Genomic DNA, 576,716 nt, shown 5'->3' with positions numbered 1-576,716 from the left:
CTCCCCCTAGACTTTGATTGAAAGCCAATATTTTGCATCTTCGCTCAAAATCGCGTCTGAAATCGCACACATGCGCAATTGCCCTTTCTATCTTGGAGCAATCAGATAGCTCAATGTATGTCCCCTCCCCCTCACGCCACAACGTGCTGAAATGTTCCCAACTATCCGGTCCCCCAGTGATAGTAGATAGCGGCGCGTTAGTTCTTTCTTCACAGCGACGCAACCTCATTTTCAATTATAAGAATAATGCGCATGCGCGAGATTACATCGATATGGGGCGTTTCTGAGGAGCTTGACTCCAGGAAGATATGACTCTTCTCGGCTGAGAGATATAAGATATGACTCTTATGCACATTTGCATAGATGGCGGGAAGTAAAGAAAAGATTGTTAGTTAAATCGGCAGCAGATTTAATTCTAATTGTGATTTATATGACTGGGGAAACACAAAGATTTAGAAAGGATAATAGCTAAATTGAAGATGACAGGAACCCTTTAAGCTGCACATAAAAAGGGATTCAAAATGTATGGATACAACTGAGCAGGAATTAAACAAATGAAATTAGAAGATTTCTAGTGAGTTATTTTTGTTCATACAGTATAAAGCTAAGTATAAGATAAGCTTAAGTTTAATCATTTTAAGTATAAAATTCTAGAAGTGAAATATTAGCCCAAATTATTTGAGTGCCTTACATGTATGTATGTAATCAGTTGGTCGGGAACAGGTTAAAATAATCACTAAGCAGTTAGCTTTAATTTTGCATCTCTTTTACCTTTACTGTTTCTAGGCAATAAAGCAGCAACATGGGCAGTGATAGAGGAGTGTCTATGAAACTAGCTGGGTGGGAGGGGCTATATACTAGCAGAGTTGTTATGGGTGGAGCTGGAGCAGAGGAGGAGTGCATCATGGGTTTGGTTGGCTACAGCAAAAGGAAGTGCTAAATGATACAGAATGTAATAAACTCAGACTGATTTGTTTACATGGCAAAATAAGTCAGGAGGAAAAATAAATAAAATAAGAAAAGCATGGGGAAGATGAACATGAGGTAAGTAACTACATAACAATTTCTGGTAAAAACCACAGTAGCCCAAGTAAACCCCCTTTAAAAGGCATAGTTTATCCTAGGGTTGGACGATATCAAAAATATTCAGACGATAACTATATAAATTTTTTTATCGCAAAAACGATATATATCGCTATAAATACCCGTTTAAAAAGGGAAAAAAAACACAAGGAGACGTTACACTGTATGGGGGGGGGGGCCACAAGGAGACGTTACACTGTATGGGGGGGGGCCACAAGGAGGCGTTACACTGTATGGGGGGCCACAAGGAGGCGTTACACTGTATGGGGGGCCACAAGGAGGCGTTACACTGTATGGGGGGCCACAAGGAGGCGTTACACTGTATGGGGGGCCACAAGGAGGCGTTACACTGTATGGGGGGCCACAAGGAGGCGTTACACTGTATGGGGGGCCACAAGGAGGCGTTACACTGTATGGGGGGCCACAAGGAGGCGTTACACTGTATGGGGGGCCACAAGGAGGCGTTACACTGTATGGGGGGCCACAAGGAGGCGTTACACTGTATGGGGGGCCACAAGGAGGCGTTACACTGTATGGGGGGCCACAAGGAGGCGTTACACTGTATGGGGGGCCACAAGGAGGCGTTACACTGTATGGGGGGCCACAAGGAGGCGTTACACTGTATGGGGGGCCACAAGGAGGCGTTACACTGTATGGGGGGCCACAAGGAGGCGTTACACTGTATGGGGGGCCACAAGGAGGCGTTACACTGTATGGGGGGCCACAAGGAGGCGTTACACTGTATGGGGGGCCACAAGGAGGCGTTACACTGTATGGGGGGCCACAAGGAGGCGTTACACTGTATGGGGGGCCACAAGGAGGCGTTACACTGTATGGGGGGCCACAAGGAGGCGTTACACTGTATGGGGGGCCACAAGGAGGCGTTACACTGTATGGGGGGCCACAAGGAGGCGTTACACTGTATGGGGGGCCACAAGGAGGCGTTACACTGTATGAGGGCCACAAGGAGGCGTTACACTGTATGGGGGCCACAAGGAGACGTTACACTGTATGGGGGCCACAAGGAGACGTTACACTGTAGGGGGCAGGGGCCACAAGGAGACATTATAATAAAGTCTTGTGGCCACAGGCCACCATACATACAGTAATACTTTACGATATACTTTTCCCGCGGCTGCCTAGTTTGTGTGCTCCGATTCTGACATCAGATGCCGGAGGGCGGAGATTTGAATATGGGAGCAAGGAGGAGGGAGAGCCGGGGCAGCCGCTGCGGGAAGTAATACGTTTGTAATTTCGTCATCAGAGCACACACTAGTGAGGCAGCCGCAGGAAAAGTCTCTCCAGAGACACCAGTACTCACACACAGTTCGCCACATACAATAGAGCCGGCACTGGTGGGTGATGACAGTGATGTCAGATGGTGGGTGGAGACTTGACTAAGGGAGGCGGAGCAAGAAGAAGCCAGGAGCGAGAGGAAGTAATGTTACTCAGCGCTATGCAAGGTGCAGGGGAGGAAACAGCGATATCGCCATTTGTTTTTAATACCGCGGTATATCGTGATACCAGTATATCGCCCAACCCTAGTTTATCCCCGGGGACACTTTCTGCAGTCCCCCATTGGTGGCTAAACGTGCAGTGGTAATCATACTCAACTTATCCTCGCAGCTGGATTCTGGCTCTTTCTCAGTCCCACCGGCTCTGCAGGTCCCAGGTTTCCCCACATCAACATCCGGATTCACAAGGATCCCGTTGCTGCTGCAGCCAATGACTGGCCGCAGTGATGATCAGTCAACCATACATCACATGACATGATGCACGGGTGATACATCGCAGCTGCAGCAGCCACATGCCTACTTTAAAACCGATGTTGACGTGGGGAGACCAGAGACCTGCAGAGCCGGTGGGGCAGACATCTCGCTAGAATCCAGAAGCAGGCATCAGGTAAGTATGATTACCACCACCAGTCTAGCCACGCTGGGAAGGGGGGTCTGTAGTAAAGGTCCCAAGGGGTGAATAAACCCCTTAACCTTATAAAAGGCAAAAAAGATCATTAATCAAACAAAAATAATAACAATTAACAGTACCACTGATTAAAAAAATAAAAAAATAAAAAAATAATGAAATATTGTCACCGTCTATTTGCACTACATATTTTAGACTGTATTTCATTTCGTTTCATAACAAATTTCTCTTTTTTTTTTTCAGAGAAAGACACTAACATGCAATATCATAACAAATACATCATAAAGATTAAATAGCTAAAACAACAAATAATGACTGAAAACTCACCCACAGTACTAATCAGGCTCCAAAGAACAGGCCCTTTTCCCGCCAAAGATAGAAACACCTTGATGATTGACCTGCTGCATGAAAACTGCATTTTTGAGCTGTATTGTGGAAATGTTTCTATTTGCACAACAAGGAGGCGCTCAAGAACAGGAGTGTATATTTCAGGAATCTAAAGGGAGAGCACATTACAATGTGGGGTAAGCACAAATACTTTGTAGTTAGAAAGAGCAACCATTCTCTAAAGAGATTTTTTAAATATTCCAAAAACTGTTTGGTTAAATGGTCCCCAACGGTTCACACATATTTGCATAAGTCAATAGTACAAGAGACCACAATAAACTTTGTAATATGTTTTATCAGTGAGAAATGTCTAGTTCTCCTGTTATCACCCAAAAACCCCAATGTCGCCTTTCACTTTGAAAAATGACTCCCCACTTCTCCTCTCCTCTATCTGGAGAAATCCACACCTTTAGTTGGGTTGGGAGAGATGATCTTATGTTTATAAATTGTAATGGATGGGAAATGCGGTTCTATACCAGGTATACTTGTAACTAGATTACTTGATCTTATGTACTTGTACTATGTTTGATGTTCAGTGGGGTACCCATGAAAGTAACTGTTTGTACGATCTTGTAATGCTATGGTATTTTTGTCATCAACTGTTACATGTATACTGTGCAGACTGTTTTCCTTCTTTGTATTTTTGTGATTTTCAAAAAAGTCAAATAAAAATTATCTGATTAAAAAAAATAAACAGTTATGTACTTATTAAATTAAGTTCTCTACTTACCGAGTCCATGTAAAGTATGACACTTGCAATCGCCTGCAGGAAGTTTGGTAGCTGATACACATTGTCATCTTCTGTCTCCACCTCTGTGAGGTACATTTGCTTGCAACGCTGAATAAGCTCAATATACATAAAATTCACATCTGTGGCATTTACTGCTTTGCAAGGCTTTAAAGCAAACAAATATAAAAAGGCAATCAAAGACATTCAATAGAATATGTTTTGCAGTACTTACAACAATCAGTGTGGTGTGTGTTTTCCTAGTATTTGTGAGAAAAGACCTCAGAATAATAATTCCCTTTTCTTACTGATAAAATAGCAAAGACTCCCATTGTTTTCCTGACTAAGTCTCATCTTGATTACTGTAACACACCACTAATTCGTCTTCCCCTTGTTAAACTTTCTGGTCTCCAATGTATCATGAATGCAGCAGGAAGGTTCACCTATCTGTCCAACCACTACACCAACGGCCCCATACTGCACCAGTCACTGCACAGGGTGCCCATCCACTGCATACATATTAAACTTCTATTACCCACAAAATTTTTCACAATGCTGTGATTCCCAATATCCTGGCCCATATCTCTAACAACCTTCTTGGGCTCCACATTCTGCAAGTCATCTAAAACTAACACCCTTCATAAGCCAAAACCTCCCACTCCTGTCTCCAAGATTTTTCTTCAGCTGCTCAAGATCTCTGAAATGTGCTACCCCAGAAAATCAAGTTAATTCCGAATAGCCACAGTTTTAAGTGTGTCCTAAAAACACAACTATTCAGGCTGGCCTATCATATTCCCTAATCTGACTGTTCTATATTATTCCTCAGAAGACGATCCCTGTATAAAAACAGTAACCCCCACACTAAATGTAATTTTCCTTAGGGCTCTTTCACACAGAGCGTGTCACTTCCGGGAATCACACTCTGTGTGTGAGAGAGATCATGCGGTCTGGACTACAGAAGCGCATGGCAATATCATGATTGACAATGCTGTGTGCCTCTGTCAGACCTTTCTGTAAATGAATCATACTGACAGCTTTATGTCATTATGATTCCGTTACAGAAAGGTCAGACAGAGGCGCACAGCATCATCAATTATGATAATGCCATGCACTTCTGTAGTCCAGAACGCACGATCACTCTTTCACTAAGAGCGTGATTGCCGCAAGGGACACACTCGTGTAAAAGAGCCCTTATATGTGTTGTGTATCCTCTCAATTACAGAGTACTGCAGAATATGTTTGAGCTATATAAAGATTATTACGTTACACATTATTAACACTTCAGCAAAAACAGGAAAAAGGAAAATCATACCGCTGCAAAAAGGCCATATCCTCGAATAGCAATAGCAAGTTCCTTATTGGAAGACTCCATCTTTCTCATGATCTTGTAAAACTGTCCCATGAAGAACTGTAACTTGTCTTTGTGAGCTACAGCATCATTAGTAACCAGCAACGCCATCTAGAAAAGATCAACAAAGTTTCAAATACAGAATCTGAAAACATAATAAGCGCTGTAATTATTCTCCACTTCTGCATGGAAGTCGATTAATAAACCTACACAATAAAGCTTTATTCACATGGCTGTTTTAAGACTCCTAGTTGGAGCTGTAAATTATTTACCAATAATGAGATTCGATCCCATCAAGAAAATGTATAAAAACCATTCCCAGTTATTCTGGAAAAGGTTTTCCTGCATTCCCCTGGGACATTTTGAAAATCTGCAATTTTGAGTTTTTTACGCTTCAATAAATTTTTACATACGGAATCGCTTTTAAAAAATGTAAAATATGAAAATTAACCAAAATTAATTTTGGTTAATTTTCAGTTTTTTAAAGCATTTAAAAGAGAATCCGAACGTAAAATTTGAGGCTGACATTTTGTGGAGATCCAGAGAGGGGCTAATCAGGATAAGCTTTCCGTGCAGAATCTACAAGAATAATGTGCAAGCTCATTGTACTTGCTGATGGCTTTTCTTCTCTACAGTGGAGGTTTTATAAAATACCACTTTCACTTGCTATGGATGTAGAATGTTAGTGGATTTGATAAGTAATGAGCACAGAACCTGTACCTAAATTCTTGTGAAATCCTGAACATATGAACATGGTCATGATTCAATCCCATGAGGCTCAGAGTAACAATAATAAAGGCCTCTTTAGTTAAAATGGGAAGGACACTGGTTAGAAAAACAAGATTTTTGTATAACTTACCAGTGAAATCTCTTTCTCGCTCTTCCTTGGGGGACACAGGAGACCTTGGGTATAGCTCAGCTCCCTAGGAGGCGTGACACTAAGTGAAAACTGTTAAGCCCCTCCTCCAGCAGCTATACCCTCAGCCTGGAGAGAGAGACTGCCAGTTGCCTGTCCAAGTAGTGAGAAAAGGCAATGTCCAACAATGTGGAACCAACCAGCCAACTACCCAACGGGGTAAACCAAGTCAGTAACCGTGTAGAAAAAACAAATGAATGGGTGGGTGCTGTGTCCCCCAAGGAAGAGCGAGAAAGAGATTTTACTGGTAAGTTATACAAAATTCTCGTTTTCTCGCCCATTTTCCTTGGGGGAAACAGGAGACCTTGGGATGTCCGAAAGCAGTCCAAGAGGGGAGGGACCACAGCTCCAAGGCGAAGCACCCGTAGGCATCAAGGACCCGGCGCCTGCAAAAACCAGGCGGCCCAAGGCAGCATCCGCCGATGCATGAGTATGCACCCTGTAGAACTTGGTAAAGGCATGCAAGAAAGACCAGTGGCCGCAGTGCACAAATGTTCGGCCGATGCCCGATGTCTCTGGGCCCAAGAGGCACCGACCACTCTGGTGGAATGAGCGGTGTAACGGAACGCCTAGCACCCCGACCGGGTACCTCCGTCGATAGTTGCTCCTAGTGCTTCCAGAGGACTCCAAGCACTCCACTCGACACAGTCAGCACTGCAGACCCCACGAACCGCCGAAGCTTGGTGGAGGTCTTGCCGTCTCCTACCCACCCTGGACCTACGACAAGACTCCAGGCTCCAGTGGGTGAACCTCTCCTAAATCCAGAGACAGGAACCAGGAGCAAGCTCTTACAAGAGCTTATACTCAGGGGAGTATTATGATATAGCAATCCCCAAGAGTGTAGTTATCCCATGAGCCAAACATGAGCCAAGACTTCATGAAGGTATAAAACAGGAACTGACTGTACTTCACGTACAGCCTCTTTTATTCACAAACCAAAAACATAGTACTGCCCACAGGGTTTTGAAATACAACCAATCAATATGTTACAACACATACAATGTAAGTACAGCAACCAATCGTTCACGCCCCTTGGGGACCAGAAGGGAGACTGCGACACAGGACAGATATGTAGCAATTCAGGATACAGACACAACACATCCCCACAATGCATCATGGTTTCCTCCTCTCTATCCTGGAGACAACTGGGGAGTAATCCAATTATCTCTCAGGACAAAGGGAAATCGCCAATACACATGTGGAACAACAGGACAGGAATCCCCACCCAAACACACAAAATCCTCCCTTCTGTCTGTGATATAATTATGGATTAAAAACTATCACAGACAGTAAAAATACAGGTTTTTAAACATACTCTATAACTTTAAAACCATACATTCCATCTCCATAAAAATTACATATTTAAACTCAGCATACATCAAATATAACCACTTCCAAAAATCACACAAATCCCTCCAGCGGATCAAAAGTTAAGTGGAAGTCCTTTATGACCGACCGCAAGCACAATTTCCTGCCCAAAACAGTTCCATAGATTTGGGCTGTGCGGTCGGTCAATTTCATGCAGAAAAATGACTAAGTCCCATCTTCGAACGGGACTTAGTCTCTGGAGCTGAAAGTTCCGTATGGAAGAAGGTAAGGGTCAGCGGTGTTCGTGTATTTGCGCATCCGATTTTAGTTCCACAGAATCTTTAGTATACACCGCTGACCGCGTTCGGTCCTATTAACAGTCCAGACATGCGGCATAGTTCTGTTACACTGTTCTTGAAGTGTAATATGTCCCGGGGCCATAGTCGTAGGGCAAGAGGCTGATAAACAGGCCTCTCCAAAACCCAGTGGCGAGTTTGGTTTCGACACACGCGGCTACACCGAAAGGCGGAACCTTGCCCCTGGTGCGGTAACCTCAGCAATAGCCAATTGATGAAGCGGGCCTTGGAGGCCAGCAACCCTATGCGCGGACCTTCCATTACTATAAAAAGAGTCAGAGCGCCGAAAGGAGCCGGTGATCTCCAAGTAAATCTTCAAGGCCCGAACGTCGTCCAAGCAGCGCAGTGTCTATTCCCAGGGGTGGGAAGGACGATGGCCTCGTCGAGAAGAAAGGCAGATACCACCGTCAGAAGGAAGAAAGGGACAGGATGGAGAACAGCCTTGTCGTGGGGAAGGACAAAGGCTCGGAACAAGAAAAAAGGCTGCTAATTCAGACACCCGTCTGAGAGACATGATAGCCACAAGGAACAGAACCTACAGGACAGAAGGCTACAGGACAGAAGGTGTAGAGAGATCTTCTGTAACGACTCGAAGGGGGAAGCTTGGAGCGCCGAGAGCACAGTATTTAGTTCCCAGGGCGGTACCGGGGGACGGTACAGAGGAAGCAACGAGCCATCCCGTGGATGAAGGTCTTGACCGGCCCGAGAGGGGCCAGGGGACGCCGGAGGAGGATGGATAGCGCCGACACTTGACCCTTCAAGGAACAGAGTCCCAGACCCAGGTCCAGGCCGGACTGGAGAAAGGACCAAACCGTGGGGAGAGAAAGGCGGAGTGGGGGAACGCCCAGCCTCCCACAGAACCGCAGGTAAGATCTCCAAGTCCGATAATAGATCCTGGACAAAGCACAGCCGAGAGGGAAAACCAGCGTTCCCACTGGAAATCGCCTAGGCAACCGAGAAGAAAAAAAAACGACGTGATCAGGCACAGACCAGTAGCACGGGCGGAAGAGTCCGGCAAAGCTGGTCCATCAGCCCACGAGCAACTTCGTCCCGAAGCCACCCGGAGTGGGGGAGCAGAAGAGCGGACGGAAGGAACCGAAGGGGTCCGTCCAGTAGCCGACAGATGCCAGGACAAGTCAGGCTAAAGTCCATGTCGATGGTGCCTCCGGAAGGGGTTCTACCATTCCTGTGAGGGAGATTTAAGGACAATTATTGACCTAAGAGTAGTCCTCAAGCAGGGACAACAGCAGGAAGGGATGAAGATGGCCTTGCTGTAGAACGCAATGCAGCTACCCCCAGTACAACAGGAAGATAGTAGTCGCGGAACAAAAAACGGCAGGTAAGGCAGAGACAACTAACCTCGAGACGGATGAGGTATAATTGAGGGCACCATCACTACCTCAGACCCAAGCAAACGGTTTACCGGTACAGGGAGCGAGAGGCTACGGCCTACCAGTTAAGGGCCAATATGGCAAGGAATAGAAGGTAAGTGCCGGAAGCGCTACCGTTACCACTGTAGAGACCCAGATTCAAGCCTGGGGGTCAATTTACCGTGAACGTAAGTTTACAGCAGGATCCCCGCCTAGAACGGAAAAACGCAATCTGTCACCAAAACGTGAGGACAGAACTCGGTGGGCACGGTAAGTGGGCACACGGCCAGTACAGCTAGTGTGAATGAGAGAGACGGTCCAAAGTCACAACAGGAACTACGGAACCATCCAAGTCAACAACCATACTCTCCCGAGGAGAGGGCTGTGAAGGAACAGCCTCTGAAGCCTGACCAGGGCAGAAGCCAGATCGGAGGGATCTGCCCTGAGCAGGAGCCAAAATTGAGCCGACGAGAAGAAGCAGTCGAGGCAGACGCCGGCATAACCCATCCAACCGAAAGGAGGAGTGGGTAACAGGGTAGTAAGAGTAGGACAGCTCAAAGGCAGAACACCCGATACTCTGTGTGTCGCCCGGCTCACCGCCTCGCAGAAGGTGAACACCCTAAAAAACCCAAGGTGGAGGTCCCCCGGACCTGGCATAACCGAAGCGCCCAAGAGAAGTTGGGTGACCCTCCAAAGGAGAGCGGCCCGAACATGGCAGCAGAGCGGCACTAAAGTGCAGAAGGCGCCAATAGGAAGGACTCATACCACACCACATTCGAAGAGGAGGGAATGGTAGTAGGTGAGGGAACCATAGTCCAGCCAGAGCCAACGTAGAATTCGAAGGGTGCTGCAGACAGCCCTCTCGTCCATGAGACCGCTTGCGCAGGAAAGCAAAGTAGCAGGAGGACGAAATGGGTACGCATCCAGGAGCCATGAACACTCCACAGGTTGGAAGGGCCAACGAGCATGGTGGATACTGCCACAAGCGGAACCGCAAAATACTGTCCAAACCCGAGAATGAGCACCGCCTAGCTCAGTGCAGGCAGAGAGCAAGTAGACCACGTCCAGACCAGGTGGAAGCAGAATGATCTCTTCGGAGAAGAGTGTAAGGCGTGCGGCTAGCATCGTATCCTAAGAGAAACACGTATGTTGCGGGAGGAAGGGGGACATACGTACGGTCAGCCCCGTAAGCAGTGAGAATGCCAACCCGCCTACGGGAGGAGAAGGCATATATACGGCCCAAACAATGCACAGAGCGCGCATGAATGTTCACCCACTGTAAATATTCACTCTGGGAAGGGGACCAACGACAGAGCCCCACAGTATCTACAGAAGTGCAATATGCCGCCTGGAATGCACAAGACTAGTACAGTATGCGATGGAACGCAAGCAGTCCGCCTAGAAAAGGAGGATATGCACCTGGCAAACACTGCATTCGGCAAGAGTGTAAAGGCCCGCCTAAGAAGGGGGTGATGCCCAAGACCAGTACCGACTTCAGAGAAGTAGGGCATACCATATTCCGCCCAGAAGGGGGTCATGCACATGGCCGCACTGACTCCAGTAGGAACGCAGGAAGTCCGCCTAGAGAAGGGGGACATGCACATGGATACCATCGCATTAAGTGCAATAATCCACCTAACACTGTATACCGTGAGAGTGCAACTACCTCGCCAATGAAGGGGAACATGCACGAGGCCAGCACAGCATGCACAAGGTCAGCCTCGAGTCCCGTGAGTGTGAAAAATTCCATCTATGGAATGAGGGGCGGTCATGCACATGGCCAGCACAGCATCCAGTGGGAGTGCAAGTATTCCACCCAGGGAAGGGGGTCATGCACATGGCCAGCAACGTATCCGGTGAGAGTGCAATATTCCGCCTAAGGAAGGGGGTCATCCACGTGGCCAGCACTGCATCCAGTGAGAGTGCAAGCACCCCGCCGATGGAAGGGGGTCATGCACATGGCCAGCAACGTACCGGCGAGAGAACCACCACAGGCAGTAAGAGCCTAAGGAAAGGAGGCATGCACATGGCCGGCAGCGAATCCAGTGAGAGTGCATAATTCCGCCTATGGAAGGAGGAGGTTGTGCACGTGGCCAGCACCTCCAGTGAGAGTGCAGTATTCCGCCTATGGAAGGGGGGCATGCACATGGCCGGCAGCGGATCCCGTGAGAGTGCCGAATTCCGCCTATGGAAGGAGGTTGTGTACATGGCCAGCACCGTAGCCGGTGAAAGTGCAGTATTCCGCCTATCAAAGGGGGTCATGCACAAGGCCAGCCCACAGCCAGGGAGAGTGCAGTATTCCGCCTAGGAAGGGGGGTCATGTACAAGGCCAGTACCGTAACCAGTGAGAGTGCGGAATTCCGCCTATAGAAAGGGTCATGCACCCGGTCGACACTGTACCTGGGGGGTTGCAAGATTCCGCCCAGGGAAGGGGGGCATGCACATGGCCAGCTCTACCGAGATCAGGCTGCAGCGTCCAGCGCAGCCAACAAGAATTCCATAGCGTACAAACTTGATTTTTTAAATGACACAGCCTCTCTGAGAAGTAGGAAGGGGCCAGCATACAGGCCCATGAGGAAGGCCCGGATCTCAGAGGGCCTCTATATGGGAGCTGGCCCATGGAGATGGCCGGTACCTAAGGGGCTAACTGGAATCCGGCCTGGGGGCGGCACAGCGATCCCTTGGGGGAGGAGGAACCTCCAGGCAGGAAGAATTTGCGCCTGGGAGAAGTTCCCTCCCCCTGCAATTAAGGCCGGAATCGCGGCCTAGTAGGAGAAGCCACTCTCTCACCATCAGCCGTCTTCACCCTTGGTCAGTTCCAGCAGTGTCGCCCCTTCAGCTACTGGCACCGTAGTGGCAGAACGCTGGAAGAGGGACTTGGTGTGCGGGCGACCCTTACGCTGGCGGGATGCAGGGGAGCTAGGCTGCCCTGGTCCACCTTGCCTTCTGTGGGGGAGGCAGCAGTGCGGATAACCGGCACTGGCGCAGCTCGACCCCGGGAGAAACAGAAAGGTCTAGTGCGTCTCTGTTGTCCCTGAAGAGAAGAAGAAAAAATAAAATAAAAAAACTATAAAAAAGGAGAGAGAGAGAAAAAACAGCCCAGATGCTGGAGGAGGGGCTTAACAGTTTTCACTTAGTGTCACGCCTCCTAGGGAGCTGAGCTATATCCAAGGTCTCCTGTGTCCCCCAAGGAAAATGGGCGAGAAATCATGCTTAAATATCTCCAGCCGCTCAGCCAGCAAAATTTTCTGATATTGGTTATATAGTTCAGAGGCAAGACATCAGGGATCAAAGGCTTGTTGGTCGGCGATTAATTGCCTTGGATAATTAAATTCTGCTAGTACCAGAGTTGTATGTAGCATAATACAATGCTCTGGTCTTTTTGATGCTCCCAGTTGATCATTCCTCAACATGTGCTGGGAGTATCCTGGGGATCCCGGCACATGCTGTATCTACAATGACCACAGTGTACAAGCTGAGACAAGGCACATAACGGGAGAGATCAGCTAACAGGGCTGGCATAGCTAGATGTAGGGGTAAGTACCTTCTGGATGTGTTGTAAAGCAGTGATCTTAGGAGACCAGGACCCCCAAAAGAGTGTCAAGTTGTATATTGAATTTCATCTAAATAGGAGCTATCCAGGCAGAACAATGAGGCCTGTGTGCATTCTTCTCCTTGAGATAGGAGAGACATAATTGGAGGGAGAAGGCCCACACCAAGAATAGAAATGCTATATGTGGTCTAGGGGCTAAATTTCACAATCCTCTTCAGTATTGATACTGCCACCTATAAGAAGCAGGCCAGATGCAAAATTATAGAACTTCACTATCTAGCTAAAAGAATACAGAATCTTCAACCTTTCTCCGCTCATGCCAGGTCTAAAAAAAAGTGGGCATGGCATGGGACAGGCACGTCTCATTTATAATTTTCAAACAAGAAAATTTAGGTGTAGAAAATTGTATAAATGTAAGCCAGCAATGAAGCTGTCTTACATTTAGACTGGCGCTGGATGCGCCAAAGTTATGTAGAGGCCAGCTACCCCCCCCCCCCTCCCCCACAATTCCTGCTTAGTATCAGCTCCTAAAGGCAAAGTGGTGGTATCAATAAGCAAGAAAATGTCATTTAAAAATCAACTTGGCAGATCCAGAGCAAAATAAAAGCGCCGAATCAATGTTAAAAATACTGTATTTCATAATATATTTAGAGCTACACCATATTCCTCTCATAGTACTGTAGCTTACAGGCCATCAATTACATAACCAGCTACAAACAATGGTCAAACATAGATTGTCCTTCAGTTCTTGCCATAGAGTGAAAAAGCATACATACCTGCTTTAGGAAGGAGTCCAGCGCTGCAAACGCATTTTTCTTCATTTCGTGATTTGAATGGCCGCACCATTTGGACATTACTTCAAAAACAGTTTGATAGGAGTCCATGAGGAAGGTATCAAACTGGGATGCATGTTGAGCAAGGAGATGTAGGCCAGCTGCAATTTATAGAAGCAAATATACTGTTAAATATGAAATGTAGACAGATGACAAAATTATACAGACAGAAAACATGAATAAGAACGTGAAGCATTTGAAGGGAAATGACAAAAAACATGTGTGCCCCATTTTCGAGTGCTAAATCCAAAGACTCAAACTCACTGTCCAAACAAGATGTTGCATACTATAGTACACACACATACTGAGTATTACTATATACAGTACAGACCAAAGGTTTGGACACACCTTCTCATTCAAAGAGTTTTCTTTATTTTCATGACTATGAAGGCATCAAAACTATGAATTAACACATTGACATTGACTAATAGGATAGCTGCCTTACATCTGGTAGCATTGGAGACTGAGCTTTTAGGTATGGGGTCTCAATCAAGCTTCTTCTTTGGATACAGCTCAATGGTCATATGTATGGCACATACAGTACAGACCAAAAGTTTGGACACACCTTCTCATTCAAAGAGTTTTTTCTATTTTCATGACTATGAAAATTGTAGATTCACACTGAAGGCATCAAAACTATGAATTAACACATGTGGAATTATATACATAACAAACAAGTGTGAAACAACTGAAAATATGTCATATTCTAGGTTCTTCAAAGTAGCCACCTTTTGCTTTGATTACTGCTTTGCACACTCTTGGCATTCTCTTGATGAGCTTAAAGAGGTAGTCCCCTGAAATGGTCTTCCAACAGTCTTGGAGTTCCCAGAGATGCTTAGCACTTGTTGGCCCTTTTGCCTTCACTCTGCGGTCCAGCTCACCCCAAACCATCTTGATTGGGTTCAGGTCTGGTGACTGTGGAGGCCAGGTCATCTGGCGCAGCACCCCATCACTCTCCTTCATGGTCAAATAGCCCTTACTTTCAAAGTTTTCCCAATTTTTCGGCTGACTGACTGACCTTCATTTCTTAAAGTAATGATGGCCACTCGTTTTTCTTTGCTTAGAATTTGTATTATGGCAAGAAAAAAGCAGCCAACAGTCTATTGAGTAGGACTATCACCTGTGTATCCACCTGACTTTTCAACGCAACTGATGGTCCCAACCCCATTTATAAGGCAAGAAATCCCACTTATTAAACCTGACAGGGCACACCTGTGAAGTAAAAACCATTTCAGGGGACTACCTCTTGAAGCTCATCAAGAGAATGCCAAGAGTGTGCAAAGCAGTAACCAAAGCAAAAGGTGGCTACTTTGAAGAACCTAGAATATGACATATTTTCAGTTGTATCACACTTGTTTGTTATGTATATAATTCCACATGTGTTAATTCATAGTTTTGATGCCTTCAGTGTGAATCTACAATTTTCATAGTCATGAAAATAAAGAAAACTCTTTGAATGAGAAGGTGTGTCCAAACTTTTGGTCTGTACTGTACGTCAACCTTCAAACTAGAAATCATACTCATGTATCGATTAAGTGAATTTCAGGTGAAAAATGTGTTTTATTTTGTAATATAGGACAATAGAGCCTGCTGTATGGATGTGAACATTTATTTCTAAGATTATGATTCCCATTATGCAATCAATGGAACATAAGCGGTCATTTACTATACAAAAATACGCCTATATTTCCGAGGCAATCTGCGACTTTTTCCAGCTCAAAGCAGGTCTAAAAAAGTGGGAGTGGCATTGGGGAAGGGGAGGGGGGGGCGGGGGGAGAGACACTGGCCGGCAGGCCCGTCTAATTCATCATTTTCTACGCCTGTTTTTGGTGTAGAAAATTGTCTAAATGTAAGCCAGCTCGGAAGCTGTCTTACATTTAGGGTCCATTCACACGTCCACAACTGTTTTGCAGTTCAAAAATTTGCGGATCCGCAAAAAAGCGGACACCGGCCATGTGCGTTCCGCATTTTGCGAACCACACATTGACGGCACTATGATAGAAATGCCTATTTTTGTCCGTGGCTGCGGACAAGAATAGGACATGCCCTATCTTTTTTGCAGGGCCGCGGAACGGAAGTGCAGATGCGGAAAGCACACAGTGTGCTGTCTGCATCTTTTGCGGCCCCATTGAAATGAATGGGTCTGCACCTATTCTTGCAGATGTCCCTTTCTCGTCTCGTTTACTGGGGGACACAACAAAGGCCTTGAGTATAGCTTCAGCCTAGAGCCGCATCAGAGGATGCAAAGGTATGCACCCTATAGAACTTTGTGAATGTCTGTAGATAAGCGTCTTATGTCCACAAAAGATAGAAATTCCTCTTTCTCCATGGAGGCTATCACTAAAGCGACAAACCTTGACAAAATGGTTGAGGAGTTTGAGGTCCAGAAATGGCCTCGCGGAACTGCCCTTTTTTGGAACGACGAAAAGGATGGAATAAAAACCCTGGCCATGTTCCTGCGGAGGAACTGGGACAATGACTCCCTGAGTCAAAAGGTCCTAGATTGCAGAGTAAAGTTCTGAAGCACGACTTAGATTGAGTGGAGGGACCGATTGGAAGAGGCGTGGATCCGAACTCTATTTTGCAACCGGAGTTGATTACCTCGCAGACCCACGAATCGGATACGTGAGTGAACCAAACGTCCCAGAAGGACTGCAAGCGCCTCCCCACCCAAAGAGTGTCTGGAGGGAGCGCCCTGTCAGATCGAAGTGAACTTACTGGTACTGGGCTTGGCAGCCGGGGTTTGCGGGCATCAAGATGGTCAAGGTTTAAAGGATGGACGCTTTTTTGTCTCCTGGGTCTGCCTTTTAGAGGAGGTGGCAGGGCTGGAACCACAACGAAAGGGACAAAAACGCAACCTGGGTGCCTGATAAGATCTTGACCTTGTGGGCCTGTTTTGTGGCAAGAGTAAGGTGCTCTTCCCCCTCTGAAATAATTTGGTCCAGGCAGGGTCCAAACAAACAAATGCCCTGGAAAGGAAGGGCAGTAAGAGATCTTTTTGACAACTGATCCGCTGCCCTGTCTTTGAGCCAAAGCGTTTGACGGATGGCCACACGCGTAGCTGATGCTCTCGCCACCATTCTGGACGCGCCATGGGAGGCCTCACAAATGTATTCGGAAGCCTGTCCAACCTGGCAGGCCAAGTCTGACACATCTACATGGGAAGTATGAGCAAGTAGGCCTTGTCTCAATTTAGGGCTGAAACGATTACTCAAATTAAAATCGATTAACTCGACACAAAATCCTTGAAGCAAAATTTTTGCATCGAAGATTTGTTTGTGCCATGTGACCATGGAGTGTGAGTGAAGAGCTAGCTATTACTCTCGCTCCATGGTCACCTGCTTGCCCATACAGTGCTGCATTGGATCCTGACATACACACATCGTCAGGACACAGTGCACACAAGCACACACTATGACCTGATGCTATGTGACGTCAGGTCCTAGTGCAGCGCGTGAAGAGGATAAAAGATCCCTGGAGGGTCGTCAGTGCCCCTACAGGAAAGGTAAGTATTTTAGTTCACTGGCACTGTGGCTGGGCACTGATGGCTAGGAGGGGGGGAACTGATGGCAGTGGAGGCAGCTGGTGGCACTGGAGGCGAAGCTACTGATGATATGGGGGAGCTGGTGGCACTGGGGGGGGTGCAATGGCACTGGGGGAGCTGGTGGTACTGCTGGAGGAACTAATTGCATTGGAGAGGTAACTAATGGCACTGGGGGAAGATGATGAGGTTTTATAGAAAACGTTTTTTTCTTATTAAAGTACTCGATTAATCGGTAAAAAGGAGATTTTTTGTGAAACTCACCTGTAAAATCTTTTTCTCGTCTTTTCCATTGGGGGACACAGACCATGGGTATAGCTTAGAGGTATTAGTAGGAGGGACACTATGCAAATATAAAAGAGCTCCTCCTCCTCGGGCTATACCCTCAGGCTCCACCAGGAGGAACTCAGGCGTTGCAAAAGCAGTAGAAGGAGACAAGAAAAAATAATGGAAGCCATCGGACCAAAACCCATGAGGTCCAACCATAAACAGAACTGAACTGAACACCTCTCCTGCAACAGGCAGAGTGGGTGGGAGCTGTGTCCCCCAATGGAAAAGACGAGAAAAAGATTTTACAGGCAAGTTTCACAAAAAAAACTTTTTTTCTCGTACTTTTTTCCATTGGGGGACACAGACCATGGGACGTCCCAAAGCAGTCCATGGGGTGGGAAAAAATATCAGCACCGCCAGGAGGAGCGTCCAACAGTCAAACCGGAACCACAGCCTGCAAAACCCTGCGGCCAAAGACAGCATCAGACGAAGCCAGCGAATGCAACTGATAAAACTTAGTAAAAAGTATGTAAGGACGACCAGGTGGCCGCCTTACACAGCTGAGACGCTGAGGCACGATTGCGCCATGCCCAGAAAGCTCCCACCGCCCTAGTGGAGTAATCGGTAATCCGAGCCGGGGGAACCCTACCACGAACGCGATAAGCCGCGGAGATAGCCGAGCGGATCCATCGCGCCACAGTGACCTTGGAGGCCGCCAGACCCTTACGAGGTCTCTCAGGAATCACAAAGAAGGCGTCCGAACGGCGGACGGAGGCGGTAGCTATCAGATACACCTTCAGGGCCCAGACGACATCCAGGGAATGGAGAGCCCGTTTCTTGGGGTATGCCGGAGAAGGACAAAAGGAGGGCAGGACAAGATCCTAGTTAAGGTGGAAGGGAGAGACCACCTTGGGCAGAAAGGACAGAGCACCACCTTATCCTGGTGAAAAAACAGAAAAGGCTCCTGGCAGGAAAGTGCGGCCAGCTCAGATACCCGCCAGATGGAAGTTATGGCCACAAGGAAAAACACTTTCCAGGTGAGAAAGGTCAGGGAGACCTCCCTCAGAGGCTCGAAGGGGGCCGCCTGGAGAGCGCGCAGGACCAAATTGAGATCCCAAGGAGGCAAAGGGGGGACGTACGGCGGGACCGAATGCGCCACCCCCTGAAGAAAAGTCCTCACAGGACCCAGAAGAGCAAGGGACTTCTGAAAAAAGACGGCCAGAGCCGAAACTTGACCTTTCAGGGAGCTCAGCGACAGTCCCATCTCAAGTCCGGACTGAAGAAAAGATAGCACCATAGGGATGGAAAAAACGAAGAGGAGGGAAACCAGAGTTCTCACAAAAGGTCAGGAAGGCCTTCCAGGTACGATATTAAATTCGGGAGGAAGCCGGCTTCCTCGCTCTGATCATGATTCTAATCACCGAATCCGAGAACCCCTTCTTCCTCAGGACGAAAGCCACACCGTTAAACGAAGAGCCTGTAAATTCCGGTGGAAGAGCGGGCCCTGAGACAGCAGATCCACTCTGTCGGGAAGAGGCCATGGGGCCATCCGAGCCACGTCCGAGAACCATGCGCGGCGAGGCCAATCTGGGGCGATGAGAACGGTCGGAATCCCTTCCGCCTCGATCTTGCGTAGAACCTTCGGAAGCAGAGGAAGCGGAGGGAAGACATAGAGGAGGCTGAAGTCCTGCCATGGAGACACCAGCGCGTCCACCCCGTACGCCTTCGTCCAGGAGAACGGGAGGAAAGATCTTCCCGACCTCAGGTTCATCGGGGACAGCCACCAAGGGAGAGCTGCCCGAACCCACTGAGACAGGCGGATCGTCCAGACCACAAGAGGTCTTGTCCCAGAGGGAAAGGATCTCCTGTTGCAGCAAACGAGTGTGAAACTGGGCATATGGAAAGGCCTCGAAAGAGGCTACCATAAGACCCAGGACCCGCATGCACTACCAGATGGAGAGACACGGGGAGCGCAGCAGGTGCGACACTGCCCCCTGGATCTGGGAGGACTTGGAGACTGGAAGAAACACTTTGGCGGCCGAGGTATCCAAAACCATCCCCAGGAAGGAGAGCTTCTGGGAAGGGAGGAGAGAGGATTTTGGGAAGTTGATCAGCCAGCCGAACTGTTCCAGAGTCTGAATAGTGATCCGGAGGCTGTCCTCGGCCTGCGGAAGCGAGGGGGCCTTTATCAGGATGTCGTCCAGGTAGGGCAGCAAAGGAATGCCCCTGGTACGAAGAAGCGCCATGATCGGCGCTAGACTTCTTGGTAAAGACCCGAGGGGCGGTCGCTAACCCGAAAGGAAGGGCGACAAACTGATAGTGTCGACCATTAATGGCGAAGCGCATGAATCGTTGGTGAGATTCTGCGATCGGGACATGCAGATAGACGTCCTGGATGTCTACGGACGCGAGGATCTCCCCTGGAAGAAGAGAAACAATAACGGAGCGGAGGGATTCTATTTGAAACCTCCGCACCCGCAGAAACTTGTTGAGCAGCTTTAGATCCAGGATCGGACGCACCGACCCTTCCTTCTTTGGGACCACGAACAGGTTTGAATAGAAACCTGTGCCCTGTTCCTCTGGGGGAACTGGGGTAATAACACCCCGGTCCAGAAGGGAGGAAACTGACATCAAGAGGTCCGAGGCTCGGGCCGGATCCCCCGGGACGCGAGAAAGGAAAAAACGTTCCGGCGGAGTCCTGAGACCCCCCAGCGGAGGAAGCAGGAGACGTCCTACTAGCCGAGAAGCGGCGAAAGGACTGGTACCGGGAGCCGGAGGACCTGGTCCGAAAAGTGCGCTTGGACCTGGGTCGGGGAAGAGGAGTGCTTTTGCCCCCCGTGGCGGCAGAGATGAACTCGTCTAGCTGAGCTCCAAAAAGTCTGGAACCCCCAAAGGGGAGATTAGCAAGGGAGCGTTTGAAAGACTCATCAGCGTCCCACACCTTTAACCAGACCTCTCTGCGCTGAATTACAGAGAGGGCTGAAATGCGCGCAAAGAGGGAAGCAATGTCCATGGAAGCTTCGCAAAGGAACTTGGAAGCCTGAGACATCTGGACTATCAAATCTAGTGTGTCAGCAGACGCATCTTGTTCCGTCAGGTCTTGGTGGTGGCGATGCAACCACACCGAAAGGGCTCTGGCCACCCATGCAGAGGCAAAAGCAGGCAGCAGGGACGTGCCCGCCAGTGAGAAAATGGACTTGGAAAGAGAGTTCAGGCGCCTGTCCACAGCGTCCTGTAAGGAGAAGCCGTCTAAGACAGGGAGGGCCGTGTTCTTGGCTAATCTGGCCACTGGGGGATCCACCTTGGGGGGAGAAGACCACCTCTCCACACTGTCAGCCGGAAAAGAATAAAGCATAGCCATGCGTTTGGTGGCAGAGAACTTTTGATTAGGATGGTCCCAGGCCCTGGATATGACCGCGGAAAATTCCTCATGGACAGGAAACACGGCAGCCTCCGGCTTCTTGGGCGGGAAAAGGGAGAACTCCCTACCAGTGGAAGGAGGAGAATTCCCTTGGAGGTTTAAGGTGTCACGGACAGCCGCCACTAAGTCAGCCACCATGGTGGAGAGCTTAGGCGAGGGGTCCCGTTCCATGACCTCGTCCGAGCCGGACAATTCCCCTTCAGACTTGCGCTCCCTGGGAGGGGGGGGGGGGGGGGGGGGGGGGGGGAGAGTCGTCCGAACACGCCTCAAGACGAGGGGGGAAGACGGAGTCATCCGAGGAGGGATGCTGCCGCTCACGCTGCCTCTTAGTAGTCAGGCGTCCTCTGCGGGAACCACTGAGGGGAGATGGAGTGGTTGGCGCTACAGGATTGGAAACTGCCATACGTTCCATAAAGGACATGGCTGCCTTGGCGACTAAGGCCAAATCGGCGGCTGCGCTGGACATGGCAGATGCCCAAGCGGGAACCGCAGGCTCCGTAGGGAGAGGAGGGGAGTCGGACTGGGCAAGGGAAGGAGGAGAGGGATGATCCCGTTCAGGGGCAGGGCAGGAGGCACAGATACCAGAAGCAGACATTGGCAGAAGATCCCATTGGGATCTGAGAAGAGGTCTTGGCAGCTTTAAGGGAGGCCCCAGGCTTAGGCATGATGGCAACCACAACCTGAGCAACAAGAAAAAAGGGTTAAAAAAATCCTACCACCCAGCAACACACAGACATCCACCGGATGGAGCAGAGAGCAGCAGGAGCTTCTCAGGAAGCGGAGGAAGGCGCCAGAGCGAAGCGCTGAGGCTCCGCCCCCAGGTCGCGTCATAGTAGCGCGCGCGCTTTATGCAAAAATGGCGTCCGGTGGAGAAAAGTGGCGCGGCGGGGGTTAAATGTAGGCCGGAGGAAGACCTCCAGTGTCAGAGGCCCTCAGAATAAGCGGGGAGCCCACCGCAGGTCGGAGCTGCCAAGAGAAGACTCCGCTGCTAATCAGGGCAGGAGTTTCAGGCACCGGCGGTAGCAGGGAAAATGCAGAGACCCGTGCGTCCTGAACATGGCAGAGAATCTGGTATAGGAAATTGTAAGGCAGCTCTCACCTGCAGTGGTGTAATCACCTGAGGTGCACGGATGCCGCCCCTGGGTGCGGAATTATCCAATAAGAAAGAGAAAAATCCGGCTCTCTACAGGTGAAGTAAATTGTCTTTATTCCATCAAAGTAAAATCCGTACAGGTGTACATGAAACAGTCAACGCGTTTCAGACCTCTGAGAAATATGGGTCCTTCCTCATGACAAACATCATGGGGAATCGATGGAATAAAGACAATTTACTTCACCTGTAGAGAGCCGGATTTTTCTCTTTCTTATTAGAATCTGGTATATTGCCTCCAGGTGGCCCCTTAGAACAAAAAACACCCATCTCCCAGCTCACTCAGGCAGCCCATCCATTCCCCAGATATCAGGATGATCAGCCAGCGCCACCAGATCCCCAGAGGTGGGAGGAGGGGGTTGCAGCCATACTTATCTGCTCCTGCAGTCTTCTCCCTCTGTTCTGTACCAGCAGGGCTCACCTCTTCAGACGTCTGACTCACCGGAGTACAGTGCTCTGGATGGAGGGCAGCAGCAGGTGACCCAGGAACTGGTGGGATGCCGGAGCTAACAGGTCGAGCCCGGATCCGCTTGTCTTCTTTGCGGGAAAAAAGGAGGCAGCCAGGCAGCGTCCAACAGACGGCGGCAGGCACTCCACGGGGAACAGGAAGGCGCTATGCCGACCTGTGTCCCCATCTGGAAAAATAACAAACCGGAGTAGTATCACTAAAGTGTCATCCTCCTTCACCAGACACTAAGCAAAGACTGAGTTCCTCCTGGTGGAGCCTGAGGGTATGGCCCGAGGAGGAGGAGTTCTCTTTTATATTTGCATAGTGTCCCTCCTACTAATACCTCTAAGCTATACCCATGGTCTGTGTCCCCCAATGGAAAAAAGTACGAGAAATACTTGATTACTAAAATAATCGATAGCTGCAGCCCTATCTCAGTTGATCAGCCCAGTCCGCGGCTGCCCTACTGACCCACAAAGAGGCGAAGATCGGCGGCCTCAAAGGCAGATTTAGCATAAGACTCAATCTTCTTATCCTTCGGTACTTGAAAGGAGGCGGTTTCAGGGAGGAGAGGAGTGGTGTGCTAAGACAAACGCGAAACCGAAAGGGTCTACTTTCGGGGTGGTGGAGGACGACCAAGTCTTTACTGTCACCGCCGGGAAAGGATACAAAATATCTAATCACTTAAACTTAGAAAAACGTTTATCCGGGACCACCCATTCTTTCTGTATAGCACAGTAGAATTCCTGATGAAAGGAAAAGCATTTCTGGACACTATTGGGGCGTCGAAAGGAAAGTGCTCCTTTAGGAGTGGAGGATTCCGGCAACTGGGTGTGCAGGGTGTCATTCACTGCTGCGAGTCTAGAGGATTGATCTTCGTCTAGGGAGCCGTCAGAGTCAATCTCCTCCTCATCAGAAACATTGTCCTTCCTATTCGAAACAGCAGCCTAAGAGCGGCTGTGAAGTGGAGAACTGGGGAGAGGCAGATATCCGAGATGATACTAGGGACCTGGTCCTTTTAGGTGATCAGCCCCGTGCACGGTTGTAGCGTCCCTTGAGGAGGGGGGGGCTTGGGGGTACTACTGAGAGTATTGTGGAGCCAAGCGACCTAACATGTCAACTATGGATAGGGACGCCTTAGATAGGTCAGATACCGCTGAAGATAGGGAGTGTGCCCTTTCTGGTTCTGGACCCTGAGGGGAAGGGGGGGGGGGGGTTGGCATGACTAGCGGGAGGTCGGTGGCCTAGGGGCCGAACAGATGCTGCATAGCAGATCGGATTCACCACACTGAAATTTGGTATTAGATCGGGGGCACGCAAATTGTGTAGCAATGGTGGGCCCCTGTCTAGGATTGGACATAACAAAACTAGAGGGAAAGGAGCGTGGTCCCTGGAGGACAACAGGCCTAGAGTAAATGGTCTTGACCTAACAAAATGAGACAAGATCCTGCAGGAAGGATATAGATGGTGCAGATGTGCCACCAGGGGCAAAGCCTACGCGTTTGCAGAGCCGAGGGTCTGGGACTTTAGAACCGCTGCCGGCTGGCCAGAAGTGAGGGCGTCGCAACGAAGTGTAGAAGCACACAAGTCCCAGTCTGCAAGTAGTGCTGCAGCTAGTGCTGGCGAGATACACAACGGTTTGCTGGGGGCAGTAGTACCCTAGCAGTAACATGCATGGATGGACCGGCAGGGAGTGCTTATTATACTCACCTAACTCCCGTTCCCAGAAGAGTAGTGGCTTGTCCGGCCTCTATTTCAGTAGGCTCCTTCAGCCTCCAGGTCTCTCCCTTTGGTGGTGGACCCCCCCTATGGCTGGCAGGGACCTGCAGAGTACATGTCTGCCTCCTACGGAGACTAAGCTAAGGCTGATGAGCTCAGTGCCCACATGAAGGGTATTGCTGGTGGAAGGAGTAAACACTTTTGGCTTAGTGTCCGCCTCCAAGCGGCAGCAGCTATACCCAAGGTCTTTGCTGTGTCCCCCACGGACGAGAAATTAAAAAGTTGTGACTTTCCGAATATGGCAATGCAAAGAAAAAAAAATAAGTTTTCTCAAAAGGTTTTCATTTTTTTAAAGTAATAAAACATAAAATCAATATAAATTTGGTATTGCCATATTCGTACTGACCCACAGAATAAGGTTGCTATGTCACTTTTAGCACACATTGAATGGCATAAAACAAAGGCCAAAAAACCTCGGACCAATTGCCATTTTTTTCCAATTTCACAGCACAAATTTTTTTTTTCCCATTTTCCAATACAAGCTATGGTAATATAAACAGTATCATTAAAAAATACAACTTGTCCCACAAACAGAAAATAAAAAAAAATATGGCTCTTGGAAGGGTGAAAAGGAAAAACAAATGAAAAAATACAACTAGGTTGTGTCCTAAAAGAGTTAATAATAGCACTTTGCAGTGTTTCACTACTACTATAATTGCCATATGGATGCAGAACAATGTGCTAACTTGTTAGGTTAAAGCCATCTCCATTCTCTGTATTAGCCTTTCTGTCACAAATTTGTGTATTTATATTTTGATTTAATGCAGTTTTCACCATTCACAAAGAGGAATGTAAAAATAAAAAAAATAAAAAATAAAAAATCCAGGTTAAATAATGCAAGCAATGTGCATAAGTTACAATCAAGGGAAAAACCAAACTTACCTAAAGGCACAGCATATCTTTTTAGGTCGATCTACAGAAAATAAATTGTAGAAATAATAAAAAAGAACGGTTATTATTATGATTTTGCTTAGTCTGGTTTCATACAGGCAGCAGAGTAATCTGGAAGGCTATTCTGGCAGAGAAAGAGCCTGCTGGAGTTCTACGGACCCGGCCTAGCTGGATACTGCTGTTCACCGCTGGAGCTCTTTGACTATAATGGGAACCGGCGGGGATCCAGCCGGACAAAAACTGCTGCGCACAACAATATGTGTATGGTCAAATCTTGAAATGAATGCCAGGGAGCGTCCAGATTCCTGCCGGATCCCATTATATAGTCTATGGGTCAGGAAGACGGGGCACTAGCCGGCTATGCTGGATCTGGAGAACTTTAGCAGGCTACTGTATTCTCTGCTGAAACAGCCTGTGGGTTTTTCTGTGCCTGTGTGAAAGAAGTTTACTAGGATAATGATTATATAAAAGGTTTTTATTACTGTACCTGAGGATTTATTGCCTTCAATGTGTATTCAAAAATTTCTTTAGAAGTGCTAGCATCTGGGAAGAAAAATATAATCTGAAGTTACTGCATAAATTATAGAATACAACTTTTGTTGAAATAGCTTTACTAGATGTTTCTGTGGGACAGGTTGTAGAAACTTTAGGTATCATTTGGGGATGCATACAAACAAAGGCATATTTCTGGTGCAGATTGTGCACCGCAATCTGCATCTTTTCCCCGCTCACGCCGGGTCTAAAAAAGTGGGCATGGTGTGGGAAGGGGACTGGCTGGCAGGCCCGTCTCATTCATCATTTTCTACTTCTTTTTCAGGTATAGAAAATGGTCTAAATTTAAGCCAGCAAGGAAGCTGTCTTACATTTAGAACTGGATGCACCAAAATTATGCTGTGGTCGGCATTCAGAACCTCTTCATAACATTGGCGGATCCAACACCGGTCTTATAAAATAATTTAAATATAATGATTGTCATTTATTAACGGTGAAAATATTACAAATGCAATTAAAGGGGTTGTCCAGCAGTTAATATTGATGACCTATCGTCAGGATAGGTCAACAATATTGGATTGGTGGGGGTCTGACATCTAGGACCCCTGCAGATCAGCTATTTGAAAAGGAGGCGGCACTCCATGCGAGCGCTGCTTCCTCGTCATTACACTATGTCTCGTCTCCAGTGGAGCAGCGGCCCCATTCACTATAATGGGGGAGGGCCAGTCGCAGCACGGCAAACATGCCGAGAGGTGGCCGGAATAAAACTACGACATGAAGGCTGTCGCTAATGTGAAAGTAGCCTTACACGGCACTTCTGAGATGAAGTCAAGTGTAATAAAGAGGAAGTGGCACTCAGATGAAGTGCCGTCTCCTCTTCAAACTGCTGATCAGCAGGGGTGCTGGTTGTTGGACCCCCGCCGATCAGCTGACAATAGGTTGTCAATATTAACGACTGAACAACCCCTTTAAAGAATTACTCTTATTGCATTTTTTAAAGCGGTTTTCCGGGCTTTTAGTATTCATGACCTATCATCCAAATAGGTCATCAATATCAGATTGGAGGGGGTCCAACACCCGGTACCCCCGTTGATCAGCTGTATGAGTAGACGGCGTATGCACGTGTCGTCTCCCTTCTCCTCATAGACAGCTGCGGTGAGCAGGAAGAGAGAAGTCATCAATATTAAAAGCCCAGAGAACCCTTTTAGGTTCACTATTCACTAAAAATACCATATTAGCTGCATAGTATAAGTTGTTAAAATTACAGGGAAACAACATATATGATTTATTATTTGTTGGATTATTTGGTTACTAAAAAATGTTATTAAAAATGTGTTTAATTTTATTTACATTATGACTAATTTTATTTAAAATTTCTCGCTCGTATCATTGGGGGACACAGGACCGTGGGTATAGCTGCTTGCTGCCAGTAGGAGGCGACACTAGGCTGAAAAGTGATAAGCTCTCTCCAGGCTGGAGGGGGTATAGCCAGCAGGGGAGGAGTTATCAGTTTTTAGCTTAGTGTCGTGGGAGGCAGACCATCCTTTTCTTATTTTGTCTTTCCTGTTTTTTTTTTTTTTCCCTTTTAGGTAGGGGAAACAGGGGCGCCTTCCCCTCTGTCTACCCCGGGATTTTTGGTTCTGCTTACACACCTGTAGGTCGTTTAGTGGCGTTTCAGTGAGGAACAGGCCCTCCCTCTGGGACGTCGTCTTCTCCTTTTTTATTTCTGAGAAGGCGGCATTCCAGGTGGCGAGATCATCCACCCGGAATTTTTCGGAGTTAATAGCGCCTTCTTGTACGGGCATTTTTCTTTTATCATGAACATAAGGCAGTGCTCCTTTGCAGAAGGTAGTCGCCCTTCCACGTCATCACAGACAGGAGTTTTCTCTTAAAGAGAGCGAGCTCTCCATCAGCCATGTGATCTGGACTCTGAGGTTGGCTTGTACATGACTAGCGCCTACCGGCGTATGGACTTTTACCTGGTCTCTCCTGGAGGTCCTTGTCAAAGCTTGACGGCCTCCAAAGGGATGTTTTCCAGGAATATCTGTTTGACAGTTGCTCGGGCATCCCGCTCCTGGGGTGAGGCACCACCCAGCGGAGTTATGGCCAGACCAGCGGTCGGCGCTTTTCGGGTTCATGTCCTCCATGCATCAGCTTTCCAGTTGTAGAAGGCAGTGTCTTGGTTTTCCGGGCACACGTTCACCAAGTTTTACCGGGAACCTTCATAGGCATCGGAGGATGCCGATCCGGGCAGCAGGTCTTGTAGGCGGCTGTGGATTACGCATCCTCGAGTGTGTTTTCTCCATGGGAGTGTGATTTGTTTTTCCCTCCCCGTGGACTGCATTAGGACGTACCACAGTCCGGTGTCCCCCAATGATACGAGCGAGAAAACGAGATTTTTGTAAACTCACCTGTAAAATCTCTTTTTCGCTTGGTTCATTGGGGGACAAAGCTCCCACCCAGCGATTTCTGTTTGCCGCAAATGATGGCGGGTGGTGGGCCAGTATGGTCCTCAGTTTTGGTTCGGTCCGACTGGCATTGGTCAGTTATTGGTTGTTTACAGTATGGGTTTTCTCCTAATCCTATTGCTTGGGCACAAACTGATATGCTCTCTCCAGGCTGGGGAGGAGTCATCACTTTTCAGCCTAGTGTCGCCTCCTAGTGGCAGCAAGCAGCTATACCCACGGTCCTGTGTCCCCCAATGAACTAAGCGAGAAAATTTGATTTTTGTACTTACCGTAAAATCAGTTTCTCGTTAAATACATTGGGGGACACAGCACCATGGGTAAATGCCCAACTACCACTGGGAGGCACTAGATAAAAAAAAATAAGTTGGCTCCGCCCAGGTGGGCTATACCCTCTCCACAGCACTAGGCTAGTCAGTTTGTACCAAATACAGTAGGAGAGAGAAACAAAAGCGAAGAACTAACATATCCTGGACCGGGAAACAGCAGCCCGGTGACAGGGAGAGTAAGTAAAAACAGAGGGTGGGATCTGTGTCCCCCAATGCATTGAACGAGAAACGGATTTCACGGTAAGTACAAAAATCCAATTTTCTCGTTAATGGCATTGGGGGACACAGCACCATGGGACGTCCTAAAGCAGTCCTCGAGGGTGGGATTGAAACCTCATGCAATAAGAAGAAGGATGCGCAGGTGCAGAAGAACCATGTGACCCAACCGGACCAGGAGAGACCCTAGCATGAAATGGTTCCAAAGAAAAAGGGAGACCGTGAAGATCCCAAGGACAGGTGCCTGGGAAACAAGGCCTGCAAGAAGGAACAAGGGAACACCCAGCTCCACCCAAGGTGGGAAAAAAAATAAAGCGCTAGAGGATAAGGGACAGGGCCAGATGTCCCGTGCGAGAGGTTGACAAGGGTTCCCTGAGGAAACAGGAGAGTAGCATAGCAACGTCTGTTGGTAACGACCTAGCACTCTGCATATGGAATGGCGTAAGTTGGAAACAACCTAGCGCTTTGCATATATAAGGAATCTCTAGGAGGAGAATCCCTAAGAGGACAGACCCAACAAGACAAAATAGACTATAAGGGTGCCTGGCAGGAGATAAAATGCCTGGAAAAAAGACGAAAGCAGTCCTCAACCAAAGACTAAAACTTTAAGTTGTCTCAGACCAAAACACGGCCTGTCCGTGGCCAACCACATGTAAGGGCCAGGGTAGAGAGGAAACAAAGAAGCACTGGAGGCTTAACGCTTGAGAGAAAAGTGACCATACGATGTAAACTGCAAACTATAGCACTAAACAACTAGGTACCAGGTACTTGAGCTGGGGGGATGGAAAGAGGTTAGAATCTCAAGAAGGCAACAACCTTTGAGGACCCAGGAGGGAAAAAGGAGCAAACCGGGCCCAAAGAAGCAGCTGTCATACAGAGCCTGTGTGGTCAAAAGGCCATGGGTAACTTCCCCAGAACCCCAGAAGGGAGCTGCCAGCTAGATGGTCTAAGAAAGAGTAGGGTCAGGGACCCCAAGCAGGATTACCCGGACATGGCAGTGCTGGTACAGCATTTGGCAGTGGTACAAGTACCCCACCTGTTAAGGGGGAGGCGTACGTACCTGGGACACCACGTAGGTGTGCCGGCATGCTAACCACGTGGCAGGTTGCTTACCTTGTGCAGCCAGGGGAGCGCCATGCGAAAGTCCACTAGAGGGAATACCAACCCTGGAGAGAAGCGGTTCCTCAGCGGACATTTGTCTTTAACCACCCAGAGGGAATCTGTCTGGTGGAAGACCGCCTGATGCTCTGTTGCTGAGAGAAAATCGGAGCAGAGGTGTCCCCCGGGGCAGCGGATGGAATGGCAGGGAAGGGTTGTCACCAGCCTCAGACTTGTCCTGGGAGTGACCTGAGGATGCCGAGGAGGAGCGGGACATGGCTGAGACAACCAGAGGTCGTCTGCGGGACCTAGCAGAGAGTGGCCCATCCGCGGAAGGGTCCCTGGGAGGGCAGAGGTGGCCGCAATATTTGGTCAGGCAGTCGGTGCAGCGACTCTGCCATAGACTGGGAGAGTCTGACAGGATTCCCTATGACTTGGGACAGGGAAGAGGTCCAGTCAGGAGAGACCGACAGAGAAGTAGGTCAGATCGCCAAGAGAGGGCCTGGGAGCGACCGTGCGCAAACAGGGACAGGCTGACCACGTGGCAGCCCTTTATCGCCCCGGGCGCACCCAAATACATGCGACCCCCGAGGGAGGCTGGGAATGGGAGTCCTCAGAAGAGGACATGAGGCCTGAGAGGGAGCCTGAAAAAGAAAGAAGCCAACAAAAGCTGTCTACTGGATCCCAGGGACAGAGTTCACAAAGATGTGCTGCAGCAGCTGCAGTATATCAGAGGACTCCCCCCTGCTGGCAAGATGGATGCTATTTAAACTAGAAAACAGCACCCACAGGGTTAAAGCCCGTGCTTGGCTGGCACAGGAGGAGGGAACTCCTCCATAAGCTGAGAGAGCGGGGAGGGGCCAGCAAAAGCCCTGGAAAAGAGGGAAGGGGGCGGGAGAGAACGCGGCCTAGGCGTGGAGGAAGTCGGGGCATCTATTAATGAGGTGGCCGAAAAAGGTGCGCCGTCGGCGGACGGAACCACGGGAGATCGGGGGCCCTCCAGAATGAAGAAACCGGTAAGGGGGGCTCCTGAGGAGGTGCGACGCTTTGGGGAGCAAAAAACTTCGAAAAAGGAGCACCAGGAGCCCGGGAACATGGCTGGAGAAATTGCGGCCTAGTCCCGGCAGAAGCCGGGGACTAAAGTAGATGGAAGGCCAGGAGAGTGGACGGAGGAGGCTGCAAAGGAAGCTGAGAGGCCAGGGAGAAAAACCGTGGGCCTAGAAAAACCTCATCGTCTGGGGGAGAAGGGGGAGTAGCACCCCAGACCCCCGACAAGTGGATGCCATCCCCGGCTACAACAGGGGACCTAACCTGGGACCCCCACTAACTCTGGGACAGGGACGCAGGAGGAATACTCACCGTCCGATGTCTTCGGGCGCCGCAGGGTCACCCCATCGGCAGACTCAACACGGGGACTGTAAGAATGCCGGCATGCCACTGCGGATGCAGTCAATGGGGACTGGGTGACCGGGACACGTGCCCGCAGGGGGTGCAGCTAAGGTGGCAGCCCACGATGGAGCACCCGCCTGCAGCATGTGAAAACCTGCAGAAAGAAAAAAAGTGAAAAAAATAAAATAGCAGCAAGACCTGCAGGAAAAAAGCAGGTCAGGTCTGCCTCCTACGGCACTAGATTAAAAACTGAATAGCCTAGTGCTGTGGAGAGGGTATAGCCTACCTGGGTGGAGCCAACCTTTTTTATATATATATATATATATATATATATATATATATATATATATATATATATATATATATATATATCTAGTGCCTCCTAGTGGTAGCTGGGCATATACCCATGGTGCTGTGTCCCCTAATGCCATTACCGAGAAAAAGATTTTACAGGTGAGTTCCCAAAATTAAATTTTTTACTGCACTAGGAGACTAACAAAAAAAAAAATTAATTTAAAGAGGACCTTTCACTAGTTTAAAAACTAAAAACTAACTATATCAGTGGGCAGAGCGGCGCCCAGGGGTCCCCCTGCACTTACTAGTATGTCCCAGGCTATGAGCTGTGCGCTACGATTGGCCAGCGCTGCAGCAAGGGACAACCCTAATACAAAAACTCCGCCCAGTACAACAGAGCGAGCGCAAACACCGGAGCCTATACCGGGCGAACGGAGCGGCGCCCAGACATACTAGTAAGTGCAGGGGATCCCCTGGGCGCCGCTCTGCCCACTGATATAGTTAGTTTTTAAACTAGTGAAAGGTCCTCTTAAAGAATGGTTTTAGAATTAGTTGTATATTATAACTAATTACTGCTGGAAAAACCTGGAGGCCTTACTAAGTTCCTGTACGGTCAGCCACATGGCTTGCAATACTGTTTGTCAAAAAAGGGAGCAATAATAAGTACTGATTGTGCCATGTAAGGAGTTAATCAGTAGGGATCAGAGGTTTCTCTAAACCAGTCTGATAGATTTGCTGTGCTTGATTGTATTTTTCATATAGGCAGAGCAAAATATGAGTGCAAAAATGTCCCCAAACGTGTTTGAGGAAGTTTGGGGACTTACTATACCTCGATATTATGGTGGAATCATTTTGAACTATACACAGTATAGTAGCGAATAAAAATAAAATCGGAGCACTCCATTACTATTGTTCATTTAATCAGATACTTTATTGCATTATTGGATTTGCCTTTTTCCCGGATTAACTGCATCCTGGTCACATGTGAAGGATACGTGGTTAGACAGTGCAAACAACCGCACTTCTAAGCCTACGCGAAGCGCGCCACCAGACTCCACGTGGGACCCGGAGGCCTCGTCCAGGTAAGGCTGCAATCGACTAAATCTGAAGAGCTTCGTAGGGGAAAACTCCGAGAGGTAAGCGATTTGAAGTGCCGGAGAAGACGCGGGATGCCGCGATAAGGTACAGCTACCCACAAATATCTACCCCGCACGTAAGTCTCTCTGACAGACTACCTCTGATGGGACACGAATTGAACAGGAGGGTCTCTGTGTTTTTACTGTATAACTTGATATCAGCAGTATAATAAGACTTGTACCTATCAGGTGTTATCAGCGAGGAGGGAGGAGGGGCTGGGGGCCGGCATCTAGTTTTGTGATGGCATGGGGGCCCGATGCAGTCACTGTATTCTATTGCACCAGGCCCTGCTCACTGTACTAGTCGTATCTACGGTAACTGCAGGCAATGTTTAACTATAGAATATGTTCAATCCAGCAGCCTGTACTTACATCCGTAGCAGGCAGGAGGCTGGGCGGGCACTAGCAGCGTAACTTCCTACGTCACATGCCTGCTCTGCCCACTTTATGAATGAAGCAGGCGGCGCGGGCACGTAACTTAGTTAGTTACGCTGCCAGTGCCCACCCGCCCAGCTTCCTGCCTGCTATGGTCGTAAGTACAGGCTGCTGGATTGAACATTGCCTGCCGTTACAGTAGATACAATTAGTACAGTGAGCGGGGCCCGGTGCAATAAAATACAGTGACTGCACTGGGCCCCGCTGCCATTACAAAACTAGTGTAGATGCCAGCCCCCACCCCCTGTATTGGGGGTCATTCACAATGGCTGACACTATTATGGAGGGGGGGGGGGAATCTGTGGATGACAAATAGCATAAGATGCTATTTATCTGTCATCCACAGATGCCCCCATAGCAGTGTCATGCCATCCACAGATGCCCCCATAGCAGTGTCATGCCATCCACAGATGCCCCCATAGCAGTGTCATGCCATCCACAGATGCCCCCATAGCAGTGTCATGCCATCCACAGATGCCCCCATAGCAGTGCCATGCCATCCACAGATGCCCCCATAGCAGTGCCATGCCATCCACAGATGCCCCCAAAGCAGTGCCATGCCATCCACAGATGCCCCCATAACAGTGCCATCCACAGACCCCCATAACAGTGTCATCCACAGGCTACCATTAGTTCAAAGCCCACCAAAAAAAAAAGTTTTCTTATTTTCCTCCTCAAAAACCTAGGTGCGTCTTATGGGCTGGTGCGTCTTATAGAGCGAAAAATACAGTACTTTATAACATTGAAAGGATTATGGACTTATTTTAACACCATCATCTTTCTGCAGACTATTCAATAACTTTTTAAGATTTTTACATTTATTTATCTACGAATATTTGGGACTATTGCTTATTGCCTCTTATCACTATCTCTTTTATTGCATTAACTATTTACCAACATTTGTGACTATTCAGATTTGTATTACCTGCTTTTACTTTGTAATTTATTGAAATACATCTAACTTTTGATAAACCCAAGATATATCTGTTTTCATTGTTACTATTAATATGTGACTCTAAATTAAGAGAGTGCCTGCTACCACAGTTTCTCTACAATGTAAATATATATAACTGACATGAAATGCAATCATCTGGTAATCTTAAACACAGTGATTTGGTAGTACATATACTTATTTAATTCTAATTAAAGAGCAAAAGCTTCCGGTCATCATCTCACTGTAATGAGATGACTTGGCCATCACCATAATATCATGGTGATACTCTACACTGCTTAAAGGGGTTATACCATCTCAGACAATGGGGGCATATCGCTAGGATATGCCCCCATTGTCTGATAGGTGCGGGTCCCACCTCTGGGACACGCACCTACAAGGAGAACGGAGTGGAGAAAGTGGAGGAGGGCGCACTGTGCATGCGCAGCCGCCCTCCATTCATTTCTATGGCGCCGCCGAAAATAGCAGAGCGCTTGAGGGGAGCTGCGCCTGGTGGTGGACGGACACCGGCAAACCCAGGGTCCTCTAGCCACAACTCTCCCCGGCTCCGTTCTCCTTGTAGGTGTGGGTCCCAGAGGTGGGACCCGCACCTATCAGACAATGGGGGCATATCCTAGCGATATGCCCCCATTGTCTAAGATAGGTTCCCTTTAAAGGGGTTATCCCGTCACCGGGATTTTGAGTATAGAGCTGAGGTCATGGGTTGCTAGATGGCCGCTAGCACATCCGCAATACCCAGTTCCCATAGCTCCGTGTGCTTTTATTGTGTAAAAAAACGATTTGATCCATATGCAAATTAACCTGAGATGAGTCTTGTCCCTGACTCACCTAACGTACAGGACTCATCTCAGGTTAATTTGCATATGTATCAAATCTGTGTTTTTACACAATAAAAGCACACAGAGCTATGGGGACTGGGTATTGCAGATGTGCTAGCGGCCATCTAGGAACCCATATCCTCAGCTCTATACACAAAATCCTGGTGACAGGTTCCCTTTAATAATACACACATGACACTCATAAAATAGTAACTCTACCTTCTTCCACAGATTTTGTAAAGTTAATCAAGAGTGCTGATAATCCTCTCAAACATCCAGCTACCACGGCAAACTTAGGCTGCCTTGTGGATGAAGTCATCTAAAAGGAGGAAGTAAAAAATTGGAAAATAAAATACTTCATATATTACAGAAGATATACAAGATGAAAGTCATTTGAGAACAAGATCAAACTGTAAATATTTGAAGCAGTACAAATACAGAGCTTTGTAGAAGTCAGTCATACAGAGTAATTCTGCAAGAGGACAACTAGTATTCAAGCCTATGATTTAAAAGGGAACCTGTCACATTGAACATGGTGTCTGAGCTGGAGGCAGCATGTTATAGAGCAGGAGGAGCGGTGCAGATTGATGTATAGTTTTGTGAGAAAAGATTCAATAAAACTTGTATTTTATACATTTACATTCCTGCTCCTTCTGGTCTTTGAAGTCAAGGAGGCTCCTATCAGTGATTGACAGATATCTATGTATACACAGTCATAGAGGGAAGGCTGTCAATTACTGATAGGACCACTACAAAGGTCCCCATAACCTGTAAAGGGGTTCTTTATATTTTTATTACTATCCTTTGCATAGGTCATCTGTATCCGATCGGCAGTAGTGAATGGGGCATATAGTTGTGACCTCCATGGCCTAAGGAAAGCGGCAATAAGGCCGTGGAGCTACTGCAAGAACCGCAGCCTTCTCAAACAGCTGATCGACAGGGGTCCTGTGTGTCAGACCCCGGCTGATCAGATGCTAATGACCTATTCAAAGTATAGATCATCAGTAAGAAAAGGGCAAAGAACCCCTTTAAATATGTATTCTTAAAAAGTGAACCAATTCTAGAGTTAACAAATGTTAGAATAGGCCAGTACCTGTCCTTTTAATTCTCCCAGATAGGCTCGAAAGAGTTTCTCAGAATTGTTCAGCATATCACTAGGTTGCACTTCACCCAAAATTCCCAGAAGCTCATAAATCTTTTCCAAAACTATAGAAGACATAAATAAAATTTTAGCAGACTCAATAGGACATTGACAGATGGCTAAGGCTACTTTCACACTGGCGTTTCTGGTTCCGCTTGTGAGATCCGTTTGAGGGCTCTCACAACCGGTCCCGATCCGTTCATCCCCAATGCATTCTGAATGGATAAGGATCCGCTCAGAATGCATCATTTTGGCTCCGTTCCGCCTCCATTCAGCTCTGGAGGCGGACACCAAAACGCTGCTTGCAGCGGTTTGGTGTCTGCCTGGCGATGCGGACCCAAACGGATCCGTCTGAACTAACAATAGAAGTCAATGGAGACGGATCTGTCTGTGATGGCTCCGTCTGAAGCGGATCCGTTTACTTTTAATTTTACTAGTTGAGCATGCTCAGAATGAATTAACCCCCCCTTGCATTTCTCCACCCCCTGCAAACCCAGAGGCCATCTTGGATCCCCAAGTTCAACAACAGGTATGGACATGAAACTTCTGTCTCTCTCTGTTTCTCTATTTTTCTTTCTTTCTTTACATTTTCATAGAATCTTTCTATCTATCATGGGGGCATATAATTGCACTTGCATGGGCATGTTTTAGCAGACGTCAGCGAAGTGGTGTGGCTGCAATAGCATGTCGGCTGGTTTTGTTCATTGAGCATGGGTCTGAAAGATGTCAGTGGTCATATTCAAGAGCAGTGTTGCAGATGATAGGCTTGGTTTTTTGTGTGCGTGTGTTTTTTTCTGAAATTTTGCAGCGGTCATGTAATAGGTGTCAGAATGTCAAATGGTGAGGGGGATGTTGTTTAGTCAGATGGTTCAGCGGTATTGATGATGCAAATTCTGTGCGTGAAGTTATACGCACGTTGGTTTGGTCATTCTATAGGGGCACTATTAATGAACGTGTCTTGTGGAGCAAATATCGCAGTGCTAGTGGGCCTACAGCTGTTGACGAGCGCAGGAGTGTGATTAATTTTTCAATTATTGGAACGGTTGATGATTATTGCAAGTTTATGGAGTGTGGGGTCGGCTAGAGATATCTAGGATTTATGGTTGATGGAAAATGTGGGTGTGACCAAAGTACTTTGCCTAGGGCATTAAATAGGTTGCAGATTATTGCACGTGTGTGGTGTGTCAAATCTCGCACAGAATGGTTGCAGATTGTACAGGTGGATGTAGATGGCAATGCAGGCAATGGTGGTGGGCAGACGTCACAGATTTTAAATACCAAACATTTCATGTATGTATTATTGAATTTTTTTTTTTTTTTTTTTTAGCAACTACAATAAATTTTCACGCAAATTGCTGCATATTGCAAACACAAAAAAAAAAGTTTGTAAAAAAATTTGGGATATATATGTCAGTTATTTCACATTAATAAAATTTGCAATATATCTCTTCAGATGTCTGAATCGCAAAAAAGGGCAAGACCTCGTCCGCCAAGAAGGCGCCGCAGAATTGAAGAAAGGGTAAGTACATGCTAGTGTACTAGCGTGACAGCATGCTATATCAATGTTTCTTTATAATGTAATCTATATAGTATAATGTCAACTTTGCATCATCCGCCACTGTCTCACTGTATACCCACATACGGTATAATGTCACCATGTGGGCCCCATACCATATAATGTCACCTTGTGGGCCCCATACAGTATAATGTCACCTTCTGGGCCCCATACCGTATAATGTCTCAATATGGCCCCCAGACAGTATAATGTCACCTTGTAGCCAAACTCACCATACAATATTATCATCTTTTTGACCCTAGTCTTTTAAAACTTCAAAATTTACATTTTTAACTATATATATATCCTTATCGTGATAAATTTTCTAATATTGTTATCATCGATATTGGACAACTATACATAGTATACTCAGCAATTTGTATTTTCAAAGAACGTTCATTCTTTTCAAATATTCTTTTTTTTTTTTTTTAATAGTCTTAATCATCGACCAGCTCGGCAGTTACCCCGAGGCCCTCACCAGCGAGGACCCCTTCTTCAGGGGATTCACAGTCTTCAAGGGGAGGTGGAGATGTTATCAACCAGGACCGGCATCAAGTAAGAATATTTCAATTTATCTATATAAATTCAAAAATTTCATTTTTTAAACCAATATTTTTTTATGTTAAAGTGATTCTGTCACCTCCCCTAACCCAAAATCGGATTTTAAAGCAGTCATGCAGCACAGCTTACCTTGAATCAGCTGTGCTCTTCTATCTTGTAATCCGTCCAGTAGTTTATGAGAAAAACGACTTATGATTATGCTAATTAGCCCTGAAGGTGCCCAGAGGGGCGTTTTGTTCCCCTTAGTGTGCCCAGTAACGCCCCTCTTACAGTGCCCAAAACGCCTTCCTTCCGACTGCCTAACCGCCCACAGCCTCTCATCCCTCTCATCCCTCTCCTCCCCCTCCCTCACGGCCGAACGAACTCTCGCGCAGGCGCAGTACCCACTGAGGGCTGCGCCAGTGCGATCTGCAGGAGACTGAGGGTAGGAGCTTCATCCTCGTCACTGGGCATGCGACGAGCCCAGTGACGTCCGATGCTCGCTCTTCCCTCAGTCTCCTGCAGATCGCACTGGCGCAGCCCTCAGTGGGTACTGCGCCTGCGCGAGAGTTCGTTCGGCCGTGAGGGAGGGGGAGGAGAGGGATGAGAGGCTGTGGGCGGTTAGGCAGTCGGAAGGCATTTTGGGCACTGTAAGAGGGGCGTTACTGGGCACACTAAGGGGAACAAAACGCCCCTCTGGGCACCTTCAGGGCTAATTAGCATAATCATAGTTTTTCTCATAAACTACTGGACGGATTACAAGATAGAAGAGCACAGCCGATTCAAGGTAAGCTGTGCTGCATGACTGCTTTAAAATCCGATTTTGGGTTAGGGGAAGTGACAGAATCCATTTAAAGGAAACTTCTACTCGATCCGCCAGACAAGATCCCCCAGTCCCCTCCAGAGTCCACGGGAGAGGCCGTGGCGGTTGGGGACGTGTAAGTATCAAAGACTTAGGTTTTAAAAAAAAAATTCCTTTGGTACATTATATAATTTATCTTTTTCTTTTTTTGGTTCAAGGGTTCCGTAGTCTCCACCAGGGAAGATAGGGAGTTTGTGATTCCTAGCAGTGAAAATGAACTCCTTATCCAGCTGGTGGAGGTGCGTCCCGCATTTTGGGACCACACCGTCATGTATAATGTTAAACCTAGTCAACATTTAAAAAAATTACAATAACCCTTTTTTTTAAAAAAATTTAAAACAGTGGACATTTTTTAAAACAGTGGACAAGGTTACCACTCGGTGGCGGTCAATCCGGGACCGCTTCAAGAGAATATAATATGGAAGTTCAGGCCCGAGTGGTTCAGGAGCCAGCAGAAGGAAGCCCTATGCTCACAATGCAGCCCTGGGGTTCCTTTGGCGCACGCTAGGACTTAGTAGGTAAATTATTATTATTTTTAGTTTATTATTTTAAAATGATTTTTCTTTATTGACCCTGTTTCCTCAAAGGTTTGTGTGAGACAAAGGATTCTCACACCTTTATCTCATTTAACATCATACAGTCAGAAGGGTCAATAGACCTTGACTTCTGTCTGTAATAGGATTTGTGAAACAAAGGATTCTATGACAACTTTATCTCACTTGGCCTATTATGGTCAAAAGTTACAATAGATCCAGACTTCTGTCTTGACAAGGTTGTGTGAGACAAATCAATCTCTGAATCAGTTATCTGATTTTTCCTGAAAAGGTCACAAGGGACAATAGATCAGGTGTGACCAACCTGTGGATCTCCAGCTGGTGAAAAAAAAAATATATTCCACAATGCCCTGCTGTATGATGGTAGCTTAAAGGAATGTATGGGCATGTGGTGAGATCTAGTTTTGCAGCAGCTGTAGAGCCACATGTTTGCCATCCTAGTATAGATCAAGAATTCCTTCTGTAAAAGGATTATTTAGAAAAATGAAGCAAGCTCTGACCTATAGTAACATAGAATGTATTTGCACAACACAAATTTTTTGACCCATCTAGTCTGCCCAAAAAACTGAATACTATGAATAGCCCCTGGCCCTATCTTATATGAAGGATGGCCTCAGGCCTATCCCAGGCATGCTTAAACTCCCTCAATGTATTTGCAGCTACCACTTCTGCAGGGAGGCTATTGCATGCATCCACTTCTCTCTAAAGTTCATGACGTTTTATTTAGATTATTGTCCCTCATTTTAAAATATGTCCTTTTATAGAAGTTTATGTAAAATTTTCTCTCCTCTTTTCATTGTTTATTCCATTAATGTATTTTAAAGTTTCTATCATATCCACTCTGTCTCGTCTTTTCTTCCAAGCTATACGTGTTGAGCTAGTTTAATCTTTTCTAGTAATTATTCCTGTATTAATGTACTAGTTTAGTAGCTCTTCTCTGAACTATCTCCTAAGTATAGGGACCTTTCTCTCATGCAGCCATCTACATTATGAAGTAGACTGTTAGATACTGTATTTTTTTACTAAAAGGCCTTATTTTTTTTCTCTCCGCAGAACTGCCAGCAGCACTTGGGAGCCTGAACCCTCTCTTGAAGCGGACCCCGAACTGGCCGCCACCACCAGCCCTCCTGTCCCTCATTCACCTGTTGGGGTCAATCCTGGTCCCCTACCTGGTCCCTTATATTAGCGTACGCTCTCTTCTTGGCAACAAAATGTGAGAGCTACGCTGAATAGCAGGAGATCCCGTAGGAGCAGTCGGGAGGACTATGGGGACCTTGTAGAGATAGTTTCCGATGCTCTAGGTTTTGCAGATGAGATGCGTCGAGCTTTGGAAGACTTGGCACGCCGAGTGGAGGGGGCGGAGTCGGCACGTCAACTCTCTGACAACGAGCATTACCTGCTAACCCATGTCTACCGAATGGACCAAATGACTCCCGAACAGGTGCATGAGTTCCGAAATTTGATGGAGAATGGGTCGTGGGAAATCATGCACCGCCCCCCACCCACTACCTACCCCCTATCCCACGCTTATCAACATGGGGAACCTCGACAACCTTCCCATTTCCAAGATCCTTCCCTTTCCCAACCCCCCGAGCATGGGTACAATCTTCCTTTTTCTTCTACTCCTTCTCCTCCTCACTATCACGCTCCTACTTCTTTCCCTACTCCTTCTTTGTTCCATGCTCGGGAACAATCAACTCCCGACCCTTCCACTCTCCACACCCCAAGAACTAATCCTGCATTTTTTCCTGCAGCCCGTCGTTTTCATTCCTCAACTGAAGACAGGGGGGCTACTACTGCCGGTCCACAAGTATCCACACCGCAACGCTCCACCTCCCCTTACCGTTATTCAATTATTATTTTTTTTGTTATTAGTAAATTTATTTTGCCCACACCTGTATTACTAAAAGTATAAAATAAATTGAGAGTACGATCAATAACAGGCTTTCTAAAATCTGTTTATTGATCATATTCTAGCTGATTGGCTCATGAAAAAGCTATAAGCATGTTCATCTGCCAATCTTGTTCTAATCCACATGAACCCTTGTGGGACTCACGGTACAAGTGAATCAGCATCATCCACCATAGAATTGAATACAGAGCAAAAATTATTTAATTTTGCTCTTTAGTAAAGATGATGCGGTCAAATAAATTATCGTCATTACCACAAGGGACAGGAAATGAACATAATGTTGTCAGTCTTTGACCGGGTTCAGAGCCGATTAGGGAACTGCACCCAGCCAAAGAACTCAACATTTTATGCTGGAATGCTCTACCTTGACATGTGTTTGTTCACGCAAAGAAAGGGATGACAAAAACACACTGCATGGCGGAGAATTTAGACAAACTGTGTGTTTAAATTCGACTAGGTATATTTGCCTATATTAAACAATATATAGAGCAAAAATATACCGAGACATTTGTGTTTTGAATTTTATTTACACACATTTTGCACTATAAAAAATTATTATAATACTGGTCTATGGTTTCCCAATGCGACATGCTGAGACGCAACAGTTGTTTAAAAATCCATTACAAATGGATTTTTTAACAAATGTTCCGTACCAGTTGCACACCGAACACCGTAGACTATCATTATAAAAAAAAGTTTAGCAAAATTGCTGTATGTTGTTCAGACATAGACAAAAAGACTGTGGACGCCTAGCTGTAGCCATGCCATGCCATAGCTATTTGAACGACTATAGTTGGGCTACAGCAGGCACAATAGTGCTGAAATGGCACCACAAAAACAAATGGACGTATGGTAGCACTATGGATGAAACAATATGTCTTTATCCATAATGACTAGACCTCTGTAGGTAAACTAAATAAAAGATTACACCAGGTGTGATAAATTAAATAATTTTTATTTTTACAAAAATTAAACATTAAAACCATTTACAATACATTATTTTGCCAAGTCACTCTACCTGCTTCAGAGACAAAGTAATCAGCAAAACCGTCCCTCATTCTAGCAATGGCGACGGTAGAGCGATATGACACATTTTGCATCCTAGTCAGTGTACAATCTACCTCTTGCGGGTCTAGACGCAGTGGTTCCTCCGATAAAAGATAATTATGTAGCACCACACAAGCCTTAACAACATCGTCAATCGTTTCTACTTCTGGTAGATGGCATGGGAGGTCAGTATGGTTAATACTGAGGTTAATGGCTTTGTTTAGAATACGCCATTTTGCAACGAGAATCCCAAAGGCGCACTCCACCAGTCGTCTAGCTCTTGTGAGTCTATAATTAAAAATCTGTTTTGTTGAGTTCAAGTCATGGCTGGAGTATGGCTTTATGAGGTTTTCACACATTTGGAACGCCTCGTCCCCTACTGCAACAAATGGCATGGGAGGTTCATCTGTCCCTGGCAACGGTCTTGGAGGCGGTAATCCAAATTGCTTGGAATACAGGAGGTTTTGAAAGCCATGGAGTCATTTGTCCGTCCATATGCTCCAATGTCCACAGCAACAAAACGATAATCTGCATCAGCAATCGCCATTAAAAATAATGGAGAAATATTTTTTATAATTAAAAAATTATGATCCACTTCCTGATGGCTTAACAATCCTTATATGTTTGCCTTCCACTGCTCCTACACAATTAGGGAATTGGCAGGTTTGCATAAACTTGTCCGCTATTTGAAGCCATCGTTCAGTTGTTGGATGCGGGATAAAGTCTTCATGCAATATTGCCCACAATGCACGACAAGTATCCTTTACTATTCCACAGAGTGTCGAAATTCCAATACGATATTGGTAATGTAATGACGTAAGGCTTTCTCCGGTAGCAAGAAACCTTATAAACCCCCAAAAAATAAAGTTATTATAAAAAACAAATAATATATAAAATAGGAATAAGAGTATGTATTAGGCGAGCACTCTAACTTAAAGCACACGTTTATTCAGAAAAATAAAATGTCCGGTATTAAAAATAAAGTACATAAAATAAATAAAATTAATGTATCAATTGAATCGCAACCACCACAGTGGGGCAACTACTGCGTGTTACTGTGAGAGTCCATAGTGCAAATTAGGATCTCTTTTACCATATAATGCTTGTGGTTCCTTGTGAGGCTTGATGTTATATCCTCAGCATAGTCGACAATATTCGACAAAGATAATCGACAAAGTAATCGCAGTTATTATTGCCTGTATGGCTAAGGAGGTTAATTTTAGGTTAACAGACAACAATCGCAATAAACTGTGTACGATGATATTACTTTTGAATATATTCGAATACAGTCCGAAAGTTCATATTATCGGTATTGGCAGTATTTTGTTAAGTTATAGCTGACGGTAATCTCGGCTATTCAGCCGCTTACCACCTCCTTCCAAGGATTATTCAGGTGTCTCCGCTGGTGTTTGTCGAGGGGCGAGAAGTGCGGGAAACTCCGGCGTCTTGCGTCGCACTCCTCGATTGCTGTAATTACAAAACTCTCGCGGGATCACGCTTACGCGGCTTCCTCTTTCATCCGGAGATGACGTCTCTGTATGTCGATTAAAGGTTCAATCTTCTGAATTTTTATAATAATGTCTGCATGGCCATGCGACTGGAATTATTTCGACAGGTGTGTGGCGTTCACCAGACGCGTTTTGGGATGTCGCTATCCCTTCCTCAGTGGTTGCGCTACACCTGTCTGTGTACACCTTATATACTCAGTAAGGATGTAATCAAAACATGGAAGCCGGATCCAAAATCTAAGATTCGATATTTGCGATTTTTTTTAGGACTTGTAGTTTATTGCGATTGTTGTCTGTTAACCTAAGATTAATCTCCTTGGCCATACAGGCAATAATAACTGCGATTACTTTGTCGATTATCTTTGTCGAATTTTGTCAACTATGCTGAGGATATAACATCAAGCCTCACAAGGAACCACAAGCATTATATGGTGAAAGAGATACTAATTTGCACTACGGACTCTCACAGTAACACACAGTAGTTGCCCCACTGTGGTGATTCAATTGATACATTTATTTTATTGATTTTATGTACTTGATTTTATATACCTGACATTTTATTTTTCAGAATAAACGTGTGCTTTATGTTAGAGTGCTCGCCCAATACATACTCTTATTCCTATTTTACATACTTGAGAGGTAGGGTGTCCTCTCCATTGGGCTGGTAGCACCATACCATAGGTAACAAGGAGTGAGCCACCACCACAACTGTTTTTAAATAATATATAAAACACTATCTAAATTTAAATACATTTTTACCTTATTGTCACCATTAGCCTCTCTGATGGTGAAATGGCCCTTCTGTATCGGGTATCCTGCCTTTCAATGGTCGAAGTAAGGCGCTGCAGAAGCTGGTCATAACTCTCAACCGTCATGCGCATATAATTGTAAAATTTTTCAGGATTTGCACGCAACTCCAAATAAAGAACAGAAAAAATCCCTCTGGTCATCCTTTTTGAACTTATAGGGTGTATCCAACACCGACGTCGTCTTCTTTCCAGGTCTCGTCTCATCCATCTAGCTTTCAGAATTTGAAACCTCAGTCGGAGATGCAAGTGTGCAGGCAACATGCTTCCAATACACAATGAGCCTGAATAGAGGTGTACCTGCTTTTAATACATTTTGAAAGTGGGAGGACTTCGTGAGGCACATCTTTAATAGAAAAACGGATCCGCTGAGCGGATGCTAAAACGGATGCAGACGCTACGAACAGATCCGTTTTACATGCATAAAAAATCAACGTTTGAATCCGTCTTTCAAATCCTTCTAACAAATCCGTTTTAAACGGATCCGCAAGACGCCAGTGTGAAAAAAGCCTAAAGCAACAAAATGTGCAATTTTTGGAAAAGCAGTTGCATGTTATTTTCAATGTGCTGTAGGAATAGGGCTGGATCCCATTTTTATGCCATGTCCAACTGAACGCGGTTCTGTTTTTGACCACATACTATGCATTCTCAGACATTCATATGGGCATGTCAGTGAAGGACCAAATATAAACTGATGGCATCCATGTCCACTGGAATGCACTGAGCCATACAACGCAAGTGATTCGATATGACTGCAACAAACATGGATGTTCAGACAATTTATTGGTTCAGTCGTTTAACATTCACAATCAAGTTCATCTTTTTTCTTAACCCCTTCCAGACAGGGCCATTTGCCCCCTTCCTGACCAGGCCTAATTTTGCAAACCCAACACGTGTCACTTTATGTGGTAATAACTTTGGAACACTTATTTATCCATGCCATTCAGAGATTGTATTCTCGTGACACATAGTATATGATAGTCATAAATTTGAGTCAATATATTTCTCCTTTATTTATGAAAAAATCCCAAATTTAAAAAACATTTAGAAAAATTAGCAATTGTCAAAATTTCTATTTCTCTGCTTTTAAAACAGAAAGTGATACCTCATAAAATATTCATTACTTAACATTCCCCATATGCCTACTTTATTGGCATAATTTTGTAAATGTCATTTTATTTTAAGACGTTAGAAGGCTCAGAATTTTAGAAGCAATTCTTAAAACTTAAGGAAATTTCCAAAACCCACTTTTCAAGGACCAGTTCAGGTCTGAAGTCACTTTGTGGGGCTTACATAATAGATTAGCGTGCAGCTGCCATCTCTGAATGGTTTTAGAACGTCCATTTAGAGATAAACAACCCACTGGCGGTCAGGAAGTGGTTAAAGAGAATCCTTGATATTGTGGTACAACATCACGATTATGCCATGACTTGCAGGTTTCACCATATGGGCTCACCCTAAACAAAATCAACCTAAAAGCTACAGTAAATAGACTATCAATCATGGGATAAGTTTTTTTTTTTTGTTTTTTTTTTAATCAAGTACTTTTTATTGACAAGATTGGTGTTACAAATACACAATAAGCATACTGTATCATAACCGCAAATAAAGTTATTTGGTACAATCTGCTGTGTATTTTTGTATATATAAAATAACTTAATATTTGTACTCGCAGTTAAATCTAACCTCCCAACCCACTCGCCCTTAACCCTGTCCCCCCCTCCCAACCCCTTACTCACTTCGGCAATGGCTCTCCTCCTACTTCGTCCTCTAGAGACAACCAGTCACTCCATAGTTTATCAAACTTTTGTGGGCATCCTCTTTTAAGGAATATAGCTTTTTCACATACCAACATATTATGAACTTTTATCCGGAATTCCTCCAGTGTTGGGGAATTCTCCTGTATCCAATGCTGGGCTATCAATTTTCTGGCTACGTACAACAGCTGACCCAACGCAACCTTTCTATAGTCATCTGTCCCAACTTCAGAGACAGATTTCTATCCACTCTCACCGAGAATGCCTGATATATTATTACCCGTCCAGACTCTGACACTGCCACAGCATGTGAAGCAAGTCAGCTGGCTCCAGTGAGCGTCTTGGACATCTCGTGTCAGTTCTGACTCCAAAACGATGTAAAAATATTGGCGTTTTGTACACTCTATGAATAATAAAGAGTTCACTTAATGACACCAGCGGGACCGCCTCTAGATCATCTTCCCATTTGTCCTGTGATATTCCCCCCAAATCTCTCTCCCATCTCTTCATTCGTGAGAGCGGGTAAGAAACCAAAAACGTATACATTAGCAATGTGTATAGGACAGATATGAGACCTCTCTTATCTCCCCTTGTGAGCATTAATTTTTGGGCCGTATCCAATTTAATAATGCTAGTGCCTTTTTTCAGCGTAGTGTCATACGCATGGGGTAATTGAAGAAATTGGTAGAAACTTGTGCAAGGAATCTGGAATTTCCCCTGTATATCTATGAAGGACCTAAACCCTCCTTTATCCAATTGATGCCCTATCCTAAAAATCCCTTTGTTCTTCCATTCCTGCATTCCTGACATAGAAAGAAATTCGGGTAGAAGGGGGTTGTTCCATAACGGGGATAATTTGCTAATACCCAAGACCCCGCTCAGCGGCTTCACCTTGGCCCACACTTTTTTCATAAGCCCTATATAAGGAAAATTTTCCTCCAGACTATGTATCCCTGCTCACCCCAATATCCACATTAGGTCTCTCCCCCCTATTTTTTGCTGTAAGATCTGACTAGTAATATCCACCATTGTATAGTCCATCCATCCTTTGAAGTGCTGACACCGCGCTGCTAGATTTAAAAAAAAATTAAAAAAATCCAGGGATTTTGTACCGCCAACCCCCCCGCCATTTTAGCATATTGCAATGTTTCCAATTTGATCCTAGGCCAACCTCCTCTTCATAATAAGTCTCTGAATATAGCGTTAATTTTATGAAATCTCTCCAGGGGCAACCAGACCAGGGCATTATTAAGTATGTATAACAGTTGCGGCATCATTACCATCTTGAGATTAACTCTTCCCACAAGTGAAAGAAATAATTTACACTATGCTCTGGCCTTCACTCTCAATTTCCCCAACAATGGACTCAATTTTAACTCCTCAAAGTCCATAAGCCTAGGCGATATATGAATTCCTGAGTACTTAATAATCTCCACACAGGGAATATTGTTAGCTATAACCATAGCAGACACTACCTGATTATCAATAGGCATTAACGCTGATTTTTGCCAATTTACAGTAAGGCCCTACAACCTACCAAACCGGTCTATAAGAGACATAGTGGCTATGTCGGATAAGAGGCCGAACTGGATGGACAAATGTCTTTTTTCGGCCTTATGTACTATGTTACTATGTTACTCCAAGGGATACCCCCATTCCACACTGTCAGATGCCTTAGCAACATTAAGAGACAGAATAGCTCTCTCTCTACAATTATCCGCCTGAACTTGTAAACTGGTATATACTCTACATATATTGATAGCCGTAGATTTCTGGGGTATAAAGCCAGTCTGATCTGGATGGATTATGTTAAGGATCACCTTGGACAGATGTTTCGCTGGGACTTTTGCCAGAAGGGATATTTCCCAGGTTTTGGTATCACTATTATAAGAGCCTTCTGCATTGAAGCTGGGAGTGAACCTACCTCCAACGAATAATTGAAAACCTTTAGTAGTTCCGGCAGCAATACTCCCTGAAATCTCTTATATACCTCCACTGGGATGCCATCCGTACCCGGGGCTTTATCATTAGCCATGTCTTTTAGAGCCTCCTTCAGTTCCTCCAGATTAATAGGTGCTTCTAATTGTTCCCTATCCTCTGCCAATAGTGTAGGCAATGCCACCTCCCTAAGGAACGTTAATAGCTCCTCCTCTGAGTTAGAGGTCCTAGAGGTATTAAGAGAGGAGTAGAGACCCCTAAATATTCCCAGAATATCCTCTGTACCCACATATGACTTCCCCTGTGGATCCACCAACTCTGTTATGCATGACGATCCTTGCTGGGCCCTAGAAATAACCAATAGCAAATGACCCACTTTTTCTCCTTCTACAAATATGCGGTGCTTATAAAAACGAGATTTTTGTGAACTCACCTGTAAAATCTCTCTCTCGCTTAGTTCATTGGGGGGGACACAGAACCGTGGGTATAGCTGCTTGCTGCCACTAGGAGGCGACACTAGGCTAAAAAGTGTTAGCTCCTCCAGCCGGCTATACCCCCTCCAGCCTGGAGAGAGCATATCAGTTTGGGCTCAAGCAGTAGGAGTAAAAAAAACATATATAAAGCAATCAGAACACAAGTAATGCCAGAAGGGCCGAACCAAACTGAGGACCACACTGGCAAACAAACCGCCAGCACCTGCGGTTACAATGAAACACAATGGGTGGGAGCTGTGTCCCCCAATGAATTAAGTGAAAAAGATATTTTATAGGTGATTTCACAAAAATCTTGTTTTCTCGCTCGTATCATTGGGGGACACAGAACCATGGGACGTTCCAAAGCAGTCCACGGGGCGGGAAGAACACATCCCCATGGAAACTGCCTTGCGGAAGCTTAAGACACCACTGGCTGCAAGACCTTGCGGCCCAGGGCAGCGTCCACCGATGCAAAAGTATGCACCTGATAAAACTTGGTAAACGTGTGCAAGGATGACCATATCGCTGCCTTGCACAGCTGTGAAGCTGAAGCTTGATGGAAACGAGCCCAAGACACGCCCACCGCCCTGGTCGAGTGAGCCGTAATACCAAGGGGCAGCACCTTGCCCCGGGAGCGGTATGCCTCGGTAATTGCCAACCGGATCCACCTGGCAATAGTCACCTTGGAAGCCGCCAAACCCCTGCGAGGACCTTCCAGAATAATGAAGAGTCCCTACGGCGGAAAGTTCGAGACAGACAAGTAAATCTTGAGAGCTCTAACCACGTCCAGTTGATGGGAGAGCCCGCTCTCTAGAATGCGAAGGAGAGGGACAGAATGACATTAGAACGATGTCTTCGTTGACATGGGAGGCGGAGACTACCTTCGGCTGAAAAGAAGGTATAGGTCGGAGTACTGCCTCATCTTGGTGCAGAATAAGGAAGGGTTCCTTACAGGAAGGCGCTGCCAATTCTGAAATGCGCCTGATGGAAGTGATAGCCACCAAGAACGCTACCTTCCAGGAGAGAATACGGAGGGGAAATGTGTCTAAAGGCTCAAATGGAGCTGATTAGAGAGAACCAAGAACTAGGTTCAAGTCCCAAGAAGGCAAGGGAGGACGATAAGGAGGAAAGGTATGGGCCACCCCTTGCAGGAAAGGTCTTAACCGGAGCCTGAAGTGCCAGAGGATGCTGGAAAAATATTGACAGCGCCAACACCTGTCCCTTCAAGGAACTAAGGGCAAGGCCCAAATCCAGACCAAACTGCAGAAATGAAAGAATGACAGGAAGAGAGAAGCGTAGCGGGGGCAGGCTACGTTCTTCACAGAAACGCAAAAAGGACTTCCAAGTTCTGAAATAAATACTGGACGACACCTGTTTCCTGGCTTTAATCATGGTGAGAATGACACTGTCAGAGAAAACTCGCTGCTTTAAAATGGCGGTTTCAACAGCCACGCGGTCAAATGTAGCGACTCTAAAAGCTGGTGGAAGACAGGACCCTGAGAGAGAAGATCTGGTCTGAGCGGAAGGAGCCACGGTGTGTCTCCTAGAAGACAAACTATGTCTGTGTACCACGCGCAACGAGGCCAATCCAGAGCGATGAGGATCATTTGGATGCCCTCCATCTTGATTTTGCGTAAGACTCGGGGAAGGAGAGGGAGGAGAGGTAGAAACACGTACACCAGGGAACACCCGTTCCATGGTGTCACCAGCGCGTCTACTGCGCATGCCCTGGGATCTCTTGTTCGAGAGAAGAAGACGGGTAGCTTGTGGTTGAGTCTGGATGCCATCAGGTCCACCTCTGGTCGGCCCCATCGGAGACATATCACTTCGAACACCTCTGGATGCAGAGACCACTCCCCCGGGTCCACCGTCGTCCGACTGAGGAAATCCGCCGTCCAGTTCTCCACTCCCGGAATGTAGACCGCCGAAAGAGCCGGTACATGGGTCTCCGCCCACCCAAGGATCTTGGCTGACTCCGTCATCACTGCCTGACTGTGGGTACCTCCTTGATGGTTGATATAAGCCACTGCCGTGGCGTTGTCTGACTGCACCCGTATCGGCCAGTCCTTCAGGAGAGGGGCCCAATGTAGAAGGGACAGATGAATGGCCCAGAGTTCCAGTATGTTGATGGGCAGTTTGGACTCCGACTGAGAACATACACCTTGAACCGTCCGGGGTGGGAAGACTCCCCCCCAACCTTGGAGACTGGCGTCGGTGGTGATGACAGTCCATGAGATCGGGAGAAAGGATTTTCCCAACTCCAACGTTGGGGCCTAAAGCCACCACCTGAGTTCCGAAGGCACCCCTAGGGGCAGGACGATGTGACGGTACAGGGAATCCAGCGACTTGTCCCACGACAACAAAATTGTCCGTTGAAATTGTGCAAACTGAACCGCCTCGAAAGAAGCGACCATTGCACCCAATACCTTCATGCAAAACCGAATTGAAGGTTACTTGCGCCGGAGGAGAAGGAGGATTGACCGACGAAGAGCCAGCCGCTTGTCCAGAGGGAGGCGCACCAACGCCTCGGCCTTATCGAGGATCATGCCTAGAAAAGTGATCCGTCTAGTAGGACGCATAGAAGACTTCTGGAAATTCACCAACCACCCAAACCGTGCCAGGGTATCCAAAGTGATGAGCAGGCTGTCCTCGTTCTGATCGAAGGTCGCCACTTTGACCAGAATGCCGTCCAGAGAGGGAATCAGGTTGATGCCCCTGGTACGAAGAAGTGCCAGGAGAGGAGCGATAATTTTTGTAAAAACTCCCGGTGCCGTTGCCAGGCCAAAGGGAAGGGTGACGAACTGATAATGATAGAGCCTCACTGCGAAGCGGAGGAAACGCTGATGCGCCGGGGCAATGGGGACGTGTAAGTACACGTCCTGAATGTCTATGGACGAGAGAAATTCGCCTCGGTCCAGTGAAGCAATTACGGAGCGAAGGGATTCCATTCTCAAGTGCTGAACCCGGAGGAACCGGTTCAACAACTTGAGGTCCAGAACCGGGCAAACTGATCCTTCTTTCTTGGGGACGACTAACAGATTTGAATAAAACGCCGAGAATTGCTCCATCCGAGGGACCGGGAATATCACCCCCCATGCAAGGAGAGATTGAATTGCCTGGAAAAAAGCGACAGCTCGAACTGGATCCATGGGTGGTTGGGAGGGAAAGAAACGTTGCAGAGGAGGGGACGCAAACTCGATCTTGTAACCCGAGGTTACAATTTAGAGTACCCACACATCTGAGATGTGGGCCCGCCACACTTAGGCACCTTTCACACGGGCGAGTATTCCGCGCGGATGCGATGCGTGAGGTGAACACATTGCACCCGCACTGAATACCGACCCATTCATTTCTATGGGGCCGTTCAGATGAGCGGTGATTTTCACGCATCACTTGTGCGTTGCGTGAAAATCGCAACATGCTCTATATTCTGCCTTTTTCACGCAACGCAGGCCCCATAGAAGTGAATGGGGTTGCGTGAAAATCGCAAGCATCCACAAGCAAGTGCGGATGCGGTGCGATTTTCACGCACGGTTACTAGGAGACGATCGGGATGGAGACCCGATCATTATTATTTTCCCTTATAACATGGTTATAAGGGAAAATAGTAGCATTCTGAATACAGAATGCATAGTAAAACAGCGCTGGAGGGGTTAAAAAAAATAAAAAATAATTTAACTCACCTTAGTCCACTTGATCGCGTAGCCGGCATCTCTTCCGTCTCCTTTGTTGAAAAGGACCTGTGGTGAGCATTAATTCCAGGAACAAGACCTTTGATGACGTCACTCCGGTCATCACATGGTACGTCACATGATCTTTTACCATGGTGAATCACCATGGTAAAAGATCATGTGACGTACCATGTGATGACCGGAGTGACGTCATCAAAGGTCCTGTTCCTTGAATTAATGCTCACCACAGGTCCTATTCAACAAAGGAGACAGAAGGAAATGCCGGGCCGCGATCAAGTGGACTAAGGTGAGTTAAATTATTATTTATTTATTTTTTAACCCCTCCAGCGCTGTTTTACTATGCATTCTGTATTCAGAATGCTATTATTTTCCCTTATAACCATGTTATAAGGGAAAATAATACAATCTACAGAACACCGATCCCAAGCCCGAACTTCTGTGAAGAAGTTCGGGTTTGGGTACCAAACATGCGCGATTTTTCTCACGCGAGTGCAAAACGCATTACAATGTTTTGCACTCGCGCGAAAAAATCGCGGGTGTTCCCGCAACGCACCCGCACATTTTCCCGCAACGCCCGTGTGAAAGAGGCCTAAATGAAAAAGAAGTAGGAGACCCAACACCCGCGAAGGTGGGGGTGCATCTTCATGCGGAGGACTGCTTGCCGGAAGCGGGACGGGCAGGCTGTGCCTTTGGGCGGCAGGCTGTGCCTTTGGGCGGCAGGCTGTGCCTTTGGGCGGCAGGCTGGTTGAGGTCTGAAGAATGGCTTCCGCCGCTGGTCCTGCGTAGAGGATCTGGAAGGGGCTGCTGTTGCTGCCGGACGCAAGCCGGAGAAGCGACGAAAGGGCTGGACTTGGGCATCGAAACATGCGCATGGACTTCCCTTGCCGGAGGTGGTTACTTTTACCGCCAGTAGCCTCGGAGATGATTTCATCAAGCCAGGTCCCTAACAGGAGCCGGCAAATGGAAGGCTGGTAAGGGAATGCTTTGACGAAGAGTACGCTGCCTAAACGTTAAGCCAGAGTTCGCGACTCATGGTTAACGCGAGAGCCGATGAGCGGGCAACAAGTGCAATTTGCAGAGCCAAAGGACTGGAGCTCGGTGAGCATAATGTCCGTCGCCAAGTCCTGGTTTAACTGGAGTGCAAACTCCGAGACCACTTTAGCCACCCAAGCAGAAGCGAAAATGGGCCGAAGTGCTGAGCCATTTGCCGCAAAAATTTACTTCGCCCCAAGACTCCATGCGGCGATCCACTGGGTCCTGCAGGGCTGAGCCATCAGCTACCGGAATGGTGATGTTTTTGGCGAGGCGTGCTACCGGAGGGTCCACCTTGGGAGGGGAGGACCACTTAGTCACCCAGTCCGCCGGAAAGGGATACAGCACATCAAGTCGCTTTGGCGAGTTAAATCGACGATCTGGATGATCCCACACCTTGGCAATGACGACCGAAAAGTCGACATGTAAAGGGAAGGCATTATGAGTTTGCCTGGCTCGGAGAAAAGACACTCCCTGGTGACTCATTGAGGGGGAGTCATCCTGCATCTGGAAGGTGTCACGGACAGCAGAAACTAAACTGTCCTCTATGGAAGCAATTTTGGAAGATTGTTCCGGATCCATATCAGAGTCAGAGACATTAATTTCCCCATCTGACAGAACTTCCCCTGGGAGGGAGGATGTGTCCCAGCGTGACCCATGGGGGGGGGGGGGGGAAGAATGACATCCTGGTCTGAGCGGCTTGTGCGAAGGTCTGCCCCTAAGGCGCTCTCCAGAGGATGGCGCTGACTACGCAGGTGGAGATTTATCAACCAATCGACCAGCTCCCCCTTGGCTGGCGGGAATCAGGGGAGCTGGGCTGTCCTGGTCCACTTTTGCTTCTTGGGGAGGTTGAGCGGTGAGGGAATCAGACACCAGTCTGCCTCCTACGACACAAAGGTAAAAACTGACATGCTCTCTCCAGGCTGGAGGGCGTATAGCCGGCAGAGGAGGAGCTAACACTTTTTAGCCTAGTGTCGCCTCCTAGTGGCAGCAAGCAGCTATACCCATGGTTCTGTGTCCCCCAATGATATGATCGAGAAAGATACGTTTCCTATCTGCGGCCTGTAGTAGATGACATCTCAGTTGTTCCTGTACCACTTTCAATGTCCTGCTGGTAGACTGTGAAAGTGTTACACCAAAGGCCGCCTCTTTTATGAGCCCTGACATCCGCTTCCTTGGACCTGGTTTTATGCGCACTAATAGCCTCAAATCAATAGCCCCCTCAGATATGCTTTCATAGCATCCCACACCGCATGTGGAGACACTGTTCCCGCATTAAAAGCAAAGTATTCTTTAAGGGATTCAGCTATGCCTGTCAGGTAACCCAAAATCTGCAGCCATATTGCATTACATTTCCATAATTTCGGCCCCGGCCTAGCCCCCCCGAGACTTAACTCCACCTTTAATATGGAGTGGTCCGATAGCGATATAGGCGGATATTCAGAGGAGTGGACAAATGGAAACGTTGCATCATTCACCAACGCCAAATCTATTCGGGATAGAGTATGAGAAGTGGACGAGCTGCAAGAGTATTTACGTTCTGCAGGATGCCTCATTCTCCATACATCTATCAGACCTACCTCTTTCATAACGTTGCGTAGCACAGAGCTTCCAGGGGATCTCCCAGAGCCACCCACCCTACATCTATCTAATCGGTCGTCCGATGCACAGTTATAGTCCCCAATGAGCATCCACGGAATTCCAGGATAGTCCGCCACAGTAACTAGGATCATTCTCAAGGGGGTCGATGCGAATAGTGGGGGGATATAAATCACCAGCAGCATTAATTGAATACCTTCTATATTACATAGCATATAGACGAATCTACCTTCCTCAGCTAGAAACTCTTTAGTGCATTGAAATCTAACACTCTTGTGTACTAATATACTAACTCCCCTGGAATGCGAGGAGAATACCGCATGAGCCGCATATCCCACCCATGACTTCTCAAGCCAATGTATTACATTTTTAGTTAAATGGGTCTCTTGTAAACAGCAGAAAGCTGGCTGAAACCGAGATAAGTAATTGAAAATGCTAAGTTGCTTATTAGCGTCAGCCAAGTCCCTCACATTCCAGCTGAGTATTTTAAATCATGTGTGTCATATTCCAGAGTCCAGGTATAACTGTGATCCCCAACTATTAAAAATACCTGCATCACTAACCGTATTGTTCCCATAACCATACCGGATTGAGTACCCTCCGCCCCTCCAATAAATATAGGATCTATTCCAAAAGACATAACTCCTAAACAACTCTTGCATAGGGCACTACCTAACCAGCTTGCCCACCTTGGTAAATAACATATTAAACCCTTCAATTTCTATTTACATAAACAGTAAGAAGAAAAACCGTAAACTGTGAACAGCACTTTCTGTGCAACTCACGCTCCTGCATCAGAGGAACTGGTGGTATAGTGTTCATCGGAATGTCCCATCCGTGGAACAGTCATGAGACGCGTAGACCCCCATAGTATAACCCTTTAAAGGAAACTTGTCAACTGCATTGTACTGCCCTCACTACAGGCAGCATAGTGTAGTAACAGACCTGCTGATTTCTGCAGTATGTCACACTGTGATGGTATTTATTACTTTTATGGTACTGACCTATGATAGCCTACAGCGTACACCAGTGCTGTGAGGGAGAGGAGTCTGATGCTGCTCACTGCCTCTGGACAATGATTGAGCATAGGAAACAAACCTGCCAATCATCATCCAGAGTCGGGAGAGGGCAGGGACAGCGGGCAGCATCTCTCTCGCAGCACTGGTGCACACTGTGGGCTTTGGTATGTCAATACTATAAAAGCCATGACAGCAATGAGAGTAGGCTGAAATCAGTAGGTCTGCACTACATTACGCTGCCTTTAGTGAGGACAGCATAGTGCAGCTGACAGGCTCCCTTTACGTTTTACTGCTCCTTATTTTGGCACTAATAAGGGTGACAGGTGAATGTATTAACACAGATGAGGTCGTTTTATCCGTGCCTGCTAAGGCTACTTTCACACTTGCGTTTTTCTTTTCCGGCATAGAGTTCCGTCACAGGGGCTCTATACCGGAAAATAACTGATCATATCCCCATGCACTCTGAATGGAGAGTAATCCGTTCAGTTTGCATCAGGATGTCTTCAGTTCAGTCGTTTTGACTGATCAGGCAAAAGAGAAAACCGTAGCATGCTACGGTTTTATCTCCGGCGAAAAAAACTGAAGACTTGCCTGAATGCCGGATCCGGCATTTTTTTCCATAGGAATGTATTAGTGCCGGATCCGGCATTCAAAATACCGGATCCGTCCTTCCGGTCTGCGCATGCGCAGACCTTTAAAAATGAAAAAAAAAAAAAAAAAAACGGATCCGTTTTGCCTGATGACACCGGAAAAACGGATCCGGTATTGCAATGCATTTTTCTGACTGATCAGGCATTTTTCTGACTGATCAGGATCCTGATCAGTCTGAAAAATGCCTGATCAGTCAGAAAAAATGACATCCGTTTGCATACAGTTTGCCTGATCAGGCAGACAGTTCAGGCAACGGAACTGCCTGCCGGAATCAAACAACGCAAGTGTGAAAGTACCCTAATACTGCTTGCTGTTCCTTATGCAAATGCATTGAAGATGTGACGCATCTTACCTGTGTCGGATATTTTGGTTTTATTAGCCAGTTCACCGTAAAATTTATTGAAAAGTTCACTGATCTTAAATTCTTCAATTGTGTAGGATTTCTTCAGAATCTGCAATAACTGAAATTACATAAAAGAAAACAGAATGTTTAATACCTCACAAACCAAACACAAACATGACGGAGGTCTATTGTACATCTTGTATCAAGAAAATTGGCCAGGGATAGGAAAGAAAAAAAAAACTATTCTGCTATTTTTCACACTCTGGTCTAAGGCAGATGGCTCATCCAAGGGTTCTCCGAGATTTAAATAATGATGACGTATCCTCAGGATCAGCCGATCGGCTGTTTTGAGAAGGCAGCGCTGCGGCATTCTCTGTGTTCACCAAGCACAGTGTCGTACATTGTAGAGTGGCTGTGCTTGGTATCACAGCTCAGCCCTATTCACTTCTATGGGGCTGAGCTGCGCCTATGACACGTGACTGATGAACATGAGGTCATATGGTCTAGGAAAAGTTGTTAGAAGGCCGCTGGGCTACTGCAAGCGCCAGTGCCTTCTCAAACAGATGATCGGCAGGAGTCCCGAGTGTCTGACCACCACCGTCCAGAGGATTGGCCATCGGTATAAAACTCCCAAAAAAACACTTTAATTCTCCAGCGAACTGCGATGCCAAATACATGTACACTGCTAACGCAGAGCACAGAGAACAAAAGAGTATCACCCTCACGTAGTTTTTTTTAAATCATGAGTCTCTGCATAAACACTAAAATAAGATGTATAAGTTGGCATAGCCATTTATGCAAACTGGTACATTCCGACTAGGTGATGCAATCTCTTTAAACATATGTAAGTACGGTTAATAACACAGCAATAAAGTTGGTAGGAATATAATATAGCCATTTTAACAAAATTGTTTCGATATCACTATTTACCATACATGAAATGGTGTGAGTGAAGCGAGCTTTGGATGCTACACCTGAAGTCGCTTCGTTTAAAACTTCAGATTAATACTGTACGGAGATACATCTCCGTACAGTATTAGAATGTATGAGCCGAAGTCAGTTATTTTCAAAGTCGTATGAGATTTCGTTGAATAACTTCGGTAGTTGATTTTTAAAGTGGAAAACCACTTTTAAAACGTGGAAATAAACTCACGTTCGGTTCCGAGGTACCAGTTGGAACCGAACCAGAGTTCAGTTCCAAGTTTTAAAAGTGGTTTTTCACTTTAAAAATCAACTACTGAAGTTATTAAAGAAGTCTCATGCGACTTCGCCAATAACTTACTTTGGCTCATCAGAGCCCATGCATTTTAATACTGTACAGAGACGGATCTCCATACAGTATTAATCCGAAGTTTTGAACGAAGCAATCACAAATTGTTAACAATTAAATAACATTGTAAGCACTTTACTCTTTTTAACAGACAGCAAACATGCCGGCATATATAAAGATAAAATTATCTTGCCAAACTGTTCAGCTACATAATGTTTGCGAGTATAGCATGACTTACCGTATATCAGTAAAGGACTCTGCCACTCGACAAACCTTATCATAGTTACCTTAATTAGAAGATCTAATGCAGCTACTTTGCACTTAGCATATTTTTCTTTTGTGTATGCAATGACACATATTTTCTAATGAAAAAGAAACATGAAATCAGTTATAGGAAGATGCTCAACCAACTCTATTACATATACATCTTAGTCTCCACTTATATCAGAAACCACAACACATTGCAGGATCAGTTACGCAAGGGACACCAACAGCGCGCAATGGACATCACTAACTTATAACAAGGACCGACAGGTTCGGCCGAGATCTCAGTTGTTTTGACTGGAAAATAGCACTGCATGGAATATGACAAAAATCTGCAATGAGGTCTCTGAAAGGAGCTCAGGTGATCATAGCCTAAAAGAGTAATGCAGTCTCATCCAACATTACCATTCACTTGCCGATAATGCTGAGGAATTATATGTGAAAAAGTAGCAAAACATCACTATACAATGATTAATAAAAGGGTTGTCCAGGACTTAACAAGTGACGGCTTATCCTTGGTCCTGCTCCCATTCACTTTGAAGGGCCGGAGCCAGCCCAAAGCAGCCGATCAAGAGTCAATAGTAAAATTCTGGACAACCCCATTAGGGCTCAGTTCACATCTGCATTGTCGTTTCTATTTTTAATGGAAACCACAACGGACATCATGGGCACCTGACACACCTCATTGACTTATAATGCATCTCAGTCTTCTGTCAAATGTTAGAAATCTGCTCGAGAGGCTGACTGAGCTTCTAACACATGAACAAAGGCTATGCTGCACTTACCTGGACTATAAATACAAAGTAAGGCTCCATTCACACGTCCGCAAATGGGTCCGCATCCGTTCCGCAATTTTGCGGAACGGGTGGGACCCATTCATTTTCTATGGGGACGGAATGGATGCAGACAGCACACAGTGTGCTGTCCGCATCCGCATTTGCGGAGCGCGGCCCCGATCTTCGGGTCCGCAGCTCCGCAAAAGATAGAACATGTCCTATTCTTGTCCGCAGCTGCGGACAAGAATAGGCATTTCTATAGGGGTGCCGGGCGGGTGTGTTGCGGATCCGCAACACACCACGGACGTGTGAATGGAGCCTAAAGTTGGGCAGTATCAAGGAAATTATCCATTTGTAAAGAGAACTTGTCACATCAAACTAGGACAAAGATAATATAGGAGAATGGACCTTTGCAACTATGCTTGCTCAGTGTTTGTAAGCCAAGTACCACCAAGACAAAGTGATTCCAAGGAAGTTCTCCAAAGAACAGCAATTTTGAACAACGCTCCAGTAACCTCACACTACAGTGGGCTGTGGATATTATTACGGCACTGTCCTTATAAAATAGCCAGCAAGCGACAATGATACCACAACAGAACGAGCATACAATTCATAACAGAGCCGCCATGCCGTGCCCCTCCTGGGTAACAGGGCAATCAAGCAACAGTGCCTATCCTGCAGGTTCCAAACTTACACCACAGATGTGAGTCATGCATCCCCTCGGGCAATGGTCATAAGCCAAGCTCCCTAAAAGCTATGACCATACACTGCATAAGCACATCGGGAGAGACACGGATATGTTTTTCTAGAATTTAAATGGGGAGATCTAAACCCAAAATACTTCTGCTGTCAACGTAAATTATTAGCACTTTGACATAAGCCAGTCTGATTATTTGTGTGATTAGGTAAAATATCACACGATCAGTACTGGCATCTCCTCAGCGGCTGAGAAGCGGTGGGGTGCAACTTCAACCATGCAGATAAGGCTAATTTCACACCTGCGTTAGGTGCGGATCCGTCTGTTTTTTTTTTTTTTTTGATAATGCAAACGGATCCGTTTTGACTTTACATTGAAAGTCAATGGGGGACGGATCCGTTTGAAGATTGAGCCATACTGTGTCATCTTCAAACGGATCCGTCCCCATTGACTTACATTGTAAGTCTGGGCGGATCCGTTTGCCTCCGCACGGCCAGGCGGACACCCGAACGCTGCAAGCTGCGTTCAGGTGTCCGCCTGCTGAGCGGAGAACAAACGGTGCCAGACTGATGCATTCTGAGCGGATCCGCATCCACTCAGAATGCATTAGGGCTACACGGATCCGTTCGGGGCCGCTTGTGAGAGCCTTCAAACGGAACTCACAAGCGGAGCCCCGAACGCTAGTGTGAAAGTAGCCTAAGAAAGGCACCGCAGTATTCACCTCTTAAGTGATTACACTTGAAGTGCACAACAGAGAGGGTACAACCGCGGGCAAGGCCATGCAGCAGCTTAATCGGTCATTAAAAACTCTTTAAACTGTTTAATTGGTAATGGGCGCTCTGTAAAGCAACAAAACCGTGCAGCCATTAACAATGAACAGTGAGAAATAAGAAAGAATTTGTCTGACCGAGTGGCTGCACGTCCATGCCGCGTGGCTGTACCCTCACTGGTATGAATGTCATGTGTAATCATTTTTACTAGAAATGTTACTTAAATTATTTACAGGCTCAGTTCACATGTGATGCAGTTTTTTTTAACCACTTCCAGACCGGGCCATTTGCCTCCTTCCTGACCAGGCCTAATTTTGCAAATATGACGTGTCGCTTTATGTGGTAATAACTTTGGAACGCCTTTACTTATCCAAGCCATTCGGAGATTGTCTCGTAACACATTGTACTTCATGACAGTGGTGAATTTAAGTCAATATGTTTTACATTTATAAAAAAAAAAATCAAAGATAACGAAAATTAAAAAAACTCACTGTTTTCTAAATTTTAATCTCTCTGCTTTTAAGACAGTGAGGTCTCATATTATACTCCTTAATTAACATTCACCATATGTCTACTTTATGTTTGCATCATTATGTTAATGTAATATTTTATTAGAACGTCAGAAGGTTTAGAATTTTAGAAGCAATTTTTGAAATTCGAAAAAAAATTTAAGGACTAGTTTAGTTCTGAAGTCATTTTAAAAGGAGCTCACAGTAAAGAAATTACCCATAAATGACCCCATTTTAGAAACTACACCCCTCAAACGATTCAAAACTGGTTTTAGAAATGTTGTTTAACCTTTAAGTATTCCACAGGAATTAAAGCAAAATAGAGGTGGCATTTCAAAATTTCCCTTTTTTTGCAGATTTCCCATTTTAAATCAATTTTTTCCTGTAACACATCAAAGGTTGCAAAACAAATGTCAGTATTTATTACCCCGATTCTGAAGTTTGCAGAAACACCCCATATGTGGTCGTAAACTGCTGTATGGGCACATGACAGGGCTCCGAAGGAGCGCCATATGGTTTTTGGAGGGCAGATTTTGCTGGATTGGTCTTTGGATGCCATGTTGCATTTGAGGAGACCCTGGAGGTATCCCTACAGTGAAAACCCCCAAAAAGTGACCACATTTTATAAACCAGATACAAAAAAAAGATAAGCAGCTCTCCAAGCCCCTTAGTGGGATAAATCCATATTCAATGTTCAAGTCACCTGGTATGCATCCAGGGCAATGCGGTGCACTCAGTGAGGGGTCCTGGCTCGGGATCCCGACTCGGGAACCTAGTGGAAACAGCAATGTAGAGAAATCCGCAGCACTCGTCCAATTCAATCAGTGGTGTTTTATTTAGTAGTTAGGCAGCATACATAGCGACGTTTCGACCCTCAGGTCTTTATCAAGCAGTGTGAAATATAACACCGTGAACCTTAAACATGTTAGTGGTCTATTTAAGGTTCACTGTTAAATTTCACACTGCTTGATAAAGACCCGAGGGTACTAAATAAAACACCACTGATTGAATTGGACGAGTGCTGCGGATTTCTCTATATCACATTTTGCAAACTACACCACCCAATTTTTAATGGGTGTAGTGAGCACTTTGACCCAACAAGAGTTTCATAAAATTTATAACCCGTGGCTGTGAAAATGAAAAATTAAATTACCTTTTTCTTTTTTTACAAGAAAATGCTTTAGGCCCAAACTGTCTTTTTCACAAAAGATAACAGTAGAATATACCCCACAATTTGTTACCCATTTTCTCCTCAATACAGTAACATCCCAACTGTGGTCGTAAACTGTTATTTGGGGATACGCCAGGGCTCAGAAGGAAAGGAGCGGCATCAGAATTTTCTGCCATGTTTTATTAGAGCGATAACTTTTTTGTATTTTTTGTTGACTGAGCTGCGAGGGTGCTTATTTTTGCGGGACAAGCTGTAGTTTTTATTGGCACTATTTTGGGTTACATTTGGCTTTCCGGTCACTTCTTGTCTCATTTTTTGGGAGGTGAACTCACAAAAAAAGCTGGTGTCATTTTTTTAAATATTTTTTATTAACACCATTCACTTGATGGGGTAGATCATGTGATATTTTTATAGATCCGGTTGGTATGGTCAATTTTTTTCTATTTTTTAAATTTTTTAAATGACTTAATAGGGTAATTTTTTACATGTGAAACTTTTTTTTATAAAACACATTATTATTTTAATTTTTTTAATTTTATATTTTTGTCCCCCATAAAGGTCATACAAGACCTCTGGGGGACATTTAACTTCACTGAGGTCTACATTTACTATTGTGGCTGTGTCTGAATTCTGAAGTTATCACAAAAAATGGAGATTTTTGTATAACTTACCAGTAAAATCTCTTTCTCGCTCTTCATTGGGGGACACAGGAACCGTGGGTATAGCCATGTCCTCTAGGAGGCGTTGACACAAGATAAAGCTGTTAGCTCCTCCCCTGGCAGCTATACCCCCTCCAGCCTGGAGGGAGAGCTTCAGTTTGTGCACAAGCAGTAGGAGAAGCAAGCAAACCAAAGAAAAAACATGGAACACCAACCATGCCAAAGGACCCAACAGGGTTCAAACCAGCAACTGCCACAACTGTGGTCGAACAACAATACTGGGTGGGTGCTGTGTCCCCCAATGAAGAGCGAGAAAGAGATTTTACTGGTAAGTTATACAAAAATCTCCTTTTCTCGCCTATATTCATTGGGGACATAGGAACTGTGGGACGTTCAAAAGCAGTCCACAGGGAGGGAAATACCACAGACCCAGGTAAGCAATCGTCACTGCAGGCATCTAAGAAACTGCCGCCTGCAAGACCATGCGGCCTAAGGCAGCATCCGCCAATGCAAAGTATGCACCTGGTAAAAGTTTGTGACTGTGTGTAAGGAGGGCCAAGTAGCAGCCTTACACGACTGTGCAGCCGAAGCGCGATTCCTCAGAGCCCAAGATGCGCCCACCGCTCTGGAGGAGTGAGCCGTGACACCTAAGGGCGGAAACCTGCCTCAGGCGCAGTATGCTTCAGCAATTGTAGACCAAATTTAGCGTGCGATTGCCACCTTGGAAGCCGCCAATCCCTTTCGAGTACCCTCCAGAATGACAAAATGGGGATCCGTACGGCGGAAGGGAACGGAGGCTGCTAAATAGATCTTCAAAGCTCTGACAACGTCCAAATGGTGTAACTCCTTTTCCTTAGGGTGTGAAGGAGATGGGCACAGTGAGGGAAGGACAATTTCCTCGTTAATATGGAAGTCAGAGACCACCTTCGGAAGAAAAGAAGGGACAGGCCGGCGAACCACCTTGTCACTATGAATAACCAGGAAGGGTTCTCTGCAAGAGAGCGCCGCCAACTCAGACACCCGTCTGATGGAAGCGATAGCGACCAGAAAAACTACTTTCCAGGACAGGAGTCGGAGAGAAATCTCCTGCAAGGGCTCCAGGGGGGGAAACCTGGAGCGCTGAGAGGACTAAATTCAGATCCCAATGCGGTAAAGGAGGAAGGTACAGAGGAACCATATGTGCCACTCCCTGAAAAAAAGTCCTTACCGCCCCAAGGGGGACAGAGGGAGCTGGAAAAGAATAGAAGCGCCGGCACCTTCAAGAACTAAGGGCCAGACCAAGGTCCAACCCAGATTGAAAAAGGACAGAACCGTGGGGAGAGATTATGGTGGAATATTTCAAATTTTACAGAACCCAGGAAGGACCTCCAGGTCTTGTAATAAATCCTGGACGACGCAGGCTTCCTGTCCTAAATCATAGTGCGGATGACATCCGCCAAAAACCCTCTGCGCGTTAGAATGGCGGTTTCAATGGCCACGCCGTCAAACGAAGAGACCTTAAATGCTGATGGAAGACCGGTCCCTGAGAAAGAATGTCGTCTCTGAGTGGCAGTGACCGAGGGACGTCTCCTAGAAGAAAAACGAGGTCAGCTTAACATACATGACAGGGCCAATCCGGATCGAATAGGATTGTCGGAATGCCCTCCATCCTGATCTTCCGTAGAACTCTGGGTAGGAGGGGGAAGGGGAAAACACGCAAGGAGGGAGAACTCCTGTTAAGGAGACATCAGGGCGTCCACGCCGCATGCTTTCGGATCTCTTGCTCGGGAGAGAAAGGTGGGAATCTGTAGTGTAGATACCGTTAGCACACCCAGGACCAATGGAAGGATTCCCTGGAGAAGGAGGGATGTGGTGGGCGTCACAGCCCACCAGTCGGGACCAGAGAGCCACAAAACGAATACCCCGTGCAAAAGCAGATGATAGAAAGGTAGTAACGTAGGAGCTACCAAGGCTTGCGGGGTGGCTATGAACCAGGAGCCAGAGGAAGAAAAGACAGGAGAGGATTAGGCTAGGACTGAAGCCCATTCTACATCTGAGATCGGCGCTATACAAAAGTAGCCAAGGATTAAGTGGCTGCGCAAAAAAACTCTGCCTGAGGAGGAAGCCAGGCAAGGGGAGTCACACTGTATTGCTAGCCCCATACCGCAGAAGAGGAGGGGGCCACCCGCAGAGGCCACCGAATTCAGTGCTAGAAGAGTCCAGCACCTGACGAATGAGCTGTGCAGTAAAAACCTAAGTATGTAGTTGTAACGCAATACCACTCCCACAGTAGTAGCCAGCGCTTGCCCCATCAGCGCAAAGTGAGGGGGAGGCCTGAGACTATCCGTGGAAGCCACGTACTATACTGCTCCAGTGAAGTAGAGCTACCGTAAAAACTCTAACTGGAAGGGCGCTGAACAGGAGCAACTGCCAAAGCTAGCGCCAGTGTAGGACCCCTACCTGAGGGGATATCCCACTGCAGCGACTACGAACTTGAGCATTAGCGAAAAAGCGGCATATGTGTGGGGGGGGACACGCTGTAGTAGCTAAACCAGAGTGCCAGCATAACCACTTCCTCAGAGAAGGAGGAGTGGTGGGTAGAGAATACAGAGTCAGTGAACGCTCGACTCGCTGGAATGTACTCACCATATATGTGCAATGGTGTATGCACTCCGCATTGATGCGGACAATATCATGACAGACTCGAACGGTGGAGGCCCATGGAGATGGGGGGGGGGGTTTAGAACACAAGTGATGCTAGGCAACACCCTGAGAAGACCGAGGATGTTATAAGCATGTCCAAAACCAGCTCCAAAAGAAAAGGAATAGCCACCGTATCCACTGGTGGCACCCATATACCACTAGAGTAAGTGTATTGGGAACCCGCGGGTATCGACTGCTGCCACGTCCCCTTGTGAAATAAGCGAAGGCACGTAGAGCCGTGGCGTAGTTGAATTGCAGCATCCCAAGGTGTTTAGGTATTCCCCGCTAGTGGATCACTTGTGGAAGGGGGTAATGTAGCTGGAAGCACGGTGAAGTGCAACACTCCACCTATGGAGAGGGATAGCGCGACAGTCAGGACCATGTGCAATTACCCTACCTATGGAAGGTGGAATGCATACAGTAAGTACTTAAGCCAGTGGTAGGGAAAGACTCCCCTATAAAGGGGGGTTAATGCCCACGGTGGGAACTAGTGCACATGGCGAGTCCTGTACCCTGTGGGAGTGCAATTATTGCACCTAAGTATGGGGGTAATGCATACAGCACACATTGTAACCAGTGATAATGTCATCCCGCCACCAATGGAAGGGGCTATTGCGTACTGCAGGTACTGAACCCAGTGGAGATGCAATTACGCCACCTACGGAAGGAGGAATGTATACGCCCGGCACTGAAAACAGTGTTATTGTACTTAGTCCACCTATGGCAGGGGACAATGTATAAGGCAAGTACTGTATTGCAATTATTCCGCCTATGGAAGGGGGCAATGCATACGATAAGTACTGCTGGCCACCGTGGACGTAATCTTGGGAGATTGCTTCGGATTTACGTCAGGGTCTGAATCAGTGATTCCCCCCCCCCCCCTCCCCTCGGACTGACCCTCTCCAGGGAGGGTGTGTCCGAGTGTGACCCAGGGAGGCAGGGTAGGGGTGCGGAGATTTCAAAGAGAAAAGATGTCCTGCTGTGGTCCGCTTGCGCGTAGGTCTACCCCTCAGAATCACGCCCCTGGCAGTCGCGAACTGCGCAGGTGGGGACTTATCAACCAAACTACCCAGGGGGTGGAATGGGAACTTCTAGAGGTCCCTCCACTGGATTGCGCAGGTGGAGAATTATCAACCAAACGACCCAGGAGAGTGTATTGGGAATGTCAGAGGTCCTCCTTGATCGCGCAGGTGGAGGATTGTCAGCCAAAGGGCCCCGGAGGGCGTATTGGGAATGCTTCAGGGGTCCTTCACTGTATTGCGCAGGTGCATGCAGAATTATCTATTAAGCGACCGTGTAGGCAGATTGGGACAATGAGAGGTCCTCCTGTGACCGAGACAGGGCACGGACCCAGTCTGGTACCGCACGGTTATGATGTGTGCTGAGGGGGGCCCGTATTAAATGCGCCTTTTTTTTTTCCTTTTTTTTTTTATACAACTGAGATAACGTATGAAGGGTTAATTTGAATATCAGCAACTGCACTGCCTTCTAACCCGGCGCCGGCCTAAAAGAAGCGGCTTGCCAGGAAGGGTTAAGTGCCTAGAAGACCAGGGGCGGTGCTCAGCTGGCTTCTGGGAGGGGAACAGCTAGGCGGGAAGAATTTGCGCCAGCTCGCCGCTGCCCCCTCACCCAGGGGATGAAGTTGCGGCCTAGTATGCCGCAAAGCGGGGCCTAAGCTTCATACACGGCTAACCGGGAACACTGCCGGACGAAAAAAAAAGAGACCTGGTAGCGGAGCGCGAATTGCCCCCACCGGCTGGAGGTGCCCGTCCCCGGAGGAAAACACACACACTGCCACCTGCCGCTGGAGCCCGGAGTCGGGCAGAGGTAGCCACCCCCGCAGCTGGAGTCCAATGTTCTAAAAATGCACCGCGGCGCACGAGGCGTGCGCGATATCGTTGGTGGTGAAAGGGGCGGAATATGGTGGTGAATAGCGGGGAGCAGGAGTCACCTATGCTCCTCTCTTTTTCGCTGAGAGAACAGAGATTCCTCAGAGGCCATGGTGCTCCTCTCTTTTCATTAAACCCCTATGAGCCGGAATAGCCGTCGACCTAGAGGGGGCGTCCGCGATATCGTTGGTGGCGGAATTAACCCTTTCTGCCTTAGGGGTCTTGTTTCTAGGATAAATAAAGTTCCCTGGCAGCCGTGCCTGTTAACCCTTGATATGCCAAAGAGGGAGGGAGGGGGAAGAGGGTTCAATACTTACCTAGTCCCGTGTACTCACCTCATCTACATCCTCTTCTCTTCACCCTCCATAAATGGACCCACAAGGTCACCTTTTTCCAGCAGGGTCACCTCCTCAGCAGCTGGCACCAGAGTGGCAGGAGTCTGGTATGGCGGGAGGGTCTTTCTTTGGCAGACCTCAGTGACCCTTCTGCTGGCAGGATGCAGGGGAGCGAGGCTGCCCTGGTCCACCTTGTCTTCTTGTGGGGGAGGAGGCAGCGTGACGGACCAACGCTGGCGTGCTCCCCCGGGAGAACAGGGAGGCTAGGCGACCACTGTTTCCCATCTGAAAAGAAGGAAAGTAAAAAACTAAAATAAAAAAAATCTTCAGGAACTACCCTGAAGAGCAGTGAGGTCATGCCTCCTATTGACACTAGAAAAAACTGAAGCTCTCTCTCCAAGCTGGAGGGGGTATAGCTGCCAGGGGAGGAGCTAACAGCTTTTACTAGTGTCAACGCCTCCTAGAGGACATAGCTATACCCACGGTTCCAATGAATATGGGCGAGAAATTTGGGGCATTTTCAGAACAATTTGTCGGATCTCATTTTAGACATATTTATGAAGTAAGTAAGCCAAAAAGAATAATTCACTGCACCTTGTCCATTAAAGGGACCATCAATATCTAATTGGCATGGGTACGACACCGAGCACACCCACTGATCAGCTGTCTTGAAGTAGCTCCAGCACTGGAAATACACGGCTCCGTCCATTGTGCAGTGAATAAAGCTCATTACTGCACCACTGCTCCCATGCACTCCAATGGCAGCAGCACTACAGTACCAGCTTCATCCACCACATAGTGGGGACAGCAGTGTAATTCTAGTGCTGACTCCCAGTGCCAGAACTACTGCAGAGCAGCTGACTGGCAGGGGTTCAGGGGAGTATCCCTGCAAGGTATTTGGGTAAGTGAAAGATGTTAATAGGGTCTTACAAAATATCTGAACATACCATTTAGCACAATGACATTAACAAAGTTATAAGACAATGCACTTATCAAGATTGGCACAGTTGCTTACAAAATCATAAAAGATGCAAGATTTTACCTTGATTTCTAAGGCATATGGTTGTGAATTCTGGCCTATTTTCTCCAGAAAGGTGACCAGGAATTTTAATGCTTCTTCTCGACAGTCTCGATACTATAGCCAAACAGAAATCACACTGGAAAACCAAGTAATTGTGGATACATGAAACTATAAGGGCTCTTTTACACGAGCGGATGCCGTGCGTGGTATCCACTGCGCGAAAGAGAGCCAAGCCCCGTTCCAGACAGCAGAGACGCGGAGCATTAACATGATTGATAATGCTCTTTGCCTCTCTGTGACCTTTTTACTACAAAATCACGGTGACTTTATCTCACGGTAATTTTGTAGTAAACAGATCACAGAGGCACAGAGCATTATCAATCATGTTAATGCTCCGCGTCTCTGCTGTCTGGAACGGGGCTTGGCTCTCTTTCACGCATGGCATCCGCTCGTGTGAAAGAGCCCTAAGACAGCAATCATGTACTAAAATATAGCACTGATCACCCACCCATATTATTTCTCTAATCAGAGGGTTTTTTTTTCCCCCAACAAATTCATACACAATCTGCATAAATGTGAAAAATAATTTGCGGCATGCTCTATGAAATGCCTTATTATGTAGATCGTCTCCATTAGAAGAACCAGCCAGAAGAGAGTGCTTCACTGAAGTGTCATATGGATACATAGAGTGCCTACAAACCTGCAAGCACTCTGGTGCCGTGTGCCTGAGAACCTAAATATGTATGCGTTACTTACAGCATGGCCAGTAGTTATAAATGCCTGCACAGAACTCTTAGGGCTCATGCACATGAACGTATTTTCTTTCCGTGTCCGTTAAGTTTTTTTTGCAGACCATATGCGGAACCATTCATTTCAATGGGTCCGCAAAAAAAAAAAAAAACAGAAGTTACTCCGTGTGCATTCCGTTTCCTTATGTCCGTTCCGCAAAAGAATAGAACATGTCCTATTATTGTCCGCATTACGGACAAGGATAGGACTGTTCTATTAGGGACCAACTGGTCCGTTCCACAAAATCCGTAATGCACACCGACGTCATCCGTATTCTTTGCTGATCCGTTTTTTTGCGGACCGCAAAATACATACTGTCGTGTGCATGAGCCCTTAGGCACCTTTCACACCATATTTTTTATATTCCATTAAAGTGGTTACCTGGCCTAGGAGCCAACAACCCCTACGGTCCTAACAAAAAGAAAAAAAAAACACGTCCGCAGTCCCGCCATATCCGTGAAACTGACCTGTTCCTGCGAGACTAGGAAGTGGCTTGGTCCCTTGACCGCTGCATTCAATCACTGCCTCAGCCTTCACATATGCTTGAACGGTAGAGCACAGCTGTGGCTGCAGGACCAAGCCACACTCTGGTCATGTGGAGACTGGAAGCAGCCAGGAATGGGTATGCAGCACGGTTACGGTGATACCCCAGACAGGCGAATGTGGTGTTTTTGTGGGGCACATGTTAGGACAATGGAGGTTGTCCAAGGCCAGACAACCCCTTCAAACATATTAGGAAGTAATAGGCAGATCCATTAAATAATAGCATCCGTTTTTTGGTTTATTCTATTGATTAAAAAAAAAAAAAAAAGCCTCCCACGGACACACACCTTGTCCAAAAATTCAACCAACCAGGTCACACAATCCAAACTTTACCTTTTTTCTATATTGGCCCTGCTTCCAGATAAAAACAGATCAGTCATAAAAATGGACATCAATTTGCATACATTTTGGGAACAAACCCAGTTTCACCTAAAAATTGATTTCCCATTGGAAATAAAAAAAAAAACACGGCATGAAAGAGGCCTTAAAGGGGTTGTGCAGCAATATATATTGATGATCTGATTGGCGGGAGTCCGACATTCTCACCCTTGCCGATCAGCTGTTTGAAGAAGAGATGTCAGTCCATGCGAGTACTCACTGCTTCCTGTCGTCTCACAAGTGCAGCGTTATTAAGAGTACTTGCTTCATTCATGTGAATACAGCAGGTACTTGTAATTACACTGCGCTGCGTCGTGTAGTGAAGAGGAAACAGCGCCCGCATGGAGCACCAGCTGATCGGCGTGTGCCAGGTGTCAGACCCCTGCAGATCTGATATTGATGACCTCATTACATTAAATAGAATGGCTGCGTGGTACTTTACTGCAGCGCGGCCATACCCTCAGCGAAAAGTCAGAGCGGACCGTGGAAAACCAACTTACTTCTTCCATGATCAGGGATTTGTGGATGAACTCCAGCAGACCATAATCCTTAGAAAAGACCAAGGATGTGTTCAAAGCTTTGAAGAGAAAAAAACATTTCCAAGTGAATACAATTAAAGATGGATTTTCTTCAGTCCATCTCATTACCGGTAGGCGAGACGTTATTACTAGATGACGTTGTTGTGGAATACACACCTAAGTAGTCAGAGGACGGCCACACGGGGTGGATTTTGCTGTGGATAAAGGTGTTATCCCACTAAATGTATTTATCATCTATAGGTCGCATGCACACGACCGTTGTGTGTTTTGCAGTCTGCAAATTGCGGATCCACAAAACATGAATGGTGTCCGTGTGCATTCCGCAATTTGCGGAACGGCACAGACAGCCATTGATATAACTGCCTAGACTTGCCCGCAAAACTGACAAGAATAGGACAGGTTATATTTTTTTTGCAGACCACGGAACGGAGCCACGGATGTGGACAGCACAAGGAGTGCTGTTCGCATCTTTTGCGGCCCCATTGAAGTGAATGGGTCCGCACCCGAGCTCGGATGCGGACCAAAACAACGGTCGTGTGCATGAGGCCATACACAGAATGAATTGTGGGGTCCCAGAGTTTTCTATATGGTGCTTCTGAGTGAGAAAGTCCGGCAGTTTCACACAAGCTTATTCAGAGCAGGAAACGAGCTGTATTCTCCGGACTGAACTCACAGCATCACGATGAATGATTCATGATCCCTTCTCACAGCAGGTCCACTCAACTGTAGTCTGGGAAATACCACTGCCGCATGGAGCTCGTTTCCCAGACTGAGACTGAATCCGTTTTCTCCTGTGCATTGTACAGGATATAATATATCACCGATAGCTCAGGGACAACATGCACACGACCGTACGTTTGGACAGCATCCGATGCGTATTTTTTGCGGATCGGATGCAGACCCATTTTAATGGGGCTGCAAAAGATGCGGATAGTGAACTGTGTGCTGTCCGCATCCGCTTGTCTGTTCTGTGGCCCCGCAACAAAAGATATGATGATGTCCTATATTAGTATGAAAAAGAAAATGGCAGCATGCACTCGCCGGGATCTGTGCTTTGCGGTTCCACAATTTGCGGACTGCGAAACACTAATGGCCATGTGCATGAGCCCTCAGAGACCGCGCCTGCAGGGAGAGGGAGAAAACTGCTAAAGATCTGCCACATACAGTTTCCGGCCCGATCACATGATAGTAAATGGGGGTCCGGTGGTGGATAGCAGTATCCGGCTCTGCCTGCGTTACCCTACTAGCAGTAGTCACAGGCAGCACTTGAATAAGCAGCTTAGGGTACTTTCACACTAGCGTAATTCTTTTCCGGCGCTGAGTTCCGTCCTAGGGGCTCAGTACCGAAAAAGAACTGATCAGTTTTATCCTAATGGATTCTGAATGGAGAGTAATCCGTACAGGATGCATCAGGATGTCTTCAATTAAGTCCATTTTACGGTATTTGGAGAAAATACCGCAGCATGCTGCTGTATTTTCTCCGGCCAAAATTCCAGAACACATTGAAATGTATAAATGCCGGATTCGGTACCAAGTGTTCATGAAATTGCCGCATTGACTGATACGGTTATCCAATCTGCGCATGCACAATGTGAAAAAAATAAATACCAGATGCGTTTTTCCGGATGGCACCGGAGAGACAAATCCGGTATTTCAATGCATTTGTCAGACGGATCCGGAAACAAATGATATCCGTTTGCAACGGAACTGCCTGCCGGATTCTTCTAACGCTAGTGTGAAAGTACCCTAAGGCTACATCAGTCAGAGGATCTCAATACCGTAAAAAAAAAAAAACGTTTCCGTTTAGTCCTCATGCATTCTGAATGGAAAGAGATCCGTACAGGATGCATCAGGATGTCTTCCGTTCCGGGAGCATTCCGTTTTGTGACCGGTCATAAAAACGTATCCGGCACTGAAAACATTGTAGGTCAATGGTGACGGATCCGTTTTTTTTAGGTCACCCATTGACTTTAAATGTTTTTAGTGATGGATCAGTTTTAATTTCACACAACCGCATCCTAAGGCCTCATGCACACAGCCGTTGTTTGGGTCCGCACCCAAGCTGCCGTTTTTGCAGCTCGGATGCAGATCCATTCACTTCAATGGGGCCGCTCACTGCAGTTATGAGATTACAGGGACAGGTGAGAGGACACAGCAAGGAGAAAGAGGGGCTTCATTAGAAGACAGGTGGACAAGGGGCAAAGGCCCGCCCTCAGTGCTCCAAACGTCTAATGTGCATACAAGGGCTTTTTTTTTCCCTCAACCCCTTTAATTATGGGATAAGGCGGTATAGAGGAATCCTACAGTAAGTACACATTACAGGCAGAGTGACCAGACAGTGAACTTCCTCAGGAGATCTCAAGCTGCTGTGCAACTGCTGGGAGTTGTAGTCTGACCGCAGCCTGCACACATGTAGTATATAGGAGCTCCCGTCAGCCCGGTCTGCGCACACACCCAGCACACTGCTCCCTGGCGCCGAGATCACACACTCCTCTCCCAGGCTGCGTAAGAGGCCGAGAGCAGCCGCACAAGTGCCGGGATCCCCGGAGCCGAGCAGGCGCTTGAGTTCGTGAAGACTGGCCAAGATGCCGCCGGCCGTTTCTGCGGGTCCTCCATCTCCTCCATCAGAACGGGATGTACCGGCGCCGAACGAAGACATGTCCGGGCCAGTAGTGACAGGAGAGGCGGGAAACCTGCACGGGGACGAGGCGGCGCTGGCAATACTTCAAACACGGGACGCTAGAGGGCGCACGTTGTGTACGTCAGACGATGAGGAACTAGAAGAAGCGCTTCCTGTACACAGGGGCAGCCGTCAGCCCGACCGAGAAACGGCGTCATCCACCGCGATAAGTCAGGAAATCGTATAAATAATAGATGTATTGGCTTCTTATTTTTTTGGGGGGTGTTTGCTGTAAGGGTAGGTGCACATGGAGATAGAGGAGGTTTAAATCCTCCTCGAAGCAAAGTTGGCAACCAAAGTTTTTATTATTATAGGTGGAGAATTTATCCAAAAATCACGGACAGCCAATATTTTTTACAGACAAATTGGAAAACGACAAGTCTATAGGTCAGATACTAATACTGAGCACATTATGAATACTGTGAGCTCTAAAATGCTGAGAATTAGGCCCCTTTCACACGAGCGAGTATTCTGCGCGGGTGCAATCCGTGAATGCGCACTGAATCCGGACCCATTAATTTCAACGGGTCTGTGTACATGAGCGTTGTTTTTCACACATCACTTGTGCGTTTCGTAAAAATTGCAGCATGTTCTGTATTCTGGGTTTTTCCACGCAACGCTAGAAGTGAACAGGGCTGTGTGAAAATCGCATCTGCAAGCAAGTGCGGATGCGATGCGTTTTTCACGGATGGTTGCTAAGAGATGTTTGTATACATTCAGTTTTTTATTACGCACGTGAAAATTGCATTAAATCACATTAGAGCCACATGATAAAAACTGAACGCGATCGCATACATAACTGAATAAACTTGCTTGTGAAATCGCGCATTTTTCACTGAACACATCTGGACCTAATCCGCTCATGCTCGTCTGCAAGGGGCCTTAGGCCTCTTGCATATGAACGTGCCATGTTTTGCAATCCGTAAATTATGGATCCACAAAACACGGATGCCGCCCGTGTGCCTTCCGCAATTTGCAGAACGGAACAGACGGCCCATTATAGAAATGCCTATTCTTGTCCGCAAAACGGACAAGAATAGGACATGTTCTATAATTTTTGCGGAATGCTGTCCATATCTTTTGCGGCCCTATTGAAGTAAATAGGTCCACACCCAAGCCGCATAAAAAGGGTCTGGTGCGGAACCAAACCATCGTCATGTGCAAGAGGCCTTACAAAGTGACCTGCTCAAGTACCACCAGCCTCCCAAAAAATCGGACACATGACATTTTTTTCATGGACACTGCAAAACAGTCACCTATTTTTACGGACAGTATAGGAATTTCTGGACGGTTGGCAACCCTGCCTTCAAGCTCCATGTGAACCTACCCTTAAATGGACACTGTCGGGCCTTCTGAGCATAATTAGATCTTTATATGCCCTCCTAGGTCTTGTAATAAGTATTATCCCTGTGCACATTATAAAACGTGAAAAATAATCTTTATAATCACCTGTCAATCAACTGTCCTTTATGCCCAAGGGTCGTTATTTGTGCCCAGCTGTGCCCCAACTGCCGGATCCTTATACACGCCCATCTCATTAGAATTTACTTCGCTGGGCGGTATTTTCCTGTCCCCGACATTCCGAGATCCCGCGCATGCCCAATACGAAGTTACGGTCATCAGCCTCAATAGGGGACGCAGGCGCGATGTGATCCCGGCGAGTGATGGTGCCGGGCGCATGCGCAGGATCTCGGAATCTAGCTATTAGATTGATAGGGGTCCTACTGCTAGGACACCCACCGTTCATGAGAACGGGGGCCCCTTACCCCTGCAGCTGAATTCTAATGAGATGGGCGTGTCTAGAGATCCGGCAGTTGGGGCGCGGCTGGGCACAAATGCGGCACAAAGAACGCCCCTTGGGCATAAAGGACAGGTGATTATAAGGATTATTTTTCACGTTTTACAATGCGATCAGGGATAATACTTATATGAATTAGAAACTTATTACAAGACCTAGGAGGGCATATAAAGATCTAATTATGCTCAGAAGGCCTGACAGTGTCCCTTTAAAGCAGGGGTGCACAACCTGCGGCCCGAGGGCCACATGCGGCCCTTGATACCATTCTGTGCGGCCCCCAACCATCTGGTAACAGACATGTATGCCTATGTCTTGTGGCTGCTCACATATATTTTTCATGTATTTCTCCCATTAGATGGGAGTCCTGGAAGTGTAACTAGACATTAATGGTATATAATGTGTGTTCAATATGCCATAAGTACAATATTTCAGTTGTTAATATACCTTTAAATTTTAATTTCGGCCCTCGTCATTGGTTCAGTCTGGCAATGTGGCCCCCAACCAGGAAACGTTGTGCACCCCTGCTTTAAAGCATACCTCCCAACAGTCCCGGATTTCATTGGCTGTCCCGTTACGGGGGAGGTATGTCCCGCTTTCTGGCAGCTGTCCCTGCTTCCATAGGAAGCAGAGACAGCTGCCTATAATGATGAAGCAAGAGCCGTCGTCGGCTCTTTGCTTCATCATTCCTCTCCCTGTCTGCGCTCTGTGCTGCAGGTCTGGGAAGGGGGCGAAGCCGAACGGGAGCTCCCTGTGTCCTGCTATTGGATTTGCTGCTGCTAGGGAATGAGGTGAGTATGTGGAGTTTGTTGATTATTATTTTTTTAACTGTGTGAAAGGGGCACAGCTCGGTATACACTGCGTGCAGAATTATTAGGCAAATGAGTATTTTGACCACATCATCCTCTTTATGCATGTTGTCCTACTCCAAGCTGTAGAGGCTCGAAAGCCTACTACCAATTAAGTAAATATATATTGTGGCTCACCCGTATCTGTCAATGTGGTTAGGGTGCTCTGCTTTTTGGATGAATCACCTATTCATCCGGCAAAATGACTTACAATTAGTTAACAATAAAAGCAGGCACTCACCAGCTGGCTAGTCTAATAAGTAGTAGCTTTATATAATAATATAAAATTTACAGTAAAAAGTATACATAAAATGTTTAACATATAATGCACTGGGGGTAATTAGAACACTGTGGTATCTTGCTTTGGTTGACTAACTGAATGGATATTAGGCTTTAGGTCTATGGGTGTATAGAATACATATAATCAATTCATATAAATCAAATAAGTGTCCTGTGTATGGTAACACGAATAAAAATACAAAACTCAAATGTCCTTCTGTGAACAAAAACCTGTGAAGAATAAAATGGAGATCCTGTGGAAAATAAGTGAAAAAAAGAAGTATATATACTGTTGATAGATTTTGAGTGAATATAGTGTTAGATAAGGTCGTGCATAGACCTAATAGCAATTCCTCAGGTGAGGTATGTGTTGTTTCAATTCAGTAGTGATTCCTCTATGCGTTAGGCAGTAGGGCTTAGGTAAAGAATGGTCGGGTTTTGGAACTGGGGCGTCCCCCTGGTTCTTCAAACCCTCTTACCTTGCCCTTGGTTAAGGCTAAACTCTTTAGGGGTGCCTCTCTCCTAAACGCTAGGGTCCTTGGTGCAGGATCCAATAGTGTGAGAATTTTCTCTCGCCGGTCTCAGCGTTCCACGAGGGTGCTTCCTTGCGTCTCAGCAATCAGGAAGTAATCTCTCAAGTTCTCGTGGTCTCGCGATAAGTTGGTCCAGCTGAATTTACACTGGATTGTAGATGCAGACTAGACGATATTCTTCCAACTGTTTGTATATTCGGATTAAGGTGGGTAATTACTCGCAGGAACCAGCCAGACGCGTTTCGAGGGTCCTCCCTCTTCCTCAGTGGCTATAGTGCGAGTGTTACCCTTCTTACTTATATAATATGGTTCTCTGAGGTCCCACCCAACTCCGACATGGTTTTCACTTGTTCTAATTAGGTTAAATCTTCAGTGCAAAGTACTACTTAAATATATATGTATAGACTATTTGTCTTACTAAATAATTTGCTAATCTTTATTATTTAAGATACAATTTAAAAGTGTATATAAGAATATATAGGAATATAATTTAAAAGTATATATAAGAATATAAATAGTACAAATATATAAGCTCTAATTTGAGATCCTTAAATATGTAAATCTGGGATAACAATTACTTATTTTATTATATAAAGCTACTACTTATTAGACTAGCCAGCTGGTGAGTGCCTGCTTTTATTGTTAACTACTACCAATTAAGCATATTAGGTGATGTGCATCTCTGTAATGAGAAGGGGTGTGGTCTAATGACATCAACACCCTATATTAGGTGTGCATAATTATTAGGCAACTTCCTTTCCTTTGGCAAAATGGGTCAAAAGAAGGACTTGACAGGCTCAGAAAAGTCAAAAATAGTGAGATATCTTGCAGAGGGATGCAGCACTCTTAAAATTGCAAAGCTTCTGAAGCGTGATCATCGAACAATCAAGCGTTTCATTCAAAATAGTCAACAGGGTCGCAAGAAGCGTGTGGAAAAACCAAGGCGCAAAATAACTGCCCATGAACTGAGAAAAGTCAAGCGTGCAGCTGCCAAGATGCCACTTGCCACCAGTTTGGCCATATTTCAGAGCTGCAACATCACTGGAGTGCCCAAAAGCACAAGGTGTGCAATACTCAGAGACATGGCCAAGGTAAGAAAGGCTGAAAGACGACCACCACTGAACAAGACACACAAACTGAAACGTCAAGACTGGGCCAAGAAATATCTCAAGACTGATTTTTCTAAGGTTTTATGGACTGATGAAATGAGAGTGAGTCTTGATGGGCCAGATGGATGGGCCCGTGGCTGGATTGGTAAAGGGCAGAGAGCTCCAGTCCGACTCAGACGCCAGTAAGGTGGAGTACTGGTTTGGGCTGGTATCATCAAAGATGAGCTTGTGGGGCCTTTTCGGTTTGAGGATGGAGTCAAGCTCAACTCCCAGTCCTACTGCCAGTTTCTGGAAGACACCTTCTTCAAGCAGTGGTACAGGAAGAAGTCTGCATCCTTCAAGAAAAACATGATTTTCATGCAGGACAATGCTCCATCACACGCGTCCAAGTACTCCACAGCGTGGCTGGCAAGAAAGGGTATAAAAGAAGAAAATCTAATGACATGGCCTCCTTGTTCACCTGATCTGAACCCCATTGAGAACCTGTGGTCCATCATCAAATGTGAGATTTACAAGGAGGGAAAACAGTACACCTCTCTGAACAGTGTCTGGGAGGCTGTGGTTGCTGCTGCACGCAATGTTGATGGTGAACAGATCAAAACACTGACAGGATCCATGGATGGCAGGCTTTTGAGTATCCTTGCAAAGAAAGGTGGCTATATTGGTCACTGATTTGTTTTTGTTTTGTTTTTGAATGTCAGAAATGTATATTTGTGAATGTTGAGATGTTATATTGGTTTCACTGGTAAAAATAAATAATTGAAATGGGTATATATTTGTTTTTTGTTAAGTTGCCTAATAATTATGCACAGTAATAGTCACCTGCACACACAGATATCCCCCTAAAATAGCTAAAACTAAAAACAAACTAAAAACTACTTCCAAAAATATTCAGCTTTGATATTAATGAGTTTTTTGGGTTCATTGAGAACATGGTTGTTGTTCAATAATAAAATTAATCCTCAAAAATACAACTTGCCTAATAATTCTGCACTCCCTGTATTACTGCATGTGAAGGGGGCACAGCTGGGCCTATTACTGCATGTGAAGGGGGCACAGCTGGGCATATTACTGCCTGTGAAGAGGGCACAGCTGGGCATATTACTGCCTGTGAAGAGGGCACAGCTGGGCATATTACTGCCTGTGAAGGGGACACTTTACTGAGCATATTACTGTCAGGGGACATATAACTGGGCATAACTACTGTGAGGGGGCACATATCTGGCCATAACTACTGTGAGGGGGCACATATCTGGCCATAACTACTGTGAGGGGGCATATAACTGGGCATAACTACTGTGAAGGGGCACATAACTGGGCATACCTAATGTGAGAAGGCACATATCTGAGCATCATTACTGTGAGGGGGCACCTATCTAGCCATAACTACTTTGATGGGGCATGTATCTAGCCATAACAACTGTGAGGGGGGCACATATCTGGGCATCGCTACTGTGATGGGGCACATATCTGGGCATTGCAACTGTGAGGGGGCACATATCTAGGCATCGCTACTGTGAGGGGCGCATGTCTGGCCATAACTACTGTGAGGGGGCACATATCTGGTCATAACTACTGTGAAGGGGGCACAATGCTGGCATAACTACTGTGTGGTGGCATAAAGGAGGAAAAATTTGTATGTGGGGGCATTTAGAGGACTGTTTGTTTTTTGGGCGGAGTTAGAGGCCTGGCCTAGTGATGAAAAAATTTGGGGACATAATGTACCTCTTCCTTCTTTTCAAAAGTTGGGAGGTACACTGCCTGTCTAAAAAAAAAGTCGCCACCTGGATTTAACTAAGCAAATAGTTATGAGCCTCCTATTGGATAATTACTGCATGGGCGATTATCTTTCAGCTGGCAACAAGTTATTTAACCCCAACTGGTGCAATGAGTTGCTTCTCATTTCTTAACCCCTTAGTGACCAAGCCTGTTTGGGCCTTTATGACCAAGCGTTTTTCTTCCTTTATTTATGGTCTCATTCCAAGAGCTATAACTTTTTTATTTTTTCATCTATATAGCTTTATGAGGGCTTGTTTTTTACGGGACAAGTTGTAGTTTTTAATGGCGCCATTTTGGGGGTACACATAACTTTCTGATTAACTTTTATTAACTCTTTCTGGGAGGGAGATGGGGAAAAATAGCAATACTGCCACTGCGTTTTTACATTATACATTTTTGGCGTTCATTTTTCGGTACAAATAACATAATATCTTTATTCTCTGGGTCAGTACGATTACAGTGATACTAAATACTTATAATTTTGTTTACGTTTTACTACTTTTTTTGCAATAAAACACCTTTTATTAACCAAAAAAATGATTTTGCATTGCCACTTCACAAGACCCATAACTTTTTTTTAAATTTTTTATATGGAATTGTGTGAGGGCTTGATTTTTGAAAGACGACTTGTATTTTTCATTGGTATGATTTTGGAGTAAATGCCGCTTTTTGATCGCTTGTTATTACGTTTTTTTTGGGTGAAAACTAAGAATAAATTCGAAATTCTGTCTTTTTTTATTTTTTATTTTTTACGGCGTTCACCATAGGGGATAATTTATGTAATATTTATGTAGTCCCGGTCGTTACGGACGCGGCAATACCAAACATATGGGGGATATTTTCTTTTTGCAATTTTTTTCATTGAAAAGCGTATTTTCAATGGAAAAAAAAGCATATTTTTTTATTTTATGGAATTTTTTTATTTAATAAATGTGTATTTTTTTCTATTTTTTTTACTACTTAATAGTCCCACAAGGGGACTATAATATACAGTATTTTGATTGCTTTTAAAATGTAATGCATTATCTCTATAATGCATTGCATTTCAATAGCAATGCTATTCAAACATTGACCAGCAGACTGCGCCAGAGAGGCACAGCCTGCTGGAAGTAACGGAAGACAGGCTCGGGGCCCTGATCGGAAGCAAGGTAAGCTTCCCAGCACATCAGCACCCCGCGATCGCATTTTCGGGGTGCTGATGGGAGACAGAGGGAGTCCGCTCCCTCTGTCACCACTTTACATGCAGCGGGCGCCATTGCACCCGGCATGTAAAGGGTTAAACAGCCCAGATCGGCACTCCTGCCGGTCCGGGCTGTTAGAGCAGGGACCCGGCTCTCATGTGAGAGCCAGGTCCGCGCTCCCCGCTGCAGGCGCGAGCCGTGCAGCGCTTAAACTGGGCCGCCGTAAAAACGCGGCAGCCCAGCCTAAGGCCCCTTAGTGACCGCCGTAAAAACACGTATGGGTGGTCACTAAGGGGTTAAACAACCATGTCAGAAGACACACATCTCGTGGTTGTGGAAAAGATGTTAGTCTGTTTGAGAAGGGTCAAATCATTGGCATGCATCAAGCAGAGAAAACATCTAAGGAGATTGCAGAAACTACTAAAATTGGGTTAAGAACTGTCCAACGCATTATTAAAAACTGGAAGGATAGTGGGGACCCATCGTATTCGAGGAAGAAATGTGGCGGGGAAAAAATCCTGAATGATCGAGATCGGCAATCACTTAAACGTTTTGAGAAATCAAATCGAAGAAAAACAACAGTAGAACTCAGGGCTATGTTTAATAGTTAAAGTAAGAGCATTTCCACACACACAATGCGAAGGCAACTCAAGGAATAGGGACTGAACAGCTGTGTAGCTGTAAGAAAACCACTAATCAGTGAGGAAAACTAGAAAAAAAAAGGCTTCAATTTGCTAGGGAGCATAAAGATTGGACTCTGAAGCAATGGAAGAAGGTCATGTGGTCTGATGAGTACAGGATTGCCCTGTTCCAGAGTGATGGGCGCATCAGGGTAAAAAGAGAGGCAGATAAAGTGATGCACCCATCATGCCTAGTGCCTACTGTACAAGCCTGTGGGGGCAGTGCTATGATCTGTGGTTGCTGCAGTTGGCCAGGTCTAGGTTCAGCAACAGTATGTGCTTCAAGTGTCAGCTGACTACCTGAACATACTGAATGACCAGGTTATTCCATCAATGGATTTTTTCTTCCCTGATGGCATGGGCATATTCCAAGATGACAATGTCAGGATTCATCGGGCTCAAATTGTGAAAGAGTGGTTTAGGGAGCATGAGATATCATTTTCACACATGGATTGGCCACCACAGTGTCCAGACCTTAACCCCATTGAGAATCTTTGGGATGTGCTGGAGAAGGCTTTGCGCAGCAGTCAGACTCTACCATCATCAATGAAAGATCTTGGTGAAAAATTAATGCAACACTGGATGGAAATAAATCTTGTGACATTGCAGAAGCTTATCAAAACAATGCTACAGCAAATGCGTGCCATAATCAAAGCTAAAGGCTTTTTTTTTGTGGCGACTTTTTTTTTGGACAGGCAGTGTATGTTAAATGGGTATTGGTTGGTTGAAGTTATCCCCTACCCACAGGATAGGGGATAGCTATTAGATTGATAGGGGTCCTACTGCTAGGACACCCACCGTTCATGAGAACGGGGGCCCCTTACCCCTGCAGCTGCCCTGAAATGAACAGTGGGTGGTGGCATGAGGGCCATTGCTCCATTTATTTCTATGAGAGTTCTGGAGATAGCCAAGTACAGCGCTCCACTATCTCTAGAACTCCCATAGAAATGAAAGGAGCGGTGGCACTCATGCCCGACCACCCCATCTGTTGATTTTAGGGGAGCTGCAGGGGGTTACGAAGCCCCCTTTTTCGTGATCGTAGGGGTCCCAGCGGTAGGACCCCCACAGATCTAATAGCTATCCCCTATACTGTGGATAGGGGATAACGTCCAACCAACCCAAAACCCCTTTAAAACACCAGAATAACCGCTTGTGGTTTTTTAACCCTACTGTTTTTATGTATCATATTCTTTGTTGACTTTTTGAATTGTTTCTTGCAAAAAATTGCCCACTTTCATTTTCTTCATGGTATTTTTACACTATAGAGAAGATCTTGTGAAAATGCCTGCAAAAAAAACACCAAGAGCTACAGCATGCTCATAATTACCCAAATTTTAGTTGGTAAATTCAGGGCATGTAAGCCCTGTCCCCCAGTAACTCCCCAAACCCGGCAGGTGGAGCCCAAATTTGCCCGAATTTTCTCTGAAGATTTGACTTCATGAGCATGACCTTGTCTGTATTGAGGTCTGCAAACCACAAATCTGCATTTTCCAGGATGTCCTCCATGACAGCACCCATGGAGGATGTCCTATTGGCCTCTGTGGGGACAGGAAGAGAGAGAGAGATTAAAAGGCCCCTCCCTACCCCCTCTCTCCAGTGTTCTTCCTGTCCCTACGAGGTTAGGGGGAGAGAGGAAGAAGTCCCGTATGGGATGGAATATGGAAAGAGGGCGAGTCTGGTCGGGGGGTTATGCCTCTCCTCTTCAGACTCATGCAGCCCCAAAAATCTGTGAGTGGTCCCCTGTGTGAGGGATGAGACTCCATCTTGGTGTCTGCAGCAAACATTTTACATTGTATGACCTCTTTGAAGTTAATAGATCAGAAACTTTGACATGCAAAAGTCCCTGCAGGAAGTAACTTAGCCCCCACCTTTGCTATTTTCGATAGATGGAAACTGCTAGCTATAAAACTTATTTCCTGTATTCTGAATTGTATGCGTCTGCGTTTAATTGACATTTACATTTTCTGTTTCTATAAGCACATATATGTACAAATATAGTCATGACATTTATTAAATGTGTGTGGGTGGCTTTTCCACCCCCTTCCTCGCCAAGACAGTATAATATGATATGCATTTTGTTTGAATAAACAGAGACTTGTTTGATTACTGAGTGTCGGTCAATCAATGCTCCAGATGGGTACCCATTACTAAATCTATGGGCAATGATGATTTGGAACTCAGCATAAATTAGAGTAAGGGGTCTTTGCCCCCACAAATTCTTTGGCGCCCAACGTGGGGCTTGACCAGTGAACTCTGACCTTACGGTTCCGACCGCAACAGGAGGAGACCCGGACTCACAGATACTACAAACAGCGCTGCAAGGTAAGAAGCTTATTCTTACAAAAATATATCTGTGTTTCCTGTGTCTTCACCTGGGTCCGAAACAGTGGGCCTATTGAAGTTTCTCTGACGGTCAAGCCTTTTAAAATGGTAAGAACCTATTTATGCTGAGATATTATATTTGATTGGTCTTGGTCTTGGGAAACGTTTGGTTTGGTTATTGGTGTTGTGATTTACGTACTGGTTGTTGTTTGGATTTTGTATCGTATCACAGAAAATGCCCGTAGAGGAAATAGTGAACCGTGGAGTCCTCTGAGAAAGTGTTACGACAATATAGAGTTTTCCTATGTGTAATATAGTTGATACATTAACAGGAGATTAATGGGGAAGTCAGCTATAAGGAAGCACATGGATGATTGTACAGTAATAACTGTAGATATTTCAGACGTCTGGTAGAGAAATTCTTAACACATAGACATGGGCAATACGAAGAGTATACCTGAGGGATATAAATTAGCCAAGCACTCTAGCACTTAGTCAAAGATGTAGGAGGAAAACAAGACAAGAAAAGACAGAGAAGGTGTTACAGAAGGCGGGTATGAAACATGGTAACTTAGATTCTGAAGTTTGGGAAAGGTTCAAAAGAACACATAGTGGTTGGATGAAGGATCAGGAATGTGAGGAGGTTGTGGAATGTTGGTGTCGGGCAGCAGAGAAAGTGAAGAATGAGAAATGGCCAAATGTAACATTTGGAGGAAATTTGTATTATGACACAAGTGTAAAACATGACAATGACAGTGAGACAGAAAATAAAATATGTCCGCCACCTTCAGCTCCCCCACCGTCACATTCTGGGACGATGGACAGACCAGGCTGGACATGTACAATGTGTGAAAACCAGAATCTTGACTGGACGGAAACTTGTAGAGTATGTGGGGCACCCCGACCTAGACTGCGTACAGTCGTGGCCAAAAGTTTTGAGAATGACACAAATATTAGTTTTCACAAAGTTTGCTGCTAAACTGCTTTTAGATCTTTGTTTCAGTTGTTTCTGTGATGCAGTGAAATATAATTACACGCACTTCATACGTTTCAAAGGCTTTTATCGACAATTACATGACATTTATGCAAAGAGTCAGTATTTGCAGTGTTGGCCCTTCTTTTTCAGGACCTCTGCAATTCAACTGGGCATGCTTTCAATCAACTTCTGGGCAAATTCCTGACTGATAGCAACCCATTCTTTCATAATCACTTCTTGGAGTTTGTCAGAATTAGTGGGTTTTTGTTTGTCCACCCCCCGCCTCTTGAGGATTGATCACAAGTTCTCAATGGGATTAAGATCTGGGGAGTTTCCAGGCCATGGACCCAAAATGTCAACGTTTTGGTCCCCGAGCCACTTAGTTATCACTTTTGCCTTATGGCACGGTGCTCCATCGTGCTGGAAAATGCATTGTTCTTCACCAAACTGTTGTTGGATTGTTGGAAGAAGTTGCTGTTGGAGGGTGTTTTGGTACCATTCTTTATTCATGGCTGTGTTTTTGTGAGTGAGCCCACTCCCTTGGATGAGAAGCAACCCCACACATGAATGGTCTCAGGATGCTTTACTGTTGGCATGACACAGGACTGATGGTAGCGCTCACGTTTTCTTCTCCGGACAAGCCTTTTTCCAGATGCCCCAAACAATCGGAAAGAGGCTTCATCAGAGAATATGACTTTGCCCCAGTCCTCAGCAGTCCATTCACCATACTTTCTGCAGAAGATCAATCTGTCCCTGATGTTTTTTTTGTAGAGAAGTGGCTTCTTTGCTGCCCTTCTTGACACCAGGCCATCTTCCAAAAGTCTTCGCCTCACTGTGCGTGCAGATGCGCTCACACCTGCCTGCTGCCATTCCTGAGCAAGCTCTGCACTGGTGGCACTCCCATCCCGCAGCTGAATCCTCTTTAGGAGACGATCCTGGCGCTTGCTGGACTTTCTTGGACGCCCTGAAGCCTTCTTAACAAGAATTGAACCTCTTTCCTTGAAGTTCTTGAAGATCCTTTAAATTGTTAATTGAGGTGCAATCTTAGTAGCCACAATATCCTTGCCAGTGAAGCCATTTTTATGCAACGCAATGATGGCTGCACGCGTTTCTTTGCAGGTCACCATGATTAACAATGGAAGAACAATGATTTCAAGCATCACCCTCCATTTAACATGTCAAGTCTGCCATTTTAACCATATCAGCCTGACATAATGATCTCCAGCCTTGTGCTCGTCAACATTCTCACCTGAGTTAACAAGACGATTACTGAAATGATCTCAGCAGGTCCTTTTAATGACAGCAATGAAATTCAGTGGAAAGGTTTTTTTGGGATTAAGTTAATTTTTATGGCAAAGAAGAACTATGCAATTCATCTGATCACTCTTCATAACATTCTGGAGTATATGCAAATTGCTATTATAAAAACTTAAGCAGCAACTTTTCCAATTTTGAATATTTATGTAATTCTCAAAACTTTTGGGCATGACAGTATATTCCGACAGTATGGGAACTCTAGGCTATATACCGAGAGAAATATCTTATTAATATCACGAGGAGTAAACACAAATATACGTTACCGGGTCAAAGGTAGACAGAGTTCAGATGGGACCAGTTCTCATGACCTTTCCTAGTAATCCCAAAAAATTATCCAAGTTTCTTCTGGTAAAGTTTTTTTTTTTTGATTGAATGGATGGATGGATCTATGGCTTAATATAGATCTCTCTTGCTTCTCCGCACACGAGTAATTATTTCCCCCCTTACCTAAGAATCATCCCCTTTTAGATTAGGGATTTCCAATCAGGTAAGGTGGGTGTATTCGCATGCTAATAACATCATGATGTCATATTAACTCCTAATATGGCATCAAACAAATGATAAAATAATATAATATTGTCCATCTGCCTCCAGATGGCACTGTGGTACTGCAGATGAACATCACAACTTTTAAGCATTAAAACTAAATATCTAATAATACGTTCACATGACCTTCTTGACCTTTTTAATATACATCATTGAGGAAGGTCTTTTCCTGACACTTTTAATTACCTATATCCTGGACTTGTTGGAGATGGCTGTCTTCTCCTATCTTTTTGAAATATGTGTTAACGTGATAAAAATGTTATATAACGGCTTTGATGCTTGGCATCAGAACTTGTACATTTCACTTATCTACATCCATGAATAACTATTGTTTTGAAATAACATTTACTCTTCTCAGAAATCCAATTAACATAAACTTACTTCAATGTTTCTGTACCTTCCACAATACATTCTAAATGATAAATACATGGTATAACATATATATAAATCGATACATTGTTACACATAGATAACACATTATATGAATTATTGGTTAAAATATGTTGTAAACTAAATGCACCATACAGAGATATATATAATATAATTATGAATATATGAATTGAACCTCATACAGCAGGTGTGCCTCAAGGATATGAATCCTTATCATGTCATGGCTTATCCATGAAACAACCTTGTTCCCTTCAGACAGACATGTCTGAGGAAGTTAGTTTAAATAAACTAAATTTAGATAAACCCATATCTTTAGCACTAACTTTTAAATACAATGTCCGTTCATGTTCACAGTTATTTTTTATATAAACTGAACTTGCCATAAACTCATCTTGGCCTCTTCAGCCACATAGTAGAACTTTGGTTCAGGCTGATTTTATTCTTAAAGGCAATGAGCATTCATGTTGTTTATAATGTCATTAGATAATATTGTATACGTATGAAAATACACAACTATTCACTTCTATGGGGCTAGGGCTGCGTGAAAAACACAGAATATAGAACATGCTGTGTTTTTCACGCAACGCAGAACTGATGCGTGAAAAAAATGCTCATGTACAGTCGTGGCCAAAAGTTTTGAGAATTACATAAATATGCAAAGCAGTATCTTGCAGGGAAAGAGAACCATCTCGCTAGCGCCACCTTCTGGAAGGGGCTCCCTGTGAGTCAAAGTCCAATTTTTTTTAACAAGCCTTGGACCTTGAAAAGGCAGCCAAGCCAAGTATCTATATGTACAGTCATGGCCAAAAGTTTTGAGAATTACATAAATATTGGAAATTGGAAAGTTGCTGCTTAAGTTTTTATAATAGCAATTTGCATATACTCCAGAATGTTATGAAGAGTGATCAGATGAATTGCATAGTCCTTCTTTGCCATGAAAATTAACTTAATCCCAAAAAAACCTTTCCACTGCATTTCATTGCTGTCATTAAAGGACCTGCTAAGATCATTTCAGTAATCGTCTTGTAAACTCAGGTGAGAATGTTGACGAGCACAAGGCTGGAGATCATTATGTCAGGCTGATTGGGTTAAAATGGCAGACTTGACATGTTAAAAGGAGGGTGATGCTTGAAATCATTGTTCTTCCATTGTTAACTATGGTGACCTGCAAAGAAACGCGTGCAGCCATCATTGCGTTGCATAAAAATGGCTTCACAGGCAAGGATATTGTGGCTACTAAGATTGCACCTCAATCAACAATTTATAGGATCATCAAGAACTTCAAGGAAAGAGGTTCAATTCTTGTTAAGAAGGCTTCAGGGCATCCAAGAAAGTCCAGCAAGCGCCAGGATCGTCTCCTAAAGAGGATTCAGCTGCGGGATGGGAGTGCCACCAGTGCAGAGCTTGCTCAGGAATGGCAGCAGGCAGGTGTGAGCGCATCTGCACGCACAGTGAGGCGAAGACTTTTGGAAGATGGCCTGGTGTCAAGAAGGGCAGCAAAGAAGCCACTTCTCTCCAAAAAAAACCATTAGGGACAGATTGATCTTCTGCAGAAAGTATGGTGAATGGACTGCTGAGGACTGGTGCAAAGTCATATTCTCTGATGAAGCCTCTTTCCGATTGTTTGGGGCATCTGGAAAAAGGCTTGTCCGGAGAAGAAAACGTGAGTGCTACCATCAGTCCTGTGTCATGCCAACAGTAAAGCATCCTGAGACCATTCATGTGTGGGGTTGCTTCTCATCCAAGGGAGTGGGCTCACTCACAATTTTGCCCAAAAACACAGCCATGAATAAAGAATGGTACCTGTCACGGATGGTGTTGCAGAAAGCTGGAACTTATAAATAAACATCCGACTGGCTTGATCCCAAACTAAGGAGCATATGGGTGAGCCCTATAAAACCCGTAAAGCTCTCCCTGACTGCTATGCCCATGCAAAGATCTTTGTGGTAGACGATTGCATGCCCTCGTACCTTATGCTATGTTACACCTGAAAACCCTATAATAGTGAGGGGACATGACCACCGGCTCCCTGCACTTAATACGGACGGGTCACCTACAATCAAGCCAGCAAGAAACACAAATAAAGGAAACAGACTTATCTGAGGAATCAGGAGAAGCAGCATCCAGCAGTGAACACAATCCAGGAAGAAGTATAAACCGCAAAGGGAGGCAGTATGGGAGAGGATATAAAGGGAGACAATCAGTGCAAATAGGTGACAGCTGGGAGATGGAAAGGAGATGAGAAAGTGAAACCAAAACAAAGAACATCATACAACAGGTAGAGAAGAACGTCTGCCAGATCTTCTCACAGAGTTGGCGGTGAGAGTACCCCTCCTTCTACGGATGGACTCCGGACACTCAGAGCCCACCTTCTCAGGATGAGACCTATGGAAAGCCCTGATGAGACGAGTGGCCTTAATGTCCGCCACTGGGACCCACATCCTCTCCTCAGGACCATAACCCTCCCAATGAACGAGGTACTGGAGAGAACCGCGGACAATGCGAGAATCCACAATCCTAGAGACCTGAAATTCAAGATTACCATCAACAAAAATCGAAGGAGAAGGCAAAGAAGAGAGTACAGTGGGTTGGACATAAGGTTTTAATAGGGACCTGTGAAAAACATTATGGATCTTCCAAGTCTGAGGAAGATCAAGACGGAAGGCAACGGGATTGATGACGGACAAGATCTTGTAAGGCCCAATAAACCTAGGACCCAACTTCCAGGAGGGAACCTTCAGTTTCATATTCTTTGTAGACAACCACACCAGATCCCCCACATTCAGGTCCGGACCAGGCACACGTCTCTTATCCGCCACATGCTTAAATCTCTCACATCCTCTTCAGATTACCCTGAATCTTTTGCCTAATAAATGACAAAGACGAGGAAAATCTCTCCTCATCAGGTAAACCAGAAGACCCCTCTCCAGAGAATGTCCCAAACTGCGGATGAAACCCATATGCACCAATAAAGGGTGACTTATCAGAGGACTCCTGGCGACGGTTATTTAAAGCAAACTCAGCAAGGGACAAAAAAGAACACCAATCCTCCTGATTCTCCGCCACAAAACTGCGCAGATATGTCTCCAGATTCTGATTGACGCGTTCGGTCTGACCATTCGACTGAGGGTGAAAAGCAGAAGAGAACGACAACCGAACCCCCAAGCGAGAACAGAAGGCCTTCCAGAATCTGGAAACAAATTGCGTGCCCCTATCAGAAACGATGTCTGAAGGAATGCCATGCAATTTAACAATGTGATCAACAAACGCTTGCGCCAGCGTCTTATCATTGGGTAAGCCAGGAAAGGGAATGAAATGCGCCGTTTTGCTAAAACGGTCCACTACCACCAGAATCACAGTCTTCCCAGAGGAACGAGGCAGGTCCGTAATGAAGTCCATGGACAGATGCGTCCAAGGATGGGAAGGAATGGGTAACGGGAGGAGAGAACCCGATGGCCGTGAATGAGGGACCTTGGCACGAGCACTGGTCTCGCAGGCTGCCACAAAACCCTCCACCGTCTTACGAAGAGCCGGCCACCAGAATCTCTGAGCAATGAGATCCACTGTGGCTCTGCTTCCCGGGTGCCCAGCAAGGACAGTATCGTGGTGCTGCTTAAAAACCTTGTGTCGTAAAGCGAGAGGCACAAACAACCTCCCAGGGGGACAAAGATCAGGAGCCTCTGCCTGGGCTGCCTGAACCTCTGCCTCCAAATCAGGATAAAGAGCAGAGACGACCACCCCTTCAGCCAAAACGCGACCCGGGTCTTCAAAGTTCCCCCTCCCGGAAAACAACGTGACAGGGCATCTGCCTTCACATTTTTAACCCCAGGGCGGAAAGTAACAACAAAATTAAACCTAGAAAAGAACAAAGACCATCTGGCCTGTCTCGGATTCAGACGCTTGGCCGATTCCAAGTAGGCCAGATTCTTATGGTCTGTAAACACGGTAATAGGGTGTCTGGCTCCCTCTAACCAATGGCACCATTCTTCAAAAGTTAATTTGATGGCCAACAACTCCCTATCTCCCACATCGTAATTTCTCTCTGCCGAGGAAAGTTTCCTTGAGAAAAAGGCACACGGTCGCCATTTGGCAGGAGAGGGACCCTGAGATAAGACCGCACCCACACCCACCTCAGAAGCGTCCACCTCAACAATAAAAGGTAGAGAGACATTAGGTTGTACCAAAATGGGAGCGAAGCAAAACTCTCTTTGATACTAGAAAAGGCTTTAAGCGCATCTACCGACCACGAACAAAAATCTACCCCCTTTTTAGTCATATCAGTAAATGGCTTAACAACAGAGGAATAATTCAAAATGAACTTTCTGTAATAATTGGCAAAACCCAAAAACCGCATCAGCGCCTTCTGATTCTGTCACCGCCAGATCTCTGAGAAGTTCTGACAGACGTTCTTCAGTACCTCTTGCATGATGTTCTTTTGTTTTGGTTTCGTTTTGTCATCTCTTCTCCCTCTCCCAGCTGTCATCTATTAGCAGTGATTGCCTCCTTTTATATCCCCTCCCATACTGCTTCACTTTGCGGTTTATACTACTTCCTGGATTGTGCTCACTGCTAGATGCTGCAACTGCTGGTTCCTCAGATAAGTCTATTCCTTTATTTGTGTTATCCTGTTGGCTTGATTCTAGGTGACCCTGACTCCCTCCGTATTGAGTGTAGGGAGCCGGTGGTCGTGTCCCCTCACTATTATAGGGTTTTCAGGTGTCACTCAGTCTAGGTACGTGGGCATGCAATTTTCTATCATAAAGATCTTTGCATGGGCTGAGCAGTCAGGGAGAGCTCTAGGGCTTTTATAGGGCTCACCCATATGTTCCTTAGTTTGGGATCCAGTCAGGCGGATCTTTATTTGTGACTTCTAGTTTTCTGCAACACCATCCGTGACATTATAAACCGCCAAAACCGTCTTAAGCATGGATCCGGTTTCAGCCTTGATTGACCACGTGCAGGCTCTTTCACTGGAGGTAGCAGATCTCCTTAAAACTGTCTCTCAGTTTCAGGTGACCGGTTCTGCTTGCGTTCATGGAGTTTGTTCTGAGTCTAAGATCTCGCTTCCGGATATGTTCTCCGGGGATAGTGAGAATTTAGTTCGTTTTAGAGAGGCTTGCAAACTCCATTTTCGCCTACTTCCCCATTCCTCTGGTGATGAGGAGCAGAGGGTGGGGATCATCATCTCGCTACTCAGGGATAACGCTCAGTCTTGGGCCTTTTTGCTACCGGTGGGGGCACGGCCCCTCCGATCGGTGGATGAATTTTTTGTAGCCCTGGGTCAGATATATGATGATCCGGATCGTATTACTCTGGCTGAATCTAAACTGCGTCTTTTATGCCAGGGTAAACAGTCTGCAGAGATATACTGTTCAGAATTTCGGAGATGGGCAGCTGATTCTGGTTGGAATGATGCTGCACTCCGAAGTCAATTTTGCCATGGTCTTTCGGAGGGATTGAAAGACGCATTTGCCTTTCATGAGAGACCTGCCTCCTTGGAGTCTGCCATGTCTCGGGCTGTTCGTATTGACAAGCGCCTTAGAGAGAGAGGAGATCACTCCTTCCTGTCATATTCAGTCCAAGGACAGTGGGGCGGTCTCATTCAGTGCGCAGGGGCCTCAGTCTCTCTCAATCCTCTCTGAGCCGGAGCCCATGCAGCTGGGTTTGCTTGCCTCTAATAATAAAGGATTCAGCTCTCAGAGGAGGGTTTGTTTCTGTTGTGGAGGTATAAATCATTTGGCAAATGTTTGCCCCTCTAGGAGATTCAGGGAGTTTTTTGAGGGTAATAAAGAAACAAAAAGAAAAAAGTCCTCTAAAAACGTTCCATCTGTTACTATTGGCAAGGTTGATGCGGAAATTTAAGGTTTTCTGTTTGCTTGTAGTTCCCGTTTTCTCCTACCTGCCAGGGTGGCGCTAGAGAGCAAGAACATGGTTTGTGAGATTTTTGTAGAAAGTGGAGAAGCTGTCAATCTCATTGATAATCAATTTGCTATAACACATGGTTTCCAGGTATGCACTTTGGGAAAGGATATACCTGTCTTTGCTATCGATTCCGCTCCACTTTCTCAAAAATCGTTAAAGGGCATAGTTCACAATATCCGTTTGACTGTGGGTGATGCTCATGTTGAGGATGTGTCATGTTTCGTCCTAAGCGGATTACCTACTCCTCTAGTGTTGGGGCTACCCTGGCTCACTAAACATAACCCCACCATTGATTGGCAAGCGAGGCAAATAAATGGTTGGAGTGACTTTTGCAGAGAGAATTGCCTCTCGGCGTCTCTTTCAGGTTTCTACTAAGACTGTACCATCTTTTCTCTCTGAATTTTCGGATGTGTTTTCAGAGAGTGGTGTCCAGGAGCTGCCCCCTCACCGGGAGTACGATTGCCCTATTAATATCATTCCAGGCGCCAAGCTGCCTAAATCTCGTTTATACAATCTCTCCCAACCTGAAAGGGTCGCTATGCGTACTTACAGTACAGACCAAAAGTTTGGACACACCTTCTCATTCAAAGAGTTTTCTTTATTTTCATGACTATGAAGGCATCAAAACTATGAATTAACACATGTGGACTTATATACATAACAAACAAGTATGAAACAACTGAAAATATGTAATATTCTAGCTTCTTCAAAGTAGCCAACTTTTGCTTTGATTACTGCTTTGCACACTCTTGGCATTCTCTTGATGAGCTTCAAGAGGTAGTCCCCTGAAATGGTCTTCCAACAGTCTTGAAGGAGTTCCCAGAGATGCTTAGCACTTGTTGGGCCTTTTGCCTTCACTCTGCGGTCCAGCTCACCCCAAACCATCTCGATTGGGTTCAGGTCCGGTGACTGTGGAGGCCAGGTCATCTGGCGCAGCACCCCATCACTCTCCTTCATGGTCAAATAGCCCTTACTTTCAAAGTTTTCCTAATTTTTCGGCTGACTGACTGACCTTCATTTCTTAAAGTAATGATGGCCACTCGTTTTTCTTTACTTAGCTGCTTTTTTCTTGCCATAATACCAATTCTAACAGTCTATTCAGTAGGACAATCAGCTGTGTATCCACCTGCCTTCTCCTCAACGCAACTGATGGTCCCAACCCCATTTATAAGGCAAGAATTCCCACTTATTAAACCTGACAGGGCACACCTGTGAAGTGAAAACCATTTCAGGGGACTACCTCTTGAAGCTCATCAAGAGAATGCCAAGAGTGTGCAAAGCAGTAATCAAAGCAAAATGTGGCTACTTTGAAGAACCTAGAATATTACATATTTTCAGTTGTTTCACACTTGTTTGTTATGTATATAATTCCACATGTGTTAATTCATAGTTTTAATGCCTTCATAGTCATGAAAATAAAGAAAACTCTTTGAATGAGAAGGTGTGTCCAAACTTTTGGTCTGTACTGTATATCTCTAAGAGCCTGAGAAAAGGACACATCCGACCCTCGAAGTCACCTGTTGCCGCTGTTTTTTTTTTCGTTAAGAAAAAAGATGGTTCTTTAAGACCATGTCTGGATTTCAGGGAGCTGAACAGTATTTAACGATCTTTAAGAAAGTGGAGCGGAATCGATAGCAAAAACAGGTATATCCTTTTCCAAAGTGCATACCTGGAAACCATGCGTTATTGAAAATTGATTATCAATGAGATTGACAGCTGCTCCACTATCTACAAAAATCTCACAAACAATGTTCTTGCTGTCTAGCGCCACCCTGGCAGGTAGGAGAAAACGGGAACTACTAGTAAATGGCAAACCTTCAATTTCCGCATCAACCTTGCCAATAGTAGCAAATGGAAAGTTTTTAGAGGGTTTTTCTCTTTTTGTTTTTCTTTTATTACCCTCAGAAAACTCCATGAATCTCCTAGAGGGGCAAACATTAGCCAAATGATTTATACCCCCACAACAGAAACAAACCCTCCTCTGAGAGCTGAATCCTCTACTATCAGAGGCAAGCAAACCCAGCTGCATGGCCTCCTCCTCAGAGGGGATTGAGAGAGACTGAGACCCCTGTGCACTGAATGATACAGCCCCAGTGTCCTTGGACTGAATATGACAGGAAGGAGTGGTCTCTCATCTCTCTCTAAGACGCCTGTCAATGCGAACAGCTAGAGACATGACTGACTCTAACGATGCTGGTCTCTCATGAAAAGCAAATGCATCTTTCAATCTTTCCGAAAGACCATGGCAAAATTGACTTCGGAGTGCAGCATCATTCCAACCAGTATCAGCTGCCCATCTCCGAAATTCTGAACAATATATCTCTGCGGACTGTTTACCCTGGCATAAAAGACGCAGTTTAGATTCAGCCAGAGCAATACGATCCGGGTCATCATATATCTATCCCAGGGCTACAAAAAATTCATCCACCGATCGGAGGGGCCGTGCCTCGACCAGCAACGAAAAGGCACAAGACTGAGCGTTATCCCTGAGCAGCGAGATGATGATCCCCACCCTCTGCTCCTCATCACCAGAGGAATGGGGAAGTAGGCGAAAATGGAGTTTGCAAGCCTCTCTAAAGCAAACAAAATTCTCACTACCCCCGGAGAACGTATCCGGAAGCGAGATCCTAGGTTAGGAACAAACTCCATGAACGCAAGCAGAACCGGTCACCTGAAACTGAGACACAGTTTTACGGAGATCTGCTACCTCCAGTGAAAGACCCTGCATGCAGTCAATCAAGGCTGAAACCGGATCCATGCTTAAGACGGTTATGGCGGTTTATAATGTCACGGATGGTGTTGCAGAAAGCTGGAAATAATAAATAAACATCTGACTGGCTTGATCCCAAACTAAGGAGCATATGGGTGAGCCCTATAAAACCCCTATAGCTCTCCCTGACTGCTATGCCCATGCAAAGAGCTTTGTGGTAGACGATTGTATGCCCTCGTACCTTATGCTATGTGACACCTGAAAACCCTATAATAGTGAGGGGACACGACCACCGGCTCTCTGCACTTAATACGGACGGAGTCAGGGTCACCTACAATCAAGCCAGCAAGAAACACAAATAAAGGAAACAGACTTATCTGAGGAATCAGGAGAAGCAGCATCCAGCAGTGAACACAATCCAGGAAGAAGTATAAACCGCAAAGTGAGGCAGTATGGGAGGGGATATAAAGGGAGACAATCAGTGCAAATAGGTGACAGCTGGGAGATGGAAAGGAGATGAGAAAGTGAAACCAAAACAAAGAACATCATACAACAGGTAGAGAAGAACGTCTGCCAGATCTTCTCACAGAGCTGGCGGTGACAGTACCAAAACACCCTCCAACAGCAACTTCATCCAACAACAGTTTGGTGAAGAACAATGCATTTTCCAGCACGATGGAGCACCGTGCCAAAAGGCAAAAGTGATAGCTAAGTGGCTCGGGGACCAAAATGTTGACATTTTGGGTCCATGGCCTGGAAACTCCCCAGATCTTAATCCTATTGAGAACTTGTGTTCAATCCTCAAGAGGCGGGTGGACAAACAAAAACCCACTAATTCTGACAAACTCCAAGAAGTGATTACGAAAGAATGGGTTGCTATCAGTCAGGAATTGGCCCAGAAGTTGATTTAGAGCATGCCCAGTCGAATTGCAGAGGTCCTGAAAAAGAAGGGCCAACACTGCAAATACTGACTCTTTGCATAAATGTCATGTAATTGTCGATAAAAGCCTTTGAAACGTATGAAGTGTGTGTAATTATATTTCACTACATCACAGAAACAACTGATACAAAGATCTAAAAGCAGTTTAGCAGCAAACTTTGTGAAAACTAATATTTGTGTCATTCTCAAAACTTTTGGCCACGACTGTACACAGACCCATTGAAATGAATGGGTCAGGATTCAGTGTGGGTGCTATGTGTTCACGTCACGCATTGCACCCATGCGGAAAAGTCACTCATGTGAAAGGGACCTTAGGGTACTTTCGCACTTGCTTTGCTGGATTCCGGCATGCAGTTCCGTCGCCAGAACTGCCTACCGGATCCGAAAATCTGTATGCAAACAGAATCCATTTGTAGACTGATCCGGATGCGGATCCGTCTCACAAATGCATTGCAATACCGGATCCGTCTCTCTGGTGTCATCCGGAAAAACGGATCCGGTATTTTTTTTCTCCGTCCAAATACCGTAAAAGGTCTGAACTGAAGACATCCTCAACGGATTGCTGTTCTGGCGGGTAGTTTTATTCCAGCCGCCTCTCGGCATGCATGCTGTCCTGCCGCCGAAACTCCGGCCCGTCCCCAAACAGCCTGCCGGAGTTCCTTGCCGCTAGTGTGAAAGTACCCTAAGCATTGTACAATGTCTGTGCGTGGTATTGCAGCTCAGCCCCATTGACTTGAATGGGGCTGTGCTGCAACTGGTGCATGTGACTGACGACGGTGACGTCACTGGCCTAGGAAGAGGCTGCAGTGCTCGTGGAGAGCTGGCCTCTTCTAACAGCTGTTGGCAGGGGTCCTGGGTGTCATAGCTTCTACGGCAGCCCATGCTCCTGGCTGGAGCAGTTTTTTGCCAACATTTACGCATAAATGTTAGTAAATTTGCGACTAAAATAGTGGCACGTCTCTACCTGACAGCTGTACTGCACATAACAGTGTGGCTCAGTCAAATTATGCTAGCAGCCCCTACTATTGAAAGCTTCCAATGTATTTATTGTATTTTCTTCTTCTTGAACTTTCCGAACCCCGGCACTAGATGGCGCTCACACTCCTTCAGCACTACAGAGGCCATATCACGTCTCGCTTTGTTGCCAGCAGAGGTCGGAAGTCGCGGTGACTGTACCATTAGGGAAAGAAATATATTTTATTACATATAATTCATTAAAATAATACGGTCTGCTCATATTTACGAATGCGTTTTCTAAAACCACTCTTGCAAACTTTTCTGTGCTTGGGGCATAGGAGAACATACATTTTCTAGTAGTTTAACTTTACTCTCCCCCTACAAGGATCGAACATTCCTTCTAGTCAGAGAGCGCAGAAGAAAACTCCCGCGAAACTGGTCACGTGACACTGCGATTGGCGCGAATTCTTCTGGCGGGAGAAGAAGCTGCAGCCGGACAACAACGTGAGAGAGTTCAGAGCGCTGCCCCCGGCTCCTCGGTGAGTGTGTGGCCCCCATTAGGGTGCGTGCGGGTCACCTCATTACTGCACTTAGTGTTTTGTTGGTGGAGAGCTAGAAACCTCGGTGGACACTGGTTAGATCAAAGGAATGGCTCCAGTTCTCTGCTTCTGTGTTTCCTGTGGGCGAGTGAATGTGATTGCTTAGGGCCAGGCTCTGTATACACGCGTGTTTACACTGTGTCGCTATGCGGTTTTAACGCTTTAGAAGGTTTCTGTTGCAAAATAATAAATGTCAAGTTTAACTGCTTTCCCCCCCCGATGATAAAAATCAATTTCTTTCTTGATTCATGTTTACAGACTTCTAGAAATCCCTTTCGCTTGGATGCACATTTGATAATTTTGTATTGAAGTTCTCCAGATCATGTGCTGTGAGAACTGCTCTAGTCGGGCAGCTTTATGTGGGCGGATGTGATGGAGGCTCTGACCAGTCTGGGTTTCTGGCGATCACCTGGTCTTGGCTCACAATCACTGATCCCAAACACACATTGGTCTAATGGTTCAGAGGAACTTTGATCTTCTCTGTGTAACTCCTTATCCATCAGATCAGTAGGGAGAGAGGTGAGCCCAGGACTTGGCTCTCTCTGGAACCCCCATAGAAAAGCGGCCGTTCTGTCCATGGGAGCTGCAGCGACATGGTGCTGTTCTCGTGGTTGGTGGGTGTCGCAACAATAGGACCGCCACTGTTTTAAATTTGTCCCCTGTCTTGTGGATACGGGATAACTTTAACCCACCGGAATACCCCTTTAAATGGGTATTCTCTTCTAGACATGTATGGCATATCCACAGGACATGGAGGGGTGGCCCCACATGCAGATTTCTCCACTTCCATAGGAGCTCAAAAAATAATTACCAAGTAAACGATTTCCAACCTCCAATGGATGGGAATGGAGAAATCCGCACCTGAGCGGCCACCTCTCCATTAACAGCGGCTGTGAGATGGAAGTCCGTTCTCCATAGTTGGAGGTGGGATCTACGTCTGATATATTTATAGCAGGTTTTGGGGCTATATACTCCTTATACCCCTTTAATATCTGTAGCATCCAAGGAGTTTGATAGCTGGAGGGTGCCCCTTTTGTCAAGAAATTAGAACCTCCAGTGATGTCATTGTGGGGGGCATAAAGTTGGGCAACTGTTAGGTGCTGGCATAGCAAAAGAGTCATCCTTCACATGGCCGTATCCATTTTTGCGATTCCCAAGTCACGGATCCATAAAACAAGGATACCGGCTGAGTACATGCCGCCATTTTTTATTTATTTTAACTCCTGCAGAAATGTCCTTTGTCCGCAAAACTAACAAGAATAGAAAATTTTCTATCTTTTTTATGGAGTTGCGGAACTGATTTAAGTCTGCATGCCATCCACAAAAAACGCCGATTGGATGCGGACCAAAACTACGGCTGTGTACACGAGGCCTAACACTGAGCCCTCATGCACAAGACCATATTTTCAGTCCGTATCTGATATGTATTTTTTTGCAGATCTAATTTAGACCCGCTAATTTCTCATCCGTGCGCTGTACGGCCGTGCCGCAAGTTATGGAAAGTGTCCTATTATCTGTCTTGCAGACAAGAATAGGCATTTTTACAGTAGGGCCTGTAAACATTTTTGGATGTACACAGACCGCATCCATATTTTGTGGGCCCCAAAACGGATACTGTCGTCTGCAGGAGGCCTAAGGCCTCATGCACACGACCGTATGGCTCTTTCAGTGTTTTGCGGTCCGTTTTTCACGGATCCGTTATTCCGTTTTTTGTTTCCGTTGTGTTTCCGTTTCTGTTCCGTTTTTCCGTATGGCATATACAGTATACAGTAATTAACTAGATGAAATTGGGCTGGGCATAAAATTTAAATAGATGGTTCAGCAAAAAACGGAACGGAAGACATACGGATGCATTTCCGTATGTGTTCCGTTTTTTTTTCCGAACCCATTGACTTGAATGGAGCCAAGCACCATGATTTGCGGACAAGAATAGGACATGTTTTCACGGTACGGAAATACTGAAACGGAATGCACACGGAGACACTTCAGTATTTTTTGCTGAACCATTGAAATGAATGGTTCAGTATATGTACCGCATACTGAACTACAAAAACGGCCAGTATACTGAATGCAAAATACTGTCGTGTGCATGAGCCCTAAGGCTGAGGTAGCACTTGCATTGGAGGCTCCTTTAGTATTATACACGTGACTGTAGCTTTTTTGTTAAATAGTGTTGGGGCGTGCAGCCTTTGATTCTCATGCTCACAGCAGACTCATATCTTTAAAATGAGCAGCAGTTAAAACGTATTTTAATTATGACATTTGTAACTTGTGCACATAAAGCTCACTTCACTACGTAAATGACAAGTCTGGAAAACCCATTTAATGTCATCTCTGAGAATATAATTCTTGTTTCATTCATTTCCAGCACCATGTCTTCACCATCATCCACACCATCATCCACACCAAGCCGCAGAAGGAATAAGCGAGGACGAGGCAGCAATCCTCCAACTCGTAAGTAACTCTTTATTCTGAGATGTGCAGTCGTTTGTGTCTAAGGTTACTTTCACACTCGCGTTTTGTGCGGATCCGTCAAGGACGGATCTGTTCAGATAATACAACCGTCTGCTTCCGTTCAGAACGGATCAATTTGTAGTATCTTTAACATAGCCAAGACTGATCCGTCTTGAACACCATTGAAAGTCAACGGGGGACGGATTACTTTTTCTATTGTGCTTCTGTTCCGTATCTCCGGATTTGCGGACCTATTCAAGTGAATGGGTCTGCATCCGTGATGCGGAATGCACACGGAACGGTGTCCGTTTATTGCGGATCCACATATGCTGTCCGCAATACGGAAATGTAACCCATACATTCGTGTGCATGGGCATAAGCTTTAACTCTTTCACTGCCAGTTTATTATTTTTTTGGCCATTTTGCACCTCTGTTAGCTAAGGCAATGTGTGTATAGATAAAACCTAAATGATCAAAATCGTACTAATCCCCCGTCCCCATATATTTTCTGAAAGTAAGACACCCTGCACATTGTCAAAATGCTGCTTAGCGCTTCATACTCACACCTTCATGCAATTTTGTCTCAATCTAATTTTAACAAATTTGAAATTGGTGAGGTCAGGTGACCTTTATCTAATGCAAGGATTAATGACGTCTGGTGCGCCAAAGTGTTCCATTCACTTCTATGAGAGTTACTAGAGCAGCTGAGCAAGTACACATGCTGGTAGTTGTAGTTTCACAGCGGCTGAAGGTTGTCGACCCCTTATCTAACGTGTACGGCCAGTTTCTTTTTAAAACTCTGAATCTTTCCCATTACCTTATAATATGTAAGCTTCTGTAGGTTTCAGTTTTGTATGTTTGAGGTGCCTTAATATTTATCGGTTATCATGCCTAAGCAAGCTAGTGCACAAGGAAGGAGGCAAGGTGTAAAGTAAAATCGCATGCTGATTATTATTATTTTTTTTAATCAAGCACGCAGTGAGGAAGTTCACTCACCTCCATCTCAGAGACGAAGGACTGAAGATTCCACATCGATTGGTGAACTTTTGCCCATGCCAACTTCACCATCTGGTGATCTCCAGAGCCCCAGTGGACAAGAACTGCTATTCTCTAGCCCAGCACCATCACGACATTCAAGTATGTTTAGGTTTCTGTGCAGTTATATGTATGTTATGTACCTTGTAAGTTCGGTTTTACCTGTTGCATTTTGTTGGGTTTTAAAAAGCTTTTTTTTTTTCTTCAGTGTGTTATTTGCAGTTTTTATAGGTGATCCACACTGATTTGACATGTTTAAAAAAAAAAATGCAATTGTGGTAAAAACATGATATATATATATATATATATATATATATAATTTTTTTTTTTTTTTTTTCAATTCATCCTTGAGAGAGATAGAGATAGATAGATAGATAGATATTTATTAAAAGCAGCATGTAAACTATCTAAATGTAAGACTTAAATATGTTCAGGTAAACATTGCTGTTTTATGACATTGCAGTTGTTCAGAGTGAACTTGACTTGAGCTCTCCTTTGACATATGGAACTCCAAGCTCTAGAGTGGAGGGGACGCCTCGGAGTGGTATCCGAGGCACTCCTGCAAGACAAAGGCCTGATTTAGGATCAGCACGCAAACTAAAGCAGGTGGATTTGCAGTCCGACCAGGTGGGTTTATCATTATGTAGTGACTGATAAATTGCTGTGTCCTTCTCTACAATATACCTTTTCTGCTATTTGCAGCCTGCTGCAGAGGAGCTGGTGACTAATGAACAATCCATGGAACAAAAGTTAGTAATTTGGGGAACGGATGTCAATGTGATTACATGCAGGGAGAAATTCCAGGTGAGTAAATAGTAAAGGATCCTTTACCTTCGTTTTCAATATTTACGTTGTTACCAGAGTTTTGACGCCATCATGTGGTCGACTCTCATGGGCAATCAGACCTTTAGTAGGTGAATTGCATGCAGCCTGAAGTTAATAAAGCCGATCAGCTAGTGCATTTCTGTACAAATATAGGTACTTAGTTGGAAGGGTTTGTCCTGAACACTAACATAAAGGGTCATGCCACACAACATGGCCGTGCGGGCTCTAAATAAACTAATGAAGAACGCACTTTTCAGTCAGTCTACATTGTTAATTGCTTTGCGTTTATTGGAGGTACCATACGGCTGTTAACCATGCACACAGTAAATGTTGTGGTCTTCATTGGTTAAATTAGAGCCCTCTGCTCCCCTGTACAGTTGCATGGTAGTGGACTGCAGCATCGGCAGTATCTAACATGAAGAGAGCACACTTATTATTCACACATGTGTGAATGTGCTAGCTTTTGCATCATTTATTTTTTTTTTTTTGTAAAAATATTCATACTTTTTATTATTGCAGTACCTGGTGCAAAGTTTTTTTTTTTTTTCAAATATTGTAACATGACTTTTTTTTTATTTTTTTTTATAGCGGTTTATCCAGCGCTTTATTGATCCAGCTGCCAAAGAGGAGGAAAATGTTGGCTTGGATTTGAACGAGCCTATTTACATGCAGCGTCTTGAAGAGGTCAGGTTAATGCTTAATTTAGCATGTATGTTGGTGATAAAGGGGTTTTCTGAGATTTTAATACTGATGATTTATTCTCTGGTTAGGTCATCAGTATCTGATCGATGGGGGTCCGATTCCCTGGGACCCTTGTCGTTCAGCGGTTTGAGAAGGCACCGGCTTTCCTGTGAGCGCTGCAGACTTCTCTGCTTTTCCTAGGCCAGTGACATCACTCATCTTTCATGTGGCCTAGGAGCAGCTCAGCCCTATTGAAGTGAATGGGGCTGAACTGTGATACCAAGCACAGTTGCTATACTATGTAAAGTGCTGTAAGATGGCAGAAACGCTCACAGGAGCGCAGTTGGTTTTCTAGAACAGCTGATCGGTGGGGGTCCGATCAAATACTGATGACGTATCCCGAGCATAGGTCATCAGTTAAAAAAAAAACCTCAGAAAACCCTTTTAACTTTTTGTTTTACCAGTACATGTTGCTGCTCTAACTAACACCCTGCCTTTTTTCTTTCCACATAATTTATAGATCAATGTCGTTGGCGACCCATTCTTAAATGTTGATTGTGGGCATCTCAGAACATTTGATCAAGATCTGTATAGACAGCTAGTTTGCTATCCACAGGTAATAATGCATTAAATAAATGTAACCAGCTCTTAAGTGGCTGTACTCATAGCAAGTAAAGTAAGCGTTTTAAGTCCTTAACTTCTGTGTATTGCTTCGCATTAACCTTTTGGGTTCTGTTTTGATCTGACACTTAACAGCAAAATAGCAATTTTTTCTTGTACCTCAAAATGCCACCAGTCCCACAAAAAAACAAGCCCTCTCGAATTGATGTTGATGGAAAGTAAAATGTTTGTCTTTGAATGTTGTAACAGTTATTTTCGAGAATATATTTTTGTTGTGGAAAGTAAAAAATAAACCAAAATTTGGGGTACAAACACAACCCAATATGTTTCTACCCTGCTATTATGCTGCATCAAAACAGACCATTATACTCTTGGTAATCAAGTGTATTCAGTTCACCTGTTAAGATGCGTGGGAGTTGTGGAGATCAAGTGGAATGTAACAATTTTTTTTTTTTTTTTGTATGCCCTAAATATTTTTCATGTGAGATCATAACTTATCCCTATCAATCTTTTTCTAGGAAGTTATTCCGACCTTTGATATGGCGGTTAACCAGCTTTTCTTTGAGCGTTACCCTGATTCTATTTTGGAACATCAAATTCAAGTGAGACCTTACAATGCCTTAAAAACTAGAAATATGCGAAGTTTGAATCCTGAAGGTAATGTTTGCTACAGTACATGTGCAGATATTTATGTTTATGCCCAAATAACATGTTTAAAAAATAAAATAAAAAACTTGGGCAGAGATTTTTGCTCAATGTAATCTTATCTGGCCAATAGACTTGCAAAGTGGTAGTGACCAATCTCGTCTTCTGCCCAACATTTTTGGGGGGTTTTAATTCAGACTGACACTGACAAAATCAGATCAGAGGAAAAAGTAGCCTTTGTTGCCTGTAACAAATGTTCTACATTTACTTTTTTTTTTTTTTTTTTTTGTGCGGTTTAACGTAAAATTGTTTCCTGTGATCAATAAAGTATATCAACTATCCTTCATGAATACAAAAATAGTATTTCATGTCTTACTTCTCACTTGGTTTCTAACACTTAAGACATTTGGATTGCTATTTAATTGGCAGTTACTTTCAATTTTTTTTTCTTTTCCAGATATTGATCAGCTGATCACGATTGGCGGAATGGTTATTAGGACTTCACAGATTATCCCAGAAATGCAAGAAGCTTTCTTTAAATGTCAAGTGTGCTCCTTTAGCACAAGAGTGGAGATTGACAGAGGTCGTATTGCAGAACCAGCTGTCTGCAAACATTGTAATACCACACACAGCATGGCGTTGGTCCACAATCGCTCCATGTTTTCAGATAAACAAATGGTATGTCTGATTTACTCATTACTGTATTCTGTGCCATCTAATAAATGCTAGGCCAGCAGAGCACACTTTTTTTCTTTTGTAGTAACTATTCGAAGTAGAATGATTGTGGGATGTGATTGAGCCTTAATTATGAAAACTGTAGCAGTCCAGCTGTTCACATGAGAACATCTACCATAGTATAATGTATACTCTGCTTGCTTTCATGAATGGAAACATTTGTTAGTAAAAAAAAAAAAAAAAAAAATGATTTCATCAGCTGTAGGGATTCTTGGTGTGAAGAATGTACTTTTGATATTGATGTTACTTTTCAGATAAAGCTACAAGAGTCTCCTGAAGATATGCCTGCTGGACAAACTCCTCACACTATAATTTTATATGGACACAATGACTTGGTGGATAAAGTGCAGCCTGGAGATAGGGTCAATGTGACCGGTAAGGTCCAAACTGTTCATAAATGTTTTTATCTTGGAAACTACAATAAAAGTTACAGTACAGTAAAAAAAAAAATGAAGACCAGGAGTATAGTGCAGGTTTCATTTCTGTATACCATGGCCCACATTTACTAATGTGAGTGCATCAAGGTTTAGGTTTAAACTGTCCCAAAATTTGACTCATCTAGGATTAGAGAAATGGTCTTTTTCTATTCTGACAAGGAGTGTGAAAGGGGACGAGCAACATTTTGCACCAAAATTGCACTTCACAATTTTGGTGTAAAAACTTCACAATTTTGGTGTAAAATTCTACATTAAACTAAAGTTAGTATAGAGACTAGTGTGCAGCCATACATTGGGTTTGTAATCCAGCCTTAGCCGCTGTGAACTTTGGTTCCTCTGTAGACAGATGCGTTGTTTACACTGGTGAAGCATTGTGGTTTTTTCTTGTTGTAGAGGAACATGTTAACTTAATTTTACATGTTAATTTGCAGGCATTTACAGAGCAGTTCCCATCCGTGTAAACCCAAAAGTTAGAAATGTCAAGTCTGTATATAAGACTCACATTGATGTCATCCATTATCGGAAGACTGACTCCAAGCGTTTACATGGAATTGATGAGGAGAATGAGCAAAAGATGTTCACTGAGGAACGTGTACAGGTGTTGAAGGAACTGGCTGCTAAACCTGACGTCTACGAACGGCTTGCTGCAGCTCTAGCACCAAGTATATATGAACATGAAGATATCAAAAAGGTATATCCTTAAACCACTTGGGTTTCTGCATGGCTACATTTGGTTTATTGAAGTACATCCACACGGTGAAAAACCTTTGTCTTTTCTGTCAGGATTTGTGGAAGGAAAATCTGCTGTAGAATTTAGTCGAAGCAAAGTGGATACTGCAGAAATCTTCTTTTAAATGTACCTTCTCAGTGTAGTAGAAAAAAAAAAACCAAAAACAGAGGCGGAGTACTGTGATCCTTCCTACGTCACTTGCAGTATTTCTCTCCATCCTTCCCTTACAGAAACACTTTATGCTGTTCTGCAAATGCACACTAGATGCCAAGATTTAAATATTCATTGTTCTTTCAACAAAGTTTTCATAAATCAATATTACAAGTCAATGTCCTATTAAAGTGAATAGTGAGAGCTGTCTCATTGAAAGGGAATTTGTCACCCTGATTTTGTACCTTTTATCTACAGTAATATTAGTACTGCAAGTCAGTCCAGATTATATATATATATATATATATATATATATAAAATTTTATTTTCTCGCTCATATCATTGGGGGACACAGACCATGGGTATAGTTGCTTGCTGCCACTAGGAGGCGACACTAGGCTGAAAACTGTTAGCTCCTCCTCCGCCCACTATACCCCCTCTGGCCAGGAGAGAGCCTTCAGTTTTTAGCTTAGTGTCGAAGAGGTGGCACCGCTGGTCTGGATCGGATGGGCGAAGAACACAGATGAAGTAGGCAAGTATGTCTCTCTGTGGTCTGTGTGTCCCATGGGCTGGACTCTCATGAGAGGGAAAGGGTTACTATATGGACTTGGAGCACGATCTTTTTACCTGGAGACCTCCTGCATCGCTCCTCTCCGCCCGTGCACCGCCAGCACGGGGGGGGGGGTGGGGGTTAACTCGGTAGCGGGAGCGTTCCTATGTGGAGGCCTTCTCTTGCCGCCGCCCTCCCCCTTCATTTTCTGCCCTGGGAGACATCTCCTATTCATAAATCCCTCTGTGCCTCTTGGGCCGTGGCTCCTTCTCCGGCGGGGCGGGGCTTAGCGCTGGTGGTCCGTGAGGGAAAGGGTTAACTTATGCCGGGTGGCTGGAGGGGGCAGAGCCTAGTTTTCCCACCGGGTTCCCCTGTCCTGCTCCTCCCGGGAGTACAGAGGCAGTGCGCATGTTTTTCCACCCTGAGAGGATCGTCCTTCTCGCTGCAGATCGCCTCCCCGCCATATCCTGACTTTGGGGACACGTTCCAAGGGTTACTCTGCGCCAGTCTGGTAGGACCAGCGCTGCCCCTCTTCCTCTATACCCTCTCTGGCTCCCTGTTCTCGGTCATGTCTGACCCAGTTGATCCTGCGCCCCAGGTCCTTGGTAGGGCTACCCATTATGCCTGCACTTCGTGCAATGTGAAGTTTCCTTAGAGGTCAAGCGAACCCCCTCTGTGCCTCATGCCAGGCCACCCAGAGCGTGCCACCTCAGTCGCAGTCCACTGACGTGCACCCTTCTGCTGGAAGTATGGAACCGGAATGGGCCAAGTCCCTGTTCCGGCGGTGACTGACCTGTCTAAGATCTCCCAATCCACCCTTTCCTTAATGGGTCGCTTGGTGGAGATGTTGTCACCTGTGCAACCTGCTCTATCCCAGGGCGCACCATCCAGGAGCAGGCACCCCAGCAAGCGTCCCAGGCAGGAACGCTCCTCCTCCCCCGGTTTGCAGTCCAGGGCGTCCTCGTTGGTTCGAGACCATTCGTCCGGAGGAGAACACGCCGAGTCGGACACTGATCTGGATCCGGACCGCTCATACCAGATGGCCACCTTAGTGGACAGTCTGGTTTCGGCAATCTGGGACACCTTTCAGCTTCAAGAGGAGGGCCCCTCTTTCAGTCACCAGGGGGGTTTCCTTCCTGCGTAGCAAACAGGCTCCCAAGTCGTTCCCGGTACATGACGATTTTTCCGTCCTCACCGCTAAAGCATGGGAACATCCAGGTTCACGTTTCCTGATTTCCAAGCGACTGGATCTTTATCCGTTTTCCCCGGATTGGGTGGGTAAGTGGTCTTCTCCTCCAAAGGTGGACCCGCTTGGCCAAGAATACCACTGTTCCGGACGGCTCCTCTCTGCAGGACCCCGTAGACCGACGGGTCGAATCGCTGGCGAAGTCGATAATTTATTATTTTTTTTCTTGCCACCGGTTCGGCACTCCGTCCCATTTTCACTTCAGCGTGGGTGGCTAAGGCTGTTTCCGAATGGGCCCTGCGCTTACATCAAGATTTAGATTCGGACCTTTCCCGCACAGACCTTCAGGATCTGGTGGCCCAGATATCCCAGGCGGGGAAGTACCTTTTGTGAGGCGGCCCTGGACGTGGCTTCCATGGTCGCGCAGTCCTCCGCCTTTGCCGTCTCCATTCGACGGGAACTCTAGTTAAAGGCCTGGCAGGCTGATTCTTCCTCCAAACGTTCCCTTCTCTCCCTTCCCTTGGCTGGTTCTCGTCTTTTTGGGCCTAAACTTGACGAAATCATTTCTGAAGGCCACGGGTGGCAAAAGCACCCATCTTCCACAGCCCAAACCCAAGCGTTCTTTTCAACCATGTCCTTCTGCACCTCGCCAGTCCTTTCGCCGCTTCACGGGCACTCGCCCGGCAGCTCCCTCGACCGCGAGGCAGCCCACCCAGGAGCAACGGCCGAAGCCTTCATTCAAGCCACAGCCTGCCTGGCGTTCCCGAGCGCAACCTCAGCGCTCTTCCTCTGGCAAGCAATCCCCTGCATGAAGGTGCGCCCCCACCTTCCTGGGTGGGGGGTCGGCTCCTTCATTTTCAGGAGGTTTGGCAGGCCCACATGTCAGACGCCTGGGCACTCGAGGTTGTCACTTCGGGCCACACAAGTTGGAGTTCAAATCCATGCCTCCAAACTTTTTTTCTGTGTCCCCCCCCCCCCCCCCCCCCCCAAGGGAGCCTTCTCGTGCGGGAGCCTTCTTTCAAGCAATTCAAGATCTGCTGGCCAGGGGAGTAATCTCCCCCGTTCCGGCGAGAGAACGTTTTTCAGTTTTTTACTCCAACCTCTTCATTGTACCCAAGAAGGAGGGAGCGGTCTGCCCGGTGTTGGACCTCAAGAGGTTAAACCGTTACCTTCAAGTGGCATGGAGTCTCTTCGCTCCGTGATAGCTTCCTTGGCGCAAGGGGAATGGTTAACTTCCGTGGATATCCAGGACGCCTACCTGCACGTCCCCATTGCGATCGCCCACCAGCGTTTTTTGCGCTTCGCGGACAGCTCGGACCACTACCAGTTCGTCGCCCTGCCATTTGGTCTGGCAACTGTGCCGAGGGTGTTTACCAAGGTGCTCGCTCTGCTTATGGGCCTTCTTCGCTCCAGGGGCATCATCTTGATTCCGTACCGGGACGGTATTCTCATCAAAGCGTCGTCGTTCCGGCAGTGCGAGGTGAGTCTGCAGATCATCTTGGACACTCGCCCGCTTTGGGTGGCTTGTAAACCTTCGGAAGTCCTCCCTGGTCCCATCCTCTCGGATTCGGTTCCTCGGTATGATTCTGGACTCTGGAGCATCTCGAGTGCGTCTTCCAGCGGACAAGGTGAAGGACCTTTGCAGCGCGGTGCTCCGCTTGCTTCGGCAGTGCACAGTCGCCATCCGGACTTGTATGCGTGTGTTGGGCCTTATGGTAGCCTTGTTCGAGGCGGTACCATTCGCTCAATTTCAAACCCGGTCTTTACAGCGAGCGATCTCAACCTGGGACAAGTCCCAGGAGTCCTTGGATTGTGTTTTTTTTTTTTTTTTTTTTTTTTTTTTTTTTTTCTCCCCTTCCTCAACAAGTTTGGTCAGACCTCCTTTGGTGGCTCTCCCCACCTCACCTGGAGATGGGGAAGTCTTTCCTTCCGATCAGATGGACTGTCATTACGACGGACTTCAGGGTTGGGGTGGAGTCTTCGGCACTCGGACTACCCAGGGCATATGGACTCCGTCGGAGTCCAGACTATCCATCAATGTCTTGGAGCTTCGTGCAATTTTCCTCTCTGCGCCCTTGGTCTCCCCTCCTGCGGGGCCTTCGTGTCCGAGTCCAGTCGGACGATGCCACGATGGTGGCATATGTCAACCATCAGGGGGGGACTCGCAGCTCGAACGTCATGTCGGAGGCGGCGAGGATTCTCAGGTGGGCGGAGGCCCATGTTCCGGCCCTGTCGGCGGTCCACATTCCCGGCGTGGTCAATTGGACGGCAGATTTCCTGAGCCGGACGACAATAGATCCCGGGGAATGGTCTCTCCATCCGGAAGTATTCGACGCTCTGTCATCGCTGGGGACGGCCGGACGTGGATCTGATGGCTTCCGGCCTCAATCACAAGCTTCCGTGCTACTTCGCCCGTGCAAGGGATCCCGCAGCTTGCGGAGTGGACGCGCTTGTGGCGACGTAGGACGGGTTCACGTTCCTCTGTCGTTCCACCGTTGTCGCTCCTACCTCGGATCCTCCGCATGATCAAGTGGGAGGGCGTTCAGACCCTGTTGATCGCTCCAGACTGGCCGCGCCGGGCATGGTACTCGGATCTTGTCCTCCTACTAGGGGACGTTCCGTACCCGCTCCCTCAGACCCGATCTTCTGTCGCAAGGGCCCATCTTCCACCCGAGTTTAGATACTCTTCGTTTGACGGCGTGGCTCTTGAAACCTTCCTTTTTGAAGCAGCAGTGTTTTTCCGATGCGGTGGTTCGGATGCTCATTCGGGCTAGGAAACCTACTTCTTCCAGGATATATTATAGAACTTGGAAGACCTTCCTTTGTTTCTGTGACGAGCGGGACCTTTCTCACAGATTCTTCTCCCTGCTGGTCGTTTTGGCTTTCCTTCAGTCCGGACTGGAATTGGGCATGGCGCTCAGCTCCTTGAAGGGCCAGGTGTCGGCCCTTTCCATTTTCTTTCAGCGATCCTTGGTGGCACTGGGTCCTGTTAAGACCTTCCTTCAGGGCGTGGTGCTCTCCGCCTTATCATCCCCCTGCTTCATCCGTGGGATCTTAACTAGGTATTTGGGGTTCTGCAAGCTTCTCCCTTCGAACCCTTGCGAGAGGCTTCCCTCCGCCTGCTGTCCTGGAAAGTGGCCTTCCTGGTGGCCATCACATTCATAAGCAGGGTTTCAGAGTTGGCAGCTCTGTCATGCCGTGAACCATTCCTGGTCTTTCATCAGGACAAGGCGGTCCTCCGTCCGGTCCCTTCCTTTTTGCCCAAGGTAGTGTCGGCGTTTTTCACCTCAATGAGGACATTGATCTGCCGTCCTTTTGCCCTGGGCCCTCCCATCCGAGAGAGGTGTCGTTACACCGATTTTAGATGTGGTACGGGCTCTGCGGATTTACCTTTTGGCCGTGGATCCCTTTCAGCGCACGGACCCCTTGTTTGTCATTCACGAGGGGTCTAGGAAGTGTTTGGCGGCTTCAACGGTGACTATCTACCGGTGGATTCGCTCCACTATTTTGGAATGTTACCGCTTTCGGGACAGGACGCCCCCTCCGGGGACCACGGCCCACTCTACCAGGGCACTTGGATCCTCCTGGGCTCACTTTCACCGGGCGTCGGCGGATGAGTTGTGTAAAGCCGCGACCTGGTCTTCCCTCCACACTTTTACAAAGTTTTACAGGGTTCACACTCTCGCTTCTGCGGACGCCGCTCTGGGCCGCCTGGTCTTGCAGGCTGCAGTGTGATGACTGTCACGAGGTTCTCTACCTTCACTCTGTTTTTTGTTCCCTCCCCAGGGACTGCTTTAGAACGTCCCATGGTCTGTCCCCCAATGATATGAGCGAGAAAACGAGATTTTGTGAAACTCGCCTGTAAAATCTGTTTCTCGCTTGATTCATTGGGGGACAGCACTCACCCCGTTTGGGTCCGTTGACCATGGAGTTGGTTGATGTTGTTTTATCCTTATGCTTCTCCTACTGCTTTTGCACAAACTGAAGGCTCTCTCCTGGCCGGAGGGGATATAGCTGGTGGAGGAGGCGCTAAGTTTTCAGCCTAGAGTCACCTCCTAGTGGCAGCAAGCAGCTATACCCATGGTCTGTGTCCCCCAATAAATCAAGGGAGAAACAGATTTTACAGGTGAGTTTCACAAAATCTCGTTCCCCCCCCCCCCCCCCCCTATTCTGACTGCCACCTGTTCCACTGCTTTCATCTCTCAGAGCGGTGTTTAAAGACATTGTCAGGACTGTGCATGTTCACGAGTCCTTTCCAATTATGTTAAAACATCAAAGCAGTCCAGACTGTATTTCAGTGCAGCTTTGAGTGCTGGCAGTAGGAAAAGTGATTTGGAATTCTTATCTGCAGGACTACTCCATGTAGTACTGTAAGTCCAAAATCAGGATGACAGATTCCCTTGAAGTGAACAGGGTGGAGAAGCTGCAATTACACCTGCTTGCTGCTGTATAGAGAGGAGAATGCAATGCTCGCACAAGTGTTGCTTTCACTTCATACAGCTGATCTGTGGGATGCTGGCAGTTGGACCCCCACCTGTCTGATATTGATGACCTATTCTGAGGATTGGTTATCAATATAAGATAAGTGGACAACCCCTCTAAGGTATATTACATAATTTTATGTTCAGCTGTACTGACTTATTCAAAGTTTGTACAGTGACCGTTTAAGCTCCTGTGGTAGGATTTGTGGTCAAGTTAGTGAAAGGGTTAATGAATGTTAAGTCAATTTATTCTCTGTTTAGGTTTAAATATTTCTATGTCTGTGCAGGGTATTTTGCTGCAGCTGTTTGGTGGCACACGGAAAGATTTCAGCCATACAGGAAGAGGAAATTTCAGAGCTGAAGTTAATATTCTTTTGTGTGGTGATCCTGGCACAAGTAAATCTCAACTTCTCCAGTATGTGTACAACCTTGTCCCTAGAGGCCAGTATACTTCTGGGAAAGGTTCGAGTGCTGTAGGTTTAACAGCCTATGTGATGAAGGACCCTGAGACAAGACAGCTGGTTCTCCAAACAGGAGCTTTGGTGCTAAGTGACAATGGCATTTGTTGCATTGATGAGTTTGACAAAATGAGTGAGAGTACTAGATCTGTACTTCATGAAGTCATGGAACAGCAGACACTATCAATTGCTAAGGTATGTGTGCATACTGGTACAGCCTGAAAGCATTTGATTGTGTTTGGGATAAAATGTTATTTTTTTGTCCCCCATAAAACAAGTTGTTTAGTGCTTATTTCAGACTGCACTGAACACTGGATACCCAGATGTCTAAATGCTTATGGATGTTTTTCTTTGTTCTCCGTTCTTTAGGCTGGGATTATCTGTCAACTAAATGCACGTACATCTGTTCTAGCTGCTGCAAATCCTGTGGAGTCTCAGTGGAATCCTAAGAAAACCACAATTGAGAACATCCAGCTTCCACACACCCTTCTATCAAGGTAAATTGGTTTTGTATTCACTGGTTTCTTGAGATGCTGCATAAAATCAGAAGTTCCAAACTCTATCTGTTTTTCTTAGATTTGATCTTATATTCTTGATGTTGGATCCACAAGATGAGACCTATGACCGGCGCCTGGCTCACCATCTTGTTGCTTTGTACTATCAGAGTGAGGAGCAGTTAAATGAAGAGCAACTGGATATGGCAGTATTAAAAGATTACATAGCATACGCTCGCACTTATGTCCATCCACGACTGAGCGAGGAAGCCAGCCAAGCTCTCATTGAGGTAATGGCTATGGACAATGCAGCTGTTGAATCTGGGGGCATCTTCAGAATTATATTAAAGTTTTCTGGGATTTTAATATTGATGACCTATTCTCTGCCATGGCTTTATCCGTGCTCACCAAACACAGTACATTGTATAGCGGCTGTGCTTGGTATTGCAGCTCATTCCCTACAATGCGGCTTAGCTGCACCTAGGCCATGTGATGGATGAACGTGTCATCACAGGTTGTGGCCCTACTGCAAGCGCCACTGCCTTCTTGAACAGCTGATCAGCGGGGGTCCTGGATGTCGGATTCCCACTAATCCCATACTGATGACCTATTTATAAGGCTTCATGCACATGGCTGTATTATGGATCTGTTTTTACACAATAGTTGTCTTCATGAAGCCCCTGAATGCCTTGATTTTCATTTGTAGTTATCTGACAGAAAAGAAAATTTCTGGCATGCTCTATGCATGTCAGATGTATGAGACAGTTCTAGATGGCATGGAGGCCATGTGCACCGCAGGGCAGGCTTTGTGCGTGCATTGCAAATCTGTGTAGATTCGTTAGCATGTAAACAGTCCTTGTTTCTCCATGAAATTGAGTTCAATTTACTGCTAAGGCCTTGTTCACAAGTCAAAAACACGTAACAGTTGCAGATCTTTTCATTTTACCTTATCTTTGTGTAACCTCCACTCCTGGTTTTGACTCACAAAAACTGTTGGAAATAACTGATCAAAAATCTGATGTGTGAACAAGGCCTAAATTTGGCATGTTTTTAAAAAAAAAAATAAGTTACTTAAAAGGGTTGTGCTACTAATTTAACTGTATCCCACCCAACAGATTATTGCAGGTATATCACTTTCCCCTAATTCCACCATTTATCAAAACTGCCTTATTTTAAAGTTGTTAGCCTACCTATGTGCCCTGTGGCAAGTCGGTTTCGATTTTCAGCTGCTGTTAGTAATGTCCTGTATTGGCACCTTGTGATACAGGACGCACATGCTCATGGCGCTTCTATTCTTTCCTTTCAATAACAACTTCTCTATGTGCAGTCAGTTACAGATGGATAGACCGGCAGATAAACAGAATGGGGAAGATTTATCAAAACTGGAACAAAGGAAAACCAACTTCGTTTCTCATAGCAACCAATCAGAAAGATCCTTTCATTTTCCAACAGAGCTCTAAAAAATGAAAGGTGGAATCTGGTTGCCTTAGGCTATGATAAATCTCCCCCAATGATGAATTTTGTTATAAAAAATTATGAACAATCCTGTTACAGAGCATGGAGTATGTGGTAGAAAATAAACTGGTTAATGTCACATGTCCTGCAGATGTCAGGACACCTCTCACTGCCCTAAGGCATGATGGGACAGTAATCGCAAGACAAACCAGAAAGTAAGATTCAAGCATGGGGAATAATAAAGGAAAAAAAAAAGTGAGGTAAATTTTGAAAGAAATTTGAAAAAAAAAAACATTCCAAGGAGGAATGAGAGCTAGAGTAAAATTAACCTAAGGGTCCATTCACACAACCGTATATTTTCTGTCCGCATCGGTTACGCAGTTTTGTGGATTGGCTGTGGACCCATTCATTTCAGTGTGGCTGCACACCGTGTGCTGTCCATATCCGCACTTGTGTTCCGCAGCTTAGAAAAATGATAAGAATACTTATACCGGTCTGCAAAAATGGACAAGAATAAGACATTTTCTATCATGGAGAAAGACGTTCTGATCCGCAAAATGATATGGTTTTGTGAATGGACCCCTAGAGTGAAAAGCAGTTTATGGCACAGCCTCTTAATGTTCATTTCTCAAGGAAGAACAAAATATCACTACCTGGCAGTTCATAAATCTCCTCATATAAGTGGTCCTTCAGGCAGAATGATTGCTTTATATTTTCCCTGCACCAAAAGAGAGATTTGCAAATACTTACCTTACAGCTTTATTTACTAGGTCTGTTTAAAACCTCGGGTGTAAAATGTTTAATGTTCCTATATTCCTTTTTATTTCAAAGGCTTACGTAGACATGAGGAAAATTGGCAGTGGTCGTGGAATGGTATCTGCTTACCCAAGGCAGTTGGAATCTCTGATCCGTCTTTCTGAAGCTCATGCCAAAGTGCGCTTTTCCAGTAAAGTGGAAACCATTGATGTAGAAGAAGCTAAACGTCTTCATCGTGAAGCTTTAAAACAGTCCGCAACAGATCCAAGAACTGGCATTGTAGATATCTCAATTCTTACTACAGGTAAAGGCAATTCAGTAATACTTCACTAAATCTTCCATTAAGAAAAGTGTTGGTTTGACTTCTTTGAATTGGCGTGCGTGCACTTTGTGCATAGTCTTGTTTATGACATAACTGATCCTTTATTTTCCTATGGGAGTGAATTTGTTTGACAGCATCAGTTATGTCACTAAACAGATGTTGTATGTCCAGCTGGTGCCCAAAATGTCTTTGGTGGCTCTACATAACTAAAAAGGAATACAACTGACCAGAAGGAACTGATAGGAGTACACAGTCTAAAACCTCTCATAGCTGGTTTAAATTAATGGGGCAGATATATTAATAGTGCAGAATTGTTCTAGACCGTCTGAAAAATGCACTAAGTTTATCACAATGGCTAATGGTAAATATGGTAGACCTGTAGACTGTCAAGGCTTTTCCGCCAGTTTGGTGATTTTACTATGTAGCAGAATCTTACTCCTGATTTTTGGGCTTTTCTGTTAACCATGCCCCTTTTTTTGTTCTGGGAGGCAATATTAAATCTGCCCCAATGTGGCACCCCCTTCCCCCATAGGTTTTTAACTTTGTCTGCCGCTAGTGTGTGTTCTAACCCATATAAACTGAATTTTCTAGGAATGAGTGCTACAGCTCGCAAACGCAAAGAGGAACTGGCACAGGCTCTGAAGAAACTGATCCAATCTAAAGGCAAAACACCAGCGTTAAAATACCAGCAGTTGTTTGAGGATCTTCGAGGGCAGTCTGATGCGGTAAGCTTACGGCTCTTCTTTACTCATTGATTTAATGTTAAGGATCTATGTTTAAAATAAAAATGTATATCTCTGACAAATCAGAAATATTACAACATACTCTTCAAATCCAGTCTATTTTCTTTAAATTTACAACTACTAAATTTCCATGGCCTTGTCATATAAGGGTACTTTCACACGTGCGGCAGAGTGATCGCCGGAACTGCCTGCCGGATCCGTCAAAACGTATGCCAACTGATGGCATTTGTAAGACTCATCAGGATCCTGATCCGTCTTACAAATGCATTGAAATGCCGGATCAGTCTTTCCGGTGTCATCCGGAAAAACGGATCTGGCACTTTTTTTACTTTTTTTATTTTTTTATATTTATTTTTTTCGGTCTGCGCATGTGCAGACCGGAAGGACGGATCCAGCATTGTGGTATTTTGAATGCCGGAACCAGCACTAATATATTCCTATGGGGGGAAAAAATGCTGTATCCGGCATTCAGGCAAGTGTTCAGTTTTTTGTTTTTTTTTTGGCCGGATATAAAACCGTAGCATGCTGCGGTTTTATCTTTTTCTTGATCAGTCAAAAAGACTGAACTGAAGACATCCTGAACGGATTACTCTCCATTCAGAACGCATGGGGATAAAACTGATCAGTTCTTTTCCGGTATAGAGCCCCTAGTATGGAACTCAATGCCGGAAAAGAAAAACACTAGTGTGAAAGTACCCTAAATCGCATATTAAACATCTTTGCTACAAAAGCTATTGATGTTTGTACACCAGTCTTTTGGTGCTAGAAAAACCAATTGTTTGTGCAAGACACTTTTGGTATAGGAATGTGTGACTTCTTGCTAGTTAATGCCATGCTCGCCACTTCTTAAAAAAAAAAAAAAAAAAAAAAAGGGAGGTGGCAGGGCCGAAGATATTTAGCATTGCTTGCAAAGGAAAACCGTTATAAATTGCATGTGAAATTTACACCAGCCTTTGGCTACTATAGGTTTCAGGCATATGGATCTCTCAAGGTGCATCAAAATTGAGGTGTGCATTTCTTAATCAGATGTTTCACTGGCAAAAGATTGAAAGATGTACAAAATGTATTAAGACTGGCATACAAATTCAGTAAATTGGCCCAATTGTGTTCTCAGGACTGGTCCAAATTTTGAAAACTATCAAATTTTATTTTTTTGAAGGAAATCTGTGCCTGCACAAAATGTCAGTACTTTTATAGGAGGCTATTCCAACAATAGGTATTTACTAGAATCAGACTATGGCCACTTTCACATTATTTTGCTTCACTTTATAAGTGGAATCTACAGATAAAAATTTAATAGATCTGCACATCTGTGTTAGATCTTAGATCCGCTACTGTGTGAGTTGCCATAAGCCGAGTCTGTTGATGATGTGGCTAATGGCCTTAGACTTATTCCACACGAGTGATACGGAATGTGTCCGGGTCTGTTGATGAAAAAAATGGTTTTGCTCACAAGTTTTGTCTGTGGTTGCATTCAGTGTTTCAGTTTATCGATCGGATGCGATCAGTATTTTAAGCTTTTTCTACAGTTGTGAAGCATGTTACTCAACATCTAGGACCAATTAGTGAAAAATGCATTTCATCCACATGCTTTCCATTTTTCACACAAACCCCATTGATTTCTATTCGGCCAGGGTCTTTTTCACACAGCCAGTTTTGTCTGGATGCAATATATAGAGAACGGACAGCATCCTGACTGAATTCTGACTTGTTCATTTCAGTGGGTTTGAGCATATGAGTAGGGATGAGTAAACTTGTGTTTTCAAGTTCGGTGTACAAGTTTCGGGTTATCTAAGAATTTCATCATGGATTCCTCTACCATGGAATCCATGACAGAATTCTTAAATGTTTTTCAGTAGCGAGTTTGTCTTGTGTGACCATCTGCCTTTTGAAGTTAATGGAAACACCAAGTGAAGAGTACTTCTGGATGCCTGTAATTTTAGCTTGTGATATTGAACTCTTTGGGTTTTTAAATGCTCTTTATGAAAAGGAATTGCTTTTTTCTTTGTGCAGGCTGTTACGAAGGACATGTTCGATGAAGCTTTGCATGCCCTGGCAGATGAAGACTATTTGACAGTGACTGGCAAGACTGTTCGCTTGTTGTAAAAGACGTACTTCAGTAGTGTTTGCTGCTTTTCCTTATTACTGAAGAATCCATACCAGCATTTGTGACTTGTTATTCTTGCAAATGTAATGGGTTTATATCAGTGTATGTAAATATATTTTGCTTTTTATGGATCACTGATTCATAGCATTCACAATAACCAGTGGTTTGCCATAGTTCATTATGTGTAACTGTTTTAGGCTACTAAGCAAAACACTGATGTAAGATTACAGGATAACTGTATTTTTCAAAATGTTGCATTCTTGTAGAGTAATTTCTAAATGTTATTACATGCAATTAATAAACTTTTTTGCAAATCTGGTATAAATGTCTTAGATTTTATTTGGTTTTATTTGTGATCGTTTTCATTTGTGACTTTAAAATGCAATTGAACAGGTGCAGCTCTGCTGTAACCAGCCCTGGCTACTACAGTGGACAGAGCTTTGTAGTTTTGGTGTCTGTTTTAGTGTTTGAGCTACTGTAAGGCAGCTGATCAGTGGGGTTGTGGGGAGTCAGACACCATGCTGATCTGCTATTGATGACCTGTCAGGATCTTCAGAACTATCCTTTTGGTAGGAAGGTCCTCCAAGCCATAGCCCCCCCTTTAGTTAGTAATCTGGTATGTCTCCTATCTGCCGTCATGGTGGATTCATGGAAAAGGAATTACCGGTAAGTCTAATTTCAGTTTTTCATTGGGTTCCTTTGTAGTAATAGGTTTTGGTAATCCACTGCTTTAGGGGTTTAACCACCTCCGGACCGCCTAACGCAGATTCGCGTTCCGGAGGTGGCAGCGCTGCGCACAGTCACGCATATACGCGTCATCTCGCGAGACGCGAGATTTCGCTCCAAGCCGGCCCGCGCATGCGCATCGCGGGCCGGCAAAAGTTAAAGAACAAGTTCGTCACCAGCCTGCCAGCAACGATCATTGGCTGGCAGGCTGGCGATTTTTAAAAAATCCAATCACAAGCCATATAACAGATCATATTAGTAAATATGATCTGTTATATGGCTTCTCTGCTCCTGTGCTGGTCCTTTTCGTCGGTTGGATCCAGCACAGGAGCAGACTGAACTGTGAGTAGCACCAACACTACACCTTAGCCCCAGATCACCCCCCTGCACCCCAATTAACCCTTTGATCACCCCTTTGATCGCCCCTGTCAATCACCAGTGAAAGGAAAAAAAGTGATCAGTGTAAACTGTCACTTTTTTTTTTTTTTCACTGGTATTGGCTGTTAGGTTTTAGGGATAGTTTAGGCCCCTTGGTTAGGTAGTTAGCGTCAGTTAGCGCCCACCCCACCGCACCGCAGTCACTTTTATTCGCTGAATGGCGTATCGCTAATCAGCATTTGTACTTTTATAGTATCTGTAAGTGATCAAAACTGATCACGGTCAGATCTATAATAGTATTAGTGTCACTTTAGTTCGCCCTCCACCCAAAACGCAGTGTTTGCCCGATCAGGCCTGATCGGTCGCCCACACGTGCGTTCACCCACGCCCGCCCCACCGCAGTGACAAAAAATATATATTTTTTGATCACTGCACATTCATTTTACACGCACTGCGGCGATAAAAAAATCTGTTTTGATATTTTTTATCAACCGCAGCGGCCTCCGGTACTTCGCTAGCCTCCCCTTTGTAAGACAGGCTTGCTTTTTTTCTTGGGTAGTCTCAGGGAATACCCCTAAATTTAGTAGTCCAAAATGTCAAACAGGGGGTATTCTTCTGAAGAGGCCTACAGGATTCTGACCCAGTCGGATGAGGAGTGGGAACCCTCATCTGACGAATCTAGCGGGTCAGAATATGAACCTGTAGAAAGCAGTGGCTCTCTGACCCAAAGTTCGGACGAGGAGGTGGAGGTCCCTGGCAGCACCAGGCGTACCCGGCCCCATGTCGCTAGACCACAGGTTATGCAGGATCCACTTCAAGAGCAGCAGAGTGGGGCTGTCGCTGCCGGATCACGTGGTGAGGCATACACCAGCAGCGCAGCCCTCCCTGGACCTAGTACCAGCACTGCCGTACAACATGGTGACGTGGCGAGCACCAGAAGGGCAGTTGAAGCTGGTACGGTGGCACGTGCACTAGTTACCCCGTCGCAGCCACCGCAAAGACAGGCCCGTAGAGCCCCTAGAATCCCTGAGGTGCTGGCAAACCCTGATTGGCAGTCACCAACTTCAGCCGCACCTGTAGTTCCCCCTTTCACCGCCCAGTCTGGAGTTCGGGTTGAGACGGCTCAAATCGGTTCGGCCCTGGGATTTTTTGAGCTGTTCTTGACTGCGGAGCTCTTGGACTTAGTCGTGGCAGAGACCAACCAGTATGCCACACAATTTATATCCGCCAACCCGGGAAGCTTTTATGCCCAGCCTTTCCGGTGGAAACCAGTCCAAGTTTCCGAAATTAAATTTTTTTTGGGCCTTCTCCTCAACATGGGCCTGACAAAAAAGCATGAATTGCGGTCATATTGGTCAACGCACCCGATTCATCACATGCCCATGTTCTCTGCTGCTATGTCCAGGGCACGATTTGAGGCCATCCTCCGTTTCCTGCATTTTAGCGACAACACCACCTCCCGTCCCAGAGGCCACCCAGCTTTTGACCGGCTCCACAAAATTCGGCCCCTCATAGACCATTTCAACCAGAAATTTGCAGATTTGTATACCCCCGAGCAAAACATCTGCGTAGACGAGTCCCTAATACATTTTACCGGGCGCCTTGGCTTCAAACAGTACATCCCAAGCAAGCGTGCCCGGTATGGGGTCAAATTGTATAAGCTCTGTGAAAGGGCCACAGGCTATACCCACAAATTTCGTGTCTATGAGGGAAAAGATCAGACCCTGGAGCCGGTCGGTTGCCCTGACTACCTGGGGAGCAGTGGGAAGACAGTCTGGGACTTGGTGTCACCCTTATTCGGCAAGGGGTACCATCTTTATGTGGACAATTTTTACACAAGTGTGGCCCTCTTTAGGCATTTGTTTCTAGAACGGATTTGCGCCTGTGGCACCGCGCGAACTAGTCGCGTGGGCTTCCCCCAACGGCTTGTAACCACCCGTCTTGCAAGGGGGGAGAGGGCTGCCTTGTGTAACGAAGAACTGCTCGCGGTGAAATGGAGAGACAAGCGTGACGTTTACATGCTCTCCTCCATTCACGCAGACACGACAATCCAAATTGAGCGAGCAACCCGTGTCATTGAAAAGCCCCTCTGTGTCCACGACTATAATGCGCTCATGGGAGGGGTGGACTTCAATGACCAGATGTTGTCTCCGTATTTAGTTTCCCGCAGAACCAGACGCTGGTATAAGAAGGTGTCTGTATATTTAATTCAATTGGCGCTGTACAATAGTTTTGTTCTCTACAGTAAGGCTGGGAGAACACGATCTTTCCTCAAATTCCAGGAAGAGATCATCGAGAACCTCCTTTACCCAGGAGGTTCCGTGGCCCCATCCCCCAGTGTAGTTAGCCGTCTACACGAGCGACATTTCCCCAGTGTCGTTCCTGGTACCTCAACCCAACCGTCACCCCGAAAAAGATGTCGTGTCTGTAGCAGGAGTGGAATAAGGCGTGACACCCGCTATTTCTGTCCTGACTGTGCTGACCACCCTGCCCTATGCTATGGAGAGTGTTTCCGGAAGTACCACACACAGGTACACCTAGCATAGGGATTGCATCTCACAGGACAGGCACACAGGGCTATTAGGGCCCTTTTACTCTCAGCTGCTGCAAACCTCTCCTTTCACCTGGGATAAAGTGCATAACGTACTTCGCCACATCTTTGGGCGATTTGCGCTTTGCACATTGTCCCATGGGGAAGGAGAGGTTTGTTCTATAAAGGTAAAAAAAAAATAAACAAAAAAAAAATTACCGGTAAGTAAAAAAGTTAAAAAAGTTTAAAAAAGTTAATATGTTCTGTTCTAAAGTTAATAAAGTTATTGCTTTGCGGCCTGGTTTTTTCTTTTTTGTTTTGTTTTTTTTACCTTCCAGGTGGACCAACCGATCGACCAGCTGCAGCACTGATGTGCATTCGGACAGAAGCATTGTGCTGCTGTCAGATTACACGCAAGTCGGTGTATGCGGCACTGCAAGACGAGATTTCTCCTCTGCAGTAAAAGATATGTTTGCCGAGGCATATGAGCTGAGGAGGTGGCGGTGTTCATATACTTTGGCAAACACTTTGTATATATAAAAAAAAAAATCCCGGCAATGATTTATTCATCCACATCGATTGATGTGAATGGAGAAATCTGGTTTGCCAGGGCATACGAGCTGAAGTGGGTATGGATGTTGGGCGGAGCTCCTATGTCCTGGCAGACGCCTTTCCCCTCCTTTTTCTTTTTTTGGCAGAGATTTTTTCATCCACATTGATCGATGCGAATGAAGAAATCTGTGCCGTTCATTTTTTTCTTTCAGCCCAGAGGCTGAACGGAAAAAAAAAATCTCATTACCCGTATGCTCAATATAAGGAGAATAGCAGAAACTCCTAATGCTGGGCATACATGTAATGATTGCGGAGACCCTCAAATGCCAGGGCAGTACAAACACCCCACAAATAACACCATTTTGGAAAGAAGACACCCCAAGGTATTCGCTGAGGGGCATATTGAGTCCATGAAAGATTGAAATTTTTGTCCCAAGTTAGCGGAAAGGGAGACTTTGTGAGAACAAAATCCAAAAAATCAATTTCCGCTAACTTGTGCCAAAATTTTTTTTTTTCAATGAACTCGCCATGCCCCTCATTGAATACCTTGGTGTCTTCTTTCCAAAATGGGGTCACATGTGGGGTATTTATACTGCCCTGGCATTTTAGGGGCCCCAAAGCGTGAGAAGAAGTCTGGTATCCAAATGTCTAAAAATGCCCTCCTAAAAGGAATTTGGGCCCCTTTGCCCACCTAGGCTGCAAAAAAGTGTGTCACATGTGGTATCTCCGTATTCAGCAGAAGTTGGGGAATATGTTTTGGGGTGTCATTTTACATATACCCATGCTGGGTGAGATAAATATCTTGGTCAAATGCCAACTTTGTATAAAAAAAATGGGAAAAGTTGTCTTTTGCCAAGATATTTCTCTCACCCAGCATTGGTATATGTAAAATGACACCCCAAAACACATTCCTTACCTTCTCCTGAGTACGGAGATACCAGATGTGTGACACTTTTTTGCAGCCTAGCTGGGCAAAGGGGCCCACATTCCAAAGAGCACCTTTCAGATTTCACAGGTCATTTACCTACTTACCAGACATTAGGGCCCCTGGAAAATGCCAGGGCAGTATAACTGCCCCACAAGTGACCCCATTTTGGAAAGAAGACACCCCAAGGTATTCCGTGAGGGGCATGGCAAGTTCCTAGAATTTTTTATTTTTTGTCACAAGTTAGTGGAAAATGATGATTTTTTTTTATTTTTTATTTTTTTTCATACAAAGTCTCCTATTCCACTAACTTGTGACAAAAAAAAAATTTTTCCATGAACTCACTATGCCCATCAGCGAATACCTTGGGGTCTCTTCTTTCCAAAATGGGGTCACTTGTGGGGTAGTTATACTGCCCTGGCATTCTAGGGGCCCAAATGTGTGGTAAGGAGTTTGAAATCAAATTCAGTAAAAAATGACCTGTGAAATCCGAAAGGTGCTCTTTGGAATATGGGCCCCTTTGCCCACCTAGGCTGCAAAAAAGTGTCACACATCTGGTATCTCCGTACTCAGGAGAAGGTGGGGAATGTGTTTTGGGGTGTCATTTTATATATACCCATGCTGGGTGAGAGAAATATCTTGGCAAAAGACAACTTTTCCCATTTTTTTATACAAAGTTGTCATTTGACCAAGATATTTATCTCACCCAGCATGGGTATATGTAAAAAGACACCCCAAAACACATTCCTCAACTTCTCCTGAGTACGGCAATACCACATGTGTGACACTTTTTTGCAGCCTAGGTGGGCAAAGGGGCCCATATTCCAAAGAGCACCTTTCGGATTTCACTCGTCATTTTTTACAGAATTTGATTTCAAACTCCTTACCACACATTTGGGCCCCTAGAATGCCAGGGCAGTATAACTACCCCACAAGTGACCCCATTTTGGAAAGAAGAGACCCCAAGGTATTCGCTGATGGGCATAGTGAGTTCATGGAAGTTTTTATTTTTTGTCACAAGTTAGTGGAATATGAGACTTTGTATGAAAAAAAAAAATAAATCATCATTTTCCGCTAACTTGTGACAAAAAATAAAAAGTTCTATGAACTCACTATGCCCATTAACGAATACCTTAGGGTGTCTACTTTCAGAAATGGGGTCATTTGTGGGGGGTTTGTACTGTCTGGGCATTGTAGAACCTCAGGAAACATGACAGGTGCTCAGAAAGTCAGAGCTGCTTCAAAAAGCGGAAATTCACATTTTTGTACCATAGTTTGTAAACGCTATAACTTTTACCCAAACCATTTTTTTTTTACCCAAACATTTTTTTTTTATCAAAGACATGTAGAACAATAAATTTAGAGCAAAATTTATATATGGATCTCGTTTTTTTTGCAAAATTTTACAACTGAGAGTTAAAAATGTCATTTTTTTGCAAAAAAATCGTTAAATTTCGATTAATAACAAAAAAAGTAAAAATGTCAGCAGCAATGAAATACCACCAAATGAAAGCTCTATTAGTGAGAAGAAAAGGAGGTAAAATTCATTTGGGTGGTAAGTTGCATGACCGAGCAATAAACGGTGAAAGTAGTGTAGGTCAGAAGTGTAAAAAGTGGCCTGGTCTTTCAGGGTGTTTAAGCACTGGGGGCTGAGGTGGTTAAAGAAAGTCAAAATATTTGTAGATCCCAATATCTATCACTTTTGGTATTTCAAGTTGAACTACTATTTAGAGAACCTATGTTTCTTGGTTCCACTTCCAGTTAATTTTAGCAGTAGCAGTCACCACACATTGTTTTCCTGTACTGTAAATTTCATGCTTGAAGGTCCTGCAAAATGTTTCCTTGGGAGGAACAGGACAGATGAACAAAGCTGAATAAAACTGGACCGGAGTGGGTTTAAGCAAAGTTAGTTAACATTTAAAGTGTAAAATTAACCACTTCCCATCTGGGCCCTTTGCCCCCTTCCTGACCAGGCCAAATTTTGCAAAACTGACATATCTCACTTTATGTGGTAATAACTTTGGAACACCTTTTATTTATCCAAGTCATTCAGAGATTGTTTTCTCGTGACACATTGTACTTCATGATAGTCATAAATTTGAGTCAAAATATTTCACCTTTATTTATGAAAAAATCACAATTTTACCCAAAAATTTGAAAAATTCGCAATTTTCTAAATTTCAATTTCTCTGCTTTTAACCACTTCCGGACCGCCTAACGCAGGATCGCGTTCCGGAGGTGGCAGCGCTGCGCACAGTCACGCATATACGCGTCATCTCGCGATGGCCGAGATTTCCTGTGAACACGCGCACACAGGCGCGCGCGCTCACAGGAACGGACTGTAAGAGAGTTGATCTCCAGCCTGCCAGCGGCGATCGTTCGCTGGCAGGCTGGAGATGTGTTTTTTTTAACCCCTAACAGGTATATTAGACGCTGTTTTGATAACAGCGTCTAATATACCTGCTACCTGGTCCTCTGGTGGTCCCCTTTGTTTGGATCGACCACCAGAGGACACAGGTAGCTCAGTAAAGTAGCACCAAGCACCACTACACTACACTACACCCCCCCCCCCCCGTCACTTATTAACCCCTTATTAGCCCCTGATCACCCCATATAGACTCCCTGATCACCCCCCTGTCATTGATTACCCCCCTGTCATTGATTACCCCCCTGTAAAGCTCCATTCAGATGTCCGCATGATTTTTACGGATCCACTGATAGATGGATCGGATCCGCAAAACGCATCCGGACGTCTGAATGAAGCCTTACAGGGGCGTGATCAATGACTGTGGTGATCACCCCATATAGACTCCCTGATCACCCCCCTGTAAAGCTCCATTCAGATGTCCGCATGATTTTTACGGATGCACTGATAGATGGATCGGATCCGCAAAACGCATCCGGACGTCTGAATGAAGCCTTACAGGGGCATGATCAATGACTGTGGTGATCACCCCATATAGACTCCCTGATCACCCCCCTGTAAAGCTCCATTCAGATGTCCGCATGATTTTTACGGATGCACTGATAGATGGATCGGATCCGCAAAACGCATCCGGACGTCTGAATGAAGCCTTACAGGGGCATGATCAATGACTGTGGTGATCACCCCATATAGACTCCCTGATCACCCCCCTGTAAAGCTCCATTCAGATGTCCGCATGATTTTTACGGATGCACTGATAGATGGATCCGATCCGCAAAACGCATCCGGACGTCTGAATGAAGCCTTACAGGGGCATGATCAATGACTGTGGTGATCACCCCCCTGTCATTGATTACCCCCCTGTAAAGCTCCATTCAGATGTCCGCATGATTTTTACGGATGCACTGATAGATGGATCCGATCCGCAAAACGCATCCGGACGTCTGAATGAAGCCTTACAGGGGCATGATCAATGACTGTGGTGATCACCCCCCTGTCATTGATCAACCCCCTGTAAAGCTCCATTCAGATGTCCGCATGATTTTTACGGATGCACTGATAGATGGATCGGATCCGCAAAACGCATCCGGACGTCTGAATGAAGCCTTACAGGGGCATGATCAATGACTGTGGGGATCACCCCATATAGACTCCCTGATCACCCCCCTGTCATTGATTACCCCCCTGTAAAGCTCCATTCAGACGTCCGCATGATTTTTACGGATCCACTGATAGATGGATCGGATCCGCAAAACGCATCCGGACGTCTGAATGAAGCCTTACAGGGGCGTAATCAATGACTGTGGTGATCACCCCATATAGACTCCCTGATCACCCCCCTGTCATTGATTACCCCCCTGTAAAGCTCCATTCAGATGTCCGCATGATTTTTACGGATGCACTGATAGATGGATCGGATCCGCAAAACGCATCCGGACGTCTGAATGAAGCCTTACAGGGGCGTGATCAATGACTGTGGTGATCACCCCATATAGACTCCCTGATTACCCCCCTGTAAATCTCCATTCAGACGTCCGCATGATTTTTACGGATCCACTGATAGATGGATCCGATCCGCAAAACGCATACGGACGTCTGAATGAAGCCTTACACGGGCGTGATCAATGACTGTGGTTATCACCCCATATAGACTCCCTGATCACCCCCCTGTCATTGATCACCCCCCTGTCATTGATCACCCCTCTGTAAGGCTCCATTCAGACATTTTTTTGGCCCAAGTTAGCGGAATTTTTTTTTTTTTTTCTTACAAAGTCTCATATTCCACTAACTTGTGTCAAAAAATAAAATCTCACATGAACTCCCTATACCCCTCACGGAAACCAAATGCGTAAAATTTTTTAGACATTTATATTCCAGACTTCTTCTCACGCTTTAGGGCCCCTAGAATGCCAGGGCAGTATAAATACCCCACATGTGACCCCATTTCGGAAAGAAGACACCCCCAGGTATTCCGTGAGGGGCATATTGAGTCCATGAAAGATTGAAATTTTTGTCCCAAGTTAGCGGAACGGGAGACTTTGTGAGAAAAAAATTAAAAATATAAATTTCCGCTAACTTGTGCCAAAAAAAAAAAATTTCTATGAACTCGCCATGCCCCTCATTGAATACCTTGGGGTGTCTTCTTTCCAAAATGGGGTCACATGTGCGGTATTTATACTGCCCTGGCATTCTAGGGGCCCCAAAGCGTGAGAAGAAGTCTGGTATCCAAATGTCTAAAAATGCCCTCCTAAAAGGAATTTGGGCCCCTTTGCGCATCTAGGCTGCAAAAAAGTGTCACACATCTGGTATCGCCGTACTCAGGAGAAGGTGGGGAATGTGTTTTGGGGTGTCATTTTACATATACCCATGCTGGGTGAGAGAAATATCTTGGTCAAATGCCAACTTTGTATAAAAAAATGGGAAAAGTTGTCTTTTGCCAAGATATTTCTCTCACCCAGCAAGGGTATATGTAAAATGACACCCCAAAACACATTCCCCAACTTCTCCTGAATACGGCGATACCACATGTGTGACACTTTTTTGCAGCCTAGGTGGGCAAAGGGGCCCACATTCCAAAGAGCACCTTTAGGATTTCACAGGTCATTTACCTACTTACCACACATTAGGGCCCTTGGAAAATGCCAGGGCAGTATAACTACCCCACAAGTGACCCCATTTTGGAAAGAAGACACCCCAAGGTATTCCGTGAGGGGCATGGCGAGTTCCTAGAATTTTTTATTTTTTGTCACAAGTTAGTGGAAAATGCTGATTTTTTTTTTTTTTTTTTTTTCATACAAAGTCTCATATTCCACTAACTTGTGACAAAAAATAAAAACTTCCATGAACTCACTATGCCCATCAGCGAATACCTTGGGGTCTCTTCTTTCCAAAATGGGGTCACTTGTGGGGTAGTTATACTGCCCTGGCATTCTAGGGGCCCAAATGTGTGGTAAGGAGTTTGAAATCAAATTCTGTAAAAAATGACCTGTGAAATCCGAAAGGTGCTCTTTGGAATATGGGCCCCTTTGCCCACCTAGGCTGCAAAAAAGTGTCTCACATCTGGTATCTCCGTACTCAGGAGAAGGTGGGGAATGTGTTTTGGGGTGTCATTTTACATATACCCATGCTGGGTGAGAGAAATATCTTGGCAAAAGACAACTTTTCCCATTTTTTTTATACAAAGTTGGCATTTGACCAAGATATTTATCTCACCCAGCATGGGTATATGTAAAATGACACCCCAAAACACATTCCCCACCTTCTCCTGAGTACGGAGATACCAGATGTGCAACACTTTTTTGCAGCCTAGGTGGGCAAAGGGGCCCATATTCCAAAGAGCACCTTTCGGATTTCACAGGTCATTTTTTACAGAATTTGATTTCAAACTCCTTACCACACATTTGAGCCCCTAGAATGCCAGGGCAGTATAACTACCCCACAAGTGACCCCATTTTGGAAAGAAGAGACCCCAAGGTATTCGCTGATGGGCATAGTGAGTTCATGGAATTTTTTATTTTTTGTCACAAGTTAGTGGAATATGAGACTTTGTATGGAAAAAAAAAAAAAAAAAAAAAATCATCATTTTCCACTAACTTGTGACAAAAAATAAAAAATTCTAGGAACTTGCCATGCCCCTCACGGAATACCTTGGGGTGTCTTCTTTCCAAAATGGGGTCACTTGTGGGGTAGTTATACTGCCCTGGCATTCTAGGGGCCCAAATGTGTGGTAAGGAGTTTGAAATCAAATTCTGTAAAAAATGACCTGTGAAATCCGAAAGGTGCTCTTTGGAATATGGGCCCCTTTGCCCACCTAGGCTGCAAAAAAGTGTCACACATCTGGTATTGCCGTACTCAGGAGAAGGTGGGGAATGTGTTTTGGGGTGTCATTTTACATATACCCATGCTGGGTGAGAGAAATATCTTGGCAAAAGACAACTTTTCCCATTTTTTTATACAAAGTTGGCATTTGACCAAGATATTTATCTCACCCAGCATGGGTATATGTAAAAAGACACCCCAAAACACATTCCCCACCTTCTCCTGAGTACGGAGATACCAGATGTGTGACACTTTTTTGCAGCCTAGGTGGGCAAAGGGGCCCATATTCCAAAGAGCACCTTTCGGATTTCACAGGTCATTTTTTACAGAATTTGATTTCAAACTCCTTACCACACATTTGGGCCCCTAAAATGCCAGGGCAGTATAACTACCCCACAAGTGACCCCATTTTGGAAAAAAGAGACCCCAAGGTATTTCGTGATGGGCATAGTGAGTTCATAGAAGTTTTTATTTTTTGTCACAAGTTAGTGGAATATGAGACTTTGTAAGAAAAAAAAAATAAAAAAAAAATCATCATTTTCCGCTAACTTGTGACAAAAAATAAAAAGTTCTATGAACTCACTATGCCCATCAGCGAATACCTTAGGGTGTGTACTTTCCGAAATGGGGTCATTTGTGGGGTGTTTGTACTGTCTGGCCATTGTAGAACCTCAGGAAACATGACAGGTGCTCAGAAAGTCAGAGCTGCTTCAAAAAGCGGAAATTCACATTTTTGTACCATAGTTTGTAAACGCTATAACTTTTACCCAAACCATTTTTTTTTACCCAAACATTTTATTTTTATCAAAGACATGTAGAACTATAAATTTAGAGCAAAATTTCTATATGGATCTCGTTTTTTTTGCAAAATTTTACAACAAAGTGAAAAATGTCATTTTTTTGCAAAAAAATCGTTAAATTTCGATTAATAACAAAAAAAGTAAAAATGTCAGCAGCAATGAAATACCACCAAATGAAAGCTCTATTAGTGAGAAGAAAAGGAGGTAAAATTCATTTGGGTGGTAAGTTGCATGACCGAGCAATAAACGGTGAAAGTAGTGTAGGTCAGAAGTGTAAAAAGTGGCCTGGTCTTTCAGGGTGTTTAAGCACTGGGGGCTGAGGTGGTTAAAACAGAAAGTGATACCTCATAAAATATTTATTATTTAACATTCCCCATATGTCTACTTTATGTTGGCATCATTTTGGAAATGTCATTTTATTTTTTTAGGACGTTAGAAGGCTTAGAAGTTTAGAAGCAATTCTTCAAATTTTTAAGAAAATTGCCAAAACCCACTTTATAAGGACTAGTTCAGGTCTGAAGTCACTTTGTGGGGCCTACATAGTGGATACCCCCATAAATGACCCCATTGTAGAAACTACACCCCTCAAGGTATTCAAAACCGATTTTACAAACTTTGTTAACCCTTTAGGCGTTCCACAAGAATTAAAGGAAAATGGAGATCAAATTTTTAAATTTCACTTTTTTGGCAGATTTTCCATTTTAATCAATTTTTTTCTTTAACACATCGATGGTTAACAGCCAAACAAAACTCAATATTTATTACCCAGATTCTGCGGTTTACAGAAACACCCCACATGTGGTCGTAAACTGCTGTATGGGCACACGGCAGGGCACAGAAGAAAAGGAACTCCACATGGTTTTTAGATGCCATGTCCCATTTGAAGCCCCCTGATGCACCCTTACAGTAGAAACTCCCAAGAAGTGACCCCATTTTGGAAACTAGGGGATAAGGTGCCAGTTTTATTAGTACTATTTTTGGGTACATATGATTTTTTGATCATTCATTATAACACTTTATGGGGCAAGGTGACCAAAAAATTGGTTGTTTTAGCACAGTTTCTATTTATTTATTTTTACAGCGTTCACCTGAGGGGTTCAGTCAAGTGACATTTTTATAGAGCAGATTGTTACGGACGTGGCAATACCTAATATGTATACTTTTTCTCATTTATTAAAGTTTTACACAATAATAGCATTTTTGAAACCAAAAAATTATGTTTTAATGTGTCCATGTTCTGAGAGCTATAGTTTTTTTATTTTTTGAGAGATTTTCTTATGTAGGGGCTCATTTTTTGCGGGATGAGGTGACGGTTTTATTGGTACTATTTTGTGGGACATACGCGTTTTTGATCACTTGGTGTTGCACCTTTTGTGATGCAAGGTGACAAAAATTGCTTGTTTTGACAGTTTTTTTTTTTTTGTTTTTTTTTTTTGTTTTTTTTTTACGGTGTTCACCCGAGGGGTTAGGTCATGTGATATTTTTATAGAGCTGGTTTTTACGGACGTGGCAATACTAAATATGTCTATTTTATTTTTTCTATTTTTAATTTTTATTTTTTATTTTACACTTTTCGTCCCCCATAAGGTCATACAAGACCTCTGGGGGACATTTACTTCACTTTTTTTTTTTTTTTCACTGTTGATTTTTCCTGTAACTGGGGCTGACATAGTAGCCCCAGTTACAGGACAAATACACCCCTAGAGAGGCTGTACAGCAGCAATCCTGCGCTGTACAGCCTCACAGCAGGGCTGATCGAGGTCTCTGAGAGACCTCACACAGCCCCTGCACTCTCCGGTCCCGGCAGTCACATGACCGCCGGGCACAGCGCTTCCTGCTCTGCAGACACAGCGCTCGGTGAGCGCTGTGTCTGCAGCGATCGTGAAGGCAGGGACACCTGGGCACTGTCCCTGCCTTGTCTTAGGGTTGCCCTGCTGTCACTGACAGCGGGCAACCCGATCAGCAGCTGCACGATTAGCGTGCAGCTGCTATTTCTGACAGGACGTTTTAAAACGTGCTGTCAGAAATAGACGTCCACCCATAGGACGTTTATATCCTATGGGCGGACGTGAGGCGGTTAAACTGGTTCCTACTGTAAACCAAAAGAATACAACAGTAGTACTAAATATATAAAAAGTACATTATAATGGCTTTCATCTGGCCTAGTTAGATGGGCATCCTAAAATAATTGAAAGAACACCATGGGTGCAATAATAAGCCTGTATTTTATTTTTTACATCTAATTAAAAAATTTGTAATGCTAACCAACATTGTGTTGAGTGGAACAACCCTTTTCAGGGAGTGCGCTGTCCATGAGGCAGGTTGAGCACCAGGTCTTTGGTAGTGCTAATCTTCAGGGGCTGGCAAATGAGTAAAAAAAAAAAACATGCTGCCCTTTGCACACTTATTTTCTTTTTTTTGTTTTGCTGCATTTGTTGTGATTAGTGCAGAACTGCCTTGTTTTTTATACTGTTGTGCTTAAAGCAGTCTTGCCGATTTTGGAAAAACTGCATCTGGAGATTGTGAGGGACAATCTGTTGCATGATTATTCTAAATGTAGACTCTAACAATATCAGAGAAATTAACACATCTGAACAGGCAAGACCTACTCCAATGTGTGTGATAAAATGCAATTCCCCCAAGCAGAGGCATGAACCTAGACATTTTCCGAAAAAAATGCTTAGTTGTGATCTATTTCTATTAACAAACTAGTTCTGAAAAAAAATAAGCTTTGCATCTGGAAAAAGCTGTTGACTTATTTATGCTAAAAATCCAACAGTCCCAACCTTTTCTAGATCATTTCCACCTAGGTGAAAAATCGTGGCGTCGGGATTCAGGAATCTTCATCAAAGTAATTTTATTCAGCAGGTCATCCCATATTAGTCAGTCATTTTGATGCAGTTTTGGAGTCCTAACCAGGGGTGGTGTTAAAAAAAAAAAAAGAAGAGAACTAGTATGTGCCCTTAGTATGTGCCCTTAGTATGTGCCCTTAGTATTGCTTTTACAAATACACACCTCGTTTTGGCCTCAAACTGCATCAAGAAACCTGTGTGTGGCCGTACCATAATTCTGAGTGGTATAGGGTGGCCTACAATGTCCCTTAATGTTTTGTATGTGTCACGGTGCTCCTACCTAGATACAGCTGGACCTCAGGCATTGTCTTCCGAAGTAATAAAAGGGGAAAAGTTAACTTGGGGATGAAGAATAAATTGAGTCCAGACTTTACATAGTAACATAGTACATAAGGCCGAAAAAAGACATTTGTCCATCTAGTTCGGCCTGTTATCCTGCAAGTTGATCCAGAGGAAGGCAAAAAGAAAATGTGAGGTAGAAGCCAATTTTCCCCACTTTAGGGGAATAAAAAATTTCTTCCCGACTCCAATCAGGCAACCAGAATAACTCCCTGGATCAACGACCCATCTCTAATAGCTATAGCCTGTAATATTACGCTCCAGAAATACATCCAGGCCCCTCTTGAATTCCTTTATTGTACTCACCATCACCACCTCCTCAGGCAGAGAGTTCCATAGTCTTACTGCTCTTACCGTAAAGAATCCTTTTCTATGTTTTTGTACAAACCTTCTTTCCTCCAGACGCAGAGGATGTCCCCTCGTCACAGTCCTGGGGATAAATAGATGATGGGATAGATCTCTGTGCTGACCCCTGATATATTTATACATATTAATTAGATCTCCCCTCAGTCGTCTTTTTTCTAAAGTGAATAACCCTAATTTTGATAATCTTTCATGGTACTGTAGTTGCCCCATTCCAGTTATTACTTTAGTTGCCCTCCTCTGGACCTTCTCCAGCTCTGCTATGGCTGCCTTGTTTACAGGAGCCCAGAACTGTACACAGTACTCAATGTGTGGTCTGACTAGCGATTTGTAAAGTGGTAGGACTATGTTCTTATCACGGGCATCTATGCACCTTCTGATGCAACCCATTATCTTATTGGCCTTGGCAGCAGCTGCCTGACACTGGTTTTTGCAGCTTAGTTTGCTGTTTATTAAAATTCCTAGATCCTTTTCCATGTCAGTGTTACCGAGTGTTTTATCATTTAGTATGTACGGGTGACTTGCATTATTCCTTCCCATGTGCATAACCTTACATTTGTCAGTGTTAAACCTCATCTGCCACTTCTCTGCCCAAGCCTCCAATCTATCCAGATCCCTCTGTAGTAGTATACTGTCCTCTTCAGTGTTAATTACTTTACACAGTTTAGTGTCATCTGCGAAAATTGATACTTTACTATGCAAGCCTTCTACAAGATCATTAATAAATATATTGAAGAGAATAGGGCCCAATACAGACCCCTGAGGTACCCCACTAGTGACAGTGACCCAATCTGTGTGTACCGTTAATAACCTCTGTTTTCTATCACTCAGCCAGTTACTTATCCACATACAGGCGTTTTCTCCCAGTCCGAGCATTCTCATTTTATATAACCTTTTATGTGGTACAGTGTCAAATGCTTTGGAGAAGTCCAGATATACGACATCCATTGATTCGCTGCTGTCAAGTCTAGAACTTACCTCCTCATAGTAACTGATTAAATTAGTTTGGCATGACCGATCCCTCACGAAGCCATGCTGATATGGCGTTATTTGCTTATTTCCGTTAAGATGCTCTAAGATAGCATCTCTCAGAAAACCTTCAAACTGTTTACCCACAACAGATGTTAAACTTGCCGGCCTATAGTTTCCAGGCTCTGTTTTTGGACCCTTTTTGAATATTGGCACCACATTTGCCATGCGCCAATCCTGTGGGACATTCCCTGTCAGTATAGAGTCTGCAAATATCAGAAATAAGGGTCTGGCTATGACATTACTTAATTCCCTTAGGATACGGGGGTGTATGCCATCCGGTCCTGGCGATTTGTCTATTTTGATCTTTTTAAGTCGCTGATGTACTTCTTCCTGGGTCAGACAGGACACTTTTAATGGGGAATTTATTTTTACATTCTGTTTGAAATCTCTTTTTATTGATCAAATAAACAAAGAACATCACATAGTAGAAAGCATAATATAGCGTGTATCACACCACAATCAAGCTTAGTTATACAGCTTCAAAGGCAATGCCTAACAATACAGGCTAGGATGTAACCACCACTTAGCTAGGGCTAAAGGCCCTTAAAGTGATTGATCTTACATTACAAATACACATAACATAAGTTACATATCAATAAGAGTGAGGGGTACAAACAGCCCCAACATTGTGTCAGCCCTAATTGTATTATGCATCCTGCTTAAGCCAGAAATGAAGATATGACTGCTCATACTGTCTGAAGTGTGGTATAAACATATATTGACTGCGCGCAGCCAGAGTGCGTCTCCAAGGTGAGTCAGGTGAGGGAGGGGGGAGGGGTCGAGAATAATTGACTATCTACCTAAGATCCTATTCGGAGTCCCATTGCTTAGATTCAAGAAGATTTGATCTATAGTTTACCAAGGTTGCCAAAGCTGCAAAAATCTGTCTCTGTTATGGTATGTCCAGCCTATCAATTCTTCCATCTGGTGGACCCTATCCCGCCACATCCCCAGTGTTGGTGGCTCAATTGATCTCCATTTAACTGGAATCAAAAGTTTTGCAGCCATGAGCAAATGCGTGGCCAAGTTATTTTTTCCCGGGCGGAAATCTGGAGTGGGTAACCAGAGCAAAATCAGCTGAACTGTAAGCTTCAGAGTCGTTGCACAAATCACATTAATGGCAGATTCAATACCTTCCCAGTAGGATCTGATGACCGGACAGGACCACCAGATGTGAGATAGGGAGCCGGTGGCGGCTGCACACCTCCAGCAGAGGTCAGTGGAGAGCAACTTGATTTTAAAAAGATATTCGGGGGTTCTGTACCACCGCAACGCTGTCTTAACAGAGTTTTCCTGAATTTTTATACACTTAGAGAAGCCGTGTGAGGCCTTTTGAATCCACTTAATATCATTATCATCAAACTTAACATGAAGCTCTCTTCCCCACTCAGCAACCCACGGCGGGACAGTGGAGTCTCTTGCTCCTAGAACCTGTCTATATATAAGGGTGGTACATTTGTGAGGTAGGCTTGGCAATAGTACAAAATTCTCTAACCACGTCGGATCTGGAATTGGGAGGAATTTAGAGGTCATAAACTGTTTACAGATACTCTCAAAATCATTTCTCTGGATGAAGTCTTTACCAGGGGCTGAGTCACCTGAGAGAACAGTGTAGAAGTCTGATGAGGTTTGAAGCTTGTTCATGTCACCTATTCTATGGTGTGAAAGCGTTAGCCAAATATCTGAAGGAGAAATGATTTGCGGGAACATGAGTGTGGGAATAACTGTAATAGGAGCAAGAGGGGATATCTTGCCCTGAGTAGAGGTTAAAGCCGTGGCCTTGTGGCATGCATGCAGCATTCCTCTGGTCAATTCACTCACTACCTTAGGTCCTACCCCTGTCCCCCCTGGTGTCAACAATCTATGGAAAGATTCTTTACCCAAGAGAGCCAATTCAAAGTCTACATGCATACAGTGCGTCTCTTGTCTGGCTAACCTAAGCCATCTCTCCAAACTGATAGCCTGCATATAAGATGATAGATCAGGTAGTGAAATACCTCCATTATTCCTCCTACGGGAAAGAAGGCGAAAGGACATTCTAGGACGGCCCCTATCCCACAAGTAACTGCTCATAATGGATTGAAGTTTATTAATGAAACTGGCTGGGATTAAAATGGGAAGAGCTCTTAAAGTGTACATAATCAATGGTAAAATATAGATAGTAAGGACATTTTTCCTACCTAGCCAGGTAAGGAAAGGAGAGCTGCTCTTAGAGAGAACAGAGGTGACCTTAGAAAGCAACGGGGGGAAATTAAGTCTAAACAGCAACTTAGGGTCCATCGGGATCATCACTCCTAAGTATTTTATTGCTTGTGTAGGCCATTTGAATGGCGTGAGGGCCTTGCCTTTAGTACGTAAGATAGACGGAAGGGAGATACCAAGGGCCTCCGACTTATCAAAATTGATCTTAAAGTTTGATATAGCCCCAAAGGATTCAAAAATCTGCATAACCTCCGGTAGTGCCTCTTCAGGATTAGTCATCAGAAGCAGCAAATCGTCCGCAAAGGCAGCCATCCTGTGTGTGTAATTACCTATTTTCACTCCTTGGATCAAGGGGGATTGTCGAAACTTAAGAACAAGCGTCTCTAGGGTGAGTACAAATAAAGTAGGGGATAAAGGGCATCCCTGACGTGTGCCATTTCTAATTTGGAAGGCGTTCGATAGGGTGCCGTTAACCAGTACTCTCGCAGATGGTGCAGAGTATAGAGAGTAGATAGCTCTGATGAATTCTTCAGGGAAACCAAACGCATTTAATACTTTACCCATATAGGTCCAACTGACCCTATCGAACGCCTTCTCTGCATCTGTACCTAATAGCACAAGAGGGGATCTAAACTTAATAGAGTGGGTGATCGCATGTATCACTCTGCTGACATTATGCCTACCCTCCCTGCCCGCCACGAATCCTACCTGTTCTTCACCCACAAGCCCAGGGAGCAACTTGGATATCCTACTATTGAGCAACTTGGCCCACCACTTCAAGTCGGTATTCAATAATGAGATCGTCCTATAACTACCACAGGCCTCCTTATCCTTTCCATCCTTATGGATGATCGTTATGTGTGCCTCCTGGGCTTGTGGGGTCAGGGAGCCTCCTGTAAGAAGAAGGTTGCAAGCGTCAACGAAGTGCGGGATTAAAATGTCCTTAAACTTTTTGTAATAAGATATAGGGAACCCATCAGGCCCAGGGCTCTTACCTGTGGGGATAGACATTAGGACCTTTTCAACTTCTTCTACTGTGAATGGTTGAAGCAGTTGATGTATGTCATCTGCTGAAAGTCTCGGGATCTTGATGGATTTGAGGAAATCCGATGTACGTGTCTCAATTTGCTGATTAGTAAGGGGTACCGGGAGGTTATACAGGTTCGAATAAAAGGAGCAAAACTCCTGGGCAATCGCTGGGGTGTTGATAAGTCGGGGGCCCGAGGCTGATCTGATAGCCTGAATAAAGGACCTATTCCTTTGGCCCTTGATAAGGCTGGATACCAACTTGGAGCCCCTATTTCCATGAAGGTATTGCTTGAAGCGCAATGTCCTCAAGGCCCCTGCTGCTCTAATGTTTAATAGGTCAGTAATCTTATGTCTCAAGCACTTAAGTGACACTAAGACCTCTTCCGTCTTAGTTTTCTTGTGGAGGGTCTCAAGCGTGGAGATTTGCTGAAGAAGGGCATCTAATTGCTTCTGTCTACGCTTTTTGGCACTAGATCCCAGGCTAATGAGTTACCACAACTTTATGTGCTTCCCAGAGTGATGTCCCATTGGCGAGGTTACCAATATTTTCTTTAAAATAATTTTTGAGGCACAACTCAACCGCCTTCCTATGGGGTTCCTCTTCCAGGAGCGTCTCATTCAACCTCCAGACCCAGGATCTCGGAGGTAGGGCGTGGATCCAAACCCCCACACTCACAGGCGCATGATCAGAGATGACTATATTCCCTATCCTTGCCTCAGAAATCGAGGACAGCAGGTGGTTAGCAACAAAAATATAATCCAAGCGTTGGTATGAATTATGCGCCTGTGAGTGGAAGGTGTAATCTTTTTCCTCAAGGTGGAGGAGACGCCAGACATCCGAGACCCCCAGGTCTCTGAGAGCAATAAGAAGTCTCCTCAACAGCCTTCTTGAGGTAGGGCGACCTGAAGAAGTCGAGTCAACTGAGGGATCAAGCGTGAGGTTAAGGTCTCCTCCTATAATTAGATATCCCTCTCTAAACGCTTTCAAAGTCTCCAGGGTGCGCAACAGCCAGGTGATTTGTCTACTATTTGGAGCGTACAGATTCACTAGAGTGAACATATTGTTTACCACTTTGCCTTTTAAAAATAAAAAGCGACCTTCAGGGTCGGCTAATTTGGCCTCTAAAGTAAATGGGAACTTCTGACCTCGAGCTATGGAGACGCCTCTAGCGGCTGAGGAGTATGAGGCATGATGCCATACTGTAAAATGCTTATTTACTGTTTTAGGGATATGTAAGTGCCTAAAATGGGTCTCTTGGAGACAAGCTAAGTCAGTTCCCTCTTTTCGGAGTAGCTGGTAAACTTGGCTCCTTTTCTGTGGGGTGTTCATACCATTTACATTAAAAGATACTACCTTTAAGTCAGTCATTATATGCAAGAGTGAACCTGAGCAGGTGATCTATATGACCATAAGGAGGCGACACAGGGCAACAAAAACAACAAATAAAACATGAACAAAACATCTGGTTGACATAGTAAAACTGAAGGCAGTTATTAAACAGGTAATATCTACCTAAGGGGTATAAACCTCAATTGGGGGGAAATTAGTGTGTAAACACCCTTGAGCCAGGTCCCACACACTAAGCCCAATGCAGCAAAAACAGACAGTGGACATGTATGACAGCATATAAAGTATGGGCACAATATAAGCAACTGGCTCCCCAAATCCTTGCGCGATGTTGGCGCTATAGGCACTGATTAAAGCAGGGTGAATGAGCCCTATGAGCAAACATACATAGGTGACCCAACAGCAGACATTGCACTACCAATGACAGTCTGGTAGTAGAGCACAGGGTGGAACATGAAGGGTTTAGAAATAATAAAGAGGGATAGCTGTATGACGGCAAAAACGGGAGAGAATAAAGAAAAACGGGCAGATATTATCAGATAGACGGATAACATAGAACCTGGATCCTAGGGCTGGAACATAGCGCTCGCTGTTATTCCTATAATGGCGAGTTCTAGGGTCTCACTTCAAGTAAGTCCCAATAATTTAGGGGATCCTTTTCTTCGGCGACTTCTTCTTTTGCGCCAGGCGCCATTCCTCCGCCTGTGGTAGGTTTGGAAGGTCCATTGTCGGGTTGCAAGGAAGCCAAGACTGAATGTCCAGAGCTTCTGACCCCAATGCCTCCCAAATAGGCAGCAAGTCCTCCAGGAGTCTTACTGTATATTGCTTCCCTCCTATGACAGTGCTGAGGCCAAAAGGGAACAGCCATTGTACAGGCAATTTCTTCTCTCTCAGGAGCGAGGTTAATGGGCGCAAATTCCTGCGCTTGGCTAATGTGCTCGCCGCTAGATCTTGAAATATTAGCACTTTATGACCGTCAAGAGAGGGATCTCCCTTCTCTCTAGACGCTCTCAGGACAGCTGCAGTGTCTAAAAAGTTCATTAAAGCACAAACTACATCTCTGGGCGGCTCCCCCTCAGCCGGTCTGGGCCTAAGAGCTCTATGCGCCCTTTCAATGACAATGGCGGCGGCGTGTTCTTCTCCTATGAGGGAGGCAAACAAGGAGCGTACAGTACCGGTCAGGTCTTCAGCTTGAACCGCTTCAGGTATTCCCCTCAGGCGAACGTTTTTCCTCCGTCCTCTGTTTTCCTGGTCTTCCAGGTTCAGGAAAGCTGTGTTAATCATCCTGGACATAGTTGTCAAGCGGTTATGAACTCCCGCTTCCCGCCGGACTAGCAAGTCCTGGCCTTCTTCCAGGCTTTCTACCCTGTGACCGAGCTGCTGGAACTCGGCTTTAATATCCGACAGTTCCTTCATGACCGGGGTAAGGGCCTGTGTCAGCGATTGCTGAAGGAAGCTTCGGGTAAGGGGCAGGGAGTCCGACTCACATCTGCTGTAGACTTCAGCGTCGGAGCTATCGGCTTCCGAGTCGGCTCCTTCCCGCTCAGAGAGGTTGCGCGCCTCCCGCGCCATCTTGCCTCCATCTGGGTGCGATGTGGATCGCCTGTTGAGGAATTTGTTCAGGTCGCCCTGGGTCTTTTTCGTCTTCGAAGTGGCCCCTGAGGCACCTTCTTTGTCTTTGAGGGTTTTACCCATCTTAGGTTCCGTTTCCACTGAGTAATTCTAATAAAGCTGGGCTAGCTGTGTGGAGCTCTGGTGAAGTCGACCTACACCATGGCTTGCCGGCTCCGCCCCCCTATTTTTACATTCTGCATGTCATCTGACAGTTTATTTTCCTCATTGATTACATTGGAGAAAAAAAAAATTTAAGATGTTTTTAAAGATATCCCATTTTGTGGCTGTATTTTTATTTTTGAGGACTTTGTCCCAGTTAGTTAGGCCTATGGCCTCTCTTAGTTGGCTAAATTTAGCTTTTTTGAAGTTTGGTATTTTTGTTCCTCCCTGTAGAAACGCTCTTTTGAATGATAATTGGAAGGTTATTACTTTATGGTCACTATTTCCCAGGTGTCCACCAACCTGCACGTCTGTTGTTCTGTCAGGCCTATTGGTCAATACTAAGTCCAGTACGGCCGTCCCTCTAGTCGGGTCCTGAACCAGTTGGGAGAGGTAATTGTCTTTGGTTATTGCCAAAAACCTGTTTCCCTTATGAGATATACAAGTTTCAGTTTCCCAGTCTATATCTGGGTAGTTGAAGTCCCCCATAATAACCACCTCCATTATGATTTGCCGCCTGGTCTATCTCGTTTAGTAGTAGATTTTCTGTGGACTCTGGTATATTAGGTGGTTTATAGTAAACTCCTATGAGTAATTTATTGTTTTTAGCTCCATGTATCTCTACCCACAGTGACTCCACATGTTCATGTCCCTCACTTATATATTCCCAGAGTGTGGGCTTTAGACAGGACTTTACATAAAGGCAAACCCCTCACCCTCTCCGGTTTTGACGATCCTTTCTAAATAGACTGTAACTTTGTACATTAACTGCCCAGTCATAGCTATCATCCAGCCATGTCTCAGTTATTCCAAATATGTCATAGTCCTCCTCACACATCACTAATTCCAGCTCCCCAGTTTTATTAGTCAGGCTTCTGGTATTAGTATACATACATTTGAGAGGTTTATGTATATTTTTTACCCTACACCTTTCCTTCTGAACTGTTCTAGTCCCTTCTTCCATTCCTCCCACAGTCCCACTACCTTGCCCCCGGTCTCTATCTGCACTATCTTCCCCTCCTATAGTGTAATTTCCCTCCCCCCCCCAGTCCCTAGTTTAAACACTCCTCCAACCTTCTAGCCATCTTTCTCCCCAGCACAGCTGCCCCTTCCCCATTGAGGTGCAGCCCGTCCCTACGATAGAGCTTGTAGCCGATAGAGAAGTCGGCCCAGTTCTCCAGGAACCCAAACCCCTCCTTCCTACACCAGTTCTTGAGCCACTTGTTAATCTCCCTAATCTCCCACTGCCTTTCTTGTGTGGCTCGTGGTACAGGCAGTATTTTGGAAAATACTACCTTTGAGGTACTTGCCCTAAGCTTTTGACCTAAATCACTTAAATCATTTTTAAGGACTCTCCACCTACCTCTAATTTTGTCATTGGTTCCTGATATGGACCATGACCGCTGAATCTTCTCCAGCCCCTCCCAGTAATCTGTCAACCCGATCCGCGATGTGTCGAACTCTAGCGCCAGGAAGACAGCACACTGTTCGGCGATCATGGTCTTTGTGACAGATTTCCTTATCTGTTCCCCTAATAATGGAGTCTCCCACTGTCAGCACCTGTCTGGCCTGCCCTGCTCTCCTGGTTCCCTGCTTACTGGAGCTGACATTCCCCTGACTGGCAGAGGAAGTGTCTGGCTGCAGCAGTGCCGTCCCTAGACTGACATCCCCCTCATCTGCCAAACGTGCAAACTTGTTTGGGTGTGTCAGATCAGGGCTAGCCTCCCTGACACTCTTCCCTCTACCCTGCTTTCTAACTGTTACCCAGCTAGCTACCTCACTTTCCTCAGCCTCCTCTGTCACCCTCCCCCTCATCTACCCCAAAGAGTGCTTGCTCGGTGAGAAGCAAACTCTTTTGCATATGGTCAATGCCTCTGTGTTGCAACTTGCCAGTTTAGAGACTCTATTTGCGATTCCAGATCGGAAATTTGCTCACATCTTGAACAAAGATATACACCCTCGAACGGCTGTTCCAGGACTGCATACATCATGCAAGGTGTGCACTGGACTGCGTTGTCAATTGTGCAACACATACTAAATGGGGATTACAACAGTAAAAAAGTAAAACAGTAAATATGATTTAGAATTAGACCCTGTCTGCTGTAGTTGAAGGACTACCTAGAATTAAGCCAACAACACACAAGGAAAATATATCCAACCTTAGTTTCCAACTCCTTTTCTTAAACTCCTTTTTTTTTTTAACTCCACTTAATAAGAAGCCCACTTAGTAGAGCAAGCCTCAGGAAGAGCAAGCTCAGGGAGTTAAGTGGTTTAATTTATAGCACCTGGTTGCCCAGTTCAACAACAGCTTTACTTGGCATAAACATTTCCCCAAACAGGTTACAGACTTTGTCTTGGTTCCAGCAGGCTTTAGCATTAAAACTTCTGGCAGGCAAACTCATCTCTGCTACATCTGTTGCTCTCTGGCTCTGCTGTACTGACAGGCTGGCTATAGAACTCAGCTTCTTTATGCTGTACTTCACTTTGTAGTCTGGTCTGTCGCTAGATTTGCCCAGTGAAAACCGGCATTCTGAGACTATAAGCTGTGGCCTCCATATCCAGCAGAGCTGATGTTGCTTTAGCTGGCTTGCTTTGCTAAGCTGGGGCACGTCCAACAGTGATGTGCCCAGCCCTTCCTTCTCCTAGCAGGAGGTAAGCTAGACTGCTCTAGAAACTGGTTCCACCCTTCCTGCAGGAAGTGCTACTCTCCCACTCCTCCACAGAGAGGGGGGTGTTAGAATGGAATATAGCTGTGTAGCTCTGCCGTTTTTGCTGCCACCTGCTGGTGAACCAGGCACATTACACATGAACATAACAGTTGTAAACTAGAAAATGCGCAGTGTTTAGACCTGAAATAATATACATATGATCACATGAGGTTAACCAGTAAAGACAGCAGCGAGGTGCAAAGGTTGTAATGCCACTCTGGGGTGTTACATTCCCCCTTACTTAAAACCAAGCCGTCCTCGGCTTGTGCTTAGGAGGTGCTCTAAGGGTGCCAAAGAAAAGTTAAAGTGCTGCATGAGAATATACATACATAGACTGACCATATAAAGAAGGCTACCAAAAGGTTTCTGCCCTTATGTGTAGGGTGTCCATTCACAGTTTTCCCTCTCGGTATAATCCAGTAAACCAAATAAGACTGCACAAAGTGCTCAAATACTCCCATTGTGGATACCGGTTCCTAGTACCACCGGAAGCGTGAGGGTGTCATGTACTGTAATCTCTCCACAATGCTATGAGATGCCTGCAAATAGAAGGGTGGCTTCATCCTGTATTCCCTTCCAAGCACCAAGGTCTATAAATAGCCATAGTCACCATGATGACGAACAGGTAGCTACAACATTTTTCTAAAGGTGGCATGAAAGGCCTTAGGACACAGTAAATTAGGAGGAGGAGGCAGTTCTCTCCCATATCTCCAGGAGGACTATTCCCTCCAAACACATATTAGCAGCGGGTTACCCTTGACGATGTTAGATCTGCTTGTGACTTACCACTTGGTCCCCCTTGTGTAGCAAAAATACAATGCCTAGGCTTTCTGAGCTAACTCCAAGTCAGTCCATATGAGCATTGAAGTAAGGTCGCTATCTATGTAGCTAACAATATAAAGTCCAGAATCCATTGAAAAGTGCATAGGATCACATTGCGGCACCTGCAAAAGAATACACACAATGGGCATAATATTTTAAACGTATTTGAAAACTTGAAAAAGGTTACTGCAGAAATTGTGCAACAATCAAATACTGCAATAAAATCAGTCTCTTCTTTCATGTTGGCGGATGAAATGCACTGAACGGGAATCAAGTAGTGCAAAAAGTTCCTTTGTAATCCACGGGAAATAATGTCATTATTTGTAATCCATATAAGGGAATAATGTCATTCGTAATCCACATGGATATGCACAAAAATAGCAGTAAAGGTACTAAGAACCCTTTTAAGCAAAGGGTGCTCCCAATTAACCTGAGAAGAGGGGGGGGGGGAAGAAATTGTGCGTAACTGGGTACGCACCTTGGAGGTAGTTTGCAAGCGGGGGGAGTCCTAACAGACATATATAAAAGGGCAACCAAAACAAAATGCCAGCAAGTCCTCACCCGTCAGGAATAGTTCATGCCGTCGCTCCTATTAGTCCTTTGTTTTCATTAGAGGCTGAGGGAGAATGAAAAGGAGCTTTTCAGATGAAGGACCTTAGATCCTCCTCACTGCTGCTGCTGAAACTCATCAAGGGCCTCTCCTGCCTATTGTAATCCAGGCGCGCTGCTGTAGTAGAGCTCCACTGCCCTCTTGTGGCTGATCTAGGAAGTGACCGGGTGGTCACACTTGTCATGGTAGGCGCGACTTTCTGCTTGAGTGGCCCGGATCCTCATGCCATAAGAAGTGGGTTCAGGACCTCTGGCTGCAAGGGAGCTGGTAGGTGATCCTCCTGTCTTGGTGGTAAATTCTGGGAGGCTCTCTCTATCACTGTGGCCACTTTCCATGGTAACTAATAGGTTACCACCTTGGGACTGTAAGTAAAGGTAGAAGCTGATATACATCCCATCTGGCAAATTGGTGGTGGTGGCAATCCAGGGATAAGTAATTCTGGCTTTGGTTGGGGTCTTTCTCGAAAGCGCAGCACTCCCCCTGCTGTTTTCTGCAGACATCTGACTCGACCCACGGCTGCTGGGTCCTCCTGCCAGCACTCTGGTGCTGATGCTGGAACGATGGGCTTTTCCAAGAGGATGGCTCCCGTAGCAAATGGGCCCTTGAGGGACTCCATAGGTGATCTTCCTTTATAAAGGCTGAGTCGGGCCTGAGGTAGGTACAGATGCTTGACAGAGCGTCGGTTCACAAAGAGTTATTCCCCGGTCTCCTCGTCCCTGATGAAACTGGTACCCCTCTCAACAGAAAACCACGACCGTCCCGGTTCTTCTCTCTAACATCGGGTCTCGGTGCAACGGTCGGTCCAGCAGACGGACCACCCAATCCCCTATGGCCTTGCGGTAATCCCAGGTAGAGGAAGCATAGGCTGTGACTCCCTTCGGCACCATTGGATTTAGGCTGTCATAGGTCCCGCTCTTCCCGTATTTTCTCCTCCGCTTCCCGCAGTTCGGGTAGGTCGTCGCCATAGACATTTCACTCCAGTTAGATCTTGGCACCGCCATCTTGCCTTCTTTCTCTCTAACACCAACTGGTGAAGGGGGAGGAGTCTTCACTTCCTGGATTAGTACTGGGTTGTTCTCTGTGGGCAGGGCTAGATTTTCCCGGCTGTAGGGCTGGGCGTTCCCTGTTTTTCCCGCTCTTGAGCTTGTAGTCGAAGATATACCATCACAGGCAAAGATGGCTGATTAACACTTCGGATGCCGACGCGCACTTTCCTGCGCCTGCAGGAAACGTAATAAAGACATTTCTAGGTGGATTTTTGTCTATTCTATAGGCTTTGTGGTACAAGGACACACACGTATATCCTGTTCATGACGCCAAATGCAGCGTCCGACAGCCAGTTGCAGTGAAGCAACAACGGGACAGAGTCCCTTTAAGAAATGATGTTGGGGGTGTGACTGATGAACATGTCGTCACTGGCCTAGGGAAATCTGAAAGCACCTGTGCCTTCTCAAACAGCTGATCAGTGGTGGTCCCGGACGTCGGACCCCAACGATCAGTATTTAAGACTCGGAAACCCCCTTTAAAAGTACCCAAATGTTACAAAATGTTGGGCAAACCCCATTTTGCACAACAAAGTGCTACCTTTTCCCTGTTTATGATGCGCTTACCACATTTCTGACAAGTAGATGAGACCTGGACAAGACAGGCATGGCACAAGCGGCCCAATAGATTCATGAAAAGTTGTAGTAGAAAACTGCCGAAATTCTATCAGATATCTAAAAATCAGATTTCTGATTCTGCCACACCAACCTCCCGAGATGCACTGAATTTATTAGAAAGCGTACGCATCTTCCGCTAGTTTTAATAAATTCCACCCAGTATCACTGCTTTACAAATCTTAAATTTTTTTTCTTATTGGGACATTTTCATAATTACATAGTATATATGAGCAGAAAAATTAGAAATAAATCCATTCTATTACTCTGGTCAACAAATGAAAACTGTGCTGCATGATAGATTCTCCTTCAGTATATAATCAAGTGTCATCAAATTAAAGGGGTTGTGTCACTTCAGCAAATAGCATTTATTATGTAGAGAAAGTTAATACAAGGCACTTACTAATGTATTGTTATTATCCATATTGCTTCCTTTGCTGGCGGGATTTATTTTTCCATCACCTTATACACTTCTCATTTCCATGGTTACAACTACCCTGCAATCAGCGGTGGCCGTGATTGCACACTATAGGAAAAAGTGCTGGCCTCTCTGGTGGACGGGGCCAGGAGAGCGCTCATAGGCTGGCTTTTTGACCACTGCTGATGGATTGCAGGGTGGTCATAACCATGGAAACAAGCAGTGTATAATGTGAGGGAAAAAATGAATCCAGCCAGCAAAGGAGGAAATATGGACAATCACAATATATTAGTAAGGGCTCATGCCCTCCGAGACATACGGTCCGTGAACGAGCCATATGCCATATGTCCCGGAGTGGCATACATCGTGCTAACGGGAGCGCACAGCATCATAGGTTAGTATGATACTGTGCGCATCGGGCTGCCCACGGGGCTATTTTCCTGCACTCATATGACCAGCAAAGGGGCAGGGAAGTGGGCGTGGTTATCTTGACTGGAAGCAAGGAGGCCGCTGCCCCATTGACTTCAAGCATGACTAGAGAAGCGCGCCGGCAGGGGATGAAAGTTTTCTGATCTTTAGCCACCTAGGCCTTCATTCAGGAAGAAAATTATCTTCGGAAACACGCAACTGGCTACTGTCAGGTACTGCTGGCGGCTTGGGATTATTTTTGGAGGTGACAGGTTCCCTTTAAAATGCTTTTACTTATCCAGGCCATTCTGAAATTGTTTTCTCGTCACATATTGTATTTCATGACAGTGGTAAAATTGAGTCAAAATATTTCATTTTTACCACAAATTTAAAAAAATTAGCAAATTTCAATTTCTCTACTTTTATAATAGATAGTAATAACTCCAAAAATAGTTACTACTTTACATTCCTCATATGTCTACTTCATATTTGGATCATTTTGTGAATGCCATTTTATTTTTTGGGGACGTTAGAAGGCTTAGGCCCCTTTCACACGGGCGAGAATTCCGCGCGGGTGCAATGCGTGAGGTGAACGCATTGCACCCGCACTGAATCTTGACCCATTCACTTCAATGAGGCTGTGCAGATGAGCAGTGATTTTCACGCATCACTTGTGCGTTGCGTGAAAATCGCAGCATAAAAATGAATGGGGCTGCGTGAAAATCGCAAGCAAGTGCGGATGCGGTGCAATTTTCACTCATGGTTGCTAGGAGATGATAGGGATGAGCAACCCCGGACCCCATTAAAGTCTAATCACTGTATTTTCCCTTATAACATTGTTATAAGGGAAAATAATAGCATTCTTAATACAGAATGTTTAGTAAAATATGCCTTGAGGGGTTAAAAAAAAATAATAATATTAACTCACCTAATCCACTTGATCGTGCAACCGGCATCGTCTTCTTTCTTCTTCTTTCAGGACCTGCAAAAGGACCTTTGATGACGTAATCGCGCTAAACACGTGAGCGCGGTGACGTCAGCGCAGGTCCTTCTGAATGAAGATAAAAGATCCTTCTATGTTCATTCAGCAGGACCTGCTCTGACGTCACCACTCTCACCACGTGGTGAGCGCGATTACGTCATCAAAGGTCCTTTTGCAGGTCCTGAAAGAAGAAGAAAGACGACGATGCCGGCTGCTCGATCAGGTGGATGAGGTATGTTTTTATTATTTTTTTACACCTCAATTGACATTATACTTAGCATTGCTATTATTTTCCATTATAACCATGTTATAATGGAAAATAATAAAATCTACGGAACCCCAAACCCTAGCTTCCACATCCATTCATCTTTGATGGTACAGATTTGTTTTCTTAGGTCTCTGATCTGTTCTTTAAAATTGCCAGCTGCCAAGCGCACATGTAACAGGTCAAAAGAGACCAACCTGAGGATGTGCCAGATTTGAGGCAGCTCGTACACCAGACCTACGATTCCCATCGGATACACCATACAGATGAAGCACTGAAGAAAAGCAATAAATTCGTCAATTTTAAAGAACAGATCAGAGACCTAAGAAAACAAATCTGTACCATCAAAGATAAATGGATGTGGAAGCTAGACTATGTGCCAAACCCAGGCCATGTCAACATCAGAGAACGGCATCACCGTCTAGGAATTGCCTCAGCCCGACCAGGACCTCCGGCAAGCATAATCAGCTGACCGGTAAGGAACGCCTCTTCCGCATCACGTGAGACGCTGCGCCGATGCTTGCTTCACCACCACGCGGGACGCCGTGTAAAGGGTGAGGAGGAGCAGGGCAGAGGAGAACGCCGTGAAGCGGGAGGCCGGTAAGAGACGACCGACTACTGGGAGGCGGGCGAGTGGCACATCGAGAGTCTGGTGAGAGACATTTACTTTTAGCTCCGGACAAAACAATACATAGCCGTCTGGCTGATACACCTAGCGCAGCTCAACTGAGCAGCAAGGTTGAATTGACTGTATGGTGATATCGGAACACAACCGGAATAAGATACACAAAGCTGTATGGACTGCTCTCATCAACTGATTACACTATTGCACCTCAAATGAGAATTGTATCATTATGCTATATATTGAATAGCCCTTCCAGAGAAATATAGTGCTGCAAATCTAAGGACTTACTTTCCTTGAATCTAAGGAGGAGTTGTGTATAGTGGATTAATTTTAGAATTGTATTTTATGATTAATTGAAGTGTTTTATGGTTGGGTAACAGTTTACCATTTTAACTAATTACAGTGAGGATAATAAATATCGAATCTTATAATATACAGACTGTGTGTGATCCCGTATGTAGAGAGTGCCCCTCTTATTTCCATACAAATATTCTCTCTCTATATAGGCCTGGGGTGAGGCCTCTAGAGGTGAGCACCTCTTATCCAAAACCGATTGGTGGGTGTAGCCGCTGTTTGCTACTTTATATATATTATTCATATATTGGTCATCTTTGATTACACATGCATATGTGAAAGTCGCATTTAGGCCACAAATACGGCCATTTGGTTACTGCGGTTTAAAAAAAAACGTTTGTTCATATACTGGTCATCTTTGATTACACGTGCATAGGTGAAAGTCACATTTAGGCCACAAATACGGCCATTTGGTTACTGTGGTTTAAAAAAAATGTTTGTTCATATACTGGTCATTTTTGATTAAACGTGCATTGATTACAGTCACATTTAGGCCACAAATACGGCCATTTGGTTACTGCGGTTTAAAAAAAATGTTTTTTCATATACTGGTCATCTTTGATTAAACGTACATTGATTACAGTCACATTTAGGCCACAAATACGGCCATTAGGTTACTGCGGTTAAAAAAAACCGTTTGTTCATATACTGGTCATTTTTGATTAAACGTGCATTGATTACAGTCACATTTAGGCCACAAATACGGCCATTTGGTTACTGCGGTTTAAAAAAAAACGTTTGTTCATATACTGGTCATTTTTGATTAAACATTCATTGATTACAGTCACATTTAGGCCACAAATACGGCCATTTGGTTACTGCGGTTTAAAAAAAAACGTTTGTTCATATACTGGTCATCTTTGATTAAACGTACATTGATTACAGTCACATTTAGGCCACAAATACGGCTATTAGGTTACTGCGGTTAAAAAAAAACTTTTGTTCATATACTGGTCATCTTTGATTACACGTGCATCGGTGACTGTCACATTTAGGCCACAAATACCGCTGTCATATAGAGTTTAAAAAAAATAATTGAGTGCAATACCCTACATTAGGGTTTATATTGGCGGTTAATTATTTTTAACATACTTAACCAATTTTTACTTTGCTTTGTGAGCGCTAACTATGAGGCAAACATCTTATAAGGGACGCAGTCATGGTCGCAGTGGTGGTGTTGGTGGAGCCTCTGGTGCAGGGAGAGAACGTGGCCGTTCTGCCACAGCTACACGTCCTACTGAACCTACTACCTCAGGTCCCAGTAGCCGCCAGAATCGACAGCGATATTTGGTCGGGCCTAATGCCGTTCTAAGGATTGTAAGGCCTGAGCAAGTACAGGCGCTAGTCAATTGGGTGGCCGACACTGGATCCAGCACGGTCACATTATCTCTTACCCAGTGTTCTGCAGAAAGCGCACAGGTGGCGCCTGAAACCCATGCCCATCAGTCTGTCACATCACCCCCGTGCATATCGGGGAACCTGTCTGAGCCTCAAGTCATGCAGCAGTCTCTTATGCTGTTTGAAGACTCTGCTGGCAGGGTTTCCCAAGGGCATCCACCTAGCCCTTCCCCAGGGCTGGAAGACATAGAATGCACTGACGCACAACCACTTATCTTTCCTGATGAGGACATGGGAATACCACCTCAGCACGTCTCTGATTATTACGAAACACAGGTGCCAACTGCTGCGTCTTTCTGCAGTGTGCAGACCGAAAAGGAGGTCAGGGTGGAAGACTGGGTGGAAGACGATGCCGGGGACGATGAGGTCCTAGACCCCACATGGAAGGAAGGTCGTGCCACTGACTTTCAGAGTTCGGAGGAAGAGGCAGTGGTGAGACCGAGCCAACAGCGTAACAAAAGTGGGAGCAGGGTGCAAAAGCAGAGCAGCTGTCGCCAAAACAGTTCGCCTGCTACTGGCCGCCGTCAACAGGGACCGAGCACACCAAAGGCAGCTTCAAGGAGTTCCCTCGCATGGCACTTCTTCACACAATGTGCTGACGACAAGACGCGAGTGGTTTGCACGCTGTGCCATCAGAGCCTGAAGCGAGGCATTAACGTTCTGAACCTTAGCACAACTTGCATGACCAGGCATCTACATGCGAGACACGGGCTGCAGTGGAGTAAGCACCTTCAAAACCAAGAAAGGGCTCAGGCCCCTCCTGCTCCCTCTTCTGCTGCTGCATTGGCCTCTTCCTCCCCATCTGGAGGATCGTTGGCACCTGCTGCCCAGCAAACAGAGGATGTGCCACCAACAACACCACCTCCGTCACCAAGCATCTCCACCATGTCACACGGAAGCGTTCAGCTCTCCATCTCACAAACCTTTGAGAGAAAGCGTAATTTCACACCTAGCCACCCTCAAACCTTTGCCCCGAATGCCAGCATTTCTAAACTGCTGGCCTTTGAAATGCTGTCATTCAGGCTGGTGGAGATGGACAGCTTCAAACAGCTCATGTCACTTGCTGTCCCACAGTACGTCGTTCCCATCCGCCACTACTTCTCCAGGAGAGCCGTGCCCTCCCTGCACAACCAAGTATCTGATAAAATCAAGTGTGCACTGCGCAACGCCATCTGTGGCAAGGTCCACCTAACCACAGATACGTGGACCAGTAAGCACGGCCAGGGACGCTATATATCCCTAACTGCACACTGGGTAAATGTAGTGGCGGCTGGGCCCCAGGCGGAGAGCTGTTTGGCGCATGTCCTTCCACCACCAAGGATCGCAGGGCATCATTCTTTGCCTCCTGTTGCCTCCTCTTCCTACTCGGCTTCCTCCTCCTCTTCTACCACCGCCTCATCTGGTCAGCGACAGACCTTCACCACCAACTTCAGCACAGCCAGGGGTAAAGGTCAGCAGGCCATTCTGAAGCTGATGTGTTTGGGGGACAGGCCCCACACCGCGCAGGAGTTGTGGCGCGGTATAGAACAACAGACTAACGAGTGGTTGCTGCCAGTGGGCCTCAAGCCCGGCCTGGTGGTGTGCGATAATGGGCGAAATCTCGTTGCAGCTCTGGGACTAGCCGGTTTGACGCACATCCCTTGCCTGGCGCACGTGCTGAATTTGGTGGTGCAGAAATTCATTCACAACTAACCCGACATGTCTGAGCTGCTGCATAAAGTGCGGGCCGTCTGTGCGCGCTTCTGGCGTTCTCATCCTGCCGCCGCTCGGCTGTCTGCTCTACAGCGTAACTTCGGCCTTCCCGCTCACCGCCTCATATGCGACGTGCCCACGAGGTGGAACTCCACCTTGCACATGCTGGAGAGACTGTGCGAGCAGCAGCAGGCCATAGTGGAGTTTCAGCTGCAGCACACACAGGTGAGTCGCACTGCGGAACAGCACCACTTCACCACCAATGACTGGGCCTCCATGCGAGACCTGTGTGCCCTGTTTCGAGTACTCCACCAACATGGCCAGTGGCGATGACGCCGTTATCAGCGTTACAATACCACTTCTATGTCTCCTTGAGAAAACACTTAGGGAGATGATGGAAGAGGATGTGGCCCAGGACGAGAAGGAGGAAGAGGGGTCACCTCTAAAACTTTCAGGCCAGTCTTTTAGAAGTGGCTCAGAAAGAGGATTTTTGCAACAGCAGAGGCCAGGTGCAAACTTGGCCAGCCAGGGCCCACTACTGGAGGACGAGGAGGATGAGAAGGAGGATGGGGATGAAGCATGTTCACAGTGGGGTGGTATCCAACGCAGCTCGGGCCCATCACTGGTGCGTGGCTGGGGAGATACGGAGGACGCAGACGATATGCCTCCCACAGAGGACAGCTTGTCCTTACCTCTGGGCAGCCTGGCACACATGAGCGACTACATGCTGCAGTGCCTGCGCAACAACTGCAGAGTTGCCCACATTTTAACGTTTGCTGACTACTGGGTGGCCACCCTGCTGGATCCCTGTTACAAAGACAATGTGCCGTCCTTAATTCCCTCACTGGAGCGTGATCGGAAGATGCGCGACTACAGGCGCACGCTGGTAGACGCGCTCCTAAGAGCATTCCCGACTGACGCCGGGGGACAAGTGGAAGCAGAAGGTGAAGGCAGGGGAGGAGGAAGAGGTCGCCAACGCAGCTGTGTCAGCGCCAGCACCTCAGAAGGCAGGGTTAGCATGGCCGACATGTGGAAAAGCTTTGTCACCTCACCGCAACAACCGGTCCCAACTGCTGATATGGAGCGTGTTAGCAGGAGGCAGCATTTGAACAACATGGTGGAACAGTACCTGTGTACACGACTACACGTACTGACTGATAATTCTGCCCCATTCAACTTCTGGGTCTCCAAATTGTCCACATGGCCAGAGCTTGCCCTGTATGCCTTGGAGGTGCTGGCCTGCCCTGCAGCCAGTGTACTCTCTGAACTTGTATTTAGCACGGCAGGAGGAGTCATTACAGACAGACGCAGCCGCCTGTCCACAGCCAACGTGGACAAGCTCACGTTCATTAAAATGAACCAGGCCTGGATCCCACAAGACTTGTCAGTACCTTGTGCAGAATAGACATTTATACCACCATCAAACATACATTCTTGTACTCAAGTCAAGTGCAATGATTCTTTCTTTTCTTTTTTTTTATTTGTCCCAATATTTTGGGGGCTACCTACCCCAATAAAAAAATAAAAAAACATTGTTGGCTACCTGTTCCTCCTCCATTGCTGCCTCTACCTACAACACCATATTCACCGCCTCCTCAACCTCCGACTCCATATCCACCTCCTTCTCTGAGTTGCAGGTTAATAATTTGTAATTTTTAGTTATTTTATTTCATTTTAAGTTATTTCCCTATCCACATTTGTTTGCAGAGCAGTTGCCATGCTCTTAAGCACATTTTACTGCCTTTTACATCCCTCTAGCCTTTTCAAGGACTATTTTAGAGTCATTTTAATTAAAAAAAAATGCCAATTTTAGTGCCCTAAATTGAAAAAATTCTTATTTTCAATTGTCGGGTGACATTTTACAATTTTTGGCGTATACAAACCCCTGCTGTGCCTGGGTGACTGGGGGCCTAAATCTCTCAAAATCCTCTGTTGTATTGCTGGGTGACATGATCCCCCTTTTGCCGTTAATGAACCCCTGCTCTGCATTGCTGACAGGGGCCTAAATCTCTCAAAATCCTCTGTTGTATGGGTGACATGAACCCCCTTTTGCTGTGAATGAACCCCTGCTCTGCATTGCTGACAGGGGCCTAAATCTCTCAAAATCCTCTGTTGTATTGCTGGGTGACATGAACCCCCTTTTGCGTTATGAACCCCTGCTCTGCATTGCTGACAGGGGCCTAAATCTCTCAAAATCCCCTGTTGTATTGCTGGGTGACATGAACCCCCTTTTGCCGTGAATGAACCCCTGCTCTGCATTGCTGACAGGGGCCTAAATCTCTCAAAATCCCCTGTTGTATTGCTGGGTGACATGAACCCCCTTTTGCCGTGAATGAACCCCTGCTCTGCATTGCTGACAGGGGCCTAAATCTCTCAAAATCCTCTGTTCTATTGCTGGGTGACATGAACCCCCTTTTGCCGTGAATGAACCCCTGCTCTGCATTGCTGACAGGGGCCTAAATCTCTCAAAATCCTCTGTTCTATTGCTGCGTGACATGAACCCCCTTTTGCCGTGAATGAACCCCTGCTCTGCATTGCTGACAGGGGCCTAAATCTCTCAAAATCCTCTGTTGTATTGCTGGGTGACATGATCCCCCTTTTGCCGTGAATGAACCCCTGCTCTGCATTGCTGAGAGGGGCCTAAATCTCTCAAAATCCTCAGTTGTATTGCTGGTTGACATGAACCCCCTTTTGCCGTGAATGAACCCCTGCTGTGCCTGGGTGACTGGGGCCTAAATCTCACAAAATCCTCTATTGTATTGCTGGGTGACATGAACCCCCTTTTGCCGTGAATGAACCTCTGCTCTGCATTGCTGACAGGGACCTAAATCTCTCAAAATCCTCTGCTGTATTGCTGGGTGACATGAACCCCCTTTTGCCGTGAATGAACCCCTGCTCTGCATTGCTGACAGGGGCCTAAATCTCTCAAAATCCTCTGTTGTATTGCTGGGTGACATGAACCCCCTTTTGCCGTGAATGAACCCCTGCTCTGCATTGCTGACAGGGGCCTAAATCTCTCAAAATCCTCTGTTCTATTGCTGGGTGACATGAACCCCCTTTTGCCGTGAATGAACCCCTGCTGTGCCTGGGTGACTGGGGCCTAAATCTCTCAAAATCCTCTGTTGTATTGCTGGGCGACATGAACCCCCTTTTGCCGTGAATGAACCCCTGCTGTGCCTGGGTGACTGGGGCCTAAATCTCTCAAAATCCTCTGTTGTATTGCTGGGTGACATGATCCCCCTTTTGCCGTGAATGAACCCCTGCTCTGCATTGCTGACAGGGGCCTAAATCTCTCAAAATCCTCTGTTCTATTGCTGGGTGACATGAACCCCCTTTTGCCGTGAATGAGCCCCTGCTGTGCCTGGGTGACTGGGGCCTAAATCTCTCAAAATCCTCTGTTGTATTGCTGGGTGACATGATCCCCCTTTTTCCGTGAATGAACCCCTGCTCTGCATTGCTGACAGGGGCCTAAATCTCTCAAAATCCTCTGTTGTATTGCTGGGTGACATGAACCCCTTTTGCCGTGAATGAACCCCTGCTGTGCCTGGGTGACTGGGGCCTAAATCTCACAAAATCCTCTGTTGTATTGCTGGGTGACATGAACCCCCTTTTGCCGTGAATGAACCCCTGACAGGGGCCTAAATCTCTCAAAATCCTCTGTTGTATTGCTGGGTGACATGAACCCCCTTTTGCCGTGAATGAACCCCTGCTCTGCATTGCTGACAGGGGCCTAAATCTCTCAAAAATCCTCTATTCTATTGCTGGGTGACATGAACCCCCTTTTGCCGTGAATGAACCCCTGCTGTGCCTGGGGCCTAAATCTCTCAAAATCCTCTGTTGTATTGCTGGGTGACATGAACCCCCTTTTGCCGTGAATGAACCCCTGCTGTGCCTGGGTGACTGGGGCCTAAATCTCTCAAAATCCTCTGTTGTATTGCTGGGTGACATGATCCCCCTTTTTCCGTGAATGAACCCCTGCTCTGCATTGCTTACAGGGGCCTAAATCTCTCAAAATCCTCTGTTCTATTGCTGGGTGACATGAACCCCCTTTTGCCGTGAATGAACCCCTGCTCTGCATTGCTGACAGGGAACAAAATTTTGTGAAAACATCTGTTACTGATGGGAAGATGCTCGACTACAAGTGCACGCTGATGATAGCATTCCTACCTGACAGCGGGGGCACAGTGGAAGCACAAGGCGAAGGCAGAGGAGGAGGAAGAGGTTGCCAACGCAGCTGGGGCACCACCAGCACCTGAGAAGGCAGGGTTAGCATGGCCAAAATGTGGAAAAGCTTTGTCAGCATTGGAGGTGCTGACCTGCCCTGCAGCCAGTGAATAGTGTGAACGTGTGTTTAGTATGGCAGAGAGCATTATCACAGGCCGCAGCCAATGTGGACAAGCTTACGTTTATTAAAATGAACCAGGCATGGATCCCACAGGACTTGTCCGTACCTTGTGCAGAATAGACATTTATACCAGCCTCAACCATCCATTCTTGTACTCAAGTGCACTTATTCTTTTTTTTTTTTTGTTATATGTCCCAATATTTTAATTTAAAAATAAAAATAACACAAATCAGTGTTGGCTACCTATTCCTCCTTCACCGCCGCTTCCACCTACACCGCCACGTCAACCTACACCGCCACATCCACCTATCCACTGCCACATCCACCCATCCACCGCCTCCTCAACCTACTACTCCTAGATCCAGATTGTTATTTTTAATTTTTCAGTATTTTATGTTATTTTAAGTAATTTCCCTATCCACATTTGTTTGCAGAACAGTTGTCATGCTCTTAAAGAGGACCTTTCACCTTGAAAAACATTGTGAACGAAGTATACAGACATGGAGAGCGGCGCCCAGGGATCTCACTGCACTTACTATTACCCCTGGGCGCCGCTCCGTTCTCCCGTTATGCCCTCCGGTATCTTCACTCACTAAGTTATAGTAGGCGGGTCTTTCCTTGTCCTGTGGGCGTCTCCTTCTCCTAGGCTGCAGCGCTGGCCAATCACAGCGCACAGCTCACAGCCTGGGAGAAAAAAACCTCCCAGGCAGTGAGCTGTGCGCTGCGATTGGGCAGCGCTACAGCCTAGGAGAAGGAGACGCCCACAGGACAAGGGCAGACACCGCCTACTATAACTTACAGAGCAAAGGTACCGGAGGGGATAACGGGAGAACGGAGCGGCGCCCAGGGATAATAGTAAGTGCAGTGAGATCCCCGGGTGCCGCTCTCCATGTCTGTATACTTCGTTCACAATGTTTTTCAAGGTGAAAGGTCCTCTTTAAGCACATTTTGATGCCTTTTGCAGCCCTCTAGCCCTTTCCAGGACTATTTTAGAGCCATTTTAGTGCCCAAAAGTTCTGGTCCCCATTGACTTCAATGGGGTTCGGGGTCAAGTTCGGGTCCCGAACCCGAACTTTTTTTTCAAGTTCGGCCGAACCTGCCGAACCCGAACATCCAGGTGTCCGCTCAACTCTACCCATATGTAGTTGTAAACTGCTGTACGGGCACACGGCAGGGCGCAGAAGGAAAGGAACGCCATATGGTTTTTGGAAGGCAGATTTTACTGGGATAATTTTAAGCTGCCATGTCACATTTGAAGACCCCCTGATGCACCCCTAAAGTAGAAACTCCAAAAAGAGACCCAATTTTGGAAACTATGGGATAAGGTGGCAGTTTTGTTGGTACTATTTTAGGATACATATGATTTTTGGTTGCTCTATATTATATTTTTGTGAGGCAAGATAAAAAATAGCTGTTTTGGCACAGTTTTTATTTTTTGTTATTTACAATGCTCATCTGACAGGTTAGATCATGTGGTATTTTTATAGAGCAGGTTGTTACGGACACGGCGATACCTAATATGTATACTTCTTTTATTTATTTATGTTTCACTGTCTCCATAGTCTGAGAGCCATAGTTTTTTTCCGTTTTTGGGCGATTGTCTTAGGTAGGGTATCATTTTTGCGGGATGAGATGACGGTTTAATTGGCACTATTTTGGGGTGCATATGACTTTTTGATCACTTGCTATTACACTTTTGTGATGTAAGGTGCCAAAAAATTGCTTTTTTAACACCGTTTATATATATTTTTTTTTTACGGTGTTCACCTGAGGTGTTAGATCATGTGATATTTTTATAGAGGAGGTCGTTATGGACGTGGCAATACCGAATATGTCTACTTTTTTATTTTTTTTACATTTAACACAATAAAAGGATTTTTGAAACAAAAAAAATCATGTTCTAGTGTCTCCATAGTCTGAGAGCCATAGTTTTTTTTTTTTTTGGCGATTGTTTTAGGTAGGGGCTAATTTTTTGCGGGATGAGGTAACGGTTAGATTGGTACTATTTTGAAGGGCATATGCATTTTTGATCGCTTGGTGTTGCACTTTTGTTTTTTTTAGCACAGTTTTTATTTGATTTTTTTGACGGTGTTCACCTGATGGGTTAGGTCATGTGATATTTTTATAGAGCCGGTCGATACGGACGCGGTGATACCTAATATGTCAACTTTTCTTTTTTTCCCTATTTTTTACAAATTTTTTTAACTTTATTTTGGGAAAAAGACGCAATTTTTTTTTTTTTTTCACTTGAAACTTAATTTTTTTCTTTAAAAACTTTTCTTTTACTTAATTTTTTCATCCCACTCTGGGACTTCAACTTTTGGGGGTCTGATCCCCTTTACAATGCATCACAATACTTCTGTATTGTGATACATTGGCTGTAATTGTATTACCAGAGTATTAAACTTACAGCCTGCTTGCCTGTGAGATCCAGGGGGCTGGATCTCACAGGCTCTCCCGGAAGGCAGCCACAATGCCTAAGGAAGGCATCAGGCTGCCTTCCCTGCCATCGGGTCCCCGTCACAGCAGCGCGGGGACCCGATGGCTGCTTCCTCCCTGCACGGACATCGCACAGGCCGCGGTCAGCGCTGACCGCGGCCATGCAGGGGTTAATGCACCGTCATCGGTGATTTCACTGATGCCGGCGCATACAGCAGGGGTCCGGCTATCAGTGACTGCCGGACCCCTGCCGCGGATCGGGCGGGGCAGCTCCTGCATCCGCCCGATCAGCGCGCAGTACATGTACAGCGCTGGGCGTTAAGTCACGTCCAGTTGCGCCGTACATATACGGCGCTGGCCGTTAAGGGGTTAAGCTATCCAATAAGGGCGTTCCCTTACGTCCTACCAGCAGCACAGATGAATGGGGGTTAAACACCCCCCGTGGACTGATAGGACCGGCGGAATTTTAATGAGCCCAAGTAATAATTAAACACTTAAACCTCCCCTATAAAGCAGGGAATCACCTCCAGCCCATTGTGTTTTTTTCGGTCCTCCAGACAGGTAGACTAGGCGGTGATTCCCCCTCTCTTAGGGGGGAATCTTTTTTTCATTTTATCTGCGGGCTTTGCCTCCGCTTTTACTAGATGGCTTGTCCGGCAGCTTACCTGCTGCCGGCGCTGCGCATCGGTGCTTCGCTGCGGTGCGTTTTTCGGCGTCCTCTTACTTGCGGACGCTGAGCGCTACCATCTTCCGGAAGTGAGGTTGGAATCTGACGTCACTTCCGGAATTTTTCCTTGCGACGCGATTTTGCGTCCTTTTGCGATTTTTTTATATATCATTTGCAATTTTTCCTCCGGTTAGAGGTTTTATTATATTCCTTCCTGGGGGGGAAACTTTTTATTTACTGATATGTGTTTTCTCCTCGGGGGGCGGGGACTCGGTTCTGAGCCCACCCCCTCCCCTATTTAAAGAAGCATTGTGCACCAGGTCGTTCTCTGGCTGCACATGTTTTTTAAGCTAGCTCCCAGAGTGCTATAAGCTGGTGTTCCTCCACTTATTGGTGCCTTATTTCTGGTCCTCATTTTCAGCTTCCGCCGGTCTGCCTTTCTTTTACCTTTCTCCTGAAACATTTATTGGTTGTTTACAAATGTTTTACTTGTCCTTTTTTTCCCGCAGTGATGTCGTCTCCACTGGATTCGAATGGCAGAGAGGTGGGTTCCAAGCAGAAACATTTATCGTGCTATGATTGTAGCGCGCTATTGCAGGATAGCTGTCTCTACTCCAGGTGTGACGGCTGCCGTCCGAGGGTCCAACCTTCCACTGAACCTACGATGCAGGATATGTATCAGTGGGTGAAGACCTAGGTTGATGGATCCATCAAAGGGGTTATAAGCCTGCTGGATGAGAGGCTTCCTACTCAGACTCCTATGGAGTCTTCGGCTCCAGTAGAGAGACCTTCCGTAGTCTCCTTGGGTTCCTCCTCCTCGGATGAGGAGGAGCTTACTTCATGCTTCTTTCATCCTGATAAGACGCAAAAGTTACTTAAGTCCATCAGGTCGGGGGACAATGATGTTGACCTGGGGGAGCCCTCTGATCCCGCTAGTCGAGCACTTCGTGTCTTTAAAGCAGATGAGACCCTCCTCTCTGTCAAGCGCACAGAGTGGAAGAAACCCGGAAAAGGTCCGATTCTAACTAAAAGATTCAGAACCATGTTTCCGATGGCTAAAGCCTTGGTGAAATCGTGGGGTTCCATTCCCAAGGTGGACATGGCTATTGCCAAACTGTCCAAGCGCACTCTGGTTCCTGCGGACGATGAGTCGAGTCTGCAGGATCCCCTTGACAGGAGAGCAGAGTGCACACTCAGGGGAGGTTATACGGCAGCTGCAGCTTCCGCGTCTACGGCCATCACTGCTACGGAAGTTTCTACCTTCCTCCGGTCTCGATTAAACCAGATCCAGATGGATGTGGATCAGAAGGTGTCTCGGGACGACATTCTGGCGGCTTTCAAGACCTTCGTCAACCTGGCGATGGATTTCCTGTCTGATACAGCGCAACAACAGCTGAAGTTGGCGGCCAAAACCATGGCTCTGGTGTCAGCGGCCCGCAGGCCTTTGTGGCTTAAGCCTTGGGTCGCTGACAATTACTCTAAATATAATTTATGTAGCCTTCCCGTTTGTTCGGCTCAGAGTTGGATAAGATTATGGAAGGCCTGTCAGATAAAAAGGGGAAGAGTCTTCCCCAACAGTCCTTTCGGGGGCGGGGCAGACAAAACCGTGGTGGTAGGTCTGACCAGCAGTCAAGAGCCCGGAGGGACTGGGGAGCGCAGCGAAGAGGTTCGAGGCGCTCTCGTGAAGGAGCCAAGGATAAAAAATCCACCTCCTGACTTCGGGCCTCCTCGAGGCTCTTGGATGACTCCCGTTACTCCTGCCGTCCTGCCAGAAGACTTCCCCAATCCCCTGCCTCATCTTCCCATCAGAGGTCGACTCTCCCACTTCGAGGACATCTGGATCTAAGAGATTTCAGATCCCTGGGTCCTGAATGTGATCTCAGAGGGGTACTCAATCAATCTTCTTTCTCTGCCTCTGGACAGGTTCATCAGAACCAAACTTCTACAGGCCGCAAGGCAGTCGGTTCTGGAGGCTTACATTCAGGATTACATCCACAAGGGGGCTCTGGAGGAGGTTCCGGCAGGGGAACGGGGCTTAGGGATTTACTCACCAGTATTTCTGGTTCCCAAGGCGTCGGGGACCTCCGGATGATTGTCAATTTGAGATTCTTCAATCGATAAGTAAGGAAAGTAAGGTTCCGTATGGAAACCATCAGGTCAGTGGTTCACAATCTCAATCCTGGAGATGTGATGGCAACTCTGGACCTCAAGGATGCATATTTGCACATCCCGATTCATCCTGCTTCCAGGAAATATTTCAGGATCGCGGTCCAGGTGTCGGGTGTCACCAGACACCTTCAGTTCTTTGCCCTTCCCTTCGGCATTTATTCTGCCCCTTACACTTTCACCAAGGTGGTAGTTTCTGTGGTGGCGGCTCTAAGACTCCAAGGACTGACCATCATTCCTTATCTGGATGATTGGCTTTTAAAAGCCTCTTCCTTTGTGGTCCTGACCCACCATCTTCATGTAGCGATTTCCTTTCTGTTTCGCCTAGGGTGGATCATCAACTGGCAGAAGTCGAACGTGAGCCCGTCGACTTCAGTAAGATATTTAGGCTTCATAATCGACTCTGTTGGGATGTCTCTCCGGTTGACTCCAAAAAGAAGATCCCGAATACAGAACATGGCATCTCTGCGAGATTCGAGCTATCCGGCTAGCCCTCCTTCACTTCGCCCCTCAGATCCGGGGCAAAGGGCTGAAAGTCCAGTCAGACAATATGTCTGCGGTACTTTACATCAACAAGATGGCACAATAGGCACAAGAGGCACAAGATCACTTCCCCTCTTATCAGAGATCGGGGTGATTCTGGATTGGGCAGAGTTGAACCTTTTCCACTTATCTGCGATCCACATTCGAGGCTCCCTCAATAAAATAGCGGATCGGTTGAGCCATGGTCTTCCAACAGTGGAGTGGTCTTTACATCCGGAGATATTCAAGCAGATAGTCCTCAAGTGGGGAATGCCAGAGGTGGATCTTATGGCAACAAGGTTCAACGCCAAGGTGGAGAGGTTTTGCTCCCTTTACATGGAGGACAACCCCCTGGCGATAGATGCTCTGTCAATATCCTGGAGGTTCAGGCTGGCTTACATCTCCCCTCCATTTTCCATGATTCCGAGGGTATTGATGAAAATCCGTCAGGATCAGGCCTCGGTGATAGCCATCATACCGTTTTGGCCGGTGAGATCCTTGTTTACCCAGCTCACCCAAATGAGTCGAGGGCAATTTTGGAGGCTCTCCCCTCAGCAGACCCTGGTGTCGTGGGACACTCACCTCTGCTCAGATCTGCACAGGTTCAACCTGGAGGTTGATCAGTCCCTTCCCAGAATAGAAGGGCTTTGAGTCGGTCCTGAGAACGCTGTCTTATTCAAGAGCAGACTCTACTAAGAGAGCCTACTCACGGATTATGAGGATATTCTCTTTTTGGTGTTCCTCAAAGGAGGTGGCGTCTACAGGTCCGCCCCTCCCCATCATCCTTCAGTTTCTGCAAGATGGCCTTGCCAAAGGCCTTGCTCCATCTACCTTGAGGGTTCAAGTTTCAGCCATTTCAGCTTGTCTTAACAAGTCTTTTTCTCAGGACCCGCTCATCAAACGGTTCCTTAAAGGAGCTGATAGATTAAAGCCTACAGTACTGAAACCCATTCCTCAGTGGAATTTATCAGTAGTTCTCAAGGGGTTAGCATCTCCCCCCTTTGAGCCTTTGGAGGAGGTAGATTTCATGTTTGTCACATGGAAACTTGTCTTTCTCCTTGCTGTGACTTCAGCCAAGAGGGTCTCTGAGCTTCAAGCTCTATCAGCGCATGATCCCTATACCATTTTGTTGCAAGACCGGGTCCTTTTAAGATTTCTCCCGTACTTTAGGCCTAAGGTTCCGTCTTTCCAGAATATCAACCAGGTGATATCCCTCCCGGTTCTTTCTAGACCTTCTACCTCCTCCGAGGAACCTGCTATACATCCTTTGGATGTCTCGAGATGCCTCCGGATCTATGTGGATAGATCAAAGGAGTTCAGAAAAGATGAGAATCTAATCCTGTTTGCCGGTAAGTTTAACCACCTCAGCCCCCAGTGCTTAAACACCCTGAAAGACCAGGCCACTTTTTACACTTCTGACCTACACTACTTTCACCGTTTATTGCTCGGTCATGCAACTTACCACCCAAATGAATTTTACCTCCTTTTCTTCTCACTAATAGAGCTTTCATTTGGTGGTATTTCATTGCTGCTGACATTTTTACTTTTTTTGTTATTAATCGAAATTTAACGATTTTTTTGCAAAAAAATGACATTTTTCACTTTCAGTTGTAAAATTTTGCAAAAAAAAACGAGATCCATATATAAATTTTGCTCTAAATTTATTGTTCTACATGTCTTTGATAAAAAAAAAATGTTTGGGTAAAAAAAAAATGGTTTGGGTAAAAGTTATAGCGTTTACAAACTATGGTACAAAAATGTGAATTTCCGCTTTTTGAAGCAGCTCTGACTTTCTGAGCACCTGTCATGTTTCCTGAGGTTCTACAATGCCCAGACAGTACAAACACCCCACAAATGACCCCATTTCAGAAAGTACACACCCTAAGGTATTCGCTGATGGGCATAGTGAGTTCATAGAACTTTTTATTTTTTGTCACAAGTTAGCGGAAAATGATGATTTATTTATTTTTTTTTCTTACAAAGTCTCATATTCCACTAACTTGTGACAAAAAATAAAAAGTTCTATGAACTCACTATGCCCATCAGCGAATACCTTGGGGTCTCTTCTTTCCAAAATGGGGTCACTTGTGGGGTAGTTATACTGCCCTGGCATTCTAGGGGCCCAAATGTGTGGTAAGGAGTTTGAAATCAAATTCTGTAAAAAGTGACCTGTGAAATCCGAAAGGTGCTCTTTGGAATATGGGCCCCTTTGCCCACCTAGGCTGCAAAAAAGTGTCACACATCTGGTATCTCCGTACTCAGGAGAAGGTGGGGAATGTGTTTTGGGGTGTCATTTTATATATACCCATGCTGGGTGAGAGAAATATCTTGGCAAAAGACAACTTTTCCCATTTTTTTATACAAAGTTGGCATTTGACCAAGATATTTATCTCACCCAGCATGGGTATATGTAAAATGACACCCCAAAACACATTCCTCAACTTCTCCTGAATACAGAGATACCAGATGTGTGACACTTTTTTGCAGCCTAGGTGGGCAAAGGGGCCCATATTCCAAAGAGCACCTTTCGGATTTCACAGGTCATTTTTTACTGAATTTGATTTCAAACTCCTTACCACACATTTGGGCCCCTAGAATGCCAGGGCAGTATAACTACCCCACAAGTGACCCCATTTTGGAAAGAAGACACCCCAAGGTATTCCGTGAGGGGCATGGCGAGTTCCTAGAATTTTTTATTTTTTGTCACAAGTTAGTGGAAAATGATGATTTTTTTTTTTTTTTTTTTTTTCATACAAAGTCTCATATTCCACTAACTTGTGACAAAAAATAAAAACTTCCATGAACTCACTATGCCCATCAGCGAATACCTTGGGGTCTCTTCTTTCCAAAATGGGGTCACTTGTGGGGTAGTTATACTGCCCTGGCATTCTAGGGGCCCAAATGTGTGGTAAGGAGTTTGAAATCAAATTCAGTAAAAAATGACCTGTGAAATCCGAAAGGTGCTCTTTGGAATATGGGCCCCTTTGCCCACCTAGGCTGCAAAAAAGTGTCACACATCTGGTATCTCTGTATTCAGGAGAAGTTGAGGAATGTGTTTTGGGGTGTCTTTTTACATATACCCATGCTGGGTGAGATAAATATCTTGGTCAAATGCCAACTTTGTATAAAAAAATGGGAAAAGTTGTCTTTTGCCAAGATATTTCTCTCACCCAGCATGGGTATATGTAAAATGACACCCCAAAACACATTCCCCACCTTCTCCTGAGTACGGAGATACCAGATGTGTGACACTTTTTTGCAGCCTAGGTGGGCAAAGGGGCCCATATTCCAAAGAGCACCTTTCGGGATTTCACAGGTCATTTTTTACAGAATTTGATTTCAAACTCCTTACCACACATTTGGGCCCCTAGAATGCCAGGGCAGTATAACTACCCCACAAGTGACCCCATTTTGGAAAGAAGAGACCCCAAGGTATTCGCTGATGGGCATAGTGAGTTCATGGAAGTTTTCATTTTTTGTCACAAGTTAGTGGAATATGAGACTTTGTATGAAAAAAAAAAAAAAAATCATCATTTTCCACTAACTTGTGACAAAAAATAAAAAATTCTAGGAACTTGCCATGCCCCTCACGGAATACCTTGGGGTGTCTTCTTTCCAAAATGGGGTCACTTGTGGGGTAGTTATACTGCCCTGGCATTTTCCAGGGGCCCTAATGTGTGGTAAGTAGGTAAATGACCTGTGAAATCCGAAAGGTGCTCTTTGGAATGTGGGCCCCTTTGCCCACCTAGGCTGCAAAAAAGTGTCACACATCTGGTATCTCCGTACTCAGGAGAAGGTGGGGAATGTGTTTTGTGGTGTCATTTTACATATACCCATGCTGGGTGAGAGAAATATCTTGGCAAAAGACAACTTTTCCCATTTTTTTTATACAAAGTTGGCATTTGACCAAGATATTTATCTCACCCAGCATGGGTATATGTAAAAAGACACCCCAAAACACATTCCTCAACTACTCCTGAATACAGAGATACCAGATGTGTGACACTTTTTTGCAGCCTAGGTGGGCAAAGGGGCCCAAATTCCTTTTAGGAGGGCATTTTTAGACATTTGGATACCAGACTTCTTCTCACGCTTTGGGGCCCCTAAAATGCCAGGGCAGTATAAATACCCCACATGTGACCCCATTTTGGAAAGAAGACACCCCAAGGTATTCAATGAGGGGCATGGCGAGTTCATTGAAAAAAAAAAATTTTGGCACAAGTTAGCGGAAATTGATTTTTTTGATTTTGTTCTCACAAAGTCTTTCTTTCCGCTAACTTGGGACAAAAATTTCAATCTTTCATGGACTCAATATGCCCCTCAGCGAATACCTTGGGGTGTCTTCTTTCCAAAATGGTGTTATTTGTGGGGTGTTTGTACTGCCCTGGCATTTGAGGGTCTCCGCAATCATTACATGTATGCCCAGCATTAGGAGTTTCTGCTATTCTCCTTATATTGAGCATACGGGTAATGAGATTTTTTTTTTTCGTTCAGCCTCTGGGCTGAAAGAAAAAAATGAACGGCACAGATTTCTTCATTCGCATCGATCAATGTGGATGAAAAAATCTCTGCCAAAAAAAGAAAAAGGAGGGGAAAGGCGTCTGCCAGGACATAGGAGCTCCGCCCAACATCCATACCCACTTCAGCTCGTATGCCCTGGCAAACCAGATTTCTCCATTCACATCAATCGATGTGGATGAATAAATCATTGCCGGGATTTTTTTTTTTATATATACAAAGTGTTTGCCAAAGTATATGAACACCGCCACCTCCTCAGCTCATATGCCTCGGCAAACATATCTTTTACTGCAGAGGAGAAATCTCGTCTTGCAGTGCCGCATACACCGACTTGCGTGTAATCTGACAGCAGCACAATGCTTCTGTCCGAATGCACATCAGTGCTGCAGCTGGTCGATCGGTTGGTCCACCTGGAAGGTAAAAAAAACAAAACAAAAAAGAAAAAACCAGGCCGCAAAGCAATAACTTTATTAACTTTAGAACAGAACATATTAACTTTTTTAAACTTTTTTAACTTTTTTACTTACCGGTAATTTTTTTTTTGTTTATTTTTTTTTACCTTTATAGAACAAACCTCTCCTTCCCCATGGGACAATGTGCAAAGCGCAAATCGCCCAAAGATGTGGCGAAGTACGTTATGCACTTTATCCCAGGTGAAAGGAGAGGTTTGCAGCAGCTGAGAGTAAAAGGGCCCTAATAGCCCTGTGTGCCTGTCCTGTGAGATGCAATCCCTATGCTAGGTGTACCTGTGTGTGGTACTTCCGGAAACACTCACCAAAGCATAGGGCAGGGTGGTCAGGACAGTCAGGACAGAAATAGCGGGTGTCACGCCTTATTCCACTCCTGCTACAGACACGACATCTTTTTCGGGGTGACGGTTGGGTTGAGGTACCAGGAACGACACTGGGGAAATGTCGCTCGTGTAGACGGCTAACTACACTGGTGGATGGGGCCACGGAACCTCCTGGGTAAAGGAGGTTCTCGATGATCTCTTCCTGGAATTTGAGGAAAGATCGTGTTCTCCCAGCCTTACTGTAGAGAACAAAACTATTGTACAGCGCCAATTGAATTAAATATACAGACACCTTCTTATACCAGCGTCTGGTTCTGCGGGAAACTAAATACGGAGACAACATCTGGTCATTGAAGTCCACCCCTCCCATGAGCGCATTATAGTCGTGGACACAGAGAGGCTTTTCAATGACACGGGTTGCTCGCTCAATTTGGATTGTCGTGTCTGCGTGAATGGAGGAGAGCATGTAAACGTCACGCTTGTCTCTCCATTTCACCGCGAGCAGTTCTTCGTTACACAAGGCAGCCCTCTCCCCCCTTGCAAGACGGGTGGTTACAAGCCGTTGGGGGAAGCCCACGCGACTAGTTCGCGCGGTGCCACAGGCGCAAATCCGTTCTAGAAACAAATGCCTAAAGAGGGCCACACTTGTGTAGAAATTGTCCACATAAAGATGGTACCCCTTGCCGAATAAGGGTGACACCAAGTCCCAGACTGTCTTCCCACTGCTCCCCAGGTAGTCAGGGCAACCGACCGGCTCCAGGGTCTGATCTTTTCCCTCATAGATCCGAAATTTGTGGGTATAGCCTGTGGCCCTTTCACAGAGCTTATACAATTTGACCCCATACCGGGCACGCTTGCTTGGGATGTACTGTTTGAAGCCAAGGCGCCCGGTAAAATGTATTAGGGACTCGTCTACGCAGATGTTTTGCTTGGGGGTATACAAATCTGCAAATTTCTGGTTGAAATGGTCTATGAGGGGCCGAATTTTGTGGAGCCGGTCAAAAGCTGGGTGGCCTCTGGGACGGGAGGTGGTGTTGTCGCTAAAATGCAGGAAACGGAGGATGGCCTCAAATCGTGCCCTGGACATAGCAGCAGAGAACATGGGCATGTGATGAATCGGGTGCGTTGACCAATATGACCGCAATTCATGCTTTTTTGTCAGGCCCATGTTGAGGAGAAGGCCCAAAAAAATTTTAAGTTCGGAAACTTGGACTGGTTTCCACCGGAAAGGCTGGGCATAAAAGCTTCCCGGGTTGGATATAAATTGTGTGGCATACTGGTTGGTCTCTGCCACGACTAAGTCCAAGAGCTCCGCAGTCAAGAGCAGCTCAAAAAATCCCAGGGCCGAACCGATTTGAGCCGTCTCAACCCGAACTCCAGACTGGGCGGTGAAAGGGGGAACTACAGGTGCGGCTGAAGTTGGTGACTGCCAATCAGGGTTTGCCAGCACCTCAGGGATTCTAGGGGCTCTACGGGCCTGTCTGTGCGGTGGCTGCGACAGGGTAACTAGTGCACGTGCCACCGTACCAGCTTCAACTGCCCTTCTGGTGCTCGCCACGTCACCATGTTGTACGGCAGTGCTGGTACTAGGTCCAGGGAGGGCTGCGCTGCTGGTGTATGCCTCACCACGTGATCCGGCAGCGACAGCCCCACTCTGCTGCTCTTGAAGCGGATCCTGCATAACCTGTGGTCTAGCGACACGGGGCTGGGTACGCCTGGTGCTGCCAGGGACCTCCACCTCCTCGTCCGAACTTTGGGTCAGAGAGCCACTGCTTTCCACAGGTTCATATTCTGACCCGCTAGATTCATCAGATGAGGGTTCCCACTCCTCATCCGACTGGGTCAGAATCCTGTAGGCCTCTTCAGAAGAATACCCCCTGTTTGACATTTTGGACTACTAAATTTAGAGGTATTCCCTGAGACTACCCAAGAAAAAAAGCAAGCCTGTCTTACAAAGGGGAGGCTAGCAAAGTACCGGAGGCCGCTGCGGTTGATAAAAAATATCAAAACTGATTTATTTATCGCCGCAGTGCGTGTAAAATGAATGTGCAGTGATCAAAAAATATATATTTTTTGTCACTGCGGTGAACGCACGTGTGGGCGACCGATCAGGCCTGATCGGGCAAACACTGCGTTTTGGGTGGAGGGCGAACTAAAGTGACACTAATACTATTATAGATCTGACCGTGATCAGTTTTGATCACTTACAGATACTATAAAAGTACAAATGCTGATTAGCAATACGCTATTCAGCGAATAAAAGTGACTGCGGTGCGGTGGGGTGGGCGCTAACTGACGCTAACTACCTAACCAAGGGGCCTAAACTATCCCTAAAACCTAACAGCCAATACCAGTGAAAAAAAAAAAGTGACAGTTTACACTGATCACTTTTTTTCCTTTCACTAGTGATTGACAGGGGCGATCAAAGGGGTGATCAAAGGGTTAATTGGGGTGCAGGGGGGTGATCAGGGGCTACAGTGAAGTGTTTGGTGTACTCACAGTTCAGTCTGCTTCTCTGCTGGATCCAACCGACGAAAAGGACCAGCAGAGGAGCAGAGAAGCCATATAACAGATCATATTTACTAATATGATCTGTTATATGACTTTTGATTGGATTTTTTAAAAATCGCCAGCCTGCCAGCCAATGATCGTTGCTGGCAGGCTGGTGGCGAACTTCTTCTTTGAATTTTGCCGGCCCGCGATGCGCATGCGCGGGCCGGCTTGGAGCGAAATCTCGCGTCTCGCGAGATGACGCGTATATGCGTGATTGTGCGCAGCGCTGCCACCTCCGGAACGCGAATCTGCGTACAGCGGTCCAGAGGTGGTTAAAGGCCGTAAGGCATCTAAACCATCCATCAGTCGATGGATTAAGGAAGCTATTAGGGAATCCTTTGTTTCCCAATCTCTAGACCCTCCGGGGTTTGTAAAAGCCCATTCTACGAGGGCTGTAGATGCTTCTTTTGCCGAGAGGAGTCTTCTTCCGCTCGACATGATTTGCAAATCTGCCTCCTGGAGCTCTGAATCAACATTCATCTCCCATTATAGACTAGATGCCAGATTAGCTGAGTACTCGGCCTTTGGGCAGACTATTCTTAGTTCTGCCAGGCATGATGGCCCTCCGTAGGGGTTCTTCTTGCTATCTCCCCATCTGTGCTGCTGGTAGGACGTAAGGGAATCGGTAATTTCTAACTATAATTTGTTTTCCCTTAGTCCTAACAGCAGCACACAAATTTCCCACCCTAGTAAGATTGTTTTTTTCTTGCTATAACACAATGGGCTGGAGGTGATTCCCTCCTTTATAGGGGAGGTTTAAGTCTTTAATTATTACTTGGGCTCATTAAAATTCCGCCGGTCCTACCAGTCCACGGGGGGTGGTTAACCCCCATTCATCTGTGCTGCTGTTAGGACTAAGGGAAAACAAATTTTCGTTAGAAATTAACTATTCTCCCTCGTGGCAGGCATCAGTCTTCTGCTACATTATTTGCAGGATGTGCTCCTGAAGAAATCAGGTTTTTAGGTTTCCACTATATCCCGGAAGGCTTCTAGTGAATAAGGACAAAATATCCATTCATGTCCCGGCACTTGGACAGTTGCTCTCAGGCACTTGTGCTGATGAGGTCCATAAGCTAGATTCAGCTGTAACCGTCACTAAGCTTGCTTCATATTTAGACATAGACTTACTGTCTGGTGCTTGGCTGCAGTAACTACTCTTGGTTTGTCCTCTCCAGGATTGATCAGGTCCCAGAGGAAAGAAATTGCAGCTACATCGTGGACAAGGCCTGTTTCTCTCCTCCATACACTTGCTTTCCTCCTCTCGCTAGCTACTTCATTTCCTGTTCTACACTCTCTCTCTCTCTCCTAGACACACCCCAGCTGTATATATTAAATTATATATTATAGTAAATGGGAAAAGAGGCGGCACTCTGTAAACATTCACAGTGCAGGTGGAAAAAGTATGTGAACCCCTAGACTAATGACATCTCCAAGAGCTAATTGGAGTGAGGTGTCAGCCAACTGGAGTCCAATTAATGAGATGAGATTGGAGGTGTTGGTTACAGCTGCCCTGCCCTATAAAAAACACACACCAGTTCTGGGTTTGCTTTTCACAAGACGCATTGCCTGATGTGAATGATGCCTCGCACAAAAGAGCTCTCAGAAGACTAATGATTAAGAATTGTTGACTTGCATAAAGCTGGAAGGGTTATAAAAGTATCTCCAAAAGGCTTGCTGTTCATCAGTCCACGGGAGGACAAATTGTCTATAAATGGACAAAGTTCAGCACTGCTGCTACTCTCCCTAGCAGTGGCCGTCCTGTAAAGATGACTGCAAGAGCACAGCGCAGACTGCTCAATGAGGTGAAGAAGAATCCTAGCGTGTCAGCTAAAGACTTACAAAAGTCTCTGGCATATGCTCACATCCCTGTTAGCGAATCTACGATACGTAAAACACTAAACAAGAATGGATTTCATGGGAGGATACCACAGAGGAAGCCACTGCTGTCCAAAAAAACCATTGCTGCACGTTTACAGTTTGCACAAGAGCACCTGGATGTTCCACAGCAGTACTGGCAAAATATTCTGTGGACAGATGAATCCAAAGTTGAGTTGTTTGGAAGAAACACACAACACTATGTGTGGAGGAAAAGAGGCACAGCACACCAACATCAAAACCTCATCCCAACTGTGAAGTATGGTGGTGGGGACATCATGGTTTGGGGCTGCTTGGCTGCGTCAGGGTCTGGACAGATTGCTATCATCGAAGGGAAAATTAATTCCCAAGTTTATCAAGACATTTTGCAGGAGAACTTAAGGCCATCTGTCCACCAGCTGAAGCTCAACAGAAGATGGGTGTTGCAACAGGACAACGACCCAAAGCATAGAAGTAAATCAACAACAGAATGGCTTAAATAGAAGAAAATACACCTTCTGGAGTGGCCCAGTCAGAGTCCTGACCTCAACCCGATTGAGATGCTGTGGCATGACCTCAAGAAAGTGATTCACACCAGACACCCTAAGAATATTGCTGAACTGAAACAGTTCTGTAAAGAGGAATGGTCAAGAATTACTCCTGACCGTTGTGCCCGTCTGATCTGCAACTACAGGAAACGTTTGGTTGAAGTTATTGCTGCCAAAGGAGGTTCAATCAGTTATTAAATCCAAGGGTTCACATACTTTTTCCACCTACACTGTGAATGTTTACATGGTGTGTTCAATAAAAACATGGTAACATTTAATTCTTTGTGTGTTATTAGTTTAAGCAGACTGTGATTGTCTATTGTTGTGACTTAGATGAAGATCAGATCACATTTTATGACCAATTTGTGCAGAAATCCATATAATTCCAAAGGGTTCACATACTTTTTCTTGCAACTGTATATATATATATATATATATATATATATGTGTGTGTGTGTTCTGCCCCCATGTGTAATGCATTTTAATTTATGTAATGACCCTATATGTAATATATTTACATGTATGTATTGTCCTTATATGTAATGTATTTATATATAAGTATTTTACTAATTTGTAATATAGTCTCACAGCTTACACTAGGCCAGTGACGTCACGTTCATCGGTCAGCTGGCCTAGGTGCAGCTCAGTTCCATTCAAGTGAATGAGGCTGAGATGATATACAAAGAACAGCCGCCATACAATGTATAGCCCTGTGCTTGGTCAGCTGATCGCCCGGGGTCCCGGGTGTCGGACCCCCACCAATCAGGTACTGATGACTTACCCAGAGGATAAGTCATCAGTGTGAAACAGTTACTTACGTAATTATACTTTCTTCGAGTCCAAAGGCAGCACAGAAGGGATATTTCTGTCCCACTTCTCCATACTAGGACCACCCACCTAGAAATAATCCAATAACAAATTAATAAATTAACCAGATTGAACACACCTTAGGCACCCCTATATGAGGAACCAGCCGACTGCAGCAAATCGTGTGATAAAATGGACCAAATTCCTGCACATAAAAAACTTTATTGGGAGGGTAAGTGTGCTGCCTTCGGACTCGAAGAAAGTATAATTACGTAAGTAAAATTCCCACTTTCTTCTTCGTCCTACAGCAGCACAGAAGGGATCTACATAGAAATCAAAGGGGGGGATATCTCTCTTGTAAAATTATTTTTATTAATTTTTAAACAAATAAAACAAAACATGCTTTTCCATGTTACAAAGAAGATAACAAATACAGAAGTATTCACAATATTAGAAGAGATATACAACCTGAGTATGATTAGTTTACTATAATTGCAGCGTGGAGAAACGTTTATTACCATAAAGTATTGGTTGCTGCTGAACCACTTCTAATAAAAGAATATACGTATATAAAGTAAAAAAAAAATAAAATTATAAGAGAGGGAATGGAAAAATAAAAATATAGTGACCATATACATTGGCTACCATATTTTACTGGTGACAATACTGCTGTGCTGAAGGTTGAGTCTCTGGTTTGCGTGTCGAGCCTATAATGCCGAACAAACGTTGAAGATGATGTCCAAGAGGCTGCATTACAAATGTCCAAAAGAAGCACTTGTTGTCTCTCTGCCAAAGACGTTGAAGTCGCTCTGGTAGAATGTGCTCTTAAGGGAATAGGCGCCTCTTTACCTTCTAAAGTATAGGCTTTTGAGATTGCAGTCTTTATCCATTGATCCAGAGTGTCCTTTGAAGCCTTCATACCTTTTCTTGGACCGGAGAATAAAACAAATAAGTTTTCTTCTTTCCGAAAACATTTTACCCTCTCAAGATAGCAAATTAACGTCCTCCGGACGTCCAGAGTATGGAATCTTCTTTCCTCTTCAGACTCTGGTTCCGGGTAAAAGACAGGAAGAACCGACTCTCTATTAATGTTGTTAGAGGAAGCAACTTTAGGTATGAAAGATGGTACAGTTCTAATTCGGACACCATTAGGCAGAATCTTTAGATACGGTTCTCTTGAGGACAATGCTTGTAACTCCCCTAGTCTCTTAGCACATGTGATGGCAATGAGAAATATGATCTTGTAGGATAACCAACTGAGATCTATATAATCTATAGGCTCGAAGGGAGAGTCCGTAAGTCTGTTCAGAACCAATGACAAATCCCAGATGGGTACAGGTGGTTTAACGGATGGTCTCAAATTTTTTAGGGCTTTAAAGAATCTTGCTATTAATGCATCTCCTGCATATAGGCCATCCGTCAAAGCATTAATTGCAGTCATGTGGACGCTCAAAGTGTTAGGCTTTAACCCCTTTTGGTGTCCTTCTTGTAAGAATTGCAGAATAGAGTTAACAGATAATTGTAATTCTTTTTCTTGCAACCATGATGAAAATAACTTGTTGTAAACAATATTTGTAGATTGCTTTCTGGAAGATAATAAGGTGGTTATGACGTCATCCGATAAGCCTCTTTCTCTTAGTCTCTCCCTCTCAGGTACCAGGCGGTTAAATAAAGCTTTTTCAGCTGAGGATGGTAGAGGTCTCCCTGTAGAAGAAGATCCGGGTACAGAGGCAAAGTCCAGTGATCGTTTCTCGATAGCTGAGACAAGACAGGAAACCAAGCCCTGCGAGGCCAATATGGGGCTACCAGTATCGCCTCTGGTGCTTCCTTGATCAATTTGGTTATGATCTGAGGTAATAGAGGTGTGGGAGGATATAGGTAGACAAACCTGTGACTCCAAATGAGAGAAAAGGCATCCAGACAGTCGGGTCTGTCTGTTTTCCTGAGTGAACAAAACTTCATTGGATTCTTGTTGTTCCTCGTTGCAAACAGATCCCATTCTGGACAACCCCATCTGTCCACTATCTGATGTAAGTATTTGGGGTTCAAAGCCCATTCTCCCGGGGATACTTTTTCTCGACTAAGACGGTCCGCTGTGATATTGTCGGATCCTTTGATGTGAACTGCCACCAAACTGTGCAGCACCGGTTCCGCCCAGGCCATGATACTGCTGCAAATGGCCTGGAGAGACAGGCAACGAGTTCCTCCTTGTTTGTTCACATAAAATGCCGATGTAGCATTGTCCGTCTGGAGGAGAACTGCCTTGTTGTGGAGATAGGGCTCGAAATGTTGAAGGGCTAATTGAATCGCTTTCAGTTCCCTGAAGTTCGAGGATCTTTTCATTATGGCCGCAGACCATTCATTTTGAATCCACCGCTCTCCCATGTGCGCGCCCCATCCCTTGCGAGAAGCGTAATATTTCCTTGAATATTTGTGGATTGGTACATGTAGGTACGCATCCTTTAGATCCATAGACGCCATTACTTCTCCGGTTTGTAGGATGCTTAAGACGGATTTTATGTTGTCCATTTTGAACTTCCATTTTTTTAAATGATTGTTCAGGAACCTTAGGTCTATGATGAGGCGCCACTTGCCGCCTGGCTTTGGTACTGGAAAGATTCTTGAATAAATGCCTGAAAACTGCTCCTCTTCTGGAACTGTTTCCAGCGCACCCATGTGTAGGAACTCCTGAAGAAGTGGCATAATTCTTATGTCTTCTGTGGTATTTATTAAGAATCTTTCTCTTGGAACATGATGGAATTCGAGAGAGTAACCATTCTTGATCAGATTTAAAACCCATCTGTCTGATGTGACATTTTCCCATGTAGCGTAAAAGTTTTTCAATCTCGCCCCTACAGCGACAGCAGGCCTGATGTCAGAATTTAGAGCTGGGGGCAGGAGTATCTGAGGGCTTCTTCTTTCTCTTATCTTGGTAACGGAAACTAAATCTTCTTCCAGATGGTTCTTGAGTATTACGTCCACGAAAGGAACCTCTTCCTCTTTGGTTACGAAACCTTGAGGGTCTAGATCTGAACGTCTGCGGGAATGCCAGTGCCTTCTCCTTTTTATTCTCTTCCAGGATTTTGTCCAATTGGGAGCCTATCAGTCTTCCCGGTTCAAAGGAAAGAGAACAAAAATTAGCTTTGGAGGCGGAGTCTCCCGTCCAAGGCTTTAGCCATATTGCTCTTCTAGTTGAGTTTGCTAAAGCCATATTCTTAGCTGTGATCTTTATTACGTCAAGAGGAAAATCACAAAGAAATTCTGCGGCTGTTTTTAAGGATGATACTTGGTCTGACAGTTCTTGTCTTGATACTCCGTTTTGGATATCTCTTGACAGCACACTAAGCCAGACTCTTAATGCTCTCGCAACTGGCACTGAAGACATCGCCCCCTTTTGTAAAGATGCTAGATTACAATGAGACCTTTTAAGGAAGGTGTCCGCCTTCCGATCCATCGGGTCCTTTAGTAAGGAAGTATTTTCTGAGGGAAAAAAAGACCTTTTTGACAAACGTGCGACCGCTGGGTAAATTTTTGCCGGTAATTCCCATTCCTCAGAAGCTGCTGGATCCAGCTTGTACAGGGATTTGAAGCGAGGACCTAAGTCGAGGTGCAGCACGCCAGACCTACAGGGTATTGCGATTGTGAGGTCACGGTTATGGGCAATCGAGGGTTACTCACTGTATTGGAGAACCCTGGGCAGGCATGTGGCAGTGAAGGAGAGGTAGACACAAGTTCCTCTGGGGCACACTCTGTATGTAGGGACCAGGCCTGATGGTGGATAAGGTGCCCTGGATGTTACAGGTATTTTGAGTGCCTGGGGCAAGGTCCCTTTAAGGATCGTGATGCCAGTGCCTGTAACGGTGGCACACCGATTTATAGGAGCAGTAATTGAGGTACACAGATGGTATGATGAACCAAACGTTGCTTTACTTAAAACAGTCCAAACTTTGTACATACAGTTGGTAATGATGCAGTCCCTTTTATCATATATTTCACAAGCAGGCTTACTTTCAATAATGGCAGGTATAATCTTGCAAGATACTTGGAGGGTATACAATTAATGCTCCACAGCTATTCTGGCTGGCTGTATCCCAAGGCCCGGATGCCTAAATGCTGGCTTTAATCCTTGGTAAATAAATCTTCCTCCCGTATTGACACTTGCTTCTATTTTATAGTACCTCTGCTGGTTGTACTGTCCTTGCTTGGTATGTAGGTGGCTGCAGGTTTCTCCCAGAAGGTCCATCTCTACTACTGGGGTTACTTCATCTGTGCTAGCTGGATTCAGGGTCTCCAGGCAGGCTGTACTTCTCCACTAGCCTCCTGGTGGCAACTAGAAGCCTGGACTATCTAGCTGCATGTCAGGAGGAGGCCCTCAGCATATCTCTGGCTAAGATGCCCTCTCACTTCTGTGTCCACAGACTCCTGACTACAGACTCTCCCCTCCCTGTCTGGGCCTGAACATTTATACTAGGGGCTCCCCATCTCCCTCTAGTGTCTAGTATGTCTAACTACACCCTAATAAGCCTTATATGCATGTCACAGGGGAAATATACATGAAAAAGCACATAGAAAATACATTAACATACATGGTCAAATATAATATTACTGTCCCTTAGGAATAGGAGTAACACGTGACCCAATTGACCTTTGTGTAGTGCCCACCCCTACCTAGTGGGACAATACACAGGCGCTTGTCTGGTCTTTTCCACTCCTTTTCCATAATAGTTCTTAGAACTGGATGGGCAGGAAAAACTCTGGATTTCTTTTTGGGAAAATAATACAGACTTCCTTTATCCTGAACCGACTCCTCTTCTTCATTGATTTCAAGACATCGTTTTACCCTTTTTATCAGCTTCTCTGCTGAATTTTTCTTAAATAGAAAAAATTCTTCACCGCCCCATCTGAATCAGATGATAAATCCGAAAAAGATGCTGAGAAAAGTGACATTTCATCTGTATCTTGGTGATGATAGATTTTTTTCCCTTTAGGAACAGAAGTAGAGGCAACCTCCTGCATATTTTCTCTAAACCAAGCAAAAAAAATTCTTGCTTCTTCTGCTAATCCATCTTGCGGATTACAGTAGTTACAAATGTTAGACACTGCTCCTGGCGTTAAGGGTTGAAGACATGTAATACATCGATTCGCTGAAGTAGGCTGAGAAACAGGAGTGCTCAATTTATCTGCACATAAATCACAGATGTCATCCTGCAAATCCTCAGGAATGGGCAATTTGCATCCTTGACAAATACGGTGCTTGGACTTTTGTTTTCTTTTTCTTTGATGAGCCTTATGACTCGACATCTGTAATACAAAGACGTCTATTATCCAAAAAAAACACATATATACCTAAGGTGAAAGAATCTACCTTAGACAAACCTAGACTCAGCTGCCTGGAACATCAGCGGCGTGCTGCAGGCAACTGAGGCTTTTTATATAGGGAAACATTAAACCCTTAACATAGCCACTCCCCTTCCCCACCCTCTCTCCCCGAAGCGACAAGCGCTGACTTCAAAGGAGGAAGAGAACAGGGCGCGCATGCGCACGGGAGCCGGAGCTCCCGCAGGATCAGTGACGTAAGGGTTAGAGCGCGCACGCGCGCCCTAGTAAGATTACCAGCGGCCCCAGCAGAGAACACTCATCTGGAGGAGGAAGTGGAAGCTTGAAATACAGGTAAGGCTCGCGGCATAGAAGCGGTGCTTACCATATGCCTGAAAAAAAACTAAAAAGTTTAAGCAAACATGGTCCGGCAGCATAAATATAAACCAGACTATGAACTGGCAGACAAGGGCACTCACCGCACCGCTGTGAGGGAACCTGCTTACCAGGACCAGGTCAGCCAGGCAACCGCACTGGACGTAGACAGGCGACCTGGAACAGGCATTACCAGGCAACGCACTGGCAGGCAGAAAAATTGCTACCATACGCTATACCAAGTCTGGGCCAGGAACACACTGGCCATATAAGATGGAGCCTGAACAACGCAAGGCCCTAAGTCCATTCCTAGGTGGGTAGCAAGGTGAGGATACACCTGCTGGAGTGAAGAACTGAAAAAAACGCGATTTGCTGCAGTCGGCTGGTTCCTCATATAGGGGTGCCTAAGGTGTGTTCAATCTGGTTAATTAATTAATTAATTAATTTGTTATTGGAATATTTCTAGGTGGGTGGTCCTAGTATGGAGAAGTGGGACAGAAATATCCCTTCTGTGCTGCTGTAGGACGAAGAAGAAAGCAGTTTATAATGCTCAGCCATAGATGAGTATATAGCGGGTTAGAGTAAATCTAGTGGTCATTTACATGCATGTTACTTATTCCTGGAGAAACCCTTTAAACAGTATAGTTTTGCAATTTTCTTTGTATGATCACTCTCAGGACTATTACATGCTCCATAGCATCATCCACTGGTCTATAGGTGTTTTTATATAACGCAGCATACAGCAAGGTTCGTACTGTAATGATTTATACAATGTAGAGGTGCAGGTATAACCCATGACAGTATAACATATGATGTGTGCTATCATCTAACACAAGAGCAATTTAGTTATTAGAATGTGCTGTATCATACGGACATGGTGATATTGCTTCCACCATACGTCAGTGGAGTAGGATCACTTTGCTCTGGAGTAGGACAATGTGATTCTGTGCTCTGATAGAGGATGCCGCATATAAAAGGGACACATACAACATCTAATTTTCTCCTCTTAAACAAATAAAATCTTAGTGTAGGGAGTCGGGGACCCATCTGAATGAGGTCGCCGTGACGTGGCAGATGGGCTCGCACAGTCTGATTAAAATGTGCGCTAAGAACCTCACTCAGGCCCGTCGCTAACAGACAGGCAAAACAAGCAATTGCTTGGGGCCCCGAGCTGGCCCGGGGCCCCATTATAGGGTGGCCAGATGTCCGGTTTTAGGCCGGACAGTCCTGTTTTCAGACTCCTGGTCCTCCGTCCGGCTCAAGACCTGGACGGACGCCCAGAAGTCCTCCTTTTTTGCGGTTATTGGCGACTACGTGGTGAGGGGCACTTTAAATCACTCACAGTCTATGTCACATGATCTGGATCACTGTCAAAAGCGCAGAGCGCTCATCGTACTGACGTCACACGCAGCGCTGCCCTGCAGATTCGCGCCAGTCACTTCAGGCACAGCGGGAAGGGAAGTAGAAGACAGCTTCTGAGGAGCGCTGCCACTGCCAGCCGAATGCGAGCGCAGCTGCGCAGGTAGTCGTAGTATCTTACTGGCGAAGACTGTGCTGTTGCTGTGGCCGGGCCGTGGAGGGAATGGAAATGGATTGCTGAAACTGAAAGGGGGGGGGAGTCTGCTGTGAAACTTCAAGTTGAAAGGGGGGAAAGACAGTCTGTGAATGGCTACTGAAGGGGTTAATTATAACTACTGTGGGAGCAAAGGGGGGAATAAATAACTGCATTGAAGAGGGGACTGAAAGGGGTTAATAAATACTGTGACTGGGGGACTGCTGAAAGGGGGGAATAACTACTGTGAAGGCCCTTCACAGTAGTTATTAACTCGTTTCAGCAGTACCCTTTCACAGTATTTATTAACCCCAGCAGTCCCCGCTTTACTGAATGAGGGCGTGGCTTCATGGAAGTGGGCGTGGTTTATCGGTTTTGGAGGGGGGGGGGGGCTCTATGTCTATTTTGCTTGGGGCCCCCAAATTCCTTCAAACGGCCCTGACCTCACTATTATAAATACGGCCACTAAATTTGTCATTGGGACACTTGTCATGATTGGGACACTTGTCATGGAAAATATCACTCTTGGAAGCATAAACTTGTGTAATATAATTGGTTTTAGTCAGGGATGTAGCTATACGGAGGTGGAGGTAGCAGTCCTACCTAGGCCCGAATGTCTATGTACACTTGTGCTTAAATAAAAAAAACTTTCACGTTTTCTCCCATTAATCTGCACTCAATACGCCAGAATTTCTGAAATTTTTGCATATTTATTAAAATGGAAAATCTAAAATATTGCATTGACATACACTGTAAGTATTCAGACCCTTTACTAAGAAGTTAGTTGAAGCACCTTTAGCAGCGATTACAGCCTCCAGTATTCCCGAGTATAATGCCACAAGGTTTGCGCAACTGGTTTTGGGGATTTTCTGCCATTCTTCTCTCCAGATCCTATCAAGCTCTGTCAGGTTGGATAGGGACTTCGATTCAGTAGACAGACATTTTCAGGTCTTTTCAGATATGTTCAAGAGCTCTGGCTGGGCCACTCATGGACATTCACATTGCAAGGTTGTCCCTAAGCCACTCCTGTGTTGTGTTGGCTATGTGCTTAGGGTCATTGTCTTGTTGGAAGGTGAACCTTTGGCCAAGTCTGAGGTCTGTAGAACTCTGGATAAGGTTTTCATAAAATAAAAAAAATTCTGTAATTTGCTATATTCAGCTTTACCTCAACCCTTACCAATTTCTCTGTCCTACACAATGAAATACACTCCCACAGCATGATGCTGCCACCATCATGCTTCACTGTAGGGATGGTATTGGGCAGGTGTTGAGCAATGCCTGGTTTCTTCCAGACATGATGCTTAGAATTCAGGCCAGAAAGTTCAATCTTGGTTTCACATTTGCATTAAAGAGATTGCCAGAAGCAAATGCATCTCCATCTGGCACCATTCTCTATAATGGGGACCAGCAGTGATCCAGCTGTAACCCGGAAAATATACCGGGAAGCAGCTGGACAAATACTGCTGCGCGCAGCAGTTTTCTTCTGGCTGCTATTCAGCATGTTTGCTGGGTTGCGGCCGGATCTCCGCCAGTCCCTATTATAGTGAATGGGGTTGGAGCAGTGTCGGACTGGGTTGCCTAGGGCCCACCAGTAAAATTTATTTCGGGGCCGTCCATTGGGATAAATTCAATATTTCCTGCTCACACAGCTGCAGACGGCAGCAAGGAGCTACATGATGATTGATTATGGGGGTCCCTGCAGTGACTTTGAGAAAGTGGGTCACTGGGAAAAGAGCATACTGTCTGACTTGCCCTTGTACCTCTAGGACTTCTGAGCCACCTGATCATATCTATAGTAATAAATTGGGGAGTTTCTTAAATAATCTACCCAGTTTTTATATGAACATAGGCTGGTTGAGGTGCTGTACACGGCTTATCTATATGCAGTGCAGTAAGTCTACTGTGCTATGTGAACTTGTGCAGGGGTTGGTACACTAGTGGCCCTCCTTGCTCAGGGGCCCCTGTGGGCCAGTCCAAGCCTGATTGGGGGCATTATACAGTAAATGCTGGGGGCACCATTACTATTGAGGGCACTTTGGGAGAAGATTAGATACACAGTTCAGCAGACAGTATCACATATGATAGGATTAGATACAGCAGCTCAGCAGACAGTATCACACATGAAATGATTAGATACACAGCACACCTGCTTGGCAATTTTTGGAAGTTTAAACCAGTGAATAGAGAAAATACTGTGCATGTGCAAGGTGCTGTCCGTTCACTTTAAGACCTGTCCCACCTATCTGACATTTATGGCATATCTTAGCGTAATGCTATAAATGTCCCATATGGGGATATCCCTTTATTAAATTTCCTCTTTGGAGTTCATTGCTTACATATCCTTCAAGGGTTCCACCCTGTACCTGTTCAATACACCCCCTAGGATACCTGTAAAAAAACAGAAGCACAGGAGAAATGTCATCTCCGACAATGGGGGGCATATAGTTAGGACATAGGTTTGCAGATTCATATACTACGTCTTTTAGTGCCCCTCAGTATTTATAATGCCCCCTTTAGTGCCCCCGGTATAAATACTGGGAGCAGTACAAAAGATAGTAAAACTATTGGGGCACTAGGGGGGCATTATAAAAATTGGGGGCAATAACAAGAGGCAGTGTAACTATTTGGGGCGCTACAGAGAACATTATAAATATTGGGGGCACTACAGGAAATATAAATACTGAGGGTACCATTACTAATGAGTGCGCATTGGGAGAAGATTAAATACACAGTTTGGCAGACAGTATTATATATGATAGGATTAGATACAGCAGTTCAGCAGGCAGTATCACATATGATGGGATTAAATTAACAACGCACCTGCTTGGCAGTTTTTGGAAGTCTCATACCAGTAAACGGAGAGAACACTGTGCTTGTGCAGGGTGGGGCACTACAGGAAATATAAATACTGAGGGTACCATTACTAATGAGTGCGCATTGGGAGAAGATTAAATACACAGTTTGGCAGACAGTATTATATATGATAGGATTAGATACAGCAGTTCAGCAGGCAGTATCACATATGATGGGATTAAATTAACAACGCACCTGCTTGGCAGTTTTTGGAAGTCTCATACCAGTAAACGGAGAGAACACTGTGCTTGTGCAGGGTGCTCTCCATTCACTTCAGGACCTGTACCACAGGTGATACCCACACCTATCTGACATTTATGGCATATTCTAGCGGTATGCCATAAATGTCCCAGATGGGAATATCCCTTTAATTAATTTCCTCTTTGGAGTTAATTGAATACCCATCCTTTAAGGGTTCAGCCCTGTACCCGTTCAGTACACCTCTAGGATACCTATAGAAAACAGGCGCAGGAGAAATGGCACAATTTAATATTTAGGAAAAAACACAACAATATATATATTTTTTTAAGAAACACACACAAAAAAAACTATTTATTATAAAATGTTCTTGGATCTCTGTGGCTCTGGCCCTTTAAGGGAGATGGAGGCTCCTTCTTCACTTTCTCCTAGGATTCTTCTATTAGAGGAAATTGAGTTGTTCACCTCAGGCAGATGTTCGGGGCCGCTTAGGGTCACACACAGCTCTCACATTGTATCGAAAAGAAAGAAAATTAAGATCAGCAAAACAATTCCCAAGTACATGGGGAGACAAGTGGCCAGACTTACCCGATTTGGTCCTGTGCTGCTCGTCAGAGGTCCCTGATGGTGGGAGCCAGCCGTGGAGACTGAGGCTGAGGTCTGTGTGTCACCTCAATTTATACCCACCGCTGATAATGACATCATATGTAAATGAGCAATGGCCCCATTATAATGCCACAAATACACTCACCTAAAGAATTATTAGGAACACCTGTTCTATTTCTCATTAATGCAATTATCTAGTCAACCAATCACATGGCAGTTGCTTCAATGCATTTAGGGGGGTGGTCCTGGTCAAGACAATCTCCTGAACTCCAAACTGAATGTCAGAATGGGAAAGAAAGGTGATTTAAGCAATTTTGAGCGTGGCATGGTTGTTGGTGCCAGACGGGCCGGTCTGAGTATTTCACAATCTGCTCAGTTACTGGGATTTTCACGCACAACCATTTCTAGGGTTTACAAAGAATGGTGTGAAAAGGGAAAAACATCCAGTATGCGGCAGTCCTGTGGGCAAAAATGCCTTGTGGATGCTAGAGGTCAGAGGAGAATGAGCCGACTGATTCAAGCTGATAGAAGAGCAACGTTGACTGAAACCGAGGGATGCAGCAAAGCATTTGTGAAGCCACAACCTTGAGGCGGATGGGCTACAACAGCAGAAGACCCCACCGGGTACCACTCATCTCCACTACAAATAGGAAAAAGAGGCAACAATTTGCACGAGCTCACCAAAATTGGACTGTTGAAGACTGGAAAAATGTTGCCTGGTCTGATGAGTCTCTTTTTCTGTTGAGAGATTCAAGTCCGAATTTGGCGTAAACAGAATGAGAACATCTATCCATCCTCTGATGGCTACTTCCAGCAGGATAATGCACCATGTCCCAAAGCGCGAATCATTTCAAATTGGTTTCTTGAACAAGACAATGAGTTCACTGTACTAAAATGGCCCCCACAGTCACCAGATCTCAACCCAATAGAGCATCTTTGGGATGTGGTGGAACGGGAGCTTCGTGCCCTGGATGTGCATCCCTCAAATCTCCATCAACTGCAAGATGCTATCCTATCAATATGGGCCAACATTTCTAAAGAATGCTTGTTGAATCAATGCCACGTAGAATTAAGGCAGTTCTGAAGGCAAAAGGGGGTACAACACCGTATTAGTATGGTGTTCCTAATAATTCTTTAGGTGAGTGTAAGTGACTTATCTATCAGGATTCTAATGATGACATCACAATCAGGGTCTCAACATGACAGCGGCCATTTTGAATGTAATGAGGTACAGAGTACAGATAATGGGTTAGCACTTTGTCCTTGCAGTACCCCAGAGCAGGGAGTATCTGCAAATGGTTTGTTCTTTAATCTAATGTTATGGTAAGTATTGTTTTGCCATGTATTGGACACAGCATAGCCATGTATGGATGGCACAGCCACGGGCTAATAATCCTGGCTCAGTCCTTTGCAGGAGGTTGGGTGGGTAACCAGGATCCACTCCCAGCTCAATTAGGGGGTGATTAGTGAGATTTGAGAGAGGAAGAAATTTGTGCCTGATGCTCCCTCCTCTCAGGCCCAAGAAAACTATTGAGACTAACAGATTTATGCAAGGTCAACGGAAAGAGAGAAAGACAGCGAGAAAAGGAGAGAACAGGAGAATTTAGAGTCTGCATGGCCAAGTATAGGAGATAGCAAGGTAATCTGTGACTATAGCCATTCAGACTTTGCTGCAGTGAGGGACAATGTTAAGACACCCTTCACACCTGGACACACCCTGGCCAGACATGCCTTCAAAACCCTGTATCCTGCAATAGACATTACAGCCATTACTGCCAAGGTACTGTTGCCATAGATTCCACTGAGAGAGACCCACACCTATCTGACATTTATGGCATATTCTAGCAGTATGCCATACATGTCCCAGATGGGTATATCCCTTTAATTAATTTCCTCTTTGGAGTTCATTGGTTAACCATCCTTTAAGGGTTCAGCCCTGTACCCGTTCAGTACACCCCTAGGATACCTATAGAAAACAGGTGGACAGGAGAAATGGCACACTTTTATATTTAAGAAAAAAAACACAACAATCTTTTTTTTTAAATAAACACACAAAAAAACAACTTTATTTATTATAAAATGGTCTTGGATTTCTGTGGTTCTAGCCCTTTACGGGAGATGAAGGCTTCCTTTTCACTTTCTCCTGAAATTCTTCCATTCTCTCACATTGTAAAGAAAAGAAAAGAAAGATCAGCAAAACAATTCCTAAACATGAGAGAAAAGCTGCCAAACTTACCCAATCTGGTCCTGTGCTGCTCTTCAGAGGCCCCTAGTGGTAAGAGCCAGCCCTGGAGACTAAGGCTGGGGTCAATGCTTCACCTCAATTTATATCCACCTCCGATTATGATGTCATATGTAAATGAGCCATGTCCCCCATTATGATGCCACAAGTAAGTGAGTCATCTGACAGGATTCTAATGATGACATCACAAGCAGAGTCTCAATATAACAGCGGCCATTTTGAATGTAATGAGGTACAGACTACAGATAATGGGTTAGCACTTTGTCCTTGCAGTACCCCAGAGCAGGGAGTATCTGCAAATGGTTTGTTCTTTAACCCTTTAAGAACCCATGATGTAGCTGTACGTCATTGGTCCGATCCCTAAACAGCTGGCGCGGTCGCGGTCGCCTTAGCAGCGGGGTTTCTGCTATTTTAAATAGCAGAGACCCGCGGCATATGTATGCGATCAGCCATAAGGCTGATAACATACATCTTACCTTTCAGATGCCGTGGTCAAATGTGACCACGGCATCTGCGCAGACCAGAACTGGAAGTCGCGCGCTTCCGGTCCGGTGACAGCATTCCCCGGCTAAGATCGGGGGACCTGTTACCTCGATCTAATTGCCCGAAGCCTCAAGCCGGCTTCAGAGTCAGACCTCATGCACATGACCGTTGTGTGTTTTGCGGTCTGCAAATTGCGGATCCGCAAAACACGGATGGCGTTTGTGTGCATTCCGCAATTTGCGGAGCGGCACAGACAGCCATTGATATAACTGCCTATTCTTGTCCGCAAAACAGACAATAATAGGACAGATTATTTTTTTTTGCGGACCATGGAACGGAGCAACGGATGCTAACAGCACACGGAGTGCTGTCCGCATCTTTGGCGGCCCCATTGAAGTGAATGGGTCCGCATTCAAGCCGCAAAATCAGGGCAGCCAATCAACAAGCTTTTAAGCTGTGTGCCCTTAGAAGCCTACTAATGGCATGGCTGTGATTGGCCGGTGCATCATGTGACCCAGCCTCTATATGAGCTGGATCACGTGTAGCACCGCCCATCAGCTCTCAGTAGTGAAGGGACAGAAAGCAGGCAGCTGAAGTGAGGGACGGTGTTAGTGCGATTTTTTGTGGGTGCGATACACCATCTTTGCACCCCTAACACAGAAAGCTAATCATAAATCTAGCTGTTAATTCTGTGCGTGACATACAGCGATTTGGTTGTGGGTGCTGCACAGCGCGGCCGGGGATGTATCAGCGGGGAGGGAAAAGGGGTTGGGGGTCCGGCAACTGATATTGGAATGCCAGCGGGGCCCGGGGCGGTCACTGTATTCTATTACACTGGGCCCTGCACACTGTAATATTCATATGTAACCTGTAGGCATTGGAGCTTTGTTAAACTATAGAAATCCTCTGAAGCAGTATCGCAATCCACGTAGTAGTCACTTGAAACTCCAGTGGCAGGCAGGCGGTCGGCGGCAGTGTAACGTCACTCACTACGTCACGCGCCTGCTCCGCCTGCTTCATTCATAAAGTGGGAGGAGCAGGCGCATGACGTAGTGAGTGACGTTACGCTGCTGCCCAGCCTGCCTGCTACTGGAGTTTCGAGTTAGTACTATGTGGATTGCGATACTGCTTCAGAGGATTTCTATAGTTTAACAAAGCTCCAATGCCTACAGGTTACATATGAATACTACAGTGTGCAGGGCCCAGTGTAATAGAATACAGTGACCGCCCTGGGCCCCGCTGCCATTCCAATATCAGTTGCCGGCCCCCGCCCCCTGAATTAGGGGTTATTCACTATTTACACAGGGACAATGTTATGGGGGGATCTGTGGATGACACATATATAGCATAAGATGCATATGATGATCACAGGTCGGCACTGCTGTTTGAAGTCGCGGTGCACGAGTCTATGGGATAAGATGCTATATATGTGTCATCCACAGATCCCCGCCCCATTACAGTGCCATCCACAGATCCCCCATAACAGTGTGTATCCACAGATCCCCAATAACAGTGCCATCCACAGATCACCTCCATAACAGTGCCATCCACAGATCACCTCCATAACAGTGCCATCCACAGATCACCTCCATAACAGTGCCATCCACAGATCACCTCCATAACAGTGCCATCCACAGATCACCTCCATAACAGTGTCATCCACAGATCCCCCATAATAGTGTTTCCACAGAGCACCATTAGTTCAAAACCCACCAAAAGCACCTTTTGGTTCAAAATATTTTTTTTCTTATTTTCCTCCTCAAAAACCTAGGTGCATCTTATGGGCCGGTGCGTCTTATAGGGCGAAAAATACGGTAGTTAATCCGTCTATTAGTTAGGTGCACGTCATATACCCATTTATTGCTTGAAGTACACCTGCACTGCATATGTGACAGGGAAATGTATATAGTTAATCTGTCTGTTAGTTCAGTGGGTGACCTCAAAGAATGAGTGTCAAACAATTCAGACAGCACTCCAGTTTTTTATGATGCTTAATTGTTTTTTATTGGCCGGACATGGTGGTACACAAAGCAACGTTTCAGGCACATAGGTTGCCCTTCGTCACGCAGAAGAGTGTCCACTGGACTGAGGGAAAGCGCTGGCTCTTTCCCTCAGACCAGTGGACACTCTTCTGCGTGACGAAGGGCAATCTATGTGCCTGAAACGTTGCTTTGTGTACCACCATGTCCGGCCAATAAAAAACAATTAAGCATCATAAAAAACTGGAGTGCTGTCTGAATTGTTTGACACGAATTGAGTTCCAGGAGGTGGAGCCAGGAGCATACCCCCGATGAGCACCCACACCAGCCAGAATAGACAGAGTGCTGTGATCAACTAGGATTATTATATCGACGTCTACTCCCTCAAAGAATGAGGAGAGCATCAAATAAGGGACATGGCCCCGGTCGTGGTGCTGCTGGTGCTGATGGAGCTCCTGTTGCAGGGAGAGGACGTGGTCGATCTGTGCCAGCTACACACCCAAAGGAAACACATTCCTCAGGTGCACGTAGGCGACAGGACGTTCAGCGTTATTTTGTAGGCCCGAATACCGGTGTAGGCCAGAACAAGTAGAGGCGGTAGTAGATTGGGTGGCTGACAGTGCCTCCTGTTCCTTCACATTGTCTCCCACCCGGTCCCCTGCTAAAAGCGCAGAATTGGCACCTGCAGCCCATGGGCATCTGTCTTTCACCTCACCCCCTTGCAAATCAGCCAAGCAGTCTGAGCCCCAAGTCATGCAGCAGTCTCTTCTGCTTTTTGATGACTCTGCTGGCTGGGTTTCTGAGGGCCATCCACATAGCCCTGCTCCAGAAGTGGAAGAGATTGAGTGCACTGATGCCCAACCACTTATGTTTCAGGATGTGGACATGGGAGGACCACCGCAGCACATCTCTGAAGATGATGAAACACAGGTGCCAACTGCTGCGGCTTTCTGCAGTGTGCAGACTGGCAAGGAGGGCAGGGGTGAAGACTGGGTGGAAGATGATGTGGAGGATGATGAGGTCCTAGGCCCCACATGGAATCAAGGTCATGCGAGTGACCTGTGTAGTTCAGAGGAAGAGGTGGTGGTCACACAGCACCAGCCGCACAGAAAAAGAGGGAGCTGTGTGCACTGCCTACTAGTGATGAGCGGCATAGGCAATATTCGTTTTTGCCATATTTCACAATTTTTTTGCATAATATTCACAATAAATTCGCGATCTCCAGTCATTATTTTCGCGATAGCGCAAATTGGCACTAATGATGCACATATTTTTTACGCATTACATTCAACTTCACATTCTATCAGGTCTGAGTAGATATCACTGATTGGTGCACTAAGTATTGTGACATCACAGCACTATGTCTGTAGCCTGTATGTATGGACAGCAGAGAAACAGTAATTCCTATCACACTACCTAACACCTTGCTACACTATATCACTATCTAACCTACACTATCTCCCACTATCTGTATTTTATATATATGAGCTAACTAACTATCTAATGTAATTGGATAAGTAATAAGATCCAGATGAAAGCAGAGAGCACAGCAAAGACGCTGCTCTCTCTCTCAGAACTGCAAAAAAACTGCAGAAAATGGCTGCTGGGGAGTTTCCTATATAGTAAAGGGGTAGGCAACGTTCCTATTGGTTGCTAGGGATGTTGCTAAGCTCTGACAAAGATATTGCAGCCTTCTCAAGTGCCGATATTCGCGATAAAAATTCACGATTAGAATATTCGCGATCAACACTACTGCCCAAGCGAACTCAGTGAAGGACACTTGATTTGTTGCCCCTACACTTGCCTGATTATTACCTTCCACCCTTCCACCACCATTGCACCGAGGCCATTATATGGTTTGCACTTTCCTTCCTCTCTTGTACCCTGCAACTGTTTACTATCGAGGGCGCCCCAGCTGCCACCAGGCAGTAGTCCCTAAAAGGCCCAGGGTATTCCCCGAGGGAAGAATGTGTGCGCCCTACATTCACATGGCCCGAGGGCAGGGGCGGATTAAGTGCATCATAGGCCCGGGGCTGTTTCCCAAACTTGGGCCCCTTTCCTCTATTTATCAATGACCCCCCCCCCCCCCCCCCCCCCCCCCCGCCATTCGGTGTTCTGCCCCATATTTATAGTAAATATTTAAAGATAACTACACAACATGAAATTCTTTGCAAACTTCGAACCTTTATTGAAGTTTTTATAACAATGGTAAATGGTCCTTCAAATAATATATTAAATGGATTATTTTTTTTTTTTATTACAGGGAAAGATTTATCCAAACTAAATTAAAAGAAAAAGTGACTTGGTTACTTATAGCAAACAATCAGATTCCACCTTTCATTTCCCAAATGAGATCTGAAAAATGAAAGGTGGGATCTGATTGGTTGCTCGGGACAACTAAGTCAGTTTTCTGTACAACCAGTTTGGAAAATGTACAATAGTGCCATACTGTATACAATAGTAAGTGTCAGAGGACATACACTCTTACAGACCACATACATTTATAACATCCCCCATAATCATGTTCAGGAAACGAACAATCTAGCATCCGAAAATATTACAAAAAATATTAAAAAAATCATATGTGCACTCTCCACCCAGTAACTGCCTCCAAGGTTGGCGCAAGTAAATGTGCCTTGTGTATAATGAGACCCCAGTATAAGGCTTTGTCTCACTTCAGTAAATGGCATTTATCAGGTAGAGAAAGTTAATACAAGACACTTACTAATGTATTGTGATTGTCCATATTGCTTCCTTTGCTGGATGCATTTTTCCATCACATTATAAAACTGCTCATTTTCATGCTTATTATGACCACCCTGCAATCCATCAGTAATGGTAATGCTAGCACACTATAGGAAAGATTGTGCACTCATGTGGTCCCGGCCACCAGTGAGTCTGGAACTTTCTCCTATAGTGTGCAAGCACGACCACCGCTGCTGGATTATAGGGTGGTCGTACCTATGGAAACTAGCAGTGTATAATGTCACCTCCATTTGATGGCTCATCCATTCAAACACACTGCACCTGTACTAAACTCCCAACAGAACAAGTACAGATGGCAGTGGCTTTGAATAGAGGAGACATCACATGGAGGTGATTTGCCTGGTCACATGACCCTCCATTATCGGCCATCTTATGGACAGGACCTCTGTGTGGACAGCACAAGAGACTTTGTAAACAAGGGAGAATACCTTATGAAATATAGAAAATGGTGCAGAATTTCACCAAGGACTATAGGTAAGTGTCATATCATCTCAGAAACACATTGGTCAACAATTACCAGAAAGTGGCCAACCCCTTTAAAGGGAATTTCTCACCAGCGACCTGCCTACCAAACAGTTTGCACAGACACAGCTTCTTACCGTCAAAATGAATGGCTTGTGATCCTCTTGTAGGGCTGTCTGCCCTTGTGTTTTTTACTTCTGTGAGATGCTGGATTTCACAGGAGGTAATGATAGTGGAATAAGCAGATCTGTAGAATAAATATAACATGATGGTGGATTAGTAATCTCTATATTTGAGGAGGAACCACTCTGGAGGTTTGGCTCGGTTCTGACTGAAATGGCGGCTGCTGGCCAATGTCTCTGTGCCACTGCTCTGTCTCTCTCCTCACAGGTGCCCAGTAGTGTTGAGCGAACTTCTGTTTTCAAGTTCGGTAAACGGTATATAAGGTATGGGTTATCTAAGAATTCCGTTATGGATTCTGCAAACAGGAACTTAGGGTCCGTGGTAGTGTTTGAACATCAAAATGGTGGATTACTATTGATCCTTCTCCTCACACGTGCCAAGACCAGCACACCAAGTGTTTGAACATCAAAATGCTGGATTATTAATCCCTGTATCATACAGGGATTAATAATTTATCATTTTGATGGTCAAAAACTTGGTGTGCTGGGCTAGGCACCTGTAAAGAGAAGGATCAATTGTAATCCACCATTTTAATATCAAACACTTGGTGTAATAATCCATAATTTTTATAGTCAAACACACTTTGTGATGGGCAGTGGCACCTGTGAAAAAGAGGCAGAGCAGAGGCCAGACAGCAGCAGCCATTTCAGTCAGATTAGAGCCAAAGCTGCAGAGTGGCTGTAACCTGTAATCTGACTAAAATGGCCACTGCTGCTCTGCTTCTCACTCACAGACACAACCCACAGTCCCACTGCCCTGCTGCCCAGGCCATCACCATTCATTAAAATGTACTAGCTTTGGCTGCTGCTGTGCCTGCTCACTGGAATGCTGGAAGTTAACCCCGAAGAAGCAGGTCCTCCCTCCTTGCTGCTTTCTCTCACAGACCCAGCCACTCCATCCAGGCTGTCCTGACTCCTGGCGCTGGCAATAGTAGTGGTGGCACTGAAAAGATCGGGGGCGGGCACATCGGTGGCGGGAATAAAGCACTGCAGCGTGCCTTCTGTGTTCTATGATGGAGGAGGCGGAGCTACAGTGAGTGACTGACTGAGTCACGTGCCCCCCCCTCCTCTCCTCAGCACTCTGTCTTTCGCCGAATCCGCCCTGCTTCATTTTTAACTCCTTCCACCGCGGCGCTGACGGGGGCGGGATCAAGCAAGCCGGCCGGTTGTTACTGTCTGCACTGCAGCAGGCAGCGCAGCGGCGCGTATAAGTGAAGCGCTGGCTGTGCGCCGCTACTGCAGATATATTTTTAGTAACTTTGGGTCTGGTGGTGGGCCCTTCACTCACCCTGGGCCCGGGGCTGCCGACCCAAACGCCCCAATTATAATCCGCCACTGCCCGAGGGAGCGCCAGAATGAGAACAGCTACTGTGAATCACCACTACTATCTGCAGATCGCTGCAGAAGTCCTTGGAGAACTATACTGATTGAGTTACACTAAGGCCCCCTTCACAGGGGCATCGCGGGTGAGGGCCGGATGCGTTAAGGTGCATGGCGGGAAACCCGCGCGAGTAGGCACGCAATTGCAGTCAGTTTTGTCTGCAATTGCGTTCTGATGTTCAGTTTTTTCCGCACGAGTGCAATGCATTTTGCATACACGTGAGAAAAAAAAAATGAATGTGGTACCCAGACCCGAACTTCTTCACTGAAGTTCGGGTTTGGGTTGGGTGTTCTGTAGATTTTATTATTTTCCATTTTAACATGGTTATAATGAAAAATAATAGCCCTCTTTAATACAGAATGCTAAGTATAATGTCAATTGAAGGTTAAAAAATAATAAAAACATAACTCGCCTCATCCACTTAATCGTGCAGTCGGCATAGTCTTCTTTATTCTTCTTTCAGGACCTGCAAAAGGACCTTTGATGACGTAATCGCGCTCACCACATGGTGAGCGTGGTGACGTCAGCGCAGGTCCTGCTGAATGAAGATAGAAGATCCTTCTATCTTCATTCAGCAGGACCTGCACTGACGTCACTGGGCTCACCACGTGGTGAGCCCGATTACATCATCAAAGGTCCTTTTGCAGGTCCTAAAAGAAGAATAAAGAATAAGATGCCGGCTGCGTGATCAAGTGGATGAGGTGAGTTAAATATTTTTTTTTAACCCCTCAAGGCACATTTTACTAAGCATTCTGTATTAAGAATGCTATTATTTTCCCTTATAACAATGTTATAAGGGAAAATAATACAGTGAATAGACTTTAATGGGGTCCGGGGTTGCTCATCCCTATCATCTCCTAGCAACCATGCGTGAAAATCGCACCGCATCCGCACTTGCTTTCGGATGCTTGCGATTTTCACACAGCCCCATTCAAAACGCAGAATATAGAACATGCTGCGATTTTCACGCAACGCACAAGTGATGCGTGAAAATCACCTGCACAGCCCCATTGAAGTGAATGGGTCCAGATTCAGTGCGGGTGCAATGCGCGAGGTGAACGAATTGCACCCGCGCGGAATTCTCGCCTGTGTGAAAGGGGCCTAAGTCATTCTCCGAGCTCTCTCATCTTCACATGGAATGTGAATTCCTGCACGCAGAACCATCTGTATTAGAGCAGGACCACACCGTGCAGCGGTGCCATTTATGGGATACAACTGTATTGATGTTCAGTACCGCTTAGCCTTGCCGGCTGCAGGGGGCTTCAATTAATTTGGTCTGCATTGTTTAGTCAATGTTCATTGTTAAAGGGATATTCCCATCTGCGACAATGAGGGCATATTCATGGATTCTTTTTCAAATGCCCAGGATTTGAAATAGCAGCATTCCTGGTGTCTGGTAATGCTGGTCGTCCATATTTGCTTGGAAGCAGAAAAAGAAGATAACTTTTCTCTATTTCTGAACATCCCGTATGCCCAATCAGATAAAGCCGCTTATGATAACTCACACAGGACTCCATTAATGTAAATGAGTCCATAAAAAACAGGATTATATGCTCTCCACCTCCCAAATGTATACATCTAACAGCCACTATACAATTCCCATATGTATATAATTATAAAATGACTGCCCCAGTAGTAATAATACCCCCTAAAATGCCCCCAGTAATAATAATAATGATAATGCCCCCAGTAATAATTATAATGCCCCTATAGTGTCCCCAGTAATAATAATAATGATAATACCCCCAGTAATAATTATAATGCCCCTATAGTGTCCCCAGTAATAATGCTCCTCATTACACTGCAGATTTTAATATTTTTGTAGAAAATGTGGAAATGTACTATATGCTACAAAATTGCTACAAGCAAATCTACAGCAACAATTCCACTACATGTGAACATAACCTTACCGGCTGCCCGGCGCTGTGCTTGATAAGCTGTGAGGCAATGGCGCTCATTGGAGCGCTGCGGTCTCCTCAAACAGCTGATCGGCGGGGACCCCCACCAATCACATCAGTATTATGTGGTCATCAGTATTAAATTCTTGAACACCTTCAAAAAAAATCAAAATAATAATAAAATCACAAAAAATACCCCACCTTCCCAAAAAATGCTCTCGTGCAACTAGGTAAGACCCTATTGTAATTTGACATGCAATATATAAAAAGTTACAGAAGGCAATGACAAATGCAAACAAAAAGTTTAATATTACTGCAAGAAAAATACCTAATTCTAAAAAAGCAAACTTTTTAAATTAAATTCTTTAGATTTATAAACTTAGACATTTTAAACCTCCTTGCATAAATTAGGCATAAAATATTAGTGGAATAGTAATATATGAAAAACCTGAATTTCTCCTACAAAAAAATGCAGCAACAAATAAGAAAGTTGCAACCGCAAATCTAACGCAAGTCAAACTGGGTCTTGTCCTTATGATTAAAATCAGCCTGCTCCTCTGAACCGGGTACACAGTGACTGGTATATAGAATAAAATTAAAAGAATAAAATTAAATTAAAACATTGGAGAATGCGGGCATCGATCCCGCTACCTCTCGCATGCTAAGCGAGCGCTCTACCATTTGAGCTAATTCCCCAGCTCTGTACACAACGTCTTCCATACTCCCTTCTATCTCCACACTGCCCCATGCGGTCATATATCACACAAGCACTCGCCATACATATAATTGCGACCACCTCTAATACCGAGCAAGCTGCCTGCCGCCGGTTACCGCTGCTGCTGGCTAATGTACGCGTCGGGAGCGCTCTTTCACTTTCGTCTCGTGACGGAAATGACGCCTCCCGGTAGAGGGCGTTGAGCGTGCTGACATCAGCTGCGTGGGCTCCGGTGCTCGGAGGCCGAGAAGATGGCGGTGAGCGCAGGTTGGTGGTGGAGTAAAGACTGGGGAATGGTCACACATGCTGGAGAACTTCCAATATTGGTCACCGCCGTGTGTTATGGGCTGTCCGGTCTCCTCTGCTCCGGGTGTCGTCTCCTCGCCGGAGGTTCCATCATTCATTCCAGTACCCCGCCATGTCCGCTGTCACCTGTGTACAGTACATACCTGTATATATGTATATGTGTGTGTGGTGTACAGTACATACCTGTATATATGTATATGTGTGTGTGGTGTACAGTACATACCTGTATATATGTATGTATGTGTGTGGTGTACAGTACATACCTGTATATATGTATGTGTGTGTGTGGTGTACAGTACATACCTGTATATATGTATGTGTGTGGTGTACAGTACATACCTGTATATATGTGCGGGGTATGTGAGCCCTGCACTGCCCTGTGTCAGCTGTGTACAGTACATACATGTATATATATGATGTGGTGTACAGTACATACCTGTATATATGTATGTGTGTGTGTGTGTGTGGTGTACAGTACATACATGTGTATATATATGATGTGGTGTACAGTACATACCTGTGTGTATATATGTGTGTGTGGTGTACAGTACATACCTGTATATGTGTGTGTGGTGTACAGTACATACCTGTGTGTGTGTATATATATATATATATATATATATATATATGTGTGTGGTGTACAGTACATACCTGTATATATGTATATGTGTGTGTGTGTGGTGTACAGTACATACCTGTATATATGTATATGTGTGTGTGTGTGGTGTACAGTACATACCTGTATATATGTATATGTGTGTGTGTGGTGTACAGTACATACCTGTGTATATGTATATGTGTGTGTGTGTGGTGTACAGTACATACCTGTATGTATGTGTGTGTGGTGTACAGTACATACCTGTGTATATGTATATGTGTGTGTGTGTGGTGTACAGTACATACCTGTATGTATGTGTGTGTGGTGTACAGTACATACCTGTATATATGTGCGGGGTATGTGAGCCCTGCACTGCCCTGTGTCAGCTGTGTACAGTACATACCTGTATATTTGTGTAGTGTACAGTACATGTGTGTATATATATATGTGTAGTGTACAGTACATGTATATATGTGCGGTGTACAGTACATATGTATGGTGTACAGTACATACCTGTATATATGTGCGGTGTATGTGAGCCCCGCACTGCCCCGTGTCTGCTGTGTACGGTACATATGTGCGGTGTATGTGAGCCCCGCACTGCCCCGTGTCTGCTGTGTACGGTACATATGTGCGGTGTATGTGAGCCCCGCACTGCCCCGTGTCCGCTGTGAGCTGACCTTTGTGACCACTGCAGGAAGTTTCATGAGGAAGTGGAACATTTTGTTGCAGAGGTGTGTGCGCTCGCCGTAAGGTAGACGTATGCGCACGTTGTATGGTAGACATGTGCGTGCGCTGTAAGGTAGGCACATGCGCAGTGTATGATTGGCGTAAGTGAAGTGTTCACAGGTGAATTTTTTGAAAATCATCTCAAATTTGCGTAAAACAATAAAATAAGGGATACTCCCTGTTCTGTTCCGATGCTGCCCGCGTCCCCTGTAGGTTGCCGGTAAGGGACATCACTGTTGTGTCTTCCATTTTTCTGTTCCATGAAAGGAAGAGAAAAAAACCCCTTCTTATTTTAAGGGTTCATGCACACGTGTGCAACCCACATCACTGATGCTGACCCATTCACTTGATTGGGTCCACAATCCGGAAAGTGCAGTGCGAACGGAGGCACAGAAGCACTACGTGGGGTTTCTCTCCGTGCCTCTCTATTTTTTTGCGGTGCGGACGGATCACAGACCCATTCAAGTTGAAGAGGTCTGGATCCGTCTGCGGAATCCACGCGGATGTTGCCTGTGCATTCGGGACCACAGATTGTGGACCCCAATGCATGGAACGGGCCGACCAACGGCCGTGTGCATGAGCCCTAATCGTGATTTTTTTGGGGGGTTATTTTGAGCATTACTCGCGCTCAGTTTGTGTGTGTTTCGTCAGTTTTCAGTTATTTTTAGTGGAAAAAAGAGCTCAGCAGGCAGGATAAGTGCAACCCGTCCGGACTGACACAAACTGCGCACAACTAATACTTGTCATATTAGAACAGAAATACAGGAAAAAAGACTGATGTGAACTCGGCCTAACGCGGAATGGGAATGGTGGGAGAACGGTGAGGTAAGTATCTGTTATTTTATTGTTTTGCGCCGTTCTGAGCCGGTGTTCAGCGCCTGGACATATTTAATAACAGCAATTTCAACCAACTATAAAAAGGGTTTCCAGGTTTTTTATTTTATTTGCCACCTAGGCAGCAGTACCTGTGGAGAAACCGTGTTAACATAGTTCCCACCACTCAGGGTCATGTGCACTGCTGCAGCGGTAACAGGACCCCCGGCGGCATGTCACTGCTGGGTCATTGGTTGCAGCGGCACATATGACCCCGCTGTAGTCCGGTGAAGAGAACCATGGAGCAAGTCAGTGGATTTCTCCACAGGTACTTTTCTCTGGGTGGCAAATAAAAAAAATAAATAAATCTGAAAACCCCTCTAAGGCCTCTTTCACACTTGCGTTGTCCGGATCCGGCGTGCACTCCACTTGCCGGAATTACACTCCGGATCCGGAAAAACGCAAGTGTACTGAAAGCATTTGAAGACGGAACCGTCTTCAAAATGCTTTCAGTGTTACTATGGCAGCCAGGACGCTATTAAAGTCCTGGTTGCCATAGTAGGAGCGGGGAGCGGTATACTTACAGTCCGTGCGGCTCCCCGGGCGCTCCAGAATGACGTCAGAGCGCCCCATGCGCATGGATGACGTGTCCAATGCGATCACATGATCCATGCGCTTGGGGCGCCCTGACGTCACTCTGGAGCGCCCGGGGATCCGCACGGACGGTAAGTACGCTGCTCCCTCGCTCCCCACTACACTTTACCATGGCTGCCAGGACTTTAGCGTCCCGGCAGCCATGGTAACCATTCTGAAAAAGCTAAATGTCGGATCCGGTAATGCGCCGAAACGACGTTTAGCTTAAGGCCGGATCCGGATCAATGCCTTTCAATGGGCATTAATTCCGGATCCGGCCTTGCGGCAAGTGTTCCGGATTTTTGGCCGGAGCAAAAAGCGCAGCATGCTGCGGTATTTTCTCCGGCCAAAAAACGTTCCGTTCCGGAACTGAAGACATCCTGATGCATCCTGAACGGATTTCACTCCATTCAGAAGGCATTGGGATAATCCTGATCAGGATTCTTCCGGCATAGAGCCCCGACGACGGAACTCTATGCCGGAAGACAAGAACGCAGGTGTGAAAGAGCCCTAAAGCTGGCCATACGCATAAGATGTATGTCTGCCTCTTCTGATCAGGCTGTTGGATTTCAACATGTCCGATTGATTTTGTTCTCGGAATATGAGCTGCTGACCAGGGTGGATTTGATTTAAATCAAAATGATTTAAATCAATAGTCAGTAAGGCTTGATTTAAATCATAGTTTGCTGACAAAGATGTTTTACTCCCTACTGAAGACACAAGTGTCATGGACGTACTGAGACATATGGACGTCCCCTGAGTGGCAGGAGATCTGTGAGACTGGCAACACATGGTTTGATCTGACAGGTTTCCTTGTGGATCAGTGGACGTTGTTTCTGATACTGGCCACACCTCTAACCTCCAGGTGTTGCTATTGTGGTTATTTAACTTTCCTTATTTGTAGTTGCTTCTCCCACAATGCTGTGCGATTTATAGCTTCAGTGGTATCTGTGGTCTGCTGGTGTTTGGTTCTCGGCTGAGTTCCTGTTGCTGCCATAGCTTTTGGAAAGTGAAGTGTTTCCTTTCCCTTTTTTGCATTTTGTTTTGGTTTATCTGTGTGGGTTTTTCCCCTGCCCTTTGTTGTAGGCCTGAGGGAGACTCCTGTTCGTCCTTCCTTTCTGGAGGAACAGGTAGTCTCAGTCCTGTCACTATCGCCAGGGTCTTATAGGGTGAGTTAGGACTCTAGGTACTCCTTCGTATGAGCTCACCTACCTTTGGGGTCTGTTCATACTGATAACCAGTCAGGACTGTGACTAGGGATTTGACCAGGAGGTGTCCTTCTTTCTTCCCTAGCTTTTAGGTCTTGTTCCTTGTTCCCTCTCCTTCTTCGTCCGGTGTGGTGTCTCCCTCCCACAAACGGGCATGACAACAGGTGATTGTGGCAAGGCCGTCCAAATCCCATTCACAACCGCTCGCCAGTACAGAACTGGGCACTGGTTGCCAGGGTGTCCAATTTTTCTGTTCCTCAGGTTACTTTCACATCTCCGGTGAAAATATCCAGCAGGCTGTTCCGGCAGAGAGCAGCCTTTCAGAGTTCGCCAGATCTGACATATTAATGCCAGATTCTACAGTTCACTGCCTTATCCCCATTGACTATAATGGGATCTGGTGCTCATCCGTCCACTTTCCGGCATAAATGCCGGCTTTCGTCCAGGCAAATACTACGGCATGGAACGTTTTTTGTCTGGCCAACATTTCTTCCGGAACAGCCCTCCGGATCAGACTTGCCGGAGATGTGAAAGATGGGACTAAGCGCTGCCCCCAGGTGGTTGGGCTTACAGAAACAAGCCAAGCAGGCCGGTTGTTTCTATAACTAATTATAGTGAATGGGAACCAGGAAAACCATATATCAGAACAAGCCTCTCTGCTTCCATAACTCCCCAGTAGATTCCTTACTTTACATTAATCGCTTTCTGAGGCCTAATTAAAATTGGGTTTGAAGTCAGTAAACCCCTTTTTTGACCCAAAATGTAAAATCAACAAGTCTTCTAATATTCCACCTACCCTGTTCTGCTCCCATGCCTTGCCACAGCTTTTTGCGGGGTCACATCAAACGGCCAATCAGTTCGCACCATAGTGAATATTCGTTTATAGAAATTGGTGCAGACGTCATATCATCGTTCCACTTTCAGAACCATAAGCAGCAGTTGTCACTGAGAGGGTGTAATTGGAAAGGGAAGTATATTGAAAGTTTTTTTTTTTTTTTTTTTTTATATTTTGGGTTAATGAAACCCTAATTTTGCAAATAGAAAACCCTGTGTAACTTTTTTTTTTTTTTTTTTTGCAAAAATAATTTACCACTGTATGTAGAAAATATTTTGCATGATACCTAATGTCATCATCTTTTTCACTACCAGTTACAGTTCCTCGTAATTTCCAATTACTGGAAGAACTTGAAGAAGGGCAAAAAGGAGTTGGAGATGGTACGGTTAGTTGGGGCCTTGAAAATGATGAAGATATGACTCTTGCTAGATGGACTGGAATGATAATTGGGCCTCCACGGGTGAGTCAGCAGCAATCCTATGTATCAAAAGGCTACAAGGTTTCACAGGGGAAGGCAAACTTGGGGACATACAATGCATTCAGAAAGTATTCAGACCCTTTCATACAGTCCTGATCAAAAGTTTAAGACCACTTGAAAAATGGCAAAAAATCATATTTAGCATGGCTGGATCTTAACAAGGTTCCAAGTAGAGCTTCAACATGCAACAAGAAGAAATGGGAGTGAGACAAAACATTTTTTGAGCATTCAATTTAATGAAAACGAATAAACTGAAACAGGCTGTTTTTCAGCTGATCAAAAGTTTAGGACCACACCTCCAAAAAAAAACTAAACCCCCCCCCCCAAAACAGAAATCTAACTTCCAAACATGAACTCAGTAATGAGTAGCTCCGCCGTTATTGTTTATTACTTCAAAAATTTGTTTCGGCATGCTTGATGCAAGCGTTTCCATGAGGTGAGTGGGAACATTTCTCCAAGTGGTGAAGATGGCCGCACGAAGGCCATCTACTGTCTGGAACTGTTGTCCATTTTTTTTAAACTTCCCTTGCCATCCATCGACAAAGGTTCTCAATTGGATTTAGATCAGGGGAACCTGCAGGATGGGCCAAAAGAGTGATGTTATTCTCCTGGAAGAAGTCCCTTGTCCTGCGGGCATTGTGTACTGTACTTGGAACCTTGTTAAGATCCAGCCATGCTAAATATGATTTTTTTGGCATTTTTTCAAGTGGTCTTAAACTTTTGATCAGGACTGTATTTTATGTTGTAGCCATGTCCTAAAATAAAAAAATAAAAATCTGTTTTTTTTCCCCCATCAGTCTGCACTTAGTACCCTATAATGACAAAGTGAGAACCGAATACTTCAGATCTTTGCAAATTTATTGATAAAGGAAAAATGAAAACGTTACATTGACATAAGTATTCAGACCCTTTACTTGGGACTTAGTTGAAGCACCTTTGTCAGCAATTACAGCCTCCAGTCTTCTTGGGTATGATGTCACAAGGTTTGCGCACATGGATTTGTGGATTTTCTGCCATTCTTTGCAGATCCTATCAAGTTTTGTTAGGTTGGATGGGGACTGTCCATGGACAGCCATTTTCAGATGTTGATTGGGCTCAAGTCAGGGCTTTGTCTAAGCCACCCCTGTGTTGTCTTGGCTGTGTGTTTAGGGTCATTGTCTGTCTGAGGTCTGAGTTCCAAAGCACTCTGGATCCGGTTTTTATTTAGGGTATTCTGTACTTTGCTCCATTTAGCCTTCCCTCAACCCTGATCAGTCTCGCTGAAAAACACCCAGAGGACATGATGCTGCCACCACCATGCTTCACTGTAGAGATGGTATTGGACAGATGATGAGCTGTTTTGGTTTCCTCCAGACATGACGCTTAGAACTGACACCAAAAATATAAATCTTGGTTTCATAAGACCAGAAAATCTTGTTTCGCATAGTCTGAGAGTCCTTTAGGTTCTATTTCGCAAACTCTAGATGGGCTTTCATGTCCAATCAACTGATTTTACCACAGGACTCCAGTCAAGGTGTGGAAACATCTCAAAGATGATCAAGATACATGGGAGGCCCCCAGAGCTAAATTTCAAGTGTCATAGCAAAGGGTCTGAATACTTAAGAGATTTTTGTATTTTCTTTTTTAATAAATTAGCAAAAACCTCTAAAATTGTGATTTCACTTTGAGTGTATATTGATGGGGGGAAAAACTTTTTCAAATTTTTGTTTTGTGATGGCACCCTATTTTCTGAGATTCTGTTTCCTGGTACAGTGATAGGCCATATCATATTGGTATACTAATGCATTATAAAAGCCATGTCCCCTGGTGAGAGTAAAAAGTTTATTTATAAACACAAATAAATAAATAAATAAAACTATTTTCCCATGTAAAAGATGTAACCGCCCCACATACATGGTATTGCATTGTGTTCACCACAACCCATATAATAAAGATATAATGTTACTTACACCGTCCCATGAACAATGTAAAAATATACAAAACGCAAAAGATAAAGGAATTGTTTCTTAAAAATAAATATTAGTCAGAAAGTCCCATGTACCACAAAGTAGTTTCATTGGTACGACAACTTGTCCTGCAAAAAACAAGCCTGTATGTGGCTACAGCGGCAGAAAAATGAATAAGTATGACTCTTGGAATGTGACAACATAAAAAACGATTGTTTTTGCATGAGCAGTGCTATAATTTGCAAACGTAGCAGAAAATAAATAAAACTATACATATTTCGTGTCTCCATCATCATGCTGACCCATACAATAAAAGTAACTTCCTAATTATGTTGCACGGTGAATGTCATATACTTAGTGCAAAAAACAATAGTGGAATAGTATTTTTCCATTACCCTACGCTAGTGATGAGAAAAGCGGTTCGTCCCCATATGGACAAACCCAATTTTTTCATCATATTATCTTTACTGTGGCCGAGGGACTGTCGTTAATGCGCTGTTAAAATGTATTGTTTCCGATGTGGTTAAATTAAGATGGCCTCCAGTCTCGTGAGAACACCTTAATCTTGCGCCTGCTCCATTACTGTGAGTAGCGATGCATGCACAAATATACTTCATTATGAATCAAAACTTGGATTCGTTAGTATTCGTCACAAATCCCGGGTTCAGATTCGGAATGTAGTATATTTGTTGATGCACCACTACTCACAGAAACAAAACAAAAATGTACAGAAAAATGATAATATATAAAACCTATATGGGAAAACCCATGCACGCTGTATACACAAATCTACAGTATAGTATTCCAAAATATATCTTTATTAAAGTTATAAAAAAATAATAATAGAAGACATAAATGAATTGGCAATGGCAGACACAAACAAGTGTGCCAGAATAGGGTCAGATGTGCATAAAAATGAGATAAAATGAAGTAGATTCAAGAGGTGGGTGTATCTAGCCATATGGCTCACCCTCCTAGAAGTTAGAAAAGTTACACAGTCCACTGGCCCCTGCTCCCATTCATTTCTATGGGGCAGAATGGAGCCAGGGCTTGGCTATTTTCGGTGGCCCCATAGAAATGAATGGAGGGCGGCTGCGCATGCGCAGTGCGCCCTCCTTTCATTTTCCTGCTCCGCTCTCGTTGTAGGTGCGAGTCCCAGATGTGGGACCCGCACCTATCAGACAATGGGGGCATATCCTAGCGATATGCCCCCATTGTATGTGATGGTAAAATCCCTTTTAAATAACATTAATGCTTATGAAAATGGGTATAATTCTGGCTTCTCAGTCCCCTTTTCTTAATTCATATCCCCACTTGAACTTTGCTTGAAGTTGATGGATAAATGTATTTTTTCCAACAGTACTTACTATGTTTCGGTAGGTTATTATGCCAGTGTTATATGACGGCATACTTATTGTCATGCCCTGTTGATCAGTTTGCATGTGTGGTGATGTACTAATATCATATGTGTATTCATATTGTGTCCATTTTTTAGACCAATTATGAAAATAGAATATACAGCTTGAAAATAGAGTGTGGACCTAAATATCCCGAAGCCCCTCCGACAGTTAGATTTGAAACAAAAATAAACATGAATGGTATAAATAGTTCCAATGGCATGGTGAGTACGCATAATCTTGGCTTAAAATTTAAAAGGGCTTTCCGAGATTGTAATACTGATGACCTATCCTCTGACACCTGGGACCCCCACCGATCAGCTGTTTGAGAAGGCACCAGGGCTCCTGTGAGCGCCGCGGCCTTCTCTAGCTTATCAAGCACAGCCGTACATTGTATAGTGGCTGTACTTCTTGGTATTGCGCTTGGCCACGTGACTGATGAATGTGTCGTCACAGACCTAGGAAAAGCTGTGAGCGCCGCTGCCTTCTAAAACAGCTGATCGGCGGGGGTCCCGGCTGTTAGACCCCCACCAATCAGATACTGATGACCTATGCAGAGGATGGGTCTTCAGTATTAAAATCTCGGAAAACCCATCTAAGAGTGACAAAATGTCTTTGAGATTTCAGTTTAAAAAATAATTATTTAATACTTTTCTTATTGTTGTAAAGATTGTGAGAATTTTAAATACAGTTGTGTATGCCACTTGAAAAAATTCTTGACAAATCTAAAAATTGTGGAAAAAACAATAAAGCATACATTTATTCAAACTTCAGTGACATAATACAACTAAAATGTTAAAATCAGAACGTTCAAGAGATTAAAGGGGTTTACCAACTCTTTTTTAACTGATGACCCATTCTCTGGATAGTATAAAAGCGAAGAGGTAGAGCAGCATCAACGGACCTCACTGACCAATCCCGGAATGCATCAGCCACAACAGGACCACAGATCCGTAGCAGTCCACAGAACAGTAGAAAGAATAAAGGTTACGGCAGCATTTCCGGTATATCCTTTATTGAAGCCATGAGTGTGTACAAGTAGCAAACAAATACTCATGGCTTCAATAAAGGATATACCGGCCATGCTGCCGTAACCTTTCTTATTTCTACCATTCTCTGGATAGGTCATCAGTATCTGATCAGCGGGGGTCCGACACCTAGGACCTCTGCTGATCCGCTATTTGAGAAGGCACTGATGCTTCTGTGGGCGCCATGGCCATCTCGCAGCTTACCAAGCACAGCGCCGTGCATTGTATAGCAGCTGTGAGCCATGAGACTGATGAGAGGAGGCACCGTTGACCAGAGCTCTGGCACCTTCTTAGGCTACTTTCACAGTAGCGTTCGGGGCTCCGCTTGTGAGCTCCGTTTGAAGGGTCTCACAAGCAGCCCCGAACGCATCCGTACTGCCCTAATGCATTCTGAGGGGATGCGGATCCGCTCAGAATGCATCAGTCTGGCAGCGTTCAGCCTCCGCTCAGCAAGCGGACACCCGAACGCTGCTTGCAGCGTTCGGGTGTCCGCCTGGCCGTGCGGAGGCAAACGGATCCGTCCAGACTTACAATGTAAGTCAATGGGGACAGATCCGTTTGAAGATGACACAATATGGCTCAATTTTCAAACGGATCCGTCCCCCATTGACTTTCAATGTAAAGTCTGGACGGATCCGTCTGAACTACTTTCACACTTAGAATTTTTTCTAAGCTATAATGCAGACGGATCCGTTCTGAACGCAAGTGTGAAAGTAGCCTTAAACAGCTGATCGGCAGGGGTCCTGGGTGTCGGACACCTTTGCATTGAAATTTATTTTGTTTGTTTGATTCTTAAATGCAAAATTAAAGATAGTCTGTCGGCAATTTTGACCATGCTAAACTTTTGAAAGCACTAGTTAGGGTCTATGAACAAACATACCTTTTGTGGAGCTTTTCTCATATGAGTAGCGTAAATATAAAGTTTTATTCTACCAGATTCTGCTCCTTAAGTGCAAAGGAGGCGGAGCATTACTCTGAAGTGTGCTAGGCTCAAAGTGAGCTGCTTCACAATCCCTCCCTTCTGTTTTAATAGGCAACTGTATTGGTCTCTAAGTTGGATGCTACAGATGTCAATCATGATAGAGGGGATAAGGGATAAGTGTCTGATCAGCTAGGGCCTGTTCTCCCCTGTTTGAATGGAGTGACAGTCCCACATGCGCACTGCTGGCCCATTCAGCTCTATGGGGCTGCCAGAAATAGCCAAGCACTTGTACTCTGCTATCTCTGGGAATTCCATAGAGGTAAGTGGAGTGACTGACGTGCATGCCTGTCTGCTGCTTCATTCAAACTCAGACACTTACGGGAAAATTCTTAATGAAACAATCCCTTTAACCCCTTAGTGACCAAGCCTGTTTGGGCCTTAATGACCAAGCCAGATTTTGGAAATCTGTCATGTGTCACTTTTAGCAGAGAATAACTTCGTAAAGGTCTTGCACATCAAAGTAATTCTGACATTTGTTTTGTCGTCACATATTGTTCTTTACTTAGGTGGTAACATTTTACCGATAAAATATGTGTATCTTAAAAACTTAAAAATCTATTACAATTTGTAAAAATTGGCATATTTTCCTTTTTTCAACTGCAATATTTCACATACATACATAAATACTATTCAATATTTTCATCAGAAATATATTTCCACATCTTTACATCATTTTGGCTGCAATGACAAAAAACTTTTACTTTTTAATTTAAATTTTTTTTTAAGAGACTTTAAAGGGTTTCTATCATGAGAAATAACGTTATATAGCTGACTGACATTAGCGATGTGCTAATGTCAGCAGTAGATAACAGTATGTTTTATAACTCCCTGCCTGCCGCCGTTCTCTTAGTATTAAGACTTTTAAAATATGCTAATGAGCCTCTTGGTGCTACTGGGGCGTTGCTTTAGCACCTAGAGGCTCGGTCTACGCACCCTTTGGCACGCCCAGGTCCAGTTGATTGACATTCGAGTTCTCCTCAGTGTCCTGTAAATCCCGCGCCGTCCCGTTTAGTATTCGGCGCAGTGAGTGAAGGACGCGCTTCTGCTGCCGGCTTCCTCACTGCGCCTGCGCCGAAGGAAGGAAGCCGGCAGCAGGAGCGTGTCCTTCACTCACTGCGCATGAGCCGTCCCTTTTAGTATTGGCGCAGTGAGTGAAGCCGGCAGCAGGAGCTCGTCCTTCACTCACTGTGCCTGCGTTGAATACTAAACGGGACGGCGCAGGTGCGGGATTTACGGGACACTAAAGAGAACTCGAAAGTCAATCAACTGTACATGGGCGTGCCAAAGGGTGCATAGACTGAGTCTCTAGGTGCTGACACAACACCCTAATAGCACCTAGAGGCTCCTTAGCATATTTTAAAAGTCTTTATTTTAGGAGAACGGCGGCAGGCAGCACACTGTTATCTACTGCTGACATTAGCACATCGCTAATGTCAGTCAGCTACATGACGTTATTTCTCATGACAGAAATTTTTGAAGTACATATTTTTTCCTGCAACAAACTAAGTTTGCAGAGGCTTTTAAGCGTCGGAATAAAAAAAATCACTCCAAATATGACCCCATTTTGAAAACAAGACCCCTTAACGTATTCATCTATGGGTGTAATGAGTTTTTAGACCCCCTGATTTTTTAAAGAAATTAATGCTAGGAAGGTGAAAAAATATATATTTTTTCATTTTTTACACAAGTGTCAATTTAAAGACATTTTTTTTTTTTCTACAAAGCACATGAAAATGAAGAAGTACACGCCAAAATGTATCACCCCATTTCTCCTGAAATATCCCCATTGTGACCCTAATCTTATGTCTAAGGAGCACCTGGGGCCTTTCAGATAATAAACTGAAAATGGTGCAGGCCCCATAGCACACATGTAATGGCGTTGAGCTGCAAAATGATAGAAAACCCTTATAAATGACCCCATTTTAAAAACGAGATCCCTTAAAGCATGCATCTAGTGGTGTAGTGAGCATGCGGAGTGCAAAATTATTATAGGATAAAATAATGAGTATATATGGTTTTATTGTTAATAAAATATTTTTAGATGGGTAACCCTAGATATCAACCACATTCTTATCTTTGTGGCGCATACAGATGAGAAGTGAAGCTGTGCACTTATAAGGGAGGCAGATTTCTAAAAAGGCATTTGCCTGTACATATGACTATGTCTTGCCAACAAAACAGTTGTCCCGCATTTCTGTCGTTCTGATGCTGTTGTGAGCAGCGTTCTGGTCTGACATATAAAAAAAACTGAACTGTACTGAAAAGCAACATGTCCAAGAAAACGGAGCAAAATGTCTCCAACTATATTGCAAATTCCAGTTTGTTCACAAGATACAAGAACACCGATAGGGCTGTAATGACAAGCTGGCATTGAAGGACAGTGACTGCTTGTACAACGTCTCTTTAGCCCCATCAATCCCTATATGAGAGATGAACGTGCTAAGTGACGCGGAGCACCATAATAGGCCCCTGCCCGGCAAGGTAGAAACCACTATGCACACAATCAACCAGTCACCTACAGAATATATAAAAGGACAGTGTCCAGAACCGTCTGTAGGAACAGTAATGGATCGCTAATTCCCAAAATGATGTCAGGATTTCTAGACGTGTTGTTGGGGTGTAAGAGGTGCACAAAAGAAAAATTCTTAATAAAGCCCTTAGTGTACTGGTAAGGAACAGCTTAATCATTAGAGATCCTCCAAATAAAAAAATATCATGCCAATATCATGATACAGTAATGTGAATGGAATTAACAGCTTTGTGTGGCAGGACATAGTGATAAAAAATGAAATAATGAAAATTAAGAAAACAAATCAGAAAAGGTAAAATGTGTTCCAATGTCTGAAAAAAAAAAATAGCTCCACAACCCATCCCAAAAGGATCCCACTGGAAAGCCCACAAGCTAAACAGAAAATGAGAATAAATTGACATCCTGAAAAGACCCACCCTTTTTGGTATTAAATAAAATTAATAATTAGCACAGTATGGTATGTCTCAAAAAAGGGGTAATTGCAGAGGCCTGGTTGTGATGGGCAACTGGGGCAGTAAAATCGGGTGTCCCTCCTCCTTCCATCTTTGCTACGCATCATTTCTGAGGATATGTCTTGCTGGCAGTGACGGGTGAGGGAAGTGGCGTTCTGAAAGCCTTCGAATATCCTCAGATTCAAAGGCTTGCCCAGGTGCGGGGGACTCAAACAGGAGACTCTCAACCACCTTCTCCTGGAACTCAAGGAAGTTGAGGGTTCCTTGGGCCTTTTTTTTTTCAAATAAAACAAAACTATTATAGGTAGCAATCTGAATGAGGTAGATTACCTTTTTTATACCAGGTAGGGTTGAAGCGCCTGGTCCGAGAGGTCTAACCCTCCCATAAATTTATTATAATCTGTCACACAGACCGGTTTGTATTTGTCAGCAGTAGCCCCCTCTCTCTAACTGCCACTGTGGTGTCTGCATGCACGGTGGTCAGCATGTAGACATCCTTCCTGTCCTTCCACTTTACTGCAAGCAGCTGGTCACTTGCAAGGGGGAAGGATGTTCCTCTCTCCAAAAGCTTGGACACCGGCGGTTGTGGGTATCCCACTCTATTTTTACGGACTGGCCCACAAGCCCCTGTGTTTGCAGCATGGAGGAATTTAAAAAGGGGTATGCTGGTATAAAAATGATCAGTGTACACGTGGTACCCTTTGTGTAGGAATGTCGCCAATAGATCCCACACAATTTTTCCCGATGCTCTCGCACACCTTATATAATTTTACCCCATGTCTGGCACGCTTGGAGGGAATAAACCGACGGAAGGAAAGGTGGCCTTTACAACTAAAAAGGGATTAATCGACGGATAGATTTTTATCAGGGGTACACACTTTTAAGAATAAATCCTTAAGGAGGGAAATAAGGGGTTTCAATTTATTTAGGCGGTCGTAGGCTGGGTCAGTTCTGGGGGCGACTTGCGAGTTATTTGAAAAATGCATAAACCGCATTAGGGCTTCATAGCGGTTTCGGGACATAACTGCTGCAAACCGAGGGGTTGAGTGGACAGTACTCTCAGCCCAATAGGATTGGACAGATGGCTTTTTTACAATGCCCATGTCCAGGGTAATTTCACGGACACTTGTGGGGGTCCTCTGTCTTATATAAATAGACGTGGGCTTTTGTACAGCAGACTGTGTGGCGTACAGATTAGTTTGCTGCACAATTAATTCCAGGACTTTATTGTCCACAAATAAATGAAAAAAATCATAAGGGGTAAAATTGGTGACGTCCACATTAATTTGGGGAGTAGATAAAAATTGGGGTACTTCGGGGGTGAAAATAATGAAGCAGGAACCCACGTAGTAGAAGGGACGGGAACGCTGGGTGGTGAATGAGATGAGGTCGCGACTTCTATCTAGGGCTATAGGGTCTCGGGATGGAAGCGGACCTAGAGTCCCCGCTATCGGAAAATATTTCCGCCTCTGAAGCGGTGTCGGATTCAGAGTTTTCAGATGCATAGAAATTTATATGCCTGCTCTGCACTATATCATTTTGAACCATAAACCCCTATAAATACTCAACACAGCCGCATAGAATATAAGATAGAAAATCTTTATTGTTACAAAAACAACATATTGATAAAAGACATATATGTACGTGGCAATACAGACACAGGAATGAATAAAGACTATGATAGCATGTTTATACAATAGATGCAGTAACTCCTAATGAGTACCAGGGGGATAAAACCCCAATAAATCATGGTAAAGTGCATTAAAACAGAGGTAAACATAGGAGAGGTAGCTGCCCAGTATATACAGACCAGATAGTCCTGACCCCAACGTGCATTTCGCTGTCGCTTCCTCAGGGGATAGACACGGACTGTGCTCCTTGGCCTTATAAACCCATTTAATTGAGTAAACGCTGAACACATGTGATAAGGTAAATAACCGCCAAATACCCTGTAGTGGATACTGGAAATGACGTAGGTTGCTAGGGAATGCCTTAGCGTCACTTCCGGTATCGAGTAAACCTACACCCGACATGTAAATACACCAATTCATAACTCTAATAGCTGCATAAAGCTACCTAGTATCAATCTGTGCTCCTCATCGCATCGCCCAGGAAAACTCGGCCATTCTGTGATGAGAATAACAGCGGATGGAGAAATCGCGGGCGCTCAGCCGGACGGCGCATGCCCTGCATAAAATGTGCGACGTGCGCATACTCACCGGCCGCCCGCGGAAACCCCGTCCCACATGATTGGACTAGCCAGGTCCTGAACGAGAAGATATTGCATAACCCCTAATCCACATAACATTATCAGAGGACACCAAAAAGCGAATATTAAGGCTGATCAAACGCATATCATAGATATAGTGTATAAGTAAGGCATATAAAAAAGATATATATATATATATATATATATATATATATAATATATACACTGCTCAAAAAAATAAAGGTAACACAAAAATAACACATCCTAGATCTGAATTAATTAAATATTCTTCTGAAATACTTTGTTCTTTACATAGTTGAATGTGCTGACAACAAAATCATACAAAAATAAAAAAATGGAAATCAAATTTTCAACCCATGGAGGTCTGGATTTGGAGTCACCCTCAAAATTAAAGTGGAAAAACACACTACAGGCTGATCCAACTTTGATGTAATGTCCTTAACCACCTCCGGACCGCTGTACGCACAGACGCGTCCTGGAGGTGGTTGATTCGTTCCGAGTGGACGCATATACGCGTCATCTCGCGAGACGCGAGATTTCCTGTGAACGCGCGCACACAGGCGCGCGCGCTCACAGGAACGGAAGGTAAGAGAGTTGATCTCCAGCCTGCCAGCGGCGATCGTTCGCTGGCAGGCTGGAGATGTGTTTTTTTTAACCCCTAACAGGTATATTAGACGCTGTTTTGATAACAGCGTCTAATATACCTGCTACCTGGTCCTCTGGTGGTCCCATTTGTTTGGATCGACCACCAGAGGACACAGGTAGCTCAGTAAAGTCCCACCAAGCACCACTACACTACACTACACCCCCCCCCCGTCACTTATTAACCCCTTATTAGCCCCTGATCACCCCTAATCACCCCTGATCACCCCATATAGACTCCCTGATCACCCCCCTGTCATTGATTACCCCCCTGTCATTGATCAACCCCCTGTAAAGCTCCATTCAGATGTCCGCATGATTTTTACGGATCCACTGATAGATGGATCGGATCCGCAAAACGCATCCGGACGTCTGAATGAAGCCTTACAGGGGCATGATCAATGACTGTGGTGATCACCCCATATAGACTCCCTGATCACCCCCCTGTCATTGATTACCCCCCTGTAAAGCTCCATTCAGACGTCCGCATGATTTTTACGGATCCACTGATAGATGGATAGGATCCGCAAAACGCATCCGGACGTCTGAATGAAGCCTTACAGGGGCATGATCAATGACTGTGGTGATCACCCCATATAGACTCCCTGATCACCCCCCTGTAAAGCTCCATTCAGATGTCCGCATGATTTTTACGGATCCACTGATAGATGGATCGGATCCGCAAAACGCATCCGGACGTCTGAATGAAGCCTTACAGGGGCATGATCAATGACTGTGGTTATCACCCCATATAGACTCCCTGATCACCCCCCTGTCATTGATCACCCCCCTGTCATTGATCACCCCCCTGTAAAGCTCCATTCAGACGTCCGCATGATTTTTACGGATCCACTGATAGATGGATCGGATCCGCAAAACGCATCCGGACGTCTGAATGAAGCCTTACAGGGGCATGATCAATGACTGTGGTGATCACCCCATATAGACTCCCTGATCACCCCCCTGTAAAGCTCCATTCAGATGTCCGCATGATTTTTACGGATCCACTGATAGATGGATCGGATCCGCAAAACGCATCCGGACGTCTGAATGAAGCCTTACAGGGGCATGATCAATGACTGTGGTTATCACCCCATATAGACTCCCTGATCACCCCCCTGTCATTGATCACCCCCCTGTCATTGATTACCCCCCTGTAAAGCTCCATTCAGACGTCCGCATGATTTTTACGGATCCACTGATAGATGGATCGGATCCGCAAAACGCATCCGGACGTCTGAATGAAGCCTTACAGGGGCATGATCAATGACTGTGGTGATCACCCCATATAGACTCCCTGATCACCCCCCTGTCATTGATTACCCCCCTGTCATTGATCACCCCCCCTGTCATTGATCACCCCCCCTGTCATTGATCACCCCCCTGTCATTGATCAACCCCCTGTCATTGATCAACCCCCCTGTCATTGATCACCCCCCTGTAAGGCTCCATTCAGACATTTTTTTGGCCCAAGTTAGCGGAATTATTATTTTTTTTTCTTACAAAGTCTCATATTCCACTAACTTGTGACAAAAAATTAAATCTCACATGAACTCACCATACCCCTCACGGAATCCAAATGCGTAAAATTTTTTAGACATTTATATTCCAGACTTCTTCTCACGCTTTAGGGCCCCTAGAATGCCAGGGCAGTATAAATACCCCACATGTGACCCCATTTCGGAAAGAAGACACCCCCAGGTATTCCGTGAGGGGCATATTGAGTCCATGAAAGATTGAAATTTTTGTCCCAAGTTAGCGGAACGGGAGACTTTGTGAGAAAAAAATAAAAAATATCAATTTCCGCTAACTTGTGCCAAAAAAAAAAAATTTCTATGAACTCGCCATGGCCCTCATTGAATACCTTGGGGTGTCTTCTTTCCAAAATGGGGTCACATGTGGGGTATTTATACTGCCCTGGCATTCTAGGGGCCCCAAAGCGTGAGAAGAAGTCTGGTATCCAAATGTCTAAAAATGCCCTCCTAAATGGAATTTGGGCCCATTTGCGCATCTAGGCTGCAAAAAAGTGTCACACATCTGGTATCTCTGTATTCAGGAGAAGTTGAGGAATGTGTTTTGGGGTGTCATTTTACATATACCCATGCTGGGTGAGATAAATATCTTGGTCAAATGCCAACTTTGTATAAAAAAATGGGAAAAGTTGTCTTTTGCCAAGATATTTCTCTCACCCAGCATGGGTATATGTAAAAAGACACCCCAAAACACATTCCCCAACTTCTCCCGAGTACGGAGATACCAGATGTGTGACACTTTTTTGCAGCCTAGGTGGGCAAAGGGGCCCATATTCCAAAGAGCACCTTTCGGATTTCACTGGTCATTTACCTACTTACCACACATTAGGGCCCCTGGAAAATGCCAGGGCAGTATAACTACCCCACAAGTGACCCCATTTTGGAAAGAAGACACCCCAAGGTATTCCGTGAGGGGCATGGCGAGTTCCTAGAATTTTTTATTTTTTGTCACAAGTTAGTGGAAAATGATGATTTTTTTTTATTTTTTTTTTTTCATACAAAGTCTCATATTCCACTAACTTGTGACAAAAAATAAAAACTTCCATGAACTCACTATGCCCATCAGCGAATACCTTGGGGTCTCTTCTTTCCAAAATGGGGTCACTTGTGGGGTAGTTATACTGCCCTGGCATTCTAGGGGCCCAAATGTGTGGTAAGGAGTTTGAAATCAAATTCTGTAAAAAATGACGAGTGAAATCCGAAAGGTGCTCTTTGGAATATGGGCCCCTTTGCCCACCTAGGCTGCAAAAAAGTGTCACACATCTGGTATCTCCGTACTCGGGAGAAGTTGGGGAATGTGTTTTGGGGTGTCTTTTTACATATACCCATGCTGGGTGAGAGAAATATCTTGGCAAAAGACAACTTTTCCCATTTTTTTTATACAAAGTTGGCATTTGACCAAGATATTTATCTCACCCAGCATGGGTATATGTAAAATGACACCCCAAAACACATTCCCCAACTTCTACTGAATACGGAGATACCAGATGTGTGACACTTTTTTGCAGCCTAGGTGGGCAAAGGGGCCCACATTCCAAAGAGCACCTTTCGGATTTCACTCGTCATTTTTTACAGAATTTGATTTCAAACTCCTTACCACACATTTGGGCCCCTAGAATGCCAGGGCAGTATAACTACCCCACAAGTGACCCCATTTTGGAAAGAAGAGACCCCAAGGTATTTCGTGATGGGCATAGTGAGTTCATGGAAGTTTTTATTTTTTGTCACAAGTTAGTGGAATATGAGACTTTGTAAGAAAAAAAAATCAAAAAAAAAAATCATCATTTTCCGCTAACTTGTGACAAAAAATAAAAAGTTCTATGAACTCACTATGCCCATCAGCGAATACCTTAGGGTGTGTACTTTCCGAAATGGGGTCATTTGTGGGGTGTTTGTACTGTCTGGGCATTGTAGAACCTCAGGAAACATGACAGGTGCTCAGAAAGTCAGAGCTGCTTCAAAAAGCGGAAATTCACATTTTTGTACCATAGTTTGTAAACGCTATAACTTTTACCCAAAGCATTTTTTTTTTACCCAAACATTTTTTTTTTATCAAAGACATGTAGAACAATAAATTTAGAGCTAAATTTATATATGGATGTCGTTTTTTTTGCAAAATTTTACAACTGAAAGTGAAAAATGTCATTTTTTTGCAAAAAAATCGTTAAATTTCGATTAATAACAAAAAAAGTAAAAATGTCAGCAGCAATGAAATACCACCAAATGAAAGCTCTATTAGTGAGAAGAAAAGGAGGTAAAATTCATTTGGGTGGTAAGTTGCATGACCGAGCAATAAACGGTGAAAGTAGTGTAGGTCAGAAGTGTAAAAAGTGGCCTGGTCTTTCAGGGTGTTTAAGCACTGGGGGCTGAGGTGGTTAAAACAAGTCAAAATGAGGCTCAGTAGTGTGTGTGGCCTCCACGTGCCTGTATGACCTCCCTACAACGCCTGTGCATGCTCCTGATGAGGTGGCGGACGGTCTCCTGAGGGAACTCCTCCCAGACCTGGACTAAAGCATCTGCCAACTCCTGGACAGTCTGTGGTGCAACGTGACGTTGGTGGATAGAGCGAGACATGATGTCCCAGATGTGCTCAATTGGATTCAGGTCTGGGGAACGGGCGGGTCAGTCCATAGCATCAATGCCTTCGTCTTGCAGGAACTGCTGACACACTCCAGCCACATGAGATCTAGCATTGTCTTGCATTAAGAGGAACCTAGGGCCAACAGCACCAGCATATGGTCTCACAAGGGGTCTGAGGATCTCATCTCGGTACCTAATGGCAGTCAGGCTACCTCTGGCGAGCACATGGAGGGCTGTGCGGCCCTCCAAAGAAATGCCACCCCACACCATTACTGACCCAATGCCAAACCGGTCATGCTGGAGGATGTTGCAGGCAGCAGAACGTTCTCCATGGCGTCTCAAGACTCTGTCACGTCTGTTACATGTGCTCAGTGTGAACCTGCTTTCATCTGTGAAGAGCACAGGGCGCCAGTGGCGAATTTGCCAATCTTGGTGTTCTCTGGCAAATGCCAAACCTCCTGCACGGTGTTGGGCTGTAAGCACAACCCCCACCTGTGGACGTCGGGCCCTCATATCACCCTCATGGAGTCTGTTTCTGACCGTTTGAGCAGACACATGCACATTTGTGGCCTGCTGGAGGTCATTTTGCAGGGCTCTGGCAGTGCTCCTCCTGTTCCTCCTTGCACAAAGGCGGAGGTAGCGGTCCTGCTGCTGGGTTGTTGCCCTCCTACGGCCTCCTCCACGTCTTCTGATGTACTGGCCTGTCTCCTGGTAGCGCCTTCATGCTCTGGACACTACGCTGACAGACACGGCAAACCTTCTTGCCACAGCTCGCATTGATGTGCCATCCTGGATAAGCTGCACTACCTGAGCCACTTGTGTGGGTTGTAGACTCCGTCTCATGCTACCACTAGAGTGAAAGCACCGCCAGCATTCAAAAGTGACCAAAACATCAGCCAGGAAGCATAGGAACTGAGAAGTGGTCTGTGATCACCACCTGCAGAACCACTCCTTTATTCGGGGTGTCTTGCTAATTGCCTATAATTTCCACCTGTTGTCTATTCCATTTGCACAACAGCATGTGAAATTGATTGTCACTCAGTGTTGCTTCCTAAGTGGACAGTTTGATTTCACAGAATTGTGATTGACTTGGAGTTACATTGTGTTGTTTAAGTGTTCCCTTTATTTTTTTGAGCAGTGTATATATAAGAAAAATCATCATATTCACACAGTGTATATACATACAAACAATATATTGGACAAAGGATATCGACCTTCTTTATATAGCCCATCGTGAGCCAAGTGCGTACAACTAACACAATGAAAGACCAGTGCTAAGTGAAGTGAAAAAACGTGCGGTGCTCAATGCAAACATGCAAAAACCAAAGTGTTAACATATCATTGCAACAGTATGACAAGTGAGAATTAAGATAAAGAATTCCATCTATTTTGACCATATTGACAGCATTATGAGCTATGATTATGTAAATAAACATGTCGGAGGTGTGACTGGTATCCTAAACACGGGGTGCGTTTCGAAAAACAGTGTATTATCTTTTGAGACACTGAAACATCATAGGTCCTTAACGTTACTCAATCTGCAATAGTGATCCGACTGTAACAGGCACTTAGTGACAGACGCCCACTACCCGCCAGTTACGGACGGACAGTTTATAAATAGATTTTTCTTTTTTTCCACAGTAAATCGCACGGCCAGGACAGAAGTCTGATCTCGCTCTCTACTCACAGGGGAGAGAGAAGCAAAGCCCAGGTCCTGGCTGTGTTAGTAAATATAATGGATGTGATCTCCATGATAGGTTTAGCATGGAGACCACATGATCAGGGACCAATAGTAATGGTCCCTGATGGTTACTGTGCCGAAGGCAGATCTTCAGCACAGTAGCCAGTGTGCATATCTGCGCCATTTTTCTTATTCTATGGGGGGGGCTCCTGCCCTTTATTAAAAGTTTGGGGGCATAATTCATTACTCTCCTCTCCTGAGGAGAGAGAACTACTGTAAGGGCGGCGGCGGCTGGCATATAGTCTGCACATGTGCTGGGCTGCCGCCTCCATCTGTGTTAAGGTACTGGGGGGTGGGGTGAGGGTCGGGACCCAGCTTTCCCCTATGGGGAAACTGGGGGACCCGATCCTCGCACCGGAGACTTTCTCACTCCTCTCTTACATGAGAGGAGGGAGAAAGTTTACTGCCGGCAGATCTGCTGCTGGCATTTTCGGTGATCAGAGACCGCTTGTCAAGGTCTCTGAACACTGCCCGCAGCTACCTATCGCTTTTTTATAGTGCTAGCTTGGGCTGAAGTGCCGCCGTAAAAAGGCGGCGCTCCAGCCCAAGGCCCCTTAGTGGCTGCCTTAAAAAAAACACCTATGGGTGGTCACTAAGGGGTTAAGCATGGTTCATACTCCTAATAGTCTCTTTCGGCTTTCCAGTCTTCGTTAAAACCATTTTGCTTCTGCAGACAATATGTAAATCCTTCACCTAGCTGTTGGTGCTTGTGAAACAAAAATCCATCAGAATACTATCCCTATTTCTGATGGTTTGCAAAATTGAACAAGCCGGATCTTTTTTTTCAGCCAGTTTCAATGCAACCGCATCCGAACGGAATGGATGCAGCCGGTTGTATTAAATCAAACTGAAGCATTTTGCTCCGGTTTTAAGTTTCCAGGGCGGATCTTATAACCGGAAAGGAAATCACATATGTGAAATTAGCCTTACAGTAGCATGAATCATTAGATCTGCAGTCGGGCTGGGGTTTGTGGCTAAAGTGTGCCCACATTATAGCTGCCTGAATGAGATCGTAAAGATAGAGTGGACAGCAGGTGAAAGAAACCAAGAAAGGCAGTTCACACATACTCTACATAGGAAAGAAAGAACCCGCATTGCACAGGAACACAGCAGCATCCTGTGCACAGAGCCAGCTTTTATTTCTGGGACGGACACAACTAATGAGAAAAGTCTGACATAAGGAGCAGGTTGTAAATGGAATATCACAGGGTCTGAAATGTAATAAATTGCAGACAAAAACTATTTTTTCCCTGCTAACCACTAACATATGCACATCACTTTTTCCATATAAAAGCTATCCATAGCTATCCATGTGCCTTTTTAAAGGAAACTAATAATAAGCTCATTTTTTCACTTGATAGCCATTTTAATGCAACCTGAACCCTACCCATCCTGTGGTACCTAGGGCTCCGTTCACACCTGGTACATGCTGGGAGTACTTCCTGATATATACCTCTGACAGAAGGCTGCAATGTCTGTCACTCTATAGGCTCATAGTGTCATGTCACCCATTGACTCCCATTGTTAAAAAAAAATCTAACATAAACCATCAGGCGTATTGTTTTGGTAACCGTATAGGAAAGTGAAGCAAACTACCCTTTTCTGTACAGTGAAAAATAGGTATGTCGACACATACCAATCCAACGTATCCTAAAAGGTCTCTCTTTTGGGTGCATGGGACTAATGAAAGAAAGTAAAGTTGTGACCAGAGCCGAACACTGAGTGAGAAGACTCCTGCTCATCCTATTCACTTGAAAAACATCACTATGATCTGCAGTCTATGTGAACCATAGGTATTTGAGCTAAAGCTATGGTCTAAGGTTGGCGCGTGTTGGCCCCATGTACACTACAGGATGGTACGATGTATTGACTGGATGGTACACTTATTCCAATTAAAGTTTTTTCACTTTTCTTTTCTTTTCCTTTAGGTGGATTCACGATGCATACCTGTTTTAGCTAAATGGCAAAACTCATATAGCATTAAAGTTGTCCTTCAAGAACTTAGACGCATGATGATGTCCAAAGAAAATATGAAGCTCCCACAGCCTCCAGAAGGACAAACCTACAATTAAATAATGTGGGAATGTTTCCATTCTTCCTCCCAGCCCCTTCCACGAATTTCTAAAAGGCCTGCAATATGTATTGTTGCATGCCTCTGCCTCTCCAGCTCTGAGAGGGAAAGCCCTGAAAACTAAAAACTGGGCACAATTTGCACATGACTTCTCATTGTTGTCTTGGATGTCTCCTAGTTTTGACTCCCATTGGTCATGGACATATTATGCAACGGGTGTTGCAGTGAAACCCCTATACACCTGCACAATAGAGAAATAAATAAGATAAACAGGGCAGTGGGGTTCCAAATAAGTATTTTCTCTGATCTAGAGTTGCTTGATCTTCAGGATTTACACATTCATGATATTTTTGTTTCCTTAAAGAGCAGCAGTATATATTTTTTTTCTTACATCTTTATTATAGGGTTCTGAGATTTGCTGTGTGACATTTACATTTGTGTCCGATGCACCTTAGTAACAGACTGCATATTGCCTTCAACAAGATGTAGTCTGTTGCTAAGGGCCATCTTGCAGAATTTTTTATGTTGTTTCTATCAACAAACACAATTTTCGGGTCGTACATAGATATAGTCTACATATTACTAAATGATTACTATGCATTGCATCTGATCCTGAGTTGCAATCTGCTGGTTATTAAAGGGGTTGTCTCACTTCAGCAAATGGCTTTTATCATGTAGACAGAGTTAATACAAGACACTAACTAATATATTGTGATTGTCCATATTGCCTCCTTTTTTTGGCTTGAATAATTTTTCCATCTCATTATACACTGTTTGTTTCCAGGGATGGCCGTGCTTACACACTGTAGGAAAAAGGCATCGGTCTCTGCCCAGGCCTACTGGAGTGCGCATTGGCCTTCACCTTTTCCTACAGTGTGCAAGCACGTCCACTGCTGCTGGATTGCAGGGTGGTCGTAACCATGGAAACGAGCAGTGTATAGTGCGATTTAAAAAATTAATTAATCAGCAAAAGAGGCAATATGGACAATCGCAATACATTAGTAACTGCCTTGTTTTAACTTTCTCTACATGATAAATGTCATTCGCTGAAGTGAGATAATCCCTTTAATGGAAACTATGAATAACAGCTCAGTGGAGTTCCTATAATGCAGATAATATTGCCTGGTGTATACACGGCGCATCCCAGAATTAATTACAAAGGCAAATCTATACCTAAATTAAGCCTGAAAAGGATTCTCAGAGATTTCAGCTCTGAAGCCTGCATAATTATGAATGCAGGTCAGGACTACAATAAAAGTAGTAGAATAATTTTAAATGTCATGCAAGAAATCTCACCATAAGAAAGGTTCTCGTTTAAGGTGTCACAGTAAACATGAATGTACTTATAAAATACATTTTTCCTTGTTAGCGCCTGATATTTATCTAGCTGTCGCAGGAATGTTTCCTTCCGAGATGGTTATGTTCTGAGACATGTATAGTATCTCAGAAGATCTTCAGCCTTGAAGCAATGTGATTGTGTAAAGCAGTTCATAGTCGACTGGATAGCCAACACTTACTGTAAGCAGACGAGACGTCTACCTGTCCGCTTTATACACAGGGAGGGATCTCTCTATAGCATAGAGACTGGATTGGGCACACAAATTGAGCAATTTACAACCAGCTTTAGTCCTGTAGCATTTTTTGTAAACCGGTAGCTCTTCTATATACAGAAGGAATCATTTTGAATGGGATTTGGTTTCCTAAATTCAGCTACATCCCTTATCCATGTTCCCTATGGGGCCAAGTATAGATTATTATTGAAATGTTATAGGTTTGGTAATGTTTGAGTGTACAGTATTATACTGTGGTTATGGTTAGCATTAATATGACGATGGGGGTCATTAGCTTCAACGTACAAAGTGTTACGACCCACATCGAACATTTGTTGGTTAGTTACTATGAGTATGTGCACTTTTGGCTATGGCATTTCTGCACACAGTCAATAAATAAACCCTGTTGTGTTGCATTTACCGTATTTGCAGGGACTTAAGAGAAGAGCACGGCATGAATTACTTCTCCTTCCTCGGGTTCATATTGCCACATGTAGGGCAGATAGACAGGGCTGCACATGTTCATTTTCCCGTTTCTAGGGCAATGTGAGAATGTTTGTTTTATTTGCCCCAGTCATGCATATGTCACAAGAGAATAGCATGGGGATAGACTGTAGTCACATTGACGTCAATATATATCACACTTAGTCAAGACGTAAAAAAATGGGGAAAAAAAATAAAATCTCTCTATACCCTGTTCGGCAAAGGGAATACTATTTTAAAGTCAATTGCTGCTGGAACACATGCTGGTGTTTCTTTTTGCGAGATGCATAGAAGCAGACTAGGAGACTATGTTGTGTCAAAGTGTGTTCATGTCCAATCTTTTTCTTTGAATTTGAGATGGGTAACTCTGCGGAGCAGCTCCTGTTTGTTAGTTATAACAGACAGCAAACATTTGTTTACAGCCTTTATTCCAATAAACTGCATTCTTATATAGCAGTCGTCTATGAAAAGGATATGGATAACGTGACCTGAGACTGCAGCTAGTCTTACAATGTAAATAAAATGTTGAGAGTGTTAGAAGCCCTTTGTGTTTTTATTTAAAAGGGGAAAATCCTTAAAGAGTCACTGTTTTGGGGGAATACAATATCTCCTCATGGAGAGCGCCTTAAATGGCATAAGGACTCATAGGCCAGGCAACACTCCTCTGAAATACTGGGAAGAGGGTCTACAAATGAGCTCTTATAAAGCTCAATCTCTTTCAAATATCTTTTTATTAAGACAACATAGGAGTTACAACACCACCTAGGAGTACATTATCCTGGTCTGCAAAATGAAGATAACATTCTGGAAGATAGGTATGTGCCATACATATGACCATTGAGCTGTATCCAAAGAAGGAGAAGCTTGATTGAGACCCCATACCTAAAAGCTCAATCTCCAATGCTACCATATGTAAGGCAGCTATCCTATTAGTCAATGTTCAAACTTTTAAAAGGCCTTGAGATATGACTTTGAAAATAATTAAGCCAGCGTCTATCTCATCTGCAGATAGTTGTATCGGGGTGATTGCTTCCCATCAGTGCAGAGCACCGAGTCATGGCTTAACTGGTTGAAAGGCCTAGGTCAGGATTTGGGGAATACAATATCTCCTTAAGGAAAGCACCTTAAACAGTGTGAGGAGTCTTATAGGCCAGACAACAATACTCTGGAATTCTTTAAAGAGTCACTGTACTTTCACACAATTTCATTACATCTAATATAGAATGGTGTAACTAGCAAATCTCTAAATAATTTCATTTTAAAAATCTGCCTGCATCCACCTGAAAAAAAAAACCTGTAAAGTCATTGTCACTTGGGGTCAGGCAAGAGTAATTTGCAATCCGCTTCCTGTTGTCAGGCAAGATCTGTCCCAAGTAACAGAGACACAGAAGATGGACGACAGCAGGTGGGAGTGTGTGTCAGATCTAGCTGAAATCTGAGCCTGATAAAAGAACTGCTTCTACACTGCTCCTGAAGATTGGGTGGCTGTGTGATTCCCCCCCCCCCCTTATCTATTCTTTGAGCTCCGGAGCTGAAAACAAACATAGTGGGAAGTAAGGGAAAGACGTCACAGCAGTAGAGTGCTGGCAGATTCCACAGAAGGCAGGTGCCCCCTACTTCGGCGAGAAATGCATCTACCTGTGCAGCCGAAAAACGGAATAATATGGCTGAACAGACCGAGGTCAGGACAGGTGGATTACATGCCTTATAGTAAACTGTCCAAGGTCAGGCAGAAAGGGGTTAAGACGGAGATCAGGTCAGGCAGCGAAGGGTCACACTCCAGTAAACAGGCTGAAGTTAATACACTTTTGCAGGAACTAGCATCTGACAGGGGAAGGTGCCTTATATACCCCACGGTTGCCAGCCATTGGCTGGTGAAGATATGGGTACTCGCACCAGTTTTTTTCTTTTCACGGATAGCACACTGACCCTTTTATTTGTATGGGGCCATGCACACATCCTTTTTTTTTCTCATGTGCTCCATCTGCAAATCTTAGCACAGGAACTATTCTTGTCGGTATTTGCGGATGAGAATAGCCCTTTATTTTTATGGGGATGCACACAGAAGCTATCCATATTTTGCAGACCAAAATACGAGCACGACCTTGTGCATGAGTCCTTAGGTAAGAAGATAGAGGGTTGCAGAAGGTGAATTTATTCATTTTGATATATACTGTTAAGGTACAGGTGTGATTTTCTGTTTTTCCTAACCATCCACTTTAATAGAGTCCTGATCTCAACTCTCTGACATCTGGACCTCCACAAATGTGCTTAGCGTCAGTCATTCCTCAGTAACTGAATACATGCCAATGCTAGCGGTCATTTTCCAATGGAAATGTTCATTAGAGTGAAGGCTACTATGAGAAACATGGGGTGGCACCATCTCTATTTTAAAAGGGTTTTACCACATTTCAGTATTCCCTCTTTTAGGCCTTATGCTGGAAAGACCCAGACACTGTGTAGTTACAAATAAGCTGACCTTAGAATACAATAATTGTGTTGTAATCGCGGTGGTCATGGTCTTGCAGCTACAATACTAACAATTGACATTACTGCCGGGGCGGATTGGCCATAGACCCTACAGGGAAATTTCCCGGACCGATGCCTTGATGGGCCACCTATGCCCTCCTCACGGCTGCACATTATGGGTACATAATAATCTGATTATCTCCTACTAACCTGGCCAGCAGCCCTCCTGAATTCAACTGTATCGACATCCTCAGGACAGTAATACAGTTGAATACTGTGGCACAGATGGCAGTATTTTGTGCTGCTCTGTGGTATTTGGTTCATCTGGGGAGGTATATTGCTCTGCCCTATGGTATTGCTGACCCTCTTATTTCTGTTGTCCCTGCCTAATTATGTTGCCTTCTTTCAATTTGGACCCTCCTGGAACATGGGGCCACTTTTAAGTTTTTTTTCCAGGGCCACTTTTAGTGTCCAGTCCAACCCCAGATTACTGCCATGTGAATGAGGCCTTTGCCAAGTGGACAAATGCTGCAAATAATGCATCTGGGCAATCAATGTAGACTTTATTATCACTTACTATAGTTGCAGCAGTCTAGGTCTTGTTAATCTTCATTCTGTTGAGATCTAAGATGCTGTTAGTTTGAGAGATTGAACCCCTGGTTGGGCGGGCAGTGGTTTGTGGCTACAATACAAATCCATAAAATGTAGCGTTCTTACAACCATCTGAATTAAGCCTTAGGGAAATAAACATTGACTGCTTTTTTTTTGGAAACACTTCTAATGAAAACGTGTTGTGGAAACCTGAAAACCACTTTATGGTAAATGTTTTGGAATAACAATCACACGTGGATGCACGTTGGGCAATAGGTACTGGTATACAACATCATCACATTGGTGGGCATCCTCCTGAACATCTCATAAGAACAAATATATTCTATAGGCAGTTTAGTTTTTAGACACACTAATAGAAAGGTTTTAGACTTCCAATGTTAGCCCTATGGTTAAACGCCTTGAGCTCTACTATGCTATACCTTACTTTCAGTTTGTGCTGGAGAGCAATATTAAAAATTGAGTATTACTAACAGTAATAGTAACATATGTTTATAAGGCCGAAAAAATACATCTGTCCATCCAGTTCAGCCTGTTATCCTGCAAGTTGATCCAAAGGAAGGGGGGAAAAAACTGTGAGGTAGAAGCCAATTTTCCCCACTTAAGGGGAAAAAAATTCCTTCCCGACTCAATTCAGGCAATCAGAATAACTCCCTGAATCAACGATCCCTCTCTAGTAGCTATAGCCTGTAATATTATTACGCTCCAGAAATACATCCAGGCCCCTCTTGAATTCCTTTATTGTACTCACCATCACCACCTCCTCAGGCAGAGAGTTCCATAGTCTCACTGCTCTTACCGTAAAGAATCCTCTTCTATGTTTGTGTACAAACCTTCTTTCCTCCAGACGCAGAGGATGTCCCCTCGTCACAGTCACAGTCCTGGGGATAAATAGATGATGGGAGAGATCTCTGTACTGACCCCTGATATATTTATACATAGTAATTAGATCTCCCCCCAGTCGTCTTTTTTCTAAAGTGAATAACCCTAATGTTGATAATCTTTCAGGGTACTGTAGTCACCCCATTCCAGTTATTACTTTAGTTGCCCTCCTCTGGACCCTCACCATGACTGCTATGTCTGCCTTGTTCACAGGAGCCCAGAACTGTCCACATTACTCCATGTGTGGTCTGACTAGTGATTTGTAAAGTGGCAGGACTATGTTCTCATCACGGGCATCTATGCCCCTTTTGATGCAAACCATTTTCTTATTGGCCTTGGCAGCAGCTGCCTGACACTGGTTTCTACAGCTTAGTTTGCTGTTCACTCAAATTCCTAGGTCCTTTTCCATGTCAGTGTTACCGAGTGTTTTATCATTTAGTATGTACTGGTGACTTGTATTATTCCTTCCCATGTGCATAACTTTACATTTGTCAGTGTTAAACCTCATCTGCCACTTCTCTGCCCAAGCCTGCAATCTGTCCAGATCCCTCTGTAGTAGTATACTGTCCTATTCAGTGTAAATTACTTTACACAGTTTAGTGTCATCTGCGAAAATTTATACTTTACTATGCAAGCCTTCTACAAGATCATTAATAAATATATTGAAGAGAATAGGGCCCAATACTGACCCCTGAGGTACTCTGCTAGTGACAGTGACCCAATCTGTGTGTACCGTTAATAACCACCCTCTGTTTTCTATCCCTCAGCCAGTTACTTATCCACATACAGACGTTTTCTCCCAGTCCGAGCATTCTCATTTTATATACTAACCTTTTATGTGGTACAGTGTCAAATGCTTTGGAGAAGTCCAGATATACGACATCCATTTATTCGCCGCTGTCAAGTCTAGAACTTACCTCCTCATAGAAACTGATTAAATTAGTTTGACATGACCGATCCCTCATGAAGCCATGCTGATATAGTAATAATGCAATAAATTAGTTTGACATGACCGATCCCTCATGAAGCCATGCTGATAGTAATAATGCAATAAACTCCAAAAGGACCACGCACTGCCTTTTGTCGTCACTGTTTTGGAGGAAGCAGTGAGCACCCCTTCTCTACGAATAGACTGAAGTAACACCTCTGGTTCTTGGAGCAGCCTTTTGTTCTAAGTCCAGTATCGGAGGTATCTCCAGTCCCAACAGTTCAAACCTTGGTTGCCACAGTCTGTGACCAAATCATGATCAAAGTGGATTTCCCTCTCTGGTTGAGTCCGAGTGATCAGATCGGAAGCTGGGTAAACCCTCTGCATTCAGTCCTGAGGACATAGATAGGACCCCAGGAATGTAAATTTAGTAATCCTGCTATTAAGGTACACTACTTTTGCCCTAATTGCAGCCTCTGCTATAGAGACACACAACAAAATCTATCAGCATACAGGACTATGCTAAAGCATTAAGTATAAAATAATTCCTTAATGTAATTAAAAAATAAAGAAAGCTTGCAAAAAATAATAAGCAATTTACATACATTTCGTTGTGCACAATTTATGTAAATGACTGACATAACCTGAACAATACATGTAACAGGCTTTTCAGTGTGAAATATGTACAGTAAAAAAAAGAAAAGAAAATAGCAATGTGAAAAATAACTTTTTCTTCATTTGTGACACAAATACGTATATAAATTATATAAAGTAATTTTTACCCTCAAACAGCACAGAAATTGCAATTTCTCTCTCATAAAACACTGCTGCATTATACAGCCATGTCAATGAAGAAAAAAACTAAAAATGTTATAGCTGCTGAAACATGGAGAGGTAAAAACTGAAAAAAAATAGCTGGTCATTAAGGGGTTAGTAAAAAACAAACAAAAAACATTATTATGTTTTCTAAAAATAGTAAACAATTTCTTATTGTGTACAGATTATTCCAAATTTTAAAAGAACAAAGCACAAACTCTTGCAGACAGTGACCTCTAGTGGTCAGACTAAATGTTGCACTTTTCTTTCCTAGGCAGCCTCTGGATGTACTGTAGGGAATATTTCTGCATTTATTTCCCATGGTTTATACACTGCTCAAAAAAAATAAAGGGAACACAAAAATAACACATCCTAGATCTGAGTTAATTAAATATTCTTCTGAAATACTTTGTTCTTTACATAGTTGAATGTGCTGACCACAAAATCACACAAAAATTAAAAAATGGAAATCAAATTTTTCAACCCATGGAGGTCTGGATTTGGAGTCACACTCAAAATTAAAGTGGAAAAACACACTACAGGCTGATCCAACTTTGATGTAATGTCCTTAAAACAAGTCAAAATGAGGCTCAGTAGTGTGTGTGTGGCCTCCACGTTCCTGTATGACCTCCCTACAACGCCTGTGCATGCTCCTGATGAGGTGGCGGACGGTCTCCTGAGGGATCTCCTCCCAGACCTGGACCAAAGCATCTGCCAACTCCTGGACAGTCTGTGGTGCAACGTGACGTTGGTGGATAGAGCGAGACATGATGTCCCAGATGTGCTCAATTGGATTCAGGTCTGGGGAACAGGCGGGCCAGTCCATAACATCAATGCCTTCGTCTTGCAGGAACTGCTGGCACACTCCAGCCACATGAGGTCTAGCATTGTCTTGCATTAGGAGGAACCCAGGGCCAACTGCACCAGCATATGGTCTCACAAGGGGTCTGAGGATCTCATATCGGTACCTAATGGCAGTCAGGCTACCTCTGGTGAGCACATGGAGGGCTGTGCGGCCCTCCAAAGAAATGCCACCCCACACCATTACTGACCCAATGCCAAACCGGTCATGCTGGAGGATGTTGCAGGCAGCAGAACGTTCTCCACGGCGTCTCCAGACTGTCACGTCTGTCACATGTGCTCAGTGTGAACCTGCTTTCATCTGTGAAGAACACAGGGCGCCAGTGGCGAATTTGCCAATCTTGGTGTTCTCTGGCAAATGCCAAACGTCCTGCACGGTGTTGGGCTGTAAGCACAACCCCCACCTGTGGACGTCGGGCCCTCATATCACCCTCATGGAGTCTGTTTCTGACTGTTTGAGCAGACACATGCACATTTGTGGCCTGCTGGAGGTCATTTTGCAGGGCTCTGGCAGTGCTCCTCCTGTTCCTCCTTGCACAAAGGCGGAGGTAGCGGTCCTGCTGCTGGGTTGTTGCCCTCCTATGGCCTCCTCCACGTCTCCTGATGTACTGGCCTGTCTCCTGGTAGCGCCTCCATGCTCTGGACACTACGCTGACAGACACAGCAAACCTTCTTGCCACAGCTCGCATTGATGTGCCATCCTGGATAAGCTGCACTACCTGAGCCACTTGTGTGGGTTGTAGACTCCGTCTCATGCTACCACTAGAGTGAAAGCACCGCCAGCATTCAAAAGTGACCAAAACATCAGCCAGGAAGCATAGGAACTGAGAAGTGGTCTGTTGTCACCACTCCTTTATTGGGGGTGTCTTGCTAATTGCCTATAATTTCCACCTGTTGTCTATCCCATTTGCACAACAGCATGTGAAATTGATTGTCACTCAGTGTTGCCTCCTAAGTGGACAGTTTGATTTCACAGAAGTGTGATTGACTTGGAGTTACATTGTGTTGTTTAAGTGTTCCCTTTATTTTTTTGAGCAGTGTATATTGCTAGCATATTCCACAGTCGTGTGCAGAGATTCTCATCACATTAGTCTCTTTCCTGATTGCTTCTTACTATCTAAAGGAGAACAGTGTGGTGTGCTTCACCCAAAACCTAGCTCCCTTTGCAGTCTTCACCTTGTCCCTCTCTGTGTGTCCTCTCTCACAATAGTGACAATTGACATATAAACATATATTATATTATTTTACATATACATACAGGTAGTTAAGTGGGTTTTCTGGAACCCCAAAATTGGTAGCGAAGGATGGGAATGCTTTGAAATAATGAAAAAAAAAATCAGCTCAAATTCCCTGCTGTTTTAGCACCCCGCGCTATACTTTTCGTGCTGCCACAGAGATGTGCCTGATTACTCCACATGAATGCTACAGCCAATCACTGGCCTCCATGGTCTCCTGTGGTATTATTGCATGTCATTGCTGCAGCGATCTCTATGCAGCGATAACTTCCCCAACTACATCATTTGAACGCTGAGGCCAGTGATTGGTTTCAGCGGTCATGTGTAGTTTCTCATGTAATCACTGGTGTGGGATTGAGCAGGTACCATGGTGATGGATCATGTGATGAACGCAGTGACGTCATCAAAGGTCAGATAAAGACAGAAGAGATGCCGGCTGCGCAAACAAGTGGATTAAGGTGAGTTAAATTTTTTTATTATTTTTTTTAACCCCTCCAGCGCTAGTTTACTATGCATTCTGTATTCAGAATGCTATTATTTTCCCTTATAACCATGTTATAAGGGGAAATAATACAATCTACACTACAACTAACCCAAACCTGAACTTCTGTGAAGAGGTTCGTGTCTGGGTACCACAGTCGGTTTTCTATCACGCGCGTGCAAAACACATTGCACCCGCGCGATAAAAACTGAACATCGGAACGCAATCGCAGTCAAAACTGACTGCAATTGCGTTCCTACTAGCGCGGGTTTGCCACAATGCACCGGGACGCATCCGAACCTAATCCTATATCCGGAGAACACACCAAGGGCAAAGATGGGGGGAATTGGTGTCGAACACAGGGAGGACAAAATGACTGTGAAGAGGCAAAAAAGTGGACATAACTACTGTGAGGGGACACAAAGGTGGGCATAACTACTGTGAGGGGGTACAAAGGTGGGCATAACTACTGTAGGGGGCACAAAGGTGGACATAACTACAGTGAGGGGCCACAAGGAGTACATAACTAGTGTTAAGGGGCACAAAGATGTGCATAACTACTGTGAAGGGGCACAAGGTGGGCATAGCTACAGGGAGGTGGCACAAAGGTGGGCATAGCTACAGGGAGGTGGCACAAGGTGGGCATAACTACTGTGAAGGGGCCACAAGGTGCGCATAACTACTGTGATGGTGGAAAAAGGTGGGCATTACTGTGGAGACAAAGATAGGCATAACTACTGTGAAGGGGCCACAAGGTGAGCATAACTACTGTGAGGGGGCACAAGGTGGGCATAACTACTGTGAAGAGGCCACAAGGTGGCCATAACTACTGTGAGGGGGCACAAGGTAGGCATGCCTACTGTGAAGGGGCCACAAGGAGCGCATAGCTACTTTGAGGGAGCACAAAGTTGGACATAACTACTGTGAAGGGGCACAAGGTGGGCATAACTACTGTGAAGAGGCCACAAGGTGCGCATAACTACTGTGAAGGTGGAAAAAGGTGGGCATTACTGTGAAGGAGGCAAAGATAGGCATAACTACTGTGAAGGGGCCCCAAGGTGGCCATAACAAAAGAAAAAAAATGTGCCGCTTAACTTTTTCCTCTTTATGTAAAATTGAGTGGCACGTGTGCAAGGGGGGGGGGGGGGGTTGCGATCCTGAATCCTTGCCCTGTGTGCAGGAAAGTGTAGATACACCTCTGAGCACCACCTGCTATTTGTCCTTTTTCTAAATTCTCTGTCCAACTCAGTGAGGTTGACATAAGCGTGCTCAGTTCCATCCTTCAACTGCCACTAGCTGCAGCACAAAGGACATGCCCCCTGGGAAAGGACACACCCCCTGAGCTGCCAGCTCAAATAAATCTAGCAGATCAATTGCAGCAATGAATGGACAGATCTTTGGATCCATGTGAGGTACAGGGCTGGTTCTAGCTTTGTTAGAAAGAGATCATTCATCATGTACTATATATTTTTCATTTTTTCCATTACTCATGGGATAACCCTTTTAACTTGTAATTTATACTGCTTGGTGAATGACATTAAAACTAAACCCAAAAAGCAAACCTCACAAAATTTTGGAATTTCTATTTTTTTCCATTCCCCCGCAAAGAAAAGCAAAATCATAAAAGTTTCTCAATACATTATATATACCCTTAATGGTGCCATAAAAAATTGCATCTTGCTCCACTAAAAAATAAGCTCTCATACTCTGACAGAAAAATTAAAAATTTAGGGCTCTCAGAATTTGTATGTAATCCAAAATGGTACCAAAACTGCAGCTTGTCCCACAAAAACAAGCCCTTACAAGGCTCTGTGGATATAAGCAAGTTATAGGTGTCAGAACATGGAGATACAAAGACATTTTTAATTTTTTTTAGTACTAAAACATAATAAAAAATATACAAATTTGGTATCATTTGAATTGCACTGACCTGCAGAATAATGTTGTCATGTAATTTGTAGTGTTATGCAGTGAAAGGCATAAGAAGAAAAAGAAAAAATCACAAAATTTTATTTGTTTTTTAAATTTTCACCTCACCTTTTCATATTTTTTATTACAGGACATGGTGAAATATGGCTCGTCCTGCAAAAAAAAAACTCTCGTACGTCTATGTGAAATGAAAATTTTAAAAGTTATGGGGGGAAGGAAAAAAAGCTAACTCATAGTAACTGTTCAACATTGATATTTTACCAGCCCAGGATTTCCCTACAGAATGTGAATCGTCACAGCGCTTGTTTCTTGTTTTGTAGTCTTTTGAGTTTGCCACAGACCAGTTCAGTAGGGAAACATTGCACAATTTTGGGTAGTGACGATATTTGTCACTGAGGGACCTTCAGACGCATGGAGTTTACTGTCAACATGGCATGACATTCCTGTTCTGCCAGATAGAGAGAATTACACCACAGGTTCGAGAAGGAGGCATGTCATGATGAACACGTGTCTACATTAACTTTCAATGGTGAAGTAGAGCTAAGGATATCATGGGCGATTTCTGTAAATTCCCCTGTATCGTCTTTTCCTAGGAACTAATGTGAGAGTCAAGATAACAGAAACATTCAAATCAAATAAGGATCTAAACATCTTCTCTCCGATTTTAAAGTGCAGAATATGTTGCGCTATATAAATAAAGAGTATTATTATTGTTATTACTAGCAGAAGGACCCGGCTTCGCATGGTTATATTTCATCTATTTCATTTAATGTTTGTGTGTCGTTAAAAGATATCGACAGTATCCACTATAACAGTGACATCTACAGTACCCCGCCCCTTTAACAGTGACCTCCACAGTGGCCTTCCCCCTTAACAGTAACATCCACAGTACCGCGTCTCGTTAATAGTGATTTCCACAATAATCCGCACCCTTAACAATAACCTCTACACAGCTCCATTACCTTAAAATGTGACCTCCACAACACCCCGCCCCCTTAATAGTGACCTCTACAGCACCCCGCCCCGTCATGACCCACAATGCAAGTCAATGACCTCCATAGCGGACCGTCCCCTTAAATGTGACCTCTATCATTCCCTGCCCCCTTAACAGAGACCTCCACAGCACCCACCCCTTTAACAGTGACCTCCACAGCATCCCTCCCCTTTACTAGTGACCTCCACAGCATCCCGCCCCCTTAACAGTGACCTCCACAGTGGCCGCCCCTTTATTAGTGACCTCCATAGTACCCAATCTCCTTAACAGTGATTTCCACAACACCCCGTCCCCTTAACAGTGGCCTCTACAGCAATCTGCCCCTTAACACTGACCTCCATAGCGGACCGTCTCCTTAAATGTGACCTTCACAGCAGCCTGCCCCTAGGATGGCCAGAGGTCCAGTTTTAGGCCGGACAGTCCGGTTTCAGACTACCTGTCCTCTGTCTGGCGCAGGGCCTGGACGGACACAGGGATGTCGTTTTGAACAGCTCACTCTCAGACAGCAGCACTGTGCTGTCTGAGCGTGAGCTGTAGGGAGATAGTCACCATTCCTCCCACCCCTGCAGCTGACAGAAGTAGATTTTTACCTGCATTTTTTCAATCCTTGTCGGCTGCGGAGTGGGAGGGGGCGTGATCTAACCGGGTCAAGGGCATGGCTTAGCGGGACCTAGGGGCGTGGTTTCTAAGTCCGTCTTTTGAGGGTGGCCTGAATGGCCACCCTACCTGCCCCCTTAACTGTGACCTCCACAGCACTCCACTCCCTTAACAGTGTCATGCACAGCGCCCTGCCCCTTTAAAGCTGACCTACAGCAGTGAAGAAAAATGGCTGGGTTGTTATGGAAACCTGGAGTAAAACTGTGTATGTGGAGACTGGAGGATCTGCGAGCTTCTATTGGCTGATAAGGGTCATGTGACCAAGCTTCTATTGGCTAATGGATTTTTTGGGAATATCTCAGGAACGGTACGTCCTAGAGAGCTGAGTCCCGGTCTAAAACCTTCCCGGACACCTGATGTACCTGTGTGCCAAATGTCGTGATTGTAAATGCGACGGTGCGGATTCCTTTAGCGGACATACACACATACACTCAGCTTTATATATTAGATTATTATTAGACTAGACAGTTGTGCTTGGCCAGGCTCATTTAACTTCAGAACCAAGTTTGTCCGTTAGCAGCAATAATCATGGTGAGGTTTTCAGCAGGTGAAATTACATTGTTATTTTATTGCCCTCTAACTATGTTTTTTGCTCCTCTGTATCTTTAGACATTGCTATAAGGATGGAAACACTTATGCCTCATTCACACGTCCGTGTTAGGTCAGTGATTTCCATCAGTGATTTTGAGCCGAAAACCAGGTGCGGCTCTAAACACAGAACAGGAGCAGATCTTTCCCTTATACCTTATGTCTGTGGAGGCTCACAATCACTGCTGGAAATCACTGACCAAACACTGACGTGTGAATAATGCTTTACTAGCTATCACTATAAACATCTCCGTCCTTACGGTCACATGGAAGAACGCCATGGTAAGCTGCACGCTCAGCTGCTGGTAACTATGGAGGAAAATGTTTGAAATCAGTTTTACTTGATGTTATTTATGCCAAATGTATCATGGTACGTTGTTTGCTAAATTTGGAGCATCTTTACAAATAACTGTATTGTCTAGTGATAAATACTCCATTTATTACGACATTCCCCTTTACTGGAGTAAGTGTTCATGATCTGATCCTTCCTTCCTCTGAAGCCATGGAATCATGTTTTTGGCTGCAGCGATTATGTCCCCCTATTCTGCATCCAATCACTGGCCTCAGAGGTATATGGGACGGGACCAGTGATAGGCTGCAGCGGTCATTTGCAATATACAGGGGTTTGGGTGGTGAGTATACTTTTTTTTTTATGATTCTAATACCTTCCCTACTTAAAAAAATTAACTTGGACAATCCTTTTAAGATAAAGGGGTTAGATGTAGTTTGCAGTAGTATGCTGGGGAGGGGAGCAGTGGGACAAGTGTGGAGGCTTCTGTCTCCTGTTATGACTATAAACAAGACAAAATGAAACTTAGTTATTTTTTTACCCAGTAAAACTGTTGATGGAATAACAGAGTGGGCTACACAGAGAAGCTTTCAGACCGGACAAACCTACGGTCCATACAAGGAACTCTTCTAAAAAGTGTTAAATCAAAGGGATCATCATAATTTATCCTACACACCATGATTTCAGGTAACAATCTATTGTCGTAATATATAATAAGGCTTAAGTGTGCAGTTGTATATAGCTTTTTTTTTACTGTTCAAATTCATATCAAATATCTGTTACATTTTGTGTTTCTTTTTAACAAATGAATTATTAGATGTGAGTATCATACTATTAAGAGTGGTTTCACACACAGCGGTTTTTGCTTAAAGAAGCCACTGGATCCAGAAGGTGTACAAGTCCTTATTTTAGATTTTCCATTACTTTTGAAACCACTTCTACCCTGCATGAAAAATTGCCTCAAAAAACGTTTCTGTGTGTTTTTCTGAATCAGAAAAAAAAGCTCTGTTTGCGTTAAACTTGTCATTTGGGCTTAGGCTACTTTCACACCAGGGTTAATATTTTCCAGTATTCAGATCCATCATAGGGTCTCAATACCAGGAAAAAACGCTTCAGTTTTGTCCCCATTCATTGTCAATGGGGACAAAACGTAACTGAAGAGAACGAAACTCTCCAAAATGCATTCCGTTCCGTTCTCATACTGCATTCTGCGTTTTGCTTTCCGTCCTGGGATGCGGAGCAAGACGGATCCCTCATGACCCACAATGCAAGTCAATGGGGATGGATCCATTTTCTCTGACACAATCTGACACAATAGAAAACGGATCTGTCCTCTATTGACTTTCAATGGAGTTCATGACGGATCCGTCTTGGGTATGTAAAGGATAATACAACCAGATGCGTTCAGAACGGATGCAGATGGTTGTATTATCAGTAACGGAAGCATTTTTGCTGAGCCTTGCCAGATCCAGCAAAAACGCTGGTGTGAAAGTAGCCTAAGTCGGAGCTCTCTGGTTCCTGCATTGCCAATCGGTATCGAAATGCCCGCCGGCCCCATGAACTATAATGGGTTCTGGCTGAGATCCGGCTGCTACCTGGCAAATATCCTCAGAATCCGTCCGACAAAAACTGCTGCCTGCATCAAAACTGCATCAAAACTGCGGTGGTGGCTTTCAAGCAAAAACCGCTGTGTGTGAAACCACCCTTAATAGTAGCAGTGTTTTTTGTCCAGCCAATTCTCAACATATTTGATGGGTAGGACCCAGCTCTCCACCAGACCCCATTATAGTTAATCGGGCTGGCAGGCATTCTGGTACCGATCGGCAATGCTGGATCCAGAGAGCTCTGGCAGGCTGTTCACTGCCGGAACAGCTTCCGGATCTCTTACTGAATATGTGAAACTAGCCTTACCTACAATGCCATGTAAAACCCTTAGATAACAAATGGCGATATCACAACGATTTGTGCGCATTGACAAGCTCTGCTTTCTGTATATGTGCCTGCTCTGTTCTGTATACAGATTATACAACACATTTGATAGTCTTGTTTCTGAGAGATAATCATATTCATAATAATCATGTTTTATTTATTTCATTTTTAATCTGCATTATATGACCATTCTAGTTGTGGGTGTGATAGAAGTTAAATATATACAGTCAGGTCCATAAATATTGGGACATCAACACAATTCTGAAATTTTTGGCTCTATTCAAAAGCAGCAGGATGAATTCTGAAGTGTTTCGGGCAATATTATCTGCTCATATTCAGCCAAATGCTTCAGAACTCATTGGACGGCACTTCACAGTGCAGATGGACAATGACCCAAAGCATACTGCAAAAGCAACCAAAGAGTTTTTTAAGGGAAAGAAGTGGAATGTTATGCAATGGCCAAGTCAATCACCTGACCTGAATCCGATTGAGCATGCATTTCACTTGCTGAAGACAAAACTGAAGGGAAAATGCCCCAAGAACAAGCAGGAACTGAAGACAGTTGCAGTAGAGGCCTGGCAGAGCATCACCAGGGATGAAACCCAGCGTCTGGTGATGTCTATGCGTTCCAGACTTCAGGCTGTAATTGACTGCAAAGGATTTGCAACCAAGTATTAAAAAGTGAAAGTTTGATTTATGATTATTATTCTGTCCCATTACTTTTGGCCCCTTAACAAGTGGGAGGCGCATATGCAAACTGTTGTAATTCCTACACCGTTCACCTGATTTGGATGTAAATGCCCTCAAATTAAAGCTGACAGTCTGCAGTTAAAGCACATCTAGTTTCATTTCAACTCCATTGTGGTGGTGTATAGAGCCAAAAATGTTAGTATTGTGTCCATGTCCCAATATTTATGGACCTGACTGTATCTTAAAACACACATTGTCATTTAAAGGGTCTTGAGTGGATCAGGCCTACAATATCAGGCACATCTAATGGGCAAGTCTGGTGCTATTTCTTGTGCCCATTTTCTTAATCCAGGTCTAACTTTAAGTCAGTAAAACACTCCACATGACATTAGGGAGGCCAATAACTTTGTATGTTGGGTCATATACTCACCTGGCCGTGCTCCTATGGCGAGTCCGGCTTATCTTTGTTGGCGTTGCCATCGTTGCGCCGTTGCCGTGTCAGCCGGCAGGGCTGGTCAGCCTATCAGTGTGCAGGGACAGTAGGCCAACCATGTTTGGCGCGTGTCCTGTGCATACTGACATTAGGAGGGCTTGACCTATCAGAGAGCAGGGATGTCAGGCCAATCAGGCTCAGCGCCGGTACAGCTGCTTCCTTACAGAGAGATATTTAATCAGGAAACTGCTGGCCACAGTCGTTTGTGATTGGTCTTCCTATATCAGATGCGTCCTTTGCTGTATATCTCGGATCCCTGGATTTCTGACCTTGGATTTGCCTTTTGACTTTGCCTCTGACTGATGATTTAATCATTGACGTTTCTCCCGGTGCTGACCCTACTTGGTATTATCTGTGTTTGTCTCTTGTTCTGGTCTTGATGTTACTCTCTGGTTTACACTTTGGCTTGTTCGTGGTTCTGGATGTGAACTCTGATTTGTTCTTGCCGTTCCCATCTGTTTTTGACCTGGTTTGTCTGACTACCCCTCTAAAGTCTCTTAGAAAAGTTAGTGTCTGTTGCTGAGTTGGGAGCCGCCATTTAGGGTAGATCATCTAAGTAGGTAGACAGTGGCATGGGTGGAGTTTAGGACTGCATTGTAACCTGCCTTACGTGAAACTATGGAGACAAGGTTGAATGCAGTGAGTATTGGTGCATCTAAGTATATCACTAAACAAATGCACAGTAGTAATATGAAAATGGAAAAAAAATGTAAGGAGTCCAGCAAACTAAAACATAACCACATACTTTCTTTCTATGAGGACACGCAAAGTACCAATATCCACCCAGACGTGACCAGGTATCAGTTCCATAGTGCTGATACAATATTCCCTGTAACATATATTGCATGTGCCAAAAGATATTTGTACCAATGTATTTCCTATATAATAGTGCTGATCATATGTAAGTGCCCAAAGAGTAGTACCGATTTTAGTATCAGTCCTGCCATTTCAGTGCCCCTACAATAGAGCCAACCATTATAGTGTCTATTACCATGTCAGCAATAGTTTCCATTTATACTGTGAGCCATATATACTCTGAGCTATTGTATCAATAGCAGTCACGGACTTTCGCGCGACAGGTGGCAGGAGATCTGTGAGACAGGCAACACGTGGTTTGATCTGACATGTTTTCCTTTTGGACCAAATGACGTCTCTGTTTTTTCTGCTGCTTGCCACACCTTCTTTCCCCAGGTGTTGCTATTGTGGTCATTTAACCTTCCCTATTTATTGTTGTTTATTCCACTATGCTATGCGGTTTATAGCTTCTGTTGGACTTGTGGTTAGCTTGTGTTTGGTTCTCGGCTGAGTTCCTGGTGCTACCAAAGCTTCATTGAATATAAATGTTTCTGTTCCCTTTTGTATTTTGTTTTGATAAATGTGTGTGTTGCCTTTCCCTGTTGTTTGTCATTAGGCCTGAGGGAGACTCCTGTTCATCCTTCCCTTTGGAGGAACAGGTAGACTCAGTCCTGACATTAGTTCCAGGGTTCTATAGAGTGAGATAGGATTCTAGGTATCCGGTGTATGAACTTGCCTACCTTTGGGGCTTGTTCATACTGGTAGTCTGTCAGGACTGGAGTTAGTGTTTTCTCTAGGAGGTGTCCATCTAACAGTAGGACCCGGCTTCGCACGGGTATATTTCATCTATTTCAGTTAATGTTTGTCTGTGTTGTTAAAAGATATCGACAGTATCCCCCATAACAGTGACCATTACAGCACCCTGACCATTTAACAGTGAACGCCATAGTCCCCAAACCCCTTAACACTGCCCCCCCCCACAGTGCCCCGCCACTGTAAAATAGGACCTCCACAGAAGCCCATTCCCTTAACTTTGACCTTCACAGCAGCCTGCCCCTTTAACAGTGAGTTTCACCCCACCCCACTCCTTTAACAGTGACCTCCACAGTACCCTGCTGCCTTAACAGTGGTCTCCACAGCAGTTGCCCCTTTAATAGGGGCCAATGCCCCCTTAACAGTGACCTCCACAGTGTCCGCCCCTCCCCTTTAACAATGACCTCCACAACGGCCTGCCCCCTCAACAGTAACATCCACGGTGAACGCCTCTTTAACAGTGACCTCCACAGTGCCCGCCCCTTTAACAGTGACCTTCACAGCGCCTTGCCCCTTTAATGCCAGGGCTACACGACGGCATGTGTCGCACGACATTTTGTCTCAACAATTTTTATAATGATAGGCTATGGTGTCACACTGCGACATGTGACATGCTGCGACTGCGACACGACAGCTGCAAAAAATCCATCCAATGTCGAGCGACACATGTAGCAGTGTAGTTGTGTCCTATGTGTCGTGCGACTTATTGTCGTCGTGTAGATCTAGCCTAAAGCTGACCTACAGCAGTGAAGAAAAATGGCTGGGTTGTTATGGAAACATGTAGTAAAACTGTGTGTATGTGGAGACTAAGGGCCTGTGAGCTTCTTATGACTGCTAAGGGACATGTGACCGTGTGTATGGCAGTTGGGATATGAAGAGAAAAACTTGCAGGCTTGTATTGGCTAATAAAGGTAATTTTTTTGGGAATATCTCAGGAACGGTATGTCCTAGAGAGCTGTGACCCCCACAAGATTTCTTTCTAGGTAGCAAGAAACATGTATACCAAGTTTCATTGAAATCAATGGTTGCGTTTTTGAGTGATCGCGGAACATACATACATACATACATACATACATACATATGTTCATCCTTCTTTATATATATAGACTAGCAGAAGGACCCGGCTTCACCCGGGTATATTTCATCTATTTCATTTAATGTTTGTGTATGTCATTAAAAGATATCGACAGTATCCCCCATAACAGTGACCTCTACAGCACCCCGCCCCTTTAAAGATGACCTACAGCAATGAAGAAAAATGGCTGGATTGTTATGGAAACCTGGTGTAAAACTGTGTGTATGTGGAGACTAAGGGTCTGCGGGCTTCTATTGGCTGATAAGGGTCATGTGACTTCTATTGGCTAATGCATTTTTTGGAATATCTCACGCAGGTTTGTCCTTTTGAACAGCTCACTCTCAGACAGCAGCACTGTGCTGTCTGAGTGTAAGCTGCAGGGAGAAAGTCCCCCTCCCTCCCACCTCTGAAGCTGACAGAAGTTGATTTTTACCTTCATTTTTTTCAATCCCTATTGGCTACGGAATGGGAGGGAGCGTGGCCTTACCGGATTGAGGCGAGTCCTGGGGGCGGGGTTTTTAAGTCCGTCTTTTGAGGGTGGCCTGAATGGCCACCCTACCTGCCCCCTGGACTGTCACCTCCACAGCACTCAGCTCCCTTAACAGTGTCACCCATAGCTCCCTGCCCCTTTAAAGGTGACCTGCAGCAGTGAAGAAAAATGGCTGGGTTGTTATGGAAACCTGGTGTAAAACTGTGCGTATGTGGAGACTAAGGACCTGCGAGCTTCTATTGGCTGATAAGGAACATGTGACCGTGTGTATGGCAGTTGGGATATGAAGAGAAATATCTGCAGGCTTCTATTGGCAAATGTAGGTCATGTGATGTGCCATATTTGCTTTTTTTGGGAATATCTCAGGAACAGTACGTGCTAGAGAGCTGTGACCCCCACAAGATTTCTTTCCAGGTACCAAGGGATGTGTATACCAAGTTTTGTTTAACAAAATAACACAACCAATTAAAGTAGGTCAAACTACTGTCGGTACTAATGGGCTAAACCCTTCTAATCCAAGAGAATTCACAATAAATGGGTAGCTTAATTAAAACTTAACATTTAATAATGTCTATAGATAAAATAATGTGCCCAAAACACATGAAACATACAAAAAACTGCAGCAGGAGGCTGCGCTATCTCTCTTGGCAATTAATGCTCACAAGGAGATGAAAAGGGACCTGCAGGGATAGCGGTGTATAAATAGAGCAGGAGGAGAAAAGCATAGAAAGAGAGACACAATGCTGGGTCGATCGCCCTAGGTGTCCCTTGCTCTAGTCCCTGTCCTACTACCCTACTATGATAACCCTGCCGTCACCCTCCCTAAAAGTGGACTGCCCAGCTTTGCCCGATAGACAGAATAAGGTCCGTAGGTTCCCTCAGCTAATCCATCGGTGCAGGAGAGCAAGTGAACTGACAGAATGATATAGTTGATTGGACTAAACTGCAGTCTAGTGGAGATAAAAACTGCAGAAGATAGTACAACCAACAATCTGACATATATAGTAATGGACATGCAGTTAGCAGATATCTGACAGTATGATGGAGTCAATAAAGCCAAGTAACAACTGTGGCTGAAACCACAGTGTACAATGTAATCAACAAACTGGCAGATGCATGATATAACCGCGTATCCAAAAATAATAATAATAATAATAGTCCCGACGCGTTTCCTCAGAGGTTCCTGATTCCTCAGGGGACCAGAAAATGATGTCAGTGACCACTCAAAAAAGGTCACTTTATTCCAATGGGGAATAAATAGAAGACCAAGCTTCATACAACACCCTGCAGTGTTGGGCTGCAGTCAGTCATGGATGCTGATGGTCATGTGATATCTGTTTATTAATCCAGACCTCAGCAGGTTTCTATTCAAACCAAGCCAAGTAACACCTTAAAAACAAGTGTTCATGGCCAGGTTTCCCCTCAGTTCATGTGACCAAACCTGTTAGGGTCACTACTCAACTGTTTTAAAAACATTTGTTCAACAGTGTGAATAAAGTCCAGATGTATATAAAACGCAACCTGGATCTAGCTCAAATTCAATGATGTTCATTAGAGTGTTTAACTAGTACATGTTGAAAGCAGCTCTCCTAAACCTATTCACATCAGGAAACATTCAAAAAGCTGTTCAAATGCGTGTGCTCCTACATGCTAACCAGCAGTTTTAGGTAGGTGCATAAGACACAAGTATCACTTATCTGTACAGCATTAGATGTTAACTGTCCACAGATCAAGGCGGCGGATGCTGCTCCTCGGCGTCCTGCATATGGCAATGGCAATGAGGAGACATTCCCGCCTCCTTTTTGAAACCCTGTTGCTCCGCCCATTTCCCGCCCACTCGCGTCATGCCGCGTCATCCGACCCGGTCACGTGAGGCATCACCTGTTCACATCCCCAGGCACATGACTGTGCAGTTCCAGGAAGCGCTCAGTATAGCAGCGTATCTATACTACAGACCTGCCACTCAGACAGCCGGCCGTCTCCAGGAGGCGGAGACTCCAGCATCAGAGTGGCGCCCATTGTAGCCGCTGCAGACAGTGCGTCCACCAGAATATGCTCAATGTTGCACACGTTCGGGGCGGGTTTGTTACAGTGTTTATGCTACACCAGTGGGCAAACCTGGCCCAGCACAAAACAGAGTACAAATAAAGAATAAATTACCACAAGGTCTGTACAGTTCTCAGACATCACGGTGGAATGCAAGAGTATTCATCGGCCAATCACTCAAAAATATCTGTACTATATATAATTACTGCATAGTCACCCACATCCAGCAAAAACAAAAACAAAAATGGTGAAATATCCAGATCACATACAATTCTGATGATAATAACTAGTATATGTGAATAGACAAAAACCTATCTAAGGAGGAGAGGAAAGAGGAGGGGAGGGGACAAGAGGATATCAATGCTGCAGGTTCGGCGAGACCTAGGGGTCAATATAGCAGCTGAATGACAGCTGCTCATTTAGTCCCATGGGGACCACAGTTTTCAATCAAAAGATCCACCAGGTCTCTCTCTGCAAGATCCTCCTGTCCCAGTCCCCTCCCCTACTCGAACGTGCGACCACTTCAATGCCCATACATTTCAGGCCTGATACATCGCCACCATGTACCGCATTGACGTGTTTCGCCAAGGGTGTGTCTCGATGGTTTCTAACATCACCCAGATGTTCTCCCACCCGTCGTCGTAATTCGCGGGCGGTTTTACCCACATATTCGAGACCACATTCACAATTGATCTTATATATAACTTATATAGACATTATTAAATGTTAAGTTTTAATTAAGCTACCCATTTATTGTGAATTCTCCAAGTTTCGTTTAAATCGATGGTTGCGTTTTTAAATGATCGCAGAACATACATACATAAATACATACATATATACGTCCTTCTTTATATACACTGCTCAAAAAAATAAAGGGAACACTTAAACAACACAATGTAACTCCAAGTCAATCACACTTCTGTGAAATCAAACTGTCCACTTAGGAAGCAACACTGAGTGACAATCAATTTCACATGCTGTTGTGCAAATGGGATAGACAACAGGTGGAAATGATAGGCAATTAGCAAGACACCCCCAATAAAGGAGTGGTTCTGCAGGTGGTGACCACAGATCACTTCTCAGTTCCTATGCTTCCTGGCTGATGTTTTGGTCACTTTTGAATGCTGGCGGTGCTTTCACTCTAGTGGTAGCATGAGACGGAGTCTACAACCCACACAAGTGGCTCAGGTAGTGCAGCTTATCCAGGATGGCACATCAATGCGAGCTGTGGCAAGAAGGTTTGCTGTGTCTGTCAGCGTAGTGTCCAGAGCATGGAGGCGCTACCAGGAGAAAGGCCAGTACATCAGGAGATGTGGAGGAGGCCGTAGGAGGGCAACAACCCAGCAGCAGGACCGCTACCTCCGCCTTTGTGCAAGGAGGAACAGGAGGAGCACTGCCAGAGCCCTGCAAAATGACCTCCAGCAGGCCACAAATGTGCATGTGTCTGCTCAAACGGTCAGAAACAGACTCCATGAGGGTGATATGAGGGCCCGACATCCATAGGTGGGGGTTGTGCTTACAGCCCAACACTGTGCAGGACGTTTGGCATTTGCCAGAGAACACCAATATTGGCAAATTCGCCACTGGCACCCTGTGCTCTTCACAGATGAAAGCAGGTTCACACTGAGCACATGTGACAGACGTGACAGAGTCTTGAGACGCCGTGGAGAACGTTCTGTTGCCTGCAACATCCTCCAGCATGACCGGTTTGGCATTGGGTCAGTAATGGTGTGGGTGGCATTTCTTTGGAGGGCCGCACAGCCCTCCATGTGCTCGCCAGAGGTAGCCTGACTGCCATTAGTTACCGAGATGAGATCCTCAGACCCCTTGTGAGAACATATGCTGGTGCGGTTGGCCCTGGGTTCCTCCTAATGCAAGACAATGCTAGACCTCATGTGGCTGGAGTGTGTACAAAATTTTAATTATATAAAACATAAAAAAAAGAAAAAGAAACTTGTGCTATGATTTGTTGCTTCGGGCAAACAGTTTCAGAAGTCTCTCCCTATTTATTTTAAGTTACTCTTGATGTATAAGTGATTAGTTGTCCGCATCCTGCAAATTTTGGGTAGTGACGATATTTGTCACTGAGGGACCTTCAGACGCATGGAGTTTACTGTCAACATGGCATGACATTCCTGTTCTGCCAGATAAAGAGAATTACACCACAGGTTCGAGAAGGAGGCATGTCATGATGAACACGTGTCTACAGTACATTAACTTTCAATGGTGAAGTAGAGCTAAGGATATCATGGCCGATTTCTGTAATTTCCCCTCTATAGTCTTTTCCTAGGAACTAATGTGAGAATCAAGATAACAGAAACATTTAAATCAAATAAGGATCTAAATATCTTCTCTCTGATTTTAAAGTGCAGAATATGTTGCGCTATATAAATAAAGAGTTTTATTATTATTATTACTAACAGAAGGACCCGGCTTTGCACGGGTATATTTAATCTATTTAATTTAATGTTTGTGTGTCGTTAAGAGATATTGACATTATTCACTATAACAGTGACATCTACAGTACCCCGCCCCTTTAACAGTGACCTTTACAGCGGCCTGCCCCCTTAACAGTAACATCCACAGCGCACTCTTCATTTAAAGCCTCTTGCACACGACTGTATGGCTTTTTCAGTTTTTTTGCGGTCCCCAAAAAACGGATCCGCAAAAAATACGGATGATGTCCGTGTGCATTCCGTTTTTTGCGGAACGGAACAGCTGGCCCCTGTTAAAACAGTACTATCCTTGTCTGTTATGCGGACAATAATAGGACATGTTCTATCTTTTAACGGAACGAAAAAATGGAAATACGGAAACGGAATGCATACGGAGTACCTTCTGTTTTTTTTGCGGATCCATTAAAATGAATGGTTCCGTATACGGAACGCAAAAAACGGAACGTAAATGGAAAAAAAAACGTTTGTGTGCAAGAGGCCTAACAGTGACCTCCACAGCGGCTGCCCCTTTATTAGTGACCTCCATAGTTCCCCGTCTCGTTAACTGTGATTTCCACAATAGCCCCCCCTTAACAGTGACCTCTACAGAGCTCCGTTACCTTAAAATGTGACCTCCACAACACCTCGCCCCCTTAATAGTGACTTCTACAGCACCCCGCCCCTAACACTGACCTCCATAATGGACCATCCCCTTAACTGTGACGTCCATTGTTCCCTGCCCCCTTAACAGAGACCTCCACAGCGCCTGCCCTTCTAACAGTGACCTCCACAGCATCCTGCCCCTTAACATTGACCTCCACAGCAGTCCGCCTCTTTAATGCTAGGGCTACACGACGACATGTGTCGCGCGACATTTTGTCTCAACAATATGGATTGTCGCACCAATGTCGTGTGACACATGTAGCAGTGTAGTTGTGCCCTATGTGTCGTGCGACTTATTGTCGTTGTGTAGCCCTAGCCTAAAGCTGACCTACAGCAGTGAAGAAAAATGTCTGGCTTGTTATGGAAACCTGGAGTAAAACTGTGTGTATGTGGAGACTAAGGGCCTGCGAGCTTCTATTGGCTGGATCAACTTGCAGGATAACAGGCCGAACTGGATGGACAAATGTCTTTTTTCGGCCTTATGTACTATGTTACTATGTTACTAGGTATGGCAGTTGGGATATGAACAGGAAGACTTGCAGGCTTGTATTGGCTAATGCAGGTCATTTTTGGGGAACATCTCAGGAACGGTACGTCCTAGAGAGCTGTGACCTCCACGAGATTTCTTTCCAGGTAGCAAGAGATGTGTATACCAAGTCTCGTTGAAATCGATGGTTGCGTTTTTGAGTGATCGCGAAACATACTGTACATATAAACATCCTTCTTTATATATATAGATAAAGTTAATACAAGGCACTTACTAATGTGTTGTGATTGTCCATATTGCTTCCTTTGCTGGCTGGGTTCATTTTTCTCACGTTATACACTGCTCGTATCCGGGGGCTATGACCAACCTGCAAACCCAATGCATGTTTACCCATTTCCTCTGTTACTGAGTTTATCAATTTCACTTGTAGCCCACCCATGAGGGGTGGCTCCTTCTCTCCCACCCTTCTTCCTTTTATTCTAATATCCACCAATCTAGACGGCCTATTGGCCCCATTTGAAGGACTTCACTACAGTTTGCAATATTAGTTGACTGTTGTTCCCTACACTATTTCCTGGTCATTACTTTTAGTTTATCTTGCCTATTCTTCTGATTAGATCCAATGTTAAACTTGAACAAAATGTAAATTATATAAAACATAAAAAAAAAAAAAAAGAAACTTGCACTATGATTTGTTGCTTTGGACAAACAGTTTCAGAAGTCTCTCCCTATTTATTTTAAGCCACTCTTGATGTAGAAGTGATTAGTTGTCCACATGTTGTAAAATCTTTACTTTTCTTATAGTAAAAGAAAAGGTCTAACAATGGTTGTCTCATTTTGACAATCCCCTTTTAAAATATGAAATATGGCTTATTTAACTGCAACAACAAGAAAGCATCACAGTGCAGCACGGTGGCTCAGTGGTTAGCACTAGGGACTGGTGTCCTAGGTTTGAATCCACATGGAGTTTGTGTGGTTTCCTCCAGGTACTCCGGTTTCCTCCAAAGACATACTTAGGGACTTTAGATTGTGAGCCCCATTGGGGACAGCGCGTACTAATGTCTGTAAAGCGCTGCAGAATATAGTAGCGCTATATAAGTGCATAAAATAAATATAAATGCTTTATATACAAAATAAAGCACATCAATAAACTTGCATGTTGAAAATAATTTAAAAACCCTAAGTAAATCTAGAGAGCTGCCAGAAAGATGCACAAATAAAGAAATGCTTCCAAGGTGCAGACCCATAATAAGGTCAGTGTCGTAATATACAGAAAAACAGATCTCTTATTGGGCATATGGAAATGGGTTGTCATAGCAAGACTACCATTAAATACTATGAAGTTCTCAACTCCGCACAGAACAGTTACCTATTGAGTTTCCATTGCTAACTGTTGAAAATCATGAAATTCTAAATGTCCGTTTTTTTTTCTGCAGCTTGCTGGAGGTCTGGATATACTCTAATTAAGGACTCCAATCCATCAACCCGGTAAGTTCAGTCTGGTGCTATAAGCTTGCAGTAAGGCCTTATTCACATGTCACTGATCATGTCCGTTTGCAGTTTGGGTTCTCCATATGTATTTTCGAACAACATTGGTCTACAACTTTGGTCTGCTTTGCAGACGGAACGCACTCATTTTACTCAGTAGGTCCATGAAAACCATGAACAGGACACGGAAGCCATTTGTGGTCCATTCTTCACTGATCCATTACATAGAAAATTAACAGAGCTTGTAAAAGCCATAGTGAAAAAACACTGTCTTGTCTTGAACTCGGTCTTTTAAAGAAAAACTCAAATTCGAGATCCTAATTTGTAGTACGTTTGCCTTGCGGTGTTATGGAACACCTCCTTCTTTCCGTTCCCTTGTTTTCCTGACCTTTCCTCCCCTCCCTACCCCCCCCCCCTCCTATATCAGTGTGTTTGTCATACCCGATTTGTCTTTACACAAGATAAACTGATTTGGCTTATGTTAGCCTTGCTTTATACACGATTATTTGAACTATTGTTGTTCTTCTTTTGAATAGTACGAACATGCTTGTCATCTCACTCTCCTTTCAATAAATTTAGATGGAACCATAAAGAAAAACTCAAGAGAAAAATGGTCTAAGTTTTTGTTTCTGTAAAACAGACGAGGTCATGTTAATATGACTCAGGGGGAAAAGTGAATTATTTCCTAACCTTCTTCTCTAGATGCTGTCTCTCTCTTCTGCCTTACAGTCAATGACATCCGATAACTTCTACTTGATGATAAAACTATGTTCTGTGACTGCTTGTCACTTTCTTTTCCTTATTCCCTATAGCAGGTCATACAAACTACAGTATTTTTTGGACTATAAGATGCACCGGACTTTAAGACACAATCATGGGCGTACATAGAAATCAATGGGCCCGATAGCAAGAATCTGAATTGGGCCCCCTAACTCTGACCACTACCCACCCTGGACCATCCCACCACCTGTCCTGGCTCCTCCCATGCCACACCCCTTTTGTATTCCTACAGACCCAGAGAATTAAGGACACGGGTCAGATTTTCCGCAAAGGAACAAAAACCCATAAGAGGAATTTTTTTTCCCTGCTTCCCACTACATTGTATGCCATATTAAAGTACAACTTGTACTGCAAAAAAATAAGCCCTCATATGGATATGTGAATGGAAAAATAAAAAAAGTTATGGCTCAAGGAAGCTAGGGAAGAAAAATGAAAATGCAAAAATGAAAAAACCTTTGGTATCTTATTGGTTAAAAGGGTTATCCAACCCCTATTGTGCCCCCCAAAATGCAACAGTTCTTCACCCTTATGGCCCCAGAATAAGCCACATGCCCCCCCCCCCTCACAGAAATGAGTTCTCCTCACTCACGGCATCTGAGAGTATTAAAAACCAGAAGTGTGGGATTCCACTCCAAGGGCGCTTTCCCCCAGCGGAGATCGGGAAAAGCACCCTGTTCTATGAATAAGCCAAAGCCTGTACTAGGCTTCCAGGCTCATTGTTAGTATATCCCAATTTCGGCCACTAGATGGCAGCACTGAATTTTGATAGAGTGATTTCTATACAGACTAATGGAGCAATTTACATCTGATGATTGTAAGTTGTGGTCCACTTGGGGGACCTAACAAAAAGTAAAAAATTTTTTTTAAAGTTTTGAAAATATAAAAAAATTAAAATCACCCCTATTCCCCTAAATAAAAAGAAACAAAAAAATAGCATTATGGGCATCGCCGCATGTGAAAACGCCCATACTATTAAAATATTTTAAAAAGTTAGCCCATATGTTTTTTAAATTTTTTTAAAAAGGCCAATTCGCGTTTTTCATCACTTTATCTCCAAGAACATTGAATAAAAAGTGATCGTCATACACACCCCAAAATGGTATTGTCAAAAATGACAGATCGTCCCATAAAAAATGAGCCCCCACACATCTCAGTAGACATAGCTATGTGCGATGTAGAAGCTCCTGAGGGCAATAGCTTTAAATTTATCACTGGGCTCGGCGCATGCTCGGTGCATGCCCAGTGACACATTTGAAGCTGTTGCCCTCAGGAGCTTCTACGTGGCGCAGGCAGTCCACGGTACTGCGCCTGCGTGAGATTTCACGTAGCGGAGGGGGGCGGCAGCGGCAAAGAGTTCGGGTTTGGGCAGTTACTTATGCTGGAACAGTCGTGCTTGGGCTCTAAAGGAAGGCGGGCTGGGCACTGTACGGGGGAGTTACTGGGCTCCAGAGAAGGATAATAACGCCCCTCTGGGCACCTTGGACACTCATTTGCATAACATTCTGACTCGACTGTCTATATACTCCTATAGAGATGCTATATACAGCGCAGCACTATGCATGTTTGACCGCAGCTCACTCCAACGCCTTCTCACAGCAGATATGCTGCTGAGGAAGAATGGGAAGCTTCTGTCCCACATAGTAGTGACTCGTGGGGTTCCCTGCAGTGGTCCCTCAGCAATCAATATTTGTTAGTAGGACTCTTTTACGCGTAGGAAAACCCTTTAAGTTTTCTTTGCATCACATCAGAAATATCCTTGACATAATTACCAATTTTCTACATATTTTCACAACTTCCCTGTTCTTTTAATTTGCCCTTTTTGTCGGGGAAGTGCATATTACTGAACACAGTTCATCAGGCGAGCCAGCCGGTCTGGGTGAGAAATCCAGGCATGTGAGCTTGTTATATTCCAAGGCAAAACAATCATTTCTGGTTTACAGTAAGCATCATGTATCATTTTATGTCGGAAGCAGTGTGTGGTGATTCTACTATTCACTGCCATTCTCTACAGACACTGCATAGTTGTTTCTGAATTATAAAACTACTGGTAGTAACAGTGTAACATGTAGAAGTTCTAACACAATAAGAGGTAGGGAAGAGCATGTAAATATAGATGGATTAAGTATCAGTACATATATCAGGGCCAACACTCTTTTATCTGAATCTAAAAGTCACAAAATCCCTGAAAATATATTAGAAAATTACATAAGCTTTCATTATACAAAGAAAATTTATTAAAAGCATAAATCCCCTTAAATTAATAAAAAATCTCGGACAAGCCTAAAATGCCTTAAAATGTATTAAAAAAACATGTTAAACAACCATTTCTCCAGCGCAGTTCTCTGCGGCGCTGCTTCAGTTCTTTTGCTGCTATTTCTTTACAAATAGCAATTGTGACGTCCTGAGATAGGGTATGTGACTTCTGCAGCCAGTCACTGTTCTCAGTGGTAGACCGTATCCTGGTATGTCCCTGCTGCTGTTTGTTAACAAACAGTGGCAGGAGAACCAGAGACAACGCTGCCGAGAGAGGAGCTGGATAAAGAGGTGAAAATAATGTTTTTTTAAATGATCTTAAAGGGCTTCTGCCACCCCACTAAAGTTTATTTTTATTTTTTGACTACTTAAATTCCTTATACTGCGATATATCAATATATAATGCTCTTACTGATTTTCGTTCTGTAGTTCCTTCAAAAAACGGACTTTCATAATATGTAAATTACCTCTCTACCAGCAATTAGGGCGGCTACTTGCTGGTAGCGTCCGCATCCTCCTTTCATAATGACGCCCCCAGCTCATGTTGATTGACAGGGCCAGCGAACGCGCTCGTCCACTGGCTGGCCCTGTCTGCGTTTTAAATCTCGCGCCTTCGCCGTACCGGTCTTCAGTCGGCGCAGGCGCACTGATAGGAGGACGCTCGCTTGGCCGCTCCTTCCTCAGTGCGCCTGCATCGGGTGTAGATGTGACGTCATCGGCGCAGGCGCATTGAGGATGGAGCGGCCGAGCGAGCGTCCTCCTCTCAGTGCGCCTGCGCCGACTGAAGACAGGTACGGCGCAGGCGCGAAATTTTGAACGCAGACAGGGCCAGTCAGAGGACGAGCGCATTCGCTGGCCCTGTCAATCAACATGAGGAGGGGGCGTCATTATGAAAGGAGGATGCGGCTGCTACCAGCAAGTAGCCGCCCTACTTGCTGGTAGAGGGGTAATTTACATTTTATAAAAGTCTGTTTTTTTAAGAAACTACAGAACGAAAATCAGTAAGAGCATTATATATTGATATATCACAGTATAAGGAATTTAAGTAGCCCAAAAAAAAAAAAATATGACTTTAGTGGGGTGACAGAAGCCCTTTAAGCTATTTTAGGGATTTTGCAAGATTTTTTTTTTTTCTGGACAATCCATTTAACCCTTTCCTTTCCATGTGCTTAATCAACAATAAGCAATTCAATTGTTTAGTAACATCTTGATGGGACGACATTGTAGACTGCAACCAGCACTGCAAAATTCAGGGTGGCCCATGAAAAAGTAGCCCGCCTCCAACCATGGTGCAAGTGGATTGTTTTTTTTTTAAATTACCCACCAGTCACAAAAGATGCTGAAAGTGGTCCCCGTTGAGATCTATGCATCTTTGGGCACGTTGGATTATGCTTGTGGATGCTGCGGATTGTGTTTGTGATGTTTTCTTTGAGTTTATCGAGGGTATGTAGACACTTTCTGTTTTAAATTTCCCCACTGATAAAAATCGCATGAGGACAAGTGTGGTGGACATAGTGGCCATACCCCCTTGCACAGGCCACGTGGCATGTTGCCCCATCTTGTTGGAAAAAGCAGGAATTTTTTTTCTTCTGCAGCATCACTGTTAAAGAGTTAACATAATTTGACATGCCCAAAAATGCACAGATGTGAACGGGGACCACTTTCAGCATCTTTTGTGACTTGTGGGTAATAAAAAAAAAAATCCACTTGCTTGTTCATTTGATTAGATGTTTCTCCCCAATAGGAACAATGGCATATTATGCCACCTTTACCCCCCAAGTATTTGACAAAGTTTCTAACAATTGGGATACAGTGGATATCTCCTTATCTTAGGTTGACCCCCTTTGTGTTCCCAAAAAACTGGTTTACTGTAAAGCTGGAAAAGAAACCAAAATGCTGCATGACCTAGCTCTTTTGACAATTTTGTCGGGTGATCTTCCATAAATAATAATTTGTCAGTGAATAAAGTGACTCACATAGTTTGTCTACAAATTAGGATCCTGCAAAAAGTCTCTTACCTGTCTAAGAATCTAGCCAGGGGTTTCAGTGCCAGGTTAAAGAGGAGAGGAGACAGGGGGCATCCCTGATATGTCCCCTTGCCTGAAGCAAATTGGGTAGATAAGTTTCCCTGTGTGTTAATCTGTTCCAGTGGGTTTTTGTATAGTGTCTGACTATAAACCCGGAAGGGGCCAGTCTGGCCACCCTGTCAAGCACCCCTCCAGCCACTTACTACTACTAACAATATTGCACGCTTTTCCCGCATCTATAGTGACCAGAGTGGGTGCCCATGTCCTAACCTCCCTGTTTCCCACAGATTCTAAAGCTAATAGTGCTTTCCTGATATTTGTTACCACCGATCTCCCCTTCGCAAACCCAACTTGTTACAGGCGATTGAAGGTGGGCAAAACACCTGCCAGTCTGTTTGTTATTAGCTTTAAGTCCTGGTTTATTAAAGAGATCAGGCAGTATGATGCCAGATTCTCTAGGTCTATTTCCTCCTTCATGAGCAACTTAATATGCACCATGTTCACCGGTGTAGACAGATCCATCCCCATCGGTATTCCATTAAACATGCAAGAAAATTCCCTCAGTGCCCATCACGTCCTGGGGACTTTCCCACAGGCAGCTGAATCATAGTTTGTTGAACCTCCTCTGCTGTAATCACGGCATTGAGAGCCTTCAACTGCTCCACTCCAAGTTTAGGCAATTTCACTCTCTCTAAGAAGGCTGTCCCTTCAATGGATTCTGCTCAGTGTTAGGGACATACAGTGAGGAACAGAAGTATTTGAACACCCTGCGATTTTGCAAGTTCTCCCACTAAGAAATTATGGGGGATTGGGGGGGAGGGGGGGGGGGCTGAAATTCACATTGCAGGTGCATTCCCACTCTGAGAGACGGAATAAAATAAAATAAAAATTGGAAATCACATTGTATGATTTTTAAAGTATACTGCACATAAGTATTTGAACACCTGGCAATCAGCAAGAATTCTGGCTCTCAAAGACATGTTACTGTGCCTTAAAAAGGCCACCTCTACTCCACTCATTAATCTAACTTAGTAGCACCTGTCTGAGCTCTTTAAAGACACCTGTCCACCCCACAGTCAGACGCCAACTACTACCATGGACAAGACCAAAGAGCTGTCAGAAGACACCAGAGACAAAATTGTGGACCTTAACAAGGCTGGAAAGGGCTACGGGCCAAATGCCAAGCAGCTTGGTGAAAATAGATCAACTGCTGGAGCTATTGTTGGAAAATGGAAAAGGCTAAAGACGACTGTCAGTCTCCCTCGGACTGGGGCTCCGTGCAAGATCTCACCTCGTGGGGTATCACTGATGATAAGAAAGGTGAGGAATCAGCCCAGAACTACAAGGGAGGAGCTGGTCAATGACATGAAGAGAGCTGGGACCACAGTTTCAAAGGTCACTGTCGGTAGAACACTACGCCGTCGTGGTTTCAAATCATGCATTGCACAAAAGGTTCCTCTGCTCAAGTCATCACATGTCCAGGCCCATCTGAAGTTTGCCAATGACCATCTGGATGATTCAGAGGAGGCATGGGAGAAAGTCATGTGGTCAGATGAGACCAAAGTAGAACTTTTTGGTCTAAACCTCACTCGTCGTGTTTGGAGGAAAAAGAAGGATGTTGCATCTCAAGAACACCATGCCTACTGTAAAGCATGGGGGTGGTAACATCATGCTTTGGGGGTGCTTTTCTGCGAAGGGGAAAGGATGACTGCACTGTATTAAGGAGAGGATGAATGGGCCCATTTATTGTGAGATTTTGAGCAACAACCTCCTTCCCTCAGTCAGAGCATTGAAGATGGGTCGTGGCTGGGTCTTCCAACTTGACAACGACCTGAAGCACACAGCCAGGATAACCAAGGAGTGGCTCCGTAAGAAGCATATCAAGGTTCTGGAGTGGCCTAGCAAGTCTCCAGACCTAAATCCAATAGAACATCTTTGGAGGGAGCTGAAACTCAGTGTTGCTCAGCGACAGTCCCGAAACCTGACAGATCTAGAGGAGATCTGTGTGGAGGAGTGGGCCAAAATCCTTGTTGCAGTGTGTGCAAACCTGGTCAAGAACTACAGGAAACGTTTGACCTCTGTAATTGCAAACAAAGGCTTCTGTACCAAATCAATTCTTTAACCTCTTAAGGACACATGACGTACCGGTACGTCATGTGTTGTTCCGATCACTGCCGCCCGGCCGGCAGTGATCGGAACAAGGTGCCTGCTCAAATCATTGAGCAGGCACCTAGGCTAAATGTGCGGGGGGGTCCCGTGACCCCCCCATGTCGGCGATCGCAACAAACCGCAGGTCAATTCAGACCTGCGGTTTGATGCGCTTTTTGCAGTTTCTGATCCCCGCGGTCCCTGACCGCGAGGATCAGAAACTTTATAATGTCCAAAATATATCTGTATCCCGTGATTGATTTTAGCCCGGTGGGAGGTGCAGGGGGAGGGTTGCGGGCGGTGCGGGAGGCGGGCGGTGCGGCAGGCGGGATCGCGATCCCCCGCCCGCCTCCCCTTGAATGATCGTTGGTGGTTAGTGGGTATACCAGGGTGCCAGCACATTGCTGGCACCCTGGTATAAACGGCTGACATCTGCGATGCGATGTCAGCCGTTTAACCCTTTCCATACAGCGGTCCGTACGGACCGCTGTATGGAAAAGGTTAACAGCGCAGGGAGCTCCCTCCCTCTCCCATCGGGGGGCTGCTGTGCCTTTGCAGTCCCCCGATGGGAGAGGGAGAGAGCCCCCAGAGAGCCCCCCTCAGCCCTGTGCTTACCCTTCCCCGTCTGCGCAGTTCTGACCAGTACTGAGCAGACTGGGAAGGTTCCCATGGCAACAGGACGCCTCTCAGGCGTCCTGCTGTCCATGGTGCTGAACAGATCTGTGCTAAAAGGCATAGATTTGTTCACACAAGTGTAAAATACAGTACAGTACAATATATATTGTTCTGTACTGTATTATAAAGACATCAGACCCACTGGATCTTCAAGAACCAAGTGGGTCTGGGTCAAAAAAAAAGTGAGAAAAAGTGAAAAAAAAGTAAAAATCAAAAAACACATTTATCACTGATTAAAAATGAAAAAAATAAAATTCCCTACACATGTTTGGTATCGCCGCGTCCGTAACGACCTGATCTATAAAACGGTCATGTTACTTTACCCAAACGGTGAACGCCATAAAAATAAAAATTAAAAACTATGATGAAATTGAAATTTTGCCCACCTTACTTCCCAAAAAAAGGTAATAAAAGTGATCAAAAAAGTCGCATGTACGCCAAAATTGTAACAATCAAACCGTCATCTCATCCCACAAAAATCATACCCTACCCAAGATAATCGCCCCAAAACTGAAAAAACTATGGCTCTTAGACTATGGAAACACTAAAACATATTTTTTTTTGTTTCAAAAATGAAATCCTTGTGTAAAACTTACATAAATTAAAAAAAAGTATACATATTATTAGGTATCGCCGCGTCCGTATCGACCGGCTCTATAAAAATATCACATGATCTAACCCTTCAGATGACCACTGTAAAAAATAAAAAATAAAAACGGTGTAAAAAAAGCAATTTTTTGTCATCTTACGTCACAAAAAGTGTAATAGCATGCGATCAAAAAGTCATATGCACCCCAAAATAGTGCCAATCAAACCGTCATCTCATCCCGCAAAAATTGAGACCCTACTTAAGATAATCCCCCAAAAACTGAAAAAAACTATGGCTCTTAGACTATGGAGACACTAAAACATTTTTTTTGTTTTAAAAATGAAATCATTGTGTAAAACTTACATAAATAAAAAAAATTGTATACATATTAGGTATCGCCGCATCCGTGACAACCTGCTCTATAAAATTACCACATTATCTAACCTGTCAGATGAATGTTGTAAATAACAAAAAAAAAAACGGTGCCAAAAAAGCTTTTTCTTGTTACCTTGCCGCACAAAAAGTGTAATATAGAGCAACCAAAAATCATATGTACCCTAAACTTGTACCAACAAAACTGCCAACCTATCCCGTAGTTTCTAAAATGGGGTCACTTTTTTGGAGTTTCTACTCTAGGGGTGCATCAGGGGGGCTTCAAATGGGACATTGTGTCAAAAAAACCAGTCCAGCAAAATCTGCCTTCCAAAAACCGTATGGCATTCCTTTCTTTCTGCGCCCTGCCGTGTGCCCGTACAGTAGTTTACGACCACATATGGGGTGTTTCTGTAAACTACAGAATCAGGGCCATAAATAATGAGTTTTGTTTGGCTGTTAACCCTTGCTTTGTAACTGGAAAAAAAATATTAAAATGGAAAATCTGCCAAAAGCAGGGGGGCTTCAAATGGGACATGGTGTCAAAAAAACAGTCCAGCAAAATCAGCCCTCCAAAAACCAAACGGCGCACCTTTCACTCTACGCCCCGCTGTGTGGCCGTACAGTAGTTTACGGCCACATATGGGGTGTTTCTGTAAACAGCAGAGTCAGGGCAATAAAGATACAGTCTTGTTTGGCTGTTAACCCTTGCTTTGTTAGTGGAAAAAATGGGTTAAAATGGAAAATTAGGCAAAAAAATGAAATTCTCAAATTTCATCGCCATTTGCCAATAACTCTTGTGCAACACCTAAAGGGTTAACGACGTATGTAAAATCAGTTTTGAATACCTTGAGGGGTGTAGTTTCTTAGATGGGGTCACTTTTAGGGAGTTTCTCCTCTAGGGGTGCATCAGGGGGGCTTCAAATGGGACATGGTGTCAAAAAAACAGTCCATAAAAATCAGCCTTCCAAAAACCAAACGGCGCACCTTTCACTCTACGCCCCGCTGTATGGCCGTACAGTAGTTTACGGCCACATATTGGGTGTTTCTGTAAACGGCAGAGTCAGGGCAATAAAGATACAGTCTTGTTTGGCTGTTAACCCTTGCTTTGTTAGTGGAATAAATGGGTTAAAATGAAAAATTAGACAAAAAAATGAAATTCTAAAATTTCCTCCCCATTTGCCAATAACTCTTGTGCAACACCTAAAGGGTTAACAACGTATGCAAAATCAGTTTTGAATACCTTGAGGGGTGTAGTTTCTTAGATGGGGTCATTTTTGGGTGGTTTCTATTATGTAAGCCTCGCAAAGTGACTTGAGACCTGAACTGGTCCCTAAAAATTGAGTTTTTGTAAATTTCTGAAAAATTTCAAGATTTGCTTCTAAACTTCTAAGCCTTATAACATCCCCAAAAAATAAAATATCATTCCCAAAACAATTCAAACATGAAGTAGACATATGGGGAATGTAAAGTCATCACAATTTTTGGGGGTATTACTATGTATTACAGAAGTAGAGAAACTGAAACTTTGAAATTTGCTAATTTTTCCAAATTTTTGTTAAATTAGGTATTTTTTGGTGCAAAAAAAAATTTTTTTGGACTTCATTTTACCAGTGTCATGAAGTACAATATGTGACGAAAAAACAATCTCAGAACGGCCTGGATAAGTCAAAGCGTTTTAAAGTTATCAGCACTTAAAGGGACTCTGGTCAGATTTGCAAAAAATGGCCTGGTCCTAAGGTGTAAAAAGGCCTTAAGGGGTTAAAAATCATGCAATGTGATTTCCTTTTTTTTTTTTTATTCTGTCTCTCATAGTGGGAATGCACATACAATGTGAATTTCAGACCCCTCCATGATTTCTAAGTGGGAGAACTTGCAAAATCGCAGGGTGTTCAAATACTTCTGTTCCTCACTGTATATGTTGTAAATAACAAGGTCCCCATTAGGGCCTGCGATATGTAGATGAACTACACGTCTCTTATTATTGTGAGACTGCACCTGTGCGATATGAGAAAAGATCTTGCTTATCAGCACCCAAGCTTATTTGTTGACTGCCTGTGAACCTTACAGTGCTCTGAGTCCCACTGATAATTTACATATTCTTGGAAAATCCTCCCCCAGTAAGTGCATCTCTTGCAGCATGGCTATGTCCACCATAAACTGTTTTAAATGCTTCAGGACTTTCACTTTTAGGAGACCAAAGTCCCTTGACATTCCAGGTCACTAACTTTATATTAAAGCTTGATGTTACCAGAAATGGAATGGAATGTAGCAAGGGAGGAGGCAAGTGTGCTAAAGAAGAACCATGACCTCAACCACCTAAACAATGTGACTGTCCAGCACCCCACCAACCAGAGTTACCATCAATTACACAGGAATACATGTGTGATCTGGACCATAAAAATATCCACAAAAAATAACAGTTGAGGAAACTTGTCTTCTGGTACCTTGCATTTTCCCACCACCTAGAAAAAGCAAGGTAAACAGCACAATAAAGATAAGAGCCACTCATCAGTGTACAGTCATCACTTCTCACTTTGTCTCCCCTGGGCAGTTCTGCAGTTGTTGCTCATTGGGACGGTCTAGTGATTAACTCAACTTCTTCAAGGTTTGGGTCGACCAGGCTTTTTGTCCACTCAGAGACGATGATGACCCCAATTTGAGTGATGGCTAGTTGGCATAGTCTCCAATATAGGGACGGTGTGCAAAGAAGGACTCTACTTCAGAAGGGTAGCTGGGTAGGCAAGCTGAAACTTAATATTGCGTTTGTAAATCGAGGAGCACACTCATCCAAAAGCCCTCCATTTCTTGGTAACCATCGCAGATTAATTACTGGAAAGAAGGATCCGGTATCCATGAATAGGCAGAGGTTCCGTGCAGTTGCGATATGCACGGATAATATCCTCCTTATCCGTATAGTTGAGGTACTTCATAACGGCCTGCCTAGTTCGGTATACTGTAGTTATATGGGCAGTATGTATTGTTGCTGTATCCTAGTGTACAGTAGCGTGGGGTAGCCGTTTGTGGTCCTTTGGACTAGAAAATATTATATGAGCATGGTGAATGTTTGCATATACAGTCAGGTCCATAAATATTTGGACATCGACACAATTCTAACATTTTTGGCTCTATACACCACCACAATAATTTGAGGGTATTTACATCCAAATCAGGTGAACGGTGTAGGAATTACAACAGTTTGCATATGTGCCTCCCACTTGTTATGGGACCAAAAATAACGGGACAATTGGCTTCTCAGCTGTTCCATGGCCAGGTGTATGTTATTCTCTCATTATCCCAATTACAATGAGCAGATAAAAGGTCCAGAGTTCATTTCATGTGTGCTATTTACATTTGAAATCTGTTACTGTCAACTCTCAAGATGAGATCCAAAGAGCTGTCACTATCAGTGAAGCAAGCCATCATTAGCCTGAAAAAACAAAACAAACCCATCGGAGAGATAGCAAAAACATTAGGCGTGGCCAAAACAACTGTTTGGAACATTCTTAAAAAGAAGGAATGCACCGGTGAGCTCAGCAACAACAGAAGACCACGGAAAACAACTGTGGTGGATGACCGAAGAATTATTTCCCTGGTGATGAAAACTCCCTTCACAGCAGTTGGCCAGATCAAGAACACTCTCCAGGAGGTAGATGTATGTGTGTCAAAGTTAACAATCAAGAGAAGACTTGACCAGAGTTAATACAGAGGGTTCACCACAAGATGTAAACCATTGGTGAGCCTCAAAAAGAGGAAGGCCAGATTAGAGTTTGCCAAACGACATCTAAAAAAGCCTTCACAGTTCTGTAACAACATCCTATGGACAGATGAGACCAAGATCAACTTGTACCAGAGTGATGGGAAGAGAAGAGTATGGAGAAGGAAAGGAACTGCTCATAATCCTAAGCATACCACCTCATCAGTGAAGCATGGTGGTGGTAGTGTCATGGCATGGGCATGTATAGATGCCAATGGAACTGGTTCTCTTGTATTTATTGATGATGTGACTGATGACAAAAGCAGCAGGATGAATTGTGAAGTGTTTCGGGCAATATTATCTGCTCATATTCAGCCAAATGCTTCAGAACTCATTGGACGGCGCTTCACAGTGCAGATGGACAATGACCCAAAGCATACTGCAAAAGCAACCAAAGAGTTTTTTAAGGTAAAGAAGTGTAATGTTATGCAATGGCCAAGTCAATCACCTGACCTGAATCCGATTGAGCATGCATTTCACTTGCTGAAGACAAAACTGAAGGAAAGTGAGGTTTAGACCAAAAAGTTCTACTTTGGTCTCACCTGACCACATGACTTTCTCCCATGCCTCCTTTGAATCATCCAGATGGTCATTGGCAAACTTCAGATGGGCCTGGACATGTGATGTCTTGAACAGGGGAATCTTCCGTGCAATGCATGATTTGAAACCATGATGGCGAAGTGTTCTACCGACAGTGACCTTTAAAAAACTGTGGTCCCAGCTCTCTTCATGTCATTGACCAGCTCCTCCCTTGTAGTTCTGGGCTGATTCCTCACCTTTCTTATCATCAGTGATACCCCACGAGGTGAGATCTTGCACGGAGCCCCAGTCCGAGGGACTTGCCCATGGTAGTAGTTGGTGTCTGACTGACTGTGGGGTGGACAGGTGTCTTTAAAGAGCTCAGAGAGGTGCTACTAAGTTAGATTAATGAGTGGAGTAGAGGTGGACTTTCCACCTCATCACCACGACGGCCACTAGGAGATTGACCCCTGACCTCTGTAAGGGCAGGAACAGAGAGAGGGTTTAAATCCCCCCCTCCCACCACCAGCACCAGTGTTTCCTGTCCCTACAGAGGACAGGGGCAGAGAGAGTCTCCCTGTGAGGAGATGAAGATGATGAATGTCGTAACACCTTACCTGGTGTTCCCCCTGCCCTCCTGAGGTCTTTGTACTAATGCTGGGCAGGGGTGAAGGAGGGAGGCCTTGCTCCATTATGATATGTGAGCCTGCTCCCGGGCCGCGATCTCCCGCCGGGCCTCCGTGGCTGTAACCGGGTGCGCGCCTAAGCGCTTCAGGCAAAGCGGCAGACGTCTGTTGCGGTGGACGGAGGAAGTGACGTCGTTTAGGATTCGTCTCCATTTAAAACTTCGGCGCCAGCAATGCAAGTGCCGAACGCCTCAGCGGTGTGTGTGAGTGAGCGTGCAGACATGTCGACCGAGCCCTGCTCCCCTGGAGACCCTTCTGTGCCGCCTGCCGTAAGTTCCCCTGTGGGGAAGCGCTTGTTGCCCTGTTACTTCTTTTTTAAGACACTGTACCGGGTTGCTTGTTTCCTCCTCCTCCACCTCTCTGGCTTGGGGCTTTTCAGGCTCTATATCCCCGCATATGTTCAACATAGCTGATTTGGGTTATTCTTCCCAGGTCCCTAAGGAGGCTCAGAAAAAAGTCAGGAAGCCGGCTAAATGTGTGTCCTGTCTTAAACGACTTCCAGACGACTACCGCAAGAGATTATGCAAAGACTGTATCTCTAGCGTTATTTGTGAAGAACAGCCCTCCTTCTTTGACGAATTGAGATCCATGATACACGAGGAAGTAAAATCCTCCTTATCCCAAATTTCCTCCTTACCCAGGGACCCGCCTCCACCTAAAAAACGGAGGGGACCATCTCCTTCTTTATCAGATTCAGAGGAGATAGCGGAAAATGCTTCATCCTCCAGAGCCTGGGGGGACGAGGAGGCATCCTCTGATATTGAGACTTCCGAATCAGATAGGAAATTTTGTTTTTCCCTGGACGAAATGCCAGACCTACTAAGGGCAGTCCGGGCCACTATGGGGGTAGAAGAAGCCCCAAAAGCCCACTCCATACAGGATGAGATGTTCGGGAGACTCCGGGTTAAAAAAACCCGGGTTTTCCCGATCAACGAAAACATACGAGATATGGTGCTTGATGAATGGTCCAATCCAGAGAAGCGCTTGGGGGTATCCAGGTCCTTCAGGAATCGTCTATTGTTTGACCCTAACGAAGGCAAAATTTTCAATGAAACACCAAAAATCGATGTTCAAGTGGCAAAAGTCAACAAAAAAACTGCCTTGCCCTTCGAGGACGCCTCCCAGTTACGTGACGCCATGGATAGGAAGGCGGATAGTCTTTTAAAAAAATCTTGGGAAGCCGCTATGTTTAATTTAAAAGCGAATATTGCTGTCACCTCGGTGGTAAGGTCCATGGGGTTGTGGCTAAACGAATTGGAGTCTCACATTAGGGACAACACCCCTAGGGAAGAAATCTTAAGGTCCCTCCCCTTACTGAAATCCGCCACGGCATTTATGGCAGATGCCTCGGCAGAATCTGTCAGATTTGCTGCTAAAGACGCCGGCCTCTCCAACGCGGCCCGCCGGGCTCTATGGATGAAGAGCTGGTCAGGAGACAACACTTCAAAAATGAAGTTGTGCTCCATTCCGTTCTCAGGAGAATATGTCTTCGGCCCTGTCCTGGACCGTATCTTAGAGAAGGCTGCGGACAAGAAAAAGGGCTTCCCAGAGGAAAGACCCTATAAAAGGAAATATCCCTTTCGTGCCCCCACCAGCCAGAACAAATCTTATAGGGATAAGGGGAGGTCAGGACGCTGGAGCTATCCGAAAGGGGGCAGGGGTAGAAATACCCCTTCCTCCTCTCAAAACAAATCCTCGGATAAGATAAGCAATGACGCCAAAGTCGGGGGGAGATTGAAGAATTTTCTGGATCCTTGGGAGTCCATTACCCCGAACCCTTGGGTCCGGGACATCATAAAATTCGGATACCGAATCGAACTTTATTCATCTCCCCCAGACCGCTTCATTGTTACCAACCCAAGCTCCTCCAACGTACGCAAGAAAATTCTGCAGGGAATTCAGAGCCTTCTGGAAATGGTTGTGATAGTACAGGTTCCATCAACACAGCTAGGACAGGGGTTCTACTCAAATCTTTTCCTGGTAGAGAAGAAAGAAGGCTCATTCCGGACTATTATAAATCTAAAGGCCCTGAACAAATTCATAATATATTGAAAATTCAGGATGGAATCCCTAAAATCCCTGATTCCTTTAATAGGGAGAGATGCTCTGATGTGTTCAGTAGATCCACTGGATGCTTACTACCACGTCCCAATCCATCCAGACTCTCAAAAGTTTTTAAGATTTGCCATCCAAGACCACAGGGGGGTAACCTGTCACTTCCAGTTTACGGCCCTTCCCTTTGGGATATCATCTGCTCCCAGAGTCTTCACGAAACTGGTGGTCGAAATGGTGGCCTTCCTGAGGCGCAAGGGACTGGTGATTATACCATACCTGGATGATTTCCTCCTGATTGGAAATTCAGAGAGCAAACTCAGAACAGACTTACTAACCTTCCTGTCTCTCATCCAAGATCTAGGGTGGTTGATCCAAGATCCCTGGGAGAAGACTCCATACATACAAGTGCTTACAGACGCAAGCGAAAAAGGATGGGGAGCGAAAGTGGGGGACCATTTCTTTCAGGGTTCCTGGATGCCAACAACCCGCTCTCAGTCTTCCAATTTCAGAGAACTGAAAGCGGTTTGAAAAGCTCTGAAAGCCGCAAAGTACCTACTTGAGGGCCGGCACGTAAAAATTAGCATGACAGTAGCATACCTCTCTCACCAAGGAGGGACGAGATCAGAGAAGCTGATGTCCGTAGCAAGGAAGATCTTCAATTGGGCAGAGTCCCACGTAAGATCCATCTCCGCGATTCATTTGAAAGGAGCACTGAACGTGGAAGCAGACTATCTCAGTCGGCAGTTAATAGACCACACCGAATGGTCTCTAAACCAGGACGTGTTCCAGATACTAATAGAAAGATGGGGCACCCCCCAAGTGGACCTGTTCGCCTCCAAGAGGAACACAAAGGTACCAATGTTCTGTTCCTTGAACCCACGGGACAATCCTTGGGCACTGGACGCGCTCACAATACAGTGGGACTGGGACCTCTGTTATGCTTTCCCACCCCTGCCTCTACTTCCCAGGATAATTCAGAAGCTCAACCGAGAGGATACAACTCTAATATTAATAGCTCCTTATTGGCCGAAGAGGAGCTGGTTCCCTTCCTTAAAAAACCTGTCAGTAGAGGACCCATGGCCTCTTCCCTCCAGGAGGGACCTGCTTCATCAAGGGCCAATCCTACACCCAAACCCGAGTTTCCTCAAATTATCAGCTTGGATCCTGAGGTCCAGAGGTTAAAATCACAGGGTCTCTCTGATCAAGTAATATCTACCCTGAAAGTGAGTAGAAAGAAGGTTACCTTCTCGATCTATCTGAAGATTTGGAAGAGGTTTTGTTCCTGGATCGGTAACCCTGCCCCGAACTTAGAGCCGCCTAATCTTCAGAAGATCCTGGACTTCCTCCAGCAGGGTCTCGAATTAGGTCTTAGACCCTCCACCTTGAAGGTACAAGTCTCGGCCCTAGCTTGTTTCTTTGATCAAGATCAAGGCAGAAGATTTATGAAAGCAGCCTCTCGGCTACACCCTTCTCTAAAATCCCGGATCCCCAACTGGGACCTCAATACAGTGCTCACAGGCATGACACTCGCCCCTTTTGAGCCCCTGTCAAGTTGTTCCACCAAACATCTATCTCTAAAAAACGTGTTTTTGGTTGTCATCACGTCCGCAAGAAGGCTAGGCGAAATTCAAGCTTTATCAATACAAGAACCCTATCTACGCATCACCGATGATAGAATTATTCTTAAGTTAGATCCCGGGTTTCTTCCTAAAGTAGTATCCGATTTCCACCGAAACCAGGAGATAGTCTTGCCTTCCTTTTGTGGTAATCCCTCTAACAATAGAGAATCTAGTTTCCACTCACTAGATGTAAGGCGCTCGGTCTTGCGGTATCTTAAAGTTACGAAAGGGTTCCGTAAAACCAACAATCTATTTGTCTTGTTCTCAGGTAAGAATAAGGGTCTAAAAGCTTCTAGGTCTTTCCTGGCACGATGGTTTAAAGATTCCATTTCTATCTGTTATGAGATCCAAGGCCTTCCTTGCCCCTCAAATCTACGAGCTCACTCTACCCGAGCTATGTCCTCCTCCCAGGCCGAGCTTCTCTAGAGGACATTTGTAAAGCTGCTACTTGGTCCAACATTCACACCTTTACAAAACATTATAGACTAGACCTATCTAGTTCAGACTTGTCTTTTGGACGTAAAGTCCTTCAGGCGGTCCCCCCCCCCCCCCCCCTAAGTTATAATTTTTTATATCTCCTAGTGGCCGTCGTGGTGATGAGGTGGAAAGCCGGAATTAGACTTACCGGTAATTTAGTTTCCACGAGATCACCATGACGGCACATATATTCCCTACCCTTAATTTAGTCCTTAGTGAGGAGGTTATGAAGTAATACCCTCTTGATTTATTTTATTTGATTTTTTTCTCACCACCTTTTCTGTCTCTGTAATTTTGGACACACTGGTGCTGGTGGTGGGAGGGGGTCATTTAAACCCTCTCTCTGTTCCTGCCCCTACAGAGGTCAGGGGTCAATCTCCTAGTGGCCGTCGTGGTGATCTTGTGGAAACTGAATTACCGGTAAGTCTAATTCCGGCTTTTTAAAGGCACAGTAACAGGTCTATTCAAATACTTATGTTCAGCAGTGCAAGACAAATACATTCTTTAAAAATCATACAATGTGATTTCCTGAATTTCTTTTTTAAATTCTGTCTCTCAGATTGGGAATGCACCTACAATGTGAATTTCAGACACCTCCATGATTTCTAAGTGGGAGAACTTGCAAAATCGCAGGGTGTTCAAATACTTCTGTCCCTCCCTGTATATGTGAACTCAGCCTGTTATTGCCATGTTACAGGAGTTTTTCTGAAATCTCTGCAGCATGTGTCTAGTTATTTTAGGATTTTTGACTACTTATATTTCCTGAAGATTAAATTTTTGCCTGCAATCATTGATGTTACAGGATTGTTAAAACCTACAGGCAAAAAAGTATGTGTGCAGCTTCAGGTCACCACAGGGAGCAAATACTTCAAGGTACAGAATATTATTCGACACCAGACCCTGATATAGAATACTGGTGCTCGGATTCTACATGACCAACATCATAGTCTAGTCCAGGGATGGCCAACCTGAGGCTCTCCAGATGTTGCAAAACTACAACTCCCAGCATGCCCAGACTGCCAACCGCTATCAGCCTACAGCAGGGCATGGTGGGAATTGTAGTTTTACAACAGCTGGAGAGCCTCAGGTTGGCCATGCCTGGTCTAGTCTATACAACATCGAGATACAATGTATCTGAATGTTTTGCCTTGTTATGTCTACCAACGCCTTGTTCTGTCTTAACCTGTCTCATTTTTCCTACCATATATGTAGCAGCATTATTTCTTCCATTTTTTTTTAGATCAGTGTGTGTTATCTTTACAGAGACACCGAACTTACTCTTGAAATATGAAATTTCTTATGCGGAAATTCCTGTTATAAAAAAAAACAAAACACACACTGTGGAGATTAACTAAGCTTAGCTTCATATCTGTTAGTCTGTTTTAGAAAAGAAGCAGACAGACTACTGAAGTTAACCTATCCGGCATAACCGGACATCACCAGGCACCCCTGGATTCCCATTCATTCTAATGGGATTCAGCGGGTTTCTGGCATAAATACTGCCTTTCTCCCTGAAAAATGCCACCTTATTCAGTGGTATTACTCTGGCAGAAAGACAGCATTTATGCTGGAAACCTGCTGGATCCTATTATAGTGAATAGAGATCCAGCTGTGTCTGGCTATGCTGGATACAGTAACTCTGGTAGCCTTCTCCTCTGCTGGAACAGACTACCAGATTTACCAAACGGAGATGTGAACAAAGCCTTACATATATACCTAACAAAGACAAATTAACAGAACTATAAATACCTAAGAACGCAATCTCGACAACGACCAATCACCCAGGGGCACATAGTAGGAAAAGCACAAAGTAATATGAAACCCTAAGGACCGACCAGCACATGCATTTAATGAACAAAGATCTCCAATATCTTAGGAGTTGAAGTTTCACGAGAGTTGCTACAGATGATTGAAAGAACACTAGAAAAGGGGAAGTCAGCATTAATCTACCAAACTAGAGATGGAGGCAGTCCAAACAGGCCCGATCGCATGGATTTTTTTCTGGGATCCCACGATATATTTATATATAAATAAATTAGTTGTTAATATGGGAGGGAGCTATTCACAGCACAAATCCATTGAGCACAGGATGGTATAATGTCATTCATCTAGTTCCTAGCGATTCATTTCCTAGCTTGAAAAAGTGCTTCATGTAGGAAAAGAGCATGTGGTGGAGAAATTGACAGTGATCCTACGAGACCAAGTAGGCAAAGTCGGGAAGTCAGAGGGACCGAAACACCCATAAGGTCATTCAAGAATTGAATAACTTGTGCCCAATATTCCTGAATATAGGGACATTGCTAGATAAGATGGATAAAGGTACCTGATTCTAGTTTATATTTAGGGCATAAATCTGGTCTGCCCGACAATATTTATCCACTCTAGCTGTAGTCAGGTATGCTTAGTGGACAATATATAGCTGGGAAACTCACTCAGAGTATTTGGGGGAGGTTTTCCTTCGGACCAATCTGTAGAAATCTTACCTATTACCATTTCCATTTGGATTTACTTGGTGCATTAATGTTAACTTGACGATGAGTGGGGAGGAATTTATAGATCGTAGAGATACTCTTGGTTACCTTTTAGTATAAGCGATGGTATAGGGAAGTCAAACAGAACCAGGTTCTGTGTCCCAAATTGCACAGTGTAAGCATGACGCAATTGGAGGTATCAAAACAGCATACGGGTAGACAAGTAAAACTCTTCCTTTAAAGTTTGAAAGGGTTAAATGTTCCCATTAGCAACAGTGTGGCCAAGATATTGTTTAGTCGATCTAAGTCACAACTCCAGGTCTGGAGTGGAAAGGAATTCTGGAAGCTGACTGTTAAACCAGAGAGGGGTATGGGCATGATATAAGGCAGGGGCGTTGCTAGGGTCTCAAAAGATCCGGGGCCCAAACCAATGCATATGGCCCAATTCTCTAAGTTGAACAACCGCATCCCCCCCCCCATCCTGCTAGCAAAAGAACTGAAGACATTTTGCTGTATTTGCTATACAGCAGCACATACCTCTCACATCCAAGGCCTCCCAGGTGACGTCTCCTCTGATGTAGATCTTCTCTGTCATCATCTTCTCCATTCGGTCCGGACAACTTCTCTCAGCCGCATCTCGTCTCTGCAGAGTGTGACACACAGACATCTTAGCTTCCTTACTTTTCTGTACCCCCAAATACTATCCTGAAGAAAAATGAGTGCCATACAGATAATCTTCCCCATAGTAACAGTACTCCTCATAGTCCCACCAATAGTAATTCCCTTCTAGAATGCTCTAATTAGTAATAATTCCCCCTACTGGACCCAACAGTGATAATGCTCCACAAGAGTGCCTCCATTAGTAGAAGAGCCCTCCAGTATTAATAATGCCCTTACAGAGCCCCCAGTAGAAATAAGGCCCCCTATTGCCCCCCCCCCAGTGGTAATAAAGCTCTCTACAGACCCCTCAGTAGTAATAAGGCCCCCCATAGTGCTCTTAGTAGAAATAATGCGGATCCCTCCTATAGTGCCCCCAGTAGTAATAAGACGCCTAATGTCCCCTGGATTTAAAATGCCCCACATTGCCCTCAGTATTTATATCACCCCTTACTGTTAATGCTCGCCCTGAAGTGCCACCAGTATTTATAATGCCGCCTGCAGTGCCCCCTGTAGTTATATTCCTCTGTTTAGTGTCCTCAGAAATTATAAGTCCTCAGCACCTCCGCCATACAGTCCCATGTAAATAAAACTATTTCCCTCCCTCCGCCATAGAGTCCCATATAAATACCATCACACCATTTCTCCAGCCCCCTCCAATATACAGTCCCATGTAAATAACATCCCTCTCTATCTACAGCCCCCTCCAAAATACAGTCCCATGTAAATAACATCACAGCATCTCTCCTTCCCCTTTCAATACACAGTCCCATGTAAATAATATAACCTCCTCAATATTCTGTCCATATAAATAACATCACTCCCTCCCCCAGACACCTTTAACATACAGTCCCATGTAAATGAAATCACCCCTCCCCAGCCACCTCCAACATGCAGGCCCATGTAAATAACATTACCCCTTAACATTCAATTCATAGAAACATAGAATGTGTCGGCAGATAAGAACCATTTGGCCCATCTAGTCTGCCCAATATACTAAATACTATGAATAGCCCTTGGGCCTATCTTATATGAAGAATGTCCTTATGCCCATCACATGCATGCTTAAACTCCTTCCCTGTATTTGCAGCTACCACTTCTGTACGATGGCTATTCCATGCATCCACTACTCTCTCAGTAAAGTAATACTTCCTGATATTACTTTTAAACCTTTGCCCCTCTAATTTAAAACGATGTCCTCTTGTAGCAGTTTTTCTTCTTTTAAATATTCTCTCCTCTTTTACCTTGTTGATTCCCTTTATGTATTTAAAAGTTTCTATTATATCCCCTCTGTCTCGTCTTTCTTCCAAGCTATACATGTTAAGGTCCTTTAATCTTTCCTGATAAGTTTTATCCTGCAATCCATGTACTAGTTTAGTAGCTCTTCTCTGAACTCTCTCCAAAGTATCAATATCCTTCTGGAGATATGGTCTCCAGTACTGCGCACAATATTCCAAATTAGCTCTCACTAGTGCTCTGTAGAGCGGCATGAGCACCTCCCTCTTTCTACTGGTAATGCCTCTCCCTATACACCCAAGCATTCTGCTAGCATTTCCTGCTGCTCTATGACATTGTCTGCCTACCTTTAAGTCTTCTGAAATAATGACCCCTTAATCCCTTTCTTTAGATACTGAGGTTAGGACTTTATCACTGATTTTATATTCTGCTCTTGGGTTTTTACGCCCCAGGTGCATTATCTTGCACTTATCAACATTAAATTTTAGTTGCCAGATTTTTGACCATTCCTCTAGTTTTCCTAAATCCTTTTGCATTTGGTGTATCACTCCAGGAACATCAACCCTGTTACAAATCTTTGTGTCATCAGCAAAAAGACACACCTTACCATCGAGGCCTTCTGCAATTTCGCTGATAAAGATATTAAACAATATGGGTCCCAGAACAGATCCCCGAGGTACCCCACTGGTAACAAGACCTTGGTCTGAATATACTCCATTGACTACAACCCTCTGTTGTCTGTCCCTCAGCCACTGCCTAATCCATTCAACAATATGGTGTCACCGCCAGACATCTGTGAAGCTCTGACAGACGTTCTTCAGAACCTCCTGCTTGAGGTTCTTATGTTTTGCTTTTGTTTTGTCATCTCGTTTCCCTCTCTCAGCTGTCATCTAGTTGCACTGATTGCATCCCTTTAACCACCTCCGGACCGCCTAACGCAGGATCGCGTTCCGGAGGTGGCAGCGCTGCGCACAGTCACGCATATACGCGTCATCTCGCGAGACGCGAGATTTCCTGTGAACGCGCGCACACAGGCGCGCGCGCTCACAGGAACGGAAGGTAAGAGAGTTGATCTCCAGCCTGCCAGCGGCGATCGTTCGCTGGCAGGCTGGAGATGTGTTTTTTTTAACCCCTAACAGGTATATTAGACGCTGTTTTGATAACAGCGTCTAATATACCTGCTACCTGGTCCTCTGGTGGTCCCCTTTGTTTGGATCGACCACCAGAGGACACAGGTAGCTCAGTAAAGTAGCACAAAGCACCACTACACTACACTACACCCCCCCCCATCACTTATTAACCCCTTATTAGCCCCTGATCACCCCTAATCACCCCTGATCACCCCATATAGACTCCCTGATCACCCCCCTGTCATTGATTACCCCCCTGTCATTGATCAACCCCCTGTAAAGCTCCATTCAGACGTCCGCATGATTTTTACGGATCCACTGATAGATGGATCGGATCCGCAAAACGCATCCGGACGTCTGAATGAAGCCTTACAGGGGCATGATCAATGACTGTGGTGATCACCCCATATAGACTCCCTGATCACCCCCCTGTCATTGATTACCCCCCTGTCATTGATTACCCCCCTGTAAAGCTCCATTCAGATGTCCGCATGATTTTTACGGATGCACTGATACATGGATCGGATCCGCAAAACGCATCCGGTCGTCTGAATGAAGCCTTACAGGGGCATGATCAATGACTGTGGTGATCACCCCCCTGTCATTGATTACCCCCCTGTAAAGCTCCATTCAGATGTCCGCATGATTTTTACGGATGCACTGATAGATGGATCGGATCCGCAAAACGCATCCGGACGTCTGAATGAAGCCTTACAGGGGCATGATCAATGACTGTGGTGATCACCCCATATAGACTCCCTGATCACCCCCCTGTCATTGATTACCCCCCTGTCATTGATTACCCCCCTGTAAAGCTCCATTCAGATGTCCGCATGATTTTTACGGATCCACTGATAGATGGATCGGATCCGCAAAACGCATCCGGACGTCTGAATGAAGCCTTACAGGGGCATGATCAATGACTGTGGTGATCACCCCATATAGACTCCCTGATCACCCCCCTGTCATTGATTACCCCCCTGTCATTGATTACCCCCCTGTAAAGCTCCATTCAGATGTCCGCATGATTTTTACGGATGCACTGATACATGGATCGGATCCGCAAAACGCATCCGGTCGTCTGAATGAAGCCTTACAGGGGCATGATCAATGACTGTGGTGATCACCCCCCTGTCATTGATTACCCCCCTGTAAAGCTCCATTCAGATGTCCGCATGATTTTTACGGATGCACTGATAGATGGATCGGATCCGCAAAACGCATCCGGACGTCTGAATGAAGCCTTACAGGGGCATGATCAATGACTGTGGTGATCACCCCATATAGACTCCCTGATCACCCCCCTGTAAAGCTCCATTCAGATGTCCGCATGATTTTTACGGATGCACTGATACATGGATCGGATCCGCAAAACGCATCCGGTCGTCTGAATGAAGCCTTACAGGGGCATGATCAATGACTGTGGTGATCACCCCCCTGTCATTGATTACCCCCCTGTAAAGCTCCATTCAGATGTCCGCATGATTTTTACGGATGCACTGATAGATGGATCCGATCCGCAAAACGCATCCGGACGTCTGAATGAAGCCTTACAGGGGCATGATCAATGACTGTGGTGATCACCCCATATAGACTCCCTGATCACCCCCCTGTCATTGATCACCCCCCTGTCATTGATTACCCCCCTGTAAAGCTCCATTCAGATGTCCGCATGATTTTTACGGATGCACTGATAGATGGATCGGATCCGCAAAACGCATCCGGACGTCTGAATGAAGCCTTACAGGGGCATGATCAATGACTGTGGTGATCACCCCATATAGACTCCCTGATCACCCCCCTGTCATTGATCACCCCCCTGTCATTGATTACCCCCCTGTAAAGCTCCATTCAGATGTCCGCATGATTTTTACGGATGCACTGATAGATGGATCGGATCCGCAAAACGCATCCGGACGTCTGAATGAAGCCTTACACGGGCGTGATCAATGACTGTGGTTATCACCCCATATAGACTCCCTGATCACCCCCCTGTCATTGATCACCCCCCTGTCATTGATCACCCCCCTGTCATTGATCACCCCCCTGTCATTGATCACCCCCCTGTCATTGATCACCCCCCTCTGTAAGGCTCCATTCAGATATTTTTTTGGCCCAAGTTAGCAGAATTTTTTTTTTTTTTTCTTACAAAGTCTCATATTCCACTAACTTGTGTCAAAAAATAAAATCTCACATGAACTCACCATACCCCTCACGGAATCCAAATGCGTAAAATTTTTTAGACATTTATATTCCAGACTTCTTCTCACGCTTTAGGGCCCCTAGAATGCCAGGGCAGTATAAATACCCCACATGTGACCCCATTTCGGAAAGAAGACACCCCCAGGTATTCCGTGAGGGGCATATTGAGTCCATGAAAGATTGAAATTTTTGTCCCAAGTTAGCGGAACGGGAGACTTTGTGAGAAAAAAATTAAAAATATCAATTTCCGCTAACTTGTGCCAAAAAAAAAAAATTTCTATGAACTCGCCATGCCCCTCATTGAATACCTTGGGGTGTCTTCTTTCCAAAATGGGGTCACATGTGGGGTATTTATACTGCCCTGGCATTCTAGGGGCCCCAAAGCGTGAGAAGAAGTCTGGTATCCAAATGTCTAAAAATGCCCTCCTAAAAGGAATTTGGGCACCTTTGCGCATCTAGGCTGCAAAAAAGTGTCACACATCTGGTATCGCCGTACTCAGGAGAAGTTGGGGAATGTGTTTTGGGGTGTCATTTTACATATACCCATGCTGGGTGAGAGAAATATCTTGGTCAAATGCCAACTTTGTATAAAAAAATGGGAAAAGTTGTCTTTTGCCAAGATATTTCTCTCACCCAGCATGGGTATATGTAAAATGACACCCCAAAACACATTCCCCAACTTCTCCTGAATACGGCGATACCACATGTGTGACACTTTTTTGCAGCCTAGGTGGGCAAAGGGGCCCATATTCCAAAGAGCACCTTTAGGATTTCACAGGTCATTTACCTACTCACCACACATTAGGGCCCCTGGAAAATGCCAGGGCAGTATAACTACCCCACAAGTGACCCCATTTTGGAAAGAAGACACCCCAAGGTATTCCGTGAGGGGCATGGCGAGTTCCTAGAATTTTTTATTTTTTGTCACAAGTTAGTGGAAAATGCTTTTTTTTTTTTTTTTTTTTTTTTTTCATACAAAGTCTCATATTCCACTAACTTGTGACAAAAAATAAAAACTTCCATGAACTCACTTTGCCCATCAGCGAATACCTTGGGGTCTCTTCTTTCCAAAATGGGGTCACTTGTGGGGTAGTTATACTGCCCTGGCATTCTAGGGGCCCAAATGTGTGGTAAGGAGTTTGAAATCAAATTCTGTAAAAAATGACCTGTGAAATCCGAAAGGTGCTCTTTTGAATATGGGCCCCTTTGCCCACCTCGGCTGCAAAAAAGTGTCACACATCTGGTATCTCCGTAATCGGGAGAAGTTGGGGAATGTGTTTTGGGGTGTCATTTTACATATACCCATGCTGGGTGAGAGAAATATCTTGGCAAAAGACAACTTTTCCCATTTTTTTATACAAAGTTGGCATTTGACCAAGATATTTATCTCACCCAGCATGGGTATATGTAAAAAGACACCCCAAAACACATTCCTCAACTTCTCCTGAATACAGAGATACCAGATGTGTGACACTTTTTTGCAGCCTAGGTGGGCAAAGGGGCCCACATTCCAAAGAGCACCTTTCGGATTTCACAGGTCATTTACCTACTTACCACACATTTGGGCCCCTAGAATGCCAGGGCAGTATAACTACCCCACAAGTGACCCCATTTTGGAAAGAAGAGACCCCAAGGTATTCGCTGATGGGCATAGTGAGTTCATGGAAGTTTTTATTTTTTGTCACAAGTTTGTGGAATATGAGACTTTGTATGAAAAAAAAATAAAAAAATAAAAATCATCATTTTCCACTAACTTGTGACAAAAAATAAAAAATTCTAGGAACTCGCCATGCCCCTCACGGAATACCTTGGGGTGTCTTCTTTCCAAAATGGGGTCACTTGTGGGGTAGTTATACTGCCCTGGTATTCTAGGGGCCCAAATGTGTGGTAAGGAGTTTGGAATCAAATTCAGGAAAAAATGAGGAGTGAAATCCGAAAGGTGCTCTTTGGAATATGGGCCCCTTTGCCCACCTAGGCTGCAAAAAAGTGTCACACATCTGGTATCCCCGTACTCAGGAGAAGTTGAGGAATGTGTTTTGGGGTGTCTTTTTACATATACCCATGCTGGGTGAGATAAATATCTTGGTCAAATGACAACTTTGTATAAATAAATGGGAAAAGTTGTCTTTTGCCAAGATATTTCTCTCACCCAGCATGGGTATATATAAAATGACACCCCAAAACACATTCCCCACCTTCTCCTGAGTACGGAGATACCAGATGTGTGACACTTTTTTGCAGCCTAGGTGGGCAAAGGGGCCCATATTCCAAAGAGCACCTTTCGGATTTCACAGGTCATTTTTTACAGAATTTGATTTCAAACTCCTTACCACACATTTGGGCCCCTAGAATGCCAGGGCAGTATAACTACCCCACAAGTGACCCCATTTTGGAAAGAAGAGACCCCAAGGTATTCGCTGATGGGCATAGTGAGTTCATAGAAGTTTTTATTTTTTGTCACAAGTTAGTGGAATATGAGACTTTGTAAGGAAAAAAAAAAAAAAAAAAAAAATCATCATTTTCCGCTAACTTGTGACAAAAAATAAAAACTTCTATGAACTCACTATGCCCATCAGCGAATACCTTAGGGTGTGTACTTTCAGAAATGGGGTCATTTGTGGGGTGTTTGTACTGTCTGGGCATTGTAGAACCTCAGGAAACATGACAGGTGCTCAGAAAGTCAGAGCTGCTTCAAAAAGCGGAAATTCACATTTTTGTACCATAGTTTGTAAACGCTATAACTTTTACCCAAACCATTTTTTTTTTACCCAAACATTTTTTTTTTATCAAAGACATGTAGAACTATAAATTTAGAGCAAAATTTCTATATGGATGTCGTTTTTTTTGCAAAATTTTACAACTGAAAGTGAAAAATGTCATTTTTTTGCAAAAAAATCGTTAAATTTCGATTAATAACAAAAAAAGTAAAAATGTCAGCAGCAATGAAATACCACCAAATGAAAGCTCTATTAGTGAGAAGAAAAGGAGGTAAAATTCATTTGGGTGGTAAGTTGCATGACCGAGCAATAAACGGTGAAAGTAGTGTAGGTCAGAAGTGTAAAAAGTGGCCTGGTCTTTCAGGGTGTTTAAGCACTGGGGGCTGAGGTGGTTAAATCCCCTCCCATACTGCATCACTTTGCGGTTTATACAACTTCCTGGAGTGTGCTGATGCTAGAAGCTGTTACTGCTGCATCCACAAGATAAGTTTGTTTCTTTATTCCTGTTTTCCTGTTTGCTTGAACTTAGGTGACCCTGACTCCCTCCATATTAAGTGCAGGGAGCCGGTGGTCGTGTCCCCTCACTATTATAGGGTGTTCAGGTGTCATACAGTCGAGGAACGAGGGTATGCAATTATCTACCATAAATATTTTTGCATAGGCTGAGCAGTAAGGGAGAGAGCTAGGGCTGTTGCAGGGTTTACCCTTTGGTTCCTTAGTTTTGGGATCAAGTCAGTCGGATCTTCATTTGTGTCTTCTAGTTTTCTGTAACACCTTCCGTCACATTATAAACCGCCAAAACCGTCTCAAGCATGGATCCGGTTTCACTTTTGACTGAACACATGCAGGGTCTTTCATTGGAGGTAGAAGATCTCCGTAAAACTGTATCTCAGTTTCAGGTGACCGGTTCTGCTTGCGTTCATGGAGTTTGTTCTGAGCCTAAGATCTCGCTCCCGGATACGTTTTCCGGGGGTAGTGAGAATTTAGTTCGTTTTAGAGAGGCTTGCAAACTCCATTTTCGCCTACTTCCCCATTCCTCTGGTGATGAGGAGCAGAGGGTGGGGATCATCATCTCGCTGCTCAGGAATAACGCTCAGTCTTGGGCCTTTTCGCTGCCGGTGGGGGCACGGCCCCTCTGTTCAGTGGATGAATTTTTTGTAGCCCTGGGTCAGATATATGATGATCCGGATCGTATTGCTCTGGCTGAGTCTAGAATACCTCTTTTATGCCAGGGTAAACAGTCCGCAGAGATATACTGTTCAGAATTTCGGAGATGGGCAGCTGATACTGGTTGGAATGATGCTGCACTTCGAAGTCAATTTTGCCATGGTCTTTCAGAGGGATTGAAAGATGCATTTGCCTTTCATGAGAGACCTACCTCCTTGGACTCTGCCATGTCTCGGGCCGTTCGTATTGACAGGCGTCTTAGAGAGAGAGGAGAGATCACTCCTTCCTGTCATACTCACTCCAAGGACAGTGTGGCGGTCTCTTTCAGTGCGCTGGGGTCTCAGTCTCTCTCAATCCCCTCTGAGCAGGAGCCCATGCAGCTGGGTTTGCTTGCCTCTGACAATAGAAGATTCAGCTCTCAGAGTTTGTTTCTGTTGTGGAGGTATAAATCATTTGGCAAATGTTTCTCCCTCTAGGAGATTCAGGCAGTTTTTTGAGAGTAATAAAGAAACAAAAAGAAAAAAATCCTCTAAAAACGTTCCATCTGTTACTATTGGCAAGGTTGATGCGGAAATTTAAGATTTTCCGTTTGCTTGTACAGGGTGGGCCATTTATATGGATACACCTTAATAAAATGGGAATGGTTGGTGATATTAACTTCCTGTTTGTGGCACATTAGTATATGTGAGGGGGGAAACTTTTCAAAATGGGTGGTGACCATGGCAGCCATTTTGAAGTCGGCCATTTTGAATCCAACTTTTGTTTTTTCAATAGGAAGAGGGTCATGTGACACATCAAACTTATTGGGAATTTCACACGAAAAACAATGGTGTGCTTGGTTTTAACGTAACTTTATTCTTTCATGAGTTATTTACAAGTTTCTGACCACTTATAAAATGTGTTCAATGTGCTGCCCATTGTGTTGGATTGTCAATGCAACCCTCTTCTCCCACTCTTCACACACTGATAGCAACACCGCAGGAGAAATGCTAGCACAGGCTTCCAGTATCCGTAGTTTCAGGTGCTGCACATCTCGTATCTTCACAGCATAGACGATTGCCTTCAGATGATACGAGATGTGCAGCACCTGAAACTACGGATACTGGAAGCCTGTGCTAGCATTTCTCCTGCGGTGTTGCTATCAGTGTGTTAAGAGTGGAGAAGAGAGTTGCATTGACAATCCAACACAATGGGCAGCACATTGAACACATTTTATAAGTGGTCAGAAACTTGTAAATAACTCATGAAAGAATAAAGTTACGTTAAAACCAAGCACACCATTGTTTTTCTTGTGAAATTCCCAATAAGTTTGATGCGTCACATGACCCTCTTCCTATTGAAAAAACAAAAGTTGGATTCAAAATGGCTGCCATGGTCACCACCCATCTTGAAAAGTTTCCCCCATTACATATACTAATGTGCCACAAACAGGAAGTTAATATCACCAACCATTCCCATTTTATTAAGGTCTATCCATATAAATGGCCCATCCTGTAGTTCCCATTTTGTCCTACCTGCCAGGGTGGCGCTAGAGAGCAAGAACATTTTTTGTGAGATTTTTGTAGATAGTGGAGCAGCTGTCAATCTCATTGATAATCAATTTGCTATAACACATGGTTTCCAGGTATGCACTTTGGGAAGGGATATACCTGTTTTTTCTATTGATTCCGCTCCACTTTCTCAGAAATCGTTAAAGGGCATAGTTCACAATATCCGTTTGATTGTGAGTGATACTCATGTTGATGTGTCATGTTTCGTCCTAAGCGGGTTGCCTACTCCTCTAGTGTTGGGGCTACCCTGGCTCACTAAACATAACCCCACCATTGATTGGCAAGCGAGGCAAATAAATGGTTGGAGTGACTTTTTCAGAGAGAATTGCCTCACGACATCTGTTTCAGAGGTTTCTACCAAGACTGTACCATCTTTTCTCTCTGAATTTTCGGATGTGTTTTCGGTGTTCAGGAGCTGCCCCCTCACAGGGTGTACGATTGCCCTATTAATCTCATCCCAGGCGCCAAGCTGCCTAAATCTCATTTGTATAATCTCTCCCAACCTGAAAGGGTCGCTATGCGTGCTTATATCTCTGAGAGCCTGAAAAAGGGATACATACGACCCTCGAAGTCACCTGTTGCCGCTGGTTTTTTCTTTGTTAAGAAAAAAGATGGTTCTTTAAGACCATGTCTGGATTTCAGGGAGCTGAACAGTATCACAATTCGTGACCCTTATCCGCTTCCTCTGATCCCGGACCTGTTTAACCAGATTGTTGGGGCTAAAGTTTTTTCCAAGTTGGATCTAAGAGGGGCATACAACCTGGTCAGGGTTCAATACCCCTGAGGGCCATTTTGGGAATTTGGTTATGCCTTTTGGTTTGATGAATGCTCCGGCCGTCTTTCAGCATTTTGTGAACAGCATTTTTTATCATTTAATGGGGAAATTTGTACTAGTGTATCTAGATGACATTTTGATTTTTTCTCCTGATTTCAAAACTCATAAGGACCACCTACGTCAGGTCTTGCTCATCCTGCGGGAGAATAAATTGTATGCTAAACTGGAAAAATGTGTGTTTGCGGTTCCAGAAATTCAATTTCTGGGGTTTCTTCTCTCCGCTTCTGGTTTTCGCATGGACCCCGAGAAGGTCAGCGCTGTGCTTGAGTGGGAGCTTCCTGAGAATCAGAAGGCGCTGATGCGCTTTTTAGGTTTTGCCAATTATTACAGGAAGTTTATTTTGAATTATTCCTCTGTTGTTAAACCACTCACTGATATGACTAGAAAGAGGGTTGATTTTTCCTCCTGGTCGGTAGAGGCGCGTAAGGCCTTTTCTAGTATCAAGAAGAGTTTTGCTTCCGCTCCCATCTTGGTACAACCTGATATCTCTCTGCCCTTCATAGTTGACGTGGACGCTTCTGAGGTGGGTGTGGGTGCGGTCTTGTCTCAGGGTCCCTCTCCTGCCAAATGGCGACCGTGTGCCTTTTTCTCGAAGAAACTCTCCTCCGCAGAGAGAAATTACGATGTGGGAGATAGGGAGTTGTTGGCCATCAAGTTAGCTTTTGAGGAATGGCGCCATTGGCTAGAGGGAGCCAGACACCCTATTACCGTGTTTACCGACCATAAGAATCTGGCCTACTTGGAGTCAGCCAAGCGTCTGAACCCGAGACAGGCCAGATGGTCTTTGTTCTTTTCAAGGTTTAATTTTGTTGTCACGTTCCGCCTTGGGGTTAAGAATGTGAAGGTGGATGCCCTGTCACGTTGTTTTCCGGGAGGCGGGAATTTTGAAGACCCGGGTCCCATTTTGGCTGAAGGTGTAGTGGTCTCTGCTCTTTTTTTTTTTTTCCAAGAAAATTTTTATTTTCGAAAGAAAGGACATACATAAAGTACAATTCCAAAGCATTGTATGTTTGTTACAAAACATTTTCAGAAAACAGACATTGATGTCTATGTATACAGTAGAGACTCAAAACAAGCTGTCCTTTACTTTAATTATTCTCATAACCCTTCAATTTAAAACCCCTTCCTCCCCAAATCTGAGAAAACTCAATCGCCCTCCCGCTCTCCCCCCTACCCCTATTCGGAACTATCTATCGTCCTGCCAGAACAATCGCCATACCTTTCGACAGACATGGTCTAGAAAAATGATATCAACATACTAGTAACGTTGTGGGTGGTTGTAGGAAACCTGTTATTGTGCCAAGCGGCCTAGCGACCCCTTCAACTGTTCCTCCAAATACCATTTTGTTAAAGTGAAGGGTCTCATGATGTGCTCAATTTCAGAGTCAGAGAAAAACTGTGTCAGAAAGCCTCTCCATTTCTTTAGGAATTTGCCTCCCTTCCCTTCCTTATGCTTTATAACATCCCCTCGCTCCAAATTCAGTAGCTCTCTAAGACAAGCTAAAATGTCATCCCTTGAGGGGACCGAAGGCCGGAGCCAATGTTGGAAAATGCTCCTCTTAGTTACCATACAGAGTGCATGGAAGAGGGTCGGTAGCCTCCGTTCCAGAAGGACCCCATCCTTTAGCTTCTCCCAATAATGAAAGAGAAAGGTCATAGGGCTCAACGGGACCGTCAGGTTCCAACTATCCTTAGATATCTGGGCCACCTGATTCCATAAATGTTGTATGTGGGGGCAGGACCAAAGACCGTGAAATAGATCAGTGTGCATAACCTTACATTTTGGGCAACTAGTGATCCTGTCCGACCTGTTGGGACCTGCCGGGAGGTTAAAAGCATAAATAGCATTATGCATTATCCTGAAATGTGTGTCCCTCCAAACTTCATTTATGACTGCATTCCTCATGGCCCACCATCCCTTTAGAATCTTCTCTCCTGCCTCGTTGTCCTCTAATACACGAGCCCATGGGCGAAAAGCTAGTTGTGGCAGGCCGTCCCCCAAAATCACCCTTAATTGGGAGTATAATAGAGAAATGGATTGCGGGCCTGTACCCTTCATTACTATCTTATCAAAGTCATTCGTCGCCATTTCCTTAGAGACATCCCTCAACCTATCAGTTAAGAATTTATTAACCTGGGAGTATTGGATAGTTTGAAAAGGACTCAGGTGATAAACGTCCCTAACCTCCTGACATGATAACCATCTATTCTCAGTCTTGTGCAACAATTGCTGGGCTGTCAGTATTCCTTTCTGCTCCCATTCTTTAAACAGAGAATTCCTCCTTCCCTGTTCAAATTCCGGATGCCCCCACAGAGGTAAAAATTTCGAGACTTTCTGACAGAGTCGTAGATTCTTCCGAATAATTCTCCACGCTGCCCTTGTGTGGCGGAAGATAATCGAATTCCGCAGATGCATGGGTAGGGCTCTCAAGGCCGTGTGTAACAGGGTGCAAGGATCCCAAGGTGCGCAAAGTTCCCTCTCCAAAGTATAATCAGAATGGAAACTTGTGTGACGCAGCCAGTCAATAATGTGTCTAAGAAGACATGCTTGGTTATACATCCTGACATCAGGCATGTTCATTCCCCCTTTCAGTTTAAGGGCCATCAGCTTCCTCAGACCTATTCGTGGTCTCCTTCCCTTCCAGATGAAGCGTGTCACCTCACTATGGAGCCTACTGACGTCCACATGCTTAATCAGCAAGGGTAACGTCTGGAGAGGATAAAGAAGCCTGGAGAAGCTGATCATTTTAACTAAATGGATTCTGCCTAGTAGGGGCAGGGGTAGGTTCTGCCATCTACGCAGCTCATTAGTCACCTTACTTAATAAGGGGGTATAATTCAGACCGTATAATGATTCTGCCCTAGGACCTATCTTGATATCCCTTCTAAAGTACTCCCAGGCTTCATTTTAATTTCCCCTCTCCCTAGTTGTAGAAGAGCACACTTGGCTGTATTTATCGTGAATCCTGAGAACTAACCAAATTTTGCAATGCTGCTCAGTACTGCCTGTAGATCTGACATAGGGTTACCCATAAATAAGAGTATGTCATCTGCGAAAAAAATGGCTTTCAGTTCAGAGTTCCCTATTTTAATACCCTCGAAAATCCCACCCGAGTTTAGAAGACGAACCAGAGGCTCCACAGCTAGGTCGAACAACAAAGGGGATAAAGAACAGCCCTGCCTTGTTCCCCTATGCAAGCTAAAAGGGTCAGAAAGAAAGCCTTGCATGCCTATCCTGGCCATAGGAGTTGTGTAAAGCTGAGTAAGGTATTCCCTAAAAGAGCCTCTCACCCCAAATTTGTCCAACACCCTCCATAGCCACTCCCAATGTACTTTATCAAAAGCTTTCTCAGCGTCAAGAGTGACTATGGAGGGCGCCGAAACCTCTCCGCTCCCCCGACCCACCTCATCCAAGACCGCCAAGACTCGACGAATGTTGGTGACTGCTGACCGGTTTCTAATGAAACCAACCTGTGATGGGCTGATCAGGCTCGGGAGGATGCATGCTAATCTATTGGCCATAAGTTTAGAGAGGATTTTAACATCCTAATTGATGAGGGATATAGGTCTGTATGACGCGGGGTCCTCTGCTGGTTTACCCTCCTTAGGTAGCATACGTATGTGCGCCATATTTATTTGAGCAGATAACCTCCCCGCCTGCAAGAGGACATTTCCCAGTTTAGATAGTACCGGTGATATTTGTGCTTTAAGGGCTTTATAGAAGTCACCCGAATATCCATCCGGACCCGGTGCCTTATTCCCAGGTAACTGTGATATCGTTTTCAAGATTTCCTCTTCCGTGATGGGCCTTTTAAGCTGATCTAGGTCCTCCTGTGCTATCACTGGGAGATTTAAGCCTTCCAAGAAACTAGGGTCCAAGCCTACATTGTCAGGAGGCCTACTATACAGGTCAGAATAGTAACTTCTAAAGATTTTCAGGATGTCGGGGGGTTGGGACCTAACTTTTCCTGTTGAGTCGCGTAAATGGGTGATTGGGATTGTTTGTCTACGCCCCTTAGCCAGATTTGCCAGGAGTTTACCTGCCTTGTTACCGAACTTGTGCAGCTCCAGTTCCCATCTAGCTGTGTGAAAGCTTTCCTTTCTCTTTGCCCAGAGCTCGAACTCCTCTCTAGCTGCACTCCACTTTTCCTTGTTCTCTGACGAAGGAGATTGCACAAAAATCCTATAACAGCCTTGGACCGCCTGACTACACTTAATAAATTGTGCCTTCGTAGCTTTCTTGAGACCTGTTATGTATGCTATCAGTCTGCCCCGTATAACTGATTTGCCTGCTTCCCAGAAAAGAAGAGGGTCAGATTCATGCTCCTGATTAGTAGTGCTGTATTCCAGCCACCAACCCCGTAGTAATTCTACAAAGGTCTCATCCTCAGCTAGGAAAGACGGGAATTTCCAGATGTATTCTGTCCCTCTCGGTTCCATATCCGCCAAAGACAGAACCACTGGCGAATGGTCTGAGATCACCAGGTTTTCAATAACTACCTCGCTAACTTTGGATAAAAGTTCTGGCTTAGCAAACCAGTAGTCGATACGGGACCACGAGTTTTGCGCATGGGAGAAGTGGGTAAAGTCCCTCTCATCCGGATGTGACATCCTCCAGGTATCCACCATAGCAATGTCCTCTGTAAGGTAAGACAAAACCCCACCTCTCCCTTGAGCTCTATTTCTCACCGACCCTGACTGCTTACGATCCTCGCTTTCCACCATTGTGGCATTAAAATCCCCTCCCACCAATATATTGCCCACCTGATCTGCCAGTATCCTATCTCTCAGGGAGGCAAAAAAACGACCTTGCTGTACATTGGGTGCATAAACATTATAAATGTTGAGATTCCTGCTCCCATCTTTCAATGTCAGAATCAACACCCTGCCCTCATCATCAGCAGCGTAACCTTGGACCCTATGTAGTAAGTTCTTGTGTACCAGTGTGATCACACCCGCCTTGCCCTGTACAGCCAGAGATCCATATACCTCTCCGGCATATACCTCTTTCGGTTCTGCAGGAGATGCGTTTCCTGCAGAACCGAAATATCTGCCTTCAAGCGCTTGAGATGGCGCAGCACCATTATGCGTTTCTGCGGGGAGCGCAGGCCCTTGACGTTCCACATTACAATCTTAATCATCACCCCACATTTTTAGAAGGTTTTACCCCCTGCTGTCGTTTGTATGAGACAAAGAGATTGGCAGGACAATATTAACATAACAAAAACATGAAGAAAAAACATACACAAACATCCCTGAGTAGCCTGTAAAGGCCAGTGAACCAAACATTACATCCTGGGCTCCACTTTTTTCTGGTACCATCTTTCAAACCCACACAATTCCCCCTGATTAGCTTACAATGGAGGATTGAAAACCACCAGATCCTTCATTCCCCTCACTTATTTCTTACATCCCCCTTTATGAAGGCGTAAAGACATGAGGCATGGCACCCCTCATCTTCGCTGCTTCCGCTGATTGCCAGACGAGAAGTGCAGGATCTCATCTCTCCGTTGCGGCTTGTCTCTGGAAGTCCCTTGTGAGCCTGATTGTGGACTCTGTGACCCTTTTCTTCCTTTGTCCACCGGATCCTCAGGTTCGGTGAGATATGGGCCTTGAGCAAAAAAAGCTGCAGCATCTGAGGCGTTATTAAAGTTCCTGTAGACTCCATCTGCGCACTTCACTTTTAACACTGCCGGATACAGTAGTTGAAAACGGATTTTCCTCTGAAACAGTGAAGTGCATATTTCGCTGAAGCCTCTCCTTTTCTTTGTGATCACTGCCGAATAATCGTTGAAAAGCATGATCTTCTGCCCCCTATAGGTTAGAGGCTCTTTTCGCGCCCTAAAAGCGCGTATAATGTCCTCCTTGTCAGAGAAATCGAGGTATTTCATTATGACCTGTCTGCCTCTCTGCGAACGGTTAGCCACCTCCTTAGATCCCTCAGGAGGGCTCTGCAGGGACCCCAGCCTATGCGCTCTTTCCACTTTGCGGGGAATCGACAGTCCCAGCGCTCTGGGGAGTTCTGACTCGCAAATGTGTTTAAGCTCTGTGCCCGGTATGTCCTCAGGGAGACCCACTAACCTGAGGTTACTGCGACGTCATCGGTTTTCAAGGTCATCAACCTTATCTTTTAGCTCGTTCACCGTCTGCATCAGTACTTTTATTCGCGACTGTGTGCCTTGCATGTCTTCTTCCACGCATGACGTCCTCTGCTCAAGTTCGTCTATGCGATACCCCTGCTGGCTGTAGGCTTCCTGCAGCTCTGTAAGGGAATCCTGTATCGTCGCTGCCAGCGTAGATTTAAGATCAGGTGCCAGATGGGCCGCGACCTCTAATGCCAGCCTTTTGAGATCTGCAGCTGGTAGCGGGGTAGACTGGAACAAGTCCTCTTGTGAGGATATCAGGGGCTGGTTCAATTCCACCACCCGCGGCGTGGTCTCAATCTCGGCCGCCATCTTGGCCTCTTTATGTAGCCGCTCCGGCCGCGACTCTTCTCCGTCCTCCGGTTTCTTCCCGCTACGTAGCAGGTACCTCTCCATGCACAAAGCGCTGCCTGCCAACACTTGCCACACTTTGTGTGGTTAAATGAGCCCGTAGGCGGTGATCGGAGGGTAAAGCTGTTAGGGAAGGTGGCGGAGCTCCGCTAAGCGCGTCTCCTCATACCAGCGCCGGAACCGGAAGCCGGTCTCTGCTCGTTATCCTGAATTGGAGGCAGAGGTTCAGGCAGCCCAGGCAGAGGCTCCTGATCTTTGTCCTCCTGGGAGGTTGTTTGTGCCTCTCGCTTTAAGACACAAGGTTTTTAAGGAGCACCACGATACTGTCCTTGCTGGGCACCCGGGGGGTAGAGCCACAGTGGATCTCATCGCTCAGAGATTCTGGTGGCCAGCGCTTCGTAAGTCGGTTGAAGGTTTTGTGGCAGCCTGTGCGACCTGCGCTCGTGCCAAAGTCCCTCATTCACGGCCATCAGGTCCTCTCCTCCCGTTACCCATTCCTTCCCGTCCTTGGACACATCTGTCCATGGACTTCATTACGGACCTGCCTCGTTCCTCAGGGAAGACTGTGATTCTGGTGGTGGTGGACCGTTTTAGCAAAATGGCGCATTTCATTCCTTTTCCTGGGTTGCCCAATGCTAAGACGCTGGCGCAGGCATTTATTGATCACATTGTCAAATTGCATGGTATTCCTTCAGACATAGTCTATGATAGGGGCACGCAGTTTGTTTCCAGATTCTGGAAGGCTTTCTGTTCTCGCTTGGGGGTTCAGTTGTGATTCTCTTCTGCTTTCCACCCACAGTCGAATGGCCAGACGGAGCGCGTCAATCAGAATCTGGTGACATATCTGCGCTGTTTTGTGGCGGAGAATCAGGAGGATTGGTGTTCTTTTCTCTCCCTTGCTGAGTTTGCTTTAAATAACCGTCGTCCGCAGTTTGGGACATTCTCTGGAGAGGGGTCTTTTGGTTTACCTGATGAGGAGAGATTCTCCTTGTCTTTGTCATCTATTTGGCAAAAGATTCAGGATAATCTAAAGAGCATGACTGAGAGATATAAGCGTGTGGCGGATAAGAGACGTGTGCCTGGTCCGGACCTAAATGTTGGTGATCTGGTGTGGTTGTCTACTAAGAATATCAAATTGAAGGTTCCCTCCTGGAAGTTGGGTCCTAAGTTTATTGGGCCTTACAAAATCTTGTCCGTCATCAATCCTGTTGCCTACCGTCTTGATCTTCCTCAGACTTGGAAGATCCATAATGTTTTTCATAAGTCCCTATTAAAACCTTATGTCCAACCCATTGTACCCTCCTCTTTGCCTCCTCCTCCGATTGTGGTTGATGGTAACCTTGAATTTCAGGTCTCTAGGATTGTGGATTCTCGTCTTGTCCGCGGTTCTCTCCAGTACCTTGTTCATTGGGAGGGTTATGGTCCTGAGGAGAGGATGTGGGTCCCAGTGACGGACATTAAGGCCACTCGTCTCATCAGGGCTTTCCATAGGTCCCATCCTGAGAAGGTGGGCTCTGAGTGTCCGGAGTCCACTCGTAGAAGGAGGGGTACTGTCACCGCCAGACATCTGTGAAGCTCTGACAGACGTTCTTCAGAACCTCCTGCTTGAGGTTCTTATGTTTTGCTTTCGTTTTGTCATCTCGTTTCCCTCTCTCAGCTGTCATCTAGTTGCACTGATTGCATCCCTTTAAATCCCCTCCCATACTGCATCACTTTGCGGTTTATACAACTTCCTGGAGTGTGCTGATGCTAGAAGCTGTTACTGCTGCATCCACAAGATAAGTTTGTTTCTTTATTCCTGTTTTCCTGTTTGCTTGATCTTAGGTGACCCTGACTCCCTCCGTATTAAGTGCAGGGAGCCGGTGGTCGTGTCCCCTCACTATTATAGGGTGTTCAGGTGTCATACAGTCGAGGAACGAGGGTATGCAATTATCTACCATAGAGATTTTTGCATAGGCTGAGCAGTAAGGGAGAGAGCTAGGGCTGTTGCAGGGTTTACCCTTTGGTTCCTTAGTTTTGGGATCAAGTCAGTCGGATCTTCATTTGTGTCTTCTAGTTTTCTGTAACACCTTCCGTGACATATGGGAGTCCAAGCCCAAAGACTCTCATTTATTGATAAGCCTTCTTTTGGGACAGTATCAAAAGCCTTACTAAAGTCTAGATAAGTGATGTCTACTGCACCTCCGCCATCTATTATTTTAGTCACCCAATCAAAAAAATCTATAAGATAGTTTGACATGATCTCCCTGAAGTAAACCCAGGCTGTTTTTCATCTTTCAATCCATGGGATTTTAGATGTTCCACAATCCTCTCCTTAAGTTTGGTTTCCATTAATTTCCCCACTATTGATGTCAGGCTTACTGGCCTATGGTTGCCCGATTCCTCCCTACTACCTTTCTTGTGAATGGGCACAACATTTGCTAATTTCCAATCCTCTGGGACTACTCCTGTTACCAGTGATTGGTTAAATAAATCTGTTAATGGTTTTGCTAGTTCACCGCTAAGCTCTTTTAATAGCTTTGGGTGTATCCCATCAGGCCCCTGTGACTTATTTATATTAATTTTAGACAGCTGACTTAGAACCTCTTCCTCTGTAAAGATACATGCATCAAAAGATTCATTAGTCTTCCTTCCTAACTGAGGTCCTTTTCCTTCATTTTCCTTTGTAAAAACTGAACAGAAGTATCCATTGAGGCAGTCAGCTAGTTATTTATCTTCTTCAATATACCTTCCTTCTTTTGTTTTTAATTTGGTATTTCCTTGTTTTAGTTTCCTTTTTTCATTTATGTATCTGAAGAATGTCTTATCGCCTTTTTTTACTGACTGAGCTAATTTCTCTTCTGCCTGTGCTTTAGAAGCTCTTATAACTTGTTTGGCTTCTCTCTGCCTAATCTTATAAATTTGCTTGTCATCCTATTTTTTTTTATTTTTATAATGACTAAATGCTATCTTTTTGTTTTTAATGATTTTGGCCACTTCTGCTGAGTACCACAGTGGTCTCTTCCTTTTTTTGCTTTTACTGACAAGCCTAATGCAATTATCTGTTGCCTTCAATAGTGCCACTTTTAAGTAGTTCAATTTCTCCTGGACTCCATTGAAACTGTTCCAATCTGATAGGGACTCGTATACTACTAATCTAATTTTAGAAATCGAAAATTCTAAAATCTAAAACTTTTGTTTTTGTGTGGTGTGACTCAGTCACTTTACTTATAGTAAACCACACTGACCGGTGATCACTAGATCCCAAGCTTTCCCCTACAGTAATATCAGATACCAAATTCTAAAAAAGTAAGATTTGAATTCCATGTAAATATCACTCCCTCCCATAGCTGCCTTCAACATGCAGCCCCATATAAATAACATTACCCCTCAACATACAGTACCATATAAATAACATCGCCCTACCCCAGCCACTTCCAAATTTCAGTCACATGTAATTAACATCACTCCACCTCACTGTCCCATGTAAATAACTTCCCTCCCTTCAGCGCTAACATACAGTCCCAGTTAAATAACTACAACTCCCAACATTGCTCTGCCTCTCACACTGAGTAATCTACCCCTCACTTACCTCTCCTCATGTAGCAGACCTCACCACAGCTTCTTCCCAGGGCTTCTCTTCACTGCTGAGGTCCTCTCCTCCACTGGTCACATGATGGTGACATCATCCCAGGTCCTTTTCAGCTACTGCATTTAGAACTGATCACATGACCTGTGAGGTCATCACAGGTCCTTCAGCTCTTGCAGGGCATTAGATTCAATTGTATTGCCGTCCTGAGGACGGCAATACAGTTATATCTAACAGGCAGGCAGGACATTTGGGGCCAGGGACAAAACATCAGGGGCCCAGGCCCCGAATGTTTTGACCTAGCAACGCCCCTGATATAAGCACACGAGCCCACACTTGTCTACTTGTTGCAATATGAAATTTAAGGAAGTAGGGAGAGAGGATACTCTCTATTTGATAAAAATAGCATATCTGGGGTCTGCAATGGGCATGGGTAAGTCATCCACCACTAGAACACGAGTCCTCTGAAGCTCCAAATCTTCCCAAGCAGTGAGTTGAGAAAGTGGAGCAGAAAAATGTATTGTAAGGTGTATTGAGTGCTTTGACCCCACAAGATTTTCGCAGAATTTAAGAACACTTGGCTGTGGAAATGAAAAATGAATTTTTTTTCAAGAAAAAGTCGCTTTAGGCCCAAATGTTTCACTTTCACAAGGGCTAACAGAAGAAAATGGACCCCGCATTTTGTTACCCATTTTCCCATTTGTTTATATATAAATATATATGTAGAAGACAATAGAAGCACAGCAAGCCAAATATAATTACAGTATGGAGGTGCAAGCCAATGGATCCAGTAACAAATCCTGGCCAATATACAAAAAAAAAAAGTAATAAATGGCCGCAATCTCACAAAAAATAAGTGAAAAGAAAAACACTTTATTCACTCATGTGGTTACAAAGTTATAGCTCATTTATAGAGCTCTATGAATGAGCTGAAATGCTGCGACCACATTGGTGAATAAAGTGTTTTTCTTTTTACTTATTTTTTGTGAGATTGCTGCCCTTTTTTCTTTATATACAGTGGATATAAATAGTCTACACACCCCTGTTAAAATGTCAGGTTTCTGTGCTGTAAAAAAATGAGACAAAGATAACTCATTTCAGAACTTTTTCCACCTTTAATGTGACCTATAAACTGTACAACTCAATTGAAAAACAAACTGAAATATTTTAGGTAGAGGGAAGAAAAAATATATAAAAAATAATAATATGGTTGCACAAGTGTGCACACGCTTAAACTAATACTTTGTTGAAGCACCTTTTGATTTTATTACAGCTCTCAGTCTTTTTGGGTATGAGTCTATCAGCACATTTTGACTTGGCAAGATTTTCCAAATCTTCCTTGCAAAAACACTCCAAATCTGTCAGATTGCGAGGGCATCTCCTGTGCACAGTCCTCTTCAGATCAAGCCACAGATTTTCAATCGGATTCAGGCCTGGGCTCTGGCTGGGCCATTCCAAAACTTTAATCTTCTACTGGTGAAACCATTCCTTTGTTGATTTGGATGTATGCTTTGGGTTGTTGTCATGCTGAAAGATGAAGTTCCTCTTCATGTTCAGCTTTCTAGCAGAAGCCTGAATGTTTTGTGCCAATATTGACTGGTATTTGGAACTGTTCATAATTCCCTCTAGCTTAACTAAGGCCCCAGTTCCAGCTGAAGAAAAAGAGCCCAAAAGCATGAAGCTGCCACCTTCACTGTGGATATGGTGTTCTTTTGGTGATGTGCAGTGTTTTTGCGCCAAACATATCTTTTGAGATTATGGCCAAAAAGTTCAACCTTGGTTTCATCAGACCATAACACCTTTTCCCCACATGCTTTTGGGAGACTTCAGATGTGTTTTTGCAAAATGTAGCCTGGCTTGGATGTTTTTATTCGTAAGAAAAGGCTTTCGTCTTGCCACTCTACCCCATAGCCCAGACATATGAAGAATACAGGAGATTGTTGTCACATGTACCACACAGCCAGTACTTGCCAGATATTCCTGCAGCTTCTTTAATGTTGCTGTAGGCCTCTTGGTAGCCTCCCAGACCAGTTTTCTTCTCGTCTTTTCATCAATTTTGGAGGGACGTCCAGTTCTTGGTAATGTCACTGTTGTGCCATATTTTCTCCACTTGATGATGACTGTCTTCACTGTGTTCCATGGTATATCTAATGCCTTGGAAATTCTTTTGTACCCTTCTCCTGACTGATACCTTTTAACAATGAGATCCCTCTGATGCTTTGGAAGCTCTCTGTGGACCATGGCTTTTGCTGTGGGATGCGACTAAGAAAATTTCAGGAAAGACCAACCAGAGCAGCTGAACTTTATTTGGGGTTAATCAGAGGCACTTTAAATGATGGCAGACTCCTATTTAACATGATTTTGAATGTGATTGCTTAATTCTGAACACAGCTACATCCCCAGTTATAAGAGGGTGTGCACACTTATGCAAGCACATTATTTCAGTTGTTTTTGTTTTCTTCCCTCCACCTAAAAGATTTTTTTTTTTTCAATTCAGTGGTACAGTTTATAGGTCACATTAAAGGTGGAAAAAGTTCTAAAAATGATTTATCTTTGTCTAATTTTTTTTACAGCACAGAAACCTGACATTTTAACAGGGGTGTGTAGACTTTTTATATCCACTGTATATATATTGTGGGGTTTCGCTCTGGTAGACAGGATTAGCGCAGTATAGAGGCAACAAGTCCTTTGGATTAAACAGTTCAGTGTTTTATTCACACTTTAGGCTAGTGAGAAAACAAGCAGTCATATTCAAGCAAAAATGTCACCTTGCAGTGTTGGTGGTAATTCACACCATGCGGCAATTCTGCCTCAAAGAGTCCTTGCTCATGGCAGCACCAACTGGTTTTCACGCCAAACAGGTAGCAAGCCTTCTTCCAGACACAAGGCTCCCAGATCCCAACACAGAGACATGACTTCTGAGTCCAGCTGCCTATTTAAGGATAGCCAGGTGCTGCCAAAACCCGGATCAGCACTTAAAAGCCGGTCCGGTATTTGACCTCACCTGGCTGTAAATCAGCCCAGCAGCACATGCTAGGAGGAAAATACCTGTTTTCCCAGACCAAACCTCTCACTGTTTCACAGTATATATTAGTGTTGAGCGAATTGAAGCATCCAAAGTGGAATTCGAAGTTTTGAAAATTTCGATTGGCAGCGAATCCGAACTTCCTTGCACTTTGTCATAATGAAGCGTTTTTTTCCTAAAATGGCGGCTACACATGTTACAAAGTGAAAGTAAGAAGCCCAGGAATGTGATTTGACCCATAATGCTATTCAGGCAGCCAAACAGCAGATGGCCATCCCCTGTGATGTCACAGCCCTTTAAAAGCCTCATCCTGCACGATCTCCGCCATTTCTCTGTGATCTGAGCATGGGGAGAGACGTGACAAGTGCTAGGGACAGTGTTCATGAAGCCTTTAATGTAGAGAGATTGTAGGGAGAGTTTTTACACACTGTAGGGTGAGCATGGGGAGAGCATAGAGAGACTGCAGGGACAGTGCAGACTCTGTGTACCAAACCCTGGTGTCCTCTGCCTGACCTTGGGGGAGACAGGTGCTGATTTACTCAGCACCAATCACCCCCATCTGAACCCCCTGCAAAACCATAAATGGTTAACGGCGCTGCTGAAGATGGGATGGGCTGGTCTTAATTGCAGCAATCGGAGCTGCAGGAGGGTGGAAAAAGCTGTTTGTGCCTTTAGTTAAGATGGCAGAGTAGCCATTTTATCCTGGTCACCATGCGATTAGGTGCGCTGACCGGAGTTTGCTAATGACGTACTAGTACGTTGAAGGTCATCAAGTCACTTGCAGCCATGACATACTAGTCAAGTCATGTCAAGGAGTTAAGATTTCTACGTTTTATGTTATTATAAGTACAATACATGTATTTTGACACTTTGAAATGTATAACCTGTATCTCACTGATGATTAATGCTTCTTATGTATCTGTTCAGATAACTTCATTGTTTGTTGTCATGTTCTTCTTCTATGAAAAAATAAACAATAAACTCAGATTAAATATTAATTATGTTACTAATAACTATTTTATATTGTAAGTACAGTATATAGACGTGATCAAGATAAAACAGAACATTTCTGGTGTGTCCTAGTAACATGTAATAAAAACGACTCTAGCCAATCCCTATGATGGGCAAGATTTAGTTTTTGGTTTATTGCATGATTGATGTTCTTCTCCTGATTGCCAGTCTACGAAACTGGAGCTTTGGAGTATTTCCTTCCTTGGTGGTGGTGACCTTCTTGGAGTAGTGGATTCTTTACACTAATCGCCTAGTCATTTTATTATTGTTGCAAGGATTAGGGCGAGGACTCACTTTTTTGCGATAGTTTTGTTTATGGGATTAAGGAAATTATGTCTTTGAAATCCAGCAGAAAACAGAAAGAAAAATCAGAAGATGTAGAAAATGGAACACAAATATTGCCCCCCAAGGCGACAAAGGTCCTCTCTGGAATACATGAAAGTCTGGACTACTTACCTTCTCATAGTGAAGTCTATAAAACATGGCTAAAACTGAAGCCCTACAGGTAACATAACTACTTGCTACTGTAAACTGAAGCGACTATACCTACAGTATAATTGTAAGTTTCTTGTTACAGGAAAGGCTATAATGCTGCAAGCTGATTTATGGAGAAGCAGCTCCTTCCTTTACTTCTAGTCAATACTTTCATTTTGACCATTTAATCGATATTTTACGTAGACACATTCATATTAATGAGGCATAAAAAATCATTTGTTGGTAACAAACCATCCTGTGAAAACAGGGATCTGCTGCCAACAAGCAATTAATCTGTATGGGGATGAAGAATCTCGGTAGTGATCGTTTCTTCCCATACAGAGGAGATGATTGCTGTATATAAATATATTTCAAACGATTGGGAAACAAGGCATTTCTAATCATCATAGGTAGTATCAGAATATGCAGATGGGCGCTTAGACTATATAGAACTTTTATTAGGCACTATATTGATTATTTTCAATTAAGATTATCTAATACTGTTACTTCATAAAATAAATAATACGGAAATTTACGAGGCAAAAGTGGAAGGTGCCGCAAAGTTTTCCAGAACAACCCACGTACCTCAGCTCTGTCTCTGCTGGTCTTTGAAGACCTACGAACATCTCATATTCTTTAATATTTACAGGCCACATTTCCACGTATGCTGGTGATATATTAACTGTTTCATTTTGGATTATACAACCACAGTCAGATCAATAACCATACTTTTTATCCGTAGGTCAGACTGGGATCGTTGGCTGATGATGGCACTTATTGGTATTGTAGTGGGCATAGTGGGATTCCTAATGCACCAAATTATAGATACCTGTTTTGAAATGAAGTGGGAACTTGCAGAACAGTATATCAGGGTAAGTGTTTTCTGATATTTGACTAATATTTACATGTGACTTTTGGAGCTCCTACACTTCTGCAAAGCTTTGTGGAATGTAATAGTGCAGTCTGCTTCTATTAAATACAACTGATAAAGGTATGTCAACGTAAACCAGCAGACCAATGAAGGCCAAAAGGACACTTTTTGGCATCTGTTGGGTAAATGAGGGCCGATGGATATGTTTGATTTATGTCCTGGGAGCTTTTCCACAACCAATTGAGTTTGAATGTAGCCTAAAAAGAGAGAAAACAACAGAGAAGATATCTTCATGAAATGTCTTTATGTATAATTTCGTTTCAGCATGGTGATTTCTTCACAACTTGGCTTATCATCCTTGGTATTGGCTTTGGCATGGTTTTTTTTGCATCTGGACTTGTGTTGGTAAGTAAAGCTTTTATCATTTAATGAAGAAAATTAAAATGTTGTCAGTGCCTGAATATATCCTATATACTGTATATCAGTCTGGTGTTTAAGCCCAAGATTAAATGACCTTTATTATTGTATCAATTATGTTTTTATGTTAAATGTTTTTATTTTATATTGTTATACTTCTATCTATATTTAAACAAAATCCTGAAATATTGCAGTTTTCACACTGATCACTGAACCTCACAATATACTGATACTTTACACTCTGCAGTCATCTCATTAAGAAAAGTAACACATCTATTATAAAGGCAGGGGCAGATCAAGCTATTGACAATAGGTGATGTTCACAGCTCACTTCCTCCCCCTCCCTTCATAACCTCCTCTGCAAGGGTCTCTCATAGAAACTAATGAGTTATCTCCAGGCACCGTTTTTCTATGTCCATAGAGCTGCTCTAAAGTGAATTTCCTAACTGATGTTCACAGTGCAGCCGCTCAGGCAGCCCCTGAGACCATAATCTCACACTGAAAACAGAATAGAAAATTTACAATCATACAATAAAAAGGGATTTATAATAAGGATGGGAAAGCTGATATTTAGGAATATTTAAATTATAGTCATGGTACATGAATTGGTCAAGGCTGAATGTATGTATAATATAATAATAAAAAAAGTTAGACATCTTCCTTGTATAATATACAGGCAGATTACTTGTGTGAACAATGTAGAAAATTGATCCAGAAATCTGTGTGATAGTTGAACATCCGTATGGTACAGTACTGTATCTTTCATACAGTCATATGCATAAGACCTAATAGAATCCATGAATGGGTTTTTACCTACAGTAGTGATATTTCTTTTATGTAAAGCCCATTCATTCATTCAAAGCAAAGCATTGCATTTATAGGCAAAACGGGGGCCATGTTACTGGACATGGATAACAGGGGAAAAAACACACAATGAAAACAGATGTTCCTAAATTCCCGTGTATGCTCATTGTCAGGTTCCTTTTTGATATGGATCACAGTCCTTGAAATTGGAAAGCTTTGATAAAATACCTAGCGGTACTTCACTTTAAAATATCTCTATACATGACAATGTGAAGAATATCAAATACATGTATAAATGAAATATTTTTGTGTTCATTCAAAGTAAATTATATCTGTCATTCATATCCTTTCAGTTTTTATGTCCAGCGGGATCACCAAGTGGCCTCCCTGAAGTTATTGGCTATTTAAACGGAGCATCAATAAGACACATCTTTAACATAAGAACATTTTTTGGAAGTTTTTTCTCATGTGCCTTATCTGTGTCAGCAGGACTCTTTTGTGGACCAGAAGCACCGATGATCCATATAGGGTAAGAGTATTCATAGGTATAGTTCAGGCTCAATGGACGAATGCATTCAGTCACTTTGCTCTAACTAGTATACTTGTGCATGTCAACTATAATAATGTCTTAACCTCCTACTAACATATGTTGACCATGCTTGTCAGAAGCAGCTGGCATAAAGATTGTGCGGCACTGCTAGAGGGCTTCTAATGGCATGGAACGGATCCCCACAGTTTAACCTTTTGTGTGCCACAACCATGGCATAAAAAGGGAGATACTCAGGTTTAACCACCAGAATGTTTATTCACTCAGATTCAGTAACCCTCTAATCTTCTACCCTTCCTTGGTTCGTAAGGGGCAGTTGTCCTCAGAAAATGACCTATTGTTTAAATTAAGGGGGGAATTTAACAAGCTGAAATATGCCTATATTAGGCGTATTTCAGGCGCAGATATACTAGGCGTATTTCAGGCGCAGATTGCGGCGCAACAGCTAGTTGTGATGCTCATGCAAGGTCTAAAATTGTGGGAGTGGTGTGTTTGGGGGAGGGGATGGGCCGGCAGGCCTGTCTCATTTACCATTTTCAACGCCTGTTTCAGGCGTAGAAAAAGGTCTAAATGTAAGACAGCTCGGAAGCTGTCTTACATTTAGACAGGCGCTGAATCCGTCGATGTTATGGAGAGGCCGGCGCCTCGTCATAACTCTGGCGGATCCTCCGCCAGCTTAGGGCTTTATTAATACCAGCGTCTAAAACGCCGCTCTTAATAAATGTTCCCCTAAGTTTTTATTTTTGACATTACACTAAAACTGGATTTTTTTTTTGTTTTAAAAATGATATTATTGTGTAAAACTTACATAAATAAAAATAAGTAGACGTCCGTAATAGCCTGCTCTATAAAAATATCACATGATCTAACCTGACAGATGAATGTTGTAAATAACAAAAAATAAAAACATTGAATTTCAGCTCCCTTCAAAGATTTTTGATTGGGTTCAGGTCTAGAGACTGGCTAGGCCACTCCAGGACCTTGAAATGCTTCTTATGGAGCCACTCCTTAGTTGCCCTGGCTGTGTGTTTCAGGTCATTGTCATGCTGGAAGACCCAGCCACGATTCATCTTTAATGCTCTTACTGAGGGAAGGAGGTTGTTGGCCAAAACCTCACGATACATGGCCCCATCCATCCTCCCTTCAATACAGTGCAATCATCCTGTCCCCTTTGCCAAAACAGCTATTTTTTGTTACCTTGCCTCACAAAAAGTGTAATATAGAGCAACCAAAAATCATATGTACCCTAAAATAGTACCAACAAAACTGCCACCTTATCCCGTAGTTTCCAAAATGGTTTTTTTGGAGTTTCTACTCTAGGGATGCATCAGGGGCGCTTCAAATGGGACATTTTGCTGGACTAGTTTTTTGACACAATCTGCCTTCCAAAAACAATATGGTGTTCCTTTCCTTCTGCGCAATGCCGTGTGCCCGTACAGCAGTTTACGACCCCAAATGGGGTGTTTCTGTAAACTACAGAATCAGGGCCATAAATATTGAGTTTTGTTTGGCTGTTAACCCTTGCTTTGCAACTGGAAAAAATGTATTAAAATGGAAAATCTGCCAAAAAAGTGAAATTCTGAAATTTATCTCTATATTCTATTAATTCTTGTGGAACACCTAAAGGGTTAACAAAGTTGGTAAAATACGTTTTGAATACCTTGAGGGGTGTAGTTTCTAAAATGGGGTCATTTTTGGGTGGTTTCTATTATGTAAGCCTCACAAAGTGACTTCAGACCTGAACTGGTCCTTAAAAGTGTTTTTTGGAAATTTTCAGAAAAATTTTAAGATTTGCTTCTAAACTTCTAAGCCTTCTAACGTCCCCAAAAAATAAAATGGCATTCACAAAAATTTTCTACTATTGAACTGAGTGTACCTTGTTGTATTTCTAAAACTTAACGTTTATTTTACTTCATTAAGATAATGAGACACTTGGTATAAAACAATGCTGATGGTGCACTGCTTTACTGGAAGGATGTCAGGTATTTGTTGCAGCTATAGACCCGTGTGTATGGTGCGGCTCTTTGTTAGAGGGGACGCTTTAAATTTACTTATCGTAGTGGGGATGCTCAGCCTAGGTTCTATCCCTGTATACGCTAAATTCTGAGCGCTGGGAGAACCCTGACAGGCTGTGATCGGAGCACCCGCCCTGAAAAGGGCGACCCCCAGCCGCTGGAACCTCGGGTCTAAGACTATCAATCCCTAACAGGAGTCCTTCCTAGTGTACAGATGTCTGCCTTGTTTCACCATAAAAGGTTATGGTTCTTCAGGGACAAAGAATATAACGTCGGAGCGCCAAGTGCAATGGCAGCGCTCCCGCACGTATAATAAGGCAGTGGCAACATGTGGGTCTATGTGTCTCTTTTTTATAGCGCTTTCAGCCCTGCCCATCTGATTAATTAGCCTATGGGCATCATGCGAGCGCTCCGGAGTACCCTCCTACTTACTTGTCACACCAATCCGGAGCGAATGTGCGCGATCCTTGAGCCGCTGTGATCAGCTATGCCCAGTCCACAGCGCTTCGCTCATAACCAGAAGTGACATCAGTGGTGGGTGTGTTAGTTACTATGGGGATCTAACACCGCGTCCCCGGCAGGTCCTTGCAGGACAAAGTATTTATGTACAGTCGCCGTCACAAACAAGTGTGTAGCGATCGGCAACATTTATCAAGAATCTGCTAGGTGGGCACAAGCGTTTTAGGCCCTTCTTAGCAGACACAGAGTCCATTCTCTGAAAAATACATTGAGGTAAAAATATTAGCACATTATTCTGTGAGTCATTAATGATGTCATATAGGGGTATCAGAGTATTTATGGGAATCCAGCATATTCAAATCAAGTATATATGGGAGATGTCATATTTGGGAAGGATAGATGTACATGTCTGTTACAGAAATGGCTTATATGAGATATACTCATTCAGACCCTTCGGTGTCACAGAATTTAGTCTGTATATCCACTTGGTTTCAGCCCTCAGGATCATCTTGTCCCAATCTCCACCTCTCTTTGGTTTGCGGACATGTTGTATCCCTACAAATTTGAGACAGCTAATATCACCTCCATGACATTGCAAAATGTGGTGTGCCACCGACATATCCTTGTCATTTAGGACATCATTGACATGGTCTCTTATCCGTCGCCTGAATTCCCTTTTGGTTTTGCCCACATAGTCTAGTGGGCAAGTGCATTGGGCCAGGTACACCACACCAGTTGTGAGACAGTTTACAAAGTCTCTGAAGGTATATTCCTTGTTTGTGTAGGAACAGACAAATGTTTTTGCTTTTCGTACCTGGCTACATGCTGTGCAGCTACCACATTTACCAGGTCTCTCAGGTGGCTGGAAGTGACTATTGACTAGTCTGTCCCTCAGACTACGTCCCTTTCTAAATGTTATCTGGGGATATGACCCCAGCACCTTGTCCAAATCTGGGTCAGCTTTTAATATGTCCCAGTGTCTGGAAATGACTCGCTTTACTTCTTGATGTCCACTATCAAAGGTGCCAATAATTCGAATATTGTTCTGGCATACGACGGTCTCTGTTCTTTGTTTTTTGGGAACAAAGAGTAGGTCCCGTTTTTCATTGCAAGCAGTTTCAAAGGCCGTACGTAAAACTCCGTCGGGATAGCCTTTCTCCCTAAACCTCATTCTCAGATCTGCGGCCTGTTTTTTGAACTTTTTCATCGTGGAGCAATTCCTCCGAAGTCTGAAATATTGGCCTTTAGGAATTCCTTTTCGTAAAGGGAAAGGATGTGTGCTATCCCAGTGGAGAAGGCTGTTACTTGCCGTACTTTTGCGGTATACTGAGGTGGTTATGCTCTGGTCTGGGCCTCTTTCAATTAAAACATCAGGAATGGTAGTGCATATTTATCACATGTTGATGTGAAATTGAGACCCAGATCATTGTTATTAATCACCTCCACAAATTCTGCAAAAGACTCTTCGGTCTCTCTCCATAGAACAAACACATCATCTATGAACCTCAGCCACAGAACTACCCTATCCTGCCACTCTTCCATTTCTTCAGACCCAATGTAGTTGGCCTCCCACCAGCCCAGGAGTAAATTTGCGTACGATGGCGCACAAGAACTACCCATCGCGGTACCCCTGAGCTGGTGGTAGTGGCGATCATCAAAGATAAAGTAGTTCCTTGTAAGGCTGAAGTTCAATAGATCCAAGACAAATTTATTGTGTGATGTTTGTCTTTTGTCACTCATGGATAAGTAGTACTCCACTGCATTTAGACCCAGGTTATGTCTGATAGAACTGTAGAGTGCCTCTACATCTATGGATGCAAAGATTATTGTGTCATCCAAACATACACCATTTAATCTCAACAAAAGGTTAGATGTATCAAGTATGTAGGATGGAAGTGATTCTACAAATGGTTGAATAATCTTGTCAACATAGATGCCTACATTTTGCCCTAGGCTCCCTACCCCTGACACTTTCGGGCGGCCTCTAAGGGGACTAGTGCCCTTGTGTATTTTGGGCAGGGAATAGAAGGTTGCTGTGATCATTCACAAAATGATTCAAACATGTAGTAGACATATGGGAAATGTAAAGTAATAACTATTTTTGCAGGTATTGCTATCAATTATAAAAGTAGAGAAATTGTAATTTGGAAATTTGCTAATTTGTAAAAATTTTTGGTTAATTTGGTAGTTTTTTTTATAAATAAAAAATATATATTTTTTACTCAATTTCACCACTGTCATGAAGTACAATATGTCACGAGAAAACAATCTCAGAATGGCCTGGATAGGTAAAAGTGTTTTAAAAATATTATCACATAAAGTTATAGCAGGGTCCTTAAGGGGTTAAGAAGCACTATATTGCATGTATGGCACATATGCATGATATTGGAATCACATTTGTCTACCAAAATTGTTAGGGGATATCACACAAATATCGTATAGTAGGTGTAAAGGAAATGTTGTGGTAAGATGATAAACACACTAATTATTGTAATGATGATTATAATCTGAACTGCCAATTATTATTTCAGAGCGGTGGTTGGATGTGGTTTAAGCCAGTTTAAGTCTGATACTTTGCGGATAACTCTTCCGTTCTTTACGAGGTTTCGAAATTCAGCAGATAAGTAAGGACAGCCCAATTATTTGTTATGTGGTGGCAGAAACTGTAGATCCTATACCAGTGGTTAGGATCATATATGTATGTACACAAATATGTTGTGACCTATATCATTGAATGCAATATTTAGTATCGTGTGCCTTTTGTGATGTTCATAGATAATACATATGTAGCAGTTTTAAATTTGAGTGTGAAAACACTTCACATCGTGATATTACGTCACAAAATCATTGAAAGCCATTAAAAATAAAAAAGTGTAAAAGTTGTTTACTTAACATTTAGAATCAAGATGAGGCATGCTACAGCTGTAGGTTTTGTGGGTTTACAGATGAGTTGGTATGGTGACCTACATGATGTACTATATGTACAGTGTGGAAAATAAGTATTTGATACACTGGTGATTTTGCACCGGTGAATTTGCAACTACAAAGAATGGAGAGGTCTGTAATTTTTATCGTAAGTATACTTAAACTCTGAGAGACAGAATCTAAATAAAAAATCCAGAAGATCATATTGTATGATTTAATTTGCATTTTATTGCATGAAATAAGTATTTGATACAATAGAAAAGCAGAACTTAATATTTGGATATATTATTTATATTATGCAGTTACAAAGGTCAGACGTTTCGTGTAGTTCTTGACCAAGTTTCCACACACTGCAGCAGGAATTTTGGTGCCACTCCTCCATACAGATCGTCTCACAAATCTTTCAGGTTTTGGGGCTATCGCTGGGCTACATTGAATTTCAGCTCCCTTCAAAGATTTTTGATTGGGTTCAGGTCTAGAGACTGGCTAGGCCACTCCAGGACCTTGAAATGCTTCTTATGGAGCCACTCCTTAGTTGCCCTGGCTGTGTGTTTCAGGTCATTGTCATGCTGGAAGACCCAGCCACGATTCATCTTTAATGCTCTTACTGAGGGAAGGAGGTTGTTGGCCAAAACCTCACGATACATGGCCCCATCCATCCTCCCTTCAATACAGTGCAATCATCCTGTCCCCTTTGCAAAAAAGCACTCCCAAAGTATGATGTTTCCACTCTTCTTGAGGTTGTACTCATCCTTCTTCTTCCTCCAAACACGGCGAATGGAGTTGATACCAAAAAGTTCTATTTTGGTCTCATCTGATCACATGACCTTCTCCTATGCCTCCTCTAGATCATCCAGATGGTCATTAGTGAACTTCAAACGTGCCTGGACATGTGCTGGCGTGAGCAGGGGGCCTTGCTTGCCCTGCAGGATTTTAATCCATGACGGCGTAGTGTGTTACTAATGGTAATCTTTGAGACTGTGGTCTGTCCCAGCTCTCCTCATCATTGACCGGGTCCTCCCGTGTAGTTCTGGGCCAATTCCTGACCTTTATCAGAATCATCCTTACCCCACAATGAGAGATCTTGCATGGAGCCCCAGACTGAGGTTGATTTACAGTCATCTTGTGCTTCTTCTATTTTCTAATAATTGAGCCAACAGTTGTTGCCTTCTCACCAAGCTGTTTGCCTATTGTCCTGTAGCCCATCCCAACCTTGTGCAGGTCTACAATTTTGTCCCTGGTGTCCTTAGACAGTTCCTTGGTCTTGGCCATGGTGGAGAGGTTGGAGTGTGATTGATTGTGTGTGTGGACAGGTGTCTTTTATACAGGTACCAAGTTCAAACAGGTGCAATTAATACAGGTAATGAGTGCAGAGTAGGAGGGCTTCTTAAAGAGAAACTAACAGGTCTGTGAGAGCCAGAATTCTTGCTGGTTGGTAGGTGATCAAATACTTATTGCATGCAATAAAATGCAAATTAATTAGTTAAAAATCATATAATGTGATTTTCTTGATTTTTTTTTATAGATTCTGTCTCTCACCGTTGAAGTATAACTACGATAAAAAATTACAGACCTCTCCGTTCTTTGTAGGTGGGAAAACTTGCAAAATCGCCAGTATATCAAATACTTATTTTTTCCACTGTATGTATGTATGTGAATTGTGAATGATGATTCAGGGCACCCATATCAATTATGCTTTTACTAAGAAACTTGTTTATTCCTCAGGCGTCAGTTTATTACAGCTGGTGCAGCTGCCGGCATCGCTTCTGTATTTCGGGCTCCAGTTGGGGGGCTTCTCTTTGCTCTAGAGGAGGTGGCATCTTTTTGGGACATTAAACTGGCCTGGCAAACATTCTTCTGCTGTCTAATGGCTGCCTTCACCACAGAGGTTTTCTCTTCTTCATTCGGTGGATTTGTATATAATGGTTATTTTGGATTTTTCAAAGCAGAGCAGAGAATCTTATTCTGGGTATGTATTGGCTATACAACCAAACAAACTGAGAATTTTAATGATGCATAATGTTGGCAATGTATCCTTCATTTTGATACAGTATATGTCACTTATTATTCTGTTTTCTGTATGTTAGAGGTTTTTTCTTTTTCAGTGTATAATACAGTAGGATTACTGAGAGCAGTACATGTGCTTACACTTCATAACAATAATATCTGTAGGACTAGATTTCATACAGTTCAACTTTAACCCCTTAAGGCCCATTTTTTTTTTCTCTCCCCACATTCTAATAGCCATAACTTTTTACATTTTCTGGTCATATAGCCATATGAGAGCTTATTTTTGTGGGATAAGTTGTATTTCTTAATGGCACCATTTAATTTACCATGCCTTGTTTTGATATTACGGCATTCACTATGCACTAAAAATGACGCAGTAAAAATATATTGCATCTTCAAAGTGGTAGGCATGTTGTATAAGTCAGATAGTACAAACATCCAAAAATCCTTTTTAATTCTTGGTTGTAATGCAACAAAACAGGAAAGACATCAGGGCGGTGAATACTTTTGCAAGGCACTGCATATTGCTGCCATAATAATTCCTGATACTTTTTATGTGCCGGCAGCAGACTTTAGTTAGTAAATACTGTTTAAATGAAAAAAGTAAATGTCACTTTTGTAAAATAGTTGCCTACAAAGCGAAGTTAAAGAAGCCTGCAGATCTAGAACATTGATATAACATTACACAGAGATATTGATGTTAGATTAACATCCTTTTTTTTGTTTGACTGAAGGTGAAGGACCTATTGAATGTGAGCGTTTTGGCCTTTATCCCCACCATTATCATTGGCATTATTGGTGGTTTACTGGGTGCCTTGTTTGTGTTTCTGAATGTGAGGATCAATAAGTTACGTCTGAGGCTATTTAATTCAATTTCGCACAAACTTCTGAGACAGCTGAGTAAGCTCCTTGAGGCTTTGATATTGTTGGTAAGTAGAATAAGATACTTCAAATGAGATCTTGTGTGTCCTATCAATGTTGAAACTAAGGAAAATTTAAAAGGGCTGTCTGCTATTCTTAAATATCCCATTAGTGAATTTTCAGTTATCTGATGGGTGTCATGCATTCAGGGCCCTCATCTATTATCCAGAATTGGGCATATTTACTAAGCCGGTAGATGGCGTAAACTTAGACTGGCTGTCTAGACCTGCTCCAGATTTATCACAGGGGCTCAGACTGGATGATAAATCTGGTGCAAGGAGGGACACTTTTCTCTCTTTACCAACTATTGGTTGTCTTACTTTGGGACAGAAATTTACGCCAGAATTGTGGTGCGTTTTTGTCGAAAAGTGTTGCATCACAGCCCTCGCCCCTTTTCACAAAGCAACCCCCCCTTTTTGACTAGACACGGAGACTTTCATTAAACCTAGATGTGCCAAAGTGAGCCAATTTATGGAACAATTTATGTCACTATCAAGGTGCACTCATTCGTTAATATGGGTCAATGGGTGACATATAATGTGGCCCAAAGTATGCCAATGCAGAATTAAGCAAAACTAACTTCAAATATTACCTTAATAATAAATTCCCCCCTATGTGTATTTGTAACAGCCCCCCAAACAAGAGAACAAGCTAAACAAGGAAGCAAAAAGAACAGGGGAAATGTATAATTGTAGCAATACAACCAAACAGTACTGTGATCATTGCTCAACTGCTGATAAAAGCCACTTGTATAAAGAAAACCTCTTGCCAAATGATGGTAATGTACATAATGCATTATAATTTACTTTTATCTATTATTCCAGGTAGCAACCATGACAGTTACTGTCTACCTGCCATTTTTCTTCCCATGTAATCCAGACTCAACCTTGCCCCATGTTACAAACTCATCTCATGAGTAAGTATATATCTTTATTTGCCTATTAATATTCCATTTTTATAGGAAACGAAATGTTTTTTAGAGACACACCATCAGCAATGAACTTGCCTAATGAATGCCATGTATCGGCTTTACATCTATAACTCCAAAGGGGCGGTTCAACTTATTGTACTGAATGGAGCATTAAGACACGTGGGTTCAAGGCTGTCCTCTCATAGTGGATATTGCACACAGATTCTGATGCATACTCCATAGAGAAAGCCGTGTAAAATTATCTAGTATTCCACCTACCATTGTTTTCCATTGGGATCCGCACTGTAGTCCATACTGTGCAGATTCTTATTTGTGCAGATTTGAAATCCTTACTAGCGCGGAAAAAAGGTGACGTGTCCTCTTCATGAGAAACCATGGCAGGTAACCACATGCAAGTTGGGCCCATTCAATGGGGCTAATCCACATTTGCATCAGTGGCATAACAAACTGCAAATCTGTTTGGTTTGGTTAAACTGTTGGATTCTAAAACCAGGGTTTTCTACACTAACCATTGAGACGCATTTCAAGAGGTACTGCAGCGGTGCATGGTGTAAGAAGGCCCTAGGGGAGAGGATGGGAGCACTTCCCTGGGGCCATGCACAGTGTGGAGAGGCCATACATATTCCCCCAGGGCACACCATGGTGAAAGAGGTCTCCTGCCAGATGGTAGGTGGGGTGACCTTTATGTTGAAGATGTAATAAGGTGCAAGGGCAGGTATCTGGTACAGCAAAACAATGATTAGGCCAACTTGGTGAAAAAAAGTAACACGTTCTTTACTGAAAACTTTGCAGTTGGCATAATGCGCGCACTTGCAGAAGTAGGCACAGTTCTTATTAACATCCTGGCTGAAATAATAGAGTTGATGCCATGCACCACATCCAGCTGCTCCTTCTTCTCTGTGTTTCAGCCTGGGGTGTAATATTACCTCAAATTGTGCTTCTACCATGCCTACGTGTAGATGTTTAACAGACTTGTAATCTGTCTCTGTCTTGTATAACTAAGGACCTTAGGCTTTTATACCTAGTCAACACACTGTGAAGTCCAAAAGCCAGAATACATGCGTTACCTCTTCACAGGCAATAGTCCTCATTCTTCCCATGTGGAGACAGTATGGATGGGCTTCAGGAATTTCCCCGTCAGGCCACACTCTTGTCTGTGGCTCCACTTTAGACTGCTTTAATAGCAGTTTGCTCCCATTATGACATCCTAGGAACGCTCACATTAGGAATTTACCAAGTCTCTGGTGACTACTGCTAAGCTATAGGTTGACTTTTAGTATTCCAGCTAGAAGTTACATGACATTTCAAAAATATAATACTAAATCCTGTTCACACATTAAAGAACATATATCAGACTCTGTTATAAGCAACAGCAGTACAACATTCATCTTTAGCAGTGGCCTCCGGGTCACTGCAGTATCTTCCAGAGAAAGAGAACCATCTCGCTAGTGTCCTATTTTGGAAAGGGTTCCAATAAAGGACACTAGTGAGATAGATCTCTTTATCTGGAAAAATATACTTTTTTGCATGTCATTTTTCCACGGAGCATTGCCACTAGGTCTCCATACACAGCCGCTCTCCTTAGGCTACTTTCACACTAGCGTTCGGGTGTCCGCTCGTGCGCTCTGTTTGAAGGGGCTCACGAGCGGTCCCGAACGCATCCGTCTGGCCCCAATGCATTCTCAGTGGAGGCGGATCCACTGAGAATGCATCCGCCTGCCAGCGTTCAGCCTCCGCTCCGCTCAGTGAGCGGACACCTGAACGCTGCTTGCAGCGTTCGGGTGTCCGCCTGGCCGTGCGGAGGCGAGCGGATCCGTCCAGACTTATAATGGAAGTCAATGGGGACGGATCCGCTTGAAGATGACACAATATGGCTCAATCTTCAAGCGGATCCGTTCCCCATTGACTTTCAATGTAAAGTCTGAACGGATCCGCTCAGACAACTTTCACACTTAGAAAATTTTCTAAGTTTTAATGCAGACGCATCCTTTCTGAACGGATGCGAACGTCTGCATTATCGGAGCGGATCCGTCTGATGAAATATCAGACGGATCCGCTCCGAACGCTAGTGTGAAAGTAGCCTTAAGGAGAGACAGTCCCTCTAAGCCAGTGATGGCGAACCTTTTAGAGACCGAGTGCCAAAACTGCAACCCAAAACCCACTTATTTATCACAAAGTGCCAACATGGCAGTTTAGCCTGAATACTACAGAGTAATATAGTATATCTTCCATGTACTTTATCATTTAGCTATAATAGCCTGCCTACATTCAATGTGCTGCTTGTGCCGTTCATAGTGTGCCCTGCGCTGATGAATGGCAGGAAAAGTCTAAGGCATATTGGTACACCATAGACTTTTTCCAGGGTGCGGGTGCCCACAGAAAGGGCTCTGAGTGCCGCCTCTGGCACCCGTGCCATAGGTTCGCCACCACTGCTCTAAGCTATGATCAAACTATGATATATATACTTGTAATTGTTGCCTTTAAACTAAATCCATTTGAATCTGTTGTTATAACACCAACATTTGCAATAGCATTTTACATATATATGACTGCACTTATTCTAATTATTTCCTTTGTCAGAATAACTTGTGCAATACCAAAGCTAGCCACTAGTGGGTATTGTTTGACAGCTTTTGATATTGTGATATACATCTTGTTAACATCTCTAGTGTATGTTCTGAATGAACATAGACTGGTCTGAGCTTATAATAAAGTGGTGGTCATACATTATATGGTCTTGAAGGACCTATGTATTTTTTCAACTTATGCAACTACAGTATGTTACTGTACTGAATCTTGCAATAAGCCAAAACTTTGCCTAAGGAAAACCTCATTACTTGTCACTTTGGGAAGAGATTTACTGTGTATATTTCCATTTTTTGCCTTATAATAAATTGATCTAGCAATAGTCAGACTTGCTGCACATAAAATGAACATGCCAAAGTTAATGCAAGGTACTTACTAATGTATTGTGATTGTCCATATTGCCTCCTTTGCTGGCTTGATTAATTTTTCCATTACATTATACACTGCTCATATCCAGGGGTTATGACCACCCTGCAATCCAGCAGCGGTGGTCATGCTTGCACACTATAGGAAAAAGTGCTGGTCTATCTGGGGTGCACATAGGCATGGGAGTGCACATAGGCATGCATGTGCAGCTGCTCCCGTCCCGGACACCTTGTATCTGCACTGCATCGGTGGCCGTAACTCCTGGAAATGAGCAGTGTATAATGTGATGGAAAAATGAATCCAGCCAGCAAAGGAGGCAATTGTCATGGTCTCTAACGTGACAGGTGTCGGAAGATCTAAGAGACTGGCTGCATGTGATGTGATCTGACAGCCTCTTTGGTATCACTTTTTTTTTAGTGTTGTTGCCGGTATGACCACACCTCTTGTCTCAGGTGTAGCTTAGTGATCATTACTACTCCTCTATTTAGTCTGGCTTCACACATCATGCTATGTGGTTGATAGCTTCAGTTTGGTATTGGAAGTGCTGGTGTGTGGTCCTCTTCTAAGTTCCGGCTCGTCCATTTACTTCAGAAGATAAGTGTTACTTCCCTTTCATATTTTGTTGTTCTCCTCTGTCTTTTGTTACTAGGCTCAGGGAGACGCTGGTTCTTTCATATTGGAAGGAACAGGCTGTCTCAAGTCCAGAGACTACTCCAGGGCTATTCAGGGTCTCCAGGGTCTTAGGTTCCAGTGTATGAACAATTCTACCCTCAAGGTCCGTTCATACGGATAGGAGTCAGGGCTAGGATTAGGGTTTCCATAGGTGGTGACTGTTTCCCTTTCCCTAGCTTTGAGGCCTAGTTCCTTTTTCCTTCCCTCCTGTTGTTGGTGTGGTGTTTCCTCCCACATCACTACGTGACAGCAATATGGACAATCACAATACATTAAGTAAGTAAGTGCCTTGTAAATGTACTTGATAAATGCCATTTGCTGAAGTGAGACAACCCCTTTAAAAAGTGAAAATTAAAAAAGAGAAATCAAAAGACTTTAAAGGGTCATTTAAAGGGGGTTGCATAGAGTAACTTGACAATTACTTCCAAATCATTGCAGTCAAGTGATCTGCTGGAGTGATGTACTGGAAATTTACTGCAATTTATTAGTTGAATAACTTCGGTACTTGATTTTTAAATTGGAAAATCACTTTAAAACTTGGAACTTAACTTGACCTCAGTTCCAAGGTACCAAAAATAAATTATTAAAATGAGTTCCCTGTTTTGTGTTGGTGGTTTCGATATATATATATATATATATATATATATATATATATATATATATATATTATATGTATAGTTTCAGATGAACGAGCTGATAATGGTGACAGTTGTCGTTAGCAAGGGCATTTAATTTTTTGGGGGGATTTTATATTTTTAACTTGTTTTCTAACATATTTTTGCCACATAATATGTCCCACAAGGGTTAATTGAAAAAACTCAGGGGACACTGACCCTTTTTTTTTTTTTTTTCACGTTTTCCTTCTTATTTTTATCCTTTGTTTGTATTTTATTATACATTTTTTCTATAATTTATTTTTAATCATTTTTTTTGCTTATTTTTGAAAATATATATTTGCTGCATAATATGTCACCCAAGAAGTCATTGAAAGACCTCTGGGGGACACTTTTGGTTTGTATTTTGCACTATTTCTACTGTAACTGGGGCATTTAAAGGAGCCTCACTTACAGGGAAAAACAGCCCCCCGTGTGGGCTTTGTGAAAGGCAGAGCTGATCAGGGTCTGCTAAGACCCTGCAGCTCTGCACCGCCCCTGAGACACCCTGCCATCACGAGATTGCCAGGCACAGTTGCTAACTCTGTTTCTGCATAGCACTCATTTGCTAGAGATGAGCAAACTTCTTGAAATTCATTTTGTTATGGATTTGTGAAATTTTTTGAAAAATTCCATTAGCCTCTGAATTGCTTCTATACAAATCCAATATGCTCCAATTGGCCTGAAAATTGGTATATGACACTGTGAGGTCACATATATTTTTATATCTTTTCTTTATTTTTTATTTTATTTTTTGAAATTTTTACTCTCTCCCCTTCCCATATTTATGAGACCAATAGCAAATAATGACACTGACATATATAGCTTTAGGTAAACGCATTGTTCATGGGGTTAGCAAACTGTGTTTCAAAACACACTGCGTCGTAGCATTTGTTATGCTTTTTCATATTAGAAACCATCCAAAAAGTGTTGCTTATTAGGGTGAGATGGTGTTCAAACACACACAGTGTTGGGAACAAGCATCCAAAAAATTATCCCTTAAAGGAAACCTATCACTATAAAAATACAGTGTAATCTGCCCACAGCATGTTATAGAGCAGGAGTAGCTGAGCAGATTCATATATAGTTTTAAAGGAATAGATTCAGTATAAGTTGCATTTCATTCATTTAAATTCATGCTCATTCTAGGCTTTGAAGTCAAGGATTCGGAGTCATAGAGGGAAGGCTATCAATCACTGATAGGACTGCCTCCTTGATTTCAAAGCCCAGAATTGGCAGGAATTTCAATGAATAAAACACAAGTTTTTCAGAATTTTTCCCCATAAAACTATATATCAATCTGCTCAGCTCCTCCTGCTCTATAACATGCAGCCTACAGCTCAGACACCATATTCTACGTGACACGTGACAGGTTCCCTTTAACTGTGGCAGATGCCTGCCCATGTTTATAAACAAAATTCATTTTGTGTCCAATTCCACACATTTTTCAAAAAATTCCATTAGTGTCCAAAACTATTTTACAGGAATCAAATATTCTCCAATGGGCCTGAAAATTGGTATATGACACTCTGAGGTCTCGTAGCACTCAGATTATTTTAATACCTTTTTGTTATCTCTTTTTAATTTAATTAAATTTTTTTCCTTCTCTTTCCACCCTTTTAAGATATTTAACACAGCTGTGGTTTTGTGTGCTGGCCTTGTGGAGAAAACCCACCACACGGGAGATACTCAGTGAGAGCTAATGGCAGCCGAGCTTGGCCTAGATTTGGCACATTTTGAGCCTGCTCCCACAGAATCAGAGGCATCACCAAGTCCAGACCTGACCACAATAGAAGCAAATTTGGCCCTGGCAGTTCATTTGGAGGTTTTGGATGTACGTCACCTCAGCTTTTTATTGCTTCCGTGGCCACCACCCTTCTCCTCTGATGCTTCGCCCTCCTTCTCAGCATACTGATCAGACTGCCAGGTCCTGTCCAACACACAATCATGATCCTAGACCTCACCTAATTTTTCAGACTGCATGTTATCCTGCTGCATGGGCTCCTTGGCCCTCTTACCAATTCCCTGTGCTGTATTTGCCTGAGTGCCACTGTTGCTACCAATGCCCCTACTGCAATCACCTTGGCTACTAGTGCCACTAATACCAACACAGCTATGCATAGGATCCCCTGCTCGGCCTGACCCTTCTTCTCATGGCAGTCCAAATGTTGATGCTTCTCACACAAGTCATCAACAGGAAGATTCTCTTGAGTATCTTCCATAGTAGAGTTTTGCTGCCCCTTCTTAGGAAAAAAGACGGTGTCCCACTCCACTAGGAGGGGGCAGTGAAGACAGAAGGGTGCAACTGAAAGGCTTCTCTGGGGTGGCAAGGAGGAGGAGCAGGAGGAGTTCAGATGTCAGAATCAGAGGTAACATCCACATCATCTTGCTGTGACTGAGAGGAGGAGTGAATCTTGTCTTTGGCCTCAATAATAATGTGATGCTGATTCGAAACCAGGGAAAACTGTAGCCTATTATGACTATTACTGACCAGATGGGATGGTGCTGCTACTGTTGTTTGCACTAATGCACACATTCTGACTCTTGGATGATGAGACATGGGTCTTTCGTTTGCCTCTCTTCCATTTGCCTGATATTTTCTTATGAGGCCTATAAATGAGAAGTTACATGTTTGGTATCCAGATTATTAAACGACACTAGAACAAAGGCAAGTGTTTTTTCTGTAATTTAAAGGAGTTTTCCTAGACCTTACTACTGATGTGTAAGCCGTGTGCCGTGCTGGGCTCCCAGGATACAGCGAAGTCACGAACGAGGAAAGCAACTCCAAGCTTTTGCTAAAACAGTATTTTACTTAAACGTGGCAATGAGCACAACCACAAATGCTGGGAACAGACAATAAATTTAAATACACCCAGCCCTGAAGGCTGAGACCCTTGTGCTGCACAGTGCGGCACCCTCCGATGGATGCCAGAACAACTGTTTGGGTGTGTGGTACGGGCTAGCCTGCGGTGCAGCACAACAGCTTGCAAACTTATAATGCTCTACAGTATTCCCCCTCCCATAACTGGTCTTGTAGCACGTGCCTGAGGATTCCTTCCGAGCAAAATGCCAGCCTGGCTTAAGTTTGTAGAAAAGTTTATCAGCTCTCCAGTGTGAGATGTCACTTTAAATTGTGGAGTCCTTGCAATGAACAGCCAGCAACACTCGTGCCCTGACACAAACAGAAACCCTATCTAACTATAAGCCTGGTCTCAGTCTCTAGGGTTCTAGGCGCCAACACTGTGATGAGGTGTGTGCACAATCTTACCAACCTGGGTCTGTTCTGCATCTGCTGGTGGATATGGACTGAACAAAAGCTTCTCCAACAAGCATGCAGTGCCGCAGAGTGTTGCTTTGCTCCTAAGCTCTCATCAGCATTCCTGGAAGCAATCCTCGTTCCAACAAGCATGCAGTGCCGCAGAGTGTTGCTTTGCTCCTCAGCTCTTATCAGCATTCCTGGAAGCAATCCTCATTCCTCTGGACAGGATCAGGGCCTTGGACACAATCAGCTTCACTGGGCTGTAGTTCTGGTTACTGAAGGGTGCTCCCACACCTGGATGTCAATGTATTCTCCTCACATACAGCCCCTGGATCCTCTTCCAAGCTCTCCCCAAGATGGCTGCTCTATCTCTTCCTCTCCAGGCTTTTGTATCTCCACCTCTCATTAATATGGAAAAATTGCAGTCTGTTAGCTGTTTTTAGGAAAAAGGGACATCTTGTGGCCAAACAGCATAATGTCAATACAGATATTTAACTTAATTTACACAGTGTTCAGACAATGAGAGCTGTTTCCCCATCTCACAGATGACCTGTCCTCTGGATAGGTTATCAGTATCTGATTGATGGGCATCTGACAACTGGGACCCCCAGCAATCAGCTATTTGAGAAGGCACTAGCACTCGCAGTAGTGCTATGGCCTTCTCTCAGTATAGTCTAGGCAATGTGATGTCACATTCATCGTCAGGTGGCCTAGGCACAGCTGAGCCTCATTAAAGTGAATGGGGCTGAGATGAGATACCAAGCACAGGTGCTATCAAACAGCTGATCAGTGGGGGTCCCAGGGGTCACCACCCCCCACCAATCAGATAATGATGACCTATCCAGAGGAAAATGCTTTTAAAGACAGAGGCACAATTAAATGTCTCTCCCCTTCTACAACCACACTGCACACAGGTATTGCCAATTTACAATGGCAGTAATGCAGTTTTTGCAGTAAAATGCATTCGCTTTAACACTGAAAGGGATCTTGCAGTAATATGCAACACGTTTAACAGGTTCTAGTCTGCTAGTTTCCTGCAAAGATGTGCTGTTCTTCATTTGGTTGCCCATGTACTGACCTGCCTGTTTTCCGTATTTGACCCTTCACTGCCTGATCTGACCTCTGTCTTATCTCCGCTCTGACCCTGAGCTGCGTGCCCTGACCTAAGACTGTTTATCGGATTGCACATACTCTGCCTACTTTGACGTCGGCCTGTCCCTGACTATGGTTTTGTCGGATCCCTTTGTGCGCTGAATCTGTGTCTTGATCTCCATGGGTCAACAGTCACTTGAACAGAGACTATTCCAAGGGGTAGCGGCCTGGTGGTTCCCCTGCAGCAAAGTCCAGAGGGAGCACTTTGATAACGCCCTTAGGAGTAGCCCCTAGTCTGCCTCCCTAACGCAAGATCTAAATTAGGATCATCACAACTAGAACATAGTGCAGGTTGGGAGACCTGTTGCAGATTTTATATTCAGATCCAGCAGCTTCAAGTATATTGTATGTAATGAGAATGAACAGGTTCACTACTGCAAGCAGAAGTTCAATGTCCTGTATTTTATATTTTCACAGCACACATGAATTGTGGGATGTCGCAGAATATAATTGTCCAGTTGGGTCCATGGTTCTTGAATCAGATGGGTTTCTAAATTCAAATCGTACAATTAATCAAGGTAATAATGCATTTAACATAGTAACATAGTATATAAGGCCGAAAAAAGACATTTGTCCATCCAGTTCGGCCTGTTATCCTGCAAGTTGATCCAGAGGAAGGCAAAAAAACCCTGTGAGGTAGAAGCCAATTTTCCTCACTTTAGGGGAATAAAAAATTCCTTCCCGACTCCAATCAGGCAATCAGAATAACTCCCTGGATCAACGACCCCTCTCTAGTAGCTATAGCCTGTAATATTATTACGCTCTAGAAACATATCCAGGCCCCTCTTGAATTCCTTTATTGTACTCACCATCAGAAAAACTATATGTTGAGTGGAAATATTTCTCTACTACTGTATTTGTGGTAATTTACATTTTAAGAAAACTTCCCTCCTCATTTAATAGGTTCTGCAGTTGAAATTAGATCCCGCCATTGATTCTCAGACTAGTTTAGCAAGTGGAGACCTACAATCTCTGTACTGAAGTATAGGATGAATGATCTTTATGATAGCACAAATGCATTATAAGCCTTATTACCAGAGGCAGAAAGTTCATCTAGTACCAGTATATTGGTGAACTATGGTAATTCTCTGGTCGTTAATGAAAGCATATAATTGATTGCAAGTATAGCTGATATTCTCATTCAAACATATTGCGACTATGAATTGCAAAGGGTAAAATCTGTGATAAATAGCCATAGTCTAAATTGACTTGCTGCAGGTTGAAAATCCACACTACAGGTCAATTACAATGCATATTTTTTCCGAGCCTGTGGGTAAGATTTCTTAAGATCTCATCCACTTTGCTGGTACTGTAAGACACTGTGCATTTGCTGCATGCAAATCAGCAGTGACATGTCCGAAGTATCTGCACCATGTGTAAACATACCCATACAGGAAAAAATTATTGGGCCTGTTCATATGCAACAAGCTTGGCCCTCTTTCCCTGAAATTTGCCATCAGGATACATTAGATTGTCAAATTTGCCACATATACATTAGATTGTCAAATGATCCCATCAAAATTGGCAGGTTCTAATTTTATGTAATCTGTATGGTCAGTTTGGAAGTTGGAATACATTACAAGTAACCAAAGGTAATGACCACACATTCTGTGTACAGCCCTGTAGAATATGCTGATGCGATATACAGTACATAATTGACGATATAATAAGAAGGGTATACCGTATATTGCAGTAGATAATGTTTACTTTTACCATGATGTGTTGCAGTCTTCCTGGTTATCTGTTGACAATATACACATTTTCTTGCTAGTCATTTAATGTATGTCCGTTTAAAAAAAAACTAAAATAATTTCCATTTCTATTTTTCTTATTTATTTTTTCTTTCTCTTTTTAAATAGCTGCTGCTCTTCTAGTTCAGAATGGGAAAAAAGGCATCATGCTTCTGTTCCAGCGCGGAACTCATGAAAAGTTTGGATTTCCTGCACTGTTTATCACTCTTATATTCTACTTTACTATTTCCTGCTGGACGGCTGGAACTGCAGCTGCAACTGGGCTTGTTGTACCCATGCTGTAAGCAAAGGATTATTCCTATAATTTTGTCTATGCTATTGACCTTTAAAGTGATACTCTGGGCAAAATCTTAAACTATACTTATAGCCTGGGGTGATGGCACCCATCTCAGCCCTAAAGTTTACTTGGTTTCCACTGTTTGGGGATTCACCAGTGTTTTCTGGAACAATGCTCGGACAACAGCATTGGACAGAAGTTCCTTGGGCCCAGCAGAGGTCATGATCCTAAGGCTGGGTTCACACCTGAGCGTATTCGATAAGCGCTTTTTACAGGCGTTTTTATCAGGCGTTTTTGAGGCGTATTTTGGGGGCGTTTTTGCATTTTGGAAACGTGCGTTTGTGTGATTGAACACAGAGGCATCCAATGAATCTATGGGTGGGAACGCGCGACAATACGCCCCAAAGAAGCTCCTGAACTTCTTGGGGCGTAGGGCGTTTTACAGCGCGTTTGTACGCGCTGTAAAACGCTCAGGTGAGAACCATGCCCATAGGGAAACATTGTTTTTTGCCTGTTGAGCGTTTTGCAGCGCGTAGGAACGCGCTGTAAAACGCTCAGGTGTGAACCTAGCCTAAGGGATCACCCTCATAAAGGACTCTAAAGGGCTCCTGTGCAAGAAAAGTATATGTATCAGCTACAGTAGTTTGTTGAGATTGAGGCGCTGTCACAGCCAGACAGCTGAGAAGCGCTCACAGGAGCTTCTCAGATCCTCCTCCTTGAATTTCTTTGTTTTGGTTTAGTTTCTCATCTCGTTAGTCTATCTCAGCTGTCATGCAGTCAGACTGATCGCTACCCTTTAAGTTCCTCCCCATAATGCAGTAGTGTGCGGCTGATACTACTTCCTGGAGTGTGTGTGCATGCTGTTCCCAGTTCCCAGTTCCCAGTCCTCAGTCGTCTGCAGATAAGTACTGTTTATGTATTTATGTTTTTGTCTTTTCTGGATCCAGGTGACCCTGACTCCCTCCGTGTCAGTGTAGGGAGCCGGTGGTCGTGTCCCTTCACTATTGTAGGGTCTTTAGGTAATAGATAGCCGAGGAACGTGGATATGCGGCCATCCACCTTTGGGGTGTTCGCATAGGCTGAGCAGTGAGGGAGAGCGGCAGCTCTATTGCAGGGGTCTCTCTTTGTTCCTTAGTTGTGGATCCAGAGAGACATTGTTTATATGGTATTGTCTTGTTTCCTGTACACCATCCGTGACAGGCGCTTATCATTAAACTCCTTTCTAGCAAATTGTTTAATGATGTACCAACTTCTCTTGTTGATTTTAATCCACTAGGAACAGCCATGACAATTGTTAAACAGTCCTTCACATGCAATGAAGTAGACATCTTGATAAAATTGTAGTGGACCCCTTTTCCTACCAGGATGCTGCACATATTTAATTAGGGTTGAGCGAATCCAAGTTCACAAAGTGAGATAGAGGAAAAATTTGATTTGCCACAAAGCCGAATTTCCTCGTGGTTTGCGGTAACTAGTGCTGGAAGAGCATGCTCGTCCGAACACCATTTTGACTACGCAGCCAAGAAACGCGCGCGGAGTACTGGCACTCACTGTAATGCTGTAGCCATGTTGGTTACTAACATTAAAGTGATTGGCTGGCCGGAACTCGTCATCGGGTGCTATATAGCACCCGATGACATGTGGTTCGGTTCAATCTTAAGTCAGGGAGAGCTGCAGCAGAAAGGACAGATAGTGTATGGACAGGAATTGTTATTTTTTTTCAGGCAGGGTTTACTGTTGAAGGGTGTTAGAGAGACCCAAAAGTCCTTTTAATATTTTTATATGGCTGCAATATATATTATTAGCGCAACCTGCGCTAAATTGCGTGCAATTGTTTGGCCACTGCTGACAGTGACACAACCTCTGCTACATCTGTTGTGTTACATTTGTGCATCCTAAATATCTGTGACATTTAGTGCAATTGTTTGGCCGCTGCTGACAGCGACAACCTGCACTACATCTCCTGTATAACGTTTGCACATCCTAAATATCTGTGACATTCAGTGTCATTTTTTCTTAGCCACTGGTGACAGTGACATTACCTGCGCTACATCTCCTGTATAACGTTTGCGCATCCTAAATATCTGTGATATTCAGTGTAATTTATTTGCGCATACACTTACAAAACCTGCGCTACTGTACGTGTGACATACTTGCAAGCATATATACCATTTAATATGCTCAAGGCGAGCAGTAAGGGATGGGGTAGTGGCCGTGCTGCTGATGGTGCACGCAGAGTCCGTGGCCCTGGGCGCGGTGAAACTGTGCCTGCTGCCAGAGCACAAGAAACACACTCATCCACGATACCTAGCTTCATGCCCCGGTTTGCAGGGAGGCGCATGACACCACTCTCGAAGTCACACCAGTGCGACCAGGTGGTTGGTTGGATTGCAGCAGATAATGCTTCCAGTCGGTTAAGCACCACCGTGTCTTCCACAAAGTCCAGTCTCAGTAGCCAAGAGTCTGGTCAACAGAATCCTCACCCTGATCCTCCTTCCTCCCACCATGGAGAGTCTTGGCAAACAAGTGATCCCACACTCGGATATTCCGAGGAGCTCTTTTCAGCGCCATTCCTTGATTTGGGACTCTCACCAAGCCCGCTCGAAGAGGGACATGAGGAGATCTTGTGCACTGATTCCCAAACTCTTAAGCATCCACAGTCAGAAGAAGATGACGGTGGGGAACGGCAATTAGTGTTTCACAAGGTGGATGATGATGATGAGACACAGTTGCCAATAAGTGAGGTTCTTGTTAGGTCAACAAGTCAGGAGGATGACCAGAGTGAGGAAGTGGAAGAGGAGGTGGTGGACGATAAAATCACTGACCCAACCTGGGAAGGTGGCAAGCCGAGCGAGGACAGCAGTACAGAGGGGGAGGGATCCGCAGCACCACAACAGGCTAGAAGAGGCAGTGGGCTGGCAAAAGGGAGAAGGCGGGCCACACGAAACAGGCCCGCAACTGTTCCCCGGAGCACCCCCTTGCGGCAATCTCCATTGCCAAGGGATAGGTGTTCCGCAGTCTGGCACTTTTTTGAGGAAAGTGTGGACAATAAAATGTCATTTACAACCTGTGCCCTACCAAAATGAGCAGGGGGCGTGAAAACACTAGCAACCTCACCACCACCAGCATGATCTGCCACATGGCATCAAAGCACCCTAATAGGTGGGCCAAACGCCTGTGTCCACAATCAGTGTCTGCGGGTCATACCACTGCATCTTCTTCCCCGTGTTACGTGCTGGCCAATCCCTTGTTCAATACGCAGGCCCAGATGCCCCCCGCCCTGCACCTGAAACTTCGCAAGCACCATCAGCTAGCACATCTACTTCTGTGTCCCAGCGCAGTGTACAGATGTAAATACCCCAGGCCTTTGAACGAAAGCGCAAATACCCAGCCACCCACCCACAGGCCATAGCACTAAATGAGCACCAAATTGCTGGCCCTGGAAATGTTGCCATTTAGGCTTGTGGACACTGAGGCTTTCCGCAGACTGATGGCGGTGGCTGTCCCTCATTACTCAGTCCCCAGCCGCCACTATATTTCCCGGTGTGCAGTCCTCGCCTTACACCAGCATGTGTCCTGTAACATCACCCGTGCCCTGACCAACGCAGTTATTGGAAAGGTCCACTTAATGACTGACACATGGACAGGTGCTTTTGGCCATGGATGCTACATTTCCCTGACGGCACACTGGGTAAACGTTGTGGAGGCCGTGACCGAGTCGTACCCTGGGATGGCACAGGTGGTACTGACGCCAAGGATTGTGGGCCATACTTCCATCAGGATTTTCGCCACCACATACATTAGTGGCTGCAACCCGCCCTTCTCCGCCTCCACTTCCACCTCTGAATTCTCATCTTGCAGCACCAGTCAGCCATTAGTCAGTAGCTGGAAGCAGTGTAGCACTGCAGTGGGGAAGCGGCAACAGGCCGTGCTTAAACTAATTTGCTTAGATGACAAACAGCACACCGCCGCAGAGCTGTGGCAGGGTATAAGGGACCAGACTGAGCTGTGGCTCTCGCCACTCAACCTGCAACCAGGCAGGGTTGTGTCTGATAATGGCCGGAACTTGGTGGCGGCTTTGGAGCTCGGCAATCTCACACACATACCATGCCTAGCCCACATGTTCAACTTAGTGGTTCAGCGGTTTCTCAAAACCTACCCCAATTTGCCTGAGCTACTGGTGAAGGTGCGCCGCATGTGTGCCCATTTCTGAAAGTCATCTACAGCTGCTGCCGGCCTGGCAACGCTGCAGCAGTGCTTGCAATTGCCAGCTCACTGACTGTTGTGCGACGTGAGCACATGCTGGAACTCCACGTTCCACATGTTGGCCAGGCTTTGTGAGAAGCAGAGGGCAGTAGTGGAATACCAGCTGCAACATGGTCGTCGCCTTTCTAGTCAGCTTCCACTCTTCACAAGTGACGAGTGGGCATGGATGTCTGACCTCTGTAAGGTTTTACGCAACTTTGAGGAATCAACACAGATGGTGAGCGGCAATGCCGCTATTATCAGTGTAACCATCCCACTTCTGTGTCTACTGAAATGCTCGCTGCTGACAATGAAGGCAGACGCTTTGCATGTGGAAGAGGTGGAAATGGGGGAAGACAGTACACAGGGTGATAGCCAGACCACCCTCAGTTCGTCTTCTCAGCGCAAATTGTATGATGATGAGGTGGAGGAGGAGCAGCAGGAGACGGTTGCCTCCGCTACAGAGGGTAGTACCCATAGCAGATTTATTCCATCTGTTCAGCGTGGATGGGCCGAAGAGGAGAAAGAGGATGAGGAGATTGAGAGTCATCCTCATGATGAGGACAGCAAAGTCTTGTCTGTTGGAACTCTGGCACACATGTCTGACTTGGTTATGCTACCTTTCCCGTGACCCTTGCGTTATATGCATTTTGGCCAACACCGGTTACTGGTTGTTCATCGTTCTCGACCCCTGCTACAAAGAGAACTTGATATTTCTCATTCCTGTGGTGGAGAGGACTAGAAAAATGGTGCAATACCAGAAGGTCCTTGTGGAAAAATTGCTCCAAAAGATTTCCAGCTGACAACTCTGGCGGCAGAGTACGTAGTTCCTTGGGCAACCGAGGAAGGGAGACGAGGGGAACACACAGCAGTTCCAACAGAGGCAGGGCAACACTCTCCAAGGCCTGGGACAGTTTCATCACACCCCGCCAGCCCCCTCACCATGATGCACGGCATAGTGTCACAGGGAGGGAATGTTTTGGAAGATGGTGAAGGAGTACGTAGCAGACCAGTGATCCCTCTGTGCCGTACACCTATTGGGTGTCCAAGGTGGACACGTGGCATGAACTTGGAGGTGCTGGCCTGCCCTGCCGCCAGCGTTTTGTCAAAGCGGGTATTTAGTGCTGCTGGGGGCATAATAACTGATGTGCGCATCCGCCTGTCAACTGAAAATGCTGACAGGTTGATTCTTATCAAAATAAACAAGGCCTGGATTGCCCCTGACTTCTCTACTCCACCAGAAGAAAGCGGCTGAACATAAAGGCATTTTAAATGTGGCTTTCATGGTGTATTGAATACACTGTATTCCCATGCACCCCTTCCACCACAAAAAAGGGTATATGGTTTAATCTTCCTTTTCCCGTCTTCCTCCTCCATCATATCAACATGCTTATTAGGCTGCCCTCGCCCCTAATGTTTTAGAGGGTCAGCTCAGCAGCAGACCCTCTCCCCTAATGATTTAGATGGTCAGATCAGCAGCAGGCCCTCGCTCCTAACGTTTTAGAGGGTCAGCTCAGCAGCAGACCCTCTCCCCTAATGTTTTAGATGCTCAGATCAGCAGCAGGCCCTTGCCCCTAATGTTTTAGAGGGTCACCAGCAGGCCCTTGCTCCTAATGTTTTTAAGGGTCACCAGCAAGCCATCAATCATAATTTTTCAAGGGTGTGTATGATGCCCTCCTTTATGTGTAATAAAGGGTGTATTGTAGTGCCGGTTCCTTGTAATTTTTGGCAGCCGTTTCACTTAGTGCATAGGCTTTATGAGTGTAGGAGTCCCACTACCTGAACAATTGCACCACAATGTGAATGAGGCTCTCCTTTATGTGATATACAGGTTGTATCGGAGTGCCTCTTCCTTGTAATTTTTGGCAGCACTTGCACTTTATATACAGGAAGGAATGTTTCCCAACAATTTTTCCTCCAAAATCAATTTTATCTTCGGTTTTGTGCGTATTATTGTCAGTCTGTAAAAGTGGCGTACTATTCGGACAACATCGTTCCCAGCAGTGACCTGGGAGTCCAAGATGCATCCAGAAATTCTCCCCAGGGTGTTCCCGAACCATTTTAGTGGTGTTTCCATCAATTTCTGACCTTTTCCTGTGAACCAGATACCGTCCCCTCTTCAGAGCAGGGGGGTGCCTGGTTTAATGCTCGGGTTCTCCCATTGACTTCCATTGTGCTCTGGTGCTCTGTAGAGCACCCAAGCATCCCAAAGTGTTCTACTCGAGCACCAGAGCACTTTGGTGCTCGATCAACACTAGAAACATAGAAACATAGAATGTGTCGGCAGATAAAAACCATTTGGCCCATCTAGTCTGCCCAATATACTGAATACTATGAATAGCCCTTGGCCCTATCTTATATGAAGGATGGCCTTATGCCTATCCCATGCATGCTTAAACTCCTTCACTGTATTTGCAGCTACCACTTCTGCAGGAAGGCTATTCCATGCATCCACTACTCTCTCAGTAAAGTAATACTTCCTGATATTACTTTTAAACCTTTGCCCCTCTAATTTAAAACTATGTCCTCTTGTAGCAGTTTTTCTTCGTTTAAATATTCTCTCCTCTTTTACCTTGTTGATTCCCTTTATGTATTTAAAAGTTTCTATCATATCCCCTCTGTCTCGTCTTTCTTCCAAGCTATACATGTTAAAGTCCTTTAATTTTTCCTGGTAAGTTTTATCCTGCAATCCATGTACCAGTTTATTAGCTCTTCTCTGAACTCTCTCCAAAGTATCAATATCCTTCTGGCAGGGGCGTACATAGAAATCACTGGGCCCCATAGCAAAAATCTGAATTGGGCCCCTTAACCCCGCCCACTACCGACCATGGCCCCTCCCACTTCCTGACCTTGCCCCTCCCATGCCACACCCCCATTAAATAAATTTATACATGACCTACAGAAACTGTTAGGGATAAACATTTTAATTTTTTATATTTTCATACAATGGGCCATGTCACTTGCCAGGCTTTAGCAGAGTGGGCACAGGACAGTGGACACAGGGCGCAATATGTATGCCACACAACTGAGCGAGTGCAGGGCAGGAGCGCATACACATCACTCCTCCTGCCTCTGTCCACTGTGCTAAAGCCGGACGTAAGCCATCCCCCACATCTTAACCCCTTTGCTACCTGCACCATTTTGTCATCACTTCTCTTACCCCAAACCCCTTTAACTCCTTGCTGCTGAATGCTGATGCTGAGTGTGCACATATGCGCATGTGTTTGTTTGTTTGTGTGTGTGTGTGGGGGGGGGGTTTGGCTGGTTGGTGAAATATCATTTGGTGGCTATGTGCACACTCAGCATTAGCAGCAAGGAGTTAGAGGGGTTAATATCCATCCAACCCCACCTAATGCCCTCCAAAATGCCCGGGGGGGGGTGTTAGGAAGGAGTAGGTAGGTGTAGGAGGAAAGCACACTGTCCTCTATGAGCCCCCCAACCCCTAATGCCCCCCAAAAATCTCAGGGCAGTGTGCTTTCTTCCTACTTCTCCCCCATGGGCATTTTGGGGCTCATAGAGGACAACAGGACTCACTGGAGTGGGATTGAAGCATGTCCCACCCTGTCCTGGCTGTCCCCCTCCCTCCCCACCCCTCCTCTCTCTTGCTGCCTGGCCTGTCAGGTCAAATCTGAGTATCTGACATGACATTATCATCGATCATACCTAGTCTCTGCTGAGTGCTGACTGAGTCTGCTCTCTCTCTCTCAGTCTCACTCGTCTCAGGCAGCCAGAGCCAGGCAGTGACACGGCAGCCTTCAGGCAGGAGTCAGGACGGACGAACGGTTCTTCAGGCCAGCCAGGGACAGGGTGCTTCTTCCTTCTTCGTCTCCTCAGGCACACTGGTGACAGCCGACGGCGAACCGATTCTCCCGCCTCCCTTGCACACACTGCCACTGGCCAATCAGCAGCTGCCTCAACAGAATTGCCTTGTGCTGATTGCTCGGAGTCGTTCGGAGATTGCGGAAGAATAGTTGGCTCAGGCTGAGAATAAAAGCAGCCGCATAGCGCTATAGCCGCATGATGTCATGAGTGGGCGGGGCCAAATAGTATGGGCGGGGCCTTCTCTGCGCTCCGGGCCCCCCAGTGCCGCGGGCCCCATAGCAATGGCGTGGTCTGCCTCTATGGGCGGTACGCCACTGCCTTCTGGAGATATGGTCTCCAGTACTGCGCACAATACTCCAAATGAGGTCTCACTAGTGCTCTGTAGAGCGGCATGAGCACCTCCCTCTTTCTACTGGTAATGCCTCTCCCTATACACCCAAGCATTCTGCTAGCATTTCCTGCTGCTCTATGACATTGTCTGCCTACCTTTAAGTCTTCTGAAATAATGACCCCTAAATCCCTTTCCTCAGATACTGAGGTTAGGACTTTATCACTGATTTTATATTCTGCTCTTGGGTTTTTACGCCCCAGGTGCATTATCTTGCACTTATCAACATTAAATTTTAGTTGCCAGATTTTTGACCATTCCTCTAGTTTTTCTAAATCCTTTTCCATTTGGTGTATCCCTTTAGGAACATTAACCCTGTTACAAATCTTTGTGTCATCAGCAAAAAGACACACCTTACCATCGAGGCCTTCTGCAATTTCGCTAATAAAGATATTAAACAATATGGGTCCCAGAACAGATCCCTGAGGTACCCCACTGATAACAAGACCATGGTCTGAATATACTCCATTGACTACAAGCCTCTGTTGTCTGTCCCTCAGCCACTGCCTAATCCATTCAACAATATGGGAGTCCAAGCCCAAAGACTCTCATTTATTGATAAGCTTTCTATGTGGGACAGTATCAAAAGCCTTATTAAAGTCTAGATAAGCGATGTCTACTGCACCTCCGCCATCTATTATTTTAGTCACCCAATCAAAAAAATCAATAAGATTAGTTTGACATGATCTCCCTGAAGTAAACCCATGCTGTTTTTCATCTTTCAATCCATGGTATTTTAGATGTTCCACAATCCTCTCCTTGAGTATGGTTTCCATTAATTTCCACACTATTGATGTCAGGCTTACTGGCCTATAGTAGCCCGATTCCTCCCTACTTCCTTTCTTGTAAATTGGCGCAACATTTGCTCATTTCCAATCTTCTGGGACGACTCCTGTTACCAGTGATTGGTTAAATAAATCTGTTAATCGGATTACACTAGCAGTAACTAATCGATTTTGGAGGTAAAAATAATCATAAAAAAAAAATTATGTTTACCTCATCCATTTGAGTGCAAAGAGGGCGCGGCGGCCGTCTTGCTTAAAGCTCCTGCGCATAATCTTATCACCATGATGACGTCATCACGAGCCGCGCAAGATTTTGTGCTGCGTCTTCAAGCAAGATGGCTGCTGTGGCCTCTTCGTGCTTAAATGGATGAGGTAAGTATGATAAAAAAAAATTTTTTTGTTGATCAACCCCTGAATGACCTTAATATTCATCTCAGATGCCGTGATCAGCGACGAAGGCGGCATCTGAGGGGCTCAATGATGGGTGGCAGCTCAATTGCTGTTCCCTGTCATTGCACCCACTATTTACAAATTAATCCACTTCGTAACAAAGTAATTAGCCACAAAGCAAATTTTTTTGTAAAAGTCGGCGCAGCCGAATCTAATTCTTGAGAACTTTGCTCATCTTTATCCTTAATCACTGTTTATTTAACATCATCTAGGGGTATACAATCTGATATTACTGAACAAAAACCCCTTAATATGTAACTTTTAGTATTAGTATTTAGTATTAGTTGCATTAAAAATATATATATTGTAAGGGGTTACACTCTCAGGCTGGGCGGCGATGACAGATTCTCTTGCAGACCACAGGGTTAAAGTCCAAATGCTGCTTTATTTATCACACTCCGGCAATACAGGCAACCCCAGTTATAATTCACTGGGTAAGGTGAAGGTCCAGCACCACAAAACATAAACCAAACTAAAATAAACACCTGCCCGTCTGGGCCCTGGCTAATACAGTGAAGATCCTAGCTCACCTATTGAACACAGGTCACACAGAGAACTCGACTTTTCTCTATCCAGCAGGGCAGCCAGCTTCCCAGGCATTCCTCTCCTCAGACTGACAGCATGGACTGTGCTTTATTTCCCCTTGATGATCCCAGCTGGCTTCAGCTGGGATCCCTCAGGCTAGGGGAAAACCTGTCCTGGATTTTATTTACCTCACCCAGTTGAGGAAGCTGGGTGGGATATACACCCCTTCCAGGACTTTACTATACACTTTTCTGTTCACCTTACCACAATATATTGTGGGGTTTTGCTCTGGTAGACAGGATTAGCGGATGCAGTATAGAGGCAGCAACAAGTTCTTTGGATCAAATAGTTCAGTGTTTTATTCACACTTTAGGCAAAGACAGGAAGCCATAATAAAACAAAAAGTCACCTTGCGGTGTTGGTGGTCATTCACACCATGTGGCAATTCTGCCTCAAAGAGTCCTTGAACATAGCAGCACCAACCTGTTTTCACGCCAAACAGGTAGCAAGCCTTCATCCAGACACAAGGCTCCCAGATCCCAACACAGAGACCTGGCTTCTGAGCCCAGCTGCCTATTTAAGGACAGCCAGGTGCTGCCAAAACCCGGATCGGCACTTCAAATCCGGTCCAGTATTTGACCTCACCTGGCTGTAAATCAGCCCAGCAGCACATGCTGGGAGGAAAATACCTGTTTTCCCAGACAAAACCTCTCACTGTGTCATATATCTCAACACACAGTAATTAAATTACATTTAAATTAACATATATATCATTAATGATATAAAAGACAGCCTCACAAATAATACTGTGTTAAGGTAACAAGGGTCACCTCAGACACTCACAGGGTGCAACGTAGATGGGACCTCAAATTTCTTAGGTCCTTTTTACTTACAGTCAGATGAATTCAAAGAGTTGGTGAAGGTCACTACAGAATTCACAGTTAAGAACCACCCTAAGATCTCCCTCTAGTACCCCTGCCTACAGGCGGAGCTCCCACCCCGACAGGGGCAACCCCACCTCTAGGTGGCTAAACCCTGTAAGTGTCCTATTGTGGCCATTACTCTCAAAGAACCGTGTGTCCTGATGCGTGTTCTTCCTTGCCACAAGGGCTGGTTCGGGTGCAAAAAAATAAATACATTTTAGGTCCACCTGATCTTATTCCAATATCATCACCAGGTGAAATTCTCTTCTGCCTGATCTTAGGTACCCTGTTTTTTTAAGGATCCTTTGTTGTACCAGAGCTTGGGCCCAAAGAGGATCCTCTCGTGGCCCATTCTAACCCTGTCCAGCAGTATTACTATACGCTCAGGTCTGGGCACTATTGGTCATGAACTGCCCTGGAAACTGTATTGGAAGTAACTCATTGGATGCACAGTTGTTAAAGGGAATCACTTCCTATACTGGTTCCTAGGTGGATCATAACAATCAACGTCCAAAATCCAGGGCAGACTGGGAACTTAAAGTGACCCTGGAAAAAAAAAGCTAAAAGTAGCCACATTGTAGGCGGATCCAAATTGACAGAAGGCAAAATACCGCCCCAGCAGAGCCAATTGCCTCAGTGCAACACAATAAAGTGCCTAAGCAGCATAAAAAGCCACAGCGTAGCACAAAATACCTTGTCAGAAGCTGCTCCTCTGTGGTGCCAGCTCAGCTGCCACATTCTGTCTACCTTCCCTAGTTGCCTCAGGAGCGTTAATTAACTCTGGGAATGACAGATCATTAAAGCAAAAACAAACACAATGCAACAGCACTCTGCAAACACAAATAACAATGTAATTACAACAGTGCCAAACTTACTATAGAAAATGTACTACACTAAGTATTACCTCCTCTGGTGCTATACTGGCCTCCATTAAATTCAGGGGATGCAGGTTCCACATGCATGCTGAGCCTACACTGTACTATACCTCTTTTGGTGTCACAATGACCTCCATTAAATTCAGGGAATGCACGCTCCACAAGCTTACTGATTCCTCTCTGTATTCCACCTTTCCTGGTGCCAAATGGCCTCAGATAAATGCAGGGAGAGCAGGCTTCAACTTTATGCTTGCAGTATTTAAAATCAGTCTATGAGACAGACAGGTTAGTTAGAAGTGCACAACCAATGGAGTCAGCCAGCACATCCCAGTGCGCAGGTGCACGTCGCCATGGCTGAAAGCGCAAAAACACAATGCAACAGCACTCTGCAAACACAAATAATAAAGTAAATACAATAGTGCCACACTCACTATAAAAAATGTACTAATGCTAATGCTCCGTTATAAATGTGAGATTCTTGGCAAATGCATTTTGTACAAAATTATTTGTTCCTGTCCTCCAACGACAAGAGACAGATCATTACTTACTTGGCTGATGGCCGTGAGGAGGGCTCTGGCGGCCCCTTAGTTATTGGCCCACCGATAAATTTCCCTGTAGAATCTATGGCCAATCCACTCCTGCCGAGACCTGAGTGCACAAGCAGCAGCACCGAGAGAGAGAGAATAAAACTGTTGTATCTACTGTTGGATAATACCTTTTGTTGTCTATATTTAAAGCATAAATTGCTACTTGGAATATGAATTATGGTTTCTGCTCTGAATCTATATATATATATATATATATATATATATATATATATATATATATATACATATACAGTTGAAACCAGAAGTTTACATACACTATATAAAAAGACACATATGCATGTTTTTCTCAATATCTGATATGAAATCAGAATAAACCTTTCCCGTTTTTGGTCAATTAGGATAAGGCCTCATGCACACGACGGTGCCGTTTTTTGCAGTCCGCAAACTGCGGATCCACAAAAAACGGAAGCCGCCTGTGTTGCCTTCCGCAATTACGGAACGGAACGGGCGCCGGCAATATTAATGCCTATTCTTGTCCGCCAAGCGCGGACAAGAATAGGACATGTTATATTTTTTTAGCTGGGCCGCGGAACGGAGCAACGGATGCGGACAGCACACTCTTTTGCGGCCCCATTGAAGTGAATGGGTCCGCAGATGCAGACCCAAACAACGGTCGTGTGCATGAGGCCTTACCATAATTATTATTATTTGCCAAATGCCAGAAAAATGAGAGAGAGAATGTTTTAAGGCATTTTTATTACTTTCTGCAAAGTCAAAAGTTTACATACATTTCATTAATATTTGGTACCATTGCCCTTAAACTGTATGATTTGGGTGAAACGTTTTGGATATCCTTCCACAAGCTTCTCACAATAGTTGGTTGGAATTTGGGCCCATTCCTCCTGACAAAACTGGTGTAACTGAGCCATGTTTGTTGGTTGCCTTGCTCGCACCTGCCTTTTCAGCTTTGCCCATAAATTTTCAATAGGATTGAGATCAGGGCTTTGTGATGGCCACTCCAAAACATTGACTGTGTTATCCTTAAGCCACTTTGTAACTAGTTTGGCAGTATGCTTCAGGTCATTGTCCATTTGGAAGACCCATTTCCACCCAAGCTTTAACTTCCTGGTTGATGTCTTGAGATGTTGCTTCAGTATTTCCACATAATCTTCTTTCCTCATGATGCCATCTATTTTGTGAAGTGCCCCAGTCCCTCCTGCAGCAAAACAACCCCACAACATGATGCTGCCACCCCCATGTTTCACAGTTGGGATGGGAGGTGTTCTTAGGCTTCCAAGCTTCTGCCTTTTTCCTCCAAACCTAACAATGGCTATTATGGTCAAAAAGTTAAATTTTAGTTTCGTCAGACCACAGGACATGTCTCCAAAAATGTAGGTCTTTGTTCCTGTGTGCATTTGCAAACATTAATCTGGCTTTTTTATGTTTCTTTTGGAGTAATGGCTTCTTCCTGGCCGAGTGGCCTTTCAGCTCATGTTGATACAGTACTAGTTTCACTGTGGATATTGACACAATCTTACCAGCTTCCGCCATCATCTTTACAAGGTCTTTTGCTTTTGTTCTTGGGTTGATATGCACATGTCGGACCAAAGCTCTGGGACACAGAACCCGTCTCCTTCCTGAGTTTGTACTTGCGTATAAATGTTTGTACAGATGAACGAGGCACCTTCATGTATCTTGAAATTGCACCCAAGGTTGAGCCAGACTTGTGCAAGTCTACAGTTCTCTTCCTGATATCTTGGCTGATTTCTTTAGACTTTCCCATGATGCGACACAAAGAACCAGTGTGTTTCAGGTGTGCATTTAAATACATCCACAGGTGTGTCTCTAATTAACTCAGATGTTGCCAACAAACCTAACAGAAGCTTCTAAACACATGACATCATCATATGGGCAGTCCAGAATTGTTCCAAGGCATAGTAATCTTAGTGTATGTAAACTTTTGACATTGCAGAAAGTAATAAAAATGCCTTAAAACATTCTCTCTCTCTCATTATTGTGTCATTTGGCAAATAATAATAATTACGGTATTCCTAATTGACCAAAACAGGAAAGGTTTATTCTGATTTCATGTCAGATATTGAGAAAAACATGTATATGTGTCTTTTTATATAGTGTATGTAAACTTCTGGTTTCAACTGTATATATATATATATATATATATATATATATATATATAGTCTATCACTATGTAACTGAGGGCAATGTCAAATCGGTTTTCCTCCCTTGATAACAATGCTGCTCTTTATTTGTAGATTTACGATTCCTGTGCAAAGAAATTCTGTTTTTTAGCAATATGCAAATGAGGATATAGTGCAACAGTGGTGTTGCTAATGCACTCAAGCCCTGCTCCTCTATCTTGCCAGCCATTACTTCGGACTGCTGATTGATGGAGCCAAGCAGTGGTGACATAATCTCGCCTGGCCATGTCAATCCAAGGTCCGAGGTAAGGGCTAACAAGAGAGAGGAGCAGGCTTTGAGTGCACCGAGAGCAATGGTGATGCCTTTGTAGTACTAAAGCCTCACTCAATTCAAATTGCTAAAAATATGGAATTTCTTGCAGGGGAACTGCTGAGCTACAAATAAAAGGCAGAGTTGCATCAGGTGATAAAAACCAATTCGACACTGCCCATGGTTATATAGTGATGTCACTAGTGACAGATTCTCTCTATTATATATAATTGATGAACAGGGCGTCTCATGGGTCCTCTTTTGCAGGTACACTGGCGCATTGTTCGGCAGGATTGTTGGGTTAATTATGGTGTACTTGTTTGGCATTCAAACTGATGGGTATGGGCAATGGATCGACCCTGGATTGTTTGCAGTACTTGGTTCAGCTGCTTATTTCGGTGGTGTTTCCAGACTGACCATATCTCTTAGTGTTATTATGGTAAGTACAAGTAAACTCCTCTGCCATGTATCTGAAACAATTATTGTGATCTAAGTTAACTTAAAATGTGTCATAAAGTGAAGCCATGATTTGGATCCACTTTAAATAATGTGCAGCAGCAGTATTGGAATCAGGGGCGTTGCTAGGGTCTCAAAAGATCCGGGGCCCAATTCTCTAAGTTGAACAACCGCATCCCCTCCCCCCCCAGCACTAGCACTGAATACATTTTGCTGTACTTGCTATACAGCAGCACATACCTCTCACACCCAGTGCCTCCCAGGTGACATCTCCTCTGATGTAAATCTTCTTTGTCATCATCTTCTCCATTTGGTCCGGACACTTTTCTCAGCCGCCTCGTCTCTGCAGAGTGTGAAACACAGACTTCTTAGCTTCCTTACTTTTCTGTACCCCCAAATACTATACTGAAGAAAAATGAATTCCCCCCATTGTAACAGTACTCCTCATAGTCCCACCAATAGTAATTTCCTTCTAGAATGCCCTCATTAGTAATACTGCCCCCTACAGTGCCCCCAACAGTGATAGTGCTCCCCAAGAGTGCCTCCATTAGTAGAAGAGCCCTCCAGTATTAATAATGCCCTAACAGAGCCCCCAGTAGAAATAAGGCCCCCTATTATTCCCCCAGTGGTAATAAAGCTCTCTACAGACCCCTCAGAAGTAATAAGGCCCCCATAGTGCTCTAAGTAGAAATAATGCAGATCCCTCCTATAGAGCCCCCAGTAGTTATAAGAACGCCTAATGTCCCCTGGATTTAAAATGCCCCCACAGTGCCCCCAGAATTTATACTACCCCCTACTGTTATAATTCTCACCCTGAAGCGCCCGCAGTATTTATAATGCCACCTGCAGTGCCCCCTGTAGTTATATTGCCCCCTACTGTTATAATGCTTGCCCTGAGGACGGCAATGCAGTTATATCTAACAGGCAGGCAGGACATTCGGGGCCAGGGACAAAACATCAGGGGCCCCTGATTGGAATTACTTTTCACAGTCCTGTAGGCACAGTATGCCTACCACCACTCAAACCATGCCCCCAAATGAACACTCAGTGGTAACCTGGAAAACATGTAATTGGAAATCACTGTGAAGAGTCAATAATTGCCTGACACACATGGCTGAGTGTATTCTATAATTGCATACAGCACAGAACTACATTATACTGGATGGAGACTGCTGCATCCACACCTACTACATAAACTACAATCCAGCCATGACCTTGTGGACAGATCTCTTCTTTTTTTTTTTTTTTATGGGACCCATGAACACTAACTGTCCGAGCCGTTTACAGACAAAGTGTGACCCTGTGCAAAATTAAAAGTGGGGACCCAATTGATGGACTATTGTACCAACAACACAACCACATTCAGTCAATTCAGGAGTCAGTGTTGAAAGCCTTGATGGCTGCCAGGGGCTTTCAGGAGCACAAGCCCCAAGGCACATGTTCCCCCCCACACAAAAAAATTATTTAGATCCATATATATAGTTATCAAATAATACCGCTATTGAAGGACCATATATTATCTCCATACTGTTACTAAACAAAACACACTATACAAGTCTCAATATTGGCAATAATAAGACTATACAATAAGACTATACAATGCAAAACATAAGAAAACAGTAGTGCCAGATAGATAGTGCCCCCAAAAATAATTGTTCCAGGTAACTTAAAGGGAAGAGTAGAGGTGCCCCTTTGGGGAAGGGTGCCCTTCCTTGGTGCCAAATAACCATAAACAGGCAACTGGCTGTAGCTGTGCAAACTGAATATTTACAGCGAGGGAGCTCAGTGTAGCAGCCCAGGCCTGGAAGAGAAGGAGCGGGGAGCCAGCATCGGGAAGATCGGGAAGCAGGTAAGTATGCTTCCCTTCATGAGTCTGGCCAAACTTGCACAACCCCTTTAAAGGGGTTGTCCAGGTTAAGAGCTTAACACGGACATATCCTCATCTTCTCCCATTCAGTCCCTCTGACATGAGCATCGGAGCATATCATGATCCGATGCTCTACCTTACCCAGCTATTCTGACTCCGATTGTTGTAATAGCGATTTATCCCTAGTGAGACCTCTATGCCTGGCCTGTATAAGCAGATATAATCACTGCGGACAATCCTTATCAGATAGCTTGAACTTACCAACACCGAGTTTTTTGTGTAAGTTGCTTTATTCTGTAAACCAGATAACAGAGTACAGCAGAACACATGGATTATGGTATTGTGCGGTCAAAAGATGATGCTTTCATAAGCGTACATGAGAATACATGTGTACCTGTACATATGCAGGAGCAGTATGAACATACAGGAAGTGAAGTACATAGAAGAAGGGGTGGAGCAAGGAAATGAATGAGTCACAGATATCAAAGACAAGAAAAACAAGTGCATTACCAAAATCGGCCACTAGATGGGAGCATATAACCAAATATAGAATATATGAATGGTTCAATGAATTAAACTATATAGATTTTAACCGCGTAGCAGCACACCTGTGCTGAATTGCACAGTGCAAGAGCTTTTTCTGGAGATCCGATGATGTACCAGGCTCTCCATGGGTAAGCTAGGTGAAGAGTTCCGTCTAGCAGTGAGACCAGTGACGTCATCAGCACTAATGGGTAGGCTTTTGCGCTGCCCTAGCCTGTAAAACGGCTAGGGCAGTCCTAATGCGCACCCATCAGTGCCGTTGACGTCACCAGTAACACTGATAGAAGCTGAGTGGGGGAGGAATACAGGCATTACAGATAGAATACAGGCATTCTGACTCCCCTTCAAACTTGCACAAGCTCCTTTAACACAGAGGATGGGGTTAAATAACCGTTGTCATAGTAACTTCATCACGACACTGCAGGTTATTATCGGCACAGAGATAGCATTCTTCTTAATAACATTATATTTGGAAATTACTATCTGTATATGCAATATACAGGATATAATTTTTCCAATGCTGCTGCAAAGCCCCAGTCAACACATTTTTACTTGTTTTTGGTATGTTAATAGGATTAATGTATATTCTGGAGATATTAATACAGAGATCAGGGTAGATGTTTCTAGATATTTGCTGTTAACCACCTTTCACAGAATCAGGACATTGCTCAACCCCAGCCTAGTTGAAGCTAAAATCCCAGCTTCATTACAGGATGCATTATCAAGTTAAGTTCCTAATATTCGGATTGTTACTTGCATTTTGCCATCGGTTCTACTGCTTGGTTCCAATGTCGTAATAAATGACAGCCCCAGAGAAAACATGTGTTACTTTTTGTCTGAAATGTAGAAGGTTGTGTTATGGGACAGAGGATTTAAATGTGGCAAACATCTCTTAAAAGGACGTCTAGTGCATACATATTATCCATATTTGCAAACTAGGTCCAAAAATCTAGTTATTCTTGGCTTTTAATTTATAATCTTCCATTTGGAAAGACCCAGTGTAAACAATGTGAAAGACACTGTGTGAAAGGAAATAGTCAGCTATTTATTATACGTGATAGATGCATTTTGTATGTGGTGTTGAAGGACATTTTTCCAAATCATACATAACTATATGAAGACAGAATTATTCATATTATTTTATTATGGCACAGGACAGGATGAGTAAGTGCAACATTAACACAATACATATTTCTTGCTATAAGGAGCTTCACTGTGTGGGGCCGGGAGTAAAAGGATTGCTCCCCATGATCTATTCTTTCTCACATAGACTACTCTCCATAAACTGTTACACCCATTGTATATGCGTTTTTTTATTTTGTTTTTGCTGCAATTTGCAGTTTTGCTTTTCAATACAGGTGGGCAGGTGTCCCACTGTGTGACCAGCCCCCATAGGGCAGATTGCCAGTCCAGGCCTGGTTATAGCAATTCATAGTTTGTGCATGGTTATAAGATTTAACTCACTTTGATCTCTGCTCAGCCTATAAAGAAAGTTGAACACTGTTGGGTGTAGAGATCACAGAGGCAATCCATGCCATTCCTGCGAACTGGCCTCATTCTCTTGTCTAGAAGTGGTGAAAAAAGGGTTTAAAGGGTTAAGACAGTTTTTTTATTTCTTTGGTGGCCCGGTCTGTGACGGGCCGCCTGACATGGTTACAGGAACAGCACTGATAATGCAAGCTCTGTTGTATCAGTGCAGTTCCAAGGTTATGAGGGCTAAAGGACTTGGCTGTGATGACATCATCCCTGGTCCTTCACCAGGGCCAGCCCCAGGTTCATGTGGGCCCTTGGCCGATAAAGTCTCAGTGGGCCCCCTTGTGGTATTTTGCACAACGCACGCAAAATTATATATATAAAAAGAACAAAACGGGACAAGCTGTAGTTTTGATTGCTTTTTTATTCAATAATAAAGCTCACCATAATCTTCCCAGTAGTAATAATTTTCCTTATATTGTGACAGTAGCAAAATGCCCCCTAATATGTGTCAGTACATAAAAATGCCCAATTATAATGTGTGGCAATGCAAAAATGCCCCCTAATACTGTAAACTAGTACAAAAATGCCCCCGTTCTATGTGCCAGTACAAAAAAAGACTCCCTCTTAGTGCCCCCAGTTGAGCTAATTTCCCCATAGGGCCCCCCCATAATGTGCCAGTATAAAATGCCCCTATATAGTCCCCCCAGTAGATGCCCCCATAGTGCTCCTCTTTCTCCCTTCCTCATAGTACCTCCATAATGTGTGGTATTATTTGGTGCTGATGGGAAACATTTTGTGCTACACGTTGGTATTTACCTGTATTTAATGCTGCTGGGGAGGTGTTTTGTCCTGCACACTGGTGTTTAGCTTTGTTGGGTGGTATTCTGTTCCGCCCATTGGTATTTATTTGGTGCTGTTGGGGAGGTATGTTGTGCTGAATGGTGGTATCAGATGCTGCTGAAGGGTACTTTGAGCTTTATCATGGTATGCTATTGGGGATGTAACATACTGCATGTCCCTGACCATGCTTATTTCCATTCCTGTATTGATGGTCCTGTACATACTGTATAGTTACATGACCAAGTAAAGCAAAATGTGCTGCAGTGTGCATTGCTGTGGGGCTTGTGTGCCAGGGCTGCCTTGTAATGCCAGTCCAGACCTGGTCTGCCCCCTCATACAGCTCTACATGACATTAGATGCTCTTTTTAGATAGCAGAGATGTTTGTAGTTCCTTTTAGGTTAGACATATGTATTATGCCTAACAAATCTGATCTTCTGGGCAGAAATGAATCCAACTAAGACCAAGTTCACATCACATTTTTGTCCCATGCCCAGAATAAAAAGGTGTACGTTACCGTATACATTTTATTACAATAGAACTCTAAGGTGATGGATGCCACTGTACGGCATCCGTTAAAAAGATACGTTTTCTGTATGCATTAAACGCAAGACAAAAAAGTGATGTGAACCCAGCCTAAAATGGTATCCTGAAGTGCCCAACCTGGGAATCAGTAAAAGCAATCATTCCTCCATCCAACTCCTAAGAATGATTTGTAGAAGGAATTCATCACTTCACCCTTTCAGTTATGCTGAATGGCTGTAGAGGTATACAGTTGCAAGAAAAAGTATGTGAACCCTTTGGAATGATATGGATTTCTGCACTAATTGGTCATAAAATGTGATCTGATCTTTATCTAAGTCACAACAATAGACAATCACAGTCTGCTTAAACTAATAACACACAAAGAATTAAATGTTACCATGTTTTTATTGAACACACCATGTAAACATTCACAGTGCAGGTGGAAAAAGTATGTGAACCCTTGGATTTAATAACTGGTTGAACCTCCTTTGGCAGCAATAACTTCAACCAAACGTTTCCTGTAGTTGCAGATCAGACGTCCACAACGGTCAGGAGTAATTCTTGACCATTCCTCTTTACAGAACTGTTTCAGTTCAGCAATATTCTTGGGATGTCTGGTGTGAATCGCTTTCTTGAGGTCATGCCACAGCATCTCAATCGGGTTGAGGTCAGGACTCTGACTGGGCCACTTCAGAAGGCGTGTTTTCTTCTGTTTAAGCCATTCTGTTGTTGATTTACTTCTATGCTTTGGGTCGTTGTCCTGTTGCAACACTCATCTTCTGTTGAGCCTCAGCTGGTGGACAGATGGCCTGTAAAATGTATTTATAAACTTGGGAATTAATTTTTCCTTCGATGATAGCAATCCGTCCAGGCCCTGACATAGCAAAGCAGCCCCAAACCATGATGCCCCCACCACCATACTTCACAGTTGGGATGAGGTTTTGATGTTGGTGTGCTGTGCCTCTTTTTCTCCACACATAGTGTTGTGTGTTTCTTCCAAACAACTCAACTTTGGTTTCATCTGTCCACAGAATGTTTTGCCAGTACTGCTGTGGAACATCCAGGTGCTCTTGTGCAAACTGTAAACGTGCAGCAATGTTTTTTTTGGACAGCAGTGGCTTCCTCTGTGGTATCCTCCCATGAAATCCATTCTTGTTTAGTGTTTTACATATCGTAGATTCGCTAACAGGGATGTTAGCATATGCCAGAGACTTTTGTAAGTCTTTAGCTGACACTCTAGGATTCTTCTTCACCTCATTGAGCAGTCTGCGCTGTGCTCTTACAGTCATCTTTGCAGGACGGCCACTCCTTCGGAGAGTAGCAGCAGTGCGGAACTTTCTCCATTTATAGACAATTTGTCTTACCGTGGACTAATGAACAGCAAGGCTTTTGGAGATACTTTTATAACCCTTTCCAGCTTTATGCAAGTCAACAATTTTTAATTGTAGGTCTTCTGAGAGCTCTTTTGTGTGAGGCATCATTCACATCAGGCAATGCTTCTTGTGAAAAGCAAACCCAGAACTGGTGTGTGTTTTTTATAGGGCAGGGCAGCTGTAACCAACACCTCCAATCTCTTCTCATTGATTGAACTCCAGTTGGCTGACACCTCACTCCAATTAGCTCTTGGAGATGTCATTAGTCTAGGGGTTCACATACTTTTTCTACCTGCACTGTGAATGTTTACATGGTGTGTTCAATAAAAACATGGTAACATTTAATTCTTTGTGTGTTATTAGTTTAAGCAGACTGTGATTGTCTATTGTTGTGACTTAGATGAAAATCAGATCACATTTTATTACCAATTTGTGCAGAAATCCATATAATTCCAAAGGGTTCACATACTTTTTCTTGCAACTGTATAAATTTGGGTGGGATATTTGGTAACATGGGATAAAAAAAAATTGATTTTAATGTGTAAAAGCAGGATAAGACGTTTGATGTCACCTATCACTTCCCCCTGCACTGAAAATAATGATGGTTTTCAGTCGAGATGCTGAGTGACGTGGACTTTCTATGTTTGTTATTAGGCTGGTTTCACACTAGCACTAAACTTTTCTGTCTGGGTCCCATTATAGTCAATGGGCTTCGGCGGGAAAGGTAGTATCCAGCTATGCCAGATACAATGGACTCCGGCAGGAACAGTTTAGTGCTAGCATGAAACTGGTCTTAATTCTGAATGTTGACACCGAGCACCAGCTGTGGATAGTGAATGTGGCACTACTATTCCCAGCACAAACATATGGTTACTGGCTTGTTGTGAATAGTGTCGCTTTTGACTATTTAATATTTGGTAATGTATTTGATACCAGTGATGTGCCTGTATGTGCAGTGGAGCAGCAGGTACAATAAGGCCGCTACTCTTGTGGGGTCTATGGACCGCCATTACTATATATGATGCAGATATATTGTATAAATGTTACCACTATTACAGTTACTTTGTGTAAGAAAGCATCAATTCATTTAATCTTATCGGTATATACACCACGAAACTGCTACAGTTTCAAATTCCGTTTTTCCATTCAATGAAGTTAATGTATGCATCTATCTTACGATTGGTTCAGTCATTTAAAAAAAAGCGACTTGGGGATGCACTTTGGAGGATGAAAGCAAATGGCTCTGTGAAAATACCTGTAATCTGCGAAAGGGCAATAAACAAGTTCCCCAAGTGCCCAATAGAGATGGAAAGCTATTAAATTCTCATATTAAAGGAACAAAGCGTGAATTGGATTTTCTCATAAACATAACTGCATTCATAGATCTTCTCCTAATTAAATGTACTTATGAAGCATATAAACAATTCTAATAAGACAGCAATGACAAATACAGAGGAAGGTAATGGTATACTTAAAGAGATCCCAAAGCTGTCTTAGTCACTAAAGGAGTCTGCAAAGACTGCAGTGGAAGCAAACATGCTGGCTAAATAAAAAAGGCTAAGGCCTCTTTCACACGAAAGTGTGATGGCCGTGCCCGTGCTGCGGACCGCAAATTGCGGTCCGCAATGCGCGGGCACCGACCGTGAGCCAGTCGCATGTGGATCGCGGACCCATTCACTTGAATGGGGTCCGCGATCCCTCCATTCCGCAAAAAGATAGAACAAGTTTCTTCTTTTTGTGAAACGGAAGCACGGAACGAAACCTCACGAAAGCACTCCGTAGAGCTTCCGTTCCGTGGTTCCGTTTCGCAACGCATCTCCGGATTTGCGGACCCATTCAAGTGAAGTAAGGGCATTAGTGGTGAGTAACTCACTTGCCCAAACCTTGTAATTTCCTTCAACTTGATAAATCTTTTCAGAGCTTTCTAATGCTCTTTTTTATGAGTTTTGTAATCTATTGATAGAAGTAGACGGTAGACAAAACGTTCTTCATTGTGCATGTATGTTCTGGGTATATACCAGAGGATGCAGGTATATTAAAGAAGTGTGCATGCAGACATTTGCAAATATATTTAATTAAGCAGATACATACCAGATACGTAAACTATTCATAAATCCCTGGTCTTTCTGGGCTCAGGAGTCCAGTGGGTCAGAAAAGTATGGGTGTGGCCTTTGAGCTTTACAAGGTGTCTCACTTGAGGATGGTACAGTGGCTCACGTGGACTATGAAAGGTTTAATTTGAACAGTGGTTTACTGAGATTGAGGCAACAAGCTTGTGGTTAGTCTCTCATAGAGGGTGTCAACTTGATGGTCAAACTCAGAGGCAAAGAGCTTATCAGTTACACACAGATGTAAGGCATGGAGCTTGGTGGTTATCAATTGCAACAGAACAGTCTCTTTATGCAGTTGGCAAAGCAATTCCACAGACGGTTGCCAACAGTAACAGGGCTGTAGTTATGACTCCTGAATTAGTCTAAGTAATAAGTAATAACGCTGCAATCTCCTTGGTTAAGGCAGTTGCCCCTAGCACCAGAAGATTCTCTCTCCACAGCTCACAGTGCGTAACTGGTAGTCTCCACTAGCAACAGGTCAGTCTCATCACAATCATCAGTGCCCTCACAGTGGGGCCATTGCTGGACTGTGCAGACTGTTACAGTCCCAGGTCACCTACTGAATCCAGGGCTGCAGGTGGTGCCCACCCACATTACAGCCTCTAGGCCTGAAGTGGTTTGTAACCACTTGTGGTGTCCAGGGCCTTATCTCCACCTGGAGAGAACACTCTCACACCAGGGGGCTCCATCAGCAACAGCATTCCAGAGCAGGTCCATGGCATAAAGAATGGTCTGAAAATGCTGGATCTCAGGGTCACTACTTCTCATAGCAGGAACAACTCCAACAAGGAATCATCCTCACTACGCTTGAGGTGAGGACAGGTGCGCTTAGCGGGGTAATCTCTCACTGATGGATCATGAGACACTCTCATCTCCTTCTTATATCATCAGGTCTGTCTTTCTGCTGCCTCACTGTATATGCATTCAGGCACTTGACTCACTCTGTCCCTATAGCTCAGTCCCTGCTATATCAAACACTGGCAATAAATCCTCAGCAGCTGGCACCGTCTTTAGTAGGCTGCCCACAGTGTCTCCACAAGAATCTCTCAAGCATCTCATGTCTCTGGATCTTTCCAGCTCTTGGGGTACTCTGCTATTTCCACTAGCGGCTCCTCTCTCTGACAGGCACTGCAGCCCTCTGCAATTGGCTGCAGCGTGTCTCAAGCAGCTCCAACTGATCCCCATTTTCCCACAGCTCAGACTGGCCTACACTCCCAGAAAGGGAGTGTAACGGTCACGTCCACACACACACAGGGGGAAGGGTAGTGACCACTGCGCTCCACCCTCACCCCTGGTCCTGCCTACTTGCCTCACGAGTCCTGATGACAGGGGACAACTGGACGGCAATCCCTAACTTAGGATATGTGCAGGGAAGACAGACAAGACAAAATACGGAACATGAACGGACCGGGTCAGAACCAAGAGAGCTACGCAGTACAACGGATTAAGCAAAGAATGGTCAGGAGAAGCCGGGGTCAAATACCAGGAGAGTAGCGAAGTACAAGAGAAGTCCTAAGAGAGTAGTCAGGTGGGAGCCGAGGTCACAATACCAGGATGTATGCGCAGTACAGGAGGAGCAGGCAGAGGATCGTCAGGGAACAGGATCAGGTAAATATTCAGTAGTCCAACAAATAGCCAGGAACCTAGAAATTAACAGGCAACCTGTAGCCAGCAGGATGCCTGTATTTATAGTGGGGAGTGAGGGTCATGTGACGTGGCCAGCATCACATGACCGACAGACCAACCAGTCGAGCACCGAGTGATCAGCTCGGCGCTCAAGGCAGACTAGGAGCAGGGAGCCACCCAGCTAGTAAAGCCGCCCTGGGAATGAGGTCAAACACAGAACCTCATTCCAAAAGCTAAGCAACAGTTCTGCGGGCAATGGGGGACCGAGTGCACCTTCGGAACCCCGTGACAGTACCCCCCCTTTTACGAGGGGCCACCGGACCCAAGACTTCAGGCGATGGCTTTTCAGGGTGTTCTAAATGAAATTTACGAACCAGTCTAGGTGCATGAACCTCCCTGGCAGGTACCCAAGATCTCTCTTCAGGTCCATACCCCTTCCAGTGAATCAGATACTGCAAGGAGTTACGCACCTTCCTGACATCCACTATTTTAGACACGACATACTCGACAGCATCATTAACAAGAACCGGCGGAGGCGAGGCTTTCGATGGTACTACCGGTTCAAAATATTTCTTAAGTAGAGATTTATGGAACACATTATGAATGTGGAATGACTCGGGCAGCTCCAACCTAAATGATACCAGGTTAATCACCTCCGTGATCTTATATGGACCAATAAAACGAGGAGCAAATTTTCTAGAAGCTACCTTGAGAGATAGATTCTTGGAGGACAACCATACTTTATCCCCAACCTGAAAGTTCACCCCCCTTGAACGTCTTCTATCGGCCTTGAGTTTTGGAGAACTTTGAGCCTTTTCTAGGTTCGATTAAACCCGGGCCCAAACTGTGCACAGTTCGGAGGAGAGTTTATCAGCTTCAGGGTTAGAGGAGGAGACGGACGACCCAGAATGAAAACGGGGATGAAAACCATGGTTATAAAAGAAAGGGGAGACCCCAGCAGAAGAATTGACACGGTTATTCAGAGCAAATTCAGCCAACGGAAGGAATTTGACCCATAATTGCTGGTCATCAGCAACATACAACCTCAGGAATTGTTCCACAGACTGATTAAGGCGTTCAGTCTGCCCATTACTCTCAGGATGGTAGGCGGAAGAAAAAGACAACGAAATTTTACATCTTTGACAGAAGGCCCTCCAGAATTTGGACACAAACTGCACACCCCTGTCTGAAACAATATTTTCCGGGATGCCATGTAAACGAACAATCTCTCTCACAAAAATAGACGCCAGGGTTTTAGCATTCGGAAGTTTAGACAGGGGAATGAAATGAACCATCTTGCTAAACCTATCGACCACTACCCAAACCACAGTCTTACCCTTCGCCAGCGGTAGGTCAGTTATAAAGTCCATCGAGATATGGGACCAGGGTCTACTGGGAATGGGTAGGGGTCGTAGGTTACCAGCAGGGCGAGTCCTAGGTGTCTTAGACCTGGCACAAACCTCACAGGCTGACACGTAGGACTTGACATCCCTGGTCAGAGTGGGCCACCAATAAGATCTAGAAACCAGATCCTTAGTGCCCTCAATACCCGGATGTCCACAAAAGGCAGAATCGTGACACTCACCCAACAGCTGGAGACAAAATTGTACGGGAACAAACAACTTATCTGTTGGGGTGGATGCCGGTGCCAGATGTTGTTCAGCCTTAATGCGAGCCGAGATATCCCGGGTTAGAGCCGCTAAGAAGATGTTTGCTGGTAGGATGGATTCAGGCGGCGTCTCAGTGGGTTGAAAAGCATGGAAGCTCCGAGATAATGCGTCTGCCTTCACATTTTTACTTCCCGGCCTGAACGTAATGGAGAAATCAAAACGGGTAAAAAACAGAGCCCATCGGGCTTGTCGGGGATTCAACCTCTTAGCGGACTCGAGAAACATTAGGTTTTTATGGTCAGTGACAACAGTTACTCGATGCCTTGCCCCCTCCAAAAAATGTCTCCACTCCTCAAATGCCCATTTAATGGCCAACAGCTCCCTATTCCCTATGTCGTAGTTTCTCTCCGTGGGAGAGAATTTCCTAGAGAAGAAGGCACACGGTCTCAGGTTAGTGAGGCTAGCAGGACCTTGTGAAAGGACTGCTCCTGCGCGTCCTCGGACGCATCCACCTCCACAATAAAGGGTCTCTCCTGATCAGGCTGGATCAGAATGGGAGCGCTACTAAATGCCTTTTTTAATGTTTCAAATGAAGAAATGGCCTTGGTAGACCAATTCTCCAAATCCGCCCCTTTCTTAGTAAGGTCGGTCAATGGCTTAGCAATTACAGAAAAATTCATGATAAATTTACGGTAGTAATTAGCGAAACCCAAAAACCGTTGTAAAGCCTTTAAGGATGAAGGCCTTACCCATTCCTTAATTGCTAAAACCTTACCAGGATCCATCTTAAAGGCGTGAGGAGTCAAAACATGCCCTAGAAACAGTATCTCCTGTACACCAAAGACACATTTCTCTTGCTTAGCGGATAGCTGGTTCTCCCTCAACACCTCTAATACTTGTTTGACATGGGACACATGAGATTCGAAATCAGGAGAGAATATCAAAATGTCGTCAAGATAGACAATAATAAATTTACCTAAGAACTCCCTAAGAATATCGTTCATTAAGTTTTGGAACACAGCTGGGGCATTGCTGAGTCCAAAAGGCATCACCTGATATTCAAAGTGTCCTATCGGAGTATTGAACGCTGTCTTCCATTCGTCTCCCTCCTTGATTCGGATTAGATTGTATGCCCCTTTCAGGTCAATCTTGGAAAACCAGGTTGCCCCCAAAACCTGGTTAAATAAATCCGGAATCAATGGGAGAGAGTATCTATTTTGGACAGTGATTTTATTTAATCTCCGGTAATCAATACAAGGCCTAAGACCACCATCCTTCTTTTTAACAAAGAAAAATCCTGCTCCCATAGGAGAGACTGAAGGTCTAATATGCCCTTTAGCAAGGCTCTCCTTAATATAATGTTCCATAGCCTTGCGTTCGGGCCCTGAAAGATTATAAATTCGACCTTTAGGAAATTCGGCACCCTCAATTAGCTCTATGGCGCAATCATAAGGTCTATGGGGGGGGGTAGAACCTCTGGAGTAAGGGACGAGAACACATCAGAATATTCCTTAATAACAGAGCGTAATGTATTAGACCTTACTGAAACCCCAGCCTGGACCACGGACAAGCATGAGTCACACTTAGGTCCCCATTTCACCAACTCTCCTTTGGACCAATCAATTGTGGGGTTATGTAAACGGAGCCAAGGCAACCCTAGTACCACCTCAACCGGTAGGTTCTCCAGGACTAGAAGAGAACATCTCTCAGAGTGGCACACACCCACGGACAGAGAAATTTCAGAGGTACATGACCTCACCGTACCACCAATCAGGGGAGTAGCATCAATAGCCATGACATGGATAGGTGTAGGTAAAGCAAACATTGGAATACCCAATTTACAAGCAAACTCAAAGTCAATAAAGCTGGCCGCTGAACCGGAGTTAATAAAGGCCTTACCCGGCCACTTATTAACCCCCAGAGAAATTGTTATGGGTACCAAAAGCTTACCTTTAGAAAAATCAGGGTGTACCTGGTCTTTAGGTTGTCTTGCTTTAGAAGACTTGTCAGAGAGGTCCCTCTTAGGACACTTGTTAATCCAATGGCCAGGATCTCCACAGTAGAAGCACTCTCCGCGTCTGCGACGAAGATTACCCCGGGTCATGCCAACCTGCATGGGTTCCTCGGTGGAGACCTCAGTGTTGTCCCTGGAAAAGGCCTCTGGCTGGACCACCATCTGAGAACAGAACTGTCGTTCTTGTCGTCTCTCTCTAACTCGTCTGTCAAGTCGGACAACTAGGGTCATCATCTCCTCTAAGGTCTCAGGAATTTGGTAATTGACCAATAGATATTTTAAATTTTCTGATAGACCAGACCTAAACTGACTCTTCAGGGCTGGTTCATTCCATCCTGAGGGGACACACCACCGTCTGAATTGGGTGCAATACTCCTCCGCAGGGAGATGGCCCTGAACCAGTGCCCTAAGAGCTGTCTCGGCTACCAGGGCCCTGTCTGGTTCGTCATAGAGGGTACCCAGGGCCTGAAAAAAACCCTCCACAGAAGTTAGACAACTGGCCCCAGGAGGTAACGAAAATGCCCAGTCCTGGGGATCACCCTGTAGTAGAGAAATGATAATCCCCGCGCGTTGGCTCTCGGGACCGGAGGACACGGGGCGCAAACGGAAGTAGAGTTTGCAATTCTCCTTAAAGGAGAGAAACCTCTTCCGGTCTCCAGAAAAGGGTTCTGGGAGCTTGATCTGGGGTTCAAAATATGGACTGGAGGACAGAGGAGTGGAAGAACCTTGCCCTAACTCACAAGAACGGAGTTTCTCTCCTAGCTCCTGCACCCTCTGTGTCAAGTTAGAGACATGGTCAGTCAGGGTAGTAAGAGGATTCATGATACAGTGGTTATTGGGCCTGTTAATCTGTAACGGTAACGTCCACACACACACAGGGGGAAGGGTAGTGACCACTGCGCTCCACCCTCACCCCTGGCCCTGCCTACTTGCCTCATGAGTCCTGATGACAGGGGACAACTGGACGGCAATCCCTAACTTAGGATATGTGCAGGGAAGACAGACAAGACAAAATACGGAACATGAACGGACCGGGTCAGAACCAAGAGAGCTACGCAGTACAACGGATTAAGCAAAGAATGGTCAGGAAAAGCCGGGGTCAAATACCAGGAGAGTAGCGAAGTACAAGAGAAGTCCTAAGAGAGTAGTCAGGTGGGAGCCGAGGTCACAATACCAGGATGTATGCGCAGTACAGGAGGAGCAGGCAGAGGATCGTCAGGGAACAGGATCAGGTAAATATTCAGTAGTCCAACAAATAGCCAGGAACCTAGAAATTAACAGGCAACCTGTAGCCAGCAGGCTGCCTGTATTTATAGTGGGGAGTGAGGGTCATGTGACGTGGCCAGCATCACATGACCGACAGACCAACCAGTCGAGCACCGAGTGATCAGCTCGGCGCTCAAGGCAGACTAGGAGCAGGGAGCCACCCAGCTAGTAAAGCCGCCCTGGGAATGAGGTCAAACACAGAACCTCATTCCAAAAGCTAAGCAACAGTTCTGCGGGCAATGGGGGACCGAGTGCACCTTCGGAACCCCGTGACAGGGAGCTGTGCAGACCACATGGGCATATGCTTTAGCGACATCACCGCAGCAGTATTCTGTTCTCTGCTGCAAGCCCTTCTATATGATCAAAAATGGACACCTAGTGTCAAGAGTGAGTTCTCCAGCAGGCACTGAATTACATGTAAGTGGATAACTTTTTAGAGAATTCTGAGTTAATACAGCGGGGTCCCCTGTTCAGGTTCCTCATATCGTGGCCATAGCATCTACAGAGGAGCTGTCCTGTCTGACATTACAGAGACAAGCCATTGATTTTTAATAGGCAGTGTGTAATGCTTAGGGTAGGTTCACATATATCAGTTGCGCCTGACCAGTTGTTTTATGCTATAACCGGACGCAATTGATATACTGATATATGCCTCATGCACACGACCGTTGTGTGTTTTGTGGTCCGCAAATTGCGGATTCGCAAAACACGGATGGCGTCCGTGTGCGTTCCGCCATTTGCTGAACGGCACGGACAGCCATTGATATAACTGCCTATTCTTGTCCGCAAAACGGACAAGAATAGGACAGGTTATATTTTTTTTCGCCGACCACGGAAAGGAGTGCTGTCCGCATCTTTTGCCGCCCCATTGAAGTGAATGGGTCCGCATCCAAGCCGCAAAAACTGCGGCTCGGATGCAGACCAAAACAACCGTCGTGTGCATGAGGCCATATGTGCACAGTTCTTGCATCTATCCATTGAGCATGCAACATTTTTCTGTCCAGCACTATTTGACATCCAACATCACAATTGATGCACCGGATGTGGGAGAACAATCTCATTGAACAGTGTTCCCCAACACCAGCCCTCAGGACCCACGGAGAATATCCCACAGAATGAATACCCGTGGTAAATCCTGATGCACTGACACTAATTATATCACTTGCTCAATACTAAGGAAATCCTGAAAACATGACCGGCAGGTGGGCCCTGAGGACTGGAGTTGAGGAACACTGTCATAGAAAACGATGGCATCAGTTCTGGCTTCAGTTCCACTCAGGCATTTTCTTCCTCATGCTGGAGGGGAACTGGTCCGGAAGCTGCATCTGCCCATGGCACGGATTAAAATATCCGGTGGTCCGGGGAGGGGGGTTTGCAGCCAATAGCAGGCCGCGACGGGAACGAGCATCCCCAGCGTCACCGGCTATACTAGGGAGGCTCGTTCCCATCGCGGCCTGCTATTGGCTTCCCCCTGCCCCATCCGTACGACAGGGAGATGCTGCAGCGGCTGTGCTGGCATCATAAGCGACGCAGGTGCTGGGGAGTGTGATAAGTACTATCTGTGTGAGGGGCCTGGGCATATGGGGGGCATTTATAGGCCTTGGATAACCCCTTTAATTTCCTATGTGGGGGTGCTGGATGGAAATTGAACACTGCCTGCCAGGTTTTTCACTGATTTCCACTTACTGGGGGTAACTTTTAAACTCAAGGGACTTGGCATATGCCCAGGTTTTCCTGGTCCTGATGCCAGTCCTAACTTTACTTGTATTCTGTCAGCACATCACAACAGCCGGTATACAATTACAGATTACACGAACCCTAAACGACTTCTACTGATGGCATTGGGAGCATTAGCTGCTGGGCTCCAGGGGCATCAATGGAAAAATCTATGGCACACCAAGGAATTCTTTTCAAGTAATGCTTTAATACATTATGGGCCGTTTCACATCATTTTGTACTTGGTTTCCATTCAGAATATACATCAATATAAGAGGCTATGAAAATAGTCCCAACGTTTCGGTCGGATATTGACCTTTATCAAGGGGTCTGTGGCCTAGATAGAAAAATCGTGCTCTGGATGCGGGCTCCAAGTGTGTGAGAACTTAAAGTGGGAACTTAAAGTGGCCCTAGAAAAAAAACTAAAAGTGGTGCCATATCATAGGTGGGTCCAAACTCACAAAAGGGGTGGCAAACAAAAGAAGGCAGGGACAACAGAGGTAGGCGGGGACAGCAATACTGTAGTGCAGAACAACATACCACACCAACAGAACCAAATAGCACAGTGCAGTGCAAAATACTGTTGCCCCTGCTGCAGTATTTTACTGTATCACCATCCTGAGAACGGCAGTACAGTTGAATTTAAGAAGGGCATCTGCAGCCACTGGCCAGGTGCACAAGTACCTGATGCTCCTACATAAAGTAATACTGATGGCTAGTGTTGAGCAAATCGAAGTTAAAGGGGTATTCCGGTTACCATAAATATAACTTCTGTTTTAGACTAATTCATCATCAATAATTACCTAATATAATGTAAATTTCACATATTTTCAGTAGTTATAAAAGTAGTTTTTCCTCAGAAATTACCATGACATCGACCTGTAGTTCTGAGCCTTTGTTAGGTCGAGCATGCTCAGTGTGTTGCTATCCATTCTCTAGCTAAATGTCTTGTGAAGCAAAGGGAGTGCCAGTGTGCTGGTGATTACTGAGAAGAGGGGGCGTGACTGGGCTGTATATAAGGCAGCCAATCACTAAACATCAACACTCACATAAGGAAAGCTAGGGATTGTGGGGATTGTAGTTTTGTAAGGAAGGATCAGGCGCCAAGATACTCTGTGTGTTGCAGGCTCATACAGGAACTAGACAAATGGATTGCAAGGGAAAATAAAACTCTGGTTATATGTATAGGTATGGGTTCTGGTTGGGTCACAGCTGACAGCAGTTTTTCAAAAATTAAGTCACTTTACCGGAATACCCCTTTAAAGGAATGGATTTCGATCTGAATTTCTGGAAAAATTTGATTAGCCGGAAAGCCGATATTCCTCTTGTTTCGTGGTAACGAATCGATTTTCCCTGAAAAATCATACTTACCTCATCCATTTGAGAGCGAAGAGGCGGCAAGATTTTGTGCTGGGTAAGATAGCGGCCTCTGCACTCAAATTTTATGAGCAACTACTAAAATGCTTTAATAATGATCTCACAAGCTGCGATCAGTGATGAACGCGGCATCTAAGGGGTTCAATGATGGATGGTGGCGCAATCGCCGTTCCCTGTCATTGCACCCGCTACTTACAAAAAATGCACTTTGTGATGAATTAATTTGTCAGAAAGCGAATTTTTTGTAAGATTTGACGAAGCTTACAAATCAAATGTTTAAGAACTTTGCTCATCACTACTGACAGCCTCAGATCTTTATGTACCTGACTGGCGGCCATGTGGTAGCCTTGAGTGGCCCCCTGGGTATTGGCCCACCAGGAAATTTCCCTGTACAGTCTATTGCCAGTTCACCCTTGCTGGGCTCTACCTTAATATCTAAATTTTATAATACATTCTATGGCAGGGTTCACACTAGAGTTCTTTGTGTTTGCAAAATTGAAATATATACATTCTGACCCCCTGTAAAGGAAGCGATGAGCAGCAATTGACAGATCTTATATGTTTCTATAGGATACTCAATATGGAATCATTTGCCATCATTTAGGATTTGCTTTTACAAGTTCCTAGAAACACGTACTGATACAATTGTACGTGTACAGAGGTATGAGCTGATGAAAAAACAATAATAACTGTGAAAAAAACATGAAACATGCCTAATATATATTCCAAAGAATGTGTCCGGTGGAGGGCTTAACTTTAAAGTAACGGAAATAATTCTGTGCGTGCTAATAGCTGCGGCCTGGGGATCTATACTAAGCCCTTGCAGAAGTCCTGTACCTTCCTCTTGTACCACTTGGTTGTGCTCAAGTACACAGCATAGCGGCATTTCAGGCATCGTAACAAGGCAGCTTTAATGGGAGAAGAACAAAGGACAACAAACTGCAGCCATCCTACAGTAAAGAGAACTTCAATCATTGAAGGTTCAGTGATTGAACTGATACAAAATGTGTTTTCTTTTCCTTGACATGTAGTGAAATGTAATGGGATATATGACCCACTGAGATTCTTTTTTTAACACATACTGCAGTGAGAGCCTTATGAATAGGTGCCTTAATTTACTGCATACCCAGCACCGTGTTATTGACAGCGAAAGAGGATGTGAGGAATGGCTGAACAGAATAGCACAGCGGTGCCGCACGCACTTTATGAAACTCTTTAAACAATGCAAACAATAATGGGAGACCTAATACCGCTAAACCGTGTAGTCAGGGCGCTTTGCTTGAATACTATACAGAGTTTCATGTCGGAGAGGAAGTATGGGGCCTATTAATATTCCCTGAAGTTGTCGACTCAGAGTCCCCTAGCAAATGTCAGGCATAGAGATAGACAGCTTTATATTACTTTTGGAATGTTTTGTGCCTTGTCACATTTTGTATGCACGTTGTGTAAGACAACATGTTCAGAAAAACACTGCAGACAGAAGTAAGTTTGGCTTACATTACTACAGCAGAGATCTGCTTACTACATTGATTCATAATTTTTTTTTTACCGTTATTTGATCTACCGTATGTGTCCACCCATCCTAAATTGGGGGATATCTGTGGATGATCTACCGTATGTGTCCACCCCCTATGAGGGCAGCCTTGTGACTTCCTAGGTTAGATGCCAAATTGGCAATATGAATGCAGTAGGCAGTAGCAGGCACTTTGCAGGTTAGGAGATTTAAGAACTCTACATCATATTTCTAGGCCCTGGTTGTCACAGTGATATCTATGCCCAGCTGTAGACTTTCTGTAAGGCCTCATGGTCATCCATGTCCATTCCACATTATTTTGCTGATTGCACAAGGACGAGCGTTTGTATGTCCATTCTGCAAAGTGTAAACGGTATTGTGGACAAGAATAGTAATTTCTAGTGATGGGAGTGAGAAAAATGTGGAATGCACACGGAAGGTATCTGTATTTTGAGGATCTGTGGCTTGGGGACCACAGTTCGGACACGGTCGCGTGCCTGAGGCCTAGGTCATTGAAAGGCTTTTGCCTCCATAGAACATTGAAGACCTAAAAATATTTAAAAGTTTTTCCCACCAAAGACTAATATGATAAAGCAGATTGATATGCCATAACAGTCTAATCGGTTGGAATGTGACTGCTGGGCAGTGGCGTGCCTAGGGTGTTTGGCATCCGAGGTGGGTCCTTTCTCTGGCAACCCCCCCAATACTTTAAAAAAATTGTACCCCATCACAGTAGTATTGCCCTCATTGTACAACCTTCACAGTAGTTTTGTACAGATGTGTGCCCCCTCATAGTAGTTATGCCCACATTGTGCCCTCTCACAGTAGTTATGCCCACATTGTGCCCCCTCACAGTAATTATGCCCTCTATTATGCCCCTTTGACGGTTGTAATACCCTTTTTATGCCCCCTTCACAATAATAATCCCCATTGTGCCCCTTCACAGTAATAATCCTCATTGTGCCCCTTTCATAGTAATAATCCCCATTGTATCCCCTTCATAGTGATAATCCCCATTGTGCCCCCTTTATAGTAATAATGCCCACTGTGTCCCCCTCATAGTAATAATGCCCATTGCGCCCCTTTCACAGTAATAATGCCCACTGTGCTAGTAATGTCCTCTGTGCCCCCTCCATAGTACAAATCCCCATTGTGCTCCCTTCACAGTAATAATGCCCACTGTGCCCCCCTCACAGTAATAATGCCCACTGTGCCCCCTTCACAGTAATAATGCCATCTGTTCCCCCTTCATTGTAGTAATGCCCTCTGGCTCTGTGCCCCCTCCATAGTAGAAATGCCCATTGTGCCCCCTCCATAGTAATAAAGTCCTCTGTTCCCCCTCCATAGTAATAAAGCCCTCTGTGCCCCCTCTGTATTAAAACCCCCCCAAACAAACACAGTAACTACCCACCTTGTCACATACCTCTCTTCCCTGCAGGCACAGATCGCTCTGCAGCACTGTGTGAGCGGGGCTTATGCAGATTTCTGGGCTGCAGGCTCCGCCCACACATGCAGGCAGAGCGATCTGTGTCTGCAGGCTGAATAGTGGAGCGGGGAGGAGTCTTCCTGCTTCACCATTCTGTACGCCACCAGCCTGAAGGAGGGGAGGAGTGCTGGGAGCTGAGCGGTGAGTGACCAGACCGCAGCTCCCAGCGCTCCAGCAATGAGCGCTTCCATCTGTATTGATGGAAGCGCTCATTGCTTCTGGACTCTGGCACCCCCTGAGAGCCCGCACCCAGGGCAGACTGCCCCCCATGTCCCCCCTTAGTATGCCACCGCTGCTGGGTTATATTCACTTATTTTCTTATCTATTTAACCCCTTATTGACCCAATATAGGTTTCTCCTGTCGTTTTTACTGGGCTTTATTCTAGAGTACTGTGTTTCTACGGTGACCAAGAATTAGCCATGCACGCATACTTCCCAACTTTTTGGACATTCAAAGAGGGACAATGCGTTATCTTGGGCCGCGCGTTCCCTATCCAGAAGAATTAAAACCTCTTCAAGCTCGACTTATCCAATTTTAGGAACATAGGCAATTTATCAGGTCCCACTATCACCAATCCAAGGTTCCTGTGGGATGTCAGAAAATACGCTAATAGTGAAGTACTGTATGTCACCAACAATCGTATTCACATAGTTGTACTCACAAGAGTAACTTGGTATATAGGCACATCAACCTCCAAGGCTTTGCTTCTTATCTCTTTTTCTTATTTTCTTCTTTTTCGCCACCGCTAAATAAAACTTGAATCACTCCAATAGTAAAGCACTGCTTGAGAAATCAGTATAAAAAGGTTTTAATATACTCACAAACACAAGATGGTAAAAATAAGAGCAATCTCCACAATCCTGCCCTGACAAAGCTTGGAGCGAAACCCGGGTCGGGCAGGATTGTGGAGATTGCTCTTATTGTTTTTTACTGTCTTGTGTTTGTGAGTATATTAAACCTTTTTATACTGATTTCTCAAGCGGTGCTTTACTATTGGAGCGATTCAATGTTTTATTTAGCGGTGGTGAAAAGAAGAAAAGAAGAAAAAGAGATAAGAAGCAAAGCCTTGGAGGTTGTGTGATGTGCCTATATACCAAGTTACTCTGGTGAGTACAACTATGTGAATACGATTGTTGGTGACATACAGTACTTCACTATTAGCATGTTTTCTGACATCCCACAGGAACCTTGGATTGGTGACAGTGGGACCTGATAAATTGCCTATGTTCCTAAAATTGGATGGGTCGAGCTTGAAGAGGTTTTCATTCTTCTGGATAGGGAACGCGTGGCCCCAGATAACGCATTGACTGAACTGTGATTTGTGCCCATTTCACTTTTAGGAATCACTGCGGTAAATCCTATACAACGGACTGGAACTAAATTGCTTTTTATCTATTCAAAGAGGGACACTTATGGTTCATTGCGTGAAAGATAAATTTTTCCTGCATATCTATACACTTCAATAGTTTTCTCTTGCGACACAGCACAAAAATAATCAGAATATCGAAATTTATAAAATCCCAACTGCATTAAATAAGGAAATCATATAAAAAAAACTGGCTCTAATATGCAGAGAGGAACCAGAGAAACACTTTCTGGTTCAATATTGTGGACATAATAATGCAAATCTATACCTCAGATCAAAGAGGGACAGAGGGACTTGGGTCAAAAAGAGGGACTGTCCCTCCAAATGAAGGACACTTGGAAGGTCTGATGCATGGTCCCCCGTGCATTGGAGAGCAGGAGTCTGGCTGTTGCATGACAATCGGGCTCCTGCTCTAACAGCCTGGACTGGCAGAAGTGCTGATCTGGGGCATTTAATCCATTAGATGCTATGGTGAATAGCGGAAGTGAACAGCCCGCTGAAGTTTTCCAGATCCAGCATTGCTGGATAGTGCCTCCTACCCATCAGACCCCATTGTATATGATGAGATCGGGCAGAGACCGCTCCCCGGCAGATATACCGGCATTTCACTGGACAAAAACCACAGCAAGTAGAAGTTTTTGTCTGCCACATTCCCAGCATTCTTTGCCGGAACAGCCTGCCGGAGAGCACAGCAGATGCGCTGATGTAAAGCTAGCCTTAACAGGTGATTTTCTACAAGCTGTTTTATAGCTATGATAGTTGACTGGTTTCACCTATACCTTCTAACCTCCTTCACTGTGCCTTCTTGATGGTAAATCCAATTATAACTTTGCTTGGAAAGACGTTTATAGGTGCTACTGAATTCCAATTCCAATAGAGTCAGAGAATTAATATTAAGGGCTCATGTTGGTTAACCCTGTCCCTACCAACCATGCAATCCATACCCCATATACTGGTGTGCATACATAACAATAATAAAGCATAACATAATGTTTGTTTGATTTGTTTGATTTAAATTTAAATTTATTTTTTTCCTCCTCTTTAAAATGGCAGACTTGGTTCAGTGCAGGAATTGTTGTGCATTTATTTCATGTTCCACTCTTTGGAGATTCAGATGCTGTCAGATCTGTAGACAGTTCTCCTTACTGCAGCAGGAAATTGCATTTTTGAAATCTGAAATATTTAAATTATCTGTTAAACAAACTCCAGCTAGGACTGCTGCAATGCCACTGCCACAGAGGACCCCCAGAAATGGCAGATGGGTTGCTGTAGGTTCTGGAAGTCTTAGAGTGGTGGATAGAAGACATGTCCTACAGTCGGTGGTTCTCCATAATTCATTTGCAGCACTCTCAGAATGTAAGGACAACATGGATATGGACTCAAGCACAGAGGGTGAGAAACCATCGACTCCTATGTCTAATGTATGCAACAAAAAAGATAAAGTGAAGTCTCAAAGGAAACAGCTGTTGCTGGGTGATTCAATCATAAGAAGTGTGGAGCTTAAAGAAAATGGTTTTGTGAGATGTCTCCCTGGGGCTACTGCTAGAAGAGATAGAAGACGTATTATTAATATTGTTAAGCAAAGCAGGAAGGGGACATGGATGTTCTTGTCCATCTAGGGACAAATGACCTGGCTTGCAATGAAGTGTCAGAGGTGAAAAAATCTTTTATCACACTTGGTAATGACGTACAGGATTTTGCATTCACCATTTTATTTTCTGAAGTTCTGCCTGTGCATAATGTTCAGAATGATAGGCAGAGGCGCATAAAGGAGTTCAACATATGGCTTGGTAAATGGTGTCAAGAGCAAGGATTTGGCTTTGTTTCTCATGATAGCTCTACTTGGAATAGAAAGGAACTGTACAAAAAAGATGGTTTGCATCTTTCTCTCAAAGGAACAAATGTACTTAGTGAACAACTCCAAGAATTTGCGAAAGAGTATTTAAACTAGGAAGGGGGGGGGGGGGGGGGGGGGCAAAAGAGTGAAAATAAAAGAGTCCAATTGCCCCCCGAAACAATGCCAGAACAGGTCAGAAGCACAGAGGTTAAGAAATGATAAGCTCAGAGTCCTGTCTACAAATGCTCGCAGTTTAGGTAAAAAAATCAATGAACTTGGGTCAATAATGGCATCTGAGAATGTAGATTTAGTGGCTGTTACGGAGACATGGTTTAATGAAAGAAATGACTGGGACATAACCATACCAGGGTACTCTTTATACAGAAGAGACAGAGAAGGCAAGAAAGGAGGATGAGTGGCCCTGTATGTGAAAGATAGCATTAAATCTAACCTAATACAAGTTGGTGAGGCCAACATAGAGTCAGTTTGGGTTACGTTGCAGTTTGCTAACCATGCAGTAACTCGTGTAGGTGTGATATATAGACCACCTAGTCAAGTTAAAGAACTAGATGATCTACTAGTTGAAGAAATAGCTAAAATGACAATGAAAGGAGAAGTTATCATTATGGGAGATTTCAATCTTCCAGATATAAACTGGAAAACCAAAATAGCAAGTTCTACCAGGAGTACAGATATTCTAAATTTCCTACTGGGGTTATCTCTACAACAAGTGGTTGAGGAGCCAACCCGGAGGGAGGCCATTTTGGATTTGGTATTCACAAATGGGGATTCGGTATATGATGTCATTGTAGGCGAAACCTTGGGATCTAGTGATCACCAGTCAGTGTGGTTTAATATAAGAACTGTGAAAGAGTCCCACCACACAAAAACAAAAGTTTTAGATTTTAGAAAAACAGACTTTTCAAAAATGAAATTAGTCATAAATGAGTCCTTATCAGACTGGAACGGATTACATGGAGTCCAGGAGAAATGGGACTACTTAAAAGGTGCATTATTGAAGGCAACAGAAAATTGCATTAGACTTGTCAGTAAAAGCAAAAAAAGGAAGAGACCACTGTGGTACTCAGCAGAAGTGGCCCAAATCATTAAAAAAAAAAAGCTAGCATTTTGTAATTATAAAAAAAAACTGAGCAATGAAGATAAGGAAATCTACAAGATTAGGCAGAGAGAGGCCAAGCAAGTTATAAGAACTTCTAAAGCGCAGGCAAAAGAAAAACTAGCTCAGTCTATGAAAAAAAGGGATAAGACATTCTTCAGATATATAAATGAAAAAAGGAAATTAAAACAAGGAATAACTAAATTAAAAACAAAGGACGGAAGGTATGTAGAAGAGAATAAAGGGCTAGCCGACTGCCTTAATGAATACTTCTGTTCAGTTTTTACAAAAGAAAAAGGAGAAGGACCTCCACTAGAAAGGATGACTAATAAATCGTTTGATGCATGTATCTTTACAGAGGAAGATGTTCTAAGTTTGCTGTCTAAGGTGAAGACAAATAAGTCACAGGGGCCTGATGAGATACACCCAAAATTATTAAAAGAGCTTAGTGGTGAGCTGGAAAAACCGTTAACAGATTTATTTAACCAATCATTAGTAACAGGAGTCGTCCCGGAAGATTGGAAATTGGCAAATGTCGTGCCCATTCACAAGAAAGATAGTAGGGAGGAATCGAGCAACTATAGACCAGTGAGTCTGACATCAATAGTAGGCAAATTAATGGAAACCCTATTAAAGGATAGGATTGTGGAACATCTAAAATCCCATGGATTGCAAGATGAAAAACAACATGGGTTTACTTCAGGGAGATCATGTCAAACAAATCTTATAGATTTTTTTGACTGGGTGACTAAAATAATAGACGGTGGAGGTGCAGTAGACATCGCATATCTAGATTTTAGTAAGGCTTTTGACACTGTCCCACATAGAAGACTTATCAATAAACTGCAGTCATTGAGCATGGACTCCCATATTGTTGAGTGGATTAGGCAGTGGCTGAGTGACAGACAACAGAGGGTTGTAGTCAATGGAGAACATTCAAAACAAGGTCATGTTACCAGTGGGGTTCCACAGGGATCTGTACTGGGACCAATTTTGTTTAATATCTTCATAAGTGATATTGCAAAAGGCCTCGATGGTAAGGTTTGTCTTTTTGCTGATGACACAAAGATATGTAACAGGGTTGATGTTCCTGGAGGGAAACGCCAAATGGAAAAGGATTTAGGAAAACTAGAAGAATGGTCAGAACTCTGGCAACTGAAATTTAATGTGGATAAGTGCAAGATAATGCACCTGGGGCGTAAAAACCCAAGGGCAGAATATAGAATATTTGACACAGTCCTGACCTCAGTATCTGAGGAAAGGGATTTAGGAGTAATTATTTCAGAAGACTTAAAGACAATGTAATAGAGCAGCACGAAATGCCAGCAGAATGCTTGGATGTATAGGGAGAGGAATTACCAGTAGAAAGAGTGAAGTGCTTATGCCGCTGTACAGAACACTGGTGAGACCTCACTTGGAGTATTGTGCGCAGTACTGGAGGCCATATCTCCAGAAGGATATAGATACTCTAGAGAGAGTTCAGAGAAGAGCTACTAAACTAGTACATGGATTGCAGGATAAAACTTACCAGGAAAGGTTAAAGGACCTTAACATGTATAGCTTGGAAGAAAGACGAAACCAGAGGGGATATGATAGAAACTTTTAAATACATAAAGGGAATCAACAAGGTAAAGGAGGAGAGAATATTTAAAAGAAGAAAAACTACCACAAGAGGACACAGTTTTAAATTAGAGGGGCAAAGGTTTAAAAGTAATATAGGGAAGTATTACTTTACTGAGAGAGTAGTGGATGCATGGAATAGCCTTCCTGCAGAAGTGGTAGCTGCAAATACAGTGAAGGGGTTTAAGCATGCATGGGATAGGCATAAGGCTATCCTTCATATAAGATAGGGCCAGGGACTATTCATAGGATTCAGATATATTGGGCAGACTAGATGGGCCAAATGGTTCTTATCTGCCGACACATTCTATGTTTCTATGTTTCTATGTAACATAGCATTTGCACATAGCCCTAAGACTGAGGTACTGCAAATGCTCAACCTTTTAAACAGGCCCTGAGATATAAGTTAAAGTGGTTCTATTATCAGGATCAACCCAACCTAAGCCAGATATACTGGCTGGCAAGGCTCATCATGCTGATTAAAACAACACCTTTCTTTTGTCTGTATGCTAAACAGCTGCAGAGAAATCAAAATTTTATTCATATGCAAACGAGAAGTTTTAGCACCAGGAGGCGGATCTGAACACTCCACCCTCCACTTGATAATAGGGTTAATAGGGTTAGATATGAGCATGCTGAGGGCAGAGCTGTGTCCTAGCATCTACATATCATATACTCTATGTACTATAGCTTCACCACATTAAGATCTGCTCAGAAAGCTAATATACATATTTCTGCTTTATTCGCAAGCACAATATATGATTATAAAGATACCAGTAATAAGTATTAGTTCATAAGCATAGAAAAAAAATGTTTCTCTATGTAGTAATGCTATAGCTTTATAGTAAGTGCACATGTAGAGATCGCAGGTTTGAATTTAGAAACTTCCAGGTTTTTTTCTTCTGATATTTTTTTTCTTCCACATTTAACCCATAATAGAAGTCTATATCCTTTATCATATTGAGAATAATGTTTTTAGGGTTAAAAAGATAAAAAAAATATTGCTGGTTTCTTTATAATCATATATTGTGCCTATGAATAAACCAGTAATAGTTTTCAGATTTCTAAGAAAAAAAAAAACACAAAAAAACCCACAATTGTCAATATAGTAAGGCTTTGTATTGTTATTACAGTGCAGACCAAAAGTTTGGACACACCTTCTCATTCAAAGAGTTTTCTTTATTTTCATGACTATGAAAATTGTAGATTCACACTGAAGGCATCAAAACTATGAACTAACACATGTGGAATTATATACATAACAAACAAGTGTGAAACAACTGAAAATATGTCATATTCTAGGTTCTTCAAAGTAGCCACCTTTTGCTTTAATTACTGCTTTGCACACTTTTGGCATTCTCTTGATGAGCTTCAAGCAGATCTAAATGTGGTAAAGCTTTAGTACATAGAGTATATGATATGTAGATGCTACGACACATCTCTGCCCTCAGCATGCCTAGCCCTGTCAGTCAAGGGGAGGGAGGAGTGTGAAGAGCACAGGGGCTGTTACAAAGCAGTGCTCAAAGGATTTAGCCCCACCTTCTGGTGCGCTGACTTGTCATTTGCATATGAATAAGTGCAGATTTCTCTGCACCTGTTTAATATACAGACAAAATAAAGATTTGGTTTTAATCAGCATGATGAGCCTTCCAAGCCAATATGTCTGGTTTAATAGGGTTGATCCTGGTCACAGAAGCGCTTTAACTCCTTAACGCAAAATGCCGTGCATGTACGGCGGAGGATGCTGTGCCAGAACGCATTCTGCTGTATATGCACGGCGGGCTGATCAGGCGGGTGCAGGAGCTGCGCCCACCCGATCACTGCAGGGGTCCGGCAGTCCCTGGTAGCCAGGCTCCGGCTTCATCGGCTGACATCGCTGTTTACAGCGATGCCAGCGGATTAACCCCTTCTATGGCGCGATATAGAAGTGGTTTGCGGCAGGTGAAGGAGTGCATCGGGTCCCAGTTGTGTGACAAAGCAGCCCGATGCCGTTCAGAGGCTGCTCAATGCCTTGCACAGCATGGGGACATGCCTTCTATGGGTGCCCAGGAGATCCACCCTCAGGCTGGGTCTCTTAGGCAACCTTGTTAGTGTATTACTCAGTGTAATCCACTAACAGGCAATGCATTACAATACAGATGTATTGTAATGCATTGCACAGGGGATCAGACCCCCAAAAGTTGAAGTCCCAGAGTGGGACAGAAATAAAGTTTAAAAAAAAAGTTTAAAAAAAGTGTTTTGAATAAAAAAAGTTTCAAGTTAAAAAAAGAAAAAACGCCCCTTTTCCCTGATTTTATAATAAAAAATAGAAATAAATAAGAAAAAACACACATATTGGGTATTGCTGCGTCCGTAACTACCGGATCTATAAAAATATCACATTGCCTAACCCCTCAGGGGAATACCGTAAACAATTTTTTAGAAGAAACCGGTGTCAAAAAATCACAAAAAGTGTAATACCAAGCGATCAAAAAGTCATATGCACACTGAAATGGTACCAATCAAACTGTCATCTCATAAGATAGTCGCCCAAAAATGAAAAAAAATATGGCTTTCAGAATACAGAGACACTAAAAAACAATTTCTTTCAAAAATGCTTTATGTAAAACTGAAACAAACAACAAAAAAGTGGTCATATTTGGTATTGTCGCATCCGTAACAACCTGCTCTGTAAAAATAGCTCATGATCTAACCTTTCAGATGAATGTTGCAAATAACAGAAAATAAAAACAGTGCCAAACAAAAAGTGTAATATAGAGCAACAAAAAATCATCTGTACCCTAAAATAGTACCAACAAAACTGCCACCTTATCCCATAGTTTCCAAAACGTGGTCACTTTTTTGGAGTTTCTACTCTAGGGGTGAATCAGGGGGTCTTCAAATATGACATGGCAAGTTAAAATTATCCCAGTGAAATCTGTCCTCCAAAAACCATATGGCGTTCCTTTCCTTTTTTGCGCCATGCGGTGTGCCTGTACAGCAGTTTATGACCACATATGGGGTTTTTCTGTAAACTACAGCATCAGGGAAATAAATATAGCTTTTTTTTTTTGGCTGTTGACCCTTGCTTTGTTAGCGGAAAAAAATTATTACAATGGAAAATCTGCCAAAAAAGTGAAATTATGAAATGTAATCTCCAATTTCCATTCATTCTTGTGGAACACCTAAAGGGTTAACAACATTTGTAAAAATCAGTTTTTAATACCTTGAGGGGTGTAGTTTCTAAAATGGGGTCACTTTTTTGGAGTTTCTACTCTAGGGGGGCATCATGGGGGCTTCAAATGGTACATGGCGTAAAAAAAACAGTCCATCAAAATCTGCCTTCCAAAAACCATATGACGCTCCTTTCCTTCTGCGCCATGCCGTGTGCCCGTACAGCAGTCTACGACCACATATGGGGTGTTTCTGTAAACTACAGAATCAGGGCAATAAATATTAAGTTTTGTTTGGCTGTTAACCTTTGCTTTGTTAGAGGAAAAAAAATGATTAAAATGGAAAATCTGCCAAAAAAGTGAAATTCTGAAATGTAATCTCCATTTTCCATTAATTCTTGTGGAACACCTAAATTTGTAAAATAAATTTTTTAATACCTTAAGGGGTGTAGTTTTTAAAATAGGGTCATTTTTGGGTGGTTTCTATTATGTAAGCCACACAAAGTGACTTCAGACCTGAACTGGTCCTTAAAAAGTGGTTTTTGGAAATTTTCTGAAAAATTTCAAGATTTGCTTCTAAACTTCTAAGCCTTCTAACGTCCCCAAAAAATTAAATGGCATTCGTAAAATGATCCAAACATAAAGTAGACATATGGGAAATGTAAAGTAATAACTAATTTATGAGGTATCGCTATCTGTTTTAATAGCAGAGAAATTGAAATTTGGAAAGTTGCAAATTTTTCCAAATTTTTTGTAAATTTGGATTTCTTTTATAAATAAAAATGAAATATTTTGATTTAAATTTACCACTGTCATGAAGTACAATATGTGACCAGAAAACAATCTCAGAATGGCTTGGATAAGTAAAAGCGTTTTAAAGTTATCACCACATAAATTGACACATGTCAGATTTGCAAAAATCTGTCTGGTCCTTGAGGTGAAAAATTGCCCAGGCCGTAAGGGTTACGATATCTGTCTACAGATGAGGTACTACCTTAGTTATAATCCTAAGTCATGTCTCAAGATCTGTTTAAAAGGTTGAGCATTGATTTATTGGATAGCTACAGCACCTTGCATTTGGAAGCATCAGAGGCTCAGCTTTCTTTTCTTTTTGGGTATTTATTGGAGTACTTCTAACCTAACAGGGGGTCTACTTGCCTCAGTGGAGCATTCCCACTGAAACACACACCACACACTAAACCCTAATTTATTTTTTACTGTGCTATTTATTGCTGAAACATTGCCTCTCCATCTACTCATTACATTCTGCATGGTTCAAGAGAAAATTTAAAAACTCTTAGTTTCAGGGTCCTCACTGGAGCTGTACCAAACACCATTGAGGAAGATTTACTGAAGCAAAGATTTTTTGGCATTTTGAAAACCTACAATATTACTTTTTTATGGAGCTGATTTTGCACTGGCATTTGCCCAGTTGAGCGTAAAAGAATATTTGTGTTGTTAAATCAAGCTGTCTTTAGTTAAGGAGTAAAGCTGGAGAACGTCTTTGATTAATTCCCCTAATCCTCCCCAAAAGAGCGAGCCGTTAATTTAATTCATCTAACAGATGCTTGGAAGACTTTTTTCATTTATATGGCAGTTTATATGATTTTTAGCCTCTTACACGGTAGCTTTTTGAATTTATAGTGGCCACAAATATGTGGTTAATGAAAATTTGCATAGTACATTCTTACTATAAAAATCAGATTCTGTTCTACACTTTCATATAGAAAAAGGGACCCATCCTTCTCATTTCTGACTTTTAGGACTATTATAGATGGGTGAGAGAAAACTCATCTGTGTTCCAGACAGTGACATGACTCTGTGTGCAGTCTGTTTTCCCACAGACCCATTAATTTGAATGAATAAGTCTTGCATGAAAAATGTAAAACATGTTGTGATTTTCTAGGACCGATGGTCCATGCGGATAATCATTCATGTAAAGATACCTATTCAGTTGAATTGACTAAGGTTTAAAACAAAACAAGGGATAGAGGCAGCACTCCAAATATCTTGCAAAAAATGGCTCTCCTTTATTCCAGATGCACCTGGAATTAAGGAGAACCACTTGTTGCAAAATATATGGAGTGCTGCCTCTATCCCTCATTTTGTTTCAGCTTTTCCATCTTGCGAGGCAAGTTGGACCAAACTCCCTTAGGGGCGCTCACCCACACGTCTTGAGCACTTGGAGTGCTGTATGCTTTAGATTTTTTTGCAGTGAGCTAGTGTTGCCCATTTTAAACTGACCTAAAACTCTTTTGAGTTTCTACACTTGTCCGTTTCTACCACTACTTCAGGTAAAGCAAAAAATAAATAAATAGTTGTACCACAAAGCGATGATTAGGCAGTTTTTCCACCTACTTTATGGGTAGTGGCCAGCAGAGAACAGACATAGGGCCTAACACTGAGATGTACTTTTTATTTATTTTATTTGACCTTTTAGGAAATCTGTCTATCTATCTATCTATCTATCTATCTATCTATCTATCTATCTATCTATCTATCTACAGAATCTCATTATCTATCTATCTATCTATCTATCTATCTATCTATCTATCTATCTATCTATCTATCTATCTATCTATCTATCTACAGAATCTCATTATCTATCTATCTATCTATCTATCTATCTATCTATCTATCTATCTATCTATCTATCTATCTATCAAAAAAGCAAAAAGGCAGGCAGCACAGCAGTAAGAAGAGTAAAAACTACCAGCGGCTGTAGAGGCGATCCACCAACCATAAATATAAATTGACTGAACTCCACGGCACTTCCAAAATCAAACGTGTGTTTATTCACCAAGTGACAGCAACGTTTCGGTCCGCTCAATGGAACCTTTCTTAAGCAGTGATGACAATAAACTAGTGCTCAGTGCAGGTATAAATACATGTCCACATGATCATAAGTAATTAAGACCAATTAATCAATAATTGTGGGCAAAAAACATCAATACAATATCCAATATCAATATCAATATCCAAAAAACATCAATACAATTCATATTGTGTATAGCCATCTATTCTAAAAAGATAAAAGTGCATCCATAAATATACAAAATTCAGAATTGAGATAAAGAAAAAGAAAAAAACACATCCAGTCATGTGGCATGTAGAGATCACATGGCAAGGTCACATGACTTGTAAAAATCACATGATCACAAGCCAGTGAGTGGTATAAACAACAGTGCAGGTACAAGGAATAGCCCTGCTGTCCACATGACTCATCCTAACCATGTGATACAAAGAATTACATGATCGGATTGAATTACAATGCCTGCAAGGGAATATTAATCCTTAACAGTCTAGTGTTGTTGACAAAATGCGTCATGCCTTCCTGGCCAGTATTTCAATATATCTCAAATGAAAAAACAATAGAAGTTCAAGTGAATCCAGCCAGCCAGACAAGATGTCAGAAAAAACATATATATCTTATTTTAACATATTATGGAAAAAGGGATGCGAAGTGCAATACATGATTACGGTATACTTAATGTAAGGGACTGAGCGGCAATGGAGAGCCAAACCGCTACCAAACCGCACCAAGTAACTGACACCAATGCTGTACACCTCGTCAAAGGCATAATGCACGAATGTGCCAGGCCCTTGACAAATTAAAAATAAAAAGCAATACAATTCAATGTGCCCTATGCCATTGTGATGCATAGGGACTATTGATCGCAATATTAAATAACATTATTTAAAGCAACTCAATATACCCCCATGCCATTATGATGCACCGGGACTACTGGTTGCAAATGAGTTTGTGGGGGTCACACGCGTTAACGGCAAGTGAACCCCACAAAAATGTGAACCCAAAAAATGAAAATAAATAAAGAAAAATAATATATTAAACCACGCATTATATTCCTCCTAAGTGAAAAAACTATTTTTTATTTCAACTAGAGTATAGATAAAGTGTAAATGGGAAGATCACACATGAGCAATTGAATCAAAGAGTATAAAAAAAAAATCACACAACAGAAATATCATGGCCAGAAGGTACTAAATAGAGTTCCCCACAGAACATGGAGCCATGCTGGCTATATCAGTTTCAAGTCCTCCCAATCGTCATCTAAAAACAAAAATAAAGTATGGTAAGTAAATAGAGCACCAGAGCACAAAAAATGAGGCAAAATGATAGAAATCCTGTATAGCGACAATCCAAGGTCTAAAGTCCACATTGAGTCCTATTGGCCTCAACATATTAAGTGTTGTGATCCAATATAATTCCCGTTTCTTTAACATAAGATGTATGGTCAATTAGCATGCATTTAAGATCCCTTTCTCTGTGGCCCAAGTCCACAAAATGTTTGGATACTGGAAGATCCATAAGTTTTTTCGAATAGTGTATCAGTGTTGGTTACACCGCGTTTTAAAATCTAGAGAAGTTTCCCCCACATATAATTTGTTACATGGACACCAAAGAACATATATCACGAAGGAAGAATCACATGTTAAAAAATGTTTGATATAGTTTTCCTTAGCCGTAATGGGATGGATAAAAATGCCACCTTTTTGTATGCATTGGCAATTGATGCAATTAAGACATGGGAAACATCCCTTTTTTTGAGTACGTAAATATGTAAATATGTTTGTCCCTTCTTTTTCTGTGGGCCAATGTCAGTATGTACTGCATGTACTGTATGTACTGCAGGCGCATTGAGTGAAGCCGTCAGCCGGCGAGCGTCCTTCACTCACTGTGCCTGCTCCGAATACTGAACGGGGTGGCGCAGGCGCGGGATTTCCACGGCAGACAGGGCCGGCAAGAGGAGACCAGCGCTGCCTGGCCCTGTCAATCAAGTGTAGCAGGGCGTGGGTAAAGGTGGGAGAACGGAGCCTCTAGGAGCAGGAGCAACCCCCCCGCTCCTAGAGGCTCATTTGCATATTATAAAAGTTATTTTTTCTCAATAACTGCGGCACGCAGTGAGATGGCACTAATATAGTTATGTTCAGCTGACATTAGTACATCACTGTCAGCCAGGTTAATAACCATTTTCCTGCTGACAGAAACCCTCTAAATCAAAAGTCTCAGGACCGTTGGTACAGTTCATCAATACAGTGCACTTATATGGCATAAAGGATGATCCAGAAATTAGTTTAGCTGTAATCCTTACAACAGGTCTGGCAATTGTCAGTTCAGGAGTTTTCCTAATGCTGTTACTTTACAGGCAAGACACAAGTTCTCTTCTTAGATAATTCTACTTTAAGTTCAATCTCTACCACTCAGGCACTGTATAATGGTTTCCTTGCATTTATATTGAGCAATCCAATAAGGGCGTTCTCCCTCCTGGCAGGCAAACTCTCTGCTACATTATTTTATGCAGGATGCTCTCCTGAAGTATTCAGGTTTACTATGTCCCAGAAGGCATTTAGTGAAAAAGGATAATTCTGCGCACTAATCATCCAGTTGTGTCCAGGTACCTTTAAGTTCCTCCTGGTCACTGGTGCTTGTGAAGTCCCTTGGCTAGACTCAGCTCTAATCTTCACTAGACTTGCTTTATATTCGTACATAGACTCACTTGTCTGTGCTGGGCTGCTGTGACTACTTGGTCTGTCCTCTCCATGCTTGATCAGGGCCCAGAGGAAAGAAAGGCAGCTATATCTTGGACTGAGCCTGCTCTGCTCCACCATACACTTGATTCCTTCTCTGTTTCCTGTCTTCCTGATAGTCCAGCCATCACCTTTAGACGTGGTCGGAGCATTGGGGACACACTTGTTCATAGCCATCTAGAACCCCCTGTAACCAGTACATGGTTACAAAACATAAGTACAGTTATCTCCGTGGGGAACACATTCATGAATAGCTCAGAGACAAAGACCTATACAGCATGCAGTTTTGCAAACTGTAACACCATGGGAGTAGTTAATCTGGCGGAATGTGAGTGTCGACTGAAGTATGTAGGGAAGACAAGTGGGGCCGGACCAGGAGCACAGCGTTAGGGGTAGGCCATCATGACGATGGTTTAGGAGTGAGGGAGGAGGTAGATAGGGTTCATTTAAAAGAAGGCAGTGGTTCGTGGGAGGTGTTGTAGTTATAGTAACGGAGGTGGGTGGAGTAAGGTTTTAAATTTGATAGGTGGCGTGAGGAAATCGCCATTTTGGGTTCAGCCAGAAAACGCCCACCCTCCCGCCCATTGAGGTAATCGTTTTGGTAAGTATGAGGTACATGTCAGCATGTGTCGGTAACAGGTTAGTTAGTATCGTACGTTTGAAGTGGTGTTTAAAAAAGGTTAGGGTTGGTAATAGTCGCGGCAGTCGAGAGGCGGGGGAGATCGTCGAAGTTGGAAAAATATTGTGGTACCTGAGGATGGGAGGGCCCCGCGGGAGGGGCTGGACTCTCATGGAGGATCTGGAATTGAGGAATTAAAGGCGGCCATCAGTTGGTGCATCTGAGCTGGGTTGAACGGCTGGGGGTAAGATGGAGTCGCCGCTTTGGTTTGAGTTCTCTGGTGTTTTGGGGCTTCTAGGACCTCCCTCGTCAGGGGTTAATTGTTTTTTTTGTGGTTATTTAACTGTTATGTTGTTATTTATTTATTTAAATAAACGGCTGCTGTGGCCGATTATAATCCGAACTGTGGTTATTTGGTATGGGATTGGGGAAGGCGAGGGTGGTAAGGGGGGTTGTTGCATAGATAAAAAAAAAACGAACAAGTACCTAATACCATTGTCATGTAGAGCCTTTAAAAAGTGCATTTTGGAACATATAGGAGACATACGGAATAGATGCGACAAACCACTTGCTAGACACATTCTATTGCATCATAGTGGAAATATTAATTCCATACACTTTTCAATGATTGAAACTATCAGACCATCAATACGAGGGGGAGACCTGGACAAAATTCTAAAACAAAAAGAGTCCAGGTGGATCTACACCTTCAAAACCACTATTCCATGTGGCGTTAATGAAGGAATTGATTTTGCGTGTTTCTTATAAAGCATAATTTATATTGTATAGAGTACCAACTTGACATTGGGGTTTTTGTAGCTGGCCCCATTCCTCTATATAATAGCAAAATGCCTATGGATACCTTTATAACCTGTTCTATTGAGATTCTCGGACAATTTTCACTTATATACATATCTGTATATAAAGTCTTTTTTCTTTTTCTTATTTTCTTTACTTTATCACTGTCTCGTAAAACTCCAGCTCATTGTTTTAAAGATGGTCACCTTCCCCTTGTTCTTGCATAACTAACATCCAGCCCTGTCAACTACATGCAGGTTCTTCTAAAAAAATTTGCATATTGTGATAAAGTTCATTATTTTCTGTAATGTACTGATAAACATTAGACTTTCATATATTTTAGATTCATTACACACAACTGAAGTAGTTCAAGCCTTTTCTTGTTTTAATATTGATGATTTTGGCATACAGCTCATGAAAACCCAAAATTCCTATCTCAAAAAATTAGCATATCATGAAAAGGTTCTCTAAACGAGCTATTAACCTAATCATCTGAATCAACTAATTAACTCTAAACACCTGCAAAAGATTCTTGAGGCTTTTAAAAACTCCCAGCCTGGTTCATTACTCAAAACCGCAATCATGGGTAAGACTGCCGACCTGACTGCTGTCCAGAAGGCCATCATTGACACCCTCAAGCAAGAGGGTAAGACACAGAAATAAATTTCTGAACAAATAGGCTGTTCCCAGAGTGCTGTATCAAGGCACCTCAGTGGGAAGTCTGTGGGAAGGAAAAAGTGTGGCAGAAAACGCTGCACAACGAGAAGAGGTCACCGGACCCTGAGGAAGATTGTGGAGAAGGACCGATTCCAGACCTTGGGGGACCTGCGGAAGCAGTGGACTGAGTCTGGAGTAGAAACATCCAGAGCCACCGTGTACAGGCGTGTGCAGGAAATGGGCTACAGGTGCCGCATTCCCCAGGTCAAGCCACTTTTGAACCAGAAACAGCAGCAGAAGCGCCTGACCGGGGCTACAGAGAAGCAGCACTGGACTGTTGCTCAGTGGTCCAAAGTACTTTTTTCTGATGAAAGCAAATTTTGCATGTCATTCGGAAATCAAGGTGCCAGAGTCTGGAGGAAGACTGGGGAGAGGGAAATGCCAAAATGCCTGAAGTCCAGTGTCAAGTACCCACAGTCAGTGATGGTCTGGGGTGCCATGTCAGCTGCTGGTGTTGGTCCACTGTGTTTTATCAAGGGCAGGGTCAATGCAGCTAGCTATCAGGAGATTTTGGAGCACTTCATGCTTCCATCTGCTGAAAAGCTTTATGGAGATGAAGATTTCATTTTTCAGCACGACCTGGCACCTGCTCACAGTGCCAAAACCACTGGTAAATGATTTACTGACCATGGTATTACTGTGCTCAATTGGCCTGCCAACTCTCCTGACCTGAACCCCATAGAGAATCTGTGGGATATTGGGAAGAGAAAGTTGAGAGACGCAAGACCCAACACTCTGGATGAGCTTAAGGCCGCTATCGAAGCATCCTGGGCCTCCATAACACCTCAGCAGTGCCACAGGCTGATTGCCTCCATGCCACGCCGCAATGAAGCAGTCATTTCTGCAAAAGGATTCCCGACCAAGTATTGAGTGCATAACTGAACTTAATTATTTGAAGGTTGACTTTTTTTGTATTAAAAACACTTTTCTTTTATTGGTCGGATGAAATATGCAAATTTTTTGAGATAGGAATTTTGGGTTTTCATGAGCTGTATGCCAAAATCATCAATATTAAAACAAGAAAAGGCTTGAACTACTTCAGTTGTGTGTAATGAATCTAAAATATATGAAAGTCTAATGTTTATCAGTACATTACAGAAAATAAGGAACTTTATCACAATATGCAAATTTTTTTAGAAGAACCTGTAGTGGGTCATATGACGCGGCTCTGTGTATGCTATTGTAGTAGCCACGCAATCTATCTAACTTAGCCCCACCTCTGATTACTACTGTGAGCGCTTGTATCAGTATCCTGCACTCCGGTCATGTGATTTATCATGTGACAGGAGCTGCACCTTGTGATCAGTCATGTGATTCATGACACACGCCAGCGGGAGCAATAAGAGCGCGTCTGCATTATTCAATGTGTGCTCTACACCACGGACGCCAGAAGACCCTCTGCCATCCTGATGGTGACACAGGACCACTCCATACAGTGCCCTATCCACACACAGCTACTTTGAATGGCAATTTTGCCTATGTACTAGAGCTGATACTGAGCTTGAACTGAGGCTCTTTATTTATATCTTTTATAGGTAACTGTGTCACACATCTATTGCTGTGTATTCTTATACTGGGCTCCTGCAGCAAAACGTAATCTGGGCTTTGCTGGTATGCAAGTAAAATCCACCAGCTCCCTTATACTACTGTATACAGCGCCTAATTCATCTATAGGTATTTCAATCGATGACTATTATCACAAGTGTTGGTGGGTGTGATAAAACAATGGCTGATGGTGTTTTGTACATTACAGATGACTGTGATATTTGTCTACTGCTGTCCACCTTTTGATCGATATATCAGGGTACTTGGCTCCTGTACAACAGTATCATCCGATCTTTACCTAGTGGACATGCAAGTAGCCGATTGGTTTATTTTTGATATAGGGAGACTATACTAGATTAATGAGCTGTTATTGATATCTGTTATATCCATTCTTTTGACATCTACCATTTCCAGTCTTGTTTTCTAAGCTGGAAAATTCTACTGGTTTGTTTTAAGTGTTTTCAGATCAAACTATTGACCTGATCCTGGTCAGGTATTTACCCAACGCGTCCCCTGATGAGCCCAACTATGTATGGGTGAAACACGTCAGGACGATGACGACGTGATAAACTAACACAGCATTTTTTTGCTATAATATAAATTTTTCAGCTACCTATATTCAGGATTGGTTTACAATAGTGATATACAAACCTGGACTCTTATTTACTTTATTACTTTATTATTTTCTGTGCATATTTTAGTTTTTTTCTTTTGAGAGTATTTTGTGCTACTCATGGTAGTAATAATGTCACGGATGGTGTTGCAGAAAACTGGAAGTTATAAATAAACATCCGACTGACTTGATCCCAAACTAAGGAACATATGGGTGAGCCCTATAAAACCCCTAGAGCTCTCCCTGACTGCTATGCCCATGCAAAGATCTTTATGATAGATAATTGCATGCCCTCGTACCTAGACTGAGTGACACCTGAAAACCCTATAATAGTGAGGGGACGTGACCACCGGCTCCCTGCACTTAATACGGAGGGAGTCAGGGTCACCTAGAATCAAGCCAGCACGGAAACACAAACAAAGGAAAAGACTTATCTGAGGAACCAGCAGTTGCAGCCTCTTGCAGTGAACACAATCGAGGAAGTAGTATAAACCGCAAAGTGAGGCAGTATGGGAGGGAATATAAAGGGAGGCAATAAGTGTAAATATTTATGAAAAATTACAGCGGCTCACCTCCTCTCTATACAGAAATGGTGCTCTCCCCCAGGTCCCACCCTCAGGACCAAGTGAGAAATACAATGTATACAACCAATGTGGGGGGGCACACTACAAAAGGGAACACCAGGCAGTATAATGATAATACACTTTATTGTGCTAAAATATTTAAGAACATACCCCTAAAATACACATAAAATGAACCTAATACAAATCTATATATTGCACACCAGGTAATAATAAACCGCAGTAGGGTGGTTAGTAGTATTAGTCCTGTAGTAATGTCCACAAAGCACTGAAAATATCCAGATATAGTGAATTGATGATAGACAGCAATGAAATGCCCAGCAAATGTCCAGATATAATGGATTGATGATAAACAGTTCTTATTGAATCACCCCCAAACAAGTGCGTAACAGTCTTAGACTATGGGGTCCAGATTTAATCCAGAAAGCTTGCTGGGTATCGCCTAGGGTAATAGGCTCAATACCGCTGCCTCCCACAATAAAATACTGATGTTGTATATGCTCAATCTGAGCTCGGTCTTACCGGTCTTCACTGCTTGTGCTGCAGCGTTGGTCTGAAAGGCCGCACACCCGCAGCGTCCCACGTGGTGTGCCTCTGCCTGAACGTAGCGTCCCACGTGACCTGGTATCCAAAGAGACCGAATGCTTACTTTGATGACGTCAGTATTGTGCGACAGCTTATGCAGCAGCGATACTTGGTCCGCTTTTCTTCCTTTCTTTGCCGGTTCTTAGATGACAGCTGGGAGAAGGAAAAGAGATGACAAAGTGAAACCAAAACAAAGAACATCATACAAGAGGTACAGAAGAACGTCTGCCACAGCTTCTCAGAGAGCTGGCGGTGACAGTACCCCTCCCTCTACGAGTGGACTCAGGACACTCAGAGCCCACATTCTCAGGATGGGACCTATGGAAAGCCCTGATAAGACGAGTGGCCTTAATATCCGCCACTGGGACCCACATCCTCTCCTCAGGACCACAACCCTCCCAATGAACGAGGTACTGGAGAGAACCGCAGATAATGCGAGAATCCACAATCCTAGAGACCTGAAATTCAAGATTACCATCAACAACAATCGGAGGAGGAGGCAAAGACGAGGGTACAGTGGGTTGGACATACGGTTTTAATAGGGACCTGTGAAAAACATTATGGATCTTCCAAGTCTGAGGAAGATCAAGACGGAAGGCAACGGGATTGATGACGGACAAGATCTTGTAAGGCCCAATAAACTTAGGACCCAACTTCCAGGAGGGAACCTTCAGTTTGATATTCTTTGTAGACAACCACATCAGATAACCCACATTCAGGTCCAGACCAGGCACACGTCTCTTATCAGCCACACGCTTATATCTCTCACTCATCCTCTTCAGATTACCCTGAATCTTTTGCCAAATAAATGACAAAGGCGAGGAAAATCTTTCCTCATCAGGTAAACCAGAATACCCCTCTCCAGAGAATGTCCCAAACTGCGGATGAAACCCATATGCATCAAAATATGGTGACTTATCCGAGGACTCCTGGCGACGGTTATTTAAAGCAAACTCAGCAAGGGACAAAAATGAACACCAATCCTCCGGATTCTCTGCCACAAAACAGCGCAGATATGTCTCCAGATTCTGATTGACGGGTTCGGTCTGGCCATTCGACTGCGGGTGAAAAGCAGAAGAGAACGACAACCGAACCCCCAAGCGAGAACAGAAGGCCTTCCAGAATCTGGAAACTAACTTCGTGCCCCTATCAGAAACTATGTCTGAAGGAATGCCATGCAATTTGACAATGTGATCAACAAATGCTTGCGCCAGCGTTTTAGCATTGGGTAACCCAGGAAAGGGAATAGAATGCGCTATTTTGCTAAAACGGTCCACTACTACCAGAATCACAGTCTCCCCCGAGGAACGAGGCAGGTCCGTAATGAAGTCCATGGACAGATGCGTCCAAGGACGGGAAGGAATGGGTAACGGGAGGAGAGAACCCGATGGCCGTGAATGAGGGACCTTGGCACGAGCGCAGGTCACGCAGGCTGCCACAAAACCCTCAACCGTCTTACGAAGAGCCGGCCACCAGAATCTCCGAGCAATGAGATCCACTGTGGCTCTACTCCCCGGGTGCCCAGCAAGGACAGTATCGTGGTGCTCCTTAAAAACCTTGTGTCGTAAAGCGAGAGGCACAAACAACCTCCCAGGAGGACAAAGATCAGGAGCCTCTGCCTGGGCTACCTGAACCTCTGCCTCCAAATCAGGATAAAGAGCAGAGACGACCACCTCTTCAGCCAAAATGGGACCCGGGTCTTCAAAGTTCCCCCCTCCCGGAAAACAACGTGACAGGGCATCAGCCTTCACATTTTTAACCCCAGGGCGGAACGTGACAACAAAATTAAACCTAGAAAAGAATAAAGACCATCTGGCCTGTCTCGGGTTCAGCAGTTGGCTGATTCCAAGTAGGCCAGATTCTTATGGTCGGTAAACACGGTAATAGGGTGTCTGGCTCCCTCTAGCCAATGGCGCCATTCCTCAAAAGCTAATTTGATGGCCAACAACTCCCTAATCTCCCACATCGTAATTTCTCTCTGCAGAGGAGAGTTTCCTTGAGAAAAAGGCACACGGTCGCCATTTGGCAGAAGAGGGACCCTGAGACAAGACCGCACCCACACCCACCTCAGAAGCGTCCACCTCAACAATGAAAGGCAGAGAGACATCAGGTTGTACCAAGATGGGAGCGGAAGCAAAACTCTCTTTGATACTAGAAAAGGCCTTAAGCGCATCTACCGACCAGGAGGAAAAATCTACCCCCTTTTTAGTCATATCAGTGAGTGGCTTAACAACAGAGGAATAATTCAAAATGAACTTCCTGTAATAATTGGGAAAACCCAAAAACCGCATCAGAGCCTTCTGATTCTCAGGCAGCTCCCAATCAAGCACAGCGCGGACCTTCTCAAGGTCCATGCGAAAACCAGAAGCGGAGAGAAGAAAACCCAGAAATTGAATTTCTGGAACCGCAAACACACATTTTTCCAGTTTAGCGTACAATTTATTCTCCCGCAGAATGAGCAAGACCTGACGTAGGTGGTCCCTATGAGTTTTGAAATCAGGAGAAAAAATCAAAATGTCATCTAGATACACCAGTACAAATTTCCCCATTAAATGATAAAAAATGCTGTTCACAAAATGTTGGAAGACGGCTGGAGCATTCATCAAACCAAAGGGCATAACCAAATTCTCAAAATGGCCCTCAGGGGTATTGAAGGCTGTCTTCCATTCGTCCCTTTCCCTGACCCTAACTAGGTTGTATGCCCCTCTTAAATCCAACTTAGAAAAAACTTTAGCCCCAACAATCTGGTTAAACAGGTCCGGGATCAGAGGAAGCGGATAAGGCTCACGAATTGTGATACAGTTCAGCTCCCAGACATGGTCTTAAAGAACCATCTTTTTTCTTAACAAAAAAAAAAACAGCGGGAACAGGTGACTTCGAGGGTCGGATGTGTCCCTTTCTCAGGCTCTCAGAGATATAAGTACGCATAGCGACTCTTTCAGGTTGGGAGAGATTATATAAACGTGATTTTGGCAGCTTGGCGCCTGGAATGAGATTAATAGGGCAATCGTACTCCCGGTGAGGGGGCAGCTCCTGGACACCACTCTCTGAAAACACATCCAAAAATTCAGAGAGAAAAGATGGTACAGTCTTGGTAGAAACCTCTGAAAGAGACGCCGTGAGGCAATTCTCTCTGCAAATGTCACTCCAACCATTTATTTGCCTTGCTTGCCAATCAATGGTGGGGTTATGTTTAGTGAGCCAGGGTAGCCCCAACACTAGAGGAGTAGGTAATCCGCTTAGGGCGAAACATGACATATCCTCAACATGAGCATCACCCACAGTCAAATGGATATTGTGAACTATGCTCTTTAACGATTTTTCTGAGAAAGTGGAGCGGAATCGATAGCAAAACAGGTATATCCTTTCCCAAAGTGCATACCTGGAAACCATGTGTTATAGCAAATTGATTATCAATGAGATTGACAGCTGCTCCACTATCTACAAAAATCTCACAAACAATGTTCTTGCTATCTAGCGCCACCCTGGCAGGTAGGACAAAACGGGAACTACAAGCAAATGTCAAACCTTCAATTTCCGCATCAACCTTGCCAATAGTAACATAGTAACATAGTAACATAGTACATAAGGCCGAAAAAAGACATTTGTCCATCCAGTTCGGCCTGTTATCCTGCAAGTTGATCCAGAGGAAGGCAAAAAACCCTGTGAGGTAGAAGCCAATTTTCTCCACTTTAGGGGAATAAAAATTCCTTCCCGACTCCAATCATGCAATCAGAATAACTCCCTGGATCAACGACCCCTCTCTAGTAGCTATAGCCTGTAATATTATTACGCTCTAGAAACACATCCAGGCCCCTCTTGAATTCCTTTATTGTACTCACCATCACCACCTCCTCAGGCAGAGAGTTCCATAGTCTCACTGCTCTTACCGTAAAGAATCCTCTTCTATGTTTGTGTACAAACCTTCTTTCCTCCAGACGCAGAGGATGTCCCCTCGTCACAGTCACAGTCCTGGGGATAAATAGCTGATGGGATAGATCTCTGTACTAACCCCTGATATATTTATACATATTAATTAGATCTCCCCTCAGTCGTCTTTTTTCTAAAGTGAATAACCCTAATTTTGATAATCTTTCAGGGTACTGTAGTTGCCCCATTCCAGTTATTACTTTAGTTGCCCTCCTCTGAACCCTCTCTAGCTCTGCTATGTCTGCCTTGTTTACAGGAGCCCAGAACTGTACACAGTACTCCATGTGTGGTCTGACTAGCGATTTGTAAAGTGGTAGGACTATGTTCATATCACGGGAATCTATGCCCCTTTTGATGCAACCCATTATCTTGTTGGCCTTGGCAGCAGCTGCCTGACACTGGTTTTTGCTGCTTAGTTTGCTGTTTATTAAAATTCCTAGATCCTTTTCCATGTCAGTGTTACCGAGTGTTTTACCATTTAGTATGTACGGGTGACTTGCATTTTTCCTTCCCATGTGCATAACCTTACATTTATCAGTGTTAAACCTCATCTGCCACTTATCTGCCCAAGCCTCCAATCTATCCAGATCCCTCTGTAGTAGTATACTGTCCTCATCAGTGTAAATTACTTTACACAGTTTAGTGTCATCTGCGAAAATTGATACTTTACTATGCAAGCCTTCTACAAGATCATTAATAAATATATTGAAGAGAATAGGGCTCAATACTGACCCCTGAGGTACTCCGCTAGTGACAGTGACCCAATCTGAGTGTGTACCGTTAATAACCACCCTCTGTTTTCTATCACTCAGCCAGTTACTTACCCACATACAGATGTTTTCTCCCAGTCCGAGCATTCTCATTTTATATACTAACCTTTTATGCGGTACAGTGTCAAATGCTTTGGAGAAGTCCAGATATACGACATCCATTGATTCGCCGCTGTCAAGTCTAGAACTTACCTCCTCATAGAAACCGATTAAATTAGTTTGACATGACCGATCCCTCACGAAGCCATGCTGATATGGCGTTATTTGCTTATTTCCGTTCAGATGCTCTAATATAGCATCTCTCAGAAAACCTTCAAACAGTTTACCCACAACAGATGTTAAACTTACCGGCCTATAGTTTCCAGGCTCTGTTTTTGGCCCCTTTTTGAATATTGGCACCACATATGCCACGCGCCAATCCTGTGGGACATTGCCTGTCAGTATAGAGTCTGCAAATATCAGAAATAAGGGTCTGGCTATGACATTACTTAATTCCTTTAGGATACGGGGGTGTATGCCATCCGGTCCTGGCGATTTGTCTATTTTAATCTTTTTAAGCCGCTGATGTACTTCTTCCTGGGTCAGACAGGAGACTTTTAATGGGGAATTTATTTTTGCATTCTGCATGTCATCTGACAATTTATTTTCCTCAGTGAATACATTGGAGAAAAAAATATTTAACAGCTTTGCTTTCTCCTCGTCGCTCTCTGCGACTCCCCCCTCATTACTCTTTAAAGGGTTTCTGTCACCCCATTAAACAGTTTTTTTTTTTTTCATTAATAATAATCCCTATAGTGCGATCTCTTGATACATAATAAAATTAATCATTTTGATTCCGTAGATTTAGCTAAAAAACGATTTTTAAAATATGCTAATTACCTTGCTACCAGCAAGTAGGGCGGCTACTTGCTGGTAGCTGCCGCATCCTCCGTTCGTAATAACGCCCCATCGGCATGCTGATTGACAGGGCCAGGGAAGGGAATCCTTCTCTGCTGGCGCTGTTCGAATTCGAAATCTCCAACTTCTCCTGAAGACGCCGGCGTCTTCTCTTCCGGGTGTATGCGATGACGTCATCGACGCAGGCGCATTGAGGATGGAGCGGTCGAGCGAGCGGCCGCCTCTCAGTGCGCCTGCGCCGATTGAAGCCAGGTACGGCGCAGGCGCGAGATTTCGAATTCGAACAGCGCCAGCAGAGAAGGATTCCCTTCCCTGGCCCTGTCAATCAGCATGCCGAGGGGGCGTTATTACGAACGGAGGATGCGGCAGCTACCAGCAAGTAGCCGCCCTACTTGCTGGTAGCAAGGTAATTAGCATATTTTAAAAATCGTTTTTTAGCTAAATCTACTGAATCAAAATGATTAATTTTATTATGTATCAAGAGATCGCACTATAGGGATTATTATTAATGAAAAAAAAAAAAAACTGTTTAATGGGGTGACAGAAACCCTTTAAAGGGCCAACACCTTCAGCTTTATACTTTTTAACATTTATATAATTGAAGAACATTTTAGGGTTAGTTTTACTCTCTTTGGCAATTAATCTCTCGGTCTCTAGTTTGGCCGCTTTTATTTGTTTTTTACATGTTCTATTTTTTTCCTTATAGTTTTTCAGTGCTTCCGTGCAACCCTCCTGTTTTAGTGTTTTATATGCTTTCTTTTTGTCATTTATTGCTTTCTTTACAGTTCTGTTTATCCACATTGGTTTCTTTTTGTTTCTTAACCTTTTATTACCATACGGTATGTACCTCTCACAATGAGTTTTTAGGATGTTTTTAAAGATATCCCATTTTGTGTCTGTATTTGTGAGGACTTTGTCCCAGTTAGTTTGGCTTATGGCCTCTCTTAGTTGGCTAAATTTAGCTTTTTTGAAGTTTGGTATTTTTGTTCCTCCCTGTAGAAACGCTCTTTTGAATGATAATTGGAAGGTTATTACTTTATGGTCACTATTTCCCAGGTGTCCCCCGACCTGCACGTCTGTTGTTCTGTAAGGTCTATTGGTTAATACTAAGTCCAGTATGGCAGTCCCACTAGTCGGGTCCTGAACCAGTTGGGAGAGGTAATTGTCTTTGGTTATAGCCATGAACCTGTTTCCCTTATGAGATATACAAGTTTCAGTTTCCCAGTCTATATCTGGGTAGTTGAAGTCCCCCATAATAACCACCTCATTATGATTTGCCGCCTCGTCTATCTCGTTTAGTAGTAGATTTTCTGTGGACTCTGGTATATTAGGTGGTTTATAGTAAACTCCTATTAGTAATTTATTGTTGTTTTTAGCTCCATGTATCTCTACCCATAGTGACTCCACATGTTCATGTCCCTCACTTATATCTTCTCGGACTGTGGGCTTTAGACAGGACTTTATATAAAGGCAGACCCCTCCCCCTCTCCAGTTTTGACGATCCTTTCTAAACAGACTGTAACCTTGTACATTAACTGCCCAGTCATAGCTATCATCCAGCCATGTCTCAGTTATTCCCACTATGTCATAGTCCTCCTCACACATCACTAATTCCAGTTCACCAGTTTTATTAGTCAGGCTTCTGGCATTAGTATACATACATTTGAGAGGTTTATGTATATTTTTTACCCTACACCTTTCCTTCTGAACTGTTCTAGTCCCTCCTTCCATTCCTCCCCCATTCTTATTACCTTGCCCCCGGTCTCTATCTGCACTATCTTCCCCTCCTATAACGTAATTACCCTCCCCCCAGTCCCTAGTTTAAACACTCCTCCAACCTTCTAGCCATCTTTCTCCCCAGCACAGCTGCCCCTTCCCCATTGAGGTGCAGCCCGTCCCTATGATAGAGCCTGTTGCCGATAGAAAAATCGGCCCAGTTCTCCAGGAACCCAAACCCCTCCTTCCTACACCAGTTCTTGAGCCACTTGTTAATCTCCCTAATCTCCCATTGCCTTTCTTGTGTGGCTCGTGGTACAGGCAGTATTTCGGAAAATACTACCTTTGAGGTCCTTGCCCTCAGCTTTTGACCTAAATCCCTGAAATCATTTTTAAGGACTCCACCTACCTCTAACTTTGTCATTGGTTCCGATATGGACCATGACCGCTGGATCGTCTCCAGCCCCTCCCAGTAATCTGTCAACCCGATCCGCGATGTGTCGAACTCTAGCGCCAGGAAGACAGCACACTGTTCGGCGATCACGGTCTTTGTGACAGATAACAGATAGTAACAGATGGAAAGTTTTTAGAGGGTTTTTTCTTTTTGTTTCTTTATTACCCTCAGAAAACTCCCTGAATCTCCTAGAGGGGCAAACATTTGCCAAATGATTTATACCTCCACAACAGAAACAAACCCTCCTCTGAGAGCTGAATCCTCTACTATCAGAGGCAAGAAAACCCAGCTGCATGGCCTCCTCCTCAGAGGGGATTGAGAGAGACTGAGGCCCCTGCACACTGAATGAGACCGCCCCACTGTCCTTGAACTGAATATGACAGGAAGGAGTGATCTCTCCTCTCTCTCTAAGACGCCTGTCAATACGAACAGCTCGAGACATGGCAGACTCCAAGGAGGCAGGTCTCTCATGAAAGGCAAATGCATCTTTCAATCCCTCCGAAAGACCATGGCAAAATTGACTTCGGAGTGCAGCATCATTCCAACCAGTATCAGCTGCCCATCTCCGAAATTCTGAACAATATATCTCTGCGGACTGTTTACCCTGGCATAAAAGACGCAGTTTAGATTCAGCCAGAGCAATACGATCCGGGTCATCATATATCTGCCCCAGGGCTACAAAAAATTCATCCACCGATCGGAGGGGCCGTGCCTCGACCGGCAGCGAAAAAGGCCCAAGACTGAGCGTTATCCCTGAGCAGCGAGATGATGATCCCCACCCTCTGCCCCTCATCACCAGAGGAATGGGGAAATAGGCGAAAATGGAGTTTGCAAGCCTCTCTAAAACGAACAAAATTCTCACTACCCCCGGAGAACGTATCCGGAAGCGAGATCTTAGGCTCGGAACAAACTCCATGAACGCAAGCAGAACCGGTCACCTGAAACTGAGACACAGTTTTACGGAGATCTGCTACCTCCAGTGAAAGACCCTGCATGCGGTCAATCAAGGCTGAAACCGGATCCATGCTTAAGACGTTATGGCGGTTTATAATGTCACGGATGGTGTTGCAGAAAACTGGAAGTTATAAATAAACATCCGACTGACTTGATCCCAAACTAAGGAACATATGGGTGAGCCCTATAAAACCCCCAGAGCTCTCCCTGACTGCTTTGCCCATGCAAAGATCTTTATGATAGATAATTACATGCCCTCGTACCTAGACTGAGTGACACCTGAAAACCCTATAATAGTGAGGGGACACGACCACCAGCTCCCTGCACTTAATACGGAGGGAGTCAGGGTCACCTAGAATCAAGCCAGCACAGAAACAAAAATAAAGGAAAAGACTTATCTGAGGAACCAGCAGTTGCAGCCTCTTGCAGTGAACACAATCCAGGAAGTAGTATAAACCGCAAAGTGAGGCAGTATGGGAGGGAATATAAACGGAGGCAATCAGTGTAAATAGATGACAGCTGGGAGAAGGAAAAGAGATGACAAAGTGAAACCAAAACAAAGAACATCATGCAAGAGGTACAGAAGAACGTCTGTCACAGCTTCTCAGAGAGCTGGCTGGAACAAATGATCTTTCAGTCAGCACATATTAGCTGGTAGCTTTATTCCCTACTTAGGGCCATCCTAGGGCGCTCAGGAGGTTCCTGATATGGGATCGCCATTCAGTTTTTAGGCAGGGCACTACAGATTTAGAGCCAGTTCGAGGGCCAGAGCCCATAGTATAATAAGTTTGACCCGCACCTGCCTATCCGTGTCCCTAAGTGCAGAGGATTGACTCATTGTTATTGTTTTTATAAATTATATATTTTTTCTTTTATCATTTGGGGTATTTATGTAGATACATTTTTTAATGATATAAAATAAAGGCTGGGTTTTAGGGGTGGAAGTCTGTGACTGCTGATAACTCTATATAATACCTGTCGTAATATTATACCCACAGACGGGTTCCTGTCTGAACTGTGAGTTTTTCCTTCTCTGTTTCCTATCTACACGCTTCCTCTCTAACTTTATTAACAAGCCCCAGATATATATATATATATATATTCTATATCAGTGGTGCCAGCACCACCTAGGGGCACAATAATATAATGACACTGTCAGTCTGATCTTAGGAAATACAATACATTAAACACATATACTGAAATTTAAGGGGACCACTTATACACACATAAGTGGGACGCTGCACATGCATGCTCGGCCAAGTTTTGCATGCATGTTTATGTAGGGGTCAGGAGAGACAGATGTCAGCTGAACAAGCATTTGACTGACAGCTATGTAATCTTTATGGCCAGCCATAGAACTGTTGGCGTTGGAGTAGCAGGCCATTTAAACGGTGTGTATATCCGTATTTAATATTTTAGGCTGGAGGCCACTGCCGTACAATTCTTACATCTGAAATGAAGAGCAAGAAATTGCCTCAAATGTCATACAAAGCAGCAACTTCACTGTTTAGAAGTTTGTAGACCCTAGCAGGCTGTGCACCGTGTGTGGCTGCAGCTAATGCTATTTACCACGAGGATATGAATGCTTTCACACTTCATCCAAAGCCACGCTTAGGTTAAATGTTAACTGCAGACCTTTCCGTGTGCGCCTAGTCAGTGCAAAGCTGATTCACATCAGGTTTTTCCCTCAGAGAACCAAAGCCAAAAAAGCACTTACTGTGAAAGAGGGCAGATGTTTCTGTTTCATAAAAATCAGTGGTATATGTTTGGATCAACTCCCTGTTCTGCTTTCCCAAGAGAAAATGCCAAAAAAGTACATTCCTCACGATTGTAGTTTACAAAAGTATTATTGAAGTAAATGAGCCGAACCTTTAAGAAACATAAATAGAAATCGAAGCTTCACTGTTTTTCTCAGTTACTTACTCGATTATGTTTGGTGCACTTATAAACACCAGAAAGGGACAGGGGAGAAAATAAAGGTTTGTAAAAGCCCATAGGACAGAGGGACTGGTAGTCCAAGGTGGCATGGTATAGTGACACAAATAATTAAAGAGGACCAGTCACCACAAACTGCAATGCAATGTGAAAGCACCATGTTATAGAGCAGGAGAAGCTGAGAAGATTCAGTGCAACCTGTGATTTATACATTTATATCTCAGCTTTTTCCACTTTCTGTGAACAGTTATCGGTACAGGAGGAGGCGTTATCAGTGACTGACAGCTATCTCTCTATGCACACTTATACACACAATACTATCAATCACTGATAACGCCTCCTCCTGTACCGATAGCGGTTCACAGAAAGTGAAAAAGCAGAGATATAAATGTATAAATTACAGGTTGTACTCCATCTTTAAAAAAAAAAATATATATATATACCAATAAAATCAATCAACTATCTATTTATCTGCTCATCTTCTGTTCTATAACATGGTGCTTTCAGATTGCATTGCATTTTGTGGTGACCTGTCCTCTTTAAATCACTCATGACCAAACGTATTAATCTATTTATCTATCTATACCTGTATATACAATAACATTTTTGGACCTTCTTGAATGTTAAAAAGAACCTGTCTGCCATAGGAATAAGAACCAGGCCTATGGAGCCCAATAGTTGGGGGGCCACCTCCACTAAGCTTTGATGCAATAGTTATCCCTGGTGATGATGGAAAGGGAAACAGATAGTGGAACATGTGAAGGTAGATCAGATGGGAGAGGGCAAGACATGAAGGACAAGACAGAGACCAAAATAGTCATAAGCTTTTAATGTCCTAAATAGGGATGAGCGAATCGACTTCGGATGAAACATCCGAAGTCGATTCTCATAAAACTTCATTCCAATACTGTACGAAGCAGGAGCTCCGTACAGTATTAGAATGTATTGGGTCCGATGAGCTGAAGTTATTGCTTCGTGAAGTCTCACGGCACTTCTCGTAATAACTTCATAAATTAATTTGTACTGTAAAAAAAATTCCCGAACTCGGGTTCGGTTCCAAGCAATATCTTCGGCTCATTGGAGCCAATACATTATAATAATGTATGGAGCTCCTGCTCCGTACAGTATTGGAATGAAGTTTTACGCGAATCGACTTTGGATGTTTCATCCGAAGTTGATTCGCTTATCCTTATTCCTAAACCCATGTTTTGCTGACGATGATGTCACTTTTCAAGTTTTACAGTTGGACCACATATCAGCACATTACAACCAAGTTTGGAACAAAAATAAGGGAGAGTTCACATCTCCGTTTCATTTTCTGTTCTCATCAGTCAGAAGAACAGAAAAAAACAGGATCCTGTAAAAAAAAATTGATACCGTTGCATCAGTTATGCACATTTGGCATCTGTTTGAGACATTTCCGTCTGAGAGCCATTTTATTTTTAGATGGAAAACAAAGTACTGCATGCAGGACTTTTTTTCTGTCTAAAAAAACTGATCTCTGACGGAAATGGCTCCAAAAGATGTCAAATTTGCAACAGGATCCAACAAAAAAACAGATCCTGTGCAGAAGGACCGTATGTATTTTGTGGTCTGCAAAACATGGATTTGAAAAACAAAACACGACATCCATGTGATGTCCGAGTTACATAATTTTTTTGGGGCAGATCCATTGTAACAATGCCTGTCCTTGTCTGCAAAATGGACAAGAATAGTACATGTTCAATTTTTTGCGGAACAGACTTGCAGTCATATGGATACGGAATGCACATGGAGTCATTTCCGTTTCTTTGCGGCCCCATTGAAATAATTGGTACCGCATAAAGGCTGCAAAAAAAAATTAAAATGAATGGACACGCTCGTGTGCATGAGCCCTAACTGTTGCAACAGGATCCGTTTATTTTTATTTTTTTACAGGACCATGGTATTTTTCTGTTCTTCTGATGGATCAGATGAACAGAACATGAAATGGAGAGCACTAGAGGAGTTGTTCTAGGTACCCTTTGAAGGGTTCCTGAACTGCTTAGACTCCAAATATATCGTTCTATATAGTTGAATGTGAATACATAACTGTTCACATACAGGAAATCCGTGACTAAAGTATTAAACGATTTCAGATTTAGAAAGCCAAAATTTGCGGAAGCATGTTGTCACGGTACCTTCTGTGACAAAGGTTAGAAGATCTGAGAGATTGACTGCACGTGAGGTTAACTGACAGTCTCTTGATTCTCAGTGTTGTTGTTTGGTAATGACCACACTTCTTGTCAGGTGCATCTTGTAGTCATTACTGCTTTCCCAACTTAGTTTACTTTCACACTTCATACCATGCGGTTGATATTCTCTGCTTGGACTTGGAAGAGTTGGTGTGTGGACCTTACCTGTGTTCCTGCTCATCCATTTTCTATAAGATAAGTAGTACTGCTCTTTGTATTTGGTTGTTCCCTTGTGCTTGTTGTTTCTAGGCCTTAGGGAGACACTGGTTCATTCACCTGGGAAGGAATCAGTAGTCTTATTCCCTGTCACTACCTCTAGGTTCCTCATATGTATTTTCCCACCTTCAGGGTCTCTACACACTTACAGGAGTCAGGGCCAGTTCTAGGGGTTTTCCCTCTCCCTAGCCTTAAGGCCTAGTTCTTTGTCTTCTCCCTTCTGTTGTCATTCTGGTCTCCCTCCCCTCCCCATTATTCGTGACACATGTAAATTTTTCTATAAATGACAAATAGGAGAATTTCTAAAACTGTGGATGTGAATAAGCACCATACAGGTGGCCTAATCTAGTGACATTCAGTCCTTAGAATAAAAATTCACAGAGTGTGTATTTAGGTTCTTTACATGGGCAGATCATCCAGAAAGAGGACCTATCACCTTTTCAGACATGTCTGTAGTAACTACCTGCATTCCCCCTGTAATAACAATTCTGAAGCATCTATTCTGATTACTCTATGTTGTACCATTCCTTTATTATTCCTGCTAGAAGTTATGAATGAATTGCCAGCGGCTTTCAGTAAAGGTACTAGTTGGGGGGAGTTATCCCTGCACAGTCTGACACCAGCAGCACTGATTGGACAGAGCTAGACACACCCACTACTGGTAACACCCAGCAGTACCTTTACTGCAGACTGCCGGCAATTTATTTGTAAAATTCTAGCAGGAATAATACAGGAATGGCAGAACATAGAGTCATAAGAATAGGTGCTCCAAAATTGGTATTACACGGGGAATGTGTGTAGTTCCTAAAACGTACATGTCAGAAGAGGTGACAGGTCCTCTCTAAACAAGCACATTTCGATGATATAACATGTTGTAGTCCATGGGGTCCAACAATGTGAGGCTGTGTTTTTGTCCCAGGAAAAAAAGGACACAAAATCGTAGTGTAATAAACTTTTGCATCCTGCAAATTCCAGCAATAAAATATATACTTAATTTTACACTTGTGCTATTAGAAGCAGAATAGCGAAAATAACAGAAGTGCCAGCTCATAACTGAGCTGAATGGAGCCAAACAGATCTCATTGACTATAATGGAATCTGTTTGGTTTCTGTTTGGAAGCCCACTTTTTTTTTAGCAGAGAGAAAAGTCCTTTATGCAGGATTTTTTCCTCCATCGTTTTTGACAGAATCTGCAACGAAGGCTCAGGGCCTCAAACACAGATGTGAACAAAGATATGTTTTATTACAATGGAACCCTATGGTGAGGGACGGCACTGTAGGGCATCCCTCAGAGGCTTAAGTTTAACATATACGTTATGCATATACCTTAAATGTGGGACAAGACTGATATGAATGCAGCCTTAGTATGATAGTTTGCCCCCATACTGTGTCCTTGTTGCCAGCAGCCATTCCCTGTTTACATGGGGAGAGGTGCTGCCGAAAAACGAAAAAGGTGAGATCAGTGACAAACAAGCACTTACATTTTCTTTTTTGACTGATCAGTGGACACGGTTACACAGGGCAACGATTGGGATTAAATGTTTGTATGGACGCTCGGCTCATCATCAACCTGTGTAAAGCAACCTTTACTTTATAATAAACGTATTATATACAAAGAAGACCGTAGCCATAATGTTCCCATACAAAATGACAATTATTATTGAATACAATTAAATGAATGATCAATAATCAATATGAAGATCCACCAATATGTCCTACGACCAGGTAACAGACATTACAAAAAATACAGTGGATATAGAAAGTCTACACACCCCTGTTAAAATGTCAGGTTTCTGTGATGTATGAGACAAAGATAAATCATTTCAGAACTTTTTCCACCTTTAATGTGACCTATAAACTGTACAACTCAATTGAAAAACAAACTGAAATCTTTTAGGTAGAGGGAAGAAAAAATATAAAAATAAAATAATATGGTTGCTTAAGTGTGCACACCCTTAAACTAATACTTTGTTGAAGCACCTTTTGATTTTATTACAGCACTCAGTCTTTTTGGGTATGAGTCTATCAGCATGGCACATTTTGACTTGGCAAGATTTGCCCACTCTTCTTTGGAAAAACACTCCAAATCGGTCAGATTGCGAGGGCATCTCCTGGGCACAGCCCTTTTCAGATCACCCCACAGATTTTCAATCGGATTCAGGTCTGGGCTCTGGCTGGGCCATTCCAAAACTTGAATCTTCTTCTGGTGGAGGCATTCCTTTGTTGATTTGGATGTATGCTTTGGGTCGTTGTCATGCTGAAAGATGAAGTTCCTCTTCATGTTCAGCTTTCTAGCAGAAGCCTGAAGGTTTTGTGCCAATATTGACTGGTATTTGGAACTGTTCATAATTCCCTCTAGCTTAACTAAGGCCCCAGTTCCAGCTGAAGAAAAACAGCCCCAATGCGTGATGCTGCCACCACCATGCTTCACTGTGGGTATGGTGTTCTTTTGGTGATGTGCAGTGTTGTTTTTGCGCCAAACATATCTTTTGGAATTATGGCCAAAAAGTTCAACCTTGGTTTCATCAGACCATAACACCTTTTCCCTCATTCTTTTGGGAGACTACAGATGTGTTTTTGCAAAATGTAGCCTGGCTTGGATGTTTTTCTTCGTAAGAAAAGGCTTTCATCTTGCCACTCTACCCCATAGCCCAGACATATGAAGAATACGGGAGATTGTTGTCACATGTACCACACAGCCAGTACTTGCTAGATATTCCTGCAGCTCCTTTAATGTTGCTGTAGACCTCTTGGTAGCCTCCCAGACCAGTTTTCTTCTCGTCTTTTCATCAATTTCGGAGGGAGGACCAGTTCTTGGTAATGTCACTGTTGTGCCATATTTTCTCCACTTGATGATGACTGTCTTCACTGTGTTCCATGGTATATCTAATGCCTTGGAAATTCTTTTCTACCCTTCTCCTGACTGATACCTTTTAACAATGAGATCCCTCTGATGCTTTGGAGGCTCTCTGTGGACCATGGCTTTTTTTGTGGGATGCGACCAAGAAAATTTCAGGAAAGACCAACTAGAGCAGCTGAACTTTATTTGGGGTTAATTAGAGGCACTTTAAATGATGGCAGGTGTATGCTGACTCCTATTTAACATGATTTTGAATGCGATTGCTTAATTCTGAACACAGCTACATCCCCAGTTATAAAAGGGTGTGCACACTTATGCAATCTCATTATTTTATTTTTGTTTTCTTCCCTCCACCTAAAAGATTTCAGTTTGTTTTTCAATTGAGTTGTACAATTTATAGGTCACATTAAAGGTGGAAAAAGTACTGAAATGATTTATCTTTGTCTCATTTTTTTACATCACAGAAACCTGACATTTTAAGGCTACTTTCACACGAGCGTTCGGAGCGGATCCGTCTGATGTTTCATCAGACGGATCCGCTCCGATAATGCAGACGTTTGCATCCGTTCAGAACGGATCCGTCTGCATTATTACTTAGAAAATTTTCTAAGTCAGAAAGTAGCCTGAGCGGATCCGTTCAGACTTTACATTGAAAGTCAATGGGGAACGGATCCGCTTGAAGATTGAGCCATATGGTGTCATCTTCAAGCGGATCCGTCCCCATTGACTTCCATTATAAGTCTGGACGGATCCGCTCGCCTCCGCACGGCCAGGCGGACACCCGAATGCTGCAAGCAGCGTTCAGGTGTCCGCTCACAGAGCGGAGCGGAGGCTGAGCGCTGGCAGGCGGATGCATTCTCAGTGGATCCGCCTCCACTGAGAATGCATTAGGGCCGGACGGCTGCGTTCAGGGCCGCTCGTGAGCCCCTTTAAACGGAGCGCACGAGCGGACACCCGAACGCTCGTGTGAAAGTAGCCTAACAGGGGTGTGTAGACTTTTTATATCCACTGTACATATGAAAGTGCTTGCACGTCTAATGCGACAGTGCCAAACAGAAAAGACTTATAGGTGTTGTCTCACCTTATGAAATGTATTTTATCATGTAGAGAAAGTTAAAGGGGTTGTCTCACTTCAGCAAATAGCATTTATCATGTAGATAAAGTTAATACAAGACACTTACTAATGTATTGTGATTGTCCATATTGCTTCCTTTACTGACTCAATTAATTTTTCCATCACATGATACACTGCACGCATCCAGGGGTTACAGCTACCGCTGCAGTGCAGATATGAGGTGGCCAGAACAGGAGCTGCAGCATGTGTACCTTTGCGTACTCCCATGGCCCAGGCCCCCATTGCTGCTGGATTGCAGGGTGGTCATAACCCCTGGATATGAGCAGTGTATAATGTGATGGAAAAATTTATCAAACCAACCAAGGAGGCAATATGGACAATCACAATACATTAGTAGGTGTCTTGTATTAGCGTTGCCTACAAAATGCCATTTGCTGAAATGGGACAACCCCTTTTAAAGCTATGTACACCTTAGGGGGCTTTTATGATTGCATTTTACTCATTTTGGGCTAAAGATCATTTTTTCAATTGTTCATCCGTTCTGTCACAAAGGGTTAACAGTTTTCTAGCTGTGAGAATCCTACTTTCACTTTCTCTTTGTGCTTGTCATTTAATAGCCCTTTTCTCTAAATTACTAAAATGTCATAAACACTTATTTAAGCCACATTCTTATCAGTAGGCTAAGAACTGAGCTATAATGAGTGCTTATAAGGTCAGAGATCAGAGATAAGGAGACATCAGCTGAGCTACCTGATGGAACAGAGTGAAAACAGACGGCAGGCTACTAGAAAATGGCTCAAAATGGCTGTACAGAGAAAATGGCTAGCAATTTTTAATAAAGACCAATTGAAAAAATGATTTAAAAAATAATAATTGCCCCAAAAGGTATACTGTCACGGTAAGGAACAATAAGCCCTGTACTCCTGCCTAGCACTGTCCCTACCTATTTGCATGATCTGCCCTAAACAGTGGCCCACAACTGGATGGCAGCCTTTCCTATATACGTGCAGGACCCGAATCAGGGAAGGGAACAAAGGGAGACAAAATAACAGACAACTAGTAACCGAATGCCACAGTGGACATAAATCAGAACCAAAACGGACCAAGCCAAGGTCAATACCAGGAGAGTCCAAACCAGAATCAGAACCAGCAACGCAACCCAGGGGTAGCCATGGGTCAAAATCAGGAAAGTTTGTCAAATCCAAAGGGTCAGTCAGAAGGTAAAGTCAGGGTAAAAAGCAGTGGTCAGGGATCCAGAAATCAGGGCAACAAATAAAGGCTAGTGAGGCAATGCGGGGATTATAAACCAATCACAGGCTACCTGTGGCCAGCAGGTTGCCTGGTTAAATAGGCCGCGCGTCACGTGACCCATGATGTCAGCATGACCAGTGAATGAGCACTGACTCTGATTGGCCGATGCTCTCTCACCAAGATACACAACACGTCCCCTAGCAACCGGGCGCCGGCGGTGCTGCAGGAAATCGCTGTGCCAGTCAGGTGACGTGACATGTACATAGCCTTTAAAGCACTGACAAGATGTAAACAACCACTCCATTAGCAGTAATAGGAATAACTATGATCAGGGTACTAAAGATAAAAAAAATCACCCATTCACACAACTGTATTTTTGGTCTACAACTGATCTGTATTTTTCTGCGGATTGGATGCGGACCCATTCATTTCAATGGGGCCCAAAAAAAATGCGGACAGCACAGTGTGTGCTCTCCACATCTGTATTTCCGTTCCGCAAAAAAGAGAGAACATGTTCTATTCTTGTCCATTCTTCAGACAAGAATAGGCATTGTAGCTATGGGTCCGCAAAAAAAAAACCCTGGATACAACACGGACATCACCTGTATCTTTTGTGGACTGCAAAATACATTTGGTCGTGTGAATGCACCCTAACAGTGACTGTAAGGGATGAGCAAAATTACCTATTTTAACCGTGACTTTCTAGGAATAAGCCTCTGTATGTTAAATAGGTCTGTAATTATTGTATCTCAGTCCTTTCTGATGACCTCCTAATGAAGCTAACGTGAAACTCACATCGAGATGGTTGGCGATACACAGGGGTGCACCATCAATGAGGCCAGGTGAGGCGATCACCCCAGGCAGCACCAGGTAGGGCTAAGAGGGGGGCAGCAGAAGGGCCATGGGCAATGAGCGCTTTCATTGTGGCAAAGAAAATTGGCATTGGGGGGCCTCAGGCAGCAGAAAGGCTAGGTGCACCCCTGGCGATTTTCATCTGTCGGTGAGCTCCCTCTATTTACATTAGAGTTCCTCTTTGCTGTATACTTGGACATTTGTATTATTTATCTGAATTGGAGCATTAGTGCGCTGCTAATGAAATTCAGCATTCATTTGGAAGTATTTCTAGATTAGCTCAGCATGAAGCATTCAGCTACAATAATTATAGACTTATTTAAAATATGGAGACATTTCCAGTACGTCACGGTTAGAGTAGGGAATTCTGCTCATTACTTTTATGGGAACATTATGCCATGTCTTTTATGGGAACATTATGGTCTTCATTGTATATTATAGTCTTTTGGGTCACTAGTTCTCTGTTACAAAGTTAATCATGACATCTATGAAGAATTGTTTGAAGTATTTAATAAAAGTATTAAAGATATTAATCCTGTGTCGAACCTGTATTTTAGGTTTATGTCAGGCTGTAACCTCTGCTGACATTAGCTCTTTAGGTGCTGCCCTGTTTGGTCTTCCCTCCTCCATGACATCACAGAACTACATATCCCTGCACTGTTTAGTGTTTGGGTGTAGTTACTCCTGCACATTGTGGATACGTCGTCTCTTCTTGTCTCTCTGTGTAAATGTCTTGTTGCACCCAATAGGAAGCAGAAGGGACATGACATTAGGTGGACACCCACAATGATTAATGGGATCATGTAGGAAAGGGGAGGCGAGCGGAGATCCCAACCAACATGATATAATCAAGCAGGTTCGTAATTTGAGAAAAATGGCCAGGAGACCAAACTCCAACTCCATAAGGTTTCACATTTTGATACACTCTACCTGGGTTGGTAAAAAATAGACATTTATAAGTCTAGAAAAAAATCACAGCAATATAAATCACATACTACATACATGGAGCTTCGTAGAATTTTCATTTTGACTGGAGGCACTTTAATTCTAATATGCAACATACTGTATGACATATGAGAAGGGGTGATTTAAGAAAAGTAGTATTCTGTACTGACTATGGTTTATACTGTTATCTAATGGTTTACGTTTCCTTCTAGGTGGAATTAACAAATGATGTGCAGTCTATCCTGCTGATAATGGTGGCTGTGTTGATTGGAAAAACAGTAGGAGACTACTTCAACCATTCTCTCTTTCACTCTTTGTTACATCTTAAGTGTATACCGTATTTAAAGGCTGAGCCCTATGTTGTCCATGGGAAAAAGAAGTAAGTGTTTGCTGTGATACTTATTTACAGTAAAGTGGTCAATCAAGATACAATGGCCTCAGGATACAATATTTTCAACATACAATGGTCTTTTCTGACCCATCATAAGTTGAAACCAGACTAAACATACAATGTCTCAAACTCAGATCCAATCAATCTAGGCCACATCTCTGGTAAAATAAGTGCATAAGTTGCTAGTGAGCAGCTATTCCTGATTGTTATATGTAAGGACTTGTTTTATCTGTACCAGTTTACACATTGCAAAAAAGACCATAGAGCAATAGACAAGACTGGGACAAGGGTGACCTAGTTGGGTTCATCAGGTTTGTCATGTTGGTCACTTTTATAGAAGGACAAGTCTGTTAAACTTTGAAGATCTCACATATATAGCTTCTGTCAGTCTAATTACTGTATGAGCCCTATGGTTAGTACTTTTATATTAAATCTTTGAATCATATACTGTTTTGTTAATATTGTTCGTACTCGGGGTAATGGTGGGAATTGTATTATAGGGACACGGGTTTTACTGTAACATAAAAACTGGCAGTGCTGGTACAGTAAGAGATATACAGTAACTATATTTTGTACAGAGTTAATATGACTAGTAGAATTACATGGATACTACTATGGCTAGTGATATTATATAGGAGACAACAATCCTTGAAAAATCTCCCTTTATACTTTCAATAAGATAAATTCTGACTTTTATTGATATACATTAAAATATAACACCCCTAATAAAAATAAGATAATCCTAGTTTCAATAAATGTGGGTAATAAATACAGGATCTCTAGGTAGGACCAAAACTCAGTATGTATTTGATCCTTCTTACTCACGGTTTGTTGAGATAACAGTTGCAATGGTGGTGATCTTTTCCTATACACAGTCGGGATTCTCCTACCTTGTCCCTAGGGCATCCCTAAACCTATCCTGCCCACAGGCAGAGCACCCATGTGTCACATATGACTACATTTCACTATTTATCAGTTATGGGACCAACATTTTCAGCAGAAACTTTTTACTGTTAATATAGTTGAAAAACTGCATTTATTTTACTTCCTCTGCAATTTGCTTCTCATTTTCTACTTTAGCCAATTTGATTGACTTCTTTCAGCTTTTATTGGCTACCTTGTACCCCAGAAAAACAGATTCTGTACCTTCAGACTTCTTTTTCTACCTCTGTTGTAAACTATGGCCTTTTAATTTCTTTTTTGTACTTTCCACCATAGGAATAGGCTTCACGGTATAGCAGTTTGTAATCCCTTTAAACAATTCCCATGTTTCCGCAGTGGCCTTATTTAAAGGGGTTGTCTCACTTCAGTAAGTGGCATTTATCATGATGAGAAAGTTAATACAAGACACTTACTAATGTATTGTTATTACCCATATTACTTCCTTCCCTGGCTTGATACATTTTTCCTTCACATTATACACTGCTCATTTCCATGGTTACGACCACCCTCCAATCCAGAAGTGGGGGTCCCGATTGCACACTGCTAGCTGGATTAATTTTTCAATCACATTATACACTGATCGTATCCATGGTTATGACCACCCTGCAATCCATCAGTGGTGGCCGTGCTTGCACACTATAGGAAAAAGTGCCGACCTCTCTGGTGGCTGGGAGCGTGGGAGCTCACATAGGCTGGTGCTTTTTCTATAGTGTGTAAGCACGGCCACTGCTGCTGGATTACAGGGTGGTCATAACCATGGAAACAAGCAGTGTATAATGTGATGGGAAAATTAGACTAGCCTGTAAAGGAAGCAATCTGGACAATCACAATACATTAGTAAGTACCTTGTATTTACTTTCTCTACATAATAAATACTATTTGCCGAAGTGAGACAATCCCTTTAAGAGCACAGAGTCCCAGTCTATAGACTGAGTGATTCCCTTAGCTTAGGAAAATTAGGCCCTGATTTTTGTTAAACCGGTCTTGAGAGGGACTGCGCTTTAATTAGAAATTACGGGACATGACTTATTGCTGTGATGGTTAACCTCCGGCACTTCAGCTGTGGTAAAACTACAACTCCCAAGATGTACACTTGCTTGGCTGTTTTTAGAACTCCATAGAAATGAATGGAGCATGCTGGGAGTTGTAGTTTCCCCACAGCTGGAGTGCCAGAGGTTAGCCATCACTGCTTTATTGAGCAGTCTGTGCGCCAGTCTGAAATTCCTCATTATGCTGGAGTAAATAATGATGAATGTGCCAAGGCTGGTGGCCTCACCCACACCTTGTCCTCACTGCTTCCCCTTTTCGGAAATTGACGAGAGTGTAGTCAAAATGCCAGTTGTGACTAAAAAAAAGAAGCTTTCGTGACTTTTTAACGCCAAAAAAGTCACAGGGGGAATAATAAATCCCACCCCTTAGCTTTTAAAAAAAAATATATATAATGGTTTTATTTTGCTGAAAGGTTTCATTTCCGGCATCTGAAATCAATGGTAATTACATTATGTTCTCTATTTCCAAAGCTTTCCTTCATCGCCACATTTGAAATATGATCGGCAATGTTAGTTATTATAATGTCTGACAGGGCACCATTTCTGGTTGAATAATTGACCAGCTGTCCCAGGCAGGGGTGTAACTACCATAGTGGCAGACTGCGACTGCTATGGGACCCGGGGCAAGAGGGGGCCCAGTTGGGATCATTTTCTCTTCTAATAGGGGTGAAAACTTGTTCAGAATTCTACCTTCTAAAGGAACAACTTTTAGCAAATGAGGCAGTGGAAAAAATGGCCCAAGGGTCATTGAAAGGGGTTTAGTCCTGTGTGGGGAATCTGGTTTGATCCTTGCTATGGGGCCCTTACATACCTATGTACGCCACTGGTCCCAGGTAATTCTCATGTATAATGGGGCTTCAAAGAGAGCCTCTCTGTCTGGAGGACCCGGGATGACCATTCATTTCATGGACAAGGCTTTGATTTTAATAGCACTATGTAATGCCTCATTTACCCTGTAGTGGCGCTGCAGAGAAAGTGAATACTTGTTGATGGGTTTATCTGCAGATTACAGTAGATCACGCAGGGTCCCACTCTCAGAATATCCTGTGATAGGCTTATTTTTAACGTGACTGCTCTAAAAAAAGGAATTGTCCTTAGCAGACTACCCCTTTAAAACATACATCTTTGTGCTCTGAATTGGCATGGCAATTAATTGCCATACATTATGTTTTACTATTATAATAACGATCTTCATGGTTTGTACTTTCAGGGTAGACCTGGAGCTGTTCACAGCTAGAGATGCCATGCAGCCTTGTACAATTATCCACTTACAGGAAAGTGTCTTCATGTTGGCCGAACTGCTCGTTAACACCAGTCACAATGGCTTCCCAGTTGTCCATAGACCCTCAACAGGCCAAGATGAGGTATTCTTAGGAACAATTTCAAGGTATGGCAAAAGTGATTTTTCCATATATGTTAAAAGTAATATTCATAAGTATGGATTAACATGGGTATCATGTAACTAAAATATTCTTATTGGTTCAGTGGTCAAGAAGGCCCTTTTTCCTCTGATGCACGTATAATGCATGAGATCCAGTGTATGATGACAGTTCTTCCTATGATTCAATATCTACCATCTATGACATATATCTAACATATATCTAACACTTGTTTATAGTAGACACCATGCAGTGTTTGCACTAAAAACGTGGATTCGCCAATAATCGAAAGAACTTGGTGGAACAAAACAAGGATTCCTTTTTTTTCAAAGATGAAGCTACATTTAAAAGGATTCCTAGGATTTGATTATTAATGGCCTATCCTTAAGTCTAGTTCACACCTGAATGATTTAATCAGAGATTTCCATCAGTGATTGTGAGCTAAAACTAGATAAAATCAGGTCAAAAACAGAGGACCGGAGAAAATCTTTCTATTATGCATTATTTCTGTGTAGGCTTCATTCCTGGTTTTGGCTCACAATAACTCATGTAATTCACTGGCTAAATTACTGAAGTGTGAACTAGGCCTTAGGATAGGGGATCAATATACAGTAGATCATAGGGGTCTGAGTCCCAGCATCCCCACCAATCATCGTCTTGAGATACTGCTGCCTAGGAACCAAGACCTACACAGCTCCATAAACTATATAGTGGACGTGCCTGCTTACTGTATTAGTTACCTGCTTCATTTTATTCCATCTTAGTATTTCTTATTTTGAATTGTCATTAGGGCTTTGGAGCGAATTGTAATCTCAAGTTACAACATTTTCAACTTCTAGGATGACTATGGTCATGTTGGAGCCAGTCAATATTGTAATTAGAGAAACCATTTGTACAAAGAATGCTAGAAGGTGTCTGAATGGACTTGGATAGCTGTCCAGCAACCGTCAGGGGTGACCACAATACATCTGCAACCTTTAAGGGTTTGTTCAGATGCCTGAGAAATGCTACTGATTTGTGATGCAATGCACAAGTAGAATTACATGGCAAAATCTGTGGTCAAAAATATCCACTTTGTTTGGTCTTGTCCATATAGAGATCTCTGTGATCATCTTCTATGTTACAAAAGAGCTGGTAGTGATGGATGACATGAAAAAAGGATTTCAGATACAGGGCAGCAACAATTTGGGAACTTTATAATTTACCATTGAACCGCCTTCATTTCTGTAAGGGGTGGAAGTGCTAGTTCACTTTCCAGGCAGCAGAAAGTGTAGCGAATAACCCCACCACTTTTACTTGTTTTGTGCAAATTAAGGCTACTTTCACACCTGCGTTCGGGTGTCCGCTCGTGCGCACCGTTTGAAGGGGCTCACGAGCGGCCCCGAACGCATCCGTCTGGCCCCAATGCATTCTCAGTGGAGGCGGATCCACTGAGAATGCATCCGCCTGCCAGCGTTCAGCCTCCGCTCCACTCAGTGAGCGGACACCTGAACGCTGCTTGCAGCGTTCGGGTGTCCGCCTGGCCGTGCGGAGGCGAGCGGATCCGTCCACACTTACAATGTAAGTCAATGGGGACGGATCCGCTTGAAGATGACACAATATGGCTCAATCTTCAAGCGGATCCGTTCCCCATTGACTTTCAATGTAAAGTCTGAACGGATCCGCTCAGACAACTTTCACACTTAGAAAATTTTCTAAGTTTTAATGCAGACGCATCCGTTCTGAACGGATGCGAACGTCTGCATTATCGGAGCGGATCCGTCTGATGAAACATCAGACGGATCCGCTCCGAACGCTAGTGTGAAAGTAGCCTAAGTTGCCCCCAAGTTACTTTTAAACATTCGGTTTGTTGGTGTCCATTTGATGGATGTTTGCTTTAAAAGGATTTTTGGATTGAAAAAAAACAAACCCAAAAAGCTAATTACTGGCTTCATATATTATAACATGCTGAAAATTCAATAATCGCCACTATTTCAATACGTCCCACGTGTCTGGATAGTAACATTGTATTGTATGTAATCTTAAAGAGCGGTTCGGGCTACAGATATGACCTACCTCAGGATAGGTCATCAATATCAGATTAGGGTCCTATACCCATCACTACCACTGATCAGCTGAAGAGCTGAAAACTACTGTATTTTTCGCTTTGTAAGATGCACCCCAGGTTTTTAAGGAGTAAAATAAGAAAAAAATAATTTTTATCAGCTCCTCAGATCAGACCCCCATATGAAATCCTAAGATCAGACCCCCATATGAAATCCTCAGATCAGAACCCCATATCAGGACCTCACATCAGACCCCCATCAGACCTCAGATCAGAACCTCATCAGATCTCCATGTCAGACCCCCATCAGACCTCCATGTCAGGCCTCCATCAGACCTCAGATCAGATATCCATGTCGGACCCCCATCAGACCTCAGATCAGACTTCCATGCCAGACTCCAGATCAGAGATAAAATAAATAACTTCACTTACCTCTCCTGCTCCACTGTTCCTGTTCAAGTGAATGGGTCAGGTATTGGGTCCCCATCAATCTGATACTGATGACCTATCCTGAGTTAAGTCATCCATAGCTGTATCCTATAAACCTTAACATTTACAATATCTATTGACATCAGTTAGTATTAATTGACTTATGATAGGGACAAATACACATTAAACCATGGCAAATATTTCATCCTCTATTTAACCAGCACATGACTGGTTGAATTTAGATGTAAAACATTTCCCCTTCTGCTGTATGCATGGCTCAAGATGTGGATTTACCAGGAAATGGTAAGCATGAGATGAAGTTAAATATTAGTATAAAGAAGCTCTTCAGTTTTTTAGTATTTTGGCTGTTTGCAGCTGCTGCCGCTGTTTTTTTTTTTTTATTCCTGGTTATATTTCTTTGTATATAATCCTGCCTGCCACAACATATATGATGGATTCTTACAGTATACATTGTGGAAACAAACCCCATGTGTGAACCAATTTGTCATCCCAGAATGGGGAAGTTAAGTGATATATACTTTGCATAGATTTTCTAGTATGGTTCTGGGTGGTAGACTCCATGACATTTGGCTGATGTTACTGTGACATCACACTTAGTGACTTAGTCAATGTCTTCTCTATTCAGTATGTGAAAGAGGTTTTCTGGGCTACAGATATTATTGATCTATCCTTAGAGTATGTCATCAGTATCAGATCGGTGGGGTCCATACACCTGGCATTCAATCAAACAGCTGTTCTCGGCAGCCGCCAGCATTGGAACTAACACAGAGAACAGAGTCGGAAACACAGCTCCATTTTTATGTAGGGCCATGCAGGTTTACTGCTCCTTAGCTCCCAGTCAAGTCAAGGGAACCTGTCACGTCTTTTACGTTCAGTGTAATCTTCAGGCAGAGGATTAAAGGGTAGGAGGAGCTCTGTGCATTGATATATAGTTTTGTTTAAAAACATTCCTTTATAACTTATGTGCGTAGGAGTCTAGTAAGCGGTCCTACTCTGTGATTGACAGCTTTATCTGTAATCACACTCACACAATGGTCAATTAATAGGACCACCCACACAACATCTAGACCCTGAATTTTCTTGATTTTATGCCTGCACAGCTTTTTTTCATGTGCAAAATGAAATCTATCACTATTCAGAAAATTATCATTAAACTCAATGACTATGCTGTTATTTTGAGATATTAAGAAACCAGGAATCGGCACAGAATGTTTGACCTAAAAATGATAGTGTTAAAATGTGGAGATTCACTTTAAACCTGGGATCCTGATGTAAAACATTTAAAGTGGTTGTCTCATGATCTAAGACATTGGTGGCATATCGCTAGGATATACCACCAATGGTAGATAGGTGTGGTCCCACCCCTGGAATCCGCGCCTAGAACAGGATATCCAAAGTGAGCAGAGAGTAGTTGTGCATGGGCAGGCACCTTCCATTTATTTCTATGGGACTTCCAAAAAAAGGTGAGTGTGCTCGTTCGGCTGTTTTTAGAGCTACCATGGAAATGCAGGGAAAGCACATGGTGGCCCATTCTGGAGATAGGTGCGGGTCACACCTCTATATGACATTGGTGGCATGTCCTAGTGATATGCCACCAATGCCTCAGATGAGACAACCCCTTTAATTCAGTTCCACTCTAATGATTTTTTTAAAATAACTGGCAATATTTTGGGCGTGCATCCTGTTTAAATTCATACTGTATGAGCCGAGTTTTCAAAAATTTTATTCATATGCTTTGCCGAATTTTCCAAAATATAAAAATCAGCTGTTTCCCGGCTGTAAGGAGCGTGTATATTGGTGGTAGTGAAACAGTTAGTGTGCGTCAGTATGACAGGCGGGTGACAGGCGTCACTCTTAGGCCCCTTTCACACGGGCATCGTGGGTGAGGGCCGGATGCGATGCAGGTGTGTTCAGGGAAAATCGTGCGAGTAGGCACGCAATTTCAGTCAGTTTTGACTGCGATTGCATTCCATTCAGTTTTTTCTGCGCAAGTGCAATGTGTTTTGATTGCGCAGCCGGGATCCTCTTCTTTGCTCTTCTTGAAGGACCTGCAAAAGGACCTTTGCTGACATCAGCGCAGGTCCTGCTGAATGAAGATCAGCGAAGGTTCTTTTGCAGGTCCTTCAAGAAGAACAAAGAAGAGGATCCCGGCTGCGCGATCAAGTGGATGAGGTGAGTAATGTTTTTATTATTTTTTAACCCTCAAGTGACATTTCACTTTGCATTCTGTATTAAAGAATGCTATTATTTTCCATTATAACTATGTTAAATGGGGACCCGGGTCGCTCATCCCTCGTCTGCTTAGCAACCATGCGTGAAAATCGCATCTTCACTTGCTTGCGGATGCTATGCGATTTTCACGCAGCCTCATTCATTTCTACTGGGCCTGCGTTTCGTGAAAAATGCAGAATATGCTATGACTTTAATGCAACACACAAGTGATGCATGAAAAACATTGCTCATGTGCACAGCCCCATTGAAATGAATGGGTCAGGATTCAGTGCGGGTGCAATCCGTTCACCTCACGCATTGCACCCGCGCACAATACTCGCCCGTGTGAAAGAGGCCTTAGAATCAGTTCGCACTTCTCTTATTTGGTCAGTTAAGGGTCCAAAACTGACCAAATAACGCAAGTGTGAACTTACAGGTCAATGTCAGGTATAAAGAACCGTACAGTGGCCCAAGATTGTACTATAGAGTAAAAGAGCGCACTCCTTTTACACCATCTGCTGATTCCACATAGATTTCTACAGATCCTGTTCACCCCAAAATCAGTAGTATGAGGCCACAATTTCACCCCAATTACAGAATCAAGGATTAACGGATTTACTTATGTATAAAAGAATGTGACCAACCTAAAATCTGTAGTATTAGAACACTTTTTAACCCCAATTAATGCAGCAAGGTGTAATAGAATAGCTCCTATTAGCCAAGCTATACACTGTTCAATTGGCGCCTGCACTTTCCCTATAGTGTGGATAAAGTCTCCCTATTATATCCCTACACTATCTCAGTGCTGTCCCTGAACTGTTAAAAACAAATATTTTTCAAATAAAGTCTTTCCTAATCACTTTCCCTAGCGCCTGTCTCATCTGTCCCTATGCTTAGTTCACTGGAAAATGGCAGAGATGAGGCTTTTATAGGGCTGTGACATCACAGGGTCTGGCTATCTGCTGATTGGCTGGCTGCACGTCATTATGGGTGATCCCTCATTCCTGGGCTTCTTTCTTTCACTTTGTAACATGTGCAGCAACCATTTTAGAAAAAATCTGATTAGTTACCACGAATCGCCAGAAAATTCAGATTTGTGACAAATATTTACTGAAATTCAGATCGAATTCCACTTTGTCAACTTCGATCCGCTCAACACTACTATATACCTTAAACAGTATGTACAGTATACTAGAATGTTTCTATGTATTTGAATCACTAGCATATACATATACTTAGTTACATTGTCACTTCAAGGTGCTATATATTATAGTTTTTTTTTACCCAAAATGGGTACAGTGCAATAATAAAAACATTGTAATGGTGTACATAGCCTTTAAGTTATTTTTCTTTGCAAAATGAGGTTCTTTTCATCAGTTAGGTCTGGAAACCTAAATGCTTTATTTATATTTATATTTTTATATATATATATATATACAGTACAGACCAAAAGTTTGGACACACCTTCTCATTCAAAGAGTTTTCTTTATTTTCATGACTATGAAAATTGTAGATTCACACTGAATCAAAACTATGAATTAACACATGTGGAATTATATACATAACAAACAAGTGTGAAACAACTGAAAATATGTCATATTCTAGGTTCTTCAAAGTAGCCACCTTTTGCTTTGATTACTGCTTTGCACACTCTTGGCATTCTCTTGATGAGCTTCAAGAGGTAGTCCCCTGAAATGGTTTTCATTTCACAGGTGTGCCCTGTCAGGTTTAATAAGTGGGATTTCTTGCCTTATAAATGGAGTTGGGACCATCAGTTGCGTTGAGGAGAAGTCAGGTGGATACACAGCTGATAGTCCTACTGAATAGACTGTTAGAATTTGTATTATGGCAAGAAAAAAGCAGCTAAGTAAAGAAAAACGAGTGGCCATCATTACTTTAAGAAATTAAGGTCAGTCAGTCAGCCGAAAAATTGGTAAAACTTTGAAAGTAAGGGCTATTTGACCATGAAGGAGAGTGATGGGGTGCTGCGCCAGATGACCTGGCCTCCACAGTCACCGGACCTGAACCCAATCGAGATGGTTTGGGGTGAGCTGGACCGCAGAGTGAAGGCAAAAGGGCCAACAAGTGCTAAGCATCTCTGGGAACTCCTTCAAGACTGTTGGAAGACCATTTCAGGGGACTACCTCTTGTTTGTTATGTATATAATTCCACATGTGTTAATTCATAGTTTTGATGCCTTCATAGTCATGAAAATAAAGAAAACTCTTTGAATGAGAAGGTGTGTCCAAACTTTTGGTCTGTACTGTATATATATATATATATATATATATATATATATATGTGTGTGACTGATGTAATGAAGAGAAACAGCACAACCTCCACAGTATCAAAAGATAACCCCTTAAAGAGAATATGTCACCAGCAACCTCCCCATCCATCTGTTTGCATAGACACATAGCTGTGGTTCACCTTTGTTGATCTCAGGCCCTGTTCCAGAGTTATGATACTTTTTCTTAATTTGCAAATGAGTCCTTTGGTACAATGAGGGCATCACTACTGCTCCTGTTGCTCCCAAGCTCCACTCCTTTCTGTGGCCAGCCCCTCCCTGCCTGGCCCTGTTGATCAAAGCAGGGAGGGAGGGGCTTGAGTGCAACAAGAGCAATGTTGACACCCATGTTGCACCAAGCCTAATTTGCATTAAATAGTATTATTACTTGGGAACAGAGCCTCAGATTAACAAAATAAAAGCATTTTAAAAAGGTAAATCACAGCTATGCGTCTAAGCAAACAATTTCAGGGAGATCGGGGTGACAGATTCCCTTTAAAATATGACTGAGCTGACATTCAAGATGGCTTATATAAGGTGAAGACGCCAGTCCACAGTAGCCTTGTTAATAGTTGTTTTGCCCAACACAGACAGTGGGACAGATTTACTAATGCTTTGTAGCAGTTAGACAGTATAAACTTAGACCAGGCAGTCTAACGATACCCAATTTATCTCAGTGGCTCATATCGTTTAATACATACAGTGCATCTTAAGACATGTTAGACACTTATGTCTAACTATACACCACCTATTGGTTGGCTTACATTGTGCCAAAATGCAATTTTGGTGCAAATTTGGTTGCATTTAAGCCAGCCCTTTTCTACTAAGCTACACCTCTTTTCCTTTAAACCGCACCCCCCTTCTCGAGGGAGGCAAAATAAGTGTCTGAAACGCATGATACTGTATATGTGGTACAAGGTATGTATGGTATTTTGGCGCAGATCGAGAAAGAATTCTGGCACATTTAGTCTCGTAGATCTCCCTCAGTGTTTTTAATATCATAGGATTTTTATGCTATGATAGAAATAGGATTTTATGCGTTGCTGATATATAAAATTGTATCATAATTTTTCAAAATTTTGGTTGCACCATAAATCCTAATAATGGATATCCAGTGATGAAACATTATTCAATCAGCAGAGATCTAGGACTTTAAAACTAGAAGAATAATAGCCCATTCTCCAGATGTGTGCTGCTCTGTTCTTCTGAAGTTATAGAAAGACCAGTTGAGTGTTGTTCCATAGAGGGTGGCAGACCAGCCCAGCAAACACAGGGTAAAGCTTTCCCGGTACACCAGCCAGCTCTGAAATTGTCTTTTTCTTTCTTCATTCGCTTGTGACCTTCTTCTCATTTCTAAAAAAACTCAAAGTATATTGCTCAAGTGCTGGACTACAAGTCACCAAGGCAATGTAAAGATGAATAAATCTTTCATCTTTATATATTTGTGAAAATTTATATCACAGAATGACAACAAGGCAGCATTCCAGGATGTGAGAGCTTATTTTATATCCCGCAGATTTAGTACTGAGAACCTTGGCATAACCTTCTATTCTGCTTACTAGTTGCTTGAATAAATGCATATCTACATACGGTATACCCAGTTTTCTTTTAAAACCGTCTCAGAGTGGCTTTAAATAAATAAAGTGCTCTGGTTCCACCACTTCCAGGTTACTTGGAGGTTTCTACCTTCTACCCTCTTAACACTGAAATGTCAATTGATCACTGGCTCAGGCTGGTCAGTACTTTAGCCTGTGATTGGCCGGGTGGTCACATTTTCTGTGCTGAGAGATACCAAGAAGTAGAGACCAGTGGTAACCTGGGAAACATTGACACAGGAGTGATGGTGGATCAGTGAGTATGACTTTTACTCACTGGACAACCCATTTAAGGATTGTATGTATGATATAATGGGAGCTTTCAAAGTAAAGCCTTCAAATTTGCTACCAGTGTAAAAATATACAAATGCTCTTGCAGGTAGGAGAACGCCAGTTCTAAATGTCTTCTTAACTGTCTTACATTTAAACAATTTTTTACGCATAAAACAAGCGTAGAAAATGATGAATGAGACAGGCCTGCTGGCCCCTCCCCTTCCCCGCCCACTCCAGACCTGACGTGAGTGGTGAGAAGTTGCAGATAGTGGTGCAACTAACCGTTACGCCACCATCTGCGCTTGAAATACGCCTAATTTAGGTGGATTTCAGATTAGTTAATGACCTCCTATGTTTTTACTATTTTATTTCATTACAACCTGGAATTAAAAAAAGATTTTTGAGGGGTCTGTACCATTTGATCTTTGAAGGTGCAAAATATTTTTACTGTGATACAAACAATAACTAAAACAAAAAATAGAACTTTAATGTGCATAAGTATTCACCTCCTGGAAGTCAGTATTTTGCGGAGCCACCTTTTGCTCCAAATACAGATGAAAGTCTCTTGATGTATGCTGTTTTAACTCCAAGTTAGATGAGTTGTGTTGGTGTCCAGCAGTCTTCATGTCACAGGTTCTCAATACTTTTAAAAAATTGCAAACCTGACAAGAGAAGGCTGTCCACCAAAATACACAGACTTAGCAAGGAGGGCATTAATCAGGGATTTAACAAAGACACCAACAGTAACACTGAAGGGGCTCCAAAGATTCACAACGGAGATGGAAGCATTTTCCCATAAGACCACTATAAAAGCCGTACACTTCACAGAGAGGGGCTTTATGGAAGAGTGACCAGAGAAAAGCTATTCCTTAAAGAAAAACATAAGTAAAAGCTGGAGTTCACCAAACATCATTTGGCATCATTTGGCACATGGAAAATGGTTTTCTGGTCAGATGAGAATAAAACTAAACCTTTTTGCCATCATGGGAAATGCTATTTGTGGTACAAACCCAACACTTCCCATCACCCCAAGAGCAGAAATCCCACAGTGAAGCATGGTGGTAGATGCTTTTCATTGTCTAGGACTGAAATACTGGTCAGGATTGATGGAAAGATGGATGTCAGTAAATACAGGACAATTCTTGAGGAAAACCTATTTTAGTTTGTCAGGGATTTGAGACTGGGACAGAGGTTCACCTTCCAGCAGGACAATGGACCTTAATCTACTGCTACACTGAGTGGTTTAAAGTAAATATGGCATCAGAAAATTGTTTGAATCAAGTTTTTATGGTAAACATATTTTTGAGGCGATTGTCAAGGCTTATCTACTCCTTGCTGACCTCTGCATAGTTCTGTGAGCCTGCCTAAAAAACTCTCCCTTACAAGTCAATATGTCCCCTACAGTCTTTTGTATGTGTGTATATACTAAAAACAGATTATAAGTAAAGGATATGTGTTACTATCTAGTTTTAACTGGCAGAAAAATGATAGGTGACACATTTACTTTAAGGAGAAACATACAGTCCTGATCAATAGTTTAAGACCACTTGAAAAATGGCAAAAAATCTTATTTTACATTGTTGGATCTTAACAAGGTTCCAAGTAGAGCTTCAACATGCAACAAGAAGAAATGAGAGTGAGACAAAACATTTTTTGAGCATTCAATTAATTGAAAATAAGTACGATTGCTGATCCAGATTTTAGGACCACATGCCTTTAAAAGGCCAAATCTGTGCAAAGATGTGGATTCATTGTCATTTTCTGTCAGGTAGTCACACGTTGTGATGGCAAAGGCAAAATAACTCTCCCTTTTTGGTCGGGTTGTTGAACTGCATAAGCGGGGTCTCTGACAGCGCGCCATCGCTGCTGAGGTGTGATGCAGTAAGACAGTCATTTGGAATTTCTTAAATGATCCTGAGGGTTATGGAACAAAAAAGTCAAGTGGAAGACCCCAAAAAAATGTCATCAGCACTGAGCCAGAGGATCCAATTGGCTGTCCGTCAAGACACTGGATGATCCTCGACCCAAATTAAGGCCCTTACTGGTGCTGACTGCAGCCCCATAACCATCAAACGGCATCTGAGACTGAAGGGCTTCAAAAACAAAAAAGTCTTCAAAATCTCCTTGAACGCCACAGAACTGCTCAGTTGGACTTTGCAAGAGAGCACCAAACATGGGACATTCAAAGGTGGAAGAAAGTTTTATTCTCTGATGAGAAAAAATTTAACCTTGATGGTCCTGATGGTTTCCAACATTACTGGCATGACAAGCAGATCCCACCTGAGATGTTTTCTACGCGCCACAGTGGAGGGGGAGCCATAATGGTCTGGGGTGCTTTTTCCTTCAGTGGAACAATGGAGCTTCAGGAAGTGCAGGGGCGTCAAACGGCCGCTGGCTATGTCCAGATGTTGCAGAGAGCATTACTCATGACTGAGGGCCCTCGTCTGTGTGGTAACGACTGGGTTTTTCAACAGGACAACGCTACAGTACACAATGCCCGCAGGACAAGGGACTTTTTCCAGGAGAATAACATCACTGTTTTGGCCCATCCTGCGTATTCCCCTGATCTAAATCCAATTGAGAACCTTTGGGGATGGATGGCAAGGGAAGTTTACAAAAATGGACAACCGTTCCAGACAGTAGATGGCCTTCGTGCGGCTGTCTTCACCACTTGGAGAAATGTTCCCACTCACCTCATGGAAGCGCTTGCATCAAGCATGCCGAAATGAATTTTTGAAGTGGTAAACAATAACGGCAGAGCTACTCATTACTGAGTTCATGTTTGGAAGTTGGATTTCTGTTTTGGGGGGGTTTAGTTTTTTTTTGGAAGTGTGGTCCTAAACTTTTGATCAGCTGAAAAACAGCCTGTTTCAGTTTATTTGTTGTTTTCATTAAATTGAATGCTCAAAAAATGTTTTGTCTTACTCCCATTTCTTCTTGTTGCATGTTGAAGCTCTACTTGGAACCTTGTTTAGATCCAGCCATGCTAAATATGATTTTTTGCCATTTTTCAAGTGGTCTTAAACTTTTGATCAGGACTGTACAAATGTCTTGGAATGGCCTAGTCAAATCCCAGACTTCAATCCAATTGAGAACCTGTTGCATTACACGAAGACTGCTGTACACCAACACAACCCATCTAACTGGAAGGAGTTGGAACAATTTTGCCTGAATGGGCAGAAATCCCAGGGTCTAGATGTGCTAACCTAATAATAACCATGCAGCAAAAGGTGGCTCCACAAAGTACTGAATTTTTGTCTTAATTATTGTTTTTGTACCTTTTAAGGTAGTAGGCATGTTGTGTAAATCAAATGGTACAAACCCCCCAAAATACATTTCAGTTCCTGGATGCAATACGACAAAATGGAAAAATAGCGTGTGTGGATACTTTTGCAAGACACTGCACTTTTCATGCCTTTATTTCAGCATAAGTTACTTTTATTCATCGTAGTATTTGATGGCATCATTATATGTTCCTATATGTAAAAAGGCTTAGTGAAAACCGTTCGAAAATACTGCAATGAATCAATATAATGAGTTTAATTGAGTAAACTTAAATGGTTCAGTGGCTAATTTAATTAAAGAGATTCAAATAAGATGTCAAATCAACTATTAAATGTAGAAATATGAAGAAATACAGTCATATTAAGTATAAAAAGTCTTTTATGTGAAGCACTGCATATTTTAATAGTGTAAGATACAAAGGTTTATAATGTAGTTAATGAAATAAAGGTTTTAATTACGACAAATCATTGGTAATTATGTAAATATTTTCTTACAGCAGATTTATGCTTTTACTTGCTTCAGTCCTAGCAGAACAAAATGTTCCCCCTTTCATGTTTTCTCCACAAGTTCTTTCATTATGAATATGATTCTGTAATGGGGGTGTTTCTATAACTCCTAAGGAAGTACCCATACAAGAAAAGCATGGTTGAATCATTAATGGGTGTCTAGTTATTATTTTTTTTTTTAAATGTGTAGGCTATTAGGCTGGCTTAACGCACGGCAGATTTTGTAGCAGAAATTTCTGCAACTGAAAATTTACTCATCTGCATGAAGAGTCCTTTAGGTCAGACAGGTTCTGGCTTTATTATTATCCAAGTCATGTCTCAAGGCCTTTTAGAAGGTCGAACATTGACTTATGCAAAATAACTGTGGAGCCCCAGTTATGGGTCTTCAACACAGAGAAAGCCAGATATCTTTCAAAGGAAGGAGGAACAGAGCAAAGGGGTGTCTCCATTGCAGAGATCACCAGATCCACCATATTAAGTGGCCCCTATGTCAAGATCCCGCTCTTTTACAAGCTTTAAGGATGTGACGGGGAAGACCTTTTGGATTGCTGTGTTGAGACTCTTAAATGAGGCTCCACAGTGTTTTCTTTCGCTTGTCTCCTTAAGATGAGCTATTGTTTTGTTTGAGTAGTCTCCAAGGCATTGCTCCTGGTTAGCCAGAATCCTACTCCACACTGATGAGGGGCAACACCCCGAAACAGATGTCTGTGGATGGATAACCGGCTTAGGTCTTCCCCGTCACATCCTTAAAGCCTGTAAAAGAGCGGGATCTTGACATAGAGGCCACTTAATATGGTGGATCTGGTGATCTCTGTAATGGAAACACCCCTTTGCTCGGTTTTTCCTTCTTTTGAAGGATATCTGGCTTTCTCTGTGTTTAAGACCCATACCTAGGGTTCCACAGTTATTTTGAATATTACTGTTTCCCACGGAGCTTTGCATTTTGGATTGCTGTGTTGAGACTGTTCAATGAGGCTCCACTGTGTTTTCTTTCGCTTGTCTCCTTAAGATGAACATTGACTTATAGGATAGCTGCTTTACATGTGGTGGCATTAGAGGCAGAGTATGCTAAATGCTGATTTGTATAGTCTCTTCCCAGAGTTCCAGAGGAGTGTTGCCTGACCTATAAGACTCCTCGCGCCGATTAGGTGCTCTCTATAAGGACATATAGTATTCCCTAAATCCTGACCTAGGCCTCTCACCTAATTAAGCCAGTACTCTGCTGTGCACTGATGAGGGGCAATCACCCTGAAACAGCTGTCTGTGCAATGCGCCTCCCCCCAGGGCCGATCGTGTCCCAGGTTTATAGAAATGCTGAGTGGTGTGGTGCGGCTCTTAATAGTCTCTGTGTGTGTCACGGTGCTCCTACCTGGATATAGCTGATCCCCAGGTTTAGGCTCCGAAGGAATAAAGGGGAATAGTTAATGGTGGAGGTGGAGAATACATATGGAGGCCAGACCTTGGTAAACTTTAACAGCAGCTTTACTTGGGTAAACTCGATTCCAGCTTTGGCATAAACTGGCAGGCAAACTTGATAACTGTACTTTCTCTCTTTCTCTGCTGGGCTGACAGGTTTGCTTAATAACTCTGCTTTCTTTCTCTCTGCTGTGCTAAACTCTGCTTGGGTCTGGTTACTGGACTTCTGTTTGGTTCTGGTATCCTTGTATTGCGGTGCCTTGGGCTGTTATCCCCCTCCTGACACTCAGTAAATTAAATTAGCATGGAGTCTGGGTGCTCTACAAGCTACTTTCCTTTGGTGTCTACTGGTCCAGCAGAAGAACAATTTCCTCTGGGTGCTACTTCCTTCATTTGCTCCCAGCTCTACTATGGAGTCTAAACTGGAATAATCTAGAACTGCAACCCCTCCCTTCTGGTAGGAAGCAGGAATGGCCCACTTCTGCCCAAAGGGGGGAAAATGGATAGCTCTGCCATATACACTGCCACCTGCTGGTGAACCAGGCTTAGTACATGAACAAAACAGTTTCATAACAGTTACACAGATTATAAATGTACCATGTGAAGTGCCTGGAAATAAATACAAAGATGACAATTATGTTAACCATTAGAGACAGTAGTGGCGTGCAGAAATGGTAATACCATCCGGGGTATTACTTCTGCAAATGAGGTGCTGGCTTATTTAATATCAGAGTCATGTCTCAAGGCCTATTTAAAGGGTCGAACATTGACTTATAGGATAACTACCTTACATCTGGTGGCATTAGAGGCAGGGTTTGCTAAGAGCTGATTTGTATACCCTCTTCCCAGAGTTCCAGAGGAGCATTGCCTGGCCTATAAGACTCATCACGCCGATTTAAGTACTCTCCATAAAGAGCTATAGGGGGTCATTTCTTAAACTGGTGTAAAGTAAAACTGGCTTAGTTGCCCATAGCAACTAATCAGATTACACCTTTTATTTTGGACAGCTCCTTTGGAAAATGAAAGAAGGAATTTGATTAGATGCTATGGTCTACTAAGCCAGTTTTACTTTACACCAGTTTGACAAATGACACCCATAGTATCCTCTGAATCCTGACCTAAGCCTCTTACACAGTTAAGCCAGTACTCGCTGCTCTGTACTGATGAGGGGCAATCACTCTGGAGATGAGATATTGGCTAAATTGTTATCTCAGTCATGTCTCAAGGCCTGTTTGAAAGGTCGAACATTGACTTATGGCATAGCTGCCTTACATCTGGTGGCATTGGAGGCAGAGCTTACTAAGAACAGATTTGCATACCCTCTTTCCAGAAAGACTCCTCATGCCGATTAGGCACTTTCCATAAAAAGAGATAGTATCCCCCAAAACCTGGTAGGTAAAAAACAATTACTATTGCAAACTGCCAAGTCAATAGTATGTAGAAATAGGGAACAGGAGACAAGCAGGTAAGTAATACCAAATGCACATATTTTACTTACCTGCGTGTTGCCTATTCCTGTTAATAAAGATATAAATTTTTGTATGAAATTGTGTCCAGCATGTTGGTATCTCTATACAGTTGGTGTGTAAGTTATTAATGTTGTCCATCTTGGAGAGGTACCTAAACAGGGGGATACACAGATCTTAGTATGGGCCTCCTGCCCCAGCCAGTTTGCCAGTACTCATGCGTTAAACATTTCCAAGCAATGCAGAAAAGCATCACATCCCAGATTTATCATGAATTTATATGTATTTTTTCAGTAAGGCTAACCTTATACTATTTCAGTGTTTTGTGGTTCGTTTTTCACGGATCCATTGTTCAGTTTTTTTGTTTCCGTTGTGTTTCCGTTTCCGTTCAGTTTTTCCATTCCGTTTTTTCCGTATGGCATATACAACTTACAGTAATTACATAGAAAAAATTGGGCTGGGCATAACATTTTCAATAGATGGTTCCGCAAAAACGGAACGGATACGGAAGACATACGGATGCATTTCCGTATGTGTTCAGTTTTTTTGCGGACCCATTGACTTGAATGGAGCCACGGAATGTGATTTTCGGGCAATAATAGGACATGTTCTATCTTTTAACGGAATGGAAAAACGGAAATACGGAAACGGAATGCATACGGAGTACATTCAGTTTTTTTTGCGGAACCATTGAAATTAATGGTTCCGTATACGGACCGTATACGGAACGCAAAAAACGGCCCGCAAAACAAACAAAAAAAAAAACGGTAGTGTGAAAGAGGCCTAAGAGGAAGAAAGTTTAATTGTAAAAAAAAAGGTCACACCTGGCTTAACCCACTTTTTATTCAACTTCTATGTCAGACAAAAAGTGCTTAAAATATGGCGCTCATTCTCATCACCATATTTCTCAATGTATTCACGCCAGACAACTGACATAAAACATTGATAAAGCTCCTGCTTCTATTCTATTACAGTGAGCTGCCTACAGCCACCATTAGGGGGAGCTTAGTGCACAGGAAGTTATGTAGTTTATAATTGACTGAAATGGAAGCTGGAATCTGTTTGCACTGAGCTCCTCCTAGTGGTGGCTGCATGAAAATGGAATTCTGCACAAGGGCCCTGTCCATCCCAGGCCACACAGCAGTTGTGGGATCTGCCCCCATTAAAGGTATGCCACTGTATCTAGAAAAATGTTCAGCCATTCAGTGCCAGGGTGTGTTATCATTTATAATTTACAGGACTTTGCTATTTGTGCTACATCTTGCTACTTGCCTAGAAGTCCCAGGTAGCACAAGCATCAGCAATCTCTGCTCCTTGCCAGCCATCTGCTACAGTTAAGTTCAGCAGTTTCTTTAGGGTGCCGCCACATATAGTTTTGTCTTTTGCCTTTTTGGCCATAAAATGCCTAATAAAACACCTGACTTGGTTAGCATTTTCGAAGAGTTTTTTTAAGGTGTTTTTGCCCATATACTGTTTTTAATGGTGTTTTTTGTATGCAACACATATTGGCACAGTTTTTTTTTCAAGCAGTAAAAACACCAGACCCAGAGCATGCTGCAATAAAAAAAAACAAAAAAAAACATTGACCCAAAAAACACAGCTTAAAGGCTATGTACACCAATTTTTTTTTTTTATTATTGCATTATACTCATTTTGAGCTAAAAATCATTTATTTCAATTGGTCGTTATTAAAAATTTTGCTCTGCATTTTTACTTGTTTCCATCAGGCAACTCCTGATCTCTGACATTATAAACACTGAATTCTCTTAGCTTACTGATAACAATGTGGCTTAAATAAGTCGTTTAGAGATGTGGGTTATTAGATGACCGGTACAAGTGAAAGGAGGATTCACACAGCTAGACAAATAGATAATCCTTTGTGACAGAACAGCTGAATATTTTTAATAAAATAAAAAATTTATATATATTTTAATGAACATTTTTATGAAAAAAGATTTTTAGCGTAAAATGAGTAAAATAAAATGCAGTAATAAAAAAATGCTCCTGAAGGTGTACATAGCCCTTAACAGTCAAAAACGCCACTACTAAAAAGCCTGTTTGTCCTGCATTAAATAGTTCCACTAGACTCCATGTAAGATCTAGAGTTGTCACTTTTTTTTCCTAAAAATGCAGCAAAATATAGCAAAACGGCAAAAAATGATGCGTGACACCAGCCTAATAAAGTTTCAGTGCATGTCTGCATGTCCTAGAATGTAATGAAGCAGAACATGCTGTGAGTGGACGCACTCGTGGGAAATGTGGACAGCAAACGTCAGTGAAAAACGGAAATGTGAACGAGGCCTAAGAATAAAATTCTGGATGTAATACCATAGTCTGTCCTCCTCTTACAAAAGTAACAAAATAGTCATAGAGCTATCAAGTATATTATCACTACCCAGGCTTTCTATGTTCCCAAGATGTTTGGCTTGTGGATGCTGCATGCTTTTTATTTACTTGGTCAACTCAGCTGACAACAGAACTCTTGCCGTAGCCACGATATGTGGTATTACCGAGCATAAAAACATTGAATGTTTGTCATCATACACCAGCGTGCGAGGCGGTCCAGCAGCTGTTACTAGTAAAAGTAATGACACTGTTGCTGAAGCAAACATTTCCATGATGATCCATGAGAATTCTGGATCCAAACCACATTGTTTAAGTAAGGCATGCTTTATCTGCAGTAAAGTGGGATGTCACAAAGCAAGAAGTAAATCTAAGTGCCTAGAGTTTAGAAAATATGACACAGATTGAAACCTTAAAGCTGGTTCATGCTGTAACATGTCGGACTTCTAGCAACAATTGAGATCACATATTGTATATACTATATTTTATGACGGTTTATTAGCTTGGTGTTTCCTCTGGTCATTGATACAAATACCATTCTTGAGACGTCACAGGGAGAGGGGAGAACCTTGTCTGGACTGGGATTTTACACTATTTTTGCATTAGGAAATTCTTTTAAAAGGAACCTGAGACAAGAAGATGTTATTTTAGATTAGGACACAAGCACATTGCCTAGTCTTAAAGTGGACCTGTCACCTCTCCTGACAAAGGCTCCATAGCCGAAATGTTGCATCTGGAATAAATTCCAACCATTGGACTTGCTGTCTCCATCCTTTTTTCTTCTCTCCTGACATGTCTGTTTTAGTAACTACTTGCATCCCCCTTGTAATAATAATTCTGGAGCGTCCATTTTTATGACTTAATGATGTGTCATTTTTTTTATTATTCCCACTAGAAGTCATGAATGAATTGCTAACAGTTTGCAGTGAAGGTCCAGATGGGTGTTACCAGTTGGAGGTGTGTCCTTGCACAGTCAGACACTATCCAATCAGTGCTGTCAGTGTCAGACAGATCACCTTGTGAGCCCGTCTCATACATCCCTTCTGCACCTTGGACTTACAGTTACGCCTGGGTGTGGGAAGGGGTTAAAAGGGTGTCTCAGTTTTAGGTAAATCAAGCTTGCTGTATAAATAAAAAGCTCCAATTTTCCATTCCTCGCCATATACAAAATACTTTTTTTGCGATCGTTGAATAGTTTCACTCCTGATTTATAGGGGTTTAAAAATAAAATAAATAATAATAATAATAATAATATACTATAATTATCATTCGTGTAAAACCACTTTAGGCCACCATTAGTATGGAAGCCATACTGAAAAAGCACAAAACTCCAAAAAGTGGTAAACTTTTATTCGAAGAGTTCTTTAAAAACACCATAACAAGTACGGTATGCAATGGCAAAATGTAGACACAGGAAATTGGGGAATATATACATATATATTTTAATGGTTCCAAATTGGAAACATTAATATGATTTTGTGCTCTAACATAGAAATTCAATATTTAATTGTGGGACAACATCTTTAGGGTGGTTACACACGATACAGATTTGTACACAAATCTCAAACTGTACACAAGATTTGTCTAATCTCATACAGTTTTCTGGTACTATAATATGCTGTAGTTTTACCATGAAAAAACTGTGTGTAATCCACACTGTGTGCAGACACCCTTATGAATATCACCCAACAGGTTTTTTATAATGACCCAAACAGCTATTGGGAAATGAACAGAACACTTACATGGTGAGCTCCTTATTAACTTTTCAGCTGCAGATCCGCCAGTTCCTTGTCTCGTCTTCTATTATCCGAGATGGCCACACTGATTCTCAGACAACTTGCCGCACTTGTCTTGTCTAAACCTGCTCTTGGATTTGCCAGCAGTAATCATCTGAGCAGTGCTGGCCAATCTGCGGGCAGCAGGAAGTGTATTGGACTGTCAAATTCACAATGTACATCAGGTAGTCTGAGAAGCTTTGTGGTCATCTTGGATGGCAGAAGAGGCACCTGGGAATTGGCGGATCTGTAGCTGAAAAGATGAAAAGGAGGTCACTATGTAAGTATTCTGTTAGTTTTTGGGTAAATGTATCTTGTTTTTTGTTCATGGAAGGTTTCTTTAAGTTTTGAGTGTGAGCGTCACGCACAGAAATACACTTACTTACATATGCCTTGGCATACTATCAATGAGGTTATTAATGGTTGTATGAGAAATGTTCTGCCACACTAATTGCTCTTGTGGACTCAAATCAAGATCCGCTGTTGGCAGCTCTCTTTGCAATTGCTGACCAATGACATCCAAGACGTGCTTGATGAAAGACAAGTCTGTAGACACTGCAGGCCATAGTGGCTTCTGTAGGCCAAGCAAGCTGCTCACAGTAGCACAAGCAACATGCGGACTGGTGTTGTCCTGTTGAAAATGGCTTCTGGGAAACTTTGGTGAAATTGCCATACCATTGGTTCCATGACCAAATTAATGTAATGCTGAGCTTTTATGGTACCTGAAATGAAGACTAGAGGGGTCCAGCTACCATACATTTTGCAACTCACACCATAATCCCAGGATAGTACAAATGCCTTTCAATGGTTTGTGTAGACTGTTTGGTGCGCTAGGCTTGGGATGTCACGTCCAGTTTCACTTGCACTACAGAATGGATCAATACTCTCCATTCTTCTAATCAGACAATCCGTCTGTTCAGAGGTTCGCCTCTGTGCACCTATTACTGTCATTCCAGTTCATCATTGTTCTCCCAACCACTGGGACACTCAACGGTGAATAGTACTGACATCTCGGCCTTGGCGCATATCGATCTGCTGGAGTGACTCAATGTACATAGATAACTGGAAGCTCCACAACAAGGAGGGATCGTGCAATCATCCTACACGACTTGATCCAATTTTTGAGGTTTAATATGGTTAAAAACTTTGCTTTCCATCTGGCTTTTATGCCCCTCCCACATGCCACAGACTGGAGCTAGGTGCCTGAAAATTTGATTGTTTCTAGATTCTAACAACAACTTCCTTCATTTGCATAACCTTACACCTTGTATTTCTTGATGTTGCAGTTTCAATGTTGAGGAGTGTAGTTTACTGCTTCATGAGTAATTGTAATAGTGATATGATGCACAATTTCTAGGATGATGAGTGAAGCCTCTGAATGATAAAAAATAAGTATACTGTAATTACATTTTTTCTCTTCCTATCCCAAAGTCTTCCATTCTATTGAACATGTCTGCAATGTGGGGCAGTGTAATGAGACTACAATATGGTAACTTGCATCAATGCAGCTGAAGCTACCCATTTCAGTTGGATGGTAGGTCCAGTGATGTATGATGATGTAATCCAGGCCTAATATTGGAACTCTGTGTTCACTATTTGAATGATATATTTACCCAGGTGTGTACATATGTTTGGTAGACTTTCTACCCAACATTAAATTGAAAAACAGAGCCCTGAAGGCTTATAGATGTATACAGTGCTGCATATTAAATTCCCTAAGATTTTAACAAGGTACGCACTGTAAAAGCAAATCTATTAAATGCCGTCTTATTCACTAAAAGACTAACAGGGATAATTATTAAGTTCTTCCCAGTGACGGGATGAACTTCTTAAATCTGCAGAATATAGCACTATTTATTTTTATGACTTTACTTTCTCCCATTAACACAGGGAACTAGATTTGGAAATCGAGCGCTGTGAAGGTTGTGATGTTTGAATTTGTTTGTAATGATCCTGGGGACATCAAATTTTCACTAATTAGGTTATTGCTCAAGCAGATTATTATTTATACTTAAACCTGTTTCTTCTACAACAGATTAACCTTGAATTGGATTTCATTTTATGCCATACACACACTTTACAGCTGTCTCTCTGCATTTATATGGACAGTTCTGTTGATACTGATTCATGGTGTCATATGATCTGGTCCTAGTGTGACCATAGTGAGTATGATCTTATCAGTTCACCAGATGACAGCATCTATCAGTCATCATAAGAGAGCATACTATTGAAATCGGGGTCAAGGTTAAGATTGCGATTTTTTTAAACATTTATGAGATTTATAAGGGTTCTACAGATCTGTGGATATTCACATCATAATCTCTCCCTTGCCATTATAATTGTTTCCAGGTTAGATGTTGGGTAAAACTGTTGGTTGATTTCACATCTCCATCCACTAGATGAGGGCATTGTGTCATGATGGTCTTAGGCTATGATCATACTGCCACTGGAGTCTTCATTGGCAGCTTTGTCACATTTGATGGCAAGAATAGTGCAAAAGTGAAACACTGGCTCTACTAAAGGAGAGCAATTCCTTGTTTAAAAGAAATCTCTCTGTGGGAAGCATACAGTAGCAACACGATGATTTTAATGGTCTGTCACTTACATGTTAAAGTGCAGCAAACTTTGAGAGTTTCCATTTTAATCTTTGCAGCATATGGCCACCCAGGAGTGCTCTGCCAACAAGGAGTTGGATGATATCCATGCAATGCAGGCTTCCCCTGCTTTCTAGCCACTGACTGACAGACTGTTCAATTAGCAGCAAGGAGGCTGAAGATCACTGTATTTTTGTATTGTTTTGTAATGTTTTTTTTATTTTAAATAATGTTTAGATCTATATAGTCAAATATATATGTTATCAGCACAGTCCCTATCCCAATATTTTCTTCATTCCGGACTCTATCCAACACTACTGATCATCTAGATTGCACTTGGCCTTGACCTCCTCTGGAAAGTGGTGTACAGTGTTTAATGAAAATTCTCGCAAATGAAAGCCATGCCCATTTTCGCTAGAGACATGAAAACTATTCGGAAAATGTATCAAAATGTGTGAAACAATTTTGCAACTTTTTGAGATTTTACGACACTCTCGCCTCTTTTGAAAGGTGGATGGAAAGTGGGCATAGTTAGCTGGGCAAGTAGGTGTATGCCAGATTTATTAAATGTGACTTTTTAAATAGTCACAGAAAAGTGGCACAATCATACTCCAGTAGATTGAAACAACGGTGTGGTTGCCCCATGACATCTGTCACTAAGCAGTGGCCTGGAATATAGTGTCATCTGCCACAGAATACAGGCTGCCTTGCAATATTACCTTAATTGCTCCCTCAATTTTTTATATTTATCAGGGAACTTTTGATAAGATCGTTCTGAGATAGATATTACTTTCCTGGTTCCCCCTCTCAAAATCCCTCTATATGAGCCTGAGCAGTGGCTCGCTCTTCACCACTCAAGGTCTCCGTTATTCTAAATGTCCATTACATTCATCTAAATTGCCATCATGTATTTCTACAAGCCAGATGTGATCTACCCCATCAAAATTAGACAATCCCGTTAGCTTTCTCATCATAAAATACACAAGTTTTATATTAACAAAGTATTGGTGAAAACCTGACCTACATGAGCAGAACCTCAGAATTATTTGGAGAAGCCTGGACCTGGCCTAGGATCTGCACACTAAGGCCTCTTTCACACTACAGTATGTCCTTTTCCGTGTTTTGAGTTCCGTTTTTAACGGATCCGTTGTTCCGTTTTTTTGGTTCCTTTGTGTTTCCGTTTCCGTTCCGTCGTTCCGTTTTTCCGTATGGCATATACAGTATACAGTAATTACATTGAAAAAATTGGGCTGGCCATAACATTTTCAAAAAAAAATGGAACGGAACGGAAACGGAACAGAAACGGATGCATTTCCGTATGTGTTCCGTTTTTTTTGCGGACCCATTGACTTTAATGGAGCCACGGAACGTGATTTGCGGCAAAATATAGGACATGTTCTATCTTTCAACGGAACGGAAATACGGAAACGGAATGCATACGGAACACATTCCCTTTTTTTTGCGGAACCATTGAAATGAATGGTTCCATATACGGACCTTAAAAAACGGACCGCAAAACGGAAAAAAAAAACGGTAGTGTGAAAGAGGCCTAAGCAGGACGACTGTGATAATCACTGGTCTGCTGGCAATGTACCGCTAGAGACTAGATAATAACACCTATTATTACATTTAGCTGAAATACAGCTCATTACTTCGGTTTCATTACATTTTATTTTACTGGTCCAAGTGTCATAAAACAGCAAATAGGTGATTGTTGTAATAGTTAACCGCAAGGCAGTGGTTACGTGAATGAAATAGGACCTTGATTAAAAATATGTGCCCACACACTAAGGCTTCCTGCTAAGCTAACAATCATGAATGGAGCTTTAAGACATGCATTTCAAATTTGCTTCAATTTCATAAAAAAGCAAGGATCAGGCCGATGTTTGCTTGCTACAAAAACGAACTAGGTGGCCCAGAACATTAGCATCTCGGTGAGTTAATATTAGTGTCATTCCATTGCTGTTTATTGAGGTTCATATACAGGTGCAGCAGCATTAGTATGGTCATTATTAATATTGTCATCTCTTCATTAGTTTTATCAGCACTTCCATATAATACATGCAAGTGGTTACATTGCAGAAATGTCATGGTCTTACCTGCTTGCTGCTCTCCTTCGTTTGACATGTGCTGGCGGCCATCTTGGTTTCTGGGTTTCTTGTAGCATTCCACCCTGCGGCTCCTCCTTCCCCTGGGAGGAGCTGGATGCCTAGCTCATATATATAGGAGGTCTGTGGCTTCAGTTCCTTGCTTGGTCCTCTTGTGTTCACATGCTTCTAAGACTGCTGCTGCTTCTGGTTCCTGATCCTGGCTTCGTCTGACTACCCTGCTGGTTCCTGATCCTGGCTTCGTCTGACTACCCTGCTGGTTCCTGATCCTGGCTTCGTCTGACTACCCTGCTGGTTCCTGATCCTAGCTTCGTCTGACTACCCTTCTGGTTCCTGACCTCTGGCTTCGCAAAGACTCTGCCTCGGTTTCACCATCCGTTTGGACTTTTGCTTTACAGCTTTATTTTCAATAAAGCCTTCTTATTTTCACTTATCTCTTGTTGTACGTCTGGTTCATGGTTCCGTGACATTAGGACCAAGCCATGAATTCTGACGGTACAGGGCCATCCTCGCTACCCACGCTGGTTGCCAGACTTGATCAGCAGGATCACCTGTTGGGTCGGTTCGCTGTGGCATTGCAAACCCTGCTTGAACGCACGGCTCATTTCGCTCCCGTTGCCGATGGGTCGGTTGTCGCTCCTGGGCTCGCTCCTACTGCCGCTCCGGTTGTTGCACCAGAGTCTACCCCGACACCTGTTGTTGCGCCTGCGGTGTTTCGGGGTATGACCGGTTCTGCCCCTCTTCCACAGCGCTTTGGGGGAGAGCCAACTCAGTGCCGAGGTTTCCTTAACCAGGTGGGCATTTATTTCGAGTTGCTGCCACATGCCTTTCCTACTGAGAGATCAAAGGTGGGCTTCTTGATCTCGCTGCTCTCGGACAAGGCCTTGGCCTGGGCCAGCCCTTTATGGGAGAACAACAATCCGGTGGTTGCCGAGTTTTCCGGTTTTGTTGCTTCTCTTCGGAAGGTATTCGATGTGCCGGCTCGTGCTGCCTCTGCTGCGAAGCTCCTTATGTCCATCAGACAGGGTTCACGATCCGTAGCTGAATACGCCATTGAGTTTCGTACCCTGGCAGCAGAGGTGGGCTGGAATAATGAGGCTCTGGTCGCTGCTTTCTCTCATGGTCTCTCGGATGCCTTGAAGGATGAGGTTGCAGCTAAGGACCTACCAGTTGAGCTCGAGTCTCTTATTTCTTTCCTGATTTTGATTGACACCAGACTCAGGGAGAGACCTTCCTTTAAGGAGAACCTGCGGAGGTCTTCTAACAGATTGGTGCCTACGTTTGCTGTCCCACCCGTGCCTCCCTCTCCTCCCACGCCTCCTGGGGATGACTTGTCTGGGGGTGAACCCATGCAGCTGGGGTTTGCTCGCCTGTCCGAGGGGGAGAGGGCACTCCGGAGACGCGAGGGCCGATGCATGTACTGTGGTCTCGGTGGGCATTTTCGGTTGGCATGTCCGAACCGTCCGGGAAACGCTCGTACCCTGAGATCCTGTCGGGGGCAGATCTTGGGTGGAGTCTCCTCGTCCCCGGTTTCCCGTGTTGACAAACCACTGATCACTGTTGTCCTCTCCTGGGTCGGGGGCTCGGTGACGACCCAGGCGTTGGTGGACTCTGGTGCTGGTGGTTTGTTCATTGATAGTGTGTTCGCTGCCGCCAATTCCATTCCTCTGCAGGCTCGAGGTTCCCCACTGGCTCTTGAGGCGATAGACGGCAGACCCCTTCTGCCGCCACACGTGACTCATGAGACCCTTCCAGTGGGGATAGCCATTGGTGCCGTTCACAGAGAGTCGGTCTGCCTCCAGGTTATTTCGTCTCCACACTACTCGGTGGTCTTGGGGTACCCCTGGCTCCAGAAGCATAATCCGACTTTCGATTGGAGATCGGTCGAGATCCTCTCGTGGTCACCGCAGTGTGGGGCTAGTTGCATCCATGGGTCTGTCAAGTTGCTGTGTACTTCCTCGGACTCTCTGTTGCCTCCTGAATACGAGGAGTACCGGGATGTATTCGATAAGGTGCGCGCGGTTGCCCTACCTCCGCACCGCCCATACGATTGTGCCATAGAGTTACAATCTGGTGCCGTTCCTCCTCGTGGCAAAGTCTATCCACTGTCGGTAGCGGAGAATGAGGCCATGGAGGAGTACGTGAGGGAGGCGCTTTCACGCGGACACATTCGCAAATCTTCGTCCCCGGCAGGGGCTGGATTTTTCTTTGTGAAAAAGAAGGGCGGTGAGTTGAGGCCTTGCATCGATTACAGGGGTCTCAATCGCATCACGATCAAGAACGCTTACCCGATACCCTTGATTTCCGAGCTGTTCGATCGCCTTAAAGGGGCCACGGTCTTTACCAAACTCGACCTGAGGGCGGCATATAACCTGGTAAGGATCAAGGCGGGCGATGAGTGGAAGACCGCGTTTAACACCAGGACCGGTCATTACGAATCCTTGGTTATGCCCTTTGGGTTGTGCAATGCGCCCGCAGTCTTTCAGGAATTCATCAACGATGTTTTCCGTGACCTGTTGCAGCAGTGTGTGGTAGTCTATTTGGATGACATCTTGGTATATTCTGAATCCATGGAGGCCCACATTCTGGATGTCAGACGAGTGTTGCAACGGTTACGAGAGAACAAGCTGTTCGGTAAGCTTGAGAAATGCGAATTTCACCGATCCCAGGTAACCTTCTTAGGTTACATCATTTCCGCTGAGGGGTTCTCCATGGATCCTGAGAAGGTTTCGGCTGTCTTACAGTGGCCCCAGCCCAGTGGTCTTCGTTCCCTGCAGCGCTTTTTGGGCTTCGCCAATTATTATCGGAAGTTCATCAGGGACTTTTCCATGCTGGCCAAGCCTCTCACGGATCTGACCAGGAAGGGCAGTAATTCCCAGGTCTGGCCGCTCGAGGCCATCCGAGCTTTTGAGGCCCTAAAGTCCGCCTTTGTGTCGGCTCCGATTCTGTCGCATCCCAACCCTGGGTTGCCCTTTGTCCTCGAGGTGGACGCGTCTGAGACGGGAGTAGGCGCCCTTCTGTCTCAGCGTAGAACACCAGAGGGTCCTCTGCTTCCTTGTGGGTTTTACTCCCGGAAACTGTCTTCCGCGGAGTGCAACTATCAGATTGGTGACAGGGAGTTATTGGCCATCGTGCAGGCCCTTAAAGAATGGAGGCACTTGCTCGAGGGTTCGGTGGTTCCGGTTCTCATCCTGACGGACCACAAGAATCTGACCTACCTTTCTGAGGCCAAGAGATTGACACCACGTCAGGCCAGATGGGCTCTGTTCTTGTCACGTTTTAATTACGTGGTCTCCTACCTACCCGGTTCCAAGAACATCAGGGTGGATGCCTTATCACGGCAGTACTCCGAGCTGTCCAGGGAGGAGTCGATTCCGACTTCGGTCATACCTCCGAATCAGATCCTGGCCGCCATTCGCACCAGCCTGACCTCTCCCCTGGGTGAGCAGATTTTGGCGGCTCAATCTGGTGCTCCCTCTGGGAGACCCAACGGCAGATGTTTTGTGCCTGAGGAGTTGCGCACTCGGTTGTTGCGAACCTACCATAACTCCAAGACCGCGGGGCATCCTGGAAAGAATCAGCTGTCCTGGGCTGTTTCACGTCTGTTCTGGTGGCCTTCCCTACGTTCCGACATCGCCGCATATGTAGCGGCATGCTCCGTTTGTGCCCAGAGTAAGTCCCCTCGGCACCTTCCGTTGGGCCTTCTGCAACCCATAGCCACCGGGGAGCGCCCATGGTCACACCTGGGGATGGATTTCATTGTGGACCTCCCTGCATCCCGAGGCCATACGGTCATTCTCATGATTGTGGATCGGTTTTCCAAAATGTGCCACTGTGTTCCTCTCAAGAAGTTACCCTCTGCACAAGAGTTGGCCACGATTTTTGCCAGGGAGGTCTTCCGGTTGCACGGTTTGCCTAAGGAGATTGTGTCGGATCGGGGGAGTCAGTTTGTGTCCAGGTTCTGGCGCACCTTTTGCTCCCAGTTGGGGATTCATCTCTCCTTCTCCTCGGCCTACCACCCTCAGTCCAATGGGGCCGCAGAACGATCCAATCAGGCCTTGGAGCAATTCCTTCGTTGCTATGTCTCCGATCACCAAGACAATTGGGTTGACCTCCTGCCTTGGGCTGAGTTTGCCAGGAACACGGCGGTGAACTCTTCCTCTGGGACGTCTCCCTTCATGGCCAATTATGGGTTCCAACCTGCCGTGTTACCGGAGGTATTCTCTCCCCAGGATATTCCGGCTGTGGAGGATCACCTTTCCGTCCTACGTGCTTCTTGGGTACAGATCCAGAAGTCCCTTGAGGTCTCTGCGCAGCGCCAGAGACTCCAGGCTGATCGCAGACGAGCGCCTGCTCCTTCCTACCAGGTCGGAGACCGTGTATGGTTGTCCACCCGCAACCTCAACCTTCGAGTGCCCACTCCCAAGCTGGCGCCTCGCTTTGTTGGTCCCTTCCGAGTGCTTCGCAGGGTAAACCCGGTAGCCTATGCCCTTGCGCTTCCTCCTGGCATGCGGATCTCCAACGTGTTTCATGTCTCCCTGTTGAAGCCACTGGTGTGTAATCGTTTCACTTCCTCGGTTCCTCGGCCTCGTCCGGTCCAAGTGGGCAATCGTGAGGAATATGAGGTGAGCAATATCCTGGACTCACGCCTGGTCCGCGGTCGGTTGCAGTTTTTGGTCCATTGGCGTGGTTATGGTCCAGAGGAGCGTTCCTGGGTTCCCTCCGCAGATGTCCATGCTCCTGCCTTGCTCCGAGCCTTCCACGCACGCTTCCCTCAGAAACCGTTTTGTGCTCCGCGGAGGAGGGGCCCTTGAGGGGGAGGTACTGTCATGGTCTTACCTGCTTGCTGCTCTCCTTCGTTTGACATGTGCTGGCGGCCATCTTGGTTTCTGGGTTTCTTGTAGCCTTCCACCCTGCGGCTCCTCCTTCCCCTGGGAGGAGCTGGATGCCTAGCTCATATATATAGGAGGTCTGTGGCTTCAGTTCCTTGCTTGGTCCTCTTGTGTTCACATGCTTCTAAGACTGCTGCTGCTTCTGGTTCCTGATCCTGGCTTCGTCTGACTACCCTGCTGGTTCCTGATCCTGGCTTCGTCTGACTACCCTGCTGGTTCCTGATCCTGGCTTCGTCTGACTACCCTGCTGGTTCCTGATCCTGGCTTCGTCTGACTACCCTTCTGGTTCCTGACCTCTGGCTTCGCAAAGACTCTGCCTCGGTTTCACCATCCGTTTGGACTTTTGCTTTACAGCTTTATTTTCAATAAAGCCTTCTTATTTTCACTTATCTCTTGTTGTACGTCTGGTTCATGGTTCCGTTACAAGAAAGTACAAGTTACACAAAGCGGGGGTAATATGGACCTCTGACCAGCTCTAGCCATGAAACACGTATCCGTGGACCTGAATCAATATGTGAAGCTAGCGCATTGAATTAATGTGGACTATACATCCTGAGCTCCACATTGGTGTGGACGTGCAAATTTGCGCCCGCCATATTCTTTTATATTGTGAAGAACTTTGACCCATGACACATCCATCAGGTGGTACAGGACAGCCAATTGAGACATTTCAGCACATGGACATTCCCCCTACCTTATAAATAAACCTGATCTGGCCGCCATTTTGCATTCAGTCTTTTGCCAGTGTAGGGAGAGGTTGCTGTGTGGAGCAGGGACAGGCTGTTAGGGACACCAAACGCTAGCTAATAGGGCCACAAAAGTCCTTTTAAGGACTAGTATAGGTGTGCTATCGATATGTGTGATACACAGAGGGGTGCGATATACTTATAATATACTTTTATAATGAGTCAAAAACACATAGATCTATATAGTGATCACCTGGAAGTCAGGGGTCTAGGGGCTAGGGGCTTTCTAGGGCCATTTTTATATAGGTTAAGGTTCCGAAATGGGTCGCTCTTATCAGGGCGGGTGGTCTGTGGTTAGGCTATCAGGGCCAGAATAGCATCCCCCTGTAGGTCAGTATCAGGGACAGTTCTTTGCCCACCCTGTCCTTCAATACCACATCATCATCTAGCCCAGGGATAGATGATTTTTTGCTTTCCCTCCGGGATTCATGGATGTGCACTGGAACCCCCCAGATTGTGGTAGGACATATGGTTTCTGATTTAGTGCCGCCGAGCACATGTTATTGCCTACCACATCTATGCTTTTTGCTTAACTTTAATAATTTTATTTATTTTCATTTTGAGGGATATCTTTTCCATTCACACGTCCGCAAAATGGGTCCGCATCCATTCCACAATTTTGCGGAACGGGTGCAGACCCATTTATTTTCAATGGGGCCGGAATGTGCTGTCCGCATCCGCATTTGTGGATCCGCATCCGCATTTTCCGATGCAACTCTGCATTTGCGGATCCGCACTTCCGCATCTGTGCTTCCGTTTCCGCAAAAAAATAGAACATGTCCTATTCTTGTCCACAATTGCGGACAAGATTAGGCATTTTCTATTATAGTGCCGGCGATGTGCGGTCCGCAAATTGCGGAATGCACATTGCCAGTGTCCGTGTTTTGCGGGTTCGCAAAACACTTACGGACGTGTGAATGGACCCTCATAGTAACATTATTAAAGGTTACGTTTTATCTTCATGTATATTATAATGGATTGCCTTCCTTGTACAATGTTATAATATACTTTCTATAAATGGGACCCGCCGCGAACTTGTGGTTCGCAAACATTTGATCGCGTTCGCGCAATCGCGAACCGTCCCGGTAGATGTTCGTCCATCACTATTCGTAACTCCTGGAAATGAGCAGTGTATAATGTGGTGGAAAAATGAATCAAGCCAGCAAAGGAAGCAATATGGAGAATCACAATACATTAGTGAGTGCCTTGTATTAACTTTCTCTACGTGATAAATGCCACTTGCTGAAGTGAGACAACCCCTTTACGGCAGACTCCATGAGCAGGATACAGTCACAGGCTTCGTGAGGGATCGGTCATGTCAAACTAATTGCATTTAAAATCTTTTTTTTTTTTTTTCTCTGCTTAATTAAGGCGAGTGCCTGGGGCAACCAGGTGCTATAAATTGAGCCACTTATACTCTTCAGAGCCTGCTCTTTCTGAGGCTTGTGGATTGCAGCAGAGATCATTGAAAGTTAAGTGTTTGTATTTTTGTACTTGCATTTAAAATCTTTTTTTTTTTTTTTCTCTGCTTAATTAAGGCGAGTGCCTGGGGCAACCAGGTGCTATAAATTGAGCCACTTATACTCTTCAGAGCCTGCTCTTTCTGAGGCTTGCTCTACTAAGTGGCTTCTTATTAAGTGGAGTTAAAAAATAAGGAGTTCTAGAGCTGTGTGTGGTTTTGTGGGAGTGATTGCAGGTGTCTGAGTGTGGATTGCAGCAGAGATCATTGAAAGTTAAGTGTTTGTATTTTTGTACTTGCATTTAAAATCTTTTTTTTTTTTTTTTTCTCTGCTTAATTAAGGCGAGTGCCTGGGGCAACCAGGTGCTATAAATTGAGCCACTTATACTCTTCAGAGCCTGCTCTTTTTGAGGCTTGCTCTACTAAGTGGCTTCTTATTAAGTGGAGTTAAAAAATAAGGAGTTCTAGAGCTGTGTGTGGTTTTGTGGGAGTGATTGCAGGTGTCTGAGTGTGGATTGCAGCAGAGATCATTGAAAGTTAAGTGTTTGTATTTTTGTACTTGCATTTAAAATCTTTTTTTTTTTTTTTTTTTCTCTGCTTAATTAAGGCGAGTGCCTGGGGCAACCAGGTGCTATAAATTGAGCCACTTATACTCTTCAGAGCCTGCTCTTTTTGAGGCTTGCTCTACTAAGTGGTTTCTTATTAAGTGGAGTTAAAAAATAAGGAGTTCTAGAGCTGTGTGTGGTTTTGTGGGAGTGATTGCAGGTGTCTGAGTGTGGATTGCAGCAGAGATCATTGAAAGTTAAGTGTTTGTATTTTTGTACTTGCATTTAAAATCTTTTTTTTTTTTTTTTTCTCTGCTTAATTAAGGCGAGTGCCTGGGGCAACCAGGTGCTATAAATTGAGCCACTTATACTCTTCAGAGCCTGCTCTTTTTGAGGCTTGCTCTACTAAGTGGCTTCTTATTAAGTGGAGTTAAAAAATAAGGAGTTCTAGAGCTGTGTGTGGTTTTGTGGGAGTGATTGCAGGTGTCTGAGTGTGGATTGCAGCAGAGATCATTGAAAGTTAAGTGTTTGTATTTTTGTACTTGCATTTAAAATCTTTTTTTTTTTTTTTTCTCTGCTTAATTAAGGCGAGTGCCTGGGGCAACCAGGTGCTATAAATTGAGCCACTTATACTCTTCAGAGCCTGCTCTTTTTGAGGCTTGCTCTACTAAGTGGCTTCTTATTAAGTGGAGTTAAAAAATAAGGAGTTCTAGAGCTGTGTGTGGTTTTGTGGGAGTGATTGCAGGTGTCTGAGTGTGGATTGCAGCAGAGATCATTGAAAGTTAAGTGTTTGTATTTTTGTACTTGCATTTAAAATCTTTTTTTTTTTTTTTTTTTTCTCTGCTTAATTAAGGCGAGTGCCTGGGGCAACCAGGTGCTATAAATTGAGCCACTTATACTCTTCAGAGCCTGCTCTTTTTGAGGCTTGCTCTACTAAGTGGCTTCTTATTAAGTGGAGTTAAAAAATAAGGAGTTCTAGAGCTGTGTGTGGTTTTGTGGGAGTGATTGCAGGTGTCTGAGTGTGGATTGCAGCAGAGATCATTGAAAGTTAAGTGTTTGTATTTTTGTACTTGCATTTAAAATCTTTTTTTTTTTTTTCTCTGCTTAATTAAGGCGAGTGCCTGGGGCAACCAGGTGCTATAAATTGAGCCACTTATACTCTTCAGAGCCTGCTCTTTTTGAGGCTTGCTCTACTAAGTGGCTTCTTATTAAGTGGAGTTAAAAAATAAGGAGTTCAAGAAAAGGAGTTTGGAAACTAAGGTTGGATATAATTTCCTTGTGTGTTGTTGGCTTAATTTTACGTGGTCCTTCAACTACAGCAGACAGGGTCTAAATCTAAATCATTTATACTGTTTTACTTTTTTACTGTTGTAATCCCCATTTAGTATGTGTTGCACAATTTACAACGCAGTCCAGTGCACATCTTGCATGATGTATGCAGTCCTGGAACAGCCGTTCGAGGGTGTATATCTTTGTTCTAGATGTGAGCAAATTACCCGTTTGGAATCGCAGATCGAGTCTCTAAATGGGCAAGTTGCAACACTGAGAGGCATTGATAATTTGCAAAAGAGTTTGCTTCTCACCGAGCAAGCACTCTTTGGGGTAGATGAGGGGGAGGGTGACAGAGAGGAGGCTGAGGAAAGTGAGGTAGCTAGCTGGGTAAAAGTTAGAAAGCGGGGTAGAGGGAAGAGTGCCAGGGAGGCTAGCCCTGATCTGACACACCCCAACAAGTTTGCACGTTTGGCAGATGAGGGGGATGTCAGTCCGGGGACGGCACTGCTGCAGCCAGACACTTCCTCTGCCAGTCAGGGGAATGTCAGCTCCAGTAAGCAGGGAACCAGGAGAGCAGGGCAGGCCAGACAGGTGCTGGTAGTGGGAGACTCCATTATTAGGGGAACAGATAGGGAAATCTGTCACAAAGACCGTGATCGCCGAACAGTGTGCTGTCTTCCTGGCGCTAGAGTTCGACACATCGCGGATCGGGTTGACAGATTACTGGGAGGGGCTGGAGACGATCCAGCGGTCATGGTCCATATCGGAACCAATGACAAAGTTAGAGGTAGGTGGAGAGTCCTTAAAAATGATTTCAGGGATTTAGGTCAAAAGCTGAGGGCAAGGACCTCTAAGGTAGTATTTTCCGAAATACTGCCTGTACCACGAGCCACACAAGAAAGGCAATGGGAGATTAGGGAGATTAACAAGTGGCTCAAGAACTGGTGTAGGATGGAGGGGTTTGGGTTCCTGGAGAACTGGGCCGATTTTTCTATCGGCAACAGGCTCTATCGTAGGGACGGGCTGCACCTCAATGGGGAAGGGGCAGCTGTGCTGGGGAGAAAGATGGCTAGAAGGTTGGAGGAGTGTTTAAACTAGGGACTGGGGGGGAGGGTAATTACGTTATAGGAGGGGAAGATAGGGCAGATAGAGACCGGGGGCAAGGTAAAAAGAATGGGGGAGGAATGGAAGGAGGGACTAGAACAATTCAGAAGGAAAGGTGTAGGGTAAAAAATATACATAAACCTCTCAAATGTATGTATACTAATGCCAGAAGCCTGACTAATAAAACTGGTGAACTGGAATTAGTGATGTGTGAGGAGGACTATGACATAGTGGGAATAACTGAGACATGGCTGGATGATAGCTATGACTGGGCAGTTAATGTACAAGGTTACAGTCTGTTTAGAAAGGATCGTCAAAACCGGAGAGGGGGAGGGGTCTGCCTTTATATAAAGTCCTGTCTAAAGCCCACAGTCCGAGAAGATATAAGTGAGGGACATGAACATGTGGAGTCACTATGGGTAGAGATACATGGAGCTAAAAACAACAATAAATTACTAATAGGAGTTTACTATAAACCACCTAATATACCAGAGTCCACAGAAAATCTACTACTAAACGAGATAGACGAGGCGGCAAATCATAATGAGGTGGTTATTATGGGGGACTTCAACTACCCAGATATAGACTGGGAAACTGAAACTTGTATATCTCATAAGGGACACAGGTTCGTGGCTATAACCAAAGACAATTACCTCTCCCAACTGGTTCAGGACCCGACTAGAGGGACGGCCATACTGGACTTAGTATTAACCAATAGACCTGACAGAACAACAGACGTGCAGGTCGGGGGACACCTGGGAAATAGTGACCATAAAGTAATAACCTTCCAATTATCATTCAAAAGAGCGTTTCTACAGGGAGGAACAAAAATACCAAACTTCAAAAAAGCTAAATTTAGCCAACTAAGAGAGGCCATAGGCCAAACTAACTGGGACAAAGTCCTCACAAATACAGACACAAAATGGGATATCTTTAAAAACATCCTAAAAACTCATTGTCAGAGGTACATACCGTATGGGAATAAAAGGTTAAGGAACAAAAAGAAACCAATGTGGATAAATAGAACTGTAAAGAAAGCAATAAATGACAAAAAGAAAGCATATAAAACACTAAAACAGGAGGGTTGCACGGAAGCACTGAAAAACTATAAGGAAAAAAATAGAACATGTAAAAAACAAATAAAAGCGGCCAAACTAGAGACCGAGAGATTAATTGCCAAAGAGAGTAAAACCAACCCTAAAATGTTCTTCAATTATATAAATGTTAAAAAGTATAAAGCTGAAGGTGTTGGCCCTTTAAAGAGTAATGAGGGGGGAGTCGCAGAGAGCGACGAGGAGAAAGCAAAGCTGTTAAATATTTTTTTCTCCAATGTATTCACTGAGGAAAATAAATTGTCAGATGACATGCAGAATGCAAAAATAAATTCCCCATTAAAAGTGTCCTGTCTGACCCAGGAAGAAGTACATCAGCGGCTTAAAAAGATTAAAATAGACAAATCGCCAGGACCGGATGGCATACACCCCCGTATCCTAAAGGAATTAAGTAATGTCATAGCCAGACCCTTATTTCTGATATTTGCAGACTCTATACTGACAGGGAATGTTCCACAGGATTGGCGCGTGGCATATGTGGTGCCAATATTCAAAAAGGGGCCAAAAACAGAGCCTGGAAACTATAGGCCGGTAAGTTTAACATCTGTTGTGGGTAAACTGTTTGAAGGTTTTCTGAGAGATGCTATATTAGAGCATCTCAACGGAAATAAGCAAATAACGCCATATCAGCATGGCTTCGTGAGGGATCGGTCATGTCAAACTAATTTAATCAGTTTCTATGAGGAGGTAAGTTCTAGACTTGACAGCGGCGAATCAATGGATGTCGTATATCTGGACTTCTCCAAAGCATTTGACACTGTACCGCATAAAAGGTTAGTATATAAAATGAGAATGCTCGGACTGGGAGAAAACATCTGTATGTGGGTAAGTAACTGGCTGAGTGATAGAAAACAGAGGGTGGTTATTAACGGTACACATTCAGATTGGGTCACTGTCACTAGTGGGGTACCTCAGGGGTCAGTATTGGGCCCTATTCTCTTCAATATATTATCAATTTTCGCAGATGACACTAAACTGTGTAAAGTAATTTACACTGAAGAGGACAGTATACTACTACAGAGGGATCTGGATAGATTGGAGGCTTATTCTTCAGATCATAGCTAATGATAGTCACATTTGTTCTTCAAGTGATGATATTCTTACAGATTATTGATATACTACTAGTTTATCCTTATATAACTTAAATCTCAATAAGAGCTCATTCAGACGACCGTATCTGTTTTTGCGGTCCGCATATTGCAGATCCGCAAAAACGGATCCGCAAAAACTAACCAAAGTGACAATAGTCTCATAACGTTTACACTCACTTTTCCACAGGGCTGCCAACTGTTCAGAAAATAGGTGATTTTTTTTCATGTGTCCCTCTTAAAAAATAGATGTGTCGGTTATTTTTTTTGGTGCTACTCGACTAGGTTATTTTGGTGGCAATCATTTTACAGTTTACGGTAAATGCTGGTAATGAGTTCTTATCAGTATATTGAGCTATAGACACATAGCAGGAGATTCATCAAAACTGTTAGAACTGGCTTATTTGCCTATAGCAACCAATCAGATTCCACCTTTCATAATTCACAGCTCCTTTAGAAAATGAAATCTGGAATCTGATTGGTTGCTATGTGTAACTAAACCAGTTTTACACTACTTTGATAAATCTCCCCCACAGGGGCGTAGCTATAGAGGGCGCAGAGGTAGCAGTCGCTACTGGGCCCAGGAGCCTGAGGGGGCCCAAAGACCCTTGTGCCGCATAAGAAGACACCGGTATTATAGAAAGTACATGCAGGTCAAGTTACACCTCTGGCTGGAGGTTAAGGTCAAGAATTTGGCATGGGGGGGGGGGGGTGCCATTTCAATTTTGCCCCTGGCCACAAAGCACTGAGGGAAGGGGGGCCCAAGCTGAACTCTTGCACCAGGGCCCATGAGCCTTTAGCTACGACCCTGCTCCCCCATATTACTTATATTACTTATTACATGTCAAGTTGGTATTTGGGGGGGGGGGGGGGGTTAAACTGAGAGGCCTGTGGGGCACTTGGATAGCAGTTTTAATGGGGCACTTTGATGACACTGTTTAGGTTAGCACTGTTAAGGGGCACTCATGTTTTACTGTAGCGAGGGGCTACTGTCTTATGTCCTTATGGCCTCATGCACTCGACCGTTGTGTGTTTTGCAGTCCGCAAATTGCGGGTCCGCAAATTGCGGATCCGCAAAACACGGATGGCGTCCGTGTGCGTTCTGCAATTTGCGGAATGGCACGGACAGCCATTTATATAACTGCCTATTCTTGTCCTCAAAACGGACAAGAATAGGACAGGTTATATTTTTTGGCGGACCACGGAACGGAGCAACGGATGCGGAAAGCACGCGGAGTGCTGTCCGCATCTTTTGCGGCCCCATTGAAGTGAATGGGTCCGCATCCGAGCCGCCAAAACTGCGGCTCAGATGCGGACCAAAGCAACATTCGTGTGCATGAGGCCTATTACTGAAGTAGATCTCCATATCTCTAAAGTTAGCGGCCTCTGATATGGGCCTGCACACATAAATGACACCTAGTGATTAAAAAGGCTATCCCATAATTTATGTAGAGATATGAAACTCAGATGTCATATAATACATAACAATCCCGTTCTAAGAAAGCTAGAACCAGCCCTGAACCTCACATGGATCCAGAGATCTCCCCATTCATTTCTCCAATTGTTCTGCTAGATTTATTTCAAGCTGGCAGCTTAGGAGGCATGCTCAGGAGGCATGTCCTGTAATTGTTACAGGCGGTTAGCAGTTGAAGGTTGGAACTGAGCATGTACGTCCATCTCAGCAAGGTGGATAAACAGATGAGAATAAGAGCAAACAGCAGGTGGTGCTATACAGATAGATTTCATTGAATAACTCATTGGCTATACTAAATTTTGAATTACATGCAATTACAAAAATATTCAGATCCAAGTGCTGGTTTGACAAATGTAGAATATTTTTGGTGGGACAACCCCTTGAAGTGCAAAATGGGTCTACAGTACTTTGCTGTATATTCCTATATCCAACACAGAGACTATTATTTTCTCACGTGTGTACATTTTGATTCTACCGGTTTCTCATTAAGGGGTTTTCTATTCAGATGAAGTCCTAATTAAAAAATAAATAATAGATATACATTTTGGAAGATGAAAACATCCGATTTCCTCAATTAATGTCCTAGACTACAGTGGAATCCGAGTGCTGGTTAATTACTGTAGCACAAGATAGATGGGCTCAGGAATAGTAATTATGTAATTATGGGAATTTTTGTGCAACTACAGCGAGCCTGTAGATCTGTGTAATGGAGCTTATGAGCAAAATGCCTTTCATCTTTACTAGACCAAAACAGAGGAAGCAAATGTCACCAGAGGGACCTCCATCCTAATCAGTGACCCAGCATCAAGCATATGACAATGAGGTGTCACTCATATATTATATGCCATATCACATCTGATGATGGGGTGAGCAGCATTTTGATGATGTGAGAACATTACATGCGACATTTTCAATGTCCTAGAAAACATCTGAAATTCCTTGACATTGACCCAAATGTAACAGATCCTTCTCACTGTGGTACAGCGTGACATTCTTATATTTCGATCATAAATATTCAGTTTCCTTTTTATGTTTGCATATGCTTTTATGAGTAGCCAAAATGTGCTTGCGTTTCCTAAAACACTTTAGGTAATTCTCAGTGGAAGCCGCTTAGAGCACTGCACTTCATTACCAACCAACAAAACTGCTGAAGCAAGTAACTGCGCTTTAAAACTATTTCCCAATCAAAAAAAGTTACATCTTTAGAACGTGCTCGGGCTTCATAGGAGAGAAGTTTGTGGGGCATGGAATACAAACTTTCCCAGCTCTTTTGCTCCAGTCTCCCAATAAAAGGTGTCACATCCTATAAAAGTCCCAAGTTTACAAGATGTTCTTGCATTTTCACTAGATTACAGAGGGTGGAAATATCTGTCGGTCAAGCTATAAAGGACTTTAAGACTGTGATACTCCTACGCTGAAAAAAGGGGATCGAGGCTTCAGCTTGAAAAAAAATGTCTATATTCTGTAATGTGCAGTAAATGAGAGCGGATGGCTTACTGTCTACATGGGAGACATCTCACATGAAGGAGCAGTATATGCAAATGGTTGGCTCAATTAGATAGTGGAAAAAGTTTGTTCCTTCATAAGGATGTCTGAATGGCTTTGTGTTCGTAAGGCTACTTTCACCACTGGCGTTTCTGGGTCCGCCTGTGAGGTCCGTTTCAAGGCTCTCACAAGCGGCCCAAAACGGATCAGTTCAGCCCCAATGAATTCTTAATGGATAAGGATCCGTTCAGAATGCATCAGTTTGCCTCCGTTCAGCCTCCATTCCGCTCTGGAGGCGGACGCCAAAACGCTGCGTTTTGATGTCCGTCTGACGAAACTGAGCCAAACGGATCCGTCCTGACTTACAATGTAAGTCAATGGGGACGGATCCGTTTTTACTGACACAATATGGTGCAATTGAAAACGGATCCGCCTCCCATTGACTTTCAATGTAAGTCAAAACGGATCCGTTTGCATTATCATGAACAAAAAAAAAATATATGTTTTTTTTTTCATTTTTTTTTTCATGGTAATGCAAACGGATCCGTTCTGAACGGATACAAGCGTTTGCATTATAGGTGTAGATCCGTCTGTGCAGATGCCAGACGGATCCGCACCTAAACGCAGGTGTGAAAGTAGCCTAAGACTGCACGGTTTTTGAGCATGACACAAATGCTCTTTACGGAACTTGTCACCATAAAAATGCAGCTTGCAGGCAGTGTGTTATAGAGCAGTCACCTAAGTGTGTTATAGAGCAGTCACCTAAGTGTGTTATAGAGCAGTCACCTAAGTGTGTTATAGAGCAGTGATTCCTAAGCATAAAAACAATAAAACTATATATATCTATATACACAGTACTGTGCAAAACTTTTAGGTAGATGTGATTATTTTTTTCAAGGTTAGAATGTTTTCAAAAATAAGTGTTGGTTTATTTTTATCAATTTAAATGCAAAGTGAATGAAGAAAAGAGAAATCTGCATTAGTTCTTCTAGGTACACTTTTTGAAGGAACTCAATAGGAAGGTTGTTCCAAACATCTTGGAGAACTAACTACAGATCTCCTGTACATGTTGGCTTTCTCAAATCCTTCTGTCTCTTCATGTAATCCCAGACAGACTCAATGATGTTTTGATCAGGGCTCTATGGAAGACATATCTTTACTTCCAGGACTTTTTGTTCTTCTTTATGCTGAAAATAGTTCTTGGTTACAGTGTCTGTATGTTTGGGATCATTGTCCTGCTGCAGAATAAATATGGAGCCAATCAGACACCTCGCTGATGGTATTACATGATGAATATCATAAGTCTCTGCCTGTATTTCTCAGCATTGAAGACACATTAAAGGGGTATTCCCATCTCTGGGACCCACATCTATACTTAGAACGGAGCCCTCATCAGTCCCATTAAAGTGAATGGAGCTGTGGACCAACATGTGCACTACCTCTCCAACATGTGCACTACCTCTCCATTCAACTATGTGACCTCTTATTCTTGGGGGTCCCAGCAGTCAAGCTGCCCGAAATCCAATATTTACCACCTATACTTTTAGTGGGATAAACCCTTTAAAAATGAAAAACTTCCTGAGATGGTTTACATATATTTAAATACAGCTGATCTAACACTTTTGCATTTCCCATTTGAAGCACAAGGTTGGCTTTTTTGGGCAGGATATTGATATAATTGCTAGACTTATTTTTCCCACTTGTTTCCAATTTGACTTAATTTCAGTGAAATTACCATAGCGTAAGTTATTCATCAATTCATTCCTGGCTGATTCAGTTGGGAATTTAGTAAAAACCTAGAGCAAAGCAGTGTGTGCCCCAACGAAAGAAGGTATGTTATCACTACATTAAAATGCACGTTTCACACAACTCCATGAAGTATTCGCAATTGAAGTGAAAGATGAAGAGCAATGTGGGTAATTCTCTCTCCATATGTTTTGGGGTTAGGTAATAATTTAAGGTAATAAATATATAAAACTTGTTATTGCTGCACATACGTTTGCTTGTTTTCTGAACAATCAGGGGGATCATAGTGTATAATAGGAAAAATATGGTTCACGTTCCATAACAGATGTGCATAGATAAAAAATATACACTAATTAGGCAATAATTGGTCTTTATAATCAAAGATCATGATAAATGAATATAATTTTTATAGAACGTGTGAAATAGGGATCTGTCGATGAGAGATTAGATATGCTGTGTAATAATTCATTCAGTATGTCATGTTGATGTTGGACCTGCCTCTTATACTGTGTTGGACTATTGAAAATAAATACTTCAAGAAATTGCTTTAACAAGAACAATAGTTAGCTCAACATTTTGTGATTATATAGATGTATTTCAGAATGGTTCACTCAGTTTCATACATTGCTGTATTTCTTCCATTTTCACAGGTTAGAGCTGTGCATGATTCTTTGCAACAGTAATATATTCCAAAACCACGAGGAGGATAATACAGGCAAAACTCTACTCAAGTACCAAGAGGTTAGTAAGTGAATTCTACAAATTGAGAAAGCCTACAAGTTGTCTTCACATCATTCTCCATCCTTTGGTTTGTGTGATTAAAGATGGTGAACATTGTTCTTCAGAGGCGGATTGGCCATAGGCCTTTCAGGGGAACATCCCGGTGGGCCGATACCCAGGGGTCTGCCTGAGCCCTCCTCACGGGGGATGTATTTTGTGCTGCTGGCAGTATTTTGGGATGGACTGTGGTATTTGGCTCTGTTGGAGTGGTATAATGTGCCACAATATGGTATTTCTGGCCCTGCCTTCCATCAATTTGGACCCGACTATAAAACGGGGCCACTTTTAATATTTTAAGTTCCCAGTCCGTCCCTGTTGTTCTTCATAGTGATGTTCTAGAGAAAAGGGAATAGCTAGGGAGTGAAATAAGGAATGGAAGAGTCCAGTGTATGACTGGGGTTCATTGGGCCCAACAGAGGATATTATTCTCGCGGCCCAACCTCTATATCATTAATAAAGTCTAATAAGTTTTCAATTGATGATATAGACCCTAGTGGCAAGTGATTATCTCCAAAGACAGCTCCAAATGGGTTTTTTACCTAGACCATTGGGGCCCGCCATTCCATCAGAGCCTGGGCCCACTGGGGGAACCCCTGGTATTTTGGTGGGCCAGTCTGACCTTAAAGTGGGCTCATTGGCTATGGAGAAGAGGTGATGATTAGCAAATCCTGAGAGGATTTACACTTTTTATCGCTGGGTTTTTGGCAATTTGGCATATACACTCACCTAAAGAATTATTAGGAACACCTGTTCTATTTCTCATTAATGCAATTATCTAGTCAACCAATCACATGGAAGTTGCTTCAATGCATTTAGGGGTGTGGTCCTGGTCAAGACAATCTCCTGAACTCCAAACTGAATGTCAGAATGGGAAAGAAAGGTAATTTAAGCAATTTTGAGCGTGGCATGGTTGTTGGTGCCAGACGGGCCGGTCTGAGTATTTCACAATCTGCTCAGTTACTGGGATTTTCACGCACAACCATTTCTAGGGTTTAAAAAGAATGGTGTGAAAAGGGAAAAACATCCAGTATGTGGCAGTCCTGTGGGCAAAAATGCCTCGTGGATGCTAGAGGTCAGAGGAGAATGGGCCGACTGATTCAAGCTGATAGAAGAGCAACGTTGACTGAAATAACCACTCGTTACAACCGAGGTATGCAGCAAAGCATTTGTGAAGCCACAACACGCACAACCTTGAGGCGGATGGGCTACAATAGCAGAAGACCCCACCGGGTACCACTCATCTCCACTAAAAATAGGAAAAAGAGGCTACAATTTGCACGAACTCACCAAAATTGGACTGTTGAAGACTGGAAAAATGTTGCCTGGTCTGATGAGTCTCGATTTCTGTTGAGACATTCAAATGGTAGAGTCCGAATTTGGCGTAAACAGAATGAGAACATGTATCCATCCTCTGATGGCTACTTCCAGCAGGATAATGCACCATGTCACAAAGCTCGAATCGTTTCAAATTGGTTTCTTGAACATGACAATGAGTTCACTGTACTAAAATGGCCCCCACAGTCACCAGATCTCAACCCAATAGAGCATCTTTGGGATGTGGTGGAACGGGAGCTTCGTGCCCTGGATGTGCATCCCTCAAATCTCCATCAACTGCAAGATGCTATCCTATCAATATGGGCCAACATTTCTAAAGAATGCTATCAGCACCTTGTTGAATCAATGCCACGTAGAATTAAGGCAGTTCTGAAGGCAAAAGGGGGTCCAACACCGTATTAGTATGGTGCTCCTAATAATTCTTTAGGTGAGTGTATAACATCAATATTAATACATAGTGTGCTTGACATAAATTATTCCAGTTTCAAGGGGCATACAAGCCATATTGTCCACCGCCCATTAATTTTCTTAATACAAATCAATGCTCTACCTCTTATTCTTCAAATTTCACTTTCCAATTCAATAATAGGGTTGTCCAGGATCAGAGAAATATGGCTAATTTATTTTTCTCCAAAAACAGCACCACACCTGTCTGTGGGTTGTGTGTGGCATCACAGTCCAACCCCATTCATTTCAGTGTAGCTGAGCAGTAATACCAGACGCAACCCATGGAGAAGTGAGGTGCTGTTTCTGGAAGAAATCAGCCATATTGTTTTAAATCCTGGACAACCCCTTTAAGGGGTTTTTCTATCTAAAATAAAATAACTATATACACTCACCTAAAGAATTATTAGGAACACCTGTTCTATTTCTCATTAATGCAATTATCTAGTCAACCAATCACATGGCAGTTGCTTCAATGCATTTAGGGGTGTGGTCCTGGTCAAGACAATCTCCTGAACTCCAAACTGAATGTCAGAATGGGAAAGAAAGGTGATTTAAGCAATTTTGAGCGTGGCATGGTTGTTGGTGCCAGACGGGCCAGTCTGAGTATTTCACAATCTGCTCAGTTACTGGGATTTTCACGCACAACCATTTCTAGGGTTTACAAAGAATGGTGTGAAAAGGGAAAAACATCCAGTATGCGGCAGTCCTGTGGGCAAAAACGCCTTGTGGATGCTAGAGGTCAGAGGAGAATGGGCCGACTGATTCAAGCTGATAGAAGAGCAACGTTGACTGAAATAACCACTTGTTACAACCGAGGTATGCAGCAAAGCATTTGTGAAGCCACAACACGCACAACCTTGAGGCGGATGGGCTACAACAGCAGAAGACCCCACCGGGTACCACTCATCTCCACTACAAATAGGAAAAAGAGGCTACAATTTGCACGAGCTCACCAAAATTGGAGTGTTGAAGACTGGAAAAATGTTGCCTGGTCGGATGAGTCTCGATTTCTGTTGAGACATTCAAATGGTAGAGTCCGAATTTGGCGTAAACAGAATGAGAACATGTATCCATCCTCTGATGGCTACTTCCAGCAGGATAATGCACCATGTCACAAAGCTCGAATCATTTCAAATTGGTTTCTTGAACATGACAATGAGTTCACTGTACTAAAATGGCCCCCACAGTCACCAGATCTCAAACCAATAGAGCATCTTTGGGATGTGGTGGAATGGGAGCTTCGTGCCCTGGATGTGCATCCCTCAAATCTCCATCAACTGCAAGATGCTATCCTATCAATATGAGCCAACATTTCTAAAGAATGCTATCAGCACCTTGTTGAATCAATGCCACGTAGAATTAAGGCAGTTCTGAAGGCAAAAGGGGGTCCAACACCGTATTAGTATGGTGTTCCTAATAATTCTTTAGGTGAGTGTGTGTATATATATATATATATATATATATAAATAAAGCATTTGGGTTTCCAGACCTAACTGATGAAAAGAACCTGGTGTTCCTAATAATTCTTTAGGTGAGTGTATATCAGCTCTAGAGTTCTTCTCCTCCTTTGCATTTGAATATATATTTTTTTTAGCTATTTCTAAGTCTACTTTCACTCTTGCGTTGTTGTTTTCCGGTATTGAGATCCAGCAGAGGATCTCAATTCCGAAAAAAAAAAAATGTTTCCATTTAGTCCTCGTGCATTCTGAATGAAAAGAGATCCATTCAGAAAGCAACAGGATGTCTTCCGTTCCGGCAGCATTCCGTTTTGTGACCGCAAGCTGCGGTTTTGTGTCCGGTCATAAAAACAAAAAAAAAACCTGGAAACAATGTTAGTTAATGGTAGCAGATCCGTTTTTTTTTTTCTTTTTGATTTCACACAACCGCATCCTAACGGAATGGATGCATCCTGATGTGCAAAATCAAAACGGATGTGTTTAATTCTGGTATTGAGATCCTCTGCCGGATCTCAATACTAGAATTAACAACGCAAGTGTGAAAGTAGCCTTAGTTACAGTTGATTTTTGCCCCCCCCCCCCAGGATGTTCCTAAATGAGTTTTTCAGGAATTTAATATTGGTGACCTATCCCCAAGATAGGAGACATATGCGCATAATATCCCAAGCATAGCACCATACATTGTATAGTGGCTGTGCTTGGTATTCACATTCAGTCCCATTTACTTACATTGCAAGCTCTTGCAAGCAGGGCCCTGGCTCCTCTTGTTTTAGGCCTCCTGCACACGACCATTTTTTTTTTACGTTTATGGGCCGTTTTTTGCGTTCCGTATACGGAACCATTCATTTCAATGGTTCCGCAAAAAAACTGAATGTACTCCGTATGCATTCAGTTTCCGTATTTTCGTTTTTCCGTTCCGTTGAAAGATAGAACATGTCCTATTATTGCCCGCAAATCACGTTCCGTGGCTCCATTCAAGTCAATGGGTCTGCAAAAAAAATGAACACATACGGAAATGCATCCGTATGTCTTCCGTATCCGTTCCATTTTTGCGGAACCATCTATTGAAAATTTTATGCCCAGCCCAATTTTTTCTATGTAATTACTGTATACTGTATATGCCATACGGAAAAACGGAATGGAAAAAACAGAATGGAAATGGAAACACAACGGAAACAAAAAACGGAAAACAGATCCGTGAAAAACGGACGGCAAAACACTGAAAAAGCCATACGGTCGTGTGAAAGAGGCCTTAATTGTTGACTTGTTTGTTGCTATGTTATTCATGACCCTTTTTGTACATGAATCCCCTGATTGTAAAGCGCTTCAGAATATTTTTAAGCTAGATAAAGATTATTATTATTGAATGGGACTGAGCTGCAAAAAGGCCATGTGAGAAATAGACATAATGTCACAGGCTGAGTAAGAGGCTGCAAACGTTTGCCCGAGCGTCACGGCCCCTCCCAACAGCTGATTGGCGGGGGTACCAGTCAGACTCCCACGGATCGTACGTTGGTGACTTATCATAAGGATAGTGAATCAATATTTAAGGTCTGGCCAACCCCTTTAAGGTGACACCAGAAAATGGTGACCATTATAGGTTCATTTAGAGGGTGTTATCTCCTGAATGAATAATCACCCAAAAATGCAGTGATACTTTCATGACAGCAAAGTATTAATGCACCATCAAGTAGATGTATCCTTCCAGAACTATGTAAGAGGGAGGTGATAACCTCCATACGTTTTGTAATGTCTGTTACTGAATTGGAAGTCCAGGAGAGAAGAATCACTTATAAATGGGACATTATCATTGTGATCCATCCCAAAATCCTGGACAGTAAACTAAACCGGATCTTTTATCTCTCCTGTTACATCAGTATTCCTCATAATGTAACAATTCTGGAGCAATTTCTCCTACAACTCTTTGTTATCTCAGTGTTTCATGACTGTATATTTCTGGATATATAATGCCTACTATATCTAATGGCCCTTTTACACTCAGCAATGTCAGCCCTGAATGAGATCGGCTCTCGTCTTTACACAGGCGTTTTTTCATCCCCAATCCTCGGCCTGTGTAAAAGGCCCTTAGACAGATGACATTATTGCACGTGGACGTTTCGTTGATACAGCATTCTTTCATTGATGAAGTCATTTTGTCAGACTGTAATGTGCGCACATACAGAGACAGAGATATCTTTGGGGAATACTCATTGTGCAGTCATCTGAAATGCTGAAATATTTTGTATTTTTATTTATAAGATTGATTTGGAAGGCTATGTGAGGTTTATCAGGGGCACTCTATGTAGGACACAATGGCACTTTGCTGTTCAGATTTTGATTTTATTATGTTTCTTTGCCGCTGGCTACAGTTAATGGCTTGCAGAGGGATACAATGTTATTGTTTCAAACACATGAGCAATGTAAAAAAGAATTGGAAACAGTAGTAAATGATCAGTCAAAACCGTGTACAGAGATTTTTTAGTCTTAACTGTAATACCAACAACTCAGTCCTTTTTATGTTTCATGTTTGTGTGGTTACAAAACTGTTTTTCTGATTGTATAAAGCTCGGTTTACATGGTTAAATATATTCTGCGGCTGCACAGCGGTTCCTCAGTACAACAGCAATCCTCGAATATTCACCATCATTCACCACCCTTAAAGGGATTGTTCACCTTTCTAATGTTTTTTATAGACTCCACAGTGTGGCTGGACCAGCGGTGGTGATTATACTTACCTGATCCCTGCTGATGGGTTCCGGTTCCATGGCTGCCCTGCAGGCTCTGCAGGTCCCAAGTCTTCCCGCCTCAACATCTGGTTTGACATGGGGCACGTGACCCAGTGATGTGCTGCATGGGTGACACATGACCACTGTGGACAGTCGTTGGCTGCAGCCGTCACGTGCCCCGCATCAACATCCGGAGACCTTGAACCTGCAAAGCTGGCGGAGCAGAGATAGAGTTGGAACCCAGTGGCGGGGATCAGGTAATTATGATCACCACCGTGGGTCTGGCCATGATGTGGGGTCTATAAAAAACATCATAAAGGTGAACAACCCCTTTAATAAAAATGTACAGTCAGGGTAATGGTAGGGTGGCGTAGCAGACACAGAAGCCATAGAATACATGACAGAACTTCATGGAGTAAGTGCTTCATAAATATGGAGTGTGGCTTGGTTACATATTTTTCTATTTTTTGTCCGCCTGTCTTCATGGCACACAATAAAATTGTATTGGCCTTTAGCCAATACTGGGGGAGAATAGTGCATATGGATGTATACAGCTAATACAGAACTCTTCGGGACCTATAGAAATCTCTACTGTGTGAACTTACCTTTGTGGTAGCAGCAAGAAAAACCACGGTTGGGAATCGGGAGAAACAGTTCTGTGCCAGGTACCCTCTCACCATGGGCTTATATCAGTTGTGTTTTCTTCTTCTATGGTAAGTACACTAGGCTATAGGGTGGCATACTAGGGAATTGTAGTCATGTGCTGCTGAATGATGCCTATCCACAACACCATACTTTGTAGATATTCTCTGTGATATGATGGAATATGCCACAATGTGACTTTTGAATCCCACACCAAAAAAAAAATCATTGCATTGCATGCTTCTGTATGGAGGTACAGTATGCCCCTATAGAGTGTTGTATTGGTCGGGCAGTTACCATGGAGAAAGATCATTATGGGGCCCATTCGGAGGAAGGGGGTCCCAGTGCTGGACTCTTTGTTCAGTTTCCTGACATAAAACCACAGTAATTTCCTGAAGATGCCATTAAGGGCAGCTCAGTGCAAAGAGATTTTGCAGCTTCCATTGAGTTCAATGGAAGCTGCATATATGCCTATGCACCGAGCTCCCCCTAGTGGAGGCTGCCGGTAGGATATTTTATATTGTTTGAAAGGAAGAAGATTTACAGCTATATAGCAGAGATTTATCTATGTATTCATGCCATCTGTCTGAGATAAGTACATTAAGAAATATGGCGTTCAGAATGAGCACCATATTTTTAAACCACCTGTTTCGCTTTTTCCAGCACAGAAGTTGATTTATTAAAAGATTCTTCCATGAATAAAAGAAATATAGTTTATCAATAATATCTCTGAGTGATCCCATACCATATGATATCTGTGCCCCTGCTGTGTATGACTCTGAGCTTGTCCCGCACTGTGGCATGGCCATGTGGATGAATCTTTAGGAAATGTGAATGTATCTTGGTTGTTGGTTCTAGCAAAGACGAGATCTGCATAACACTAAGGCAGATTATACAGAAACATGAAAGAGAAAAGAAACAGAAAATTATCTTTTTTTTATTTTTTATTTTTTTTACCTTTGTCAGTCTCTTAAAATGTAATTCTGCTGGAGGCTTTGAAATGTCACCGTTTATTTTATATAATGCCCATAAGATTGCGGTGTAAATGCTCAGTCATCTTTTGTAGTTTAATGCTTTGCATTTAATGCGCCGGGATGGCGATCATTCTTTTCTGCTTCTCAGACATATCTTATCTGGTCTTCTGCAGGTAACGGTGGAGAAGCTGCCTGATGAGGCTCGGATGAACACATTGCTGAACAAATACTCCACAGACCCTCAGTATCAGCAACTCTTCATCAATCTGGTAAAGGACAGAGCCAAATACAAAAACAAACATTTCCTCTGTGAACAATGTGTTTGTTACATTGAAATCATTTGTTTATGATGGCTGTGTCAGCCGCACTGATTTACATAAACAGCGCCGATCCCCAGACTTTACATTTTCAACAAAAGTAGCCGAGTACAAACAGCATTCCTGGGGCTTAATTCACATTGTATAAACATAACAGATGTTGATAAAATGAGCCAGCGAGAAAATACAACAAAGAAGGTTAGGAGAGTTCCCTGTCTATTAAATGCATTCCAGATTGACACGGTGATACTGGGTTTGTACATCATATATACTCGACGTGTCATTTCTGGCTGTTTTGGTAAAGCTCAGGATATACGTAAAGTGTGACTCTTTGTTTTTGTTTTTTTTCCTAAGCAAATTGGTAATTTAAAGGCCACCTGTCAGCAGATTTGTCCCTATGACACCGGCTGACCTGTTACATGTGCACTTGGCAGCTGAAGGCTTCTGTGCTGGTCCCATGTTCATATGTGCTGCATTGCTGATAAAAATGATGTTTTAATATATGCAAATAAACTGCAACGGGGGCGATGCCCTTATACCTAGAGGCTGGGTTCTCCCTACAACTGCTGCGCCCTCTGCACTTTGACAGGGACAGTTGAAAACATCATTGCGCCTGGCCCTGACTTCTCCTAAAGTGAAAATCTGCTGAACAATGCCATTTAAGTTCTTGCATCCTATAGCATTAAAGAGTTTTTCTGGGAATAACTAATTTTTAGTGATGCCCGCAGCTTGCCTCTGCTTTTAAATTCATACTGTACTTTCCTGCTCTCCACTGCTCTGCTCCTGCGCTCTGGCTCCCAAATGTCCTTCTTCCGGTCCCTGGCTTGTTTACATCTAGCTGTGTATGGACATGGTCACCTGCTCCACTGCAGCCAACCAGTGGCTTTAGTGGTGAAATGTTGCTTGTGGACACAGCACTGCTGAAGCCAATCATTGGCTACAGCTGAGAAGATGCCCATATGCCCAGTTGTGGAGGAAGGCTGTGGGCATCTCTGAACATGTAGTTATTCCTGGAAAACACCTTAAAAATGTAGACTTCATTTTGCTTAACATTGCAACAAACCTAAGCAAAGGGTGACTTTTTGTATTTGAGTTTAGCTATTGAATGGCAGCTGCATTCAACAAGATTACATATAACTTAAAGGCTATGTATTTTTTTTTTAAATTATTGCATTGCTCATTTTGAACTAAAAATCTTTTTTTTAATTGGTTTTTATCACAGATATGGAGCCCTTTTTTCTGTACAGGGCTGAAATGCTCTAATAGAGGGATCTGAGTTTTCTTTCTTTTCCGTCAGCCAGTTAATCTGACGGACTCCTTATCTCTGCTCTCTGACCTTATAAACACTCGTTATAGCTCAGCTCTTATCTAACTGATAAGAATGTGGCTTAAAAAGGTGTTTATGACGTCTTAGTAAATTAGAGATAAGGACTATTAGATGACCAGCACAAAGGTAAAGTAAAAAGTATGATTCACACAGCTAGACAGGTTAACCCTTTGTGACAAAATGGCTCAGTATTTTTTAATAAAGACCAAATGAAAAAATTATTTTTAGCCCAAAATGAGTAAAATGCAATCAGAAAATAATAGCCTCCGAAGGTGAACATAGCCTTTAACCCCTTAAGGACACAGCCTTATTTCACCTTAAGGACCAGGCCATTTTTTCCAAATCTGACCAGTGTCACTTTAAGTGCTGATCACTTTAAAACACTTTGACTTATGCAGGCCATTCTGAGATTGTTTTTTCATCACATATTGTACTTCATGACACTGGTAAAATGAAGTCAAAATTATAATTTTTTTTGCATAAAGAAATACCTAATTTACCAAAAATTTTGAAAAATTGGCATTTTTCAAAGTTTCAGTTTCTCTACTTCTGTAATACATAGTAATACCCCCAAAAATTGTGATGACTTTACATTCCCCATATGTCTAATTCATGTTTGAATTATTTTGGGAATGATATTTAATTTTTTGGGGATGTTACAAGGCTTAGAAGTTTAGAAGCAAATCTTGAAATTTTTTTACACCATGTCCCAATGTTTTTTTTGACATTTTACACCATGTCCCATTTGAAGCCCCCCTGATGCACCCCTAGAGTGGAAACTCCAAAAAAGTGACCCCATTTTAGAAACTACGGGATAGGGTGGAAGTTTTGTTGGTACTAGTTTAGGGTACATATGATTTTTGGTTGCTCTATATTACACTTTTTGTGCGGCAAGGTAACAAGAAATAGCTTTTTTGGCACAGTTTTTTTTTTTTGTTATTTACAACATTCATCTGACAGGTTAGATCATGTGGTAATTTTATAGAGCAGGTTGTCACGGACGCGGCGATACCTAATATGTTTACCTTTTTTTTTTTTATGTAAGTTTTACACAATGATTTCATTTTTAAAACAAAAAAAAGTTTTAGTGTCTCCATAGTCTAAGAGCCATCGTTTTTTCTGTTTTTGGGCGATTATCTTAAGTAGGGTCTCATTTTTTGCGGGATGAGATGACGGTTTGATTTGAACTATTCTGGGGTGCATATGACTTTTTGATCGCTTGCTATTACACTTTTTGTGATGTAAGATGACAAAAAATGGCTTTTTTTACACCATTTTTATTTTTAGTTTTTTACGGTGGTCACCTGAGGGGTTAGGTCATGTGATATTTTTATAGAGCCGGTCGATACGGACGCGGCGATACCTAATATGTATACTTTTTTTTATTTATGTAAGTTTTACACAATGATTTCATTTTTGAAACAAAAAAAATCATGTTTTAGTGTTTCCATAGTCTAAGAGCCATAGTTTTTTCAGTTTTTGGGCGATTATCTTGGGTAGGGTGTGATTTTTGCAGGATGAGATGATGGTTTGATTGTTACAATTTTGGTGTACATGCGACTTTTTTGATCACTTTTATTACCTTTTTTTTGGGAAGGAAGGTGGGCAAAATTTAAATTTTATCATAGTTTTTTATTTTTTATTTTTATGGCGTTCACCGTTCGGGTAAAGTAACATGACCGTTTTATAGATCAGTTCGTTATGGACGCGGCGATACCAAACATGTGCAGAAAATTTTATTTTTTTCATTTTTAATCAGTGATAAATGTGTTTTTTGATTTTTCATTTTTTTTCACTTTTTTTCCCTTTTTTTTTGACCCAGACCCACTAGGTTCTTGAAGATCCAGTGGGTCTGATGTCTGTATAATACAGTACAGTACACTATATAGGGTACTGCACTGTATTTTACTTACACTTTGTCTGAACAGATTTATGCCTTTAGCACAGATCTGTTTAGCACCATGGACAGCAGGATGCCTGAGAAAGCGTCCTGTTGCCATGGGAACCTTCCCCGTCTGCCACAACTTCGCAGACGGGGAAGCGTAAGGACGGGTCTGTCGGGGGGCTGTCTGGGGGCTCTCTCCCTCTCCATCGGGGGGCTGCAAAGGCACAGCAGCCCCCCGATGGGAGAGGGAGGGAGCTCCCTGCGCTGTTAACCTTTTCCATACAGCAGTCCGTATGGACCGCGGTATGGAAAGGGTTAAACGGCTGACATCGCAGCACAGATGTCAGCCGTTTATACCAGGGTGCCAGCAATGTGCTGGCACCCTGGTATACCCACTAGCCACCAACGATTATTCAAGGGGAGGCGGGCGGGGGATCGCGATCCCGCCTGCCGCACCGCCCGCCTCCCGCACCGCCCGCAACCCTCCCCCTGCACCTCCCACTGGGCTAAAATCATTCAGGGGTGCAGGGGGAGGTGAAATATATATATTTTGGGCATTATAAAGTTTCTGAATTGACCTGCGGTTTGTTGCGATCGCCGACATGGGGGGGTCACGGGACCCCCCGTGCATTTAGCCTAGGTGCCTGCTCAATGATTTGCACCTTGTTCCGATCACCGCCGGCCGGGCGGCAGTGATCGGAACAACACATGACGTACCGGTACGTCATGTGTCCTTAAGGACTCGGGAAACATGCCGTACCGATACGTCATGTGTCCTTAAGGGGTTAAATACATTATTTGGACTGCAGGTCAATAATTAAAATCCATCAGTAATACTACAAAAGGGGTTCTGTCAGACATAGCAACCACCCCACAGCAGAGCATTGGTGGCCCAACAGTGGCAAAAACAGCAGCAGAGCTGCACAGATTACTAATGACAGAAGTACTATGTCTGTGTCTGTCCCTCAATTTCTGGAAATGCACTAAAACATACAGTATGCCCTTTGTTGAAATATATGTTTAAAGCAATACTTCCATGCACAATATTAGACTATCCAAGTGGGATGTATAAATAAAAAATGTTAAATAATACTTCTCTCAAAATGGCAGGTCGTCAGCACATGCTAAGAGAGAATAAAATATTTCTCCCTGTTCTTGTAATGGGCTATATCCCAGCTTCTTGTGCTTCTGACTAGGCTTGTCATCCTACTCTGTTTACTCCCTGGAGATCTGTGGAGCTTTGTCAGGTCCTGGTTAGCTGGTCCCAGTGGCCTGTGCTCCAGCTGCACAACAGGAGAGACTCTTCTAATCACTGCAGCAGATGCTCCACTTGAGAAGATGTACAAACTGCAGTTTGGGATCAACTTTTTTCATGCAAGACTTTCCAAGTCATATATTTCTGTAATTCTTAAAGGGAACCTGTCATCATGAAAATGCAGTGCGATCTGCAGGCAGCATGTTATAGGGCAGGAGGAGCTGAGCAGATTGACACACAGTTTTGTGTGAAATTAGAGATGAGAGAATTGATTCTTTAGAAATTCAACCCAAATCTTTCAAAAAGTTCTGAGTCATGAGAGAGATCGGAAATGATTCTGCATAACTTGTCATTTACTCAGTTAAATCTCTGCTCTTGCTGAACTCAGTTGCCTATGTGAGCAGTCTTATCAGTGACTGACATACAGGAAAGATTGTCAATCACTGATAAGCCCGCTCACATGGGCAACTGAGCTCAGAAAGAGCTGAGATATAAATAAATAAAGTACAAGTTTTGTCTAAATCATTTCCCATAAAACTATATATCAATCTGCTCAGCTCCTCCTGCTCTATAACATGCTGCCTGCAGAATGCACTGCATTTCGTGGTAACAGGTTCCCTTTTAGTACACCCCTGTTAAATTGCTTATACCTTCAGAAAATTGGAGAAAGGGGCCAACAAAGGAACCCTTTTACCCCCAATTTTCTAATGATAGGTTAGAAAATAATGTTTAAAATAAATATAATCCTAGATATATAACATTGATGTGTAAAATATGTTGCAATTAGTTTATCTGCAGCCTGAATGATGGAATTTTTAGTCTGGGAAAAGCAGATTCTGTTGTTTCTATTTACATGAGAATATCAGTCTTGGCTGCTTACTAACAGGAGGAATGTGTCTGTCTGGATGTACACTGAACAGGTTCCTTAATTCTCACAGCCACCCACATCCTTCAGCTCAGTATACTTTACTATCAAGGAAATGAAATAGACTGTAAAGTGGTTTTAAACATCTAATATACTACTGCCACAGAAAAAAATCACATTGCTTGATTTAATTCTCAATTTTAATACTTGGATTCAGTCCAGTCACAATAGCTGAAGGTAAGCCTGTGGTATATAGTTTAACAAACCTTGCTTTCAGCACTTCATTTCACAGTTTGATTCACAGCGCAGAAGGTAAGGTTTCGTCTGTTCTCATGGGTAAATCTGGCTCGGTCAAGTTGCAATCTGCATGGTGCGATGTAAAATACCATTCATATCACTACCGACAAGGAGTTTTCCGAACTGCTCTTAAGGGGGTCGCTGAATTATGGTAAAACCTTTGATATATTACAGAGACATATCAAGGGTTTTGATGGGAGGGGATCTGAGCGCTGAGACCTCCACCGATCACTAGAACGAGAAAAGTAAAGGGCCTGTCTATCGCGCTCTCTCTCCTTGCGGAATCAAGATGGGCCCATTTCGCTTCTACTGAGCCCACCTCTTGCAGCGAGGACCAGGATCAGGATGTGCGCACATTTCGCTCTCCTTGTTCTAGCGATCATGGGGGGGGGGGTCTCCGTGCTCAGACTCCTGCCCATCAAAACTTTTGACGTGTCTCTATGACATATCAAAAGTTTTACTAAACCTTTAACAGATAACGATAGGATCATTGTCATTCGCACAATTCTGTACAAGATTTGCTACTTTGATCCCCTTTATAAACGTCTTACTGACAACGACTGAGGGCATATGTATGTTATCTATTAGGATATGTCGTCTCTTCTGTGTCTTTCATTTATCCCTCTTTTGCATTGAAATGATGACTTTCTAAATTTCATAACTTCACTGGCTAAAGAGGGAAATGTTTTATCTCAATAAAGTACTTGACTTGTTTGGCTAAAATATTAGAAAACTGCATTATCTTCTATTAAATACATTATAAAGGAGACTACATAATTTGAATTCACAGCAGATTCCACATACTATGTTGGATCTCTTGCCTGTGGTAGGTGATTCTGTATTGTATTTGAAGGGGTTATTCTGGCCCAAACTGCAACAATTCACTTTGACTAAAATGCATTTGCTCTCCCAATACTGATTAAAGGGGGTATGGGTGCTTTATGTATAATTTGAACAAATGTGTTGGAAACAGGATTACGGCCTGCGTACTATATATATATATACTTTTTTTTTTTTTCAAGGTCAGCATCAGGAAGTCACAATTATACTGCTCCCATCCTTAAAATGGGCACAGATGGAAGGGCTTGTGACAAGTGCAGATTTTAGTGTAAAACAGCCAAGCCTCCTTTACAGAAAGTCTCCACTCCTTCTTGCTAAGCCTCACCCCTCTTTTTCACGCAAGATGGGAAAAAGTATAGAAACCCAAATTGAGCCAAGTTACACCAAAATTGTGGCCCATTGTGCCACTTTTTAGACAGATTTTATGAATAGACACCTTATTAAATCTGGGCCGTGGTGCACTGGGAACTTGTGCATGCGCAGTGTGTTTCAATGGCGTGTAGTATTCCATACATATTGGCATATATTAGTAAATTGACTGTAATCATGTTTCCGACTCATTTGTTAAAATTTTTATTTAAATTGGCCCACCCCTTTGATTCTTCACTGTACTAGGTTGTATGACACAACTCTGTCCTGGTAGATTTCATATTGTGCGGTGTATAATGCATACAATACTTAGAGGTACTGGCTGTGGATATGCAACCTATATCATGTCATCCACAATGCCAAAAGCAGACATCTCTGGTGGTGCAGAAGTGGATGGGGATAGAACAGTTAATAACCCTCTAAAAATTTACCCATAATGCATTTTTATTTATTATTATTTGAGCTTATTATTGGGGTATAATAGAAGGAAAACCAATACATTTATAATATGGCTACACAATCAGGTTTCCTGATGCAGTTTTGAAGCCAACACCAGGAGTGAAAAAGGAGGAAAAGTTACATCTGTTCTTTATACTTTCTCTCCATTTATGATCCACTCTTGATTTTTTTTTTTTTTAAACTGTATCAGGAACCCTGACTGTGTGGCCGTACCCCAAGTGTGGCACAATGGTATACAATAAAATTCTGCATTACTGGACAATTACAAAGAAGTGTATATAAAAGTACTTTTAAAGCTATGGATCTATATAATGTTACTTCATTTATCATAGACCTCTGTGCTGCCAGATGATGCACCTAAATTATGATGAGGGTCACACCAATTAGACGCATCCTCCAGCAGTCCATGATTGGAGTAGTTTTTAGTCATTATTTGTGTCAGTTTCCAGGGGTAAATGCTAGTGAATTTGCCTCTGTTCCATTTACACCAGCACCTCTCCCCAGTGGCAAGAATAGTGTAAAAATTAAGGTGTGACAAAATCAATGGTGGGAATTTATTAGTGTTGAGCATCGCTATGCTCGGCACATTGCAGTGTTCGGCCGAATACTGTGTATGCCCGAGCACAATTGAACACAATGTAAATCAATGGGAGACCCGGGCATTAAACGAGGCACCCCCTGCTCTGAAGAAGAGAGGGTGTCAGGTTCACAGAAAAGGTTAGAAATTGATGGAAACGCCACCAAAATAGTTTGAAAACAGCATGGGTGATGTCTGGATGCATTTTGGACTCCCATTACCTATGACATACAATAGACAACCACACAAAGGCTATATGCCAAAAGCTGGGTATGTGCAAGCCAACAATCTATCCATGAGACAGATGCAGTCAACATACCTTACAATGGCAGCCTTGTGCACTATGAGACATTCAAAACCAGCTCTTATCTGACTGAGAGCCAGTAAGCCTCAAAGTTGCTTCATAACTGTTGGATTTCTTGGGTGGACCTGTGCACCTAGATCCTTATCATTAGGGTGACAAAAAGTTTTCTGATTGTCCTAACATAATATTCAATAAGCTTTCTATACAGTTTTGTCATGTAAACTCATTTGCATAATCATAGGCATATGCAAATTAGCAGAATCTGCTTGTTTTTCAGCTGAAACACCATTTGCATGGAAAATTTGCGATAAAAATTCACAATTAGAATATTCGCGATCAACACTACTCATGAACAGCGCCATCTATTGGTTTTGTAGTCTTTTCATAAGACTATGAATCCAATAAATGGCGCTGTTCATGACTCATTTCAGTCTTTTTTTTTAAAAATAACTTGTTATTAAGTTTGATAAAATTTGAACATTTACATTCAAAGGTACATATTGGATCAAATTACAGGTCATATTCCTTTTTTAAAGATATGTGCAGTGAAAACAAAGATAAAACAGATATAAACAGTGCAATACTCCTTTCCCTAAACATCCTCCCCCCCCTTCTATACAGGTGATGTGGTTTAAAGTTTTCTTTTTATTATAGGTATTCCTGGAGGTGTACAGTGTCTCATTTCAGAGTTTATGTGGATTTATTGTCGTGTAGTCTCATGGTAGTGCATCTTTATGTAAGGATTGATGATGCTTTACATGTTATTGGTTTCATAGTCTTATAACAAGACTATGAATCCAATAGATGACGCTGTTCATGAGTATTGTAGATCGCGAATATTGTAATCGCAAATTTTTATTGGAAATTTTCCATGCAAAAGGTTTTTCAGCTGAAAAACAAGGCAGATTATGCTCATTTGCATAAACATGGGCATATGGGAAAGACATGCAAATGAGCAGAATCTGCCTTGTTTTTCAGCTGAAAAACCTTTTGCATGGAAAATTTCCGATAAAAATTTGCGATTACAATATTCGCGATCTACAATACTCATGAACAGCGCCATCTATTGGATTCATAGTCTCGTTTACATGACAACACTATATAGAAAGGTTATTGAATATTATGTTAGGACAATCAGAATTTTTTTTGTCACCCTAATGACAATGATCTCGGTGCGCAGGTCCACCCAAGCCATCCAACAGATATGAAGCAACTTTAAGGCTTACTGGCTCCCAGTCAGATGAGAGCTGGTTTTGAATGTCTTATTGTGCACAAGGCTGCCATTGTAAGGTGTTCTGACTGTATCTGTCTCATGGATAGATTGTTCGCTTGCACATACCCGGCTTTTGGCATTTGTGTGGTTGTCTATTGTATGTCATAAGCAATTGGAGTCCAAGATGCATCCAGATGTCCTCCCCATGCTGTTTCCAAACCATTTTGGTGGTGTTTCCATACATTTCTGACCTTTTACTATGAACCAGGCACCCTCACCTCTTGAGAGCAGGGGGTGCCTGGTTTAATGCTCAGTTTCTCCCATTGACTTCCAAACTCAGATGCTCAATCAACAATAGAATTTATCATAAGGTGAATATTTTAAGTCAGTTTTGCATGAGTCTGAGTTTTGCATAATCTTTCCATTCCGCAAAAAACAAAACAAAACAAAAAACATGTTGTATTTTTTTGCGGTGAGGAGGCACGGACCGAAATTCTACAGAAGCTCTCTGTAGTGCTTTCGTGGCTTCTGTTCCGTGCCTACGCTCTGAACTGCATCATATCTTCTGGATTGAGGACCTATTCAAGTGAATGGGTCCACATCCATGATATGGTGCACACATGGCCAGTGCCCGTATATTGCAGACCTTTTGTCTACTCCAGTTTTCCTACTCCACCCTCTTGGTGGAGTGAGATTGCTACTTTTTTTGTGACTTTAAAAAAAGTCTCAATGACACATCTGGACTGAAACTCTTTGATATAGTTAATCACACCCACTTTTCTGCTCACATTTGAAAACTGGAGTGAGTAGTGTAAAAATGCAAAAAGTGGCAACATTTTTGCGCAAACGAGTGCAAAAAGTCACAAAAGCCCTATTTTGTGAATATTTAAATTTTTTTTTTTTTTTAAGCCAGAATTCTGGAGTGAAGGGCCAATGGGTCTGCTGGTTGGGTGCTACAATTTATACTCCGAGCAGAAGCTCAATGCAAAATGTACTCTACAGTGAACCCCTGCTCTGCACACTTGCAAGAGCAGAATAAAACTTCATATTCACACTAATCCTGTTAAGAAAAGCACCACAAAAAGTATGTGTGTCCTGCTGACCCATGCGCAGTTTAGCATGGTCAAGAGTGCTGACAGACTCCCTTTAAAGAAGTTGTCTGATTACAACAACTTATCCCCTATCCAAAGGTTAAAGGGTTTCTGTCATCAGAATTACCCATATTAAACTAGCTGACATTAGAGATGTGCTAATGTCAGCTGAACCTGACGAGCGTTCTTCACTCACTGCGTTCTGTAAGGACAGGAACTACCTGGCAGTGATGGCCAGTTCGCAGTGTTCGCCAGCGAACACATGCCGGCTGCCATCTTGACTTACAAGTCCGGCGATGCACAGGTAAGCCCTTACCTGTGCCGGGAGCCGGTCTGAAATCAAATGCGGTCACCGGGAGCAGGCAGTTCCGAAAACAGCCGCCGGGGGCCTTCATCGGGCTGTTCTCGGAACTACCTGCTCCCGGTGACCGCATTTGTTTCAGACCGGCTCCCGGCACAGGCACAGGTAAGGGCTTACCTGTGCATCGCCGGACTTGTGAGTCAAGATTGCAGCCCGCATGTGTTCGCTGGCGAACTAGCCATCACTGCCACCTGGGGACTCTGGCATTTTTCTCTTTGGCCTGACTCATCCACGGCGGAATGTTCTCCCCAAAAAATAATAGCGGAGAGACTCGAGTGCCCACTTGATAGCCAGGCACTCTCTCTCCACTATACTGTATCTGGTCTCAGCTGGGGTGACCCTGCGGCTTAGGAAGACAATGGGATGCTCCTCCCTGTTGACTCCCTGAGACAGTACAGCACTAAGGCCTACTTCAGAGGCGTCTGTCTGCACTATGAATTTCCTCTTGAAGTCGGGCGTCACCAAAACTGGGGACCGACACAGGGCCGACTTCAAAGCGGAAAAAGCATCTTCTGCCCGGTCATTCCAGTGATCCATCCGCACATAATGACATACCCCAGGTATTCAGTCTACTCTAACCCTCTAGCCTTCCGAAGGGAGTCCACTACAGCCTACACTTTGGGTAGGTTACTTTCCCAATCGGCACTGTGGATGACAATATCGTCCAGGTGAGCCGAAGCACACCGACGATGTGGATGCAGCACAATGTCCATAAGCCGTTGAAAAGTGGCTGGGGCACCATACAGACCAAAGGGTAGCACCTTGTTCTGATACAGCTCTTCAGGTGTTATGAAGGCAGTTTTCTCTTTGGCAGCCTCCGTTAGGGGCACCTGCCAGTACCCTTTCGTGAGGTCCAAATACCGGGCTTGTCCTAACCTCTCGATAAGCTCAATCAATCAATAAGTGTCCCGTCCGGCTTGGGTATTAGCACTATAGGGCTTGCCCACTCACTTTTAGACTCCTGAATGACATCTAGCCTCAGCATCATCTGCACTTCCTCTTAGATGGCTTGTCGCCGAGCCTCGGGTACTCGGTATGGTTTAAGCTAGACTTTCGCCTGAGGCTCAGTGACAATGTCATGCCGAATTGTGGAAGTGCATCCAGGGAGATCCGAAAACACATCCGTGTTCCGGCTAATAAACTCCCTGACCTTCTGAGTCTGCTTAGAGAAGAGGCTGTCAGCAATTCTTACTGTGGTAGCCGCTTCCCTTGCTTCAGACAGAGGGGCCGAAAGCGCTTCCCCTAGAAAACCTGGCTGCGGGCTGTCTTCAGTACAGGTTTCCCTATCTTTCCATGGTTTGAGTACATTCACATGGTACACCTGCTCCGGCTTTCGCCTCCCTGGCTGGTGTACCTTATAATTTACCTCTCCAATTTTATCAAGTACCTCATAGGGACCCTGCCACCTGGCCAGAAACTTACTGTCCACGGTCGGCACCAGAACTAAATCCCGATCACCCAGGTTAAAGATACGGACCCGAGCCTGCCTCCATATGCTCCCTGACAAGAGGCAATACAGTCTCTATCCGCTGTTGCATCTTGGTAACATACTCAAGGACACTTCTATGCAGAGTGGGTGACTGTTCCCACGCCTCTTTGGCTACTTCCAACAAACCGCGAGAATGTCTACTATATAGCAATTCGAAGGGCGAGAACCCAGTAGAGGCCCGGGGCACCTCTCGCACAGCGAACGTGAGGTAGGGCAGAAGAAGGTCCCAGTCCTTCCCATCTTTAGACAATAGCCTTTTTAACATTGTTTTTAATGTTTTATTAAACCTTTCAACCCGACCGTCCGTTTGCGTATGGTAAACGGACGTCCGTAACTGTTTGATATGCAGCAACTTAAAGAGCTCCCTCATGACCTTAGACTTAAAAGGGGTCTCCTGGTCAGTCAGAGCATCTTTAGATAGCCCCACTCGGGAGAACATTTCCATTAGCTCTTTGGCTATCAGTTTATCCGATGTATGTCGTAGTGGCACCGCCTCCGGGTACCGAGTGGCGTAATCTAGGATGACCAGGATGTGTTGGTGTCCTTTAGCGGTCTTCAGTACTGGGCCTACGAGGTCCATCGCGATTCGCTCAAACGGTACCTTAATGATCGGGAGAGGTACCAAGGGACTGCGGAAAAGGTGCAGGGGGCTAGTTTCCTGGCAGGTCGGGCAATACTTACAGAAGTCATCCACCTCTCTAAAGACACTGGGCCAGTAAAACCATTGTAGTATCCGGTCCTGTGTTTTCTGCAGTCCCAGATGACCCCAGAGAACATGGTGGGCTAACTCTAACACAAGTTTTCGATAAGCATGGGGCACCCCTAACTGTTCAATATGTTCACCCCGCAGTTTGTTTACCTGATACAACATATCCTGATGAACCACAAAATGCTGACTCTGCCCCTGGTTGTTGTGGTTCACCATCTGCTATTAATACATTTACCCAAGCTCGGGATAGGGTTGGGTCTCAGTGTTGTGCAGTACCAAAATTATCCCCAGAGACATTAAGGTTGGCCAGCTCAGGCCCCGGCGGCAAGTCCTCTACATCTCCCACCATTACATTCAGTGGGGTTGTCCCCCCCTCTTCCACCTTAGTGGCGGTCACCCCTACCGCTGGCCCTTCAGCCTCAGGTTCCCAGAGTTCTGGCCTCTTCCTGAAGCCAGGCCTCTCTGCTGGGGTTACCCCTGTCTCATAGTTATTAGTCACTCTCGTAGCAGGCCACAGTACCGGGAAGTCTTTCCCTATTATAAGTTCATAGTGTAAATTTGTTACTATTGCCACTTCGTGAGTCCACCTACCGGCCCCTGTGGTTAGAGACACTAGGGCGGTGGGATAGTCTCCATGGATTCACATGACCCAACTTTCCGGCCAGTATACTCCGTGGACCGTACCAGGGGACCCCCTACTTGGGACACCAGACTCCCTGAGTCCAGCAGAGCCTCCTCTGGAGTGTCTCACACTTCCACCTGACACAAGTGGTTTAGAGTTTCTGGGGTAACTGCTGCACACAGCTTCCTGGCATATAACGACTGACGGTAGCCATAGTTAGTATCCATGGGTTCTACCTGATGTGGACAGTCAGCTCTTACATGACCAGGCTCCTGACACCGCCAGCAGACTATCGGAGCGAGGTTCGTAGGGGGTACATCCTGGGTGGGTTTGGTTGGTACAAGTCGCGGGGTCTGGGACGGCGATTTACGGGGTTTGACTGCCCCCCTCCTCAAAGAACTCCCCGTAAGATTCTTATTAGCCTCGTAGCGCTCCACCAGGTCCACCATTTCCAGGGCATTGCCAGGAGACACCTAGCCGATCCAGTGCTGGAGAGGGGGTGGCAGAGCCCTCCAGAACATATCAGCCAATAGTCTATCTAGCATAGCTGTGGGACATCAGGCTCTAGCCACTTTTGCAAGAGGTGGAATAAGTCATAAAACTGGGGTCTCGCAGGCTCCGCTGGCTTAAACCCCCACTGATGTACCCGCTGGGCCCGGACCAACACATTCACCCCCAGTCTTGCAAAATTCTCACCCTTTACTTTTTGGTAGTCGGCCACTTAATCAACCGGCAAGTCGAAATACACTCGCTGGGAATCAAATGCCAGGAACGGAGTGACAACCTCAGCCCACTGGTCTCGGGGTAGCTTCTCCCTGATGGCCACTTTCTCGTACATCACCAGGTAGGTTTTGATGTCGTCTGCGGGGGTCATCTTAGGAATCGCGGCACGGAATGCTTTCCAGGCACCGTGGACGTTCGGGGTTGCTCCTGCTGTCTGCAAAGCCATAACATGTTGTAGCAGCAACTGTTTGGTCTGCTGCTGCTTATTAGCCTCGCATTGGTGCAGGTTTGTCTCTCGCTGCTGCAGATTAGCCTCCATGAGGGCCTTCACAACAGCCTCCATTTTGTCGTGGACACTGGTTGTAATACAGCTGGTTTAAAGCACGACATACAACAGTGCCTGGAAAAATGCAGAACCCAAAAATATCGGCATATACGCCAGCCTCACTGCTCTTGCCTGCCTCCTCCACCAATTGTGGGAATTCTCTCTGGTAGACAGGGTGTGTGGATGCAGTACAGAGGCAAATTACCAGTTCTTAAATCAAACTTCCGTGTTTATTCACACATAAAACAAAATCAAAACGTCACTTTGCAGTCTTAGTGTTAGTTCACACACAATGGAAAGTCCACATAGCAAAAAATCCCCTTGTTGGCAGTTCTGCCTCCAGCAGTCCATAGCAGGCTTTTAGGGGGCCAGTTTCCTTTACAGATGGATCTCAGCCCTCCACAGGCCTCAGATCCCAGCAGACATACCTCCTGAGCTCCACTGTCAGACTGAGGTAATCCCCGCTCATTTGGCAGTGCTGGCTGTTTTTTTAGGCCTGGCAAAACCCGGCCTGGAACATGGGGAGTAGTCACCCACCTAGCACTTTGACTACTCCCAGTAAGAGCCATCCCGGATCAGCTATACAGCCACAGAAAGTATTAAGGTGTTAAACAGCAACTGCTGCTGACACATAAAAACCGGCTCTTAGTCCACCGAGGCCAGGAACCTTGGTGACACGTACCTATCATCCACGATGATTCCTTGTATCTTCTTACAACGTAGATACACAAATAATTTTGGCTTTCTTTTACACGGGTGTGAAAACAATTACCAAAACTAGAAATATTCTGGAACCTGACACTTGTTAAAAGTTCAAAAAACTGTGGAGGACGCAGAAAAAGAACAAAGCAGATGAAGAATTGTTACTTTACCAGCTGTGTTTATTACAAATGTGGATTACAGTTATCAAAAAAGTAGAGTGTTAGAGACAGTGGTAATACCAGGAAAGGATGGCTTATTGCATTTAACTCTTTGGCCCTAGGCATCTGTGGGGGAACCTAAAGATGGCCATACACCTTACATAGGTGCCGGTAAAACAGTTGTTAAGTTAGATATTCTTCCTGAGCCCCCCATGCACGCTTGGCTCAGCTAAGAATGTATGTGTCCTCAAGAGGGAGAGGGGAATTAACCACGGTTTGTGTTCTCCAGAAGTGGTGTATTTCCCTTGAAAACAAAGAATTTGACATGTTGAAATCCAAGGAAAGTCACCATTAGATGTTCAGTCAGTCCTGTTGCAATCTATGGATTAGGTTGATATTCATGTAATATGTATAACCACCTTTAAGGGGTTGCGCAGGAATGCCAAACCCCCCACTTTTCCAGACCTTTAAAGGGAAGCTTACTTACCTTCTTCTCTTGGCCTTCTGGCCGTAAATATCTGGCCTGACATTGCCTGCAGCCAATTACTAGCCATTTGGCCGCGGGAGATGTCACACCGGATATTTACATTGAGGGAGCCCAGTGAAGTACCACAGGCCAGGAAAAGAAGAAGCCGGGAGCCAGCGCTGGGAAGCAGGTAGGTAAGCTTCCTTTTACAGGTCCTGCCAAGACTACGCATGTGTGTGTGTGTGTGCATGGGGAAGTTGCCAAAAATGCCCCATTCTTGCACACCCCCTTTAAGCCTTTGTTAAAGAGGAATACATCTCTGCATACTAAGCAGGTCATCATTTATACAGATAAGCTGTAAATGCTAGGTCGCTTTATACCATATGTGATATGATACTATATATACTAATCACCTATAACCTCTCTCTTCACAGGAGCCTTATATTAATAAATCTGCTGTCTCTGTTCAAGCTCATTTCTCACTTCAACGAGCATACATTGTGTTTCGAACTCTGGGACTACGCCATCTCACAGTTGTAGATCTTCAGAACAGGGCTGTTGGAATGATCACCAGGAAAGATCTCATATCTCTGTGGCTAGAGAAGAAGCTGATTAAATTGGACTCTGGAAAGCTGGATTCAGACGAAGAGCTGTTACAATAAAAATAAGTATGAGACCACAGTGAATGAAGTGGAATATTGTGGATATTGGTATCATTCACCTGTAGTCTCAGCTACTATAAAGTTCAGAACACAAGCTCAATGGGGTGGAAAGCAACTAGAAATATGGAATAAGGATGACATTACTTTTTCTTTTACAAAAGCAAGGATATATCTTCAGACTTCTCTATCTCAGTTTCAAATGAAAAAAGGAAAAAATAGTGTAAATATGAAATACTAAATCCTTTCAAAAGCAGAGTTAATTGGGGTCATTTACTAAGATTTACACAATTTTTGTTGTAAAAAAAGTCACAAGACAAAATTTAGTTGCATAGGCTTTTTTACGCCATCCTTGCCACTTGAGTCGGCCCTGGCAAATTTAACAGCGATAATGTTAAAAATACTGCTCCCCATTGTAATTACGGGCACTTCCTGGAACATGTGCTGGACATTCGGCACGTGATCCTAGCCCGGTTACAACCCGCGATGTATGTGGGCTGCGCCTGCACTGTCAGCATACATCGCGGGTTGTAACTGGGCTAGGATTACCTGCTGAATGTATAGCACATGATCCAGGAAGTGCCTGCAAAGTAATTACACTGGGGAGCAGATTATCACTGTTAAAGGTGCTTAAGTGCTTAAATGTGGTATTCCAGTCTTTAAAAAAAATTCCAGTCTTTAAAAAAATAAAATAAAAATCAGATAAAGAGCCATAACTTAAAGGGGTATTCCAGTATCTGCAAATTACCGTAATCTTATTTGTATAATAGAAAGATATAACGTTTTCCAATATATTGTAATTTCTGCATCAATTCATTGGAATTGTAAATATCCCTGCTTGCTGTCATTTGATAAAAACCTTAAAGCGGTTTTCTCATCTGAGACAATGGGGGCATACTGCTAAGATATGCCCTCATTGTCTGATAGGTGTGGGTCCCACCGCTGGGACCCGCCCCTGTCTACTAAACACAGCCCTGAAAGTGGTGGAGAGCGGATTGCACACGTGCAGCCGCACTCCGATCACTTCTATGGGGCTGCCAAAAATAGCCAAGCGCTGGCTCGGCTATTTCTATCAGGCCCATAGAAGTGAATGGGAGCAGTGGCCGGTCATGCGCGTTGCGCTCCCATTCACTTCTATGGGGAGAGCTCTTGGTGGTGGCTGGACGAGAGTCCTTTAACCACCACTTTGCCCACTCTGTTCTCGATATAGGTGCGGGTCCCAGCGGTGGGACCCCCATACCTATCAGACAATGGGGGTATATCCTAGTGATATGCCCCAATTGTCTGAGATGAGACAACCCCTTTCATTGTTCACTTCCTGTGAATAAAATCTGTCCTAGTTATGTGATCACATTGAAGAAATTATATTGGTAAATTGTATAACTTTTATTATACAGCCGGAATACCCCTTAAAAAAAAGCCCATACTCAAAGTCCATGGGTTTACATTGCTATAGCTGTGATACATCATATTGACCGTCAATCATTCTGTACACACTGACTCCATCAACCACTATGATTGGCTGCAGTGTTGGGGCATTTGAGCCTTTTTCATTATGTAATGCCATATGAAGCTGGAAAACCCCTTTTTGCTGATTTTACTGCTTTAGGCCAGGTTCACATCTGTGTTGTGAACTTCAGCACTCAGATCTGGTCACTGTATCCAGCATATATGCCGGTTGTCGGCCAGACAAAAAATACTACATAGTATTTTATGTCTGGCCGAAAGCAGGCATATATGCCAGAAAGCGTCCAGATTCCCTCCGGATCCCCATTATAATGAATGGGGATTTGGCGGTGAACGGTGGTATCTGGCAATGCCGTCTGCTGGAATAGACTGCCAGGGTTCATATTGCAGATCCCCTTCTGAAAATTCAGCTTCCACTGACGTCACGGCCTTTACCAGGTTTCCTGTCTTGTCAATGGACAGGGAAATCACTTCTGCTGTGGATGAGGCCAGGACTATTACTCCTCTCCTTGCTGCATGTGCCGATGAGGTGGATTCAGGAGTTTGCACATGCGCCAGGGAAAGGAATAGTTCTGGCTGTGTATACAACGGAAATGATGTCGACCAGACCAGAAACCCGTTAAAGGATGTGACGTCGGCAGAAGCAGGATTTTCAGGAGTGTCGCTTGACTGTAATCTCAAGCAACCAATCTACACAGTTTATTCGAAACTTTCTTCCACAGGAAAGAAGGTGGGTTTGCAGGGTCCGCTGGGTCCTTGAAAACCCCTTTCATTATAACATTTATGTTATTGTGTCACACTAGGGACTGAAAACATTACTTATTATTTATGGTTGAGGGGGTTGCATTCTCTATTACTTTTATTACATCGTTTTTATTAGTGTCTAATTATGGATAGAATTCAAATTTACCAACAGAAGTAACATAACATGGTCGTTAGATTTACTAATAAAAATGAGCCTGAATTCTGCTGTACATGCCTATGTTTAGTAAGTGTTTAGTAGACACTTTTTGCACCCTTAGGCAGAGGTGGCATGGCTTCAATTGAAGGGGGTGTAGATTAAGAGGCAGCACTATGAACCATGGAGGTGCCCCTAAACACTGCTCTTCTTGTTCTCCTCATAAGAAACCTCTATGATTAAACCATCCTTACTGTACCATGTTTCTCTTTTTACTTCTCAAGAAAATGTTCTGCTGTCATACATTGATTGTCTGTCATAAAAAATAAAATTCTGTGTAATATGGGTGTTTCAATTCCAGATGTGGTTCCATTGTGCTTGCTGAACACATTTCACGTCACCCTTTAACCCCTTTGCAGTGATCAGGACTCTGCTGCAGTGGAACCACCAGGCCGCTACCTCCTAGAGCACTCTGCAGCTGTGTCGGCTGGGAAGAGAGAGGCAGTGCTGGGCACAGACCATCGGCCTAGCAAAGGGTACTTTCACACATAATTTTTCAAAAAAATGCCACAATTTTTGGCAGCTTTTGATGCCATAGCCTGGAGTGTATTTAGACGAGATTCGAAATATAAAGCAAGAACTTATATTTCTCTTTCTGTCTGGATCCACTCCTGCCTGTGGCTTTAAAAAGTGGAACAAAAAGTACAGCGGTGTTTCTCCTGAAAACTGTTTGTGAAACCACCCTAAACTGGCATTCACATATAGTTTTTGTGGTGTTTATGCCATTATTTTTGCATTTTGATGCTTTTTTACATGCATTTTTGCTGTGTTTTAGATGGGAATAGACATATAGCAATAGCACTAAAATCCATAAACATTTTTTTTTAATTCTTTATTAAATATGTTAAAAAGAAATACATAACCAGCAATTAACTGAATCCGATATCACATGTTAAAACAATAATATAACAGAATGAAAGAAAATATCTCTTAACCCACCCCATGGGTTACTTACCAGGGGAAAAAAAAAAGCTTATATAAAGTCATACTCATGAAAATAAGTGAGCAGGATTTATTACTATGTCCAGAAAAAAAAGATTTTTTTCCAGAATGAGTTACAATTCCTACTTCGATAATATATTGATATTTCTTTACTAATTGTACCTGGATTTCCCATTTAGATGTTGAAGGTGCTACCTTTATTTTTTTAGTGGTAAAAAACACCAAAGAAAATCGTATGTGGAGGGTACCTAATAGTGTAAAATATGTGCAATAATACTCCTAATTTGATCACTGTGTTCACTATGGTTGTAAGCTGTCAAAGGTAATTGTAGGTGCATTATGGGGAAGAAAAGGGATTCTTTGTTTGGAACAGAATGTGAAAATGTTTCCAGTTGTCCTCCCATTAAAGTAACTTTCCATATAAAATACAGGGCCGACCATGCAGACCATATTAGCTCATAAATTATCTGGGCATGTGTCTATTTTGGGAGGCTTTGGTCCATATAAGCCCAATTTTACAATGTGCACAATTTTTTACAGGCAACAATGGAGCTCTTAGAAAGTGCAAACACAGAAACATTTAAAGATATATATATATATATATATATATATATAATAAGGGATAAGCAGGCACACTCTTAATTTGGGTACAAGATGTAATTTATTTATGTTCTGTTATTCATGTAATAGGTAGATAGAATATAAGTAAAAAATAGGTAAAAAATAGGGGGTGTTGGAGTGATCACCAATGGGTGAGAGGTGATAGATGCCCTGGAAAAAAGGTCCTAGGAAAAAATGAGAGTGTATAGAGGATTGTGGCAAGAATACCCGGATAGGGGTCTATTCAATTAAAAATCCTTCAAAAAATATAGTGTGCACAATGTCTTTTATAGAACAGATGATAATAAAAGTAAGAAAAAAGTAAGAAAAAACTTAGAAAAAATCGTCCTTCATAAAAATATTCTCCTTCATAATATATTGAAACAATATGTCTTGCAGTCTTTTATAAGGTAACCACTATACGATAGATAAAATCAAGTAAAAGATGTTATATAGAGGATATTATCCTATGTTGCCCCTTTATATGACTCCGTTGATGGGGTATATAGTAGGTAGCAATTTGGCAGTTTGCTGCTCAGCAGAGGATGGTGCGTCTTTACAGGTATGTTTAGTAATATTACATATATAGTAATAGCTATTAGTGGTGATAATCCATGTGTTACTCTGTAAAAGACAGGGGTGCTCTGTGCCTGAGTGCGGCGTCCCGCACTGTCTCTGGCTACAGAGATCACTTACCCTTCTTGACGCTTGTATTCTTTTGGTCCTCTGATGGTGGTTCCTGGTGGTTGGCTGTTATGATCCAGTCCGGTTCTCAGGAGTCAGCGGCGTGCCTCGTTTTGCCTAGGACGCCGGGGGGCGTGGTTCGCGCGTCTGAAGAGTGACGTATGTGGTCACGTGATCGCGGACTCTGTCAGGCTTGTTCGCAATGCTTCTCCTGCTCTGTAGCGAGTGGTGGATAATCCAATCATCCAATAATCCTCTTAAACGTGTTTCGGCAGTCTATCCCTTCATTACAAATGAACTTTGCACGATATTTGAATTTTTTAGAGTTTCACCTGTGTGTGTGTGTGTGTATATATATATATATATATATATATATAGGGAAAGGTTTTATTTAATTATATTTGAATTATAATTATTATTTTAGTTCTTTTGTAATATTTTTAAAAACTTTATTGAACTTTTTTTTAATACTTTTTCTTAATCCCCTTAGGGGACTTGAACCTGCAATGTTTTGATCTCTTGTACTATGCATTGTGATACGCATCTATTGCAGTGGGTTATGCTTTCTTACAGGTACGCAAGTACATCTTGTCGGAGGTAGGATGTATTAGCGGCTAGACATGGCTGGTTGGCAGCCATGCCGAGTACTCAGCACCCAGTTATTGTGGTCTGATCGGAGGACAGAGAAAGCTTCCTCTGTCTAACCACTCAGATGCTGCAGTCGTTATTGACTGCTGCATCTGAGGGGTTAAACTGCGTGGATCTGAGTTATCTCCGATCCCAGCAGTGAGAGTTTGGTACTTGCTGTATAATGCAGCTGGCCCCCGCAAGCAGTGGTGCGAGCCCAGCTCCTGAGCCCCCAATCGCCATGTTATACTATTATAGCACAGAGCAGGAACAACCCTGCTGCCGTGACATAATAGTACGTCATAGAGCGTTAAGAGGTTAATATTTATTTTCAAAAGATTTTTTAAATATTTGCTTACAAATGATGTGTCAGTGAAATGGGCTACAGTGCTTTATCACATCTCATCAATACTGTCAGCTAAGATATGAAGTTAATAAATCAAGGCCATTACGTTACCCAGACAGACTCACTTCACCTGCATGATCCGCAAGTCATAACATTTGTCTTTATCTTTAAAACGTATGCTGTAACTTTCTGCTTAAAGCTTCATTACCTCTCAATCTATTTTATATTTGTTCTCATGGCAGGGGCGGCTTTTTGCTGTGGTCGATGCTTTCAGATGCACATCATGGTATTACATTTTAGACTTTTTTACGGCCTGCTGTTTTTTTAGTGAAAATTAACTGTAATATAAATACAGAAAGCTCATCATTTGTTGTCTTGCTGTTGAAGTATCGGACATTTGATCCTAGAATATTTTTTTTTTTAAGAACTAAAGCCCCAACGGTGCTTAAATAATAATTGCTTCTTTACTTAAAGTACTAAACCACTAGCTCTATGCCCCTGGACACCATCTTTTTCCTGCCATACTACTGTGCTTGACACAATAAAAAGGTTCATGATAATGACAAACATTTGTAATTGTTGGTTGTGTGGCTGGGGCAACTCCCTGGGAAGTCAGTGGCTGCCATATAGTCACTAACCCCAACATACAACGCACACTAGAGTCAATTTCGATCAAAGCCAATGTTCCTATTTGTATATTTGTGGAGTGTGGTAAGAAATTGGAGTACCTGTAGGAAACCCATGCAAGCATGGGGTGAACATACAAACTCCATGCAGATGTTGTTTCTGGTCAGATTTGAACCCAGGACCCCAGAGCTGCAAGGCACCAGTGCTAACTACTGAGCACGCCCATAAATATTTAAAATAGAGATAAATATAATAGCAATTTTTTTTTTATATTCCAATCTGTCTTCTTTCTACTCAAAAACCATTCAATATATTGATTGCCCAGCTCTGCATGAACTACTCTTTATAAATAAAGCAACACTTAAATCACATTTAGAAACAGGTCATGACAAGGTGATAAAAACATTTAAAAAAAAGTAAATGTACTGTCTAGATTGGCACTAACCAAATAAATTAGTTAATATAATGCTTACACTGTGAAATTGTTCAGGAATGGAGTGGTTGGAGAAACATGGCAAAGAGTTCAAGATGTTGACTTGGCCTTCAGGTTCCAAGAGTATCTTTGAGATGTGCTGGAAAAATAATTCCAATCAATGGGAGGCCCCACCTCACAGCTTACTGGATGCAATGGTGCCAGATACCAAAGGAGACCTTCAGCAATCTTGTGATTTGTATGACTCAGTGGGTCAAAATGTGTTGATAGTATGATCAGTTTAAATAGAGACATCAAATAATCTAGGGCCAACCAAAAATATTTGAGTGAGTTTGTACCCGAAACTTGGTGCCTGAGGAAGGCTAAAGATCTCTCTAGAGCAATGATTCTCAACCTTTCTTAAGCCGTGACCCCTTAATACAGTTCCTCATGTTGTGGTGACCCCCAACCATTACATTTTTTTCCTTGCTACGTCATAACTAATTTTGCTACTGTTATGAATTGTAATGTAAATATCTGATATGCAGGATGTATTTTTATTGCTACAAATTGAACATAATTAAAGCAGAGTAATTAATCACAAAGACATCCACAGATCCCCCCTAAACAGTGCCATCCACAGATCTCCCCCTAAACAGTGCTATCCACAGATCCCCCTCCCCTAAACAGTGCCATCCACAGATCTCCCCCCTAAACAGTGCCATCCACAGATCCCTCCTGCCCTAAACAGTGCCATCCACAGATCCCCCTCCCCTAAACAGTGCCATCCACAGATCTCCCCCCTAAACAGTGCCATCCACAGATCCCCCCCTAAACAGTGCCATCCACAGATCCCCCCTCCCCTAAACAGTGCCATCCACAGATCTCCCCCATAAACAGTGCCATCCACAGATCTCCCCCCTAAACAGTGCCATCCACAGATCTCCCCCCTAAACAGTGCCATCCACAGATCTCCCCCCTAAACAGTGCCATCCACAGATCCCCCCTAAACAGTGCCATCCACAGATCCCCCCTCCCCTAAACAGTGCCATCCACAGATCTCCCCCTAAACAGTGCCATCCACAGATCCCCCCTCCCCTGAACAGTGCCATCCACAGATCTCCCCCCTAAACAGTGCCATCCACAGATCCCCCCCTAAACAGTGCCACCACAGATCCCCCCTAAACAGTGCCATCCACAGATCCCCCCTCCCCTAAACAGTGCCATCCACAGATCTCCCCCTAAACAGTGCCATCCACCGATCCCCCCTAAACAGTGCCATCCACAGATCCCCCCTAAACAGTGCCATCCACAGATCCCCCTGGCACTGTTTAGGGAGGGATCTGTGGATGGCACTGTTTAGGGGGGATCTGTGGATGGCACTGTTTAGGGGGGAGATCTGTGGATGGCACTGTTTAGGGGAGGGGGGATCTGTGGATGGCACTGTAGGCGGATCTGTGGATGGCACTGCCATCCACAGATCCCCCTACAGTGCCATCCACAGATCTCCCTCCCCGACGCTCACAGCAGTATATTTATAAACTAATCAGTAACTACTTTAACTTTAATCATTGCTCATTGCTGAGCTCTTTACTTGGATTATAATTTATTTGGATATGGGATATCTTACTTTGTCTTAGCTCCGGTAATAGCAGGCAGTGCGGGGGGCGGCGCTCACTCACTGACGTCACACGCCTGCTGTGAGCGGCGTGGCCCTGTATATTCTAAACCCCCGGCAAGCGTCCCTGTCACCATGGGAACGCCTGGGGGTTAGAATATACCATCGGATTTGAGTTTTTACGATCTCACTGAGCTCGTAAAACTCAGATCCGATGGTATATTCTAACCCCCAGGCAAGCGTCCCCGTCACCATGGGAAGGCCTGGGGGTTAGAATATACCATCGGATCTTCTGAGTTACTCAGCCGCAAAACAAGCACCGGCGACCCCCCCCGGAAAGGGCCGATCGACCCCCAGGTTGAGAACCGCTGCTCTAGAGACACATGAGAGGTAGGGTGCACTGTGACAGATCATGCATTGTGAGCCAAGTGCTTTCAGTGATATCTCTGGTTTTCAAATGAGTGTACAGTATGCTCCTGCTCCTTGACACCTGTGTATGAAAAGTGATCAGCGTAAGGATGATACATTTCCTGGCCTCACAAATGGACATACAGTAACAGAGCATGGTGGCTCAGTTAGACAAGACGAGTTTGTATGTTCTCCCCGTATTTGCGTGGGTTTCCTCCCACACTCCAAAGACATACATACTGATAGGGAACTCAGATTGTGAGCTCCATTGGGGACAGTGTGATGTTATTGTCTGTAAAGCGCTGCGGAATATGTCAGCGCTATATAAGTGCTTAAAATAAATAAATAACAGATGCTTTGTGCTGCCAAGGAGAATATAGCAGGGAATATGTATAACACTGCTATTTCAGTTGTAACTGATATTTCTGATATTTCAGTTGTAACTGGAGTTTTCCTTTAAGGGGACCTTTCACTAGTTCAAGAAATATAAACTATGTACATTACCAAATTTCCACTGGCCCCCTGAGCATTCTCTTTTTTTGTGGATCAGATCCCCTGTTCTGAAGGTATGGTACCTTTTATTTAGCGTGTTCTATATGCTAATGAGTAATGATTTGCAATTGGGGATGGGGGGTGGACAACCACATCTTGTCTCCAGAGGTGGAGTCTGGTCTGACTCTGTTCAAACATTACAGACAGCATCAGAGCAGTCTAGTCCAGTATCATCAAGGGGATTTTTCAATTTACTTGAACGCTCTATTTCAGCTTCTTTCCTGCCTCTGTTGTGTTCTGCATCCCTGATGGCTAGGGTTTAGTATCTTCAACTTTTAGGCCCAGACATCCTCTGATCTCGCTGCCATTACAGGTCTGAATGAACTCAGAAATTGTGCTCTTAGGAACTCTACAGTTTGTTATCTTGTGAGACCACAATGTGTAACTCTTATTAGAAGACGCCTGGACTGGGAAGAAAAGATACTGAATCCTTGCCAGCATTGACATGGAACACAACGGAGGAAATGCTACAGCCAAAAATCCTCTTGGCAACACTAGGCCAGACCACTGTGACACTGTCCACGATGGTTGGACAGGTTAGAGCAATGCAGGAGAGTGCATCTCAGGAGACAAAATTTGGTTGCCGACCCCATGGCAAACCACCGTACATCAGCGTATTGTGTGGAGTGTTCAGCGGCAGGGGCAATATTCGATTTCGCAATATTTGTCATATATTCGTGAATTCGCGAATTCGATTTCTTTGTTCAATTATTTTTATCTCATTACTAAAATCGCAATGTAAAATCCGCTTAATACGCATGTGCAAAAAGGGGCGTGGCCTAGCAACTGTTTTATAACTACCTGAAGTTTGAGGCGATTGGAAAAGATGGTCGGAAGCAATTTTCAAGACAGTGAGGAAGAACTCCTGATCACTGTAAGTAATTTCCCATCACACCAGTGTATTTGATTACATTTCACATGCATGTCAGACCAATCGTTTTATATGCAGATAGAGCAAAAATCGCCACTTATGATCCGAATTTTTTTTCGCGATACATATAAATTTTTATCAGGTCTAAGTAGATATTACTGATTGGTACACTAAGTATTGTTGTAACATCACAGCACTATGTCTGTAGAATGTACGTATGGACAGCAGAGAAATATCTCTCACATGTACATTGCACATCCATTTTCCTGCTGCACACTATATACCCCCCACACACACCCACAAACACAGTCTATAGATTAGAGTTTGTGTCCTGTTGGTCAGGACTCAGGAGAAGCTTTCTTTTTCTGACCGCCAGTATTTGCTGGTTCATTTAGAGTTACCCAGGGTGCACCACGGGGAGGCGAACCAGCTGTACACCCCATACCGTACCATCACTTCACTAGACAGGTACATTTCTGCTCAGCTGGCCAATATCCGATTGCTCAGACCCCACACACATACAATCACAATACAATCCGATCTTATAACGGTAACATTAAACCTTTAAATATTATTTCCCCTTCGAAGGCAAAATATTTTTTGATGTTTTGCTGAGGACATTATTTACAATACTTGTATTTAAAAAAATTGGGATTATATGCTTGCATCTTTATCCTGCAGCGCATGTTGGAGCGGAGCTATGACCGGACCCGGGTCCACGCTGAGAAGCAGAGAATTGTGAGGGAGATCCGTTCTGAGCTCAAGAGGACTTTTAAGGGCAATCACCCTAGAATAGCCATATTAAAAAAAAAGAGTAGGAACTCGGAGCGGATCAGAGAGATCCGTGACAGAAAATGCCCAGGTACAATGCTTACATTACTTTTGTATCTCTCGCCGACACTCTGTAATGTATATATACATTTATGAAAATAAGTAATTCATCCCTGAATCGAGGTACAGATGTATGATGTAACCAGCTGATTTTGTGCGTTTTACACACACAGAAATATATATATGTGTGTGTATATACATAAACTGCAATGGCAAAGGCCCCGTAAATCATTACACTTAACTCCTTAACCCCTTCCTGACACATGACGTACTAGTACTGCATCGTGACATAATAGTACGTCATGGATAACTCCGGTCACCGTGGCGAATCGCGCGGTGACCGGAGTAAGCTGACTGCACTAATTGGCAGTCAGCCATCTTAGATGAGGGTGAGGAGGATTTTTTCCGCCCCCCTGCAGCCCCGATCGCTGCGATTGGCTGGCTAGTGAAGACCAGCCCATCGCAGCGCCGGCAATGAATGGAGCTGCAGGGTAACTCGGCTAGAGATGGGAGGGGGCTGATGACAGCCTAGGTCAGGGAGGGGACACCAGACACAGGTGTCCCTTCGCAGCGCTGCGATTGGCTGGAGCAACGCTCCAGCCTATGGCAGCGCTGTACAAGTGTCATCCAATCTGTGGTGCTGCTGGTGGCTGGGACGGAGGTGATTGGGGCTGATTACATCAGCCCATGTCACCTCCGATGTCAGGGAGGGGACATCAGACACTGATGTCCCCTCCCAGCGCTGCGATTGACTGGAACAACGCTCCAGCCAATGGCAGCGCTATGCAGCAGAAAGAACCGTTGGTGCCTCTCTGCAGGCAGCCATTCTAGCTTGGTGACTGCTTGCAGAGAGGACCTGTGCCCTTCCGTGCTGCTCGTTGTCGGCTGGGACTTGTGGTACTACCACATAAATCACTGCTTTTCACTCAGTGCTTTGAAGAAGAAGAAGAAGAAGAAGAAGAAGAAGAAGAAGAAGAAGAAGAAGAAGAAGAAGAAAAAGAACAACATCTGGAACAGCTGTAGTGATCTTTGGCTCATCTGCAGCTGTTTCAGATCCCCATTCCCTGTCCCTGTCCCCCCCGGTGATGAGGGACCCTCAAGGAGACGCCCCAGGAGAGATGAAGTAGCCCCCCCCCCAGTGATCCCCTATGGTCCACACCGCCTGAGAAATATGAGCCCCAAATTCCAGAGTTTGTGGGAAACTCTGGAATCCAGATTGATTGCACGGGCTTCACAGAAATAGATTTTTTCAAAATCAATTTCTCTGACAAATTCATAAATTTGATCGTGACCCAAACAAATTTGTACGCCCAGCAGTTTATTTCTCAAAACCCAACATCCTCATATGCTAAACCCCTAGGTTGGACCCCTGTAAATGCAGCAGACATTATGAAGTTTTGGGGGCTGTTGCTGCATATGGACCTTGTAAAAAAAAAACTGAAATGAGACAATATTGGAGTTCAGATGTCTTGTACAACACTCCAATTTACAATATGACCATGTCCCGCTCAAGATTTGAATCCATTTTGAAATTCCTACATTACAATGATAATGCACAGTGCCACCCCCAAAATTAGGGATCGACCGATTATCGGTTTGGCCGATATTATCGGCCGATATTGAGGATTTTGAACGTTATCGGTATCGGCATCAATTTTGCCGATATACCGATAACGTATGGGGAACACAGAACGCGCTGCTGACAGCGCTCTCTGTGTTCCCTCCGCAGCACAGGGGAGAAGGAAGCAGTGTCTCCTCCCCCTGTGCTGCTGCTGCCGCTGCCACCAATGAGGGGATAGAACATAAGAGGAGGGGAGGGGCTGTGGCCGCTGCGCCACCAATGAAGATAAGCCTTTCATTCATTCATATATACAGGAGGCGGGAGCTGGCTGCAGAATCACATAGCCGGCTCCCGACCTCTATGAGCAATAGCTGCGGTCCGCGGTAGTTAACTCCTCAGGTGCCGCGGATCGCAGGTACCGCTGATAGAGGTCGGGAGCCGGCTATGTGATTCTGCAACCAGCTCCCGCCTCCTGTATATGAATGATCGAGAGACTTATCTTCATTGGTGGCGCAGTGCGCCCCCCCCCAAGCCCCCCAGTATTAATCATTGGTGGCGCAGTGCGCCCCCACCCCAATCCCGGCCAATAGTAAAAACATTGGTGGCGCAGTGCGCCCCCCCCACCCCCACCCAGTATTAATCATTGGTGGCAGTGGCCACAGGATCCCCTCTCCCCTGCTCCTCCGATCGGAGCCCCAGCTGTGTAAGCCTGGGGCTCCGATCGGTTACCATGGCAGCCAGGACGCTATTGAAGCCCTGGCTGCCATGTTCAGCTCCCTGCTGCTGTGTGCACTATGCACAGAGCAGCAGGGACAGTGTGAGATCCTATTCACCCTGATAGAGATCTATCAGGGAGAATAGGACAAAGGTTCTAGTCCCTAAGGGGGTTAAAAGTTAGTAAAAAAAAAACACAAAAATATTAAGTATAAATGAAAAAGATTTATAAAAAAAAAATACACATTAACAATAAACAAAAAAAATACACATTAACAATAAACATATTAATTTTCAGCAGATTTGTGTAGGAATTATTTTTTTTTCTCAAAAATGAAAATTCCCAGAATATCGGTATAAATTATCGGCTATCGGCCTGAAAGTTCACAAATTATCGGTATCGGCCCTAAAAAATCAATATCGGTCGATCCCTACCCAAAATGACCCAAATTTTGACCGTCTATTCAAAATAAGACCCCTTCTGGAGCACCTCAACTCAAAATTTACAGAAGTGCTCACCCCAGCAAAATAAATTAGCATAGACAAGTCCCTTGTACATTTTGAAGGAAGGGTTAAATTTCGCCAGTACCTGCCCAGCCAGCGGGCACGGTACGGAATCAAAATGGACAAGCTGTGCGAGAGTACCTCTGGGTACACCTACAGGTTCCGGGTTTATGAGGGGAAAGATTCCCGGATACAACCCCCTGACTTACTGCACCCACTTCTGGATAATGGTTATCACCTCTATGTAGATAGCTATTACACCAGCATACCCCTATTCATGTCCCTAAAAGCCCGAGGTACTGTGGCTTGCGGCACAGTGCGAAAAAATCTGAGAGGGCTCCCTAGATCACTGGTAGGGCAACTACTCCGAAAAGGTGACAGTAAGGCTCTCCTCCATGAGAACATGCTGGCGGTTAAGTACAAGGACAAGAGGGATGTCCTTGTACTAACCACAGGGCTGGGACAAGGTCCACCACCAACAGAGGCTGAGCTGCCCAAGTGCGCCCCCCCCCCCCCCCCATCACCCCCACTACCCCACCAGACATTTAGATGTTATTTATTCCTGCAGCTCTAATGCTCTGATGATCACTGATCAGTAGATGACTCAAGTCAAGCCCCCCCCACGCCATTTAAATATGTATGTTTGTTATTAATGATCTCCCACCCCAAGACGCACCTAGGTTTTAGAGGAGGATAATAGGAAACAATATTTTTCATTCCACCTCAGGTCAGGTCAGCCATCAGACCACCAATGTTAATTAGACCTCAGCTCACAGGCACAGCCCCAATGCCTCAGATCAGACCCCTATGTCAGCCATCAGCCCTCTATGTCATATTTCTCCCCGTCCATGGCACAGACAGACTACAGACATTGTCTCTGGCCCATCATGTAACCCCATCCTCACCCATGTCACATTTCTCCCCCTCCATTTGATTGCTCTAACACCTAAAGAAAAAATAATAATTTTAAAAAACTGATGTTTCTCCAGATGATCTTATGCTAAAAGTCGTGGTAATAGAGTCTCAAAGGTCTATAGAAGCAGGTACACTATTTTTACAAACCTTTGAGACTCTATTAACACTACTATCAACATCAGGTCATTTTGAGAAACAGCAGGTTTTTTTAATTATGTTTTTCCTTTAGGTGTTAAAACATAACTTTCATTTGATTGCTGTAACACCTAAAGGAAAAATCTTTTTAAAAACCTGCTGTGTCTGTAAAAATAGGGTAACTGCTTCTATAGACCTTTCAGACTCTATTACCAATGCTATCAACATAAGGTCATCTTGAGAAACAGCAGGTTTTTAATTTGTTTTCCTTTAGGTGTTCAAGCAATCAAATAAGTTATGTTTTAAAACCTAAAGGAAAAAAATAATTTAAAAAAACTTGCTCTTTCTCTAGGTGACCTTATGTTTATAGTAGTGTTAATAGAGTCTCAAGGGTCTATAAAAGCAGTTACCCTATTTTTACAGACCTTTGAGACTCTATTAACACTACTATCAACATAAGGTCATCTTCTAGAGAAACAGCAGGCTTTAAAAAAATCCCTTTAGGTTTTAGAGTAAATTGCAATCAAATGAACGTTATGTGTTAAGATTAGGGTCAGAAGCAGACAAGCAGGGTTTTGTTTAGCCTCTTGATTATTCGTTTTTACATTCATAAAGCTCCACATTGAGCTTCCAGCAGCAGACAGATGCCAGGGCACTTCTGTGGTCACCTCACCTGGGCACATGGTCTTTGCTCAGCAGAGTCCTGACATACATGCTGGGTAGATGCTGCCTGCCTGGAATGGATTTGTTAGAAGGAGGTCTGTGACGTCACTGGTCACATGCTCCTTCATGGTCACATGATCCACTGTGAGAACGCCTGCCTCCTGCTGTGTTCAGCTCCAGAGAGAAGAGGGTGTGAAAGGATGGACCAATGGCAGGGCAGCTAGCTGATACTGGCCAATCAGCAGCCTCCTGCTCCTATCTGTGGCTTAACACAAGCGCAGCTTAGGCTACTTTCACACTTGCGCTTGATCGGATCCGTTCTGAACGGATCCGATCATATTAATGCAGACGGAGGCTCCGTTCAGTACGGATCCGTCTGCATTAATAACTTAGAAAAATTTCTAAGTGCGAAAGTAGCCTGAGCGGATCCGTTCAGACTTTCAATGTAAAGTCAATGGGGGACGGATCCGCTTAAAGATTGAGCCATATGGTGTCATCTTCAAGCGGATCCGTTCCCATTGACTTACATTGTAAGTCTGGACGGATCCGCACGCCTCCGCACGGCCAGGCGGACACCCGAACGCTGCAAGCAGCGTTCAGCTGTCTGCCTGGCCGTGCGGAGGCGAGTGGAGCGGAGGCTGAACGCCGCCAGACTGATGCAGTCTGAGCGGATCCGCATCCATTCAGACTGCATCAGGGCTGGACGGAAGCGTTCTGCTCCGCTCGTGAGCCCCTTCAAACGGAGCTCACGAGCGGACAGCAGAACGCTAGTGTGAAAGTAGCCTTAGAGTGAAGACTGGCTGGGGAGGGCGCCCGGCAGCGCTGCGTTGCTGACAAGTAAGAGATTAAAAAAAAAGGTTTATTTTTCCGCCCAGCCCAAGCTGCGCCCTGAGGCTGGAGCCTCCCCAGCCTCTGTGTCGGCCCAGCCCTGACTAACCACCATTCACACAAACATCAGTTCTCCTGCACAAGTGCGAGGTACCACTACCCCTGTCAACAAGCCTGACTGCATCCTTGATTACAACAGGCACATGGGAGGGGTTGATCTGTCCGATCAAGTTCTGAAGCCCTACAGTGCCATGCGTAAAACTAAGGTGTGGTACAAAAAGCTTGCCGTATACATTGTACAGATGGCAATGTACAATGCATACATTTTACATAGAACTGCAGGCCAGACAGGAACTTTCCTTCAGTTCCAAGAGGCGGTAATCAAGGCCCTAATTTTCCAAAGTCAGGAAGGGGAGGGCCTGAGTACTTCAGGAGGTCATGGTGCCCGTGTTGTACCAGGAAAACATTTCCCTGGTGAAGTCCCACAAACAGCAAAGAGGGGAAAGACCCAAAAAAGATGTCGGGTTTGTTGCAAAAGGGGAATACGAAAGGACACCATCTATCAGTGCGACACCTGGCCTCTGCATCAAAGAATGCTTCCGAACCTACCACTCATCCATGGATTTTTTATTTCATCCTTTATGCTCCCTGTAATATTTCCATATCTCAGATTTAGTCCACCTCACTTGCATACCCACTTTCCAACAACCACTACATAATCCATTCTGTGAGACACCTGTTTGGTAAAAAGTACACACCTTGAAGTATTCCTTGAGGGGTGTAGTTTCCAGAATGGGGTGACTTTTTGGGGGTTTCCACTGTAGGGCCACCTCAGAATGTCTTCACATACGACATAGCTCCCAATTACCATTCAAGCTAAATCCGCTCTCCAAAAGCCATATGATGCTCCTTCCACTATGAAGCCTGCTGTGCGCACATACATTTTTTGAGCACACATGGGGTGTTTCTGTAAACCCCAGATTCAGGGTAGTAGATTTTGAGTTTTGTTTGGCTTTTAACCCTTGCTTTGCTACTGGAACAAATGGATTAAAATGAAAAATTTGCCAAAAAAGTGAAATTCTAAAATTTCATCTCCATTTGCCATTCACTCTTGTGGAACACCTAAAAGGTTAACAAAGTTTGTAAAATCAGTTTTGAATACCTTGAGGGGTGTAGTTTCTAAAATGGGGTGATTTATGGGTGGTTTCTAATATGTAATATGTAAGCCCCAGAAAGTTCATAACTGAACTGATCCTGAAAAATTTGGGTTTTGGAAATATTGTTAAAAATGTTAAGATTTGCTTCTAAACTTCTAAGCCTTCTAACGTCCCAGAAATATAAAATGTCATTTTCAAAATGATCCAAACATGAAGTAGACATATGGGGAATGTAAAGTAATTACTATTTTTGGAGGTATTACTATCTATTATAAAAGTAGAGAAATTGAAATTGCAAATTTTTCCAAATTTTGGGAAAATTTTGTATTTTTTATAAATAAAAAAATATTTTTTTTGACTCCATTTCACCAGTGTCATGAAGTACGATATGTGACGAGAAAACAATCTCAGAATGGCCTGTATAAGTAAAAGCATTTTAATGTTATTACCACATAAAGTCACACATGTCAGATTTAAAAAAAATGGCCTGGGCAGGAAGGTGAAAACAGGCCTGGGGTTGAAGGGGTTAACGCCCAATGACGTACATGTACGTCAGATCTGGACGTAAATTAAAGCTTAGTGACGTAAATGTACTGCATGGGGATCGGGCGGGTGCAGGAGCACTGGAACCAACTCCCGTACTACGACCACGGCTGCCGGCACGCCCACGTGCTCTCATGCTGTGTTTTTATTTACAAAAAAAAATATAAGGAAAATAATGAGGGAATTTGGGCAAACTTTATTGGGTTGGGGGCAACGGGGCAAAAAAGGTAAAATACAATAACACGAAACCCTAAAACACAGGTTTGACACTAATCACTACCCACAGGAAACTCTAAAACACAGAAAATTACTATTTTTTTTTCAAAGACAAAAGACGCTAACACTAATCACTATCCACATAAAACCCTAAAATACAGAAACAAATGAATTTTTTTCCACAGATGAAACAGACAGCAAAAGCCTACACTATACTATATCTCTATCTAACCTACACTACACCCTGCACGACCCTATCAGCTACACTATTCACCCACTAACCTACATTGACTATCTAACACTAACTATCTGGATTATATATATATGAGCTAACTAACTAATGTATCTAACACCCTACACTGGACCCTATCAGCTGCACTATTCACTCACTAACCTACACTTTCTAGCACTACCTGGATTATATATATGAGGTATCAGAAGTCACAGGAATTCAGCACAGCACAAAGATCACACTCCTCTCTCTCTCACAACTGCATGAAACAGCACAAAATGGCTGTGGGGAGGTTCTCTTATATAGTAAGGGGTAGGCAACTTTCCTATTGGTTGCTAGGGAAGTTGCTAAGCTCTTGCAGCCTTCTTATTGGCCCACAAGCTAGAAGCAGGGAGGGATCATGTGTACTGTGGAAATATTCGCAAATTCGTGAAGTGCCGATATTCGCGATTAAAATTCGCTATTCAAATATTCGCGCTCAACACTAATTGTGTGCGCTAAACAAATTAGGATATATCTTAGGAGTGAAGTTTGCACCCACAAAATACCCCCAAAACACGGAATGTGCAGGGGGCTGGCGGGAAGTGATTACTGCACACAGTTTGCATTTGTTGAACTAGTCACAGGTCCAATAAAGTTCTATTATAGTGCTACGTTAAGCTGCATCTTGAGCTACCACAGATGATCTTTGCTTTAGCTTTAAAATTAGTCTAAACTTTGGGAAACAAGATTACTATGCTATGACATTCTAGTATTGTGTTCTGGCAGGGTTCTTTGAGAGTTATTCTATTATTAATGTAAAAAATGAAAATAAGACATTATATAGTACATGACAATCAGAGTTGAATGAATCAAATCAAATGAAGTGGAATTCGATCCGAACTTCAGGATATATTTGATCTGCCTCAAAGCCGAATTTCCTCCTGCTTCGTGGTAGCGAATCAATTTAACCTCAAATAGTGTAAAAAAAAATTTTTTTAAAATCATACTTACCTCTTCCATTTGCTCGTGATGGGCCGGCTGCTGCCATCTTGTTGGAAGATCTCGGCCAAAATCCCGTCATATGTCACCACGCCGGCTGGTGTGATGACGTCATCTCTGGCCGCGTGAGATTTCGTGCCAGATTTTCAAGCAAGATGGCGGCGGTCGGCCCGTCACAAGCAAATGGAGGCGGCATTTGAGGGGTACAATGATGGGGAGCAGCGCAATCGCAGCTTCCTTTCATTGCACCCGCTACTTACAAAAAATGCGCTTTGTGACAAAGTAATTTGTCACACAGTTAATTTTTTTGTAACATTCGGCGAAGCAGCCGAATTTAATTTTCCAAAACTTCGCTCATCTCTAATGACAATCTCCTTTTAAAAAAGCTAGAACCATAGATCTCTCCATTCATTTCTCCTATTGCATTACTAGATTTATTTTAAGCTGTCAGCTCAGGGGGCATGACCTCTTTGTTGCAGCTCTCTCCCTATCACAGTTCAGGAGGCATGTCTTTTCTCAGGGGATGTCCTTTCTGCTATAGGTCTCTCTGTGTAACTGTCACAGCTTCTGACAGTAGATGCAGCTGGTTAAGATTTAGACTGAGCATGTGGTGGACAATGAAAGAGTGAACAGCAGGTGGCGCTATACATACAGATTTTATTGAGCAACTCACTGGCTATACTAAATGTTTAATAATACAAAAGTATTCAGATCTAAGTGCTGGCTTGCAAAAATGTAGAATATTTTTTTCATGAGACAAGCCCTTTAAATGGGTTTTCCAAGATTGTTCAAAAGCTGGCACAGAGCAGAGCCCACTATAAAATTAATTAAAAAGGCATTACTGCCACTCAGGTCCCTTGCTGGTACTGCAGCGATGTTACATCCATCATTTACATGACTGCTGCAGCCAATCGCTGTCCTCAGCAGTCACATGCTGTTCATGCCCGCTGAGGCCAGTGAATGGCTGCAGTGGTCACGCGAATGATGAACAGCAAGAGATCACAGAAGGACCAGAGCAGCGGCAATGGACCAGTCAGACAGTTAGAGGATGAGTAATGTTTTTTTATAAAAAAAAATTATTTGGGTTATTCAGGCTCTGTGCTCATATTTTCTAAAAATATCGAAGAAAACCCATTTTTGGAAAGAAAAAATACTCCATTCTGAGTTTCGGTATTGCTGACTCTTTTTGCTATCAGCTCCAATTTGGAGGATTCTCATTTTTCTCGTATTATTAGTGGCATTGTGTTAGCTGGCACTGGATGCTGACGCTCACATTCTCTCAGTACACTAGATGTCACTATTGTTTTGTGCTTCTGAATAAGTTCTGACAGAGAAAAAAGGATCAGTGTTACCAGAGCACAGAGCGCACGTCTTTTATGAATATATACATGTTCAATCCTATGGTGGTAAAGCTCTTTTGTGATGTCATTTATCTACCTCAGTGAAATAATAGCCTTTTCTTCAGAGCAGTCCATGGATGTGAGCCTCAGCTATGGTAGAAAAAGCAGGCACTATAATTGGAGAGATTTGAGGCAGTATATAGTATTCAATATCTAACAATTTACCTTAACTCAGCCGTGCAGATATCTAAAAAGGAGTTATAGCTGATACCTTCAGAACCCCCTTCCTGACTTATTTGAATGCGTAGCCTATTTTGGGAATCTCTCTAGTATGATTACCGTAATAACTAAAATTGCAGATTCCCATTATTATGACTCAGTTTGTTTAGCAAATAACAGACACCATAGCAAGAGGCGCCACAGATGGTTCTCCTTGGACCAGTTAAAGTGATTCTCCCAAAATCATTGAATATATCTGCCAAAAACTCATCCTAGAATGTGAATAGGACGAATTGTGCCACATTGCAGAGCTATCGTGGCGTAGTGAGGGAGAGAGGGGTGGTGGCTCTCTACAACCTGCGCTCTGTCCCCTGCCGTCATCTTACAGCGCTGAGCGTTCCTGTCAGGCTGCTCAGCTATGAAAGCTTATCACATGCATCATGTCCTTTGAAGAGCAGAGTTCCTGTAGTGACAGGGCAGGAACACTAAGCACTCTGAAAGTAGGAGCAGGAGCATAGTATGTAGTAAAGCTCACCCCTCTTCTCATCACCATGGTAGCTCTGCAGCGGACACAACCCATCCTGTTCACATTCTAGAACAGGTTACTGACAGCCATTTTCAAGAATTCCTGGAAAAAGTTGCTTGCTTTACTGGTGAATATCTGGTGATATGTACTCAAAAGTGCTATTGGAGTCTGGTGAGTCTAAGTGAGTACAATGGATTGTGGCTCTCTTTTTTTTTTTGGCTAACTTGACAGGGAATGTCTTTTAATGAAATGGTGAAGTAAAATTTTTACTTTTTACATGATATTCATGTTGTAAGGATAATGTAAGATCCTCACCTGTCTTGTACTCCTGTGTGACCAAGAAGGGTCCTCGGGGAGCGGCGGGACAGGTTACGCGTGTCTCCACTGATACACCAGATCCGACCCCTTTGCGAACCGACACGGGGATGCGTTTGCATGTGCGCCAGAGGGGAAGACCGCCGGGGTCTCGGGGACAGGTTGGTAGGGCTAGTGGCACCATGCCGCAGCTGGGCTTGTCTCCGGTACCTCTTGTGGATTCCACTTCGGTGTCCATGTCGACGCTGAGCCTGTCGGGCGTCCACGTGTACACTCGAGAACGGGTTCGCAAGGGGATGCACGGTCGCGCGTACGCGCTTCTTATGTGCTTCGCCGACCAGTGATGGGAATAGCACCTGGCCACAAATTCAAAGTAGATTAGGGTCTAATGACTGGCCAAGGCCTTGTACAAAGGTGTAGGGCAGTTTCATGACCTATGGGGAGTGGACACTTGGCGCCCTGGGATTTGTTAGCAGGCACATAAAAGGTGGTCTCCCCAGTCGGTCACTGCCCACTGTTTTCCTTCCCTTTCCAGATATAGGTCATAACTACTTGTGCTAGTGACTGAAAGTTACCTGAACTCCGTCCTTTCCAATGGGACCCAGGATCCAGAATGCCCCGTGACACATCCTTTCGTCTGGCAAATGTGCACAGCGATTTAAAGCATGGATTGGGACTACACCTAGCATCCCCTCGTTTTCGTATTCCTGTTATTTGTTACCAGTGATGTTTGCCTGGACTTTGTTTATTTTCTTTTGAATAAACCCCTTGCTTCATCTACACTGGTCTGTCTCGTTGGTGCCTTGCATTACAGATAAAATAATAAAAGACAAAAAGGGACTGAGAGGCGCTAACAAGGGACTAATATTTTATTATTCAATAAAAACACAATAAAACAAAGTAATAACAAGGATATACCAGACTGAGGCTCTGAGGAAGAAGGGAACACCCCTTTGTAATGCATCACCCGGTATATCCTTGTTTTTATTATGTTTCTTATGTGTTTATTGCCTAATAAAACACCATTAGTTCATCATCAGCGCTCTTCAATCCAGTTTTGTTCTTAATATTATAACATTTCTATTCTGGGCTCTAGAATTGGAGTTCCAGCGGGAGGAAGCGGCAATTGAAGTGGACACCTGGATTGACCCTTGGTTCAATCTACAGTATATGTCCCGTTCTATGAACACTGGTATTGATGCACTGAAATGCTCTGAAGTGCAGCAAATTGTAGATAAAAAAATAAATAAGGCTGGCTGTTCACGTACAGGAAAAAAAGAGGTTGGTGCAGGATTTTGGTGTTTGCAGAATTTGCAGTTTATACATTAACTTTCCACTTGCTGCCAGCAGCTGCCCTCAGTATCAAACACACATAAGTCTATAGGCCTATTGGATTGAAAACTGAAGGACTGTCCAGAGAGTTATGGTCAATGTTTCTATTCTTAATGGTCCGTGAATGGACTTAGTGGTGGTTCCCCTATTATTTAATTTATTTATTGATGATATCGAGGATGGGGTTAATAGTGCAGTTTCTATTTTTGCAGATCACCTAAAGCTATGTAATACTGTACAGAAGGAAAATGCCCATAAACTACAAGCTGACTTGAACACTGAGTATTTGGGCATCAACTTGCCAAATGAGGTTCGATGTGGATAAATATAAAGTTATGCATCTGGGCAGTAATAATGTGCATTATACAGGGTGGGCCATTTATATGGATACACCTTAATAAAATGGGAATGGTTGGTGATATTAACTTCCTGTTTGTGGAACATTAGTATATGTGAGGGGGGAAACTTTTCAAGATGGGTGGTGACCATGGCGGCCATTTTGAAGTCGGCCATTTTGAATCCAACTTTTGTTTTTTCAATAGGAAGAGGGTCATGTGACACATCAAACTTATTGGGAATTTCACAAGAAAAACAATGGTGTGCTTGGTTTTAGCGTAACTTTATTCTTTCATGAGTTATTTACAAGTTTCTGACCACTTATAAATTGTGTTCAATGTGCTGCCCATTGTGTTGGATTGTCAATGCAACCCTCTTCACACACTGATAGCAACACCGCAGGAGAAATGCTAGCACAGGCTTCCAGTATCCGTAGTTTCAGGTGCTGCACATCTCGTATCTTCACAGCATAGACGATTGCCTTCTGATGATACGAGATGTGCAGCACCTGAAACTACGGATACTGGAAGCCTGTGCTAGCATTTCTCCTGCGGTGTTGCTATCAGTGTGTGAAGAGTGGGAGAAGAGGGTTGCATTGACAATCCAACACAATGGGCAGCACATTGAACACATTTTATAAGTGGTCAGAAACTTGTAAATAACTCATGAAAGAATAAAGTTACGTTAAAACCATGCACCATTGTTTTTCTTGTGAAATTCCCAATAAGTTTGATGTGTCACATGACCCTCTTCCTATTGAAAAAACAAAAGTTGGATTCAAAATGGCCGACTTCAAAATGGCCACCATGGTCACCACCCATCTTGAAAAGTTTCCCCCCTCACATATACTAATGTGCCAGAAACAGGAAGCTAATATCACCAACCATTCCCATTTTATTAAGGTGTATCCATATAAATGGCCCACCCTGTATATCCTGGGGAAGGAACACTGGGAGAGTGTCTTGTAGAGATGCATCTGGGAGTACTTGCAGATAGAAGATTACCGTAAATAACAGCATACAATGTCAAACAGCTGCTTCTAGGGCTAGCAGGATATTGTCATGTATTAAAGGAAGCATGGACTCACAGGATATGGATGTAATATTATGAATTTACAAAGTGTTGGTGCAGCCTCATTTGGAATTTTTTGGTTCAGTTCTGGGCACCAGTCCATAGAAAGCATGCTTTGGAACTGGAAAAAGTTCAAAGGAGAGCGACTAAACTGATAGGGGGCATGGAGGGTCTTAGTTATAAAGAAAGATTAAAATAAATAAATTGATTTAGTCTCGAGAAGAGACATCTAAGGGAGGACATGATTAACTTATACAAATATATAAATGGGCTGTACAAAAAATATGGTGAAAAACTGTTCCATGTAAAATCCTCTCAAAAGAAAAGAGGGCACTGCCTCCGACTAGAGAAGGAAAAGTTCCATCTCCAAAGGCTTCTTTACTGTAAGAATCTGTGGAATAGTCTACCTCAGGACATGGTCACAGCAGGATAAGGGGGTAGTTTTGAAAAAGGTCTTAAATTAATTCTTAAAATAAATGACTAATGCTTATGAAAATGTGTAGAAATCTGGGTCTTATTCCTTTTTAAAGAGGACCTTTCACCAATTCTTACCCTATGAACCTACTATACAGATATGTAGAGCGGCGCCCGGGGATCCCCCTGCACTTACTATTATCCCCGGGCGCCGCTCCGTTCTCCTGCTATGTCCTCCGGTATCTCCGCTCACTAAGTTATAGTAGGCGGAGATACCAGTCCCTAAGTTATGGTAGGCGGAGTCTGCCCTAGCGCTGGCCAATCGCAGTGCAGAGCTCACAGCCTGGGAGGTTATTTTCTCCCAGGCTGTGAGCTCTGCAATGCGATTGGCCAGCGCTAGGGCAGACTCCGCCTACCATAACTTAGGGAACGGAGATACCGGAGGGCATAGCAGGAGAACGGAGCGGCGCCCGGGGATAATAGTAAGTGCAGAGAGATCCCCGGGCGCCGCTCCACATGTCTGTATACTTAGTTCATAGGGTAAGAATCGGTGAAAGGTCCTCTTTAAATTCACATCCCACCTACCCCTTGGATGAAATTGATGGACTTTAGAGGAATTTAAGTGACAGTCTAGAGATTGTGTACAAGGGAAATCTATAAGGAGACCGTATATAACAGTATGATATCAAGTTGGCATATACAGAAATCATGGGGCCCCATAGTAAAGCTCAGAATGGGATCTAAAAGGGTAAAAAAATATGCTATAGCATTACCATAAAACTGGTATATACAGCTATATAGTACATGAATGCTATTCAGGTTGTCTGTAGTAACAGAAATGTTAATTTCTTACCACGCAGACTGACTTATGTACATTCTGGGCACAAGGTGTATGACATGTTACTCTTTACATGTTTCAGGTCTGTTGCCTTGTATAGAATAATAAGCCTACATATTGAATCCCATTGCATGACAATTTTCAGAGGGAAGTTGTGGTACATCCCAGAGACATTTCAATATGTATTAACAGGATTCAAGCTGTGGTTTTAAATCACCCACTCATCTTTGTGGTTTTGTCCTTCATACAATTGTTATTTCCCTGGCATTTTTCTGTGGGGGCGGTTTCCTTGTACACCGGTTGCTATCTTGCTTTTGTTCTGTATTATGTAGATCAGTTATTAATGTTTAGGGGAACAGAGAAGAAAACGGACATATATGATATAAATATTGATCTGCAAGCAATGCTTAGTTTCTACTGCAGCATAATGGCCATCCTATTATTGTTTTATTCTATATTAGTGTGAAGCAGGCCTTCATAAAGCCAGAAATATACAGGTAGTGTACAATACAACCTTGAAACATTCTTGGATGAAGTAGAATAGAGTATAGTTTCCTTAGCTGCATGGCATTTTTTTTGTTTCTTTCTATATTATTCATCTCAACATCTGCTTGTAAAGTCTATACTATATCTAATCTGGTGGGGGTTACAGTTAAAGGAAACCAGTCATCAGTTTCTAAGCCTATTTATCCACTCACTTTTCTATAAATGCTTTTTAATACATTAATAATGATATTAAAATCAATTCTGAATGAACTATCAGTTCAGAGAAAAACCTAAAATAAATGTTCCCACCATATATGTAAACAGTTCCCTTTAAGCAATGGATAAGCTGATCTCACATGTGTTGGAGTGAGAAAATAGGTTAGTGAGGGTCAATTGGGGTGCCAAACTACTGGAAGCAAGGTAATGGGGTTCCAAAGAATGGGATACCAAGGGGTGGTACATCAAACCACTCCAGATCAGGAACTGAAGCATAAAAACATCAAGGGACCAGGTACAATGAGAATTTACGAAGAATTAAAGGTCTTTGCCAATGGGTCTTTGAGCTGGAATATAAAACAACCAAAAGTTGGTTCCCTTCTGGTACAGATTCCAAATTACTGACCTGTAGAAAGTAGTTCATGTAAAGACAAATATTTTTATTGCGTTATATGAAAAAAAAAAATCTGAACTGGACTAGGCAGTACATAAAAAAAAAAATGCATTTCAGAACTGAACTAGACCCTTTGTCAGGTTAAGACCCCTGGGTCCATCTAGCAATGTAATTTGGCTCAGTATAAAATAACATAATTTAGTGAATTGCCTGGATAGACAAGAGTAGATTGCACAGTTACTTCTTCATGGGAAAGACTTTTTGGCATATCACCAAAATGGAATTTACAGTATCTACAGGGAGAATAATTCGGGGGAGGAGTGTACTTCCCATGATATGTTTTTTATTATATTCTCAGATCATAGCTGAGCATCACTTTCCTTTCCATATGCTTGGCAGTGGGTGTCAACAATTCCCAGAAAAAGACATTGAAATAAAATGAATAAAAATAAAGGATCATCCTCAATGATATAAGGTTAAAGCATCAATACATTGCATTACACAGGCCCTAATGGTCTATGTGCAGCACGTCATACCTGGGGGTATCTGCAATTGCAAATAGTTTGGTATTGTGTAATGTTATGTATTTCATGTTTTGGTCATGTGTACAAGTAAGAAGAGGTATGGTTGGCCAAGGTTGGCAGGAACAGGGCTAACCACCTGCGGGCTGTTCAATCTTCCTGCCAGGAGGGGAGTTCCAATGTAGCTACTGAGAGGAGATGAAACACTTGCCAGAGCTTCAACTCCTGGGGGCGATATATACCATTCTTCTGTGAGACCAACAGTCCAGAGAGACCTACAAAATTCAGCTTCAAGAAAGCACTTGAGAGATAAGACAGCAGAGTGATCAGCAAAATACAGCTTTACAGGCACTGCTGCAAGGTAAGGTACTATGGTTGAGACACCCATCACCTATAGCACCAATAGTGCAGATAAAGCTCAAGTCTGAACCTTACCACGGACACCTATACCCACAAGTGCCAGCAATTGCTAATCTATTGACATCCAACCTGCCACCATACCACCTCAACTGGTGCCAGAAACAGCACTTTGTGTTTATTGCTGCAGGATGTACCACCAAGGACCAATTGGGGTGCCAAACTACTGGAAGCAAGGTAATGGGGGTTCCAAAGAATGGGATACCAAGGGGTGGTACATCAAACCACTCCAGATCAGGAACTGAAGCATAAAAACATTGGGGGACCAGGTAAAATGAGAATTTACGAAGAATTAAAGGTCTTTGCCAATGGGTCTTTGAGCTGGAATATAAAACAACCAAAAGTTGATTCCCTTCTGGTACAGATTCCAAATTACTGACCTGTAGAAAGTAGTTCATGTAAAGAAAAATATTTTTATTGTGTTATATGAAAAAAAAAAATCTGAACTGGACTAGGCAGTACATAAAAAAAAAAATGCATTTCAGAACTGGACTAGACCCTCTGTCAGGTTAAGACCCCTGGGTCCATCTAGCAATGTAATTTGGCTCAGTATAAAATAACATCATTTAGTGAATTGCCTGGATAGACAAGAGTAGATTGCACAGTTACTTCTTCATGGGAAAGACTTTTTGGCATATTACCAAAATGGAATTTATAGTATCTACAGGGAGAATAATTCGGGGGAGGAGTGTTCTTCCCATGATATGTTTTTTTATTATATTCTCAGATCATAGCTGAGCATCACTTTCCTTTCCATATGCTTGGCAGTGGGTGTCAACAACAATTCCCAGAAAAAGACATTGAAATAAAAAAAATAAAAATAAAGGATCATCCTCAATGATATAAGGTTAAAGCATTAATACATTGCATTACACAGGCCCCAATGGTCTATGTGCAGCACGTCATACCTGGGGGTATCTGCAATTGCAAATAGTTCTGTATTGTTTAATGTTATGTATTTCATGTTTTGGTCATGTGTACAAGTAAGAAGATGTATGGTTGGCCAAGGTTGGCAGGAACATGGCTAACCACCTGTGGGCTGTTCAATCTTCCTGCCAGGAGGGGAGTTCGTATGTAGCTACTGAGAGGAGATGAAACACTTGCCAGAGCTTCAACTCCTGGGGGCGATATATACCATTCTTCTGTGAGACCAACAGTCCAGAGAGACCTACAAAATTCAGCTTCAAGAAAGCACCTGAGAGATAAGACAGCAGAGTGATCAGCAAAATACAGCTTTACAGGCACTGCTGCAAGGTAAGGTACTATGGTTGAGACACCCATCACCTATAACACCAATAGTGCAGATAAAGCTCAAGTCTGAACCTTACCACGGACACCTATACCCACAAGTGCCAGCAATTGCTAATCTATTGACATCCAACCTGCCACCATACCACCTCAACTGGTGCCAGAAACAGCACTTTGTGTTTATTGCTGCAGGATGTACCACAAGTTATATTTAGCACTAAGTAAAAAACAACTGATATATGTTTACTTCTGGCCTGATTATTCTAACTACATTTCCACTACACGGATCTCCAAGGAACAATGACCTGAGGGAGTACACCATTAGGGCTCGCTGCATATGCAAGTACTCCTGTACATCCACTCACACTCCTTCTATAAGTGGGCACTGAATTCTTCTAGCCTGACTGTGTACCTGCATACAGTGCCACCTGTAAACTACTATGTTCTGAATTATCTGGTCCATGAAATGGAATTCATGTATAATTTTTCATGCTACAGTTGCACATAGATACTTCAGTACATATTTTCCAGCATAATTTTAAATAGTAAGCAGTAGTGTTGATTGAGAATGCTCGACCGAACACCAGTGCGGCTCGAGCATCGCGATGCTCGGCACATCGAGGTGTTCAGCCGAATACTGCGTGTGTTTGAGCGCGATGCTTGAGTCTCCTCCCCGCACATATGTTGGCTGGTACCCAGCCAATAAACGTGCAGGTAAGTACTGCCACTCACTGTAATGGTTACTGGCATTACAGTAATTGGCTGGCCGGAAAGTGTCATCGGGTGCTATAAAGCACCCGATGACACGTGGTTCGGCTCAGTCTTAGTCAGGGAGAGCTGTGCTGTAGAATGGACAGATAGTCTAGGGAATTGAATAGTATTTTTTTTGTTAGGCAGGGTTGGTGTTAGAGACCCAAAAGTTATTTTAAGGACTATTGTTGTGTCTGGCATCAATATATATTTTAAGCGCAACCTGCGCTAAATTGCGTGCAATTGTAGAGACCCAAAAGTCCTTTTAAGGACTATTGTTGTATCTAGCAGCAATATATATTTTTAGCGCAGCCTGCCCTAAATAGCTTGCAATTGTTTGGCTGCTGCCGACAGTTACATTACCTGCGCTACATCTCCTGTATAACGTTTCCGCATCCCAAATATCTGTGACAATAACTGTAATTTTTTCTTAGCCGCTGGTGACAGCAGCGCAATTACCTGTGGTACCTCTCCTGTATAATGTTTTTGCATCCTAAATATCTGTGACATTGACTGTAATTTTTTCTTAGCCGCTGCTGACAGCAGCGACATTACCTGCGCTACATCTCCTGTATAACGTTAGCCACTGGTGACAGCAGCGACATTACCTGCGCTACATCTTCTGTATAACGTTAGCCACTGGTGACAGCAGCGACATTGCCTGCGCTACATCTCCTGTATAACGTTAGCCGCTGGTGACAGCAGAGACATCACCTGCGCTACATCTCCTGTATAACATTAGCCGCTGGTGACAGCAGCCACATTACCTGCGCTACATCTCCTGTATAACGTTTGCGCATCCCAAATAGCTGTGACATTCCCTGTAAATTTTTATTAGCCGCTGGTGATGGCGACATTATAAATCACTGAAGAAAATGCACCAAAAGGATATGTCACTGACTAAACTAGCTGGTCATACAAGCAGATATTAAAAGCTGAGACTTCCGCCAATATGTTCCTGTCAGGAAGATATCGGAGCCCATCATTGCACCACGTCACGGTCACTCAGCATGGCAAAGGGTCCTACCACTACGCTAACTGTGGTGTGAACACGGTCTGAAGGTGATGTGATCCAGCTCACAGCCCAGCCTGCACACAAATGCCTAGCAGGACAGCCAGTGCAATGTGAACAAAGCAGGACTGTGAGCCCCACCCATATCAGACCATGTGATGAAGGATTCCAGGTGCAAAGGAATGTTCAATTGCCAGATGAAGGCACATTCAAGACATATAAAACAAAATCACTGTAGAATTGCAGTGGCCAATATGGCGGAACTGCTCAGACCCCAAACACTGTAGCGTGTTTCTCATTGGGCGAGCAGTCCCATCGCATGTGAACCACAGAAATATCGTGGCAGATATGGAGGAGCTGCTCAAACCCCAAACACTGTAGCGTGTTTCTCATTGGGGGAGCAGTCCCACCGCATGTGGACCGCAGCAAACGACCATCCCGAGCAATTAATGCGTACAAAGGAGGACGCCAGCGCGGTCCACATGCACCACAAAAGCATCCTGCACAGGCAGAGCACCGTGCGGATGAAAATACAATCATATAAATCACTGAAGAAAATGCACCAAAAGGATATGTCACTGACTAAACTAGCTGGTCATACAAGCAGATATTAACCACCTCAGCCCCCAGTGCTTAAACACCCTGAAAGACCAGGCCACTTTTTACACTTCTGACCTACACTACTTTCACCGTTTATTGCTCGGTCATGCAACTTACCACCCAAATGAATTTTACCTCCTTTTCTTCTCACTAATAGAGCTTTCATTTGGTGGTATTTCTTTGCTGCTGACATTTTTACTTTTTTTGTTATTAATCGAAATTTAACGATTTTTTTGCAAAAAAATGACATTTTTCACTTTCAGGTGTAAAATTTTACAAAAAAAACGACATCCATATAGAAATTTTGCTCTAAATTTATAGTTCTACATGTCTTTGATAAAAAAAAAATGTTTGGGTAAAAAAAAAATTGTTTGGGTAAAAGTTATAGCGTTTACAAACTATGGTACAAAAATGTGAATTTCCGCTTTTTGAAGCAGCTCTGACTTTCTGAGCACCTGTCATGTTTCCTGAGGTTCTACAATGCCCAGACAGTACAAACACCCCACAAATGACCCCATTTCTGAAAGTAGACACCCTAAGGTATTCACTGATGGGCATAGTGAGTTCATAGAACTTTTTATTTTTTGTCACAAGTTAGCGGAAAATGATGATTTTTTTTTTTTTTTTTTTTTTTTCTTACAAAGTCTCATATTCCACTAACTTGTGACAAAAAATAAAAAGTTCTATGAACTCACTATGCCCATCAGCGAATACCTTGGGGTCTCTTCTTTCCAAAATGGGGTCACTTGTGGGGTAGTTATACTGCCCTGGCATTCTAGGGGCCCAAATGTGTGGTAAGGAGTTTGAAATCAAATTCTGTAATAATTGACCTGTGAAATCCGAAAGGTGCTCTTTGGAATATGGGCCCCTTTGCCCACCTAGGCGGCAAAAAAGTGTCACACATCTGATATCTCCGTACTCAGGAGAAGGTGGGGAATGTGTTTTGGGGTGTCATTTTATATATACCCATGCTGGGTGAGAGAAATATCTTGGCAAAAGACAACTTTTCCCATTTTTTTATACAAAGTTGGCATTTGACCAAGATATTTATCTCACCCAGCATGGGTATATGTAAAAAGACACCCCAAAACACATTCCTCAACTTCTCCTGAGTACGGAGATACCAGATGTGTGACACTTTTTTGCAGCCTAGGTGGGCAAAGGGGCCCATATTCCAAAGAGCACCTTTCGGATTTCACAGGTCAATTTTTACAGAATTTGATTTCAAACTCCTTACCACACATTTGGGCCCCTAGAATGCCAGGGCAGTATAACTACCCCACAAGTGACCCCATTTTGGAAAGAAGAGACCCCAAGGTATTTCGTGATGGGCATAGTGAGTTCATAGAAGTTTTTATTTTTTGTCACAAGTTAGTGGAATATGAGACTTTGTATGAAAAAAAAATCAAAAAAAAAAATCATCATTTTCCACTAACTTGTGACAAAAAATAAAAAATTCTAGGAACTCGCCATGCCCCTCACGGAATACCTTGGGGTGTCTTCTTTCCAAAATGGGGTCACTTGTGGGGTAGTTATACTGCCCTGGCATTCTAGGGGCCCAAATGTGTGGTAAGGAGTTTGAAATCAAATTCAGTAAAAAATGACCTGTGAAATCCGAAAGGTGCTCTTTGGAATGTGGGCCCCTTTGCCCACCTAGGCTGCAAAAAAGTGTCACACATCTGGTATCTCCGTACTCAGGAGAAGTTGAGGAATGTGTTTTGGGGTGTCTTTTTACATATACCCATGCTGGGTGAGATAAATATCTTGGTCAAATGCCAACTTTGTATAAAAAAATGGGAAAAGTTGTCTTTTGCCAAGATATTTCTCTCACCCAGCATGGGTATATATAAAATGACACCCCAAAACACATTCCCCACCTTCTCCTGAGTACGGAGATACCAGATGTGTGACACTTTTTTGCAGCCTAGGTGGGCAAAGGGGCCCATATTCCAAAGAGCACCTTTCGGATTTCACAGGTCAATTTTTACAGAATTTGATTTCAAACTCCTTACCACACATTTGGGCCCCTAGAATGCCAGGGCAGTATAACTACCCCACAAGTGACCCCATTTTGGAAAGAAGAGACCCCAAGGTATTCGCTGATGGGCATAGTGAGTTCATGGAAGTTTTTATTTTTTGTCACAAGTTAGTGGAATATGAGACTTTGTATGAAAAAAAAAAAAAAAAAAAAAAATCATCATTTTCCACTAACTTGTGACAAAAAATAAAAAATTCTAGGAACTCGCCATGCCCCTCACGGAATACCTTGGGGTGTCTTCTTTCCAAAATGGGGTCACTTGTGGGGTAGTTATACTGCCCTGGCATTCTAGGGGCCCAAATGTGTGGTAAGGAGTTTGAAATCAAATTCTGTAAAAATTGACCTGTGAAATCCGAAAGGGGCTCTTTGGAATATGGGCCCCTTTGCCCACCTAGGCTGCAAAAAAGTGTCACACATCTGGTATCTCCGTACTCAGGAGAAGGTGGGAAATGTGTTTTGGGGTGTCATTTTATATATACCCATGCTGGGTGAGAGAAATATCTTGGTCAAAAGACAACTTTTCCCATTTTTTTATACAAAGTTGGCATTTGACCAAGATATTTATCTCACCCAGCATGGGTATATGTAAAAAGACACCCCAAAACACATTCCTCAACTTCTCCTGAGTACGGAGATACCAGATGTGTGACACTTTTTTGCAGCCTAGGTGGGCAAAGGGGCCCACATTCCAAAGAGCACCTTTCGGATTTCACAGGTCATTTTTTACTGAATTTGATTTCAAACTCCTTACCACACATTTGGGCCCCTAGAATGCCAGGGCAGTATAACTACCCCACAAGTGACCCCATTTTGGAAAGAAGAGACCCCAAGGTATTCGCTGATGGGCATAGTGAGTTCATGGAAGTTTTTATTTTTTGTCACAAGTTAGTGGAATATGAGACTTTGTATGAAAAAAAAAAAAAAAAAAAAAAATCATCATTTTCCACTAACTTGTGACTAAAAATTAAAAATTCTAGGAACTTGCCATGCCCCTCACGGAATACCTTGGGGTGTCTTCTTTCCAAAATGGGGTCACTTGTGGGGTAGTTATACTGCCCTGGCATTTTACAGGGGCCCTAATGTGTGGTAAGTAGGTAAATGACCTGTGAAATCCGAAAGGTGCTCTTTGGAATGTGGGCCCCTTTGCCCACCTAGGCTGCAAAAAAGTGTCACACATCTGGTATCTCCGTACTCAGGAGAAGGTGGGGAATGTGTTTTGGGGTGTCATTTTACATATACCCATGCTGGGTGAGAGAAATATCTTGGCAAAGACAACTTTTCCCATTTTTTTTATACAAAGTTTGCATTTGACCAAGATATTTATCTCACCCAGCATGGGTATATGTAAAAAGACACCCCAAAACACATTCCTCAACTTCTCCTGAGTACGGAGATACCAGATGTGTGACACTTTTTTGCAGCCTAGGTGGGCAAAGGGGCCCAAATTCCTTTTAGCAGGGCATTTTTAGACATTTGGATACCAGACTTCTTCTCACGCTTTGGGGCCCCTAAAATGCCAGGGCAGTATAAATACCCCACATGTGACCCCATTTTGGAAAGAAGACACCCCAAGGTATTCAATGAGGGGCATGGCGAGTTCATTGAAAAAAAAAAATTTTGGCACAAGTTAGCGGAAATTGATTTTTTTGATTTTGTTCTCACAAAGTCTCCCTTTCCGCTAACTTGGGACAAAAATTTCAATCTTTCATGGACTCAATATGCCCCTCAGCGAATACCTTGGGGTGTCTTCTTTCCAAAATGGTGTTATTTGTGGGGTGTTTGTACTGCCCTGGCATTTGAGGGTCTCCGCAATCATTACATGTATGCCCAGCATTAGGAGTTTCTGCTATTCTCCTTATATTGAGCATACGGGTAATGAGATTTTTTTTTTCCGTTCAGCCTCTGGGCTGAAAGAAAAAAATGAACGGCACAGATTTCTTCATTCGCATCGATCAATGTGGATGAAAAAATCTCTGCCAAAAAAAGAAAAAAGGAGGGGAAAGGCGTCTGCCAGGACATAGGAGCTCCGCCCAACATCCATACCCACTTCAGCTCGTATGCCCTGGCAAACCAGATTTCTCCATTCACATCAATCGATGTGGATGAATAAATCATTGCCGGGATTTTTTTTTTTATATATACAAAGTGTTTGCCAAAGTATATGAACACCGCCACCTCCTCAGCTCATATGCCTTGGCAAACATATCTTTTACTGCAGAGGAGAAATCTCGTCTTGCAGCGCCGCATACACCGACTTGCGTGTAATCTGACAGCAGCGCAATGCTTCTGTCAGAATGCACATCAGTGCTGCAGCTAGTCGATCGGTTGGTCCACCTGAAAGGTAAAAAAAACAAAACAAAAAAGAAAAAACCAGGCCGCAAAGCAATAACTTTATTAACTTTAGAACAGAACACTTTTTTAAACTTTTTTAACTTTTTTACTTACCGGTAATTTTTTTTTTGTTTTGTTTTTTTTACCTTTATAGAACAAACCTCTCCTTCCCCATGGGACAATGTGCAAAGCGCAAATCGCCCAAAGATGTGGCGAAGTACGTTATGCACTTTATCCCAGGTGAAAGGAGAGGTTTGCAGCAGCTGTGAGAGAAAGGGCCCTAATAGCCCTGTGTGCCTGTCCTGGTGAGATGTGATCCCTATGCTAGGTGTACCTGTGTGTGGTACTTCCGGAAACACTCTCCTAAGCATAGGGCAGGGTGGTCCGGACAGTCAGGACAGAAATAGCGGGTGTCACGCCTTATTCCACTCCTGCTACAGACACGACATTTTTTTCGGGGTGGCGGTTGGGTTGAGGTACCAGCAACGACACTGGGGAAATGTCGCTCGTGTAGACGGCTAACTACACTGGTGGATGGGGCCACGGAACCTCCTGGGTAAAGGAGGTTCTCGATGATCTCTTCCTGGAATTTGAGGAAGGATCGTGTTCTCCCAGCCTTACTGTAGAGAACAAAACTATTGTAGAGCGCCAATTGAATTAAATATACAGACACCTTCTTATACCAGCGTCTGGTTCTGCGGGAAACTAAATAGGGAGCCAACATCTGGTCATTGAAGTCCACCCCTCCCATGAGCGCATTATAGTCGTGGACTGAGAGGGGCTTTTCAATGACACGGGTTGCCCTTTGAATTTGTATTGTCGTGTCTGCGTGAATGGAGGAGAGCATGTAAACGTCACGCTTGTCTCTCCATTTCACCGCGAGCAGTTCTTCGTTACACAAGGCAGCCCTCTCCCCCCTTGCAAGACGGGTGGTTACAAGCCGTTGGGGGAAGCCCACGCGACTAGTTCGCGCGGTGCCACAGGCGCAAATCCGTTCTAGAAACAAATGCCTAAAGAGGGCCACACTTGTGTAAAAATTGTCCACATAAAGATGGTACCCCTTGCCGAATAAGGGTGACACCAAGTCCCAGACTGTCTTCCCACTGCTCCCCAGGTAGTCAGGGCAACCGACCGGCTCCAGGGTCTGATCTTTTCCCTCATAGATCCGAAATTTGTGGGTATAGCCTGTGGCCCTTTCACAGAGCTTATACAATTTGACCCCATACCGGGCACGCTTGCTTGGGATGTACTGTTTGAAGCCAAGGCGCCCGGTAAAATGTATTAGGGACTCGTCTACGCAGATGTTTTGCTCAGGGGTATACAAATCTGCAAATTTCTGGTTGAAATGGTCTATGAGGGGCCGAATTTTGTGGAGCCGGTCAAAAGCTGGGTGGCCTCTGGGACGGGAGGTGGTGTTGTCGCTAAAGTGCAGGAAACGCAGGATGGCCTCAAATCGTGTCCTGGACATAGCAGCAGAGAACATGGGCATGTGATGAATTGGGTGCGTTGACCAATATGACCGCAATTCATGCTTTTTTGTCAGGCCCATGTTGAGGAGAAGGCCCAGAAAAATTTTAAGTTCGGAAACTTGGACTGGTTTCCACCGGAAAGGCTGGGCATAAAAGCTTCCCGGGTTTGCGGTTATAAATTGTGTGGCATATTGGTTGGTCTCTGCCACGACTAAGTCCAAGAGCTCCGCAGTCAAGAACAGCTCAAAAAATCCCAGGGCCGTACTGATCTGAGCCGTCTCAACCCGAACTCCAGACTGGGCGGTGAAAGGGGGAACTACTGGTGCGGCTGAAGTTGGTGACTGCCAATCAGGGTTTGCCAGCACCTCAGGGATTCTAGGGGCTCTACGGGCCTGTCTGTGCGGTGGCTGCGACGGGGTAACTAGTGCACGTGCCACCGTACCAGCTTCAACTGCCCTTCTGGTGCTCGCTACTTCACCATGTTGTACGGCAGTGCTGGTACTAGGTCCAGGAAGGGCTGCGCTGCTGGTGTATGCCTCACCACGTGATCCGGCAGCGACAGCCCCACTCTGCTGCTCTTGAAGCGGATCCTGCATAACCTGTGGTCTAGCGACACGGGGCCGGGTACGCCTGGTGCTGCCAGGGACCTCAACCTCCTCGTCCGAACTTTGGGTCAGAGAGCCACTGCTTTCTACAGGTTCATATTCTGACCCGCTAGATTCATCAGATGAGGGTTCCCACTCCTCATCCGACTGGGTCAGAATCCTGTAGGCCTCTTCAGAAGAATACCCCCTGTTTGACATTTGGACTACTAAATTTAGGGGTATTCCCTGAGACTACCCAAGAAAAAAAGCAAGCCTGTCTTACAAAGGGGAGGCTAGCGAAGTACCGGAGGCCGCTGCGGTTGATAAAAAATATCAAAACTGATTTTTTTATCGCCGCAGAGCGTGTAAAGTGAATGTGCAGTGATCAAAAAAAAAAAATTTTTTGTCACTGCGGTGGGGCGGGCGTGGGTGAACGCACGTGTGGGCGACCGATCAGGCCTGATCGGGCAAACACTGCGTTTTGGGTGGAGGGCGAACTAAAGTGACACTAATACTATTATAGATCTGACCGTGATCAGTTTTGATCACTTACAGATACTATAAAAGTACAAATGCTGATTAGCGATACGCTAAACAGCGAATAAAAGTGACTGCGGTGCGGTGGGGTGGGCGCTAACTGACGCTAACTACCTAACCAAGGGGCCTAAACTATCCCTAAAACCTAACAGCCAATACTAGTGAAAAAAAAAAGTGTCAGTTTACACTGATCACTTTTTGTCTTTCACTAAGTGATTGACAGGGGGCGATCAAGGGGTTAATTTGGATGATGGGGGTGATGGATGGTGATCAGGGGCTAAGGGCAGTGTTTGGTGTGTACTCACAGTGATGTCTGCTTCTCTGCTGGATCCAACCGACGAAAAGGACCAGCAGAGAAGCAGAGAAGCCATATAACAGATCATATTTACTAATATGATCTGTTATCTGGCTTGTGATTCGATTTTTTAAAAATCAGCAACCTGCCAGCGACGATCATTGGCTGGCAGGTTGCTGATGAAATACTCCTCTAACTTTTGCCGGCCCGCGATGCGCATGCGCGGGCCGGCTGTGACCGAAATCTCGCGTCTCGCGAGAGGACGCGCCGGCGCGTCCAGGAGGAATGAATCAACCACCTCCAGGACGCGTCTGTGCGTACAGCGGTCCGGAGGTGGTTAAAAGCTGAGACTTCCGCCAATATGTTCCTGTCAGGAAGATATCGGAGCCCATCATTGCACCACGTCACGGTCACTCAGCATGGCAAAGGGTCCTACCACTACGCTAACTGTGGTGTGAACACGGTCTGAAGGTGATGTGATCCAGCTCACAGCCCAGCCTGCACACAAATGCCTAGCAGGACAGCCAGTGCAATGTGAACAAAGCAGGACTGTGAGCCCCACCCATATCAGACCATGTGATGAAGGATTCCAGGTGCAAAGGAATGTTCAATTGCCAGATGAAGGCACATTCAAGACATATAAAACAAAATCACTGTAGAATTGCAGTGGCCAATATGGCGGAACTGCTCAGACCCCAAACACTGTAGCGTGTTTCTCATTGGGCGAGCAGTCCCATCGCATGTGAACCACAGAAATATCGTGGCAGATATGGAGGAGCTGCTCAAACCCCAAACACTGTAGCGTGTTTCTCATTGGGGGAGCAGTCCCACCGCATGTGGACCGCAGCAAACGACCATCCCGAGCAATTAATGCGTACAAAGGAGGACGCCAGCGCGGTCCACATGCACCACAAAAGCATCCTGCACAGGCAGAGCACCGTGCGGATGAAAATACAATCATATAAATCACTGAAGAAAATGCACCAAAAGGATATGTCACTGACTAAACTAGCTGGTCATACAAGCAGATATTAAAAGCTGAGACTTCCGCCAATATGTTCCTGTCAGGAAGATATCGGAGCCCATCATTGCACCACGTCACGGTCACTCAGCATGGCATTTGTGTGCAGGCTGGGCTGTGAGCTGGATCACATCACCTTCAGACCGTGTTCACACCACAGTTAGCGTAGTGGTAGGACCCTTTGCCATGCTGAGTGACCGTGACGTGGTGCAATGATGGGCTCCGATATCTTCCTGACAGGAACATATTGGCGGAAGTCTCAGCTTTTAATATCTGCTTGTATGACCAGCTAGTTTAGTCAGTGACATATCCTTTTGGTGCATTTTCTTCAGTGATTTATATGATTGTATTTTCATCCGCACAATGCTCCGGCCTGTGCAGGATGCTTTTGTGGTGCATGTGGACCGCGCTGGCGTCCTCCTTTGTACGCATTAATTGCTCGGGATGGTCGTTTGCTGCGGTCCACATGCGGTGGGACTGCTCCCCCAATGAGAAACACGCTACAGTGTTTGGGGTTTGAGCAGCTCCTCCATATCTGCCACGATATTTCTGTGGTTCACATGCGATGGGACTGCTCGCCCAATGAGAAACACGCTACAGTGTTTGGGGTCTGAGCAGTTCCGCCATATTGGCCACTGCAATTCTACAGTGATTTTGATGGCGACATTACATGCACTTCATCTCCTGTATAACGTTTGCACATACTAAATATTAGTGACATTCAGTTTCATTTATTTGCGCATACACTTAAAAAACCTGCGCTACTGTACGCGTGACATACTTGCAAGCATATATACCATTTAATATGCAGAAGGCGAGCAGTAAGGGATGGGGAAGTGGCCGTGCTGCTGATGGTGCACGCAGAGTCTTTTCATCGCCATTCCTTCATTTGGGTCTCTCGCCAAGCCCGCTTGAAGAGGGACATGAGGAGATTGTGTGCACTGATGCCCAAACTGTTGAGCATCCACAGTTACAAGAAGACAACCTACATAGAAAATGCCAGACCGCTGGTACTGAATTATGTCCTTTATTACAAAATCACATTATACAACATACATGATTAACATACATGATTAAAAGAATCAGTGCAGGAGATAAAAGCAACATCACTGGAGGAGACATACAATGAACGGAGTCCCTATCTTAGAAAAATGTACAAAGACATGATCATGCATATGAGGAATCATACATGATGAGAAAAGGGACATTTACCCATACAGAGTCTCCTCCAGGATGGCGCCAACCCCAACGCGCGTTTCGGCGTACCTTCGTCTGGGGGTAGCGTCATCACTGGAGGACATGGTTTAAATACAGGCATCAGCCAATCCACATACCGGTAATCATTATTCCTACATCACCGGACTGCGCCGGATTTACTCGAATGAACTTCCTGGATGCCGGCATCTAGGGGAACACGTGACCAGCCGGAAGCATGTCATCCGCTTCTGGTCACGTGATCCAAATGACGTCACCTAAGCGCGCACAAACTAGGCGCAGTTCAGTAGCGTCATCCCAACTTTCTTATATGGTTCGGATCCGTCATATAGAGATAACCGTATATTTAACAGGCCGAAAGAACGTACATATGCAGTCAAATTATACCGGATAGACATATACATCAATCATTTAATATGGACATACAGAACTGAAAACCAAATTCATATAAATATAAAAATTAATATACAAAATTATTCACTACATACACACACCATATAGCAACTTATTCCACAGACGTACCATTTAACCAATGAGTAAGGCATCCTCTCTCTCATTATTCAGATAACAGATGTACATCTATCCTATAGGCTCATGCTTAACCTTTACATCCATAAATCATCAAATATTGACAGTGATAATCAAAAAGTGCAGAGTGCATAAATAGGAGAATATATACCAGTCCATAGGAGAAATGTATATATATTTGTTATATGATTGACCCTTGGTATAATAATACCACTGGTAAATCATATATCAAGTGAAAAAATGTGTAAATATGAATAAAAATATGAAAAATCCATATTGTGTAAAAAACAACTCACCTCATATATATTTATGTGTACCTTCACTGTGTGAGCCAGTGAATTGTAGAAAGTGCAAAGTGCATACAATTATGTATCAACTTAGATATATTATATAAATATATAAATTCATATAGCGTACTGAAAACCATTAGTGCTGTGAAAAGAATAACAACCAAGAGAACAAAAGAAAAAAAGGAAAAGGAAGAAAAGAAGAGAAAGAAAAGGGGGGAGGGGGGGGGGGGCGTGGGGGGGTCGGAGGGGGGAAAAGGAAAAAAGGGAGGCAGAAAGAGGGAGGGGGAAAAGAAGAGGGGGAAAAGAAAAGGGGGGGAGGGAGGGGGAAAAGAAAAGGGAGAAGAAAAGGAGAAGGGGAGAAGAAGGGAGGGAGGGTAGAAAAGAAAAAGAAGAAAAGGGAAAATAAAGGAGAGAGGTTAATGTGGAACAAGAGCCAGAGGCTAGATGCATCAACCATATAATTATTGGTTGCACCCTACCAGCCCCATACGCTGTGCGTACTGTGTAAAAATTTATATCAGTTACAGTATTCCATTGTTCGCTTCGATATTGGTCACCACATCACATTCCCCGAAGTGTCCCACCAGGAGGCACAACGGGAAATGCAAGGCGGGGGCACAACTCAAAACCAACAAACACTAAATCAGTCCGCTAGATGACTGCATAGTCGATCCATACATTGGTCACCGCATCACATTCTCCGGCACACATAATCCATGTGAACCGGGGAATGCAAGGCGGAGACACAAAGTCCACTCAGTGATGACCCTAAGAGGCCAGGGGAAGAAAAAGTGATTAAAACAAAATTAAAATCCATACATTAAACCCCTATTTGGGTGTGGAGACCCATATGAACCGTGATGCCTACAGGAAAGTGGAGAAGCCAGTGGATTCATTCAAACCGCCCGGGTGCAGTGTATTTAGTTTCCAAATCCACTTGCACTCGAGCTGTCCCAATCTTTTGGTGATGTTCCCTCCTCTGATGTTTTTCATGACACAGTCAATCGCCCGTACCTTCAAATGCACGGGATTGCAGTCGTGATATGTCTTAAAATGTCTTGCAACTGGTTTTAGGTTACATAGATCTTCTTCCTCTGTTGCTGCCATTATATCTGTAACGTGCTCTCGCACTCTCACCTTCAATTCTCTCGTGGTTAAACCCACATAAATTTGGGGGCAAGAACATTTAGCATAATACACGACTGCCGTACTTGTGCATGTAAGGCATTGTGTGATTTTAAAGGTTTTTGTATTGGCTGTGTCATTAAAAGAGGTGGCCCTCTCCATATTTGGGCATGCTATACATTTCCCACATGGGACAAAACCCCACTTTGGCTTCCCCAATCCTGGGAACAAAGGTTGTTTTTGTTTTACATACAAACTTCGTACAAGGTGATCCCTCAAATTCTTTGAACGTCTCGCCGTTATCATAGGGTAAGGTGCTATAAATTTTGTCAGAATGGGATCGGTCAGTAAGATCGGCCATGATTTTTCCAGAATACCCTTCATCTCTATCCACCTTCCATGATATCCCGTGATGTATCGTGTCTTGTTATCCTTGTTCTTTTGGGTTTCGGAGAAGAGTAAATCCTGCCTAGAGCATGTTTTTGCTCTCCTATAGGCTTTCCTGATTGCGCGTTGGCTGTATCCGCGGCTTGTGAATCTTTCCTTTAATATTTTGGCCTGTTGTTCAAAGATTTCTTCCGTAGAGCAAATTCTCCGAGCCCGTAGGTATTGTCCAATTGGGATTGAATTGATCATCTGTGGAGGGTGTGACGAAGACGCATGTAAATATGAGTTTACTGCTGTAGGTTTTCTAAACACATTCGTCACTATCCCTCCATCAACACCTCTCTCTAGATATACATCCAAAAACTCAATATGTTCCTTACTGTGCTTATACGTTAATTTGATGTTCTTGGCGTTCTTATTTAATGCCATAAAAAATTCCTCCAACTCCCTGGTGCTTCCCTGCCAGATCATAAATACATCGTCGATGTACCGCGCCCAAAAAATGGCGCGGTCCATCGACACGTACTGATCTGACAGGAAAAGGTCCCTCTCCCACAGCCCCAGGAATAAATTTGCGTACGACGGCGCACAAGGCGCCCCCATCGCAGTTCCCTGGAGCTGCAGGTAGAAGGACCCTCCAAAGGAGAAGAAGTTGTGCGTAAGAACAAAAGAGAGGAGCTCCAGGAGAAACACTCTGCGGTTGGCCTCCAAATTTTCTTGTACCAGGAAAAAATCCACTGCTTGTATACCATCTGTGTGCCTTATGCTCGTATACAGCGATTCAACGTCGCATGTCACCATAAGTGTGTCATCCCCTAAATAGATACCATCGACTTTCCGTAGAAAGTCGGTCGTATCTTTAATGTAGGACGGCAGACCAGCCACCATGTCTTTCAGCTGGAAGTCTAGGTACCGTCCTATCTTCTCAGTAAAACTGCCCCGGCCTGAAATAATTGGCCTTCCAGATGGAACTTTCGGGTTCTTATGAATTTTGGGCAGTAAATACAGGGTGGGTACCACTGGTTCTTTTACAATCAAGGCATCATATAATGCCTTGGATATTACATTGTTGTCCACTGCCCTCCCTAGAATTACACTCAGGTTCTTCTCAAATGCCTGTAGGGGATTAAACGTGAGCTTCTTGTAACATGCTACCTCTCTCAATTGTCTATAGGCCTCCTGTTCATATAGATCATGGGGCCATACCACAATATTACCACCTTTATCGGATGGTTTGAACACGACATCTTGTAATCTCCCAAGGTTCTTCAGACTAGTCCGTTGAACCCTTGATAGATTATCCTTTGGAGCAAACATTGACATGTTCTCAAATTGTCGAGAGACAAGCTTGACGAACAAGTCTACTGCTGGACACAGTGATAGGGGAGGGAATTTTTGAGACTTACACTTAATGGAAGACGGGATCTCCTCAGTTCTCCGAGATTCTCTTCCTCCTAGTTCATTTTCTCCTGCCAGTTCTTCCAAAATTTTGACTGCCTGCATCTCTTCGGGAGTAGATAAAACCCCACTCACATCCTCCTTATAATGCCATTTTTTTAACAACAATGAGCGGGCGAAAATATGCAGATCTTTTACTGCTGTAAAACAATCAAAATTTGCACATGGGGAAAAGGTTAGACCCTTTTCCAGCAGTGACTTATCTGCTGGTGACAGAATGTGATTAGATAAATTTATTACCTTCAGCCCATCATAGCCGCTGGTATCCCTTCTGTCTCCAAAGGGTCTCCTTTTCCCATTTGAGGTCGCTCCTGGTGGTCCCTTTCTTTTTTGAAACCCCGATCTCGTCTGTCTACCGTCCGGTTCTTGACTATCAGAGATTGATGACAGGGACAAAGTTGAGGATGTACGATTCCAGGGGGTGAAATTACCTCTTCTCTGATGGTACGTAGTCTTCCGTCTCCATTTGTATACATTTTTCTGTTGAAAATCTTCACAATCTCTAGAGAATTTTCTTGATTTTATCTCTTGAATTTCTTTCTCCCACTTCTCAAAATTTTTACTGAGTGCCCCCTCAAAGGCAGCCAAAGATTCCCTATTACAGTCCTGTTTAAGGGTTATCTGTAAGCTCTCAATTTCTGCGTCCAGAGTCAGCAGAGTCTGGCTGTTGTGTTTAACCACCAGATTCATAAATTTTTTCGCTGACTCTGTACATATTTCCTCCCAGCTTGACAGGAAGCTTTCACTGTCAATATCAAAGGAGGGTGTCACCTGTATGCATAGGCCCGGAGGTATTAGATCCATATGAAGATACCTCTCCAAAAAGGCTTTGTTCCACCATGTTTTAGTCCTTCTATGGAACAGATTCGTCAGACTGGACTGCATCTCCCTCACATTGGACGGGTCTCCACACCCAACACCTGCACCATTATCTTTAAAAATATTGTCCAGGGATGAAAGCTAGGATTGCTCTCTGGCCCTGTAATCCATGGTACTGGTTTTGGTTGAATCTGTAATCAAACAGAATATAATTACACTACCAAAATAGATACGGCAACCATCAATTAAATACACATTAAAGTGCTAAACTAGCCTATGGCAATAAATATAAATAGACAACCTACATAGAAAAGGGGGGGGGAAAGGAAAAAAGGGAGGGAGAAAGAGGGAGGGGGAAAAGAAGAGGGGGAAAAGAAAAGGGGGGGAGGGAGGGGGAAAAAAAGGGAGAAGAAAAGGGGAAGATGTCGTGTTCAAACCATCCGATAAAGGTGGTAATATTGTGGTATGGCCCCATGATCTATATGAACAGGAGGCCTATAGACAATTGAGAGAGGTAGCATGTTACAAGAAGCTCACGTTTAATCCCCTACAGGCATTTGAGAAGAACCTGAGTGTAATTCTAGGGAGGGCAGTGGACAACAATGTAATATCCAAGGCATTATATGATGCCTTGATTGTAAAAGAACCAGTGGTACCCACCCTGTATTTACTGCCCAAAATTCATAAGAACCCGAAAGTTCCATCTGGAAGGCCAATTATTTCAGGCCGGGGCAGTTTTACTGAGAAGATAGGACGGTACCTAGACTTCCAGCTGAAAGACATGGTGGCTGGTCTGCCGTCCTACATTAAAGATACGACCGACTTTCTACGGAAAGTCGATGGTATCTATTTAGGGGATAACACACTTATGGTGACATGCGACGTTGAATCGCTGTATACGAGCATAAGGCACACAGATGGTATACAAGCAGTGGATTTTTTCCTGGTACAAGAAAATTTGGAGGCCAACCGCAGAGTGTTTCTCCTGGAGCTCCTCTCTTTTGTTCTTACGCACAACTTCTTCTCCTTTGGAGGGTCCTTCTACCTGCAGCTCCAGGGAACTGCGATGGGGGCGCCTTGTGCGCCGTCGTACGCAAATTTATTCCTGGGGCTGTGGGAGAGGGACCTTTTCCTGTCAGATCAGTACGTGTCGATGGACCGCGCCATTTTTTGGGCGCGGTACATCGACGATGTATTTATGATCTGGCAGGGAAGCACCAGGGAGTTGGAGGAATTTTTTATGGCATTAAATAAGAACGCCAAGAACATCAAATTAACGTATAAGCACAGTAAGGAACATATTGAGTTTTTGGATGTACATCTAGAGAGAGGTGTTGATGGAGGGATAGTGACGAATGTGTTTAGAAAACCTACAGCAGTAAACTCATATTTACATGCGTCTTCGTCACACCCTCCACAGATGATCAATTCAATCCCAATTGGACAATACCTACGGGCTCGGAGAATTTACTCTACGGAAGAAATCTTTGAACAACAGGCCAAAATATTAAAGGAAAGATTCACAAGCCGCGGATACAGCCAACGCGCAATCAAGAAAGCCTATAGGAGAGCAAAAACATGCTCTAGGCAGGATTTACTCTTCTCCGAAACCCAAAAGAACAAGGATAACAAGACACGATACATCACGGGATATCATGGAAGGTGGATAGAGATGAAGGGTATTCTGGAAAAATCATGGCCGATCTTACTGACCGATCCCATTCTGACAAAATTTATAGCACCTTACCCTATGATAACGGCGAGACGTTCAAAGAATTTGAGGGATCACCTTGTACGAAGTTTGTATGTAAAACAAAAACAACCTTTGTTCCCAGGATTGGGGAAGCCAAAGTGGGGTTTTGTCCCATGTGGGAAATGTATAGCATGCCCAAATATGGAGAGGGCCACCTCTTTTAATGACACAGCCAATACAAAAACCTTTAAAATCACACAATGCCTTACATGCACAAGTACGGCAGTCGTGTATTATGCTAAATGTTCTTGCCCCAAAATTTATGTGGGTTTAACCACGAGAGAATTGAAGGTGAGAGTGCGAGAGCACGTTAGAGATATAATGGCAGCAACAGAGGAAGAAGATCTATGTAACCTAAAACCAGTTGCAAGACATTTTAAGACATATCACGACTGCAATCCCGTGCATTTGAAGGTACGGGCGATTGACTGTGTCATGAAAAACATCAGAGGAGGGAACATCACCAAAAGATTGGGACAGCTCGAGTGCAAGTGGATTTGGAAACTAAATACACTGCACCCGGGCGGTTTGAATGAATCCACTGGCTTCTCCACTTTCCTGTAGGCATCACGGTTCATATGGGTCTCCACACCCAAATAGGGGTTTAATGTATGGATTTTAATTTTGTTTTAATCACTTTTTCTTCCCCTGGCCACTTTGTGTCTCCGCCTTGCATTCCCCGGTTCACATGGATTATGTGTGCCGGAGAATGTGATGCGGTGACCAATGTATGGATCGACTATGCAGTCATCTAGCAGACTGATTTAGTGTTTGTTGGTTTTGAGTTGTGCCCCCGCCTTGCATTTCCCGTTGTGCCTCCTGGTGGGACACTTCGGGGAATGTGATGTGGTGACCAATATCGAAGCGAACAATGGAATACTGTAACTGATATAAATTTTTACACAGTACGCACAGCGTATGGGGCTGGTAGGGTGCAACCAATAATTATATGGTTGATGCATCTAGCCTCTGGCTCTTGTTCCACATTAACCTCTCTCCTTTATTTTCCCTTTTCTTCTTTTTCTTTTCTACCCTCCCTCCCTTCTTCTCCCCTTCCCCTTTTCTTCTCCCTTTTTTTTCCCCCTCCCTCCCCCCCTTGTCTTTTCCCCCTCCCTCCCCCCCTTTTCTTTTCCCCCTCCCTCTTTCTCCCTCCCTTTTTTCTTTTCCCCCTCCCTCTTTCTCCCTCCCTTTTTTCTTTTTCCCCCCTTCCCCCTCCCCCCTTTTCTTTCTCTTCTTTTCTTCCTTTTCCTTTTTTTCTTTTATTCTCTTGGTTGTTATTCTTTTCACAGCACTAATGGTTTTCAGTACACTATATGAATTTATATATTTATATAATATATCTAAGTTGATACATAATTGTATGCACTTTGCACTTTCTACAATTCACTGGCTCACACAGTGAAGGTACACATAAATATATATGAGGTGAGTTGTTTTTTACACAATATGGATTTTTCATATTTTTATTCATATTTACACATTTTTTCACTTGATATATGATTTACCAGTGGTATTATTATATCAAGGGTCAATCATATAACAAATATATATACATTTCTCCTATGGACTGGTATATATTCTCCTATTTATGCACTCTGCACTTTTTTATTATCACTGTCAATATTTGATGATTTATAGATGTAAAGGTTAAGCATGAGCCTATAGGATAGATGTACATCTGTTATCTGAATAATGAGAGAGAGGATGCCTTACTCATTGGTTAAATGGTACGTCTGTGGAATAAGTTGCTATATGGTGTGTGTATGTAGTGAATAATTTTGTATATTAATTTTTATATTTATATGAATTTGGTTTTCAGTTCTGTATGTCCATATTAAATGATTGATGTATATGTCTATCCTTTATAATTTGACTGCATATGTACGTTCTTTCGGCCTGTTAAATATACGGTTATGTCTATATGATGGATCCGAACCATATAAGAAAGTTGGGATGACGCTACTGAACTGCGCCTAGTTTGTGCGCGCTTAGGTGACGTCATTTGGATCACGTGACCAGAAGCGGATGACATGCTTCCGGCTGGTCACGTGTTCCCCTAGATGCCGGCATCCAGGAAGTTCATTCGAGTAAATCCGGCGCAGTCCGGTGATGTAGGAATAATGATTACCGGTATGTGGATTGGCTGATGCCTGTATTTAAACCATGTCCTCCAGTGATGACGCTACCCCCAGACGAAGGTACGCCGAAACGCGCGTTGGGGTTGGCGCCATCCTGGAGGAGACTCTGTATGGGTAAATGTCCCTTTTTTCATCATGTATGATTCCTCATATGCATGATCATGTCTTTGTACATTTTTCTAAGATAGGGACTCCGTTCATTGTATGTCTCCTCCAGTGATGTTGCTTTTATCTCCTGCACTGATTCTTTTAATCATGTATGTTAATCATGTATGTTGTATAATGTGATTTTGTAATAAAGGACATAATTCAGTACCAGCGGTCTGGCATTTTCTATGTAGGTTGTCTATTTATATTTATTGCCATAGGCTAGTTTAGCACTTTAATGTGTATTTAATTGATGGTTGCGGTATCTATTTTGGTAGCACAGTTACAAGAAGATGACGGTGGGGAATGGCAATTAGTGTTTCACGAGGTGGATGATGATCATGAGACACAATTGCCAATAAGTCAACGGCAATTAGTGTCTCAAGAGGTTGATGATGAGAATGAGACACAGTTGTCAATAGGTGAGGTTGTTGTTAGGTCAACAAGTCAGGAGGATGACCAGAGTGAGGAAGTAGAAGAGGAGGTGGTGGATGATGAAATCACTGACCCAAACTGGGTAGGTGGCAAGCCGAGCGAGGACAGCAGTTCGGGGGGGGGGGGGGGTATCTGCAGCACCGCAACAGGTTGGAAGAGGCAGTGGGGTAGCAAAAGGGAGATGGTGGGCCACACCAAACAGGCCTGCAACTGTTCCCCGGAGCACCCCCTTGCGGCAATCTCCCTTGCCAAGGGGTAGGTGTTCCGCAGTCTGGCGCTTTTTTGAGGAAAGTGCAGACGATAAAAGAATTGTCATTGGAACCTATGCCATACCAAAATAAGCAGGGGCGTGAACACTAGCAACCTCACCACCACCAGCATGATCTGCCACATGGCATCAAAGCACCCTAAAAGGTAAGCCGAACGCCTGGGTCCACAATCAGTGTCTGCGGTTCACACCACTGCCTCCTCTTCCCCTGTGTTATGTGCTGGCCAATCCCCTTTCAGTAGACTCAGAAGTGGAATGGTTACGCTGATAATACGCTGATAATGTGCTAGCTGATGGTGTTTGCGAAGGTCCAAGACGCAGGCCCGGATGCCTTCCGCCATGCACTTGGACCTTCGCAAACACCATCAGCTAGCACATCCACTTCTGTGTCCCAGCACAGAGTACAGATGTACATACCCCAGGCCTTTGAACGAAAGCGCAAATACCCAGCCACCCACCGACAGGCCAAAGCACTAAATGTGCACCTTTCCAAATTGCTGGCCCTGGAAATGTTTCCATTTAGGCTTGTAGACACTGAGGCTTTCCACAGCCTGATGCTGGCGGCCGTCCCTTGTTACTCAGTCCCCAGCCACCACTATTTTGCCCGGTGTGCCGTCCTCGCCTTACACCAGCATGTGTCCCGTAACATCACCCGTGCCCTGACCAACGCAGTTATTGGGAAGGACCACTTAACGACTGACACATGGACAAGTGCTTTTGGCCAGGGATGCTACATTTCCCTGATGGCACACTAGGTAAACGTTGTGGAGGCCGGGAGCGAGTCGTACCCTGGAATAGCACAGGTGCTACCGACGCTAAGGATTGCAGGCCCTACTTCCATCAGGATTTCCGCCACCACCTACATTAGTGGCTGCAACCCCCCACCTCCTCCTCCACTTCCACCTCTAAATTCTCATCTTGCAGCACCAGTCAGCCATCAGTCAGTAGTTGGAAGCAGTGTAGCACTGCAGTGGGGAAGCGGCAACAGGCCGTCTGAAACTAATTTGCTTAAATGACAAACAGCACACCGCTGCAGAGCTGTGGCAGGGTATAAGGGACCAGAGTAAGCTGTGGCTTTTGCCACTCAACCTACAAACAGGCATGGTTGTGTCTGATAATGGCCGTAACTTGGTGGCGGCTTTGGAGCTCGGCAAGCTCACACACATACCATGCCTAGCCCACGTGTTCAACTTAGTGGTTCAGCGGTTTCTCAAAACATAACCCAATTTGCCTGAGCTACTGGTGAAGGTGAGCCGCATGTGTGCCCATTTCTGAAAATCATCTACAGCTGCCGGCGGTCTGTCAACGCTGCAGCAGCACTTGCAATGGCCAGCTCACCAACTGTTGTGCGACATTAGCATGCACTGGAACTCCACGTTCCACATGTGGGCCAGGCTTTGTGAGCAGCAGAGGGCAGTAGTCGAATACCAGCTGCAACATGGTCGTCGCCTTTCCAGTCAGCTTCCATTCTTCATAAGCGATGAGTGGGCATGGATGTCTGACCTCTGTGAGGTTTTACGCAACTTTGAGGAATCAACACAGATGGTGAGCGGCGATGCCGCTATTATCAGCGTAACCATCCCACTTCTGTGTCTACTGAAACGCTCGCTGCTCACAATGAAGGCGGACGCTTTGCATTTGGAAAAGGTGGAAATGGTGGAAGACAGTACACAGGGTGATAGCCAGACCACCCTCTGTTCGTCTTCTCAGAGTGAATTGGATGATGATAATGAGGAGGAGGAGCAGGAGACGGTTGCCTCCACTACAGAGGGTAGTACCCACAGCAGGTTTATTCCATCTGTTCAGCGTGGATGGGTAGAAGAGGAGGAAGAGGATGAGGAGATTGAGAGTCATCCTCCTGATGAGGACAGCGAAATCTTGTCTGTTGGGACTCTGGCACACATGGCTGACTTTATGTTATGCTGCCTTTCCCGTGACCGTCGCGTTATACTCATTTTGGCCAACACCGATTACTGGCTGTTCACCCTTCTCGACCCCCACTACAAAGAGAACTTCTCATCTCTCATTCCTGTGGTGGAGAGGACTAGCAAAATTGTGCAATACCAGAAGGTCATTGTGTAAACATTGCTCCAAAAATTTCCAGCTGACAACGCTGGCAGCAGAGTACGTAGTTCCTTGGGCAACCAATGAGGGGAGTCTAGGGGAAAGCACAGCAGTTCCAACAGAGGCAAGGCAGCACTCTCCAAGGCCTGGGACAGTTTCATGACACCCCGCCAGCAACGTCACCCTGATGCGCGGTCTAGTGTCACAAGGAGAGAAAAGTTTGGAAGATAGTGAAGGAGTACGTATGTCACGGAACCATGAACCAGACGTACAACAAGAGATAAGTGAAAATAAGAAGGCTTTATTGAAAATAAAGCTGTAAAGCAAAAGTCCAAACGGATGGTGAAACCGAGCAGAGTCTTTGCGAAGCCAGAGGTCAGGAACCAGAAGGGTAGTCAGACGAAGCCAGGATCAGGAACCAGCAGGGTAGTCAGACGAAGCCAGGATCAGGAACCAGCAGGGTAGTCAGACGAAGCCAGGATCAGGAACCAGCAGGGTAGTCAGACGAAGCCAGGATCAGGAACCAGCAGGGTAGTCAGACGAAGCCAGGATCAGGAACCAGAAGCAGCAGCAGTCTTAGAAGCATGTGAACACAAGAGGACCAAGCAAGGAACTGAAGCCACAGACCTCCTATATATATGAGCTAGGCATCCAGCTCCTCCCAGGGGAAGGAGGAGCCGCAGGGTGGAAGGCTACAAGACACCCAGAAACCAAGATGGCCGCCAGCACATGTCAAACGAAGGAGAGCAGCAAGCAGGTAAGACCATGACAGTACCTCCCCCTCAAGGGCCCCTCCTCCGCGGAGCACAAACGGTTTCTGAGGGAAGCGTGCGTGGAAGGCTCGGAGCAAGGCAGGAGCATGGACATCTGCGGAGGGAACCCAGGAACGCTCCTCTGGACCATAACCACGCCAATGGACCAAAAACTGCAACCGACCGCGGACCAGGCGTGAGTCCAGGATATTGCTCACCTCATATTCCTCACGATTGCCCACTTGGACCGGACGAGGCCGAGGAACCGAGGAAGTGAAACGATTACACACCAGTGGCTTCAACAGGGAGACATGAAACACGTTGGAGATCCGCATGCCAGGAGGAAGCGCAAGGGCATAGGCTACCGGGTTTACCCTGCGAAGCACTCGGAAGGGACCAACAAAGCGAGGCGCCAGCTTGGGAGTGGGCACTCGAAGGTTGAGGTTGCGGGTGGACAACCATACACGGTCTCCGACCTGGTAGGAAGGAGCAGGCGCTCGTCTGCGATCAGCCTGGAGTCTCTGGCGCTGCGCAGAGACCTCAAGGGACTTCTGGATCTGTACCCAAGAAGCACGTAGGACGGAAAGGTGATCCTCCACAGCCGGAATATCCTGGGGAGAGAATACCTCCGGTAACACGGCAGGTTGGAACCCATAATTGGCCATGAAGGGAGACGTCCCAGAGGAAGAGTTCACCGCCGTGTTCCTGGCAAACTCAGCCCAAGGCAGGAGGTCAACCCAATTGTCTTGGTGATCGGAGACATAGCAACGAAGGAATTGCTCCAAGGCCTGATTGGATCGTTCTGCGGCCCCATTGGACTGAGGGTGGTAGGCCGAGGAGAAGGAGAGATGAATCCCCAACTGGGAGCAAAAGGCGCGCCAGAACCTGGACACAAACTGACTCCCCCGATCCGACACAATCTCCTTGGGCACAAAACATCTGCCATTGGGTCTCCCAGAGGGAGCACCAGATTGAGCCGCCAAAATCTGCTCACCCAGGGGAGAGGTCAGGCTGGTGCGAATGGCGGCCAGGATCTGATTCGGAGGTATGACCGAAGTCGGAATCGACTCCTCCCTGGACAGCTCGGAGTACTGCCGTGATAAGGCATCCGCCCTGATGTTCTTGGAACCGGGTAGGTAGGAGACCACGTAATTAAAACGAGACAAGAACAGAGCCCATCTGGCCTGACGTGGTGTCAATCTCTTGGCCTCAGAAAGGTAGGTCAGATTCTTGTGGTCCGTCAGGATGAGAACCGGAACCACCGAACCCTCGAGCAAGTGCCTCCATTCTTTAAGGGCCTGCACGATGGCCAATAACTCCCTGTCACCAATCTGATAGTTGCACTCCGCGGAAGACAGTTTCCGGGAGTAAAACCCACAAGGAAGCAGAGGACCCTCTGGTGTTCTACGCTGAGACAGAAGGGCGCCTACTCCCGTCTCAGACGCGTCCACCTCGAGGACAAAGGGCAACCCAGGGTTGGGATGCGACAGAATCGGAGCCGACACAAAGGCGGACTTTAGGGCCTCAAAAGCTCGGATGGCCTCGAGCGGCCAGACCTGGGAATTACTGCCCTTCCTGGTCAGATCCGTGAGAGGCTTGGCCAGCATGGAAAAGTCCCTGATGAACTTCCGATAATAATTGGCGAAGCCCAAAAAGCGCTGCAGGGAACGAAGACCACTGGGCTGGGGCCACTGTAAGACAGCCGAAACCTTCTCAGGATCCATGGAGAACCCCTCAGCGGAAATGATGTAACCTAAGAAGGTTACCTGGGATCGGTGAAATTCGCATTTCTCAAGCTTACCGAACAGCTTGTTCTCTCGTAACCGTTGCAACACTCGTCTGACATCCAGAATGTGGGCCTCCATGGATTCAGAATATACCAAGATGTCATCCAAATAGACTACCACACACTGCTGCAACAGGTCACGGAAAACATCGTTGATGAATTCCTGAAAGACTGCGGGCGCATTGCACAACCCAAAGGGCATAACCAAGGATTCGTAATGACCGGTCCTGGTGTTAAACGCGGTCTTCCACTCATCGCCCGCCTTGATCCTTACCAGGTTATATGCCGCCCTCAGGTCGAGTTTGGTAAAGACCGTGGCCCCTTTAAGGCGATCGAACAGCTCGGAAATCAAGGGTATCGGGTAAGCGTTCTTGATCGTGATGCGATTGAGACCCCTGTAATCGATGCAAGGCCTCAACTCACCGCCCTTCTTTTTCACAAAGAAAAATCCAGCCCCTGCCGGGGACGAAGATTTGCGAATGTGTCCGCGTGAAAGCGCCTCCCTCACGTACTCCTCCATGGCCTCATTCTCCGCTACCGACAGTGGATAGACTTTGCCACGAGGAGGAACGGCACCAGATTGTAACTCTATGGCACAATCGTATGGGCGGTGCGGAGGTAGGGCAACCGCGCGCACCTTATCGAATACATCCCGGCACTCCTCGTATTCAGGAGGCAACAGAGAGTCCGAGGAAGTACACAGCAACTTGACAGACCCATGGATGCAACTAGCCCCACACTGCGGTGACCACGAGAGGATCTCGACCGATCTCCAATCGAAAGTCGGATTATGCTTCTGGAGCCAGGGGTACCCCAAGACCACCGAGTAGTGTGGAGACGAAATAACCTGGAGGCAGACCGACTCTCTGTGAACGGCACCAATGGCTATCCCCACTGGAAGGGTCTCATGAGTCACGTGTGGCGGCAGAAGGGGTCTGCCGTCTATCGCCTCAAGAGCCAGTGGGGAACCTCGAGCCTGCAGAGGAATGGAATTGGCGGCAGCGAACACACTATCAATGAACAAACCACCAGCACCAGAGTCCACCAACGCCTGGGTCGTCACCGAGCCCCCGACCCAGGAGAGGACAACAGTGATCAGTGGTTTGTCAACACGGGAAACCGGGGATGAGGAGACTCCACCCAAGATCTGCCCCCGATAGGATCTCAGGGTACGAGCGTTTCCCGGACGGTTCGGACATGCCAACCGAAAATGCCCACCGAGACCACAGTACATGCATCGGCCCTCGCGTCTCCGGAGTGCCCTCTCCCCCTCGGACAGGCGAGCAAACCCCAGCTGCATGGGTTCACCCCCAGACAAGTCATCCCCAGGAGGCGTGGGAGGAGAGGGAGGCACGGGTGGGACAGCAAACGTAGGCACCAATCTGTTAGAAGACCTCCGCAGGTTCTCCTTAAAGGAAGGTCTCTCCCTGAGTCTGGTGTCAATCAAAATCAGGAAAGAAATAAGAGACTCGAGCTCAACTGGTAGGTCCTTAGCTGCAACCTCATCCTTCAAGGCATCCGAGAGACCATGAGAGAAAGCAGCAACCAGAGCCTCATTATTCCAGCCCACCTCTGCTGCCAGGGTACGAAACTCAATGGCGTATTCAGCTACGGATCGTGAACCCTGTCTGATGGACATAAGGAGCTTCGCAGCAGAGGCAGCACGAGCCGGCACATCGAATACCTTCCGAAGAGAAGCAACAAAACCGGAAAACTCGGCAACCACCGGATTGTTGTTCTCCCATAAAGGGCTGGCCCAGGCCAAGGCCTTGTCCGAGAGCAGCGAGATCAAGAAGCCCACCTTTGATCTCTCAGTAGGAAAGGCATGTGGCAGCAACTCGAAATAAATGCCCACCTGGTTAAGGAAACCTCGGCACTGAGTTGGCTCTCCCCCAAAGCGCTGTGGAAGAGGGGCAGAACCGGTCATACCCCGAAACACCGCAGGCGCAACAACAGGTGTCGGGGTAGACTCTGTCGCAACAACCGGAGCGGCAGTAGGAGCGAGCCCAGGAGCGACAACCGACCCATCGGCAACGGGAGCGAAATGAGCCGTGCGTTCAAGCAGGGTTTGCAACGCCACAGCGAACCGACCCAACAGGTGATCCTGCTGATCAAGTCTGGCAACCAGCGTGGGTAGCGAGGATGGGCCTGTACCGTCAGAATTCATGGCTTGGTCCTAATGTCACGGAACCATGAACCAGACGTACAACAAGAGATAAGTGAAAATAAGAAGGCTTTATTGAAAATAAAGCTGTAAAGCAAAAGTCCAAACGGATGGTGAAACCGAGCAGAGTCTTTGCGAAGCCAGAGGTCAGGAACCAGAAGGGTAGTCAGACGAAGCCAGGATCAGGAACCAGCAGGGTAGTCAGACGAAGCCAGGATCAGGAACCAGCAGGGTAGTCAGACGAAGCCAGGATCAGGAACCAGCAGGGTAGTCAGACGAAGCCAGGATCAGGAACCAGCAGGGTAGTCAGACGAAGCCAGGATCAGGAACCAGAAGCAGCAGCAGTCTTAGAAGCATGTGAACACAAGAGGACCAAGCAAGGAACTGAAGCCACAGACCTCCTATATATATGAGCTAGGCATCCAGCTCCTCCCAGGGGAAGGAGGAGCCGCAGGGTGGAAGGCTACAAGACACCCAGAAACCAAGATGGCCGCCAGCACATGTCAAACGAAGGAGAGCAGCAAGCAGGTAAGACCATGACAACGTAGCAGACTATGTCAGCGTCCTTAATGATCCCTCTGTGCCTTACAACTATTGGGTGTCCAAGCTGGACACGTGGCACGAACTGGCGCTCTACGCCTTGGAGGTGCTGGCCTGCCCTGCCGCCAGCATTTTGTAATTGCTGGTATTTAGTGCTGCTGGGGGCATAATAACTGATAATCGCATCCGCCTGTCAACTGAAAATGCTGACAGGTTGACTCTTATCAAAATGAACAAGGCCTGTATTGCCCCTGACTTCTCTACTCCACCAGAGGAAAGTGGCTGAACATAAAGGCACTTTAAATGTGGCTTTTATGGTGTATTTCCATTGTGAGCTCAGCAGCAGGCCCTTGCCCATAATTTTTTCCATGGTCAGATCAGCAGCAGGCCCTCACCTCTAATGTTTTAGAGAGTCAGCTCACCAGCAGACCCTTAACCATAATTTTTTTCGATGGTCAGCTAAGCAGCAGGTCCTCAACCTTAATTTTTTCCATGGTCAGATCATCAGCAGGCACTCTCCCCTAATGTTCTAGAGAGTCAGCTCGGCAGCAGACCCTCACCCCTAATGTTTTAGATGGTCGGCTCAGCAGCAGGCCCTCGCCCATAATGTTTTAGATGGTCAGTTCGGCAGCAGGCCCTCGCCAATAATGTTTTAGATGGTCAGCTCGGCATCAGGCCCTCGCCCATAATGTTTTAGATGGTCAGCTTGGCAGCAGGCCCTCGCCCCTAATGTTTTAGATGGTCAGCTCGGCAGCAGGCCCTCGCCGATATTGTTTTAGATGGTCAGCTTGGCAGCAGGCCCTCGCCCATAATGTTTTAGATGGTCAGATCAGCAGCAGGCCCTTGCCCCTAATGTTTTAGATGGTGAGCTCAGCAGCAGGCCCTGGCCCATAATGTTTTAAATGGTCAGATCAGCTGCAGGCACTCACCCCTAATGTTTTAGAGAGTTAGCTCAGCAGGAGACCCTCACCCCTAATGTTTTACATGGTCAGCTCAGCAGCAGACCCTTACCCCTAATGTCTTAGATGGTAGGATCAGCAGCAGGCCCTCACCCCTAATGTTTTAGACGGTCACCAGCAGGCCCTTGCTCCTAATGTTTTTGAGGGTCACCAGCAGGCCATCAATCATAATTTTTCAAGAGTGTGTATGATGCCCTCCTTTATGTGTAATAAAGGGCATATTGGAGTGCTTGTTCCTTGTAATTTTTGGCAGCCCTTTCACTTAGTGCACACTGCATAGGCTTTATGAGTGTAGGAGTCCCACTACCTGAACAATTGTACCACAATGTGAATTAGGCCCTCCTTTATGTGATATACAGGTTATATTGGAGTGCCTCTTCCTTGTAATTTTTGGCTGCAGTTGCACTTTATATACAAGTAGATATACAGGAAAGGATGTTTCCTAACCATTTTTCCTCTAAAATCGATTTTTCTCTTCAGTTTGGTGCGCATTATTGTCAGTCTGTAAAAGTGGCGTACTACTCGGACAACATCGTTCCCAGCAGCGACCTGGGAGTCCTAGATCCATCCAGACATTCTCCCCATGCTGTTCCCGAACCATTTCAGTGGTGTTTCCATCAATTTATGACCTTTTCATGTGAACCAGACACCCTCCCCCTTCAGAGCAGGGGTTGCCTGGTTTAATGCTCAGGTTCTCCCATTGACTTCCATTGTGCTCGATTGCTCGTTAATGCACCCGAGCGTCCCGAAGTGTTCTACTCGAGCACCCGAGCACTTTGGTGCTCGATCAATACTAGTAAGCAGCAGTAAAAGTACTGAGTCTGGATCCCCTACGACTTCATGTAGAGTTATGTGAAGAAACCACAGGATGTCACTGTTTCCAACACATTTATGCAGCTTGTATTATCCAGCTGAGTCATATGCTGGGCTGAAAGCTGCAGAAAAGGCTTATATGCCACCGGTGTGACCTACTGTGCATTGTTGTTAAAGAACAGAACACAATTAGTATATCTCAAGAAGCAGTGCCTTGATCACATTGTCAAACTACGGTAAGGAAAAAATCTGGCCAGTAAAGGCAAAGAAGAAGATATACACTCACCTAAAGAATTATTAGGAACACCTGTTCTATTTCTCATTAATGCAATTATCTAGTCAACCAATCACATGGCAGTTGCTTCAATGCATTTAGGGGTGTGGTCCTGGTCAAGACAATCTCCTGAACTCCAAACTGAATGTCAGAATGGGAAAGAAAGGTGATTTAAGCAATTTTGAGCGTGGCATGGTTGTTGGTGCCAGACGGGCTGGTCTGAGTATTTCACAATCTGCTCAGTTACTGGGATTTTCACGCACAACCATTTCTAGGGTTTACAAAGAATGGTGTGAAAAGGGAAAAACATCCAGTATGCGGCAGTCCTGTGGGCAAAAATGCCTTGTGGATGCTAGAGGTCAGAGGAGAATGAGCCGACTGATTCAAGCTGATAGAAGCGCAATGTTGACTGAAATAACCACTCGTTACAACCGAGGTATGCAGCAAAGCATTTGTGAAGCCACAACACGCACAACCTTGAGGCGGATGGGCTACAACAGCAGAAGACCCCACCGGGTACCACTCATCTCCACTACAAATAGGAAAAAGAGGCTACAATTTGCACGAGCTCACCAAAATTGGACTGTTGAAGACTGGAAAAAATGTTGCCTGGTCTGATGAGTCTCAATTTCTGTTGAGACATTCAAATGGTAGAGTCCGAATTTGGCGTAAACAGAATGAGAACATGTATTCATCCTCTGATGGCTACTTCCAGCAGGATAATGCACCATGTCACAAAGCTCGAATCATTCAAATTGGTTTCTTGAACATGATAATGAGTTCACTGTACTAAAATGGCCCCCACAGTCACCAGATCTCAACCCAATAGAGCATCTTTGGGATCTGGTGGAACGGGATCTTCGTGCCCTGGATGTGCATCCCTCAAATCTCCATCAACTGCAAGATGCTATCCTATCAATATGGGCCAACATTTCTAAAGAATGCTATCAGCACTTTGTTGAATCAATGCCACGTAGAATTAAGGCAGTTCTGAAGGCAAAAGGGGGTCCATCACCGTATTAGTATGGTGTTCCTAATAATTCTTTAGGTGAGTGTATAATGGAACTGTCATATCTGGACAACTCCTTCTGACAATCAGCTATTTGCAAGTCTGGAGGAAGCAGCAGGAGTTGCAGCAAAAACATGAAATTAACCCCTTAGGGACTTAGGGCGTACCGGTATGCCCTGTTTCCTGAGTCCTTAAGAACCCAGGGCGTACCGGTACGTCCTAACTTTAAAACACGATTGCGGCACGTTGGGGGTTAATCTTAACAGGATGTCCGCTGAAATCATTCAGCGGGCATCCTGCCACAACGCTGGGGGGGGGTCCCGTGACCCCCCCCCCGTGTCGGCGATCGCAGCAAACCGCAGGTCAATTCAGACCCGCGGTTTGCGGCTTTTACCTGGTGCGCCAGCGGCGGGCGGCGGTGCCATTGGCTCCCCATGCGGCTGTAGGGGGGACCCGATGGCATGGAAGGCAGCGCGATGTCTAAGGAAGGCATCGCGCTGCCTTCCGGTGACGAGCCTGTGAGATCCAGCCCCCTGGATCTCACAGGCCGGAAGCTGTATGAGTAATACACACAGTATTACTCATACAGCCAATGCATTCCAATACAGAAGTATTGGAATGCATTGTAAAGGGGATTAGACCCCCAAAAGTTCAAGTCCCAAAGTGGGACAAAAAATAAAGTGAAAAAAAAGTCGAAAAAATAAAGTTTTCCCCCAAAAAAATTAAAAGTTTCAAGTAAAAATTAACAAAAACTTTATTTTCACCAAATAAAGTTAAAAAAAATTGGTAAAAAATAGGGGAAAAAAAATAAGTATACATATTAGGTATCGCCGCGTCCGTATCAACCGTCTCTATAAAAATATCACATGACCTAACTCCTGAGATGAACACCGTAAAAAAAAAAAAAAACTGTGCTAAATAAACCATTTTTTGTCACCTTACATCACAAAAAGTGTAATAGCAAGTGATCAAAAAGTCATATGCACCCCAAAATAGTGCCAATCAAACCGTCGTCTCATCCATGGGTGTAGGAACCCCAATTAATCTGGGGGGGACAGCATTTTTGCTCACCGGGTATATTCTTATTCAGTAAACTGCGGGTTGTTTATATCGTTAAATTTTAAGTGTGTGTGTGTGAAGATACAAGCGGCACTTCTGCTCTCAGCGATGCGGTGCGCGTGTCCCGGAGAAGATCCACAGATAGTTGTATAGTAAGGACCAGCACTCGCTCTAATAGTAATTTCAAGTAGATTTAATGGTCACATACAAGTGATAAGTGACGTGTTTCGGCTACTGTGAGCCTTTGTCAAACGTAATGGATACAAGTTGCAAACAATTTAAATAGCCCTCGGTGGAGCCGGAAATGACATCAGGTTACCATGACAACGTTGTAAACAGAGGACACAACACTGCAGAGATAATGATTAAACAAGTGGATGAACAGATAACTATCATTGCTTAACAGGGCACCATGCTTTGCAGTGCTACATTCTATTGATCATCATAATATTATTATACACTGCGTGCAGAATTATTAGGCAAATGAGTATTTTGACCACATCATCCTCTTTATGCATGTTGTCTTACTCCAAGCTGTATAGGCTCGAAAGCCTACTACCAATTAAGCATATTAGGTGATGTGCATCTCTGTAATGAGAAGGGGTGTGGTCTAATGACATCAACACCCTATATTAGGTGTGCATAATTATTAGGCAACTTCCTTTCCTTTGGCAAAATGGGTCAAAAGAAGGACTTGACAGGCTCAGAAAAGTCAAAAATAGTGAGATATCTTGCAGAGGGATGCAGCACTCTTAAAATTGCAAAGCTTCTGAAGCGTGATCATCGAACAATCAAGCGTTTCATTCAAAATAGTCAACAGGGTCGCAAGAAGCGTGTGGAAAAACCAAGGCGCAAAATAACTGCCCATGAACTGAGAAAAGTCAAGCGTGCAGCTGCCAAGATGCCACTTGCCACCAGTTTGGCCATATTTCAGAGCTGCAACATCACTGGAGTGCCCAAAAGCACAAGGTGTGCAATACTCAGAGACATGGCCAAGGTAAGAAAGGCTGAAAGACGACCACCACTGAACAAGACACACAAACGTCAAGACTGGGCCAAGAAATATCTCAAGACTGATTTTTCTAAGGTTTTATGGACTGATGAAATGAGAGTGAGTCTTGATGGGCCAGATGGATGGGCCCGTGGCTGGATTGGTAAAGGGCAGAGAGCTCCAGTCCGACTCAGACGCCAGCAAGGTGGAGGTGGAGTACTGGTTTGGGCTGATATCATCAAAGATGAGCTTGTGGGGCCTTTTCGGGTTGAGGATGGAGTCAAGCTCAACTCCCAGTCCTACTGCCAGTTTCTGGAAGACACCTTCTTCAAGCAGTGGTACAGAAAGAAGTCTGCATCCTTCAAGAAAAACATGATTTTCATGCAGGACAATGCTCCATCACACGCGTCCAAGTACTCCACAGCGTGGCTGGCAAGAAAGGGTATAAAAGAAGAAAATCTAATGACATGGCCTCCTTGTTCACCTGATCTGAACCCCATTGAGAACCTGTGGTCCATCATCAAATGTGAGATTTACAAGGAGGGAAAACAGTACACCTCTCTGAACAGTGTCTGGGAGGCTGTGGTTGCTGCTGCACGCAATGTTGATGGTGAACAGATCAAAACACTGACAGAATCCATGGATGGCAGGCTTTTGAGTGTCCTTGCAAAGAAAGGTGGCTATATTGGTCACTGATTTGTTTTTGTTTTGTTTTTGAATGTCAGAAATGTATATTTGTGAATGTTGAGATGTTATATTGGTTTCACTGGTAAAAATAAATAATTGAAATGGGTATATATTTGTTTTTTGTTAAGTTGCCTAATAATTATGCACAGTAATAGTCACCTGCACACACAGATATCCCCCTAAAATAGCTAAAACTAAAAACAAACTAAAAACTACTTCCAAAAATATTCAGCTTTGATATTAATGAGTTTTTTGGGTTCATTGAGAACATGGTTGTTGTTCAATAATAAAATTAATCCTCAAAAATACAACTTGCCTAATAATTCTGCACTCCCTGTAGTATAATGTTCTATACTGGATGCTAGAAACTGTACCAAACTTATACAGAAGAAAAAAGGAAAAAAAGAACATAATTAATTCTCAGTGCACCATGCTTTACAGTGCCACATTTTGCTAAACCTTATATAATGATGTAAAATACTGAATGCAGAGGTGCTACAATTTTGCGTGGTAAACTTACGCCCTGATCAAGCACTAAATGACATGGATTGGAGTCAAGTTCTCTGTGAAAGAAAGAAAGAGGGAACATGATGAAAGGGTTACTGCACACTGTAACTTACAGAAAACTATTTAAATCATAATCACGATTTAACCCCTTAGGTTCTAGGGTTTGGAGGCGATGAATCCAAAAGGCTTCTCTTTTTTTGAGCATTTTACACCCGTCTCCTCCTCTCCGGGCAGTGATACGCGCTCTATTATCTGGAGGCGCAGCCGGGAGATGGCATGTCGGTGTTTCTCAAAATGATACGGGATGGGGAGTAGTAGATTTTTCTTTCTAATGGTAGATTTATGTTTGCAGAAACGGTCTTTCATCCTCATGGAGGTCTCACCGACATACACAAGACCACAGGGACACTTCCAGAGATAGACCACGAAATTGCTATTACAGGTAAAGAAGCCATTTATTTTAAATTTTTCCCCTGTGTATGGATGGGTGAAGTGTTCTCCTTTAATGGCACTGGAGCAGTGTATGCACTGAAGGCATGGATATGTCCCATTCTTGGGTGTTGAGAGGGCGGCCTGGCGCAGGGTATGTCTGTCACTACCTACATCAGCCCTGACTAAGATGTCTCGAATATTTTTACACCTTTGGTAGCATATCATAGGTGGAGATTGAAATTCCGTAACATTGGGGTAGGCTCTGCTGAGAATACTCCAATGTTTGTTGAGGATAGTCCTGCATTTATTGACCCAAGGGTCGGTATTTCACCACAAAGGGAACTCGTGGCTGTTTATCGCTAGTAGTGGAGCTGTCTTTAGGTGGTTTCGCCTGTTGTGTATTTAATAGGTCTTGCGGATAACCTCTGTTACAAAATTTATCTAGCATTTCTTCCTGACGCGCCGTTCTCATGTCGGTGTCGGACACTATCCTATTCACTCTCTGGAGTTGTGAATGGGCAGTGATTTGTTGACTGCAGGAGGACGGTTACTGGTGAAGTGCCGCAGACTGGTGCGGTCAGTATTCTTGGTGTACAGGTCTGTGTGTATCTGCCCCTTCTCATCCTTTATAACCCATGTGTCGAGGAAATTAATTTTAGACATATCTGAATGCACGGCGAACTGCAGTTCCTTCCACACAGAGTTGATGTACTGCATGAATTGTTCGAGGGTTCGAATGTCTCCCCGCCACACGCAAATAGGATAATGTCTGACACCAATATGAAAACAGCGCGTCAGGAAGAAATGCTAGATAAATTTTGTAACAGAGGTTATCCGCAAGACCTATTAAATACACAACAGGCGAAACCACCTAAAGACAGCTCCACTACTAGTGATAAACAGCCACGGGTCCCCTTTGTGGTGAAATACCGACCCTTGGATCAATAAATGCAGGACTGACCTCAACAAACATTGGAGTATTCTCAGCAGAGCTTACCCCAATGTTACGGAATTTCAATCCCCACCTATGATATGCTACAAAAGGTGCAAAAATATTCGAGACATCCTAGTCAGGGCTGATGTAGGTAGCGACAGACACCCTCTACGCCAGGCCACACTCTCAACACCCAAGAATGGGACATATCCATGCCTTCAATGTATACACTGCTCTAGTGCTATTAAAGGAGAACACTTCACCCACCCGTACACAGGGGAAACATGTAAAATAAATGGCTTCTTTACATGTAATAGTAATTTCGTGGTCTATCTCTTGAAGTGTCCCTGTGGTCTTGTGTATGTCGGTGAGACCTCCATGAGGATGAAAGACCGTTTCTGCAAACATAAATCTACCATTAGAAAGAAAAATCTATTACTTCCCATTCCGTATCATTTTGAGAAACACCGACATGCCATCTCCCGGCTGCGCCTCCAGATAATAGAGCACGTATCACTGCCCGGAGAGGAGGAGACGGGTGTAAAATGCTCAAAAAAAGAGAAGCCTTTTGGATTCATCGCCTCCAAACCCTAGAACCTAAGGGGTTAAATCGTGATTATGATTTAAATAGTTTTCTGTAAGTTACAGTGTGCAGTAACCCTTTCATCATGTTCCCTCTTTCTTTCTTTCTTTCTTTCTTTCTTTCACAGAGAACTTGACTCCAACCCATGTCATTTAGTGCTTGATCAGGGCGCAAGTTTACCACGCAAAATTGTAGCACCTCTGCATTCAGTATTTTACATCATTATATAAGGTTTAGCAAAATGTGGCACTGTAAAGCATGGTGCACTGAGAATTAATTATGTTCTTTTTTTCCTTTTTTCTTCTGTATAAGTTTGCTACAGTTTCTAGCATCCAGTATGGAACATTATACTATAATAATATTATGATGATCAATAGAATGTAGCACTGCAAAGCATGGTGCCCTGTTAAGCAATGATAGTTATCTGTTCATCCACTTGTTTAATCATTATCTCTGCATTGTTGTGTCCTCTGTTTACAACGTTGTCATGGTAACCTGATGTCATTTCCGGCTCCACCGCGGGCTATTTAAATTGTTTGCAACTTGTATCCATTACGTTTGACAAAGGCTCACAGTAGCCGAAACGCGTCACTAATCACTTGTATGTGACCATTAAATCTACTTGAAATTACTATTAGAGCGAGTGCTGGTCCTTACTATACAACTGTTATGTACTGCTGACATCAGCCCATCGCTAATGTCAGTCAGCTACATAACGTAACGTTTTTTCTGATGATTGACAGATTCTGAAACCTGTTTAAATGGTTTCTACCACCAGAAATACTGTTATGTAGCTGACTGATATATCGATGCGCCGATGTCAGCACTACTTAACAGTATGTTTCTAACATTAGTCCCTGCAGACATTTTTGCTAAAAAAACACTTGTATAATATGCTAATGAGCCTCTAGGTGCTATGTGGGCGTAAAATCAGCACCTAGAGGCTCTGTCCGCTCACCCATTATCCCGCCAGGTCCAGTGTTGTGCCCGCCCCGCTCCTCTTGATTGATGGCACGGTCCGCCGCATCGCTGCCGAAATCCCGCGCCTGCGCCGTTCACTTCTGTCTTCGGCGCAGTGAGTGAATGATGCGCTACTGGTGCCGGATTCCTCACTGCGCCTGCGCCGACTACGTCACAGTGAGGAAGCCGGCATCAGGAGAGCGGCCTTCACTCACTGCGCCGAAGACAGAAGTGAACGGCGCAGGCGCGGGATTTTGTCAACGCTGCGGCGGACCGTGCCATCAATCAAGAGGAGCTGGGCGGGATAATGGGTGAGTGGACGGAGCCTCTAGGTGCTGATTTTACGCCCACATAGCACCTAGAGGCTCATTAGCATATTATAAAAGTGCTTTTTTAGCAAAAACGGCTGCAGGGACTAACGTTAGAAACATACTGTTATGTAGTGCGGACATTAGCGCATCGCTATATCAGTCAGCTACATAACAGTATTTCTGGTGGTAGAAGCTCTTTAAACACTGTTACATTACACACTTCAAATGTTTTATATACCTTTTTAGAAGTGTCTAGGACAGGTGTCAGGACTGTCTTGGTCACTCTGCAGGCAGGGCACAGTGGGCACTGGGCTGGGATCTACTTGGGCAGGCTGCTGGAGCTGGACTGGAGTCTACTCTGGAGAAGAATGATTTAAATTCTCCCTCCCTGCCTCTCTCTCTGATGTCACTTCCTGTGTGGAGTCTGGACCTGACTTCCTTATCAGAGAGAAGGAGGGAGGGACTGGGAGGCAGAGGAGGAGCGAGCAGTCCGGAGACTGAACAGTGAGTTAACCACTGCACTGCCTGGCTCTGGCAGCCGCATCACTGACTGTGAGGAGGAGGGAGGAGGGGGAGGCTCGGGAGCGCAGCTCAGCTGATCACCCGGCCACCGCAGAAGTGAGTGACTGACAGCTTTAAATATGCGATCGGAGTCTCGGACGGGTGGCAACCCTGGAGCCTGGGGGGGATTTAACCAAATCTGTCCCCCCCACATTATTTCCTGGGGGGGATTCGTCCCCCCCGTCCCCCCCGCTTCCTACGCCCATGGTCTCATCCCGCGAAAAATGAGACCCTACCTAATATAATCGCCCAAAAACTGAGAAAACTATGGCTTTCAGAATATGTAGACACTAAAACATGATTTTTTTTTTGTTTCAAAAATGATATTATTGTGTAAAACTTACATAAATAAAAAAAAAGGATACATATTAGGTATCGCCGCGTCCGTATCGACCGGCTCTATAAAAATAGCACATGACCTAACCCCTGAGATGAACACCGTAAAAAATAAAAACTGTGCTAAATAAACCATTTTTTGTCACCTTACATCACAAAAAGTGTAATAGCAAGCGATCAAAAAGTCATATGCACCCCAAAATAGTGCCAATCAAACCGTAATCTCATCCCGCAATAAATGAGACCCTACCTAAGATAATCGCCTAAAAACTGAAAAAATTATGGCTCTCAGATTATGGACACTAAAACATGATTTTTTTTGCTTCAAAAATGAAATCATTGTGTAAAATTTACATAAATAAAAAGAAAGTATACATATTAGGTATCGCAGCGTCCGTAATAATTTTCTCAAAAAAAATATCACATGACCTAACCCCTCAGGTGAACACCGTAAAAAAATAAAAACGGTGTAAAAAAAGCAATTTTTTGTCACCTAACATCACAAAAAGTGTAATAGCAAGCGATCAAAAAGTCACACGCACCCCAAAATAGTGCCAATAAAACCGTCATCTCATCCCACAAAAACCATACCCTACCCAAGATAATCGCCCAAAAACTGAAAAAATTATGGCTCTCAGACTATGGAAACATTAAAACATGATTTTTTTTGCTTCAAAAATGAAATCATTGTGTAAAACTTACATAAATAAATAAAAAGTATACATATTAGGCATCGCAGCATCCGTGACAACCTGGTCTATGAAAATATCACATGATCTAACCTGTCAGATGAATGTTGTAAATAACAAAAAATAAAAACGGTGCCAAAACAGCTATTTCTTGTTACCTTGCCTCACAAAAAGTGTAATATAGAGCAACCAAAAATCATATGTACCCTAAACTAGTACCAACAATACTGCCACCCCATCCCGTAGTTTCTAAAATGGGGTCAGTTTTTTGGAGTTTCTACTCTAGGGGTGCATCAGGGGGGCTTCAAATGGGACATGGTGTCAAAAAAACCAGTCCAGCAAAACCTGCCTTCCAAAAATCGTATGGCATTCCTTTCCTTCTGCGCCCTGCCGTGTGCCCGTACAGCGGCTTACGACCACATATGGGGTGTTTCTGTAAACTAAAGAATCAGGGCCATAAATATTGACTTTGGTTTGGCTGTTAACCCTTGCTTTGCAACTGGTAAAAAATTATTAAAATGGAAAATCTGCCAAAAATGTGAAATTTTGAAATTGTATCTCTATTTTCCATTAATTCTTGTGGAACACCTAAAGGGTTAACAAAGTTTGTAAAATCAGTTTTGAATACCTTGAGGGGTGTAGTTTATAGAATGGGGTCATTTTTGGGTGGTTTCTATTATGTAAGCCTCGCAAAGTGACTTCAGACCTGAACTGGTCCCTAAAAATTGGGTTTTTGAAAATTTCTGAAAACTTTCAAGATTTGCATCTAAACTTCTAAGCCTTGTAACATCCCCAAAAAATTAAATATCATTCCCAAAATGATCCAAACATGAAGTAGACATATGGGGAATGTAAATTATAACTATTTTTGGAGGTATTACTATGTATTATAGAAGTAGAGAAATTTAAACTTGGAAATTTGGTATTTTTAAACAAAAAAATTGTAAATTTGGTATTTTTTTATAAATAAAAATGAAATTTTTTGTAAATTTGGTATCTTTTATAAATAAAAATTATTTTTTTTTTCTGTATTTTACCAGTGTCATGAAGTACAATATGAAAAAATAATCACAGAATGGCCTGGATAAGTCAAAGCGTTTTAAAGTTATCAGCACTTAAAGTGACACTGGTCAGATTTGCAAAAAATGGCCAAGTCCAGAAGGAGAAATAGGGCCGAGTCCTTAAGGGGTTAAAGGGCGCTCTGCTCCTCAGTAGGTACTCTTTCGACCATTCCAGCAGATGCAGACCTTCGATAATGCACCAATTCACTGTTTCAGTGCTTCACAATCCAATATTGCTCATTTCTCCTAAAAACCTAGTCTCTCCTATAAATGTTAGAACGAAAGGAGCGAAACAATAGTGAAGCACCGCAAATGACGTTCTTTATCAGGATATTATACTCACAGGATTAAAAGAATCATAGGCGTAACAAATATTAAAAACCGGTTTCCCGTATTTGTTATGCTGGAATGGTGGAAAAAGTACCTATTGAAGAGCAGCGCGGTTTCTATTTTGTGAAGTGAAACTTGGTGTGAACAGGACCCACCACATCCGTAACCTGCAGCGCTCAAAGTAGGATTGACAATTTGGAACTTGTTATTTGTGATGATATTAAAGGGGTTGGCCAGGTTTAGATCTGAACCCGGACATACCCATATTTTCACCCAGGCAGCCCCTCTGATGTTAGCATGTTATGCTCCGATGCGCTCCCTTGCCCTGCGCTGGATAAAATTAATTATTTACAATAATACACAATAATACAATTATTTACAATAATACACTGCTAGTTGGAAGCTTCCGCCCAGCAGTGTATTCGGTGACGTCACCGTCTCTGATGGGCCGGCTTTAGCACTGCTCTAGCCGTTTTACAGGCTAGGGAAACACTAAAGCCCGCCCATTAGTGCAGGTGACGTCACTGGGCTCACTGCTGGGCCGAAGCCTCCGCCTGGAAGCCCTAAGGAGAGCCCAGTTCGTCACCGAAACTCCTGAAAATGGCTTTGCCCTGAGCGATTAAGCGCAGGGCAAAGGAGAGCAACGGAGCATGAAGTCAGGGGGGCTGCCTGGGTGAAAATGGGGATATGTCTGGGTTCAGCTCTGAATCCGGACAACCCCTTTAAATGTCCAGCCTCTTGATGGGGCAACTGTAGAATACTTGGTCATCCTGAGTGGGAGCTGCTCTTACTTATAATTGCCCACTTTGTAAAGCTGGCCTGAGGGAAACTGTTGAGTGTGGTGAGCAAAGCACAATAACAACATTTTTTTCAAGACTCCACCCCTTTCCTCACCTAGGTCAAACCCCTTTCATGATGTGGCACACCCATTCAAAGCAAGTATGGGCTCTGGGACTAAATCTGATGATGCAGTATCCCGGCGCCACGTAAAGTTAGAGCAAATGGATGCCTGCTTTCTGGGAGAAAGCACCCCTCCATGCTCTGTGCAGGAGTTCTGCCAGATCTTCTGAGAGTCTGGGGGATCTATCCTTTTTCTGGGAGCCTCCTGGATGTTGTGGGAAACTTAGCAAGTACACAACCCACTCTAACTTATAAAGACGGGTTGCTCTGTGATATCTATAGGCTTTAATGGCTTAAAGGGGCTGTGCAAAGATTTATATTGATGACTAGGGTTTACAGTTCGGGTTCGTACCAAACTTTAGGATTTTTGGACCCCGGACCCGAACCTGAACATTTCCGTAAAAGTTCGTGTTCGGTGTTCTGCGGTTTCTTGGCGCTTTTTGAAAGGCTGCACAGCAGCCAATCAGCAAGTGTCATACTACATGCCCCAAGAGGACATCACAGCCATGCCTATTAATGGCATGGCTGTGATTGGCCAGAGCAGCATGTGACCCAGGCTCTATATAAGCTTGAGTCACGTAGCGCTGCACGTCACTCTGCTGTTATAAGTGTAGGGAAAGGATGCTGCTGGACTTGTGATTTCAGGGAGAGAATAGGAGAGAATCTAACTCAGCGATCTACAGACAAATAGTTGTGTGGGTGCAGGGCTCTATCGTTTTACCCTGCCCTGAGCTCATTAACCAAAAAATACTAACTTTTAGAATTCTTAGGAGTAATGATCTTTTTTCCTGCATCAGCGCCACCAAGCATGGTCTGAAATTTTTTCCACTTTCCTGAACTTTTAGAATTCTGTTAGTTAGGTGGGTGGTGGCGGCTATTTTATGCATGCTCAGTGCACCAGCACTGCATCTGAGCTTTTGGGACATTACAAATCACCATTTTTTGGGGGCAAACTACAACATCTGGATTAGTCAGTGTGCAATTTAAGGTAGAAATACACCCATCATTTTCTGGGGTTTTAAAAACACACTATTTTTTTTTTTTTAAACTGTATTTTCCAGATCTGCAAGTGTTAAATTCAAGTTTAATATATACAGCTTTCCTATTCTGTTAGCAAAAGAAGACTTTTTTTTGGCAATCTACAACCTCTGTATTAGTCAGTGTGCAATTTAAGCTAGAAATACACCCATCATTTTCTGGGTTTTGAAAAACACACTTTTTTCCCCCCAAAAACAGTATTTTCCAGATCTGCAAGTGTTAAATTCAAGTTTAATATATACAGCTTTCATATTCTGTTAGCAAAAAAATACTTTTTTGGCAATCTACAACATCTGGATTAGTCAGTGTGCAATTTAAAGTAGAAATACACCCATAATTTTCTGGGGTTTTGAAAACACACTATTTTTTTTTAAAAACAGTATTTTCCAGATCTGCAAGTGTTAAATTCAAGTTTAATATATACAGTTTTCCTATTCTGTTAGCAAAAAAAGACTTTTTTGGCAATCTACAACATCTGTATTAGTCAGTGTGCAATTTAAGGTAGAAATACACCCATCATTTTCTGGGGTTTGAAAAACACACTCTTTTGACAAAAAACACTATTTTCAGGCCTTGCAGCATCAGCACGTGTGACATTACAGGCTTATATACTGCTGTCAAATTCAGTTTTTAAACAAACACTCATTTGGGCACAAAAAAGTTGGCAGCCTTTGATGCAGATGTCATTGTGAGATACACCCTTAATACATTTGGGTTACATTCAGAGATTTTAAATACCGCCATTTGGTGCACCAATATTGAATTCAGGCCTACACTGGTTCAGGCCCTGTGAGATACCCCCTCTACATACAGGGGTTTGAATTAGGCATTTGAAATACAGCCATTTGAAATACAGTCTTTTTGTTCAAAGACATATTTACTTCAGGCCTACAGAGGTTCAGGCCCTGTGAGATACCACCTCTACATACAGGGGTTTGAATTAGGCATTTGAAATACAGCCATTTGAAATACAGCCATTTTGTGCAAAGATATATTTACTGCAGGCCTATAGAGGTTCAGGCCCTCTGAGATACTACCTCTACATACAGGGGTTTGAATTAGGCATTTGAAATACAGCCATTTGAAATACAGCCTTTTTGTGCAAAGATATATTTACTTCAGGCCTACAGAGGTTCAGGCCCTCTGAGATACTACCTCTACATACAGGGGTTTGAATTAGGCATTTGAAATACAGCCTTTTTGTGCAAAGATATATTTACTTCAGGCCTACAGAGGTTCAGGCCCTGTGAGATACCACCTCTACATACAGTGGTTTGAATTAGGCATTTGAAATACAGCATTTTGTGCAAAGATATATTTACTTCAGGCGTACAGAGGTTCAGGCCCTCTGAGATACTACCTCTACATACAGGGGTTTGAATTAGGCATTTGAAATACAGCCATTTAAAATACAGCCATTTTGTGCAAAGATATATTTACTGCAGGCCTACAGAGGTTCAGGCCCTCTGAGATACTACCTCTACATACAGGGGTTTGAATTAGGCATTTGAAATACAGCCATTTGAAATACAGCCTTTTTGTGCAAAGATATATTTACTTCAGGCCTACAGAGGTTCAGGCCCTCTGAGATACTACCTCTACATACAGGGGTTTGAATTAGGCATTTGAAATACAGCCTTTTTGTGCAAAGATATATTTACTTCAGGCCTACAGAGGTTCAGGCCCTGGGAGATACCACCTCTACATACAGTGGTTTGAATTAGGCATTTGAAATACAGCCATTTGAAATACAGCCTTTTTGTGCAAAGATATATTTACTTCAGGCCTACAGAGGTTCAGGACCTGTGACTTATTACCTCTACATACAGGGGTTTGAATTAGGCATTTGAAATACAGCCATTTGAAATACAGCCATTTTGTGCAAAGATATATTTACTTCAGGCCTACAGAGGTTCAGGCCCTCTGAGATACTACCTCTACATACAGGGGTTTGAATTAGGCATTTGAAATACAGCCTTTTTGTGCAAAGATATATTTACTTCAGGCCTACAGAGGTTCAGGCCCTGTGAGATACCACCTCAACATACAGTGGTTTGAATTAGGCATTTGAAATACAGCCATTTGAAATACAGCCTTTTTGTGCAAAGATATATTTACTTCGGGCCTACAGAGGTTCAGGCCCTGTGACATACCACCTCTACATACAGGGGTTTGAATTAGGCATTTGAAATACAGCCATTTGAAATACAGCCATTTTGTGCAAAGATATATTTACTGCAGGCCTACACTGGTTCAGGCCCTGTGAGATACTACCTCTACATACAGGGGTTTGAATTAGGCATTTGAAATACAGCCATTTGAAATACAGTCATTTTGTGCAAAGATATATTTACTTCAGTCCTACAGAGGTTCAGGCCCTGTGAGATACCACCTCTACATACAGGGGTTTGAATTAGGCATTTGGAATACAGCCATTTGAAATACAGCCATTTTGTGCAAAGATATATTTACTTCAGGCCTACAGAGGTTCAGGCCCTGTGAGATACCACCTCTACATACAGGGGTTTGAATTAGACATTTGAAATACAGCCATTTGAAATACAGCCATTTTGTGCAAAGATATATTTACTGCAGGCCTACAGAGGTTCAGGCCCTCTGAGATACTACCTCTACATACAGGGGTTTGAATTAGGCATTTGGAATACAGCCATTTGAAATACAGACATTTTGTGCAAAGATATATTTATTTCAGGCCTACAGAGGTTCAGGCCTTGTGAGATACCACCTCTACATACAGGGGTTTGAATTAGGCATTTCAAATACAGCCATTTTAAATACAGCCATTTTGTGCAAAGATATATTTACTTCAGGCCTACAGAGGTTCATGCCCTGTGAGATACCACTTCTACATACAGGGGTTTGAATTAGGCATTTGAAATACAGCCATTTGAAATACAGCCATTTTGTGCAAATATATATTTCTGCAGGCCTAAACTGGTTCAGGCCCTGTGAGATACTACCTCTACCTACAGGGGTTTGAATTAGGCATTTGAAATACAGCCATTTGAAATACAGCCATTTTGTGCAAAGATATATTTACTTCAGGCCTACAGAGGTTCAGGCCCTCTGAGATACTGCCTCTACATACAGGGGTTTGAATTAGGCATTTGAAATACAGCCATTTTGTGCAAAGATATATTTACTTCAGGCGTACAGAGGTTCAGGCCCTCTGAGATACTACCTCTACATACAGGGGTTTGAATTAGGCATTTTAAATACAGCCATTTGAAATATAGCCATTTTGTGCAAAGATATATTTACTTCAGGCGTACAGATGTTCAGGCCCTCTGAGATACTACCTCTACATACAGGGGATTGAATTAGGCATTTGAAATACAGCCATTTTGTGCAAAGATATATTTACTGCAGGCCTACAGAAGTTCAGGCCTCTGAGATACTACCTCTACATACAGGGGTTTGAATTAGGCATTTGAAATACAGCCATTTTGTGCAAAGATATATTTACTGCAGGCCTACAGAGGTTCAGGCCCTCTGAGATACTACCTCTACATACAGGGGTTTGAAGTAGGCATTTGAAATACAGTCACTTGAAATACAGCCATTTTGTGCAAAGATATATTTACTTCAGGCGTACAGAGGTTCAGGCTCTCTGAGATACGACCTCTACATACAGGGGTTTAAATTAGGCATTTGAAATACAGCCATTTTGGGGATTTTTTTTTTTTATTGAGGCCTAGTCTGGTTCAGGCCGTGTGAGATACACCCTTTACATATACATACTGTCGTTCTATTCTACTATTAATTAAACACCCATTTAGGGCAAGATCCTAAATTAAAAAAATATGAGGAGAGCGTCAAATAAGGGACGTGGCCCAGGTCGTGGTGCTCCTGGTGGAGCTCCTGTTGCAGGGAGAGGACGTGGTCGATCTGTGCAGCTACACGCACAAGTGAAACCCCTTCCTCAGGTGCGAGTAGGCGACAAAACCTACAGCGGAATTTGGTCGGGCCTAATGCTGCTCTACGAATGGTGAGGCCTGAACAAGTACAGGCGATAGTAGATTGGGTTGCTGACAGTGGATCCAGTTCCTTCACATTGTCTCCCACCCAGTCTCCTGCTGAAAGACCAAAGTTGGCACCTGCAGCCGATGTCCATCAGTCTTTCACCTCACCCCCTTGCAAATCAGCCAAGCAGTCTGAGCCCCAAGTCATGCAGCAGTCTCTTCTGTTTTTGATGACTCTGTTAGCAGGGTTTCCCAGGGACATCCACCTAGCCCTGCCCCAGAAGTGGAAGAGATTGAGTGCACCGATGCCCAACCACTTATATTTCAAGATGAGTACATGGGAGGACCATCGCAGCAATTCTCGGATGATGACGAAACACAGGTGCCAACTGCTGGGGCTTTCGAAAGTGTGCAGACCGACAAGGAAGGCAGGGGTGAAGACTGGGTGGAAGATGATGTGGAGGACGATGAGGTCCTCGACCCCACATGGAATCAAGGTCATGCGAGTGACCTATGTAGTTCGGAGGAAGAGGCGGTGGTCTCACAGAGCCACCAGCACAGCAGAAGAGGGAGCAGGGTGCAAAAGCGGAGTGGCTGTCCTCTAGACAGTACGCCTCCTACTGCCCACCGCAGCAAGGGACCGAGCACACCAAAGCCAGCTCCAAGGAGTTCCCTGGCGTGGCAGTTCTTCAGACAATTTGCTGATGACAAGACACGAGTGGTTTGCACGCTGTGCAATCAGAGCCTGAAGCGAGGCATAAACGTTCGCAACCTGAGCACAACCTGCATGACCAGGCATTTAAGTGCAAAGCACGAGCTGCAGTGGAGTAGACACCTCAAAAACCAAGAAAGGTCTCTGGCTCCTCCTGCTTCCTCTTCTGCTGCAGTCGCGGCCTCTTCATCCACCTCTGGAGTGAAAGTGCCACCTGGCACCCCGCAAACAGAGGATCTGCCAGCAACACCAACACCTGGGTCACCAAGCATCTCCACAATGTCCCACGCAAGCGTTCAGCTCTCCATATCCCAAACCCTGGAGAGGAAGAGGAAGTACCCCCCTACCCACCCGCGATCCCTAGCCCTGAATGCCAGCATTTCTAAATTACTGGCATTTGAAATGCTGTCATTCCGTCTGGTGGAGACGGATAGTTTTAAAGGCCTTATGGAGGTGGCTGTCCCACAGTACGTCGTGCCCAGCCGCCACTACTTTTCAAGGCAAGCCATCCCTTCCTTGCACAACCAAGTAGGGGACAAAATCAGGTGTGCACTGCGCAACGCCATCTGTGGCAAGGTGCACCTGACAACGGATACGTGGACCAGTAAGCACGGTCAGGGCCGATATATCTCCATAACAGCACACTGGGTAAATGCAGTGGCGGCTGGGCCTGAGGCGGATAGCAGTTTGGCGCATGTACTTCCACCACCGAGAATTGCAGGGCGCTTCAGTTTGCCTCCTGTTGCTTCCTGCTCTTACTCTGCTTCCTCATCCTCTACCAGCTCCTCATCCGGTCAGCGTAACACCTTCACCACCAACTTCAGCACAACCAGGGGTAAACGACAGCAGGCATTTTTAAAACTTATCTGTTTGGGGGACAAACCACACACCGCGCAGGAGCTGTGGACGGGCCTTGAACAACAGACCGATGAGTGGTTTGTGCCAGTCAGCCTCAAGCCCGGCCTGGTGGTGTGCGATAATGGGCGAAATCTCGTAGAAGCTCTGGGACTAGCCGGTTTGACGCACATCCCTTGCCTGGCGCATTTGGTGGTGCAGAGATTCCTTAAAAATTACCCTGACATGTCAGAGCTGCTGCATAAAGGGGTTCTCACCCTGCTGCTGCTCGCCTGTCAGCGCTGCAGCGTAACTTCGGCCTTCCCGCTCACCGCCTCATATGCGACGTGCCCACAAGGTGGAACTCCACCTTGCACATGCTGGCCAGACTGTGCGAGCAGCAGCAGGCGATAGTGGAGTTTCAGCTGCAGCACGCACGGGTGATTCGCTTGGCGGAACAGCGCCACTTCACCACTATTGACTGGGCCTCCATGCGAGACCTGTGTTCCTTGTTGCGCTGTTTCGAGTACTCCACCAACATAGCCAGTGCCGATAACGCCGTTATCAGCGTTACTATCCCACTTCTATGCCTCCTTGAAAAAACGCTCCTGGCGGTAAAGGAAGAGGATGTGGCACAGGAGGAGGAGGAGGAGGAAGAGGGTTCGTAGGGTTTCCGGCCAGTCATTTTCAAGTGGCTCCGAGGGTGGGTTCCTGCACCCACAAACCCAAGGTACACAATTGTCCAGCCAGGTCACAGTTCTGGAGGATGAGGAGGTGGAGGATGAGGAGATGGAGGAGGAGGAACCATGTTCACAGCAGGGTGGCACCCAGACCAGCTCATGGTTATCACTGGGGCGGTGATGGTGACTGAGTTTTTGGTTCAAGAAATCTACTGGACTTTTCTGAAGCAGGTCAACAGGTGGTTCACACAAGCACTTCCCAAGGCTTTATATGGGAGGCTCCTCTTTCTCTTTTAATTAGACAGCATAATCTTTCCTAATCTTTCATAATCAAAAGGATGCACTATTTCTACCTGCGTGTGTGAACAGGGCCGGTGGTGACAGACTTCACTTGACAGTTTTAAAAGTCCACTTCAGTTTATTTAGCATCCAGCAGACTCCAGGACAAGTTGTGCAATCTCTTGGGTGAAGCCACCACACTACAAATAAACACAAATCACAAATCAAAGACCTTGCCCCTCTGGGCACTTACTAAACAGGATATCTACCACAGCTAGGTACAAGTTACAAGAAAATCAGGCTTTCAGAGGAGACAGGTCTACCAGCTTCAAGGCTCTGACGTAGACTGACAGTCTGAGGCCTCCATTTATTACACAGTAATGACCCCAGTGACTACACCTGAGAACACCTTAGGAATAGCTGTACTAGAGTGGGGTGGAATGGTAGGTGCCTCTACCAATCCTACCTACCATTAAAAAAAAAATCCAACTCATTAATAAAGTCTGAATAAACCAGTTCCAGCAAATTCCGGCACTGCTCGAGTATGAAGTGTTGATCTGTTTGTGTGTTTATTGGATTTGTTCCACAGGTGCCCAAAAAAACAATACATTTCCTTGTTTTTTTAATGGAGAAATCGCTAGTAGCCCTATATACCCTGGCAGTTACACACTGTTTATTTTCTTAACTATCCCCCATAACGGTGAACTCCACAGTGCTCTGCGCCTTTAATTGTGACCTCCACAGCACCCCTTCCCCTTAACAGTGACCTCCACAGCACTCCACCCCTTAACATTGACCTCCCCTCTTGACAGTGATCTCCACAGTGCCCTGCCCTCTTAACATGTCCTCTCCACAGCACCATGTCCTCTTAACTGTGACCTCCAGAGCACCATGCACCCTTAACAGTGACCTCCACAGTGCTGCTCGTCTTTAACAGTTACCAAGCACAGCACTCAGCCCTGTTAAGAGTGACCCCCCCAGCACCCCGCCCCCTTAAATGTGACCTCCACAGCACCAAGCCCCCTTAACAGTGACCTCCACAGCACTGCGCCCCCTTAATATTGATTCCCGCAGTATCCTGATCCTTTAACAGACCTCCACAGCACCATGCCCCTTAGCAGTGATCTCCACAGCATTCCGTCCCCTTAAGTGACCTTCACAACACGCCACCCCCGTAACAGTGACCTCCACATCTCTGGGCCCCCTTAACCCTTAACAGTGACCTCCACAGCACCCTGCCCCCTTAACAGTGACCTATGACAGTGAAGAAAAATGGCAGAGTTGTTATGGAAACCTAATGTAAAACGGTGTGTATGTCATATTGGCTAATACATTTTTTGGGAATATCTCGTGTATGTTCTAGAGAGCTGAGACCTTTACGAAAACCTTCCCAGACACCTGATGTACTTACCGTATGTGTTGAATGTAGTGTCCAATGATTCAGCCATCTGGATGCCTATAGAGCAGTGGTCCCCAACCTTTTTTGCACCAAGGACCGGTTTCATGCAAGACAATTTTCCCAGGGACCGGTTGGGGGGGGGGGGGGGGGGGGGGCGGAGTTCTGGGGCGGGGCTTAGGGGGTGGGCGGGACCGACTGATTCACGCGCATAACAAAACACAAAAGGTGCATATTAAAATATATAACACTATATAATGACTATATAAACTGACTATGGTCTCTGCTGCACTGGTCTCTGCTGCACTGGTCTCTGTTGCACTGGTCTCTGTTGCACTGGTCTCTGTTGCACTGGTCTCTGTTGCACTGGTCTCTGCTGCACTGTACCGTATTTTTCGCCCTATAAGATGCACCTAGGTTTTAGAGGAGAACAATAAGAAAAAAATATTTTTCATTACACCTCAGGTCAGACCAGCAATCAGACCCCCAATGTTAATCAGACCTCAGATTAGACCCCCAATGGCTCAGATCAACCACCAAACCTTTAGCCATCTATCAGCCCCCAATGTCAGCCATACACCCCCCCCAATGTCAGCCATAACCCCCCCCAATGTCAGCCATAAGCCCCCCATTAGCCCCTCATGTCAGCCATAAGCCCCCCATGTCAGCCATAAGCCCCCCATTAGCCCCTCATGTCAGCCATAAGCCCCCATTAGCCCCTCATGTCAGCCATAAGCCCCCATTAGCCCTTCATGTCAGCCATAAGCCCCCCATTAGCCCTTCATGTCAGCCATAAGCCCCCCATTAACCCCTCATGTCAGCCATAAGCCCCCATTAGCCCTTCATGTCAGCCATAAGCCCCCCATTAGCCCCTCATGTCAGCCATAAGCCCCCCATTAGCCCCTCATGTCAGCCATAAGCCCCCATTAGCCCTTCATGTCAGCCATAAGCCACCCATTAGCCCTTCATGTCAGCCATAAGCCCCCCATTAGCCCTTCATGTCAGCCATAAGCCCCCATTAGCCCCTCATGTCAGCCATAAGCCCCCACTAGCCCTTCATGTCAGCCATAAGCCACCCATTAGCCCTTCATGTCAGCCATAAGCCCCCCATTAGCCCTTCATGTCAGCCATAAGCCCCCATTAGCCCCTCATGTCAGCCATAAGCCACCCATTAGCCCTTCATGTCAGCCATAAGCCACCCATTAGCCCTTCATGTCAGCCATAAGCCCCCCATTAGCCCCTCATGTCAGCCATAAGCCCCCATTAGCCCCTCATGTCAGCCATAAGCCCCCCATTAGCCTTTCATGTCAGCCATAAGCCCCCCATTAGCCCTTCATGTCAGCCATTAGCCCCTCATGTCAGCCATAAGCCCCCATTAGCCCCTCATGTCAGCCATAAGCCCCTATTAGCTCCTCATGTCAGCCATAAGCCCCCATTAGCCCCTCATGTCAGCCATAAGCCCCCATTAGCCCTTCATGTCAGCCATAAGCCCCCCCATTAGCCCTTCATGTCAGCCATAAGCCCCCCCATTAGCCCCTCATGTCAGCCATAAGCCCCCATTAGCCCCTCATGTCAGCCATAAGCCCTTATTAGCTCCTCATGTCAGCCATAAGCCCCCATTAGCCCCTCATGTCAGCCATAAGCCCCCATTAGCCCTTCATGTCAGCCATAAGCCCCCCCTTAGCCCCTCATGTCAGCCATAAGCCCCCATTAGCCCCTCATGTCAGCCATAAGCCCTTATTAGCTCCTCATGTCAGCCATAAGCCCCCCCATTAGCCCTTCATGTCAGCCATAAGCCCCCCATGTCAGCCATAAGCCCCCATTAGCCCTTCATGTCAGCCATAAGCCCCCCATTAGCCCCTCATGTCAGCCATAAGCCCCCATTAGCCCCACATGTCAGCCATAAGCCCCCCCCATTAGCTCCTCATGTCAGCCAGCCCATAAGCCCCCCATGTCAGCCAGCCCATAAGCCCCCCATGTCAGCCAGCCCATAAGCCCCCCATGTCAGCCAGCCCATAAGCCCCCCATGTCAGCCAGCCCATAAGCCCCCCATGTCAGCCCCATGTCCCCCAGGTCAGCCATCAGTGAAAATAAAATAAAATAAAATAAAAAAACACTTACCTCTCCTGCTCCTGGTCACCATCGCGATCCTCTTCATTCTGCTGTCGGCTGGCTGTGTATAGCGGCGCACAGCGTGAGGTCACAGAGCGACCTCACGCTGTGCGCAGCCCTGCACAGCCGATAGCCGAGCCGAGGACCAGGAAGCGGTGAGTACAGATCCTTCACCGCTCCCTGGTCCTTCTGTACTAATGAAGCGCTTCCATAATGGAAGCGCTTCATTAGTACAGAGTTAAAGACTGCCCTGATCGCCGTGGCCCGGCTAACAATCTTCCACGGCCCGGCGGTTGGGGACCGCTGCTATAGAGGACAGATCGACACAGTGCTGTAGCTTGGGGGGGGGGGGGGGGGGCTGTTGCCCTGGGCGACAGACTGCAGGGTGGCTCTGTCCGCTTGTGCAAAAAATCTGTGAACTGAGTGCCTCTGCCTACCAGAGACAGTACTGCCCAGAGGATGCCATCTCTGCTGTCCATGCCAGGACTACCAGTATTACCCTTTCTTATACCACCTGCCGTCTGGTCAGGGTGACCAGGCGGGCAGGCGATATATGAAGGGGTAATACTGGTGTTAGGCCTGGTATATGGACAGCAGAGATGGCATCCTCTGGGCAGTACTGTCTCTGGTCATCCTTCACCAGCACCAGCAACTGTTTGCAAGAAGGGCTGGAAGGCATGGGGAGTGATGTATCTTACATGGGACTGTATGCTGGAGGGGCTGAAGGCAGGCGGCGAAGAAAGGGAGGATGGTATTATTTACATGGGACTGTATGCTGGAGGGGCTGAAGGCAGGGGGAGTTTTGTATTTTACATAGGACTGTATGTTGGAGGGGCTGAAGGTGGGGAGTGATGTGTTTTACATGGGACTGTATGCTGGAGGGGCTGAAGGCAGGAAAGTGATGTGTCTTACATGGAATTGTATACTAGAGGGGCTGAAGGCGGCGGGGGGTTGTATCTTACATGGGACTATATGCTGGAGGGGCTGAAGGCAGGAGAGTGATGTATCTTACATGGGACTGTATGCTGGAGGGGCTGAAGACAGGGAAGTGATGTGTTTTACATGGGACTGTATGCTGGAGGGGCTGAAGGCGGCGGGGGGTTGTATCTTACATGGGACTGTATGCTGGAGGGGCTAAATGCAGGAGAGTGATGTATCTTACATGGAACTGTATGCTGGAGGAGCTGAAGGCAGGGGGAGTGATGTATTTTACATGGGACTGTATGCTGGAGGAGCTGAAGGCAGGCGATGAAGAGAGGGAGGATGATATTATTTACATGGGACTGTATGCTGGAGGGGCTGAAGGCAGGGGGAGTTTTGGGCACTACTGGGGGAGGGGAGGTCTGTTATCTGAGGATGATAGTAAAGTGAGGAATCTAAAAAAAAAATTGTGAACTCTGCAGAGACGAGACGCGGCTGAAATAAGTTATCATGATGGTTCTATCTACGAATTAAGACGCTGAGGAAAGTCTACATCACAGGAGATGTCACTGGATGTAACAGGTATGGTGCTGTGTTCTCCTGTATATTTCATAGCAATGTATGTTATGTCCATCCAAATATCTGTTTTGGGGGGTGGGGTGGGGGGGTGGATGTAGAATTTGGCCCACACTGCCAAAGCCTGGCCCAAGACTTCAGGTCACCCATCTGCTACATTATCTATACTTAGAGAGTTATCACAGTGTTATCTGTGGTGTTACGTAGGACTGCAGGTGACAGCTACTGCATTATTTGTAAAAAAGGGCTTTCCCCGGGTGCTGGCAACCCACGCTACGCCACTGGACGGACAGACAACTATATACTGTATATATATATATATATATCTATATATATATATATATATATATATATACGCTTTCGGTCCTTTAGCTATGTTGGGAAATCTGAAGCTTCCTCTCGTCACATGCACAGATGGCTCTAGCCAGGTTGTCGGCAGTTACCTTCTCTGACAAATGATCTGCAATCCACTTTTGTGACCGCTGAACTTTCTGCTGCTTTCTGCAACTCTTTCCCCTTAAAGGGGTTATCCAAGACTATTAAATACCCCCCATATGCCCAGGCCCCTCACACTGAATATACTTACCTTGTTCCCCGCTCCCTGCGCCGCTCCTGAAAACATCCGGTGTTGGGGGGCAGGGGGGAGCAGCTGATGGCAGCTGGGGACGGGGAGCCTCCTTAGCGTCACCCGCGATGTTAGGGAGGCTCGTCCCCGGACCAGGAGCGGGAAGTGAGGTAAGTATATTCATTGTGAGGGGCCCTGGCATATGGGGGGTATTTAATAGTCTTGGATAACCCAAGGACTGACACATATGCTATCACATTGGTGCTTTTTAATCCACAGAGTAGTTTGATTCCCCTGCTGACATCTGCTCCTTGCTGCTCTTGGGTGTTTACTTGTCGGCAGCTTGTAATACACAACTGCTGTTCTGTCTTCATACATGTTCACACAGTGTGCAGTCTGACATTCAGCATAAACCATTCCTGTCTTCCAAATAAGAGGACTGTTCTTTGTAGTCTAACTTGTTTATTGATCAACAGGTCGTACATATGTGATTGATTGATTGTATACGATTGATTGATTGATTGATTGATAAAACAGGATTGTTTGATTGGTAAAACTACAAAAATACAAATAACATGTATAAGTATTAAGCATAGCATGTACTATAACATTACATTAACACTTAAAAGCACATGGTAAAATGGCTGCCTGTACATAAGATTGCATGGCTAGCTAACAGTAATAATAACTCCTTGAGTAACAATTACAACTAGATGAACAGCTCTGCAACACACAATATCCCTGAAACAAAGGTAAATCTCTCACCAGATATGCTTTTACAAGGGTGGTGGAGTTTGAGAAGGAGACATGCATAGGACAGCTCTGAACTGTGTCCTGGAGACTGGAGACTCCTCTTTCCCAGAATGCTTTGCACTCCCACAATGCAGTGCACCACCCACAATGCAGTAGTCTTTGTAACAGGTGCTATAACCACACTAAACACTTCAGAAGTACAAAGACTGAGGCAGACGTGATCTGTAATGATTCTCTAACTCAGCTTGGCAGAACAACTGCCTACTAGAGAAGAAGTGGTGGTGCCAGCCCTGCCTAGCCACTAGGGAACCTCCCACTTATGGTGCACAGAATATAAGACATGAAATGCAGTGACAGTAACACTTTCAATACTTTTCAGTGAGGACACTGCATATCTATCTATAGCTATTATTAGAAGTAAGCAAATCAACTGTAAACTAATCGTATTCGACCAGAGAAAGGGAAAGGGAGAAAGACAAATGGAGAAAAAGAAAGGAGAGAGAGACAGATAGAGAGCGAGATTTTTTTTTTTTAGTGAGAGACAAGATATGATTTCTTGGAGAGAGACCTCAGAGTGTTATACACAATATTTCAGGCCTATTGGAGATCTATCTATCTATCTATCTATCTATCTATCTATCTATCTATCTATCTATCTATCATCACTAGAGACAGATTTATCATTGAGGTTAATGGATTCATCCTCACTAAGCCTATTGCCTGGTGGTGGCTGCGGCTGTCCTTGGTATTGCAGCTTATCTCATTCACTAAAATGAGCCACTGTACCTACAGTATATGACTAGTCATACACTGGTGAGTGATGTATTATAATGGCGATTGCTGGATTAATTAGTAGGCAAATTAAACTATGCAACATGTTTTGGTGTGCACAATATATACCGAATATTCTGGGGATATACAGTACAGACCAAAAGTTTGGACACACCTTCTCAATCAAAGAGTTTTCTTTATTTTCATGACTATGAAGGCATCAAAACTATGAATTAACACATGTGGAAATATATACATAACAAACAAGTGTGAAACAACTGAAAATATGTCATATTCTAGGTTCTTCAAAGTAGCCACCTTTTGCTTTGATTACTGCTTTGCACACTCTTGGCATTCTCTTGATGAGCTTCAAGAGGTAGTCCCCTGAAATGGTCTTCCAACAGTCTTGAAGGAGTTCCCAGAGATGCTTAGCACTTGTTGGCCCTTTTGCCTTCACTCTGCGGTTCAGCTCACCCCAAACCATCTCGATTGTGTTCAGGTCCGGTGACTGTGGAGGCCAGGTCATCTGGCGCAGCACCCCATCACTCTCCTTCATGGTCAAATAGCCCTTACTTTCAAAGTTTTCCCAATTTTTCGGCTGACTGACTGACCTTCATTTCTTAAAGTAATGATGGCCACTCGTTTTTCTTTACTTAGCTGCTTTTTTCTTGCCATAATACAAATTCTAACAGTCTATTCAGTAGGACTATCAGCTGTGTATCCACCTGACTTCTCCTCAACGCAACTGATGGTCCCAACCCCATTTATAAGGCAAGAAATCCCACTTATTAAACCTGACAGGGCACACCTGTCAAGTGAAAACCATTTCAGGGGACTACCTCTTGAAGCTCATCAAGAGAATGCCAAGAGTGTGCAAAGCAGTAATCAAAGCAAAAGGTGGCTACTTTGAAGAATCTAGAATGAGACATATTTTCAGTTGTTTCACACTTGTTTGTTATGTATATAATTCCACATGTGTTAATTCATAGTTTTGATGCCTTCAGTGTGAATCTACAATTTTCATAGTCATGAAAATAAAGAAAACTCTTTGAATAAGAAGGTGTGTCCAAACTTTTGGTCTGTACTGTATGTTATCTTGCATACTGAATGAAAGCTAATATTCTGGAGAACACAGCGCATATTTGTCAGGATTCAGGAAGCATTACTAAGAATAAATAACATCCTCCCTAGAACAGATAATGCGACCTTCCATAGCCAGTGCTCCTGAGATATAAACTGTAAAACTATGTGTAAATATAATGCAATAATGCAAAGTAGTGCATGCCTTTCAATCAGTGTGGTTGTGTTCCCGCTGATCATATTTGTTCTAAGCTATTAAACAGAAATTTTTGTTCAGATATCGAATTGCATTGACCTTGTGTCCCACCGGCTAATTACATACCTGTGTACCGGTATTTATGAAGTCTATGGACATTTAGAATAATTGGGATTTTCAAAAAGAATGTGTTAGGATTCTTTCACATATGCGTTGTGAGGATCCGGCAGGCAGTTCCGTTGCCGGAACTGCCTGCCGGATCCGGAAATCCGTGCGAAAACGGATAGCATTTGTAGACAGATGTGGATCCGTCTCACAAATGCATTGCAATACCGGATCTGTCTCTCTGGTGTCATCTGGAAAAACCGGTATTTTTTTTTTAACATTTTTAAAGGTCTGCGCATGCACAGACCTGGAAACCGGATCTGTTTTTCCATAACACTTACATTAATGCATTTCAATAAAAAATAATGCCAAATAACGTAACAGTGACTGAACTGAAGACATCCTGATTTATACTGAACGGATTGCTCTACATTCAGAATGCATTAGGATAAAACTGAAGCGTTTTTTTCCCGGTACTGAGCCCCTAGGACGGAACTCAATACCGGAAAACTTTAACGCTAGTGTGAAAGTACCCTTACTCAGCTTCATGGTTTTGTGCAATAATAAGATATGAATAGTTGATAGATAGATAGATAGCACGGTGGCTCTGTGGTTAGCACTGATGCCTTGCAGCTCTGGGGTTCTAGGTTCTAGGAGAACATCTGCATGGAGTTTGTATGTTCTCCTGGTGTTTGTGTGGGTTTCCTCCGGGTACTCCAGTTTCCTCCCACACTTTCCTCCCAAAGACATGCTGATAGGGAACTTAGATTGTGAGCCCCATGTCTTCTCAGCGCAAATTGGATGAGGATGAGGAGGAGCAGGAGACGGTTGCCTTCGCTACAGAGAGTAGTACCCATAGCAGGCTTTTTCCATCAGTTCAGCGTGTATGGGCGGAAGAGGATGAGTAGATTGAGAGTCATCCTCCTGATGAGGACAGCAAAATCTTGTCTGTTGGGACTCTGGCACACATGGCTGACTTTATATTAGGCTGCCTTTCCTGTGACCGTCGCGTTGTATGCATTTTGGCCAACATCGATTACTGGTTTTTCACCCTTCTCGACCCCCGCTACAAAGAGAACTTCTCATTTCTCATTCCTGTGGTGGAGAGGACTAGCAAAATTGTGCAATACCAGAAGCTCCAAACATTTTCAGCTGACAACGCTGGCAGCAGAGTACGTAGTTCCTTGGGCAACCAAGAAGGGGAGACGGGGGGAACACACAGCAGTTCCAACAGAGGCAGGGCAACACTCTCCAAGGCCTGGAACAGTTTCATGACACCCCGCCGGCCCCCTCACCCTGATACGCGGCCTACTGTCACAAGGAGGGAAACATTTTGGAAGATGGTGAAGGAGTACGTAGCAGACTGTGTCTGCGTCCTCAATGATCCTTCTGTGCCTTACAACTATTGGGTGTCCAAGCTGGACACATGGCACGAACTGACCCTTTTATGCCTTGGAGGTGCTGGCCTGCCCTGCCACCAGCGTTTTGTCACGTTTTTGTATTTAGTGCTGCTGGGGGAATAATAACTGATAAGCGCATCCGCCTGTCAACTAAAAATGATGACCGGTTGACTCTTATAAAAATGAACAAGGCCTGGATTGGACCTGACTTCTCTACTCCACCAGAGGAAAGCGGCTGAACATAGAGGCACTTTCAATGTGGCTTTTATGGTGTATTGAATACAGTATTTTCCCATGCAACCCTTTACATAAAAAAAGGGTATATGGTTCAATCTTCCTTTTCTCGTCCTCCTCCTCCATCATATCAACATGTTTATTAGGCTGCCCTCGCTCCTAATGTTTTAGAGGGTCAGTTCAGCAGCAGGCCCTCAACCATAATTTTTTCGATGGTCAGCTCAGCAGCAGGCACTCACTCATAATTTTTTCCATGGTCAGAATAGCAGCAGGTACTCGCCCCTAATGTTTTAGAAGGTCAGATCAGCAGCAAACCCTGACGCCTAATGTTTTAGAAGGTCAGATCAGCAGCAGACCCTCACCCCTAATATTTTAGATGGTCAGCTCAGCAGCAGACCCTCAACCCTAATTTTTTAGATGGTCAGCTCAGCAGCAGGCACTCGACCCTAATGTTTTAGAGATTCAGCTCATTAGAGGACCCTCACCCCTAATGTTTTAGATGGTCAGCTCAGCAGCAGGCCCTCACCCATAATTTTTTCCATGGTCAGATTAGCAGCAGGATCTTGCCCCTAATTTTTTAGAAGGTCAGATCAGCAGCAGACCCTCACGCCTAATGTTTTAGAAGGTCAGATCAGCAGCAGACCCTCACCCCTAATGTTTTAGAGGATCAGATCAGCAGCAGACCCTCACCCCTAATGTTTTAGATGGTCAACTGAGCAGCAGACCATTACCCCTAATGTTTTAGAAGGTCAGATCAACAGCAGGCTCTCACCCCTAATTCTTTAGATGGTCAGCTCAGCAGCAGGCCCTCGCCCATAATGTTTTATACGGTCAGCTCAGCAGAAGACCCTCCGCCGATAATGTTTTAGATGGTCAGATCAGCAGCAGGCCCTTGCCCCTAATGTTTTAGAGGGTTACCAGCAGGCCCTTGCTCCTAATGTTTTTGAGGGTCACCAGCAGGCCATTAATCATAATTTTTCAAGGATGTGTATGATGCCCTCCTTCATGTGTAATAAAGGGTGTATTGGAGTGCTTGTTCCTTGTAATTTTTGGCAGCCCTTTCACTTAGTGCATGGGCTTTATGAGTCCCACTACCTGAACAATTGTACCACAATGTGAATGAGGCCCTCCTTTATGTGACATACAGGTTGTGCCTCTTCCTTATATACAAGTAAATATACATCGATTTAAAAAATAAATTTTTTCCTTCGGTTTTGTGCGTATCATTGTCAGTCTGTAAAATTGGTGTGCTACTCGGACAACATCGTTCCCAGCAGCGACCTGGGAGTCCAAAATGCATACAGACATCCTCCCCATGCTGTTCCCGAACCATTTCAGTGGTGTTTCCATCAATTTCTGACCTTTTCATGTGAACCAGACAACCTGGTTTCTGCCTGGTTTAATGTTCAGGTTCTCCCATTGACTTCCATTGTGCTCGGGAGCATCCCGAGGTGTTCTACTCGAGCACCCGAGCACTTTGGTGCTCGATCAACACTAATAACTGTAACAAAGTTATTGGGGTCAGAATATGGTGATTTAAAAAAATTTTTTTTTTTAAAGTTTACATTTATTTTTACACTATTTAGACATAAAAAACCTTTACATATGTGGCATCATTGTAATCATACTGACCCAGAAAATGAATGGCACACTTCAGTTTTGCCACAAAGGGAACTAGGGAGAAAACAAAAGCCTTAAATTGGTGAAGAAATTGCGTTTTATTTCCAATTTCACCCCATTTAGATTTTTTTTTTCTAATGGTGGCATTAGAAAATACAACTTGTCCTGCAATAACCCCTCATACAGCCATGTGAACGGAAAAATAAAAAGTTATGGCTCAAGGAAGATAGGGAAGAAAAATGAAAAGCAAAATTGAAAAAACCTTCGGTATTCTAAGGGTTAAAGGGGTTGGCCAGTTTCCTATACTGATGACCTATCCTCAGAATAGATCAACAATATCAGATTGGCTGGGGTCTGACTCCCGGCACCCCCACCGATCAGCTGTTTAAAGAGAATGCAGTGCTGGTGTGAGCACTGTGTTCTCTTTTATTTATTTAATTATTTATTTTATGCACTTATATAGCGCTACTATATTATGCTTTACAGACATTAGCATCACACTGTTCCCAATGGGGCTTTACCTGCTCGCCATCAACATTGCAGCAGCGAGCAGTGTAATTACAACTCCGCCATCCCCATTCACTTCCATGGGAAGGAGCAGATGGAGTGTAAATGTCCCGAACTATTCGCCGGTGAATAGTTCCCGGCGAACATTGCTTGTTTGCGTTCGCCGCGGCGGACGAACATATGGGATATTCGGTCCGCCCCCTATTCGTCATCATTGTGTAAACTTTGACCCTGTACCTCACAGTCAGCAGACACATTCCAGCCAATCAGCATCATACCCTCCCTCCCAGACCCTCCCACCTCCTGGACAGCATCCATTTTAGATTCATTCGAAAGCTGCAGTGTCACAAATTTGACTAAGTTGTAATCGCAATGTGATTAATACAGGTTATATTAATCGCATTGCGAATTCAACTTAGAGCTGGGTTTCTAATGGTTGGCGTTGCTATGGCTGGTGTCACCTGGTGCAATAGAAAATGGTGTCACCCCTGCCCCCCCCCCCACCTAAGCCATAATAAAGAGATAAAGAGAAAAAAAAAGAAGTCACTAAGTCAGCTCCAATCAGATATCTGCATAGACCCAGAGTCTTGGTCTATGTGCAGATATCTGATTGGAGCTGACTTCTTATTTTCTCTTTTGCACATAAATGTTTAAACTATATTCCTTAGTAAAAATGACCAGTCCACACCATGTGGGTCTATATTTATGAGGGCCCCCTGAGCAAAGATTAGTAAATGTGGCCGGGTGGCCCCAGCCCACAGTTCAACCCAACCCCAACCTCTTATGTCTCCTGGCCTAGGGCCGTCTCTATAATAATCCACCAGTAATTTATGAATGGGGTTAGGTTATTAACTTATTATAAAGTATTATTAAAATAATTTGGTCTATAAAGTCAGAGCCGCTCTACCTACCTCCTACTCCCGGCACCAGAGACTCCTGCAGGGCAGCTGCCGCGGCGCCCCACCACTCACCAGGGTGCAGTGAGTCACACCCCCGTCCCCCTTTACCACGTGACGGCGCAACGTGCTTGCTTGCTTGCGAAGTTTAGAAGTTGAACTTGTGAGTGAGAACTCCATCAGACTGGTGTCACCCGGTGCGGCCCGTTCCCACCGCACCCCCTCGCAACGCCACTGAATCTAAGTTGTAATCGCAATGCGATTAATACAGGTTATATTAATCGCATTGCGATTACAACTTAGATCTGAGTTCCTAATGGTTGTATTGCTAGAATTGACGAATATAGCACTATATTCTCAATCTTCGTTATATTCTAGCAATACAACCATTAGGAACTCAGATCTAAGTTGTAATCGCAATGTGATTAATACAGGTTATATTAATCGCATTGCAAATTTAACTTACCACACTCTGCGTCAACTACGTAATTTTCCATGGGAGTTTTGCCATGGATCCCCCTCCGGCATGCCACAGTCCAGGTGTTAGTCCCCTTGAAACAACTTTTCCATCACTATTGTGGCCAGAAAGAGTCCCTGTGGGTTTTAAAATTCGCCTGTCTATTGAAGTCTATGGCGGTTCGCGAACATTTGCGGAAATTCGCGTTCGCCGTTCGCGAACGGAAAATTTTATGTTCGCGACATCTCTAAGTGTAACTGGAGTTGTAATTAGACTTGCCGCTGCAATATAGACCATGAGCAGGTACTGTAAACAGAGAAGAGAGTGCAACACTCGCACAAGCGCTGCATTCACTTCAAACAGCTGTTCTGATATTGATGACCTCTCCTGGAAACACCTTTAGAAAGGAAACACCTTTAGCTATAACAATAAATAATTTTGTAGCGCAGGATTTCTAAAAGAAACACTCTGGGAAAACTTTTTAGCATTTGGTCCATTTGTGACATCCAGTAAGCAGATTTGTAGTTTATTTTCTTACCTATCGTATTTTTCTTGAATTATAGGCTCTGTTACATTCTAACCGTTAAGATGGCCATACATATTAGTCTTTTGTTGGCCTAACCCAATGAGAACAGAGGGTTTGGCTTACGCTTATGTGTGTGGGGAGCTCCCAACTGTACCCCAAAGATGATGTCATGGAAGACAAGGTTTGGTTGAAATGAGCACTTTCGCCTGATTCTTTTGTTCTCCTTGGAGATAAGTCATCGCCGGAAGTGTCTGGCAGTGGCTTTCTCTGCTCTCCCCATAGAATGCACATGTTCAGGTGATCCGAACGTGTGTATGTATGGGGAAGGTGAGATGGAGTCTGGAGAGATAGCTGTGGGACAATCGTTCATCTGACAGATTTTGTATGGGCACACAGCATCATCAGTCTGGAATTCAATCTTTCTATGCCAGCCTATTAAATTCTCCATATGCATCTTATAGGCTTGCATAGAGAGACTGACTCCTGTTCCACTTTATAGACCCTGTAGGGTTTGTGGAATCAGAGTGCAGATATATTGGTAAAACCGAAAGAACAGAGCTGATAATTCAAAAAGAAAGCCACCAATAAGAAAATTAACTGCAAACTTATTTACCACCATGTCTATTACAAACTAATCAAACTGGAGTGCTTCTTTAATATCTACTGGTGTTTTCCCTCTTGTTAATAGCCTATCACAATACAATGTTCTCATTTATGAACATTCCGTAATTGCTGTGTTTCATTTGTCCGCTCTAACCCAGGAGTCTTTTTCTAAACCCAGTCAACAATGACTTTACTTATAACCTTGTCAGGGTCGGCCTTTGGGGTGTGCGAGCTGTGCGAGCTGTGCGGCCGCACAGGGCGCCATGGCAACAGGGGAGCCCGGTGGCCGACACAGCCACTGGCGGATCCAGGGGCGCGGTTGGGGGCGGCGGCGGGGGGGGGGGGGGCACAGGGAGATGAACGCTTCCATTGTGGAAGCACTCATCTCCATAGTCATCTGTATCGCTATTCTCAGGACAGCGATACAGATGGCTGTGCTGAGGCAGGGGAAGGAAAGGCGTGTCCCTTTCCCTTCCTCTGATAGGCTGCAGACACTAGGTCAGCAGCCTATCAGAGGCCGGCACAGGCGGCGCGATGGCATTATCGCGCCGCCTGAGCCGTACAGTGCGGGACACAGGCCGGAAGAGGCCTGCATCGCATCGCTGACACTGAGGTAAGTATAAGTGTTTTTTTTTTTTATATGTGCAATACTTTTACTGGCACATTGGGGGGCTATTACTGGCACATTGGGGGCTGTTATTACTGGCACATTGGGGGTCTGTTATTACTGGCACATTGGGGGGGGCTGTTATTACTGGCACATTGGGGGGGCTGTTATTACTGGCACATGATGGGGGGCTGTTATTACTGGCACATGATGGGGGGCTGTTATTACTGGAACATGATGGGGGGCTATTATTACTGGCACATGATGGGGGGGCTGTTATTACTGGCACATGATGGGGCGGCTGTTATTACTGGCACATGATGGGGGGGGCTGTTATTACTGGCACATGATGGGGGGGGGGTGTTATTACTGGCACATGATAGGGGGGCTCTTATTACTGGCACATGATGGGGGCCGTTATTACTGGCACATGATTGGGGGGTTTCTCTTGTTACTGGCACACTATTGGGGGCTACTATAGGGGCATCTAATGAGGCCACAAACAAGGGGTATTTTATATGGGGTCTCTGTACAGTAGAATTTTATACTGGGACACATTATGGTAGGCACTATGGGGAAGGGGGGAGAGGAGTACTATGGGGTCATCTATGGGGGAACTAAGAAGGGGCATTTTATACTGGTACATTATGGGGGCACTAGAAGGAAGGGGGAGAGGAGCACTATAGGGGCACTGTATAGGGGTATTTTATACTGGCACATTATGGGGGCACTATGGGGACATTAGCTCAACTGGGGGCATTACAAGGGGCTATTTTTTGCACTGTCACATTATAAGGAGAATTATTTCTACTGGGGGGGGGGGGGGCATTATGGTGGGCTTTATTACTCCCCCATAGTATGACCCCCTAGTAGCAGCACCAGCCTCTCCCTGCTCTGCTATCCCTCTGCCCTCCAAATCCTTATTATGAAATCTTTCTCATTAGCTCGCATAGGGCGCCTGAACACCTAAGGCCAGCCCTGAACCTTGTATACTAAGTATCATAAATGACAGTACTGTAAATGTGATATTTTGACAATGGAATATAAATCGGCCCAATAATCAAGGAGAAATAGATTCTTTCTTAGAGATTCCCAATAGTCTTCTTCAGGGCAAATTTAGAGGTTCCTGCCTCTTACCCGTTCTCCGGTCTTTCACCTTCCTGCACCATAGATTTAAGACAATTAGCTGATAACACCTGTCAGGAATAAGAACCGCCTTTTCCCTAGTTATTATAATGTTTGCTGTGATATTATATGTTTTATGGTTATAAGTCGTAGTGTAACATATTCCGGTGTGATTCACATATATACAGTGTGTATTTATGTATTTGTATTACAAGGCCAGCAACCATTTATGAATTGGTTTAAGGCTACATAAAGAGAGAGTCGAGCTGTCTGCCTTGGACCTGGGAAACAGCCAAATTGTCCCCGGGAGGTAGTTAGCACAGAGATGCTAACGAGGATGGGCCCACTGGGACAGGAGACTGCAGACTCTCTGGAACCTTTTGTCAGCAGGGGGCTTCCTAACCAGAGAATGAACAATAATTTGTAATCCTTAATAATTTGTTCAGGAGGGCGCGGATGTCCCCAAAATCCGGCTGATCACCTCTGGTATGATGGGGGCATCGCATGGACACCATACATGGCGTATAAACTCACCTTCATCTTCTTAAAAGATGGATTTCACCTTCCGAGCGTCCTGGATGTGTCGCCTTTGATATGCTAGGACTCGGAACAGTGAGATATGAATTATGAAGAAGGGCTGGGGCGTGTATTTTCACCAGGGCAACTGGTAAAATATCTTTTGGATATTTTCATACCTGTTCCCTAGATGCCCAGAGGGGCTGAGTCAGAGGTGTGAGGGAGAATCCCCCTCAGGCCTGCCCCTGGAGGAAAGACATAAAAATGTAATCCCTGGGATATTTGGTGTCACAAAGTGGGAGATCCAATCGAATTGGTTTGTGCACCATTACTCTGCCCAAATCTCCTGGGAGGAAAGGACTTTTACCACGCAACTGCTAAGTATCAGAACTTTCTATGTTTTCTCCTTTTTATTTTACAATTGTTTGCCATTTATGTATGTCTCTTGTTAATAATTTTTCATAAGCAAGCGCTGTCCATTTTTCATACATTAAACCTAAAAGTTTGATGGTTTGTCTTGTAACCTTAAGAACCTGTTAGCTCCATGAAGAGTGTGTGTGCTGTCTGTGGCTATGTTGCTTTTCCATGAGGCCTACTATCGTGTGTGTGTTTGTCTGCTTGCGAGTGGAACACTCAGGGGTGTCCTGTCGACCTTATAACGGGCAGGTGGTGGCGGCTTGCAGGCTTCAGGTGGCGATTTATGCTCGAGTTACAGCCTGGTGCAGGGCGTAACAGCTTGTGAGGGCGTGAGGTGAATCGGCCTGAAGGGCTTGGGCAACCCTTATCTCGTGACGCGGTGAGCCGGTCTGGTCCTCGGTACGTGACAACACCCTATAACAAGAATGTGCTATGACCTTAGAAATGTAATTTATCAGGTGTTGAATCTATTAGCAGTAGAGGTGAGCAATAAATATGAATGAGAATTAGGCAACAAATCATTGGCCAATGTTTCGCCAAAGCTTGCAAATGGTTAAATATGTAGAACCTTAATCTTAAACCAAAATGTTTATCTGCCAGTTAAAAACAGATACTAACACATATTCTTTTTTTTCTAATCTAATTTTATTTTCTGATTACTGATTTTTTTATTTATTCTGTTTTCTGAACTTGATTATGGTGGTGGCCATCTTGTCAGCACTTCCAAAGCATAAAAAAAATGCTTTATGGCAGCCCCATAGTGGTCTGTAGGTGACCTCATTGACTTCTATGGGAGAGTTTTCTAGGCATGTTCTGTGACCTGTCATTGTACAAGGAAAGGATAGATACAATTTGACAATCACCCATTGTGAATGGTGGATACTGTCTTATCTATACACAGAGGTGATATCTCCTTATCATTACAGGCAGGATTAGATAATATATAATTGCAGTAAAGTGATCTGTACAGACCAAGAAGTGGCACCAATTATTAGACATAGGGGCCAGTGCAAAAGCTGCAGGAATTTATAATTTTTGTTTAAATATAGTTATTGGCATGGAAAATTAAAAATAACATCACCAAAAATTCTTTAGATATAGATTAGACATAAAAATATGATTTAAACAGTGGGTCGTTTTCTGATGACACATTCCCTTTAAGGGAAATACAATGATATTCTTTCTACACTCCTTTTAGAATAGTGAATCATATTTACAATAAGTATCATGGCTAAGAACATGGTGACTCCATCAAGGATTGTTGAAGAATATTTATACAATAAAATGACCCATAATTACTCAATAGTATTTCAACACAATGTGTGAAAGGTGCCAAACTGTGCTGATCTGAATGTTGGCAAATACAATATGTTTGTGATAGAAATCTTTTTCAAGCCTGATGCTATAAATGCCAGAACTGCTACGTATTAAACCTAGAAAACTAAAAGTGTTTCCTTGAGATTGGCGATTTTTCTGGTAAGATTTAGTTCTTGGTTGTGAAATATTTCCTGCAACTGGAAATTGCTAGGAAAACACAAAATCAGAAAGAGACATTTAAAATGTTATGTTTCTGAGTCTGACATAAACAAAAAAAAAAAATATTCCATTGTTTCTCATGTATATCCTGCAGGATGTAGTTATTATAAAAACATTTTCATCTGCAAATGTCTTTTTTCAACTGTTATAACAGTGTAACTATTTAATAAAAATGTGATTGCTTTAAAAAAAAATTGTAGTGTTAAACTGTTTCCTGATATACACTCACTTGACAAAAAAAATGCACAAAGGAGGAGTTGTGGAATCGAGTGAAACTTTATATGTGTGACAATTTATTATTTATTAGATAGCATTGCTATATTCCTGTAATGGTTATTATATTAGAGTGAAAGGATATCGCGCTGCATATTTGCCCACAGATGTTGCATCTGGGTCTGTAGATCCTGAGCACTTGTAGCTTGCTGAAGCTAGTGTCCCAGCTGGTCCCATAAAGGCTCAATTGGCACTAAATCTGGCAATCGGGCTGATGAAGGAAGCATTGAAATTTGGTGAAGACATTCCTGGGAGTTCCTTGCTATGTGTAGGCAAGAATTATCCTGCTGAAAAGTGTCAGTTGGAAGCTCTGCCATGAGAGGCAACACATGTTTCCATGATCCAGTGTCTAATCAGACAGCAGGGGTATAAATACCATAGCGGCAGACCATGCAACTGCTATGGGGCCCAGGGCAAGAGGGGTCCCAGTCTTAGTTGGGATTATCTTCTCTTCTACTGGAGGTTAAAACTTGGTCAGGACTCTACCCTCTAAAGCAGGCATCCTCAAACTGCGGCCCTCCAACTGTTGCAAATATACAAATCCCAGCATGCCCGAACAGTCTACAGGTATCAGCCTACAGCAGGGCATTGTGGGAGTTGTAGTTTTACAACAGCTGGAAGACCGCAGTTTGAGGATGCCTGCTCTAAAGGAACAACTTTTAGCAAATGAAGCAGTGGAAAAATGGCCCAAGGGTCATTCAAAAGGGTTTAGGCAGCAACCCTTCTGTCCTGTGTGGGGGGCCTGGTTTAATCCTTCATATGGGGCCCTTAATTCTCTATGTACGCCACTGTCAGACATGTAATCATTTTAATATCTGCATGAGAAATAACTGCATGCTAAGCTTTACAGTAATCCGACATTTATGTTTGAGTGCATTTTTATTTTTTTATTTTTTCAAGGAGTGCAGCATAGCTCCACTGAATTACAGTGAATTTAATAGGGTTGTCCAGGATTAAAAAAAAGCATAGTTTCTTTCTTCTAAAAACAATAACAAAGCGAGAACCAACCTGTGCCTGACAGATGTATTTCAAGGTGGGTGTCCTTTCTCAGGGGATATGTGCTTTCTGCTGCAGCTCTCTCACTGTCACAGGTTCTAAAGGTAGATAGACAAGTGACAGTTGAAGGATAGAACTGAGTTACTGAGGTGGACAGAGAACTAAGGAAAAGAGCAAACAGCAGGTGTCGCTATAATATGTGTACATTGTATTCTTTTTGCATAAGTACTAAAGCTCTGTCCAATTGCATGGATACCAAGAATTAAAATATATTTGAAAGCCCAGATTGGATTTCAGTCTGGACTTTGACTTGGCCACTTGATGATATTAAACATAAAATATTGTATATTTGAGGTTATGGTTTTGCAACAAAATAAATTGTCTCCTGTGCTACAGGTCTCTTGCAGGCTCAGCTGGTTTTCTGCAAAGATTTGCTGAGATAGTATCATAGTAAATGGGGTTCTCAGGACCAGGAGCCACTTTTCATATGCCTAGGCAGGGTGCAAGGGTTAAAAAAAAAGAAAGACTCACCTGTTACTAGCATTCTGGTTCGTTGCTCCCTTCTTCTCTGCTTCCAGTCCCCAGTAGAATGGAAATGTAACATGCCATCAGTGCCGTGCAGACATGCACATAACCGCTGCCACCGCTGAGACCATTGATTGACCGGTGATGTGTGTGTAGATGGCACATCACACTTCTGGTCCACTGGGGACAGGAAGCTCAGCAGAAGGAAGCTTGGTGCTAGAACCAGTGCTCCATTGACAGGTGAGTCTTTTTTTAACCTGCACTCTGGATAATTTAAAAGTTCCACGTCTTTGAGAACTTCTTTAAGGAACTTGATTTCAGCCTCTGCTAAACAGATGCATCCCATACTGGATGATGGTGCCATCATGATAACTGACTGGTGAAGTACCTGGACATCAGTTGTTGGTAGAGGTTGTGCATCCATCCATGATAATCTCTAAAACATTGAGCAATGCCATAAGTTCTAGCCAGGGGCGTAGCTAAAGGCTTATGGGCTATGGTGCAAGAGTTCAACTTGGGTCCCCCTTTCCTCAGTGCTTTGTGGCCAGGAGTAGGTAAGCACGTAGCCTTCGTACTATCCGAGGCAAAAATTGAAACGGCACCCACCCTCCATGCCAAATTATTGACCTAACCCCTTCCCTCCAGCCAGTGGTGTAACTTGACCAGCATGCACTTTATATAATACTGGTGTCTTCTTATGTGGCTCCAGGGTCTTTGGGCCCCCTCAGGCTCCTGGGCACGGTAGTGACTGCTACCCCTGCACCCCCTACAGCTACGCCCCTGGTTCTCACCTCTGCATGAATATATTTTGAAGAGAAACTGCTGTAGGAAAAATATTTAATGACTTAGGATTCCTTTAAAAATGTTGAGTGAAATGGAAACTTCTTGTATCCACCCCCCTCCCCCCAAATCTGGTACTTATCAATAACCTTTTTAAAAGTTGTTTTAGTATATTTTTATTTATTTTTTTGCTTCCTTTGTCTTGGTTTTGCCAAATAATAAGGAGGACAAAGTAGCACAGAACAAAGAATAAACAATGTCATCACTGGGTTTCTAAAAGCAAATTACCTATTTGATTTATTGCCTGTTGATTATATGGGAATGGAAAGAAGTGTCATCTGGGAAGCTCGCTGCCAGCTTCTCTCTGCCCGTCTTGATCGATAGTCCTCTCCATATTTGTCTATAGGAAGAGACCTGTAAATCTAGCTGAGCAGAAGCCAGCCTTTGAAGTGAACAGAAGCTGCCCAGTTTATTCTTCTTTCTATTCCCGGCTCATATATTTGCACATTCGTTCACCTATACAGTATTTATTATAGTACAGTGATTGTAATATTTTTTTCTTTGAAATGTACCGTAAGCTCTAAATGACTTATCTTACTTTTAAATATCTGTGAATGAAGCATTCCTAACCTGTACTAAAATACAAGTTATGCCGTTGTCTTTTGCTCCAAGGTCTTGAGCTGTTATAACAATGGAATATTTTTTTTAATGTATTCTCGACACACGTTAACTCGGCAGATATCAGATACAGGAAATCACTCAGAAGAAATACATTATTGCACAGGGGAAAACTTAAAATAAGCTTCTTATTAACAGGCTAAAGGCAATTACAAGTCCCTGTGGTCCAGTAGGATATACGTCCAGGAAAAATTCTCAGCACTCCTGCTTGGAGAACAAATTGTAAAAACTGTAAAAAATGTCTTAAATGATCACAGCCAGCATTAGTTTTCTGCATATAACATAGTATTGTTGTTTTGACGGCTTCACATTTTGAATAGATTCTATTTTGTTTTTTGTCAGAAAGTATGTGATTTTAAAGACCAATAAAGGGCCATGTAAAATAAATGAACTTGTACTTCTATTCCTTAATAAAATTAAAGGGGTTATCCGAGATGTTGATATTGATGGCCTACCCTCAGTATAGTTCATCAATATCTGATTGGAGGGACCTGATACCCTACAGCCCTGCCAATCAATATCTTTCCAGGCCAGTGGTGTCAAGTTCATCGTTCACATGGCCTAAGCACAGTTCTGTCCAATTCAAGTGAATGGGACTGGGCTGTAATACCAAGCACATTCACTATATAATGCACAGCAATGTGCTTTGTGAGCTGTCAAAAGGCTGCAGCTCTCAACAGAGCGCCATGGCCTCTTCAAACAACTGATCGTCGGGTGTGCCAGGAATCAGACCTACAATGATCAGATATTGATGACCGTTCCTGAGCATAGGCTATAAATATCAAAATCCTAGGTAACCCCCTTTAATCTTTAGTTTTATGAACATAAAATGAACATAATGTAGGAGAATCACACGCTTGATAGAAACCATATAGTACAATATCCCTCATTGATTTTTATTTTTATAAAACTCCACTTATAGTAATGCCTAGACAAATTAGACAAAAATCACACAGTGAATTTTTTTATGGCCAAATTAGAAAAATACAAATTAATCATAACAATTATACGTAATAAACATCAAGACCTCAAAAAATAATCATATGCAGACACTACCAGGATTTACTGTAAAATGATAATTACAATCCCAGTAACCCTTGCAGGGCCAAAAAGAAATCAATAGGATGATTGCTAAAAGGGTTAATATTGTGGATCACTGCTAAAGAGGTGATTAATTGTTAGAAAGGTTAATACTCAGGTTTACTACTCTAAAATGTTTACTGTGATGATGATGTACACACTGTGAATCCCAAAAGGTTATATATGGGTGGAAAGTAGATAATCTGGCAGTGTTTAGTTGGCTGAAGGGAGAAAGGCTAGCCCTGCCGACGTGGCTTGTAGAGTAGAGAATGTCTAGCCAGCAGAGCTAATCTCTGCCTAGCCAGGAAAGCATAGAAAACATAGAAACATAGAATGTGTCGGCAGATAAGAACCATTTGGCCCATCTAGTCTGCCCAATATACTGAATACTATGAATAGCCCCTGGCCCTATCTTATATGAAGGATGGCCTTATGCCTATCCCATGCATGCTTAAACTCCTTCACTCTCCTTAAGTATGGTTTCCATTAATTTCCATTAATTTCCCCAAGAAATTCCTAAAAGTGGAAAACTGCCAAAAAGCAACCTTACTAAGGATTACCCTCTGCATCCTGCAGAATGGGAACTGCAAAAAGTATATTGAGAGTGTTTGCACTCCAGTAGTTCATTTTGAAAGGTTGCCTAGTGAATCTAGAGAGAGACTCGGGGAGGACTACTACCATCAATGTCCACCTCCTATATACAGGTTTGGGAGAATTCTGTTGCGTTAAATACCTCAGAACTATGCCTGCTGTTTGTATTTCCACTATCATCCCATCATCTATTCAGTAAAAAGAGATTTTTTTATTATAACTAAATGGGCCTGTCATTGACTTCACCATCCATTCACTAGTACTTTACGCTTGCTCTCTTGCCTTACTCCCTGCTAATCATCCACCTAACATAAAGGGCTTCCCAGCATGCCTGACCCAAAGAACGATAGAGAGATGGATTAGTCACTATTGGCGACTACAACCACCCTCACTGCCGCTGCCACCACTCCCATCCTTTCCATCACTCTACCACCACGCCTTCCCTGTGGCGCAATAGAATTAAGATCGATTATGGGTAGTTCTTATTGATCCTTTAGTGATGTCAAGTAAGGCCTGTTTCACACTTGAGTTGTTGTTTTCTGGTATTGAGATCCGCCAAAGGATCTCAATACCAGAGAAAAAACTTTCCATTTAGTCCTCATGCATTTTGACAGGACATCAACAGGATGTCTTCTGTTCCGGCAGGATTCCGTTTTGTGACCGGACACAAAACCGCTGCAAGCTGCAGTCTTTTATCCGGTCATAAAAACAGAAAAAAACGGACCCGGCACTGAAAACAATGTAAGTCAATGGTGACGGATCTGTCTTTCTAGGAGCCTGAAAAAATGGATCAGTCACCCATTGGCTTTCAATGTATTTAGTGACGGATTAATTTTTTCCGTTTTGATTTCACACAACCGCATCCTAATGGAATGTATGCATCCTGATGTGCAAAATCAAAACAGCTTAATTTAATTCCGGTATTGAGATCCTCTGCCGGATCTCAATACTGGAATTAACAAAGCAAGTGTGAAAGTAGCCTAAAAGGGATCCTTTACAGAACTGCTTTTTCCTGAAAATATCCTTGTTCTGTGTGTGAAAACTAAATCAAATGGCCGAGTATCTTCACCACTACAATTTAAATTAGGACCAAAAAGAACATAATGTGGCCTGAGTGGACCTTTTCCAGTTTTGTTCAATCTCTTTACAACTACCTTCTTTTGGACTGTCACTATTGGACTTATTTTTCCACTTGACTCATAACAAGATACTTGCCCTCTGAACGGAATAAGAACCATGTTAAGGTTACCAAGCTGTATTCACATGTTGTATGTGGCTTTCTGGTTGTAGTTCTGTGCTAGAATTTTGGTTTTTAAGTAGCGATGAGTGAATTGGATGGTCCAGCTATGTACTAACCCAATTCGTCCATCATATTATCTTTATTGTGGCCGTGGGAATACCTTTACTGGACTGAAATGTATTTCCTCTGATAAAGGCAGATTAAGATTGCCACTGGTATCACAAGACCATAAGGCTACTTTCACACTAGCGTTGTTTTAATCCGGCATTCAATTCCGACACCGGAACTGCCCGCTGGATCCGGAAAAACGTGTGAAAACGGATTACATTTGAATCCTGATCAGGATTTTGATCACAATGAAAAAATGCATTGGAAAAAACGGATCCGCCATTTATGGACTTTAACTTTTTTTTCACATTTTTCGGGTTTGACATGCAAAAGCCAGATCCGGTTTGACTGAACACACAGCGCCGGATCCGGCGTTAATGCAAGTCAATGGGAAAAAGACCGGATCTGGCGTTCAGTCAAAGTGTTCAGGATTTGTGGCTGGAGGTAAAAATACAACATGCTACGTTTTTCTGAAAAGCCTGATCAGTCAAAAAGACTGAACTGAAGACATCCTGATGCATCCTGAATGGATTACTCTCCATTCAGAATGCATTAGGATAAAACTGATCAGTTCTTTTCCGGATTTGAGCCCCTAGGACGGAACTCAGTGCTGGAAAAGAAAAACACTCGTGTGAAAGTACCCTTAATCTTTGCCATCCACCGTTACTCACAGAAATGGCGCAAGCATGAGATTAAGATGGTCTTGCAATATCAACGATCAACCATCTTGCTCTGCCCTCATCAGAGGAAATACATTTTAAATGCGCAGTAAATGTATTCCCATGGCAACAATAGAGATGTTTTGATGAATGAATAGGTTTAGTCCGTAGTGGGATAAACTGATTTGCTCATCACTATCATTAGGCTGTGTCTTTTTCCTGCTAAACCACACCCCTTCCCAGTAATTCATGTCCTCTCGGTGGATGAGACACAGTGGATTATCCATTTTAGGTCACCTGCTTCATAAATATGTCTACAATGAGATGTTCTAAATTGTGCCCACAATGGGCCAAATTATGGTGCGAATCACCCCAGAAATTAGGTGCAGTTATGATTGATTGGATCAAAAGTTCGATTTAGCCGGTTTGCCGAATTTTTCCAAAAAATTTGTTTTGATCCGAGTTTATTTGCGGCGAAACACATTAAAAACTGCTATTTCCTGGCTGCAGAAAGCCTTTATAGTATTGTAGAACACTGTGCCTTGCAGTAACACGCATAGGGAGTCTGCTGTGGTAGTGAAACAATACTGTGAGTCAGTATGACATGCAGATGACAGGCATTGCTCTTCACTTGTTTGGGCAGTTACGGGGCCAAAACTGACCAAATAACTCAAGTGTGAACTCAGCCTTACAGGTCAATGTTAGTGTCAAGAAGAAGCGCACTCCTTTTACACCGTCGGCAGCTGATTCCCCATAGATGTCTACAGAACTTGTTCTATTAAAAGCTTATACAAGTAGAGCCCACCCCAACAGAGTGGAGAAGGTGTCAGCAGTAAGTTTGTGTTGACGTCACTAATTATTTTGCTCTTCCTCTAATCCATCAGAACAATAACCCCCAAAAAACAGATGCTGTCTGTGGAGCATCCACCTTCACTCGGTCAGCATTTTGGCAGGATTGTTTATCAGTATTGCTAAAGTCAAAAAATACAGGAGTGGATCCAAAACAGAGATGGTAGGTGAATGGAATATTTTGCATGTCTTCTGTGTTTTGTACCCACTCCTGCTTTTGGCTACCAAATCAGAAGCCAATTCTGATGCAAAATAGGGACCATGTCATGCAGGCCTTACAGCTGTTACATAGATAGGATCATTTTTCCTTCCTTCTGACAGATCAGAAGAAGGGTCAAATAAATTATGTCAGCCAGGCCGAAAGGCAAAATCGTGGCCCAGTCATGAAGTGGGGAGGCTGGGAACAGAATGAGGAGTCCACATAGTGACCCTATGACATAGAGGTGAGATGGAAGCAGCATAAGGAGACCACAGAGTGGCCCAATGACAGAGTCTGAAGGTGGCAGCAACATCAGGAGGAGGCCACAGAGTGGCACAAAATGGCAATGTGGAGGTGGCGGTAGCATCAGGAGGCCACAGAGTGGTGCAATGACAGAGTGTGGAGGTGGCAGCAGCATCAGGAGGAGGCCACAGGGTGGCACAATGACAGTGTGGAGTCAGCAGAAGCAGTTGCATGAGGAGACCACAGAGTGGCCCAATGACAGAGTATGGAGGTTGCAGCAACAACAGCATCAGGAGGTGGCCACAGGGTGGCACAATGACAGAGTGTGGAAGTGGCAGCAGCATCATCAGGAGGCCACAGAGTGGCATAACGACGGAGTGTGGAGGTGGCGGCAGCAGCATCAGGAAGCCACAGAGGGGCAAGGTGACATAGTGTTGAGATAGCAGCAGCATCAGGAGACCACAGAGTGGCAAGGTGACATAGTGTAGAGGTGGCAGCATCATCAGGAGACCACGGAGTGGCAAGGTGACATAGTGTGGAAGTGGAAGAAGCATCAGGAGACCACAGAGTGGCAAGGTGACATAGTGTGGAGATGACAGCAGCATCAGGAGACCACAGAGTGGCAAGGTGACAGTGTGGAGGTTTCAGCAGCATCAGAAGACCACATAGTGGCAAAGTGACATAGTGTGGAGGTGTCAGCAGCATCAGGAGACCACAGGGTGGCAAGGTGACATAGTGTGGAGGTGGCAGCAACATCAGGAGACCACAGAGCGACCCGGTGACAGAGTGGGGAGGTGGGTGGCAATACCAGTACCAGCTGAAGATGGTGGGTGAAAGAAGGAGCACTTGGCATCAGATGTGTGGCATCAGGCGGGTGGCAGCATCAGAATAGTAACTGAGGCAGGTACCTAGAAGAAACCGGTCTCTTTCATCAAAGTGTTGGTGTGGCACTATGGATGATCTAGTCTGATGCATGAGGCATTGGTGGGTGGAGCTGCTGATGGAGCTGGAACTGCTCCTAGCCCCTCACTCTGCCACAGAAGCCATGGCAGAGGAACGTGAACGCAAAGGGCCTCCCTGGTCGGACCTGCGAGAGGATGGACGATGGCGCAGATAGGCAGCGGCCTACTGACTACAAAGCATGTCTCTATAGTAGTTCAGTTTGTCCTCCCTCTCAACAGGTGTAAAAAGGCCCCCATTTTGGATCGGTAGTGAGGGTCCAAAAAGGTTGAGAGTAGAGTTGAGCGAACACCTGGATGTTCGGGTTCGAGAAGTTCGGCCGAACTTCCCGGAAATGTTCGGGTTCGGGATCCGAACCCGACCCGAACTTCGTCCTGAACCCCAACCCCATTGAAGTCAATGGGGACCCGAACTTTTGGGCACTAAAAAGGCTGTAAAACAGCCCAGGAAAGAGCTAGAGGGCTGCAAAAGGCAGCAACATGTAGGTAAATCCCCTGCAAACAAATATGGATAGGGAAATGAATTTAAAAAAAAATTCAAAAAATAAAAATGACCCAATATCAATTGGACAGAGGTCCCATAGCAGAGAATCTGGCTTCACGTCAGCAGAGAATCAGTCTTCATGTCATAGCAGAGAATCTGGCTTCATGTCAGCACAGAATCAGTCTTCATGTCATAGCAGAGAATCAGGCTTCACGTCACCCACCACTGGAACAGGCCACTGTCACACATTTAGGCCCAGGCACCCAGGCAGAGGAGAGAGGTCCCGTAACAGAGAATCTGGCCTTATGTCAGCGCAGAATCAGTCTTCATGTCATAGCAGAGAATCAGGCTTCACGTCACCCACCACTGGAACAGGCCACTGTCACACATTTAGGCCCAGGCAGAGGAGAGAGGTCCCGTAACAGAGAATCTGGCCTTATGTCAGCACAGAATCTGTCTTCATGTCATAGCAGAGAATCAGGCATCACGTCACCCACCACTGGAACAGGCCACTGTCACACATTTAGGCCCAGGCACCCAGACAGAGGAGAGAGGTCCTGTAACAGAGAATCTGGCCTTATGTCAGCACAGAATCTGTCTTCATGTCATAGCAGAGAATCAGGCATCACGTCACCCACCACTGGAACAGGCCACTGTCACACATTTAGGCCCGGCACCCAGACAGAGGAGAGCGGTCCCGTAACAGAGAATCTGGCCTTATGTCAGCGCAGAATCAGTCTTCATGTCATAGCAGAGAATCAGGCTTCACGTCACCCACCACTGGAACAGGCCACTGTCACACATTTAGGCCCAGGCAGAGGAGAGAGGTCCCGTAACAAGGAATCTGGCCTTATGTCAGCACAGAATCTGTCTTCATGTCATAGCAG

At 44.1% G+C, this 576,716-nt stretch overlaps 4 protein-coding genes and 1 non-coding gene across 6 annotated transcripts in view; 3 read left to right on the top strand and 2 right to left on the bottom strand.

Moving 5' to 3' along the window:
• The window catches only part of PRKDC (protein kinase, DNA-activated, catalytic subunit), a 448,398-nt gene extending 373,999 nt beyond the window's left edge, over positions 1 to 74,399 (bottom strand). The window contains 13 exon segments of the mRNA XM_040433446.1: positions 3,334 to 3,502; positions 4,124 to 4,288; positions 5,433 to 5,579; positions 13,748 to 13,905; positions 25,296 to 25,326; positions 25,792 to 25,847; positions 35,148 to 35,247; positions 36,022 to 36,134; positions 57,367 to 57,475; positions 58,915 to 58,989; positions 69,422 to 69,514; positions 71,611 to 71,687; positions 74,104 to 74,399. Coding sequence (XP_040289380.1) covers positions 3,334 to 3,502; positions 4,124 to 4,288; positions 5,433 to 5,579; positions 13,748 to 13,905; positions 25,296 to 25,326; positions 25,792 to 25,847; positions 35,148 to 35,247; positions 36,022 to 36,134; positions 57,367 to 57,475; positions 58,915 to 58,989; positions 69,422 to 69,514; positions 71,611 to 71,687; positions 74,104 to 74,308 — 1,498 coding nt within the window. The 5' untranslated portion in view covers positions 74,309 to 74,399.
• Positions 74,400 to 99,015: 24,616 nt separating this feature from the next.
• Positions 99,016 to 120,396, top strand: MCM4 (minichromosome maintenance complex component 4). Its single transcript, XM_040433445.1, has 17 exons — positions 99,016 to 99,152; positions 101,580 to 101,666; positions 102,639 to 102,803; positions 103,165 to 103,328; positions 103,404 to 103,505; positions 104,115 to 104,210; positions 104,728 to 104,823; positions 105,347 to 105,485; positions 105,931 to 106,151; positions 106,463 to 106,583; positions 107,077 to 107,336; positions 114,030 to 114,395; positions 114,570 to 114,697; positions 114,777 to 114,984; positions 116,981 to 117,209; positions 117,819 to 117,952; positions 119,984 to 120,396. The coding sequence occupies exons 2-17, from the start codon at positions 101,585 to 101,587 to the stop codon at positions 120,074 to 120,076; spliced, it is 2,604 nt and encodes an 867-aa protein (XP_040289379.1). The 5' UTR covers positions 99,016 to 99,152; positions 101,580 to 101,584; the 3' UTR covers positions 120,077 to 120,396.
• Positions 120,397 to 199,238: 78,842 nt separating this feature from the next.
• TRNAA-AGC lies at positions 199,239 to 199,311 on the bottom strand. Its single transcript has one exon. It is a non-coding gene; the product is annotated as a tRNA-Ala (tRNA).
• A 91-nt stretch (positions 199,312 to 199,402) lies between these two features.
• Positions 199,403 to 224,786, top strand: UBE2V2 (ubiquitin conjugating enzyme E2 V2). Of its 2 annotated transcripts, XM_040432071.1 has the most exons (4): positions 199,403 to 199,597; positions 204,767 to 204,912; positions 208,372 to 208,497; positions 223,919 to 224,786. In XM_040432071.1, exons 1-4 carry the CDS (start codon positions 199,582 to 199,584, stop codon positions 224,060 to 224,062), a joined length of 432 nt encoding a protein of 143 aa, XP_040288005.1. In that variant the 5' UTR covers positions 199,403 to 199,581; the 3' UTR covers positions 224,063 to 224,786. The 2 variants fall into 2 exon arrangements, with proteins under 2 accessions (XP_040288005.1, XP_040288004.1); XM_040432070.1 differs by lacking the exon at positions 199,403 to 199,597 and having other exon boundaries at positions 204,742 to 204,912.
• A 14,530-nt stretch (positions 224,787 to 239,316) lies between these two features.
• LOC121001879 (chloride channel protein C-like) lies at positions 239,317 to 469,451 on the top strand. Its single transcript, XM_040433111.1, has 18 exons — positions 239,317 to 239,519; positions 252,185 to 252,236; positions 298,606 to 298,761; positions 299,473 to 299,602; positions 299,926 to 300,006; positions 301,176 to 301,351; positions 306,375 to 306,467; positions 308,494 to 308,737; positions 309,513 to 309,707; positions 310,524 to 310,615; positions 319,736 to 319,836; positions 321,178 to 321,349; positions 336,644 to 336,815; positions 398,555 to 398,721; positions 401,935 to 402,111; positions 444,030 to 444,120; positions 451,914 to 452,009; positions 468,529 to 469,451. Exons 1-18 carry the CDS (start codon positions 239,510 to 239,512, stop codon positions 468,754 to 468,756), a joined length of 2,433 nt encoding a protein of 810 aa, XP_040289045.1. The 5' UTR covers positions 239,317 to 239,509; the 3' UTR covers positions 468,757 to 469,451.
• The last annotated feature ends 107,265 nt before the right edge of the window (positions 469,452 to 576,716 follow it).

The sequence above is a fragment of the Bufo bufo genome, chromosome 5 (assembly GCF_905171765.1).
Source record: "Bufo bufo chromosome 5, aBufBuf1.1, whole genome shotgun sequence".
Lineage (NCBI taxonomy): Eukaryota > Metazoa > Chordata > Amphibia > Anura > Bufonidae > Bufo > Bufo bufo.
The sequence above is the reverse complement of the archived record's forward strand: the minus strand, read 5'-3'. Positions and strand labels throughout refer to the sequence as shown.

What these genes read in the sequence shown, in the direction of transcription:
- MCM4 (XM_040433445.1), top strand. Translation starts at nt 101,585, where the DNA reads ATGTCTTCACCATCATCCACACCATCATCCACACCAAGCCGCAGAAGG. An exon ending in AGCACCATCACGACATTCAA is followed by an intron (nt 102,804 to 103,164) that starts GTATGTTTAGGT and finishes ATGACATTGCAG; the next exon opens with TTGTTCAGAGTGAACTTGAC. An exon ending in CCACACACCCTTCTATCAAG is followed by an intron (nt 114,698 to 114,776) that starts GTAAATTGGTTT and finishes TGTTTTTCTTAG; the next exon opens with ATTTGATCTTATATTCTTGA.
- UBE2V2 (XM_040432070.1), top strand. Translation starts at nt 204,742, where the DNA reads ATGTCATCATCTTTTTCACTACCAGTTACAGTTCCTCGTAATTTCCAA. An exon ending in TGATAATTGGGCCTCCACGG is followed by an intron (nt 204,913 to 208,371) that starts GTGAGTCAGCAG and finishes TCCATTTTTTAG; the next exon opens with ACCAATTATGAAAATAGAAT. An exon ending in TAAATAGTTCCAATGGCATG is followed by an intron (nt 208,498 to 223,918) that starts GTGAGTACGCAT and finishes CTTTTCCTTTAG; the next exon opens with GTGGATTCACGATGCATACC.
- LOC121001879 (XM_040433111.1), top strand. An exon ending in GACTCCAATCCATCAACCCG is followed by an intron (nt 252,237 to 298,605) that starts GTAAGTTCAGTC and finishes TTTGAAATCCAG; the next exon opens with CAGAAAACAGAAAGAAAAAT. An exon ending in AGCAGAGAATCTTATTCTGG is followed by an intron (nt 308,738 to 309,512) that starts GTATGTATTGGC and finishes GTTTGACTGAAG; the next exon opens with GTGAAGGACCTATTGAATGT.